Raw genomic sequence first — 535,615 nt, forward strand, 5'->3', positions numbered from 1 at the left:
AACTGAAGGTATGTTGGCCCGTCTAAAGTACCGTCGAAAAAGTAGGCCCATACATTTTCCTTTTGCGGGTATTGTGTATGATGTTCACGCATCCAGTGGGGGTTTTCTTTGGCCCAGTACCTACAATTCTGACGGATGATCTTACCATTTAATGTAAAAGTGGCTTCATCAGAAAAAAATATATTTTTTACGAGGACACGGTCTCGGTGACAGTTATCCATCATGGCTTCACAAAATTATATTCATCTATCTGGATCATCCTCGTTTAATTCCTGTAGAAGTTCAATTTTAAAGGAATGCCATTTTTCCTATTTTAATACTTTGTGTACCGTTGTTTTACTGACATCGAAATCACGACTAACCTTACGAACAGAAGTATGCGCATCTTCTTCAAAAGCAAGTAGAACATCTAGATTTGTATCATCATTTACAGAAGGACGACCTGATTTGCGTGTATTTTCAACTGTACCAGTTTCTCGAATTTTTTTTCAATCTTACTCACTGCAGACTGCGTTATGCGTCTTTCTGGATATTTTTCATTAAAATAAGTTACAGACTTCCATCTAAGTTCGCGATCTGTCTCCATAGCGAATCATCATCAGTATTTCAATTCTTTGTTTTACACTTAAATTCATTACTACTTCAAATCAATACACGATTTAATACAACAACTACTGTCCTATTTAACAGTTACTGAACGTCAATCGAAATAATGATTTCACAATAACAAAAAAACTAGCCGCCTAGTTTTTTGAAATTGATAAAAATAATTGTTAGCACGGTTACTGTCAACTACAGCAAGGACTACAGTTCGAACATTTAAAATAACGTCATGTATTTATTACTGGATTACTTTCCCATTGTTAAATTGATCATTAGCAAAAAATATAAAATAATTAATTAATTTCTACTTGTAATAAATATCAATAAAATTTATTTTCTAAGCACCAAATACAGAGTATTGCATTTTAAAAAAAATTACCGATGACGTCATCACATTAATATGGATCACTCTGTATAATGAAATTTTGTTGTAAAATTTAGAATACTGAAATTAAAAATCGACGTGTTTCAAGTTTTTGTAAAACAACCTTTGGTTTTGGAAATATAGAATTTATTCCATACTTTGCGGACACACTGTATATTTTAGAATTATGCTCGCAATGTGAATTACTGGATATGGATTCGTTTGCTCTAATGAAATACATTTTTTATATGGTTTTTACCAGCCTTTTGTTACCTATACGTATTGAATTTTTTTCTCAACAAAACAAAAGAACTTTCTAAACATTAAAAAAAAGTGTTTTCAAGCATTACATATTACAAAAGTAATATAAAAGATCACGAGAACTCGTAAACAAATCCAAACCGAACTCGACAGAGATTATTCTCCAAGTAATACAACTTCCGAAACAAGAGAGCAGAACCCCCTTAATCATATTAGGAAATTCCTTTCCGTCAAAGACCGCGTCACCTCCCACCCTCATGCACCAACCTTATTATTAATATTTACCCTGACAATAGGCAATGCCGAACAAATTAACTTAGGAGAAACACAATTATCCCTTAATCAATCTCATCGCTACCAAATCAACCCTTGTTAAACCCCCAGACGATATCAAAACTTCCTTCCCCAAGTTAAGGGTTGAAATCACATAGTAGGCGGATCTATTGAAAATCGAGCAAGCGGTGGCGGGTTCTAACGCCAGATAGCGATTGTTTGCTAACAATTGAACAACTTAAATCCTCAGTCTGGATTTTTATGATAATATGAGTGACCCACACTCAAAAGATTATCTGAGCGATACACATCTCTCTCAAAATCGAACTTCTTTTTTAATCGAGGATATTCTGTATCGACAAAAAACAGAACAAGAACAGAATTTGGAGTGCGTTAACCGTGAAAAAGTGTTTCATTTTCCGAAGGTTCTAGAGAAACGTGTCCCCGCTGAAAAGAGTGGTTACAGCTATTTCCAGTCAAATATGGTACCAGGAGGAATGGTTCAAGGATTTCCACAACACGAAAATGGGTACATCCAAGTGATGGGAGCATTGGGAGCTTATTTAGGACCGCCGTATAAAAATATGACGGATCCATATTTTCTAACACAAGGTTAGTAATCGTGTGACATTTCATTTACCTGTATTTTGTAACCACAACATTTTTCACAATAAAAGTCGACTATAAGGCGAGGAGTAATCTGATAAATTGAACTGGTTATCATAATATGAATTCCTAATTACAAACACGTCATGTTACGAAAAATATCTTCATCTTTATTTTATAATATATCCTGCAAAGGCATTTTTTTTTAAAAACCGATATTTTTGAAAACAATAGTGATGTTTTTTGGTTTCCAACCGGAATTGGTAGTAAAACCAGAATAACTTACGACAAAGAAACGCCAAGAATAATATTGATAGTATTAACAATTATGATAATCCATTCCAAAGTTTCCGGTGATTCAGATGGAATGAAAAACAGGAACTGGAAACGACAGAAATGGTTATTCCGGAATCGGAATCGAAAGAAAAAATCAACCTACTGATCCATACTCGTATATTTGCACCTAAACAAAAACGTGAGAAAATCATATTAACAAGTTGTCAATCATAGAATTGTGTATAGCTATCCATGATTTCCATTGCGTGATATGTGAATCAGTTTTTGTGAAACAGTTTCATACATTAGGGACTGAAACTGAAAATCTGCTGAATTTCAGTGTGTGTGTGTGTGTATAGGTATATTTGGGATAATTTGGCTAGGTTGGTATGAATAAGCCAATATCACAGAATATCTTTTTTCAAGTGTGACTAATGTGGATCAAACTTATTCCGTGACATAAAAATCGTTGTGTGTTTCTTCTTATAATGTTATCCAGATTGGTACTGAAGAGCCCTAAGGCAAGTGCCTCACGGCGAAACATCGATGTCTACCAATGAGGATGACAGTGTTCCATGTATGTGTAATTTTTACCTTTCATTCAGTATAATGATATCTGATTTAATTCCATAATGAATATTTGGGATAAAAACTGAGTAGAGAAAAGTGTTTTTATAGAATTAAGTACTCATACAGAAGAAAGAATTTTTCTTTCGTGTAATTCAATGTTTATATGAAAGAAGCTGTTTCAGGGGGGCTTTTTCTTCCAGTTTGTGTCTGAAAGTTACTTCTTTGCAGGACGCAGAAATCACAAATTGGACTTGGCTTCGCTCGGGAAGTTGGTTCTGTGATAGTTGGAATGAAAGTACGAACTTTGAATTCTGAAAGGTAAACGAATCTTGATTTCCATACCCCTACCAATAGGTAGCTCCACCCATATGGAAAGCTTTCCAATTGTACACAATGTTCCAGATTATTCAACAGTACTCAAGACTCTTCTGGGATTTTGCACAATGAACGTTCCAGACTCTTCTTGAACTTTTTGGAATACTCTCGAATAAACTCGAATATTATGAACTGTTCGATAAATTTCTACATGGCGAAAATTTCAGCTCTCATATCATCAGAAGCAAGCCTTACCAATAGGTAAAAACGGGAACCGTTTTCGTGGAGGAGGAATGTAATTATTTTATCGTTTCACAATGAGCTGAGAGTTTCCAGGATGTTCCCAAACGTTATATATCACTCTCGAACATTGAACCGTATTCCAGAATATTCAGTGATGTTGTGGAATGCTTTCGAAAACTCTCGAATATTGTGAAATATTCCACAAATTTCTAGAGGGCCAAACTGTTAGCCCTTTTATATCCTCCAGGAAAAAACGAGAATCTTTTTTTCCGATGGGGGTTAGAGAGTTACCATATCATATTTTCTTCATCTTTCCGCATAATCCGGGATACTTCGGAATTTTCGCGAACGTTCCAGACTATACTCGAATATTCCACAAATTCTCTTATTAGTCAGTGGGCTATGCTTGACTCTGCGAACAGATTATTTATTCACATTTGCCAAATGTACATTATTGTGTATATTACCTCGCTCGTACATGATTGTGCTTTGATTAGCTCAAAAATACACCCAAAAATTATTTCACGTGCAATTCATATGAAATTGTTTTGCTCTGTTAGGAACCTTTGGTGTAGTATCACCATCATTATGAGTACCAGTTTTTTATCATAATTTCTATTTTCTAAATTTATATTATTCTTTGTATTTTTCGAATACTTCTTCAAGTGAAGTGGAAAAAGCACAAAACAGGCGACATACGCCCAGGTGTATTCTACCCCACTCTGGAAGAAGCAAGGTTATTATTGCATAAAGATGTATACATTATATCATATTGTATATGAATATATTATTTTAGACTGTATCAGGAAAAATCATATGAATTTACCTTTAATTTAACTTAATTTAATTCCGTTTTGAACACGTCGTACGATTCCAATGTATTTTTTTTTTCTGAAGCTGAATAAAGAAAGAATAAAGTAACGAATATTACTACACCAAATCGTTATTTCAACACTTCGACACGTGTTTCGAAGATGATCACTTGGTGATCAAAACACATGTCGAGGTGTTAAAATAATGGTTTGGTGTTTGGATAAAATTCTAGTAAAATTATATGAAGTTTTTGGATTGTAATTATAATATAGAACATGACAATTGTAGAACAAATGCGGCAAAAACTGTGCAGCCTATACTTTAAAAATGTGTAAATTCACCACAGCTTCATTCGATGATTTTTTTCAGGCATTCCATTTCATCCAGCCCTATTTGGTGGCTCAGCAAGTGAAATATCTTTAAATGCTCTCAAACACTGTCGGAGAAGGAAGGCCAGAACCGTTTTCAGTGATCCACAATTAACAGGTTTGTAAATAGATATAAAATTGGCAGTCTTTTGTACCGGTTTCTCAAAAGATTTGAAAGAGAAGAAAAGAATTCATCAATCTATCGATATTGATGAATTTAGTCAAAGTCTAACAGCAAATTGGTAAACCATAAAATATTACCTCTATTTGAAAAAATTCAACAAAATTCCATTTATAAAAATACAGCAATCCTATAACACGAAATTACACCTCTGACACTACATGAATATTAACGACTTTGTAATGGAAAATAAATAATCAAAATATGTACTTGTACTTCTAGTCAAGAATTTTTCTATCTTTTAGGATTGGAGAAGAGATTTTCAGCTCAACGATATTTGTCTACACCAGAGAGGGTAGAACTTGCCAGCGCTCTCAGTCTCAGTGAAACGCAGGTGAAAACTTGGTTTCAGAATCGACGAATGAAACACAAAAAACAGATGAGGAAAGTACAAGAAGAAAAGCCAAATTCGTCAATGAAACTGACCTCTGCTAATTCAGAAAAACTAGGTGAGGTATTACAAAATGTTTCAATTGAATACTCTTTATGTTTGTAGTTGATTATTATACCCAGTATCTACATACAGTAGGGGTTGTACTAGTAGCATGATCATTTCATTCATGGACTTCAAAGAAAGCTTTGAAAATTGAGCTCACAGAGCAGGATCACTATTTTTGAATGTCAAGGAGTAGAAAAGTCAAGAGAATGGCAAAAATGGAGCGTGGTTTCTCAATACCGTATCACACTATAGGTCAAATCAAATCAAATTTTTTTATTATACAATGGATTGGACGTATCTGTTGAAGTGTACATCCCACACACTCACTACAAAAAAATCACTCCTAAAGTATTAGTTTACAGGTAAAAATATCATTTACATTGACAAAAATAGAGTAAATATACCTACCTACATACATGGACATAATACATTGGTGGGGATGTAACGCTAATATTACTTAATGACACATAAAAACAAGTATATAAGACATCTTGATCAGGGCCGTCACCATGGGGGGATGGGGGGAGCCTCCCCCCTGCTTTTTCGACTTGGAAAAAAGTTGGAAAATTTTGGGCCATGAAGATAAAAAAAAATAATAGTAAAAAAATGAATGAAAATTAAAAAAATAAAAATGAGAGAAAAGAAAAGGAGAGGTAATAAGAAAAGGGAAAGAACCAGGAGAAGGTAGGGATTTCCCAACATGCATAACTTGAAGAGAATTCTGAGTTGTTTGAAATCTTCAAAAAAGTTTAATTTCTCCCAAGTAAGAAAACAGTCCTGAACAGTCCACAAATTTTGAAGTCACAATTTTACAAAATTTCCAACTTTTCGCTGTTTTTTCGACTTGGAAAAGTTGGGAAATTTCGGGCCGTGAAGATAGAAAAAATAATAGCAGAAAACAATAAGCACAATATTATTCAAGTGTTGTTTCCTTTCATTTGTATTGAATATTCCTATACATGGTGGATATGGTGGAAGACCAAGGACCTTGGTCCAAAGTAGAATAATTCCCATTATTATTTTTATAATCACCAAAATTTGTTTTTGTTGGGAAATTTTGCTGGTGGGGTTGGGAAAATTTGGATTCCCTCCCCCCCTGGTTTTTCTTTTCGCTACGGCCCTGATCTTGATATAAATATAAAAAATCCTAAAGCACAATGAACACTATGAACTCAGTTAACACTGCTAGAAAGGAAGTCATCAAATTCCCCTAAGCTGTAAAAACAATGATTCATTAAAATTTTCTTCAACCTACTTTTGAAAATTTGAAAATTCCGTACATGTTACTATTTTTTATACTATCAGGTAGCCTATTTAAGTAAGACGCTCCAGTTATCAGAGGTGATTTTCTATGGAAAATGTGGTTCGATTTTTTTTGGAACAATTCGTTTTCATGCCTTGTGTTATGGTTGTGAATATCATAATTTTTTGACACTTTATTTCAGTTTCGGTAAATATGGCTCACTAATTTATATAAGTAAATAGAAGTAACAGTAAGAATTTTCTGGTTTTGTATACATCGCAATATTCTTTTTTGTAATACAAACACCCTCTGAATATAACTATAGTACTATAGGAAATAGCAGAGAAAGCATATATAATAGACACTCAATAAAGAATCCCTATCTAGCATAGATTTCAAAACAGTCAACAGATAGAAACACCGGTTAATTTTTTTACAGACACCGTTAATTTGTACCTCCCAAGATAGATACCAGTCGAATATGGTTCCAAGAAATTTTGCAGACTTCGATGTACTGATAAAAGTGTTATTTAATAATATTGAACAATCTGATAGTAATTTTAGAGCTGTATGGTATCCAATTCAACCCGTTTTCGAAACATTCAACTTCAATCTATCACAATAGCAACAATCTTTGAATTGGTTTAGTATTCTGGTAAGTTTTTCTGAAAGTGCAAGTTTTGAGTTTTGAGTTGCGTGTGTCGTCTGCATACATGAGAACTTTTGCCTCAGTTAGATATTTAGGAAGGTCGTTAATAAATATGAAAAAAATTATTGTACCAAGGTACAAGGACCAAGATTCAAATTGAATACATTTGAAAAAACATCATCAATTTTCACTATAATCTTTCGGTTTTCAAGCAAAGATAGAAACCAATCATTAAGGCAGCCACGAATACTCAACTTATCTAGTTTTTCTGAGGCGAAAGACCTTTCGACTCTATCAAATACCCTTGTTAAGTCGAACAAAACTGATACCACATATTCACTCAAAAATATTTAGAGTGTACTCAACCATAATTGATTCAGTGGAAAAGCCATTTCTGAAACCGTGTTCATTGTTTGTTATTAAATTGAAAGAACTCAGATACGCTTCAATTCTCCAAGTAACCACTTTAATTATTTTAGAGAAAATACCAAGTAATGAAATTGGTTAGTTTTCAACGTTACTAGGATCACCCTTTTTGTATAATAAAATAACAGAGGCTATTTTCAGACTTGAAGGGAATTTACCTTGCATAATCGACAAATTTATAATATGAGCGAGTATTGGATATGTGATATCTTTGCATTGTTTTACTGCTGATGCAGGGATTTCATCCAAACCTGTAGATTTTTTGTTTGGTAATGATTCAATAAGTTCATTAACGTCATCATATTCACAGATCTAAAAAACATAGTTTTTATTACAGGGTCACTTGTGGTGCAGCGAGTACTTAAATTATTGTCAAAAAATTAAATAATTTTTCTTGAATTGCCGTAGATTTATTGTCCAAAAGCAGCAGCTTTTTCGGTAGTATCAGTTATTACTTTTTTTCAATAATTAATTTCGATGATTTAGCATTCAAATGTGGCCGTATTATTGAACGATTTCTATTACAAACTTTCACTGATTCTACTAGTAATGAATGGTAAAAATTGAATCCGGGGTATACAAAAGAAAATCATATCCTGAATAGTTTTGACCAAGTTTTGTGAAGACTATTTTATGAAACCTCATTTTGAACAATTTCAAGTAATACGACTAATACGACTTCAATAAAAAAACTATAGAGAAATAGCATATTGATAGACATATTTTATAAATATGATCTTATCTGGTTTTATATTCGATGTATCTGCAGTAAGGATCAAATAATTTTGTGAATTGCTTGCTTTCAGACAATATTGTACAATGAACAAGTAAAAATGAATATAGTCAATGGATTCTTTCAATTCAAAGACGTTTACTTCAAACAATCAAATTTTTCTTGATTGCTTTAACTTCCATTGACCAAACCATTTTTTTTATATTCGAAAATTAATTAACTGTATTTTTTTCTAATATACACAAGTTGTTGTTTGTTTGAATTTTTGGATACAGGTAGGCATTTTAATTCCTACGATATGGAATTGTTGTGGAATTGGCCGCGGTGGTAGTGCGCCCGACTCACGATCGGAAGGCCGTGGGTTCGATTCCCGCCTCGACCAGATATTTTTCTCGAGATAATTCATCTGGTTGAAGCTGGGATGATTCTGCAACCGTGTTAGGAATCACACGTTAAAAGGTAAGACCTCGTTAGTCCTTAGCTCGCACAAGTTTCTCAACTTCTGAGAGTTGTCGTACGTATGGGAGCAACAGCTGATTAACGGAAAAACAGATTTCAAACAGATATTCTGAATAAAGCAAAACATAAATAATATTGAAAATTTCATTCTCCAAGATGGACACTGTATTGAACACTATTGAATAATGAAAATCACAAAAAAGTAGGTTGATAAAAAACTGATGCCTACCACAAAAATTATTTCCGTTCAACATTTTCAATATATTACGTAATAGGTTAAGGTATTATCCCTTGAAATAATAACATTTTGTATATGTATTTGGTTGAGTTTGCTGTATCACTTGCTAGGTATATAGAAAGCAGTGTATCACTTGCTAAGTATATAGAAAGCAGTTGAGCTGGGCCTCAAGAGAAGAACAAGAGAACAAGAGAAGAAAGAAGAACAAGAGAAGAAAGAAGAACAAGAGGAAATTCTGAAACCATGAGTTATTTGGCACTAAGTGTGAAAAGGACGGTTTCTTTAAAAGTAAAAATACCCTGACTTGCTTTTCGCAAAAGTATGTAGTAGTGTGTAATATCTACAAAAATAACAAAGTTAGTTCAAGTGAAGAAGAAACCCACGTTTGCTATAATATGAGCCATTCAATCCTCACTCAGGATTAATTAATTGACTCTGGCGTTAGTAGATATATAACTAACAAGAGACAATTTTTTACTCACTTCATTAAATTAACTAGTTTTTTTAAAGGATAGCATCAAATTATTCTGAAGAACCTTTTATATGTTTCTGACCTAGGATCCACTCTGTTATGATAAATAAATTGAAAACTTTGGGACTCATAGTTTAATCAAAGAAAGTGCAGCATTAAGTGAAAGGATATAATCGTTGTTGAAGGAACATTGAGCGGAATCTTGTATAAACTGATTCAGTACTGGATCCATCTCAAGCTGCCATGACTGTATAACAGCTTCAAATGTAATAATGACATAAACGCAGATCTCGTAATTATAAAAGATATGGCACGCAGAAATTCATAATATATAAATTATTTGATGGAATCGGCCGATACTTGATGAAAATCGATCCCGTATTCAATACAGCAAAGACACGGCTGAAGAAGCCATGGTATAGCAAAAACTTGTTGCGTTTTTTCAAAACTGTTCACTGAATATCTCACAATGAAATGTTTTTTGAAAATAAATTATTGTCAACATATGACATGCGAAACATGGATAATAGGAAAGATGACAAGGATATGCAGTTTAACCTCAAAATCAGGAGTTGAGGAACGAATATCTCGCTTTTGATCCAATGTTACAGGATAGTCAGTTGGGGTCATTCAGTCCGACGTCTTTAGGGACCATGAAGGGTTCCGCGAGTAGCTAGGAAAATGAGGTTCATTACCGCGACAAAGCTTTCTGCGATGATAGGCCGCCCGGAATCTCAAATGTTCCGGTAGTGACAACTGATGGTCTCAAAGTCATACACCCTGTCGGCCTGTCTACAAACACCGATGGATCATCGGAAATATCAACTCAGGATGTATAAACCCCTGAGGAAGATAGCCACTCGTGCCAGCGAAACTTCAGGAAGAAATTTCATTTTGAACTATTCATTACGTGTTTGACAGCATGTAGATAATGGCTCATTTAGAATAGACGTGTATTCTAAATTAATGGCGGCCACTTCTGAAAGAAAAATTATGAGATATGTAACATTTACGTATTCTGATAAATATGACCTCATTAATACATTCAATTATCCAAAAGCTAAAATCGGCCAATTTTCTCTCCAAATTCTCTGTAAAATCAAAATGAAAATCTTATTTTTAGTAAATTTATTGTTCAACAGTTTGTAGGTTGGTAATGAATCTAATTATATCCGTGAATGAACAACCACTAGTTTATTTACAAGCTATCATTCAGAATCTCGTCAAAATTGAAAATGAATGATAAGGATCAAGAAATTGGTGCTACCCCACTAGATAATACCAGGCAAACAAATAATGAGATAGATAATTTGCTGCCAGCAAAGTCAAGAGGAAAATACGAATATAATTTCGAAAATGTAATGAGTTGGAGAGAGTTATTTCGAAGATTCAGCAACCGCCTCGACGATAAGGCCAATTACTTCCACTCGCGAATTATCGAACTCGGCTAACAATTTTTCGCTCGTATTCGCACAGGTTTTAGAATTACCGTTACCTATTGTGGATGGAAGTGTGGTAAACGACCAGACATAATCTCACAAAATTGCTGAAAGTTCAGTGCGAGGAAAGCACACTGGATTCGAGAGGTATTACCCGAATCGACGATAATAATTGTATCATATTACCAATTAATCGTCGTGAAAAGTCATCAGCAGTAAATCCTCTTAGAAGAACGTGTGTCTATGGAGGAGGGTGATGAAACGGCGATGCGGTCTGCTACTCGACAATTCCTAAAGGGCATCATTAAAAGAGTATTATACTGTCGTTGTAATTGTGTATAATTTTAAAACCCTCTTCCTTCGTGTACACCGTTTATGAAGATGACTAGGATAATGAATACATATTTTGTGACAAATTCAAAACTGTCAAAAAAGTTAAAAAAAGGTGATTTGAGAAAGGAGTCAATACATAAGCCAAATGCAGTAACTATTTGCAATTGAGAAACTATGCTTATGATTTTCAATAGAAGTGATTCGAAATCGAAAATAAAACCAGTTGACGATTTGAGATTCAAATTTTCGAATTTTACTAATACAGTTCACTTTGAAATTTTCATTTTGAAAGATTCACAAAACTGGGATACCTGTTATGTAATACAAGCAAGCTTGTACAAGTTTCTTCGAGCCGAAATGATAAATTACTTTTGTTTCACAAGTATTTTATACTGTAACAAAATTAGCTAACATCTAAGTTCCTGAATATTACTGGAGTTTTTTCCCAACACCAAATCGTTATTTTTTCACCTCGACACGTGTTTCGATCACCAAATGATCATCTTCAAGAGGAAGATAAAACTCAGTTTTATCTTCCTCTTGAAGATGATCACTTGGTAATCGAAACACGTGTCGAGGTGGAAAAATAAAGATTTGGTGTTGGGAAAAAACTCCAGTAATATTAATTACTACACCAAAGGTTCCAAACAGTATATCACAAGTATCTAAGTTCCTATTAAATTATCATTTATAGCCTGGATTCAACTTCCTGGAGAGAACAGGTATAATATTTAATTTATTATTCCGGATATAATTTTTATAATCGATGTAAATACAGATAAATTGAGTAATTGAAACCAGTGCCCAAAGAAACAAAGCATTCGTGATAATCGTTAAAAAATAGAGGACGAATTTCGTTTGGTGATCGATGTAGAATTTTGGCTTCACAATGGATCACCTTGGAAAGTCTCGTTTATCTTTGATATTCGTGGATCGAGTTTTTTGTCATACTCATAGATGGTGTCTTCGTGAGAGGAGATTTCATCTTCTTTACTTTGAGGACAGTTGAGTCCAATCACACCTGCAATGCACCATTAATAAAACCTATGACAGGTAGCAAAAGCAATGTCTGGTATTGGATCACGAATGCTTTGTTGGTTAGACTTTGCAACGAAGCACCTTGAGATACCTCGTTCATGTTTTATATTCATGGATTGAGTCTTCTGTCGATCCCATAGATAATGTCACCCTCGTAATAGGAAATATCACTTCAACGAAAACGGAAAAGGATTGTTTCCCGAAACATTAACCACTTAAAATTGATATTTTCCAATTTGTGGTCAAAATTTATGAATTCAAGTAACTCACTAATTGGACTAGTAGTTTATATTACGCATAACTTTTCTTGGTGAACTTTTCAGCAGATTCTCTATTGATTTACCTTTTATTTCTTCATATTGCGGAAGGTTATAAACCCAAAAACAGTAGAAAATAGGAAATATCACCGACTTTACTCCCAAATGCCTCGTTTTGACAAAGTATGAAAACGCTTAGGGAAGCTATTGTATAGCGAAACACGTATGAAAATCTCTAAATAAGAATTACTTGGATATCTAGAGAAAACTAATAGAAATTTCGTTTTTCTCTATTGAGTATTCATTTTGTAAACAAAATTTATGAGTACGACAAGTTAATGACTTGGATTAGTGACTCAGTGGATAATGACTCTGTAGTGGATTAAATTACACAGTAACTTTACCGGGTGAACTTTTCAGTTTTTCCTTCATCAATCCACAACTCAGTAGATTCTCTATTCATTTAGATTGGTGTATTTTTCAGATTGTGGAAAGTGATACACCCAAATTACAGTAAGAAACGTTGACTCCTCCACAAAAAAATAATAACTTTCAATACTCAAATTGAAAATCGAAAACTTTCAGTACATTGAAAATTAGAAATTAAATGTATAATTTTACTTGGTGGATTGAAAACGCCCAGAGAATACAATTATTGAGTAATAGGTATATAAAAACCGACCGAGTTATATGCCTATCTTTCTTCAAAAGAATCCATCACGTTACGTTATGTACCTATTTAACGAAGTTAAAATCTTCTTTCCATTCATATTTTTTTCAAATGGCTTGGAAAATCCCTCTTTCAAATTCAATCTCTAAATTTACTAAGACCTACGAAGAATTTTTTTATACGATACGGTCCCTCGAAAAGTATCATGATTTTTTCTGTCTTAGTATATAGTTCAGATTTTGGAGTAGATAATGAAAATTTTAATATGGTTTTCCGAGATATTTTTTCAAGGACAAAGCACAAGCACTACAGGAAAATCCTTGAGGCGCTCTGTGCGAAAGTAGTGATTCACATTGGATTAGAATCGCTGGAGATTGAATCCATTTGGAAAAACGCTCTCAGGAGCGCAGTTCTCCACTCCACTCCAGCGCAGTTCTCCAAATGAAAGAGTTCTTGAACAGTGAGGTTCGAGGTGTACTGAGTTGAACCTCAAAACAATGAGCAACCACAGTCCGTCGCGTATTTCTGATATGTACCGCTCTTGATAGAATCAAATGTGCCAAGTCACTTGAATACTTCATGTGAAAGTATCTATAGAAGAGAGACAAATCTCCAACGTTTCCTCAATATTCCAGACTAGCAAGGTTGCGAGTGATGTTCGTGTCTCCAATCACGCGAATGGCTGTTTTCTGGATGGAATCCAGCAGCTTCGAGGTATTTTCAGAGGCGGAGCTCCATAAATGAGAATAATACTCCAAAGAAGGTCGGATCTGAGCTTTATAAAGCATCAGAAGTTGCTGAGGTGTGTACACTTTTCTGGTTTGGAACAGTGTTCCAAGCTTTTGAGAAGCGCCTTTTGCAATTTCAACGACATGATTGTATCAGGACATATCGGTGTCCATTTTAACCCCCAACAAACTCATCGAAGCAGAAAGTGGAATTGTCTGACCTGACATTATTATATCCGGTTCTGAGACATCTATCTTTTTGGAGAAAACTGATGCCTGGGTTTTTGTGGCATTTAATTGAACCTGATTACTTTCACCCCAATTCAAAATTACTTCTAGATCCCCATTAAGATTTGCAACCTCCTGTTACCGGTGAAGATGTGCATCCGCAGTCGATGTCCTGGAATCCAAATGAAATGACGAGACAAGTGTGCTGTCGTCAGGAAAGCAATAAATTAGATTCTTGATTTATTTCGATAATTCGTTGATATACAATAAAAAGACAATTTTAGACAATATGGATCCCTGGGGAACTCCAGCGTTGAAGATGAAATTATTCGAGAGACATCGATCAACGGCTACTTTGAAATCAACCTTCTCAATATACGACGTTCTACTGACGTTTTGGCTGAAAAAGTATTCACTTGATTTCTTCTTAAGTCGGAGTTTTTCCTATTTTTCATTACAAGGTCAGATACCCTTTAATTTTTGGATAATTGATAATTCGTTGCTCTCTCTTCTTTCATCAGAGGAACCTATAATTATTACATTCAATGAGACGGCGAAAGAAAATAATAGGTAAATAAAGATTGAACAATCACAGCCGTGATACTTCACAAGCAGGAAATGCCTCTGAATTTCTGCAAAGCATTAAATCCTATGAAAACCTCCCAGAGATCATATTTCCGGTGAATTCATCCCTGAATGAATCGTCAATTACTATCCAAAAATGTCAACCGTAATGTCGAAGCAGCTTTTCCCATTTCCTGACTGTACCAAATCTTAAACATCAATTAGGGCGAGTTCAGAATTAATGAAGTAAATTACGACATAAGATGGCGAGTGAGTTCTAAGATCCCCACTTAGAAACAAAATTAGTAAAGTTGGCGGTGTCTCCCTCTCACACCTCTCCATTTCCTTCCCCGTAGCTTTGAACCGTTTATGGTTGAAAAGCAGGTAATTTTTTCAACAGGGATGTATTGGGTAAAATGTAAGCTCAATATATCCCAGTATATCACCGTAACGATTAAGCAACAATGTCTACTCAGGGTCTACATTTTTTATGTTTGCCTGTTTGATGATAATCTTTTTTTTTGAATAAGTCCTTTCCGTGGCTATCGCACACTTTTATGGAACAATGACTGATTTCATCATCAAACACCACAACCATTCCTGTTTCTTCCCCATGTAAAAAGAGTCAATAAAAACTTTTTGCCGTTTTTTATGAAAAATTCTTATAAAAAATGGCAATATGAAATCAATAACTCAATTCATTAATATACAAATTGTTATAAAAAAACATCAATAACGCACAACCCATAGATACCTGTTTTTCCGATAACCAGCTATCGCTGCCCTATGAACAACAATTCTCAAAAGTCGAAACTTGTACTAAATAAGCATTAACGATGCCATACCTTTCAAAGTGCGATTCCTAAAGGGTTGGACGTGTACGTAGTAAAAAACGACCATCCAGCGGTTGGACAGCAACCACCGTTTCACATAGCGGTCGACTGAACAAGTAAAAAACCACTAATCCAACCGGCAATAGATGTGCTTATGTCTGCCAGGCGACATCTTTCATCGAATCCTGGAGATGTTGACTCGACTTTTCCTAATTTTCAAGATTTTCTTATCGTCTAGAAAACTACGATGTAATTTCTAGAAATATGTCTACATCAGCGGTCCATTTTAAAATTTGGTGAAGGTTTCTAGACACTCTTTAGCCCATCGTCTCGAGAATTAGTTCAGACTTCGACATTTCTGAGAATTATCCCCCGATTTAATGTACCCATTTCACAAATCAAGTAAAAATTTATGTGATGGAATTGGTCGATACTTGATGAGAATCCATATTATTCAAGTAACACTTTATTGTGAGATTTTCTCTGATTCAGAAAACCGCAACACATGTTTCACTATATAATAGCTTCCTTATGCGTATTTTTTACCATTTTTATCAGTGACTAATGTTTTTGCTGCAGTTTCGTTCATTTTCAAACAATTACAATAGTTACATTATTTACGAATAAAAGTGGTGAAAAAACTTAAAAAGTTTTTTCACCACCATCTTGATACAAAAAATGTGGGAATCTTCCAAAAAAAGGAAAGAAGCAATCAATTTCAAAAAATTAACTCTATACAAAGCTGTAAGAAAAAGCCCTCTCGAAGCAAGTATTTCCATATAAACAGTGAATTACACGAAAGAAAAATACTTTCGAAACAAATACTTTTATATAAATCGCTGAATCATGCAAATACTTTTCTCTATTCCATTTGTATTCCAAGCATTCGTAAAGGAATCGAATCAGATGTCATTCACAGGATTCCTACACAATATGAATGACAGAAGTAAAATTTCAATTCGAATTCTTCCTCTGTTCTCTAATGTGGAAATTGGTAATTAGTTTATTATATGTGAATTTAATGAGTAGGTAAAATCGCTTTCATAATATTCGAATTTTTGTACTCAAACACAGTCTAGGTCATTAGTCATTAGGTAGGGAGAATGTCATATGCTTCAAATTTTAAAGCACCGATTAGGTAGGATTCAGTCAGTGAAACACCGTATAGTGAAACACAAGTTGCGGTTTTGTAAACTGTTTAGTGTAAATATCTCAAAGTGTTACTTCAAAAGTAAAAATTAGTTTGGATTTGAAGAATTGAAGTCAACTAGGGTAATAGTAAAATGTGGACAGATTTTCCAAAAGAGCTATATTCGATTTTTTTACATCATCAAATAGGTCTCTAAAATACGCAACTTTGCCACAATTTAACAGACACTCTATCTCTTATCGTTTACGAGATCCCCATGTACAGAAACGAATTTGTCTAGCCCTGTATATATATATATATATATATATATATATATATATATATATATATATATATATATATATATATATATATTGGATGATGCACCTAATTTTCCTTTATTTACAGTATTTTACTATTAATGTAAGTTAATATTTTAAGCTCTATGACTTCTGATTGATTATCTGCGAGCGCTTTCGACAACTGGTCGTGCTGTCATCCTCTAGACACTATTCTAACTGAACGTGTGATCCTGTTGTGTGTCTTTTCATACGGTCCGAACGCCTGAATACAGGTACTTCTGTTGCTTTAGGTAAATGTGCCTGTATTTGGATTACATCAGGTACTATTCTTTGTGTTACATCTTCTCTAGGTTTATTGTTTCTAGGCGTGTATGTTGATTTGTTTAGTATATTGAATGTTAGGTCTTGTTGTGTTTTGATTTGTACTTGTTCCTCGATAAGTGATTTTTGACTGTTAAATTTATGGATTAAGTTTTCCCAAATGTCCATGCGTTTTCCCTTATTGACTTATAATGACAATAAACCCTTGCGGGTTGCGGTGGAGGGTCGAATAGACCCACTCACTTGTGACCTAACCTAACCTAACTACTTACTCACACATATATATATATATATATATATATATATATATATATATATATATATATATATATATATATATAATCGATCGCTTCAAAAACACTTCACTAACTTTCTTCGAAAGCTTCTGATAATTCCTCTTCCATATTCTCCGTTTCACTATTACTGTCGTCATTTAAATCAATAATTAATTTGTTTCCACCACTGATATGGAAGTATCCAATCTCCATATAGTCTTTTTCAACTAAAATTACTTTTTTAATCATTTTCTGGCAGTCTTCTTCGGTAATATTAGATACTTCTTCTTCAACTAGCTCTATCACCTTCTTATCAAATTTTGTAAAATCATTTTCACGCCTGATGCTTTGTTTCAATTTTCCCCAAATCAACTCGATGGGATTGAAAACACAAAGAAGGGGGGTGTGTCCATACTTTTCAGCAATAGTCTCAAGGGCATACACTTTTTCAAATGTTTTTGTCTATAAAACTTCAAGTAGTTGATTTTTGGTATAGTTATTTTCAAAATACAAATTGTTATCCATTGAAAAACTTTCTATTTCATCTTTTTTCGATTTTTTATTCGTTACTTTGATGAGCTGTCGCAATTGAAGCGTTGTCAAGAACTATTACACTATTCGCATTTGGGACCAATGTGTTTTTAAACCATTCCTCAAAAATATTAGGTTCCATGTTCTTATGATAGTCAACATTGTAGTCCTCAAGTTTTTTTCCACTTAATTTCAAAGAACCCATCCTTTACTTCCTCCGCAATACACAATGATTAGTCGCGATCCTTTGTTTGCAGGCATGTTAGGTATACACATTCTCGAACCATCAGTCCAACCTTTCGTAACTGTGTCGTAATAAAATTGGTAGATAATTTTACATTTGTCTGAATACCGGAATTTGTCCTCACTGGTATATTTGGGTAGGATTTTGCTATACATTTTTTAAATTCAGATTTTCTCCGAATCTTTCATTCATAATCCAATATTTTTGAGGAACAGATACCCCGTAAATAATGATCTATGAGGCAACTTATATATCATATAGCCAGTTTTTTATACATCAACAGTTTTAGTCTTCTCCTGATCTGGTTTGAGGAAAATGTTTTCAATAAAAAATTTTCTCCCTAAGCAGGCCTTGATCAAATGAATTAACTTTGTTGTCAATTTTCACTTTTATGAGGTATGATTGAAAAGAAACAAAAAATAATGTTTGAAATCCGTTTGAAATCTGTTTTTCCGTTAATCAGCTGTCGCACCCCTACGAACGACAACCCTCAGAAGTCTAAACTTGTGCGAGCTAAGGATTAACGAGGTCTTACCTTTTTACGTGTGATTACTAACACGGAATTCGTTTTACTCTTGAAATATAATATGTTGATCATTTCTGTTTTTTCAACAATGCATATAATTTGTTACAGGTATTTCTCAAGTAGCATCGTCATTACAAGAGAAATCAGCCAACACCAGCAGTTCATGTCTTTCCATAACTAACTCTGATGTAAGTGATTGTGAGAGCGATATAGATATTGTGGGAGATACAAAACAACTCAATTATGCATACAAAAGAGCTTAATAATGTAGTTAATTGAATTGAATACCATTTTTCCAGTTTTTGTTCAGTTAAATGGCGAGGTTCAATGTAACTATCAAATGTATTCTATTTCAGACTATTCATTATTTTTCCTCGTTTGTTTGAAGGTGATTGACAATGTTTCGCGTTTCATTATTTTTCTGTTTCAAATATATTCATTCTTTATTTTATGCCATATGTTAATATTGTAAATACATATAGATATATATTTTTGAATTTTATAACTAAATTTAATGCAGACGGTTCAAGGTAGTGGGTGAGCCGTATAAATCATTTAAAACAACGATTCACCCAATGAAGAATAAACCTCTTTCGATTTTTTAAAAGTTTCATCATCCAATTAAACAATTATTCAAGAAAATCATCATGATATAGACAGGGAAATCATATCTCGATAATCAAATAGACGTATCTGGAGAATAAAAAGAACGTTTTCCAAATTTTGGTTAGCAAAATAGAAATAAGTGGTCAGCTTAAAAAAAATTGAATTTTCACATAATATAGATATTTACTTGGAAATTTCATATAGAAAAACCATATGTACTATATTTCTAAATTATTAGCTCTTACCATTCTTTCTTCTAGCATCATTCACATAATGAGAGCTATCAGCTCTCATCAAGTGGTAATGAACTGCCAAAAAAGACTCTCCCCAATAGAAAGATTCATCCAATTGTCTTTAGTCTGGATTTCTAGCCAGACTAGCCAGAAATCGTTACCTTTCCTAACTTCGTTACCTTCCGTTACCACTGGAAGCGGTTTCATCGGGTTTACTGTGGTTCACACCAATTCAAACTCGACCAAATAAATCCAGTTTTTCACTGCAAGGTTAACAGACATTTTCCTCTATACAATGGGAATTTGATTGTCGGTCAGTCTGCGAATTCCTTCGTCAGGTAGGTAAGTATCTTGCAACGCATTTCAGGGAGACACCTTATAATAGCAGCAGGATAGTAACTGCACCACTGGTCTACTCAGAGGTAACCTGTAGCCATCCAGGCTGGAATGTGCAATTCTACAATCGTACCTGTGTACCATCTTCTGGAATATTCTCTACGGCTGACATAATGGCAGTGAAGATATTGAGGACGATATATAGGTTGTCGGATGTTCAAGTTCCAAGATACCTAACCACTCTGAGTTGGAGAAATGAGAAGCTGTTGCCTTGATCTGATGTTAAAGAGATAACAGTTGATCATTTAATCGATCACGGTAGACCCTTACAAAGCTCCATCCAATGAGAGAGCGCCCGACATGAATACACGCATCTTAGGATGAGGCGGAAACATTGAGAAGGAATCTTACCTCCGGCCGGCAGGAGCATTTTAACGCACCTCACTAACTGCAGGAAACTGCAAAAAACGTTTCAGACTTTCGGCAAAATCTACTAGAATTTGTCCATTCCAAGATATCTATGTATACTTCTAATTATGTTACCAAACAATTGTTAGACTACAGCAAGAATGAATTAACTACGTTGTCTAACAGGTCTACTTAAAGTCTACGCACATTGCGACAGGACGGCGCAGGACTGGAACATGCCGGGACGGGATCAGGACGTGAAGTTTATTTCCTCTTTCTATAGTTTCTTATGGAGGGGCGCATACTAAGGCACGCAACGAACAGGCATATGTCAGGACGGGCCAGGCCTATGCCGTGCTATCTCTGCTCGAAGGCCACGTCCCGTCATGTTCCCCTCCTGTCACAGTGTGTCATCATGTGCAGAGACTTGGACTATTGGTAGAGAGTAGGCGTCGTCCCGTTTAGAAAATGATGAAACAGCAGAGCACATACTTCTTGTCTGATCCACAAAAAAACTTTGTGGGTTGCAGTGCAGGGTCGAATAGATCTACTCCTGTTGGACCTAACTCAACATCACCTAGTTGTACTCATGATAATGGAGTTTGCTACGGAATAAGACCTATAATAATAATATTTATAATATTATGCTCCATCCTTAAACTCAGACTGGTAGGTAGGTACCATAAAGGTTCATGGTGGCTCACACCTATTCACACTTGGCCAAATAAACCCAGCTTCTTAACAAAGCCGATTAGTTTGTATGGTGAGTGGTCTTTCATGTCAGATGGTGAGAGTACGGATCTGCCGAACTCAAAGAACCTGATTCGGTCCCCAGCGGGACAGGCACAAAGTATATGCTCTGCTGTTTCATCATTTTCCAGACAGAGGCGACACACACAGTCCCCGACAGTCCAAGTCTCTGCATGCGATGATTCAAATGACAGTGACCTGTAAGAAGGCCTGTAAGAAGACATCGTAGTTCATCCATACTGTAGTCCAACAACTGTTTGGAATCAAGCTTCGAAGGGTGAATAAACGCCTTGGAATGAGCCAATCCTGGAAGATTCTGCCAGAAGTCCATAACTCTTCTTGCCATCCAGGTGTTCAGTGTTTGTTTGGCAACGCCCAAAGCGAAGTCAATGACAGGTTCTGGTCCAATGAGGCCGCTTGCAGCACCCTCCTTTGCAAGAGAGTCAGCAGCTTCATTGCCTTCCAGGCCAGTATGGCCAGGAATCTATACCAGAGACAATCTGTTAAGTCCTGCCATCGAGGACTTAACTTATTGACTTGTGAGTGAGGTTGGATTTATCCAATATCTCCGCACACAAATCATTAGCGTAAATTTCCGCTTGAAATACAGTCGCAGTTCCTAGGCAGGTAGATAACTCTGTCCTGGGTCTGCGACTACAAACACCTGCACTAGAACCGGAAGGTATTTTTGATCCATCTGTATACCAACAACTATCTGCTCTCAATATTTCCTTCTACCGGAGGATACAGTCCTCTCTACTCGGGAATAGTACTTTATAAGGCAGTTCGTAGTTGACAAGTTGGAGGCATAAAGTCAGAGGTCATTTCCAGAATGGTGTGACTTCCAATGTCAACCAACAGTCTGTTGCACTCTGCATTGAATTGATTTGTGCAATTAGCAATGTGCACATTGCTGTATGCAGTCCAACTAGCCTCTCTTTCCAGAAAAAAAGAGGAGGTAGATCTAGAAGGATCTCCATGGCCGCTGACGGTGTGGTACTGATGGCACCACTAATAGCCAGACGACAAGCCTGTCTCTGTAAGCCAGATAACTTCTCTTGGGCCGTTTTCTGTAAAGCCTTTGGCCACCAAGCAATTGCACCATAAGTGATCATTGGTCTGACAATCATCACATAAATCCAATGGATTTGTTTGGGACCCAAACCCCAAGTTTTACCACAAATCCTTCGACATGTCCATAGAGATAGTCTGGCTTTGTGTAAAACTTTTTCCAAGTGAGCGTTCCAGGTAAATTTTTTATCAAGGACAATGCCAAGATATTTCACCTCCGTGCCAAATGGAATGACCACACCATTGAGGGAAAGTGGCGTTAGATCGTCCAATTTTCTTCTCTTGGTGAAGAGGGTTAAAACAGTTTTGCTGGGGTTGACAGACATCTGCTCCCTCAGGCACCAACTGTGAACAACGTTCAACGCGCTTTGTAGGATATTACAAGCTACCCTTCCCGACGTGGACCTTGCCAGGATGACAAGGTCATCTGCATAGGCTTGCAGATCAAATTTTCTTCTGTCGAGGGCATCAAGCAGACTATCCACCAGGAGCGACCACAGGAGATAGTACCCCACCTTGAGGGCAACCCCTGGCGACCCTGAACCTGATAGCCTCGCCTTGAAGAGTCGTAGTTGCAGTTCTGTTTACTAGCATGGTTATGGTCGACCATGGTTATGGTCGATTCTATACCCTTCCTAGCCAGAGACAATCCTATAGATTTAGGTGGTGCATTGTCAAATGCTCCTTCAATATCAAGAAATACAGCAACTGCAATCTCCTTGTTGTCAAGGGAATGGGATATTTTCTCAACGAGGTTGTTTAATGCTGAATCTGTCGATTTGCCGGTTTGATAAGCATACTGGTGGTTATTTAGGGAGGATGCATATAATGCTACCCTCCTGATATGTCCGTCCAGTATCCTCTCAAGTCCTTTCAACAGGAAGGATGTAAGGCTGATTGGTCGTATAGATTTGGGGTGTGGGTCTCTCCGGCCACTCAGACTGGTACAAGACAGTACGATTAAGCCTGATATGGTTTTTCTCGATCATGAAAGTGAGAAATTTTCATATGCAGGTGGGAAAAATCTTCCGAAATGCGGAGGAAAACCCAGGAAACTGTTGAAAACTGTTTTTTTCGTCAACCAGTTTTCGGCTCATACAAGCGACAACTATCGAAAGTAGAAATTTCTGCGAGCTAAGGATTAACGAGGACTTATCTTTTATAATGTAATTTCAAGCAAGGGTTAGATGATAAGTTGTGAAAATGTATCGTCTGGCCTTGGGACTTGAACCACCGTTTTACATAGCGGTCCATTGAATGAGTGGAATGAACTAGTTCTCACCTCGTTAAAACGATACCCTCCCTAATTTTATACCACAAGATTAAAGCGGCTTGTCCATCTACAGCAGAAATCGTGGGCAGATAAGTGTACTGTAGAAGTATTTCATTCTTGGCTTACTTGTACTCAAAGTACATGATTCTCGAACGCATTGGTCACTCACCAATCAGTGTGAAGAGTGATAGTTGTTGATGTGGGCGAAGTTCTTCGAATATATCGAGGCTTAAGGAAAAAGCCTACCGTTACAACATTTAATAAGAAAAGGGTGATATATCTCTCAATCCCAAGAAATATTCAAACATATACAGTTGTATATTCATTATTTCATTTTCAAAATATATTTTTTACGGTTGATTCTGAACATTCTAATTTTCAACATTAAAACATCAAAAACCTGCAGAAAATTTAAGAATCCTAAAACTTTAAAATATCTTATGCTTTGAAAATTAAATAAATTAATTGGTTGGTGTTTTGGGATATTCCGATCATCATTTATCAATATGTAGCTGAGGAAGATTTGAGAATTTCTTGCATTTGTATATACATTGAGAATATTTCAGAAACATAATACCTACATGATTATATTTATTGAGATACACTCTGTGCGTATAAATCCACAGAAACAAGTTTACGAAAAGTCATTCGAACTAATGAGTCAAAGAGAAACAGGATGTTAATATAATTTTAGTTTCAATGTAATTGTATTCCATCCAAAATATTTTGAAGACTGAATCACGGTGGTAACCAAAATTTCATCTCCAGATACTTCGTATTACATCATCTTTAAAATATACCCTGTATATCAGCATAATTTCACAGGGTTAAATTTATTTAGTGTAAGTAGGAGTTTGTATAAATCGCATGTATAAATGTTTTGTCGAGTATATTATGTTGTTATTTATTGGTAGTGAAAAAATTGTAATTAATAAACAATGTTTCAAACACAGTCGCCTATTTCTTTGATGACCGCAGTCAAACATTTTGTTGTTCTACTCCTAGTAGAAAGGAAAGGAGAAAGTAACATAGATAAAATTTGGCTGTCTGTTCTAATCTGCACACAAATCAGGTAATTTAATCCAATTCATGAGAACTAACGAAAAAGTTATCTGGGAGTCGACGTTGTCAAATCAGCATCTTTTGGGAAACTCAATCAGTTGCTTGGCTTAGCTAGCCTCCTTTCTAGCAATATTTATAAACCCTGCCGAAGCAAGCATCTATGTTATCAAACATATAATTTTGCAAGGAAACAACTCTATTATTTCCAAAAGGGATCCGCATTGTCTCTAGTCCTTTTTATATTGCATATCAACGATATATTGCCAAAATACATAAACTCAATACATTGCTTCAATCACAATATAGACCACAAGCCCAGGCAAATTTTTAAGGGGTGATTTTATACACCACGACTCATATATAATCTTGAAGTACTGGTCGAGAAACAAACTTTAGGCACTATGCCGTCAATTTTCCGCGGTACAGGTGAGTGCACAGGTGAGTTGAAATGTCGTAAAAAATGGGGTACTTTTTGATCACATTATACATGACGGCACTATTCTCGTTAAAGAGGCAATGAAAAAAAATGCAAAACACAGTGCCGTCAAAAAATACCGGTACCGGAAGTCAGATTTTTTTTTATTCGGCGATTTCCCCCTTTCTAATGAATCGAATATTTGACGGCGTTGTTAACCTTGCCTTTCCTTAAAAAACTATAATACAATTATGCCGTCAGAAAAGGGGAGTACATAGGGTCATAAATCGCGAATCAAAACACAATTTTTACCCCTTGTGGGTTTGTCATTTTATACAACCTAAAATTCAGTTGTTTCAATGCTATATCCTTCAGAGATAACATATTTTAGTATGCCGTCAATTTTATATGGTACCTACAATACCTGGTACAATGGCCACGAAGAAGCAGACACAAAAATTGTTTCATACCTGCAACCTCCCAAAAAATTCGCGTATTTCAATCATATACTCCGATACAGACATTTTAATTATTATGTTAGCCAATATGAAGAATCTTCTGAGGGAACGTGATGGGCGAAAAATGATTGACCGCAAAATATGGATTCAGCTAGGTATCGCCAATAACGCCCGTAATTTAGATAATTGTACTATTTTTGAGGAGTTAGGGGAATATATATGCAATGATACATTGTATATTTTAGATCTCGTGGAAGATAATGAAATAGATTCTGCAAGTGATTCAGAAACGGACAGTGAGAATTCTGATGAAGAATCATGAATTTAATCATCATAGTACATTCCATCTTTTCAAAATTTTTTCATCTATTAATTATGAATTTTAATAATAATAAAAATACCATAAACATTGAGCAACGCTTTTAAAACTTTATGAAATCCTTAATAACTTATTTTATAAAAAATATAAATCACATATCTGTGCATGAAATTTCGCTATTCGATTTTTGAACCGAAAACGAATATTCCCAAGATTATCGTTAGAATTTTGAAATTCTCATTTTACTATTCAATATGGTCAATATTATATTGTTATTGCCGTCTTGTAATTTTTGACCAAAATCATGACAAAAATGGTAAGTAAAGTAAGCCAAAAGTAGCAAGAAATTTAACATCAAATGCATAAAATATAGCATGGAAAAATTGACACCAATTTTTCTATGTTTTTTAAAGTTTAAAGAAGTGCTATCCAATCCACAGTAATATTTCAAAAATAAACTCGTATGAATGTACAGGCAATTTTCAAATTTTTCAAAATTCTTAAATTTTCTCATTTTTATCTTTATTCTGTATTCTAATTAGGTACCGTGAATTATTGACGACATAATTATAAAACTATAATAATTAGTTGGAACTTAAAAAAAACAGTAGCTGAAAACAGTGCTGAGTTGAACTTCACCTTTTGTTTTGTCAGCAACTAGCTCTGTAATTTATTTTAATATGTGTATGTAACTACAGCTGGGAAATAATAAAGACGATAATTATTATTATTATTATTTGCCGTCCTGAAATAATTGACCTTATAAGAAAAAATTGATTTTTTGCTTTGAAATTTGAGTAATTTTTTATTTATTTCTGCATGAACCATAATTTTTTGACGGCATAATGTTTACAACACCTAATAGGTAAAGGTTAACTCAAAGTTAGAAATCGGTGCCGTCAAATTCTGAATGACCACCCCACAAGTAGTAAAAATCGGGTTTTGATTCGCGATTTATGACCCTATGTACCCCCTTTTTCTGACGGCATAGATGTATTATAGTTTTTTTTAAGAAAGGCAAAGTTAAATGAATAAACGCCGTCAAGTATTCGAATAATTGGGGATGGGGGTAAAGTCGCCGATTCAAAAAATATCTGATTTCCGGTATTGGTATTTTTTGACGGCACTGTGTTTTAAAGCATTCTTTTTTCATTGCCTCTTTAACGAGAATAGTGTCGTATGTATAATGTAATCAATGTCTTACGACATTTTAACTCACCTGTGCACTCACCTGTATCGCGGAAAATTGACAGCATAATGCCTTAAGTTTGTTTTTCGGCCAGTACTTCAAGATTATATATGACTCGTGGTGTATAAAATCACCCCCTGAAAATTTGCCTGGGCTTGTGGTCTATCTAATACACTTGTTTCATCTTTCTACTTGAATGTTCAAAAATGAAGTAAATTTAAGATTTTTTGACAGTTACCAAGTAATATTCAATTCTAAGAAAATCCCGTGGATAGTTTTCTCTTCGAAAGTGAATATTACTAAATCGGGCATAACAATGACAGGGTCCCCAATCGATCGATTGGTCGATTAATTTGTTGGATCAATAGGTATTGGCACAATCACTTCAGCACAATCACTTCAAGAAATAAATTTTTAAAATGCATGCATACGAAAACCTCCAGTAGTCAGGAACTGTGTCCTTATGATGAAATATATTTCAATAAATCAAAGACAAATTTACAGAAAAGTTTCACATACTTGTTATGTTTCATACTGTAGGCATATTTCATGACTCACTGGTAGGTACTATTAAGATGGCATGAGAGAGCACGAATATTATTATCAGTCATGTCAGTCGTTATTGTCATACTTGGGTAATAATACGAATTCCTGTTCAGTATTTTAAAACAGAAATTTGATAAAACCATGGTCAAGTTACTTTAAATCCTTTCGCGAGAGCAGATAGTTAACCTACTTGAATATTTCAATGTCAATCCTGGTGGAACTGTTCCTGACATGAAAATAATGCTGGAGCCTGAAATTCTTAAGGAGTATCCTGGAATGATAAATTCCCAAGACTTTGATTTCACAGAACTTCTTTGCAAAATAAGTATCAGAGTAGGAATCTCAAGCAGAAGGTAGTTTTATTGAAAAGGTGAACAAGCTAGAGATTCTTTGTAATAAGCTGATTGAAAATTTCGAAAATAATAATAGGAGAATGGAAGGCATAGAAAAACGTATTCAACAAATGAGTAAATATGCTACACCTATACTTAATCCAGCAGTAACTACGCCTTCAACTTCCACAGAAAAAGATCGTTGTTCTATCAGCCAAACTAGTCCAGACTACAGCACGGAGCCAGAAACTGAATTCAATCATGCAAAATCTATCACTTTACCATCCTTCTGGAAGACTGATCCCGAACTGTGGTTCAATACCGTTGAAACAATTTTTAACCTAAATAGTATACATTCCAATAAAATCAAATTTGGAAAGATACTGACAGTTTCAGATTGCAGTATTGTTAAAGAAAATTCAAATCTTTTTTTAATACAGCACAAAAATTCTTCAGATTCATATGAACTACTAAAAAGTCAACACATTAGAATGTATCAAATATCAGACGAAGAAAAAATAAGGAAGTTATTCAGTGAGTGTCAACTTGGCGACAGAAAACCTAATCAGCTCTATCGGCAAATGAAGGATCTTGCCTCAGGACAAATAACTCCAAATTTCATCTTTTTATCTTGGCTGAAGAAACTTCCAAACACAGTGGAACAACTTATCCGGGCTTTTTACGAGAAACTTCCTGAGGAAGAACTTATAACTATGGCCGATGGAATGATGAAAGGAATTGCAAATACGGACGTTTGTTCTATTCAAACTGGTCAAAAAAAAAATCGCTTAGAAAATAAAATTGAGCAACTTATTCAAAAACTTGATGAATCTCGTACCAGAAGACGCAGCCCAGTTTTTGAAGGAGAATGGTCTAGGTCAAGATCAAGATTTAGATCAAAATTCCAAGATTCAAACTCTAACGATGAACTATGTTATTACCACAGATTATTCAAAAATTCAGCTAGAAAATGTATCAAACCTTGTACTTTCGACAAAATATCTTCGGAAAACCTACAGGCCAATCGTTAATGACGACTAGCGAAAATGGCCCGAATGAAAGTCGTCTCATAATTTTCGATCCTGAGTCCAAGATAAAATATTTAATTGACACAGGTATGAAATATCATTAATACCAAAGTTAGATCACCATTTACCACTCTTAAATAAAACACTATATGCTGCTAATGGATCTGAAATAAAACTTATGGAGAAATACTACTGACATTGTTAGGATTGAAAAGACAATTCAACTGGAAGTTTATCATAGTAGATGTTGATAGAGCCATAATTAGAGCAGATTTTTTGAAGAATTTTGGATTAACAGTTAATTTATCAAATGGAAAATTGGTTGATACTGAAACAAATTTAATGAGCAATGGTGAAATATTACTTGTTGATAAATGTTTCAATATTAAAACAATAAACACTAATTGCCCTTATCGCAGACTTTTAATTGATTTTCCCAATTCGACAAGTAAATGTCTGAATAAATCGAAAGAAAAAACAAATATTGTACATCAAATAATAATTAACCAAAGGACAACCCACACATTTCAAAGTTCGCAGACTTAATCCCCAAAAACTGGATGCTGCTAAGAAAGAATTCAAATATTTGATGAAACAGGGAATAATTCGGCCTTCTGAAAGCCCATGGGCCAGTCCTTTACACATGGTACGAAAATCAAATGGAGACTGGAGACCATGTGGGGATTACAGGTCATTGAATTCTAAAACTGTGCCAGATAGGTATCCCATACCAAATATCAAAGACTTCACCTTTCATTTAGAGGACAAAAAGATATTTTAAAAAATTGACTAAGTCAAGGCCTTTCACCAAATTCCGATGGCTCCAGAGGATATCGAGAAAACTGTCACAATTACACCCTTTGGACTCTATGAATATCTCTTTATGCCGTTTGGGCTAAAAAATGCAGCGCAGACGTGTCAACGATAAGTCCATCAAATAACAAAAGATTTTTATTTTTGCTTTCCCTATTTGGATGACTCCTTAATTGCTTCAGTGGATGAAAATGAGCACAAAGCACATCTGAATCTATTGTTTGAAAGATTACAAAATCATGGAATTACCATTAATGTAAATGAAAGTGAATTTGGCAAGGAAGCTATAGAGTTGTTAGGATACTTAGTCACAGAAGAAGGAATAAAACCAACTGATAAAAAAATTCAAGCAATTATAGAATACAAAAAGCCAGAAGATAGTAATGGACTGTGACGATTTCTTGGTATGGTCAATGTTTACCGAACATCTCTACCCAAATCAGCTGAAATTCAAGTACCCCTTAATGAATTCCTGAAAGGAAATCCAAAGAAAAATGAAAAACTCTGTTGGACCATGTCACAAGAGAAAGCTTTCTTGAAAACGAAAGAGGCAATAACTAACGCAGTTTTATTAGTTCACCCATCGATGACTAGTCCATTAGCCTTGATGGTTGATGAATCCATTGGAGCAGCAGTTAATCAGTTCGAAGAAAATATTTGGAAACCTCTGGGATTCTTTTCTCAGAAACTCAAAAGTTCTCAGACCAAATACAGTACTTATGACCGGGAACTATTGGCAATTTATGAAGCTATCAAATATTTTCAATATATGTATATATGTAAGAAGGTCGAGAATTTGTCATTTATACTGATCACAAACCAATCACTTTTGCCTTCGAAAAAAATAGCGAAACTTTGTCACCAAGACAAATTCGTTATTTTGATTATATAGATAAGCCAGTTTTCAACAAATATTCAGTATATTTCTGGGAGTCGAAACATAGTAGCTGATACCTTATCAAGGATTTCTACTATCAGTTTAGAGAACACAATCGATTATGGAATATGGGAAAAAGAACAAGCAAATGATGCCCAACTACAAGATTTGCTAGAAGGAAATACCTCATTAGTGTTGAAGAAAATGGAAATTCCTGGTACTAATTTCAACATAATTTGTGATATTTCAACCAATAATATCAGACCATATGTTCCTGAACCTTTCAGAAGAGAGATATTTGATAAAATTCACAATTTGTCATATCCAGGTATCGAAGCCTCGCTAAGACTGATGAAGAATAAATTTGTTTGGCAAAATATGAACAAACAAATTAAAAAATGGGTTCAGTGTTGCATATCATGTCAGAAATCTAACCAAACATATTGTGAGCCCAACAGGCTATTTTGCAATACCTGATGCCAGATTTGAACATATAATATTGATTTATTTGGACCACTACTCCCATCTAATGGATTCTCTTACTGCCTCACCTGTATTGATAGATAATCAAGATGGGTTGAAGCTTTTCCAATTCGAGACATATCAGCAGAAACAGTTGCCAAAGCATTTTATGATGGTTGGATCACTCGTTTTGGTATTCCTTCCAGAGTAACAACAGATCAAGGAAGACAATTTTAAAGTGCACTTTTCAAGGAGTTTTCAAAGATCATGGGTTTTCAACATATACATACTACACCTTACCATCCAAGTTCAAATGGAATGATAGAAAGGTTTCACAGATCAATGAAATTTGCACTAAAATGCCACCTTATTGAAAAATGGTCCGAATATATCCCCACTGTGCTATATGGTATTAGAGTTTCTCCAAAAGAAGATTTGAATGGTTTAAGTAGTGCTGAAATATTGTATGGTTCTACGTTACGTGTTCCAGGAGATTTTGTGTTAACCAATGGAAAAGAAAAGAAATTATCGCATATAGAGTTTTTGAAAACTTTACAAAAAAACATGAGAAACATAAAAATCAACGATCAGTCCAGTCATCATGGAGAGAAAAAAATGTTTGTTCATAAGGAATTGCGAAACACCTCTCATGTTTTTCTAAGAACAGATTGTGTTAAAAAACCATTGCAAACTCCTTATTCTGATCCCTACAAGGTTTTAGAAAGGACCGAAAAATATTTTACACTTTCAGTGAATGGAAAAAGAAAGAATATTTCGATTGATAGGTTGAAGCCAGCTTTTATAGAATCATCAAATGAAAATTTACCTGATAATGCAAAATTTCCAAATACACCAAATGGAATTCTCAAGAAGAAATCAGAAAATCAAAATGAAAATCCAGAAAAATCAAATTATGTAACCCGTTTTGGAAGAAGAGTTCATTTCCGCGTTTAATATTTTTTTAAGGGGGGTGTAATGTAGTGCCCTACAATTTCCTTCAAATAGAGTATGCTAGGTGTCGCTAGGAGATGTGTTTGTTTAGATGATGATATAATAAAGAATTAATAAAAACGTTTTTTAAAAGTAGTTTAAAAACTACAAATTTTTGTTCTGGTATTGGGAAAGTGTTTTCAATAGATGCAATTTTTAGAGTTAAAAATCACGTATCTGGAACATACTATACTCGACAGAGGAATAGAGAACACATCAGCGGTAGTCAGTGCAAAGGTCACACACAACAAATATTCCGAGTTTGTAAACTGCTATGGTAGATTTCTCAAAGATTTTTCAACGAAACTATGTCTATTGTTAGTTTTATTTTTATCGTTGTTTTACAATAAAATTATGTGATTCATTAATTGATCTAATAGTATGTCCATTGTATAATCTACTACAAGAAAAAATACGTTTCACTGTATAGGACAATGTCAAGATACTTTCCATTTATGAAACGAGAGACTATTCGAAATGAAATTCCTTGTGATCCCAACATACCATTGGTACTAGCAACGGATGAAATTCCCTATGTGGTTCTCTCTTATATCATGCCGGATGGCCGTGAAACACCTGTTTGCTTACTTAGAGAGAAATTATAGCTAAATGGATAAACAAGCAACTACAATTTTGGGTTTGCAACATATTTTTCCGCTATTATTACGAAAGGAAGTTCCAATGGCAGATAATAAGCCATGTTTTCCATTTTCCATTCAAGAAAAACTTTTCTTGCATTTGGTATCCTTAAATTGAGCTTGACATCGAATAATTAGTGAATAGTTGTATACCATGCTGAAATATCCAGAATAAACCTGTCAACGTACCATCTAATTGTTGGGAATATCCTAGATCCTCTTTGCAACGAATACATGTGGATTTTGCTGGGTCATTAATGAGACATATTTTTTGTTAGAAGTTGGTGCATTTTCTAAGTGAACAGAAAGCATTTTCATTACTTATGTCTGCCTCCAAACAATTTCTGTCATGCGTAATATGTGCTCGTTATGGTCTACCAGTAACACTGGTGATAATGGCCCAAGTTCCAAGTCACAGGAATTTGAGAATTTTTTGAATCTAGCATAAATATTCAGCACCATATGATCCAGAAATAAATGATCAAGTTGGAAGATACGTCCAAACAATGAAAAATGCCTTGAGAAATTTGACAGGCACAGATGATTTCGACATAAGCAAACTTTTTGATACAGTACTGAAATTAATGGAGTTTAACCGGCCATACTATTTTCATACTAATATAAATGTGAAAGTTTGTGAGGATGTATGTATGTTTATGGCTCTTATCCGCCTAAACGACTGAACGGATTTAGATAAAACTTTACATAAATACAGCTTATAGACTAGAATAACAACTAGGTTTTTGTTGCAATTTTGGTCATAATATAACGATAAGTATCAAGTAAGTCGGAAAAATTATTACTTCCTGAGAGCTAGCTATCTTGGCGTGCTCTACCTACACCGTTGGAATTACATGAAGATAATGTACCGTAAGATTGTTTATCTTAAATAGTTTTAAATAAAAGTTCGCGATAGCATATATCTACCTCTTATGTGGTAGACAATATATGCAAAATACTGAGCCATAAATACAATTAAATTGAATACTTTTTTACAATGCAAATTTTTTAATACGACCCCTCAAATTTCAGGCCCATTTCTTTATAATCCACCCTTTCAAACATTATTGAAAGATTAGTGAAAAAAGACTGATGTCCTTCTTATCGATGAACAATGTGCTATCTAGCCTTCAGTTCGGTTTTCAAAGTTCGAAAAATACCACAGATGCCATTTTTTCCTTTCTAGAAAATGCATACTCTAGCATAAATGATAGCAAGGATGTTGCATCAGTGTTTTGTGATTTTTCGAAAGCTTTCGATTGCGTTGATCATAAGACACTGCTGCGGAAACTCAGCCATTATGGGATAAGAGGAACAAATTTGAACTGGTTTGGTTTATATTTGACAGGACCTCGACAGGTGGTGAAAACATCAAGTGGACAGTATCATCTCAGTGACATAAAACATGGAGTACCTCAGGGGTCTGTTTTAGGACCAGTTTTGTTTTTTAATCTACTTAAATGACCTAATAACCATTAACATCGCAGGACAATTTACTGTATTTGCCGACGATACCACTATTATATGGAGTAATGAAGAAATTAATCAGCTATCAAATACGATAAAAATAGATATTCAACAAATAAAAGCCTGGTGTGACGCAAACTCCTTGGGCTTCAACCTAAACAAAACAAAACTAGTTACTTTCAAACGTATACTAGACGATTTAGATAACCACTACATAGAAAACAAACAGCACACTAAATTCCTAGGCATTCGCATAGACAATAAATTAAATTTTAAAGAACATTATCCCATCTGAGTAAAAAAGTATCTAGTGAATGTTATGCTATAAGAGTGATATCAAGTGAACTAGGGCACACTACAGCTAGAATAGGCTCACTTTGCACTGATCGAATCTCATATTCGCTATAGAATAGCTTTCTGGGGCCATCGTAGTTTACAATTACAGAATACGATATTTAAGCTACAGAAGAGGTCTTTGAGATACCTTGCAAAGTCTAAGCCGAGAGATCATTGCAAGCGTTTATTCATCAGCCACAAAATATTAACTGTCACCTGTTTATACATAATGGAAACAGTATGCTTAATTCATAAAAATAAAACTAGCATGTACACTCCCGGAACAAATTGTCACAACACCAGACAGAACCATATGCTTTACTTACCTATTCCAAAATTCACCTTGACTCAGCATTCTCTGATTTATGAAAGTATTATAGTATATAATCACCTTCCTACCATTCTAAAAAATAGCATAGATATCAAAAAGTTCAGAAGTACAGTTAAAGATCTTTTAATCAAAAAAGCTTATTATTCGATCCATGAAGTCTACCATGATAACATATAATGTTCACCTAAACTCATATGTCTTCTTAATGTTTTATTTGTGAAATTGCTATGTTTGTATTTTTTATATTTTATGTCACGTATGTTTTATTTGTGAAATTGCTGTTTGTATTTTTTATATTTTATGTCATGTATTGTATTTTGTATTTTTTATGACATTCATTTGATTTTTTTACAAGACTTTGTCAATAAGATACTAATCTTCCGACAATAAAGCATATTGATTGATTGATTGTCACTTTCATAAAAATTGATACAATTGTCGTTTAACGTATTTAATATAGATACACATTGTCTTTGTAATTTGGACAAAACGTTCAAAAGTTATCCCGATAATATTAACTTGACGCAACGCAGGACGTCATTACGCGTCACGTCTACTGTAGGACGACGAGGGACGATGCTCGGAGTTAGAGGAGCGGTCTAAGCAATGAAGCGTCATCGCCGAGAACGTGACCCAAACGCAGGCAGGCGCGTGAGGGCAGACGTCGTTGACGGTTATGTTTTGCGAATTTCTTTATAGGTAACATAATTCGACTCTAGAAGCTATTGATTAGTTAACAAGGAATGAAAATTCAAAATTAAAAGATTCCAAACCAAGTTACTTCACGACGTTATCACCCGAAGACGATTGTGGATACTAACAATCGAAACGTCATGAAGTAACTTGGTTTGGAATCTTTTAATTTTTAATTTTCATTTCTTGTTAATAATTTTTTAGTTTTCATATCGTGTTAATAGTTTATTTATTTTTTTGGTTATTGCTTGTATTTCATTTCATTGTAATTTCAGTTTTTTTGCTTAATATAATTGAAAACTTTCATGGAAATTTTAGGAAATGCTATTATCTGACAATTAAAATCTGTTTTTATGTTAATCAAATGTCGCCCGGTATGAACGACATCCTCAATAGTAGAAAATTGTGCGAAATGAGAAATAACGAGGTCTTGCCCTTCAACGTGCGATTTCTTGCACGTTAAAAAGTAAAAGGGAAAATTTATTGCATTATTACAACAAAGTTGACAGTAAATTGTTCATCTCATGGAAATATATTCGATGAGATCATTCAATCATCTCTTTCTCATAGCTATAATTCTGAAATAGCAGTAAAAGAAAAAGAACCACCAGCACAAAGTTCAGTTCGGCAACCGAAAAATGTTTCGACTCCCAAAAGTTCATTGATGGAACCCTCTTATATTCTGCTTAATGATCAACCAAAGCCATTCATCGATAGCAAGGAAAACTTCTAAGCAGTAACAAGTACTCGAGTGAGAAAAGCTGTGCAGAAATTGAATGTCTGGATAAAAAAAGGAAATGTTTCATACATTCGTCCATTTTCTTCATGACTTACTCGTACTATTAAAATGGCATAAAAGAGGACATATATAATTATCAGTCATGTAGGTCGTTTCCTGTAATAGTCGTTTAATATAATTAGGAATTGAATATTGTTATCGTTATTATTATTATTAACAATAACAACCTGTAAAAGCTTTGACCATAGCACATGAACCATCACAATAATCAATAACTTCAGAAAATATTCAATAAATACTTTACTGAATATTTATAGGTAATGGATTTCTCCATGAGTAAAAAAAACAAAACATAAAAAATATATTTATTTGTTCCTAAAATATATTCAATCTCAAAATACAAGTACGAAATACCAGTCTGATTCATAAGTCAACAAATGATAAAATAGGGTGGTTTTCAATCGATACTTTTACATAGAGTTGAAGTGGCCCAGTCAGTAGCCGGCTATCTTAAAGTCTGAGATAAAATCGTCAGCCGAGGATAGGTATGATCGAAGGCCCGTGCGATACTATGCCACCCGACAATGCTTTTACATTTCATTTCACCATTAGATTCCTCTCTTACAGATCTTATTTTTTCAAATATTCAAGTCAGCCCATTGAAAATATTTTTCAAACCTCACATATTGTCATTTACAATCTTAAACACGATATACCTCCTACTTGTCACAAAAACTTATTTTTCATCAAACAAAAAACTAGCAGCCATTATTGCCTAAAATTATCATATCTTGTATATATATATATACACAAGTAACTAATTACTCTGTATTATAATTCACTCAGAAACTTAACAAAGTTAAATATTAATTGATTTTTTAATTGATAACATCACTTTAACAACAAATACAAAGTGTAGATAATACTTCTTGAAAAATTTCATAGCAATTTCATTTCAAAGATATGCTTCCTTCGATATGTTTTAGCTACCTACAGTCAGTCTGACCCATGTCTCATAATCACATTCTGACAATACAGTAAGTATAAACATTTTTGGCAAGTATTAAATAGCCAACTAAATTAACAGAGTAACACACACCATTCTCCTCCATCGATCAGTAATTTTTTTAGAGGCACACTACCTCTGCACCAATTCACCAGTAATTGATGTTTATTACCATTAATATTACTACTGAATAACAATTCAAAACCCAGGAAAAAGCCCTTGTGAATCATAAATGAAACCAATTTCAGGAATATTTATAGTTTTTTTCCATACTGAACCAGTCCACACTTTGATGTCAAAAGTAAATATTAAGCTTCCTCAAAACAAATCTCAAGGATTACTCATTAAAATATATAATCGGCAGTGGGTATTTTTTGTAAGTACATAGTTTACCTTCTCAATATAGTGCCCAAGTGCCCTACAATGGAAAACCTTGGGGTCAACCAATTTTAAAATAAGGTAATCACATAAATTCTAGCTGTTTCATCAAAATTTTGATTTTTAGACTTTTTGTATGTTTATGAGAAATGAGTCGTCTTGCAATCGAATATTAACTCCTTTCTTGTCTTTCTTCATGCACATTGAGAATCTCTCTACTTGTATAAGGAGGTGGTGGTTCACTGACTATCCTGTTACTCCTCACTACGTCCACATATGAAGGAGGTTGATCACCGAATCCCTCAGTTACCACGGATGACGGAAATAGTAAAGAATCGCTCACTTCTGAAGTATCTATTATAATATTGGAACGAGGTGTTCGAGAATAATTGCGAACAGTATAAATATTGGTCGGATTGATATTGGCGCGAATAATGTTAACATTCGTTTGGTTGCGAAGAGCTATGTTCTCACAAAGACTATGGCGTTGCTGTTGTAGAGCTGTTTTCTTGGCGAAAATCATCACTTTTGATACTATGAGCAGAAGTAGGACGATTGAAAATAGTATGCTCACAATACCTTAAAAAAAGCACAAATATCAAAAATACAAGAAGGATATTAATTATAAAGTTGTAATGAAATTTGTATAAAATATCAACAGCATTTATAAAAATTTAGTGAAGCCTAGTGAACAATCTGAAGCTGAAGGAAATACTTGATTAACTAAATATCACCTAATTATCAGGTTGTTTCAAGAGTTTTGTCCGTTTTAATGTAATTTAATGTGTTTTTGTAGCTCCATACCACAATAAATATTAATATACTGTATCGTGGTATATACTGATAAATAGAGTGTACTCTATTGATTGATGCTATTCTTTTTTACCAAATTTTAATTTTTTGCCTCCTTTCAGCTCAATACTATATGATGTCATTAAGCTATTTCCAGCCAATTTTTCTCTACGAATTCAAACAGCCCGAAAAATTAAACAGGAATTTGGCAATGATAGTGTTAATGAACGACGTTGGTTTGCGAAATTTCGTTCTGGAAATGAGCCCCGAAGTGATCGACCTACAGTAATCCTGAACGAAGACCCTGGTGGAAACTGACCTTACATAAACGGTGTCTGGATATGAATGAAATTTTATAACTATACGAAAGTGAAAAGAAAAAAACTTGCACGACGACCGTTGAACATGGGCATAAAATAAAAATAAAAAATCATTATCTGAAAGGAAAAATAATATACTTACAAACTGATATGAATAAATATCTTGCTCCATTCTGCTGACTATGACTCATAGTGGGATATTCTAATTCCTCATAAGCTACAAAATCAAAGTTCAAAATTTGTCAACTTTACTGTTGTATATTCATATCAGTAATTATCAGAGAGGCTCGAGCTAAGTTTGTAAATTTTCTATCATTACTTGCCATATGCTATATTATATGCTAATCACGAATTTGAAAGTAAAGTTTGGCACAAACATCAATTTTCGGAGATATGAGCATTCAAAAATCGAAAATGTCCAAAAACTGATTCAAGAATTTACTTTTAGGAAAGGAACTAGTGAAAAGCCATCTTCTTTTCACGACTACATGTTTCGGACGTGGATAGAACTATAGCACAATTTAATAATTTTCATTTGCAATAGGAAACCCTAGTATACAAACATTTTCAACATATTCATAGTAATAAGAAAAATACGGTTCATAATTAATAACATAATACATTGTTTACCTTACATGAAAAAATAATCTCAAGTAGAACAATCTTTAAAGGCACCCATTGCCAAATAAAAGATATGGGTATTATTATGTAAAATTAATTGTATTTCTTGATTTTGGAATCTGCAGCTGAGCACTATGATTCAAATGGAGAACAGTAATGCAATAAACATAGTGTGGCTGTATTATTGCCTTATAAACATTAATTTTAAACTAAACTGAAAGAGAAAGGTACATATGAGCAAAAAGTATAGTACTTGATGACATATTCAAAATGATTATTGAATAACAATTTTCTACTTGAAAACCCAGATATTTCACAGTATTAGTAATGTCAATTATTTCATTATTGATTCTAACTATTGGCCTTGGTCTACACAAATAATTAGCCAGTCAAACATATAAAGAGCTGTGTAATCCATACCATCCCAGCTTTATTAAAAATGTTTCTGTCTTTTGTTTTGAATGGCCTTATTGAGTCAAGGAACAGTTACTAGGTACATATTTATCCTTGTCCAATGCATTTTTAAGTTATCCCTAAAGACAGCTGTGAGGCTGAACCAGTTGGATGTTTTTGTGAAAACTTGACTGATTGTCTATTAAAATTAAATTCCTTTCAATATGTTCAAATATTTGATTGTGGACAGCCAATTCTAAAAGTTTCACAAGTGGGTGTAGTGTTTATAAATCGCATTTTACTTGTTTTTATATATTAGAAACTTTAGGAATGAGTATGATAGTACTGATACTCAAGGCTTCAGAGACTATACCTGTAGGACATATTCAAGAGATTCAAAATCACAAGTCCAGTTGTTTTGAAAAATATGCTCAACCAGCTTTCAACTCAAAATCTCAAATTTATTTTTTTTTTCTCCAATCATAATTGTTAATATTACCTTTTTTTGGGAACTATATTTTCTAAACATCAAAGTTTCACTAGATTTTTGATCATTAATTGGTGGCAATTAGTATAGAAAAAAATGTGTTACCAGGTTTTGAACATTTTACACAGCATGAGGTGGGTGAATGAATGTCTTAAGTATATGATTTTACTAATTTTTGTTGCCAAAACTGAGTCCCTGCAAACATCAATTTTCAATCACTTGAATGGATGTATCTCTGAAAGCTGAAGTTTGCACTAAATTGTGACTTCAGTGTGAGCCTCTTTGCCTGATAATCACCCTACCTACCTTCTGAAATTATTGACTGGCAACATTTAGGCCTATTTGTTACAGTACAGTTCAAGTCATGTTGCCTATCACAACACCAAACACTTGGTATACATCTCCCATCTTCACATGGAATTTTGTCTAAAAAAAATGTATAAAAAGTATACTTGAAATGCGGTATAAAAACAACTACCTACCTCTACAAGGATCGCCATTGCACTGTTCAAAAGACTCATCAGATTCATCTTTACAATCAGGTTTACCATCACACACATAGTGTGGTATAATACATAATCCATTAGATACACATTGAAACATTTGGTCATTACAAAATATTGTTTCCCTCATGGGTCGAAAATCATTTTTTTTAACATTATCAATTACCAATATCGTTATATTCTTTGATAAATTGAACTTGTGACTGATGCAGTAATAGTTTCCTTTATCCTCAGCTAACAAGGGACTGAATCTTTTTTCCGATTTGTTGATGTCACGAATACTATTTATAATTTTATTCAAACTGAAATGAAAAAAATCACTTTTTGATTTTACTTTCGTTTTGTTACTGATGTTATATACCTTGTTTGATTTGATAAGTTTTCTCCTTTCACCCAAGTAAGATGATCATCAATGGAATTATTTGTGTCATTGTTTACTATAAGTTCACATAATAGAGAAAATGATGTTCCAACTTTTTCTTCAACTACATCAGTGACTGGTATGTAGAATTCGTTATAATTCTTCACTATTTGTAATTGCAGTTCAGCTAGAAAATGGGAAAGAAATAACAGGCATTATTTGATTTTTATCAGTTTTGGAAATAAAATACATAACCTTGGTAAACTCCAGGACAAGGTAGATATATTTATTTCATACTCACCTGATACACTAATTATGCCTAAAATTAAAATATGTATTAAAAAACTGTACATTTTAAGACATTTCCAATTATTGTTTTTATTGAATTGACAGAAAGATAGGTGGAATAGAAATTAGAAACCAATTTGAATTTTCTATTTACAAAAGTCACAAAACCATTGACGTGTCTATATCCACGGTAGCGTAAACGTAAGTATAATAGACTTGAAGGTTAAAGTTAGGAGGAGTTAGAGAAAGGTAACAAAGTGGTTTGCACCTTTTTGGATCTAAGCAAGGCATTCGATCTTGTCAACCATCAAATTCTTTTAACAAAAGTGGAACTGTACGGTTTCAGAGGAGTGATACATTGGCTAAAAAGTTATCTGACACACAGGATGCAGTATGTTCAAGCAAACAATCGCAATTCGCTGAAAACAACAAATGACGTAGGGGTTCCCCAGGGTTCTGTTTTAGGTCCTCTGTTATATCTGAAATACGTGAATGACATTTCTAATGGAAGTTGTGTAATGTATGCAGACGACACCTACCTCATAGCTACAGGGAGCAATATGTAGAGCAAACAGTCTGGAAGTCCAATGAAGAAATCAAAATATCTGAGGAATGGTTCTCTTCAAATGGATTAGTTCTGAACATGGAGAAGACAACGTTCATAAGATTTAGTCACTAAAATAATAAACTCGACCACAGCTTGTTGCTGAAATCTAACGGCAGATCTATTACTCAAGCACCTTCTACGAAGTTCCTTGGGCTGTATGTGAATGAACTCTGTATATAGACTACCCATATAAATGAAGTGTGCAAAAAACTAGCTCCAAAGTTTTATCTCCTGTACCAGCTCAGGAAAACCGTCGAAAAATCAGTACTGATGATAATATATTTTGCACACTTTCAGTCAGTAATGACATATGGAATCATAGTATGGGGAGTATCACAGGAGGCCGATAGGGTACTCGAACTCCAGAAAAGAGCAGTTAGAAATATCATTGGAGTGGCCAGGAGAGTAAGCTGTAAGAATATATTTGTACAGCTGAAAATCCTGACTTTCCATTCTTTGTATGTCATGCATATATTGATATATGCCAAAACAGAGTTGGCCTCATTCAAAGCGCTGGGAAAGAGTAGATATCACACAAGAAATGCAGCAATCCTGGAAGTGCCGAATCACCGTCTCCAAAAAACAGAACGTTGCCCAAAATACATGGCAATAACTTTGTTTAATCATCTACCAAACTGCTACAAAGATCTTCCTTTGAATAAATAGTAGTAGAAAATATATTATTAAAAAAAGCTCACTACTCTATAAGTGAGTATTTGGGAGACACAGATTTTATCTAATTTTATATTTTATGTATGCATGCATATTTTCATATTTTATATTTTATCAAACCACTTGTTTTTATTGCTTTTAGATGTTTTTATGTATGATCTGTAATCTGTAATCTATTTATAAGTTAAGTCACTTGTTTGTATAATCGCGTGGACAAACTATTACTGACACCTGACTTGTTCTGTATTATGTATGAAATAGTAATAAGAACCAATTACAAATTATTAACCACCAATATTATTATATTGAGTCCTTTTACATGCTGTCATACACTTAGTTACATCAATAACTATAATAATTATATTGACTACAATTTGGCTAAAATGTTTTTAATATTAATTTATCTTATACTGATACTGTACTATGCTGACTTGTTCTATATTATGCTAGACATAATCTAAAGAACTAATAAATTATTATTATTATTATTATTTTTCACCGTAGTGTGCGCTGGTCAGGCCCTATCCCCCGAAGCCCCGATACATTCGGGAGGGCGCGCCAGCATTATCAACCAATGACCACTCCCCACACCGTGGGGTAAGTGATCATTGGGTCCGAGAATCATGTGCCCTGAGCAAGCGCAGTGAGCCAAGAATGACAGCCTTCTGCATCTGTGCGGCTAAGATTTCTGCCTTAGTGCGGCAAGCCGGTATGATTTTGAGATTCGAGAGTAGAGAAGCCATCATTCCACCAAGGACTCCAATAATCAGAACAACCATCTTGACAGAGTGATCTGGGTAGAGTCTGCGGAGTTCGGAGAGAAAATCTCGATATTTCATCCGTTTTTCCTCCTCTTTTCTGACGATATTCATCTCGCCAGGAGCTAAAAACTCCACGACAAATATCGTCTTGGTCTGGTGGTCGAGAAGGACTACATCAGGCTTATTAGCTTGCATGAGCCTGAGGGTGAGGAACGAATAGTTCCAATAAATTCGGCACTTCTCGTTCCCCACAACGGATTCAATATCCCCCGGAGCGTAGGGCAACACCGGTATCTCGTCAATACCGTAAGAGTGCCGCAGATGGTAGTATAGCACTCTTAGGGCCGCGTTATGTCGATGGATATAGGCCGAGACCGCATATGCTGGACATACTGATAGCAAGTGCATCAGGGTCTCAGGCGCCTCGTGGCAGGCCCTGCACCTTGTGTCAGGAACCTCGATACCCATCACGCGACTGCGGTAGACTAAGGTGTTGAAGACACCATCCTGGCAATCCATGATGAACCCCTCAGTTTCCGACTTCAGCCCACTCGACCTGAGAAAAGCGAAGGTCAGGCGCTTTGATAAGCCACGGTCTCCGAAGTTATTGAAGAAGACCCCATGCATTGGCTTATCCTTGTGTTTCCGAAAAAGTAAGGTGATCTCTGCGGCTTTTATCTGAGCTTTTTGCTGAACGGGTTCCAACTCGATTCCAACTCGTTCAGAGTCGAAAACTATACCGAGTTCATCAGCTGCTCGAGCAGCTGCCCTAAGGAGAAATGCTCCAATTCCTCTCATGGTCACGGACCATGCATGACCACGGTCATAGTTCATGCTTATGCTGGATTCCCACAGCTCCGTCATCGTAACCGCATTTGAATTTGCGTCCGATCGAACGGGCAGTGCCATAGTGTAACCCGGCCAATTAGCTGATTAGGGCATTCAACATCATTGGCAGGAAACCTATGATAAATTCCTATCCCACCCGGCGTCGCCCGCTGAGATATCATTACAACGGCTTCGGCAGCGTGAAGTTGGTTTCGGGCTAACGTTTCGTTTCTGTGCCGTTATTTCCGGTTTCAAGGGTAGGAATATAAGGAAAAATTATGATTTTCACTCCCGATTCGTTAGTTAGGAAAACCACAGATTATGCTGTAGGCGACCCCTCCCGATATAGAAGGCCCCGACACTCTGTCGAATGAGGCCCTCATGTCCCCCGTTAACGGATGAATAACTTTTTCATCCATCCCACCCCAGCCAGGTAGGGGTATCCCGTTAAGGGCGGCACTGATGTCTAAGGACTTCATGCCGTCATCAATCAGTCATGAACCCATTGTTCCCTCTCAAGATCAACAATCAGCCAAAAGGGTCTCCAAACCTGAATAAAATCAAGATGGATCTGGATCCACTCCCGATTCCGACGTAACTTTGGAATATGTCTTTATATCCGAAGCAATTTCTCCTGTCAACGAATGAAATGCTGGAACCCCAAAATTTTGATGTTATGTGGTTCAGAAGAATATCACAGAATATCACTAAATTCATACGCCGCGTTTATTATTGTGTTTATTATAAAACTCCAAGAACACGTTTATCTCTCAGCTGATTAAAAATCCTGTACAATATTTGCTGAAGATTGGCATATCAAATAAACTCATTTAACCATTAGAAAATATTTACGCATGCTGCCCGGAAGCCAAACAAACCAGAAAACCTTTCCTGATAACAAATCGCAAACTGCGAAACCTTTACAAATTCTCCATACCGATGTTTGTGGACTCATCAAACCTTCTACTTGAAACAATAAAAACTATTTCGTAACAGTTCTTGATGACTTCACTCATTTCACCAAAATCTACCTATATTCAACATAAAAATGTAGATTTGGAAGTTATCGAAGAGTACCTATGTTGAAAAAGCAAAAGCATATTTGAATTTAATAACGTAAAAATCACATGTGACAACGGAGTCGAATATTCATAGTATTTAAAATTAAAGTCCACCCAGAAAAAAAAGTCCACAATACACAAAAGTCCACAATACACAACTCATTAGCAAGACAGAACGTATGAACATAACTATATTGGGAAAAAATGAGTCACTAATTTATGATGCAAAAATGAATTAAGAAATTTCGTTCTGGTATGGAAAAAGTGTTTTTATTAGATTCGGTCGGTAGCCAGGCGGTTCGACGTGGGTGCTTTGTTCACTCACTCGAATTGACTGCCGTGTTGGTCGGTGGTTCAGGCTTTAGTCTGAACGATCGATTTTCACTTGCTATCGTCCAACCCGTGTTAGGAATCACACGTTAAAAGGTAAGACCTCGTTAACCTTTAGCTCGCACAAGTTTCGGCTTCTGATACCCGAAGACGATTGTGAATACTAACAATCGAAACGTCGTGACGTAACTTGGTTTGGAATCTTTCAATTTTTATTTTTCATTTTTTGTTAATTATTTTTTTTTTATTTTTTTTTTTTTCAGTTTGTAATTATATTTCAATCTTTTATTCTTGTTGGTTGTTGCTTGTATGTTATTTCTTGCCGTAAAGGACATTTTGATTACATTCAAACTTAATTTGTTTAAATACTTCACTGAAATTATATACAAAATATCGAATAATACTTCTTTTCTAATATTAATAATGTGAGCTTGCAATTATTGAAACTTATTGATGAGAATTACCTGACTTGAATGTAATCAAAATGTGAATTGGAGATTTGTAGATGTGTCGCAATAGTGCTCTAGAAACTAATGCATCCAGTTCAGATAGAGAGTGGAATGTAACTTCACAAAATTATAATCGTGAAAACATATTACACGATAAATTTTGAAAATGTCATGTCTAATTGCATACTTAGATTATTCTCTAAATTTATGCTATTCTTAAATTTACTTCATTTTGTGTAATTATTCCATTGATTACTTATGAGATTGAATAATGGAATAAGTTAGGAAATTATAAATGAATTACGAATGATACATTTATGTCATATTTCAAAAATTGCGCCGAAATATTCTCACGTCAACTTTAACCTTACCCACCTCTTCAGATGGGTCGTTGGGAGCTTGCGCTTAGTGGAACGCACGGTCTATGTACATTTAAACTGTGGCAACGTTTATATTGTCTATGTCTATGGTCAAATGCCAAATCTTAACCACACCAACTTCAATTTTAAAATCTTTTACATTTTTGAGAACATTTCATCGAAAACAAGATAGCATGCAAAAGCAATGATTTAACAATGACTACGAATTATTGTAGTATCTGCCAAGAGCCTCGTAGATACTCTAGAAGTTTTGAAGATAAGGATGAAAATGGTGTAAAATGGTTTACGAAATTGAAATCTATTGTTTCTGAATTGGTAATGGGTGTTCTCTTCACTATTTATTGAATGTGGATCGCTGCTTATTCTATTTTTTTTTTCAACAGGAACAATCAGCAGAATGTTTCATATGTAATGCTTGTATCGAAGAGGTGGAGTGCTGTTTAAAATTTAGAGTGCAATTATTGGAACTTGTGTCAAGGCAAAAAGTTGAACACAGACCTAAAGCAAATGATACACATGATAATAGTGGCAGTTCTATAGGCTATCAAAAGTCACTAGAAGATCAAGAAGTTGAGGATTATTTACAAAACCCTGTTCAAAATGATATAGAGTATGTAAAGAATGGTAAAGAGTATTTGAATCTCAATTATAGCATTGGTTCAAAATCTGATGAAAATTTACTTGAAATAACCCAAAATGAAACTTTTATAACAAATGATGATACAGCAATTGATTCTAAACGTTCTCTTATTGAATGCGTTTGTCAACTTTGTTCATTTAATTCATCATCTGAAGAAGAGTTAGCTTCTCATCATTGTTGCCGCAAAGGATGTGAATTGAGTAAACCGAATGAAATGGTTGAATTAAAAAGTTCTAATAGTGAAAAAGGTGTTACACCATCTAAGAAAAGACGAGGACGAAAATCTACAAAAATTTCTACCTGTGAAGTATGCAGCCAAAAATTCAACTATATTAAAGATATAATAGCACATTGCACTTCTATACATTCCATGGATGCAAAAAATGTCAAGCCATACACTTGTAATAAATGTTGCCAACGTTTCAGTACTTTTGCAAATTATGATCAGCATCAAAAATATCATGAAAGAAATCGAGATAATGTTTGCAGCTTATGTGGGAAAGGATTTATAACTAAAAGTGACCTTATTGTTCACGAATATACTCATTTCAATCGCAGAAATTACAAATGTTCTACGTGTGACAAAGCATTCAACACAAATAAAAATTTGAGAACTCATATTTTAGTGGTACACACAGAAAGTTCTTCATGGAAATATGCTTGTTCTATTTGTGAAAAAAAGTTCCCACTGAAGAGCAATCATGATCAGCATATGAAGAGACATTCTGGTGACAAACAATTTGTATGCCACATTTGTAAAAGATCATTTGTCACCAGCAGTGAATTAAAAAGACATATCTCACTACATACTAATATGAGACCTTTCAGGTGTGAGTATTGTAAAAAAGACTACAAGGAAATGAGAACTTTGAAGGCGCATTTGAAACAGTCACACTCTGTGGGAGAAGTCAAGATTCCTATCAGAGAGAAAAAATATGTCTGTCACATTTGTCCCAGTCAATTTTATGATAAACAAAAATTATCCAGACATTTATGTAGTCATTCTGGTGTCAAACCATATGCCTGTACTTCTTGTGATAAAAAATTCACAGACAAATCCTACCTGAAGCATCATGTAAAAGTATTTCACAACACTATTAACAATATTGTGGAGGAGTTCTGTCCATCAGGGTGAGTGAAAAATATAAAAAAAATATTCTCTCAGAGGTCATTCTGACCTTGCATAAATCCACACTAAGCCTATGTCAGGTAGAGTTCATTATAAATCTTGCCGAAGTGAACCTGGTTTATATAGTGATTGCTTCAAATCTACTCTTAAAGTATTATATAATGTGTCTATAACATTAATTTGAAAACCGGTTGAAAATTTAATTATTTGGAATCCTTGGAAATTCATAAGCATAAGCATTACGGATGTAACCTGCTAAATGATCAAATCAATCTAGTTTACTCACCGATTTTCAAATAAGGCTACCCACATTGTCACAGGTAAATAAAATTCAAGTACTCAATTAAGTTAAGTATCTCTGTCATTACCTACAGTGGTGTTTAAATATATAAGGGCTTATATTATCAATTAATTTTCAGTTCTTTTTATTACTTTGAAAATGTCCTTGTAGGACGAAACTGCAGTAATATTAGTTAATAATAAAAGTGGTAAAAAACATAGAGTTTTATTTCTCATGTTTCATAATGATAAACTACAACATAGTTACGGCTACATCCATCAATTTATATTCTTTTATATCCATACCATGAGTGAGTTCTGAGTAAAATTCAATTTAAAATAATTGAACAATAAAAAGTCAACCAAACTTCAAATAATTTCAGTTGAAATTTGAGTGCAAATTTATTCTACCAGGCAGCTTGATTTTTTGCCTATTTAACTCGTGTAAAACAGACTTCTGGCTGATAGGGTTTGAAAACTGTGTTGGTATAGGCACAGCATACCTAACAGCAGGGGCACTCCCTTGGGCGGGAAAAGTACGCGCATATACTTCGCGTCGCTATGTCGGCCATGTTGAAAAGCAGTAGACCTGTCAAGTTGGTATTAAATTGTTGACATGAAATTTAAAAAATAATTTACATAATACTTAAAGAATCAATGATAGTTAATATAACTTTCAAAAACTTATTATTTTGTTTAAATGAAACTGTGTTCAACTTCTACTTCACCAAATCATTGAAAATAGGAAACAAAAACCTTCTTTATTAGATGAAGCTCTCTGAACAGCTGTCATTTGCAAAAACAAATTTGTCTGGGTTACCAGATTACATACAGATTTCCAAGGTTGAATGAATATAGGTATTTAAGAATTACACCATACTTTTCTGTACAGTACATACATACATACATACATGATGTGTAATTTTATACATGTTATATGACCGATTCAAGGTACATATGTAAATAATAATAATATACAAACTGTTCGAGTAAAAGTTATTTCTATGTAATACAAAGCCTTTAGGAGTAGTTGTTTCAGAAGAAACCCCCCTTCCTTTTTGTGAATAAATTACTTATCTGTGGAAGATACTATAGATACACATATATGTATGTATGTTTGTGTGTAGTCACCACTAATACATTTTTTACAATCAACCGCATTTTTATTTGAGAGTTTCAGTTACTAACGTATGTGAGTCGCTTGTTGAGCATGGTTTCTTTTAATCTGATTGATCAATTTTTCTATTCAAGCGAGTTCATACATAATTTCAAACTGAATTTGATCATATTTGGAATTTAGACGACTCCAAATACAAGTTCATGAACAAATTCAAACAATATTTGATAGAGATAACATTTTATTGCGTTTCTGATTTTTATGATTGACTTTTTTTCAATTTCTACCCTGTTCCGCACTGTGAAGTATTATGGAACAAAACTGTTATTATTGATAGAAGTGGTGCAGAATTTTGTAACATTAGATGGTGATAAGATTCGAAATAGTGCACATGTTGGCAACGCCGTAACTTTTGTCATCTTGTGACGTCATTCTCTTCTTACCGTCAACAACCTATATGTAAAACAAATTGTATATTGGTTCATAAGACTTCACAGATGCTGCTTCAAGTACCTTCATGACCTTCGGGTCCAGGATATAATACAGAAATAGGCCTTTTCATCACAATTTTTTGTGCGCATGCGTCAGTATCAGCCATCTTTTTCGTACTGTTTTTTGTAAACAACCATGTTAAAGAGCCCGCAACTCATGTTTTAAAAATTATAATATAAATTGAAGTTTATTAATTGTAAAAAAAGTGAAAAAAAAAGTAGTAATTCAAAATAATCAGAAAAAAAATTTCATACTCCATTATAATTATGTTATCTGTACGAAAAGGAACAACAAAACAGTGTTGTTATGGAGTATGTAAAAGTGATACACGATTAAATCATTCAGAACCAACACATACTATTTTATAAATTTTCCAAAGCCTTGTTTTGAATATCGCAAAAAAAATAATCAAATCATCAAGCAAATTACATATTAAAGCATGTTCAAAATGTGCGAAATGTGAATAATGGGTGAAAAAATGTGGCAGGAGTGACCGATGATGTTACCAAGGATACTTATATTTGCTGACTACATTTCATTGGAGAAAGTGGTCCAACTCAACAAAACCCTGATCCTTTATCCTTTAAGCTATCAGGAATTTCAACATATGTACATTATTTTCTTATTGCATTTTTCATATATATATATATATATATATATATATATATATATATATATATATATATATATATATATATATATATATATATATATATATATATGTACAGCCTCAAAATATTAATGGCTTGATTGATTTATTAGTTCCATAAGTAATACTCTTGTCAACTGAAATATATTTTCAATTACATCAAATAAATTGACATTATTAATAAGAATAAAACTGTAAATACTATTTTTTTAATATGTTTTTAGATAGTAAACAAATGCTGATACCTAACCTCTCAATCAGCTCACTTTTGTTACTTTTTGCGGACGCCCATGACGTTTTAACCACCTTTTTAATTGTTCACAATTATGAGCCTCAACTGAATTATTTACAAGTGAAGCACCATCAATGGTTTTTTCCAATAATTTATTTGTTTGTAGAGATAATATTCCTTGCCCAGTCATTGTTGATTAAAACAGTACGAATGTTTTGAATTACCGCCATTTCAATATGACAGCTACGCTTGCGCTCGTCTTATGATGAAAAGGCCTATTATTTTGTGAGTGGATTTGATATAAGTCTAAACAATAACTTCGTGCATTTATGTTGTTTGCTGCAACCAAGTGTTGCCCACTTTTGCTCACAGTTATACAGTACTTATGATGGCCAATAACCCAGAAACACGGGTCTGCTATTGACATTTTTAAGAATTCTTCGTACACGATTTTTTTTTTATTTATATAAAACTCGCTCATGAAACGTCTGTATTATATCAAACACTCGCATGTCATGCAGGTATCATGCAACTGCCTCTATGGAGACGTTAGTGATCCCTATCCGATGATCTGCTGGATCATGTACCAAGCATATTACCAGCCGTATGGGGTAGGTAATAATAATAATAATACATTTATTTCCCAAGAGACAAAATATTGAATTGTAATAATCAAGTCTAGAAAAAAACATTCAAGGTAGGTTCAACAGTTCACATTTAGAGCTTTGGAATGCCAAGACTCGCCGTTAAAAATTCTAAACATATAAAAATGTTATAGTATGTGAAATATAACAGAAACATTGATGACAATATTCTTACGAGATATCTTCTGAAAAGAATTCATCTGTTGAATGAAAACATCTTGTAACAAGTAATTTTCAAGTTGCTTTTTGAAAGTTAATAACGAAGAACAGTTTTTCAATTCATTTGGTAATTTATCAAATGCACGTAAGCCATTATTAGCAGGAGAGCAGAAATGTCCTCCATTTTTACAAATTGATATATGGAAGTGATTTTGGGAATATTTACTTGATGTATATCAGAATTCTTCACAAAACTATCTCTATTTTTGAAAATATAGAGACACAGTTCAAACATATATAACGATGGAAGTGGTAAGATTTCATATCTGCTGAAAAAACTTTTACAGCTCTCGGTACTAGGCTCATTCATGATGCACCTGATAATTTTTTTTTATGCAATGAAAACTTCCTGAGACGTGATTGACCATCCCCAGCAACAAACACCATAGCGCATACGACTCACCAAATAGTTTTTCCAATATTATTGTTGATGAACAGCTGAGAAATCATCTCTCTCGGTTTTCTCTGCTTCCGGAAGTATAATCTGGGTTTCGCAAAGGTCATAGCTGCGCCACTGCTCTGCTGCACATCGTGGACGGCATTATTAGGGCTACAAATGAGGCTCTTTGTTCTGTACTTTGCATCTTGATTTTAGTCGAGCTTTTGATACTCTAAACTATGATCTACTTCTCGCCATTTTAAACTATATGGGATTATCGGGTAGTGCTATCAGATTTCTTGAATGTTACATCAAAAACAGGGAACAAAAAGTGTGCCAGGGTGGAATCTATTCAAACTATCTGAAACTTAAGTCGGGTGTGCCACAGGGTTTAATATTGGATCCACTATTGTTTAGAATTTATTCATTAAACATATTGCGTAGTGTAGAACACTGTAAATTTCACCTTTATGCTGATGGCACTCAACTCTATCACAGCTTTCTCCCTCAAGGTGTAGAAAACGCAGGTACACTTATTAACAATGATCTCGAGTCATTTGTTGAGTTGGCAAGAGGTTACTGTCTACTACTAAATTCCACTAAATCGAATATCATCCATTTCAGATCAAAAAAGAATTGCCAGAAAACAAGTGAATCTCTTACAATCACGATTGATAATGTTCCTTTGCAACCCACAAATAAATGCAAAAATCTTGGGAGTTATAATCGACTCTGACTTGCGGTTTGAGTAACATATAAACAAACAGATACAACTGGCATATTCTTCGTTGAAACTTATTTATGGACACAGACACGTACTCACGAAACAGACGAAAATAACTCTCTGCGATGCAATGGTTTTATCGCGCTTCAACTACTCGGATACTTTATATGGTCCATGTTTAACCAAACAGTATACTCAGAAAATACAGAAAGTACAAAATTCGTGTCGACGGCTCAATCACGGAATTAGGAAATATCCTCAGAGTAATAATATCAAATAATATCCCATAAGTTACGGGATACGGGGTGGATCATAATGAAAAATAGACGGATATTAAATGCTGCTAATGTATATAACAAAATTATACAAACCAAAATGCCGCCTTATCTGTACAGGAAAATCACTTTTCGTACTGATGTTCACCAGAATAAGTCTCAGTAATGGACGTCTTCTCCAGCATCTTAATAGATATTTGAACAATCCAAATTTTTTTTCATGTACCTATTATTTTCTTTTTGTCTTAGCTTAGGTAGAATCTTTTTGAAGTTGAGTGAAAGAACAACTTCAGCTGGGAAACAATAAAGACGATTATTATTATTATTTTTAATATATAGTAGAAATAACACAGGACCCAAAATATAACCCTGTGGAATACCTATACGTTGATATCAGCTAATGTAGAATTTATAACCCTCAACTCTGCCCCCTTGAACTTAATTTTACCCTCTCGCTCTCCTCAAGTGAATCTACCTCGCTACAGTTATAACCAAAAGAATGTAAAATAAAAATTGAAGAAATGAACAAATATTTGAGGTTTGATTTTGAATCTTCCGCGATACACCAGCCGAGTACCCTTGGCAACGTTGGGTAGACTGAGTGTCTGGCGCCGCTGGCGGCGGTTCCTTGGTTGTGTGTTACACCGATAGTTCCAATAATTAGTTTGTGGTTCCGATGTAACCGAGTACTGAGTTACAATCATGTGAATGTGGATCCACCCCGGTTCTACCCCGCTTCCTTCCAAAAGTCTACCTCGATGAAAAAATAGCTTGTGGCAACACTGGCTACATATCTATTTTTACTTCAAACAACTAACAACAACAATTCCAGAGTGAAAATCTAAGATTTTTGGATATTCTTCTCGAAAGAATTATAAATCTGAGAATAATGTACCTACTGATTTTTCAAAATAAATTTGTAGTAAATTTCACTGAAACATAACTTCTAAAACACAAAACAAATGGCAGGAATTTTAAAAAAACCTTAAAATACCACAATTTCATAATCGTTCTTGTTATCTATCTATCAAAAATAACTTTTTTATGTACATGTATCATTAAATAACAAACATTTTAAGAACCATTCATTCAAAATGAAATAATGTATAACTGCTCGAAAAGAAACCTTGACAAAACAATGTAAGAACTCTCAATAAGTACAATACACGCCACGGCTGATGGTGAGCATATATATATATATATATATATATATATATATATATATATATATATATATATATATATATATATATATATATATATATACATCGGAAAAGTCTAGGGATATTTTTATAACATACTAAATATCATAAAAATAAATGCATGAGGTCGTTTAATTTCGATTAAATTAGTACACTCGACCACCCTGTAGATTTCTATGGGTTGAACAAAGCCTGCAAAAACGGTAACAAATCTTTTATCAAGTTTTTTACAAACTGTAGGTTTTCGGCTAAAATGAATAATCTGAAAGTGTCGAGTTTGTACATTCTATGCAGTTCTTGCTCAGCAATTGAACTGGAAATATTGTGCTTTAACATGGAACGCCATCACTTACCATTGGCTGAGATGAATAGAGCTGTAGGGCTTCTTCAAGGTGGCATGCGACAAAATGATGTAGCTCTTCGTTTGGGGGTCTCCCAAAGTGTTATCAGTCGATTGTGGCGGCGTTTCCGTGAAACTGGCAGTCCAGCCGAACAACATCCAGGGCGAGGACGCGCTACAACTGCAGTTCAAGACCGATTTTTGGTCTTAACCGCAAGAAGACAACCGACAATCACAGCACCTGAGTTGGTTAACGTGTTGCAACAGACGCACCAGGTAACCATTGGTCGTGATACTGTCAGAAATCGACTGCATGAAGCAGATCTCCACATCAGAAGGCCACTTAGATGTCCACCTTTGTCGAGAGGCAATCGCGGTAGAATGTAGAAGATTAGAGTGGTGTCAAGAACAACAAAACTGTTATGCAAATGATTGGGCCACAGTTTTGTTTACAGACGAATCCAGATTTGCATTTCATCCAGATTCTCGTCGAGTAAGACTGTGGAGACGACCTGGAAATAATGAACGTTTGAGACACGTCCAGGAAGTCCACACATACAGAGGTGGTACAGTAATGCTATGGGACGGAATCATGATCGGCGGCAGAACCGATCTCGTTTTTCCAAATCGCTCCCTCACAGCTCGACAGTACCTCGACACCATTCTTCTACCTATCGTCCGTCCGTTTGCTGGTGCTGTTGGTGAAAACTTCCACCTAATGCACGATAATGCTCGTCCACATGTCGCGCTTCTAGTGACTGACTGGCTCACCAACAAAGGAGTTGATGTATTGCCATGGCCAGCACAATCACCGGACCTGAATCCCATCGAGCATGTGTGGGACATGCTTCAACGAAGAATTACTCCGCATATGGGGAACATTCACACAACGTTTCAATTGAGAGAGCTTTTAATCGCTGAATGGGCAAATGTACCTCAACAAGACATTGACAATCTCATTTTGTCGATGCACGATAGATGTAGGGCCGTAATGAACCAGCGTGGAGGCCATACTTTGTACTGATTCCAATTTTTTTTGTATTATGATTTTTTTTCGGGGTGCCAAAGAAGAGCCATATTTTTTTTTAGATTTGCTTATATGTGCACTCAGTATTTTTGACCATTTAATAAATTTTGTTGTATGTTACATTCGTTTAATCACCCGTCAACTTTTTTTTTCCCTAAAGCGATCTAAAAAAATTATTGCCATTTTTAAAAATATCCCTAGACTTTTCCGATGTGTGTATATATACTGTGGTATAGACTCTCTCAACTAAATTAACTGGATTACGATGAGCCCCTTGCAGGCCAGTGTCGTACCTAAAATTAGTTAAAGTTAAGGTAGCAAATGAAACTTGACTTCTTTGTATTTTATTTAGTACTTATTATAGATGGTAGTACAGTTCATTAAAATGTTATATAATGGTACACTTTTCCAAAAATAATCTTTATTCAGTCACAATTTGAATACAAATTTTCTTCATCTTCACTGCTGCTTGTGCTGCTATCATCATTTGAATTTATAATCACTAGACTTAACTCTGTTTGAACGCCTGTGAATGTTTCAATTTCCCAATATTACCGCTCTATATCTACTACATGTCGGCAACGCTTTTACCATTCCTCAGAAGTGATTTCATCAAACTCGTGCTCCGCCGCAGTTTCCTCACATCTTCCAACTTGAAAGTTTCATTCTTTTGGGACAGTAGCCCAGTTCAATGGCATTCAAATCCGGATGGTAGAGTGGAAGTCGCAAAACGTTTTGCCCGTGTTCAAGCATAACCTCATCAAATTTGTATCTAATATGATGCTTTTTATTTACCTTGCTTGATCAACTCGTATAATTTGGGTTTGAGCATGTTAAGGGTGAAAATAATGTTTTCTTCGTGCAGCCATGTCAGCTTCCCTAAAATTTGTTTTGGGGGCTGGATTAATTTGAATATTATGGTATGGAGCATTATCGGTCACGACTACCGAATTCACAGGTAAATTTGTAACCATTCACCATAATTTAATTCAAAAATTATTTCTGAATGATAATCCCCTGATGTTTTTTGCCTGATTTAAATATAAGCCAACGGTAAGGTATAAACATGTCACCTCCTGCATGGACAATAATGAGTCTTGGACCCTTACAATATTTTTAAATAACCATTTGTTTGTTTCATTTGCCAAATTCTTCGAAGATGTATGTCCACTATGAAGGTATGTTTCATCAAGAAGCACAGTTGGTCGCTGTTGGCAACAAAAATTATAGATTATTTTGTAAATACTTGATCATCAATGCTCCAATATCTATTTCGTCTGTCTGTTTAAAAAAATTATGTTTTTCCGTTAACCAGCTGTCGCACCCCTAGACAACCCTCAGAAGTCGAAACTTGTGCGAGCTAAGGACTAACGAGGTATTACATTTTAACGTGTGATTCCTAACACGGATTGGAAGATAGCAAGTGAAAATCGATGAACCAGCGACCAACACGGCGGTCAATTTGAGTGAGTGAACAAAGCACCCACGTTGAACGGACCAGCTACCGTCTATTAAAATGTTTCTATTATTTTCAGTCCTTCTCCATTTGAAACCTATTTTCTTTAAAATTCCACGAAGAGATGATTCGGAAGCCGCAATTCCCAAAACGTCATTAATTTTGTGTTGGAACTTTTTTATCATAAAATGACATCCTTCCGCCTTATGTAAGTCGTAAATAATCCGTCTTATATTGGAATACTCATACTCGGGAATATCGGATACTGATGCTCTTCTAATCCGCTTCTTTCTTGGGGTGGAAAATTTTACTTCTCCGTTATTTGCAGAAATTAATTGCTTTCCTTCTTTAATCACTCTTTCAATGGTTCTTACTGAAATACAATACAAATAGACGAAGGAAAAATTTTATATCGTTTTGAGAAGATAAAATTATAATGCAACTAGATTTGCTAAAATTTGCAGCAAGTATTTAATAAAATTTGAAAAACAAATATTCTCTACAGAAATCGCAATTAAAAAAGTTTGAGACTTGACTGTCGTAATGATTTGAAGAAGAAAAAAATTCAGCAAGAATACTGGCCATTTTGAAGATATTTATATTTGGTTTCTCTTCAACGATTATTGCTTATTATTTATGAAAAGAGAAATGAAAATGTCTATGTTTTTACCACTTTTATTTGTAACTAACGTTACTGCATAGGACATAAAAAACATAGAAATGAAAATTTCTATATGTCCATATAGGACTAAACTGCAGTAACGTTAGTTACAAATAAAAGTGGTAAAAAACATAGAAATTTTCATTTCTCTTTTCATCATGATCTCCTACCACATAGTAACGGCTACATCCATCAGCTTAAGATTTATTTTCAAATATTTAGAAATCATGCACTGCGTGATTTTTTTTCAATTGCAAATCAACTTTAGTTGATGCAGTGCATCACAAGAACTTTAGTTATTTGTATTATTATTCTCAATTGATTCAGTTCAGTATTTTTCGGCAGCTAAAACGACGAACTCCTTTTTTTTTCGAATTTGGGATGTTTTGCACTTATTTTCAATTTTTCTTTCTCTTCTCTTCAGCATATAAATATTTTAAAAGACCATTTGGAAAAATTGGTTGCCACACCCGCACCTTTGTATATTAGTCTATATGCATTGCCCGCACGTACTTTGCTGAAATAGTGTAGTTCGATTGATGACTCTCTCGAGTACATTATTGCTATAAGAGATGTAAAACCTAGAGTAGAGGTATTAATATAAAAAGGAAAATCACTTGTAACAGAACACATATTTTACCATCCGTGAAAATATAGAAGAAAAGAGAATTGAAACTTTCTATGTTTTTACCACTTTTATTTGTAACTAACGTTACTGTAGTTTCGTCCTATAAGAACATTTTCAAACTGATACATTAAACTAAAAATGATTTATTACATTAGCCCTTACATACCCCTATAGGTAATAAAATACACGTACTTGGCTTGATTGAGTACCTGAATTTTCAATTTACAGTGCGGATGTGCCAATTTGAAAACCGGTGAGTAAACTAAATCGATTTGATTATTTAACAGGTTGCACCCGCAATGTTTATGCTTGTGAATTTACAAACTCAATTATTTAAAATCCTTGGAAATACCTAAAACGTAACCTTTCTTTTTAATATGACTACTGTTCCTAACGTTAATCTCGGAACTAACCGATAAAATTTTTTCTTGCTCTCGTAAATACCGAACGCACTTCGCTAGCTTGCCGAGCAAAGCGAGCTAATAGAGCGATCTAATTTGTATTATTCGAACACACCTAATTACAATGTGAAAGAGTAAAAGTGACGTTGAAATTCAAGAATCTAATGGGGGTATTTGGATTATGTCAAAATGTTTTTGTTATTTTATAATTGAAACCAGAAAAACTGAATCAAAGACATTTTTGTGATGTGTTAAAATGGTTTGAAATAAAAAAATTGTACTGTTTGCATGTTGAAATAGCGTGAACTCTCATCAAAATCATTGGGAAAATTATGAAATAATTAAAATTTTCCTATTTGTGTTCAACCTGCACAAATGCTTTCACATTTACAACGTTGTACTCTATGCTTAGAGTCGACTAGCTCTGGAAAGAGTATAAGTGAAAAAGATGCCTTTGGAATAACAATCTCTTCTAAACTTCAATTTATTGCTCCTGAAGTGGTAAATTTTGGGATGAACTATGGATAACTTTGTTTTTATTCAAACATGATTTTTTTCTAGGAATGGTTGAGTGAATTCAAAATATGCGATGCCTGTATAGATCATTTGTCAGCTGCATGTAAATTTAAAGAAAAATGTCTTGATGTGAAAAACAATAAGTTCCATGGGACCTGCAATAATTTATGTGATACACTTGAAGTAGAGTATAACAGTGATATATCAGTAGACAAAGAACCCAGTTTAGAAGAGAGTAAAGTTTTTATATGCTTCCATTGTCAAAAGGGTTGTGACTCAAAAGATGAACTTATTAAACACATTGATACAGAGCATGTCAATAAATATGAAGAAGATGTATCCAAATACAAAAGAAGGGAGATATGCTTGCAGTGTGGTAGAAAATTTGTAAAAACTCATTCTCTACAAGAACATTCAGCCATATGTGATGGAGTCAATAGGCATATGAAAATTGAAGTGGAAAAAGAACACCAGTGTCTCAAATGTAAGAGATATTACACGACTGACAAAATTCTTAGAACCCATGAAAAGAGATGTTTCATAAAGGATTTTGAAAAAACTGACCATCAGTGTACTGAATGTAATGCTTTCTTCAAACATTTGAGTACACTTCGAAAACATTTAAAACATGGCTGCAGAAGAAATAGTAATGATTCCATGTTTTGTAAAATATGTGACGAACCATTTAAATCCCAGCAGAAAATGAATGAACACATGAGGGAGGATCACAAAAAATCTTCCAGCTTTTGCGATATCTGCCGTGAAAACTTTGATACTAATGAAGATTATGAATTTCATAAAAGAAATAAACATGCAAAAGAAAGGTTCCTGAAAAAAAGAATATTTATCTGTGAAATTTGTAATGATACATTCAACCTTGTCAAAGATATTATTGATCACTACATAAATATTCATTCTATGGAGGAAAAACAAGTTAAACCTTACTGTTGTGACATTTGCAGTAAGAGGTTCAGATCATCAACAAATCTAATGAATCATAAGCTTTATCATGATAGAAATAGAACCAACATATGTAGCATATGTGGTAAAAGTTTCATAACCAAAAATGATCTTTTGTCTCATGAAATGATACACTTTAATCAACGAAATTATAAGTGTGATAAATGTGAAAAAGCATTCAAAACTAGTAGCAATTTGAGAACGCATTGTTTGATAGTCCATAGTGATCCAGAATTGTGGAAGTTTGTTTGTCATGTTTGTGGAAAGCGATTTCCCCTAAAATCCAATCATGACCAACATTTGCGTAGACATACTGGCGAGAAAAACTTTATATGTACACTTTGTAAAAAAACATTTGCTAGCAAAAGTGAATTACAGGAGCATGTGGGTTACCATTCTAATGTTAGATGTCATAGGTGTGACCAGTGTGGGAGAGAATACAGGAAAAAGAATACTTTAGATGTACATTTGACCAAAGCTCATGGTATTGGTAATGCAAAAATACCCATTAGAGAAAGGAAGCATGCTTGTCACATATGCCCTGGCAGGTTTCATGATCGACTGAAATTAGCCCGACACCTTTGTACCCACTCTGGTCTGAAACCATTTTCGTGTTATATATGTGAAAAGAAATTCACTGATAAATCGTACTTAAGACAACATCTCAAAAATACTCATAGTATTAATGAACAGCAATCTAATGCACTCAGTACCTCAAAATGAAAAAATATAATTTATCATGGGCTATTCTATATTTATGATTTCAATGTCAATTATGTGTATTTTCATGTTTATGACTTTTGTTTTTTGTTTATCTGTTCAAATACCAAGATTAGGATTAGTAAATGGTCTGATACTTAAATCTCTACTTCACTCTCCTCATAAAAAAAATTGAAATGTGATATAAAGATGTGAAAGTATAAGAATATCTTAAAAAGTTATTCATCAGTTGTATAAATTAAATGGATTTTTAATAATTACTGTAATTTTTTGAAAAATTCAATTGGTAATGTGAAATGTTTATACATAAAATGAAGCCAGGTAATAAAATCTTTTGCGATTATTTTGCTGGCAATCTATTTTGGTTTTATGTCTATAATGTTATATAACGAAATGGAATAAATTCATTATGATACACTTTATTAGGTTTCAAAATTTAATTTTGTTGTCTGGGTAGCAAGCAAATATTCATGATACAAGACCAATCAAAATCACTTCTGTCTGTATTATGCTACCTTACAGCAAGGGGTATTGAAATACCTCACCTAGCAGATGTCACCTGCGAAGGTTAGAGTGTGTGTATCTATGCTGAAAGGATATATGACCGAGCCAACTCGTCGCTAACAGAACCTTTGAGATACCACTTTATGGAGCACAATGAATCCGACCCTGAGTCTTCGAAGCAGAGTAAAAACTTTTCATTTATCTGACTCTTGGTCCTGTTAACAAACCTAGGAATATTGGTGGTCAGCAATTTTCATCTGGAGAGGAAACAAACTCAACAAAACCAGATGCGAAAAAAATCACGAATTGCTGAATCAAATGTATCGTTAGGTATAATTGGGAAGGCAGAAATTTCAAGGTATGTTCTTTGCATCTGTGGGTCGGATTGGCACGTGTGATGCAAAGTGGATCCGCTAAACAGAAGACGTTCAGGACAGTGGTTGACACCGATAAGCCACCCAGGCACTTCTCAAAGGTGAAAACCCACCAAAAAAAGACCAGGGTTACTGTATGGTGGTCAGCAGCTGGTGTGATTCATGATAAACCAGAAATCTACGTAATGTACTGAAAATTTCGTCGGCAATAGCTGGCACTGGTCAACGGGAGGGGTACAATCCTGTCCCACTAAAAGCACGTCCACACGTTTCACAAATCACCGTTAGAAAATCAAACGAATTGAGCGTCTACGTTCTGCCTCACCCACCGTACTTCCCAGACCTCTCACCAACCGCTACCATCTTTTCAAGTACTTTTATAACTTTCTCACCGGTAGAACCTTCTTCAATCAGGGCCAGGCAAAAGCAAAAGAGGCCTTCGTCGACGTCATCGAATCCCGAGCACACACTTTTTATGCTGACGGAATTGATCGGCTTGTATTACGTTGGCGAAAGTGCATTGATTCGACTAGCACTTATTCCAATTAAATTGAATGAGTATTCACTGAGATATCACAGTTTGAAATATACTCCATAAGTTTTGAAACAACATAAAATTTCTTTCGAATTGTGATGAGTGATGCTTAGAAACGCTAGTGGCGAGTAAGACATTGGTGCATTTCACTTTTTTGTCAGTATTCCAAATAAGTAATTAGGGATTTTGTGATGTCCAATCTTAACAATTGGGCTGAAAAGTTCCGGGCCTAAGAAAGGAAACTCGTTTATTTTGTTAAAAAATGGCTTTATTCATCAACGTAATCTCCATCAAGAGCCACCCAATCATTCCAGCGCCGCTCTAACATTTCAATACCACTTTCGTAGAACGATTTATCTTTTGTCTCAAAATAGGCCCCAGATTCGAAAGTACAAATTCACTATTATTATCTGAGGATCACTTACTTAGTAACTTCTTACCATAGTAAAATATTTTTTGACATTTTTAGTTTTTTTGTCAAAAAGTGGAAAATTTTATTTCATTATTTAAAAACGTTGGAAAACATTGTAGCATATAGATATTCAATTCGTAAGGAAGTCGAAGTTGTTAGTTGGGATTTATTACCATCGAAGAGTAACGCCTGCGGTATAAAAAAATACGAAGAATACACAGCGTCTATTAAACCAATGAAAAAATGTAGTGATCTGTGAGATTTATTGAAGAATAACGAGAATTTGGATTCTTAAAACATGTTTTCTATTTTTTCTTTCAAATCCTTCATTATGAAATTATTTCAAAAATTATTATCAAATACAATAGCAGCAAAAAAGAAAATTATTAGTTTCAGCAATAAAAATAACATGTTTAAACACTGAAATAAAAAGTTGAATACAATAATGAATGTTAGAAAAAACTCATCAGAACTGTGAATTATAATTGTATGAGAATATTTGATATTTCAAAGTATATACATATACAGCTTGTATGGCAATTTTCATTTGTAAACTAATTTATGCTTTTTTAGGTACCCTCAAAGGTATACACGAAAATATAGTTTTTACAATGAACTCGTCATTGATGAGAAGCCTGAAGGAGTATGACTGTGGTGGAACATATTTTCGTTATTTGAGTTAAATATACTTCACTTCATAGTGGATTTAACAGGAACGTCTCTTGCCTCATCAGTTATAATTATTCAAACTCCCGTGAACTATGATACATTTTTTGATGAGGCATTGCAAAATCGATTCCAACCTTTTCTTCGTTCCTATTCATTGCTATAACTACTTCCCCCATATTTCCATTAACTTGAGTTGAAAATATATAATCATTATATTTCCTGAATTAAATACGAGTCTAAAAGTCATAATATGATAATATAATGGCTAGAGTTATACAAAGTTACTTAGAAGACAGTTCCAGGCACATTTATATTACCATCAAATTTACCAAATGATTAGTAAATGTTACTAGAATAAATTCATTGTATTTCAATCACTGATGTTTTCCAAATTGAATCAAATATTTTCACAATTAAAATTTTTTGTCATAATATATTACATAAGGCATATTCTAGAGATGGGCTTATCGATACGATATATCGATAAGGTATCGATAAACATTTCGAATATCGATACAAAAAGTAATATCGATAAGAATATCGATAAATAAAGTAGTATCCATAAGAATATCGAAATAATTTGTGTAATTGATGACTTGTTTATTTTGTGGAAATTCATGATCAATTTAATGAAAAGAATGAAACACTTTTGTTGTTATAAAACGATACTTCTTCCACGTAACTATTAAGTAAGACGATTGGCTAGTTGGCAACATAGTTTCATTGTACAGCTCAGAAGAAGAAGTAAAGGTAGGAAAGAAGAGTGTCTGTCTTCGAGATTTGCAATTTGTCATTTGTCATATTACATTACTGTTAGGTCAACTTAAATAAAAAAATAATTTTGTCACTTCATCCAATCTACTTTTTGTTTTGACTTTGTTGGTTTGTTTCTATTTCCTAACAATAACAATCTTTCATCATCTTAATATACCAAGGAATATGACATCCCTAGAAAAAGTAAAAAAGGAAAAGTTAAGAAACCCAGACAAAAACGCAGTGCATGCTGGATATATTTTGAAAATATTGATGGAAATGATTCATGGAGACAAGCCAGGTGTACAGTAATTCAATCTTTTATAACTAAATACCAAATGGGACTGATTGTTATATTCTTTAGATATGCAATCTTATACGTCTGTTCCATCGGAAAGAGTGGACAACTCCTACGAGACCGTAGAACTCGCCTCAGTCCCAAGAGAGTTGGAAAAATTATATTTTCAGCTTCAAATTTAGATTAAGTTTCTAGGTATATATTTAGTTTATCCAGAATAAATGTTTTGTTTTATGTAAATATTTTATTTCACAAATTTAATTAATTTAAGTTATGTTGTTACTTTTCGTTTTCCGATTGTTAGAATTTATTTAATTCATTTAGGTTACTTTTTGTTTTCGAGTTGTGAGAATTTGATTTATTCAGTAATATATTTTACATAATGTGTTTTTTTATCTATTATATATCGATAAAAAATATCGATATATCGATAAGGAATATCGATACGAATTCAAAATATCGGTATCGATAAGATATCATATCGATAACATCTAATATCGATAAGCCCATCTCTAGCATATTCGGGTTCGCCTCTAGGACGGTTCAAAATAGTTACACAACTGGTTATTCAGAATGGGTTTGTACATAACTTTCTCAGGTTCAACTGAGCGACTGTTTTTTTTTTGTTCTAGGACTGTCTCCATGACCACCGTATAGAAGTAAAAGTTTACTTCTATACGTTGCCATGACCAACCTGAATAATACCTTTTGAATTGGCACCCTATTCCATGTTATGGAACACTGTGACCTGTAAGTGTGGCAATGGTTCTGTCATTTCTGTGTTTTCGTGTCCAGACATATGACATGTGGAAATTTGGAGGTTATTGGTTTCATTGTTTATAAATAAATAAACGTACAAATTATTGTAAACTTGTTGGGAAGTCCAGTAACGAAGTTTAAGTTTATGTGACTTCTGTAGAATGTAGAATAACTGAATTATAAATGATTTTCTCAACAAAAGTATTATTAACTCTATCCTAATTCGAATGGAAATTGGAAAAAAAATGAATAGTATGGAAAATAGTTGTTGTGTCTGCCTGAACAATTTCTTAGGTCTAAATAAACTATCGAAGAAAGATGACAATAATGTAACTTTGTTTTCAAAACTGCAAATAAGTGTTTCTCAAATTGTAAGTAGTGTGTCATGGGTAATAAAGGTATATTTCACAAAACTTTTCAGGAATGGAAAGTAGGGTACCAAATCTGTGAACCATGTACCAATTTATTAAGTATTGTTTATACATTTCGAGAAACTTGTATAAAGTCCGATGCTGTTCGGAAAGTACAGTTGGAAAACTCTTCTGAGGAAAAAGAAAAAATTAAAGTCGAAGAGAATGTTGATTCTTCAGAAGATATTGAAGATTCCGATGAAAAGAAGCAAGATGAAGATGAGGACTATGAGGATGAAGATGAATTTGATGATGATCCCACTAATACTCTTTCTAGTGAGGAAGATGAAAAAAAGGTGGAGGTTAATGTCAAACTCGAGATTATCAGAGGTTAGAAATTTATGTGAAAATGTCTTTAATACCCAATTATATATGCCTTTCAGATAAATCCACATCATCATCTAAACGAAAAAGAAAAGTTTTACAATTTCAATGTGAAAAATGTACCAATACCTACAATTCAAGCACTCTTTTTGTGAGACATTGTGTTGAAGAGCATGGCATGAATAGTAAAGATGTTAGACCTTTTGTTTGTACACGATGCAATAGCCGCTTTGGTAACTCCTCTAATCTTATGCAACATATTAAATATCATGAAGCTGTGAGGTCAAATATGTGTACATATTGTGGAAAAGGATTCATTACTAAAACGGATCTAAACATACATGAAAAACAGCACCTTAATATGAGAGAATATAAGTGTGAAACTTGTGTCAAAAGTTTCAATACTCACAAAGACTTGAGGTAGGTGTGTTGTTTAAGTTGTTATAAAAATAAATACATCTTTGGCAAGCTTGTTGTGCTAATTACTAAAAAATTATTCAGTCAAACCTTGGTTTGTCTAATTTTTGACTTTTCATGGAGAATATAATTGAACTTTCCCAAATTATTTTATTGTTGGGTGACATCTTCCCTCACAAAGACATCATCTAAGGAATCGACAGAGAACTCAATCCTCGAATTTCAAAGATAAATGAGACTTCCCAAGACGATCAGTTGCAAAGCTAAGCTTTGTCCTCTGTCTTTCACTGCAACTTTCACCACAAGGCAACTAGTGGAAAACCAGAGCCAAACACAACACACCAGACAGCGCAAGTCAAGTCAAAAATGTTTATTATACTTTTGGATAAAATTATAAAATATTTGTGACAGTGTATTTTGTGTGGGGCCCTGCTATAGGCTTATGCCTCTTCAGGGTTATCCAGACAGCGCTGTTTTAACTAGTTGCCTTGTGGTGAAAGCCGCAGGAGGAATCTCATAGGTGGTCGATGTTGAAGCTTGGCTTTGCAACCTCCACGTCATATCAGTGATATTCATATTTGGAGTGTAATTCATATTTGAAGTGTTAATATGTGTTAATCACCAACGTCGGCGCAGTTTCGTTGTTGATGAAAATGGTACTCATGGCCTCAGTTGTAAATTTAGTGCAGGTCGCTTCTTCATTATGCAGTAAATGACATAATTAAATGTGCATTGTCAACAGCCAATATTCCTTCTGTGATTGAACCTCTTGGAATTAGCTGAGATGATGGAAAACGCCCTGATGGAATATCTCTCATTCCTTGGAGACATGGAAAACCTTTGGTTTGGGACTTCACCTGTGTTGATACCTTGGCTCGCTCTCATCTCAATTCAACTTCTCAAACATCTGGTGATGTTTGCGAAGCAGAAATACATTCGTCTGGAAGAACGATATATTTTCTATCCAATTGCCATTGAAACATTTGGTAGCTTTGGTTCCTTTGCTTCCGATTTTTTCAGAGATATTGGTTGAAAACTAATTACAGTAGCAGGCGATTCTAGAGCAAGATCATTTCATACAACGAATCAGCATTGCGATTCAGAGAGGAAAGGCTGCATCAATCCTTGGCACTATTTATCCTTCTCAAAGTCTTGATGGCATTTTCTTTAGCCCACAAAACTGGTCTGATATAACTAAGTTTCCTGATATAACAGATTTCTCCCCATCTTCTTCTGTTAAAAATTATCCAAACGTTAATGAGAGTAAATCAGACTTCAGTTCTAAAAAAATTGTGGAAGAAGACTTATCAGGCAAACTCAACACTAACATGTGATTTGTGATATTGATGACTTATTTATTTTGTGGAAATTCATCTTCAATTGAATGATCTAGATATAGAAATAAAATACTTTGTCTAATTTCCACTTACTTAATGTATTGATATTAATACGACCAAGGTTTCGGTTTTTACACCATTCTCATTCATATTCAAACACTACTGACCTAAGAGAAATATCGGAGTATATATATATATATATATATATATATATATATATATATATATAGTAGGTAATAAGATATATACCTACATTTATTAATACCAACTACATAAACTTCAAACTGTGGTTAATTACGTTGTCATCTTTATAAATTCAAAAGTGGAGACTTACACAAATATGTTTGTTCGTTAAGAGTTCTATATTTTGAGTTTTTAATCGATTTATTGATTTCCATGGCTTCTAACAAATTCATTTTCCTTCCTTTACTACATGTATGTAAGATTTTGAGGTTTTCCTTACTTATTTTGTGGTTTGTTTCTTGTAGATGCTTGTACATAGAAGATTTTTTGTCTAAACCGACGTGTTCACGGAGTCTTACTTCGAAATTTCTACCGGTCTGGCCTGTATATACTGCAGAGCATTCACTACATTCTAATCTATATATGCCAGATTTCTTCATTCTGTCACATCGTCAGACGTCTGGCAGATTTCTTCATTCTGTCACGTCGTCAGACGTCTGGATTTATGGAGTTCCCAATATTCTCAAAAAATAATTCAAGTTGAGAATCTTGTGCGAGCTAAGGACTAACGAGGTCTTACCTTTTAACGTGTGATTCCTAACACAGTTATAGAGATAAGACAATGCATAAACTTAAGTAGGACTCGCATTGTGCATTTTTGATAAATTATTTCTTTTTGATCTTTTAATTATAATACAACCATCATTTGTCCACACTTTCCTTTCAATTTTGCTTAGAGTATGTTTCAGTAAATTTTGATACTCGGCTTTAAGATTTCAAATTGTAATACCAGTTTCTTTTGAAGACTTTTTATTAATATTATATCATTAATCAACGTTGTTATTAGTTTTAACAGGTATTGATTATATACTCAAACGCACGCCACTGCAGGTAATTAAACGACCTGAAAGCTCAGAAAATCTTTTATTTGCAATACAAAAATAGGCTAGACCTGGTAAAGTATTATGAATCCGCCTAGAACACCTGTGGCAAATCATAACAAAATCACAAAATTTAGTTTGAGCACTCTGTTAGAGTTATGCATTTATTATTTTTTACTGCAAGGAAACATAGTGTAGCCCTTTTTTCCATAGAAGTATTATTTAATACGGTTATCATCATTGAAGGACACCCACATGTTGCTTTTTGACAGTCCTCTCAAGTACATCTGCTTGATTTTTGAACCAGCAGATATAATCTCAAATTTCAACTCACCAAATTATAGTAATGATATAAATATGATTACTAATTTTGAAAGTTTCCATCTTCAAGTGATGCAATTATCTAGGGTTAAAACGCCCATAAATACTTGTATCTATAACTTGAAAGTTGAAATTATAATTAACAAAGATAATAATTCATATCAACACTTAGGATCATTTATGGAAGTGAATTTTTCTGAATTAAAATCTGGATTTGACCCTACTCATATATTCTAATCTGTTTACTTAAATGACATAATAAGCCCATGCAGGTGGCATGGTCTTATTCTTCTTTTATTAGCTGCATTTTTTACTCTGTTTGTGTAGTAAATTATTTTTTTCGTTTTATCCTGTTTTTGTGTAATTGTGGTTCATACATGCTGCATTATAGTTGTTTTTGGCTTGCCCAAACAACTCCCTTTAATATTTGCCTTTCTGTACAATCTCATTCGTTATCCAAGGATGGTTTGCGGTATCAACACTGCGAACAGTGGTGCATTTTTTTGGACAAGCCACCTCAAAGCACCATGAGACAGTTTTGTGAAAATACACAAAAGCATCAGAGATACCTAAGTTATGCAATGACGGGTACCAACTTATACTTGAATTTAGAAAAATAAATGGAACTAACCTCGTTTTTCCAAATCACTTCCTTACAGTTCAGCAGTAACTCGACCCCATTCTTCACCATATCGGTTGCCCGTTATCTGGTGCTCTTAGTCAAAACTTCCACCTCATGCATGGTAATGCTCATTTACATGACGCTCGTCTAGTGACAGACTGGCTCGTCAACAAAGGAAATGATGTATTGCTATGGCCAGCACAATCTTCCGACCATAGGCCAGCACAATCCTCCGACCTGAATCTCATCGACGTCATTTTGTCTATGATTGATTAATGTGGAGCGTAGAGGTCATACAATGTACTAATTTTGTTTTTTCATTAGGAAAAGTTTTTGTGATAACAGAGTTTTTTTCTTTATTGTACAAATGAAAACTTGTTATTTTTGACATATCAATTAATTTCGATTTATATTACATACGTTTAAATAACTACAAATCGACCATCATTTATTCAAAAAGAAATTAGGGTTGGTTCTAAAAATATCTCTAGCTTTTATGATGTTTATATTATAATATATGCTGATATTCTGTTTATCACAAATCCCAATAGTTTTAGTGAATAGTATGCCATATAAAGTATCAAATACAATGATTGGATTATTGAATAAAGAAGAATTGAACCTGAAAGTAGATTCCATTTTTTTTTTCATGTTTATTATTTTTTTTTTTTCATCACCTACATTATAAATACAGACCAGTTTCAAGCTTCAGTCAGGCTATGAATCATGTATTTCCCTAGAAAATGTAAGAATCATCTGGAAATGGATATATAATTCAAATACAGAAATGTAATAAACGATTTTTTATATATGAACCTTATCCCAATTTGGAAAATAAAATCCCAGGTAATGGTTATCTATTTGGGGATTCTTCTTAGTAATCCATCAAATAAATTATCGCATGACCATATAGTCTAATGTAATTTTATAGATGTATGTAATGAATCTATAAAACTTTCAAGAAAGAATAAATTTTTATTCATATTTTTTTAATTATTTTCTATTTTAGGTCTCATAAACTTGTGGTGCATACAGATCCACAACTCTGGAAATATTTCTGTCAGATATGCAACAAACCATTCCCTATAAAATCCAACTATGATTGTCATATGCGTAGACACACTGGCGATAAAAAGTTTCAGTGTCATTTGTGTGACAAAAAGTTTACTGACAAATGCGTGCTGCAGCGTCATATGAGGACACACTCGAATGTGAGGGATTTCAAATGTTCTCATTGTGATAAGGAATATAAAGATAAACGTGTGATGCAAATTCATATGGCCAAAATACATGGAATAGGAGTGGGAGAAATCAAACTGCCTTCTAAGGAGAGGAAGTATATTTGCCATATGTGTCCCAAGGCCTATTATGCCAAAAATAAACTGACAAGGCATTTATACACCCATACAGGAGAGAAGCCATTTTTTTGCAATATTTGCAATAAGAATTTTAATGATAAATCATATGTTAAACAACATATGAAGAAAACACACTATTGTAATACATAATAATGATATGTAGGATTTAATAGTTAAACATATTTTATTTACAGTATGTTTATACAGTATTTTAATTTTTTATTTATTGAATAAATGCTATAAAGCTTAACAACCCTAATTTGCTTGGTCATGAACTTGAAGATTAATTGTCATAATTCTTATTATACAAACCGAGATAATTAATTACAGGAAGTTGTATTTCATTAAACATTTATTGAAAATAAAATAATAAATGCATTAAAACAATGAAAAAAGTTGAAGGCTAGACAGCTTTTACAAAATTTTGTAACAATTAAATGTACTAGACCTGTTTAACCACTTAAAATTAATATCAATCAGTGCTCATGACAAGTGCTATCAACATCAATTTTGAAATTTCACATAAATCCTAGAAATTTCATTTTGAAAAAAAGTGAGTTTCTTTTTCTGAAAATATTCAAAACTAATTATTACAGTTTATTGTATAATTTTCACTATAAAGGGTCTTACAAAAACCGCGACACGTGTTTTCATATACAATAGCTTCCTCAAGTGTAAAGTTTACGCTTGAGGATTTCATGTCGATAACAACAAGAAAATTATGATTTTGAAACGGCCCTGCATAGTCTATGCAATGATGCTCTTGAAGGCTGAGCAGATGCACAGCATGGGCAACTTCTTACCACGTGATCAATGTCATTTGAAATGTCTTCGATTTTCACACTTGGATGATGTGAATTCATAAGTCGCTTGTTAACGCCGACTTTGTAATCGACAGCAAAACTTACACCTTCATCTGCTTTTGGTATTACGACTAATGGTAATCTCCAGTTGGATATTGTTATTTTCGTTATGATTCCTGTAGTTTCAAATGCGTCCAGTTTCAAATTTCATGTGAATCATCGCTTTGAATTTGATTAGACGATTCAGATTTTATTTTTTTGTAACTAATGAAGTGATACAGACTTCAGAAACGTGACCAGTCCTGTTGCATAAGGTACATTTGAGTGAGGCTTGTTCAGTGTCCTACTAATTCAAGGTTATATTTGCGACTGAGTCACCTATTTGTACCTTTATTTTCTAGTTCTTGGAGGGATAAATGAACGTTCAGGATTTCTGTGCATTTATGAACAGATTGGTGTGAACTGTTGATATCAACTGTTGAAGATGATGTTGAAATTGTTTTCTAGTCAATTTTTTGAGGATCAATTTTTGAAGATTCGAGCGGAATTACTTTGAATGGTTTGATATTAGGCTGAAGTAATTGTTTACGAATACTATTAACGTATAATCCACGAATGAATTGAGCTGTCAGGAAGATTTCTGCAACTGATTTCTTGCACTCGCATGTGAATTCACAATCACTTATATTACCCTTAAGTGTACTTACAAATTCTGGAAATGTTGTTCATTTTGATAGAAATTCTGGAACCTGCTTTTGTAATTTAAAATTGATTCTTTCTTGTCAAAATTTTCGAAGTTAGCTAGAAGTATGATATTCATCACAATTTCTCCCTTGCTTGATGATTCACAGTTTGTCTGACTCTATGAACTTTGTAATTGAGAGAAGAGAGTAGATATTGCAGTTTGAAATTTCATAAATTCTGTTGTGCGTCCATTTTGAAATTTCATAAATTCTGTTGTGCGTCCATTTTGAAATATTTCCAATTCACCTTGTAGCCAAAACTGTTGCGAAGTTTGGTATTTGATCTGATTTACTTATTAATAACACTTTCTAAACAAATATATGACGTTCTTTTTGGTGTTCTTTCTAATTGACATTTCTTTGACAACTTGATAACTTTCAATTTTATAGAAATTAGTGTCAACAAATTTTTTACTCGATTCTTCAAATTGGCATGTTTTTTGTTTATGAACCGCTAGAAATGAATCAATGAAACTTACAAAGTACAATATAACAGTGAAAACCGCTACCATTTTAGAAATTAGAACACACAAATACATAGACAGCAGACAAATGTTCTCAAAATGATTGTTTTCACTTAGCTTAAAAATGTCGAGGAAAATATAAATTTTTAAACAATGAATTGCAATGGACATCCATGGAGCGTGATGGAATTCCCCCGGTTTATGAAATTGGATTTTCTCTCGATATCATTCCACACTTCTCAATTTATTTCTTTATACTGCAGAACAATATTCTTTATCAATAGAATTCTGCTGACTGAACATTTTTTAACAATGGTACATTTGGTTCGTTGGTGACTAGCATTTTCGTGGAGGAGAGCGTTCAATTTCTTAATAAAAACATGTGTTTTATTGCTGTGAGTCATCTTGTTTGAGGAGAAAAAAAATTCAGTGTAAAAAGTAGCAAAATCTCATGTAATTCAAACGGGAAATGTATGGTCTATGGGGCATGGTTTAGGTAGGTAACTTGAAAATTTTCTTTCTGAAAAACTAATCTCTCCTAAAAATATATTCCCTTCAATGATCAACTGAACATTCTGAAGTATTATTTGTGAAATAAGTATTTATTTCTGTTTTCCATTGCGTTGACTTCGCTGTGAATCCTTGAACTGCCATGAACCGATTTGAATAAATGAAATACTGGATGTTAAGTGAAGCCTAATGCAATACATAAGTGAAAACCACACCTAAATCGGTTGAGCCATTTTTTCAGAGTAGTAGCGTGCACATACAGCGAGCAGTTACAACTAATGAACTTCACATAAATTTCCAACAGTCCCACAACATATAAAGAACTTCACAATATTGCTAAAGCTATAAAGTTCCAATCATTCGCTTATATTATAAAAATAAACATGGGTTGACAGAAGTGCCCCCAGCCATGAAAGACCCGAATAACGCTCAGCAACGCAGTACATTTAACAACCTTTGCGTCCTGACGTACCCTTCATTCAGAACGAGCTCTGATTTTTTGACGATTTCTCTTGACAATAATAAATCCCTAGATTCCAGATGAGTTTTTCATGCATTGATTCTAATGTTACTATAACAACACCATCATAGAAAAACCTTTCGATGCCCTTATATCATCTTTATTACCAAAAGTTGAAAGAAGCATTTATAGACATACTTGTCGAGTTACTCCTTTCTTGAAATCATAAAAACCTCCAAGAGTGATTTTGCCTATGCAGTTAAGAATTTTACGAACATCATGATGCCACATTTCAGTAATGTTCATTTAAAAAACACCAACCTTCAGAACATTTCCATATTTTTATTCATACCCTTCAGTGTACCTTATCACTTGGACAAACTTTACAGAGTATACAAGTATCCTGTAAATATTCATTAAGAAAAGAGAAAACTGAATGGATTATGAAAAGAAAAAGAAAAACAGTTGCCAAATATGAAATCAATCAGTTTTAATTTCAAAAGATGATAAAAAAGACTAAATAAATTTTCTCTTCGATAAATGACAAAAACAATAAGTTGCAGTATTTTATTACTGTAAATATAATACATATAGTTTTCTTATAAACATTAGATATCAATACCATATAAACTTTGCCACATTGTCATATTCACAAAAATACACAGGAGAGGTTGTACAGCATCTGAAAAACATATTTGATTTATTAATAACTTCAATTAGATAAAGATATTCAGTTAACAATGTGGGTTTTTCAATTTGTTTACTAGTGCTGATAAAGTAAATTAGAGAGAATCCGTGTCGAGGTGTAATATTCTCCAGTAATATTCATTACTACACCAAAGGTTCCAAACAGTGCATCACAAGTAAATTAAAGAGAACAAAATCTAGGCTGGTTAGCCATGATCGAAGTGACCTGGAACCCGAAGTACCCATTTTACTGTCCTATCAAAATGAAATTGTGAATACCTTGGAGATGGGAGTCCAGATTGACTCGATCTATGCGGAATACTCAAAGGCTTTCAAAAGGGTGAACCATTTTCTCATCTTTAAAAACTAGATTTGCTTGATTTCCCAAATTGATTATATCGGTTATGCAGTTAACTTTCAAATCGTACTCAGCATGTGAAAATTAATAATCATATTTCTAGTGCAATTAAAGTAACATCAGGAGTCCCACAGTGATCTCGTTTGGACCCACTTCTATATAATTTATATATAAGTGACCTTGCATCTCATTCTACCTCTAGCCAAAATTTATTGTTTACAGATGTCAAAATAAATATGCATGTAACATCTCCGAAAGAGTGTTATGAACTTCAACAAGATAAAATAAATTTCATTATTTCGGACTTCCATTGTCTAATATAATATAATATGATTTGAATTTCCTGAAAGAACAAATAAAATTGAAAATTAAAATGAATAGCTGAAAATAACAATTATATTGAGCAAAAAAAAACTGAAATTAAATTACAATAAAATAAAAATTTCAGAGATTTCAAATCATATCATATTAGACAATGGAAGTCCGAAATAATGAAACACTGTCAACCACCTTTGAAGATAAAATAAACTTATATGAATAGTCTGTTATGAATGATCTCGTATTAAACCTGGATACATGATTTATTATTTATTTCTCTGAATCTAAACACCCTCTTCATTTCACCTACGAATTAAATGGTTTAATTTTGAAACAAGTAGACAACTTCAAGGATCTGGGTGTCATTTTCGATAGCCAGTTAAATTATATTCCACATAAAAATACTATAGTAGGCAAATCATACAAAATGTTGGGATTCATGACATCATCACATTTGTACACAATTACATTCTCCTCTTGAATTAGTAACTGATTCCCTCAGGTAATAAATGCTTTATATGTTTAATTATTGGAAGTTCCCAGTTCCTCTTAGTAGTTATCTAATCCAAGGAATTATCATGCCTTTTAAAGTAAGTATTAATTAATTTCTTGTCAGGAGAAGGTAACTGCTTAGCATTAAGTAGTTATATTCACACTGTGTGAATCGTGAAAAACTTGTTGCTGCCAGTAGAAGACCATTTGATCTATCAGTAACACCCTGCACGTAGTACAGAGGGTTTGTTTACTGATAAGGGTTTAAATTACTTGGTACTCATATTGTTAGAGTGAAATGATGTTTCAAACTTAAAAATATCATTAGCCCTCAAGACCAAAAATGATTTAATAAAAGTAAAGATGCATATCATTGACTCACCCTTCAAAAACACATCAGTCTGAGTCAGAACCGCTTTCAGACAGACATAAATCATCATTGAGCAACCGAGTATCTATCTTCATTGGGCTAGGATTCCCATTGCTGCAACCATTTGGTTTCATGTTTGTATTTTTATTAGTGATAGTGGTATCTTCTTCAGAATCTGAGTCACTATTGCTACTTGATGAGGAAGAGTCAGTGATTTCACCTACACCATTATTCACTTTTTGCAGTGGAACTGCTGCTGGTACAGGCCATTTTTCGGTTTGAGGGCGTTGTGTTGTATATTGTGATGGTCGAGAATTCTGGGTGTTTGCTATAGGAGCATTTCTAGAAGAAGGCCTCGGGTCTGAGAAGTCATCTACTCCAATCATAGGAAGGCTGGCAAGAGTACTCTGGTTATGCGATCTGAAAAATTGGAATTTTGTTTAAGATTGATAGACAGTTCATTAATCTCTGCAATTCATTGAGATAAGTCTAGTGGAAGTCAGTAAAAGCAATATGAAAATGTTGAATAAAGGACATTAGGTGGACATGGGGGACCAATACTTAACAGTATATAGCTATATAGCTGACTATTACATTAGGACACATTGTAAAATTAATTTGAGACTAGTAAATAAGGCAACATTGTGAAATTAATTGAAGACACTTAAGACACAGGTACCTAGTAGAGGATTCTATGCTGTAAATAAGGATGACATTGTATGTATATTTAGTTCAATCTTCCTTTTGAAGATGATCACTTGGTGATCAAAACACGTTTCGAGGTGTTAAAATAACGGTTTGGTGTTGGGATAAAACTCAAGTAATATTCAATTATGTAGTGGACAAAAATGAATGGATTCAAGTTTTCACATACTCCCCGACTTTTATGACTCAAAATACACCTTCATGGAAATTTTTCATCTTTCTAACAAAGGAATTTTAAATCTAAAGAAATGAACTTTAAACCTTCAAGCCAGTCTCGGATATACCTACACAATAGGTTGAATGGACTGACACCTATCAGAAAACAACTACTCCACTGGCTAATACAACGAACGGCGTTGGATTATATCCGACAGGCATCAGTGTAGGAATCTTCACAAAAAATTTCCTGCATATGCAATTGGCAATACAACTGAAAGAGTCGACCTTCAATTTTGGAACGGGCACACTTGCAGACAGGTTGCTCAGAAAACAACTACTGCTCTGACTAATACCACGAAGGGCGTTGGATTATATCCGACAGGTGTCAGGGCAGGAATCTTCACAGAAAATTTCTTGCATATGCAATTGGCAATACAACTGAAAGAGTCGACCTTCAATTTTGCAACGGGCACACTTGCAGATCGGTTTCGAGCTCATTAGCTACTCATCAGTGCAAGATAGTGACAATCATCGACCTAAAGTTAATGATATTCCATAATTGAAAATCTGAATTCTTTCACAGTATTTCATTCCTTTTTCTAAGTTGGAGCGAACAACAAAATGTCACTCCATCTAGTGGACGAGGTACTAACCAACTGCACTTTCTTGCACTGACGAGTGGCTAATGAGCCCGAAACCGATCTGCAAGTGTGCCCGTTGCAAAATTGAAGGTTGACTCTTTCAGTTGTATTGCCAATTGCATATGCAAGAAATTTTCTGTGAAGATTCCTGCCCTGACACCTGTCGGATATAATCCAGCGCCCTTCGTGGTATTAGCCAGAGAAGTAGTTGTTTTCTGATAGGTATCAATCCATTCAACCTACTGTATAGGTATAGCCAAAACTGGCTTGAACGTTTAAAGTTCATTTCTTTAGATTTTTTTACTGCCAGTTTTCAAGCATAGCCCACTGACTAATAAGAAAGGAATTTTAGCACTTGGCACTGCCAGGTGTACCTAGTATCTATAATTGTAAAATTATCATCTAACAAAAAAATTATTACTTCAATAACCCAATGAGGGTTGAATATTTTTTGGAAATGAATGAAAAATCATAATTTAATTTTAGGTTTCAAATCTGTTAATCTGTTAGGCAATGGCAGTTCAAATCTACAATATTCCTGAGACAAATAGACACTAGATAATGTAAAATAACTTACTCATTAACATTACTATGTAGATCCCTCTTGGGGCTCTTGACAGGATGACCTGGAGATGAGTAACTTGGACTCGCATGTAACGGTGAATGTTTTGGCACCAGCTGAGTTATTTGTCTGTCAGCTCTTCGACTGCCACTCGTAACCTTCGTTTTGTTAGACACACGGTGTCCTACAATAGCAGGGGGGGTTTGAGACCTCAATGGAAGACCTTTTGTAGAAGTGTTACCAGATCTGTTGTTTGGGTTCAACCTATCAGCTGAAAAATAACAAATTTCATAAATACAAATACAATACTTATGAATTGAAAGTGCCAAACAAAGTCGTAATACCTCAAATTGGTTTTCACTTATAGAAAAAGTGAATAAGTGTTTTAACCCTAGTCGGTAATAAAGTTGTTGTTGCATTGATTTTCTTGTTGTGAGGAACAGCTGAATTAGAAATTTGATTAGAGTAAAAATATTGTGTTCTATCCATCCTACACTGGTTAGTTTAACAGGTTATGGGCCCAGAAAACGTTTTGGTGTGAGAAAGAATTATTACATATAGTATTTTTTGAAAGTTTGTAAAAAATAGTACATATGAAAATGCCTGACACTTCTATTGGTACAACTGCACTTCCCATCTTTGAAAAGTTAAAAAGGAAGGTAAAACTACCTGAATTAAAAATTCCAAATGAAGAATTGCTAGCAACACAGTACCAGGGTATCCAGAAGAAATTACAGAATACATTTCGGACAAGTTTTAATCTTCCTCTTTGAAGATGATCACTTGGTGATCGAAACACGTGTCGAGGTGTTAAAAATAACGATTTGGTGTTGGGAAAAAACAGAGACACAACTATTTTAATTAACTGATTATTGAAGTGAAGATTGTTCATTGTGTATGAGTTTTTTTTTGAATGGGAATTATTATTTTTTGGGAAAGAAAGCTTTTGGCTTTCTACTACTCCATCTTGATACAAAAAAAGGATGAGGGAATTTTCCAAAAAAAAGGAAGGAAGTAATCAATTTGAAAATAAGTAACTCTATACATGGATGTGTAGATCATGCAAAAAAGTTGCATGATTATTATGGAATTATTACATTTGAATTTTCAGTAGATCTAGGTTGAACTTTGAATTGATAAACCATATCAGTATTTGATACGATGTCATTTGGTTGGTTGTATGTACACAACCAGATATAGCTTTTGCAACTTTTGCAACCATACCAATGAGCACTGGCTTTCAGCCAAACAAGTATTGGATGCTTAAAGGAAACTACATAAATGTAAAAGATAAAGTTTTAGAATTTTGTAGATTAGTGACTGGGCAAATGATTCATCAGATATCAAGTCATACACAGGATTTGTATTCAAATTGGCAGGTGGTCCTGTCTTATGGAAATGATGTAAACAAAAAAGGGTAGCTCAAAGATCAACACAGGCTGAACTGAGGCAACTGAAGGTGCAATCTATATATAAAATTTGCTTGAAGAATTATTTAGAGGTGAGAAAGTCTTTTTAATGAAGAAACAGACGATTTGTATAATGACAATCAGAGTCTCAAATGTGTTGTCAACATCTATAATCTAAAAGAATGAAATATGTACAGTTGAAATGCTGTTTTGTGAGGAAACATATTGAAAATAGAAATACCAATGTTTCTAATTTATCAACTGATGGTAGAGAGTTTGTCCATTCATTCAGAAATTTTGTTGAAGGTCTAGGATTAGAGGAAAAGGTATGTGTTTTATTTGTAGTTAATCAGTAGCCTTTTGTGAAATGTTTACCTGTGTTTCTCATTTATTCTTAATATATGATATAAAAACATTTGTGGTATCAAGGGAGTGAACTGAAACCTTAACTCACCCTTTGATGCTTGTGGTTTACTATATTCACTCCTAGTTTTCTTGACTTGAATATTGCAATTCAATTTTTCTATAGTGATTTCACCAGTCGCCCTATTTATTATAAGGACACATTCCTTAGTGTAAGGCTTCTGGGATCCTTTGAACACTGTATGTGGAATATCAGCACCATCTGGAAAAAATTATGTTTAAAGAATCTTTGATATTTTGTAGAAGTTTTTTCATTTACCTAAATGTGGCACTGTTACAGTAACCTGATTCACTCCTGGAACTTCTACATTAGCTTTTTTACTGGTATCCACAGAGGCAGGTTTGAAATCATCTACAAGAAACTCTCAATTAAACAAAACTCAAGACTTTCATTTGACTTACATTTAAGAGTGTGGAAAGCTTTCGTTTTTGGATTGGTAAAGCTCTGTCCTATTTTGAGTTCCCTTACTTCATTTCCTAAACCTAATTTATCAGCCATATTTCACTTATTTAAACCATATAAGGTTAATTTCGAAATATTAATAGGGCCTAAAAACAATTTCGAATTAGCATAAATAGTAGTTTTACCTAATTAGTCACTTGCATGATTAAATATTTGACTAATCCTTAATTAAACTCTAAACATATGAATATTAAGAACACACGTATTGAAAACAAAATATTGACCTACTTGTTGACATTTGACATTCAAAAAACCTAAAATCAAAGTTATTTTTAGCGTCACTTGCACGTCAAACCCGATTCAACAAATGACAAATGAACTTAACCAGGTCACAGTATTACAGAACACTGTAACCAGGGAAAACCTATCTATCACTGGTATCTATTATAACTGATGCAAATTCAGAATACTTTATTAAAAATACAGGCAGACAGGTAATTGAGGAATTACCAACAAACTGAGCACTTACCTAAGCAGTATTGCCAATATAAATGTCAACACAAATGAGTGAAATGGGCCAGGTGAGGATGAAAGTTCTGCATTTAGGCTCTGCAAATGTGCCAATTCATTTTAAACGTGTGCAATTTACAATTAGATTGGTATTTGCATTGTGGCTTGGATTTGAGCACACAGTGGACAGTGATTAATGAGTCATTGATCACTGATGTCAGATGCTTTCTTGATTTAGTTATAATATTATATTGTTTTCCTACAAACAATCGATTTTTAAAATTTTATCGTGTTAACCACCAAATATATTCAATGGTTGGAAGGCAAGAAGCATCTCCACTGAGTCATCAACGACTTCGAATGTGCGTGTCATATCATCCGTTTCTTAATATACCATGTTTTTCGAAACATTTTATACATCGAAATAGGTTTTGAACCGAAACAAATTTGACTCAAACCTGTCAACATTATTGTTTGTGTGTGTGTAGATTGCTCAGTGTTGTGATATTTTGTGTTATATAGATAGATACATTTACTTCAACAGAGTATTTTATAATCTTTCATAGGAGTGGCAGAATATTTTTGTCTGAGAAATACGTCAAAAGGGGATAAATTCAAAATAAATAGCTTCATGTTTCGAACACAATTATAAACATTTCAAAATGTGCGTCATATTTTGTGTTGAATTGTATTAAAAACGAATTAAAAATGGATATATCTTGTAATATAAATATACTTTTGTAAGATTACATACGTGATATTTGATAAGCTGAATACATAGATTTTTATGTTAATTATTATGAGATATTATACGATTATTATAATTTTCGATAACTATCTACTGTGTATACATAAACAATAATGTATTGTATGAAATATTTATTAAAATAAGATGATAGTATTTTCAAAAATAAATATAGAATGTAACAAAATTTTCCAACAAAAAATCTACAACAAAAATTTTTATTAATCAATGATTTAGGCCATTCGCCTGCGGCTCGTGGCCGTAACTTCACCTAGTAAATAATGGCCATCATTATACGCATACTATTGTGAGTGTTATTGTTCTGACACACACTTACTAATACGTTAGTTATTATTTTCAACGCTAATAAATATGACATTGGAGATTTTTTGGATACCGTGGACAAGTATAAAGGAACCAGTATCCAAAAAATCTATTCGTATCTGTAGAGTAGGGAGGGTGAGTGTAGGCCCACATCACTTAGGCCACATGTAACCCATTGTACAGCCTCCCAAGGAGAAGGAGTTGTCCTCCTAGGTCATCATCCATCCTGTCCCTTCCAGGAAAGTGGACAGATCTCTGGGAGACATCTCCTTTATATCGGCAGGTGTATGCCAAGACTCGCTGAACACACACTCTCTTATTGACGATAACTCCGGACATTCGCATAGGACATACCTGACAGTTTCATCTTCCTGTTCACACATCCTGCATATATGTGTGTCCCCCAGCCCCATTTTGTGGAGGTTTTTCCTAAGTTGACAGTGGCCAGTCAGAAATCCTACTATTCAGCGTAGATTTTTCCAGGTCATCGCCAGATATTTCTTCGGCGCCAGCTTCCCAGTGTCGCCCAGAGTAATCCTGGCAAGATTGCATCATTTGATTTCATCCCATCTGTTTAGGGGTTGAGTGTGGGTGTGATGTTTGGCTAGTTCCGCAATTGTTGAAGTCATCAGGCCGTAGATGCCACGGGGTCCTAAAATTCTTAGTCCAGCCGCTTCCTTGGCTGAAGAGTCGGCAATGCGATTACCTTTACTCCTGTCTTGCCCTTCAGCTCACCTCAGGATAATGTTATTATCTACCGAGGCTTTGGCTAAATTTTAGTACTAGCCTCAGGGCTAGTACTAGAGTGACACGTTGTCTGTTCGGGGCTAATAGGGCTTGTCTGCTATCAGTGCAGATTGTTCTGTTTGGATCGCGCTGGTATTTCTTCCTATTCCCCACTTAATCCTTAGGCTTAGTGATCTGGAGTACACCCCACATCCTGAGCCTTCTATGGTTTTTGAGCCGTCTGTATATATGCGTATAGCATCTAACTAAGTGTTCTGTTTTATTTGTATTTTGTAGGGTTTATTAAACACAAACCTGGGTCCAATTGCATCACTGTTTGCCTGCAGCAGAGGTTGCGCAGTAAGCGTTTCTCGCCATAGGCCTCAATTGACCCATTCCTACTTCGAGGTTTACACCAGCCGTGCGCAATCGTAACATGGTGATTAACGCAACTTCCTTAACGTACAGGTCCAGAGGGGTCAGACCAGTAATTAATTCCATTTCCGCGGTTGATGTTGTTCTCATGGCTCCTGTGACGTTTAAACAAGCCAGTCGCTGTATTTGATATAATTTTTGGATGGTCGTTGCTTGTAAAACTTTCGGTCCCCATGCAATTGCTCCGTACATTAACATTGGTCTTATTATTGCAGTGTAGATCCAGGTGACCGCACGGGGTGAAATACCCCATGCGCGTCCCATTGTCCTCCTACATTACTCATAAGCCACATATGCTCTTTTTGCTCTACTCTGTGGGTGAGAGTTCCATGTTAGCTTCCCGTCGAGGATAGTACCAAGGTATTTCACCTCTTCAGAGAAGTTTAGTTTGCTTTTGAAGATTTCGGGAGGTTTTAAGCCCGATAAACTTTTTTTCCTGGGGAAAAGGACCGTCTCCGTCTTTTTGGAATTGATCGACAGTGAGTGTTCCTTTCACCATGTTTCTATTAATTTGAGCGTATCCTGCGCTCTATCGCACAATGTGTTCACAAATTTGCCGGTCTGCAAGATAACTATGTCATCTACATATGCAATTGTGTAAAACTGAGGTGATTAATCAGGGTATCCAGAACTATGTTACAGAGAATGGATGATAAGAACCTTCCCTGTGGACATCCCATCATGACTAGTCCTCTCACTGTGATGTCTTCTACATTGATACTTATTGCTCTACTGGAGAGCATCTTGAGTATCCATTCTCCTACTGCCAGGGGTACATTCCTGAAGTGTAGTTGCTGGGTAATTGTTGGAAAGGTTGTTTTATCAAACGCTCCCTCGATATCTATAAATATACCCAGGGTGTATTCTTTGCTGTCCAATGATCTCTGGTGATGATACTGGGAATTTACCTCAGAGCTAGAGAGGCTCTGAGCTCCTTTTAAGAGTCCTGAGATTCTGGCTTACCGCTTACCAGCGGTGGTCTAACATAGAAATATGGTCCGAGACTTGCCAGTCCTGGATTTTGTTTGATATTTTGGCTGTCGTTAGCGTGATATCTATTAATGTTTGACTACGGGCGTTAATAAATGTCGGCTCCATGCCTTTGTTTAAGATTGTTAAATCTTTCTTAATTATATATTCATATTGATATCCTTGCTACCCCAGCTCAAGTGGTGAGAGTTTGAGTTGCAATCTAATATAAGCTCCACTCTCTGGTTGAGGCAGTGATCCACTAGTCCCTCTATTTTTCTGGTCGGTGGAAGGGTGGCTGCATCTAAAGGAAGGTACACTGATGCGAGTATCAACGCCATATATTTGCCTTTTCCATCTGGACATTCCACTTTAACCGCAGTTAGGTCGGAGGTGCTGAATTGTGCGATCGGAAAAGCTCTGTGATTCCTAGGAACGTAAACAGCAGTCCTAAGTTGCTGATTGCTTGGTAAGCTGAAAATTTGACCAGTTAGGCTACTGAAAGCAGTAATTTTGGTCTTTATTATCCAGGGCATCTGGATCATAGCTATTGCCAACCCCAATACATCAAGGTGTCGACATAGTGTTGCCGTCTTTTTGTGTTGGAGATTGCATTGTATTATTTTTTCTCCAACGTACTTGCCCATGATGAGACAGTTGTTGGATTTAAAGTTACTTTTAGAGGTCCATCTGCTCCCCACTAGGGGGAGGCGGCCTCGCTGTTTTTGGGTGGCCTCCGTCAGGTCATCGACTGTCATCTTTTCAGATTCTTCTACTTCCTTTTCGGGACCCATGGTGGCCTTGAGGTCAATTTCCACTTTAGGTGGCTAGATTTCTAAAGACCTAAGTGCACCATCTTGCTACCATCAGCTCAGGGTTTTGCGCCTTCAGCCGACCCAGCACCATCTCCTTTTCACCGGATGTCGTCTTGTGGACGTCCTCCGGACGTCCACAAGCTTACCAAAGCGAAGCTTTGGTACACACACTGACGACCGCAAGTTTTGCTTCTTCCCGCGGCTTAATAATCATTGTCGCTTTCTTCAGCCTCTCTAGCGCTACGTCGTCATCGCAGACCACGCTGATGATTTCTTCGGAGTATGTCCACGACTTGAACGTGGGAGGTTTGCTGTTGCTGCTGGAGACGAAGAAGACAATCTTGTCCAGGTTCTCCAGCAATTGTTTTTTGATGAGACTCTCTTGTTCTGCGATAACCTTACCGTACGGGTCGTTAGTCTTATCTATGATGGCAACCTTGAGGTGTCTCACGGCGGCCTCCACGAAAGTTTTGGAAGGTGCAGCGACATTATTGTCGTTGCGCGGCTCCTTCAACGTTATTGGAATTCCTCCGTGGAGGTGCTCAAGTGAGGGAGCTTTCCTGCAGGGGCAGCCTTTCTTCAAGGCGGAGCTCTTGGCGCTCGCCGCAGGAAGTGCCTTGCTGTTGGAGGTGGAGTGGAAGAGGAGGAGGGTGCACTTATAGTTGCTGTCATTCCTGCCTATTTCGCTCTTTACTCGTTTTGGCCTCGGCGCCGTAAATGCGCTTACGCCTTGGCCTTTGTGTTGCGTCACGAGGTGATCTGCTATGTCCAGACTCATTCTGAGCGGTAGATTGGGGTGGACATTTCTGTTCATCCCCAGACACTGCCATAGGTTGAGGTGAGCATATCTGTCCAGCCTCGGGACTGGTTTTTGTTTTTTTTTGTTGTATTCATGTGTGTTCCCACGAGTATCAAGGGAAGAGTTGGTCACCTCTGGCAGAGCCCCGCATTACCAGAGGAAAGCTGATGAGGTTTCGCCCGGTTTCCCAAGGGGATCGTTCGTAACCGCATATCACCCTGCGGCCATTCAGCACGATTCCTTACACCTTAGCTTAGGTAGGTTGGTCCACGGTTGCATGTTTCGCTGTGGTTTTTGGGTAGTTTCAGTTCCCCTCATCCTACTTATTTCTGCCACTGACCAGGAGTCCGGCGATCTCGTCCGTAAGGCCACATTGACTTCCCGGACAGGGCCCCCAGTCCCCTGGCCGTTCCCTTAGGGACCTAGGGACGCGCCCAATAGATAGCCCAACCCACGGGTCCAAAAAATCTATTACACTCTTCAAGAATTTAAAACATTTTGTTCAGCAACCTTTTAGTATTTCAGATATTCTGACACTTGTTAAATCACCGGAAGATCAAATGAAATATGTAGGAACAGTCTCAAAGAAGAGTTTCGTTTTTTATAAAAAATGCGTCAAATGATAGGAACATTTAAATGGGATGCAAAACGTATTTACCTGTCAAATGTGTGACCGTAGATGGGTTTTGTCTTGAATCCTAACACAGAACATCTTATGGCAGGTATTAATTCTGTGCTTTGATTGGTTGGTGGGTGGGTATATGGATGCAAATGCAAAGAGATAAAAGATAAAATCATAATTATCTCCGCCATGTTGTGCAGAAGTGTTTTGCTACTGTCAAATTAATGGATTTCTGTACGAATTAGTGAATGAAAATGGAAGAAACTAAAGTTATTTATCATATAGACGATGAGGAAACCCGTATTTAGTTAAAATTCCTATATCACCAGAGAAAGTAACACTATCCGATTTTAAAAATGTTCTGAATAGGCCCAACTACAAGTTTTTCTTCAAATCAATGGACGATGATTTTGGGTATTTACATTTGATTCAATGTTATCAATAGCTGTCGAATTAGAAATTAGATTTCGATTAAAGTTGAAGTTTTGCACGATATCGTTTATTTCAGTAACAATGTACTAGAAAGTGATTTATTGATATTCAGTGGAAGCCATTATTCACTAGATAAACATTCCTTTATCCCCAATTTTAATTCTATATTTCTAAAAATTGTTTTGGTCTTTTACCTCACGGATATTGATAATTATACCATATTAAGAAATGTATTTTCTACGAAAATTATTAGTTATTTTTATTCACTTGTTATTATTTTAACTTCACATATGTTTTCAAAAGCTTCAAATTCATTGGAATTGAGATTACTTATGTCGAGAATACATTAAATATTCGTTTAGCTTGATTATTATCACTGCTATTTTAAAGTTCAATCAAAATCTTTTAGCTTTTAGAGAAGTGAAATATTGACAATCATACAAATGGCATTTTTCTTTTTCCCTTTAGTACTAGTTACCACTCATAAAAATGTATGATTTTGAAGAAAAAAATTGAATGCCTTTTTTTTTATAAATTTTAGAGTTGTGAAAGAAGAGATCATTGATGATTTAGCCCTTTTACCATGCTTCAATGGAAGAGTTGTCAGTTGGGTAAGTTTACAGATTTTTTATCTAGATTTATTTGCACAAACTTAATACATCCCAAAATTTCCAAAATATTTTATGGAACAAACATCTAATTTATTATGACTTGTTACTCAAGACTGGTGCGTTAATTCACATTGGTTGCTTTCAAAAACATATGCATAGTACAATGAGCACACTCTGAATAGGTTATAAACTCATTCTAGTATTATGAAGTTTATACTGCAGTATGATATTTTCTATTGTATTTTATAGTATAGATAAATGAGTTAATCTATAATTCACTGAGCACTGGATAACAAAAAAGGATCTAAATTTTGAAGATTTTAAAAATAACCTCTTGCATAGATAGATTCCTGTGGTGGTGACTCTTATCTTGATTAGGGAAGGGCATCTAAATAATGAAATAGAATCGAACAAAAACTCAATGGTCGAATGTGAAATTGAGTTATGTGCCATTCATTCGTTACTTATCAGGTCATAACAAAATATATGGTAATCGAATACAGACCACCTAATGGAAACATAAATATCTTTGAGAAATCAGCTCATTCTGACTATGTTATTCTGTGTTCAATTTTAATATATATCAACATAAACTTGATATTAAAACTAAGCTACTCCTTGGTATAATCAACTCCTACCAGTTGGGTTGAAATCCTGAATTGATCACATGGTAGATAGGTAGGTCTGAAGTGAGTGAGTCTATTCGACCCTTCACCGCAACTCATAAGGGTTTATTGTGGCTCACACCTATTCACACTCTGCCAAATAAACCCAGCTTTTTAACAAAGCCGATTAGTTTGTATGGTGAGTGGTCTTTCAGGTCAGATGGTGAGAGTACGGATCTGCCGAACTCAAAGAACCTGATTTGATCCCCAGCGGGGCAGGCACAAAGTATATGCTCTACAGTTTCATCATTTTCCAGACAGAGGCGACACACACTGTCTTCCGGAAGTCCAAGTCTCTGCATGTGATGATTCAAATGACAGTGACCTGTAAGAAGGCCTGTTAGACATCGTAGTTCATCCCTACTGTAGTCCAACAACTGTTTGGAATCAAGCTTCAAATGGTGAATAAACGCCTTGGAGTGAGCCAATCCTGGGAGATTTTGCCAGAAGTCCATAACTCTTCTTGTCATCCAGGTGTTAAGAGTTTGTTTGGCAAAGCCCAAAGCGATGCCAATGACAGGTTCTGGTCCAATGAAGCCGCTTGCAGCACCCTCCTTTGCAAGAGAGCCAGCAGCTTCATTGCCTTCCAGGCCAGTATGGCCAGGAATTCAGACCAGAGACAATCTGTTTAGTCTTCCTATCGAGGAGAGTCTTTTTTGGCAGTTTGCTACCAATTTAGACGTTGTTCGCTGGGAGCCAAGAGCTTCCAACGCCGCTTGACTGTCTGAGAATAATTTTATTGTCTTGTGAGAGGTTGGATTTATCCAATCTCTCTGCACACAATTCAATAGCGTAAATTTCTGCTTGAATACAGTCGCATAAGTTCCTAGGCAGGTAGATAACTCTGTCCTGAGTCTGCGACTGAAAACACCTGCACCAGAACCGGAAGGTGTTTTTGATCCATCTGTGAACCAACAACTATCTGCTCTTAATATTTCCTTCTCTCGCAGGATCCAGTCCTCTCTACTTGGGAATAGTACTTTATAAGGCAGTTCGTAGTTTACAGTTGGAGGCATAAAGTCAGAGGTCATTTCCAGAATGGTGTGACTTCCAATGTCAACCAACACTCTGTTGCACTCTGCATTGAATTGATTTGTGCAATTGGCAATGTGCACAAGTCTATATGCAGTCCATCTAGCCTCTCTTTCGAGAAAAATGTGAAGAGGAGGTAGATCTAGAAGGATCTCCATGGCCGCTGACGGTGTGGTACTGATGGCACCACTGATAGCTAGACAAGCCTGTCTATCACAAAACTTCCTCCAAGACTCCCGTTTTGCCTTTTTAATTTCCTTGTTGTATGACGTTAGAGTGATTTTATAAAGCTCCCAGTTACCTGACTCTTTAACTCGATTGAATAGTCGTCGAACTTCTTTTCTTTTATTTTCAAGGCTTTTGTTCCACCAAGAAGAGTTGCGGTTATCTCTTTTGACCCTCAGTGGACAGTTCTCATGATAGGATGAGATCACTGCTTCGCGTAATTGCGTCGCTACTGTATCCATATCATTACAACTGTGAATAGTACTGAATCCGTCCTCAAAGTACGATTGGAGGGAGTTTTTATACTCCCTCCAGTCAGTAGATTTTGATAGATAGATAGATCTTTATTTAAATAGGATATCCTAATAATATACAAATCAACTAGAATGGTAGAAATAAAAAAAAAGGTATGTGTTACATCTAGAAATGACTTAAATGAATGACAAACATAAGTTCAATAAAATATTTTTAAAGACAGTACTACAAAAACAGCAACATTATACATTCGAAAAATTTCAATGCAACATGTAGAAAGATAAATTACATAATTATTTGAAATATATAACGAACATTAGATGAATGGAATTATACAAATTACAGCTATAGGTAACAAAGACATAATACATATCATATTTGTTCATTTAAAACAAATTTCTTCAGTTCATTTTTGAACATGTTCAGAGATGGGCTATTTTTAATTGCATTAGGTAATTTGTTGAACCGATCAAAACCCTTGAAAAACAATGAGTTCATAGTATTTTTGTTTTTTGTTCTGTTAATATATAAGTTATTATTATTTCGAGTGAAGTGGTGGTGAATATCGTGATGAAAGACAATATACTGATTAAAATAAGATGGTCCTAAATTGTTCAATATTTTGTATACGAAGATCATTGTGAAGTATAGCAGTCTTTGGGAAATGGATTGCCAATTTAAAACATTGAGCATAATATTGATAGGAGTATCTCTACGGCACTTCAAAATGATTCTCATACCACGATTCTGAAGTTTTTGGAGTTGAGACAATTTATTCTGATTGAATAGATATAGGATAGAGGAACAATAGTCAAAGTGTGGCTGAACAATTGACTTGTAAACTGTGATACTTGACTCCGTTGAAAGATTATTGACAATTCTAGAAAAAAAGAATAATTTCTTTGAAATTTTTTTATGAATATACTCAAAATGTTCATCAAACGATAGAGTGTTATCTATCTGGAATCCCAGATATTTAGTTGAATTCACTATTTCAATTTTGTCATCATCAATGTTGAGATTAATAGTTTTAGAGTCTATTTGGCTGTATTTAAACTTGGTGGTGATTATCATCGCTTTAGTTTTCATCACATTCAGCTTGAGTTTATTAATTTTTAAATATTTGTTGACACTTGCTAGAGTATTATTCATTTTTTGTATAGCCATCGTAAGGTTTACATCGCTACATGCCAATAGAGTATCATCAGCAAAAAAGTTCATAAATTCACAGTCGACAAACAATGGCATGTCGTTTAAATATAGTATGAATAGAAGGGGTCCCAGAACACTACCCTGGGGAACTCCAACGTAATTGTCAATTTCACAAGAAAACATGTCTTTAACTCTTACCCGTTGTTTTCTGTTGGTCAAGTAATTAGATAACCAATTATACACTTTGCCCTCAATTCCATATATATTCAATTTGGCTAGTAGTATAGACCTATCAATGGTCTCAAATGCTCTTTTGAGGTCAAGGAACACGACTACAACAAACTTATTGTTATCCAGCTCAGATTTAAATTTGTTTAGAGATAGTTGCACTGATGACTCACACGAATGCAATTTGCGAAAACCCGATTGATTGTTGATTAAAATGTCGTTTTTTTCCACATATTCTATTAGTTGGTTATATACTGCTGTTTCAAGTACCTTCTCAATCAGAGGTAAAGTGTTGATTGGCCTGAATTCTTTACATTTAATAGTATGAGGAATTTTGGGTATAGGAACAATAGTACTACTTTTCAATCTTTCTGGTATTTCGCCAGTTTCAAGAGAGGTGTTGATAAGGTGCAATATAACGTGACCGATAGTCTCAAAAACTTGTTTCAATATTTTGAAGTTGAGGATTTCATGTATACTGCACTTATTATCCAAGGAAATTATAATTTTACGTAGGTCATTTAACGAAAGCAATCTGAATTCTGAGAAAGTTTTGTATAAATTGAAGTTTTTATTGCACCATGACTCTGAATAGTCAATGCTCGCCACAATTTCATTTATGCTTTCAACAAAATAACTGTTGAAGTTATCTGATATTTCAATAACATCTTTTAGTAATATAAGTTCACCAGTTTTCTCAAACTGAATACAATTTGGAAAGTCAATGTCATCTCCTTTTACTAGTTTTTTGAGAGTTTTCCACATTTGTTTAGAGTTGTTTCTATACCGATCAATTTTTTCAAAATAATATTGATCTTTTTTTCTTTTCAACACATTGACAACATCATTTCTCAATTTCTTGAAAGTTTCCCAGTTATTTTGTTTTTCTAGATTTGAACAGTTTCTGAAAGCTCTGTATGCCCTATCACGATTCTTAATTTTACAGTGAACTTCGTTATCAAACCATGGCAAATGACTGTTAATACTACAATTTTGTATTGGAGAAATATCATCAATAACTGCTTTGCAATTATTCAGTATTTCTTTATAAATAACTTCAACATCAGTAGAATTTAAAGACCATTTACATGATATTAAGTTAATTTTTATAAGGTCCAAATTGCTTTCACTTAAGTTTCTATATTTTTTCATAGTTTGATTTTCGTTATTATGAATATTAGTAAAGTTGACAGTGATTGTTGAATGGTCTGTTATTATTGGATATGAGTGCACCGACGCTTGACATCTATTTACGTTCGTTAATACATAATCTATAAGCGATTCGCTGTGGTTAGTAACTCTAGTTGGTTCATTGATTATTTGTGATATGCCATACGTATTGAGAAGGTTTTTTAATCTAGAAACATAAAAACTATTATCAGAGTAGTTCAGATTGAAGTCGCCCACTAAAATACAATGAAATTTCGTCGAAAATAAACTATCACAGATATTTTCAAAATCCTCTAAGAATTTTGCATCAGATCCTGAGGGTGAATGATAAAGACATCCCACTAAAATAGGGCGTTTGAGTCTAATTTTCAGAATTTTACACCAGTAATTACCTTCTAATATATATGTTTTATATACAGAGTTCACAATGTCACTTTTTATATATATTAAGACACCACCTGTATGTCGACTTTTTGAGTCACAGCGTACTATATTGTAATTAGGAATTTTCAGTTCACTTTCTTCAATATCATTGGTTATTCGGGATTCACTTAGTAATATAATTTTTGGGTTGTAGCAAACTAGACTTCCTTGTAATTGATCTTTGTTTTTAAGAAGACTTTGAATATTTAGGTATATAATGTCAGTGTTTAATTGTATATTAGAATTATTTTCTACTTTTTTGAAGGATTATTCCAAATTTTGTTGACAATCATGGGTTTGTTATTCATATATTTTATTGTTTTTGAGTTGTCACCATTTTCAATCAAGTTTTGCAATTCTGATTTCAACCTTTGATAGTACTCTCGCTGAGCTCTAGTCTGATCGCTAAATATTTTAATACTTGGGACTGTTAAGAGTTGCTTATTTTTAAGGACATATTTTGCATCGTCTGGCGATTGTAATATAACTTTGATAGGACGGGTTCTGTTTGCTAATGCTTTCCCTAATCTGAACAGTTTCAAATTATTTTTATTTACATTGAAATTTTCAAGAACTTTTTTAACAGCTTCTGTATCTTGTGAGATTCTTTCAGCCTGAGTCTTTAATTGCGATTCATTAATGTTCAACATGATGAGGTTTGATGCACGATTTTGACGCTCAAGCATTTCAGAAATCACTTCTTCTCTATCTATTTCACTAACGCTATTCAGAGGCATAGGTGGCTTACACATTTTCATTTCTTCAACTTCCTTTCTCAGGTCGGAAATAGCTTTAATAAGAGCTGGAACTTGACGAAGACCGGATTTACATTCTTCACAAAGAAACTGTAGTGATCTCCTTTTCAACTGCATACATTTCAATTCGCTGGGGCATAATTCAGAGCAAGCTGAGCTGGTATGAATGGGTCTCTTACATGAGTCACATTCAAAATATGATTCATTTTCCTCAAATTCCACATTGCATTTGAAACAACTGTTTGCCATGTTCGAAGTAAAAAAGTTCAGAGAAATCACCCAAAGAAAAGAAAAAACTACAGATGAAAATAAAAACAAATAGCTGATACACAGATAAGGAGACGTTGCTTTTTGTGGACCAGGTGTTTTTGTTGATTTCTATAACTTGTCACTGGAAATTTACAATCATCTGAGCGTTATATTTACTATTCACGTAACTTTTTGAATTTATATGTAGCACAGTTACACAAAGCACTTCACTAACTTCACTTTGATACTAATTTTAACTTATTTAGATTTATATAGACTGGGTAAATAGTGCTGTTATTGTGGAGCGTAAATGTCGAGAGATATACATACACTCTCTTTACAATACAATATTCCACTACTGGTCTTAGACCTGTTTCAATATTGAAAAAAATATATCTATGGTCTGAACAAGAAGGTTCAGTAGATACAGACCAATGGTATTCTTGTTGCTCAGTGAATGTGAGCTGATGGTTAAATCTAATGCCTCTTGCCTATTACTAGTGACAAAAGTTGGATCCGAGCATTCATTAATTACAGACAGCCCCTCCCCTAGTATATAATCAAAGAGTAATTTACCCCTACGGTTTATATTCGTGCTGCCCCACGCTGTATGGTGTGAATTGGCGTCACATCCCATTACTATTTGCAGTTTGTTCCTTTTGCTATAGTCTAATAGAAAGAGGAGGTACAGTATCTGAATCTCCCGGAAAGTAGGCGGAGCAGGCGATAAAATTCATCTTACCCTTCTTGCCCGATAGGGAAATTTACCTCACCAGGAATATTGCTCAGTCCGGTTACTCGGTCTGTATTTCCTGTCCATGGTTCCTGCAGGAAGGCAAGGTCGATTAATTCATCCTTGAAGTTTTTTCCAAGGACGTATGAAGCGGCCTTGGCATGTTGTAAGTTTGCCTGTAAACACTTGAAGATAACAAGTGTGGCCGCAAACTTAGAACTCCTCAACCCTAGGAGGGAGAAGATGGGGGGGTCCTTAAGGACACCTCCACCCTCTTCTCCCGGGATCGAAGGATGTGTAGGCTCAGATGATGAGGTGAGGACACCTGCTGTCTCTGAGTTGCCTGCTGATTTATTGGATCTCTTTGACGAGACGATTTTCGTCTTCGCTTTCAGAGAGCCACGTCCAGCCTTTTTTCCCAGTTTACTCGACGAGACGTTGACCGTCTTTGTCTCCTGAGAAACATCTGTTTTCCCGGTCTTGGGCTGGGTGAGCCGGTGGTTTACCCCTATGTTTGGTTGAACTCCTCCCCATAGGTGGATTTCCACTCGGCCCCGCTTTTTTTACTCTAACGGGTGCACTAGTGTGACTCGTTTGAGTAGTTTCCTGCTGGGAGGGTGCCCGGGTTTTAGGGCGGAATAAGACCTGACCAAAACCAAAATGTGGTCTGAAACCCATCTTCGCCAGCACGGCCATGGATCCATCGTCTACAGCGAAGGTCCATGTTTGACCAGGGCCTGACTTTTCCTTGTGGAGGACCGTCCACTCCAAGGTTGACAGACCATGGTTCATTTTCCTCAATCTAATGAGGACCTGTTCACAGGTCAGTCTATGACTGCCTCCGTCAGGTAGGTAAGCAACACAGATGTGTGGCTTCGGAAGTTGGTCCCCTGTGACGCATTTCAGGGAAGCGCCCTCCCACGGTTGCAGACCCCAGGCTCACAGACGACCTGTAACCATCCAGGCTGAAAGACGCAGCTCTGGAATTGTATCTGCGGCCCACCGTCTGGAATAACCTCCACAGCCGACAAAATAGCCCCCTGAAGAGATTCCAGCTGGTTGGCCGTTAATGAGGTAGTTGGATAATCAAGGTGCAAGATTCCCACCTTGATGCCTGCGACAACCTTCCCCTATGAGGGTTTTTGCACATCAGGTACACCTGACGATGCCTTAGATTCAACCGTACAGAGCTTTTTCGCCTCTGGTTTCGGTGAATCATCATTTGAGCGCAAACGTTTGCTTACCTGCTCAAGGGGGTTTGTTCCCCCACCTGAGACAGAGTCTGCGTACGCCGCTCAAGAATTTGGTGCAAGGCGGTTTCATAAGATCACATGGTAACAAATATCTCTAAATCCAGTTATAAAAGTACCATTATTCAACCTAATATTGCTGATCACTTAGCTCACATCTCAGTATCCATCATGGGAGAAAAAAAAAATTAAGTACCAAATATTCAATTATGAGAAGATTGATGAACTAAGAACAACTGAATTGTGAAAACTGTTCTGTGATATAACATTTAACTTTAAACGATGCTTTTAAATATTTTTCAAAATCATTATTATTGTTGGAAAGAAAGGGTTTGGCTTTCTACTTCTCCGTATTTATACAAAAAAATGTGTTAATCTTCCAAAGAAAGAAAGAAATCAATCAATTTAAAAAAGTACCTATATACAAAGATGTGTAGATCATGCAAAGAAGTAACTTTCAGATACAAACTGGAAGGAAAGTACTTTCGAAACAGCTATTTACTTATAAACATTAAATTACACTAAAGAAAAATACATGTATATGCACACTGAATCATACAAAAAACACTTTCCTATTAACTTTTTATTTATTTATTTATTTACGACATATGTACTATGACTATCAGCTAGATGTAAGGACAAAATGTAGAAAAAGAAAAAAGAAAGGCGAAAATATGCCAATATTTTCAGTTTTTTCAAATGATTCCAAAGATGAATTGAAAAGTTCTAAATCCTCATTGTAAGTGTTTGCAAGTCTCAAAATTCTGCCTATAGACTGGCCATAGATAAACGTTTTGCGTTGTATGTCAAAATGGCCTGGGCGATTGATAATAAATTTTATTGACTCATAGATTTAGATTGCTGACACAGTAGGTAGTTTAAATCTGTCTTTCTGTTTAAAATATGTTTTTACGTTAACCAGTTGTCGCAACCCTATGAACGACAATCCTCAAGTTGAAACATGTGCGAGTTAAGGATTAACGAGGTCTTACCTTTTAACGTGTGATTCCTGATACGGGTTGGACGATAGCAAGTGAAAATTGATCGTTCAGACTAGGGCTTGAACCACCGACCAACACGGCAGTCAATTCGAGTAAGTGAACAAAGCACCCACGTCGAACCGCCTGGCTACCGACCTACCAATCTTAAAGGTTCCTCTGCAGGAATCGCTTGCATTTATATTGAAGACTATTTTGACAAATTTTTTTTACATAGGAAAACTCTATTGATCCCATGACTGGAGCCCAGTGCTTCAGGATCAACATTTTTAGAACTCTCATGACGTATGATACCGAGGATAGTTTATGGCAAAGGTTGTCTATCAGACTAGTCCAACTTGAAGTGTCATCAATGTATATGCCTAGTAACGTCACTGAAGTGATGCAAATGATTTTTTGATTGTCCATACGAATTTTTGTGGTGTTTTTATACTGTTATTGATTTTGAACATGATTCAATTTGTTTTTCCATCATTCTGTTGGTATGATGAAAGGATACTTTGAATATTTCCGTATTTTTTGTTCTCTTTGGATTCACGTTTAAAGTTATAAGTTTAACATGTTCCGGGGAATCAATGCTACCATTGATTATTTTGTGAATTAGTGTAAGATCTGATTTTAATCTTCTACAAGCCAGAGTATTCAAGTTAAGAATGTTCAATATGATATTCCAGTTCGTATGCAGAGTACGTTAAAATCTTGTTTAAAGATGAAGAAGTAGAAAGCGATAACCTTTCCCAAAAATTATTATCTCCTAAAAATATACCCCTCTCAACGTTATTATAGTGTTTTGACGTGGCTTGACCAGTAAAACTTATTCATAAGCATGAAACTTGCTCCAATTCAAACGAGCAATATAAATGAAAAATTGAGGAACACAAACAAAATGTCAGAAAGGCGAAAGCGAATCACTACAGTTATAAAATTGATAATGCGGTAAAAAAAAAACTAGAGAAACCTGGAAAATTATAAACCATGAAGTAGAATGAAATAAAAATGATAAACTATTTGAGACCACACTTCTACAGAAGAACTTTATCTCTGTTTCTGAGAAAGTATCACAATATTTTATTGAGACTTTGCTAATTCAGCACAAATTGCTATGAGTAGACATTTTGGTCAAAATATGTCTCTTCCATGTACTCTTACTGAAGGATTCACTAATATGTATCCATTTCAATCTCATCCAATCACACAGCATGAAGTAACAGTCTTGATGGGATGGTCAACAAAACTTCTACTGGATATGATGGCTTTTCAATCATAACAATTAAAAATATGGAAATCATCCTGACACCTGACTTACCTAATGAATCAATCACTTATACAAGTCTGCTTCCCAAACATATTTAAAAAAAGCATAATTTATTCGTCTGCATAAGAAAATAGGAGATAACTACCAATAAGTCGATTAATTTCGTCAGTTTAAAAAGTGTGTGGTCGGGATTCAGTGAAGTTGCCTGGTCCTGATTGGCTAAGGTTCTATCAGTGAGAAAATCATCGAAGTGCTTGAAAAGATGGTAGTCGATTAGCGAGGGGTCTGGGGAGAATGGTAGGTTAGACAGAACTTTGACGCTCAAATCGTTTAATTTTCGGACGGTTATTGGTGAATCGTGCGGACGGGCGTTATCATGGAGGAGGATCGGACCTCTTCTGTTGACCAGATTTTCTGTATATTTCGTCAATTTCCTTCATCTTGGGAAGTCCTGGGTGGCTCCTCTTTTCGTAGAGGATCCATTTTTCATCACACATGACGATCCGAAACAAAAAATAATCGTTTTGGTTGCGCAAAAGCAAACGTGACAATTTCTGTTGATAGTCCAAATTGTGGGGCACCTACTTTTTAGAGCTATTTGACCTTTTTGATACGTTTCAAAACATCAAAAACCGCTTGGGAGGACTCCCATGCACCGTTTGTGATGGATCTGTTTCCACCAGGATCCTCAATTTCTCGTCCTGGATTACCGAAGGTCGACCACTTCGGGGCTCATTTTCATTCGAGCAGTCCGATCACGGTGCCTAAACTTTTAGCGTATATAACAAAGTATGGTGACACTTTTGACAAACCCTGCAACTGTATTTCAAACTGCATTGATTGCTTCAATGTGAGGTTGCTGAGCAATTGAAACACAACTTTCCATTTCTGGAAAACATCTCTGTCAGTGGGATTGACGCTCAGAAATGTATCACATTTCAGCAAAGAGTGAGCCTCATGACAATAGGATACAGACATATGAATTCCCTACTGATCTTATGGCTAGTGTCATCGAACATTTATCCTCGTTATGAATTGAAACCATTCCGGGGAGAGCAAATCAAAAAGAAGAATTGGATTTTGACCTAGAACAATATTTCTACAGAATCAATTTTTGGTAACACTCAATTGAGTTTTGTTAAATCACATATCACATTTGAACTGGTTTGAAGCAGTAGAATTTGAAACAGCTACTTTCATATAAACATTGAATTACACGAAAGAAAATAATTCTTTCGAAACAAATACTTCTATATGAACACTGAATTATACAGAAGATACTTTTCTCTACTCAGTTTGTATTTCAAACATTTGTTGTGGAATAAGAATCAGATATCATTCACATGAGTTCTACTTTGAATGAATGGTAATAAATTGTACTCACATAGAACACTGTCACCCTCACTGGTATACACCGATGTTTCGCCTTAAGACACTTGCCCTAAGGCTCTTCAGTACCAAATTGGATAATATTATAGAAAATACACACACTTCATTCATGAATTACGATTTTGAATGTCACGGAATAAGCTTGATCTGCTTATGTCATCGATGACATCGTAATGACATTCATTCACCTATTTGATTTAATCACTCCTAAAAATATAACCCCTTCAATTCGTATCAGAATACTATTCTTCCACTCAAACACATTTGAAAAAAAATGTCATTACATTCAAGTATTTTTATGACTGGTAGTAAAAGAAATATAAAAGTTTTGGTATGTTTGAACATTTGTTGACTGAGCAATTCCATTTCGAGTTTATTCTCGACCATATTTATGTAGCTTGCTCTCCATTTGACAAATTGTTATTAATGGGTCAGCCGAGATTGATGAAGTTGTTGAATTTTACAAAACTCATAACTCCTGTGGTAAGACTGGCTGTAACTCTGAAGTAGACATGCTGAATCATTTTTCCTGATATGGACTCACCTACAAACAAAACACAAAAAACTTTTGAGTTGTAATTTTTTATTACTGACAGAAAATGATAGATACATGCGCCCATTTATTTATTATCAAATTTCATAATATACTTTGCAAAATACTAGTTTTTATTTTGTTTGATCTTTGATTTTTTTGTTTTGTTAAAGTTGGTATCAGCAGATGGGTCAAATCAATCCGATGGCGGTTCCCAATGCACAGATAGCGTAACGCACCAATCAGAAATAAGATTACCTCCTCCAGCACCAGAATCGGTTTGTACCGATACCGAAAGTATCATTAGTTCAAGACAAGGTAGACGGCATCACAAATACTCATCACGTATAAACGGACATCTTCCAAGGTAAGTAAAGCATAATTAGGGTGGAAGTTCAAGAAAAAAAAAACAAGAAAAAAAAATAGTGTTCATATTTGCTAGCAGAATGGAAGGTCGAAGTGATAGTTTGAAACTAAAATTGGTCACTGAAATATTACTCTGTTAATTTTCAATATGAATGATACAAAGAATTAGGAAATGTGTGTATGAGGCATTAATCTGAGAGAATTGTTTTTTCAGTAAGACATAATATAAATACAAAGTGAAGCACTTGTATTTGTCTGGTATTTGTCAAAATAGTAAATGTTTAGGTTTCTTTATTTCACCAAGACACTATTCATTGGCTTACTCTCATATGGCTCAAAAGATATCAATGTGGGGGTTTTCACTGGAGACAAAGTGTGTTTTTATTTTTCCGGAAAGATTTAATTTTGCGTCCAGGGATAGATTTAGATCTGCTTTCTGAAACAACCAAATAATAACTTTACGTTGTATCTAGTGTTCCTAATATAATACATGAAACAACTGTTCATAACTATGCAACTCAAAATAAACATTTATCAACTATTGAGCAAAATTGTAATTTTGTTCAATAAATTACAATTATTATTATTATTGAACGGGATAAATACGCACGGCGCGGCGACATTGCGCTTAGTTTAAAACTGAACGCGTAACCAACGTCCAGCGGTTGGGTTAGCAGAGAACAACAAAAATAATATTATGGCAAGCAGTTGTAAGAAGGTAAAGACATACCACTTTCATTCGGAATGGGAAGAATAATACTTTTTTACAGAAGTTAAAGATAAAAATGTGTGTTTGTTATGTAATACTTCGGTCTCCGTTGCTCTCAGTAAGGACAAACTGAAACAGTTAAAAAAGCAGTTAATTGGACAACAATCAATATTTTTAAGAACAGTTGACAAAAATAAGGCTGCAACTGAAGCATCGTACCATGTGTCCCAGATAATTGCACAAAAAAAGAAACCTTATGAAGACGGGGAAATGATAAAACAGACGTTTTTAGAAGCTGCTGATTCGTTATTTGCCAACTTTAGAAATAAAGACGAGATAGTTTCAGCTATAAAATCTATGCCACTTTCTGCTAATACAGTGATGAGACATGTAGAAGTAATGAGCAATGATATTTTTTTACAGTTAAGAACTGACTTAGATAACTGTGTTTATTTTTCACTTCAACTGGATGAATCAACAGATGTCGTTGACACTGCCCAGATGGCCGTGTAAGTCAGGATGGTTTTTAGTGATTTTACGATTAAAGAAGATCTTTTGAAGTTCATTCCACTGAAAGGACACACTACTGGACATGAGTTGTTTTCTCATTAAAAAAAATATTATTTCTTCCGAGAAAATTCCAATATCGAAAATGGTAGGCTTGACAACCGATGGCGCTCCAGCTATGGTGGGTTGTGATAAGGGTCTGGTGGCGTTATGTCGTAAAGATGAAACTTTCCCGCAATTTCTCTGTTACCACTGCATTATCCATCAGCAAGCATTATGTGGAAATTTCCTGAAATTAAACAACGTTATGAAACTGGTGGTAAAAAATTGTGAACAAGATTAGAGGTCAAGCGTTACAAAGAAGATTTTTCAGAACCTTGGCCGATGAAGTTGACTGTCAATACTCCTTCACTCTGAAGTCCGATGGTTAAGTAGAGGACGGGTGCTGAAACGTTTTAATGATGTCCTATCTGGCATAGTTCAATTTTTCAAACAACGCGATGAACCGACTCCGGAACTAGAAAATTCAATCTGGCTTAGAGATTTTGGTTTTCTCGTGGACATTACAGAGAAATTAAACGAACCTAATATGCAGCTTCAGGGGAGAGATGAAGAACTAGCGGAAATGATTTCAGATATAAAAGCATTTATCAAAAAACTGGTGTTTTGGGAACAAAACCTAATTAACAGCGATGCCAAGCATTTTCCTATTCTTTCAGAAAAAATATCTCAAAATCATTAGAACCCTATGACAACAAATATCATGTAGAAATAATTTCTACCCTGAAGAATAACTTCAAAAATCGTTTTAAGGATTTCAATGAAATGGCTTTAGTAGCGCAGTTTGTTGTTTCACCCTTTATGGAAATTGATATCCAACAGTTTGCAACTTGTGTTATGCAGAACTTTGGCGAAGACATCGCTGCAACAGAAATGGAAGTCATTGAGTTTCAAAATGATTTAGCCTTAAAATCGTTAGTCTCAAGTACTGAATAATAATATCTTTATTTACCACTTATGATACAATTTGTATATATGGTACGTCAGCCAGAAATTTCACATAGATAAGTTAAAAAACTAAAATTTAAATGTTAAAATATTAAATATAATATATGAAATATAAAGCACACAGGTATATTTATGTAAAAATAAGGTACCTAAATGTAGGTCTATTGAACGCATAACTTAAAATTTCACATACACGTAAACACTCACACCCATTTAAAAATATAGGTATATATTTTCACACATACACATATATATCTACAAACATAAATTCACAATGAGTTGTTTGTGAGGTTGTCATTCAAGAATTCTTGATAACTATAATAGCACTTATCTATTAAAATGTTTTTTATGATTGCCTGAAATTGTATGTCGCTTCTAATTCCTTTGTCCCGTTACATTTGACTATCATATTTCTCTCACTCACAAAAGATAAGACCCAATTTCTAATATTACCCGGAAGACCTATGCCTTGAAGTTTACGGCTAAGAAACTCGGGACACACCATATCAAAGGCTTTGGATAAGTCGAAAAATAAAGATAGAACACACTTGTTTTTATTTATTTCATCATGTATGTGGCTTAGTAAGTGATACGAAGCTGTCTCGATAGATTTGTTTCTCCGAAATCCGTGTTGTGAATCAGACAGTATATTATTATATTCTAAATAATTCGTTATTCTGGCTGCAATTACTTTTTCGAAAAGTTTGGAAATTGAACTCAGGAGTGAAATTTGTCTATAGTTCTCAATGTTCGTTGGACTTCCTTTTTTATGCACAGGAATGATAATAGCTTTTTTGAGAGCCTCCGGAAAATATCCCTGTATAACAGATTGATTCATGAGGAACGTTAATGGTTTAATAATAGCAAATATTATTTTCTTCAGGGTAATTACAGATAGTTCGTCATATCCAGCAGATTTTTTGTTTTTCATTCCATCAAGAGTACTGACTATTTCATAGTCGGTAATAGGAAGAGAATTAAACAGTTCCGTTGGATACATGCCTTAGAGGTAGTACATGGAAGAGACAAATTTTGGCCAAAATGATTTGATGCCGCATTAACAGCTGTTTTGGAAAAGTATTCAACAAATAGATTTGAAACAGCATGAGGATTCGTTACTAAGTCACTGTCCCTAAGTAAAGAAATTTGAGTATCTGATTTACCATTCTTCCTTCCAAGTTCATGATTTATTATCTTCCACGTTTCTTTGGTTTTATTTTCAGAATCGCAAATTCTGGTATTAAAAAACCTTTTTTTGCTGATTTTACATTTTGTTTGTGATTTCTCAATCTCAATTTATATCCTTCGAGCAAATGAGGCTCAGTTTCCTCAGAGTTTGAGACTATCCAGAATATTTCCCTTACATTCCTTCCTTCCTCAATAATATCATTAGATATCCAACACTTGCGTGCCCTTTTGATGGAAGTCTTTTTGTATGGACAGGATACATCAAAGTGCCAGAGTAGTGTATTGAAAAAATGTTCAAATGCTTCATATATTGGCAAATGATAAATTTGACTCCAGTCCTCATTCAGTAACCTGTACTGAAGTTCATCAATATTTGAATGATGTAATTGACGCCTCATTAACGAGGAATTATTGCAATTGGAGTGAGTGGTATTATTTTGTACTCGATACATCAATATGTGAGCTAAGTGGTCAGCTATATTAGGCTGCATTAACTTGATATCATAGCTAGATTGAGGGAGATTAGTAACCATATAATCTAGACAAGTTGAACTAGTGTGTGCATATTGGTTTGTGAAAATTCTGGTTGCTCCCAGGAAATTGTTATCTAACTTATAAGAATCAAAGATATCAAAAAGAAACCTGGTATTCAAATCATTTTTCAGACAATCTATATTGAAGTCTCCACAGACAACTAAGAAGTTACAACGGTCAGTAGCTAGTTTTATAGCTTCAGTAAAACACTTAGTAAAAATATTAATTTTGCCACTTGGTGGCCTATAAACCAAGGCAATGCCAATTTTATAATTATTTACTTTATAATAAATTGCAGTCATTTCAATTTCACATTCAACTGAGAGGTCTTTAATAGGTTCAATTTCGGTAACTTTTTGACTCGACTTGGTTAAAATCAGAGTTCCCCCACGTATGTGATTTTTCCTAGAGAATATAGATGCTATTGTATAGTTACCAAAATAATTTTTGTTTTTTGCATAATCTTCCTTCACCCAATGTTCAGATACACACAACACATCTATGTCTTCAGCCTTCACAAACAACTCAATTGAGATATAATTGTTTAAAAAACCTTGGACGTTCATATGGCAAAACTTAATGGGACAAATGTTAGTTGAATCGTGGATCACACAATCTTCTATCTGCACAGAAGCTGGCTGGGGTATAAAAAATTATCATGACTTGGCCCTGCACTGGTACCTGAGTTGCCACTTTGGAGTTCATTAAATAGAGATATTGACTGATTTTGGTTAGGATATGGTAAATCGGTATTATCAGTAGGGTTGTCAGCTATATCTTTACACAACATTCCTTGGTGATTCAATGGGGTTGATCTTGGGGGTGGTTTTTGATTTTTTTGTTTTAATTGATGGATATCAGTAACGTTGCCATAACCGAAGTCAAAGTGAGTTTTGATATGATGAAGTATAGCTTTGCACAAAAACCACTTTGCCGAATTATTGAGTGAATATCCGTCAGAATTATAGTTGAACCTTTTAATTACTCCATTGCATTCTATAATACTATTTGGTATTTTAGATTCACATAGTTTCGTTTTTAGCTTCAAGTTACTATTATATATGTGTTCATTGATGTTTCTCATATCATATCTGAAAGGTTCCGTAATAACAATGAGTTGTGGTGCAGTTACATTATTGGGAAATATATTGGCCAGGTTTTTCAAGTTGGAAGTATAATTTGAAGACCACAGTATGACAATATCATTTTCACCACCTTTTTTAATAATTTCGATGGCTGTGTTTATCAACTCTCTCTCATTACAGTGGGGTTTTAAGATGGACTGGGCGGAAAACTGTCCTTTAGCTTGTCTCACTAGAAACTCTGCCATTTTTCTTCCGTTAGTAGCCGATATTAGGGTAATATTTGTTTTTTTATTTGTTGTGATTTCCTTGGATCCTCTCTTGTTGACCATTGGTAAATTTCTGTTTGGAATATATAAATCACAATTGGTTTGAGCCGCTATATCCTTTAAATTTTTCCTATCTACACCACTGAAATGTTCAAGTGACAAATCCGTTGATATAGAGATGTCTTTGTGGTGAATTTTTTTATCAGCTGTTTGTGTACATACATTTTTTGATGGTAGCTTGTTGTAGTTCGAATATTTTATCTTGTAGTTCTTTGATGATTATTTTTTGCTGCTGAACTAAATTATTCAGTTCATACTCAGAATTAACAGCTTCTTGCAAAAAAATGTATCTGGCCTATTGTAAGTAAAGACAAATATTCAGTTCTATGCTGTGTTGCCTTGAAAGTGAAAGCATTATTCAGTTCAATCTATTTGTGTGAATCTTTTTTTTCCAATATGAAGTTTATTAAGAACAAATATCGCAATCGACTTACAGATGAACATTTGGATAATTGTATTCAAATGGCTGCATCAAATTATACTGCAAACATTAAAAAAATTATTGATTAGTCTGAGTGTCAGCCTTCTCATTGAACGTGCTTTTTTATTTTTCAATGTTTATGTTCATGATAGTGCGTTACGTTTTTGTTGTTATTATTAACTATTTTTAAATCATACGTGACATGCCGTTGTGGCTGGATAAAAGTTTGTGTTTATTTTTCAAACACCTTCGTTTGATAGGTATGAATGTAGCTATAAACAAGTACGGTTTTTTGTATGGTGTGATTCATTTCTTTTGATATTCATAGTTATGGCAAATATATATAGACGGTAGTGTTAAAATAGCTAGATCTTTAAAAACTGTCTTGCATGATTGTCTACAATGTATGCCAGCGATGCATCTAATTATTTTTTTTATAACATACACTTTTGTTAGGTATGCTGAGTTTCCCCAGAATATTAACCCATTTGAGATATTAGATTGTACTAATCCGAAATAGACCAATTTGAGTACTTCTAGTGATACTGTTCCATGTAGTTGTCTTATTATGAAGCAGACTCTACTCAGTTTTGTTATTAGATAATCTGTGTGTTGTCGCCAAGTTAACTTCTGATCAATTACTAATCCTAGATACTTATATTGATTCACCTGCTCTATAGATATGTGATGTATTTTTATTAGTGAACAATGATCATTAGTAAGATTCTTTTGTTGATAATTCATGAAAACAGTTTTATTTACATTGACAAGTAGACCGTTATTTGTTCACCATTGTGAAAATTCATCAGCAGTTTTATTTGCAGCTTGAACAGAGGGGAGAAGTTCATTTCATAGCTATTAAGCTATTAACAAATAGCTTAAAAGAAATTTTTTTTCCACATAATTCCATATATGACATTCATGTGTAAATGATCTAAAAGACAAATAAAGTGTGATTCATTACTGCATACAAATTATAATGACAAGTGGCTACATTATTTGCTGCATAATTAGTCATGTCTACAAGTCAGAGATAACATTTACTTCAGCTGAACATTTACCTCAGTCGAAAGAAATATCTTAAAATGAATTACTAAAATTTGAGGAAACTTTTGTAGTGACAGAGATTTCATTAATTTCCTTTCGTGTTTGCGCTTTGAACTCGTCGCTCTTTTGTCTTCATCCAAAGCTTCTTTAGTAAAGAAACTGAGGCATTGTGAAAGTCTCATTTTGATCAAAGGTTACCGATGAGTGCCCACAGAATGTATATTTCAGCATAGATTTTAGCTGGCTGATAAAATTGTCTACAACCTTGGAATTGTTCATGATCCAATGTCTCGAACAGGAATTTTGAACGAATCGAAGAGGTTTTGTATAAAAGTGTATACACTCTTCTTTGGCACCCCGAAAAAAAAATCATAATACAAAAAAAATTGGAATCAGTACAAAGTATGGCCTCCACGCTGGTTTATTACGGCCCTACATCTATCGTGCATCGACAAAATGAGATTGTCAATGTCTTGTTGAGGTACATTTGCCCATTCAGCGATTAAAAGCTCTCTCAATTGAAACGTTGTGTGAATGTTCCCCATATGCGGAGTAATTCTTCGTTGAAGCATATCCCGCACATGCTTTGTTGGTGAGCCAGTCAGTCACTAGACGCGCGACATGTGGACGAGCATTATCGTGCATTAGGTGGAAGTTTTCACCAACAGCACCAGCAAACGGACGGATGATAGGTAGAAGAATGGTGTCGAGGTACTGTCGAGCTGTGAGGGAGCGATTTGGAAAAACGAGATCGGTTCTGCCGCCGATCATGATTCCGCCCCATAGCATTACTGTACCACCTCTGTATGTGTGGACTTCCTGGACGTGTCTCAAACGTTCATTATTTCCAGGTCGTCTCCACAGTCTTACTCGACGAGAATCTGGATGAAATCCAAATCTGGATTCGTCTGTAAAAAAAACTGTGGCCCAATCATTTGCATCCCAGTTTTGACGTTCTTGACACCACTCTAATCTTCTACCGCGATTGCCTCTCGACAAAGGTGGGCATCTAAGTGGCCTTCTGTTGTGGAGATCTGCTTCATGCAGTCGATTTCTGACAGTATCACGACCAATGGTTACCTGGTGCGTCTGCTGCAACACGTTAACCAACTCAGGTGCTGTGATTGTCGGTTGTCTTCTTGCGGTTAAGACCAAAAGTCGGTCTTGAACTGCAGTTGTAGCGCGTCCTCGCCCCGGATGTTGTTCGGCTGGACTGCCAGTTTCACGGAAACGCCGCCACAATCGACTGATAACACTTTGGGAGACCCCCAAACGAAGAGCTACATCATTTTGTCGCATGCCACCTTGAAGAAGCCCTACAGCGCTATTCATCTCAGCCAATGGTAAGTGATGGCGTTCCATGTTAAAGCACAATATTTCCAGTTTAATTGCTGAGCAAGAACTGCATAGAATGTACAAACTCGACACTTTCAGATTATTCATTTCAGCCGAAAACCTACAGTTTGTAAAAAACTTGATAAAAGATTAGTTACCGTTTTTGCAGGCTTTGTTCAACCCATAGAAATCTACAGGGTGGTCGAGTGTACCAATTTAATCGAAATTAAACGACCTCATGCATTTATTTTTATGATATTTAGTATGTTATAAAAATATCCCTAGACTTTTCCGATGTGTGTATATCATATGAATCGAGGAGCAAATTTTTGGATTTCACTGTTTGAGATAACTATGTTTCACCATTCTGTTTGGTTATTCTACTGACCATAGTTAGTTTTTTTTATCACTTCTGCAAGTGCTTCAATTAAAGCACACTCCATACTAGAAGTACTATCCTCCTCAAAATAATCTAGGATAATATGGTGATTCTTTCTATCACAGTAAGAGCCGGATAAGAAATTGTCACGATCGTTAAGCAAATTGCTCGTATTAGAATCCTCACAGTGTATCAAACTGTTATAATTATTTATCTTCTGATATAGGAGAATTATGAAGAAATGATGATTGTTAATGAAAAAAAAAATCGAAACCTTTCCGACGATTTGATTTCTACATTTATTATGAACGTTCAACAGGGGAAAGTTTCATGGAGTTATCTTTTATCTATTATAATGGAAAAAATAATCTCATCTTGTAGATTTAAGACTGTTTTAGCAAATACTTCATTCACTGTTTTTAGCCGATTAACGGAAAAACAGATTTTTGAGCATTTCACCAGTTGACAATTTTCATTTTTCAGTTTTCAATTAAAAAATGATGTAAACAAATTGAAATATGGTTCCAATTCATTTTTATATTCCCTTTTTAATGATGCATAGTGCAATCTACTTTCTTATTGTTTAGATGTCATAAATTCCATCATGAATTATAAATTTTGTGTTACAAATTGATTTGAAATTTTAATATTTTTTAGAGTATATGAGACTGCATCAATAGTGAGTTCTGATCTGGAAACCACAAGTTTTCAGTCAGAAACAACGGGAAGGCACACTGCTCTGTCAGAGTGTTCCAGCATTAGCCGATTGCATGTGGCTGGTCGAAAGAGACCTCAAAGGAGGCGAAAACAAAGATTGCAGGTAATGAGCATAGCCCTTAGTTTTGATCTACTTTCAAATGATATATAAAGTACTTAAAAATATTTTTTGTTCGTTATCACAACTATCCAAAAATACGAGTTTCATATCACTTATGATGAACATTTTTTTGTAGTTCTAAGAACATTAAATCTCTATCCACTATGTCCAAATCCCACAAAAATAAAGGACATTTTATTGTTTCAGGCCATGTCAAGGACAAGTTCATACTCCAGTATAACAGATTCCACAATGTCTCTGAATATAATAACAGTTACTCTTAATATGGACACAGTTAATTTCTTGGGGATCTCAATTGTAGGGCAAAGCAATAAGGGTGGTGATGGCGGAATTTATGTTGGATCTATAATGAAGGGGTAAGTTTACATTCTAAATTCTAATTTCATATCACATTCAAATAACGTTTTAGAGGTGCAGTAGCTTTAGATGGTAGAATAGAACCAGGTGATATGATATTACAAGTTAATGATGTTAATTTTGAAGATATGTCAAATGATGAGGCTGTTAAGGTATTAAGAGAAGTTGTACAAAAACCGGGGTAAGAATATCTCGCTACCATATTTTATTTTTAAAAAGTAATTTTCTGTTTGTAATCATATTTTTCATTTCAGGCCTATAAAATTAGTTGTTGCCAAATGTTGGGATCCAAATCCCAAAGGATATTTTACGATACCTAGAACTGAACCAGTAAGACCTATAGATCCAGGTATGGGTATTTTCATTGTCTTATGAATTTAAGTATTTCAAGGTTAAAATCGATATTTAGGTGCTTGGGTGGCTCACACAGCAGCTGTCAGAGGAGATCCAGTAGCAAGACCTCCTAGTAGCTCTACTGTATCGAGCTCGTCAATAGCTAGTACAATACCAGCCAATGAACGTGAGTGTCTACTAGGTCCTGGTATGTATGCAGTTAGCTTTATGTTGAATGCTTTTTTTTGTTCTGTTCTTGTTCAATTTGGTTAATGTAAAAAATAAGAAAGCAAATGGTAGGAGATTTTTTGTTGATTTGTATTATGTAGCATACCTATAAATTATTATTTAAAAGGACACTCTTATTTTCTAAGTCGACAACAGTTCTCAATGAATTGTTGGATCTGATTAGCCCACCTCTCTAATGACTGTCCAAAATTCATTAATTGTTACTGATTTTCAATTTCAACTAAAATTACTACAGACTGACCAATGCAATGGGTTGACAATGTTACTTAGTTTTATTTGAGGTTTTGGCAGGGTTAATAAGGTTCATGGTAACTGAAACATAGACATAAATTTCGTAAGAATTGAAGTAGATAAAAAGTTGAGCTTTTCAAAAATCACAGTTTTATACCACTTTCTGATTCAACAGAAATTAGTGAAATTAATCTCAGTATTTCCAATACTTTCATTTGCTGTATAGTATATTTTGATAAATATATCTTTTCTTTTTCATATTCTTTGGAAATCAACTGTACACAAACTGAAGGAAAAAATTATTCCGAGGTGTATAATAATAATAATAATATACAGAGTTTTCCTAAATATAATAATAATAATATTTTATTATCCAATGACAAAAGGCATTGTATGGGATTCGTTGGATACACAAATCATTTTACCTAATAGAAATACAATAAGAAATGGATGAATACAAATTATAGTGTTAGGTTACCTTTTAACGTGTTAGGAATCACACGTTAAAAGGTAAGACCTCGTTAATCCTTAGCTCGCACAAGTTTCGACTTCTGAGGGTTGTCGTTCGTAGGGGTGCGACAGCTGGTTAACGGAAAAACAGATTTTTTTTTTCATCTGTCAGTTTCGGACAAAAAGTAATCCACAGAATAAATACAAGTTAGAAGCATATCTTTTAATCTATTTTTGAAAACACTCAGGGTAGGGGATTCAGTAACTTTTGAAAAGCTGTGGCCCTACGATATTGGTAGAATTACATCCTAATTATATTATTATATATATTATTCTTCTGACACGTATTTACGTAGTGTTTGTTTTTAACAAGTTCCAAAGAGCATTTATTTGAATGAACATAAACGTAAAGTTCAAAGATAAACAAATTTGGTAGAGTTGATAGCCCAAATTTTTTGAACAAATCCACACATGAATAGGTACTATAAATACTTTTGCAATTGTTCTGATGATTTTTTTTGTACCAAGAAGACTTTATAAGCATAAGCGGACCGGGCTCAGAAAATTACTCCATATCATAGGTGTGTCTTTATTTGTGCATAATAAACAGAAATAAGGTGTTGCTGATCTAGGACAGTACGTAGGTTTTTATACATATACACCAGTATATTCAACTTATTAGAAACATATATGCAGTGATTTCTGAAATTTAGGGCTTCATCAAGATAAATTCCTAATAATTTAACTTGATGTCTTTAGCATTTCCCTTATCTGCAGGTAAGATATTGAGGTGTTATCTCTACGTAGGCCGTTCAGAGCTCTTCGTTCTTCATTGCTGATGTTAGATGTTGGAACTGGTTCTTGATCCATCTGTTCTGTATTTTGAAATAAATATCATTATTTTTATTACTGTTATTTGTTGTCATTTGTAGAGCTTTTTTTTAAATACAGACTCAACATCTTTTTTACCTCAACCATATTGTTAATGGGGGTTTCTTCTTCATTTTTTCCACTACACGATTGTATTATTTTTTCCTTTTCCTTCACATACATCATCAGATATTCTATTTATGAACAAAGAAAAAAAGTTAAATTTTATTCAAATAAACAGGTAATGAATGAAATTACCTGAGCTTATGTATCAGTTAATTGTTGAAGTAGAGGAAATATCTCAAGTAAACTCTCTAATGATTGTATTTATTTTAGACAACTCAACTCACACTTTTATTATTATGTCAAAATTAATCTCTTAACTACCTATAAACATATACAATGTGAAAGAAAACGAATTAACAAATTATGAAAATGGTGGTTTTTCAACATTAATAACCAGTTTCCACATTTGAAAGAATATTCAGTAACGGGGAGTTATTTAATTCTATTTGGTCATTCAGTAAATTACCCAATTTCCTAAATCTATTTATTTTTGAACATTGATTTTCAGACTTTTCTCATAGTCATAGTCGTGATTGAACACATGTCCTTCTGCTGAAAGACGGAATTGTCCTTTCCATTCAAAAAACTACTTCTTTTCTCTTTAATTTTTTGCAAAAAAGTTCTCACCATTTGGCCAATTTACAGTTTTGGACAAGAACCACAAGTCAACTTATATACTCCTAATCTACCTGACATTGAAGTTTTGTCTTCATTGTTTTTTAATAAATTTGCTTAAATTATTTGTTCTGTAAGCCTTGTGAACAAATATAACTAAATAACTTACTGTTTCTGAATATTTTTTCAAATGTGGAAACTGATACATAAGCTCATGTAATTTCATTCATTACATGTTTATTTGAATTAGTTTGTACAGTTTCTTTTCTTATGTTAATGTTAATTGATTAGTTTCCCAAATTCAGATAAATATTTTTAACATCAATTGTTTATGTAAAATTCAGGTACTTCAAATGGTAAGAATATATATATATATATATATATATATATATAAAGCTTTTTTTTTTCTGATTGATTCGGCCGTTACTTGATGAAGATCCATAGTAATTTCATAAACTACACCTCACGATTTGATCTCCACAAATGTATTTCAAATCACCGTTGAAGAAGCTAGTGTGTTAGTGAAACATGTCCTGATATATTTTTCAAATAAAGTTTGTGGAGATCAAATCGTGAGGTGTAGTAGATTTCAAGACAAGCCTGAAGAAGCTATTGTATAGCGAAATACGTGTTGCATTTTGTAAAACTGTTTAGTGAAAATCTCACAATAAAGTGTTTTTTAAATACGTTAAATATAAAATAACGCTTGGGATAAACTGAATTGAAAATCCCAATTTAATTTCAGCAAATTTTGTTATCGAGCAAATTTATGAGTAAACCACTTTTTAGACTGTAGGCAGTTTTTATTTGTATTTATAATTGTCACTTCTATATGAAAATTTTCATTTAGGCACTTTTGCATGCCCATTTTGTAGATCAAAAGTGAAGGTGACCTTTTTTTTTTGTTTTCATCTGATATTATTGTTTTTGTTGCAAAATGCTCGATGACCTCATTTTGTGTAAAATATCTGTTGTGTCTTTTCAATTTCCACTTTACAAGATATGTTTTACAGGTATCGATGAACCCCTTTCTGTTAACTCGCCAATGTCTCAAGTTGTACAAGCAATGCAGCGAACTGACAGCGGTCTGGAAATTAGAGACAGAATGTGGCTGAAAATAACAATCCCCAATGCCTTCATTGGAACTGACATGATAGATTGGTTACTGACACGTGTTGAAGGCTTTCAGGAGAGGCGGGATGCCAGAAAGTATGCTTCGCATTTGCTCAAAGCAGGCTTCATTAGGCATACTGTGAATAAAATTACTTTTTCTGAACAGGTAATTTTAATAATCTCCATAATTTGCACTGACACTTGTATTTTTGGTAACTAGGTTTTATTCTTTCATCATATTCGTTTATTAAAGTAATTGCTTATTCACATAACACACTTGCAGATGGTTTTCTACTCCTGTCATGTTGGTTTTATACTTTCTTTTAGTTGCCATTTTGCTATAGAGTTTTAAGATATACACCCAGCTGTAAATTATTATTATAATTACTACTAAACAGGTTATTAACCACATATGTGTTCATCTTTACAAATATACCGAAATATTTTCACTAGTTGGAAAAGTGAAATATCAGTAAGATTAGTGTGAACTGTTTATTTGTGATACAGTAGGGCTTCGTTAATCTGGATAGGGAAAGACAAGACTATTTGTCAATTACCGAGGCGCACAGATTATAGTATGCAATATTCTTATACAACATAGAACATTTTCAACTTTGCTTTTATTTATTAAAGTAAAAATTTAAAGTCAGTTCAGACAAGAATATGTATGAACGTACAAAGGTATTTACAAAGAAATTCAAACATGTACGAAATTTGGGCACTCAACATGAAGTGAAAAAAAAAAGTTAATTGTTCTTGAAAAAATATGTGATTCACATCTGCTCATAAGTTTTCGTTTCAAAAGCACAGTTTCTGAGTTGACGGAGAAACATAACTTCGTTGCTATCGAATTCGTTATCTTCAGCTCTTTGTAAAGTTGTGTTTATGGCTTTGAATTTTTTTTTTGGAGGCGACAACTTCATCACTGTTATCTTGCTCGTCTTCCTCACACTCTGCTGCCTGCACAATCTCCTCATCAGTTAACACTTCGGTTAATCAAAAGTGATTTGCGGTAATGTATCTTCACACTTTTTATAACGTTCTGATCCATTGGTCGTATACACGCTGTAGTGTCAAGTGACAGAAAAATTGCAAAAATATTACTTTTTTCGTACATGAGTTTGTCTGCTGACGCATGGCCGGGACAAGTAACCAACAGTAACATTGCATGAGGAGGTAAATTGACAGATAAAACATGGCAACGGACCTCGGGAACAAATTCCGTATAATCCATTCAAGGGACAAATACTTGGTAACCCAAGCATTTTTCTGCTCACGACAGCAAACTGGGAGATATAATGATTTAAATGCTCGTGTGTGTTGATGAACCAGATTCGTCGGAATTGTATACTTGTTCCGCTGTTAGATTTTTTTCTTGAATAAATTTATGAAACTCTTTTGGAAATGGTCCGATAGCAAATTCATCACTTGATAGTTTTCCCCACCATTTTTAAACGTCTTTTTCTTTGCCGCTTCATAAATTTATCTAACCAACCTCTATTTGCATTAAATCCGATATTACAGTTGGAAATTTGGCGATGAAAATAACGAGCTTTCTTGCAAATCATATCACCACTTAACAAGAACATGCAATCGCCTTTACTGCAAAAACCATGTAATAAAGCATATTCTGAAACAGGATTTTCTGAACTCTTTAGTGGTTTTTGTGCACTAGGAACCTGTTCTGTTTGGCTAACAAACTTCAAGATTTTATATTTGTTCTTCTGTATATTGCTTCCGAGCAATGGCAGGATATTTGTCACCTTTATTTAACATTTCTATAATACGCAATGTGTCTAACGACTAGTTACTAACAGTGCAGATAATAAACAGAAGACTAAAGGGTGACGGCAAATGGTTGCGATCATCTGGACTGTCCAGATTAACGAGGCTCTACTGTATTATTTCAGAATTTGTTTTTGTTATCAAAAATTTCTTCAATTATGAAATCAATCATTTTTATGATATTGTGTTTCAGTGTTACTACATTTTTGGTGACTTATGTTCAGCGATGACAAACTTGAAAATACAGGGTGATACTGATAGTGTGGGTCCACTACCAAACGTTCCCAATTATATGCCATACAGTGGTACCTACAATCCTTTAGAGTACATGCCAATGCCATTTTATAGTGAGAACACAGTATACGGATATAATAAAGAGGAATCTGTTCTTAGTGGAAGTGGTGAGTTCCTTTATTTTATTTACCTTTATTATTATTTTGATTTTCATGCTTATGTATGATTATTGTATTTGTCAATACATTTTTAAATTCGAATTTGACAGGAAGTAATAAATAATTTCGAAGATAATTATCATTAGTTCATATTGTAATTTATACATCTAAAGAAGATTTACTAACCTAATCCTTAAATTTTCTGATATTCAAGTCAATCAAATCTAATGAAAAGTTTGAAGACATATCTACATTTCTCTTCCGTTTAAAAAATGTAACTCATGTGGATAGAAACAGAATCAACTACTCAAATTGTTTTTAACATACACGCTTCATTTTATTCAGTATTCTTGTGAATATTTATTGAGATATTTTCATCTTTCGCATATTGATATAAATTGAAATTATAATGGAAAACTTAATTTCAGGTGTCGAAAGCCAAAATTTAACAAATTTGTTACTAAACACCAAACAATTTTGCTCAAAAATTAGTAGGAAGTTTTCCAAGTAGGTTTTCCAATGTTTATAGGGTAGATTAGTTTTCTTAGTGACATGCAGAAACATGTTTGTATAGAATTTGTCAAAGAACAATAGCTACTTAACTGGTAAAAAAGAACTAAAACTAAGACTAAAACTCTTCTAATGAGTAAAATGCACCTCCAAACAGATACTTTCTAAGACATTGTTTGAATGCTTTCAATATTACAGATGATTTAATTTCAACCTGAAGTTTGTCCAGTCACAGTGGGTGACCTGTATAAAAGATTATACCTTGAAAATTTCACGTGTAATTCATTTCACTGTCTTGTATTATTAGTGTGAATTTGCTTATTAGTTTTGAAAGATTTTAAATTACAAAAAACAAAAAAACACTTCAAATATGTACAAACACGGCAAGGTTAAAATTTGGTAAGTTTTAAAAAAATCTACAACTTGAAGTACGAGCAACACCAGTGATTCAACAAATCAACTTTTTTAATATCTCAAATTGATGTTTTGACATCCTGAAATATTGATGAAATCTTTCTTCAGCACTAGTAAATGATATTCGCTTCGACTACCTCTCAGATCATTTACTGGATGAAACCAATATTTTCTCTTTTTTCTTTTCTTTTTAAATAAACTTTACTTTAATATAACTATCCGAATCAGAGGAAAGCATCACACCACACCACAATATAATAATGTAATTCCGGCATTTCGATTCAAAATAAACGAACAAAGTTCAGCTTGTGGTTAAGTGAATGACGAATAATTTTCTCAAAATTTGATAATTATAGAATTAGAGACAAGCAATTGAATTCTCAATCAATACTAGATAATCCACAAAAATATATTCTATAACAAATAAGTATTCATAATAAAATTACCGAACTCTTCTATTGATAGGAAAAATTATATAAGACACACAATTGATAAATAGTTGAGTTTTTGTGCTTTTTACACCTAATAAAAGTTTTCTATTACCATTGCGGAAGGTGAAAAATCCCAAAAAAATCACAAAATTTGATTCCATCACAAAAGTGACTTTCATTTAATATTCATTCAGTAATTTCAAAATATTCCATATATTCAAAAGCAGGGAAAATTCGTGAGTGAGGCACTGATGAGCTAATGAGCTAAAAACACTTGTCTGCGGTTTGCTTATTTTTTTGAGTGCTTCGTCCACGAATTTTCCTTGCTTTTGAATATATAGAATATATACAGGCCATTTCTTTAGCTGATACCACTATTGCTATCTTGGAACAGTAGGTCCTACAAGGATGGTTAAATGGAACGAAAGTTACCCTTTTACGAATGCAACATAATGGTATTCTCACATCGAAAAAATCAGTAACCGTTTTTGACATATTTGCAAAAAACTGAAAATGACAGATTTTATTTTTTTGCTCTTCCGTCTCCATTTTCAAAAATATCAAAAAATGACAGAGGGACTTTTTGCTTCATTTCATAACCTGTTTCAATCCAATTTCCAATGCTGCATTGAAATCCATCATCAATATATTTTTTCATACATTTTGGTTGTCATTGTAATTACAAATTCATTGATATATTACAACATATGTATTTCTCGACGTTTTTCTCGAAAACACATCATCAATATTCTATCATTTTTTTATTAAGAGCTCGAATGTCCGAATATTACTGAAATCTAAACAGAGTTCTTCCGTCGGTTATGTCGTTCATTGAGATCCTAAATATTTATATTCACTGAAATCCAATTAGATTTCTGTCAGGGTTGTCTTGAAAAGAGAGACCCATAATATTTGCATCAATACCAAGCCATTCATAATTTCCAAATGTCTCTTGAAAATTTGTAGCTACCCAAATATTTCTGTTCAGAAAATGAGTATATCAACAAGAATTAACTAATAAAAATACTATATCGTCGGCCTAATGTGAAAATTGCACAAGTCCAAGAACCTTAATTTTACATGAGAACTAAAAAAACTATTTTAATTCTTTAAAAATAATGTAATCTGGGTGAAAATGAAATTTGGATGAAAAATACATTTAGGGAACTGCTATCAAGTATTGATTCTTTTTATAATAGTTATCTGCTGAAAAATAAAGGAGTTATGCAAAATTCATTCTTATATCCAGTACGAAGAGGGACTTATGCAGATTTCATCTAATAAAACATAAACATAAAATATTATTTGCATAACTAAGGCATTATTTTTATTGAATTGAAAATAAATACTAATGAAACAACATAAAGAACTTTTGTTTTTTAATTTTCAATTCTTCTTTGTACAATAAAGGAAGAAAGTCAATTGATACATAATTTGAATTTGGTTTTAATCTAATAGGCATATCTTAAATTCCTCTGAATGTTTAATCTTAAACTCGATTTTACCATCTGGATTATACTTAAGTGCTCTAAGATTGTTAACAGTTGGATCACCAACTTTGAATCCAGGTCTAATTGATTTTATTAAATTGAGTTTACTGAAGTCTTTGAAAAAAGTGTAATCTAAATAGATCATCTCATACGGTCTAGAATTTTTTCAAGCCAATTTACATAGGGAGACATAATCAGCTGGCACATTAATGGTTCTACCTTTTAGTTGCCTCTCTATGGTAGAATGCATAGAGTCACACTCCATTTGTGTGTGGCCCTTTTCTAAATATTTCTGGATGATTAAAACATGTTTTTACGAGTGCAAGATTTAACAACGCGTTGCTTAAAGTGCAATTACGGTTTTGAACGCTACAACCGTCACTATATAATATTATTTGTTGCATTGGCTCAAGCTGGGGAATTACATTACTTATCAAGAAGTTACAAATTATTGATGAAAAACAGTTGGCACTGTGCTCTCCTTGACCTTCATGCCAGAGAAAACAATAGTCATCTTTGTACAGAGTACAAAGATGGCTAGAGTACAGAGCTGATGATACGTTCGATTTCGGGCACAAAAGTACTGACTGGAGGTCTATCCTAAATACCCTATTTTTTTAATTTTTGTCTGCTTTTGCTTCCCGTGCTTCTTTCTGGATAAACAGATTCCTCTAGATTTTTTGTCTTGTAGCTTATTCAGACATCACATTCGTCTTTTTTTTTGCAAAAACAATGCTAAAATCAGATCTTCATACATGTTTGAGAATTTGGCAATGGATGATGGAGCTATATTATGTTCTACACACCAATTATCTTTATACAGAAAATGAAGCTCCGATTTGGTTTTGAACGTTGGGTCTATATATAATTTTGTTGGCGATTTTCGACAATAGTGATTCAAATTTGTGCAGATCTTTAAAAAAAATTTCAAATTTGGCTTTCCTTCATCGAAACGTGAAGGTTTTTTTGGATATTTTTATCACTATTCTGTTCATTTTCACTTTTGGCTGGGCTATACATTTCATCTTTTATCAACTCTGATATGGTTCTCATAGAAATTCCTAATGTATTGCAGAACATGAGCTTACAAACCCTAATTTTTTCGCTTTTGTTTTTAAGAAAATACTTATATGAAGATATCCTCTAGCTTACTTCCGATTCTTTTCTATGCCTTGATCTTTTCATTTCATTTTCAAAACTTCACGAAAATTAATTTTAGCTCTTCATCCGTCAATTTGTTACACTGAATTATTATTTCTTTACCGGTTTTTTAATGTTTTGTTTGCACACATATATCTCGGTTTCATTACTCTCTTAGTTTTCTTTCTGTCGAATTTGTTATTTTTTCTACCAATATACTCAACCCCTTTCTCTCTATTTACTTTATTAGCATTCTATTTCCATTCTGCAGGATTAGAAAATCTTTTTTTCTTCCTTTTTCGTGAAACTTCTTCACTAGAATCATTATTTTCTTCATCAAAATGTTGTTCCCTATCATTGCCGTTTTGATATGTAGGGTCATTGTTTTCATTGTCTACTTCTTCTGGATTATTTGTTGCATCTTCTTCATAACTATCTCCATCGCTAATATTTCTTTCTCGTAGGTTTTTTTCGAAATTCATAGGAGTTTCTGTTGGCGCATCTATATCGTTTGTTGTATTGGCATTGAGCATCTCATCAGAAAAAATAAAACTATCAAAGTTTGTATCCGTTTGCTCTATGCCGGATATTACTGCATTGTTGAGAAAGCTGGATGATAAATCATTGTTTTTCCCTAAGTCTAAAATATTTTCTGTCAAATGAATTTCTTGTTCTAATTCTACTAGAGCCGACTGTAGTTTTTCCTCGTATTCTTCTGCAAAACACTTTTCATTTTCCGCGCTCTTTGTATCAGTATGATTGTCTTGATCTTTGTCTTTGAACAGTTTTATTGTCGTGTTTTTTCTATAGAATCACGAGTTGATGTTACAGAACTATTGTTAGTTATGTCCTTCAAAGAGTTGGCTGGATGTTTTTTTAAACTCTACAGTTTGAAACCTCTTGTCCAACAATCCATAGCTAAAACAAAATACTAGTTATCTTTAGCCACAAAGTGTAAAGCCACTGGTAAAAACATCCCAGTAAAGAAGCCCCCAGGTTATAAAGCCCCTGGTAAAATCCATCTCTACAGTAGTAATTGATATTCAAAAGGCTTTGAAACATGCATAACTTTCGTGCGTTCTAAATATATCAACAGCGTGAAAAATGCACAACTCCCTAAGTTTACCAAAAATGACATTAATCCAGTCTAATATATGTACACATTTCAAAAGCTTAAATTTATATAGTATGTACTTACCTTAGTGATATTGAATCTAAGTCTGATAAAATAACGGCTAATTTAAAGTCTGTCAAACTAAAAAGCACGACACCGAACAGAGAGAACCATCAAAGTACACTTACTAGGACTTATGCAACTTTGTTACTGATGTATAACGAGTGGGACTTACGCACATTTCATACTTCTGTTTCTAGTGCCATCTAAATACTTTTTACATAGTTATTTGATTTGAATGTATAGATACGCTGCTTCGCTAACAGATAGAGCTAAAAACTAATTTTGTGAAAAATTGGACTTATGTAATGTTCATATTAGGCCGACGATATCAAAAAAGTCGCAGATGATACTCAGGAGAAACATGATAAGCGATATTTTTTTTTAAGTAAGCCATGAAATACATGAGTGTGAATGTCATGTTGATTGTCAAACACAAAATAAAACAGTTTTGCAGTTTGGTGAGTGATTTTAAGGGAAAAACATGATTTTTTCCAATGATGTTTGAGAAATGCTACCAAATCTCTGGCAACGTATCAGGAATTGTATCCTGAACGACAACAACCTAATGATAGATATTTTAAATGTTATGAAAATAGTTGAGGAATTATGGATCTTTTGAAAAACACTCCAAAAGAAAATGTTTGCTTACTGAATGTAGTGGCGATAATGAAATCGCCGTTTTAGGTGAGTTTAAAAAAAATCACAATAATGATAAAGTGACATTCATTTGATTTAGGATTTGTGGAAAATAAAAGAAATGAGAACAAAGAAATATCCCTGAGGGAGATTGCTCCTAATTCGGCCACATCCACTACGTATGTACGGAAAATTTTAAAGAAAAATAAATTCAAGCCTTATTGAGTCAGAAAAGTCCATCATTTACATTTGACGGACTTCAACAGTCGGAAATTTTTTTGTAGATGTCTTATTAGAAAATTTCGTCAAAATAATGAAATTTGTAAAAAAAAATTGTGGTGTGATGAAATTACCAATAACAGATAGTTCAACAGGAATATACATTATAACTGGCAACAAGAAAATGAATTACATAAATTACCTAGAGTTACCAATTTTCAAGTTAGATGTGGTGTTAACGTATTTTGGTCTTGATAATGAAATTATTGGCCCCCACTTTTTGAAACATCTCTGACTGGAGAATTATACTTGGAATTTCTATTAGGCACTCTAATTGACTTTCTAGAAGATTTGCCACTTAGCCTAATAAAAAATATTATTTTCAACAAGACGGATGTCCACCGCATCATAGGAGAATGTGCAGAGATTTTCTCAATACAAATTTGCCAGGAAGATGGATATGAAATAATGGTCCTATTAAATGGCCACCTCATTCACCGGACCTTTCTCTCCTAGATAAACGTCACATTGAAAAATGGGTTGAACCAGGGTATGAAAAACATGAAATAAAGCAAAAAATTCCTTTGTCATTTTCAGTTTTTTGCAAATATCTCAGAAACGGTTACTGATTTTATCAATGCGAGAAAACCATTATCTTGCATCCCTAAAAAGACAACTTTTGTTCTATATATATATATATATATATATATATATATATATATATATATATATATATATATATATATATATATATATATATATATATATATATATATATATATACGAATCTATTAGACAAGTCATAACTTCTAGACTATTAGGTGTATCAAAACAAGATTTGGTACAGATAAATGGTATGTGGAGAGGAGAGTTTTCACATATTTTTCACTTTCCGGTCACTTCCGGTTTCAGCGGAAATGGCTCCGGTTCTGAATTTTTAAATGGAACACCCTGTATATTGTAACATTTTTGGATTTCTGAGACAATTCTGGATCAGAAACTGACATTTCCGGAAGTTTTTCAGCCTACTTGATTTTTTCAGAGTCTTTTTTAAAATTGCATCTAGGTGGCCATGATCGGACGTAAACTAATCTATGGACTTCAGGTGATATCAGAAAATTGCAATAGCGGAGTTTTAGTGACTAGTGTGAATGAGACAAGTTTACAAAATAACATTTTCGTGTCTAACTATTATTTTTCAAATGGCGACCATTTTTTGACAAGCACTTTCCGAAAAAAGGATTTTTTGACAAATCTAACGATACTAATTTATTTGCGATTGGATTACAAATAAGAACATAAATTAAATATTAGTGAGGAAAATACTCGATACAAATTCATTTTCTTTTGTCAAGGGTGCCATGGATAGGAATGATGCATAATATTTTGCGGTTATTTCCATCAAGTCCACTTTGGAGAACAAAACGCTCACCTAGGTTATGACAGTGACATAAGCTTTATGAGCAGAAAGTAGAAGTTTCTCTTGATTTTCGTTAATTTTAGTTTAATTTTTCATCGAAATAATGTATACTCAAAGTGAAAAAGTGGATATGTTGTTATTGTTTGGAGAATGCCACAGAAATTCAAGGAAAGCTGCTGAGTTGTATGCTCAGAGATATCCCAATCGGCAACACCCATCTCATCAGTATTTTCCCTATGTTGAGAGTCGTTTTAGGCAAGAGGGAAATCGAGACGTAGAACAGAGGTTTGTCATAAATGAGGAGACTGAGATTAACGTTCTTGCTATGGTAGAAGTTGACAAAACGGTTTCTTTAAGAGAAATTAGTAGAGAAATGCAGATAAGTCACGAATCAGCAAGAAAAATACTGAAAAAGCACGGATATCGAGCATTTAAATATCAGTTACATCAACATTTGTATGCTGACGACGGCAATAGAAGAGTAGTATTTTGTGATTGGTTGCTTCAAAATCATAGAGTTAACCCAAATTTTATCAACTTCATTCTATTTTCCGACGAATCACGGTTTACAAATAATGGCATGTTTAATAAGCAGAATTGTCGGTACTGGGCCCAACAAAATCAACATGCAATGAGAGAGGGCAATTTTCAAGAAAGGTTTGGCGTCAATGTCTGGGCTGGCATCGTTGGAAACAGAATAATTGGTCCAATATTGTTTCAAGGTCAGTTAACAGGGGTTAGATACTTGGGTTTTCTTCAAAATGAAATCAAGGATCATCTTAATGATATGCCTTTAGAAGTTTTACGGCAAATTTACTTCCAGCAAGATGGAGCACCACCCCATAATAGCAGAGACGTACTTGATTTTTTAATAGAGCATTTTAATAATAGAGTTATTGCAACCAACGGTCCAGTACGGTGGCCTGCCCGCTCACCGGATCTGACTGTGTTAGATTTCTTCATTTGGGGATATGTAAAAGAAAGGGTCTACTATGCAACAGCCCCAGCCACTCTCGAAATCTTAGAAGAAAGGATTCAACAGGCATTTAGAAGTATATCGCCTCAAATGTTACAAAACGTGTTGAGAGAAACAATTGAACGAGCTGAAATGTGTCTTGAACAAGGAGGGATGCACTTTGAAAATTTACTATAGTGGAATTTTCAATAACTTAGGATATTGCAAAAAATCTAAGTGCATCGCTGAAATTATTAGTTAAATTTGTTAAATTTGTTGATCCAATCGCAAATACATTAGTAACGTTAGATTCGCCAAAAATACTTTTTTCGGAAATTGCTTGTTAAAAAATGGTCGCCATTTGAAAAATAATAGTTAGACACGAAAATGTTATTTTGTAAACTTGTCTCATTCATATTCAACACACTAGTCACTAAAACTTCGCTATTGCAATTTTCTGATATCACCTGAGGTCCATAGATTAGTTTACGTCCGATCATGGCCACCTAGATGCAATTTTAAAAGTGACTCTGAAAAAATCAAGTAGGCTGAAAAACTTCCGGAAATGTCAGTTTCTGATCCAGAATTGTCTCAGAAATCCAAAAATGTCTCAGAAATCCAAAAATGTTACAATATACAGGGTGTTCCATTTAAAAATTCAGAACCGGAGTCATTTCCGCTGAAACCGGAAGTGACCGGAAAGTGAAAAATATGTGAAAACATTCCTCTCCACATACCATTCAACTATACCAAATCTCATTTCAATTCTCCTAATAGTCTAGAAATTATGACTTGTCTAATAGATTCGTTGACACCCGGTATATATATATATATATATATATATATATATATATATATATATATATATATATATATATATATATATATATATATATATATATATATATATATATATATATATATATATATGTATATATATGTATATATATATATACATATATATACATATATATATATATATATATATATATATATATATACATACATATATACATATACATATATATATATATACATACATATATACATATACATATATATATATATATATATATATATATATATATATATACATACATACATATATATATATATATATACATACATACATACATACATATACATATATACATTTTCAGATACAAAGTGTCATTCTTCCTTCAAATATTACTACGAATGAGTCTAATACACCCTCCATTCCTTCATAGTTCACTTCTTTACCGTTTATAAGTGATGCCACACCTAGTAAGGATTTTTAAGGATTTAAATGTGAAAATCTCTTTCAAAACTTCAATTACGAATAATAATTTTTTCCTTAATTTAAAGATAAAACTCCCATCAATCTATGATCGAAATTAGTTTATTCAATCTCCTGCCATAATTGTAATAATGAATATATAGGTCAGACGTCAAGATTACTGAAAGACCGCGTTTCTTCGCATAAAAGTGATAGTAGATTACATCTGCAGAGATGTCCCCTTAATAATCATGTCTTTGAAGAAGGACACTGAATAATAATCAACCAAAACCCTCAAAAAACATGAGTCAAAGAGATCATTTCTAGAAATGGCTTTCATCCCTCAATTGCCTAAACAAAAAAACTGACATCAAACGCCTCAGTGGAATGTATTCTTTTCTCCTCAATATAGATAATAACTTTCAACAAAGTCATTAGATTAATAATAATTATGATTTTTTTTTCATATAACAATTGTTTTTTCCTAATGTTCTCTTCTATTTTACTTGGATTGTTCAAAATTCTTGAATTTTTCCATCCTTGATTACAGGTTTACTATATTCCAATCATTTCAACAGTGATTACTGTCATCTTCCGGGAAAACTACAAGATATTTTGATAATAATATTAAATGTGAACAAGAGCTGATAAAGGTACTTACAATGTCTTTGAGGTTGGGACGCCAATATTTTATAAAAAATTGTCAAGAAATATCGGCGTCTCAACCTCAAAGACATTGTAAGTACCTTTTTCAGCTCTTGTTCACATTTAATATTATTAGGTTCGTTCCAACCAGCGTCAGAAACAGTTTCTGACAGTCAGGAATCTGCGCAGTAATGTGATTTTGTTCCAACGTGAGTTTCCAACCATTAGTAAACTATCAGTTTTCTGTTCCATCCAAGATTCAAACCTGTTCGAAATCTATCAGAATGGTTTAAGAATTATTTTCTAACCATTAATCTGACGCATGCGTATTCCGTATTACTGTTTCTGTTCTTGCAACTTGCAAACAACATAACCTGCAAAAATTGTTATAAAATAAATTATGTATTTGCTGGCGCAGGAAAAATTAGGAATTCTTTAAGTGAACCTAAAATTTGAATATCTTTAATAACACAAATTAATTATTGCGGTGACCTACTTACTTCCCAGTTCCATGTTGATTAGTAAATAGAATAGAGATATAAAATACTGCAACCTTCTTTTAGTCTCCAGAAATACACTTGATTAGATTTATTTTTGAAGGTTATGTTGAAATTCCATGCCAAACTTCAGTTGAACTATCAGCTGTTCCAATCAGAAATTTCAAAGTAATCAGAAACCAATATTTAATAGACATGCGCGTTGACAACGATTTACAAACTGTTGGAAATCTGTTGGTGACTCAAGGTTGGAACGAACCTATTGTCGAAATATCTTGTAGTTTTCTCTGAAGATGACAGTAATCACTGTTGAAATGATTGGAATATAATTGATATAAGAGTACACTTTCACAATTGCTGCATTCCCAAACTAATACAATACTCCTATCCTAACTGGTCAACAACGACTATATATATATAAAATACTTTTCTTATTGATTGAAGTGATCAACGTGGTAGTTTAGTGTTACAAATAAATTAACTTTTGTAGTTAGGACTTTTTTGACCTCTAGTAATAGGTATGTAGTATATTCGTTGAACGAAATATCAGAATATAAAACCCTTCTTTTTCAGATGTCCTATTGATTCAGTCTTCATGAGGTCAGAATTTTTTAAGAAAAATAGGCCGGATCGATCTTAGGAGAATTTATGAGTTTCTATTTATGTTGTTAAGAATTCTACAAAGAAAACATTTCTTTATGTTTTATGATCATGTTGTTGATCAGTTAATTTAAAAAAAAGGGTGAAGTTTTATAAACTATTTGAATGGTAAATTGAAATTATCAGTTGAATGATTCAGAGAAAAGTTGATATTATTCAAATGAATATTCAGAAAGTATTGTGAAATGGGGAAACAATGTGATTTTGAAATTTCTTCGTTCCTATATACTTGTTATTAGCGTATTTGTTGCCATTACTTTCATTATACTTTAAGTTTATTTAAGTTTTATTAGTACAATGTTTGTTAACATTATCCTTAATACTCAGTTAATTCATCTTAGTACTATTTATTTTAAATTATATTTTATTTCTTGAGATATCTGGTAGAAATCTTGTATGTAGAAGAATTATATCATTTTTACGCTTATTATTGTCGTCATATAGATTTACCAGATATTTCTCATGTTTATATTTTCAATTCCTGTTGTTAATTTTAACACATCATACCTTCCTTTGTAAATAAATCTTGTTTTCTTCTTTTTTTTGTTTACCTTTTATTTGATTAAAAAGAACAAAATCCGGACTGGTAGGCTATGGTGAAATGAAACCTTAAGTACCATCTGCTACTGTGGCAGACATCAATGGTATGTACGTTGACTGCGAGAATGAAAGTTATATCTTGAAGTCTCAGCAACGACTGACTGGATTTTATTCTCTTTAATCATTACTCCCTCCAAGAAAACCTATGTTCTTGAACCTTTTATTTGTTTGTTCCTGTTTTAACTGATATAAACTATAAACCCATGCATGAAATGAATAGTATCAATGATTACAATTAATAATGCTTCATTTCTGATTCAAACCCTAGAAAAATGCTCAACAATTTTGATGGTTAATCTTGTTATACAGGGTGTTTCAGAATTCGATGGACAAAATGAAAAAGTGACGTACATTTATGTCTGAAAATCAAGTGTTTAGGATATACAAAGAATAGAACTCATTAAATCAAAACACAATTTTTATTTCAGCACCTCTAAGAGTAAAATGAAGAAACTGATGAAAGTTCACGGTTAGGTCATGAGGTTAGAATCGTTATACCACTGACACAATATTGAAAATACGTTATTTTTTTTAATATTAAACGAGCTTCTGATACAGTTGAAAGGAAAGTTTTATAATAAAACTTGCATAATCGAAATTAAAGGGCCCGTTTTGAACAATCTACACCATCAGAGATTAGTACCGATTCAGGGGTACCACAAGGGAGTGTCCTAGAACCTCCCTAATTTATTTTCTACTTGAATAATATTGAACTATTCAAAATAGTTTATCAACTATTTTGCCGTTGCAATTATATTGGAATGTAGTAATGTGAATTACAAAAAAAATTAATATAATTTTTATGGGTGTTAATAATTATCTCGAAATTAATAAACTGAAACTAAATGTGCCTAAAACCAAAGCTATTATAATTTCCAATAAATTTAAGAAAAAAATATTAATCTAACTGTAGTGAAAAATTGAAGTGGTTAAAATATTTAGGTGTCCAACTGGATAATTTTTTTGTCATTTGGTGATCATTTTAGATATATTTATCAAAAAAATCACAAAAAAAGTTATACTTTTTTTACGAGAATATCTCAAACTCTTATAAGCGAATCTCAAATTACTGTATGTAAGACAACTATTCAACCACTTCTTTATTATTGCACATCGGTTATTTTTTTTCATTGCATATACACGGATAAACTGCAAAAACTACAAAATTTAGGTATGACAATAATTCTAAGAATGAATCGAAACATTGTCTTCATCTTGGAAGCTTTACAGTGGCTACCAATTTCCAAACGACTTTACTATATCGTATAGTGATTTATATCTACTAGTAAGAACCAATAACACTATTCTTCAAGGGTCTTCGTGAATATAATAAATTACCTGGTGATATGAAGAAATAGCATTAAGTAATTTTGAATCCAGTTAATTAATTTTTGCCAGCACGAAAATGTTTCTGTGTACCCATTTTATTTTTCAAAATTGTTATTAGTAGTGATTGTACAATTGATATCTATCTGCTGTTTCGTTAATTCTTAGCAGTATACAATTATAAATATGTATGTTAGGATACCTACTTTAATAAATATCTATCTATCCTACTGTAGCCTAACAATTGTTTGGTAAAATAATTTGAGTGATGTATAAATGCCTTGGAATGGAATAGTCCTTGAAAATTTTGCCGGCAGTGTAAAACTCTTCTCACTGTCTAGGTGTTCATTGTCAGTTTGGCAAAGCCTGAAGACCAGAAACAATTTGTTGTCCTCTCATTGAGGAGAGTTTTTTGACAGTTCACTACCAATTTGAACGTTGCTCGATGAGAACTAAGTACTTCTATAGCCACTTGGCTCTTCGAAAATATAATTGATTTATGTGTGAAGTTGTTTTCTGTCAATCTATCCACATATAAATCAATTTTTCAGTTGTTCACCTGAAATATGGTCGCAAAGGTCTTTGGGCAGGTTGAAATCTCTGTCCTGGATCTGCGACTGTATCCACTTGCACCAGAACCTGAATGTCTATTTGATCCAACTGCTCTTGGTATTTTCTCCTCCTGGAGAATCTACTTTCTACTCGGGATTAGGACTGTATAAGGCAGGTCATAGTTGACTATTGGAGAAACTGAGTCTTAGGCCATTCCTAGAAATCTGTGACTTTCAGTGTCGGCCAGTAGTCTGAGCCATTTGCCTTAGAACTGTTGTCCACTAGACAATTGCTCCATAAGTCATTATTGGTCTCACAATTATTGAACATATCCAATATTTGATTCATATTTTACTCGGAAATGAATCTGAAATTCATATTTATTTTTAATTTCATTTATTACAGTTTGAATCTACCGCTACTTTTTTACTAGAGTCTGTATACTAACCTGTCTATTAATTCACTTTTTTCCAGTTACTTTTAAATTACGGCATGCAAGCCAACGTTTTAACAACATTGTTATCCTTTACCGTTGCAAATTTTAGTTATGCTCCAGGAACATCTTCTTCTGTTAAAAACATTCTTTTTTAATTGTACTTTGCCATATGTTTATATGAGGATTAGGCAGTGTTTGTCCTTACCGAACTACTAGCGCTTCTAGTGAGTGATTTTTCGTACTTCAGGAAAAAGGTTCATTGAAGGAAATCATCCAGATTTCTCTTCCTGGTGAAAAATACTATCACAGTTTTACTGGGGTTTACAGATATCTGCACCCTCTGGCACCAACTGTGAACGTTGTTTAACATCCATTAGAGGCTATTACAGGCTACCCTTCCCGACGTGGTCCTTGCTATGATGAGGTCATTTGCATTAATTTGCAGACCTGCCCCTCTTCTATCTTGAAGAGTCGTAATGGCTGTTCTATTTTTGAGTAATGCATAGATCCAACCAGATATCGATTCTACGCCTTTTTCAAACAAAGCTGATCTAATACATTTATTTATTCAATTATTTACTCATTTGCACGGGGTACGTGTGTTACGTCATAATAAAATACATACCTACAAATACAAAAAATCAGAACATTACATTATCTATACTCCTTCAATATCGAAAAATATGTCCACCATTACCTGTTCCGTTTTAGAAAACGCAACTTTGTTATGTCACACTTTGAACTACCCTGTAGATAAATATTTTTTTTCTGCAGCCTCAATCAATATACATATAATGAAATGAAGAAATTCACGAAAAAATAATTAGTTTGGTTCATAGAGACCCTGTTGTATGGTCCCTGTATAATTCTATGCTATACCAGTTGTAAATAGTTTTATGGCAATGGGCGAGAGTATTTCCAGTTCGCTTGGAAGTAGAACTGGGAATATGCTATCCTCTCCGGGAGATTTGAATGGTTGAAATGATTTAACTATTCATTCAACTACCGGTGCTGTGATAACTTCCTTGGCGACCTCCCAATCGTTGTTTTTTCATCGTCTAGCGCCCTCAAAAAAGATCTATTGTTATCAAGAATCAAACTTTAAAAAAAAAAGTGATTCTAAAGTTTCTTTTCAAGAGTTCGTGAATAGGCCGTCAGTTCATTTCGTCTGATTTCAGCGGTTGCGTCTCGTAGAGATAATCTTGTGAATTTTGCCGCGTTTTGTTAGCTCTGTCGGATTTCTCAGAGTGTCCGGGTTGAGCAGTTGCCTACTGGGCGAGTGTCCGGGTTACCGGGCGGAAAAGAACCTGTCCAAAACCAAAAATATATTATGAAACCCATCCTCCGCAGTACAGCCATAGACCAAGATCTAATTCCTTATGAAGAATAATCCACTCCAAGGTTGATAGAGAATGGTTCATTTTTCTCAATTTAGCGAGGATCTGTTCGGCGGTTTGTATATGACTGACTTCCTCAGATAGGTAAGCAATACAGATGTGTAACTTGAGAAGTAGGTGTCCTGTGACGATTTCAGCGAGGCACCCTCCAATAGCTGCAGGGTACTAACTGCACCTACCAGTAAAGAGATGCTCATTTGATCCTTACATTAACCTGTATCATGCTGGAATATGCAGCTGTGACCATCTTCTGGAATATCCTTTACAGCAGCCATAATGGCATATCAACGAGATTCCAGTTGATTGGTCAATATCGAACTTGTCGAATGTTTAGTATGTAAGATTTTCATATAAGGGCTAAATCAGCTACCCCTGACGATACATTCAATTCATCCATACAGAGTTTTTTACCTCTGGTTAGGGCGAATCATGAGATCCTAAGTTGACTTACCCAGTGGAAGTTTGTTTCCCCTCTCGATGCCTTACAAAGAAACTGCCGACTTTCGGTAACTATTTAGTTTTTATGTCATTCGAATTGAAATCGTATATCCATCCCTATAAATTAAGAAACAGAGTTCGAAGAAATCAGGTTTTTAGTCAGGGAAGCTATAGATTACGCTGTAGACGACCCCTCCCGATATAGAAGGCCCCGACACTCTGTCGAATGAGGCCCTCATGTCCTCCGTTAATAGATGAATAATATCTTCATCCATCCCACCCCAGCCAGGTAGGGGTACACCGCGAAGGGCGGTACTGATGTCTGAGGACATTCATGCCGCCATCACTAATCAGTTATGACCCATTTGTCTATCTGACGAAAACCAGTTTAAGAGGTAGGGGAGCAAGGCTCCAGCCTGAAAGAAATCGAGATGACGAGCAGGAAGAAATCAGTCTAGTTCTAAACTCCAGACATCACTAGTAGATGGCAAATGAGACTGCCGTATATACACAGGGTGAATCTCCAGGAGCTGGATCGATCGATTGTGGGAAAACTGTAATGAGGAAAAATCTGAAAATTTGACAATATACTAAGGTGGATGGTGGCAACTCAACTAAAATACTTTCAAAATGGCTGCACTTTTGGTTATACCGGAAGTAGCTGTCAACTTCGTCATTTTAAATGGAACACATTTTTGGATTCTACACCAGAATCTAAATATTTTTTAAGTATCATGTCTAGCCGTTTTTTACATATTTAAGTATTTATGTCAAAAATAATGTTTGCAGAGCCTACAATAATTATAAATTTTTCCTATAAAGAAACCTTTATCATTATGTTTTGATAGGGTTTATTATAGAGTAGAACCAAATTTAATAGACTTTATATGAAATTTCGATAATTGTTAATACAGGGTGGTCAAAAAAGAAGAATATAAATGAAATTTATGAAATCGTCTAAAGTGACTTTTTTCAAATGGAACCCCCCATTTTATCTACTTAATTGTATTAAGAATTAAAAATAAGGGTAACTTTGTATAAGTATATCTATTTCGAAAATTAGTAGTTTTTGAAATATTTGCAATTCAATATTTTTCCATTACTATACGGTTTTTGAATTCTGTCAGTTGGCCATGACGGCGAGGCGTTAGAAAACAATCAATTGATACGATAATGTCACTATTTGTCATTTGCAAATTGTCAATAATAAATCATGCCGTGACGATTGAATTACACAAACGAAGATTATTTGAATTTATTTATATTTACGGAGAATGTATGAAGTTATTTCAAGGACATAATTTCGTTAAGCGCGTCCAAATTTAAATAAAACAGTGTGTGAGATATCATCGAATTTTTTTATTCGTTTGAAAGACCTATTGATGCCATTATGTGTGAAATATAACTTCGTTAAAATGTCCGCCACGACCGATGACAAAAGTTATGTTGGCTTTGAGGACCACTGTGGTTTGTGGCTTATTCAAACGCACCTGCGACTTGAGAAAAAGTCACATCCGCGTGAGATTACCATGCCCTCAAATCGCTTGTGTAGAATATCTAATGTGGCATGAACTGTGTGGCACGTAGCGCCGTCCTGTTGAATCCACATGTTGTTGGTGTCCAAATCATCCAATTGAGGCCAAAAGACACTCTTGGATCTGATGTGGATTGGTATCGTTCCAAATTCGACAATTTTGTTTGTTCGCGTACCCATTCATCCAGAAATGGGCCTCATCGTTGAAGATGATTTTTCGATGAAAATTAGGGTCAGTTGCCGAGTGCTCCAGAGCCCATCTAGCGAACACACGTCGTTGTCTATTATCGTTTACCTTCAGTTAGTGGGTCAGTTGAATTTTGTACAAGGGCAGGCCCAAGTCACTTCGCAAAATTCGCCAAGTTGTGGTTTGCAAGCGGCGGAGTTCTTGTGAGCGACGCGAAATCGACTGCCTCGGATACTCCTGCGCATTTTCACAGACACCGGCGATGTTTTCGGCAGATCTTGCGTTTCGTCGACATACGAGTGTTGGTAGATCTTTTACTGAACTTAAATTCATCCACCACATTGCTAATAGTATCTTCAGTAGGATTATGGCGACCCTAAAGCAGGCGAAGCGTGCGGTACGTTGCCCGAACAGAACACGCATTTTGATAAAACAATTTTATTATTTGCACGTGCTGTTGAATGCTATATCCATCCATGATGATTTGGAAAACAGACTGAATAAATGATAACTAATTTGACAGATGTATCTAGCTTTAACAAGATGGCCGTTATCAACTGTCAAAGTTCTGAAGTCCCTGTTGGAAGACCATAATGTAAATAGTCCCATAACAGTGTTAAATTCATCGAAATTTTTCCAAAAGTATGACGCAAAAGTTTATTGATTTTTAAGCTGTTTCTGGATACATTTAATCAAATGCTGTCAAAAAGTAGTTTCAAATTGTTGGAAAAATTGACTGAAGTTAATCTCGAATTTAGTTGCAAACCCTGTTGCCATTTCGGTGTAAGGGTCATAGTTTTAATACAGGAGTAATAAAAACAACACACAAGTGATCATCTTCAAGAGGAAGATGATCAAGAGGAAGATGTGATTGAAACACATGTCAAGGTGTTAAAATAATGGTTTGGTGTTGGAAAAAACTCCAGTAATGTTATTTTAGGAAAGATTATTGATATATCGACAGATGGAGCACGAGCAAAGTCAAACATGGAGGTAGGAGTATCGGAAAGGCTATTTCAATACATTAAAAAGGTCAGGGGAAGGAAAATATTCGTTAACCACTGCATAATTCATCAGAAAAATTTGTGTGCAAAAAGATTGATTTTGTCAAATGTCACAGTACCAATGATTGATTGAACTTATCAATTTTATAAAGTCGCGAGCGTTAATTTAGCGTGAATTTAAAGAATTCTTTACAGATTTAGAAACTGAATATGGCGACGAGGTTTTTGATACCGAAGTACGTTGGCTTAATACAGGTGCAATGCTAAAAAGAGTATAAAACTTGAAAAGCGAAATACAATTGTTCTTGGATATAGAGGGATATGCCTTTCCTCATTTTGGTAATAAAGAATGGATGTGCGATTTCGGGTTTCTTATCGATATGACTCGGCATCTTAATGTGGAACTTCAAGGCAAAGGACAATTTATTCACAATTTGTATGATGAAGTTCAGGGCTTTGAGCGCAAATTAAAATTGTGAAAACAGCATCTTTTGCACTACTTCTCAAAAATATGAACAATATATAAGACATTTTAATTAACGAATTTCAGTTATGATTCCAAATATTCAAACCTGAGAAGACAGCGGTTTCCATGAAAATTGTTTATTCGCCATTTAATATCGATGTGGATACAGTTCCCGAAGACTTAAAAAAAATGGAAGTGATTGACATGCCGAATAATACCGATTCAAAGAATGTATTTTTCTCAGCAAACGTCGAAAATTTTCATAAATCTCATGTGACCCCTGAAAAATTTCCGCTTTTGACGAAAAATGCAAAGCAAATGATGTCTCTGTTCGGAAGTACGTATGTTTGCTAACAATTATTTTCAACCATGAAATTAATCAGAAATGGCCACAGATCAAGGCTGAGTGATGTACGATTAGAAAGCTTCGTAAGTGTAGCTACCTCATCAATTCCGTCTGATATTGATTATCTTGTATCGAAAAAACAGTGCCAAATTTATCATTAAAAATTTCAAGTAAATTCGTATTCCTGTTCTTTTCTTGTTTGTTTTTTGCATGAAAATTTGTAACTATATGAAATCTTTTTTTTTTTTTTAATTTCATATTTTTTATTCTAATGATTATTATAAATAAAGTTTTGTGAATTAATAGATGTTACTTTATGTGCGTCCCGCCAAAAAAATTTCAAAATTTAAATTGGCCCGTTGATTAAAAAGGTTGCTCATCCTGTACTAGACTATTTTAATTTCAAACTCACGCATCATTCTAAATGGCATACACAGCCACCATAGCATTTGCTAAAATTTTATTGACCAAAAGAATGAGTCTTCATTGAGTGAGACATTTATTCTAATACACCTCTAGTTTGATGATTATGAATTTGAAATTTAAAGACAATGAATTCGTCAAGGTATTACATTAGCAGATTATTTAAATATTATTTAATTGAAAATATCAGTTACATATCAAGATAATACCCATTCCTCAGATACGTAAAATTTCAGAAGACTTTTACACTGAAATACTTCCACAGAAATTGATGTGAGCTTCATCAATCTTATTACAGAATATATACGATATGATAAGACTCTAATAAAGAAGTATATTTCTTTGAATTTTTCGTTAGGTATAACTAAAATGAGCATTTAATGAAAAGGTGTTATCTGGAATGAAACCCAAGTACTCATAAATCGTTTTTCTATGACTTGAAACCAATCACAATTCATAAGTAACTTTCTCTACGCTAATCACATAGATGCAAAATCATAACTTTACAGTTGTCTTTCAACTATTTTCACTAAAAATTGAGCCTTGATAACTTTTGACTTCAATAATTGTTACAAACTTAATCACTGAAAGAAAAGTAAGAATAAAAACAGACTCGAAAAATGAAAACGAGTGAATCTGTTTTCCGTTAACCAGCTGTCGAACCCTTACGAACGACAACCCTCAGAAGTCGAAACTTGTGCGAGCTAAGGACTAACGAGGTCTTACCTTCTAACGTGTGATTCCCCACTATAAATTTGTAATGTAATTGATATTTAAAAAAAAGTTTGTCACTTGATAACGAAATGGAAATTATTAGAAGAAACTCAATAACTTTATGTCACACTAACTTGTAAACGGCTTCTTGGAGTAGTGCTCAGAACTCTGGGCTAGTGTGCTAGAGGACCTGTGTTTAATCGCAGGTAAAATCATATCTTTGGCAGTTTTTTTCTCGCTCAATTTTTGACTTATTTGAAATTGAATGAAATAACAAAAATAGAAAATATTTCTGAATGCCTTTTTTGAATTACTTCCTGTTATGAAATTTGATGATATAACAAATATTGTTTTTTAATGATCCTGTTATAGTTATACCATACTTCAGTATAGTATTCTACTCGCGAATAAAGTTGATTACTCACTCGAATGATCTGCAAATTTCATTCTCTCATTCATTGAATAATATGCTATTACCAAATTCATATAATATTTACTGAATTATTATACACAGTTATATATTATAATAAAATGATGCTGTTTTTTTTTAAATGAAACCATATGGAACATTATTCCTTGGCAAATATGATGCCAATAAATACACTTTCGTAAAGATGTCTTTATCAAAAATAAATCATTATTGATATCTAAAATATACTGTTATTCATTATTTAGATGATTTCGTTTTCTTAGCTATTGCTTTTTGAAATTAAAATTGATAAATGAACTGTTTTATTATCATAGATATAAATTGAGTTGAATGTCAAAAATCAAGTGCTCCTATTAAATTTCATTAGTTCATTGTTTAATATGATAGATATAATATGATATAAAATCCCTGAAAAAACAAATATAATTGAAAATTAAAATGAATTTCTGAAAATAACAATTATATTAAGCGAAAAATTTTAAATACAACCATTAAAATTAACTAAAAATTAAAAGATTTCAAGCCAAGTTACTTCATGATGTTTTGATTGTTAGTATCCACAATCGTCTTCGGGTGATAACTGGACTATTCCTCCGAGAGATGACTATTTATAGGTTAAACGAGTGCTAACAATCGAAACGTCGTGAAGTAACTTGGCTTGAAATCTTTTAAATTTTAGTTCTTTCTAATTGTTCAATTTTTTGTTTAATTGTTATTTTCAGTCATTCAATTCAATTTTCAATTCTATTTGTTCTTTCAGGGATTTCAAATTATATATCACATTTGACAATGGAAGTCCGAACTGATGAAATTCACCATGAAACATTGTCAACCACCTTCAAACAAGTACTCACATTATTGAAAATTTAATGATTGATTCACTTTGACAAAAAGTTTCATTTGCTATTTCTACTATCAATAAACATGTCAAAAAATTTTTAGGCGGATCTTCAGGCGGATCAGATCAACTCAAAGATGCAGCAGCAGGTCATAGCAGTGCGTCTGATAGTGATTTGACTTCGCTGGGACCCAGATCGGCCATGCCAATGACCAGTGGCAATGGTAATGGCAGCTCCAATGGTTCTGAACAGAGTAGTGGGACTCAAGTGGCAACTCAGGCCAAAGATATTGCCGGTAGTAGACAATCTTTTAAAATTGCTATGGGAAATCCTTGCGAGTTGTTTGTTGATGTTATGTAGAATGTTATTTTTTATAAAACGGCGCGCATGGAGGATAACTGTGTTCATTGAAAATGTGTAAATTGCATGACTTCCTTCATTTTCTATTCAATCTGCATTTGGTAAAAATTTCCCATTATATATAATTGTACTGTACTACTGAGCCAGTCCAAAACTGATAATACTATGAATTCTGTGTTTATCAGTAGGATTTCTATCAATTTAAAGTTGTTAGTAAGACTCGGCCCAAAATGAGACAGAAGGGCAAGTTACTCAGTAAGTACTCATCTATCATGGTACAGAATGGGGTCATTTTAACAGTTTTTTATTCTAAAAATGAAATCGAAGTAATTTGAAGATGATGGAAAATGCCATCAATTTGAAATTTTCGCCATTATATTCTGAATGACAAGCACTAAAATATATAGATATTAGATTTGACTATACTTTTGACTTTTCGGTGCGTTTTTATCTTGAAAATGTTTAAAAAGAGTGATATTTTCATTAAATGGTAACTTTGTGATTGACTTTTTGGTTACTTTCTTTTTATAGTATTTTTGTTATTATTTCTCTGAGTAAAATGTCGAATTTGAACACAGTTTTCCTTGAAATAATTTTTACCACTAGTTATCAAAGCACAAGTTATTGCTTTATATGTATAGTATATAACCAGATTTTTTTTTGTATATTGAAAGTATATTTATAAATTTTAGAAATATTTAAACATGTACACGACAGTAAATAATTTTTATAAGATTGTTTTAATATTATAACTATTTCTTTAAACAGCGTTATTTCTTATACATTTGATGTATATAATACAGTTTATATAATGCCTGGTGAAATCTGATAATATTAATTTACCACTCAATAAGTATTTATTCAATATCATTCACTGGTGCCATGCACTTGAAGCTTGTTTAAAAGAACGGAAATAATTTTTGATGAAATCAAAATCATAGAAACTATGGATTGTACTAAACTGACACAATTTTGAACCACACAGTTCCAAACAGTTCTTTGTTTTCCAATTAAATTTGACAATATTTAAATAAATTGATGGATATAGCCGTTTCTACGGGGTAGGAGAACATTGTGAAAAATAAGAAATAAAACTATCTGTTTTTTTTACCACTTGTATTGTAACTAACATTATTGCAGTGTCGTCATATAAGAATATTTTCAAATGAATACAATAAACGCATTCATTTAAAAATGTTTTTATAGGACGAAACTGCAGTAATGTTAGTTCAAATACAAGTGGTAAAAAAAAGTTTTATCTCTCATAAGACAAAATTTGATGAATATTCATGATGAATTTTTTTATTAGGTTGTTGACATTTCCAGAAACAACTCTACATATGCTTTCCCAGTTTTTTGTTCTTGCAGTACGGTTGCATAAGAAGGCCATTGCCTACCTTTCATAAGTACTCAAATTGTAACTAACTAATATACTTTATTGTATGATTTACACTATAAAGGGTTTTACAAAAACCGCGTCACCTGTTTCGCTATACATTAGCTTTCTCAAGCTTAAAATAAATAAAAATGCTTGTGAAAGCTATTGTATAACGAAACACATATCGCTGTTTTCAAAAAAACCCTTTATAGTGAAAATCATACAATAAAGTGTATTAGTTAGTTTTAATATGGATTTTTTTCAAGTATCGGCCAGTTCTATTCAATTATACTCAAATTGTGAATAAATCTGGTATTTTTGGAGGAGTCTGGTAATACTTGTCATACTTCCATCGCACTTAGAACAATTCATATTATAAGAGTAAAATCAGCACCATTGATATGGCTCACACCATATTCTTTGAAAGGTATCTTTTATCGAGGAGTCGATGTTTCTTACTGTTTTTTGTATGTTTAACCTTCCACAATCTGAAAAATCAATGGAGCTGAATTAAAAAGTTCTGCGTAACTGGTCGTATTCATAAATGTTGTTTACCAATTGAATAATCAATGGGAAAATGAAATGTTTCCATTGATTGAAAATTTCCAAAAGATTGACCATGGGAGAATGACTCAATAAGCCATGAGGCTGCAGAATTGACAAGTATGTTTTTCGACTGGTCTAAAAATTCGGAATTTTCAGTTCCATATTGTGAATTGAAGTTTTATTTATAATTTTAAGCAATGTAAATGTGAAAATGAAAATATTTCAAAACCATTACATATGCATGTTACCTATTGGCATCACTTGTTTCTGAAAGGTAACCACCAATTCTGCTGGAATTCCCACGTTGGCAACAGTAACTTTAGGATGTTTCCAACTTTCATCCAAGTGAACAAATCAGGACAGTTTATCCAGCTATTGGCCGCTAATACCTGTACTATAAGAAACAATTTAAAAGATATTCAATATTTTTTACAAATAATCAGATTTTGTGAAAACATTCATTATTTCAAATCATTTTTTTTTTCATTTCAATAATTTAATGAGAATTGGTTCAATAGTTAAGAGAGTTTAATGGACTTTTCATTCATTATCTTGTTATGCTACAACAAAATAACTTTAATTCTTAGTATATTGTGCAACTGATAGATATATAAATGTTCACATCCTAAATTTTGTCTATTTCAGTTTTTTACCACAGGTATTACAGATTCAGTATTACAAGTACTTTCAAAAATATCTACAAAACTTACTTCAAACAAACCAAATATTTTTTTATTCCACAGATTAAATAAAATTTGCTAATTGTTTATTTGTAACTTGTTATTTGTGAGATTTGAATATATGGACAACCTTGTAGCAGTTATATAAAAAAAAACAAAGAACTAGTTTGAATAAATTGTTATGAAATAATAGAATGTGCAGTTTTCAATAGTGCAATCTCTTTTTTTTAAGTTGTCATTATAGAGTCTAACATATATTCAAAAATTAAAAAATGCCCATTTTCAAAGACGAACTTACTGTTACTATAATATTAGTACTCAGTAGTGTAAACGTCCTCAATATCAGATTTCAATAGATGATAAGATGATAGTTTCATGAATTGATCCATGCAAGTGTTCAAAAATTTACTACAAATATTGAAGATCGCAATAAACCAGTGTTGCATTTATGAACATTGTAAGCAGAAATACATTCACATGTTATAATATTGTTGCATGAGGCATGTAGAAAATAATAAATCAACCTATATTTTCTCTTTTGTTTCATTTAGAAATTTGTGCAGTATAGTAACGATAAGTATACACATAACATTGCTTCCTGCATGAATCAACTTTAAAAAGCTTGTGCAGTAGATTCAAACCAAATAATGATACTTGCTTCTACTCGATATCTGTTCAAGAAGTCAAAGTTAGTATGAATTCATACTTTTGTTTATACAAACCATTTGAATTATGTGAATTTGTAGTTATGTGCATAATATTTTATATTCACTTTAAAGAGAAAAGTCCTTAGATAGCTCCAGAAATTGCAGTGTTTTTACTCCTAAAAGTATATCTTTCACTTCTCAAAATAAAGTAACTTTTGGGAGTTGAAAAAAAACAAAAGGGTTAGTTTTTCAAAGTGTATCTCACATATGGCCTAGAATATTGTGGCGTCAGCAATAAAAATAGTAATAGTGTTCGAAGTTGATTTGATTGAGATTGAACTTATCCAAACTTGTTGCCATCTTCTCAATCAATGTGAGATATTTCCATCTCATACATCTATTTCTTATCATTCCTGGAAAAAATTAGTAGATGAAGCCTTTGATCTTTTATTTAACCATGTGGAATTATTACATCCGTTTGAACATCTTAACCTTGTCTTTGAAATTTAAAATAATTTTTAGGCATAAGTTTCAACATTTTCATGGTTGCCTGCCAGCCGTTATACTTTTGTAACATATTTCCGGTAAAACACTGCAGACCATATAGAATATTACTTTGTACAAGTTTTTTAATTTTTGATCTCAATGTTAGTTGTCCATCAGTGTATATTCAAACTAGCAGTTAAAAATATTTCCTTTAGCTTATAAACATATTCCGCTTTTCTTTGTCCTAATATAGAGTCGTTTCCTTTGGCATACCCACCCTGTGTGCATATTGTTCATAATTCAGTGGTCTGTTGTGTCTCTAATATGCCCTTCAAGAAATTTTTTCAGTATTTTCAATGACCTGAAACTTATTATTAGTCACAGACCTTCACTAAATCCTGTCTAAATTATTCAAGGTTTTGGAATGAAAAGGGGCCCTATTCCATCTCTATGTTGCAGGTATGTTTCAAAACTAAATTTGATCTGAGGATTATACAACTTTTTTAAATAAAAGTTTTGTCCCTTTTCTGCAGCATTATGACGTCTTTCCACAACATACATGGTCTCTGCCAATTCTCCCTAAACTCTATTTTGATGGGCTGAATTTTTCTAGGACTCTGAAATTGTGTTAACTGATTCGGAAAATCTCTCTTATAATTCTTCCTCATGTTTTTGTGTCTTTTCCAGCATTTATTTTTAGATTATCTACCGAGATGTGTCTTTCCTCAGAAAGCATCTTGTAGAATCTACATTATACTTGGGTCTGTCAAACCTCTTCGCATTGCCCTCTCTTTTGTCTCTGAAATTTCCTCAAGGTTTTATAGTTTTATTAAGAGATTAATTATATTTTACCTACGCAACAGTATTTCTTGCAAGTTTTTGAATATTTCTGTTTGAATTCTGGTTAACTGCCTAAAAATATTAAAGCAGGGTTGTTATATGAGTGCAGTATCAAAACTTTCCCATATTCTTTGTAAGTACTGCCAAGTCATCCTAAATGTGTTGTAGGTTAGCTTGTACACATTTTATTGGGAGTCCAAGGAGTCACTCTTAGAGTCCTCTCTCTGTTCATACTCCTAGTTCATATAATTATGTATGAGAGAAGGTAAGCAAGACTAAATACTCCGAGAGATCTCTTGACATCCCAGATACTCTTATGGTGAAACATGATAAGGCCTGGGTACCATTCATCTATCGATGTGGGTCACACAAACTGAGTCGATTAAGCTTTCTTTTCAGTTGGCAAGGAACATCATAGACTAATTTTTGCCGCAGGGGTGCCCTAGATCAATCTCAGCTTATAAATTGCAAGATGTCTTTCTCATAAAAATAAATTATCAAAAACATTTTTGAGTCAGACATATTTTGAATATTCCCTACTTTCTTGGGTTTTTCGAGGAAATCGATAAATCCTCTTTACTTTCATTTTTGAGTAAATTTTCCAGATTTTACAGTTGTGAATTTCATATGTGATTACTGACATTAACGGCTGATTCATACATCAAACTCTTACTTTAACAAAAGTTCTGTGGGTGAGTATTCTTTCTTTAAGGATTCCTTGAAATATATGAATGTGCATGCTTCAACTGACTGTGGTCAATACTATCCGAAAAATAACCCTGTTCTTTGTTGATATTTAGTATTATATGTGAAATGTAAGTAATACCAACATTCATATTTTCTCAACTTTATGTGACTTGTGACTCTGAACGTTCACAATTTCAATTTTTTTATCAATGACCTTGAGTCCGAGAGAAAAAAATTGTTGAATCAAAACACCCTAAATACACATATAATCAATTTTAATTTATAAATAATGAAGTGAATGTTTTTTGTATGAATCAACCATAACGATAGCTTTTTTATATCTCTACTTAAGTGAGTTAAATTTCGAAAGATTTTAACCTTCTTCTAGTACTTTTTGCATTTGGCATGTGTTTCCGTTCATCAGAATTCTTCTTAAGTTATCACTTCTACAAAAAATAAACTATTGGTCAAATTATCAAGAAATTTGTAAATTATGGAAGAAAACAATGTGTTTGAAGCAGATATTTTCAGGAAGATCTGTTCTGTGTTGATGAATGGTGACCTTTGGTTCATTTATCAATCAGAAGAAACCAGTATTTCTACGAAATCGACACGAACAACCTTATTGGTAATTTTCAGCATCAACATCCCTTGCTAGGTTATTTGACGATTTTCAGTGTAGGCAGTATTTAGTAATTTGACGTATTTTAAAAATTTTTAAAGCTCTGACGATACAAAATAATAGTCCTGATCTAAATTCCATAAAACCTTGAATATTTTCATAATATATTGGCTTTGTATAATTTTTTATAAATGCAATGCCGCCTCATGTTTTGTTGGATTTTGTGATCAGCTTTCCATTTGCGATATTTAATGTTGAATGTTGTGAAAACTGTTTATCATTTTTTTTATTGAATATTCATAATGTGTGGTGCTATATTGATTGCTTTATAGCCCATCAATATGCATGAAGATACACTTTTAACGTACAGATATTGGTTCCTGAATTATTTTAAGAATTACCCATTGCATGAACCTAAGTGTTGTTGCTTTTTTAAATTATGAGTGACAACTAAAAAAGGTCAGGAAAAAATCTGGCCAAAATCTAATAGAACTACTGGAAAATTGTTTATGGATTATTCTTTTTTTAGATGAAACGGGCTGGAAATGGTTTTTTCTCATTCAGAAAAACGTTTGAGCCTCGCCATCACTTCCAAAATACAAAGTCATACATAAAATAGACTTCCTCATCGTTTAGTATAGTAACTGAAACAACGTTGGGCTGATTTTGCTTCAATTTATAAAATGTTAAGTAGTAGAAAGACTCCTTATATTGTTTCCAGAATGAAATTATTCGAGTATATTTTATGAAATTATGAAAGTGTATTAGAAGTTTTGTATTAAAATGTATGTTAAAACAAGTGTTTCATTGAATAAACTCCCTAACATTTGGATGATATTGAACTTTCATAAGAAAAATGATAAACAGTGGTTGAGCAATCCAATACTCGTAGTGATAGTGCCAGAATAAAATGAAGTAGAATGGTTTCTTTCAATAATGCATTTTTTGCATCTTTTTTTTTCATGCCATTTTTATTTTTTCACTAATTCAACGTTTAATTTCAGTTTTAAGTTACCTCTAGTGCAATATTACACATCATTTTCCAATTGCTTTCCGAATTGGCGCTAAGGTAAGTTTTTATTTTTGTCACTAAGCACAATTTCAATCGTGCATGATTTCTTTTAAATTGCATGTATTTTTCTCTAGAACTGTTTTTAATCTTTATTTTATTTTTGTTTCCAGACACAGGTCTGATGACTTACCAGTTCACACAGACTTAGGAAGAATTGCTGTTCAAAAACTACTTATATGTATACTGTATTCGTACTTTTTATATTAGCTTTGTATATTTTTAGTGAATATGAAATATTTAGTACCTGTACAGTTCATTTTGATATTTTGATGGGCAGTGAATTTTGTATAGGGTTCATCAAAAGTATTAGTTCTATGAACTTAATTTTTATTTTATGAGTGAAACTGATTCATACTTATCTATCCAATTTTTTTCTCATATTGGATATTAGTGGTAATTAATGATTCGGGTGTATGATAGATTACTTTGTTATAATCAAATGTCATTTGATGAGTATATACTCCATTCTCCAAACTGGGTTTATGAAAATTACTCAAATATAAATTATTTTCTCATAACGAATCATGAATAGACCCTTAAAATTTGTTATTTACAAAATAATAGTACTTTGGTGTTTGCAGCACTTTTAGTTATTTGTTTGATTGAACATCATACGAGTTAACATTTTACAAATCATTATCGATGAATTTGTGATGAAAAGTTGAACTGCAAACAATTTTTAAGCATAAAATCCCATCAAATGTTGTTTCTCTCACGACTTAAATATTCACTGCCACTGGTATAATTATATAAGGTGCTTTAAGTTTAATATTTATAATTCTATTATATATTTTATTCTCTATTTTTGAAATGTAATATTATTTTGAATATTTCAAATCTATCTACATTTTTGAAATCTCTTGTGATATTATATTTTTTTCCTGAGTTCAAACAGATGTATATATTTTAGTACACAAAAGTAACAAAAACAAATAATGCTAACAGGGTATATTTTGTTTTGCATTTTTATTATTATGGTATAGAAATATAACATGTTTTCTACCAAATTTTTTGTGCTATCTTGTGGAATATACAGGGAAATTGTAACCAAAATTTGTGTGATTGGAAGCATGTACGACATAATCCAAAATATTATATATGTAAATTTACTTGGCATTTTATATTATCTTCATCCTGATTAAAAAAAAAATTTAAAATAAATGTTGACAGATTTTTTACACCTATGTGGTGAAATAAATATTGTGGAAAATTATATCAAGAAATGATTCCACAGCCTGTATCTAAATAAGAGATCAAAAAGTTGATGTCTAGTTTTTTACACGTTCAATAAAACAAAAATTGTAGCAAAACAACTGACTCCTGCATGAAAGCTCATCGACGGAATTCATTTGTTTAGTCAATTACCAAAATTTGGATGATTTTGAATATTCACTTGAAAAGTTATCAAAGAAAAACATTTTTCATTTTGTAATGAATTGATATGTTATTAATTTTTGGGGAATGTCAGAAAAACTGCCGTCAAGCACAACGTCTATAACAAGAATGTTTTCCAGACAGACCCATTTCGTCACGAATGACTTTTTCGAGAGTTGTAGAAAAATTGCCAACTGGGTCATTTCCTTCTACTATAAAGCATCGTCATCATACGAGATCTGTTAGAACTGAAGATTTAGAGATCAATGTGTTGGCTTATATTTTTATTCATCCACATGTTTCAATCCGTACTCTTGCAGAAGAAGTCGGTGTGAGTAAATCTAATGTACAGAGAATTCTGAAAGAAAATAAATACCACCCATTCAAAATTCAGTTGGTACAAGGTTTGAAACCCACGGACTTTGAACGACGACTTGAATTCATTGCTTGATTCAGGTAATATTACATGAAAGTCCTAACATATTCAGTCAAATTTTGTGAATCGCGATTCCACAATAATGGAGTTGTGAATCGACATAACAGTCACTATTGGTCTCAAGAAAATCCCCACTGGGTCCGCGAAAGAAAGTTTCAAACTACTTGGGGTATTAATGTATGGTGTGGATTGTTCAATGGCCGCATCATAGGACCTTACTTTTTCAATGAAAATCTCAATGGATTGCGATATTTACATTTTCTAGAAAATGATTTGATCCAGTTGATGGAAGATATTCCCATAGCAGAACGACAAGGAATTTGGTGGCAACAAGATGGTGCTCCTCCTCACAATTCACAGGTTGTTACTGAATATCTGGATAGAACGTACCCAAATAGATGGATTGGTAATAAGGGTCCAATTCGGTGGCCGGCTCGTTCCCCAGATTTATCACCGCTTGATTTTTTCCTATGGGGTTATTTAAAAGATATTGTTTTCACTACTCCCCCTTTGAATGTGGATGATCTGAAAATGAAAATTCGACTAGCGTGCAGTGATATTACGCCTGATATTATAAGAGCGACTTGAACGAGAGAAGTGATTCGACGTTTCGAAGCCTATATAATATCTAATGGGCATCACTTTGAACAATTTTTATGACTTATTTCTAGGTACCTACCATTCTTATTAAATGATTTATCAAGTTATATTATTTACATTGTTATTAATTAAAGATTTGTTTTCGAATACACCTCTTTCAATTTCACAATTGTTTCATATTCAAAATGATTCCTGACTGAATTTCACAACTCAAAATTGAAACCATTACTTCGAACACCCAAAATTTTGACTAATTTTCATGTGATCTGATGCAGAGAGAATAATTGTATGAGATATTTTTAAAAATAATAGTCGTTCACAAGACTTTACATTTTAAGCAATAACTCAACAACGCCGTAACCGAATTTCAAAAACCAAACATGAAATGATATCAGAATTTAACGTAGCATCTGAATATGTAATGATATACAGGGCGTTCTATTTTAAAAAATGGAATTTTGGTCTGTAGCACCTACACCAAACATCCTGTATATTTAAAAATTATATCAAAATATAGCTCTCATGAACACATGAACATATATATATATATATATATATATATATATATATATATATATATATATATATATATATATATATATATATATATATATATATATATATATATATATATATATATATATATTAAATTTAGTTGACTGGTTATTATATAACTATAAATTATTTTTGATTTGGGTATTTCAGTCAATATCTGCGGGAACACTATTTTTTGTTATTCAAGCTTTCGGAAAGTATATATTTTCTCCTTTATCAAGAATATCTACAAAATAAAGATCATGTGAACATTATACAGCAATAGATATGTTACAAAAACTCACCAAAGTTGGTATAAAATATAAAAAAAGGGCATGTAAATCCAAACATAAAACGAAAAGTCAAATGCAAAATTTGACGTTGAAAATTTTGTTACAGCACCAAAGAAAATGTGATTATTATAATATTTACACATACAGTGAGATTTAAGTGTAAGTGTAAGTGAAAAATTATTAGTAATATGATATTGAAATTATTTGTTCAATTTTATTTATCAAAAGTTAGAATATAATTGTAAATTTGACTTAAATTTTGTATTTCTGATTTTTTTTTAAATTATTATTATGTTTACTTATGTGTCACACCAATAGGTGGTTCTTATTTGCTGCGTTCACGCAGCTATTTTTATCAAGTACTTTTCTGTTTTTTCACATTTTGTCTTCAATCGAGGACCGCCTGCCGCTACTGACGATGCCCAATAGGCTGAAACAGCTGTCTACACGTGTCTATGGTTTGCCACTTCCTTGAGTGCTATGTCCGATTAAAAAACTCCTTTATATATATATATATATATATATATATATATATATATATATATATATATAGATTTGGAAAAGGTGAATACACTTAATTGAATTAATGAATCGAAGAGGTTTTAAAATTCTTGCAAAAATTTTAAAAATTATACACTTTAATACAAAAAACCTCTTCGATTCATTAATATATATATATTTATTTTTTTTAATGATTCAACTAATTTTTCTTTATTTTCAGTATTTTAATATTAAATTTCACAAAAAGCGCGGCCTTCGACGCGCTATTTATTGGCACGCGCCGCCAGTACCACCGCAACCACTATGTCCCTTATTTGAAATCTGTAATATCTTCGAAAATATTTATTTAAAGTACATGCTGTAAAGGGTCACTATGATCTATATTAAATGCACAATGTATTTAAGGTACTTAATTGGATAAGGATTAATGCTGTTTTTCTTAAAATCACTTCGTAAATAAGTAATTATTTTTCGAGGATACAAAATGGTTATTGTTGGTTATCCATAAGAGATGAAAATTGTTTGTAGACCTTTTTAAAGTGTACAATACTGTACATTTTTTGCAATGGATTTGCAATGCAAGCGCAAAAATGCGTTTATTTACATCACATTAGAAACCTATAAAATTATGTGTTTTTCTATTATATTATGCATGTTATATACATATAAACCTTCCTCTTGAATCACTCTATCTATTAAAGAAAACGAATCAAAATCAAAATATTCTCAATGTCACATCATATTTTGGTTAGGAGCAATCCGCTTGTTTGCTTTGCTACAGTTGTTACCAGTGTACCTTATCGTAGAAATCATGTTTCAAACTATTTTTGGAGAGCAAACCAATATACGCTTCCTTTTTGATTTTTCAAACCACGATAGTATGCTGATTTAGATAATCTCTCTTCGGATCTCGTATGATTCCAATAATCTAATTCTTCTTCACGCAGTTGAAATTTTTGAACAAAATCTTGTACTAGACTGAACTCTGATAATGGGGAAAGTCCCTCAATTTGGCTTATTACAGCAAATGCAAGTTTGAACAAAATAAAGTTATTTTAATTCAAGAGTTTTACAAATTCACTTCGAAAAGTATTCAAATTGATGTTTCAAATGTTGGGTTTTAATTTTTAAAGGGATTTGTTTCTAATTCACATATTGGCAATATCACCTATATCGAGTTGAAATAATTTATACGTACCTAGCAGGGACGTAGCGAAAAGAAAAACCAGGTGGGAAGGGAATCCAAATTTTCCCAACCCCACCAAGAAAATTTACCAACTTTCGAAAAAATGAAAGCCGAGGGATTAGTTATTACTATAATATATTAATTTTCTTACTTAGCTATCGAAAGATTGGCTGAATGATTATGCCCGTTAGGGTATGCACAAACAAAAATAAATTTTGGTAATTATAAAAATAATAATGGGAATTATTCTACTTTGGACCAAGGGCCTTGGTCTTCCGCACCATGTACAGGAATATTCAATACAAATGAAAGGAAACAACACTAAAATAATATTGTGCTTATTGTTTTCTACTATTAATTTTTCTTCACGGCCCGAAATTTCCCAACAAGTCGAAAAAACAGCGAAAAGTTGGAAATTTTGTAAAATTGTCACTTCGAAATGTGTGAACTGTTCAGGACTGTTCCCTTACTTGGGAGAAATTAAACTTTTTTGAAGTTTTCAAACAACTCAGAATTTCAAAGTATGGGATCCCCAAGTATGTCGGGAAATCCCAACCTTCTCCTGGTTATTTCCTTTTTCTTATTACCTCTCCTTTTTCTTTCTCTCATTTTAATTTTTTTAAATCATTTTTTACTATTATTTTTCCATTTTCTTTACTGCCCAAAATTTCCCAACTTTTCCCAAGTCGAAAAAGCAGGGGGGAGGCTCCCCCATCCCCAATGGCGACGGCGCTGGTACCTAGATATTCTACTTTAAAAAAGGGAAATTATCTTTATAAATCAACAATTAAGGCAAAAAATAAATTATAGTTCAATACCACCTCCACAAGCCACATAAACAACAGATGTTTTGTTATTTATTTATATAGAGGAAGATAGGTTAGGTGCACAAAATGTCATATGTCACAGAATGTCCCGGAACTCGGAACATATGTAAACAGAACATACAGGTAACAGATTCATTGTCCTTTATTAGCTATAACCGATGTTGCCAAATGGTGAAATAGAAACGAATCCCTTTAAATGTTGAATGCATTATTTTATTCCTCTCTTTTTTAAGTATTTAAATAATTTTTTAATGAACAAGGTTGAAATGATAAGTTTAAAATGCCTTGTTTTAGAGCTCTTTTATGAAAACTAGATACTTGATTTTCGTCAGGAGGAACATTTCCCATTTCTTCAAGAGTTCATTTAGCGCGTAATCAATAACTTCATCTCCGCCTTTTTTGTTGATAGCTCAACAAATGTGCAGACTTCCGTTATCGATGGAAGACATTCATAGCAACTTCAGCCCATCCTCAATGCTGATTGGAGGTATGAGTTATACGTCTCAAACTCTGAACACTTAGTTGGTGAATGAAGTCTTCAAAACTACCATAGAAACGAGTAGTTTGAAGCGTTTTCTGTTCTATGACGAGATGGAATATGAGGAGTTTAGGATTGATGAGTGCGGCTGTGTATATATTATGTGTGGTACTGACAAATTTTATAGGTGCAGATGCTTTTGTGTTTTCGACCTCGATCTTGAAAAATCTAACGTTTTGAATGATTAAGACTAGTATGTTCGAATCGAAAATATTTTCAAACGTACAGTTCTTTGCGTGGTGAGGATGGGACAAAGTGAGAAGAAATAAAACTTACATCGAGAGCGTTAGATAGGAATATCTATCTTCTAATGAAGCTCATTTCATTTACTTTTTGTTTTTTCTCATCACTTGAATTTTACACTTTCCAAATATTTCTGGACTCTACACAGACCATTCTTTTTCAGTAATTGTTCTTTAAGAGACCTGGGTATAACGATATGCTTCTTATACTGTCGAACCTTTAGTACCATAATGGCTTGCCTTGTATGTTCCAGAGTTGTACTTTTTAGATATTCGTCATGGATCTAAAATAGGCACTGCTCCCAAACATTTCTCGACGAGCTTTTCATCAATCGAATGGCATCTTCAGTTATATCGTTCGTAAGATGGAGAAGAGGAAGTGGATACTTGCAACAACTTTTAAGATTTATAGGACTCTTTGATGGGTATCAAGGTGTACTTTTTGGTTCAGTGTGCCCTGCCTGTGAAACACTGAAAAATCACCCAATTACTTGTTCACATGACATATGGACTATGTCACTCCATTGATTTACCAAATTCAAACTGATCCATGTATACATATTTCAACAAAGCTTTCCATAAACATAGGTTAAATGGAAGAGCAATTGATTGATGACTTGTCATCATGTAAATTGAACTTCAGCTTTTATCTTCATATAATAAATTAACTGTTCCTGATCAATTTGCTCTAAATGTATTAGAAGATAATAAGGACGATATTATCATTATATTAATTGTAAAGTTGTCTTATATCGGCATACACGGTGATGGCTATCTTTACACTCTAGCCCTTCGTCAGTATCAATCGTCACTTTTTGGGCTGCTTTTGTTTCAGAGGATCATTTATAGACAATGTTGAAACGTTCATCAAATTAATATTCTCAAATCAAATTTAGCTATGGCTAAAAATTTAAATATCTGTTGAATATATTCTAACGAATATGAAGCCGCCCCTGACCGATATGCTGGCCAGCGTACAAACACATGATGTCACTGCAAATGAATGCAGTCTGAAACAGCCGCGAAAATTCTAGGCCAGTACCGAACAGACTACAGAATTCTACGATGGACCTTTACTGATATAAAAGGTCGGCTTATCGTCCAGAGAGGGCAGTTGAATTTAGAAAGTGAATCGAGCGGTTAAACAAGGAATTCAAATGTGGAAATAAATTTAAGCGTTAGTTGCTAAGTGTTGAATATAAATAAGTTTGTGATAGTTAAATACTGTTAGAAATAAATTTGTTTAAGACAGTTAATTCTTTTATTCATTACAATTGGAGATCACAAGTGGATTTGTAAAATAAATCTGTGAGCGCTTGGTGGACAATAAGACTTATAAGACAATAAGAAGACTAATAAGACTATAAGACTTGTTCGCGCAGATAGACTGGGGATTCATTGTGTTTCGCGAAGTGGACAGAACCGGACTGCGGAAATATAAACTGACAGACCGAATTGAAGCAAGAATTGGAAGATTGTTCTGGAAAGAAATCAGTACTCCAGAAGAGACTGTGGGATAACTTGACTGAATCAGAAGAAGATCTCGAAACATATTTATTCGAAGTTTCTGGGGGTGATTTGAGTACAATAATGAGCAAACTCGATGGACTTCAACAACATTCGGTAAGCCTTAAGGAGAAGCTGCAAGGGCCAGAGCAAAGTTCAAACTATGGAGGAAGATGGGCAGGTGCCTGCTAATATTGAGGCCATCATTAGAAAGGTGATAAAAGAAGTGTTGCCTGAGAGAAAAGAAATGAGATGCTGGAACTGTGCGAAAATTGGGCATGTGCGTAGCAAATGTCCAAGCATTCAAAGAACCAACACCAAATCAGAAAAACTAGAGAGGTTCGAGGAGGAGGTTCGTCAGCCTGTATCTAGCAAACCCCCGTAAAAAACGCAGATGTCCTGTCATGGAGACTATGCCCCGATAACTGCTCACATTGCCGACGAGCAGAAGAGAAGGAAGCAGCTATTTGTAGAACTACAGCTGTAGACGACAACTGGGAGGACAATAAGATCAAGGAAGACCAAGAGAAAGACCCAGATCTTGCTTTAGTTATCGGATGGAAGAAAAGTAATCAAAGACCATCGTGGCAGTAGGTAGCAGGTTAATCGCCAGCGGTTAAGTCCTACTGGGCCCAATGGAATTCCCTTAACTTGGAAAACGGGGTTCTGAAGCGGGTGTTGGAGTCTGAAGACGATGGCGAGGAAAAGCGCCAGACAGTGGTACCCAGGAACAGACGACAGTAGGTGCTCAAAGAAGTCCATGATGGACTCACTGGAGGACATCTGGGAGTAAAAGACCCTCCAAAAAGTAGAATTTATATTACCATACATAGCTTTCGCTAGGTATTACATCACTCTCCCCTACGAAAAAGTTCTGGGCATACACAATGCCATAACTTTTCCAACAAACTTATTCTAGATATTAATGAAAACAAAAACGAAAAAAAAAACACGCTAATATTAGCATATGTGATAAATTAGTGGCGAACTGGCCAGCGTTAATTTGGCTCAGTACTACAACTAAAGAAATATCAGTCCGAAAAGTGTCCCATCACTTATGATTACCCCTGTACATGACTTTCAACCCTTCGCGTACATATGATTCGCTCCCTTTCTCGCACTGCACCCGCGTTAAAACACATTTTGTTTTTGTTTCGCGCACTCCGCATGGGACTTCCCACGTGTTCCGTGGCTGCTAGTTGCTGTGGGAGTAACCTCTTCCATAGCCCGGGAAACTCCAGGACTTCCTGTATCTCGCTACTACTGGTGCTCCAGTTTCAGTGGCTGTAAATATTGTCGGTGCGACTGCACTGCTGGATTCGAAGTCGTTAGCTCTCGTATATACTACAGTCCGTTTCTGACATTCGCGCACAACTTCTTGGAGTTAAGTATTCGTTTAGACTGTCTATGTGGGATATGGTAATAATTTTATAGGACTATAGGATGTTAAAATTCTTCAACACTCTGTTGGGGTTAAGCCATGGCTTATAGGCTCGATTCGTTCTACAACTGGTTTGGTGTAAGACCCATATGTATCGTCGAGGTGTTCATAGACTGGCTAGTACCACTAAGCCGCATCCTAGCGCCTGATACAAATGGACGCCCTTTGGTATTACTCCTGGGATATACTTCATTACGCGGAAGATCGCATAAACATCCCATCAGTCTGCTCATAAAATGTGGCTTTGTCGGCTCATGTAATTTAAAATTCCTCTGGCCAAAATCAAACTGTGTCTATGCATCCCGCAATGCATAATCACTCGCGTGATCTTGATCAAACAAGTCCTCGCATGTTGTAAAGGGTGGTTCCTGACACTTTGCGACATCGCGAAAAGATACTGCGGATATCTTTGTTGCGCGTTGTCACAATCGCCGGCTATTTGATGGCTTCACCTGGGTGATGAAGCCGGGCATAAGGAAGGTTACTCCGAAAATGATGGTGTTGAACTTATATGTATCTATCTCGCTGCTTCTTCCATTCTACTGGGTGTGGTTTGCCCCTACAAGATAGGGCTCCGTCCGTGACTGTTTCTACACTTCACAAAAAAACTGGTACAAGTTAAATGACTTGTAGCAGAGCTATCTCGGCTAAATGTTCCGCAAGAAAAAAATAAAACATACCCAAAAAAAACATAGGATAAAACAAATGTTCTACAATATCAAAATCATACCAAAAAAATACACACAGAAAAAGGTAACACAAAGTCAGATATCAAATTCGTTTTCAGTGTTGATATGACTCATGTCAACTAATACTCCTTATTATTATCTTACCGAAGGCACGCTACTTCTTAAAAGTTATATTTTTTTCTATCAATTAGTCCTGAAAAATTCTATACATAACCTTTCTTCTAATCTATGTCCGGATACAATGACAGAGAACAAAACAACAACATAAAATTCTCAAAAATATTACATACCTTAAACAGTTAACTTAAATCATCTCTCTCCGGATTAAAGACGTGAGTACGAACCTTCGCACCCGTGAGAACAAAGCCCTCACTTGGCTATAATTGTTTGGCAAAAAAAATTGAAACACAGACTTGTTAAGGTTTCTTTTGTTAAGACTTTCATTCCATTCTAGCTATATTTCCCAAAAAAATGCCAACTTCAAAAAAAAACCTTTTCCCAGAACAATATCAAGTAAATCATGAACACATATCCCCTAACCTTTCATTCAGGCGGACTTGGATGCTGATAGGCAGCTACCAAATTCAACTTATTCCTTGCCTCGGTACCCGTTGCGGCCGGTACGATGTCCTTCTACCATACCCTTCTTTGGATTCTACCTTCTAGGTAAAACATCCTCGCTGGTCACTCTTTAATGTTTCCATCTCAAAGAGATTATTGCTAAAATATCCCCTGGAAAATTCCTAAGAGTAGCGGCCAGCTACATCAAACTCCACTTGAAAAAATATCATGGAGTCTATAAGCTCAGTCGAGATCCAACTCAGATTGGATCAAAAACCGACGGTTGAGGAGACACCGTCGGTTTTTCGGTTTTTTCGGGGAGTTATCGAGCATAGGGTGACGCTCATAATTGTGGATACAAATATTTTCTGGTGGTGCATCCGTATCAATTTGGAGCACTAACAACTTGGGACAGTTCCTACATGTATCCCTATAAATGAAAATGTATTAAACCAAACGAAACCCGAGGACCAATGGAGATTGGTTCATCCCGATCCTCACCACTCCTTCGAAGGAGTGGTGAGGATCGGGATGAACCTCACTCGGACGTCCTGATCGAGACCATTTCCTTCACGCCTTTATACGAAGAAATAGATTTTGTGGCGGACAGGGCGTCAAGAGGGTTGTTTCTTTTTAGGGGGATTTCTACCCCCTCCGGTCGAACACCTAACCGGGCGGAGTATTCTACGCCCCCCCGCAGGGCGCATTGCCATTTCATTTATTTTCTCAGGGAGTGTATCGGTCTGTTCGACGCCTGGCTCTTGTAGATCGGCGTAATACCGGTGCTTCCTCTATATCTTGCTCCTCTGTCTTCTCCATTTCATCCTCACTACTTTCCTCTATATTTCCCTCAAACGGTATCGAAACATAATGCGACCAGATAGATTTATTTCTCCGCTTCTTCTGGTTATCTTCTTCCATTTCCTTTTCACTTTCCGTTCCATTACTCACTTCTGAATCACCTGTGGTATACTTTTGTTTACAATTTTTGAGTTTTTTCTTTCGGTCCTCATCCGCTTCTTCCTAGAATCTCCAAATTGATTCCGCCATCCTGTCTACATGTACTATATGTTCCTCCACATTTCCTCACTCGGCACGTGACGGGCGTGACCAATTCCAAGATTCTATATGGTCCTAACCAATCTTCCGCCAATTCTGTCATTGTCTGTATCAATACTTCATCTCATACTCTAAACGTTACTATAGGATTTGTCGTTCTTGATCTTTTTCGGCCTTCTTCGTATTGTCTGTCTGTCTTCCATCTTGGCTTTGAAGTACTGTCTTTTGACCTTGAGGTTTCCTGGTGGGGTGTGTTCTCGAACTGGCTCAGGTCATCTACTGATTTTTCTGGATTCACCTTTTTCTTCAGTTTTTCCTTCTTCAACTTCTCCCCTTCTTTAGTAGCAATTGGTTTCTTCTCTCTTGGTCCGTCTATTAGTTCTTCCATGGTCTGTTGTTTTCCTTGTCGGACATTTTTTTTCTCGACTCTTCGGTTAAATCTTCTTGGTCATTCGATGTAGTATCCAGATCCTCCTTCGCATCTATAGTTTCTCTACTCTGTGGTAGGACATCTAATTCCTGTGCCTTCTGAAACTTTTCTCTCTTTGGAATGCTATTCTCTTTTTGCTGGTTTCCTCTTGTGCGTCGATTCTTTCTATACTCTAGATGAAATCTCTCCACTTCTGTAATCCAATTTTTTCATTCCTTTTTATGTCTTCGGCTGCCTCTCCTGTCTTCTAGACCTCTCCTCTTCTACTATTCGCTTTTTTTTTCTCGTGGTGTATCTCTTCTTACTGTCGCCGTGTCTTGTCATAGATTTTGGAGCTAGTTATGTGAAGAGATTTTCGATTATTATTTTCGATTCCAGCCTCGAAGAACATATCGCACACCTCAAACTAGTATTCCAACGTCTCAGAGAAACCAAACTGAAGATTCAGCTCAATAAATCTGAATTTCTCCGCAAGGATGTGGAATTCCTTGGACATGTAATCACTCCAAATGGAATAAAACCGAATCCGAAGAAAATAGAAGCCATAAAAACATTCCTCTTGCCAAAAACTGCAAGAGAAATTAAATTCTTTCCCGGACTTTTAGGCTACGACAGAAGATTTATCAAAAACTTTGCCAAATTCACCAAGTGTTTGAAAGAAGGCGAAAAAATCGAACACAATCCTGAATTTTTAGAAACCTTCGAACTTTGCAAAAATATCTTGACTAATGACCCAATACTTCAGCACCCAGATTTTTCCAAACCATTTAATCTTACGACCGACGCATCAAACCTCGCAATTGGAGCAGTCTTAAGTTAAGGAAAAATCGGAAACGACCTACTAATAGCTTACGCCTCAAGAACACTCAACCCATCTGAGATAAATTACGGCACAATTGAAAAGGTACTTTTAGCTATTGTTCGGGCTGCCAAATACTTCCGCCATATCTATTTGGAAGGAAATTCAACATTATAAGTGACCATAAACCACTCAAATGGTTGTTTAGTCTTGAAGATCCCAATTCAAAACTTATTCGTTGGAGGCTCAAGTTGGAAGAGTACGATTATAACAGCCATTATAAGAGTGGCAAACAAAACACAAATGCTGATGCTCTTTCACGTGTTGAAATAAATGCTAGTGAGAACGAATCCATTATTGAAATTGAAAATTATATACGGGATGCTTCATTAGGAATAGACACGCCCACTAAACCCTTCGAAATGATACATATTGATGTTTTTCAGATTCTACAGACGAAATTTCTAACAATCTTCGATTCCTTTTCTAAGTACGGACAAGCATACATTTTAAATAGCGTCAACACCGTGAACGTAATAGAAGAATTATACCTTTTTATCACTCATTTTGGCGCACCATGTTCCATTACTTGTGATAGTGGAACCGAATTCAAATCAGAACTCTTTATGGAATTTAGCAAACTTCACAAAATTCAACTTCATGTTACTACCCCACGCAATTCGAACAGTAATAGCCTCGTTGAAAAATTCCACCTATCTCTTCTTGAAAATACCCGCGTCCTGAAACTACAACATCTCAATACGCCCATAAAACAACTAGTCCAACTAGCAATCATAGGGTACAAGTCGTCAATCCATTCCGTGACAAAATACTCCCCTTATGACGTAGTCTTGGGTAATACAAAATCACTAGACCCTTTTGACTTAACGGATGAGCACATAATCAATAACTTCTTAAATAACAGGAAAAGTAGGTTGATTACCCTCTACGACAACATCCAGAAACGTTGTCAAAATAATATAGAACGTGTCATCAATAAAAGAAACAAGACTCGCGAATACCCTGTAGAGTTCACAGAAAATCAAGATATATTTGTGTAAAATCGCGAAGCTGCTCGTAACAAAGCTAAACCTAGACACATTAAAAACGAGTTTCGAAAGACTTAGGACTCGAAATTAAAACAACAACAGGAGCAATAATTTATAAATCGAAAATAAAAAAAACACCTATTCACTCTCGACGTTCTTTACAGGATGACAGAACGGACCACACCGATCCTAAGTATCCCTTCGACTTCTCGTGATGACCCAGGTAATAACCAGCCAAGAAATTGAAATTCAACAACTCGACACTCCACTCTTACCATTAGAACTCGGAAAATCAAGAATCATTCAAACAAAACATACATTTTTACATTATATCCAAACTCCTCTCTTAGAAATGCAACTCAGAAATATTGAATTTTTCTACGAGAGACTAATAATATCGATCAATAATAAAACTGAATTGGAAAAGTACCGGATCATTCTGAATGATTCATTCAATCAAGCCAAATATTTCCTAACCACTACAAAAAGTAAATTGAGTAATATAATTTCAAGTAATCGCAAAAAACGCGGACTGATTAATGGTCTAGGTATGCAAGTAAATGGCTTTTTGGAACGTTAGACCATGATGACGACATTAAATACGATTCACAAATTGAAATACTATTTGAAAATCAAAATTCTCTCAATCATCAAATTAAACTACAGACTCTCCTAATCAAAAACTGATCAAAAACTACAATGAAACCATAACCGAACTTCACGATAATCAAATACTATTGAGAGATGAACTCAACCAACTAAGAGAAGAGTTCAATAACCGAACTAACGATTTATATTCTTATTTTGCATCCTTGGGGGCCTTTAGCCAAATAATAGGAAATTGCCAAAGTTTAACGCTTGTAAGAACACTTCAAAACACATTTCTTGACAATTTAGAAAATGCAATCATGTTTGCCAACTTAGGTTATCTCCATCCTTCAGTAATTCCACTAAATGATTTAGTAAGTGCTATAAAACACATGGTCAATATCTATGGTCATAAAAAAATCCTCAAAACTCAAAATGTATACCTTTATTACCAGCTGGCAGGAACTCAAGTAAAAATTGAGAATACAAAATTATTTTTGCAATACATATATCAATTTGCCTAGAAGACGACTTCCGAACCTATAATCTTATTAGTTTACCATACCAAAATACAATCATCACTCCCTATAAACCTTTCCTCATACTCGGTACCGAATATCACCAGTTTGAAAATAAACCATGCCCTCAAATAGATAGTGTGTTCCTGTGCCAACATCATGACGAAACTATAATCGACACCTGTATTATTGCTCTGATGAAGGACAAAAAACCCTATTGCCTGACGAATGAAGCCATTCTGAATCACATCATAATAGAAGAAATCAATGACCGATTTCTCCTAATTCTGCCATCCAGTGAATCCGTTATAGCCTAAGCGGATTGCGAGAAAAGACGTGTACACAGAATCGAAACAAATACTCTTCTGAAAATTCCAGAAGGCTGCAGTGTTGTAGTAAAAAACTTCACCTACAAAAACGAAGAAGAAACTATTTTGGGAAACCCACTTATCCTTCCCAAACTGAGATGGAATATGGCTTCCAAAACTAATGGTGACCAACACGAAGATAATCCATTGATACTGAAGTCAATCAATTTTCAATCCATACGAGAACTTCAAACAGAAGCCAAGCTACTCCAAACGCCATACCTTAAGCAATTAATACACCCAGCAATTTGGAATATACCCGGTGTAACTATATGCGTTCTACTCCTCACCGGATTCGCCATACATTGATTTTGGATGAAAAAGAAAAATGGTCATCGCAATACCAACCGACAGAAGGACCCTAAAGAAAACAATCCTTTATCCGTATTGTTTTCTCCTGAGGAGGGAGGAGTTATGTGAAGAGATTTTGCAGACTATCCAAGGAAATGCAGTGCTTGCAGATTCCCACCCCGGATCCAGAAACGATTATCTTCATAACTTTTTATTCATTCTATTTGCAGATCTTGATGTGAGAAGTTCTCTAGAAATTTTGTATTGTAATTTTGAGTTAAATAAACTGTTTTTAAAAACGGTTTTCGACTTCAAAGTTACTTAACTAGCTCGATCATTTACAAAGTAAGTTTGTGTTACCTCATCAACACCTCCATTATGGAAACGATATTCCTGTTCTTGCTCCTCTCTAGTGAGAAATTTCATAAAATAGTTTCCCAAGTGTAAACCCATGTGTCTTCCGTAATCAATACGTGCCAAGCTTCCTCGTAGGAAATCTCTCCCTAAAATAATGTGAGCGCTTCCGAAAATTTCATAGCTCTCCAGTGTTTACTCCAATTCTTTCCCATGGTTCCAATTGATAGTTTTGTGGAGCCTCAAGTTGGAAGATAATGACCTGTTACACTTGTCAGTTGATTTTTGTTTATCATATGTTCATCAACAAGTCTACGCCGTACCAATGTTACAGCGACTCCGGTGTCCACAAGGCATTTACAACATTTTCCGTTTACCATAAATGTGGAACGTATCCACTTGTGTCCGAGGCTGTGTCTGGTATAACCATTACAGGCCTCTCAAATTTTCTTGTTTCATTGCCTGGTCTACAGTATCGAAAATTTCTCCTATATCTGTGCTCCTTTCTATCTTCGAAATTTCTTCCATTACTCTGAACCTGTCTATTCTGAAATTTTCTTTCCTTTTCCAGTTCTTGTCTTCTATTTTCATATGAGGTATATGCCCTGCGTTGATTACGTCCCATTCTTCGGCAGTCTCGATGAGCCCAGTGTCCGTCTTTATGACATATGTGGCACAAATTTCCATTATCTGGCTTTGATTCCACTGTTAGAAAGCACTCTCTGGCAAAGTGGCAGTGTTGTCCCCCGTGTTTCGTTGTTGCGTGTTGATAGTCCGTATTACTCCTTCCTTGATTAGCTGGTTCATCAACATCCAGTATTCCAAAAGCATCATCCTCATTTTCCACTGTAGAAATCTTCGTGCTGGCTATTTTTCCTTATAATATCTGCAAAATAGTTTCCTGTAGCTTCACCAGTTATTTCGCTTTATCAAGGTTAAAATCCACCTCTCTTAGTAGTAAGACTCCTGTTTCTATCATGAGGTCTTTCCTAAGTGAACTGATTCAAAACTATTTCCCTGTTTTTCTTCTTGAGTCCTGCCTGTTTTTCAACCGTGGCATCCTGTAAGTCCTCTTTCAACAACTTGGCCCCTAAAATTCTTAACCGCCTGCAAAATGATGAAACGCCTTCATCGTACTTTTGAAAACATCTACTCAAATTATATTGCGATTCGCCTGGTAAACATCATGGTGAAAATGTTGTCAACATTTTTTGTTTCAATTCAAAAAAATTGAAACTGTCTAAACCTGGATCTGATCTGAAAAAATTGTGTGCTTCGCCTACCAATTTAAATTTCAACAAATGTAACGTTTGATCCTCGTTCCACATATCTAGTTTTGCTCGCATTTCTAACCCATTAAAATATTTTCTAGGATTTTTTCCTGTTAAATTATCCAACGTTGTTGCTATCATGCCCAGAGTATACATAGGCAGTGCCCAAGTCGTAGTCGGGGCGACCATCGTCGACGCTCCTGAGGCTGATGTCGTTGACGTGTTGGTAGTGTTAGTAATTTGGGAAGAAGTTGCCATATTTGAATTTTTTATGACCCGTGTGAAACAAATACAATAACAAAATGAAATTCCTACCTTTTTATGGCTTCTTTTTCCTGAAATGCTACCTGAAGTGACTCAGAATCTGTTGGAAATGCAATGAGGGCAGTGCAAAAGTGTAATTACAATAAGCCTGAATTACTTCTAAACGTTATATTGAACATATCAATAATTTATATATATATATATATATATATATATATATATATATATATATATATATATATATATATATATATATATATATATATAGAATCTCAACAGAATCTCAATTCCTCGAATATTACGATTACGATTCTTTACACCTAGTAACTTCCTAGAAAAGTTTTCTGCTTTTCTGCGAATTCTTTCTCTATGCAAAAAATAGAAAAAGATATAAATTTATCCCCAACCGCTGTCAACATTGTAGTAAATCCGGAATGGTTTTACTATTATTAGTCACCACGTCATTAACTGTCTATCAATCCTTGATAACTCTTTCGCTATTGCCGTGTTTGTTTAATTCAAATAAAATTTGGCAGCTGCTGTCACCAGATGTTTAAAACCTTCAAAAGAAACTATATTCAATAATAAAGAAAATCATAATGGACCGAGAGCTGCGGTTTCCTTGCGATCTGAAATTTGGGACGCCGCCCGAACAAGACACTGCGGGGAAAGATTATGTCAGCAAGCTTCGGCAGAGAACGGATGACATCCATAAACGAGTCCGTCTGAACATCCGGAGTGTCAGCGATAGGATGAAGAAGGCCTATGACATTAAGGCGAATACTGAAGGATTCGAAACCGGTGACCTAGTTTGGCTGTACAACCCTAAGCGACGCCGTGGGAATGTCTGTACAAAATCTTGAAAAATATTAATGACCTCGTCTACCGAAACCATAAGCCACCTCGAGGAAAGCTTAGGGTCGTCCATTTTAATAGATTGGCTCCTTATACTGGAAATCATGACCAAGTTCGCGCCGGTGAGGATGAAATGACGTTCCAGAAGTTCATGTATTTATACTCGAACGGACAGAAGGTCGTACATGGGGTAACTCAAGAAGAGCCACGAGACCTTTTCAAGGTTCCAGTTGAATACGCACTAGCTCACTGGGTGGCAGAGGATCTCCAAATGTCCAGGGGTATTCAACAAGAAATTCGGTCAGCTCCAAACATTACGAGAACAGAATCCTGAAGTCGGAAGAATGCTACAGTTGAAGAAGGGTCTGAGAAACGTCTTCTACTTGGTGACCAACAAGCATTGTCGAGACAAATCGGCCTATAAAGATGTCTGGAGGAGTCTTACCAGACTGAGGGACACGATGCTCGATTAGAATCTTGTGGACTTGGCTATCCCGAAAATAGCCTCTGGGCTCGACAGGCTGGATTGGAGAATTGTGAGAAGCATGTTGAAAACTATCTTCAGATCCAGCGGCATCAAGATTTAGGTGTGCGGTAACCATTTTCCACGACTGAGCATGAAGACTGTGGAGTGTTACTTCCATCGAACTTCACAGTGCATATATGGGGAGTCCTGCTGTTACCGACACACGCCAAGGATGACATTTCGGGGCGAAACGTCTTTAAGAAGGGGGCAATGTAACGAATCTGAAGCCGCCCCTGACCGATATGCTGGCCAGCGAACAAACACATTACGTCACCGCGAAAGAATGCAGTCTGAAACCGCCGCGAAAATTCTAGGCCAGTACCGAACAGACTACACAATTCTACGATGCATCTTTACCGATATAAAAGGCCGGCTTCTCGTCCAGAGAGGGCAGTTGAATTTAGAAAGTGAATCGAGCGGTTAAACAAGGAATTCAAATAGTGGAAATAAATTAAGCGTTAGTTGCTAAGCGTTGAATATAAATTAGTTTCTGATAGTGAAATATTGTTAGAAATAAATTTGTTTAAGACAGTTAATTTTTTAATTTGTTACAATATGTTTTTTCATTAACCAGCTGTCGCCTTCTTATGAACGAAAACTCTCATAAGTCGAAACTTGTGCGAGCTAAGAATTAACGAGGACGAAACGCTTTGAAAATCAATCGTTCGACTGTCGTGTGGATTTCAAACCACCGTTCTACAGAGCCGTAGATGAATGAGTTACACTAATGCAAACCAATAGCACCGTACAGGCTATCGTCCCTCCAAGATATTGTAGTTATTTAGTTACTTATTAGAATTTCCCCGGTCTCCCCGGGTTTAGTAGGTGATGCAATGTTAAGTTGAAAATTGGTTTGATTAGTTGTCAGTTGTAGGTTGTAGTTGAAATTACTTAGCCTAGTCACAATAATTTTTGTCGAGTATTGGGTGTTGCGTGTCTACACTATCAAAAATCTTTGGTTAAGTACTGTTCATTTTGACTTTTGATTTTGGTTAGGTAATTTTAGTGGAAGTTTTTATTTTACAAAATTTTCGTGATTTCAAATGTGACTGTATCATCAACAAATCATATCTGATTGAATCTATCAAGTTAATAGGGTAAGGATATTTTTAAAATAACTTTTTTGAAAATGTGTACCTACTTACCTATGAATACAAGTATCTTTCAGTGCTGGAAAAGTTATTGATAAGGTAATGATTATTTTTTCAATAACTCAGTTAACTGAATTATTTAAATTCAATGAAGTGATGAAATGATAAAAAAGAGATAATGAATATTCAGAAAGGAACAGTACTTATCAAGCTGATTACAGTTCTGACAATCCTACTTTCATTTAAGTCGAATATATCCAATTGAAATAATGTCAGCACTCTTGTCACAGTAATGTATTACCTGTTGTGACTATTTAAAAGGCACTATAATATACGATGCTAGCAAAGAAATGACTTTAAAAGTACAAGAAACTTCAAAATAATATCACAAAGCTTCCGAAATGAGATAATTGAACCTTGTGAAGACTCAAATGCATTTCGATCACCGACACATCAACAAAAAACTGCATGGAGATTATAAAATTCCAAAAGTCTTTTTTCAGTATTATTTTCAAGTGAATTCTCTAGAGACATTTGAGTTGTTTAGAGATGTGTAAATGATTATTTTTCCCCTGTTTACAAATTGCAGAGAATCAGCTCAAGATGTATCAGTTCAATAATACGCAAATAATTTGGTCCAGTTGCACTGAATTTTTAATTTTTTTTTTTGAGAAATATGTACTGTGAATACGTAATTATGTGTTAGTGCTAGCAGGGCAATATTTTTTTGTAAAGTATAAGTATATCAAACTTACTTCATTCCTCAAAATATTCAATTCATCACAAATTTATAAGGCATAATGTAAAAAATGCTTATATATTTGGATAATCCGATAATATATACTAGTGTCAGTATTACTATCGGACTTGAGCATTTCTCAGATGAGAAGGGTGTATAATTTCGTTAACTTTAAGCAGGTAGAACCAAATCGAAATACTCTATTTCATGGGTTTGAAATGATGTAGCCTTATTTAAGTCTCATTCATTACCCTATCGAACCTCAGACACAAATGATAAAAGCAGAAATCACTTTCTCAAATATCCTTCAAGAAGGAAAAATTGAAATACATTGAGGATTTTACATCTGATAGTTCTATATCCTCAGGTGATGGAGTCAATATTGTGGTTCTAATAACTTTAAGGCTAAACATGTGGAGTAATTTAAAAAAGACTTTCAAAAACTGTTTATTGAACTCAAGTTTATTCATGAAAACTCATCGATTTCTTGGTATACATTTGCCCTAATACGGATATACACCAAGTTCACTGTTCATCTATAGAAGATCTAGTATTGAATATGTTGATCATCAGTTTATTATTTGTGTCACCTTGACACTTACTTGGAGAATGACGAACAAGGACCACATTAAGCTATCAGAAATTTCGGTAATGAAGTAAAAAAAAATAGCCTAAAATCAGGACATAAACATAACAGTCTAAAGTGGTTCTCTTAGCTTAACAATGATTTAATTTTGTCAAGTATAAGATTGATAACAGGTGTTTTCACAAACAAATTAGATTGTAATGTGTGATTTTGCCCTCATTAACTGAAAGAGCTCTTTAATCCTCTTTAATTTTTCCAATTTTAACAAGATAAACCTCTTTGTTATTTGTTTACGAATACATCAAACAATCTAAAGATTACATATATTGGTTTGTAAATTGGTATTCATAAAAGATAAATAGTAATTCACAGAAATCAATGTTAACTGTTATTCATAACACCTGCATTGTGATGATTAACCATAAAATGGGAAATGACACCATATCTTGTATTACAAGGTTCTTAGAGATAAACTATATACACCAACATTGACTCTCAATTGTATTTGTGTTTTGTTCTGATTAAGTATCATTTATTATCTGTGTGCTAATACTTTGTCTCTATAATATTTGAGAGATTAACAAGGTAATTGTATGACAGTGTTTTTGAATTTATATCGGATCATACATGTGTCAGAAAGAAAATTATTTTAGTAGAGATTAGTTTATGAAAAAAAATTTTTTTTGACGTTCCACTTCTCCAAGTATATAGGAAGTGAAAAAAGTTTGGAAACTCCTAGAATTTTAGCGGGTCTGCTAGTGAAGCATAAAATAAAAAAGTGAATCCCAGGTTACTCTAAACAGGGAACCTAATAATCCAATTTGAATTTGACCGTGAACCTCATCCAACCTGGTGGTCAATGAGAAACGCAGAAGTATGTACTGCAATCAGCAGAGAGAAATGTAACAATTAAAAGACATTGTTTTCATTGCAAGTAATTTTTTTTTCTGATGAGTCTACATTCACTTCTAATGAAACAGTGTTTTCAAAATTGGTGTTGCAACATTAACCCTAACTTAAATATTCAAAGTCGAATTCAGTATTCATTCAGAACCAATGTGTGGTATGGAATTTTCAAAGGTTCCAATAGTCGGGCCATTCTTTTTTCAGCAAACAGTGAATGCCCAGTGGTACCTACAATACGGCATTAGCAAGCTGGAACAATTTGTCACGGAACCAGAGAAGTTCAACAATATCTACAGACTCTTCTCAATTGGAGAGAAGGTATTTGGAGTTCCCGTAGCCCACCCTGTCTCTTGATCTCAAATCATTAAACATATTTATGAAGCTACACTAATGTGTCTGTAAAGATTCTGAAATTTTGATCATTTGGACATAATAATCAAGAAAACCATACTTGGCAGTAACAGGCAATGTGATATAGAATCTATTAAAAAACTTTCCTCGAAGGACAGCTATATTTTTTAAAAAGGGAAGGTGGTTATGTTGAGGCATGTCCACAATAAGGCATTAAGAGCTATAATGTTTTTCTCTATCAATGTTATATTTGAATGATCAAATCATAAATCTGATTCGAAGTTGCAGCACTGATATTATTGTAGTTCTTGGGGTACTCAGTATCTGACAATTACGTTTTGCAACAAGGCTATTTGGAAAAGCAGTCCATCACAACCACAAGGCACTTGTTACCGGATATGATCATAGGGAGTGGTCCCAGAATTTCAACTGAGATTTTCTCGAAAGGGCACCTACTGGATATTCCTGCACTACGATGATCTCTTGACTCGTTATGAAGTTATTGTCATTTCTCAGAGGCTGTGAATGATCTACCAAACCATGGTCAGGTGATTTCTCAGATTTCCTGTCCGTATCCCTTGACAAGGGCTGCTACCCTCCGTGTCAGAGGGAACCCGGAGCAGCGGAAGGTAGGGGAGCTTATCAAAGCTGTCCATAAAGGAGTCTCTGCCCGCTACCTTGTCACGACTGGTGGAAAGCTCTTCTCCTGGTATTTGGGTATCCTTGTCCTCCTGACGTTGACAAAATTTGCATCCAGATGTCTGGTATGGTCTTCTTGAGAGGCTATCTGCGTTTCCGTGACTATTTCCTTTCCGATGTTGAATTTTAAAATCATAAGTTTGTAATTCTTCGATTCACCTGACTACTTGTCCTTCTGGGGTTTTGAAGTTCAAGAGCCACCAAGGTGCTGAGTGGTCTGATCAAAAATTTACGGCCATATAAAAAGGAGTGGTAGTGTTCCACCGTTTTGACCACTGCTAGGAGTGACGCAGTAATTTCTTTCGAACGTTCTCAGGGACTTTATAAATTAGCTGATGACGACTTCTTCTTCTTCTTTTATCTGAGAAAGTACTGCTCCTATTCTATGTTGGTATGCATCCGTCTCCAGTATAAACAAGCCCTCCTCCTTTGGATATGCCAGGATCGGTGCGCTGGCTAAATGCCTCTTCAGTGCAGGAAATGCTTGCTGACTGTCTGACGACCAAACGAAGGGGGTTTTCCGTTCAGTCAAGCTATGCAGTGTCCTAGCAATTTTCCAAAAATACGAAATGCAAATGAACATTTTCCAGTGACTATAATGTCATCAAGATAGACCAAGCATGTTTTTCAGGTAAGTCCCCTCAACACCAACTCCATCAAGCGTTCAAATGTTGGGGGTGCATTGAATAATCCGAACGGCATAAACTTGAACTGATAAAATCCATTGCCGGTGGAAAAGGCAGTCTTATCTTTATCCTCAGGGCGAACGACTACCTGACAATATCCGCTTTTCTGACCTGATGTTGAGAACCATCTGCATTTAACCAAGACGTTCAGGGTGTTCGCTATTCTGGGAAGAGAGTAACTATCCTTTCTGTGGTGACATCATTAAGCCTCCTGTACTCTTCGCAAAATCTCGTCGATCCATCTTTTTTAGTCACCAGTATGAGAGCTGTTGCTTTCCACCCATTATTCTCCACAGAGGCTTCAAAATGTCTGCGATAAATTGACCATGAAGATTCGCCATCGAATGTCGGAGTTTTAATTAAACTACTGCTAGAAGGGAGAGATGTCGTTTCCGATTTGCATTTTTCCACCACAATCCTCTTTGTCTCCGGTGATTCTTTCCTAAGTTCCCGGAAAACCTTTTCAAACTTTTTGTCGACTCCTCCAAGTTTCCTTTCAAGTTTCCTTCTGACTCGTTCAAACTCCTCTTCAAATTTCCTTTCAACCCCCTCAAGCTTCTCATTGACTATTTTTTCCTATCTTTCCTATCCTATCTTTCCTTCATTTCCTGTAATACTTTTCCAAATTCTTCCTGAATAAATTCCTGTACCTCCCCTTTACTCACCTGTGAATATTTTAAATCTTCCAATAAATGAAGATACATCTGATTATCTTTTGCCTGCTTATTCTGTTTTTCCTGAATATTTACCAGTAAGGTAATATTTACCAGTAAGTCTATGTTTTTTCCTGTGTTCCTCGATAGTAATTCACGATATTCATCTATTCTGCGTTCATCCTCTTCCCTTCTGCGATTTTCATTTTTCGTCAGGCTCGCTTGCAAGGCCTCCGAACATTTTTCAATTTTTTCCATCTGATTGTAATCGACACTTCTTGTTTTCAACATAAAACAGAAAATTTCAAGTCATTTCCGACACCAAATGTTACATTTTCCCCGTGGGTTGACCAATAATTGACTACACCGAACAATAATCAAACTTAACTTTATTTTACATTAAATTCAACAAAACACTTCAACTAAAACTTTAACTATTATTCAAATGTGTATCGCCTTCCTGGATCGCTCCGTGTACCGCACTGTCACTCCCACTTGACTGTCCTGAAAGGACAGTGGATCGTGTTTATATTTGGTAATGGAAGGTCGTAGAAAGCGGCGCGAAATCGAACCGTCGCGAAACATCGACTATGACTTCTATTTGATTATCTGCGAGCGCTTTCGACAGCTGGTCGTGCTGTCATCTTCTAGGCACTCTTCTATCTGCTGTAGCAGATAGATACTGAAAATAAAGGAAAAATTAGTTGCATCATCCAATATATATATATATATATATATATATATATATATATATATATATATATATATATATATATTGATGATATAACAAATTGGCGCCAACAATGTGGGCATTTTTTGAAAAGGTCGTAAATAAAGTGAAAAGAATAGGGAAATCTTTGCAAGTAGGAAACAGTTTGAAAAGTTAGGAAAATGTATTTGAGAGATGGAAAGAAAACTGGACTGAAAGAAGGAGACGAAGTGAGACAGGGTGGAGAGCAAGGAGAAGGTACTGGAGTACAAGAAAGTATGAGTGTAGAAAATCAGATGAAAATGATTATGCAATTTATGGTAAGAATGAAACAAGATACGAAAGATAATATAGAAAGTGTAAAAGGAGATATGAAAGAAAATATTGAAGGAATAAAAGAAAATATAGAAAGTGTGAAAGAAGAAATGAAAGAAAACCTTAGGGAAAGCATGGAGAATGTGAAAGCTAATATGGACAGACTGGAAGAAAGGGTACAGATAAAATTGGATGCAAATAAACAAGAAATGGCTCAATTATATAAAGAATTCGAAAACAGAATACAACAATAGAATAATGAATTTTATCAAAACACTAAACAAGATATTATAGATATAAACAATTCCATTTTCCAAAATAGCATAAATATTCAACAAGTAAAAGAAGAAATCAAAACTAATAATCAAGAAATATTGGGAAAAATTAAAAAAGTTAATGATAAGGTAGAAATAAATGAAAACCATACAAAGGAACTTAGTAATGAGAAAAATAAGGAAAATAATAATAAATTAAGAAATCTAGAAAACAAGATAAAGGAAATGGAAGAAAATAGTAGACAAACTAAAATAGAAACGAGATATATAGGAACTTGCCAAAATATTCAGATGAATAATAAATTTGAAGGGAATATTAAGAAGTTACATCCTATAACGTTCATTAAAATATTAAAAAATAAAGTATCCAACCATATGAATAGTGAGGAGATAAAAGACATAATAATGCAATATTTAATTAACCAACCTTGCATTTGGTTCAATAGTCAGGAAAATAATATAATCACATTTAACGATTTTGAAAATTTGTTTCTAAAACAATATTGGGGGATTGGGGGGAAAACGCTCAATTGAAAGTGAGAGACAAATTACAATTTGGAAAATTTGAAGAAAATAGAAGCCATAATTATAACAACTATGCGATACAGCTCTACGCGACTGCACAGTATTTACAACCTAGTATGAGAGAGGAGGAAATAGTAGGAAACATCAGTAGGCATTTCAGGCAAGAAATTTTTAGGATTATTAGCATGCATGAAATTAAAACTATGGATAGGCTTTGTGATTATTTATTGAGATTGGAAAGAACGTTATCTTACAGAAGTAAGGAAAATAATCAGACCAGACTACCTTATAATAATAACAATAACATAAATAACCAATACAATAACAGAAATAATAACAGACAGTCAGATAATAATAATAATAATAGATATAACAACACTCAGAGAAGGTACCAACAAAATGTAAATAGACCAACAAATAATAATAATACACATAATAATAATGGTAGGCAATTTAATAACTATCCTCAAAGAAATTACAATAATAATAATAGAACGTATACTAATAATAATTACAATAATAGAGAAAATAGATGGAATTATAATAATAGAAATAATAATAATCACAATAATAATATGGCTAGACACAATGATCAAAATGAAAGAGGACATGCCAGGAGAAATTCTTTGCCTGAAAATAACAGGGAAAGAATGGTAAATTACAATCGGAGATCAAATAGTGTAGATAGGGTAGAGGATCGAAGACAAGACATACAGCCTTCGTCATCGATCGAACAACAGGATTTTGCATAAGACCAGGGAATAATGAACAAGCAACACACAATTATGAACACCCAATATAATTCATAAAGCTTGACAATTTTGATGAGGAACAATTATTTGGTTTAATTATATTAAAAGGAAAAATTGGAGAAAATAAAATTGAAATACTTATTGATACAGGATCAGAAGCATCCTTAAAAGAAAATTTAGTAGAAAAATTAGTATTTCAAGATAGTATTTTAAAAATGCCAAAAGTTACATTAATGGGAGTAAATGGGAAAACACTGGCAGAAACAAATCAATTCATTGACATCAAAGTGAATATTGATAAAGATAAAATAAATTTACAACTAATAATTGTTAGACAAATGGAATATGATATAATTATAGGTACTGATCAACTGGAAAAATTAAAAGCAAAGATTGATTATGGAAAGTTAGAGATTGAGTTAGATGGTAAATGGATTGAATTTAAAAATAAGTATCAAGATAAGAATAACAAAAAAATGCTATGTATGAGAAGGATGAATGAGAGCGACGAATGTGAAATAGAAAATACTAATAATTATATATGTGATGATGAAAATAAAGAATATGTAGAAGATTTATTACACAAATATAAAAAATTAATAATGAATGAATCGAGAGTTGCGAAAGATTATATACATAGTATTGAGGTTAAAAATGTAGAAAAATTCAAGTCCAAAAACTATCCATATAAATATAGACAACAAGTAAGACAGGAAATAGATGAAATGGAATAATAGAGAGAAGTACCAGTAATTATATCAATCCAATAGTTGTAGTGATTAAAAAGAATGGTGAATTAAGATTATGTCTCGATGCAAGAGAATTAAATAAATTAACCATTCCACAATATGAATCTCCACTAAATATTGAGACAATTTTTGGAAAAATAACAAATACAAAATGTTTCTTCAAAATTAATTTAAAACATAGTTTTTGGCTGATCCCTCTTCACGAAAAGTCAAGAAATTACAGAGGTTTTTGTATAGAAGGTGTGGTTTATAGATTTTGTGTTGTTCCTTATGGTCTACAATCTGCTTGCCCAGCTTTAGAAAGAGCTTTACATAAAATTACAATGAAATATATCATCATTTCTATATTTATATAGTCAGGGGCAGAAAGATTGTAAAACTCTTTTTTCTGTTCAAGTTTTCGATGGGTTTATTGTCTCTTCGTCGGGAACTCTACAATAATTATTGAATAAACAAAGTGTATGGACAACGTGTTCATACTTATGAAAGTGAGGGTAAAATGAAGTTAACAAATTAGTAACAAAGAGGATTCTCATATTTGTATGTCACGATTAAAATTGGTAAAAAACATGTAACATTCCGTAAGAATTTTGCGATAATATGAGATGATTGCATGAATAATGTGAAACTATGAATTTGGAAATTGAACTCAACAGGTTGTCAGGCATGATTGACAAAACATTAAGTTTGACAGAAAGTGTTTGACAGAATTTCTTGTTCTGACCCATGCATTGCTGCCAATGAGATTTCACAGAACTGTAAAATGATAAATCACAGAGAGTGAAGGTAAGGAGTTACTGTTACAGGGTCAGAACAAGAAATTCTGTCAATTCTGCCGATTCATTTCCTACGTTATTCCTTAACTTAGCCAGTCCAGCTAACCCTTCCTTCTATATATAGATATATACAGGCTGATTCACGGTGGATGGCACATTAGACGTTTCTGGTGAACCAGGCAACGGATCACTTTGAAAATTTAATGGAGGGCATATTCGGACATTCTCTAGCCAACTAAAATATTTTCGACAATGCGGTGTTGCCGCTTCTATTAGAAAGCAGTAGCAACTTTGATTTTTCAAATGGAACACTCTGTATATAATATTATTTTTGGAATCTCCAACAATTGCCCGACAACTTTTCTTGATATTTCCCTATACCTATCTGTTACCGTTTTCGAAATAAAAATTAATTTCAATTTTTTTCTTCGAAAATCATGACTTCTAAAAATGCCGATATTTTTTAGTTAAGAAGTACTATGATATCGAAATTTGGTTTGGAGTTAGGTGATACTTGGACACTTCCCACACGTCAGCCTAATCTCCGTTACTTCAATACAGGGTGGTAAAAAAATACAGTTTTTTCGTTTGCTTGAAAAAGTAGCTGAAATTTGATTATTTTAAATGGAACACCCTGTATATTATTGAAAATTCGGAAAGCTGCTGAAATTTGCTTTCTTTCTATGTATATCATACCTATACCTAACTAGTCAAGTTTCGGACTTATGAACATTTATTTGTGAAAATGTCCCTTCAGAATGGTATTTCCATTCGGTATTTGGTAAGCAGGCCATGATTACTATTTGACAGTAGCGTTGTGACATTCTCCTAATAATATCGACATTTTCGTCACTTCAGAAGTTGCAAATACCTTCAAAACGATGGAACAAAACTATTCAAACGAAGTTCTTATGAATTTGTTTATTATTTTTGGACAGTGTGACAAAATTATCAGCAGAACATGTAGAAAGTTCAATGAAATGTATCCGAATCTACCGCCAATGAATCTCAAGAAATTTATACGAATTCAGAACAATTTATTCCAAGTTTTCGATAAAATGTATTATCATCTTCAGGGAAAAGCTACAACATTTGTAAAATGGTGATACAACGTTATTTGTTTAAAATTATGGATTACCGGTAAAAGCCATGTGGTTGAAGAAGAAAGAGAGAGACACAAAACAATTGACAATGATAGCTGTGAAAAAGTGTGTTTGTTTGTAGATGATAAAACTATGGAACGAAAGAGAACTATTATTGTGCAAGTGTGTTCAGATACATCTGCTGTTCTGTAAGTAACTCAATGAGAAAACCCAAAAATCAAATATGTTAATTAATTGACAACACCCTCATTGATCTTGAGGAAAACAAGTGAAAAGGTGTTGTTAAATGAAAGTAAAACCCTGCTATAGGGAGGTTGCAAGTTTGTTAAAAGAGAAAATATTAAAATGTTATGAAATTATATTAATGGAAAACCAGAATTATTATTGGTTTGGAAGTCGTGTAGATTTTTGTCAATGTCTAATAAAAAGGCATATATTTCACTGAGGTGATCAATGTCTGATCTTTTATTAAGGCAATTATTGGATTGTAATATAAATGACACTTTCAAAAACAATTTTTTAGATGTATTTCTTCCAGTTGATAAAATTTTAATTGAATTGTAGTCCATTTTATGACCTTCTTTGGAAACATTATTACTGAGAGCACATCTCTCAGGATGTAATCTACTATCACTTTTATGTGCGCTGATCCTGTCTTTGAGTAATCTTGACGTTTGACCAATATATTCCCTACCACAATTTAAACATGGAATGGAATAGATTAATTGAGATTGAAAGTTAATAAAGAGTTTTATCTTTGAATTTCGAAAATAATTTATTGGTGAATATGGTTCTAAAAGCTATTTTAACATTTAAATATTTGAAAATTCTGCATAACTTCGAAATCTGACTATTTATAGGTCATTCGAGTGCTTTCACCTATCCCCGCTTCCCCTCTCCGCTTCATTGGTTTTAACGGGAGATGACTGTTTGGCGGGAGTTGGTGGTTTTTCGCTTGATTAGGGTTTCCATTGTTACGTATCTCTACGCTAGCTTGGCTAAATGCCAAGCCGACTTCTTTGAAACCAGTGTTCCTCTTTGTGGACGATTTCAGCTTGAGCCCACTTGATATTATGTTGATGAGTCCAAACATGCTCTGCTATTCCGGATTTGCTGGTTTCTCCTCGCTGTGCTCAGCAATGCGAACTTTCAAAGGCCTCTCAGTTTCAGCGATGTATGAATATCCGCACTCGCGGGTATCCGGTAAATGCAATTCTTGGAATCGCAGTCCGCATTTGGTAGCCTGGAGTAGCATCACTCTGGAGTAATTACTCTGGAGTAATTATATATATATATATATATATATATATATATATATATATATATATATTTCAATATTAAATTTTACAAAAAGGATTTGAAGCTTTATATCTTCTATTAATTATCTGCGAGCGCTTTCGACAGTTGGTAGTACTGTCATCTTCTAGGCACTCCTCAAACTTGAGGAGTGCCTAGGAGGAGTTTGAGGAGTGCCTAGAAGATGACTACTACCAACTGTCGAAAGCGCTCGCAGATAATTAATAGAAGATATAAATCTTCAAATCCTTTTTGTAAAATTTAATATTGAAATACTGAAAATAAAGGAAAATTAGTTGCATCATTAAAATATATATATATATATATATATATATATATATATATATATATATATATATATATATATTTCAATATTAAATTCTACAAAAAGGATTTGAAGCTTTATATCTTCTATTAATTATCTGCGAGCGCTTTCGACAGTTGGTAGTAGTCATCTTCTAGGCACTCCTCAAACTGAACTGGTCATCCTGTTGTCTGTCTCTTTATACGGTCAGAGCGTCTTAACTCAGGTATTTCAGGTACTTTAGGTACATTTGCCTGTAGTTGTTCTGCATCGGGTACTCTTCTTCGTGTAAGATCTTCTCTAGGAATGTGTATGGTTTTGTTTAATATATTGAATGTGAGATCTTGTTGTGTTTTGATTTGTACTTGTTCCTCGATAAGTGATTTATGACTGTTGAATTTATGGATGTTCAAGTTTCCCCAAATGTCCATGCGGTTTCCCTTGTTGATTTGTTTTATTAGTTTTATGTTCTCTGGTGGGGGGAAATTATGTTTGTTTTGTATGGCGTCTGTTGCAAGGTTTGATTTATATACTATTAGATTTATGTATGCCTTTTTGTGCTCATGGTACCTATGGATCAGTTTTTTCTTGGTTTGGCCGATATAGAATTTTTTGCAGTCCGAGCATTGTAGACTGTATATCCCGTTTTGGTCTTTGTCTTCTTCTTTTTCATAGTTGTTTATTTTTTGTGTTATCTTCATGTTCGGCTTCGTGTTCGCAGATAATTAATAAAAGATATATAGTTTCAAATCCTTTTTGTAGAATTTAATATTGAAATACTCAAAATAAAGGAAAATTAGTTGCATCAATCAACATATATATATATATATATATATATATATATATATATATATATATATATACTAATATAAATGTGAAAGTTTTGAGAGGATGTAAGCATGTATGTTTGTGGCTTTTTCACACCTAAACGACTAAACGGATTTAGATGAAACTTTACATGAATACAGCTTATACTTTCACAAACTACACCTAAACGATTTGATCTCCACAAACTTTATTGAAAAAATATATCACAACATGTTTCGCTAAACATTAGCTTTTTCAAGTGATTAATACTGTGATTATTAATCACTTGAAAAAGCTAATGATTAATACTGTGAGTATCAATCACTTGAAAAAGCTAATGTTTAGCGAAACATGTTGTGATATATTTTTTCAATAAAGTTTGTGAAGATCAAATCGTTTAGGTGTAGTTTGTGAAATTACTATGGATCTTCATCAAGTAACGGCCGAATCAATCAGAAAAAAAAACAGCTTATACATCAGAATAACATATAGTATATAGGCTACAGTAAAGTCGTCTCCACAATTTAATATAGGCTACAATTTAAAAAATGTTTTGTGTAATTTTGCTCATAATATAACGATAAAAATTGAGTAAGTCGGAAAAAGTCTAGCTCCCTGAGAGCTATCTTCTCGTACGCTGCCTAAAGCGTTGGAGTTACATGCAGATAATTCACCATAAGAGTGTTTATCTCAAATAGTTCTAAATAAAATCGGCAATAGCATATATCTATCTCTTATGTGGTAGCCGCTATATGCAAAATATGCAGCCATAAATACAATTGAATTGAAAAATTTTTTTTACAATGCACATTTTAGAATATCTGTCAAATTCTTGTAAAAATTGATACAATTTAATATAGATAAACTTTGTCTTTCACACTAAGTAATTTGGACGAATCGTTTAAAAGTTATCACGATAAGATTAACTTGACGCAACGCAGTAAGCCATTAGGCGTCGCGTCTACTGTAAGACTACGGGGGACGATGCGCTGGGGTAAAGGGGCGGTCTAAGCAATGAAACGCCATCGTCGAGAACGCGATCCGAATGCGGGCAGACGCGTGAGGGTAGACGTTGACGGTTGTGTTAGTTTTGCGAATTTCTTTAGTTATAGGTAACATAATTCGATTCTCGAAGCTATTCATATTACTTTGTGCAGTTGGAATATTTTTCAGTTAATGTACAGCCGAAGCTACTGAACTTAGAATCTTGAAATATAGGTTATATAGGTTTTTTGTATAGCGTAAATAAGCACCAAAAAAGGGAATCAGGAATCCACCCCCCCCGAGGGGGAACAATAGGGGTTCAAAGATTGTATTGAATTTCGTCAGTTTTGAAGTTGGAAAACTGAAGTTTTGGGTTAATAAAAAAATATTGTAACTGTTAGCTTTCAATTTCGCTAAACAACAGATCTAAGAATCAGATCTTTCGAAAACGAAGGCGAATGCTCAATCAGGTATAAACTAAGCATGGTAATAAGGTGCTAATTATAGGTGCTTGCAAGAAATTAAGATGAAAACGACCGTCAATAAACGGAAAAAAAATTCGGGATACCAAGGCAAGAGAATAAAGTGCTAATTAGGTGCTCACTAGATATTTATAGTAAACCTAGATTCTATAATGCCTAAGAGGCTTTATGAATCTGAAAATCACTATGACTGATGTTCATTATTCGATTGGTATTTCGTTAGTGCACGTCTGAGAAAGCTGAAAATAATCTATTTCTATGAAAATGTCAAGAATTGAATGAAATAACGTTTTGATTCTCATTTTTACAAAAAACAATTGGAAAGGAAGTCATAACTTTCTTATTTTAAAAACATATTATTTTTTAATAGCGGACATTTGCAAGATGACTTTTAACTGGTTCGGCTATATGAATGGAGTGATCCAATAAAAACAGTCTTTCGCCACCTAGAAAATATTTTTAGAATGTTACAAAAATTCTTTCAGAAGTACAGCTCGATATTTCAACTCTTTATGGAGGTCGCTAAATTTATAATGTCCTTTCTAAATAACACAAAACATTTTTTTTCAGATTTCTTTCAGTAGAATTACGAAAATGATTTTGAATCAATATTTGAAGCTTTCGTTCTTGTCGGAAATTCAATTCTCATTAAAGAAGCTCTGATCCTTTTTTGTCGACTTAACAGATGAAGATGTATGAAGCTCTGAAAACCTGCGAGGATGAATTATTATAGTAAAAAAATAAAAATTCGAAATCTTTTCTTTAGCCTATTTTAAGATAATATCTCACACTTCTTATGTTGAATAAAATGGTGGTTATCGGGTCCATGGTGTTACTGTACGGTACGTACTGTTACCTATATCATATTTCCTTAATTTGTTTCCTCTAATTCTATTTCTTGTATGTACGTATCAAATTCAAAACCAAAAGCTGGTAAGATGTTGTTTGTGTACATGTTTTCTTCGAAACTCTTACATGCTTGTGAAGCTTCAACCAAGTAAGACATTTTCTGATTTCAGCAATAACAATTTTATTCTTGGGCTAATAAACAATTAATGCGTCTAAAAGGCTTTATCTGGGTACAATATATCATATGTTTGTCATACATTTGTTAATATATTATTTTTTTATTCCTGTACTCTGAGCATACGTTCTCTTTGTCTTCATGTTATTTAATTCATAAATTTATCATTTTTGTTCAATCGCTATACTATTGTTAGTTTCATGCCTAAAGTAAAAGTTTAGAAAATCACTTGATTGTTGTTCGAAATTTAGCCTTTCCTTAGGAAAAATAATTTTTTGGCGTTCGTATTCAAATAGATACATAACTATTTCTCTTTCCCCCTTTGATTCTTGTTCCCATATTTCTATGTTTTTATTTCTTTCGACCTGTGAAGCGGTATTGAAAAAAAAATTTGTTTTCTTCAATGTTTCTTATAATAATGCTTTTTTTTCTATCAGTGCTATCCCTATCAAAACTATCACTGTCTTGATTTTGAACTATACTTATTTCTTTATCTGATTCTAAATCTGAATCGTATCAATTTTTTTTGTTGGAAGATTTCTCTTCCCCCTCAACCCCTGAACATGTGAACAGTATCCGAGTCATTCTCTTATGTTTTCAATATCCAATTTAATTTAAATAATTCCCGGTAATAAAAACCAAGAAGTCAAAAAAGAGGGTAGAGAAAAAGTTATACGAAGTGTATCAGCACACTTTCTCTCGCTCGCTAAAATAGTAGCACAGAACGTCCATTCGAGTGGTTGCACCGGCGTGGTTGTTCTTCTGTCACATGGGAGTTACGAAATAACAGCAGGAGGCCTGTACAATGTCATAAGTGTCAGCTTTGGGGACATGCTACGAATTACTGTTTCAGGGCGCCGAGGTGTCTGAAGAGTATTGAAGGGCACCAGACATACGAGTACCGGAAGCCCAGAACGGAACCGGCAAAGTGTGGAAACTGCGGTGGAGATCACCTCGCCAATTTCAGGGACTCTTCAGTCCACCGGGAGAAGGCGGAGGAGGTCGAAGCCAGACAAAGAGACAGGCAACCACCATCTCAAAAGCAGGTTCAGGCACCAATCCCAAAACTGGTTCCTGCACCACCTCCTAAAGTGAACCCATGTACGAAGTGAGCCGGGATGCAGCAAGCCCCTGGGTCGCCACCCCTTCCTCACCCACCACCGGTGCAAGAAGAGCGGGCGTCTAGACCCACAATAGGGGTTCAACATTCGTGCAACGAATGATCTCTGCAACCTCATGGCAGGTGCTACTAGCCCACCACTGGAAAAGTGGAACGCGTTCGCGACGTTCGCGGGCAGTATAAGCAAATACAACTTCTAAATGCCTATAAAGGCATGCATGCTGAATGTGGACGGAATTTACAACAAATACCCCCCAGTGTTGTGAACTTCATTCATTCACATGATATCGATATAATGTTTCTATCCGAAACCAAGCTGCGACAGAAATATAAACTGAAACTAAGAGGTCCGGAAGGACCGCCCTGGTGCTGTAAGAAGCGGTGGCTATCTTAATACCCCAGCAACGAAGCAGCATTGAGCATGTTGGTGTCAATCTTGCAGATGCTACTTATGTGTTTGCGGTATACAATAAGCCGGATGGACGCTTCACTTCTCATGATTTGGACAATCTGTGTAATGTTGGGAACAAGGTGCTGGTTGTGGGAGACCTCAACGCCAGAAGGCGTAACTGAAACTGTCACAATCGACCTAACACCAATGGCAGGACGCTGCTAGAGTATTCTCTGAACAATAACATTGTCATTGAATACCCCGAGGAGCCGACACACTATCATTGGAATGGTACGTCGCCCTCCACGATTGACCTCGTACTTAACAAGCACGTTTGGAATCTGGGCGAGCTGGTCACTGTGGACGAGTTGAGCTCCGACCACTGTCCGGTGCTCTTCGATCTCAACAGAGCCAGACCAACAACAAAAAAGGTCACATATGACTATAAGAGCACGGACTGATCTGAGTACAGGGCGTCCATGAACAATCTCACCGTTATCAAAAGTAACATTGATAGGGATTATATTGATGAAATTTTTGAGACCGGCAGAAAACGCGTGACCCCCGTAGCAAGGATCAAATGTTGAGACTTGCTGCAGAGGCTGACGAGCGCATAAGAGAGTTCACCAATATGAAGTCGAGGAAAAAACTCGAAAGCCTTAACTTCCACGACCACTCTTTGTAAACTGAATAACCGATCTGAATCCATCCCGACCATAGAGAACGGTGACGTGCAGACGATGACGGACCATCAAAAGGCTCAGTTATTCGGAGAATACTTTGTCCGTGTCCAGCGAATTAAGCCCGACGTCTGTGATGAACACAGAGCTACCACTAGCCCTGCAAATAACATCATGTGCAGACCGGCGCCGACGATTCCGATTGCTGAAGTGGATTACGGACGTCGAGGAGGTGATGACAACCATTAAGTGCCATCACCATCAAGTGAAGATTTTCGGGAACTTACGAGTCAAGTGTAACTGCGTTGACGAGCAGAGGAGCGCGGAATATCTGAGGGTTATCCTGGATAGGCGCCTGAATTTCAAGGAACATCTGAGCTTGGCGATCCAATGAGCGAGTGGGGCGGTAAAACGAACGTACCCGCTCATTGCACGGAAGCTTAGTGTTGACAACAAGCTGCTAATTTACAAACAAATAATTAGACCAGCTATTTGTACGCCTGTCCCATATTCTGTAGCCTCAAGAATACTCCTTTGCGGAGTGACAGATACATTTCATTGAATGATCTGTTAGATCTGGCAGAAGTCGAGACGGTCACTAAACACATCAGGAGGCTGTCTTATAAATTCTTCAAGTTCTTTCTACCGAAAAGCCCGCTGACGAAGGACGTCACGGCGCTTAGGAGTTATCATAATCAACCCCAAAAACACGACCTGATTTATGAAATGCTTGATATCTTCCATGAAAGGCGCGAATGTGAAAAAGCTGCCTAAGATAATTCACGTATTCTCGTGATACCAGAATTATTCTTATCTGGTTTATTCATGATCGTTTTCTAGGGGGCTAGTGATAAACTTGCAACACCCAGCTACTATATTCAGATATGAGGCACCGAAACCGCAACACGAGAAATCTCGCGTTAGCCTCGGCAGGAAGTGGGAAGTCTTAGACTGAATGCTGAAATGAGGATCTGTTAGGCAGAGAACCACCCGTTAACACCAGAGGGGGCGCCTCTTATCGGCCTGTCGTGGGTATATGAGGAGGCGCTTTACCTTGCGGACGTCATGGGGCTCAATATTGAAGTCTCATCCTGCTGATCCCCCCTTTTCCTTTACCAATCCTTTTCCCCCCTCTCGTACCACTCCCGCGTGTGGGAGAGATGTAAATATTGTAAATACTCTGTACAGTAGACCTCACATTTCTTAAAGAGACATGTATAATAAGGTATTTTTGATTTTGATTGTTCTTCTGTGTTGCAACACAACTTCCTCGCAGCGTTCTCGGGCGGCACCCACAAACCACAAATTGCTCAAAACCTTATAAAGGTTGTATAAAGAACTTGAGACGGATATACTGGAGGCAACTGCATCAAATTTTTTGTGATAATACAGCAATAAGTGCAACCAAAACTATAGTGTATTTTTGAATTTCAATTCCTTTAACACTTGACTATTTACATAAAATTATACAAGGCTTGCCAAGACTAAACATGTACTTCTTGACGTCTTTCTGATCCAATTTCAATTTTTAAGAATGTACAGTCAGTGGTAAATCAAAAGTATTTTAATTTAAGCCGACGTATCGATTTTTTATTACAACATATTCATTGGTGCTTGGGTGCTAAATGAATATACATTGTACATTAAATAACTTTTACTAACATGTGTCCTGCTATTCTGTACTTGATAAATGAACTACAGGAAAATTTATAAATGAAATACATGTTTGTCAAACATGTGAAATTTCAATGAAAAGTAAGAGTTAAACAAGATATATTTTTGTCTCATTTCTTGGAATGTTTTCATGTGAAAGGTTCGCAATATGATTCTTTTAGTTATGTACAACCAACGTGAAGTTATCCATATCCATACATTTGATAATAATAAATCGGCTTTATTGAAAATACAAAGAAAAATGAGAGAAAGTTACAGGAGATACTGGTACTCATTGGCGAAGTCTAGCTCAGAGCTACTCAAACTCAACCAACAAGCACCACTCAATAATAATCGCGAACATACAGAAAATAAAAATAACAATTTACGGTGATGGTATCATAACAAGAGAAAAATGAATAAAAATATTAATTGGTAATTATCCCTAAAACAGTTGATAAATCAAATTGATCTGTTGCTTTATTCATTAATGATTAGTCCACTAAGCAAAAATTAAGATTACTGGCTATCATAGATATAATTTTTATATTTGTATTTGAATTTTACGATAGAGTCCCGTTAATTGCTGATATGTTAACCAACTGTATGGTATGAATTCTATGCCAGACTAGCTCCATATAATTTTGTAGCAGTGGATAAAAGTATTTCGCGGTCGTTTTGAAGCAGATCTGAAAATATGTCATCCTTGCCGGGAGATTTGAACTTGCCTCTCCTTATATTTCTTAATGTTCTTGTTGAGAGTGGCAATAGTAAGTTAGTTCTATAAATCTCCCAATTTTCTTATCGATTCGGCGTTTACTTGATGAAGACCCATAGTAATTTCATAAACTACACTTCACGATTTGATCTCCACAAACGTTATTTCATATCACTGGTGAAGAAGCTACTGTGTTAGCGAAACATGTGATATATTTTTCAAATGAAGTTTGTGGAGATCAAATCGTGAGGTGTAGTTTATGAAAAAAATCTCCCAATTGCCTCACTATTTAGCTCCATTGATACATTTTAATCTGACGATACAACTGGATTCAGGTAGTTTTAAATGGCTTGTAAATATATATTCAAAGAACATTTTATTGTGAGATTTTCACTAAACACATTTACAAAAACATAACACGTGTTTCGCTATACAATAGCTTTTTCTCCCTTTGAATTATGTTGAACAAATAATAAATAATCGCTGAAACTATTTCAATGAACTTATCAGTAATTTGTTTCAGTGGTTTTTAGGAGTTTTCTCAGAGACGGTCATTTGTTTATTTACTCCATATCCTTTGGAAATTTTATTGCATCAGAATTGAGGATAATAATACCTAGAACTCTGTTGATAATAATTTTTGAAGTTATGAAATAGTATGGAAAACTTAAACGGATAGCTATTGTTATTTTGCTTCTATTTTTAAAACAAGATAAAAATATTTAGTAATAAAAATTTAAATGTTGTTTACCTCTCGAAATGATACGGGTGTCGAAACAAGAAGATGAGATGTAATTTAGATATTTCAATGTCAATACACTAATTAATGTTACAGTTTTAGAAATGTCCAAAATTATAAAATTAAATATAAGTTACATTATAACAAAATGAAGGAATAAAAAATTCACTGAAACCAACAAAAAACTAAATTCGATAAAAACTCAACAAAGATATTCCGTACACTGATACCCACGTAACCGGAGCAACCTCATGCCCCTAAGGGGGCGTTATTCAGAACGGGTCGTATCGCTTCGCCTGTAGAACAGCAAATAAAGGACTTGCGTTTTCTGCGGCTTCAGCACGGTTTTTTTTCTAGCACGGACTTGACTGAAGAATTGTCTTACCTCGGCCAGCAGTTGTAGCCGACATGAAAGGCATCGGTCACGTAGTGTCATATTTACCGTCGTGGTACACGACGACCATTCTTGACATTTTTATCCATTCTCCTGGCCTTCGTCCTAATGTAGGAAGGTGAGTAATGCCTCACAAAATGATACATTTCAACTATAACCGGTGTAAACTTCATTCTGTCGTTCGACAATATGTTTTTGCTCAGACTGTTCAGTAACTTATCGAGTAACTTATCGAGCAGTAATTACTTTTATTAGGCAGACCCTTTGGCTGCAAACTCACTGCCCTACTATCGATCGTGTATGTAGATAGAAACTCACTCATCTTATAACAGTTAGGATCCACAAACTGATCGGACCTTATATGGAGTGCTTGAAGGGGCATATGGGAAGATTGTTGTACTCGTTTTCGGTGATCCGGTCGAAAGTGACTTTATCGAAATTGTTGACGTGTTCAGACGAATCATCGGCGTTATCGGACCTTAACGAAATTGCTCATAATTTTTCGACAGAGGTAAGGTTCGTTACTTTAACTCCGTTAGGAATTAGTTCTTTTGGGGACTGTACGGGTCAGTACGGGGACTGTACGGGGAGGACTGGAATTTCCTCCTCCTTTTCTGTCAAAGATTGATTATTTCTTTGCGAGTCTTCCACCACATTGCCCATCTCCGGTTCTTGCACTGTCTGCTGACACTCGTATATACTGTTGTAGGGTAACTATGAAAGTCAGGATTCTGATGCACAAAAACACGAGGATCTGGAGGTGACATCGGAGAAAGAGAATTGTAATAAATACCTCTCGATTGGGGATGAGGATAGGATAGGACAGGATTGGCTGTACCGTCATAAGCGGATGTTGGTGGTACATCGTCGGAGAGATCACAGTGCGCGGGTAGTAGTCGAAAGGCGGAGATATGGCTATTGGTTGGATCTTCGCAATATCTTTCCGGAACACTGTAGAAAATTTTTCATCTCGATTTCCTGAACAAGGGTTTGGGATTTGGTTTGGCCTCTCCGAAGGATGTCTTAGAATGCTATAATAATGATGATGAGACTATTGCACTTGCTGCTGGTATTTTCAGCATATGCGGTCTCAGCATAACGCGGTCCTGAGAGCGATTTATCACCTCCTACGGCAATTTCAATGTATTGATGAGGTACAGTTGTTTACACTACGATCCGGGGGATACTGAATCCTATGTAGGGAATGAGAAGTGTGGACTTCATTGAAACTATTCTTTCCCCACCCTTAGGCTCATACAAGCTAATAAGCTGTAGCTGTAATTCTTCTTGACCATTGAAGGAAGATAATATTCGACGTGGAGATTTCAGCTGCGAGTGACTTGCATATTATCCGAAAAACGGGGAAAAACAGTTCTAGTTCGAAATGCCATTTCTAAGAAACTGCTTTCCATATTTCAATAACGTGATTATGCGAAGACATATTGATTTCTAATTCAAAATCCAATAAATTAATCATCCACAGTAACGTAATTGTGAACCCTGATAATAGTGTAACATTAAATTCAAGTTGGTGTTCAGGTATCCAAATGGAAAGAATAGAAAAGTTGCGCTGTTTTTAGCAAAATGAAATATTGGATAGAGACAAAATGGCTGGAACACCTACCTTAATAGTAAAGATAATTGGGAGAGAATAATCGAAGACTACTTGCAAGGAACGACCTTTAATAAAGCTGTAGTACCACGAACAATTCTTCTGATTACTGATTACATTTTGGAGTATTAAGTTCCTAGAGCTTGGTTGGGTTTTCCCTATTGAAACCAGTATGTATCAAAAATATTCAGTTTTCTTTGGTATATCAAGGAAGGATCACAAACAGAATTTCGAGTTATTCCTAAGAGGGAAGTAGATCACATTTTCAAGTACAGGCACGTTTATCTCAATCGTCTTTTTTAGCCAGAAATCCAAGTGACACAAAAAATCCTCCACTTTGAATATTCAACCTGTCCGTAAAGAAGTAGATGAGTTCACATTATTTTTGGAAGAACTCGAATACTCGTTTTTTTACATTAATCGAACACTAGCTAAAAAAAAAGAATCACTGTCGTTATCTTACTGCAGGGTGATATCAATATTTTGTGGATGTAAGTATTTACATGTAGGCCAGGTATCCTTGTTCACATGGAACAATATTGTTCGCATGGAACAATACAACCACTTCATCGAAGAAAAAATCTTTGAATTTACAATTCTTCACAAAATAACATTAAACTCTTTTTCAATTTGTTTATACAAAGCCCCCATGTTGGATATATATGCTTTTCTACATAAATTAGAATGTCGAAAGTACCTAAGTCCTACATCATATTAAAGGGAGATTTAAATATTCATTTCAAGGATCAGAATAGCGCTAACACTCAGTGGCTTAATAATTCACTTATTTATACATTTTGATTTAATGGTGCATGTAAATTCGCCAACTCGAATATCATAGAAATCTGAAAGCATGATAGACTACTTTCGGCGAAACTAAAATATTATGTAATGTAAGCCATTTATCTGACCATTAGGTAATATACTATACCATGCAACTTAATATTGAAAGAAAAGAAAATAAACCAAAAAAATTGATCGAATATGTAGCATGGCAAAAGTTGTATGCTTTTTGTAAAATTTTGATCGGAACAATACCTTATCAGCAGCAGATCAATTTCAAAGATTTTATTCAAACCTGACCAACTTTTTTAAAATGAATTTTCCAAGTCATAAAATGAAAATAAAAAAAGGAAACCCTAAACCACAAAGGAATTGGAGTATCAGTTTAAAATATACGCTTCCCCTATTACATTAGGAAATAAATCAGACCTGGAATATTGCAGACCAGTTGAGAGGCAAATATAATAAAGAAAATACCACTCTTATGAACCATTCATTTTCAACAGGAAATTTTTCTCAGATTCTCAAAATGGTGGTGAACAGACCTCTACCCAAAAGGGTAGAGGGACCCAAATAATTTGAGACCAATCTGTTCAATGCCCACCCTGACAAAAACATTGAAAAGCTATATAATAACAGAATTTTTGATGGCCAACAAAATAGTGAGTACTCAACAATATAGTTTTCAAGATAAAAAGAGCAAAAATAATGCAATTTTCAGTTTTTTAAATGGCCTATGATATCAATGATGAAAAAACTCTGGCTGCGATGCTTTGTGATATGTAGAAAGTTTTGACAGCGTCAATCACAGAATACTACAGAAGCCTCATTAGTACGGATTGAAAGGTGGTGAATACCATTAATTGGATGTGTTCTTACCTGAAGAAGTCAATTTTTCAGGACATCGATAAACTCCTCTATATTAAATGTTGAGTGTATAGTGCACCAATGATTAATTTTGGGTGCCATCCTTTTTCTCCATTACATAAACGATTTCGCATACATATACATAAAGGGAAAATTCACAATGTTCGTTACTGACACCACAATTCTGTAGAATAAAAAGAATATAGACATCCTTCATGGCAGTGTAGAATGTGATATCAAGATAGTCAAACTGTTGGGTGAAAGTACTCACTTTCAAGTGTATCTTACCAAAGCTCAGGGAAGACCATTATTGAAGATAGCTCATCTATAAAATTCTTATAGCTACAGACAGATAAAACACTGAAATTTGATGACCACATAAGAAACGTTTCTAAGATGTTATTCTCCTAGGATGTCTCCTATTGAACTGGAATTCCAGGCTACCAAATGTGCATTTTATGCAATGATGGAAGCACATTTGAAATATGGATAGCGTGCTGGGGTGCATGCACACCGTAGTTATTCAAGTTTATTTTATGATTCACACAAGGGCACCAAAGTAAAATGGGGTGATTCTTTTAGAAAGAAGGGACTAACTTTTATCTGCGGTAGACCTTTCTGAGGACTGCCGAAAGTGTATATAAAAGAGGTCTTGATAAAAATGCATTAATCTACTTCAGCGTATCACTCTCGAAGTAAAAGTACCCATATAAAAAAACAGAATTTCGAGTTATGCCAAAAAGAGAAGTAGGTCAGTATTCCAAATACAGGCAAATTTGTGTCAATCGTCTTTTTTGAGCCACAAATCCAAATGTCACGAAATCCTTAATTTGTAGCATATGCATTTTAGAGAAGCAAGTGTAGTTCACACAAAATAAGACCAAATACACCGGGTGTAGCAGATCATTTATCACGACAGGCTGCTCAGTTAAGAAAGCCAAAACCAAACTCGACAAACAACGGTTTGAAAATATTTAATAAAATGCCTCTTCCTCTGACTTTTTAACTTTACTTTATATATAGTCATGTTATATTGTTTTTGCTAATAAAAATGTTTATATATTTTTTAGGCTTAGGTCTCCAGTCGAGTTACAAAAGTGTTTGTCACCATTTTTTTATTTCAAAAGACAATGAACATATTATATATGAATGAAAATCAAATAATCAATCGCTGGAATAGGGTGCTTGTTAACAGAGAAGCTGAAAGATTGCGTATCCTGTTCTGTTTAGATAAGAAGGAGTTTTGCTGCCTAACTACAGAACACCTTATTTACTAGTTTCAAGCTCAGGTCTATAACAGGTTCAGCTTCCTTAATTTGTTCAATTTAACATCAATGAAACTGGTAGACATCATGCTAAAAACCCTAGTATTCTAGAAATCGAATATATTAAAATAATATAGAGTTTTACAAAATATAATCTAGCTGTAATAGAAGCTATTTCCATGAGGGGGCTGCTATTCTGAGGTGCTTGGGCATCTCCAAAAAACCTGACTGGGGAACCTTTTGCGCAGGCTGTCGTTTTTTCAAATGTGGACTTCATGCTCACTTAGTTGGTGGGGTACCCAATGCCTGTGCCTAATAGCAGAATCTTTTATGTGGTTTGATCTTGTATAACGGGTTTTAGATTTCAGGTCTCATGAAGTTGGTATAACCTTTTTTTGCAACGTATTGTTCTTAGTACAATACGGGAGAACGGATCAACGTTACGGTACACAATTTTCAACATCACTACATATGCTCCACTAGACAAAAGCTTCTTCAGGTGTCGTGTTCAAAACTGAACTAAAGCCTACTAATATGAATCAAATTATAGTGTTACTTTAAGAAGAAATTTGCAGTTTTTAGGAAGAAATTATTATTGTTGACAGAATTTATGATTGTTGCTGACTGCTTTTTGTTACGAGATTTCTGGATAATTCGTTTTTAATTTCATATGAATATCTGGGTGAAACCAAGTGTTATAGCTATTTCGGTACTTTTTATAATTGGTATAGTTACCCGACAAAGGTCGCTGATAATTGGAGTCCGCTGCATAATCATAAAAATATTTTGTCTGAAATCAGATTATGTTGAAGAAACCAATTCATTTCAAAACAAACTCTTTAGAAATATGTGTAGATGTGTAGGTCGAGCATAGAAGTTGCTTTCAGACACAAACTGGAAAAAAGCCCTTCAAGCATTTATTATGGAATTAAATCAGATATCAATGAAACAGAAACTATTTTCATGTAAACATTGAATTACACGAAAAAAATACTTTCGAAACAACTGCTTTTATATGCACATTGAATAATCAAAACACTTTATCCTATTCAGTTTTTACTCCAAGAATCAATTATGGAATTGCTACTCTCCCTACATGGAACACTGTTTTCCTCTATGGCGGACATATTATACCTGGGTCGATAATTTTTTAAACCAAAAAAAAATAACAGTAGGATGAAACCCATTAGAAAAAGAGAGGAATAAGATAAAAATGAATGGAAAAATAAATTATGGGCGATTTGAGTTCGAGAAGTGGGAGGGGGTAAGTTTTTAAGGGTAAAAAAATGACTTATCTCGATTTTCGGTAAAAACAATTTTCTCACATAACCTGAAAATTTATATGAAAAATTCAAATAACCAAGTTTTTTATTTTTATTTTTCAATAAAAAAATTTCTGGTGAAAACTTACCTTTTTATGTCCCAAATACACTGTAATTTATTTGATTTAATTTTTTTTTCACCTTATTTTGACCTGATATCAAAAAAGCACCCTAATTTTCAATCGAAAATTCTCGCGTCAAAATATCAGCTTTTTTCAACAAGTCGGTGTGCTTTTTGTTCTTTGAAATTAAATGACAACTTTGTCATTTAATTTTTTTCCATAGGACTTGTAGTTTTGCCGGATATCGAGATAAACCATTTTTTGTCCTTAAAAACTCACCCCCTCCCACCTCCCGAACTCAGATCGCCCGTAATTAATTTTTCCTTTCATTTTTATCATATTCCCCTCCTTTTCTAATGGGTTTCATCCTACCATTATTTTTTGTTTACTTTTTACCATTTTTGAAGGCTTCAGCCCTGGTCTATATATTTTTCGGAATAATATACTTGCCTCTTTGGATAATATTACAAGATGTAATCGCATCTTGTGAAGAGTTTAGTTTGAAATTAATTGCTTCCTTCCATGCCTTTCTTCTGTGTAATGTCGTTCAACCAGATATTTATGCCAGAGTTTAGTTATGACTTTTTTGTACTAAGGGCAGCTATAGTATTCAGCAAAGCGTTCTGTATAGAATTCTTATTTTCGTGCTATATCATGAGAACATATTTATTTGAACACTTGCTTTTGTGTTGGTAATACTTGGTCGGGGCTGTGACAAACTTAACTTTTTTGTTGCCAGCCCGTCAAAAAAGGAAATCGTTAATCATTGAAGTATCAATCATACTACCTCAATTTATTGAGTTTATACCACTAATATTTATTACTATGCGAAAATACCTATAAAAGGGACATTGTTGTCAAAGATTTGTTGCCTTTAATGTGAGGTTTCTACCGAAAGTTTACACTTGCTATAGAATAGCATCTTCGGGCGACTCAATACGTATTGTGATGCCCATTAAAGTGTGTTTTTTGAATAGGTTATAATAGATTTTCATCAAGTACCGGCCAGTTCTATCATACTTTTTGTGATAAAATAACTCAGTCGAAAAATACTATATGAAAAATGTCATTGTTAGTTTCGGAAATGAATAATTGAAGGGCGAAGAAAAGCTAGACGTAACATATTGTGTAACAAATATTACATTTATATTGAAAGGATTATATTGTTAGGAGTGATTAATTTTTGGGAAATAAAGTTTTTCGCTTTCTACTCCTCCGTTTTGATACAAAAGAAAAAGTGGGAATTTTCCAAAGAAAGGAAGGAAGTAATCATTTTAAAAATAAGTCACTCTATACATGGATGTGTAGATCATGCTAAGAAGTAACTTTCAGACCCAAACTGGAAGAGAGAGCTCTCCTGAAACAGCTACTTTCATATAAACATTGAATTATACAAAAGAAAAATTCTTTCGAAACAAATACTTTTATTTGAACACTGAATTATACAAAAAACACTTTCCTTTACTCAGTTTGTATTCCAAACATTCCTTATGAAATTATATCATATATCATTCACAGGATTTCTACACAATATACTAAATGAATGGTAAAATTTCACTTACATGGAACACTGTCATCCTCACTGGTAGACATCGATGTTTCGCCATATGACACTTGCCTTAGGGCTCTTCAGTATAATATAAGAGAAAAACACACAATTCGTGTAATTCAATGTTTATATCAAAGTAGCTGTTTCAGGAGGGCTTTTTCTTCCAGTTTGTGTCTGAAAGTTACTCCTTTGCATGATTTATACATGTATGTATAGAGTTACTACTTTTAAAATTGATTGATTCCTTCCTTTCTTTGGAAGATTCCTACTTTTTCTTTTATATCAAGATGGATTAGTAGGTAGCCAAAAACTTTCTTATCCAAAAATATGTTACATATTGTGTAACAATATATTGCATCCAGCAATATGCGATGTTTGTCTAGGTGATCTTGACTATATTGTGTATCAAAGTTTGATGCATTTTATTTTCAATGAGTAGTATATAATATTTACTAGTTTGTGATTTAATATATCGAATAAAATGTCTATCGATTTTCGATTAAGAACTCTATAATCACGAAAAATTACATTTATATACCATCAAAGGTCTCTTATTATCAAAAATGACTATTTTTGTCATTAAGCCAAGTGCCATGTCATTTAAAAATCTTAACTTTTTTTTGTGATTTTATTTTAGTGTGTGTTCCACTGTTCCAGCTTGCAACCCTGGTAAATCGTTTTATCTGAACGTTATCGATACGTGCTACTCGAACCATAGTATTTGATTATTTGTTTTCTTATCGCAGAAATATATTGAACTCAAGTATAAGAAGAATGAGAAAAGGTGAAGAAGTTTGTGAATTTGTTTAAATGAACTTTCCCATAAAGTAGGCTACTATGCCACTTATATTCGTTTAAAATGTTTTGAAAGTTCTTCAATTGCATAATCAGTGCCTCGACAAGCATCGGATGATACATTAATGTGAGTTGGGATAATGAAGGACTTTGACTTGAGATTTTTTTTACAATTTAGTAATCTAACTTCATCAACTTATACATTCTTGTACTTATACTATTCACATTCATTCAAGCTATTTTTGGGAACAAGGGGTAATCTAACTACGTATTCATGCGAAATATTCTCATACCGTTTAAGAGTTAGAAATGATTATAGGCTACTTAGATTTCAAAGAAAATTTTATTTCTTTTTTTTGAAATTCAACCTCTTAAAAATACTATAAATTTGGGTTTTGCTACATGTTCTAATTTTTCCACACTTCATATCATAGTTGAAATTACTTACTTCACTAGTAGAAAAATTATGCAACTTAAATATACCAGAACAGGCATGTCCAAGTTATCAGCCAAAATTCTTTCAATTAATTATCACTTCATTGTATATCTTTTTGAGACTAGTTCAGTTACTTCATCTTGTTTTTTGAACCCATTGTATAAAATACAATAAAATAAAACATATATTTGTGACATCACAAATATATGATACTAACGATCTGACCCGCTGCAGGTTCTACTGACACCAATTTTATGTGTTTCTAATAGCAAATCTTCTTGATTCTTCGTCATTGGTTGCTTTTGTAACTTCACCACAGTAGAATAATACAACCAGTAGGCTCTCTTACCACGTGATCCGCCCGAGTTACCGGGGACCTTCAACCGCTCTTAGAATGAGATTCTCATCCAACGCGTTCAGTGCTATACTATTGATGAATTTGACGGTCCCACACACATCGGATTATTTGTAATAAAAGGTTGGAAATGTATATGTTGTTTAGTTTATTCGCTGTTGTTATTGTTTTTAATTTTTGTAGTTGGTTATAAGTAATTTACCACAAAATATTCTATAATAACCTTAAATTTCGTTTTTATATGAGCGCACGCCTATGGTAAAAAAACGAAATTGGCTCCACACTTCGTTTCGAGGTCACCGAGAACTTTGTGAATTTATGAATGAAAGTAGTGGGAGTGAACTTACTGGTTGATTTTTACTATGACTTCACTATCATATTTTTAGGTGAACCAATTCTGTTTCATTTTCGTCTTCAATTTCTTTTATTATAGTCCCTTTTCCTACATAAGCCTCACATAATTTCTGATGAAAATTACGTTTCTTTCATTGCATATTTCTTGTGATAAATACGAAAGATTTTCTTTCATATTTTCTGTCAGTTCACGGTCAAATGAAATTTTTTGAAAATGAAGAAATTTTTATGACACCTGGCTATTATCTGATTCCGATATATTCCAGTAATTGTATAAGGATTGGGGTCAAATGATGGTATGAATTTATTTAACTTTTTTTGTCTAGAGAAAACTTCCATTCCCACCTGAAATTCATAATAAGATCAAGATCTTCAGATGATGTGGTGCTGCAGGTTTTTCCGGGTTTTCCTGCAGCTGAAAAAGCAAATGCGCCACTGGAATCAATGAAGTCGCCCCGGAGCGCCAATTAATTTTTATTGTTGTATTTATTTTATTTTTATCGTTGTTTTAACACATTGTAATAATTTTATATATTTGTGTGAAATCTCCAGTAAATTGGTTTGATGATTCTTTGAGGGAAAAAAGAGACAAACTCTCCACTCTCAAAGCTATTTCAGAGGTCAGCAAAAAACCTGTCGACATTTCTGTCTTCAGGAGTTTCAAGAAAGATTATAATAAACAATTAAAAAACAGCAAAAGATTAGCTTATGACAATTTCATTTCGTCAGCTAAGAATAAGTGTAAAGCGTCATGGAAAATTGTAAATTTCGAAAGAAATAAAAATAAAAATGCAAGCAACCTCCAAGATGACTCCTTGTCTGCTGAGACTTTCAAGGAATTTTTTGTTGAAATTGCCGCTAACATAATAAAGTCAATTCCTGCAACGGCGGACACGGAACTCTTAAACTATCGTAATTTCCCTACCCCAAACAGTTCATTCTTTCTATCTCCGGTCACAGAATATGAAGTCCTAACTACCATAAATAGTCTAAACAACTCAGGTTGCTTGGATTCTTACGAACTGAACAGCTTCGTCATCAAGGAAGTAGCTGATATAATTGTAAAGCATATCACCTCCCTCATAAATCTGATTTTCTTGTCCGGTATCTACCCGGATGCTTTCAAAATATCAAAAGTCTTACCTCTTCATAAAAAAGGGAACCTTTCGGATACGAATAATTATCGACCAATAACTATCATCTCTATCTTCAGTAAAATAATCGAGACTCTCCTGAAACAGCGTCTATACAACTATTTTGAACAAAACAGGTTTTTTACCTACTCACAATTCGGATTCAGAAGAGAGAGATCAACATCGCAAGCTGTTCTCAAGATGGTGAGTGATGTGGTCGAGGGCCTTGAGGAGGGCAAGATAACCGCCATCACACTCTGCGACCTATCTAAGGCGTTTGATTGCATCTCTCACTCTATTCTTCTGGATAAGCTGCAGTTCTATGGAATAAGAGGTGTAGCTTTATCGCTCATTGCCTCATATTTAACAAATCGTTTACAAGCTGTCACATATAACAGCTGTACATCTAATTATAAACCTATCAAACATGGAGTGCCCCAGGGCTCAGTCCTCGGCCCTCTATTGTTCATCATTTACATCAATGATCTACCTAATTTTTTACATCCCTATAAGTCAGTTTTATTTGCTGACGATACTACGCTCATCTTTTCAGGTGACACCTTGCCGGATTTGCAACAGTCTGTAAAAATTTCACTCTCAAGTGCTGAAACGTGGTTTTCATTAAATAAACTAAAACTGAATAATGAAAAAACAAAGAATCTCACCTTTTGTTTGTCTAGTACTATGTCGAGTGATAACAGTGTGAAATTGTTAGGCATAAACATAGATAGTAAATTATCTTGGCAAAATCATACGGATGACCTACGAGGTAAATTGGCCAGCTCAATTTTTTTGCTTCGTCAACTGAAGCCAATTACAAGTTTTCCAACACTCAAAAATGTATATTTTTCATTATTTCACTCTGTCATTACTTATGGGATTGTACTCTGGGGGAACGCCTCTAGTGCTGTAGATATTTTCCGACTTCAAAAAAAAGCAATCAGGATACTTGCCAATGTGAGTTTTCGTGATCACTGCCAGCCCCTTTTTGCCCAATTACGCATATTGCCTTTGCCTTCCTTATTCATTTTCTCGGTTCTGCTCGAGATCCACAAAAATCGAATGTGTCTGCGCAAACAATCCGATATTCACAATCATTATACCAGAGCTGCAGGCAATATTCGTACTGATCGTTTTCGCTTAACCAAATCACAGAAAAACTCTCTAAATTATAATCTTTACAACCTGTTACCGCAGGAATACAAAATCCTATCAAACAATAAATTCAAGAAGAGCTTAAAAGAATTTTTACTAACTAATTGTTTTTATTCTGTCAGTGATTTCATGGAGCATTTTCGACATCGCTAGTGTATTTCTATGGAATGCACTCGCCACTGCGACACTTTACAATAGCTAGTAGTAGTGTACTATATTTTAAAATTTTATTTTATCTTATTTTGTTTCTCTATGTGTTGTACTCTTTTTAGATATTATTGGGACTTACTACAAACATTTTGTAATGTAAGGTAGTCAATAAACTTTCATTCATTCATTCATTCATTCCTTATCAGCGTAGACTTTTCGTTTTAACTTATTTCTTGAATTCCTTTTGTTAATTTCATCGCATAGCTTATGTTTTTCCGGAAAAGAGGGGAGAGTTTTTTAATACTTCTCTGTTAAACATTGTATAAAAAGGAGTTTTACGTATTTGTTGAATGAGGTGTTGAATGATAATTTAAGAGAAATATGTTGGTATCAACTCTGTAGTTTTGTTTTTCAAATTTTGAACATAAAATTATTACGTTTTTTCCACTAATCCATTCGCTTCTGTCCAATACGGTGTTACTTTCTGATGTTTGAAACCCAATTTAACTGAAAAATTATCAAAATCATGTCCATTGAATGGTGGTCCATTGACTCTGTGTTCATTGGTTCAGATAAAATATTATTGTTCAATACTTCGACACTCGAGAATCGACTAAATTGGTCTAATAATATCATTAAATACTTTCCATCCGGAAACGGGCCTTTTCCAAATGTAATTTGGCAGATCTTTGGCAGCTAGAACTATTTCTATAATATTCATTTGTTGCTAGTAGCATTCATACCATCTTGATATTTCTGCCTCAACTATTTTTTCCATCAAAGAAAACCAAACTTTACCCCTGATTAAAATTGTTTTGTCTTGTCTAAACGACCTTGGTGTGCTAGTTGAATAGCACGGTTTTGAAAACTATCGATAGCTCCTATAAGAAGACAATTCAAGAACTGGCGCACTACATTACATCACTGAAAGTAATGTTCAAATCCAAAGTGAATCACTACTTTCGCACAGGCACCGCTCTAAGAGCGCTTCAAAAAACCAACAGAAGATTTTAAAAAAATTGTAGATAATATGATTATCTGTAGAAAGCTCTTTCCATACTCATTACAGTTCACTAAATAAACTCGAAAAATAATCACATCCGTGTTTTCTAGATGGTGGCCGAAGAACACTCTACCCCATCCCGAAAAATGAAATTTTGTTTCACAGTGATGTGTTTTATTGTGTATGATATACACATGTATATACATATATTAATTTTTTACAAATATTTGAATTTATTATGGGTTTTCATTGATAAATTAACATTTTTGAATGAATTTTTCATATTTATTTATTATATTTATTATAATTACTGTGGTTGATTCTAAGATGTATGAGAAATAAGAATGAAAATTAGAAAGATATCTAGAGAAAAGTGTCTTGTGGTGAGCTCATTTCAGTTATTATTCATTTGTATTATTAATTTATCTTGTAGAAATTTTACTAAGAGTTGTCCATCTTCGAACGCAAAATCAACATTGAAATCTCCTGCTAAAATTAGTGGCAACGTATGATAGTTTTCAATTCTTCAGAACCTACTCAAGTGTAAATTTGTGTTCGCACCTTTCTATCTCTCTTCTCCCTACAGTAATATAAGAAACGTGACTCTCTCTCTCTATTTCTATCTTCACTAACTTATAACTCCTTCTTAACTTCCATTTGCCTCGGCCGATCACATTTTTCGTAACGCTCTCGTCACGCATTTATTAGCTTACCCTAAGTCAAGCGCGCGTAAAGAAGTTTTACTTCAAAAATTACCTGATATAAAATTCTCGGTTTGCCTTCAGTTTTGCTGCGAACTAGAGGTGACCTGTTGTTTCTGCTACTGTGGTGAGATCATCAATACCAACATACCATATTTGAAAATGAATGTCTAACGAGAATTATTCTCTCCAGTGTGAATTTTACATTAGTTTACCTTGAGTAACTTGAATAAAATTCATTTCTCAATTATTAATTTTCACAAAATGTATGTAATTTAACAAAAGTGAACTGCAATTCTCAGATTCTGCGTCCGGAAACGTTATTTGATAGCTTGATGAATGCTGATTAGGAATTGCACCAAAATTATATATTATTATTATTATTATTATTAGTGTAATAATCGCTATACCTATAATTTTGGCATGAGTAGTTCAAATCGAATAAGTTGGTCGAATCAAAATGAAAATGCGGACCTTTTCTCAAACGGTAGTTAATTGATTAATGAGATCCACTCCACAGGTTCGATCCCTGCCGATTGCAAAGATTAGAATAATCTTTGGTTCGAGTCTCTTTAAACGAGTGATGTGATTTGATCTAATTCCAATCCTTGTATTTGGAGCGTACCAATTGATTTTTGCTAGAAGTCGCACTTTTCATCAATTGAGAGTACTGATGTACTTAAGTTCAATTAGGGCTATGTTTTGGACCATATTTAATACTAATTATTTTTATCTCGAAAATCGATAGAGATAGGTATAGGACATTATTAACAAAAAAAGAGTATAACTAAAGAGCGAATTCAAAAATATGTTAATATATGGAGTGTTCTATTTAAAAAAATAAAGTTGTCCACAAGATCTATTAACTGAAACCACAAATGTGCGGCTGGCTCCTGTTGGTGACTTCGTGCATTTGTAACCAAGTGTTTCCCATCCTTACACTTGGCTGCACCATACTGATGATGGGCCAAAAGCCTATGGTTTATGTGTCTATGGTTTGCCTCTTTTTTGAGTGCTATGTCCGATTGTTAACTTCTGCAACTATATCAATCAATCCATCAGTCAATCAATTTATTTGCTTATTATCTGTATTACAGATTTAGCATCGTCAAGGTAGATAAATATAATACAATACATACAATAAAATAATACAATAAAATATAATACAATATAATACACATTAAAAAGGCAAAGCATTAAAATTGTAGTTAAAATATTCATAACATAAGGGCAGAGATCAACCAGCCGCCCTTTAATACTTTTTTTGAATTTAATCATATGTAATTTCCTCATATATGGTGGTAGATGGTTGAAGAGCCTTATCGCCTTAGTAAAAAAGCTTTTATGAATAATTGCCAGTCGATGTTGTGGCATAAGAAGATTGTGGCCATTTCTGGTCAAACATTCATGGTTGCGATTAACTTAAGGGGTGTAATTTTGTGTCTGGATATAGACAAGACATTGAAATATGTATGGAGCCGTAATGGTTAATATATTGAATTTTTTAAATACAGGCCTACAGCTGTCAGTTCGTTTTGCTCTTCACAGGATTCTAATAGGCGTTTTTTGCAAAATAAATATCCTTTCCCAATTAGTTACCCCATGTAACTAATAATAAAACTTTATATAAAACTTTAAAATAATTGAATGAGATAGTAATCCGATAGAGATTTACAAATTTACGGAATTTTGAGCATATTTAATGAATTTTCTTATATTATTATCCAGGAAATGTGATCTAGTGCGTGATTTTTGGGACAGTTAATGTGGTTCCTCCGTTTTATGCCTTTCATATAGAATAACATCAACATGCACTGCGTTCATTAATTGTTGTACGTGATGAGAGTATAAAGTCCAATAAAAGTGATTCCCCTTTTTTCATGTGTACCTGTTACTTATTCACAATGGGAAGTTTCTAAGCCATATATCATTTTATCATCAACCCGAAAGTAAAGGCTAACAATGTTATTTTGTATTGTTCAAGATGGCCAAGAAATCATTTACAACCAGTTCTCAAACATCGGCAACAGAAAGCGGTGATGGAGATCGCAACAGTACAAACGGAAGTGCTCTGGATATAAAATCGTCTTCTCTTGGATCTTCACCGAATGAGAATACAGGATTATCTTCCAATCAAACTTATTTCGCTGATCGAAAAATAATCATTCCTGAAGTTCCACATGTAAGTATTCATTATTTTGTGAAAAAGGTATAAGGTTGTAATTAACCCCTAAACATCAACCACATTAAACATAATAGTTTGAGATTTGTTATTCTGCTACTAACTTGAACCTGCGTGTCCTTACGATAATAAATAATCGAATTTTTCAAACTTTAAATAGTGTTGAAGAAAATTGAGTTAATTTTTATTGTTTCAACTTATGAGTAAAATATAATTAGGTATTTCTCTATAATAGAAAATGTATTTGTTAAAAAAATTGCAGAATACAAAAAATTGAATATGGATTGTGACTCCTCTTGGGTTTTTTATTAATGAAACTTGACAACCACTATTTCTCAACCGACAGAAACACACAAAAATCCGTATAAATTCTGAAATCATCTTCAACTCTACACAACTCCAAATATGAAAGAGGTCAAATTTCACTTACATGGAACACCGAAGTATTGGGATAAGACACTTACCTTATTGCCCCTACAGCAACAATCTGAATAGCTATCTGTTCTGTTTTCTGTTTGAAATCTGTTTTTCTGTTAACCAGCTGTCGGTTCCCTACGAACGACCACACTCAGAATCAAAACTTGTGCGAGCCAAGGATTAACGAGGTCTTACCTTTTAACGTGTGATTCCTAACACGTTAGGATGTCACGAATGAAATAAATCTACTCATTTTATAATGTTATCCAGATTGATACTGAAGAGACAATGAGGCCAGTGCCTTATTCCGAAACATCGGATGTCCGCTATTGAGGATGACAGTGTTCCATATACCTCTTTCATATACCATTGTAACAAATTAAAGAATTAACTCTTTTAAACAAATTTATTTCTAACAATATTTCACTATCACAAACTAATTTATATTCAACACGTAGCAACTAACGCTTAATTCATTTCCACTATTTAACGTGTTAGGAATCACACGTTAAAAGGTAAGACCTCGTTAGTCCTTAGCTCGCACAAGTTTCTCAACTTCTGAGAGTTGTCGTTCGTATTGGGGCGACAGCTGATTAACGGAAAAACATATTTTAAAACAGATTTTTCAAAACAGATTTGAATTCCTGGTTTAACGGCTCGATTCACTTTCTAAATTCAACTGGCCCCTCTGGACGAGAAGCCGGCCTTTTATATCGGTAAAGGCCCATTGTAGAATTATTCTGTAGTCTGTTCGATACTCGCCTAGACTTTTCGCGGCGGTTTCAGACTGCATTCTTTCGCGGTGAGTCACGTATTTATTCGATGAATTGGCTGGCGTATGGTACAGGGGCGGCTTCAGATTCGTTACACTATTATATATTGTGTAGCAATCCTGTAAATGATATCTGATTCAATCCCATAACGGATATATGGAATAGACTGAATAGGAAAAAGTGATTTTTATTTTTTTCATCGGCATTCTTTGGGTACTTTCTCGTTCCACAATCTGAAAAATATGAAAATTGTAATGGAGAGCTTGATGTATACACGTGTAGAAAGGAAAAACTTTATAGTTCACCCCTATACCCCTCAAATTCAAAGTATTTCTCACAAAAAAAATAACCAGTAACTTGTCGTATTTGATAATTTTGACTAATATATATATATATATATATATATATATATATATATATATATATATATATATATATATATATATATATATACATTCAACATTTTGATGTTGAAGACTTCCTTCGAAATTGAAATTTCCAAATGTTAGTTATCTGTCAGAAGGTATCTGAAAAAGCTTGAAATGTTGAAAAAGTAACCAAGAAACCCAAGCGAAAAGGCACCAGATTGGTCGGCCTATTAAAAAAATATGGAAAGAAGAATGTTTGTTTTTCTTCTTTGATTTTTGTGCATTTGCACATTTGTATAGGGTCACAGAATTGTCGAAGAATATTTAAAGGAGCTTTCGCCTTTCTCGAGTTATACAGGGGAAACTTAAAAATGCTTTTTTACGAATATAATCATTATTTCCTAGTGGAAATTAGACAAAAGTGTTTTTAATTCATTTCATTAAAGTGATCATGAATCTCCACAAAATAAACAAGTCATCAATTACACAAATCAGTGACAACAATCAAACAGAAAAACAATTTATTTTATAATGAATTTTTGATGAAAGAAAATCAATAGAGAAATGAATACTGCGTGACAAACCATATTGAATGTTCGAATTGACGATCTCTCTGTTGAATGCACATAAGTTGTTCATATATTTATTCTTTGTAGCATGATGAGTATAATGCTATTACATGCATCTCCTATGTTTTCTGTGGTCGATATCTGTACTAAGTGTCGAAAAACCTTTATCCTTCATGTATCGCCAGACAAAAAACCTAAAAGCAATGGATCCATTATTTCCAATCCATCTGGTTGGGAATATTGCAAATAAATGTCCCCTTACTATTGTGTTGTTATAAAAGGCGGCGAATATTATATCCGCCTGGGGTGGCTAAATAGCTGAATCAGGCCCTGTTATTCAGCTTGTAACAATTTCGAGAAAACTGTTTTTTTTTTCATATTTTCTATGTCAAAAAATTCACAAACGCCTGTAACACTTATAAAATAATTTTGATGAGTCTGGAAATTTGTATTACATATTACAAAATGAAAATGAATAAATAAACTTGAAGAATCTTGTATTACGGAGTAAGAAGTTTTTGTTTATAATAACATCACTCCAAAGGAGTTTCAATATAGATGATGACTTCTGAATTAACTCCATTAGATCTTTGAATTTTTCTAAATTCACATTATATTTTAATGATTTTATTGTAAAAACATAAAATGTAATTGGAAAAAAAAATATTTCCATGTATTATCGAACTGATGTGACAGCTCTGCTTTTTCATAAATCACGACTTTGATTTGGTTGTCTTCAATTCTGAAGAGATATTTTCATTCCCGAAATTGTGAATTTGCATCTCCATCCAGACATTTCTGTCGATTCTTCTAAAGAATACTGAACTAGAAAGAGAACGGCGGCCATTTTTCGGCTTTTCCATTAAAGTAGGTATACAAAATCTTTTTGAGGTTATGTGATATGTTAACATTCATTGGTAGTATACAGGGTGTTTCAAATTCGATCCTCGCCATTGGGATCTCGGAAACTATGAGAGATTGAAGTTAAATTGGGGCAAAGTTGCGCTTCCACGTGCCCAACAATATACCTTTGAGAAAGTTTTGAAATTCGGAGTATACCCGGAGATATCCGGAAAAAACAGATATTTCGGAATATGATTTTTATTTTTTTCTGGCTTTATTTTTCGAAGGATTCGAAAATAAATTGCACTTCCACATTGACACTTTTTTCCTGCTACATAATGGTCTTTTCAGATTTCCTATCTGACGTTTTGTCTTCCGACCACCATCATCATTTTTTTTTCTTATGGGCGCTACATTGAATTCTTTCTTTTTTAAATAGAACCAGATTTTACCTTTTCAATGATGTATCATTAGTTATCATACGTTATCAAAAATTAATTCTTATCATAATAGGGTTTGACTTTGATGTTTCTAAATTTGACTTTCAATTTGTTACAGTCAATGACATCTTGTTATTGGTCATTGAATTTTTGGCGAAAAATGGTTTTCACGAATGAAGAAAAAAGAGATATGATACAAATTTGTTACAAATACTATAGAAACAGTGTTAGAACATCGGAAATATATTTGAACTTGTATCTCGAAAGACGACAACCACATCGAACTATGTTCAAGTTATTGGATCAAAATCTCACCGAGTTTGGTTCGTTTGAAAAGCCAATGAAATACGAAGACAGAATCAACAATTAAAATTTGATAAATAAGGTGTGTATGAGGTAAATTAGACATTGTGTCCTTTTCAATGAAAATAGAACTTTTAACAAATAACACTATTTAACTAAAATATAAAGACAAAAGTAAATCATAGCAAATGCTCAAAATGCTGGCCTTGTTCATGATAACACAACTGTTCCCTTCTTCTAATATTATTCACTGCACGACAAATTTCCCTCCTCCTCAACCTTCCGAACTCTCTAAAAATGCTGTGTTGAAGGTCCTCAATATTTTGATATTCCCTCTGACCTTAAACTCTATTTTTCAGTTTACCCCATAAGAATGTATCCATAACACTTGAGTCTGGATATCTTGTTGGCCACCTCACCGGTCCATTATTCCCTATCCATTTTTCATCAAACCTTTCAGTCAGGTAATTAGATACTCGTCTGGTAGTGTGCGGTGGAGCGCCATCATGTTGAAACCAGATGTTGTTATAGTTAGCCAAAGGTAGATCATCCAAATAGTCTTCGACAATAAACATTAAAAACTGATGATAGGTTTCTCCATTCAGAATTCCGTTAAATAAATGAGGACCCAAAATTCTATCTTTGTAAATTCCTGCTCACACGTTAATACTAAATCGCACTTGAGGTCGAGTTTCTCGGAACTACCTGGGGTTGTTTATGCTCTAAATGTGTTCGTTATTTCGGTTGAATATCCCACAATTCGTAAAAGTGGTTTTACCTGTCCAAGCTACATTTTCCAGTAAAACAGGAAAATCATGTCTTCTTATTAGCCAATTACAAAATTCTAATCGCCTTTGATATATGTGTGTTTTGTAACATTTTAAAATTTGACGTGTAGATTTCCCCGGGTACATGTTTATCTGGTCCATTCTGTCTCCGTGTTTTTTCCTCGGCTTTTCAAATGAACCAAAGTCGGTGAGATTTTGATCCTATAGTCTGGTTCACATGTACTCGATTTAGTTCTTTCTGGTGACATTTTTCAGCCCTGTCCAAAAATTACGACCAAGATGTCATTCGATTCGTATTTTTGCCTAGAAAGTTTAAGGAAAGGTCCGAAAACGCGCTGATAAAAATTACAAAAGTTATAAACAATTAAGTGAAAAAAAAATGGGGCTTTAGTTTTTTCCTAATATCTCGGAAAATTTTCAAAATTTTGGAAATTTGAATAAAGATTTGAAAAGATCAATGAATTTGCGTAAAAAAAGTTTCGACTCCCGAAACTGTATCTCGATTATTTATAATTTTTACAGAGCCCTGAAAATAGAGCCAAAAGCGGGTAGTCTGGCTTCCGCGCGCCTTTCGTCACTCTGACATAAAAACAAAAAAAATTATTTAAACATATTAAATGTAAATATTAAGGAATGAAAAAATTCATGTAATGTTGGGATACATCAATAAACAATAATCCGCAGTCAAAAAATTTTTATCCCAATTTTAACGTTAATTATAAATTTGTTAACTAATAACTTTTTCTGAATTGAAAGTTAATATAAAAATCTCTATAATTATTAAACTAAAACCCTGGCATTTTTTCCTTTGGTGAAGTTATCCTTAATAGGCAAAAAAATAGATTACCGTTGCGAAAATAAAAAAATTGTTTTTTTTTTTAATTTTTTTTATTGACAATTGAAAATTATAATTTTATAAAAAATACATTACAAAATTTGTTTTTTCTAATTTTTTATCGTTTCAATGTCTCGTGGCTAAAAACTAATTAATATTTTTTTTTAAATTTTTTGCAGCTATTGTTAATAAATTTATTATAAACAAATACATTTCAATTTATTTACGAATCCTTCGAAAAATAAATCCAGAAAAAAATAAAAACATTTTCCGAAATTTCTGTTTTTCCTAATATCTCCGGATATACTATATAGGAATTTCAGAACTTTCTCAACGGCATATTGTTAGTCAGGTAAATGCGCTCCAAGTTAACCATCGTATCTCTCATAGTTTCCAAAATTACAATGGTGAGGATTGAATTTGAAACACCCTGTGTAATCATTGTGTTCGACAGTCTTTAGTACAGTACAGCAGAGGATATTACTGAAAATGAGACGACAGCGTATAGATGGAAGAAGCTATTTTTCTGCTTATAACTTTTTCTATCTGCATTTTCGATTATATCAACTTATTTATTCAACTTGATATTTCAAGTATTTTTTTGTATTTCTACTTCAATATATTATTTTGCTTCCTATATCTCAAAAGACTTAAGAGTGTTCAGAGTATCTAAATGTATCTTGGCTTGTCTTCTTTGAGTTGCTTGCGTGAACTTTTCATCTAATGTATTGTCATTAACATTGAATATCTCCTGAATTATCTTCACTGTTAATTTCTTCACGAAGGCTAGTGGCCAAATAATATACTTATCCAAATTTCTATTGAGACCTGACGTTTGTCTTGTACCAGACATTCAGAAAATAGTTCCTAGTGATTTTTTGTCGAAATTTGGCGTCCACATGACTTCTAGGTTTGTTGGGAAATTTCAATATGAACTAACAACTACTATTTTTCAGTCTACAAAGCATACAAATAAATGTTGGGAAATTTTCTAAAGATATGTTCAACAATACCTAATGTAAACATTCGTTCACGACTGATATTTTAATTCAGTTTATTATAGAGAGAATTTGTAAATTTGTTTTGTTTTCTTTTCAAAATGAGAATCAGATAGACATATATTGTATGTAATATTGATCCCAAAATGCATTGTATAGATTAGACTGGAGCGAAAATAAGGAGATTTGGTTTGTTTTTCTTCTGAGGACCATAGAATCATTTCATTATTATAAATGAATGTGGTATAGAATGATAACAAAATCCTGTACTTGACAACAATAAGAACTATGAGGCTTTTTTAAAATAGGAGAATTTCTAAGAAAATATTGGCATCACAAAAAAATATTATTAATATACCCAACATCAAAATTTCGAAAACTTCTTTCAATAGTCATAATTTTTTATCCTTGTACTTTATCGGCTCACTTGTCAACAAAATTTTATAGATATATTGGAATTGCTCAGGAATGTCATTAGTGTTATCTGTAACTTCCCGAATAATCTCTGATCTTTGACATTATCATTCATATTATTAAAACAACATTCACAGAATATTTCCTTTTCCAATTTCGTTCACATAAAGTAAAATAATCGTGTTCACTACAAACATTCGTACATTCGCGAATTGTTTTTCTTTTTTTTTGTTTAAGGACAAAACTCAAGCACTACAGGAAAATCTTTAAGGCCCTCTCAGAAAGTTGCCTATGCGAAAGTAGCAATTCACATTAGATTAGAATCGCTGGATCTTAATCCATTTGGAAAAACGTTCTCAAGAAGTTCATTCCACATAAACGCAATACTCTAGATGAAAGAATTCTTGAACAATGAAGTTCAAGGTGTACTGAGTTGAACCTCAAAACGATGAGCAGCCCACAGTCCGTCGCGTATTTCTGATATGTACCGTTGTTGGTGGAATCAAATGTGCCAAGTCATTTGGACACCTCCCGTGAAAGTATGTATAGAAGAGAGACAATCTCCAACCTTTCTTCGATGTTCCGGGCTATCAAGGTTGCACGTGATGTTATCGTCCCCAATCAGGTAGATGGCTCTTTTCTGGATGGAATCCAGCAACTTCAGTGTATGTTTGGGGGCAAATCTCTATTCCTGAGAACAATACTCCAAAAAAGGTCTGATCTGAGGTTTATAAAGCATCAAAAGTTGCTGAGCTGTGTATAGTTTTCTGATTCGGAACAGTGTTCCAAGCTTTTGAGAAGCAGACTTTGCAATTCAAGCGACATGAATATAATTAACTTTCTTAGTGCTATTTTCGATTCTGGAGAAAACTGAGTGTGAGCAATTTTCTGGAACCTGGTAATCACACTGGCTCACTTAACAACACTTTATGGATTTGCTAATTTCTTATTAAGCAGAAGGGCAGATGAAAACCAAAAGCACTTAATGACTGTCAGTCCCACTTGTGATTTATCTAGGTATTTAGTGGAAATACAACTGATAATTGTTTCGTTATAAACATCAACTCTCATAACTTCTTCATTTTTCACTTTACAAAAAAAATTCCATTACAAAAAGCACTTCACTCAAAAAGTCAAAAAAAAATGGTGAATTCATTTTTTATTTCACTAGTTTGCTAATTTCACAATTTTGTATCTGGAATAAGTTTCAGTGACGATTCACTGAAACGTGACGTGACGATTCACGAATCAAATGTCGCAAGTTCGAACCCGCCTTTGACCATATATTTACTCGCGAGAATATCCCTTGTTGAAAATTTACTGAATCTTCGTTACATTGCTAACGGGATTATGCTCTCTAGGTGACACGGGAAGTTATTATCTGAGCTACCCAGAACACGAGGCTAATGATAATGATCATAGTTGTCAAATCAAAAAGCAAAAAAAGTAACAATTAAGAAAAGTAAAATGGTTAACGTTAGTTATCAAGAAACGTTATCTTTGAAATTACATTTTAATCATTAATACCCCTGAGCTGTTACTAGGAATAGAAATATAATTATATAGAGTGTTTTTACATAGATAACAATGTACTTTGAGTGAGTTGCGGTTATTTATTTTAAAACTTTTTTTTTCAGTCTGGCTTCAGTTTCAGAAAACTATGGGCTTTCACGGGTCCTGGTTTTCTGATGTCCATAGCTTACTTAGACCCTGGAAATATAGAAAGTGATTTACAAAGTGGAACGGTAGCAAGCTATAAGCTATTATGGATACTTCTCAGCGCCACGCTGTTAGGACTCCTTATGCAGAGACTGGCGGCAAGATTAGGTTAGTGATTATAACTTTTCGTATATTTTTTTTATTATAATGAGTAATTCCTCTCGTTTGCAAAAGGTAGTTCATAACCATGTAAATTTTATATTTGTATAGTTCCAACTCCGATTTTTTTCAGATAAAATAACTAAAGTTACAAACACTTCCTCTGTGTTGTGGGTTGTAAGTGAAAATTAATATTTTTAAGTAGTACAGAAAGAGAAGAAAAAAATTATGACATATAATTTCAAGAAAAAAGGCGAGACTTTGTACGTTTAATAATAAATACTTGGTAACACTCGGATACCGTTATCTCCCACTTGCAAACCCCTAATTGCATTCGTGGTCCAGCCATGCATCACTGATGAAACCTATGGCGGATCGAAACAGCGCTATCTGATGTTGGATCACAAATTAATTGCAGTGAAAGCTGTAGAGGAAAACAGGACGAATCTCGTCAGCAGTCGATATCGAATCTTGGCTTTGCAATTATTGAGAACTTTAGGGAGTCTCGTTCATCTTTGATATTCGAGAATTGAGTTCTCTGTCGATCCCACAGATGGAGAGAAGAGAGAGATATGTCATCGCTCCCACTTTCTTAGACTTGTTCTTTTAGAACAGTTGAGTCCAGCAATAAATTTGTGGTTCAGCCTAGCACCGCTGATGAGACCTATGACGTATCAAAACAGCGATCTCTGGTATTGGATCGCAAATGCGTTGATATTCGAGGATTGTTCTCTGTCGCTCTCATAGATGTCTTCGTAAGGAGGATGTCATTGCCCTTGCTCAGTGTGAGAGAACTTCATTTCCACTATAATGTAAAATCAGTGGATGTTTTCGCATTGAAAGGAGGATATTTCAAGAGAGATTAGTTTTTATGGGAAATTGAAAACCAGTTTCCTTCAGTTGTAAAGTTATTCTTGCCGGGGTTCGAGATTGTCTAACCGACGTGATATTGCACACTTGTTTCGTCTTTCCATTTAGATTGCTCAAACATAAGATGTCAATACAAATCTTGGCTGACAATAAGAAGTTTCATAATATAAGGGAAAAATACAAGATGGAATATATTGGAATATATATGTAATGTCCTGACATATATCCCAGTATTGAAACTCTCGGCCATAATCAAGATATGTACTGATGGATTCAAGTTTGGTGATGAGGCTATCTGAAAAAAAACCGTAATGGTATAATAATGTATATACCTGTAAGGTACCTAGTTTCTTCAAGTCGATATCAATCTCTTCATTTGAAAGTAACTTCAAAGAGTATTTATTTTCTCAGTCAGTAACCAACTAATGTTATCTATTCTCAGTCAGCCGACGTCGATCAAGATTATAAGCCACACACTTGACTCAAGTACTTCCATCAATTTAAATGTGCATTTTTTCAATATTTTTTTTCTTTGATTGTTTTTCTTTTACATGTTGCACATTCTCTTCTCAGGCTGAAACGATCAATAGGTCCTCCCAGGTGCATGTTATTTTCAATCTCATTTAAAGTTTATGCTATTATTATTAGCGAAGGATGTGCTGTAATTTTGTTTTGAAGCCACAAATAAATGTGTTATTATTATTATTATTATCATATTCTACTGACCAACGTCTTCAGTTCAATCGGGATGGAGCCCATCTCCCTTACCCTTTCGGCTGATTTTTGTCAAAGAAGGACAAATATCATATCCTATGAGACATACAAGCAAAATGTAATTTCAGAAATAAGTCACAGGAAAAATAAGTACCTAAACTTGAAATGAATGTCTCCTGTAAATAAGAATGATGGCTTATTCCCTTACGAAGACGCCATCTGAAGGATCGGCAGAGAAGTAAATCTTCGAAATTAACGAGGCTTCCTCCTAAGGTGGTAAGTCAAGAAGGCGAGCTTCGACGTCGACCGCCGACGAGATTCATCCACTGTATTTCACTGCAGCTTTCACTGCAAGGCAACTAGCTAAAAATCAGAGCCCAAACACATTGCATTTATGATTCAACAACGGTCACCGCTGTTTCGACCCACCATAGGTCTAATCAGTAATGTAAGGCTGAATCACAAATACATCGTTGGACTAAACTGTCCTTAAAGAACAAGTAAGGGCGATGGCTTCGCCCCTTATGAGCACGACATCTGAGGGATCGACACAGAAATGAATTCTCCAATATCAAAAAAGAACGAGGCTCCTCAAGGCGGTTACTTGCAAAGCCAGGCTTCGACATCGACCGCCGACGAGTTTCGTTCTCAAGCTGAATTCGTAATTCAGGGTTTATGTTTCTATAGAATAGTCAATGTTGTAAATAAGGAATATTTAAAATCCATAAACTAAACAGTGAATTTTCTGTTTAACATACTGTCATTAGTTGAAATGGTAGTACATGCTAATGTATTACGCATAATTTGAAAGAAATACGTTTCTGATGAAAATACATGATGCATCTTTATACAATTGTTGCGGTTTTTCCCACAATAATTCACAGTTGCGAAGGTCACCATCAATCAATTCCAAGTTACAACAACTATAAAATATGACCTATTTAACCTTTTGAAACCACCGATAACATTCTGGGAAAATGTTCTAATCATTGCTTTTGACAGCATTATCGAAGTTTTTATTCTCAACTTGATTAAAATATATCTGGATCCGATATCAGGTCAAGTGGGCTGAAGTGTTTTCGTTATCTTGGACTAGTAATTTTCAAGATTAAATTCTACTGATACCATTATGCAGTTGTTATACTAAAATAAACAGATTTGTCAATGGATATATTTTAATTTTTAGATATAAAGTTGTAATTCTTGATTTTACTTTCACTTCGGTGGACAAACAAAATTGTTACAGAAAAGCAAAAATAAATTAATAAAATCATGTAATGAAACTAAAGAAGGTTGATATTTACTAACCAAACTCGAGATAACATTGCTTGCAGATCTTCCGAAATATCATTAGTTTTGGATAACTGACCAATTACTATTGAAATATTTCTGAAAAAAATCATATCGTATAGGGATTACTTGAAACAAATTCATAAATTATAGCTTCAATATAATTTTATTATCAAATAAAGTTTTACTGTATATATATATATATATATATATATATATATATATATATATATATATATATATATATATATTTCTCTTCAATGTCCTCTTCTTTTGTTATGTAGTCTCCATCCGTTTTACTTTTGACTTCATTCATTTTCTTTTCAATTTGATGAATATTCTTATAGTCCTCTTCTGTCGTAACTTCTAAAGGATATAAACTTTGAAAAGTTCGAATAAGTTATCGGCTGTTATTTTCGCTACTCTGGGTACGTCATCTATTCCAGGATAAATTTCCAATATTTTTCCTATAGGCCAGTTTATTCGCTTCACATTGTCGCTTGTGACAAAAATATCTCCAATTTTCAAACTACCCATTTTCCTTTGACCAGTATGTACGAGTTCCGTTAGATACTCCTTTCTGAATCGGCTTCGGAGACCAACTCATATCTTTTGCAGGTCGTTTCACTAAATGTATGTGATATCGAAATCTGGAGTTTCACTAGTAGATATATCCGAAATATAAAAGGTCTTGCATTAATAATGGCTTCACAATCGCATAAAGTTGTCATCAATTCTACATACAGGGTGTTAGAAATAACCATTAACATTTATTAATTTTTCAATAATTATTCATATTTCTTATTTTTTTTAACCCTTTGTAGAACCTAATTGGAGCATTTCAATTTTAATCATTCAATGTTATTATTCATCCTGTATATATAAATCTCATCTGACAGGAGAAAGTTGTTTAGTAAAAAAACGTCAAATTGAAAGAAAGAGATTAATATTGAAATTCTCTTTTGAGATTTGTTTGAATTAGGGACAATCGTAAGTTGAATAATGTTTGTTTGAATTGTTCATTTTCTTACTTGCGTTCTTTTCAGGAATTTGAGTATATAGAGATATACATTATACATTGTTATGTGTATAAAGGTGCCCTGTTGAATAAAATTATTTGCTAGTAAAACTAGTTACAGTGGTTTATTGATATATACTGCAAATTGGTCTCTCAGTAACCTATTCAAACTAAGTAATCTCAACAAAGCTCAAATTCGATTTGGTCTACAGTATGGGTCCAGATATAAATGAAAGAACAAAGCGAGGCCACTGTCTTATATGTAACAGACCATATCGCAATGAAAGAATGGTTGAATGTACAAATTGTATGAAATGGTTTTGCTACGAATGCGTCAAGGTGACAGAAGCTGTGAGTTTAGATCAACATTGGAGGAAAACCTCCTTGTGGTAATACTGATTCGAAAGCTGTAAAAAATAAAATCTCAGAAAATTCCCGTCTTTCCCAGTTAGACAATTAATCGGTAGCTTCATTAAATTCTATACCTTTGAGAAGCGTGAAAAGTACAAAAAGTAGGTCGAGTACAAGTAGCAGACGTTATTTGAAATTGCAATTATTGCAAGAAGAGAGAGAACTATTAAGGAAGGAACGAGAATTGTTTGAAGAATCTCGAAGACTTTTAGAGGAAGAATCTGAGGATAGTCAAGTTAGAAAAAGCTGATCCATTGGCAAATGAGTTGTTGTCGCTGCAAATAGAAAGTGTTATGGAACCAAATGAAAAAGGAAACTTCAAAGTTTATGAGGAATCTGTAGAAATAGAAAATATTCCTCATAGGAAATCTGAAAATCAAATGAAACAGGAAATCAAAAATCCAACTTATCAGTCAAATAGGTACGATGCCCTTGAATATCCTTCACTCACACCACATCAATACGCTGCACGACGATCCACTCCTAGTGAATTGCCACCTTTCAGTGGAAATTCATATGATTGGCCTCTTTTCATCAGTAGTTTTGAAAGATCCACAGAGCTTTGTGGATTTGACAATAATGAAAACTTATTGAGGTTGCAAAAAAATCTCAAAGGTACAGTAAAATGTGCTGTATCCAGTTTTCTAACGTTACCTGAATGCGTACCCCAAATTATTTCCACTCTTAAAATGCAGACCAGATCAAATTTTGGAAACTTACATAAATTCCATTAGACGTCAAGCACCCCCAAAACAAGAAAAACTGGAAACTCTATAGTTGAGTTTGCCTTAGCAGTCAAGAATCTATGTGTTACATTACAAGTTAGTAAAATGACTGAATACCTAAATAATCCCATGCTAATGCACGAGCTCCTGGATAAGCTTCCTTCACAAATGAAGGTGAACTGGGCCTTACATCGCAGTACTCTAAAAAAATGTGATGGTCTGATAGATTTCGCAGACTGGATGTATAACTTAGCTACTAATGTATGTGCTGCTTTACCCACTTTAGCCATTGCAGGGCGTACCAAGCAAAATCATCACAATGAGCAGACAAATATTCATAGTTCTGAGTCTACATTAAGAAATGATGTGTAGTCACATGACAAAATAATAAGATGTAAAGTATGTAGTAAAACCTGCAGATATATATCGGATTGTAAACAGTTTCAAGAATATTCCATAAATGCTAAATAGAAAGTCGTCAAAGACTTGAAACTGTGCAGATTGTGTCTGAAACGACATGGATTTCCCTGTAAATATCCAGTAAAATGTAATGAGAATGACTGCCAACGGAAGCATCATCCACTTCTTCATAAAAACTTTGAAAATGTCCAACAGAATTCATCATCCCAATCGAATGGAAACTAGAGAAACGGAACCTTTGTGTCTAAAATGGACCGGTGAACAGAATCGTATTGAAAAGAACTCACGAAAGGTACTTCTTTCAATCATGGGTAATTTTACAGGCGCTAGGCTATTCAATAATCGTTCTGTACGAACAGTAAATTCCCTCAGCCTCCCGCAACAAACTCTAGAGATGGCGAAACTCACCGTTGATTACCCTTATCTGAAAAATTTACCCATTAAGTTATATGACAACGTCAAGCCCCGTATATTGATTGGATTAGATAACGTGTCAAAGAGGGATATGAAGGCGAACCTATCGCTGCTAAATGTAGATTGGGGTGGACAGTATTTGCGCTGTTATCCAATCTTCAGTTAAGTGAACAGTTCATCAATTATCACATCTGCGAATGTGAAGACACCAAAGTGAGTAATGAAGAACTCCATGACACAGTAAAGAAATTTTTCACAGTTGAAAGTCTTGGAGTTAGAGCTACAAATACTATTTCCTCCAAAGAACTCAAGAGAGCAGAATACATCATGCAGTCCACAATAGTTCAAGAAGAAAAATTTTATAAAATTGGCTTGATATGGAAATATGATACCGTTAAGCTTCCTGATAGCCGTAGAATGGCCCTTCAAAGGCTGGAGTGTATAGAAAAGCGAATCAGGCATGTTCCAGAGTTGAGTGTGAAAATAAATTTACAACTTGAAGACTTCATTAAAAAAGGATATGTGAGAAAACTCACTACAGGAGAATTGGCTCAGCAGTTTGAAAGAGTTTGGTACTTGCCTATGTTTCCTGTTTTTAATCCGAACAAACCAGGAAAGTTCAGACTTGTTTGGGATGCTGCGGCAAACAGTAAATGGAATTTCATTGAATTCATTACTCCTGAAAGGTGACGATCAACTTTCTTCGTTACTAGGAGTATTACTAAGATTTCGAGAGAGTATTACGCCATTTGAGATTTGTTTGAATTAGGGACAATCGTAAGTTGAATAATGTTTGTTTGAATTGTTCATTTTCTTACTTGCGTTCTTTTCAGGAATTTGAGTATATAGAGACATACATTATACATTGTTATGTGTATAAAGGTGCCCTGTTGAATAAAATTATTTGCTAGTAAAACTAGTTACAGTGGTTTATTGATAATACTGCAAATTGGTCTCTCAGTAACCTATTCAAACTAAGTAATCTCAACACAGGGTGTTCCTTAAACACATGCTAATATTTAAGGAGGTAATTCTTAGACCCATTTTAAGGATAAAACGTCCTATGGACGTATGTCCTAAACGCCTTAACTTTTGAGATAAAGGGTGGCAAAGTTTTCAAAAATAATCAGTTTTTTAATAATAACTGAGATAATTTTGTAGACTTCTTTGACATATTGGTACATATGTTCCATGCCTCAAGGCGCATTTTCTGATGTACAATTTTCTTAATTTTCTCTGCCAGTGGCGTACGTACGAGTTTTGAAATGTATATTTTTGGCGAAAAAAATACTACGCCACTGCTTTATCTTGAATTAAAAATTATTTTTAAAATCTCCATACATTTTTGAGCATATTTGATTTGCTGGGTTTTCTTTGTCCGACGCATGGTTTTCGCTCAAAAAATTAAAAATCGCTTTACTTAAGGATAAATTCCTTAAAAATCTGATGCGGTATCGTGCATCGACTGAAAGCAAACTAAGAGATCAGATTCGTTGCAAAGTAATTGAGGATCTAAAAGGTATTTGTTTGTTTTCAGATGCACTGTTCTTAATTAAAATTACGTCATAACGCAGCACCGCTTAATAATTTTTGAAAACATTAATTTAATTATCCTGGAATAAATGACGTGTAACAGAATTTATTTACTGCACCTCTTGGAAATATGGAGTTTGTCGATATGTGATTTCTTTTAAAGATTAAAAGCAGAAAAAACAGCGTACCCACCATAGCAATAAAAAACGAATTCTCTGTATGTACAAACGTCACTAGTATTGATTTTGGTTTAAAGTAAGGTGTTGGTGTTAAAAACTGTCACAGCGCGTTTTGATTGATTTTGAAGTGTTATTGAAGTCATTTTGGTAGTCCGCTGTTTTTCTGTATATCAGTAAATATGGTAAATTATACGAATGCGGAAATGGCGCAAATGCATTAAATATATGGCCTTGCCGATGGTAATGCAACAGAAGCCAGGCGCATTTACCAGGAAAGATATCCTAATCGTGCCTTACCAGATAGCCGAACCTTTTCAAATATTCATCGTCGACTTGGGGAAACTGGTAGTTTCAAGAAAGGGACTCCGGAAGGTAGACCTCTGGTAGTAAGAACTCCTGAAATTGAGGAAGCGGTGCTGCAAGAAATTGAGGAACATCCTGAGACGAGTACGAGGAAGATCGCTAGAACTCTGGATATTTGTCATCAAATTGTTTGGCGTATTGTGGTTGATTTTTTGTTATACCCATACCATATTTCAAGAGTGCAGGCATTACTCCCCAGAGATTTTCCACAGCGTGTGAACTTCAGTCAGTGGTACCTACAAAGTATTGCACTAAATCCGCAGTTTGAGACACAAATTTTGTTCACAGACGAAGCAAATTTTTCTCGGAATGCCATTCAAAATTTCCATAACAATCATGTGTGGGCTGAAGAAAATCCCCATGCAATAACCGAAACCCATTTCCAACACCAATTTTCGGTTAATGTATGGGCAGGAATTATAGGTGATCATCTAATAGGCCCATTTTTTCTACCAGGACGCCTTGATGGTCGTTCTTATTTACACTTTCTCGAAGAAGACTTACCTGGGTTATTGGAAGATGTGCCACTTGCGTTAAGGAATCGAATATGGTACATGCACGATGGCGCCTCTGCTCATTTCAGTGTAATTGTCCGAAACCATTTAAATACAGTTTATCCTAATCGTTGGATAGGTCGCGGAGGACCTCAGCAATGGCCAGCAAGATCCCCCGATCTCAACAGTTCAGATTTTTTTTATGGGGTCACCTTAAAACTCTTATGTATAAAACTCCCGTTAATACTTTAGAAGATTTAAGAGAGCGAATAGTTGCCTCGTGTGAAACTATACGAAATACGCCGGGAATATTTGAACGGGTGCGTAATTCCATGCGTAGAAGGGCGGAAGCATGCATACTAAGTGCAGGTGGCCACTTCCAACAATTTTTATAATCAGCTTTGGTATTATTACTAATTAACAAATTTGTGCTATTCGTTTAGACTTACTGTCACAAAATAAAATAAAACTCGTTTTTGTGAAAAATTTATTTTTTTTGCAGATTATGTTTTCAAATATTATTAGGGAATTGGTAATGCGTTATTAAGCAATTTTCAGATTCTCATTCATTTTAGATTTGATCTAATTTCTTAATTTGCTTTCTGTCGATTTTTATCTTTTTGAGTAAAAATCATGCGTCGGACAAAGAAATACCAGGAGATCAAATTTTCTCAAAAATGAATGAGGATTTTGAAAATGATTTTATTTTGAAAAGAAAGCATTGGCGTAGTACTTTTTCCCCAAAAATATTCAATGCGAAACCTGTAGGGATGCCACTGTTTGAAAAAATACAAATTTGTGTACATCAGAAAATGCGCCTTAAGGCATGGAACATATGTACCAAATATGCCAAAGATGTCTACAAAATTATCTCAGTTATTATTAAAAAACTGATTATTTTTGATTATTTCCCACCCTGTATCTCAAAAGTTGAGGCGTTTAGGACATACGTCCATAGGAAGTTTTTTCTTAAAATGGGTCTAAGAATTACCTCCTTAAATATTAGCATGTGTTTAAGGAACACCCTGTATATTAAAATTGCTTTCCCTAAGTTTCTACGAAGTAATTCCTTGATTACTCTGAACATGCGTTCCCACCAACTGCCTCACCAAACAGCTGTTTCTAATGCCATTTGATCTTTCGAACTGTAGAGTAGTATATAACTTAATTCCAGCAGTCTATCTTCTTCAAATAATTTTTTGCTCCAATAAAATTTGTCCTGTTGTCAGAATATATAAGCTATAAATCGCTTCAGTGATGATAAAAACGCGTATGTTGATAGAGATTTCACCAGTTCCAGATGCATTGCTCAATGTACTGCACAGCTAAACAGTACGATCCAAGATTTTTCTCCCTTTTCAGGTACAACGGTCCAGTTAAATCTACTCCCGTTAACTCAAAAGCGGACACATTGTTTATCCTATCTTTCGGTAGTGGCGCAAAAGGTATATTTATGCATTTACTTTTGAATCGTTTGCACTGGACACATTCGGGATCCAAAATATATCACGAATTATTTCAAAAAGTGTTTGAGCCCCTGCGTGAAGATGTATTTTATGTTGTTCCTCGATCAATTTCCTAACAATAACATGTTTATATGGTAAAACAACAGGATACTTGAAATCATTACTGTCAACACCCAGTATAAGTTCAGTTTGTACACGTATATTATTTTTGTCTATCATCAAATGAATATTCCCAATCAATTTCCCATCCGTAATAAAGCTTTCTCTCTGTATAAGTTACAAAATACGAATTTCTGCCATTTCTTTTTCATCGAAAGTTGATTCGCCAGTTATAATTTGATTTTTCTTTGAAGAATTATTATAAAATCTCAAAATGTAACCCATCATTCTCACAATTTTCATATATTTGGAGAAGTATCCGAAATGTCTGAAATAAAATTCACTTTGTGTGAAGTTAATAGAAATCGTTTTTCTTTGTTCAATATGTATATTCTTCGTTGATGCGTTGAATACTGGCCTAATTTTAGTAGTAATACTGTTTTTTTAATAATGGCAAGATGAGGTAAATAGTGACTTGGCCTATCAATTGTATCTCCCCTAACTTATTCTATAATATCTAATGATTGTCATTCTACAAAAACCTTACTATAATCTTCAAATTTTCCTAAGATAATCAACGTTTTTGTTGGAGACAATAACCTTGCTTCAGCTATTTCTTTATTGAATATTACTGGAGTTTTTCCCCAACACCTTGACACGTGTTTCGATCACCAAGTGATCATCTTCAAAAGGAAGATTGAACTTTAACAGTTTAATGCTACTCTTGAAGATGATCACTTGGTGATCGAAACTCATGTCGAGGTGTTAAAGTAACGGTTTCTATCCAAGGAAGATTTACTTGATATTCACCATTTTTTTCATTGATTCGGCCGTTACTTGATGAAGATCCAATCGTGAGGTGTACCATCATGTCTCCAAAACCGTTTCTTCGAAATATTTTTCCATTTTAAAATCAATAATTTCTTTTAGTGTAATATTTGTGGGCTCCTGGTTACCCAAAACATATAATTCTCACAAATCAACAATAGAAAAATTAGTAAAACCGGAAAAAATACGATTTTTACTTTTTTACTTGTGTTATGGACTACTAGTTCTCCCATCATAGTCCATCTAACATAGCCCTAACAACAATTCAGTTTCTTGTGGAAGATTATTTATACTAATATCACTCAAAATAATGTTTTTATTCTTAAAATAATCTATAACATATGAATCTCGCAATCTAGATATTTGATTACATATCTTATTCTGTTCCAATACTGATAATTTGCAAATAAAGTCATATTTAATGTCACTTATTGCGATATCGTATGTATTATGGAGATTAGGAGATGATTGAAAACCACCAAAAACACCTTGTATAATATTTTTCTCTCCTGATGGCTTAAAATTCAAATATTTTGCACACTTCAATGAAATATACGATTTTTGAGATCCGGTGTCGGTTGAAAAATTACTTGTCAAAGCATTTTCCATTTTTTGTTTGGACTTTTCATCTGGTTGAACCTTTTTTGAATCTAAATCACATCACATTATTGAAAAATGTTTCCGTGCGCACATTAAACATCTTACAAAAGCGTTGCAATTTTTGCTTATATGATTGATTCTCAAACAATAAAATCAACCTTTCTTTTCCACAACTATCGCTTTTCTTTTTCCAAAAAAAGTTTTTGTGCAGCAAAACAATTTTGACTTACATGGGTACTATTATTATAAAATATATAGTTTGGTTTCTTACCTTAGAAGAATATTTTGTAATAACCCTATACAATGTTGCAGCAGAACATTTTCCCTTACTATTATGTTTCGGCTTATCCTTCTCAATTTCAAAACTCGTTTTCGCGAAATTGATTCTTTCTTCTGATTCGACCTCGGTTCTCAGGAAATCCAACAACATTGTAAGATAGGTATCAAAAGCAAAAGAATCTTTTTAAATTTTACTATGTATTTGCAACTTCAAATTACGATATATTTTCCAAATCTTGAGTAACTCACTCGGAAGTGCGGATTCCACCAATGGGAAAAGCATTGAGCATACTTTTCAGTGGTCACACCACACGTAATTGAGTCTTCAATCTATCATATAAAGATTAAAATGACATAGCTGACTTATTTTTGTTCACCTGTTAAGAACTAGGTTCAGCAAGTCTCTCACATAAATTTCAATCAGAAATTCTTCTCCAACGAACCGTACTTTCAACTGGTCGAGTGCTTTTTTGTAGTTTGCGCCGGAACTTTCCACAAATTCCCGTGCTGGTGATCCCTGTTCCGTTGCCTGCACCAAATACTGAAACTTATCTTCTAAATCGATGTCTTCATCCTGGTTTATCCTTTTAAACTGTCCCCAAAACCAGATTCAGCTTTTCACATTTCCGTCGAATTTGGTCAGCTCTTACTTTGGAAATCGAAATTTACGATTGATTTTTTCACCACGAGAACATTGTGAACTGGTTGCACAATTTGCTCGCATCTGACTATCCATTTAGATTTATATTTGATTACTTCAGCTCTATAAAACTTCATGTCGTCGAACTCTTGTTTAACTTCGGCATCGTTGAATTTTTCTAGAAAATAACTGCTCATTGAAGGTTTCATCAATGGTGAATAGTCGACCACTCTTGCCTTCCAATTGTCTCAAGAGTGATAGTATTTGTGCCTTACTCGTTTGCTTCGTACTCAAGGCTACATCTAGGTAGTATTGCAAAAATGTTTTCGCAGCTGCTTTCTTTCTTTCTTTCTGCATAATATCAATCATCAATAACTTAGACCTGTCACGTTCGCCAATATTTGAAATTTAGGATGGATATAATTTTATTATCAAATAAAGTCTACTGACGTTTTTAAATTCTTTTTATTTGACAACTCATATCAAAACCTTCTTACTAACAAACTTGATTTAACTCTAAAAATATTATCAGACATCACATAAACTGAATAGAAAATCTATATATAGAGGAAATAGTAAAAACATACTGTTGTAAATCATGTTCTGGAAAAAATAACGCCAGCCGCCACTTGTAGCCACAAACCAATCGTAACGTAGCTAAGAGCGCACGAATGTACGATGTTCGCTGCCGCTCTAAATGTAGCGAGAATAATGCTACCGATTTCGATGGAACTCCGGCGAAATTTTCTAGCGCATTCGATTACGATATATAGTACATTTCTTTAATGTTCCCCCTCCCTTTTAATTTTTGAACGGGTAAACTCAAAAAATTGAAATTTGGGATAATGAAACTAATGCATGAATACTTTATTTTGAAGTGAAATTGACAGATGAAACTTTCAAGATGACGACTGGGCGCCAACCCTGACAACCGGATTCAAATTTTGCCAACGCCAGGAGGACAGGAATACTCAACTACCAGAAGGAGACGTGATAACGTAGCGGGCAAATACTACTTTATGGACTGCTCTATTAGGGAGATAAGATCCCCTTCCTCTCGCTGCTTCGGGTCCCCTCTGACCCGGAGGGTAGCAACCTGTAAGGGTTCCTTGTCCAGGGATACGGAGAGACAATTTGAGGAATCACCTGACCATGGTGTGGTACGGTCGTTAACAGCCTCTGAGGGTGGCACTAACTTCCTGACGAGGCAAGACATCGTAGCGCAGAAGGAGAATCCTGTCTTGAAAACTGTACGAGAATCTATTGCCAAAGGAGTGATGCCGAAATGGTAAGAGATTTCCAAACACGGCCACCAGGAAAAATGTTACTGGCTCCAATAGGGACTCCATGAGCATTCGAGATGACCTCACTCGAAAATTGAAAAGCCCGGATGGAGAACCAAAAAGATAAACGATCTGGTGTACAGAATCCAATTGTCACCCAGAAGCAAGTCTAAAGTTGTCCACATAGAGAGGCTGAGTCCTTACATGGGTCGTGATGTCCCCTCTTGGAATATTGTTCGGGGCGAACAACCTCATGAAAAGGGGTAGTGTTGTAAATCATGTCCGAAAGAAAATAGCGCCGGCCGTCACTGGTAGCCATAAACCAATCGTGACGTAGCTAAGAGCGCGCAAATGTACGATGTTCGCTGTCGCTCTAGATGTAGCGAGAATAATGCTACCGATTTCGATGCAACTCCGGCGAAATTTTTTAACGCATTCGATTACGATATATAAACGCTAGCCACGAGCATATCAATAGTCAGGTGGAAGTGACAGTGCGGTACATGTGTCACAGTATCAGGCAAATTCAGTAAAAAATGTGCTCTAAAGTTGAAAAGTAATGCTCAATCTGTTGCAAGGCCACCCCATAGAGTTCCTTTACCAATCTAGCTGAGTTAAAACCCTAGCTATATAGCTTAGAAAAAAGAGAAATAATTTCCAAATATGATGAGCCTACTGAGTAGCTAATCATAGAAAAAAAATGATGAGAGCTCAAGATTATGTTCAGAGCCAGAGGATTCAAATGGAGCTTTTGAGCGTGAATTTTATATAATTCCATCTCATGAAATTCGTTTGAGCTTCAAAGTCAAACTTTTTGTAGATTTGTTGTTAAAGATTTCAAAGGGGATTTTTACCAAGTTGAAATAAGTGAAGGGCCTAACAATTTGTTTGCATCAGGTACAACTTTTGGAATTTAAAAAATATTTTAAAACGATACTTTTTCCTGTTTTTCGCCCTAAATGGTCAAAACCAATTGAAAACTGATGACAAAATATCTTTTTTTTTTCGATCAATAGCAAATCTCGCACAAGTTTCAACTTCTCAGGGTTTTTAGTCGCAAAGGGCGGCAGCTGGTTATGAAAACGAAAATACCCATTTCAACACAAAAAATATCTGGTGAATTAACTTCCCCAGGTTTCCGGATATTGGTAAAAAACAATTTTGTGAAAAATGCAATTCAAAGAATTCTTACATAACCCTAACATAATTGAGAGCATATCTACTACTAGACTTTTCATAGAATTTAAACAACCTGAAAGAATGAAAAAAAAAATAGTCCAATGGGACCACGTTTTTAAGCTTTCATTCCTGCTCTGTACCTTTTTTAGCATTGGGCGTGCGAAAACCAATGAATCATTCTTATAGAAAATTGTGTCACTACAAAGTACTAGCGAAAACCTGAAGAAGTGCATTTTTCAGATTACGCTGAGGGGTAAAAATGACGAAAATTTCAGTTTTTTATTTTCTACTATGACTGAATTATTTCACCTTACTAAATTTTGTAACTTAGAAGAGAATTTCTGTGTTCTCTGAACAATACAATGTATCTTAATTGATTGAACCAAAAAATAACCTTGTTAGATTGTCGTGTATTTTTTCAGGTGTTGTTACTGGTTTACATCTAGCAGAAATGTGTTACAGACAATACAAACGTGCGCCTCGATTATTGCTATGGATAATGGTAGAGGTAGCTATTATAGGAAGTGACATGCAGGAAGTAATAGGTACCGCTGTTGCAATATATCTACTTTCAAACAGAACGTGAGTATTCTTCAGTTTTCAATTTTAATAGAATTTTCCATATATTAACTTATACTCCGTATATTAACTTATAGGGTAAAACATAAGCAAACATAACCGGTGAAACCAAAACATCAGCAAATCTATGAATTTTGAAGAATAAATGTCTAGAAATAAAAATCTGACTGAGTGAAGGTAGCTCGTTTCAATATTGTTACCTGAACGATTTTCAGTGGAGCAATTGTATCTCATTCCAGACCTAGGGTCCATAAATGTTAGTGCCAATACAGTGAGATGAGATAAAAAGCCAAGAAAATTATAAATCCGGGCCAATTCTGAAAGAATCGAATTCTCATTACAAAGAGATTCAGTAGGAATTACATCAAACAAGGAAGTATCGAAACAAGGGTTCCATTTCAATTCTAGAACCGTATTAGTTTTATTTACAAAGTCTAATGAAAGAGAACAGAAATTCCTACATTTGTTTAAAGGTGATTGACAGTGTTTCATGTTGAATTTCACTAGTTCAGACTTCCATTGTCTACTATATAAAATCATTTGAAATCCCTGAAACAACTAAAAAAGAAGAATTGAGAATGAATATCTGAAAATAAAAATTATATTAACCAAAATAAACCTGAAATGAAATAATAGTGAAATAAAATAAATTTAATAATAGTGAAATAAAATAAATTTATTTCGCTATTATTTCATTTCAGGTTTATTTTGGTTAATATAATTGTTATTTTCAGCTATTCATTTTCAATTCTTCTTTTTTAGTTGTTTCAGGGATTTCAAATCATTTTATATAGTAGGCAATAAAAGTTTGAACAGGTGAAATTCCCACAATTTTATTGTTAGTGAAGATGCATTGCTAGCCCATTAATGGAGTTTAAATACTTCTTTTGGAGGAGATAAATGAGCTGAATTTTCAAGCTCTGTTCCAAAGTCAAAGTCAAAATATGCTTTACTGTCTGAAAATTCATATCTTATTGACAAAGCTTGGTTAAAATAATTAAATAAAAATCAAACGAACAAAATTACACATATTACCTATCGCTACTTAGTCATATAAAACTATAAACTATAAAATAATATACAATTTCAAGTAGATACTGAATACATGTATATGTAAAAAATAGGACAGAAAAACATAACAGAAACAGTTTGTATTTACTTAGCACAATACAAAACTTTAGGAAAATACCCAGTAATAATGTATTTTAAAAATTTCCAATATTGATTATGTTAACTGTATTGAGAGTCAGACACAAGTCAATCAATCAATCAATTAATTATTGTCCAAGAAATCCTTATTGACAAAGCTAGTGAAACTTTATGAAGTCAACAATGTTGAAGTTTTTAAAAAAATATTAAAATTATGATATACAGTAAACAATTATTATAGGAATATTACTGGAGTTTTTTCCCAACACCAAATCGTTATTTTTACACCTCGACACGTGTTTCGATCACCAAGTGATCATCTTCAAGAGAAAGATAAAACTAGAAACTAAAGCTATTTATGCTATTCAGGTATATCATACAGGTAGGTAATCAGTAATACCACCCATACAAGTGTACCACCCTAAATTAATTTTACAATTGGCCTTTCTATTATTTTACAATATGTCCTTATGTATCTTTAAATGTTATAGAACAATTTTCAGCTATATAAAATTAGTTTCACAATATTGCCTATCTAAATATTTACAATGTGTCTTTTTGTAGTAATCAGTAAACACAACAATATTATTTCAACAAGCTATATAGTATGCTATTTGGTATTGGTCCGTTATCTTTATTCATAATATTATTATGTTTACTTATTTCTACACTCTCATAGGCATCTAGTTGCCTGTTGTTGTTAACTTGTCTAACTAATCTTAAAGAACTGAAGTCTATGGATAGCTGTAACATTTAAACATACATAAGGACATATTGTAAAATAATAGAAAGGCCAATTGTAAAATTAAGTACACTTGTATGGGTGGGATTACTGATTACCTACCTGTATGGTGTACCTGAATAGCATAAATAGCTTTAGTTTTGAGTAGTTTCTAGTTTTATCTTCCTCTTGAAGATGATCACTTGGTGATCGAAACACGTGTCGAGGTGTAAAAATAACGATTTGCTGTTAGGAAAAAACTCCAATAATATTCATTACTACACCAAAGGTTCCAAACAGTACATCATAAATTATTATAGGGTTAAAAATGTACATATACAAATACACATAAATAAAACAATATATAAACCATTACAGGTAATAAATAAATAAATCATTACAATTATGTAAGCATCTGAAATACTAAGAGTTAAAATACATCATCTAATATTCCTTTAAGTCATAGTAGGCTTTTTGCAGAAGTACTTCTTTAACTAATTTTCTGAATTTTTTAAATTTGCTATTGCCCTATAACACATTGGAAGGTGATTGCATATTTTCTTGCTCTCATATATCAAAGAAAATTTTGTAATTGCTGATTTTGGGATTGGCAAGGGTAAATTCCGACTTTCTCTCGTGTGGTAACGTATTTTTTGTGAATTAGCCAAACGGTTTCTAAAAGAAATAAACAAGGTACAGTAAAAAAAATTACTGACTGATGAAAATTGGTTTGCAGTGGTCTTGTGATTTTGCCCTACATATGTATCTGACAACCCTTTTTTGTAGAACAAATACTGAATTTTGTAGTTGCTGACTACAAAAGCCCCAAAAGGCAATTCCATATCTCAAGTGCGACTCTATCAAAGAAAAATACACAGTTCTGGCTGAGGATTGATTGAGTTCGCATCTGACTGCATAGCAGTCAGATGTTATTTTTTGCATAAATTTGTTATATGCTCATCAAATTTTATTTTATCATCTATAAATCCCCTGAAAATTTTGTATGAGTTTTGTTAACTATAGCCTGACTTTCTATAAGTAAGTCGTCAAAATTGAGTTTGAGGTAAACTATGTTTGTTTTATTTGTGTTGAAACATGAGGAGTTTGAATTCACTGTCTAACCCTATAGAGATCCAGAGTTGTGATGTCTCTGAGATTATCATTTGTTCCACGCCAAAGGATCGTGGTGTCATCCGCAAAAAGTGTGAACTTCCCTTTAATGTCAATGGTTACCAAATCATTCAGATAAAGCAGAAAAAGGATAGGACCCAGAACCTAACCTTGTGGTACCTACACCTGATGTATTATTCTCAATATGCGATGTATTTCCATGGAGTTTTACTAAGTGCTTCCTGCCTGTTAGATAACTGTAAAGCCAGTTATATGACAATCCTCTAAAGCCATAGCACTGAAGTTTAAATAATAGTGTTTCATGGTTCACACAGTCGAACGCTTTTAAGAAATCATAGAATACTACCCCAATAGATTCTTTATTATTTAAACCAATATATACATCTTCCAGAAGAGAGAAGATTGCATTGCCTGTGTTTTTATGGCTTTGGAATCCATATTGAGATTCGCATAGTATGTTATGATTACTTAAGAAGTTAAGAATTCTGTTTTTAACCAGTTTTTCAATTATTTTTGACATTGTCGGAAGAAATGATATAGGCCAGAAGTTTGATGGATCATTCATTTCACCACCTTTATGAAGCGGAATGACTATTGCTAGTTTCAGACATGCAGGAAATCTGCCAGAATGAAATGATTTATTAATGGTCTCAACAAGAATATTTGAAGCATATTCTGGGAGATTTTCTAAAATTTTAACTGATATTTCATCATAACCAGATGATGTTTTGTTCTTTATTTCATTTGTAGTTTGCTTCATTTCGTATATGTTTGTATCAAATAGGTGAAAATTATTTGGAATATTTATATTTTTCATAAACCCAGTTGTATGGATTGTGTTAATGGCAATGGTTCATTGGCATTTCCAGTCAAGCGAACTGATTCAAGAATAGAGGGACAAATAGTTTCCAACGGGATATCGACGGAGGTGGAAATATCGAAAATATGCGACCAAGAATGTCAATTCTCTAAAAATTTGGGCATATCTTCATAAATTTTTGGAAGCACAATAGCATCTGTCTTGAAAGTACGATTATCCGTTCGACGTGAAATGTGAAAGAGTTGTACATTTGAAAGCATTTAATTTTATATGCCCAAGTCCTTGTGATATTAGAGTGGGATATACCTAACATATTACATTTTTCAAAAATTAAATTGTCTTGACTGTCATAGTCGAGAAGCACCCGAATGACTGGAAAATCAAGAACTTCAATTGAAGCAGTAGAGAGAAGCACTGAAGTTCACGTAAGAACCAAATTTATGTTATAAATAGCACCCGATTGGGGTGGAGGTTGACTGGGAAGAACCTCTGGGTTATGTTGCAGTAGTCTCATAATGAAGTAGACCACTTGGCACTTCAACCAAATTATAGTGAAGAACGACAAATTTGGGCCTCGCTGTGAAGGAATAAGTTTATTATAACCTGACTTACCTTTTTAGTTATCAACGTATTGGGAACGTTTCAGGTGGCATAATTCAAAGATTCGATCTAATCCATTACGTCACCTCCAAAGTAACTTTGTGAGATCCTGGAATTTTCGAATATTGCCTGAGCCGTATTCTGTTACAAACTTTATAATAGTTTCCGAATCAAGTCGATTTGAGAGCATTTTGAAAACCAGAAAATCCCACCCGCATATAGGAAATCATAGATTTTCTTGAGCGGCCAAGTTTTCTTGATAAGTCTCTAGAAGATTACGTAAACCTGTAGAGTGTGATTTTATTCGGTTATGAGATATGAGATTAGATGAGTGAGTTTCTCAATGTTGGATTAAGATATCGTTTTCATGGTTTGAGAATTTGAAAGTATCAAAAAATTTTCTTCCACTTTTGGAGTTGCCATCAAATTTTACTGAATCAATTTTTGGAAATCTAACATTAGTAGAATTATTAGAGTGTTCCGAATTGAAAAATTCGAAATGAATATCTTTGATACCATAAAAATTTTCATCAAACTGTTTTCTGATTGCATTTTCAATCTTCATATAATAATCATCGAGCGTAAGTAACCGCAAATGATAATAACGAATTGTGATTGTATTCAAACTCATGCTTAATGTTATCTTTGTGAAGTATAGTGAACTTTGAATTCAGAAACACATTTTTTTTTGTCATTTTTAGTACATTTGTGTAGAGTTTTCTCGAAAAAAGAGATAAAATGAAATATTGTGTCATCGTATTTAAAGAGTCAAAGGCAAATACTTTAATAGAATCCAAGTAAACAACAATTCAAATTCAGAATCGATAAATCGGTATAATATTCCAAAATAATATATTTTATTCCACAGAACTTTTACTTTATCAGAATAAAATGAACGAACAAAAACCAAGTGATAGTCCTACAAAACAGTAATCTCAATTTTTCAGCAAATATCAATGAATAATTATTCAAATTGCAATTAGAGAATCCGGCTCAAAGGACGAGAAAGTGGACAGTATTATCCTGGAAAGGGTATTCATTGATAAATAATAATCAATTTGCATGAAGAAACTATCATTCGAAATGTGATTTTGCTCACCGCCTTTGAAGTAAACACTTTATCTGCATATTTGGTTGGATATTGAAGGAGAAAGTGATAGCACTGGTAGTTTGGTGGTTATCCAAATGTTTAGTATAACCGGTCAGTACGAAAACTGCACTTTTCTGAGGCACTCTGAGCAATAGCGAGACCAAAAATATGCGGTGACTAGCTATGATGATGTTGGCGATTCATGAGCTACTACTTCCTGCCATCGTCTTTCTTGAGGACCATTGGATGAGAGCAAAATTAGTGAACAGCACGGCAAATTATTCAGAAAAATAGCAATTAAAACATTGTTGAAGAGATGAAATTATACAATAATTGTAGAGATGAACTGTAACAGAATAAACTGACATTTCGTTTGAAAATATATAGTTTCTAACGAAAAATAGGAAAAAACATGGAATCAGCAAGTGAAAACGAGTGTAGGTACTTCACCAAAAATGTGTAAAGTGATATTTTAAGTTCGTTATTTGATAACAAAATGAGTTATTATAATATTAAACAGCTTCATCTTACACTGAATCGTGAGTTTCTTCTTGGAGTAATTACTAGAACGTTGGACAGAGTGCCAGTGGTCCTGGGTTAAATCTCAACTACGGTAATTTTTTTCAACCACACAATTTTCAAACTATTCGAAATTGAATAAAATTACAAAAATTGGAAATATTCTCAGTGGTTTTTTGATTGCTTCTTGTTATGAAATTTAATATTTCTCATTCAGGATATCCTTTAAAAATTTATCTTATTTCAAAATAAATATTCCTATTACAAAAAGTATGGTATTATACTTGTGGGAGATGGCCGTTACTTGCTCAAGTGATAGAGCTATTATTCGCTCGAATGATGGCCACATTTTTGCTCGCTGAATAATATACTATTACCCACCATTAACGTTATGTAATAATGAGCTGCCTTTCATTTTATTTATTTTTCAGGATACCTATTTGGGGAGGAGTTTTGATAACCATTGTGGATACTTTTACATTTTTATTCTTGGACAAATATGGTCTAAGGAAGCTCGAATCTTTTTTTGGTCTTCTGATAACGATAATGGGAGTAACGTTTGGTTTTGAGTTTGTAACTTCGAAACCTAGTGGTGTAGATTTAGTAAAGGGAATGTTTATCCCGTGGTGTAAAGATTGCAACTCTAACGCTTTACTACAAGCAGTGGGTATAGTTGGTGAGTACCTTATTCATTATTAACTCATAAAGCTTCTATTTGTAATTAAGGTACTTAGTGAAGAACTTCAGCTAAGATACATTTGAATTTCTAATTTTCTAAACGGTTCTATTTTTAAATCGAAATGGGTATATTAGGAAAGAATAGTTTTTAAAATCTGTTTAAAATCTGTTTTTCCGTTAATCAGAAAAACATATTTTGGCTTTCTAAATATGGCCGTCGTGGTTTGGAACTGTATCATAACGTTTCGCCAGTACGAGTGGCTGGCTTCTTCAGAGGTCTGCTGGTCTTGGCTGCGAAAGCCTTATCCAATTTATCAGTTTAGTTTTTGTCAGAAAAGTATTTTCTCACCTCGGTAGTTGAAAAAGTTACCCATTTCAGGTTTCACGTTTGATGTAGTTATTCCAAATACATGAAAGGCTCTAAGACTTATATTCTTAGTTCAACTGAATTTTTTAGGAGCCGTAATTATGCCACATAATCTTTATTTACACTCTGCTCTTGTAAAATCAAGAGAAGTTGATAGAACAAAACCAGAAAAGGTTAAAGATGCCAACAAATATTATTTCATTGAAGCAGCTATAGCTTTATTCGTCAGTTTCATCATCAACGTATTTGTTGTTGCCGTTTTTGCTCATGGGTTGTACAACAAAACAAATCAAGAACTGGTAAATATTTTTGAATTTCACATTTTGTTTGTTAAATTTATATCAATTTCGATTTTTTTAGCATGATTCATGTGTCAAACATCCGTCTATCAACGCCTCAATATTTCCGGTGAGTAGTCCCACCTTAGAAAATATCAAATTTTTTAACAAACGATTATTCACACAGATTTGTTTTTTAAAACATTTCTATTCGAAATTTATAAACTGAAACCATTTCATAAAGCAAAAATTCCACTCAGAAGCCGGAATTTTAAATCATGCTTTTTACAGGCTTCAACAGCTCCCTCCATCATTTGTCGAAAATGATTATTTAAGCATTGTTTTAAAGGAGAAGTAATTGTTACATAATAAGGATGGAAAAATTGTTAATGGCACAATAATTCTGTTCTGGATTTCAAATAATTGATTAATTAAGTGTGACTGTCATTCCAGATGTATATAGACCCTAGTTTCATCACTGATTAGAATTAAATTTGATGCGATTCATGTGTTTTTTTTTAGCTTTCATTAAATTGCTACAAGAAGTTCATTTTGTACTCAACAATAAAGCAGGTTTTGATGAAGTAAATAATAATCACCAGTACTACACCAGACATAACATAGTTTTGAGATATACAAAAACTTCAGATTGTCGTGTAAAAATTTATTGAAGGTTATCAAGTCCCAATTATTCTACCAGGCATAAAACCAAATGATTATTTATTTTTTATATAATGGAGTTTTGCAATGTTTTTACTTATTGTAAAAAGGTATCTGCAAGTTATGATAGGAAAATCGAGAAACCATTAAATATCAAAATTAACTAGGAAGTCCAGAATAGGTCAGTGTACTTGAACACACAAGATAGAAGCAACTGATTTCAGTCTGTAGGCACAATTATATATTTTTATAAACATTCATAATGGTTTCAATATTTTACTTATAATAAATAACACAAATTAATAAATGAAAATCAGCTATAAGAATAAAAAATAAAACTGGAAGTTCTGGCGTAGAATAAATCCAAAACAAACATTTTTCCTAATACTCTTCTCGGTGGGCGATTCACCAACCAAGTTAGCATATTCAGGATATGTTTATATCTAACAGTATACACGTGAAAGTTCCTCCAAATTTTAACAGAGTATGATATACATTAATGATATCAGGTGGAACTTTACGGGAAATTTTCTCGTGAAAGTTCCCGCAAATTTTAACAGTCATTCATTAAATGTACAATGAGCTGTTTGGAATGGGACCTTTGTCATTGTTCTCATTCCACACTTTGCTATTTCCAGACTCTTGAAAGTATCCAAAAATCTAATGTCATGTATCGATTTCAATAAATTCAGACAGTTTTCATTCATTCTATGGCCGTTCTCCAAGACGACACTAGATTTTTCTGATCTTCAAAATCGGATGTCTGTTGCGTGTCTTTTAAATATTTTGTCACATTCCTCACAGCTTATTTCATATGTCCACGACTTTTCATTTTCCAACATCTTATTTTTAGGGTTAGAGTAAAAGTTATAAAGACTACTTTCACGTTAACTTTTTGAAAATACGGGTATTCTTCAAATATTGTAGATAAGTTAATTAGAAATCGTAAATTTATGGGGAATCTTCATAAATCTTCGACATTTCATAACATGAATAAAAACTTAGTGTACTTCCATATGAACCAAGATACTCTAACGGATTGCATCATATTTTCCAAAAAGTTGAACTTTGTAGCTTTTAAAACTTCTTGCTCGCTTCAACAAATGTTAGGTAACCATAAAACCAAGATGTTGGAAGACACAAAGTCGGGGATTTATGAAATAAAACTGTGTTGTTCAACAAGCCTTGGAGAACGGCCATAGAATTAATGAAAACTGTCTAAAATTGTTGAGATCGGTACATGACTAGATTTTTGGATGCTTTGGAAAATTTGGAAACAGCACGGTGTGACACGAGAAATATGAACAGTGACAGCCCATTTTATTCCTTTTAATGAATCACTATGTTGAAATTTGAGAAAACTTCCCGCAAATTTCTAATCAGTCATTGATGTGTTTCGGATAGTAAAAATGTGTCTTGGTTGGTAAAATGCTCATCGAGAAGAGTTTTGCATTTCTGATGATTGGGAAGAGTACTTGTTTTTGGTTCAAGAATTATTCAAAATCTTTTTTGGGAAAGAAAGTTTTTGGCTTTCTACTACTCCATCTGATACAAAAAAATGGATGAGAGAATCTTCCAAAGAAAGGAAGGAATAATCAATTTGAAAATAAATAACTCTATACATGGATGTGTAGATCATGCAAAGAAGTAACTTTCAGACACAAACTGAAAGAAAGTCCTCCTGAAACAGCTACTTTCATATAAACATTGAATTACATGAAAGAAAAAATTCTTTCGAAACAAATACTTCTATATGAACACTGAATTATACAGAAGATACTTTCCTCTATTCAGTTTGATTATCGAACATTCGTGGAGGAATAAGAATCAGATATCATTCACATGAGTTCTACTTTGAATGAATGGTAATAAATTGTACTCACATGGAACACTGTCACCCTAACTGGTATACACGTGTTTCGCCTTAAGACACTTGCCCTAAGGCTCTTCAGTACCAAATTGGATAACATTATAGAAAATACACACACTTCATTCATGAATTACGATTTTGAATGTCACGGAATAAGCTTGATCTGCTTATGTCATCGATGATATCGTAATGACATTCATTCACCTATTTGATTTAATCCCAGCCATGAGGAATCTTATTTGATTTGAAAGGGTTATATTTTTAGGAGTGATTAATTTTTTGGGAAAGAAAGTTTTTGGCTTTCTACTACTCCATCTGATACAAAAAAATGGATGAGAGAATCTTCCAAAGAAAGGAAGGAATAATCAATTTGAAAATAAATAACTCTATACATGGATGTGTAGATCATGCAAAGGAGTAACTTTCAGACACAAACTGAAAGAAAGTCCTCCTGAAACAGCTACTTTCATATAAACATTGAATTACACGAAAGAAAAAATTCTTTCGAAACAAATACTTCTATATGAACACTGAATTATACAGAAGATACTTTCCTCTATTCAGTTTGAATTTTGCATGATCTACACATCCATGTATAGAGTTATTTATTTTCAAATTGATTATTCCTTCCTTTCTTTGGAAGATTCTCTCATCCATTTTTTTGTATCAGATGGAGTAGTAGAAAGCCAAAAACTTTCTTTCCCAAAAAATTAATCACTCCTAAAAATATAACCCTTTCAAATCATATTCAAAATCATTTTAAATGTACTGCTAATTTATTCAACTTTCAGTTTCACAGAAATATTAGGTGACAAAATTGATTTTTTGTACTCTCCATATAGACCTCCCTCCATAAATATAAAAACTCTGTTTATAGAGAGCAAATATTATATGTCATGGTTTAAAATAACTATAGTTGTTCACTTCTGATATCCACAAAATATACTCCATATTGAAGTTATTTAAAAAATACCATGTAGAATTTTTAATTGTTCATTTGTTTTTGTTTATTCACCTTCCACAATCCAAAAAAGATCAATAAAGAACTCTGATTTCTTCCTCAAAATAATGACTTTCGTTCAACTGAATGAATTTTACTAGTTCGGACTTCCATTGTCTGATATGATATAACATGATTTGAAATATCTGACAGAACGAATAAACAATTATATTGAGCAATAAATAAAAAAAAGAAAATAAGTAAAAATTAAAAATTTAACAATCGAAAATTAAATAAAAATTAAAAAGATTTCAAACTAAGTTACATCATGATGTTATGCGAAAGCTATAAATAAATCATATCTCGGAGGAATAGTCCAGTCATCACCCGAAGACGATTGTGGATACCAGCAATCAAAAGTCGTGAAGTAACTTGATTGGAAATCTTTTTAATTTTTAATTCATTTTTTGTTGTTCAATTTTTAATTTTTTTCTTATTTTTTTTCACTGTCTTTATTGCTCAAATAATTGTTATAATTCACCATGAAACATTGTCAACCATTTTTAATCCAATATTTGTGAATGTCAATGAATCATAATTACCTACCTTTTTTTTCTAGGAAAATACTGATTTAGTAGACGCAGATCTCTACAAAGGAGGCATATTCTTAGGTTGCACGTATGGTTTGGTAGCAATGTATATTTGGGCTGTTGGTATTTTAGCAGCAGGACAAAGTTCCACAATGACTGGTGTGTAACTTTTGAGATTACACTATTCAATAAAATCAAATTTATAAAATTATGCTTGTTTAAAAATCTAAAATCTATAGGTGCACTTCTTTGATCTAGAAACGATTTTATGTATAATAATAATATTAATAATATGTTTATTTATCAAAAATCACAATGTTGAATACAGAATGTGAGTAGTGCTTGAAAGCTGATGAATAAATAAACAATGGCATCACTGAAGAAACAATTGTAAGATTGCTCCTTGTGCATGATATAGCCTCTAAAAATTACAATAATTAATTATCCAAGTGTTAAGTAAAAAAGAATCGAAGTGACAAGCTGCAAGTGGATTGACTGTGTATACACAATCCTTTCACCAATGGGTAGCTGTTATTAGATAGTACCTAGTACAGAACTTTGCAATGAATGAGATAGATCCAAGGTATTTTGCATTATAATAGGCAGAAAATAGTGAAAATGAACCAAAAAGGTCATTCATATTGATCATAGTTATATTCTCCAAGAGAATCAACATAAAGGAATTAGGACTCATAAAACTTAGAGGGAGGTTGATTAAATATCTGGAAATATTGGTTATATTCTCCAAGAGGATCAACATAGAGGAATTAGGACTTATAAAACTTAGAGGGAGGTTGATTAAATATTTGGAAATGATATTAAATCCTAAACTGTTCTGACCTAGACTGAGAAAGCATAAAAAGAAATGTGAAGGTAGTACTGATGCTGACCAGACCCTCCAAAACAGAAGATGAAGTATACTGTATTATGTCAGTCAATATGTATCCATCTCCCAATGGATCAAAAGTTTTAAACACAGATAGGCCACACTCAGGGATTAATGAATCAGGAGTGATATCAAGTCTGGTCTGTGAATGTCACGAACAATTGAAGGAACTGACTTATAGGAGTAGATTTACTCTGTACTGGGTGCCAGGATCTCAGAAATAACGGCTATTAGTATGTAAATTTTTATGAGAATGTGAGGTACAGAAGGAAAGCAATTTCTGAATATATATATATATATATATATATATATATATATATATATATATATATATATATATATATATATATATATATAGGAGTTCATAAGAGCTATATTTTGATATAATTTTTAAATATACAGGGTGTTTGGTGTAGGTGCTACAGACCAAATGTCCATTTTTTAAAATAGAACGCCCTGTATATCATTATATATTCAGATGCTACTTTAAATTCTGATATCATTTCATGTTTGGTTTTTGAAATCCGGTTACGGCGTTGTTGAGTTATTGCACTTTTCCTTAATTATAAAGTTTCAAAAAAACTTATTTACTCGTACACGAATCCAGTCTATATCTTTTATTAAATTGAACTAGACTACTACTGAATGCATACCATTATTCTCACCTCTACGATACGATATCGATATCAGTTGAATATAATATTGAAATTCTTGAGAATGTGACTAACTTGAGGGTGAATTGCTTTATATTGCACAATTTCATCAAGTAGCTTATGCTTGTTGATGCCATAGTAACAAATGTTGTTGAATTGTATCTACTTGTCAGTTCGATTCAGTGATTCTTTGCAAAACAGTAACTGTGTTCTTTGTGCGAAAACTCCAGTATGCCTTTCGCGTTTAGTCCAAGTGATTGCATTGATATGTTATTAATTTTTGGGGAATGTCAGAAAAACTGCCGTCAAGCACAACGTCTATACCAAGAACGTTTTCCAGACAGACCCATTCCGTCACGAATGACTTTTTCGAGAGTTGTAGAAAAATTGCGAACTGGGTCATTTCCTTCCACTATAAAGCATCGTCAACATACGAGGTCTGTTAGAACTGAAGATTTAGAGATCAATGTGTTGGCTTATATTATTCATCCATATGTTTCTATCCGTACTCTTGCAGAAGAAGTCGGTGTGAGTAAATCTAATGTACAGAGAATTCTGAAAGAAAATAAATACCACCCATTCAAAATTCAGTTGGTACAAGGTTTGAAACCCACGGACTTTGAACGACGACTTGAATTCATTGCTAGTATTCAGGTAATATTACATGAAAGTCCTAACATATTCAGTCAAATTTTGTGGAGCGATGAATCGCGATTCCACAATAATGGAGTTGTGAATCGACATAACAGTCACTATTGGTCTCAAGAAAATCTCCACTGGGTCCGCGAAAGTAATTTTCAAACTACTTGGGGTATTAATGTATGGTGTGGATTGTTCAATGGCCGCATCATAGGACCTTACTTTTTCAAAGAAAATCTCAATGGATTGCGATATTTACATTTTCTAGAAAATGATTTGATCCAGTTGATGGAAGATATTCCCATAGCAGAATGACAAGGAATTTGATGGCAACAAGATGGTGCTCCTCCTCACAATTCACAGGTTGTTACTGAATATCTGGATAGAACGTACCCAAATAGATGGATTGGTAGTAAGGGTCCAATTCGGTGGCCGGCTCGATCCCCAGATTTATCACCGCTTGATTTTTTCCTATGGGGTTATTAAAAAGATATTATTTTCACTACTCCCCCTTTGAATGTGGATGATCCAAAAATGAAAATTCGACTAGCGTGCAGTGATATTACGCCTGATATTATAAGAGCGACTTGTACGAGAGAAGTGATTCGACGTTTCGAAGCCTGTATAATATCTAATGGGCATCACTGAACAATTTTTATGACTTATTTCTAGGTACCTACCTAGGTACCTACCTATATATATATATATATATATATATATATATATATATATATACCGGGTGTCCCATATTTTATGTGACAGGCAATATCTGGTTTGTTGAAGGAGATACACAAAAATGTTTCATACAAAAGTTTTAGGAGTTCATGAGAGCTATATTTTGATATAATTTTTAAATATACAGGGTGTTTGGTGTAGGTGCTATTTTAAAAAAATCCATTTTTTAAAATAGAACGCCCAGTATATCATTACATATTCAGATGCTACGTTAAATTCTGATATCATTTCATGTTTGGTTTTTGAAATTCGGTTACGGCGTTGTTGAGTTATTGCTTAAAATGTAAAGTCTTGAGAACGACTATTATTTTTAAAAATATCTCATACAATTATTCTCTCTGCATCAGATCACATGAAAATTAGTCAAAATTTTGGGTGTTCGAAGTAATGGTTTCAATTTTGAGTTGTGGAATTCAGTCAGGAATCATTTTGAATATGAAACAATTGCGAAATTGAAAGAGGTGTATTCGAAAACAAATCTTTAATTAATAACAATGTAAATAATATAACTTGATAAATCATTTCATAAGGATGGTAGGTACCTAGAAATAAGTCATAAAAATTGTTCAGTGATGCCCATTAGATATTATACAGGCTTCGAAACGTCGAATCACTTCTCTCGTACAAGTCGCTCTTATAATATCAGGCGTAATATCACTGCACGCTAGTCGAATTTTCATTTTTGGATCATCCACATTCAAAGGGGGAGTAGTGAAAATAATATCTTTTTAATAACCCCATAGGAAAAAATCAAGCGGTGATAAATCTGGGGATCGAGCCGGCCACCGAATTGGACCCTTACTACCAATCCATCTATTTGGGTACGTTCTATCCAGATATTCAGTAACAACCTGTGAATTGTGAGGAGGAGCACCATCTTGTTGCCATCAAATTCCTTGTCATTCTGCTATGGGAATATCTTCCATCAACTGGATCAAATCATTTTCTAGAAAATGTAAATATCGCAATCCATTGAGATTTTCTTTGAAAAAGTAAGGTCCTATGATGCGGCCATTGAACAATCCACACCATACATTAATACCCCAAGTAGTTTGAAAATTACTTTCGCGGACCCAGTGGAGATTTTCTTGAGACCAATAGTGACTGTTATGTCGATTCACAACTCCATTATTGTGGAATCGCGATTCATCGCTCCACAAAATTTGACTGAATATGTTAGGACTTTCATGTAATATTACCTGAATACTAGCAATGAATTCAAGTCGTCGTTCAAAGTCCGTGGGTTTCAAACCTTGTACCAACTGAATTTTGAATGGGTGGTATTTATTTTCTTTCAGAATTCTCTGTACATTAGATTTACTCACACCGACTTCTTCTGCAAGAGTACGGATAGAAACATATGGATGAATAATATAAGCCAACACATTGATCTCTAAATCTTCAGTTCTAACAGACCTCGTATGTTGACGATGCTTTATAGTGGAAGGAAATGACCCAGTTCGCAATTTTTCTACAACTCTCGAAAAAGTCATTCGTGACGGAATGGGTCTGTCTGGAAAACGTTCTTGGTATAGACGTTGTGCTTGACGGCAGTTTTTCTGACATTCCCCAAAAATTAATAACATATCAATGCAATCACTTGGACTAAACGCGAAAGGCATACTGGAGTTTTCGCACAAAGAACACAGTTACTGTTTTGCAAAGAATCACTGAATCGAACTGACAAGTAGATACAATTCAACAACATTTGTTACTATGGCATCAACAAGCATAAGCTACTTGATGAAATTGTGCAATATAAAGCAATTCACCCTCAAGTTAGTCACATTCTCAAGAATTTCAATATTATATTCAACTGATATCGATATCGTATCGTAGAGGTGAGAATAATGGTATGCATTCAGTAGTAGTCTAGTTCAATTTAATAAAAGATATAGACTGGATTCGTGTACGAGTAAATAAGTTTTTTTGAAACTTTATAATTAAGGAAAAGTGCAATAACTCAACAACGCCGTAACCGGATTTCAAAAACCAAACATGAAATGATATCAGAATTTAAAGTAGCATCTGAATATATAATGATATACAGGGCGTTCTATTTTAAAAAATGGACATTTGGTCTGTAGCACCTACACCAAACACCCTGTATATTTAAAAATTATATCAAAATATAGCTCTTATGAACTCCTATATATATATATATATATATATATATATATATATATATATATATATATATATATATATATATATATATTCAGAAATTGCTTTCCTTCTGTACCTCACATTCTCATAAAAATTTACATACTAATAGCCGTTATTTCTGAGATCCTGGCACCCAGTACAGAGTAAATCTACTCCTATAAGTCAGTTCCTTCAATTGTTCGTGACATTCACAGACCAGACTTGATATCACTCCTGATTCATTAATCCCTGAGTGTGGCCTATCTGTGTTTAAAACTTTTGATCCATTGGGAGATGGATACATATTGACTGACATAATACAGTATACTTCATCTTCTGTTTTGGAGGGTCTGGTCAGCATCAGTACTACCTTCACATTTCTTTTTATGCTTTCTCAGTCTAGGTCAGAACAGTTTAGGATTTAATATCATTTCCAAATATTTAATCAACCTCCCTCTAAGTTTTATAAGTCCTAATTCCTCTATGTTGATCCTCTTGGAGAATATAACCAATATTTCCAGATATTTAATCAACCTCCCTCTAAGTTTTATGAGTCCTAATTCCTTTATGTTGATTCTCTTGGAGAATATAACTATGATCAATATGAATGACCTTTTTGGTTCATTTTCACTATTTTCTGCCTATTATAATGCAAAATACCTTGGATCTATCTCATTCATTGCAAAGTTCTGTACTAGGTACTATCTAATAACAGCTACCCATTGGTGAAAGGATTGTGTATACACAGTCAATCCACTTGCAGCTTGTCACTTCGATTCTTTTTTACTTAACACTTGGATAATTAATTATTGTAATTTTTAGAGGCTATATCATGCACAAGGAGCAATCTTACAATTGTTTCTTCAGTGATGCCATTGTTTATTTATTCATCAGCTTTCAAGCACTACTCACATTCTGTATTCAACATTGTGATTTTTGATAAATAAACATATTATTAATATTATTATTATACATAAAATCGTTTCTAGATCAAAGAAGTGCACCTATAGATTTTAGATTTTTAAACAAGCATAATTTTATAAATTTGATTTTATTGAATAGTGTAATCTTCCAAAGAAAGGAAGGAATAATCAATTTGAAAATAAATAACTCTATACATGGATGTGTAGATCATGCAAAGGAGTAACTTTCAGACACAAACTGAAAGAAAGTCCTCCTGAAACAGCTACTTTCATATAAACATTGTATATTTAAAAATTATATCAAAATATAGCTCTCATGAACTCCTAAAACTTTTGTATGAAACATTTTTGTGTATCTCCTTCAACAAACCAGATATTGCCTGTCACATAAAATATGGGACACCCGGTATATATATATATATATATATATATATATATATATATATATATATATATATATATATATATAATAGTAGTTTTTCGGGGATTCGGTCTGATTAGAATAAATATTTACTCTTTTTAGCTGCCCGAGCTTTCGCTAATGTTTATTAGCTTTATCGAGGGCTGTAATATAAAAAGGACATAATAAATATATATATATATATATATATATATATATATATATATATATATATATATATATATATATATATATATATATATATATATATATATATATATATACATACACATATATATATATACACACACACATATATATATATATATATATATATATATATATATATATATATATATATATATATAACATAATAACGGATAAAACAGAATATCTGTGCTATGTGAGAATATTCAATTTGGAAATTTCAATTTTGAAAGAAGTCTTCAACATCAAAATGACAACTTTTTGACATTGAATAATGTGAAATACTTTTTCAAATTTTTATTATCGTTCATTATGGGGATTTATACTGTGTTAATATTACAGGATGTATTCAGATTTATATTTTTTGTTAGTAAAAATGAATAAATTTTGCTGAGGTTGTCGATGTCTGTCTTTTTGTTGATATTGTTTTCTTTAATTTTGATCTCAGCCATTTCCAGAAATTGCCTTTTATTTGAATCTGGTTCGAAATGGAGAATTTTGGTGTTAGTATAATTGGCTGAATGATCATTATCTAGAACATGTTGTGTGAGTGCACAAGAATTTCGTTTTAAATTTTTTACAATTACTTTTATGAAGAGCTATGCGGGTTTTTAAATTGTTTTTTGTTTGACCTATATATATCTTATCACAATTGTTGCAGGGAATTTCGTAAACTACATGTGACTTTTCAAATAACGGATCTTCATCTTTCAATTTTGAATGTAGTTTAGTTAAGGGTTTAACTTTCCTTTGTGATTTTTTTATATTCTGTTCTTGTTTAAATACGTTTATGATTTTGCTGGACAATTCAGGGACATAAGGAATGGAAAAGTATTTGAAATTTGGATTTTCAGCTTTATTGTTCTCTCTGATGTTGATGATATTAGATGGAGTATTATATAACAATTTATTTAAAAATTTTGGAGGATAAGAATTAGTTAATAAAATATTGAATAATTGTTTTAAATTTTTTTCTACCAATGTAGGATGAGAAATTTTTTCTATTCGATTTTTTAAACCTAGAACTAAATTAATTTTCATTTTTTGTGGATGGCAGGATAAATAATTTATATATCTGCCTGAATTAGTGGGTTTAGTAAAATAATCTAAAATAACAGAGTTATCATCTTTCCTGATTAAAAGAGTATCTAAAAAAGGTACTGTTTTGTTTTTTTCTTTTTCTATGGTAAATTGAATAGATGGATTGTAATTGTTAAAAATGGTTTTTATATCATCAATTTTGTCAAAAGGTACAGCACATATTATATCATCCACAAACTTTTTTAAAAAAGGAACCTGAAATGATAATTTTGGAATACATTCATGTAATAAATCATCCATCACATACTGGGCTAAAATAGGTGATAAAGTTGATCCCATTGGAGTACCAAGTATTTGTTTATAATATTCGTTGTCATAAACGAAAACAGTAGTATCAAAAATGAAATCTATTAATTCTAAGAAGGCTGTTTTTGTTAATTTGGTATGATTAGTAATAATATTCCAATGTCTTTCAATGCTGTGTTTTACCAGATTTATTGGTATGTTACTAAAAAGTGATATAACATCCAAACTTATAATTTCGAAATTTTTAGGTAGTTTCATTCCTTGCATGAAAATAGAAAATTCAAAAGAATCTTTAATATAATATTGATTATTTGTATTATATGCATTGGTTAAAATTTCTGTAATGAACTTTGAGAGTTTACTATTTGGTGCATCAATGGATGATATGATAGGTCTCAAACTCAATATTGGTTTATGAATTTTTGGTAAACCATAGAATTTTGGAACAATGGAGTTATATATGGTAAAATTTTCTTTAGATGTCTTACTGATGAAATAAATTTTTTACATTTATTAAAAATATAAGAAAAATAACAACTTGTTTTAGTTTTTTTAAAATGATTTGTGATGATATTTGTTATTTGTTATTTATCAAAGACCATCCAGAGCTGATAATAACCAATTCTGATAAGGGCAATACCACAGTTATCATGTTAAAATCTCAATATGAACAATTATCTCATGAACTCTTGAATGATGGTAATTATTATAAAAAACTCAATCATAATCCAACGTCCACTATACAACAAAAATCTAATGCACTCATCAAAAAATTACATGAGAAACATTTCATTTCAAGAAAATTTTACCATATATAACTCCATTGTTCCAAAATTCTATGGTTTACCAAAAATTCATAAACCAATATTGAGTTTGAGACCTATCATATCATCCATTGATGCACCAAATAGTTCATTACAGAAATTTTAACCAATGCATATAATACAAATAATCAATATTATATTAAAGATTCTTTTGAATTTTCTATTTTCATGCAAGGAATGAAACAACCTAAAAATTTCGAAATTATAAGTTTGGATGTTATATCACTTTTTAGTAACATACCAATAAATCTGGTAAAACACAGCATTGAAAGACATTGGAATATTATTACTAATCATACCAAATTAACAAAAACAGCCTTCTTAGAATTAATAGATTTCATTTTTGATACTACTGTTTTCGTTTATGACAACGAATATTATAAACAAATACTTGGTACTCCAATGGGATCAGCTTTATCACCTATTTTAGCCCAGTATGTGATGGATGATTTATTACATGAATGTATTCCAAAATTATCATTTCAGGTTCCTTTTTTAAAAAAGTTTGTGGATGATATAATATGTGCTGTACCTTTTGACAAAATTGATGATATAAAAACCATTTTTAACAATTACAATCCATCTATTCAATTTACCATAGAAAAAGAAAAAAACAAAACAGTACCTTTTTTAGATACTCTTTTAATCAGGAAAGATGATAACTCTGTTATTTTAGATTATTTTACTAAACCCACTAATTCAGGCAGATATATAAATTATTTATCCTGCCATCCACAAAAAATGAAAATTAATTTAGTTCTAGGTTTAAAAAATCGAATAGAAAAAATTTCTCATCCTACATTGGTAGAAAAAAATTTAAAACAATTATTCAATATTTTATTAACTAATTCTTATCCTCCAAAATTTTTAAATAAATTGTTATATAATACTCCATCTAATATCATCAACATCAGAGAGAACAATAAAGCTGAAAATCCAAATTTCAAATACTTTTCCATTCCTTATGTCCCTGAATTGTCCAGCAAAATCATAAACGTATTTAAACAAGAACAGAATATAAAAATTTCACAAAGGAAAGTTAAACCCTTAACTAAACTACATTCAAAATTGAAAGATGAAGATCCGTTATTTGAAAAGTCACATGTAGTTTACGAAATTCCCTGCAACAATTGTGATAAGATATATATAGGTCAAACAAAAAACAATTTAAAAACCCGCATAGCTCTTCATAAAAGTAATTGTAAAAATTTAAAACGAAATTCTTGTGCACTCACACAACATGTTCTAGATAATGATCATTCAGCCAATTATACTAACACCAAAATTCTCCATTTCGAACCAGATTCAAATAAAAGGCAATTTCTGGAAATGGCTGAGATCAAAATTAAAGAAAACAATATCAACAAAAAGACAGACATCGACAACCTCAGCAAAATTTATTCATTTTTACTAACAAAAAATATAAATCTGAATACATCCTGTAATATTAACACAGTATAAATCCCCATAATGAACGATAATAAAAATTTGAAAAAGTATTTCACATTATTCAATGTCAAAAAGTTGTCATTTTGATGTTGAAGACTTCTTTCAAAATTGAAATTTCCAAATTGAATATTCTCACATAGCACAGATATTCTGTTTTATCCGTTATTATGTTTTATATATATATATATATATATATATATATATATATATATATATATGTGTGTGTATATATATATATGTGTATATATATGTGTATGTATATATATATATATATATATATATATATATATATATATTTATTATGTCCTTTTTATATTACAGCCCTCGATAAAGCTAATAAACATTAGCGAAAGCTCGGGCAGCTAAAAAGAGTAAATATTTATTCTAATCAGACCGAATCCCCGAAAAACTACTATTCTATACATACATACGGTCGTTACACTATCAATTATATATATATATATATATATATATATATATATATATATATATATATCTGAAAACATGAAAATTCTAATAATTTGTGTGTTATATAAACTTTAGTCATTCATGCTTCATATTTTAATTCATAATTATTGGATATTGGATAAAATTTTGAAAGGATTAGTTTATGTAACTGCATCAAAAAATAAAGAAATTTGAAAATGGGTAAATAATAATGTTTTAGGTACTTATGCTGGCCAATTTGCAATGGAAGGTTTTTTGAATCTCCAGTGGGCCAGATGGAAGAGAGTTTTATTCACTCGAACAATTGCAATTGTCCCTACTTTTTGTTTAGCATTTTTCAGTAACCTTGAAGATCTGACAAACATGAATGATACTTTAAATGCTATAATGAGTCTCCAGTTGCCGTTTGCCACCATTCCTACTATAGCATTTACTAGTAATCCACTAATCATGGGAGCATTTGTAAATGGAATGTATGTTTCAAGTGAACTGATTTATTTTGAACTGAAATAATTTTTTTTTATTTTAGAGGAAACAAAATAGCTTCGATAGCTCTCAGTATCGTGGTGATAGCAATTAATACCTATCTTGTTATAAATACTGTGAATGAAATGGAACTTAGCTGGTTCCCACTTCTTATTGTTGTAGTTTTTGGTATTATATACCTTCTTTTCTGTGCATATTTGGTAGTACATATGGCAGTATCAATGGGAAACACTAATTTGTTGAGGTACAATTTCGTAAACAAATATGTCATGGGGCCAGTTGATGCAACTCTTGACATAAATCCTATTAGTTATTCTAGGTAAGCAATCTTCATATAATATAAAATTTTATGTGCTTTCATTGTTTCTGTGTTTTGAAAATTCTAACATGAAACAATTTCAGTCAATCTGCATAAATCAAGGATCTTGGGATTATGTGCTTCAATATGTGACAGTGTATGTATAAATGTTGCTTATGCCAATGAGTTTCAGGTCTATTTTTCCTTCTTCACATGTGACTAATATAATTTTCTTTTTTGTTTAACAGTGTTAATCTTAAGAAGCTTGTTTCGCCCACTTAGCATTTATTTTTGTAGTGAGTACTTCTTTTCAATGTTTTTATTTTTATTGTTGATATTTTGATATAACTATTTATTACCCTGGTACATCAACATTTTTGGCTCTTTTTAATAATCGTATATCAAAAAGCAAAAGAAATTATGGAATTACCAAGATCATTATGGAATTACTTGAAGAGATTTTCTTGTCCAAAATAATTCTCCAAAATAATCTCCAGAAAATCAATGAGTTTATTCCAAAATACCTATTTTATTTTAATGTTTTGTGATTTGATATCATTGAATAATAACTTCTTGTTACAATACTGCACAATTTTGAGTAATTTTCGGTGTTAACAAAAAATAAAAATAACTGCACCAAAAACTTAAATTATTTTACCTTTCAAAAAAGTTAATGTGGTTAACACCATCGTTGTGTGATTTGTAATATTGCAGGCTTTTAAAATAAACCGGCATATAGAAGATGCTGTCTATTTATTTTTAGCAAATTTTCATTTTTCGTAGTCCCCATTTACAAAAATGGGTAAAAAATTAAAACTTCACCCTGACTTCAAATCTAAATGTAGTTTTTAATGCTGGAGAACTTTTCTAAATAACATTTCCCAAGATTTTTCAAAATAAGAGTACTTTGCTCGTGTCTCAAAATCAAATGTTTGAAGGCTCCTTGTAAGTTACGTGTGTTTTACTACATTTCGTTGGTGCATGTTCAGTTTTAGGGGATGCACAAACTTTTATCAGGAGTATCTTTTTCAAGAAAAACCCTTAATAAATAAGTTTCCCATATATATATATATATATATATATATATATATATATATATATATATATATATATATATATATATATATATATATATATATATATATATAGATTTTACTATCATTCGATAAAGATAATATTTGTTCAAGAGAAACAGAAAAATGATTTTGAAAAGCAAAAAGTCACTTTTGTCAGTATGTAAACTGACTTCTATGATTTATGAGTGCTTTGATTTCGAGTTGGATTTGTTGAATAACCAGGGCTTTACTATATGGTTATCATTGTTTCAGTATTGTATTTTTCACAGATCTCAATCAGAATGGACATTAGGCAATAACTCAACCATAGAGGATGCAAGATTCTGAAAAAATAAAATCTAACAAATATTTTGGGAGATTTAGAAATTGCTGTCTATTTGTGTTTTAATTTCATTCATTAGTATAGGTCTAATATAGTTAGTCATTAATAAAAAGCAATAAATTATGCATGACTGGCTGGTATTCATAAAGTTCCTAGTACCTTATTTTCTGGATTTCCGTTTTATGTATATAGGTGAAATTGAATATTATATGGTGTATAATAACGTAACTGTATAGTAATTGTAATAAATACTCTTTATATTATGAAAACTGAACAACATTAAATATTGAACCCGTACAGATATTTTCAACAAAGTTTTTGTAGTTCTTCAACTTTTGTGTGCATTGTAACTTTTTTACAAAGTGATGTAATTGGATTTGTCACAGTAAAGAAATTTTAAAGTATTTTCATTTACTATTTTCTGACATGTTTTATATTGGATGTGACATGTATATATACCACAGATATATTGTATAGTATTTGGTTTTTTTATTAAAGAAAATAAACCTGTTATTTGATTTTTCTTATTATTCGAGCTGAAGATAGACATGTTTACACTATCTGCCCGATAGTGGCTTACTTCATTGAGAAAAACAATAAATAAATAATGTGAATATGTGTACTTTCAAGTAACCAAATAGAAGACTTGATCCACTCTTCGATTTGTCAATTTAGCACAGCCAAAGACAAAGAATTATCGAAGTCATATACAGAACAAGAGAACTACAATAAATATTCATTAGCAACACTACATTTGAAAGTATTATAAATAAATTTGCATGAGACTAAACAATTTTAAATGTAGGTAGGTAGGTATGTGTGCAAGATCCCGTTCCTACATGTGGTTCACTATTTGAATTTGAACGACCGGTATAAAATCGGCCGTCTACAATCGGTGTGTGTGCAATTAGCCTTACAGTGATCATGCAACTTTTCATCCTTTATTATTATTATTATTATTATCAGCAAGAGGAAGATTGCTATATACCTGAAAAAAACTTTTGGCTTTATATTTTTCCAATTATACGGGGTGTCAATTTGAAAACTGCCCACCCTTAATATCTTCTTTCCAGTATGAGGAATCGAAAAACAGGTCAACTTTATTGTCAAGGAGGGTAATTTCAAGGACTATTTGTAGACCTCGTGGTTCAACCCGCTAGGAGGGGTAGATGTTACCCTTAGAATTTTAAATGTTAAGGAAGGTCAAGTGGCACATTATTTTGATTGGCGGTCAATTCTGCTTCCAATGGTACCCTGATTTATTATTTTTTGATGAGCATTTTCCGAAAAATTGCTTTCTAAACTTACACATGTAATTAGAATTTGCCTGTTCTTAGATAAATTATTGTATTGACTTATTTTAAAATTGATTACTTCCATACTTTCTTTGGAAGATTCCCACATTTTTTGTATCAAGATGGAGTAGTAGAAAGCCAAACACTTTCTTTCCCAAAAACAATTTCTGTCTTTGTATGCTTTCTGGTTCCTATTCCAATTCGTCTCAATCGAAGGAATCTTCAGTATGGGGAGATGGGGAAACACATGACATAATCAAAGATTATTTATATATATGCTTGTCAAAATTAAAACTGATAACATTATTTTTGACGTTTCATTGGTTATCCTGTTAATTCTAGTTATAGTACTGATGCTTGTTGGGCACCAAAAAAAAAAACACAAATTTCAGTAGAGCCCATAGGCAAAAACTGCTACTTGAAAACTGCCAAACATATGCAGACACAATTCAACACAATCATTTGTTATATAAAAATTATTGAAAAAAGTGAGAATTTTAGAACAACATTATTTTTTTATATAATCATAATTGTAAGCTACAAAATGATATGTCTACAGAAAATACCTAAAAAGTACTTTGTAAGTTTTTCATAATATTATAATGTTATATTGGCAAAAATGAGTCAGGACAGGTTTTATGAAGGTAGATTTGTAGTTGTAGTTAATTCATGTAAATCTGTTGAAAAAAATCTGTCTTTCCGTTTACCAGCTGTCGTCCCCCTACGAACGACAACTCTCAAAAGTCAAAACTTGTGAGAGCTAAGGACTGACGAGGTCTTACCTTTCAACGTGATATTCCTAGCACGGATTGGACAGTAGGAAGTAAAAATAAATCGTTCTTTCTCGTGGCATGAACCACCAGTTCACACAGCGGTTGATTGAGTGAGTTGAGCAAACCTCCCACGTCAACCCAACCGGCAATGGTTACTTTCTGGAAAGTGGATATTAGATTTCCAATTGTTATTTCAACTGATGTTGGTTTATATTTCAATTGAACGGCTTTTCACAGCAGGTGTAAAGTTTAATGTATCGAGTGTATATATAGATACAAATTTCACATAATTAATTTTACTTGGAACATTATGAATCAAAGTGACCAAAAAAACAGACTGTCTCCAAGGAATGATGTTTGGTGAAAAAATAAAAACCTCAAAGCAGTACCAAATATATGTAATTTTACAAACATATGAATCTATAACAACACGTGAAGCCTTTGTAACAATAACTTACACAAACAAACACTTTCATTGAATATTTATCAGATATGTTCACTAGGTGACTCAATATTATGTTTTTTCTTCAAATGAATTTTTCTATAATAGTTATCTATAAATTTTTTGTCACAACAGGGACATTTGAAAGGTTTCTCACCTGTATGAGTGCACAAATGTTTTTGTAGTTTGTTATTGAAAGCAAATATTTTAGGACACATGGGACACAAAAATCTCTTTTCTGGTTTTATAATTTTCATTGTTCCAATGTCGTGTATAATCTTCATATGTTTCCTTAAGCCATGATGGTTTTTATACTCTTTATCATGGCAAATATTGCATTTGAACAATCGTTCACTGGAATGACTTCTTAAGTGCTTCATTAAGTCTGATTTGTCAAAGAATTTTTTCTCACATATATGACAACTACAATCTTTGATGCCAATATGTCTCTTTCGATGAGTTGCTAAACTGGAATTTATAGGAAACCTTTTGGAGCAGTAACTACATACATATTTCCATTCATTAGGCTCTGTATGCATACATATCTTGTGTGTTCGTAAAATACTTGCAGTATTAAAACTTTTCTCACACATGTTACACTTATATTCCCTTTTATTTAAATGTATTTTACTGTGATGATACAGGTCACCTGAGCAAACAAAGGATTTGCCACAGTATGAACATATAAATGGTTTTTCATTGTTATGGTTTCTTTTATGAACCAACAAACCATGAGAATTAGTGTATTTTGCATCACACATATCACACTGGTATGGCTTTTCAAAAGTATGTTTGGCACGAATGTGTGCAGAATAATGTTGTCTCCGATGAAACACTTTACCACAATACTCACAAGTAAGAGGATTTTTTCTCTTATTTACTTTTTTCTTTGTTTCTAACATCGGTTTCACTTCATCTTCAGAGGAATAATTTTCATCCCGATCGATAAAATCCTCTGTAGAATCTTCTTTCGTGTCCATCTTCTCAGATTTAAGATCTTGTACATACAGTAGCATTTTATCTATTTTTGAATCTTCATTACTTTCATCATCACTTTGCTTTTTATGTATTCTTGTAATATGAGATTTGAGAGACCGCTTCAACTTGAATTGTTTTTTACATATATCACATTCATAAAAGGACTTCATGTCCTCTATTTCTTTTTTACAATCACCTTCCTCAATTAACATCAATAACTGTCCTTTTCGAAGTTCTTCACTAAGTATGCAAATCTGTATAAATTCGTAAGAAAACGCCAATTTTTCAATGCAATTTTTGCAGATATTATAGTCTTCATCCCATTTCTTAAAAATATTAATGTAATATAGTTAATGCAAAAAATAAATAAATAAATGATTTACCTGATCAGGAGCACATACTGATAGTTTATGTTGATAACTTAAATCATTTCCATTTGTTTCCTTGATGTTTTTCAAGTGTGAATTTTTTTTCACACATACACAACAATATTCTTCGAGGCCCATCTTGTACCATAAACAAAAAATAGAATAGTTTCAGTCAACACTCCACTTTTCAAATATTTAATTCATACACAGGCTTTGGAGTCGACAATATGAACTAATGTCACAGTATAGCTATTTAGCATTTTACTGTGCTAATATAATTTCATAACAATAACAAAAAATATTAATCATACCGTTCCTAACCTTAAATCGTGAAAATGGTTTTCTCCGGCATAAAAGTAAAACTGTCATGACAAGTTCGACTGACCTTCAAGCGTTGATCGACATCGACACCACAGACTAAAAAGGGATAGATGCGGTGGACTGGAAAATATGGCTGAAGTAACGTTTATTTTCTGAGTTCTGGCGCATAATATGAATGCATAATCGAACAAGTAGGTTTTTTTCCGATAATGTTTCATTTCTGATATTTTGTGGATTCTGTGAAGTTCATGATATTGTGCGGGCCAGGTACGAGAAGATAGATATATTAGGCTTGTTTTGGTTCTCTGCCCGGACTGTTCCTAACAGTCAGAAAACAGTCACCCAACTGAATACTGCACATTTTGTCGCGTTAACCTTTTCAGTCCACAACTGACTCACTGATTTTGGACGATTCGAAACAGATATGTTGATATTACTTCCATAAACTCAAATATTAAATACTTTTTATAGTTTTACTTAATCCAAAACTGAAATTTACTCTCGAAATAGAAGAAAACAATCCATTAGCATCTCTAGATACTAAAGTAATTAAAAATGCTAACCGAATTTTTAAGGTAGACTGGTATCATAAACTAACTTTTTCTGAGAGATTTTTAAATTAACAGTAAAAATCAACATTATAAGAAATTTAAAATCAAGAGCAATTGCCATTTTTAATCCTGGATTCCGTAACAGATAACTCCAATTATTTAAGAATTACCTAGTAAAAAATAATTTTCCTATATAAAGCCCTTATTAGAAAAATAATTAAAGAAAGAAGTTCCTTTTCTCAAAATATAGGAGTGAAACCAAAATATCACAACATTCCATTCATCTGATAAACTTGGAATGCTACTTAGTAACGAACAAAGTAAAGTTATCTTTTGAAATGCAAATACAGTTGGAAAGCATATTTTCTCAAAACAAAAAGTATCTCAAGACATACAGTCCAATATAGTATTGAAATTGAACTGTGGAAGCTGTCACAAATGATATGTTGGTCAAACCTGTTGGTCAGTGTTTTTGTAATTGTCATCATAATCATCATTTGTTAATTTTTTTATTTACAAAACGACATATCTTCAAATAATGTAAAATACCTGCAGCTCAAATGATACTATTATATAGTTGCACTTAGTAGCAGCGCAAGACCTAAATTTAATGTGGGTAAGGTACATTTCTCAAGCCCGTCTGAAGGTGCAAGAAAAAGGGTTTATAAAGTAAAAAAACACTTGAAATTGTTCATTTATTGACAAACACTTTCCAAAATTTACTAATGTTCTATTTTGGAACATTAAACAACAAAATAAAAAAACGACTCGAAAGTAATAAAAAACATCATGTCTTGGTCGCCGTATCAAAGTCACTAACACTGCCGATATTTACTCATTGAGACCTTTAAAATGAGTCAAAGTTGATGTTATTGCACATATTCTTAAAAATGTCGAATTTATATTTCGATCAATCAAGTGGATGTTGTGTTAATCAAATAACCATTATTGAATGCATAATTCCTCTTTATAATCTTGGAAATGAGCTGATAACATTTAAACAACTGGAGCGATCTTCATGAAACATATCTGAGAACCAAAACGAAAAAACTAGCTGTCTAATAAAAAAAACCGCAACAAAATCGATCTACAAGTATAGGAGCTACAGTGCCACAGACAGACAAACAGACATAATGATGCACAAGTCAAACTTATAACATACCTTTTTTCGAGTTGGAGGTTCGAAATGGAAAAAAAAAGAATTAAAGAAACAAAAATTGTCTACTTTTGGTTTTACTTAACTTCCTAATTATTGGTTCGTATTTTATCTTTGATGCTATAATCTGCTTCAATGGATAAAATTACCAAAGCTGAAAGTCTTTCTTGACCCATTGTATTTCTTAAATAATTTTTTGTTTTTAATTTTGAAAAGCTCTTTTCAGCGGAGGCAGTATACTTACAGGTAAATTGGGTAAATTTCTTTCAAATCATTCTTTATAATATATTGGAGCAGATATTTCCTGTCTTCAATGGAGTTTGGTGAATTTGGAATATTATTTTGTAATTCTTCATATAACTCGTAAGGGTGGAAGTCACTGCTCTCACCTACTTGCAGGACAGTTTGTAGATCTTGAGAGTTTTTCAGTATTTACTCATTTGGGTGTTTTTTCAACTTTTTTGAGTCTTAGAGAAAACCAAAATTTTTAAAGTGTTGATATAAATCTCGAATGCATATTGCTTATCACAGAATCAATCATGGTATTAAAAAATTTTGTTTCATACCGGTTTTTGGCAGACTGTATATAGGTTGATCGCTGCCTTCAAACATCCATTTATTATTGAAATATTTTGCCAAATCATAACTGCTTTTTTCAATAAACTGACAAGTGTCAGACAAGCACTTTTGGAATCCAGTTTGTCGATATTCTTTGATCTAGTCACAAAATGTACGCCAAATGTTCAAGAGTAATGCTTAAATGGACAGATTGCTATAATTTTCTGATGGTATTGACACGCGTTAATAAAGATGAGAAATTTTTTATTCATTAATTTGATAATGTAATATAGTTTATCAGAAAAACAAATATATTCACGATTTTTTCATTCATATGCTTTTGTACGCCGAACAGTGCAATACTCTTATCTTTAGGTTGAGAATTTTCTAATGTATTAATTATAAAAAAAATCATGGCATGTACTTTTGGATTTCTTAAAACTTATTTTCGGCTTTGAGGCCGTTGGCAGTTGCCTACACCGTCCACGCCTTACGCTTCCTCTGGTTACACTATCAGTTTTGAGCATCGATCGCATACATAACAGAAGATATGTGATACTTTATTCTCCCAAATGAAAGGCTGCCACCATTTTAGCCATTTCATTCATTCAACGCTGTAAAATCATAATAATATAATGATAAGAATACTCGTAATTCGAACAATTCAACAAAGAAATTACTTACTTTCAATCTGAACAGCCGAGAATTCATGACAAATTTTAGCGCCCCCACTGAATAATTATCGTCCTTATTAATAAAACTTTCAAAGAAGTAAGTATTTTTTCAGAAGTTGATCAAAAGACATTGTGTAACCTAAAATGGATCACCTTTTTCCATTTTGCGAATGCTACTGAGTCATATCTGCTTACGGTATCTGTTTTTGCTCGGGAGCACCTTTCGTCTAAATTTTCCGCAACTTAAAAAATCTCCTCACCCAACACTATTTGGATGCACAGTAGACCTAGACACGCTCTCTTAGTAAAATTTCATTTCTTCGTGCTTAGCAAATAATACACAATATAACTTAACTGATAAAATAAGACACTTAATAATTCTAAGGTGGTACGAATTTTGCTGGAATAGCTACATAATTACTTTCATATTTTCAAAGATTTTTTTCTACGACTTTTTTCGTTGCGTTTCTTCAACGAAGTTGACGTCTTAAGGAGATGTCTATTAAAAATGTATTAGTGAAAAGATTTCAGTTGCAAGTAAATGAAAAGAGATTTTTTTTGGTGACGAAAACTTTCAAAAAAGGAAAAAGAAAATCAAATCTTTAAATGTAAATGGTATGAACTTTTTCTATAAAAAATATATTTGTATAAAAATTTTACTTGACTCCTAAGGATTTCATTTAATTCTATACCTAAATACATATTTGAACTTGAAGTTGTCCACTCTTGTCGATTTCAATATCAAAAATAGTGAACGAAATTCAAATCTATTGAATTTTTGGTTCTGAGAATTACATTTAAGAATTTGGATATGAATTCTATTACTTTTCAAGCAAAGTGTTTTCATTGTTTTATTTATAGCTCAGAATATAAAATTCAACTGCCACCTCTTTTTAGTAGTGTTACTGTTAAAGGAACTGAATATTTGCCCTGCTTGCCATTCGATGGAGTTTTTATTTTTATTATTCTACTTTATAATAGTATGCATTTTGTAAAATAACTACAATACAAGAAATATATAGGAGTTCTAGTCATAACATACATTTTGGTCAAATAACTAATACTGAATGCGATGTTTTTATTAGGGGCTTCAGCAGCAATTTGGACCATTCCAGTTGAGGAAAAATAACTTTAAAATGAATTCTACGATTTGGTAAAATAAACATTTAATGAATGAATCTTTGAATATAATGAATTTAAAACTCAATATATTTCAGAAATTTGATTTTGTTTCGTAAGAATAATTTTAGCTAGTTGGGCTTCATTGCCCAAGAAATAATTATGTTTTTCGAGGTCCATTTCTTCGTGATATTTGATCTTCAAATTCATTTCTGGTGCCCTCAAACAGTGGAGTTTGTCATTAAATTTTATGAACATGTTGAAAATGTTACCGACATTTTTGTGATCTTCATCTATAATATTACCAATGTCATTGTCAATTCTCACTAGAGGCATAAAATGTTGATACTTTTTTCTGGCTGAAAAATATTTTGATTTAAATTATAACTAAGAACTACATGATAATACTGTAATATTGAAAAAAGTGGCGTTTCATTTTTCAACTTACCAAAAACATAATCTCTTCCATAAAAAGAAATATATTTATATTCCTCTCTATCAAAGTGTCCATTGTTTTTATTGACCTCAAGATTTGCATTTTGTGAAATCTTTGGATTATACTGACGAAATGGTATAGGACTAAATATTTGGAAATTTGGTATAGTATTCATTCGCACCTAAAACAATACATTAACATTTTTAATATACTTTTCGCAATAAATAAATGTTTATCATATAAGGAGATATTACACAAATTGTTATTCCTTGAGTGAAACCAAAAACAATCTTAATGAAAACAAGCAAATTTTCTGAAAACCTACCCTATTCAGAAAATCAATTGTAATATTGCAATAAACATCCAAAATCAGTGTCAAACTATCAAGGCCAATTTTTTTTAGGGCTAAATCAACAACTGCAAAATTCAGTGCCCGATTTTCTTCAATGAATAAAGGATTTGAAACTTCCGGAAGCCGTATCGATAACCAGGCAATTTTTGTATCATCGTTTTTATATTTACTTGTAGCCTTTGTGGCAAAATTCTTTATATCTGCAAAAACATCGGCAGATCCTCGACTAGCACTATTGTATTGGTATAGCAGGACGAGCATGAGAAATGTTTTTTCCTTTGATTCCATTACAAGTCGGGTGTAACTTGCCAAGAACTCCATTGCTAGTAACAATTCTGATTCTTGAATAGAGAGTACAATATTCACTCTGGTGCCTTCTGTTACATATGGTACTGGAATGAATTCTGTGTTTCCCAGAGGTTTACATATTTCGAATCTAATAAACAATGAAAATAATTAATAACCACAGATTCAGCCATGAAAATAATCTCACAACTCTCACCTTTTTATTACTTCCTTTCCATTATTCAGATCTCTGAAGGCCAAATCTAATGTATAATCCATACCTCTGCTCAAGTCGAAAGTTTTGTAGCCATTTACAAGCTTCTTGTACTGCAGATCTTTAGGGTATGTATTGGTTACTTTTGATTTCACTTCTTCAATAATATTCTATAAAAACAGTAACCACTAAATATTCTAGGTGATTCACAAGTACTAATAAATACATTGTTTTATCAATCATTTTCAGAGTGAATTTACAAATCACACCTCAAGTTTTCTGCAGAGATCCACTGTTTGCTCTCCGATTTGGTTATTCAATAATATAAAATGTTATGGATCAATGGAAACTTTGAGTTATATTCTATGGGTTAAACGAATTTCCCTTGTTACTGTATTGTTCTCTAGTTATGATGGAGAAATTATGATTTTAATGTTGAATTTATTATTATATAAAATTGGAGCCTTATCACACATAATTAATCTAATGAAAATAGTATTTCCATACACTAGAATTATGACAATACTTTTCTCAAAGTTTGGCCTGGTTGCAGAAAGATATAGTGATTCACACCATCTGCTGACCACTATACAGTAATCCACTTTTCATCACAAAAATGAAACGTGACAATTTATGTCAATCATTCAAATCCTTATTGACCTTTCCAATACGTTTCAAACCATCAAAAACGGCAGCTGACGCCCAGTTTTTCCGCTATCCAACGCACCATTTATGACGGGTCAGTCTCCACCAGGGTCCTTAAATCCTCGTCCAGTGCGTACATTAACACTATCATTGCCAAATGTCTAGTTGATTTTTCGGGCTGTTTTGACAGCGCTTTGGTTCAATCTAAATTTGTAAAGAAAAATTGGCTGAATATAGCTTAACGACATCATATACTAATAAGCTGAAAAGAGGGGAAAAATAAAAATTTGGAAAAAAATATACTTCATCAATGTATGCAGTACAAAATTCTCATATAGTAATGAACAAAATTCTCTATTGATAAGTATATACCATGACACAGTAGAATGAATATTTATTTAGATATGGACCCACAAAAGCACATGACACTAAAACCGTCGAATCTTTTCAAACAACCAATAATAAGCATAGCATATTGGGGCTGTACAACGGAGACCTCAGCTGCAGATTATGCAACGAAGGGATAGAAACAGCTCTACACATCTTATGCGAATGTGAGGCACGGAATCACAGGAGGCAGGCAATATATGGACGTACAAAATTACGCCCAGAAGAATATTACAAACATCCAACACGGAACCTGTACAAACTAGTACAGGGAACGAGACTGATGGAATGGGTGTCATGAGAAGATGGGAGAATAAACGCAATAAGCCCAAGAGGCTGCAGTGTTCTCTGGAGACTTGGGACTTGGACAAGTCAGACAGCTCCCAAGGTACAAAAAAAAAAAGCATAGCATATAGAAAATTAAAAGTCGCGTTTTCTTTATCATGCATTTCGATTCATAATAACATTCTCAACAACAAAGCTTGTATCACATGCCTTCTTAAAGTTGAAAACAAGTGATTTATGTGGAAATATTTCTTTCTTCCACTGGTACAAAAATTTTTTTGTTTTGGCGAATAAAGGGCTATAAAGTATCAAGTAAATATTAAAAAACACCACCTTCTTGTTGAACACATATTTGGGACCTTCTCTTGACACTATGTGTTGCTTTTAACACAATTCGACCATCAATTCTAATAATTATAGTTTCAATATCATTTTTCAGTTCATCTACATTATTACGTTTTATTTTGTACACCTCACTTTTCAGAAATCCCCAGAAATGAAAATCTAGAGGTATCATGACTGGTGAACGAGGGGGCCACTTAACAGGAACATTTGTAGCAATATATCTGTTTTCAAAACAGTCTCGCACACTGAAATTATGTGGTGATGCTCCATCCTACTGAAAATAGATCATCTGACGAGCCTCCAGATCCAGATTAACGAAAAACTCTTCCAAAACTCTTGTTATTAAATTAATGTAACGGGGTCCATTCAAAGAACCATGGTAGAAAGATGGATTGCCTCTAAATAGACCACACCAAATATTATTACTAAATCGTCTTTGCAGATTTTGAGGATGAATTAGAAATGGATATACCCCAATAATGAAAATTATTTCTATTATACATCTCACAATTTGAAAAATTAACCTCATCGCTTCATATAATATTTCTATGGAAGTTTGGACAAAATCCCAATCATCTTTCAGGGTCACCAGGTTCCAATGTTTGCACTGGTCTTAACTTATATATAAATCTCTGATGAAATTATTGGGATTTACCTCAAAGTAGGCTAAAACGCCAATTTCTGTATCTTCAGATATTATGAAACGTTTTTTAGTTCTCCTCTTCTCAAAAACTTTTTCATTGTTCCTGAATCAACAATGGAGCACAGCAAAAAAACGCAAGAGCAAAAAGTGCTCTTACGCTATTTTTCTGTGGCGATCGCCTTAGTGTCCGCAAAGTTTATGCTGTGTCCTGTCTCTTGATGATGTTTGGACAGGGCTGAGAATTAGTCTGACTTGCGGACAGCAAGTTGATGTTCGTATACTCTACTTATCACACATCTGTTGATCTGGCCTACATATGTTCTATCACAATCAGAGCATGGAATTTCATATATACTCTGGGAATTATTGACAATTTCCCCCAAAGACGCGGTTAAACCCGAACTCAACGACAGCATACCACTGATCGCAGAAACCTATCCGAATATAATATAATATAATATATATATATATATATACACACACATATATATATATGTGTATATATATATATATATATATATACATATAGTCATATCTGTCACCTTTATATCAATCAATTCAACTTCTGTATGCTCTCTGGTATTCGTGAAATCTTCTGGAAATAATATGTGTGAAATATTGAAATAATACTGCTTCGGTAAATCAAAACGAGTGGCTGGTTTTGAACCTCCTCTTTGTCCTGGAGGCCACGAATCATCAAGTGTTTTGGAATTTTCAGAAATATCTTCATTTAATGCTGCTAATCGTTGCTAAAATAAAACATTACTTTCATATCTTCCTATATTCAGAAAAAATACCTTTAGAAAATAAGCATTCAACATGAAATAATCATCCTTTTGTAAAACAGGATAGATTGTTACAGCTTTGTTGAAGTCATCTCTATGTGTGAGTTCCAAAAGATGTGAACTAAGTTCAAAATGTTTGAGTTTGAAAGAAGGTAAAATTTCTAACTGGACAGCTTCCTGACATGAAAGACCGATACTATGGTAAACACATCTACCAATGTTTTCACTATGATCTTCAGAGACTGCATTCATGATACACCAATCCAAGTGATTTCTCATTGCCTTCAACACAGAGTTGCTCAAGATTATACCTGAATCTGAAATAAACATGTAAAATTATCAAGAAGCATATCAATAATTTTGTTGATATATATATATATATATATATATATATATATATATATATATATATATATATATATATATATATATATATATATATATATATATCAACAAAATTTTTAATCAAAAATCAAAACTCTGCGTTACTTTGCCACGCTTTCGCTTCTAGTGGGAAACTTCTTCAGGGCCTATAATTTATTGAGTTGTGGGTTTTTTTTGCCAATGAATAAAATTATAAATCATATTTACAGTAAAAATGAGTAAAAAACAATTAATTGAACATATAAATCGACGAAGAAAGTTAAACATTAATGGAGTATTTTGGTTTAACAAATATCATACCTTCACATAAATGTTATTTTTCAATGGGCATAATGATTTGATAATCTTTGACTCTAAAGGGAAAGTTGATTGATACAATTTTCATTATTATCAATATGATTTTTGGTGTAGTTCCAGTAAGTTACTGTATATACTGATGAGATTTTCAATGTCAGTTCTCTTATTCATACAATTAGAAGACTTATTAATTTCAACCATTTCAAGAAAAAGGCGTTTGGAAATATTTTTTTCTGTAAGTAAAACTTTGATATTAGAGTAATTTGGTTTATGTCCTGTTTCTATAGAATGTTGCGCTAATGCACATGATTTCTTATTAAGCTTTATATCACTTTTATGTGAAGTTATTTTATCTTTAAGAATTCTAGATGTTGTTCCAACATAATCCAAATTACAATTGTTACAAGGAATGTTATAAATCACATTTGACTTTCTGGTAGCATCCGTTTTATCTTTCAATTTGGTATTCAAATTCTTTATAGTTTTAATATTTTTTTGGCATATTTTGATATTTTGTTCATTATGAAAAAGTTTTATGATATTTGAAGATAAATTTCCAAGATTAGGTATAGATTTATAAGAAAAATTGATAGGTGAACTATTATTATTACATACATTTCTGTTGATTACATCAGAATTTGTATTACTGCCAGTATTGAAAATTATTTTATTGAGAAGTTTTCTGGGATAGGAATTTTCGATCAATATGTCTCTAAGAAGTTTGAGATTTTTTTGCTTGAAGAAAGGGTGTACTAATTTTTCTATTCTCTTTTTCAAACAGAGTATTAAATTGATTTTAACTGATTTCTCCTATTATAGCTCATTACGTAATGGACGATCTTTTCGAAAACATACTTCCTAAACCGAGTTTTGAAATTCCTTTTTTAAAGAAATACGTTGATGATATCATTTGTGCAATACCTTATGACAAATCTCATAAAATTCTTGATGTTGTCAATAGAATAATTTCACGTAAAAGTGATATAAAGCTTAATTAGAAATCATGTGCATTAGCATAACATTCTATAGAAACAGGACATAAACCAAATTACTCTAATATCAAAGTTTTACATACAGAAAAAAATATTTCCAAACGCCTTTTTTTAAATGGTTGAAATTAATAAGTCTTCTAATTGTATGAATAAGAGAACTGACATTGATAATCTCAGCAGTATATACTGTAACTTACTGGAACTACACCAAAAATCATATTGATAATAATGAAAATTGTATCAATCAACTTTCCCTTTAGAGTGAAAGACTAATAAATCATGCCCATTGAAAAATGACATTAATGTGAAGGTATGACATTTGTCAAACCAAAATACTCCATTAATGTTCAACTTTTTTCGTCGATTTATATGTTCAATTAATTGTTTTTTACTCATTTTTACTGTAAGTATGATTTGTAATTTTCTTCATTGGCAAAAAAAACCACAACTCAATAAATTATAGGCCCTGAAGAAGCTTTCCACTAGAAGCGAAAGCTTGGCAAAGTAAAGCAGAGTTTTGATTTTTTATTTTTTGACTGAGAGGCCCTGTTATTCCATTTTACTGTACATTTCTCCAGTTGCTAAGATTGTCAACTTTATATAAAGAGTGATATAAAATTATTGTTCAACTATAACCCAAAATAACCTTGTAAATACATGCAACAGAGTGTGTCCAGAATGTATAGCTTACTTTCTGGTCTTATCCCATGTTTTTTTCTACAGAATCATTTAAAATATAAAAAAATACATTACCAGCGGTATTTGTGGAGAGAAATGGAATAACTAAGCTATCATTTTATTCTCTAAAAATAGTTTCAACAGCTTATCAACTGCTCCCTTTGTGCTATTGCATTTCAACTGTAGAAAGCTAGAGTGATTTAAAAATAAGCTAAATCATTGCATGGAATTGGACAGGGTAACACTTAAAGAGCAAATAATTTGACAAAAATATATGTTAGTCTGTTTTTCAAATGCTTGTTCTTTTTCAAAGTACTATGGTTACACTACAATACAAAAAAATAGAAAATAATCGAATGTGATTTACTTTTTTTGATGTTAATGAAATTTCTATTTGCTATCATTTAACCATATTGCATATAACCTACTGTCTATGAAGTATTTGTAGTGAATGATTTTTTGAATAATAACACTACACAAGCATTTTAATATGGTAACAATCAAGTACACATTTTGAACACCTTCCAATGATTTGAATAATATAACTATACCTAAACTGCAGAAGCTGCTTTCCTTCACTCTAACACCCAAATAAACATCCATGCTTACACTTATTTTTCTTATTACGTCTTTCAGCTTATACCCATTAATAAATGTGTAATCATTGGCAAAAAAGTAATAATCATAATCTTGGCCAAACATATCGCCAATATATTTCATTACTTGAAATGGTCTGTATTTATATCTCGCATCAGTGAAACCTACTACACCAGTCAAGTTGAACTTTGTTTTCAGTTTATATTGGGCAGTAATGAAAAATTTTATTTTATCAACTAAATGGCCAATAGTTTTGTTGATATGCACAGCCTGAGTATTGATTTTCTCCTCGGAGGTGAATATTCCAACTAAAAGCTTTTCTCTCATTTCCAATTCTGTGGAATAATATCTTGGCCTTACTAATTTGGACTTCTTAGAATCACTATTAGTTTTCTTAGTAATATTACTTGCGAATTTATTTACAGAAGAATTTATAATTTCTTGGACAGTATCATTTTTCATTTTTCCCAGATTATTACATGTATTTTCCAAAGGTGTGGAAAGCATTGAAGAGAAATAAAACCCTATTATTATACCCAAAAATAGGTATGCATTATCAAAAATAAATTTTCGGAGTCCTTTGTACATCATATTAAGTATGTAAAAATGAAATTTGTGGCTATTAAATTCAAAATCTTTCGAACAAATCAAATGATAACAAACAACTTCATTTCAATTTAGTTAATTTTAACCTCAACTTTCTTCAATTGTCACTCTCATAAGTCTCATACCACAATAAAGCTCTCAGAGTAACAAAAGACAATAGAGGGGCCTTTTCCATCCTTACATTGAAGGCAGCATAACTTTGTTTGTTTACGGGAAGTAAGTTGGACCCTAAAACAGTGGCGGTTGGTTTAGTTGATAATCGAAGGGATATTATATATTTATGAAATAAATCATTTCAGATAAAAATGTATTCTGTTCAAATAGTTCCTACAGGAAATCTGATTAATTTTTAATGATTATGAAAATAGGGTCAGTTTTTCTACCACCTATTAGATTTTTATTTATGTATGGCTTTATAATAAAGCGGGTTAAAATTAAATTATTTCAAATGAACTAATTCATAACAATGATAAATGTTAATTTCAAAAGTAATGAACTTTGCTTCATAAAATCAGATGAAGAAATTTGTGATTTATTCTCAGATTTGATAAACAAGCGGTACGGTTTGAGAGGTTCGATATGAAGAATTTTCGATTAGAAATCATGATTTCATTCAAAATTGGTATCTAGGAGTCTTTGTGGACCGACATTATGAAAGGGTATATTTTTAATGTTTTTAATGATCATTTTTTTGATCTTATTCTTATAAATGAAGTTTTTGAAACTAGGTTTATATTATTTCATTATTTGACATATCCCAACCAAAAAAAGGTTAAAAAAATGACAACCGTCATTTCGTATTGAATATTGTCTGTATGCAACGCGAGAGCCTCGTGCAGAGAAAATGAAACCAAAACGGAAATCATAGTCTTTGTGTGACGTAAGTTAGTTGTTAAGTGAGCAATAACAGATTTAACACCGGTTGCACAAGAATAATAGTATACAAACTGAACATTGAGCAGGAAACTTTTTAATCTGTTGATCACAGAATGATGACTTATGGCACACATATGAAAAACATATTTTTCATTTTTGAATACAGTTTTTTTCATTTACATTAATAATTTTTCGTAATTATAGAATTCGTCAGCATGAATTATTAAAAAAAAAACATAATGTCGGTCCACAAAGACCCCTAGATACCAATTTTTAAAGAAATCACATAATAATATCATATCTCAATCGTAATTATAAATATTCATGATTTCTAATTGAAAATTCTTTATATCGGACCTCACAAACCGTACCACTTGTTCATCAAATCTGAGAATAAATCACAAATTTCTTCATCTGATTATATGAAGCAAAGTTCATTACTTTTAAAATTAACATTTACCATTGTTATGAATTAGTTCATTTGAAATAATTTAATTTTAGTCAGTAAACCAGGCGCTTTATTATAAAGCCATACATGAATAAAAATCTAGTAGGTGGTAGAAAAACTGGCCTCATTTCCATAATCATTATTAAAAATCAGATTTCCTGTAGAACTATTTAAACAGAATACATTTTCACCTGAGATGATTTATTTTATAAATATATAATATCCCTCCGTTTATCAACTTAACTAACCGCCACTGTTTTATAGTGCAACTTACTTCAAATGTAAACAAACTCTCCGTAACCCTTCATTACCCGCCACCCAAGCCCTCACCAAAAATTGTACAGAAAATGATAGTACGATACCAGCTTCAAAATACATGTATTGTATTGGTATAGGCATGGCAGCTCTATGTCTTATTATAACTCTGAAATAAAGCTTTAGCTTTCTACTGTACTCTGGCGTTTAATCGCATTCGACCGTGTATTCACAAACGATTCGTAGTGACGTCATTAATAATAAAATTCGCCAGAATGGAGTGTTTCAATTTGTGTCTAATGTCAAATTCAATAATAAAAACTAACTTTTCAATTTTCTCTAACCTCAATTAGAATCGGATTTGTGCATCCTTACAACATCTAATATAAAAAAATGGATGTTTGTTGGTTGGTTGGATGGTAAGTGATAAACTTCTACATCGCTCAACCGATCGTGATAAAACTTGATATGTATAAGTAACTTTTCATAGAGAAGGTTTTTAGGCTATCAATTTTTCTGTAACTCGCCACTAGATGGCGCTGTAGAACATTTTTTTGAAAGCACTGTTCTATAACGCTGCGCACGCCTTAGGTCGTTGATTCTGATTCTGTCAAAACATTGGAACAGCAGCGATACAGCAACATAGTACTAGTATTTGATAAAACATTTCAACACTTCATAAAATATAACGATCAAAATAAAGCAGAAACTGACAACTGACGTAACATAACGTAAAATTCGGTTTCATGAATACGTTTCAAATCATAGTTGATGTGACGACATCGTTTCAACGCCAGAATGAATGTATTTGAATCACAGACGAATACGTTTTTTGAATACATGAGCGCCAGAAAACGCCTCATACCACAGTGGAGCTTAAACCTCATACTCTTAATGATGTCAATTAGACAATTAGTCATTGCCAATAAAAAAACATTAGGAGCGCGATCCACTTTTCACTCAACATATTTTCACAAGATATTTCCGTATCATTTTCATTTTCTATGGTGGTCGTTAGATTAGGTCCAAAGTGAGTGAGTCTATTCGACCCTTCACCGCAACTCGCAAGGGTTTATTGTGATTAGTTTGTATCGTGAGTGTTCCTTCAGGTCAGATGGTAAGAGTACAGCTCTGTCGAACTTATTCTTCGAATATTTTTTTTATTAGACGAGATAACTTGATCAACGGATACTCTCTTATCAAAATGGTGATGTAGATTAATTCCCAGGCTTTTCTATGCAACTGAAAAGCATATGCGCGAAATGAAGAATGACGGATATGCAATAGACAGAAAGAAGTATATTGCAATCATATTGGATTCAACTATAAGATTCGAAATCGTTGGTGGCTTGACCAATCTTTGAAACCGACAACTGCAGATTATTTTGAGATTTGAAACGTATTTTTCTTTCTCTATTGATCATGGCCGTTGCTTCTCATTGATGAATTCACACAATGGACAATTACAATACAAAAAAAGCCCCACGGTAGTACATGGCATCCTCGTATCTTCTTTGTGGACCGACGTTATTGGCACGTCCGTCCACTATCACGCTCATCAAGGAACACGTTTTTAGAACGTTTCTCTTTGGTTTTGTTTATTTCTTCGCAATTTGAAAGTAACTATTTCGGTATTTATACGGGGTTTTTGAGATTTAGACAAAAGTAAAAATTTCAAATTGGTTTCTCTGAAAACAAGGATGAAAGAATAAGGTACTTTTCCTTCTCACTTGTGTCATCAAATTAATTAAATTTGCAATAAATGTGGCTTGCTGATGTGTCTTCAGATTGTGAGGTAGATTTATCTAAACACGAATGGAATGTATTGCAGATGACAAAGCAGTGTGTCGATTTTTTAAGTCTTGAGTTGGAAAAAAACTTTAGACATTCTCTAAAATTGGCGTCATACCTGTTCTGAATTTTCACTTCAGGTTTGTTCTGGTTCTAGGACGTCAGGATCATGCGCAGTTGATATAGAGCGTACTGGTTTATTGAGGATAAGTTCGGATTTATGAATCCTCTGTTCTCTGTTTTGGTTTTGACTGCGAAATAATCCTAAACTGTCTTGAACCGTCCCGAATCATTCATAAGGTTTGTTCTGGTTCTAACATCCGAAACTGTTTGGAAACTGCGCAAGACATGGTGCGTACAAACAAAAAATCTCAAACAGTCCGAACTAGTCTCGGACTTTTGTTTAAGCCAGAACCACAGAACACCCTATAGATAGGGTGTTCTGTGCCAGAACGCTTTTGAGGAGACCACTGTGCCATCTATCGTATATATGAAGAGATGAAGACGAGAAAATACTATTGATCATGTCCATTTTGTTATATAGCGTATATATAGTATATATAGTCAGTTTAAATGTTATCTACCCTCAATCATCAATTATTCAAATCAAATAAATAAAAAAACATTCTAGCAAATAGCCCAAACAAATTTCCACATGAATGCGCATGAGCAACGGGAACAGTTCTCAACAGTTCAGCCTCGAGAGCAAGAACGATTCGGGACGGTTCAAAACAGTTTAGGATCATTTCGCAGTCGAAACCAGAACAGAGTCAGTCCGAAATTATTCTTGATAAACCAGAACGCTCTATATCAACTGTGCATGATCCTGACGTCTTAGAACCTGAATTTTGTATAACCAGAACAAATCTTTAGGTTTGTTCTGGTTCTAACATCTGAAACTGTTTGGAAACAGCGCAGGACATGATGCGTATAAGCAAAAAATCTCGAACAGTCCGAAATAGTCTCGGACACTTGTTTGAACCAGAACGCTTTTGAGGAGACCGCTGTGCCACCTATCGTATATTATTATATGAAGATACACGAAGAGAAGAAGACGAGAAGATACTATTGATCATGTCCATTTTGTTATGTAGCGTATCCTTATAGTCAGTTCAAATGCTATCTAACCTCAATCACCAATTATTCAAATCAAATAAATGAAAAAACATTCTAGCAAATAGCCCAAACAAATTTTCACATAAATGCGCATGAGCAACAGGATCAGTTCTCAACAGTTCAGTCTGGAGACAATAGGTTTGTTCTGGTTCTACGAAATTCAGGTTCTAGGAAGTCAGGATCATGCGCGGTTGATATAGAGCATTCTGGTTTATTGAGGATAATTTCAGACTGATGAATCCCCTGTTCTGGTTTCGACTGCGAAATGATCCTAAACTGTTTTGAACCGTCCCGATTCGTTCTTGCTCTCGAGGCTGAACTGTTGAGAACTGTTCCCGTTGCTCATGCGCATTAGTGTGGAAATTTGTTTGGGCTATTTGCTAAGATGTTTTTTTATTCATTTGATTTGAATAATTGATGATTGAGGGTAGATAACATTTAAACTGATTATAGAGATACGGTTCATAACAAAATGGACATGATTAATAGTATTTTCTCGTCTTCATCTCTTCATATATAGAATAGGTGGCACAGTGGTCTCCTCAAAAGCGTTCTGGTTGAAACAAGTGTCGGAGACCACAGATTAAATATTATTGAATTAAATATAATATTTAATCTGTGCCGAGACTATTTCAGACTGTTTGAGATTTTTTGTTTGTACGCACCATGTCTTGCGCAGTTTCCAAACAGTTTAGGATCATTTTGCAGTCGAAACCAGAACGCTCTATGTCAATTGCGCATGATCCTGACGTCGTAGAACCTGAATTTCGTAGAACCAGAACAAACCTATCTTGTCTTGCGCAGTTTCCAAACAGTTTCGGATGTTAGAACCAGAACAAACCTTTAATTTGTATTATTGTTTGAAATAGTAAACAAATTTTATTTATTGAGTAATAGTGTGAATTGGGTTTCAATACTTACTCATAATATAATTTATAAAATATGGGGGTTGAAGGAGAATATTGTGAAGGACCTTGTAAAATATTAGAGTTGCCACACTATGTACTTACTACATTGTTTTCCTATGTGGATTCAACATCTCTTTATCATTTGAGCCAGTAATCTGTTAACACTATTATATTCGAATCGAAAAATCAAAATATTGTTTTGTAGAACCTGCAACTACCTCAGAGACATCATCGAAGATCCTTCTTTTTGGCGTTATATAGACGCTAGGGAAGAACCTAATACTTTGGAGAAGATTCAGTATTGCACAAATAGGGTGCACGAAAGGACAACTCATCTTCTTTTACGTGGAAATTTGAACTTATTTGGTTTTCCCATTGCCTTTTTCGAACAAATAAAATCTTTTGGAAATATTACAGTCCTTGCATTAGAGAATGTGAAACTTCAAGGTTCAAAGGTACAATCTTTATATTTTAACCATCACTTTGTTATATATATATATATATATATATATATATATATATATATATATATATATATATATATATATATATATAGATATAGATAGATAAATAGATAAGTACTACCTTGATCATTCCCATATTGATTTCAATTCAAGAGCCACCGTTAGACAGCTCTTTTAGCCTATTGGGCATCGTCAGTACCGGGCAGGCGGTCCTCGATTGAAGACAAAATGTGAATAACCAAGACAAGTACTTAATAAAGGTTAGTTAACAAAGGTTAATGTTAGGCCCCAATTAGATCTGTCTGTTAAAATCCTGTTTTTCCATTAACCAGCTGTGTCGCTCCCCAACTCTCAAAAGTTGAAACATGTGCGAGCTGAGGACTAACGAGGCCTTACCTTTTAACATGTGATTTCTAACACAGTATAATATTATATTAATTTGGCACTGGATGGAGAGTTATAATATATATCTAGTAGCATTCCAATAAGATATATATTAAAATATGTGTTTGCTTGTATTTAATATTAAGAACAGTACTGCAGTCTAATAGTCATTTATCTGTGACTGACTACTCATAAATGATCTAAGTTTATAGTGGTAATAAATAATAAAATTTGGACTCTAATAAGATGAATGGAACACAATGAAAATGTTATATCTCTCCTGTACTATAATTATCCCTTGCCTATAAAGTGACATGGATGCCTAGAGAATGTCAAGATAGTAAAAGTAATAAAAATCTATTTATGAATTGTGTTAACGTAGGCTTTATTTCCAATTATTCAAAATACTAACATCATGAAAAATGAAAATTTCTATGCTTTTTACCACTTTTATTTGTAACGAAAGTTACTGCACTTTTGTGCTATAAGGACATTTTCAAACTTATTCATTAAAATATCCTTATAGGACTTAACGGCAGTAAAGTTACTCAAAAATAAAGGTGGTAAAAAAAGAAATTTTCATTTCTCTTTTTTCATGATGATCTCCTACCACATAGTAATGGCTACATCTATCAATTTACTAACATCACAATAGAAAACGACATGATTGGTTTGTTTGAAAAATACCAGTCATCTAAAATCATTTAAATTGAATGCAATTCAAATCATTTGTTTTTATGTGCCTCAACTTTTATAGTCTCTTCAGCTACATTTTTTGGGCCCAGTTTCTGTTTTTTCATGTCGTTCAGCAACCGAATACAAAGTAGCTAACCTTAAGTCTGCCAGGAGACTGATATATTTGTATATAGACTGTCATCAGTGAATATCCTAACTCCAGAAACTACTCTCAATGACATTCCTAAATATAGTAAAAAAATTTCAAATAAACTTGAAGGAGTAATGGATTTTTTCTTCAAAAAGAATATGCCACTGTTATAATGATAAATTTACCAAAACCTCTTCTGAATTATATAAAAGATCTTCATAATGAATGCAATGTATAAAAAAAAAGTTAAACAGAAAATAGAAAATAATATTGACAAACCAATAGGATGTTCCATTGTTCATAATAGCAACAATGTCCAGCAACATGGTTTTAGAAAAAAATGTCAACTTCGGATATTATCAAATCTTAAAAATAGTCTCGAAAAAAACGCTCTTTGTGAAATTTACGAATTTTTTTTGTACAAAGATGGAGAAGTAGAAAGCCAAAACCTTTCTTTCCCCAAAACTAGTTATTTTTCGTTAATAAATTTTGCAAGAAAAAAAAACAATTCTGAAAAAATTTAAACTGCCTGGTCTGTATCCACAGGTGTGCACATGGCGCTGAATGAGCAAACTCACAATTTCCACAGGTGGCCATGCAATTTCACGTAATATTGCCTACTAGTGGGCACATGGTGCTGAACGTGTTAAGAATAATCAGTTTTACTTAGGTACCCAGAGGTTCCACAACAAAGATGAAATGAGATATATCGAAAAATGAAATTACTCAGTTGAGTATATCTCATCGTCATTGAAATGTATTGTTCAACTATAAAAATATATATTACAGCAGCCTTTGCAAAGTTTGGTACTTTTTGATACCAAGCAATACTTTACTAATGAGGTCGTTACTAGCTCTACTCACTTTTATTTTTTGCAATTCGGAACTGCTTTAGGGATCTGATGAATCAATAATCTTCATTTCTGTCTTATTAATTGAAATAAATAAATGCAACTAATTATATTTATTTTAATTAACTAACCTGATGATCTTGAGACTTCATGTAATGGGAATAAAAAAGGAATTGGTTTTGGTCATTAACAGATATTCTTGAATTCTTATGATTATGAAATTCTGATTGAAATATGATGTCAATATTAGTGCAATCCACATTGAAATTCAAAATCTTCAGGTTTATACAGATTATGACATTCAATTTTCAATACTTTCAATGAATTGCATTTCCACTGGAATGAAAATAAATCCAATACCTGTTTTGTTTCAGGTAGCCTTGAAAGATTTTCCCCCCGGCTTAGAGGAATTGAGCCTCAAAAGAACATATGTGAAGAACTCAACTTATTTTTTTCAGCATTCTGTAAGAAATCTGAATAAACTTAGGGTATGCTTTATTTTTCCCTATTATTCTTATACCAGAAAAGTCTAATGTGGTCGTGAAATTCAAATATATTTTGATTTGATATAACAAATATATTGCACCTTGGCAAAAAAATTACAACTCACAAAAAACCTGTATTGATCACCCTTTCTAAAAAACGTAGACTTTGATATCAAGCGGACTTTATTTTCACTGCCTTGTAAGTGTTTTTGTAGTTGTGATATCATTCTTGCTATGGTGCATATTTTCATATTGTAATGTATATTTGGTCAGTTAATAACTTTCACAATTTATTTTTCAGGTCCTTATTTTGGATGAATGCCGTTGGGTAACTTGTAGTTTTATCCTATCAGTTTCCAAATATGAACATTTGGAAATAATTTCTATTGTTAAATGCTTGAAGGTTCATTTAGATATGGTTCCATACCTAAACATTGCCAAGTTTGGTTGTAAGAAGTTGAAGGTTTTTGACTGCAGATTCACAGGTGGTTCTCCTAACAGAAATAATTACAATATGCTAAATTTACTATATTTTCAAGGTATTGGTGGAGAACTGCTTCGTACATTTTACAATAAAGAAGCTTTGCAGAGACTTTACTTCCAAAGTTTTAAATCTGCAGAAGTAGATTATAATGAGAAAATAATCGATTCTGAAAGTGGATTTAAAAAAAATCCTCCTGATCCCAATACTGCAATGAGTATTTCAGACAAGCACCTTTTTGAGTATGCCTCTAAGATCGGTAAAGCAGCAGATGAAGTTGAGAAAGTATTCGATAGCCTACTCTACAAAGATCCCTATCCAGAGTGTACTTGTGGTTCAATAGAGTCCGATGAAGTTCCATCATGTAAGGAATATATTTATCGAGTTATTTGCAAAATTGCTTATACTTCATTTCTTTCATGGACTGATTTTACATGGACTAGTCATGTAAAAAACAACTGGTGAAAAGCTATCAATTTAATTTCTCAAAACAATATAAATTCTCACAAATTATATTTGGAATTTTTTGTATTATCCCAATATGAAAATTTCAATAAAAAGACTAGAGCTTTTCATGTGTTGTAAATCTATTACAAGTCTTCAAGATATTGCCTCATTGATAAGTAACTAAATATACTAAAGAAATATTTAATGATTACCTACATTTCTTCGTCCAGATTGCAGATTTTATCCTATAAGACATTTTGTACTTACTTCTTTGTCTAAATCACATAACTAGAGCATACATCCACTTACTTAGTATTCTGGAACAGCATGTATCTCACATTTCTTTTCAAGTATGAGCTATGTCATTTTTTCGGTCAGTTATTAACACCATGCCAATTCTATTGTGGTGAGATCATGATATTTTCCAAGTTATTAACCAGGGGCGTCATGACAATAAAAAAAAATATGCCGTCTCCCCAAAAGTGATAGATGAATAATTACTGATATTTATGTTACACTCGAGACTATCAGCTTACATGCAGTTTTTGAAATGCAACTCATTTAAAATAAATGGTGTTGATTGGTATTATTTATTCTATATCCCACAATTTTAGGACTGTTTCATTCTTGAGATTTTTTTCAATTTGAATTTACAATGTGTCCCAGGATTTATGTTACAAAAAATATGATGGAATAAAAATTTTTGAATTTCATTTTTAAATTATGGGATTAATTCTCTGCTTGGTGAGAAATTAATTTAAAAAAAAAAAATTCAGTTTTTGAAAAACGAGTTGGCCTTGATGGTGAAGCAAAAATATTTTTCTTTTCAGGCAATATATTCTTTTTGTTAATGATATGTCAAAATATTACTGAGAGAAGTAGTTCAGAGTCAGAAATTATAAAAATTTTGAAAGATCTAACTACTTTGATTTTGTCAATATTAAACAACCATTGTTTCACATAGCAGTCGATCAAATGAGTATAATGAACCACTCTTGCTAAACAATCAGTTATCCCTTTTGAATATTTTGATTTCTTTAGATTAAAAAAAATATATATTGTATTTACTCACAAATAAAATTCACAGAACTTAATAATAATATCATTATTCTGATACTTAACTTACTTTTCCTGAAGAAAAATAATTTTCACTTCACCCTTAAGGCCGACTTGTTTTTAAAAACAAAATTTTTTTTAAATTCATGGGAAAGAAAGTTTTTGGCTTTCTACTACTCCATCTTGATACAAAAAAAGGATGAGGGAATCTTCCAAAGAAAGGAAGGAAGTAATCAATTTGAAAATGAGTAACTCTATACATGGATGTGTAGATCATGCAAAGAAGTAACTTTCAGACACAAACTGAAAGAAAGTCCTCCTGAAATAGCTACTTTCATATAAACATTGAATTACCCGAAAGAAAAAAATTCTTTCGAAACGAATACTTCTATATGAACACTGAATTATACAGAAGATACTTTTCTCTACTCAGTTTGTATTTCAAACATTCGTTGTGGAATAAAAATCAGATATCATTCACATGAGTTCTACTTAAAATTAATATCTCACCAAGCAGACTTTGAAGAATGATGTATGTTTCAATTCCATAACAAATGTTTGGAGTACAAACTGAAGCAGAAAACAGGTTTTCATGTAACTCAATATTCATGTGAAAGTAATTATTACGAAAGTATTTTTTTTATGTAATTCAATGTTCATATGAAAATAGTTGTTTTGAAAGGATTTTTCCTATCAGTTTGTATCTGAAAGAAATTTTTATGCTTGATCTACATATTTTTATGAAGATTTTTTATTGTATCCTTTTCTTTGGAAATTATCCACATTTTTTGTTTAATGATGGAGACAGCCAAAATGTTTTTTCCAAATATTTATAAACATTCAAATATTTCGTATACTGTTATTTCTGACTGCTATAATTTTTAATCATAAAAAAAACTTTCAACTGAAAGGTAAATATGTTAAAACTTGATTATAATCCCCAACGAGTCAATGATTTTTTTTTAAGTTCTAAAAAATCAAAAATTTATAATAGTATTCCTGAATCTAACAGAGAAAGAGATTATTGGAAAAAATTGACTTAATCTTTTTTTATTCCTTCTTCTCTCTTTCAACATTTTTTCATTACTACTTTTAATGTATGTGATTTTCAGAACTTCTGTAAAGTTAGCTCTTGACAACTTTACTTCTTCAGAATAAACAGAACACTTGGTACATTGTTTACAAAACTTTTTTTTTTCAGATCCGGAAATAGATTTCTTTGATGATGATTTGGTACATATACCACGGTATAAAGTAGAATCCAGTTTTGTTTGCAATAAACACATGAAAGACATGATGAGTATGCCGACCACTTTCAAAGATTTTTTCCTATCACAACAAAGACAATTTAATCCAGGTATATTCTTACTATACATCTTCATTTCATTAATTATTGATATGGTTTAAAAGTAGATTTATGCAACAGTCTGGTTATACTGATATAAAATAAAATGTAATAGTTCAAGGTTGCCAACTTTTACTAATAATAGTAGGTTTTATAAATCTTTCATAAAATACATTTTTATAAATAAATGAAATGAATTTGAGTGGTATCCAATCTTCTAACTCAGGGGTCTCCAAACTACGGCCCGCCAGTGTCATCAATCCGGCCCGCGACAGCCAATGATTTACTGTTACCTAATTGTTGTTACTATTGCTGTGATAAGTTGAAGAAGAAAACACAGAGTGATAATTACTCGGTTTTATTTACTTGCAAGGTAAAACTTAACGACAGAAATGATGACAAAGAAAACTTAACTTAAGTATCTAAGTTTAAGCATATTAATAACTAACAAATAATTGAAATGAATCACAGTGAAACAAAAACACTAATGAGATTTATGTAATTGAGATTTTCCACCGACAATACTTTGTAGTTGTGGATCAATTTTACTTGTACCAATTATCAAAAGAGATTTAAGATGCTCATCGGTTAATTCAGATCTGTAAACATTCTTTGTGTACTTCATCTCGGAAAACGTTTTCTCACACAAGTAAGTAGTATCAAAAACAGAAAACAACCCACGGGCAAATGGAGCAGTGGAAGACTCTTATAAAATTCCAACAAAGATGAATTTTGATATTTGTTCTTAAGCATATCACTGCACCGTAAATCAATAATTTCCATTTGGACTTCCGGAGCCAGGGTTTCAATGTCAGAATCAAAAGGATTTTGAAAAAGCTTAATTTCATTCGCAAAAATCTGAAAAATGAGTATCAAAATTTATCTTCAAAGCACTCAAATTTTCGATTGCAAAATAGACGGGAAATTCAGTCTCTTTAGTGTGGCTGAATATTTCACATGTTTCAAAATGTGTGAAACATTTTTAACGTAATTGCGATTGAAATAGTATTATTTTCTGCCTGAAGGATTTGATATTGGTGTATAAATCAGGGAGAAGCTGATTTTCTCCTTGCAATCTCAAATTCAGTTCGTTCATATAATTTGTCAAATCGACATAGAAGGCTAACTTCCACATCCATTCATTATTTTCTAAATCGGCAAAAGGGCGCTGCTTCTCATTTAAATTTTTTTCGATCTCTGCTCGAAGTTCAAAAAAGCGCTTAAGGACTTTTCCGCAACTAAGCCGGCGTACGGCAGTATGATATGGTAAATCATTTTCTCCAATCTGTTGAATAAACTCGCGGAATTGTCGGTGATTCAGCCCAGTGGATCTGATGAAGTTAACAACTGATATGACTGGTTTTAGAACTTCAGACATATCCAACAAGGATTGTTGATGAATGATACAATGTGAGACTAATGGTTTTGAACCACCATCATTTTCTACAGCCTTTGACACAAGTGCAACGACTCCTTTATTTTTACCATACATATTTTTGCCTCTATCAGTTGTTATAGATTTCAAATTTCTCCATCGAAGGTTCTTTTTATTAATGGCATTTTCAACTCCCTTAAAAATATCTGCCCCAGTTGTGCCGTGAATACTATCAATATCAAGAAGTTCTTCATACACTTCATAGCTTTTATCTACTCCGCGAATAAAAATCAACACCTGAGCAGTATCTGACACATCCGTTGACTCATCCAATGCTAGAGAAAACCACTCATGATGTCCATTTTTGTCAGACAGTTGAGATGATATATTTTCTGCGATATCTTGCACCCTCCGAGCCACGGTGTTTGCTGACAAACTGACACTTTTAAATAAATTTACCTTTTCGGGGCATATTTCTTCGGCTACTGCAATCAAGTATTCTTTTATCATTTCTCCATCGGTGAATGGTTTGCCACGTTTTCCGATTTCAAGAGCCACACGAAAGCTGGCGCGAGTTGCAGACTCTTGTTCAGTATTCGCTTTGGTAAACAAAGGTTTGAGTCCGCGTTTCAAAGCTTCAAATTTTTCCTTCCGCAAACTTCCTGTATACTTGGAGTAACTTTGAAGATGTTTTGATTCATAGTGTCGTTTAATGTTATAGTCTTTGAGAACAGATATGATTTCATTACAAATCAAACATAGCGCCTTATTACTGGACTCAATCACAAAATACTGAAAGTTCCATTTTTCTTGGAACGTTCTGCATTCACTTGTCGATTTTTCGCTTCTTTTCCATACTAACAAATCACATATAAAAACAATAAGTCAAATCAAAATACTTTTATTGACGGGTGTTACTTTATTTCACAATAGACAGTTTCGCTTCCTTCGCCTTTCATACGCAGACTAACTCGCAGTTGCGCCGCTAGCCTTTTTATATGCAATTATTACTGCTAGCTCGAGGTGATCGGACTACACTAGCTAGAACCAGAACTTTCTCGAACCAACTCGGTAATTCCAAATATTTAATTGAGCCTAATGCCACCTAGCGGGTAGCTGAAAAAGATAGTACATAGTACCACTACTCGCCACTAGATGTCGTTAAGTGTCACAATACACAATAATAATTGAAATGCAAAAAAGCGTAAGTTTGCTTAGGTCACGCACTTTGCGACTATCCTAGTCTAGAAATATAGTTATGGGCAGAAATTGGTCCTTGAAACAAACTGAAAAAATCATTATGGCCCGAAGGCTTCAAAGTTTGGAGACCCCTGTTTTAACTCATTACTTGCAACTTTCAACTGTTTCATGATTCAATAGAAGGAAAACTGTCTTTCTACATACCAGAACTTTGAAATACATGAGATTTCAATTTATTCCTAAAACATATCTTGGTGTATTTATATTGTTATGTTGATGTGGGTTCTTCAGTGAGTGATAAATTCAGTAAAGTCAACTTTATTAGGTTATTCAGAATACAACACAGAACACTAATTCAATTTGACTTTTGTTAAGTGAATTGAATTATTTCATTTATTCTACTTTTTACTATCTCTTACTAATGCTCTGACACTTATACAGTTCTGATATCAGGACATTCTCTTATCGTTATAGTCATTATCAATACTACAGGGCTTCCTTTGCCCACTTCTTGAATGATCCTTACTAGACTCGACTACTCTATCGGTTGTTATATCAACAACATCCTTTAAATCACCGTGCAGTAACTCATCACTCATGAAAGCATTTTCTGAGTACAGTAGGTAGATATTCACCTATGGATTGGGGTTAGCTTTCACTTTTAACTTGAAAGTTGATACATGATTACTATTTCTATGAAATTGTAGTCATAGACTTTTTTCAGTAGTTTTAAACTCTTTTCTTATTATATTGCCATTATCCGAAGTAAGTTGTCGACACTAGACTTTTTTGATAAACATCAATATTTGATATATTGTAAAATATACGGGTTATTTGTGGGAGTCACCCTCTGAAGTCTTCCGGAGGCTTGTGTGAGCAGAAGTTCAATGAGGTCTCATCATTTAATGTGTTGTTTGTAGCAGGGGACAAAAGCTACACTGTGAATGCTTTGAACAACCCTCATGACATATTCGCTTAGAATGTGTCTTACAGGTCACCCAATGAGTCCCAAACTGGAAATCAACTGGGAATCAGATTCACATTTACAATAGATGTAGTTTCATTAGTGGAACTCTGTCCAACTGGCCAAAACAAAAAAATTAAGCCTGCATGTGTTCAATAGCATTTGTGTTTTGTGGGTTTGCTGATACTAACAAATTGAAACAGTTTTGAAGTTTCAGTTGAAATAATATTTCCATTGGAGTATGATTGTTCCATGCATATTTTGAAAATGATTTTTTCTTGGGAAATGTTTTTACTCGTTACTTTGACTAAATGTTATTTGAATGTTGAGATAAAATTAACATTTTGTACCTTTTATACCTTTACCAGTAATTTTTCGTAAGATATACATATATTTAAATATTTTTTTATTTTCAGTTCCAGAACCAAATCTTTCAGATTCTAGCTCTGATGATGAAGAAGCTGGCAGTTGCTGTTATTATGGGATGGGTTCTAGTATGATCATACCAAGCACACATGACCGAACTCCATCCCGAAGGGAGGAAATGACACTTCCCAGAGAAGGAGCTAGAGATCAAGCTTCTCCCAGAGTGATTGTTCTGAATCCTCTAAGAGAAGGAGGCGATTTGCAACTGGAACTTAGAAACTCAGAGAGGCAATGTTATTATATTCAATATATTTATTATGTGCTTGGATTTTGATGTCTATAATGATGAATAATTTCACAATTATGTAAGAAATAAAAAGTCTCGGACAAGATCACCATTAATTATTTTTCTGTGAATGGTTTCATTAGGGATTTTTAATGTATTTTTTCAATTGAATTTCAACTATTGGATCTAGGTATCCTAGTAGATAACATTAATGTTCTTATTGCAGAACTAGTGATTATAATGATATTCATCGAGCCTCTACTAGTAGGAGCCCTAAACAAAATTCAAATACTATAAAAAGAAGACATTCATCTAGTGACAATGATACTGACAGTGATTCAGATTCCATATTGAACAAAAAAGCTAGAAGGAAAGAAATGTATGATTTAGATGGCCTTAGCAGTGAAGCACAAGCTATGATAGTGAATCAGTTACTAGAGACTGCTGACGAGGTGAAAAGCCGAATAGAGAGAATAATGGGAGAAAATGGTATGCCGCCTCCTGTCAACAGGCAAATATCTTCAGAGTAAGTTTATTTAGTCTTCACAATTTACTGATTTGGATCTGGATGCAATTTTGTCGTTGTTCCTTGGGTGTAAAATCAATTTTAATCAAAGGAATTTAAGAGAAGGGACCTTTCCTCTGCTATAGATATAAAGAGATAAATATTTGTTACTATTTATATCAGGTTTAGAACAATAAATATCAGAAAACATATGATGTTCAATTTTGGTCATAATTTTTTGACCTTTCAACACTGTCAGTCACCAAATATTGAAATACTAAATTTGTTCATATTTTTCTAGTCTTGATATTGACAAAAGCATACTCGGAAATTAATATACATATCTAGAAGGTGATGTTATCCAATTCAGAAATCAACCAGGCATTAAAAAATTTTGTTTTATTATTCATTTCAGTTATTCAGTCTCTGAAAAGTCCCAACGAAATTATCTCTCTCACATGTCAGAAATATGATAACAGTTCTCACATTTTCAACATAGGAAAATTCAATTGTGTTTAATTATATTATGCCTGAGTTTTCAATGTAATTCTCATTCTTCTGGTGATGAAAGTACCCAAAGCATTCCATGTCTATCCATCAGTTTGTTATATAATTTAAGCACACTAAAATATTTATAGCAATTTCATTAGAATTTTTTTGTGTAATTTAATTTTCTACTGGAAAAGAAGGTTTTGGCTGTCTGCTTCTAAATCTTTATACAAAAATTTATGTGAATCTTCCAAAGAAAGAAAGAAAGCAAATGATTTAAAAAATAAACTTCTTCTGTAAAAAGATTATAGATGATGCAAAGAAGTAACTTTCAGGCATACACTGGAAGAAAGAGCCCTTTCGAAACAACTACTTTTACATAAACATTGAATTAAACTTAAGAAAAAATACTAGCGAAACGGCAGCTTCTATATGAGCACTGAATTATACAAAAAAACTTTTTCCTATGCAGTATGTACTAGATGGGCTGAAAAATTCGTAGGCTAACGCACAGATGACGCTACTAGCATTGAATCCATGTGATACTTAGTTAACTCTGACCTTTTGAAGACACATGTACAAATTTCACAGCTGTCGGACTATTAGTTTGTGGGATAGAACATTTTGAGTGAAGCAAATTTTGTTAGTTTGAAGAGAATGAATAAAAAAGAATTTCGTGTGTTGATAAAGCATTGCTTTTTGGCGAAAAAAAAAACTGTTTAAGCCAAAGCTTGGCTTGATAAACATTGTTTGGACTTTGCACGAGGAAAATCAACCTTTGAGAAGTGGTTTGCAAAGTTTAAACAAGGTGAAATGAACACCGAGGACGATATATGCACCAAAGAGGCTGTTACAGACGAAAACATCAAAAAAGTCCACACAATAGTTTTGAATGACTGCAAAGTGAAGTTGATCGACATAGCTGAGGCTCTGAAGATATCAAAGGAACACGTTGGTCATATCGTGCATGAATATTTGGGTATGCGAAAACTCTGTTCAAAGTGGGTGCCGCGCTAGCTCACAATTGACCTAAAACAACAAGTTCAATCAAATCAAAATATGCTGTATTACCCAAGATTTGAACATATTATTGGCAAAGTCTAGTAAAGTAAAACGTGTATATGGGACATTTGATTAAAAAATACTAGTTATGAAATAATGCTTAGGGACAAGAGCAGCATATATGGACAGAACAATATTAAGCCCAGCTGAACAGATCCAATATAAGTACATGAATATATGAGTATAAAATAAATGTAAATATACAATGCTACAAAATGAAAATTGATAGCCATTTCGGATTGATTTCAATAACTTGTTTACACAAAGATACTACTACGTGCCAAATGTTTGATAGAGCCTTGGTAGAATTCGTCCACACTGTAATAGGGTCTCACTACAAAGAATTCTTTTACTTTTTTCTGAATTTGATTTCATTATGTATTTGCCTTAAATTGATGGAAAGGTAATTAAATAACTTCTTGCTATTAAAATTAATAGAATTTTGTGTAAGGGCTAGAAGCACGAAATCGCGGAAAAACGCCCCATTTGAAAAAAAAGAAAGTGCTGTTTCATCAAGATAATGTACCATGCCATAAATCAATGAAAATGATGGCAAATTTGCATGAATTGGGCTTCGAATTGCTTTCGCATCTACAGTATTCTCTAGATCTTGCCCCAGTGACTTTTTTCTGTTCTCAGACCTCATCCTACATTTTCAAACATTTGGTAATGTGCTTGTAGGACGAAACTGCAGTAATGTTAGTTACAAATGAAAGTGGTATAAAAACAAACGAAGTTTTAATTCTCATTCGTTATGGGATTGCGCAGGATTGCTATACACTATAGTATATGAAAGAGGTAAAATTTCACTTACATGGTAATCCTCAATGGCGGACATCCGATGTTTTGGAATGAGCCACTTGCCTCTTCAGTACCAATCTGGATAACATTACAAGATGAAGCACTGATTATTACATTTTGAATTACTAACAAATACTCTGATCCAGTATAATATTCAAGAAATTGGTTTAGGACAAAGCCTTAAATTTATTTTTGGATATGATACTTCTATAGACAACTGAGTGCATATAGTTATTTTTGTTGTTACATCATCAAACGCTTTTGATTTTCTAGACAAAAATGACTTCTGAAGTACTTGAGGCAAGGTTAAAGACTTTTTGCTAGACTATCAAATACTTTTTTCACTTTCAACACAAATACTTTTCAACACCCAGTGATACAAGTAAAAAATCTTTTGATATTTTAAAAAATAACTATACATTTGAAGTTTATAACCATATAAATGAGTTTATAATAGAGATGAAAAATAACAATTTTTGAATAGCCATATTTTTTGCGCCACTTTATATTATGGGAAAGTTACTTGAACTTCAAAGTTAGTTGTTTTACTGGGGAGTTATTGATTCATATACATAAAATATATGTATACATTGTTGAGAACCTTATTTTTTTTAAAGTGATTGAAAAATCAAAAGTCTAACCTAACCTAACATTTCTGTAACAAGTTTTGCATTTATAATAGATCTGGTATTTTTTCCAAATATTTTAGCGATGAAAATGAGAATCTTCAGGAAAACAAGAATGTACCCCCAAAACAGAAAGCCTCCGCAGTTTCAATGAATAATTCTAGAACATCCCAAAATGAATCGAAAGAAATGACCTCATTTGATGATGATGAAGATAGTGACTCGGAGCCAGAAAAAGATCGAAGGTGTTGGCATTCCAAATATAAAACAAATTCAACCCAAACAAAAACGGATTCTGCAAAAATTACTGACAGTGGTCCTTCATGTTCAAAAACAAACCAAACATCTCCTAGTGAACCTCAGTGCTCTAGGATCCCTGTAAATTCAGCCAATAATTTTGGTCACAGTTCAACATCAACCACTAGAGCGAATTTATCAAATATGTATGAAGTTGTTGATGAACCCTCTTGTCCTGAATATGTTAATTATTCTGACGACTCTCAAGAATCATCTAGCGATTTATCAACCACTGATAGTGACTCTTCAATGATAAATAGTCCACCAAATCAGAAACAACTAGTACCTGCAGAACTTTCTGAATCACCACAAAGGTGAGATATTTTTAAATAAACTTGAGTTTGTTATGTGTTAGAATTAAGTTTGAATATTCTTTAAACATAGTCTCCATATGATGTCTTGAATGGTGATATCAATTCACAATTGTGCAACTACAGGATTTGCTTTCAAGTAAAAGAAAATTAGAGTTTAGGAATAATAATAATTTCATGGTCCAAAATGTTTCAACAAATTTCATTAAACATTTGAAACCCTAAAGAAACACATAGTACATGTTGACATAATCCCTAGAACAAATCGACATTTGGGAGGGAATGTGTTCACATGTTGAATTCAATTTTGTTACCTTTATGAAGAAAAAAAAAAAGATATGAAATCTCTGAAATTTTATATATTTTCAATTCTCTAAAAACCAATATTGGATGTGGTATGAATTAACAAAAATATGTTTTAATGATAGTTTATTTAAATGCTTGAAATTTTTATAATTCCTTCTTTTGTCATTAGCGAATTTTGAAATTTTTATCAAAGGCTTTAGTCACTGACCAGATATGTAATTGACAGCACTTTATATCCATTCTGTGCTTGTACATTTCTATATATTCATTTTCAAATCATTTTGGCACTGTATTGTCCATCACAATAACATTAATTCTGATATATTTGGTTCTAATAAGCAACTCCGCATTTTTTTCAGAAGGATATTTTTAATTGTCAAGAAATGTTACCAAATCAGCTACTCAAGATTCATAATCTAGGTAGTGAATAAAATGAAATATCTAACACGATTAAAGGATCCAGTGTAAAACTAAATCATAGATTTCAAGTCTACAGAATTCTTTCTGCACGCAAAACAGTCTTTAATTCATTTTACGATATAAACATGAGTAAGCTTATAACTAAAAACAATAATCAGATGATAACCCAAAGGAACAAAATTCAATCGTATTGTTGTGTGGAATATCTTGGCTGTTGTTTACTAATTTGAGGTCGTTGATTTCAAACCTACCCTCCTCTTTTTTCCAAAAGCTCTAGTTTTTGAGATACAGCTATTTATCATTTTGTGTACTAGTTACACTTAACTTTCATAAAATCGAGTGATTGTTTTACAAATTAATTTTTTGTTACAATGCCTACATTGAAAAATATCTGTAAAAACGATCCCAACTATTCTGTAACATCTGTGATGAAGTGTGTCGGAGTTCGTAAAACGCTTGTATCTTGATTACACCTGTAACAAGTACTAGGTGCCTTATATGGTATGTAAAACAGGCGAGGAATCTGAGATTAACGATAAGAAAAAACTCCATTTCAAGTATTGAACACCAATGATCCCTCAAACAATCAGAACGATTGTTATTTTTGCCAGTGCCACAAGCAACTTGATCTACAAGACTTAGATGAAAAAATCTCTTCTTCAAGTGATGAAAGTGTAACATTTGATTTCAACAACTGAGATTCTAGCTTCTTGATAAAAACAAAAAAATCCTTCAACTCAAGGAACAAAAATTTCGTACTATCGGTACAGAATAGATTTACTTCAATTTTTTTCCAAAAATGATGTTTATTGTGCAGATATTTCGGGTTTATTAAAAGCAATGAGAAAAGACAAATATTATCCGAATAAATGGCAGTTATTAATTGATTCCTCTAAATGTAGCCTGAAATGTGTGCTTGTACATAAAGGCAAAAAGCTGGGTTCATTACAGATAGCAGATTCAACTGAAGTAAAACAAGAATATGCTACTGTGGCTTCTGTTATGTGGGAATTAAATACCACAAACACATGTGGCTCATATGTGTAGATTTGAAAATGATTAATTTTTTGCTCGGACAACCAGAAGGCTATACAAAATTTGTCTGTGGGACAGCAGAGCCAAGTCTCAGCACTGTGTTTGAAAAGACTGGTCTTCCAGGCAAGTTATGATTCCGGGAAAACTGAATGTAATAAATGAACCACAAACTAGGGCTCACAAAACAATTTGTCAAAACTCTAAATAAGGACGGTGATTGTTTTAAATACATCTCTAAAAAATTTCATAATCCGAGTACAGAGAAACTAAAAGGCGAAATTTTCAATGGTCCACGAATAAGAAGGTGGACTGATATTGAAAAAAATGCCCTGAAAATGTGTAATATTGGTCATAATATTTCATGCAACAAAAACTTTGTTCCCTTGTTTAATCATTGAGAGTAGTGAGTGGAAGGGAATATTCGAATCTCATCATTCTTCACATGTGCAACATATTCTCAACGGTAAATTTTTTCCTGAGTCATTGGCATATTGTAACTTCATCGGTTATCTAACAGATACAACTGAAATATCAGTACTGACAAGATATCAAACCTCATTGTCTTTTCACTGGACTCTTCAGTTGTTTTGATACAAATTTGCAATTTAGAGAATAATAATGTGATTTACAAATATATATATATATATATATATATATATATATATATATATATATATATATATATATTATAAATCGATAGATGTAGCCGTTACTACGTGGTAGGAAGTCAAAACGAAGAAAAAAGAATTGAAACTTTCTATGTTTTTTACCACTTTTATTTGTACTAATGTTACTGCAGTTTCGTCCTATAAGGACATTTTTAAACTTATACCTTTAAGATATAACAAAAGAGAATTGAAACTTTCTATGTTTGAAAATGTCCTTATAGAATGAAACTGCACTAACGTTAGTTACAAATAAAAGTGGTAAAAAACATAGAAAGTTTCAATTCTCTTTTCTTCATTATATTTTTTTTTACTTCCTCGTTACACCACTGTCAATGTCTATTGTTGAATTAAATAGTAAAGAATAAATCTGTTGAAAATTACTCTTTCAGACACGAGATATGAGAACTTTGTTGTCAAAATGGCCTCCCAGCAAAATATTTTTGAGCTGCACATGAGGGAAAAAGTAACGTGTATCAGATCCAACATACTTTTTTGAAATTGTTTAAATTTTGTTTCAGAATCGATTCCCCTGATAGAAATGTCTTTATAATTGAACATCTAGATCGAGGGCATCAGAAGAGAAAAATATGTTTACGTCGATTGTCTCTGAGGGGGTATAGACGTGTTACAGACATCACCCTGGGTTACCTTGCAAATTTAGAAATAGAACTGATAGATCTGACTTTCACTAGTGTTACTAAAAAAGGAATAGAAAATTTTCTGGTGCACAACCCCAATTGCAGAGTCGTGCATCCCCTTTATTGTACTTGCAAGCCAGAAAAATCTCTCTCTTGAGATCTTATTTAAGTGAAAATTGTATTTATACTCGCCATTTATAAATAAAGATTTTCATTATTCTAGTGTTAATTATCAACTCACTTTCGTTTACTTTGGTTACATTTATATTTCAGTAATGGAAGCAAAATTATATGGACATGACATTTTCAATATTTTCTTAAACTATTGCAGGTATTAAAACTTTTATTTTTTGTTTCTTTACTACTGAAAACTGGGAATATAATGAATAATTTTTTGGGCTGCTATTATAAATATTCAGGTTTTTCGACCCTTTAATGCCCTGATAAATGCAGAAGGTTGTGATTCTTGGTTTTCCGTCTTCTCAGAACACATGATTCCCAGACCTAATGATCATTCAATGATGAGTTGAGGAGTGATTATTAGCTAATGATGTTGGCACACAGGTTAGAGCTTCAAGAGCCTGACCAGCAACAATTTTTTTGGAAAAAATAATTTTCTTAGTAAAGATTTTACATAAAAATACAATGTATTAAAAAACCTCACTTCTTCGGGTTTGTAAAAACAGAAAATAACAATAATAAAGGACCTGGTAGTTGAAACAAGTTATAAATTGATTGAAGAATGTAATTTTTAATAACATAGTGTTTAGAGAGCAAACTAGAACGGAATATGTAAGTTTAACAGTCATTTGTGAAAATTAATCCAATGAAAATTCCATTTATGGACTAGTTAATCTTTTATCAAGGTGTCTAATTTACTGAATGAAATATATATATATATATATATATATATATATATATATATATATATATATATATATATATAAAACAATGTTGAACATAATATTAGTTTTTTAATGATCAATTTGCTGGAAAACAATAGTATTTGGGTAAATTGAATATAATAAGCTAAAGATTTTCTAGGATACTGTATTACAAAGTGTAAATAAAATACAGCAATAGAAACAATATATATAACATACTAAATATAAGGATACAACAAATAGTTAAAAACTGTTAATTGTATACAACTTTATACAACTCAAGTCAGTCTCAAATTTTTTAAATGCAGTTTGACCTATGCTGTCCATTTCAGTAATGCCTCAATTGGTTTTTTCTTTGAATTTGAATCCTAATTCGGTGAGATTTTCCCTGGCTTCTTGAACCTCCTATATAAAACAAGTTGTTTTTAATTGTGAATAGAGTCAAATAAATGTTCAAATTATGTAACCACTAAAAAAGTATTCTCAATAATTTTTTAAACAGATTGTGAATAAAGTAATACCACGGAAGCAGTACTGCTTGTGTGTGGATATACATACACATATGAGGCTAATATAAACATTCAGAGTAATGTTAGAGGTCAAAATTTAAAAAGAAAAATCTAAAATAATTTATATGTAAAATGTATATACATTTATAAGTTACAATATAAAAATAACTATTAAAATTCCAATCGAAAAATGTATATATAAATTCAAGGAGTGGTAGAGAAACTGGTACTTATTGAAAGTGTTAGAAGCATATTTGAAGTTGATAATAACAGTTGATAATAAACAAAATTGAAATCAATCCCAAATAATTCATGATTATATGATCATTATTTTTTACAGATATGAAAAGTAATATAATAAGTAATAAGACCCTCCCCTTTAGTTTGCAAATAATATAACCTGGTAGTAGTATTAGTATTTATAATGAAGAAACAACTCTTGCCATTTAGATTAGTATACCTGGCATGATGACAAATCAGTTATAGCCGAACATGCACTCAAAGAAGAAACAAGTACTTGGAAGAATTCAAAATTACATTCAAGAATAGATAGGGAGGCGATTGAAATTCTTTGAAATAGAAACGATTTCAATAGAAAAGAAGTAATTAACATCAATAAATTGTGTTCAAATCACCATTTTTTCAATATCTGCCGAGGTTTTTACGTGTCATACAACCTCCAAAAGTTATTTTAATGTCCAGCCGCCCCAATTCATCTCTTGCTGTGTTCAATAAACACAATAGACTTTGCACTCTTGAGTGGGTCAATCGGTAATGAGTTAAAAGTTAAAGTATAAATGAATGTATTTCCCTTAATACACAGATGGATCAAAAACACATTCGGGTTCTTGTGCAGGTGTTTTCAGTCGTAGACCCAGGACAGAGATATCAACCTGCCTAGGAACCTATGCACCCGTATTTTAAGCTGAAATTTATGCTATTGAATTGTGTGCGGAGAGATTTCAAAAATCCAACCTCAAACACAAGTCAATAAAAATACTCACGGACAGTCAAGCGGCTTTGGAAGCTCTTTGCTCCTACCTAGCAAGGTCTAAATTGGTAGCAAATTGCCAAAAATAACTCTCCTCGGTAGGAAGACTGAAACAGATGGTTTCTTGTCTATGCTCCTAGCCATACTGGCCTGGAAGGCAATGAGGCTGCTTGCTGACTTTCTTGCAAAGGATGGTGCTGCAAGCAGCTTCATCGGACCAGAACCTGTCATTGGCATTGCTTTAGGCTTTGCCCAAGAAGAATTGTGGAGTTCTGGCAGAATTTTCTAGAATTGGCTCACTCCAAGGCGTTTATTCACCCTTCGAACTTGAAAGCAAACAGTTGGACTACAGTAGGCATGAACTACAATATCTAACAAGTCTTCTCACATGTCACTGTCATCTGAATCATCATATGTAGAGACTTAGACTGTTGGAAGACCGTGTGTTTCGCCTCTCACCATCTGACCTGAAAAACCACTCACCGTTCAAACTAATCGGCTTCGTTTATTTGGTCGAGTGTGAATAGGTGAGATACACAATAAACCCTTGCGTGGAGTGTCAGATAGACCCACTCACTTTTGACTTAACTTAACCTAACGCTTAATACAAAGTCCAAAATGAATTTTTCTAGAGAAGTTTCTTATTCGCAATAATGAATATTATTTAATTTCTGAGATGTTGGAGAAATAAAATTAGGTATACACTTTTTCTTCTTTTACTTTGTTCATCAGAAACTTCGTATAAATTTCAAATTAGGAAAGATGAATTAATTCACAGGATGAAATCAACAAAAGTAACAGAGTAATTTTGGAACCTACTTTTGTAATTTGAAAATGTTTCAGAATTTTTGAAGTTAGTTATAAGTGCGGTATTCATCATAATTTTTCCCTTGCTTGAAGATTCACGGTTTGTCTGACTCTGTAAACATTATAATTGAGAAAAGAGAGTAAATATCATTGCAGTTTGTAGATTCTTTGAACTGTTGTGCGTCCATTTTGAAATGTTTTTTTTTAATGACCTTTGATTTTTATAATCTTTCTAATTCACCTTGTTGCCAAAACTTATGAATGAGTGGTATTTAATATGATTTATGTATTAATAAAACTTTCTAAATGAATATGTGACAGTTTTTTTGTGATCTTTTAATTGGCATATCTTTGACAACTTGATAACTTTTTGAACAAAGATGCATTTTTGGTTTGATGGCCAAAGATGAAACAAGCGATTTTTATTTACAAACTAGACAGGGTGCAATGACACTTGTTTGGGAAAACCTGTACTATGAAAATCTCATCAAAAACAGCATTGGAGACACTCTCGAAACTACTTCCTCAACATTTTGTAATATTGTGGTAGACAAGAGTAGGTAAATTCAGATTAGAAGCTACAAAAAAGAAATTTTGGAATAAGTGCAAGAAGTTACAACAAACAACTACATACCACAAGACAACTTCAGGTTAAAGTCACAAACTGTGAAGAGTGATTGATGTCTTCATGAGAACATGCTTAGTGGAAGTATATGCAATATTGTAATATGCAAGCAAAATAAATTTGATACCTCAACATGGGTGAATAATTTTTCTTACTGGCAGTGAGGTTGCATTTGGGACATTGAGGCTCGTCTGGTAATGCTATGAAGAACCAAAAGCATTCATTGACAAGCATAGATTGTCTCTTTACTGGATGCCAGCACACTTGGGAATCATAGGCAACAAGTGTTCTAGATACTGATCATCAACTCTATATAATAGTTCTGAATCAACTATGGAGATACCAAATTCTTTAATATAGGAAACAGCACGAATCTGTTTGGGCTCCTCTCTAGACACTGTTCATTTAGAAAACACTTGAACAAAATAGTGCTGTTCAACAAAGACCACAGCTCACCATGTTTTATGTGAGGCACTGGATTACAGGGAGCATACTTTTTGATTACTCCAATTTTATCCAAAACAATATGACAAACATTTAATAAAGACCTCTGCAAACTAGTACAGGAAGGGAGATTTTAGGAATGGGCATTATGAAGTCTACAGACTTGGAAGAAGTGGGGAAGTCAGAAGGCATCCAAGCAGTAGAAAAACCTGTAGGAGTAAGCATGACAGTTTTAGTCTCTCTAGAGCACATTTTTTTCAGGTACCTACCTATAGTTATTAAAATACATGAATTCAACTTTGGTTGTTTTTGTGAATAGATGAAAATTGGGTTAGACTTGTTTATAACCAATACTGGGAGAAGAAAGTACTTTTACTAATAATCAGAGAGAAATCATGTTTTTTATATAGATAAAACAGTTCTTGAGGTTCTTAGTGCCATTTTTTATTTGAATAATTAACACTTGTTAATTTAAAATTTCTCTACTTTTGCTGATTGAGCATGTATTATTTACTTACATTTTGCAACTCTATTGCAGCTGCTTGACAATCATTGAATGCATAAACTCTGTATAAGACCACACTTGCTGCATATAACTGTAAAAATATTATTATTGAAATGTTAAAAATATATATGCATATATATATAGGACATACACCAAATAGAATTACAAAAATCACTGGTGAGTAAAGTACAATATCATAGTGTTCATGAACAAAGTTAAAATGTCTTTCTTCCTTAATCATATACAACCAAATGGCAATCAAGATACTAAAACCAGACAGCCACTCCACAAGTTTGGTCATTTTATTAAATGTATAATTTCTTTAAATTCACACAGAGCAAAGAGAATAGAGCACGTATATAAATTAACCTATAAATTTTTTCAAATTTGACAAATATGGAAACGACATCTACCGCACATGTTGAAACTAAGCCAGATGGTAAAACGAAAACAAAGTCATGTCAGATGTTTACATATATATTTTTGGGCTTTCTTGTGCTTCCCTTGTGTGGAACATGGGAAGCACGAATAGATAAACAACATAATTGGAATCTCACCGTGATCTTTTATACAGCATTTGACTATCTTATACCACTTTTTCATAGTATGCGCGTTCAGAGAACACTGAAAATTCCATGCGAATGGACTAGTTTATTGACTACGTTACATATCCAAAACAAGCACTTCTCCCAAACAACAGACATGAATTACTCTTCTCGACGAACGTTTAACCAACCAAGTTGTGGTCTTCAGGAGATGAAGAAATAGTTTTTTTCAATGTTCAGACATAATATAGTTTTATTATAGAAAAAAGAATACAGTGAAAATTAATGAAACTCGTTCGACGACCCAATATCAGTATAAAAAAATCAAAACCGAAAATGTTTCTAACGATGACATTTAAAAAAATGATATTAACAACTCTTAGGATGAAAATATATATTCATCGTGATTTTTGGGAACATGATTCAAAAATATATGTAAGAAAATGGTGTTATGGTTAATTATTATGTGAAATTTTTTTGCACGATGGGTGGGAGTTTTAATTTCTTTTCATTTTTGGGAGACCAGACCTGCAAGAATTTCTGGCGACCTGCAAGGTTCATTTTCAATTTTGTGGGGAATGTTGAAATTTTTTATGCATGAAGGGTGATGGTTGAGCATTTTTCTGTCAGAAATGATTATTCTGGTCGAGATTCATATCTGGGAGACCCGACCTGAAAAAAATCTGCTAACCTGCAAGGTTTATTTTCAATTTCATGAGAATTGTGAAATTTTTTCATACACAAAGGGTGATAATTAGACATTTTTCTGTCGGAAATGTTTAATCTGGTGAAGATTCATATCACGATTTATATCATATCATGAGACCCTTGAGCTGCAAAAGTTTCTGCCAACCTGCAAGGTTTATTGTCATATAAGATATTTGAATTTTCGTAAACCCGATGGGTGGAGGGTAGATATTTTTTCTGTCGATTATTATTATTAAATGTTTTTGTTTGGTTGAGTTTTTTTATCTGGGAAGCTTTCCTCAATATTACTGAAAACAATTTGCAGACCTTGAAAATAGTTAGACCTCTTTGAATTAATATGCTTATTTTTCATTCAAAATAGATGTTGAATGAAGTTTTGTAGGTTGACCACTACAAAAAACCAAAATTCATAAAAATAAAAAATGTAATGACAATTACGTCAAATTTCAGTTTGACCAACCAAAAGCCTTCAACAAAATTAATAATGTTTTGATAAATGGGTGACATATATTTGAAATTTATTTTGGAGACTAATTTTTTTCTCAAATTTTCAGTGAAGTTGTAATGTGTTCCAATAATATATTCATGTACCTATTAAAATTGAATAAGGGATTGATTTTTTTAAAATTCCTTTGTCCTCAATCTTTTCTTGTAGTGGTGTAAATAATATAAGTGCATCATTTGAATATAATCAAATGATTGTATTCCGTTGATTAGTTGTACACCTAAGATTGATACAAAATATTTCATATCCAAAAAACAATTATCAATAATGAATGCAGTGAGATTTGTTCCAAAAGGTAGAGTACTCCTCATTCAATATGTTTTTAATACTAATTCCTTTGTCTTTCAGATGGTCTTAAAAAATCACCTGAAGACATTGAAACTTTTAGGGTACAAATACAGAGAATTGATGGCTCTACCGTTAAAGTGCCAAACGATTTTTCATATGTTGATGTTACGGTACCGGAAGGAAACTTCAATATCATAAAGTAAGTTCAAGATCATGATTATTTTGCATACTGACACTTCAATACTTGTGAGGCATAGTACAATCTCTTAGTTTTGGTTTTCGTGACTAGTCTGAATGTGTGCTCTTTTCAAAAGTTATTCAAGAGTGTCTCTTGAAATTTCAATATTAGAGACATTTCATTACATTGACCAGTTTCCAAATAACCTTATCTAATAACAGGCATGACGGAGGCATTTATTTGATATCTACATAACAATTAGTCATTATTATTTTTTTCAATGATTATTATTTTTTTCAATAAGTCTGACCTTGGACCAGCTGTGAAGATTATGAGTTTTAAAGATCATCAGTTCCAGGATTGAGTCTAAAAAAGTTAATAATCATTTTATTATTTTCTGATCTCATATCATCCACGCATGGAGTTGCCTGCTCCATAGGGTAGTCAACAAGCAATTCGAAAAGTATAGCTTAGAATTGATTATTTCTTGCTATACATGGTAAAGTTTAGGCTCTGAAGTATGCCAGAGAGTAAGCAGTATCATTTTATTGGATCTATGACCCAATGTTGACATTCTTGGAGCCGAATGAAGGGTCCTACAATGTGAAAATGTACCTAACATGAGAAAGAAAAAATCACCCTCAAGGAATATTTTTTTATTGGTGTAAAAAAAAATCTGCCGGTTGATGATTTTGGAAGCTACAAATACCTACAGCTTACCAGACTCGTGAAAGTTGTTCACGAGTCACATAACATATGGCAAATCTGTAAACAGGGTCCAGTACTCGTTTTTCAGAATATTTGGTAAGCTCCTTAAAGAAAGATGACCTGAAGTGGTATATAATGAACACTTAGTTACACAGGATAATTGAGAAAATAGAAATTTTTGAACAAGGGAAACGGAGGAAATTATGCAGAAACAAAGACAGTACTAAAAGAAGAACATCATAATGGGAGCTAATGTAAGCACATATAAAACACTGGTTGATGAGACCTATATTTGAAAATATTTTTGAATAGTTTCCTATAAGTATTTGAAAATAATTTTGAATTGTGACATAATTTTTTCCTGTTTCTACTTTTTTCCAGAAAAAAAAATGAATACAAGTTCTGAATGATCATAATATTGACATCTAGGAGGGTGAAGCAGTTACACGAATTAAAATTTCAATTGGTTATTGAAAAACCCTCAGTCTCTAAACCATTAATATAACATCTGTCACTCAGATCTAGTGAAAGTTCATCTTTCAAACATAAACAGATATAAAATAATTGTTTGAGAAATAAGTTTAATTGATGGCAACTCTATTGGCAAACAGTGCATCTGGAAAACTTGTTTCATAGTTCTGGTGTGTGTAAAAATTAATTTTGTAAGATGCATTCTAACACTTCTACTATTAATAATATAGTAATATTGTCATGGTTGACTCAGTAATTGTGATATTTTCTAGATACTCATGATACTGTAAATTCTGGCTTCATAATGTATCTACAAAATCCCATTTATTCACCACAATACAATTGCCACTAATTCAATTGACAAAATCAGGAAGTGACCATTTTTTGACTAATTGAGTATTCAAAACTTATTGAAATGTTTTGAAAAGATTTCAAATTCATGATTATGAATGGATGATTGGCTAACTACAAATTCTTGTCCCCTTTATCTCTTAAGGCATACTGAAGGTTATGCCATTTATATAGACTACCATTAGGCAGTCAGTTGATCCATTTAATGTATCTTTCACTCACTAGATGGGGCCACGTAAACATAAATAGAATAAATTCCTTAGTAAAATATTTGATAGTTCATTGAGTACAGAAAATAGATTTTTCTCAATGTATCGGAACCCTTCTCATCAAAATGTATAACTACTAGCTCAATGTCAAAAGTGAAGTACCCTCATATTTCATTTATACAGATAAGTCATTGTGAGTAACTTCAATCTGTACTGTGCGGAATTGGTCACCAAGAATATTATTCACTGAAATATGTTTCCTGAATTCCATATACTTTGATTTTTATCGCAAATTCGGTGATTAATGCTGTTATTGAGTTGTCATTTGTTGTTTAACTTTTCATCTTCTTGCTTCTACATTGTGAAAAATATGTCAAGTTCTAAGATATTTTTGGAGCTCCTACCTTTGAAAAAATTGTAAGTGTGTAACTATACAGTTTATTTATAACCTCAAGTCATATAAGATGAAAATTTATAATTAAAAAAACATGTTTGAATGTTCTTGACCATGATTTTGACAGAGGTTTAGATGCCCATTGTCTAAAAAATTGTTGACAAATTTGAAATCTCATAGAAAATAAACGAATGAGAACCTATTAGAAATACTAGTACTGAAGTATTCTGATGAATTGAAATATAGGTGTTTTCAGCAGTTTTCATACCACATAATCATAGAGTCAATCATGCAAAATATATTTAAGAAACGATCAATTCTATCTGAATGACAAGTTGACATTTGTAGTATTATTTATCATCACACAATATCCAACATGTGATTAATGCAGTTTTTTCCCTACAATAGAACTGTAATTTATAATTTTCTTTTTAAAAGGCAAATATTTTTTACAACCCTTTAAGAATGACTATCATATTGTTTAATATGAAAACTGGAAACACCTATTGAACTAACACACCTTATATTAATTAGTGTGTAACTGATTGCTGTGTGTTTGTCTGATTATCTGGACGTTTGTGCGCCCTAATATAAAGAAAAGAATCGCAACAAACAGTTTTTCCTATAAATCATTGATGTTAGCAAATATGTGAGAACATTTTGTTGTTGGAGGAAAATCTGGAAAAACCCAGAGTTACTCTATAGAAGGGATTGTGAAATATCATTTTTGATATACATTTGTGGCTGCATATAACGGGCACTGCCGTGTGATTGGTTGAATTAATTGTCCAATGATACTGATCCGTGAAATAATAAGAGATAAATGTGAGAACTGGTTGGAGTTTTCACAAAACGAGATTCATCAGTCATCGAAGTATTAAAAGGAAGATGATGGCACTTATTCAGAACATGGCGAAGAATTTGAATGTGACAGAATCATACATACCATCGTCAGGGGACACGTCACTGATCGCATCATCGAATAAATATGTTTAAAATATATGTTCAAAATATATGTTTAAAATATATTTTTCCGTTAACCAGCTATCGCACCCCTATGAAAGACAACCCTCAGAAGTCGAAACTTGGGCGAACTATGGACTAACGAGGTCCTAACTTTTAACGTGTGATTTCTAATAATGACAAGTTGGCTCAATTACATCACTGGAAAAGCAAAAGCTGCTTCTCAGAAACTTGAAACAAAATTTCAAACTAGACAGTTGAACAATCCTCTACAAATTTAAATACTTTGTGAATCTCAAATTATACATTTGCTACATATATGATAAATAGCAATCCTCTTGATTGGATATTCAAACTACACAAACAACATTGTTAGTGTACAATATTCAAAGGAGATTGAGGACTTGACTCTTTTCTCTGGACACATTCACAGAAAGTATTCTGCTGACAAAGAAATAGCAACAAAACACCATTCTTTCGAAAAATGATATTGATTTATTACTTTAAAAAATAGGGAAAATTTGATATATGGAAATTTACCAAATTACAATTTTATAAATTGGTTATATTGTCGCTTACAATCATATTACTTTAGTTTTAATGTAAAATGCTTAAATTATATATTTTTTTAATATTTCCTCCCCCTTTTCTCCATGACATTTCTTGCGTAGCTTTTTCACTTATGAATTGCGTTTTGTTCTCTGTGAATTAACCAACAGTAATCACCCATCATTTTTATATTCCGCCGTCCCTGGTATCGTTTCTCCATCTTTTTTATGACCTGATGAAACTGTTCTCCTTGCTTTTCATTCACGTTTTTAGGAAAAAAGTCAAGATGATTATGTGAAAAGTGGATTTTAAGACTGATCATGCAACCAAGAGTTTTAAACTTGTTTATCATACTAGCTACGATAAGTTTATAGTTCGAATTACATTACCCAAAAACTTAATCACAGCTTCTCTAAATGATATCCAAGCCTCCTGTTCCTTCTCATTCATTGGCGCTTTCAAAGTTGAATCGAACATCAATTTACGGCAGTGTTTCTCAAACTTTTCGAATTCACGGCTCCCTTATGTTTTTTGAAGGTTATCGCGGCGCCCCGAACGTAAAGACTGCACTAGATATTTAATTAATAGAAGTAGGTAGGTGGCTGTCTGGAACGGATTGCATTTTGCAATTACCGATATTATCATATTATCAGAGGATTTTTATTAATAGGTACCGACGTGTCACCTTTACTCTCAGTTATCTATGTTGTAAAACGTTGTACCTTGAGACTCACCCGTGGCCCACGGCGCCCCAGTAAAGGTTCCACGGCGCCCTAGGGCGCCGCGGCGCACACTTTGAGAAACACTGATTTACGGATATTAGGCCCGACGAAAATTCCTTCTTTTAACTTACCTTCTGATAAGTGATGAAATTTCGCACACAAATATTTAAAACAATCACCATTTTCAGGCGAAGATTCAACAAATTGTTTCATTAAATCCAACTTTAGAATCTTCTTGGGGTCATCTAAAGTTTGGTGTAAAATGTTTTTATGCCAGATCTCGAAGTTTTCCTTAGGGACCATTGTTTTTGAGACAAATGTTGATCCCTTGCTGTCCTGTCCCATTCACATATAAAACATGGAATCCCTTTGTTATCCAAGGAGCATGTAGACAACTTTCAAATCCCTACACAGCATCTAATCATGAGATTCATAGTTAATTTTCTCTAAAATGATATTTTCGTTAGTTTCCTTCATATGAATTGAATGTGCCACAAGCACTGAAGCATAAGTATTTCCTTTTTTTAATAACACAAGTTTCAAGTTTGTTTTTGATGAGTCAATAATAAGTCTCCTTCATCTTTGTATTCAATGCCAAATTCATTCATTAGACTGTCAATATCATGACAGTGAACCAGATTTTCGTCCTGCCGAAAAAATTGAGTGAATTGTTCATCTCTTGTTCTATAATGGTGAATAGATGTTCCAGGTTCCAATAAATGTTTCTCTTTTAGCCTAGAACCCAGTAATTCTGCGTTTTTCGTAGTCAAACCCAAATCTCTCACTTTATTAGTTATTTGCTTGTGCAAATAACTGTGGTTTTAAATTGTCCGAAGTACACTAGAAATCGTCATCAGTCAATTGACTGACCATATTCGGGACTAGGTATATACCATGCACGTTTTCTACGTCCTTGGTATATACACTATATAATATTGCCAAAAACCTCAGGTGGTACAGGGACAGAAAAGCTGTCCATGTTTTATTGGCCGATCAACAGATGGTTAGGATAAACAATGAGTCGTTTATTTTTGGAGTTATATCCATTAACATCTATACTGCAGAAATAACCATCATCTAAATGATTTTTTTGCTCCCTCCATATCATGAGTACTGCAAATTCAAAAACTATCTTCTCTCGACACAAACATAACATACTTTGTGAGGAACTCGACACTTGTGTTGATTACTGATTTCTATACTAACATATGCAAAGTAAACTTTTTTTAATAAAGTCGGTAATGTTCCTTTGATGTTTATGAATTACAAAATTACCACAAATATAGCAAGAAGCGTTATGAGAATTTTTAAAATCAGGTTTAACCATTTAAATTTTTTAATAGAAAGCACAGAGCAGTTTGAGTTCATATTTGCACAAATTCAGATTATACCTAGTGAAAAAAACTAAACGGCAGTAAAATTTATTAGAATTATCAACCTTGGAACATCTTATTTCATTGTTAACTCCGTTACATTAAAATAATATTGCCAACTTCAAAATTTTCAAGTAGTCAAAAATTGTATCTTATACATTTTGATACTCAAACTTTACTTTTACTCAATAGTGAAATGTGAAACATTGGTGGGAGATACAACCTTTTTTAATTTTTTTCGTAATCAGGACACCAAATTGCGCAGGATTTAGTTAAAATTATCTTCAATGTGTCACTGACACCAACCATGTTTGCAACCACACCTTCCTCTTTTCTTGAGGTACCCCCTCGTCTAAAGTTGACTCTATTTCGCAACTATCCCTATTTGGTAACCCTAGTAACGATATGGGATATGGCATAGAAAAATGTTTATAAAATTAAGTACACTGTCAATAGCGTTTAAAGATAATAAAAAGAATTAAAAATCGATGTTTTTGTCGAAGTTATTTGTTCAATTTTATTTCAAGTTTATATTTTAGTGAACTATTCTGTCATATTTCTTATTGGGGAGTTTTTTTCCCAAATGTAAGGTTGTTTCAGAAGTTTTGTCCGTTTTCATGAGTCTACTGTAAACTGTAAAATCTCGGTGAATACTTATCCAATGTGGCAAAACTGCACTGATTCAATGAATCAATGCACTTTGCCAACGTAACGTAAGTCAATCAATTCCGTCAGCATAAAAATTGTGTACTCGGGATTGGATGATGTCGACGAAGGCCGTTTTTGCCTGATCCGGATTGGTGAAGACTCTACCGGTGAGAAAATTATCGAAGTACTTGATAAGATGGTTGTAGGTTGGCGAGAGATCTGGGAAGTATGGTGGGTGAGGCAGAACTTCGACGCTCAATTCGTTTAATTTTCGGACGGTTATTTGTGAATCGTGCGGACGGGCGTTGTCTTGAGGCAGGATCAAACCTCTTCTGCCGACCAGTGCCGGCTGCTGCTGATGCAATTTTCTTACATTTTGTCGATTTCCTCACAAGAGGACTCTGCTGTGATGGTTTGGCCTGGTTCGAGAAAGTTATAGTGAATCACACCAGCTGCTGACCACCATAGAGTAACCATGGTCTTTTTTGTTGGTTTTTTGCCTTTGGGAAGTGTCTAGGTGACTCATTACTGTCCAACCATTGCCCTGAACGTCTTCTTTTGTCGTAGAGGATCCACCTTTCATCACACCATCCGATCGAAAAAAGGATCGTTTTGCTTGTGCAAAAGCAAAGAAGAGCAGACCTTGAAAGGTGAAAATTTCTATCGATTGTTCAAATCTTGAGGTACCCACTTTTCGAGCTTCTTAACCTTTCCAATGCGTTTTAAACTATCAAAAACTGTATTGGAGCTAATGCTCAGTTCTTTCGGCCTCCCACGCACCGTTTCGACGTGTCAGTCTCCACCAGGTCATTAAATTCTCTTTCTGGATTACTGTAGGTTGACCACTTCGTGTTCATCTTCGAGGCTAAAATATCCTGAACGAAATTTCGCAAATCAACGTCGAACAGTAATTGCCAAATGCCTGGTTAATTTTTCGGGCTTTTTTGCACTTGAGTTCAGAAAAGAGGCAAAAATTAAAACTTTTGGAAAAAAATCAATAGCATCAATAGATCTATCGATCAATCGATCAATATATACCACGATACAGTAGAATAAATATTTCTTGAGATATGGAGCTACAAAAACACATGGCATTGAAATGGACAAAACTTCCGAAATAATAACTCGGGTGTAACCAGCTCATCTGAACGATTTTCTCATTTTTTTTTAATCGACGGCATCGATTCAAATCAAATCAAATGAAATCAAATCACTTTATTTCTTTAAGACAACATACAGTCGTATAAGAAAGAGTCATGGTTACAACCGCATGGTGGTACGGTCGGGATTTAAATGAAGATATGTACAAAAGGAACATAACAGTACATTAAGGATTATATAATAATACTAAGAAGACATGTTCACATATACATATACACAATACACAGAATATTGACTTGATAAAAATACAGATTCACATTAAATGAAAATTCAAGTTAAAAGTATTCATTTAAAGAGTATAGACCTCAACCAGGTATTCTTTGAGTTTTTTTTAAAAGTACGTTCATGTTTTAAGCTTTTAATGGAGGAAGGTAAGTTGTTGAAAATCTTTGCTCCGATTCGAGCTGGAGCTTTATGGGAAATATTGCGTTTAGAGAGTGGTATTCGTAAATCATTCTTACGACGTGTGTTGTATTCGTGGAAATCGTTATTTATGAGAAAAAAATCCCTATTTTTGAACACATAAATACAGACTTCAAATACGTAGAGGCCTGTACAGGTCAGAATTTCAAATCTTTTGAAGATTTCTCGACAATAATAGTCTTTTTTCACTTCAGCAATACACCTAATGATTTTTTTCTGTGATACGAGGACGTTATCCGACAGTGTAGAGGCTCCCCATAGGCAAATACCATACCTCAGTCGTTTCCACTTGTGCATAGTATAAGTTTATTAATTGTTGCTATGTCAAAACAACTTTGAGATTTCTGAACATATAGTGGAGAGATGAAAGTTTGGAAATCAGGACCTTGCAATGTTCTTTCCAATCTAAATGTGAATCAACTAATAGTCCTAAGAATTTACAGCTGTTATTTAAAGGCAGAGGTGTGTTATTTAAAATTATATCTACCAATTTCCTCTGATGACTATGGAATTTCACAAGGTTAGTTTTGTCTGCATTAAAATAAAGAGTGATTTGATTGATTGATTGTCGTATTCACTGAGCCCGATTTGTGAAAGATCTTGTAATTGATGGTCAACCATGAACCTAGTTAAATCAGGTCCTCTAACAATGCTGGCCACTTTATTAGAAATATTTTTCATCCTAATACATTTTTAAATTGTACAAGCCTGTGAATATGATAATTTGACTTCTTTATAACATTCGGTTCACAACATTCAGCTTGATTTTGGATTTTGACAAATCCAAAATCAAGCTGACAATAATTTTTCATAAGTTCTACAGTGACAACACTAAAGTCGGCACCATTAGTCTGGGTCACAAGATCCTTTTTTTTTTGAAACTTCTGTTAAAGGGCACCAAAAATTATGATCCAGGGCTCATTCGATTCGAAATGACCTCTAGCAACTTTTTGAAAAATTTCAAGAGGTTCTCGAAAAAAATTGCAAAAATTATAAACAAATTGGTTAAAAAAGGGGGGTTGGGTTTTTCAAAATATCTCGGAAACTATTAAAGATATCTGAAATGTTTCTAAAACAAATTGTTTATAATAGAAATTTAATTCTATTAAAACAACGATAAAAATAAAATAAAAACAACAATAAAAATTAATTGGCGCTCCGGGGCGACTTCATTGATTGTTTATTAGATAAATAAATAAAATATAAATTAAAAATTTTTTTTTTCAGAATATCAAAGAGAAATAGAAATTATGATTAAAAAAAACGTTCCTTAATATTCAAATTTAGTATAAAAAAAATCGTTAATCAACAAATGGGTTTTTAAGCAATATTTTTTTTAAAGAAACTATTTTGTTTTTAAAAATTAGCACTGATAAAAATCTCCCCAAAAAAGTTCAAATATCTTAATTAAATAGAGATAAAAAATATGAAAAATCATTTTTATGTAACTTTAAATAAAAAGAATACGAATAAATTTGAATATTAAAAAACTTCTTTTTGCATTGCTTCAATTGAATTTTTCACTTTTTAACGTCTTTGATTATTAATAATCAAGTGGAAAATCAAAATTTTTTAATTTTTCCAACGGAATTTTTTTAAGGCTTTTAAAAAAAGCTCCAAAAGCTCCAAAAATTATCAGGGTAAATTTAAAACTTGTGAAAATCAGTTAATTAACTTAAGTATATCTTATAAAATAATCACAGGAAAAAATGTTTTTCATGGATTTTCGTTTAATCTAGTGTCTAGAAGGTATGTGAATATTTTTTCTTAATAATGATATTTGATGGGTTAAAATAATTTTTATTGTCCAAAGGTTCGTATCGGTCATCGTGTGCGGGACGCGCATCGCCCACTTTTAGCGCTATTTTTGCCTCAAAATTAAAATTATAAATATTGGTGATAAAGTTTCGGGAGGTGGGACTTTTTTTTAGTAAATGTGTTCCTCTTTAAGGATTTTTTTTCAAATTTTGGATATCTTCAATATTTTCAGAGATATTTGCAGAAAACCAAACCTCCATTTTTTTACAAAATTGTTTATAACTTTTGCAATTTCTTCAAGCCCTTCTTGAAATTTTTCAAAAAGTTGCTACAGGTCATTCCGAATCGAATGAGCCCTGGATCATAATTTTCGGTGCCCTTGGAAAGAAGTTCCAAAAAAAGGATTTTGTGACCTAGACTACATATTGGTCTTTTTACATTGATATGATTGAAATTTGACTTTGCATGTTTTTGTTTGAGAAATGGCTGAATATAAGCCACATTTTAATTTAGGACCCGTCAGATTGATCATTTTTTTGAAAAATAGGTTACTCCTGAAAAAGTTGTTCGGTATTCAATTTTTCATACCATATTAACTCATATCCAAGACTATTTCAAATTTCAAAGAGTCCTGTCATAACTTATTCATTGATCTGAATGGTTTTATAGATCATTTACTAAAGTGGTTAGCGAAACGCGCGTCGAGAGTTAGTACTTCAGTTCTTGTCTGGGAAAAGTATTTGTATAGTGCAGCCGTAAATAGTCATCGGAGTCGGACAATTTTACAATCTCAGTGTGACATTTGCAAACACACCTTTCCCCTTTCTGTGACATTTCGTATGAAAGGTATTTCAGTTCTCTAAACAATGCGGAGATATTGATGTTTGAATTTAGGACTAGGAATTTCGTAACTCCGCCATCCTATGTCAGATTTTTTTAAATCAATGTCCATTGGAAAGAGTAATGAATCAGTAACATATTTTGCGACAAGTGTTAATTTCAAGGGCTTAAAACGATAATATTTTATTTCACCTTCGTAATTATTTATCTTATACATACAAAATAATTTGAGCAAATGTTTAAAACATCCTCCTTGATCCCTCGATCAGTAAAATTGTCTATTTTCCAACTCATTTATAACATTTTGGAATGATTCTGGGGGTAATGCTACCACAAGTTTCGGAAATTCTGTCTCTAAGTTCTGATATTGTCCCAGGTTGCGCAACACAAACTTTCGATGTAGCCCCAAAGTAAAAAATCTAGAGAAGCCAAATCCGGTGAACGAGCAGGCCATTCCAACGGACCGCGCCTACCAATCCACATGCCTGGGTATGTGTGATTTAACCAATAACTGGAATTTTGAATTCATCTTGATTGTTGTCCACAATTTCTTGAATCCGTGGGTGAATGAGGTTTTGAAGAATGTTCATATGTAAATCGCCAGTCAGATTTTCCTCTAGATATATGGGACCAACAATATGATTTTCCAATATTCATATATTAATTTTCTCAGAAATTTGACCATGACCTTCTCGAAAAATATGTGGATTTATGTCTGACCAATACCGCACATTTTGGCGGTTGACATTTCCGTTCGAGAAAAAAGTGCATTCGTCACTGAAACCAATACTTTTTATGTAATTTCGATTTGCAATCAAACGTTCGGACATTAACTCACAAAACTGCATCATCTGTCAAGATCATCTTCATTTAACTCATGCAATATCTTCAGTTCATAGGGTTTATATGGTTTATAGGTTTTATATCAGTATCAATAGTGCTAACACAACACTCTCTGTAGCTAGGGTAACACGATGTGGATTCTGATCTATATAGTCGATCACTTTGGTAATATTATTCTAAATACGATTCTTTTCCGTGAACAATTTCTTTCTCTTACACATTACAATCTTTGTGTAACCTTTGATAACTGTCTTTGGAGCTGTTTCAATTCTTTTCTTAATTCTATTTTGGTTGCAAAGTTACGAATTATAATTTTTTCCAGTCTCGAATTCATACACCAATAACTTATTAAAAATATAAATATCATTTCGCTGTTGTATGGAGAAAAGTATCAATTATAAATTGCAAGATTTTATCCATAACCTAGTCGAATGGTAATGAAAAATATTTCCCATAACGACGCATACCAACTATGAGATTTCTTAATGATACTTCTGAATATTTTATTATATACCTATTTTTTTTCTAAAGAAAAATAATGTCTTCGATATGATAAATACCTAGCGGAAATTTCCGGTTGACACGGCAATAAAGACATCAGCCTTGCATTTTTCATGGTCTCTCGAAATTAAATTCCTTTCGTTTTGCTGCACATTTCGACATTTCGAACTACATTCAGTACATTCTCTGCTTTCATTAAAATCGCGCCAGCTATCGTCGTATCGGGGACACAATCTGCCTAGATCATTTAAACTTTCGTTTACTTGAAGAAAACGCGTGTGTTTCTAGTTGGTCAAATTGTCTTGTTCCACTCTGAATTTATTTACTTGTAATAACTGGAATCAGTTCGCTACGATAGTTTGTTAATGAACCAGATCGTTGGTTTAGGAAATCTGAAAATGATAGTGTTTCGGCGGAATTTGACGCTATCAACTTGATCAGTTGACTTTGTTTGATTTAAATTGACGGGAAAACTATGTTTTTTTCCAGAAGGTATGAAAGATCTTTTACTTCAGATATCACACATAACTACAATAGTGAAAGAATATTCAAATACATGTGATACTAGTGGAAACAAATCAACACTTACATCACGTTTTATGTGTTTTTTTGATCTGTGGTAAAAAAGCTTGATAAAAATAATTTTAGTGCACTTCAAAAATCGGAATGCAAAACCAGTATATGCCTCCAATTGTAGGTATTGAAAAAATGACCATTCCCACAAATCCATAAAATACAATTTCAATTACAATAATGTAATTTATCTCGATTCCAAGCAATTTATTAGATGTTGAAATTATTAATTCATAAATATAATATATTTTATTCATTTCAACTTCAAAATTCACGACTAATCTAACATCTAGTACTTTATTGTTTATAATTTGTTTATTGCTAATGAATTGATATCAAATGTTAACAGAAATCTTGCTTTTTGAGAGAAAAGGGCTTTAACTTTTAATATGCGAGACCTCGTATGAGAACAAATTAATACTTCGATCGTATTTTCAGTCCACCAGTAACGAATATTTTATTTTATATTATATACTTTTTGACATTTCTTTTCCATTTTATTTATGGTTTATAATCGACATGAATAACCACCAAAACAAAAATGGAAGTTTATAAAAAATACTTAGAAATTCCCAAATTTACAATTTGTTTGCTGTTACTTCCCTAACTCCTGAATTATATTACGAATAAATTTATAAATATGTATTTTTTCTAGATTTAACTCAATAATTGTTATAACATTAAAAGATATTTTTGTGAACCAGTCACAATCTGAAAAATAAATAACACAAGACCAATGGAGAATCCGTACCCACATACCAGTAAAGGGAAAACTATGAATACTTCTCTCTGAAAAAGGTACTGTGTTAGATCTGCTGAAATATTGTTACGGAAATATTCACTTTGAAAGCTATTTATCTTGTTTTGTGTATATTTCAGAGTTTAGGATCTTAGTGTTTCAAATTTTGGAAATAGATTTATCTGTAATTTTTCTTTATTCCAAGTAGTTTAATAGAAGTATTGAGCCATATAAAATTATTTATTTATGCTGGCCATAACGATTTCACTTGTTCTAATTTCAATTTCAAACTGATTTGAAAGTACAAATATAGATTGGTACTCGCTGATATAATTTATATACAAACTGCATCGATTCAAATATCGAAAACATAAATGTTTTGGGTATTTGGCTACCTTACGTCTCAAGTGTAGTTGGAAAATTGCTATGTTGTAGACCGAAAAAGGAAAAAAAAACAGCGATGTCGAATCTCATGCCCATGTTTCGATAATTTATTTTATCTTTCTCACTACTCACTACGAACAAAGACGAATTTATTTTGTGGAAAAGCTCCATGAAGAGTGAAAACAGTTACATTAAGTTTCGTAGTTTTAGTCCAGCATTATGAATATAACGCAATCATACAACAGATTAAAAATATTGGTGAAGAGAGACATTTAAAGAAATAACATTTTTCGAGTACAAACAATCAGGAACACGTTTGTTTCTTAATTAAGATTAATATTCCAGTGTTATATCATCATCTAGTAAAAAAAAAAATAAAGATAATCTCATCAAAAATATAACCAGAAGATTCTTTAAAAAAATTTCATGTGTTTTGAATATTGAACAACTTATGGTACTTCAATAATAAATATACATTTTTGTATGACCTTGTTCTTCAAATTCTATCTTGATGTCATATGTATCTTCTTTCTACCTATGCAGTTGCTGCCAAAAACTTGACAAATAAAAATTTAATTCGTCGTATTATTTTTTATTCTAAGAGATTCATGTAATTTCATTAGATTAAAACCGCGAAAGTTGTTCTGAAATCTCGAAATGCATCACAACTATTTTAAAAATCTCATTGATAAAGATGACTATTATGTCAATTTTTCATTTTGTGAAATATTGGAAAACATACGTTTACCTGAAAACTACAAAATGATATCACTAGACGTAGTTCTACTATAACACCCTTAAGGTTAGTACTGACAGTAGTCAATGACGAATGGCCCACCGTAAAAGATTTCACAAGATTAGGAAAATGTTTCATTTTCCAATCTATTACAGTTTCCCTTCACAGTTACTTCGTCAGTTGGATTAGTCCAACTGAATGGCGTCTTAAATGGAATTTATTGTGTGAAAATAATACAATTATTATCATGGATGGTGTTATTAATTTTCAAGTCATGGGTCAGTGTATTCATAATATTACAGCTACGTGACCTTGCAATGGGAAATACACTTTCACCAGTATGTGTGGCCATAATTCTGTCGACCCTACAAATTAATTGCATTGAAAATTTTCCATTCAAAATTGTTATGTCTATAGATTTGTAGATGACTACATTTAAAAAAATAATAAGATTGAAATGTGCAATGTAGTCAATAGTTTTCATGAAAATATCCATTTTTTGATGTTCTCCTAATTGTTTAATTAGAAAAACATCTTTAAATGTTACCTTTTTAACCTAATAAGTGGAATTTGGAACATCTGGCGCGAAATGAATCTATTGAAAACACTGTTTCTGCATCAGAAAAAAAAGAATGTCTCTCGGCGCACGTTTTGCTAACCCAGTTAGCATCATAAGAGACAACATTTTTGTTCTTAGAAACTCAAAAAGATACCTGAATTTCCATTCCTAATATAATTACAGACAAAAAATAAGTACTACTTTGAATCTGTGAAACATGTTCTTCCTTACGAATCAGTAGAGAGTTGTCCTGAAAATCTTGAGAATAAAATTGAATTAGATAATTTAGGCAACACTTGCTACATGAATAGCATTTTACAAGTGTTGTTCATGACGAAGAATTTCAAGAACGAGGTTTTAATGATGAACGAGAATGTTTCCTACTTATTCACTAAACTCAACACCTGTTCATGCAGCTGCAGTTTCGTAAGAATGTATCATCTTTTCCTACAACCGATTTCCTGGAGTCTTTGAAGTCCACTAGATGATACTCGTTAGAACAACAAGAGGATTGTTCCGAATTCTTGGGGTTCTTGTTAAATACTCTTCGTGAGCAAAACAATAGCAGAATCAATACTCCTGACCGCTCTGGATTGAATGATTCCATACAGTCTATCTCGACTTTTATTTGTAAATCTTTTGCTGGAAAAATCCTCAGTTTTTTACTTTGTAGTAAATGTTCAAGAGATAGCGAAAACGTATGTGAATTTCTGGAATTTCAACTAGCGTTTCCTAATATGACTAATAACCAGTCCGTGCAAAGCTTATCGTTAAATCTTCTGAAAATGAAACTTTTAACAGGTGATGATCGACTGTATTGCCAAACATGCGCCAAACTAACTGACTGTTATAAGAAAACAAGTATATCTGAGGCACCAGTCAATCTAATAATAATACTGATGATCTTTAAACATGATTCAACCTTTGACGGAAGCACCAAACTCTTACAAAGGTTCGAAATTGATGAACACTTCAATCTAGCAGACCACTATTACAATCTTCATGCAGTCATTGTTCACTGTGGTTCTGGCGTTCAATCTGGTCATTATTACGCCTTGGCCAAAGACGAAACGGACTGGTTTAAGTTTGACGATAGTCGTGTCACGAAGCGTTCTGGCGATGTATTGAATTTATTGGAGCCTTTGGAGAGACCCTACATTTTGTTTTATGAATGAGAGGACATTGGCAGATCAAGATCTTCAGATGATGTGGTGCTGCAGATTTTTCCGGGTTTTCCTGCAGCTGAAAAAGCAAATGCGCCACTGGAATCAATGAAGTCGCCCCGGAGCGTCAATTAATTTTTGTTTATTATATTTTTGTTTGTTTTATAATTTCAATATTAGAATTATTGAAAATTCTGAATTCTGACATTCAATTTTATTCAATACTTTATCACATTCTCCGTAATTAATAAATTATAACTTGATTTTAAAATTCCTCGAGAGTAATAACTATTCCGCGAAACTCATGTAATCGATACCACAGAAAATAACAACCGAAGACCAGACAACACACAAACACAATAGATTTTTTTTTCAATTCCATATGTAAGGGGTAGGTACGTAAAGGATATTTCAAAATATGACAAGGGTATACAGCACTTGTCGAACACAAGGTACAAAAAATATCAATTCAATTTTGATGAAATGAGAATTTCAGGATAACCACTAAAAATGATTAAAATATAAAGAAATAACTGTAAGAACAAACATTCAGGTATTGATAATTTGATAACAAAATATTTTAATTTATTAGAAAACACTGATCTCTCGGGTTTCTACTTTTGGTTATATTTTTGACATTTTTTTAATTTATCAATAACCGATAATATATCACTTTAATCATTTTATCAGAAAGTCTGTTTCTAAACTCGAATATTCATTATGTGTTATCTACATTTTGTGCACAATAAATTTTGTTCATAATGAGTCGAATTTGATCTAATCTCGAAATAATGAGTTGAACAGTGGAACTCCACTCTAGAGTTGTTATACCCTTTATATTTCATACTCGACTACCGTTATTTATAAGTAAAAAAAGTTATGTCAACATTTGTTGGAATTTGAAAAATATGATAAACTGACTGATACTTGATGAACATCCATTATAACGTATTCAAAAAACCAAATTTAATGTGAGATTTCCACTTGAAAATTTATGAAACCGCGACACGTGTTTCGCTATGTTGGAGTTTATTATCTCTGTTAGTATTTGAGGTTACTTGATGTTACGTTAAAATACGTTTTAACGAGTTGGTTATCTATTAAACCAGTATCCAAAACTTCAGGCCCGAACCGTGCTCATCAGCGGCTCTTGGTTGGATCACGAATGAATCTTTGAAATGAGGTATCCTTAGCAAGATCAATCTTTAAAGAAAAAGTAAGCATGACAATTTTTCTATCGACCGTCGTTAGCTTTAATAAAGCAGGTTTGGCTCTATCGAACCAAAAGATGGAATTAACTTGAACTGAGTACAATTCAGGAGATTGTGAGGGAAAACCTCCTCCGATAAGGAGAGGAAAATAGACCGACCACATGAAGTTTTATGTATGTTTTTTATCCAATCGACAATTTTCAAAGTATGTTTAGGTGCTGAGCTTCACAAATGGGAGTAATATTCTAGAACGAGCCTATTATGTGAACTAAGCCGACTTTTTGCCATGCTACTTCAGTGATATTTCTATATAACATTCTCATATCACGAGAGATTACTGCTCGCATAGTGACTTTCAACATGGATAAAAATGTTTCTTCTTAATACAGTGAATCCGGAGTAAAAAAGAGCCAGTCGTGCATTTCAGACCGGGTGCATTTTTTAAAAACCATTTCACCGTGAACTTACATTCTAGTTATCGATCGGGGTGTGGCCGCCATTTTGAAAATAAGGGTACAGTTAGTTTTTTGAGTTTATCTCTTGAACTATAAGGACTATGAGCTCGTAAAGATCTTTTTGGTAGGTAATATTATTATCTACAACTTTTTCATATAATTTTTTTGTAACATCTATAATTAAAAAGTTATTAAAAAAACAGGTTGAAATTAAGGGATGCGTTCTTTTGAAGCGTGATAACTTTTTTCTATTGATTTCATCAAAACCTATCATCAGAGCTTTTTCATAGAAATGTTTTAAACAAGAAATTTGACCTATTAATGTAGAGTTCTCTTAATAGCTCCTCATTTACCGTTGACTCCATTCAACTATCTTGTCTTTCCTGAAATGAAAAGTCTGAAAGATCGTAATTTTTTTTCAACGGAAAGTTGTGGAGGCCTAATTTGCAGAGCAACATTTTTTTTGAGGGCCCAGAGACGTTGCAGATTCACTGTAATAAATATATCGAATTGATAAAAGAGTATGTTGAATAATGAAATATTCCAACTTTCAAATTTTTTAACACATCATAATATGTTTCTGTTGATATGGCAAGTTGACTGTTCTTGCATTATTTTCCGGGGTTATCAAACTGTGTGGTACAAAATAAGAAATGTGTTGGCAGCTGGAGTACTCTTACTGTAACTAATCAATAATATATATGGCCGTTCGAAGTATAACTGTTTTTCCTATTACAGTTTGGGAAACAAAAAAATATAGTAATATGTTCAAAGTATTGTGAGCTGTTTAAAGACATGTTCATTCTTCTTCACCAATCATTTTATAGATTGTCTTGTGATTTTTTTACCTATATCTTTATTACTTAAGGTACCTTGTATGTTACTATTGGGAAGTTTTAGCCCATCGAACTTAATTAAACGTAAACAACTGATATTTTCCTATAGTGCTGTGAAATGATATTTGTGGTTTTCGTATCGAGTTTCGTATCGGTTTAGCGATTAAAAATTATGTTTTTCTTCATTCTTTCAATATTGCCTCATAGTGACTACTGTTATTTGTTCTATACTGAGGTACTGCCAGTTCAACGATTTAGAATAATTGTTTTTTTTAACTTCTCCTTTGAACGTTCTGAAATGTGGACTACGAGTAGTGTGGTGCAAACATAATTAATGAATAAGTGGTATGTTATAGGTTATAGTCAATCAGTTACCTTGTTTTCCTAATCCAATTAGCCGCTCAATTACGTAGATTTTTTATCAAATTAGTTATAATTCTCGTGTTTTCTTAGAGCACACTTGTTTGTATGAAGATTTAAGGTACAACACGAGAAGCAATTGATTGACTACAAAATCAACTTTACCTTGAATATTGATTGTAATCAGTACCATTTTAAATCCATTTAAATACTTACCCAAAACATTTTTTTTCGATTTTCTCCATTTCACTCCACAGATATTTTTTTGTTGAATAGTTGAGCATTTCCATCCTTTATAGTTGCTATAACTGAATAAAGTGAAAACAGTTAATATCGAGTAAAATACATAGTTTTTTTTTTCATCTAGATATCGGATGGTTTTCACGATTGTAGATTGCAAATTTCTACCATTCTACCTGATATTGCTTAAAGCTCATATTTATGTTCCAAAGCGTCCAGTAATATCGAAAGTTAAATAGCGATAGAAATTGTTCAGTTTGGTGGGGTGTGCTGTGACTAACTGCAAGATTGAGTTTAATCTTTCTCTTGAAGATGATCACTTGGTGATTGTATCACGTATCGTCGTGTTGAAAATAACGTTTGGTGTTGGGACTAAAACTCCAGTAATATTCATTACTACACCAATTAAATAGATTTCACTGAGGCGATCAATATCTGATCTTCTGTTAAGGCTATTGTCTGATTGTAATATAAATTACATTTCCAAGAACAATTTTCAGATACATTTCTTCCAATCGCTAAAATATTTTTTGAATTATAGCCCATTTTATAACCTTCTTCATTAACATGATTACTGAGAGCACATCTCTCAGGATGTAATAATCACTTTTATATGAGCTGATTCTATTTTTGAGTACACTTGAAGTTTGACCAATATATTCCATGTATTAACTGTAGTAGTGAATATATTGGTATATATGAGTACAGTTCCGTTCTGCTGATCATCCAAAAATATTTTCCAAGTTTTTTCGAAACTAGTCGGCAAAGACTGTCCTTCAAACAATCGCACCTTGAATAATTCAACATGCAACATGCGATAATTCAACAACAGATTCGATTTCGATATGGTTGTTGTTTTAAATGTTAAGTTTTTTCTATCATTTGAAATGAGAAACTTTTTGCATCTGGGATAGACTGATTTACATTCTCAAAGGGCGTTACAAAAAACCTACTTTCCAAGCCAAACACACTTGTGTTGCTTTTTACCTGATGAAGGTAGACAGACTGACCTTCGCCAAACATATACTCACTTGATTGAGGAAAATGCACCATGGTGTGTCAACTTTGTAGTAGATTATTCCTCACAAAGAAATTCAAGCCCTGCAGGGCTAGTAGGGCGCATACTCTATGCTTACCCCGCCGCAGTCTGGATCAGATTTTTAGCGTTCGACAGAGTCGCACTACTGCAAGCTGATATATATATATATATATATATATATATATATATATATATATATATATATATATATATATTATAATCTAGAAAGGTTAATGCAGTCAAGCTGCTGGAAAATAATTCCATGAAAATCAAAAAATAAATAGATAAGTACTTCTTGATCACTCTCATATTGATTTCAATTTAAGAGCCACCGGTAGACAGCTGTTTCAGCCTATTGGGTATCGTCAGTACCGGGCAGGCGGTCCTCGATTGAAGACAAAATGAGAAAAACCAAGAAAGTACTTGATAAAAATAGCTGCGTAAACGCAAGCGAAACATAAGTGGAACCACCTATTGTTGTGACACCCAAGTCAACTTGCCAAGTTTTATATATATATATATATATATATATATATATATATATATATATATATATATATATATATATATATATATTCGAATAGATTAGATCTCGATAACAGAAAAATCTATCACAGGTTCCCGGTAAAAAATCTGAAGTGAATTAAATGATATAATTTAGAATCTGTCTGAGACGATGTTTTAATTCAGTTCTTTTTAACTAAGTCCGCTATAATTTCAGTCTGAAGTATTATTTACCACTTCATCTTTCCCTAAAAATTTTCTCAAATTTTATTTCAACACCATGAAATTTCAAGCTTGTCAATTACCAGGATCTAAAAATCTAAAATATGGGTTATCATTTCAAACAATTGGTTTACTTTTATATGTATATTTTATCCCCCAAGTTTTCCCTAGATAACCAGAAGTTATTTCACCTAGCCAAATATTTGAAATAATTCATTACAATAATCATTTTATCAATGTTTTTTTTTGTATTTCAAAGGGGCATCATGGGTAATCGTTTCTCTTTCACAGATATCCGATAAACGTTATCACTAATCACCAAAGTATTAAATATCGGTTTGCATATTCTTTCAGATCGTTTGTGTTTGTATTGAACAAGTTTTTGTAACATATTTCGATATTGCAAAGGGCCAGAACATCAATGTATTCTAAAAATGCTTAATTCTATTTGGAAGTAATTCTCTGTAATCAACTTGAACGTGCTTCGTACAGAAGGTGTGTTAAAACTTTATTTCCAGTGGTATTTTATTTCATTTCTGCATACAAATATTATTTTTCACTGCATTTTTCAGAGTTCAAAAATTCTACCTCCGCACCTCCAGATATATCACATTTGAAATTTTAACCAGGGTTGTAATGGAACCACGCCTCTGCCTTCGCAAGTTCTTTTTAATAAATTCTGTTTATGAAGGAGTGTGCCAATCCGCACTGCGAATCTAGAATCTACCATAAATTTGTTCGGGGTGTCTCAAAAAAGTGTGACATATCAAAGTTGTGTTTTTTTAAATGAAACACCCTGTATCTCGTTGTACATTTGAATAGGTCAGAAAAAATAATATGATTTCATAAAAGGTACTATGTACCTAACTATTATCGATTCAAAGAATGCTAAAATAAGAACTACTATTTGAAAAAGCCAATACCTGAAAAGCTATTTGGAATGAAAAATAATTGAATTTCATATTGTTCAGACCAAGAAAATATATTGTTCAGACAAAAAAAATACAGGGTGTTCTATTTGAAATAACAAAGTTATCTTTGTCCGATATTTTGAAAAAGTGACAATGATTTATTAACATTCTGTCTAATATTGGGAAAGGGGTTTTATCGAAATCAATAGCTCAAAACCTCTTTTATGCTTGGTCAGAATTCGAAGGGATGATTTCTATCCATTTCGATGTTATTTAGTTTCCAATTGTACCTACCTAGCATTTTATTAAAAAATCAATAACTCGAGAACGGTTATAGTTAGGTACATACTCGTAGTATCTTTTATGAAATTATATTATTTTTTTCTGGCCTATTCAAAAGTGTAACGAATTACAGGGTGTTCCACTTGGAAAACACAACTTTTATATGCCACACTTTTTTGAGCCACACTGTATATTCCAAAAAAACCCAGAAACATTGAATATTGTTACCGTTCTTCTTGCACATCTTTGACATTTATAAATAAGAATAATCTCAGTTCTTTGTTGAAGTCTAAGCACTATCGTTAAAAATAATTTAATAAACGCACCTCTGACTCGCGAAAATAATTTTACAATAATATTATTTTGGCAACCAAAAAGCCTGGGTCCTTTTTTCTATGGTATGTGGATTGTATTCAACTTGTGACTACCACACAGATAAGTTTATGATTCTTCAACCAATGAAACATATATTCTACAATATTTTTGTTTTTTTCGAATGCATTTCAAATTGAAATTGAGTAATCTAAGAATAACTTCTAGGCTTGTAAACAATGAACGAATTTCCATTAAATGCTTTATTCACCTGATATAATTCGTAAACATGAGTAATTTTTATATGCTTCCTTCATAAACAATGGGTAATAACTTGTGTCCATTATTTTCTATGGCAGTGCTGACGAGTAGAAGTCTCATAAACAGTGTCCCAAATCGAAGAGAACAATAATCTTCAAGTTATCAATTAGTATATACTAATCGAAACAAATGTCAATGAAATTTTGTTGATTTGTTCGATAATATCAATAAAATCTTAACCTTCATGAGTTGACTTATTTTTTTACTGCAATAAGTTTTTTATTTTGTTTATTGAATTGCGGTGAATTGTAATCAAAATATACCTAGTTATTGCTAATTATTATTATTGAAGGATTTGAATCATAAGATTAAAGAAATCCATAAAATTGTAGTACGAAATATTTTTTCGGAGTAAAAAATTCAAGTGAACTAATTTGATGATATCAAATAAGTAAAAACAAATCAGGATCTAAACCAAAAGCAGATTTATATAGAAATAAATAGTTGAGAACCGAAACTGAGGATACACTACTAAAACACACTTTTGTCTATTTTCCACGATATTTCTTGATTGTATAATGATGTGTTTTTGTAGTGTATCCTCAGTGAACATTCTGTGACTTATGACATTTTGTGTACCTAACCTATCTTCCTCTATATAACTAAATAACAAAACAACTGTTGTTTATGTGGCTTGTGTAGGTGGTATTGAACTATAATTTATATTTTGCCTTAATTGTTGATTTATAAAGATAATTTTCCTTTTTTAAAGTAGAATATCTAGGTACGTATAAATTATTTCAACTTGATATAGGTGCTGTTGCCAATATGTGAATTAGAAACAAATCCCTTTGAAAATTAAAACCCAACATTTGAAACAAAGAATACTTTTCGAAGTGAATTTCAAAAACTCATGAATTAAACTCAACTTTAATTTTTCTTATGATGCACTGTTTGGAACCTTTGGTGTAGTAATGAATATTACTGGAGTTTTTTCCCAAAACCAAATCGTTATTTTTAACACCTCGACACGTGTTTCGATCACCAAGTGATCATCTTCAAGAGGAGATCAAACTAGAAACTAACGCTATTTATATTATATAGATATACCCTACAGGTAAACCATACAGGTTAATTAATTTAGGGTGTACCTGTATGGGTGGTAACCTGTATGGTCAGAGTGACGAAAGGCGCGCGGAAGCCAGACTACCCGCTTTTGGCTCTATTTTCAGGGCTCTGTAAAAATTATAAATAATCGAGATACAGTTTCGGGAGTCGGGACTTTTTTTACGCAAATTCATTGATCTTTTCAAATCTTTTTTAAAATATCCAAAATTTTGAAAATTTTCCGAGATATTAAGAAAAAACTAAAGCCCAATTTTTTTTCACTTAATTGTTTATAACTTTTGTAATTTTTATCGGCGCGTTTTCGGACCTTTCCTTAAACTTTCTAGGCAAAAATACGAATCGAATGACTCCTTGGTCGTAATTTTTGGACCGGACTGAAAAATGTTACAAAAAAGAGTACATGTGAACTAGACTAATATGTGCTTTCAAACAAATAATGTCATTTAGCCCTATATAACGCCCAGATTTTTTTTAATGAGTGGGCCCAGTGTGCTTCGAGGGGCGTAAAGATTATATCGGCAAGGTCACATTGTCTGAATTTTATTAGTTCATTCCATTATCGAATATGACATAAAATGATTTGAAATCCTGAAAGAATCAATAAAAAAAATATATCTCAAAATAACAATGATATTAAACAAAAAAACTTGAAATAAAATTACAACAAATGAAATACAAACAACAATTGGAAATTGAACAATAAAAAAAAGAAATTAAAAGATTTCCAGCCAAGTTACTTCACGACGTTTCAATTGTTAGTATACACAATCGTCTTCGGGTGATGACACTCATTTTTTTATTTCTTTTTAATTGTTCAATTTTCAATTGTTGCTTGTATTTAATTTTATTGTAATTTCAGTTCATGTTTTTTGCTCAATATAATTGTTATTTTCAGCATTTAAAAAAAATTATTGATTCTTTCAGGGATTTCAAAACATTTCGTATCATATTAGACAACGGAAGTCTGAACTAATAAAATTCACTATGAAACATTGTCAACCACCTTCATACTTACATTGTCTGTCGTATATTTTCCCATGTCTCAACCTTCTAGGGTCTATATGTTGACATTTGCTTTTCCTATGAAACTTTCTGTTGGGGAGTATTTTTCCAAAAAATGTATCAGTAAAATACAGGGAAATTCATGATTTGACAGGGCATATTCTTTTTCCTTTGCACTTCGAACATGTCGATTTCTTATCAACGTCTAGTATTTATTCTCTTGTAAAGGAATCCAGACATTGTGGTTATCCTAATTGGCAGGTTATCTGTTGAATAGGAAGAGATATATACTTCAACAAACCAAATGACACTGATGAGAGCCCACAGTATGTAGACTTCAAAGTTTATTTTAAGTTACCGACGACATATTTATTTATAATTTTGGAATTGTTCAGCCTGAAGAAACGACACCAGGATTATTTGGGATTTTTCGTTGTCATTTAGTTTTTCGTCTGTTCAGGCTCCTCAGTGATTCCATTAACATCCTCATGTCACCCTTTCAGTGAACACCGTTGGAACTCCTGGACGTCTTGTTGGGTGTAACTCAAGAATCTAGAGACAAATCAGTATACCTCAGTCTGTATCTGTAGAGTAGGGAGTCTAGGTGAGTGTAGGCCCACAGTACTTAGGCGACATGTGACCCATCCTCCCGAGGAGTTGTGTCCTTCAGATCATCGTCCATCCTGTCCTTTTCAGGAAGGTGGACAGGTCACTGGGAGACATCTCCTTTATATCGGCAGGTGTAGGCCAAGACTCGCCGAACACACACTCTCTTATTGACGATAACTCCGGGCACTCGCACAGGACATGCCTGACAGTATCATCTTCCTGTTCACACATCCTGCATAGAGGTGTGTCCACCAGCCCCATATTATGGAGGTGTTCCCTTAGTTGACAGTGACCAGTCAGAAATCCTACTGTTAGGCGTAGATTTTTCCTGGTCATTGCCAAATATTTCTTGGGCGCCAGCTTCCCAGGGTCCCATTTGTATCATCTGACTTTATGTTCTGCTTTATTTGTATTTTGTAGGGTTTATTAAACACAAACCTGGGTTGAATTGCTTCGCTTGTTGCCTGCAGTAGAGGTTGCGCAGTAAGCGCTTTCCGCCACATGCCCAGCCTCAATTTACCCATTCCTACTTGGAAGTTTACACCAGCTGTGCGCAATCGTACCCTGGCCATCAAGGCAACCTCTTTAACGTACAGATCAAGAGGGGTCAGGCCCGTGATTAATTCCATTGCCGCGGTTGGTGTTGTTCTCATGGCTCCTGTGATGTTTAAAGAAGCCATTCGCTGTATTTGGTATAATTTTTGGATGGCCGTTGCTTGTAGAACTTTCGGTCCATACGTTAACATAGGTCTTATTATTGCAGTGTAGATCCAGGTGACCACATGGGGTGAAAGACCCCATGCGCGTCCCACTGTCCTCCGACATTGCTCATAAGCCACGTATGCTCTTTTTGCTTTACTCTGTAGATGAGAGTTCCATGTTAGCTTCCTGTCAAGGATGGTATTTTACCTCTTCAGAGAAGTTTAGTTTGCTTTTGAAGATTTCGGGAGGTTTTGAGCCCGTTAAACTTCTTTTCCTGGTGAAAAGGACCATCTCAGTCTTCTTGGGATTGATCGACAGTGAGTGTTCCTTACAACATGTTTCTATCAATTTGAGCCCATCCTGCACTCTATCGCGCAGTGTGTTTACAAATTTGCCGGTCTGCAAGATAACTATGTCATCTGCGTGTGCAATTGTGTAGAATCCATTTTTGTTAAGGTGATTAATCAGGGTATCCAGGACTATGTTTCAGCGAAGGGGTGATAAGACCCCTCCCTGTGGACATCCCCTCATGACCAGTCCTTTCACTGCGATGTCTTCTACTTTAATACTTATTGGTCTACTAGAGAGCATCTTGAGTGGAGTGTAGTTGCTGGATTCAAGTTACCTTTAGAGGTCCATCTGCTCCCACCCTAGGGGGAAGGTGGCCTCGCTGTTTTTGGGTGCCTTCTCCGTCAGGTCATCGACTGTACCGTTCACATAGCCTCTCCATGGTTTTTAAGAAAACCGATGTGAGACTAATTGGTCGGAATGCTTTTGGTAGGGTGTAGTCCATACTAACTGGTTTGGGTATAAATACTACTCTTACTTCTCTCCACTTACTGGAAATATACCTCAGAGCTAGAGAGGCTCTAAATATTCCAACCAGCAGCATAAGAGTGTCCAGTCCCCACTGAAGTAGGGCTGGTCTTATACCGTCAGGTCCTGGTGACTTGAAGGGGAAAAAGCCCGATATAGCCCATCTTATTTTGTCCTCATCAATTACTGCACTAGCAGATAGCCAGTCGTATTGTGAGGGTGTTGTTGGTACATCCATCCAGTTTGTCGTTACAGGAAAGACATAACCTGGGAAGTGAGTTTCCATAAGAATCTCAGAATTCTCCTGGAGGTTGGCGGCTTTGTCGCCATTTTCTTCGTCAGGATGCCGATACTCTTTTGGTGGTCATTTGAGAATGCCTTCTGTAGCCTAGAAGCTAGTGAAAAGTCTTCGAACGCCTCACATTTGGCTCTCCAGGCTTCTCTTTGCTTTCGTCTGCAGACTTTTTTGAACTCTCTGAGGTTGGCTTGATATATACCCCAGTCCTCTTTGAGTGTTGTATGTTTTGCCTTGTTAAAGGTCGTTCTCGCTGTCTTCCTGAGGTGTTCCAATTCAGGACACCACCATGTGTTGGTTGTGCCATCTGACAGGATTCCTTGTAGGCAGTGTTTATTTTGTTGTGGATAGATACCGTGTACCTTTCCAGTTGCCAGGAGTCAAGACCTCCGTTTCCCGCAGAGCTCCTCTTAAGAGTCGATTGTAGAGAGCTATATCCGTCCTCTTCGGGTCATGGGATTTTACAGTGGTCCTGAGATCCTGGTTTACCGCGGTGGTCTGACAACTATTTTCTGTTTGATAAGTACTGTATCATACTGTTCACGAAATGTGTATTTATTTCATTTTTAAACCATGAAGACCAAGACTTTTGACATGTACTTCTGGTCTGATGTTGAAACTGTTAGCTCTGCTTTCACAACTGCTCTCCTATTCTGAGTTATCTCTGAATCTGTAATTTTCCCTATTGCTGGAACAACGTGATACGGAATTGAAGGTTAATATTGTGTTGGATGGAGACATGTTAATTTTTGTGTGTTTTTTGTGGATATAAACATACAAGTACGTACATATTCATTCGAAAGTTTGCCTGCATTGCCTGTTTGGATTGCTACTTTTTATAAAACCCAAAAATAAAAATGAACCTTCAACACGTGTACTTCAAAAACGAAATCCGTACGCACCATGCTTTTAGGAAGTTTTTATTTTGAAAATACCACTGGAATCGTCCTGTGAAATACACTAATTAATTGTAGAAAATCTGTAAAACACCATTATTCTTTGAAGTATACAGGGTCATTCAAAAGTAGTTTGACAAACTTCAGGAGGTGATTCCCCACAATATTCTAATATGAATTGTCCAAATAAATAAATGTCCGGAAACGCTTTGTTTCCAAGATACAGGATGTTGAAGTTTTATTTTTATTTTCGTTTTTTTCAAATAACTTTTGAAATACTGAACTTAATTAAACGAAACTTGGTAATAGGAGGTTTTTGAGGTGTCGAATTCAAACCTGATGTTCTCATTGCTCTTTCTCGTAGGGGGCGCCACCTACACGTCTTTTTCTTTTTTAAAGATTCATAACTTTTTTGGGTGTACTTCTAGCACATTTTTCAGTAAAAAAATCGATTCCTCTATCATATCTACGTAAATAAGCTACCCTTGTTACCAGTCGCTGTAAGCAACCGTTTTCTAAATATTTGGACTTGAAAACTTCAAGTCGATTATTTGATAATCGATGCATGTTGAAGTTATTACGAATATTTTGCTTTTTTCACAAGAATGCTTTTGGAAATGAATTTGATGGTTTACTCGTTGGAATAGGTCGTTACTGTTGGGTACGTTCCTTTATGACATCCTTAAGCAAAATAGTTATTTTTGTATCAAGGGTGCATAATCAGTATTTGTTTTAATAAAATTTGCAAGAAATGTCAACATTTTATTTCATTAAATTTTGAATATGTAGAATAAACTAAAATAAACAAAACTAAATTGTATTCAAATAAATTGTTGGAAGTGTCCACCTTCAGCGAAGATACAGGCAGTCAGTCGTCTAGTCATTGAATCTCGTATCCTCTCAAAAATTATTGGTGTGTTTCTTATTGTTTCTCAGGCGTCTACTATTCGGTTTCTTAGATCTTCCTCGTTCATTACTGGAGTCTTACAAACTAGTGACTTCAAATGTCGCCAAAAATAAAAATCTATTGGGTTTAGATCTGGGGACCTTGGTGCCCATGCCTGGTTAGGTTCTTCTACACCCCTACCGATCCATCGATTTGGATAGACTGTGTTAAGGAATTCCCTGGCTACAACGCTAAAATGGGCCGGAGCCCCATCATGCATAAACCACATGCGGATACGAATTTCTAATGATACATTCTGAAGTAGTCCCGGCAATTCATTTTCTAAACAGTGTCTGTAAGTTGCGCCATTCAGTCGGAGCGGAAGAAAGAAAGGACCTATCAAGTAATTATCAGTTATTGCCGCCCATACATTTACAGAAAATTGATACTGATAATGCCTTTCATTAACTGCGTGCGGATTTTCGAGAGCCCAAACATGGTTGTTATGAAAGTTTGTGATAGCATTTCGGGAGAAGTTTGCCTCGTCCGTGAAGAGTACATATCTTAAATATTGAGGATTTCCAGCCAGTCTCGTGGCAAAAGAGCTTGTACCCTATGAATATGGTATGGATGAAACTGTTGATCGTGGATAATTCTCTAAACTGTGGACTGAGTAGAATTGACAGCTTCAGCAATTACTCTTGTGCTTGTTTCTGGATTCTCCTCGAGAGCATTCAAAACAGCTTCTTCCAATTCTGGGGTTCGGACTGCTCGTGGTCTTCCAATAATATCAGCTGCCCTCTTAAAGCTACCTGTTTTTGCCAAACGACGGTGGAAACTAGCAAATGTTGGAGCTGAAGGCAGTACACGATTAGGAAATCGCTCCTGGTAAATACGTCTTGCTTCGCGCGCATTGCCATCCGCAAGGCTATAAACGAAATGCATATCGGCTAAATGAGCATTATTGTTTAAATAATCCATTTTTTCAAAATAAGTGTTTTCTACTTCTACTTACGGAAACTTCAACAAAACGTCTAACTGTCACAAAATATGTAATTACCAAAACTACTCATAAACGTCAAATTTATTTCCAAAGCATTCTTGTGAAAAATGCAAAATATTCGTAATAACTTCAACATGCATCGATTGTCAAATAATCGACTTGAAGTTTTCAAGTCCAAATATTTAGAAAACGGTTGCTTACAGCGACTGGTAACAAGGGTAGCTTATTTACGTAGATATGATAGAGGAATCGATTTTTTTACTGAAAAATGTGCTAGAAGTACGCCCAAAAAAGTTATGAATCTTTAAAAAAGAAAAAGACGTGTAGGTGGCGCCCCCTACGAGTAAGAGCAATAAGAACATCAGGTTCGAATTCGACTCCTCAAAAACCTTCAATTACCAAGTTTCGTTTAATAAGGTTCAGTATTTCAAAAGTTATTTGAAAAAAAACGAAAATAAAAATAAAACTTCAACATCCTGTATCTTGGAAACGAAGCGTTTCCGGACATTTATTTATTTGGACAATTCATATTAGAATATTGTGAGGAATCACCTATTGAAGTTTGTCAAAGTACTTTTGAATCACCCTGCATAGTTGTTTCGCAAAATTAATGTGAGAATTTTATCTGTTGATGTTAATATTCATGTCTGAGTATAGATTGTGATAATCTAAACAGTATTTCACATACAAATATTAACTGGGCTAACGAGACGAAATGTGTATCGACAAAGATAATGAACTTTATTTAACTTTTCTTCCTTCGGTAATTACAAAAACAAGCGTAGTTTCGATGATTCATATCGGTCGATATTTTAAAGCAAAAACTTATCTCTCACTACCTCATTTACACGATTTATCTAATCACTTCCGAGTTTTGTACCGTTCGGTGAAATGGCGAAATAAAATATTACCCAAAATAAAATATTATTCATTTATATTAAGACAAAATACTAGCCAGTTATTCAAAATGCAAAAATGACCGTTTTCGGAAATGAAAGAATGAATAAAGGGTGCAGTGTCTGAGTGTCACTATGAACCAGGCGAAATTTTATCCACTTATTTTCTGACTGAAAAGCCTGTCGGTGTTGGTAGAGATGAGTATTTCGAAATTTTCTTTCGAAATATTCATTTAATAGTATATAGATTAACTAAAATTCTCAAAACTGTGTTTTTATATCTGTGAAATTCGAACATAATATCGATTGATTATTTGGACGAGTTTTGTTCCTTGGCAAGTCAAAGAAAAGTCAATTGGCAGTTAAAAAAAGGAGCTGTTTATTAATGAATTTGGGATTCCTCATGAATTCAAACAAAGGTGAACCTATACCCACCCAAGAATAACACCTTGTTGGCAAAATCAATTGTGGTTTTCTCTATTTAGGAGATTATTAATTTCAAAACCACTTCAGAAAAATTACTCTCTCCTTTCACGACACCGCACCCGTTTCATTTGTTGCCGGAACAATATCCGGCAGGAGATGTTAAAGAGGTGGATACCTGACGAATCAATTCCCATTATGATTTCATGAATAAGTAATGGGATCTTGGACCAGAAATCCATTTGCTATGAGAAGTACAGAAATGGTGCGAACTCTGTAATTGAAACAAAATCCATATGTTCGATAATAGTATATAACAGGTACTAAAATTCTTGAATGGACAACTTAAGACCGGTTCATCTTATTCCACTTTGAATATGTACAGGTCGGCCTTGAACTTGATAATTCGACAAAGAATAGAGGAGGAAAAAATCATAAATAGATAATTAAAAGGAGTATATAATATACAAAATTCATCAATTCATGGAGATGAAGTTGAGATCGAAATCACGAATAAAATCTAAACTTCTGCTAAAAACATTCTCCAACCCGCTTTAATTTTTCCATTTTTTGAAAAAAATCCCCAGCTTTTGCAACTTTCACAATTTTACATTATATTGAAGTAACAGAATCACTTGAAAGCTCAAATCAGCATCTTTATTAACTCACAAAAAGCCACACCACACAGCAACGTCACAGACGATAAGCCAATGGTTAAAAGTTAAAAAAAAAACTGGTAGATATTAACCTTTTTTTTTCTGGGCATAGTATCCGTCATGCATCTACATCTGCAGCTTTCTGGAAAGGCATAATAAAGATATAACTAAAATCTCTGCTGGTTGGTCAGACTCTTCAAAGGTCTTTAATGAATTACAATAGACAGATGATACAGAGTAGATCTGAGTTCGCAAAAGCCATAATAGACCCTTAAAACTCTTACACTACCTTACGTAGGTATTTATATCGTTCATTCTGATATTGAACATTCATTATTTCCAAACTTATTATTATATATTCATATGTTGATTTATTTTCATGTACTTACATATATGCTACTCATTATTAATATTGTTGAAGTTAAAAATACATGTGTATATTATAATTGGTTATATGTGAGTGGTTGAGTGGTAGAATAACGTAAGCTAAACTCCGCCAAGATAAAAATAAAGACCATTTATTATTATTATTATATTTTCACCGTAGTGTGCGCTGGCCAGGCCCTATCCCCCGAAGCCCCGGGAGGGCGCGCCAGCCTTATCAACCAATGACCACTCCCAACACCGTGGAGTGAGTGATCATTGAGTCCGAGAATCATGTGCCCTAAGTAAGTGCAGTGAGCCAAGAATGACAGCCTTCTGCATCTGTGTGGCTAAGATTTCTGCTTTAGTGTGGCAAGCCGGTATGATTTTAAGATTTTATAGTAGAGAGGGCATCATTCCACCAAGGACTCCAATAATCAGAACAACCATTTTGACGGAGTAGTCTGGATAGAGTCTGCGGAGTTCGAAGAAGAAATTTCGATATTTTATCCGTTTTTCCTCCTCTTTTCGAACGATATTCGTCTCGCCAGGAGCTGGTCTGGTGGTCGAGAAGGACTACTTCAGGCTTATTCGCATGTATGAGCCTGAGGGTGGGGAACGAATAGTTCCAATAAATTCTGCACTTCTCGTTCCCCACAACAGATTCAATATGCCCCGTAGCGTAGGGCAACACCGGTGTGTCGTCAATACCGTAAGAGTGCCGTAGATGGTAATATAGCACTCTTAGAGCCGCGTTATGTCAATGGATATAAGCTGAGACCGCATATGCTGGACATGCTGATAGCAAGTGCATTAGAGTCTCAGGCGCCTCGTGGCAGGCCCTGTCAGGAACCTCTATACCCATCACACGACTGCGGTAGACTAAGGGTGTTGAAGATGTTGAAGACACCATCCTGGCAAGCCATGATGAACCCCTCAGTTTCCGACTTCAGCCCACTCGACCTGAGGAAAGCGAAAGTCAGGCGCTATGATAAGCCAAGGTCGTCAATGTTATTGAAGAACACCATAAGCATTGGCTTATCTTTGTGTTTCCGCAGAAGTGAGGTGATCTCTGCGGCTTTTATATGAGCTTTTTGCTGAACGGGTTTCAACTCGGTGACAGAGTTGTGGTTACCTCGTTCAGTGTCGAAAACTAAACCGAGTTCATCAGCTGCTCGGGCAGCTGCCCTGAAGAGAAATGTGCCAATTCCTGCTCTGTCATGGTCACGGACCATGCAGAGAAGGGGATCCGAACTCTTGACGACTTTTCAGCAATAATAATAAACAACCGTGGGACGGTTGTTTATTATTAATATTATATGTTGGATAATGTTGGATACATAACAGGTTCAAATTTCCGTTTATTCAGTTATTAAAAAAAAATAAAGCAATCTGATCTAAATTATATTCTTTGAAAATCTACGTGTATTTTTGTACTTAATTATTTACAGAAGGAAGAACAGTGAAATAGAATTAGAAAGTTGATTGACTCACCTGAAAAGAGCATCAACTTTAATTTTGTGGACTTCTCTTCCGAGGTAATTACAAGCCCGCCTTTCCATTGTGATTCTCTACCCCAAACGATCAGATTGCATAAAACGTCGAAATTATTCGATAAATCGTGTGAATGAGGTAGCGTGAAAGATACGTTTTTGCTTAAAAAAAAATACCATTGACCGATATGAATCATTTAGACTACATGTGTTTTTGTAATTACCTCGGAAGAAAAGTTCACAAAATTAAAGTTGATGATCTTTCCAGGTAAGTCATTCAACTTTCTAATTCGATATCAGTTTTCCAAAAAACGTGTGAAAACTGCATAATAATGAAATTTTGCAATAATTTCCGTCAAATGTGCCAATCCAAAAAATGTCATAGTGTTCAGAGTTGAAATGAATCAAATAAGGTTATTGGAATGACCGTTTGAATCAAGTTTTAAAATCAACTTTTAAAATTATCTTTTGGTGAAAATCAAAATCCTAATCTTAATATGCAGAGAAACTGAAATTATTGCAGGGATCAAAATTTTTGGCGACATCATCATTGTACTGCTGTTACTGTTACATTTCTGTTGTTTTTTTCCGTACGTGTTTAATTATGAATATTCATTATAGTTATTTGAAAATCTGAAGGAAATCCAATATTTTTTATTTGAAATTATTTCAAAAAATATTGAGGACATGTATATAACTCACTGTTTTTGAAACAAACGCTTTTAAGGGCATATAATTATTTACAAAAAATTGTTGTAACGAATTGATAATTTTGTTAATTGCCTAGAAGGTTACCATAAAACATGTAAATGGCTTATTAGACTGATTATCACAATAATTTGGTTTATCAGTTCATATACTAAATCCATGGAAGTAGATGTAAATTTCCTCCTAAATAGATATTCTGTAAATAAAAAACCAAACATGTACTGAAGAATAGAACGAACGGATGCTTAAACACACCTTCATTTTGTTACAAGTATTAATTGCTTCATTGCTTTGTTCCTTCGTTTCATGTCATCTCCTTTATATAATACAAAAGTGTTGAGTCTCCAGAAAGAGGTAACCATCAAATGTCCTAATCACTGCCAAATGAATTTCGTGTACTTGGATATTAAGAGAAAAGTTTTAGGAATAATCAGTAAGTTTCTTCACTATACGGATAGTGAGGAAACTTTGGAAGGAAGGAATAAACTAATTCAATATTTCAAAAATTCAGGTTTTATTGATGTATTAATTTTTTTCCTGTCTTCGGAAGTTCTTCACTTTCTTTATGATTATCAAAAAGTAGAAAACCCAAAGTTTTTTTTCAAAAAGTTGAATCTTCTAAGAATATTCTCCTTTCAATTAGACGTAGAACAAACATAATAAATAAATGTACATTCATAATTTGAAATGAAATTAAAAATTACTGAATGTACAGGGTGTTTATAACTCGTGTTTTAATCAGAAATGAAGATGACATGAAAATATTTTCAATGAATAGGTCATTATTATTTGCTTGTTTAAATTTTCAGATTTCAAATAGGAGCCATTTACAAAATACGTCTAATTTCACCCTCTATAACAGACCGTCTTCCTCAGGTTTTGACGAAGTTGCGAATGACTCAAAAGAAATTGTTTCTAGTCAATATGTCCTGAATTTTAGAATTTTCTTTCATTATTGTACCTATATCGGAACTTGTGATGCACTGTTTGGAACCTTTGATGTAGTAATGAATATTACTGGAGTTTTTTCCCAACATCAAACCGTTATTTCAACACCTCGACATGTGCTTCGACCACCAAGTGATCATCTTGGTTTGATCTTCCTCTTGAAGATGATCACTTGGTGATCGAAACACGTGGCTAGGCGTTAAAATAACGGTTTGGTGTTGGGAAAAAACTCCACTAATATTCCAGGAATCGACCTTGAATTTTAAGCGATAATGGTGAATGATAATGTGTTGACAGATATCTTTGAACGACTAACAAACCGTAGCGTATAGGGTTGATTTCCGAATTATTCAATGAGCCCTTGTTTTCCCTGAAATCCATAAAGTGCGATACCCATCATTTCGACAACCATTTTTCTTTCATTGGGACACTGTAGTAGGCTTAAACGCAAGCCGTACGGATTTTATTCAGTTCCACTTTTTATTAGCATATAGTAAGTTCGTGCTTCTTATGTGATGTAAACATCGGCGAGAAAAGTGACGTTCATCAAGATTTGAATGATGTTCAGAAAATTTCTGTGAGTTTACTATTCAAAGAATTATGCACCATTAAGATATTACCAATTAGTAAATATCACTTATTTAGTTTCATCTTTATGTTGTCGGGATATGGATATAATTGTGTTATGATTTGATTCGATTCTTGGAATGTTACACATAAGTAAAACACAAAGGAATATTAATACAGTTTTTTTAAAGCGCATACTAGTGTCTCATATTAGTGATGACTTCTTAGGTTTTGTAAAATATTGAAGTTTACAATCATTTGGAACGTAGAATACTCATGTTAAAAATATTTTTATATTATCTTGGCTTTGGCCGAATGAACGGATTTTAGAGGAATTCATATTTTCAGAGAAATAAGCAAAACTTATGTTAGAGTTCTTTATGTAATGCCTTGCATTCTGAATATTATTTATCACGTTTTCCTGATTATAACTAAATTGAAACGGTTCTTCATAATATTTGCATATCTTAGGGGTTGAAAAATTGATTACGGCTATTTTATTCTTTTTGCCTCATTCGTTTAAGAATCTATGCTTTATCATAATTATTAGTTTAATGAATATTCGATATAATATATTTCTTTTTAAATCTGCTCCTGGAATTTTTCGGTGGTAGATAATCGCCTATTAAAAGAATACATGTATGAGTATAAATTAATATATCGGAACCTTTCTGATTGACTCGGCCGTTACTTGATAAAGATCCATAGTAATTTCACAAACTACACCGGAAACGATATGATCTTCACAAACTTTATTTTAAAATTTCACGACATGTAGCTGTTTCGTAGTGAATAACATACTTAACATACGTGACATATATTATTCACTGCGAAAAATCTACTGTGATAGCGACACACGTCGTGATATTTTGAAATTAAAGTTTGTCAAAATATTTAAAAATATTTCATCAAATTCAAAATTATCCATAAGAAAATAACAATTGGTAGTTGGGACGTTGGTGGTTTGACCAATTTTTAAAACCGGTTTTAAAAATTCGTCAAACCACTTATGCCGCGATAAAAACTTGGCAAGCAACTTGGGTGTCACACCAATATTTGATTCCACTTATGTTTTCAGTGTTAGATTTTAGCTCCCGTTTCCTCTTCATCCTCACTGGATGATAATGCGTTTTTCATTTCCTCTAAAGTTTTTGCATTTTGCAGTAGCTTTTCCTTGGCTTTTTGTTCTTTCATATTTTGTACATGTTTTTGCTTTCTCAAATCATCCAAAGGAACAATTCGTTCAGGCCAGTCTCAACTCCCTACACTGTAGGTTAATGGACTGATACCTATCAGAAAACAACTACTCCCCTGGCTAATACCACGAAGGGCGTTGGATTATATCCGACAGGTGTCAGTGCAGAATTCTTCACTGAAATTATTCCTGCATATTCTTTTGGCGATACAACTGCCTCAATAGATTTTCAATTATTGGAACACACTTGCAGACCGGTTTCGGGCTGTTTGGCCACTCGTCAGTGCAAGGTAGTGTCCTATCATCAACATAAAGTGCATGATTTCCGATAATTGAAAATTGAATTCCTTCGGAGTATCATTCCTCGAACTAGGCTGAAGCGGACAACAAACAACAGGTTTGTCATCGCCCCATCTGCCTGTGTACGAGGTAACCAACTGTATATCCGAAATTTGTCCAATTCCTCGTATAAGGAAAGAAAACTTTTCACATATAGTTAGTTGGCATACTTGAAGACTGGCTATAAATCAAATCATCTAAAGGAACAATTCGTTCAGCCCAGTCTCATCTCCCTACATTGTATCGTCAACAGCATATACAGGAATAACTCGAGTGAAGAATCCTGCACTGACATCTGTCGGATATAATCTAACGTCATTCGTGGTATTAGCCAGGGAAGTAGTTGTTTTCTGATAGGTATCAGTCCATTAACCTACAGTGTCGGGAGTTGAGACTGGCCTGAACGAATTGTTCCTTTAGATGATTTGATTTGCAGCGTCTGTTTCTCCAGAGCAATCTCTTCATTCTGAGTTTGCTTCATCAGTGTGTTCAGCACTGGTGATCTGATTGCTTTTTTTTTGGAGATAATATTTTTCTTTTATCCTTGTTGGTAATAGAATTTCTTCTTACATAGGACAATAGGAGGGTAGAGTCTATGTTTAGATTAATTTGTGAAGATGCAGGTCCTGGAAATAAGTTCTTGGGTTTATCCTTTCCTGTAGTAATATTAGGAGAGTCAACATTTTTCATAGGCTGTATGGTTTCAGCCTTGCTAATCTCGAGCCTCAGACCTGCGGCTTCTTTTGTTTTGCTGTTTTGCTAGCCAGTTCAGTAATACGTTCAGCTTGTTCTCGTTAGCGTTGACCAAACGCACCACCAATGTTGTATTGGGGTTGTGGAGGAGAGCTTGAGGTTCAGCAGTACGCTATTTTATGGTGTAGCCAACCTTTCCCCGAGATCCAATCCGTGATCACTATGTAGCTTTGGTCTGTCCACGACGGAAAGAGGTGACTTTTCCACTATTTTTCCCCTATCTCGCTGTTCAGATGTTTCGAGCATAAGTTATGTACATGCATACACGATCAAATGTATTCCGAAATGTTTGTATGGAAAAAATAACAATACCGAAAATGGTGGTGGGTTGCTAGAACGAGGGCTCTACGTTTGCGATTTGTATGCTTCCACTGCTCGAGACGAACCAGTGGAATAAACCTAAAGCCTGGTACGGGTGTGAAGTTATCCACATCCACAGAGTACACTGAGAAAAAAATATTGAAGTAAAAAGGGGAGGAAATGTTTATAAAATTGGTAACATGAAAAATCGACTGTGTACACCTATCAAACTGAGATGTTATTTCTGATGACCGAATCGACAAGAAAAACATCACGCCATAGTTTTAAAGGCCGTCTAAGGGGCGGAAATGAGGTGGAAACTTAAAAATATCGTATCCATTAAAAATTGAATTTGTACACCTACAGGATTGAGATATATTATTTCTGATACCGAATCGACGGGCAAAATACCACGTCATAGTTTTACAGGCCATCTCAGGGGGCAGAAATAGGGTGGAACTTCAAGAAATCGTATCATCTATACACCTACAAGATTGAGATATGTTATTCCTGAAGACCGAATCAACGAGAAAAACAACACGCTATAGTTTTGCCGGCCGTCTGAGGGTGTTTAAAATGGAGTAAAAATATTTATAAAATTCGTAACATGAAAAATCTACTTTGTACACCTATCAAACTGAGATGTGTTATTCCTGATGATCGAATCGACAAGACCGATAAAGTCGATTTTTTATGTTATGAATTTTATAAATATTTCCACCCCATTTTCACCCCCTCACATGGCCTATAAAACTATGTCGTGATGTTTCTCTTGTTGATTCGGTCATTAAAAATGACATATCTCAATCTTGTAAGTGTACACATTCAATTTTTGATGATACGATTTTTTGAAGTTTCCACCCCGTCAGATGGTCTGTAAAACTGTAGCGTGATGTTTTTCATGTTGGTTTGGTCATCAGGAATAACATAACTCAGTTTGATAGGTGTACAAAGTCGATTTTTTGTGTTACGAATTCTATAAATATTTCCACCCCTTCAGATGGCCTAAAAGCTAGAACGTCAAGAACGCTAAGACAGTCAACAAGCGTATCATATTGGAAAAGGTAAGTTTACAAAGTCGTTAAATGAAAAAATAATAGTTTAATATTTTTTTCTCAGTGTACTCTGTAGATGTGGATAACTGCACACCTGTAAGCATAATTATTTAAAAATAATATCAACATTTATCCTTCATTCACCAAGATGATTCCATCGAAATGAGTGCAGTTCCATGATATGGATTTCAAGCAAACGCTTTCGGTATAATAATTTCAGATAAAATCTCGAGACTTGTATATAGAGGGATTTATGGAATAACCAAACGCTCAAGTCATTTGCTTTCCTCGTACACCAAGCTCAAAATACTTTTGCCCTTTCATAGTTTTGAAAATTTCTCGCGTATAATAATTCATGGTAAAATCATTCAACCTACGGTTTGAGGTTACTCTCAAATTATTATACAGTGTGTCTCACTTCTCATGGAAACACCCCCGTATCTTCCGTAATATTCGAGGTAGAACGATGAAACTCTCAGGACTGATGGTGCTCAAAATGCACCTACCACCTGAATGGGGTTGGCCAAAGTGATATACACTGTCCGCCACTCGTGATGAAACACCCCATTTTTACGGTAAAACATACCAGGGGGCAAAATATGCTCAAAATTCCTTCAGATTCGTGATCAGGACTACCAACTTACTATGAATACACTTTTTTTCCTGAAAAAAATTAAGTCCTGAAAAATCCGAATTTGTCTCACTTCTTATGGAAACACCCCCGTATCTTCCGTAATATTCGAGGTGGAACGATGAAACTCTCAGGACTGATGGAAATGCTCAAAATGCACCTATCACCTGAATGGGGTTGGCCAAAGTGATATACACTGTCCGCCACTCGCGATGGAACACCCCATTTTAGGTAAAACATATTACGGCGCAAAGTAGTTTGCTTCCAGTACCTGAACCCCTTCATTCTATCTGGAGAGTAATCTCAGGTATGAAAGATACAGATGCTGTGAGATGCTATCATCCATCTTGAGCCTATCTGAGGAAAATGTCACAGCACCACATTCTCGGATTATCGAGATAGTGTGAAGCAGTGTATGAAAAATTATCGATGGCGGCATCTATTATAACTGAAGAAGATTATTCGTAAAACTAATTCTGGTTGCTGAACTTCCAAATTCTATCCCAACCAGAAGTGAGAGCTCTCGATCGATGAGCAAAAACTGCAAAAAATGAAAAAAAATCATATTCAAAGGTTCACATCTCGAAAACTGTACAATTCTGATCTTTGGCTGTGGACACTTTCAATCAGCACATCAAGAACTACAACATATCAAAATTTCGGCAAAATTTAAGGCAAGCAATTTCTCATAAGAAATGTGCGGGGTCCTTTATCAAAATATTAAGGAAACATTTTACCATCCGAAACAAAATTAATCTTCATACTCATTGCAACACCGAAACAACTGTTAATTTAAAAAAAAAATCGCACTCGGTGAACAGGTAGAATTTAGATTATTTTACTTACTTGCTGAATTGTTGTCTGAAATCATTTGAAGGGATTGAATTTCATCAGTTTCATTGAATCATGCGGTGCCCTGACATCACCATGGAAAACAGTTGCTCATTGATATTTACTGTCAACCTGACAATATTGTTGAAAGATCTTGTTGTATTAACCCCCAGACCAGTTTTCATTGCATTTTTTGTTTCTAGTATTGTTGTTCTTTGAATCACCGTTGTTCCTGTTGTTTCTGCCGTGTTTTGTTCCCATTGTGTTCATTGTTTCTGTATTTGTGTTGTGTTCGTGAGTTCCTGTTCATATTTTAATATTTCTGAAGTTCCCATTTTAACTGATATCAGCTCATTTTGATTGACAAAGTTCAACATGGCACGTCTGTCACTTCAAGCAAAAATTGAAATTGTTTTAATTGTTGGTGAAGGGGTGAGGTCTCATCGTGAAGCGGCCGCTGAATTTAATACAAGACACCCGCTAGAGGTAGCTGTACACCCTGGAATTATACATAAAATATATAATCTATTCGTGAGCACCGGCCAAGCAACAAAGGACAGAAAAATTGTAAAACATCATATTGATGATGACACGATATTGGCGGCTCATCAAGCTGATCCTAGAATTAGTTTAAGAAACTTATCGCTTCAACTCAGTGTGAGCCGCAGTAAAATATGGAGGTGTTCAAAGAGGCATAAAATGCATGCTTTCAAACCCAAATTTTCACATACTTTGCACGAAGGAGATGAAATCCGCCGTATGGAGTATAGTTTATGGATTCAGGGAAATTATCTCAATGACAGGAATTTTTTAAAGTATATCTTATACAGTGATGAGGCTCGCTTTACCACGAATGGTGTTGTATATTCCCAGAACATGAGGTTTTGGGCTGAACAAGATCCAAATTGGGTGGTGAATTGTAGAGACCAAATATCTCAGAAAGTTGATGTGTGGTGTGGTATCCTGAAGAAAATATTATCGGGCCATTTTATTTCTATCAAAATTTAAACGGACGACTATTCGTTGATTTTCTCGAAAATGCATTTTCCGATGTGTTGGAAGAACTACCTTTGGATGTGAGACACAGCATGATTTTTCAGTTAGATGGTTCACCAGTTCACAATAGTGGCATAACAAGGGTTTGGTTGAATAGAAATCTACCTATGAAATGGATAGGACCCAATAGCCCTCTCGAAGTATGGCCACCACGATCCCCAGATTTAACTCCACTGGATTTTTGTTTATGGGGAAACTTGAAAAATAAAGTTTATAAGGATAGGCCAACAAATAAGGAAGATCTCTGTGCAAGAATTATACAAGCGTGTACAGAAATCACACCTAGAGAACTGAGAAGAGTTGGAGGAAATAATAGAAGGCGCATAGAAAAATGTGTTCGATTGGAGAGAAATTTCATAGAAGGCACGAAAATATAAAATTGTCAACAGTTAAATCATTTGAAATTGATTGTTTTGTTTTTTAATTGATAATGTGATTTTGAAAGTAGTACTTCGAAAGAATTTTGAACTACATAACATTTTTCGCCACAAAATATCCTTGTTTTTTTTTAAATAATGGAAAAATGAGAATATGAACTAACATTAACCATCCTAAAACCTCACTGATTACATGTTTCCGTTCCTCTTACAAAATTTCCATTTTCTCTCTTATTGAGAAGGAATAACTTCCTGACAACAAAATAAAAAATAAATTATTTATGTGAAAACAAAAGTCGAGTTTCTCTTAAACGATTTCGTTCATGTTTTGATGTCAAAACCAAAAAAAATCTACTTCAGTTATTACGGAAGATACGGGGGTGTTTTCATGAGAAGTGAAACAAATTCGGATTTTTCAGGACTGAAATTTTTTCAGGAAAAAAGTGTAATCATAGTAAGTTGGTAGTCCTGATCACGAATCTGAAACAATTTTGAGCCTATTTTGCCCCCTATTAAAAATGGGGTGTTCCATCGCGAGTGGCGGACAGTGAATATCACTTTGGCCAACCCCACTCAGGTGGTAGGTGCATTTTGAGCATTTCCATCAGTCCTAAGAGTTTCATCGTTCCACCTCGAACATTACGGAAGATACGGGGTTGTTTCCATAAGAAGTGAGAAATTCTGATTTTTCAGGACTGAATTTTTTTCAGGAAAAAAGTGTAATCATAGTAAGTTGGTAGTCCTGATCACGAATCTGAAGGAATTTTGAGCCTATTTTGCCCCCTTATATGTTTTACCGTAAAAATGGGGTGTTCCATCGCGAGTGGCGGTCAGTGTATATCACTTTGGCCAATCCCATTCAGGTGGTAGGTGCATTTTGAGCATTTCCATCAGTCCAGAGAGTTTCATCGTTCTACCTCGAATATTACGGAAGATACGGGGGTGTTTCCATGAGAAGTGAGACACACTGTATATACTCGAGGCAATTGCTGAGAAAAATTTCAAAAGTTAAGGAGATTTCTAAAAAGTTGCACTCGTAACCTCCGGTTAATGGTTGTCTCACGAAGTCAAAATCAGTTGTTAATGTCAATAACAGAGAATTCATTCATTTTAATGTTGTGTAAAAAATCAACGCTACCTAATATTTTCGTGAAACAAACTGATAATGGTTTCGACGTTATCATAATGCAAACCGCTGTTGAGCAGTTCGATACAAAAACAATAGTTCTTCTCCTAGAGAGGTCGTCGATTGGGTTGGTCACCTTTAATATACAAATACCAGGAAAAGATCAGCTAAAATAAAAATGTTAAGCCCACAGCTTTCGATAAAAAAACTTCCTAGAAAAAAGAAGACAGATCGTTTGATTTTGTAAAAAGTACTGAGGAATGAAATCGTACATTCTTCTCATATATTCTCAATAACTAGCGTTATTTATCAATACGGGCGATGCTTGACGATACTTAGTTACAGTTGGGACCAGAGAATGAATACACATGAGTCATCAATAAAATAAGCGATAAAACACATACTTTTATATAGCTTCCTATGTTTTATACTACTTGTATTTGTGAATAATATTACTTCGGTTTTGTCCTAGACGGATATTTTCAAACGAATACAATAATTGTAACATCTACATCCATCAATTTATTAGCATCCTTCTCTTCTACTGGTGAAAAAAGACACAACAGTTGAAGTTTGCATTCAAATTGAGAGCTCTTATTTGGATGATGGCTCGTACTCAATCCTTTGACAGTTTCAATTCTTTTATACTACGAAAATAGTTATTCTCACGGGGAAGTAGTCACATAATTGACATTAGTTTGTCAACTTATATTCGAGATGCCTAAATAATATGTATTCTTTCATTGTCTGAACTCTAGAAATATTTCGAAAAGTTCTGGGTTTAGAAATCTGAAAATTTAGAGTAAGAAATAACTGACAATGATCTTCTATTATTCTGTGAAGTCAAAAACTAAATTGAGGGATGGAAAAACTTAAAAAAATTCAGAAATCTATCATAATTACCATAAAACATCTTGAAGAGAGATTCCAACAGATTCGTTAAAACCTCCAGCAGTGGAGGAAATAGTGTAGATTAATCGCTTTATGTATCTGAAGAAGTCAATAATTTCACTGCGGCTCTAATTCTTTCTTGTCATCCTTGGTAGTTACTGAACACACGTATGTATTGTCTATTATAAATTATCAAAATCAATACAAGAGTGTTAAGAGTTCAGAACGAAGTGGCCAAATCTTATTGGCTTTTAGGGATCAATCATCTTCTTCATTCATTTTCTTTTCAGATACCATTGACACCTCCATCGATTATACGTAAGAAAAAAGGTAAAAATATTAATATGTTCGTTATTTGATTTTTTTTTATTCATTCCATAAAAGACAGTGAAGCTTTTTTTGAATCTTGAAACCCTCTTTCCCAGACAAAATGGAAGGTTGGAAAAGAGGATCAATAATGATTGTTATGTTGATACAATATTCCTTTTTTTAAAAATTTGGCCTCATCTAATATCCATTCAACTTCTCCGACAAAGTTATCAATTTCTTTTTTCCTATTATTAGTCATCAATTTTCCATTAAAAAAATGCTGGAACAAGAGAGTTGAAAATTCTAAAAATTGGGTTAACATGGAAGTGAAATTGTCAAGTAATGAGTTGAAAAACCTGCATTTGTTACATAAAATCTATCCCGGTGCCTTTGACGATGTTTATAGAAAGGCTAAGAAAAAACACATTGAATTAATTAAATGTACTAAAAAAAACCATTATCAGCATAAAATTATAAATGCTTCTGATCCTCATAAAGTGGCTTGGAATGTTATTAATGAAATTTCCAACAAAAAGAAGAAAAACGAAAGTGTTCAAATAATGCATAATGGCATCATACACGAATTTATTTAATAACTTCCTTGTCAACTCACCAAGACAAATTATTAGTAAGCGATTTACAATTCGATGAGAAGGCCGATTATCGCATTATGAATGAGAATAAAAATTAATTTTTTCTCAAACCTTTCATACCGGGGGAACTTCTCTGCCTCTTAAACAATAAACTTAAAAATAAATATTCATCTGGATATGACGAAGTCCCATTAATTCTACTCAAGAAATGCCTTCCTGCAATTATAGAACCATTCACATTTTAGTGAACCTATCATTTCTCACTGGGTCATTTCCGAAGTCTCTCAAAATTGGAAGGGTAATTCCCATTCATAAGAAAATGGACAGATATAAATTGGAAAATTATAGACCAGTCACCATCACATCGGGTTTTTCGAAATTTTTTGAACACGCATATCTTGATAGACTTTTGGATTTCTTAAATAGGTTCAAACTCTTGACAGATTATGAACAATGTTTTCGAGTTAATAGATCTGCCAATACTTCAGTAATTTCTTTTTTCGATACACTGTTTGAATATTTGGAGGCAGGCGAGTGTCCTGTTAGGATTTTTTGTTATCTCAGCGGGGCATTCGACTGCGTCAATCATAATGATTTGTTGTCAAAGTTACACTCATACGGCATTCGTGGCGTAGCACATTCCTGGATTTCATCATTTTTAGAAAATAGGCAACAATATGTTTCATTTAAAAACAACAGTACGAGTACTTATGATAAATGTAATTCAAGTTTGTTAAATATTTCAATAGGTGTTCCGCAAGGATCGGTATTAGAGCCTATATTGTTCCTTTTATATACACATGATTTGGAATTACAAATTAGGAATACTTCTTTAACACTTTATGCCGACGATACGTCTTTAATAGTTTCTGACATGGATGAAAATTCACTTTTAGACAAATGTAAAACTTTGAAATCTGTTATGAACTGGTGCGGAGCTAATTCTCTCTATCTCAATGCTAACAAAACATAATTGGTTAGATTTCACAATCGACAAAAACATTGCGTGCCTATTCAATTTCAAATTAAGAACATGTCAATTCTGGAAAAAGAAGGGACAAATTTTTTGGGAACTATAACTGATGCATGTTTGACATGAAAACAACACTGTTCGAATTTAACGAGTAAAATTAACTCATTAGGTTATCTCTTTAGAAACCTAACAGATATCTTGACAGATCAGCAACTTTTGGCACTATACCATGCACAAGTAGCTTCCAGACTGAGACATGGCATATGTATGTGGGGTAATTCGACTTCGATATCAAATGTATTCGTTGCGCAGAAGTATATTTTAACAATAATGGCCAAAGCCTCAAAAAGGGCCTCTTGCAGAAGTTTATTTAGACAATTTAACATTTTAACTCTTGTCAGCATGTATATATTCGAATTGTCAATTTTTGTCTTTAAAAACAAACATAAATTTATCACCAATGGAATCATACATAGTAGGAATACTCGTCAAAAATATAACTTCCACATACATTATTGTAAATATAAGGTTATATATTCACCTTATGTGATGAGCCCAAATATCTTTAATAAGTTACCAAAAGACATTAAGAAGCTCAATAAAATTAATGAATTTACCCGAAATCTGAAAAAGTATTTAATTGATAGTTGTTTTTATAATCTAGGCGAATTTTTTATATCATAAGAGTGTTTTATGTTGATACGGACACTGCGTTTTCATGTGTTCTTCATTGCTGGACAAATCCTATACATACTTATATGTCAAACGGATAATCAATAAATAAATAAAATACTAGATATTCTTCTTGGCAAGTCCTGTGTTTTGAGATTTTGAAGAAATTTTTGCAAAACGGTCTCTACTTATTGAAGATTCCAGGGCCACCGGACCTTATAGAACAGGAACCCTTAAATATCAGACCTTCGTTATTTTATGAAAGCTGAAAGTTTCTCAGCACGTGGCTCCAAAATGAGTAGGGAACTCCTGGAGTACTATGAACTTTGGATCATCGTGGCTTTGACGTGAAATGTTCAATTAAACAATTCGGCAATTTTCTTGGAATTTCCAATTCTCCAATTTTTGTGCCAACAATCGTGTATGCCTACAAAATTCCAATAATTAAGCAACTTTAGAGGCTTTTATAACTTTTTAATAAACCCGTATCCGAATGTTTTCCAATTTTCCAAGAAAGTCAAAAATTTAGAAGAAAGTCTGATGTATTAAGAAAAAGAAAAAATTCCAACTATTTGAAGAGTCGCAAACCAAGAAAAATTGGGAACCTCTGGTCTAATGCTTGATTGTTATATATTGTATTCAAAGAATACAAAAAAACTGTGTTTTTCTAAGAAGCTACCTTGAATTATTTAAATCAACTATAGTTCGTAGACCTTGTTCATCCTTTCTTCCCTTTCTTCCTTCACGGTTTTTTTATTTGCAACTACATCTTATTATTAAACCTAACTATATGACTCATCGAATGATCATCAAACATATCGCAATTGTGGAGTACTGCTGAATGATAGAAGCCGGGTTATGTTGAAATCTGAGATTTTTTGAAGCCCCTTCTAATAATTGTCGGCACACAAACATTCTTAGTTATGATCACATGAGTGAACGACTGTTATACATTGTTATTGACTAAAGTCTGTTAGTATATATCATTGATGTATATTAAGTGATAACTTACGTTTTTATTTCCAATCCTTTCCCCTTCCTTTCTTTTTTCTCTCAACCGCGATACAAAGTAATGCTTTATGTGGCTAACTCTTTATTTATTTGTAATGTCGACATTGGTTACTGCAGTTGTTTTTGGCAAATAAATATTATTATTATAATTGTATGATTACTTTTTGTAAACGGTTATACCTATCGTGGGGACCAATAATTCTTCATGCACAATTAAAATTTTACTGTGAGTGCAAGGACATTATACGTGCGCATGAGGTCTTCCTTTTTTGTCTTTTTGTATACGTCAATATATATATATATATATATATATATATATATATAGAGAGAGAGAGAGAGAGAGATTTTATCGAGTGTGCATGATATAAATCAAAAATTAAACAATTTGTGGACACAACACTCAAAAAAGGAGTGTTGTGTCCACAACATATATATATATATATATATATATATATATATATATATATATATATATATATATATATATATATATATATATATATATATATATATATATATATATATATATATATATATATATAAAATAGAAATAGTATTATCTGAGCAAAGTTGATCTAAAATTGGATGTAGAGCTCAAAAATGTTGAAATATACAGGGTGTTCCATTTGAAAAAATTGAGTTCCACTCATTTTTTCATTAGATCAAAGTATCTGCATTTTTTGAAGACCCTGTATGAGGCAAATGAAAATATGACTCGGAGTGAAGATCCTCATAGTATCACTCCACTCTATTTCAAATTTGATCGTTTTAGTGCAAGAGAGTTCAAGATTATCAGCATTTATAAAAGTTCATGTTCGGTAAAAAAAATATCGAAATTAATTTATATCTTCTAAACGGTAATAGATAGGTATAGGGAAATAGTACATGAATTTGTTGACAAAGTGATAATTAATCATAATATGATATTATATACGGGGTGTTCCATTTGAAAAATCAAAGAAGCCGCTACTTTATAGTAGAAGCGACAACGCCGCTTCGTCTTAAATATTTTAGGCGTGTATTGATTTATACATACTGTGGAATTTTCAGGTTGATCCGTTGAATATTTTGTCAGAAACGGCTAATTAACGCTCATCATGAAAAGCCCTGTATATATATATATATATATATATATATATATATATATATATATATATATATATATATATATATATATATATATATATATATAAATAAAATGGAAAAAACGGGGTCTCTCAGTCAAAAAATCAAAAATCAAAACTCTGCTTCTTCAGGGCAGTAAAAATGAGTAAAACACAATTAATTGAACATATAAATCGACAAAAAAAGTTAAACATTAATGGAGTATTTTGGTTTGACAAATGTCATACTAGACTAGAAGCGAAAGCTTGGCAAAGTAAAGCAGAGTTTTGATTTTTAATTTTTTGACTGAGAGACCCCGTTATTCCATTTTACTGTTTTCTCCAGTCGCTAAGATTCTCAACTTTATATATACAGGGTGTCCCTGGACTTCCTCTTTTCCTCTCGGGAATGTATAGATGGGGTCAAAATATCACCGGTACTTCATATAACTTTTTTTCCTAAAAGTCTTCGTAACCAAGTTACGGGCCCTCGAAGTTACAAAATGAAAAATGTTTTTCTTTGCTAACTTTTCAAGTGAATATTCAAAATCATCCAAATTTTGGTAATTGACTAAACAAATAAATTCCGTCGATGAGCTTTCATGCAGGAGTCAGTTGTTTTGCTACAAAGTCAGGAACGGACTACCCCCGATGGTCCACACCCCAAAAACTTTGAAATGACAGATATTTTTCAACAAAATAAGGTTACTTGGACAATTTTATGAATAAAAGTACTCGTGTGGAAAGTCGATCGGAGCAACGAGTCTTGATAAAAATGTAGTTCTACTCGACGACATCAAACCCGCTCGTCCACCATTATTTGAAATGAATAATTATCAAAGCAGAAATAATAATGATAACGTTAATTCAACAACATTTATAACAGGAACAATACAAAGTATGCTAAAATGAAGTCGTAAACAAAAAGTACAGTACCTATATGGAAGTTTAAGTCACAATTGTGATAGCAGATATTTTTTCAAAAGAAATATCAAGTTCTGTAGATTCGTGGTGTTTTTAAACTAACAAGCTACTCTACTATGAAATATCGAATTCATTCCATATTTTGTATGTACATAATACGTGTGGAATAATCACGTTTCGTTTTGATCAGTTATCTGAATCTCATGAAACTCAACATTCGAATGTTTCAAATTCTTCTTCACAGCTAAACTGTTGAGGAGTTTCACTGATAATTATAATTTTATGGGAGAAATTCTTCAACACGAATCTAAATTTAGCTGAAAAAACGCACATCGGAAAAAATATTTACTATACTAATAAAAAGCAAACGAATGAACTACAAAAACGGCTGCACATGATCAGGTGAAAAATATCCAGGGAATAATTATGTTCCATTTCTTTCACAGATGTTGACAAAAACACCTTTTAGAAAGTTTTGATAAAAAATGAGAAACTGGAATGCGATTTTGTTTTGTTGAGTGGTGCGTTGTCATATGACTATCATTGTATTGTCAATATTCTATAGAATATTTTGAATTTTTTTGATATGGCCGAACAGTTTACATTCAATGAATATGCAGATATGCATGTATTTTATGGACGAGCATTTTGTAATGCTGCAGAAGCTCGTCGTCTGTATTCCGAGCATTTTCCCAATCGAACGGTACCGTCAAGAGAAACATTCGAGCGTGTCGATCGCAGCTTGAGGGAGACAGGTATGTAATAATTGATAATTAATTTGAGCACGTTGTTTTATTTCGATATTATTGTAGGTACAGTTTTGCCAAAACGAGGTGGTGAGGGCGCTCCTAGGACTGTACGTACCGTTGTATTGGAGGAAAATATTTTGGAAGCCGTCGCTGATGATCCTTCAATGAGCATCAGAAATCTATCAGAACAGTTCCATACATCCAAGTCCACTATTCATAGAATAATTAGGGAACAACTGCTCCACCCATTTCACATCCAGAAGGTACATGCCATGACACCTCAAGATTTTCCAGCACGACTGGAATATGCCAATTGGTTCATGGATAGGCAAAGAGAGGATATGACTTTTATTAATCGAGTTTTATTCACTGATGAAGCAGGTTTCAGTAGAGATGGAGTTATCAACTCTCATAATCTCCATATATGGGCCGAAGAAAATCCCCATGGGATATTGCAAACCAAAAACCAACGGAAATTCAACGTGAATGTTTGGGCTGGTATCATAGGAAACCATCTTATAGGACCATTCGTTCTACAGGACCGATTGAATGGAGAACGTTATTTGGAGTTCATTCAGAACGATTTGAATGGACTTTTGGAACATGTTCCATTGCAAACCCGAAGAGATATGTGGTTTATGCATGATGGCGCTCCTCCTCATTTTAGTTTGATTGTGCGTGACCATCTGAACCATATTTTCCACAATAGATGGATTGGTAGAGGTGGGCCATATTCATGGCCATCGCGGTCTCCGGATTTAAATCCATTGGATTTCTTTCTGTGGGGGCATCTAAAAAGCCTTGTTTACGCTACACCTATTCACACAAGAGATGCATTGTTGAATAGAATAACATTACATTGTGAAGCCATACGAAACGACCCTGGAATGCTATTTCAAGTACAGAGAGGGTGTCTTCGCAGACTAAGAAAATGTATAGAGAGAGAAGGTGGTCATATCGAGCAGTTTCTGTAGCGGATTTTTCATTTCTGTTTGCTCTTGAGGCTCTTGAGTTTCGTTAGTTAAACGTGTTTGCATTATAAAAATTCGTTATGAACATTTTACCTATCATTTCCATTTTCCTTAAAAACTAATATTTTCGAATAATGGTAGACATCTCAGGATAAATGTTGTTGAATTAACGTTTTCATTATTATTTCTGCTTTGATAATTATTCATTTCAAATAATGGTGGACGAGCGGGTTTGATGTCGTCGAGTGAAACTACATTTTTATCAAGACTCGTTGCTCCGATCGACTTTCCACACGAGTACTTTTATTCATAAAATTGTCCAAGTAACCTTAATTTGTTGAAAAATATTGAAAAATATCTGTCATTTCAAAGTTTTGGGGTGTGGACCATCGGGGGTAGTCCGTTCCTGACTTTGTAGCAAAACAACTGACTCCTGCATGAAAGCTTATCGAAGGAATTCATTTGTTTAGTCAATTACCAAAATTTGGATGATTTTGAATATTCACTTGAAAAGTTATCAAAGAAAAACATTTTTCATTTTGTAACTTCGAGGGCCCGTTACTTGGTAACGAAGGATTTTAGGAAAAAAAGTTATATGAAGTACTGGTGATATTTTGACCCCATCTATACATTCCCGAGAGGAAAAGAGGAAGTCCAGGGACACCCTGTATATATATATATATATGTATATATATTTATATATATATATGTATATATATTTATATATATTTATATATATATATATATATATATATATGTATATATATATATATATATATATATATATATATATATATATATATATATATATATATATATAATATAATATAAATAAGAAATGGAACAATTCGTTGACACAACACTCCAAAAAAGGGGGGCAAACCGCGGACACATGTTTCTGGCTCTTGGCCTCATCAGCGCGGTGCAGACAAGTGTAAGAAGATGGGCAACACTTGTTTGCCGAAAGCAGGAAGCAACACATACGCACGGAGTCAACAACAGGAGCCAACCGCACATTTGTGGTTCCAGTTAGAAGACCTAGAATTCCTAGGCTACATTCAACATGACCACGTAGGCAGCTATAGCTACGTGACATCCGGGTCCAGGATATAAATACAGAGAGAGATTTTATCGAGTGTGTGTGATATACAAATAAAAAATGGAACAATTCATTGTGTCAACGAATTGTTCCATTTTTGGTTTGTATATCATATACACTCCATAAAATCTTTCTCTGTATTTATATATCATATATATATATATATATATATATATATATATATATATATATATATATATATATATATATATATATATACAGTGTGGCCCATTTTTAATGGAAACACCCCCCTAAAATTTGAAGTTGTAAATCGATTTTAATAATTGTTTTTTTTAATGTCAAGTACTAAAAGGTCTACCTTGGGACAAAATTTGAAATGTTTATTAAAGTTTCAGGGCATACTACGATATTTTTTCTTAGACGAAAATCGGGATTTTTTATTAGCGATTTTTTTATTGAAAAAATCACTACGCCACTGGATTCAAAGTGCCTCTAAATAGGTGTGACCCAAATTTCATGAAAAAGTATTCATTATTAACAAAGTTATGAAAACTCAAAAATTCGAAAACTCACACAGCTAACAGTCACAATATATAATTTTTAATGAAAATAACGGAATTATATTCATACAATTCAACTTACAATGAAGCAAAAAATTTTAATAAACGTAACTAATAACTAATTATTGAAATGTTTCGATTCAGTGCAACAATTAATTCTAACTCATATTCTAGTAGCCTCTACTAATCCACCACGTATTTCGATACATGTGTCGTAGCGCTTACGAATGTTTCTGATTACGTTCCTTTGTTCTTGAGGGCTAATATCTGCACATACCTGTCGAATTCTTGCACAAAGTTCATTTCTATCTCTTGAGCGGTTTTTGTAAACCTTTTGTGTGTGAAGTCCCCAGAGAAAAAAGTCCAATACTGTGAGGTCTGGAGATCTGGGTGGTCACTCTATAAACGGAGTACCACGGCCTATCCATCGGTTTGGAAAATGTTCGTTAAACCATTGCCTCACAGCTCTGGCATAATGAACTGAACATCCATCTAACTGGACAATTAAATTTGATCGTTCATTGATTGGCAGCTCGTGAACAGCATCCCAAAACTCTCTGTTTAAAAATTCTAGAAACCTCTGCGTATTAATGTTTTCCTCAAAAAAAAGGACCAATAATTCGTTCGTTCAATATCCCACACCAGACGTTGATTTTTTGGGAATACTGGCTTTTACAGTTTATTACCCTGTTAGGATTATCCGCTGCCCAATAGCGACAATTCTGTGATGACACTACTCCATTTGTAGTAGAAGTGGCTTCGTCGGTATATAAAATATTTTTTAGGAAATTTCTATCGTTTAAATATTCCCCTTGGGCCCATAAACAATATTCCAGGCGTCTTGCTTCGACGCCTTCTTGAAGTGTGTGTAAAAATTTTGGCTTGAAAGTTTTAATATTCTTCGCCTTAAGATATCTCCAAATAGTTTCTCGTGGAATATTCAAATCTAAAGTGGCAATCCTTATACTGGCATAAGGATTATTTCCGAAATAATCTAAAATGATTTGATCATTCCTGTCATTCCTGTTTCGTCTTTGTACAGGATTACTTTTTAACATCATTTTTGATACTGCACCAGTTTCATTGAATATTTTATTTATTTTATTTACCGTACCGCAGCTAATACAAGGACGATCTGGATGTCTCTCATTAAATACTCTACAAACCTCTTTAGCACTTCTAACGTCATCTCCTGAAAGGCGTACAATTTCAATTTTCTCTCTTACGCTCAATCTTGCAGCCATGACACAAAATAATTGGAAGAACTGTAAGGTGAATATTGTACAATAGTACACTTAAATCTTTCACAAGTGTCAAACTGTAATATCATTTCCATGGCAACTAAGATTTAAATTGAAATATTAGGTCTTAGTTTTAGTTAATTTGCGTGAAAACTTGAATGTAATTCCGTTATTTTCATTAAAAATATTTACGCTATTTGTTTTTTTTCATCTGGCGGCACTTTATTGTTGAAATCATAAAAAAAATTCTCATGGTTATATCTGTTGATATAGGGTGTTTTTTGTGACTGTTAGCTGTGTGAGTTTTCGAATTTTTGAGTTGTCATAACTTTGTTAATAATGAATATTTTTTCATGAAATTTTGGTCACACCTGTTTAGAGGCACTCTGAATCCAGTGATTTTTTCAATAAAAAAATCGCTAATAAAAAATCCTGATTTTCGACTAAGAAAAAATATCGTAGTATGCCTTGAAACTTTAATAAACATTTCAAATTTTGTCCCAAGGTAGACCTTTTGGTACTTGACATTTCAAAAAAAAATTATCAAAATCGGTTCACAACTTCAAATTTTAGAGGGGTGTTTCCATTAAAAATGGGTCACACTGTATATATATATATATATATATATATATATATATATATATATATATATATATATATATATCTTTTTTTTCTCAAAAAAATAAGTAATGTCTGGTAGCCATCGAATCTTGGACTATTATATTTTTTGAGAAACCTTTGTATCGCTCCTTAAACGAAATTTCCTGTAATGCTTTGTTAAGAATCAAACTCACCCAAATTTTTATATAGTGTTAGCAGTTTCATTTACTGCAGTTATAAATTACTTTCAATCACTATTTCTTATCATTATCATCTTATCATCTTAGCATTATTTTCTAAATAATCTATGGAACCATTCTACTAGGAGCAAAGGTATAAATTGCTCATACCTATCCTAAAATGAATACATTTTATCTTTCGTATTTAGAGTTGATCATACCCTGATATATACTGATTGATAACAGTTTGAAACCTAATATTCTTAGGAAGACATTTACTTGTGGAGGAGTCAATGTTACTTACTGTTTTTTGGGTGTGTAAATAAACAAAACTAAATCAATAGCGAATCAGCTGAAGTGTATTAAAATACAAACTGAAAAGTTCACCCTGAAAATTGACTACATAATATAAACTTCTGAAGAGTGCAATTAACCAGTAACTTTTCGTGGTCATACATTTTGCACAAATTGAATAATCAGTGGAAAAAATGAAATTTCTGTACTTGACTTACTCTAGATGGTTGACGTTTCGAAAAATAATCCTTTTCCGTTTTCGAAACCCAAAAACCAATGAAAGGTGAAACTGGAATCTCTGGTGTAGAATAAATCCAAAATAATTACTTCTCCTAATCACCAGAAATGCAATACTCTTCTCGACGCGCGTTTCACTATGTTGGCGTCTTCAAGAAAACTGACGCGCGTCGAGAAGAATATTGCATTTCTGGTGATTGGGAAAAGTTCTTGTTTTGAATTCACGAAGCAAAATGGCACCATCAAAAAATGAACTACACCCAGCATAGATAAGTTTACTTTTCTGGGGTGTGGGAGAAGAGTTTTATTTCGATATAAATTAATACATTAAATGAAGATTTCATCCTAAAAATCAATAGTTTTTGAAATCTTTTATCGTCAATATCGTTAATCATGTATCATTGAATATTTATAAATATCATTTCATACTTATACCATGAACAGTTATTTTGTTTGTTCGATTGATGACCTCTTTATTTTGTGGAAATTCATGCTGAATATAGGATAGAGAAAATAACTTTTGTCAAATTTCTACTGAGACTTTCATTTGTTACTACCGGTTTCAGTTTATTAAACCATTCTCAAATACATTCTCAAGTTTGCTTAATAAACCGAAACCGTTCGTTACAAATAAAAATCTAAGTAGTAATTATGGTAATTTCTGTATACTATATGCAATTAAATTTGTTATCAGCTCATTATCTTCATAATAACATGTAGGTATTTAAAAAACTATTTAATATTTACGAAGTTCTTTTATCTTTGTGGTGTATCTTATCAACGATACGAACATAAAGTGTCACCTAATGGTAAAAATGAACTAGCTTTAGTGATGACATGAGTGAATGTCAAAAAATGATCTAAGTATTTCAATAATGCAAAATGTATACTTCTTTTATATAAAGTGGGAATCATATTCAATGATTTCAATGTCTTCATAATTGGCGTTTAGAAATAAAATACGAAACAAAAAATAGAAATGATTCAAACCTGTTGACTTATGAATATAGAATTAATTGTATCTGATATTACTGAAGTCGTATCGAAATGCATGCAGTCCAGAAATTTCTATAATATTTTAATGAATTGATTTCAGTTGATTAGTTGTTGTCATTAGAGAAAGAAATAATTTGTAGAATATCTTTCAGTTATTTGTTCATAGTTTAAAAGTGTAACGGCACGATTATAATTTTTAGATTACAAAACAGGATATGAATTCACATCAATTAAGACAAACTACATAACTCACATTTTATTTATTCCTTCATTCAATTAGCATTATGTCATCGAACAATACCAGTTTTTGTGTATATATATTTTTTTCTCTAGGAAAAAAGTATAATGTTTAATATATAGTTTTGATTTTTGTAATTATTCATAGCATTTTTTTCAAATCTTGGTAACACTAGTGAGGAATATCTAATGAATAATTTAAAAAAACAATAACATAATCATGAGTACACGATAATAAAAATATGATTCATTTTATCCACTTTCACTGTTTATAACCATATCAATTTCCATATTTCAGAGAATAATTTGATAAAAACATATTTATTGTTAATCATTTTTAAGGTGATAGTGGCGGCTGTTGTTGCTTTTAGTTAATTTTGATCACTTAGTATGTTTAAATAATTTTATATGGTTTTTTTGGGAAAAAAAGTTTTTGGCTTTCTATTACTCCGCCTTAATACAAAAAAATATGGGAATATTTCAAAGAAAGAAAGGAATTAATCAATTTCAAAATCAGTAAGTCTATACATAAATGTATAGATCATGCAAAGAAGTAGCTTTCAGACACAAACTGGAAGAGAAAAAAAAGCCCTCCTGAAATAGTCACTTTCATATAAACATTGAATTACACAAAAGATAACGTCGTTCGAAACAAATAATTTTACTGAATTATGCAAAAACATGAACTACACATCTATGTATATAGTCACTCCTTTTGAAATCCATCAATTCCTTTCTTTCTTTGGAAGATTACCACAATTTTTTGTATTAAGATGGAGTAGTAGAATGCCAAAAACTTTCTCCCCAAAAAATTAATCACTCCTTAAAATAAGACCCTTTTTATTCAAACAAGATTCCTTTAGCTGGGATTTAATCAAATAAGCCAATATGAATGTCATTTCGATGTCATCGATGACATGAATAGATCACTCATTCCGTGACATAGTGTCGTAATTTATGAATGAATTGTCTGTTTTTTCTTGTTATGTTATCCAGATTGGTACTGATGAGCCCTCCTGAGGAGGAGTTAGAGGAAAACTAAAGAAGTTCCCCTTGAAAGATATAGCGACGTATGATATGGTCCACGACAAATTTCGGAGTTGCAAAATCGTTCTTCATTAGAAGATCCATCTAATGCCGAAGACAGATAAAAAAATTATGAAATCTTCAAGCTCTAGAGTCAAGATTATTCATCTGAAACGTCCACAATCTCTAGTGGCAAAAACATAATTGATTTGTAAGAAATGACATTACAAGAAAAAGTTATTGAGTGGAAAATGGAAGAAACAGAAAATAACCCAAACAATTTCATTACGATGACCACTGATAATTTAACCAGATTTTAGACGTTCTGAAGATAAATAAATCAAAATGTTCGGTAAAAACAGACAACTTCTCACAAATAGTCAGTGGGCATACTTGAAGACTGGCTATAAATCACTGACTGATACATGTCGGATATAATTCAACGCCCTTCGTGTTATCAGCCAGGGGAGTAGTTGTTTTCTGAAAGGTGTCAGTCCATTAACCTACAGTGTGGGGAGTTGAGACTGGCCTGAACAAATTGTTCTTTTAGATGATTTGAAAAACAGACAATGTTAAATCAAATTTATTATCGATTTTCGAAAGGAATCCAGAGGACTGGCCTTTGTTCTACAGTCAGTTCAAACGTTCCATCAAGCTTTTTGATACTATGTGAAGATAAAAAATAATTCGTCTACAAAGATGTTTTAAAGGAAGGGTTAGAGATGCAATACAACCTCTTCTTGTTTCATCAAATAATGTCAACTTTGAAAGTTCCATTTAGACGACCTTCGAAAATACAGGACATATAAAAATCCATCAATCTTGAATGAATTCGTTACTAAATTACCCCCATAGACACGTTTACAGGGCACAGTCAAAATTAAATGGAACATTTCAATACAAAGCTAACTAAAAATCAACCATTTCTAACACTACTCCTGGATCTTTGATCCCCAATTAGTTGATTAACCAAATTTTTTGTAATGGAACATATTTCAAAACTATTGTTTTTTCTTCTATCAAATCTCTGACGTGAAACATACGCAAATCAATGTTATTTAACATTTCGGAAATTATATTGTTTTCGGCGAGTTTAATCGTGCCTTGATTGTCGATGAAAATAGGAAAACAGTCGCCAAAAAATTGTTCCTTGAATATTTCATGAGCCAACTTCTTCAAAAAAATTCGTTCTTCGGCTGTTTCGTTCAAGGCGCTAAATTCTGATTCTACAGTACTAAGTGCAAGACAGTGTTGCTTACGGCTGGACCAACTAACAGCTCCTTCTCCAATTTTGAAAACATAGTCATTGTACAACTTTCTATCTGTTTCATTGGATCCCCAATCTGAGTCAATGTAGACACTGCAGTTTTGGAATATTCTAATGCATAGTCTGTTGTCCCATTTAGATATCGGAGAATGCGTTTCATATAATTCCAATGGTACTTTGAGAGTCTATGATTGAACTGACTCATAAATATAACGAGGAATGCTAAATCGAGTCTTCCAATAACTCTCTGATATAATTTTTTATCTTCCTCATTTAAGGGTTCATCATCATCAATTATATTTTTTTCTCCTACGTGTAGAGGAGTATATCTTAATCGCTTCCAACATCTTCATTTCTCTCAAAAGTTAGATGGCATATAATGACTGGTCTAATCTTATTTTATCCTGTTCTCTCGTAACTCTGACTGATAAAATATTTTTCACTTCCCTCAAGTCTTTGGAATCAAAATTTTGTTTGAAACTCAACTTTAATTCGTTTATTTCGTTTCTAGTTCCAAAAATCAATATATAATCTACGTAAATGGTGATGATTATAACTTCTTGTTCACTTTTAAAATAAACACGTGGAACAGCAATAGATCTTTCGAAACCTTGGTTTTCAATGAAATTGTCTATTCTTTCATTCCACATCAGTCCCGACTAATGCAATCCATATATACTTTTATTCAGTTTACAAACAAATTCGTCTTCTTTTCGATAATTCAGAATTTCATTCGGAAATTTCTTCATCAACATTTTTTGAACACTATTGAATCCCTCTAGAATTTTCATGAATATAGTATTTTTCAAATCAGCAGATAAATATGCTGCAGTGATGTCCATTTGATGTATCAACCAATTCATCTCAGCGGCAATGGCAAACAGCTTCTTCATAGTTTTCTTCTGAACAACTGGTGCATATGTTCGATCGAAATCATTTCCAGGCATTCGAGTATTTCCTAGTGCAACAACTCTGACTTTGAACTTTTCTATCCGTCCATTCTCATACTTTGTTTTAAAACACATTTCGTCCTGATTGTTTTAGTTTCGTCTGTCCCTTCACAAAATTCCATGTATTATTTCTGATGAGATTATCAAATTTTTGAACAATAGCGTCTTGCCAATTTAATCGGTTATTTTCAGTTAATGTCTGTCAGATTGTCTGGATCGTGGTGTCTTTTTTCCACCGTTCTAGAACTTTCAGCTTTATTACAAAATTTTGATATACATGGTTCTTCGTCGACTATGTAGTCTGATATCTAATTAGGTCTCTTCCATATTCTGCCTGATTTAGTAGATTGTCTGCATTTTCTTCCTCATTTTCCTTGTTTGTGTTGTCCATGTTTGTAGTTTGGGGTGTATTGTCGATCAAAATTCGTTCTTCTTCTACTTCCGTAATCTCCTCCTGTTAACTGCTACTTCTATTGAATACATATTTTTCTCCATTCGTTACAAAAATCAGAAGTATTCTTCTTCATATAATATTACGAACCTCTCTCCACCCATTGTTTTGTTTTTCGGAATATCTGGTTTATTATGCAAGGTTGGAAAAACGTCTTCTTCAAATTCAACATCTCTGCTAATGAAAGATTGTTCCTTTCTCGTATCCCACATCCTGTATGCCTTGAAATTTCTATCGTAGCCCAAAAATATGCATTTTATACTTTTAGGAGTGAATTTACTTATTCTTGTTTTGTTCACTGCCCAAGCTCTGCAGCCAAACACCCCTGAAAGAGATTTATCAATGGAGATTATCGGTTTCAATATCTGTATTATGGGCTTTCTCCCTGCTTAGCAATTGTTGCACAGCGCAGCGATTCATAACGTAGCATGCTGTTGCAAGTGCTTTGCCCAAAATTTTTCATGGCAAACCTAATTCAATCATCATACATCTTGCTGCGTTGAACAATATTTGATTGATCCTCTCTGCCACTCCATTTTGTTGCGGAGTCCCTGGAATGGTTAACTGATGTTGAATATCATGTTTTTACAAATACTCTTCAAATACATTTGACAAATAATCGCCACCATTGTCAGTTCGTAAACAGAAGATATTTTTTCTATCTAAATTTTCCGCTCCTTCTTCATATTTTTTTAATTTAATGAATATTTTATCTTTGCTCTTCATAAAACCAATCTCACAATATCTTGAATAATCATCTATGAATGTGACAATGTATCTGCTATCAGCTAATGGCTTCATTTGCAAAAATATTTCCAAATGACTCATGTTGCTTCGTGTTATTATTTTTCTGTTTTATATAAACTAATCCAGTAATTTTGATCGATTTTGCAACTAGTTCTCAACTTGGAGCAATTATTTTCGAATGATTTTCCTCAAATATTATTTTCAGGCCTTTTTCAGTTGCTATACTCGCCGACAATAAATTAGTCTTCAGTTCTGGAACATACAAAACATTTTCAAGTAATATAACGGATCCTCCATTTTCTTCGACCAATTCCAGTTCAATATCTCCAAAACCAGTTGATAGTATCGTCTTTCTACTAGCTATTTCTACAACCGTGTTTTGTTTGGTGAAATTTATAAATTTCACAAAATTTGACGTCATATGATCGATAGCTCCACTGTCTGGAATCCAAGTATCCCAATTCGTTTTATCATTCACCAAATGAGAAAAATGATGTTTATTTGCTATTTCTCCCCTTCGTATAGCACTAATTGCAAAATTTGAAATTGAAGCTTCCGACTTTTCCAGCTCATTAAAAAGATATGTCTTATTTCATCAGTTCGGACTTCCATTGTCTAATATAATATAAATTGATTTGAAATTCCTGAAAAAATATTAAAAAAATATTATTTGAACAAAAACTGAAATTACAAAGAAATAACATAAAACCAAACAACAACAAAAAAATAAAAAATGAAATATTAATAAAAGCTGAAAATTAAAAATTATTATTAACAAAAAATGAAAAATAAAAATAAAATTGAAAGATTTCAAGCCAAGATATGTCTTGTTTCGTTTCTCTTGCTGCAGACAAAAGACATTTTTTCCAATGTGACCTATCTCCAGATATCTTCAGCACCTCAAATGTTCGTGTTAATAACTGGGTGTTGTTGTATTGGTAGTATCTAGTGGTTCGAGCCTGCTCTGTTAAATGGCTTTCCACCCCTATGTTTAAAATTTCCACTTTTAAAATTCATCTATTTCTTTTGCGTCGCAAATACTCTTCAACTTCTTCTTTTTCTCTATGTTCATTCGACTTACTTTCTATTCGTCTTTCCTCTTCTAGCAGCTTTGACTTCAAATTGCACATACTCAGGTAATTTTCATCGCCTCTCAGATTCCTTGCTAAGTGCTCATATTGATCTAATACAGAGAATCCTGCTTGAACTTTCTCGCTAAATTCGAATCCAGCATTTTTACCTTTATGGTATAACATAACCCGTTTCGTCAATTCAGGTACTGAGCTTTTGGTGGTATTGATGAAATCTTTGAGTAACAGTAAGCCATGCCAAGTATCAAATTTAGTATGGATTTTCTTCAAAGTTTCCCATATATCTTTAGCTGTTTTACAATGCATTATTCACTAAAAGATAAAGAAAGATTTTGCACTATGATCTTTCTTCCTGTGTTTCTCTAATTTCATTTTCGGCAAAACCGGAATCAACAGCTTGCCACAGGTTTTTAACTTCCATAATTTGACTGACTGCCAAATGTTCAAAAAACTACAAACTCTGTTTTTACTGTTTGAAACCAGGTATAATATTTACTCGTGTAGATTGAAAAAAACGTGTGGAATTGAAAATTGCAAAAAAATCCACAACATATTACACAACGTTGATTTTACAAAAAAGGAAAACGAAGCTTCTACAAGTTTTTGTTCAAACCCAAATGAAGTCATATTGAAAAAATACATTTTTTTCAACAAGATAACCCCACAGTCATTTTTCGCATAATTTAAGTGAAACTTAAAATTCTACCTTTGCTTTACTGGACGAGGCATCAACGACAACATCGATAGACAGCAAAATTGAATTAAGACTGAATGGACCGGAATCACCCTGTTACCTCCCTGTTACCACCCTGTTACTCCAAAAGCGTGACAGTGTAGGTATCTTCAATGGAAGAGAACTCAAAAATAAACAAAATGAATAAAGTTCGAACTGTTAGTGGACTCTCACTTCCAAGACAAACCATTGATGTCGAATACCTAAGTAGAATCTACCCATAAATCAAGGAAGCACCTGTACTTTCCTTTTATGATGCCCAACCAACAATTCTTATTGGTCAGGATCAATGTGCTTTGACTGTTTTATACTCCTAACCACAACGAAATTTTGGGTTAGAAAACATTTTCATTACCTATTGCCGAAGGCCTTTTAAGGGCACTGAAAAATGGCACACGAGCTAGAAATACCTAATGAACATTTTTCTGAAGTACGAAAAATCACTCACTAGCAGCGCTAGTAGTTCGGTAGGGACAAACACTGCCTAATCCTCATATGAACATATGGTAAAGTACAATTAAAAAAGAATATTTTTAACAGAAGATGTTCCTAGAGCAAAACTAAAATTTGCAACTGTAAAGGATAACAATGTTGTAACATTAAAACGTTGGCTTGCATGCCGTAATTTAAAAGTAACTGAAAAAAAAGTGAATTAATAGACAGATTACTATACAGACTCCAGTGAAGGAGTAGCGGTAGATTCAAACTGTAATAAAAGAAATTTAAAATAATTATGAATTTCAGACTTATTTCCGAGTGAAATATGAATCAAATATACCTACATGTTAATGACATAAATTTAATTAAATATAATAAATGAATATAATTTAATAAACGATTGAGGTTATATCTCATTCTAATCAATGGTAATTAACTATGAAAAATTCACTATTCATTTCATGTTTAGAGCATACATATGAATATTGATTTATTTTTTGCACTGTTAAATCCACTCTCCTCGAAGCATGTATCCATAAAAAACACGTTTTTTTCCGGATATCGATTATCCGACGTACAATTCGCAAAACAGCAATGCTTTGATGGTATTATACTAGCACAAAATAATTTTTTATATCAGATTTATATTTTTAAATAATAAATTAATATTACGTAAATACTACTGTTTTACATGTGAATAGTTTATGTTTGTCCCTACTACTAGTGCTGCCTCTCGTGACACGTTCGCTGTACTATTCTCATGAAAAAGGCTCATTGGGAATAATTTTCATTTTGAAAGAAGTGATCCTTGAGTACATAAGGTGAAGACGGAGACACTAGAATCTCACTATGAATCTACAAGAACAAAGAATAGCAGATAGATTAGTTACAACAAATTTGCAAATGATAGTGATAAGTGCAATAAATGAAGTAATTGTCTAGTGATTTTAGAGAATAGTGTTTTCAAGTTATATTTTGAGTAATCGAATGAATTAGACATAATAATATAGTCAAACTGTAATGAAAGGTTGAATGAAACCTCTGGCATAGTATAAATCCAAAACGAGCACTTGAACTTCAAAATTCTTCTCGACGCTCGACTCTTCATCTCCTGAAGACACTAACTTGGTTGATGAAATGCTCGTCGTGAAGAGTGTTGAAGTTCTGGTGATAAGGAAATATGCTTGCTTTGGACCCAATCTGTAAATAAACGCTTGAAAAATATTTCATTATTCCCCAAAATTACCCAAAAAGCATGTATGAAGAAAGGCAGCCTTGTTTAAAAATATTATACAATGTGTTCCCAGTTCATTGATGGATGTAGCCGTTAGTTACTACGTGGTAGGAGATCACCATGAAAAGTGAGAAATAAAACTTCCTATGTTTTTTTACCACTTTTATTTGTAACTTACAGTTTATTCCTATAAGGACATAATATTAGGTCGAAACTGCAGTAACCTTAGTTACAAATAAAAGTGGTAAAAACATAGAAAGTTTGATTTCTCATTTTTCATATTTCCAGTTGCCAAATATCGTACACAGAAATCCACTTAATTTCAGAAATTCACTTAATATTACTTAATTCACTCAATATGAAGTTCTAATGTAAACATTTTCATTGAATGATTGCCATGTAAGATCAAACTTAATATTTTGACAATACTATGCATTCAATTTCTACAAGGCCAACAGATTTCACAGAGTGTGGGTGGGCCAAAATGAAATATTGCAGTAAACAAAACCAGATCGTATCAACGAATGACAAAATATCATTTTATTTCAGTATCAAGTTACCATTTACATGAAGATTCAACTAAACGCTGGTCAACATGTCTCATCAAAACATCTGATATCGCACTCATTAATTTAGCAAATATTGTTGATATGTACATTATCTTGGCATTCAGATATATTTTGTTTAACATCAACAACTCACTTCAACTACTGTGTTTCACAATATTTTACTTGTTCTACACACCTTTCATTCAACGTCATTGAACAGATTATGAACTCTCAGATAATTTTGGAATTTATCAAAGCTTTACTCAAGAAATTGCGTTGACGAAGCAATTACGAAATCCAGTCATTTGTTCTCGAGTGGGTTACTTGCCATATAAAATTTTACACCAGGCGATTGAGAGAGAAAAATATTCTTTAAAAGTTGTTGCCCGCGGCTTCGCCCGCGAAGACTTTGGTTTGTCACATTAAGTTTCATGACGGACTATTTTGAACAAATAGTTACAATATTTTTTATTGACTTAAAACTTCAGGTTCCAACTTCAAAACTTACGAAATTGAATACAATTTTTGAATCCCTATTTTTCCCCCTTGGGGGTGGAAATTCCTAATTCCCTTTCTTGGTGCTTCTTTACGTTATACAAAGAACCTAACTGCATATTTCCAGATTCTAGGTTCAGTAGCTTCGGCTGTACGTTCGCAACAGCTAGTAACTTATATTTTTACTTTAAAAATACAGTAACTAAAAAATATGCCAACTACAATATGCCAATTGCTAAGTAATGAATAACTTCGAGAATCGAATTATGTTATCTATATAGGTATTTCGCAAATCTAACACAACCTTCAGTGACGTCTGCCCTCACGCGTCTGCTCGCCTTGGGGTCGCGTTCTCGGCGATGGCGCTTCATTGCTTAGACCGCCCCTCTACCCCTGCGCATCATCTCCCACCGTCTTACAGTAGACGCGACGCGTAATGGCTTATTGCGTTTCGTGAAGTTAATCTTATCGTGATAACTTTCAAACGATTCGTCCAAATTACTTAGTGTAAAAGACGAAGTGTATCTATATCAAACACTTAAAACGACAATAGTATCAATTTTTTATAAGAATTTCACAGATATTTCTAAAATGTGTATGGTAAAAAAATATCCAATTTAATTGTATTTATGGCTCAATATTTTGCATATAGTGGCTACCACAGGTAGATATATGCTATCGCGGACTTTTATTTAGAACTATTTGAAATAAACAATTTTACGGTACATTATCTGCATGTAACTCCAACGGAGAAAAGCGTTTTGGCTTCAACATCTTAGTACAAAAAATTGTGGGAAACATCCTTTGTAGATAGAACGCCTTTTCCTCAAAAAATAATCTCTCCCAGAATAAATTCCCTTCCATTTTGATGCATTTTAATGAGCATGGAAAAACTAATTGTTACTAATTTTAAAGATTTTATTAATGGGGTGCCCTCATTTTTGAATAACCTTTTCCTAAATCCAATAACGAGCCGCCTATGGATCAGTGTGGTATTTGATAATCGTGGTCAGAGAAACTATAAATCGGTGATTAGTCATCGTGGAAGAATGAAATTATTATAAGAAGTTCACATAATTGAAAATTGTGTTGCTGAGTATATCTCTCCAACCGTCACTAGGTGTAGGTTAATTTCACGAGCGTTAACGTACAGCATACTTATAATGCTTATCATCTCAACAACTTTCGCGTAAAAATTCATGTAATGATAAGAAAATCCACTTATTAAAATCAAGTAGTATTTATTTTTATTAGCTTGTTCAAAAACTTTCTCCGTTTTTATGAGTCTACTTCAAACTGTAATATCTCAGCAAATAACCTATTCAATTTATTCTAAATAAGTGTCATTTGAATCAGTGCACTTTTGCCAACGTAACACAAGTCGATCAATTTCGTTAGCATAAAAATTGTATGCTCGTGATTCGATGAAGGCCGTTTTTGCCTGGTCCTGATTGGCGAAGGTTCTACCGGTGAGAAAGTTATCGTAATCGATTAGCAAAAGGTCTGGGGAGTATGGTAGGTAATACAGAATGTCTACGCTCAATTCGTTTAATTATCGGATGGTGATTTGTGAAACGTGGAGGCAGGCGTTGTCGTGGAGCAGGATCGGACCTCTTCTGTTAACCAGTGCCGGCTGCTGCTGACACAATTTTCGGTACATTTCGTTGATTTTCTCACAATAGGACTCTGCTGTGATGGTTTCGCCCGGTTGCAGAAAGTTATAGTGAATCAAACCAACCGCTGACAAAATTGCCAAATGCCTGGATGATTTACCGGGTTGTTTCGGCAGCGTTTCGGTTCAATTTGAATTCGTAGAGAAAAACTGGCCGAAAATCGCTTGACGACATCATATAGCAAAAAGGTGAAAGGAGGCAGCCAATTGAAATTTGGAAAAAATGAACAGCATCAATGTATGACGTACAAAATTCTCTATTTACTACGACACAGTACAGTAGATATTTATTGAGGTATGGAGTATTTTCCCCACGGTTTTAATATTATTTAATAATAATAATTTAATAAAGGGGAACTATTCTATTCTATTTGTTCTAAAAGTTCATTCTTGGAATTCTTAAATCTATTGATTTCCAAGCATCCCATAAGACTGAGATTCAATCCTTCCTCTTCCGAATATAATATGTCATAATCGTGATTGAATTCGTATCTCTCTGCCAAAACATGTTATGCAAATGTGGAGTTGGTCTTCACATTCAAAAACTATTTCTATGTTCTTTTATTCTTTCGGAAAATTTTCTCCTTGCTTAGCCAATATAATGTTTTGGGCAAGTACCTGCCACAAATCAACTTATATATTCATCTATTCGATAGTGAAGTTTTATTTATAAATAAATTTCTCAAATTAATAGTTGTTCTTTAAGCCACGTCAACGTATTTCTTTTAAAAAAAATTAGTGACATAACTAATGACAACTAGTGACATAATGAATGTAGAAAATGTTACTTGAATGAGTGAATATGAATAAATTATTCAATTCATTGATCAAATATAATGTTCATTTAATATTTTTTATATTCGACAAGAAAATGTCTAAATCATTATTCATGCAAAAAATGAAAAAACTCTGTCAAACGGCCTCGTTTGAAAGTTTCATGACGTGTGCAATAATCATTTTTTACATGAGTTATTTTTTCAACGTTTATACAAATACCAAAAAGTTACATTTAGATGGCACTAGCCTGGGAAAAAAAGGTCAATTTGATAGCAAAATATTCCATAATATAATCAAAAACGATTATAACTTATCTCATATTGTGTTCTTGATTTATTAAAGAATGAATAAATGACGATGCATTTGCATTTTCCAATAATATTACTCATTTCAAACCATTAAAATTGTGTAACTGTCAGTCAATTTTTGATTGAGACTTCTAGAACTGCGGTTGCATTATTCAAGTCAACGTAGCCAGCCGTTCGCGCTTATAGTGACTAAATATGGCGTCGCGTCGGTTTAAGTGTTCATGTTTGTCATGATTACAAAACGTTGTAATAGAAGGATGCACTCAACAAAAAATTCAATGCGCTTGTATAATAAAAAAGCATTTTTTCCTCTAAATATAACTGTTTTTGTATGAACGTATAAAAAATATTTATATAGCGTTTTAATAACACATTCATTATTATTAACAAATTAAGGAATGTTGGAATAAAAAATTATTTAGACATTAACGAATTTTTTCAAAAAAGTTTTGAACTACTTTACTCTTTGGTCAACTATAGGTACTTTGTATTTCTTGCTTTTTTTTTGGGAAGTTTGCTGATAAAATCTAATACCTTCCATTTCGAAAACTAGTTTTGGCGTGGTAACTAGATAATTTATTTCAATAGTTCCCATAAATGATATAAAAACCAGATCTAGAGCTGGTCGGATAGTACATATACCCTATCCATTATCTGGTATTAAAATTGACTTAGCAATTAACCGCGTTACCTACATAACTGATAATTTTTTTAATAAACACTTGTTCACGTCAGAAATTGTGAAATTTCGGTTTAACAAACCTAAACCGGTTGTAACGAATTAAAAATTAGAAATCAGACAAAAGTTATTTTCTTTATCCTATATTCAATATGAATTTCTACAAAATAAATAGGTCATCAATCGAACAAGTTGATTATTCAAAAAACGCCACTGTTAGAATTAAAGCCCATCATAATCTCGAGAATAACTGATGAGATAAACCTATAATTTCAGTAAACTTATTGACGTCTTATCATTCTAAAAGATAATTCTGGTGAACATTTTGATTCTTCATGCTTGTCTCAGTACCAGCACGATTCGTCTAGTGAGTGTTTATTCATCATGAGTGACGCAACGCCTCTTTTGGATAGTGATGAAGAGGGGTATATATTTGTTTGATAAATATAACGTAATTTCGTGTCAGGTTCATTCTACCAATTTTTAAAAGTGTTAATTCAATAAAAAGTGTTCGATGATGCAATGCAGAAAATTCGTAACGGAACACGTTTTATATTTATCATTACGAATTTTTTGTGTTTGTAATTGTACGAATTTCTTTCAATATGAAAGTTTTCAATTTGAACCATTTTTGAGTAGTAGGTAGTGGATTTTTATTAATTCGATTTTGCCTACTTCAAGAATTTTTTTGGGAGTACCACGTGCATCTACGACGGCCACTCACGTACTGTTAACTGAAAGTTATAACTGAACATATATAACTCTCAGTTAAAACTATTCATATGTCAGTTTTGGTTAAACTCAACTGTTCAGTTAGGCGGAGAGAAATGAATTTCAATTTTTTTAACTAAAAAGATTGACTGAACCGAGCGTCTTCATTCAACTGCACAGTGCTTAATTCAGTTTGTTTAAGGACCCAGTATGTTTATATATTATATAGTGTTGAATATTGACATATTGACGCTTTAACTAATATTTGATGGATATATTTGATACTTTTACTTGAAGTGTAAAAACTATTTTTTTTAATTTGAAAGGTTTATATTTTTAGAGGTGACAAATTTTTTGGGAAAAAAAGTTTTTTGGTTTCTACTATTCCCAAGAACGACCAAATCACTTTTCTACTTCTCCCAAGATCGACCAAATCACTCTTCAAGGCTTATATTGAGCGTGCGCTAAGTTTAATCGGTCAAAATGTTCCCAAATCCATATTTTTCAAAATTTTTCAAAACATTTGAGTGTATAACTATTTGATAAAATATTTTTCTAAACACTTGAGTGTATAACTATTTGATAAAATCCCGAGACCATAGTTCGAGTGATTTTATCGTAAATTATTCGTTTGAATTTGCTCAAAAGCAAAATTTTAATGAACATGGAAATACGAGAGGTATATGTCGAGATTATTATCAGAAAGAAGGAACGTTAATATAAACTCAAAATTCTTAGTTTAAAAGTACAATTTCAGGATTTATGTGAAATAGGAGCACCGATTAAACAGGTTCAGTGCGTTTAATCGCCTTAAGACACCGTGAATGCTGCCAAATTTTCAACTGTTTCATCGCTTTAGGAAACATTGAGGGAAATAATATTTCAAAAATCCAACACACTAGCCTTCAAATGAACAGAAAATCGCACGTTGAATGATAATACCTCTTCAATTCTCTCTTGCACAAGATCCTAGCTTTGAAGGTTTTCATAAAAAAGGAGGCAACAGCGGCTCAATGAAAAAAATAATAACAGACTAATACAAGGACATTTTCAGACGAATAAAATAAACAGAAATACTCAACAACGTACACCCGTATATACCTATACAACCACAACAGGTAACAACAGACGGTCCTTTATGACTTTATTACATGAATTTTGTTCACCTATGACAATGTAGGTATCTGGAAACCGGCGAGTGAATCAGGTCAATTTGGTCATTTAGCAGGTTACATCCGCAATGCCTATGTTTATGAATTTCCAATGATTCCAATTAATTTGAGTTTCCAACCCTTGCCTGCTTAGTGCAAAATAGATTCGGGAACTTGTGGTTGCATACCAAGGAATGGTTTGAAAACATCGAATCATTTTTTCTAGCCTGAAGGACCTTTCATGTTCAGCATACCGTTTTGAGAAATTTAGGCCACATTGACAATTGTCTGCTAACAATCTGGATAGGGAAATTATAGCAATTATACAGATAGGATAGAATAATGGTTTCATTGCAGACACAATCCAGAAGCTAGTCAGAATACAAAGCCTCAAATTTACGTACAGATTAATATACCCCCAAATCAAACAATCAGAGGTTTCTCAGAAAAACCAATGTGGAAGTAGCATTCACGCCTGGCATGAATGCTGGCATGATAACCTGGCATGAGCCAGGTTATCAAATTTCCTTTATCAATAACAAAGATAACGCTGGAGTTTATAAGCTCAAGTGTCTGGAGTATAATAGTGTTTATGTTGGACAATGTGGCCGAAATTCCAAAACAGTATGCCGAACATGCATGCAACTACATGCAACCACGAATTACCGAATCTAAACAATACCAAAATTCTGCACTATGCAGGCAAGGGTCAGAACTTCAATTACTTTGAATCCTTGGAAATTCACAATCATAAGCATTGCGGAAGGAACTTATTAAATGACCAAATTTACCTGGTTTACCCGCCGGTTTTCAGATTAGCGTCCCCACATTGTCATAGGTAAACAAAATTCAGGTAATAAAGGACCGTTTTTACAACGATCTGGTTGTAAAGGTATGTAGAGGTGTACATTCTTGAGTACTTTAGTTTATTTTATTCGTTTGAAAATGTCCTTGTATTAGGATGAAACTGCAGTAACTTTAGGTACAAATAAAAGTGGCAAATAAACATAGGAATTTTCAATTCTCACTTTTCATAGATAAACTGCCAAACAATAATACTTGGACTGTATACTGAGTGCCAGAGCATTCAAAGGATCACGGTCAATGAAATAGCTTGTGCTAGATATGGATTATCAACTCAATATATAGGCCCTGAACCAGCTCTGGGAGTACCGAACGCTTTTATTCGAGATCAGGTCAGCAACTAGGTCAATGAGAAATAAAAGAATACTTCAAAATATACCTGGAAACACAAATGGGAAATCTTTAGTGAAGGGACCGTCTAAAAAAAGTGTTTCTCAAATCAGTGAGTGGCCCAGAATAATCACAGGACCACTTACTAGACACTACCCTTTCATTGAATATCTGAACAAATTCAAGTTTTATAATGGTGACCCTAGCTGCAAGCAATACACCAAAAGAATATGGACATCCCGTCATTTTATATACGAATGTGAGGCACTGAATCACAAAAGGCAAACAATTTATGGACAATCCAAATTATGTATAGGGGAATTTGACAAACTGCCAACAAAGGGCCAGTACATATTAGTTATGGAAACAAGTGATTATTAAGCATTTATTTTCATCGAGAAACGATACGTAGCAATGTTTTACATTCATTTTAAAAAGTACGCCATGAATTATTAAAATGTCTCCATGTGAAAAAATATAACATGACTGTTAAAACACACTCGTATCGTAGTAACTTCTCGACAGTGTCACGTTATTTGTTTTGTTAGCAATCGAGTTGAACTATATATTTTTTCATTAATGTCAAATTTAATTTTCAATTGTCAAAAGTTAACTTTGCTACTCAAGCTATATACTGAATCAATACTGTTGTGAAAAAATTTATATTTCGAAATGAAATTTCGGAAGATTCACCTCTCTCAACGTTCCTGCATAGTAAAATGTAAATACCTTGGCTAATACCGCAATGGAAATAGAATTATATGGGTCCGAGACTGGAATAATTTCATCGTGACTCGTTCCTCCACTCCCGAAAACCTTCGTCAGAAGAAGATTTCTAAACTAATAACTTCATATCGTGAACAAAGGAAATGTGTTGTTAATAAAATACTCTTTATTATTCGTTACCCCACCACCATAGTGAGAACGTCTTCACTGACCAAGTTATCATTGATATAAATATTCCTTTCGTGAAAATCACTCAAAAACTGGTCGCTGTGTTTCATTATTTGAAATAGATAATTGGAAAAATATAATAATTTGTTTATCAAGAGGTAGGGCGAGAAAAAGTTGTAATTGCAACTGAATATTTCATATTCATTAATCGTAATAAAGATAAAATTATGCATATAAACAAGAGTGCATTGGTATTATGATACCCCTCTCGTATATTGTTTACAAAATTACAGTACATTTGTCTGCCTTGTTGTTTATATTGTGTATTTATGTCATTTAACACGTCATGTTTAATTTTGAATGGATGAATCAAACCATATTAGAATCATCAACATATATAAAAAAATTTATGAACTTATCGTAGAATAAAATGTCGCAACTCAAAATTGAAAGATATTTTTACATGTTCAGCTATGTGATGGAATTGGTCGATACTTGATGAAAACCCATGCGTCCATTCTCAGGCGTGTACATACAGTAGGAACACTCCTGAGAAAGTTTTTGTATAGCGAAACACGTGTTGCGTTTTTTGTAATTTGTTCAATGAAAATCTCAGAATAGTGTTAACTTGAATCTTTCATTTATCCAAACATCTCGCCTACCGGCAGTGGCGCAAAAATCCCAGTGCCGAAAACGAACCAGGTTTACAAGTAATGCTCGCAACAGCTGCAAACTTGGGATAAATGAAAGCATAGAACTTCACAATCAGAGAATTAGAAATAAACTGTTTGCTAATCCCAACGGGTCTGGATCCTTCTGGTCGGTGGCTAAAGCTGTTAATCAGAAATTTACAAAATACATAATTCCACCACTAACACAGGCGGATGGTTCAATTTCAACAACAGCTATAGAAAAAGCAAATCTACTAGCTGAATAATAATTTGCGTCCCACTCCACAGTCGATTTTCTGGGAAAGGCACCACCTACCATTCCCACACAATGCCGGTAATTACTTTTCGACAGCGTCTAGTCAGGCGAATTTTTAAATAGCCCAATATTAACAAGGCGTTTGGTCCTGTTGAAATGCTCGTCATCGTACTTAAGAAGTGCGCAAATGAACTCGCACCAGTATTTTGCAGACTTTTCAACCTGTCTTAGAAGAAAGGGGTTTTTCCTTCTTGTTGGAAGATTGCTCGAGTTCAGCCTATTTCCAAAAAGAGCAAGAAAACTCTTCCAAATAACTATAGACCAGTCGCTTTGCTATCAGTGATATCAAAAATCATGGAAAAAGCTGGAAACCACCATATCTTCAAATATTTGGAAGGATTCAACATCTTGAGTGATCATCAATATGGCTTTCGGAAACAAAGATCAACATGCGACCTTCTACCGTATGTCTCCCATATTTGGAATAACACAATCGAAAAAAATGGAGAGTCAAAGCTGATATTGCGCTTGATATTTCTAAGGCCTTTGACCGTGTGTGCCATGAGGGTTTGCTGGCCAAACTATAGCTTGTTGGATCATTTTTGTGTATGGCTCTTCACCTTCCTGAAAGAACGTTCGTGGCTGTCGATGGATATGTCTCGAATAATTTCACCATCAACGCTGGTGTTCCCCAGGTATACATATTGTCTCCAACCTTTTTTTTAATGTATATCAACGACTTATTGGAAAAAACTAATATTCCAGTATTTTGCTTTGCTGACGATAGCACACTTATCTCGTCATTACATTTGGATTCCAGGACATCGGCTGCGTAAATGGAGGTTGAATATCTTAATGAGGATCTAGAAGTAATTTTGAATTGGGGTGAAAGTAACCAGGCTCAATTCAATGCCATAAAAACCCAGGCATCGGTTTTCTCCATGAAGATAAATATCTCCGAACCGAATATAATAATATAAGGTCAGACTATTCCGCTTCGATAAGTTTGTTGGGAGTTAAAATGAACACCAATATGTCTTTGCACAATCACGTCGCTGGAATTGCAAAGGCTGCTTCTCAAAAGCTTGGAACACTGTTTCGAACCAGAAAACTGTACACACCTTGGCAACTTTTGATGCTTTATAAAGCTCAGATGAAACCTTTTTTGGAGTATTGTTTTCATGTATGGAGCTCCACTCCCAAACATACTCTGAAGCTGCTGGATTCCATCCAGAAAAGAGCCATCCGCCTGATTGAAGACGCGAAAATCACTTGCAACCTTGATAGTCTGGGATATCGAATAAAGGTTGTTGATTTATCTCTCTTCAATAGATACTTTCACGGAAAGTTTTCAAGTGACTTGACACATTTGATTCCACCAAGAGCGGTACATATCAGAAATATGCGACGGACTGTGGCTGCTCATCGTTGTGAGGTTCAACTCAGTACACCACGAACGTCACTGTTTAAGAACTCTTTCATTTGGAGAACGACGTTTATGTGGAATAAACTTCCTGAGAACGTTTTTCCAAATGGATTTAATATTCAGCGATTCGAATCCAATTCGAATCACTATTTTCGCACAGGCACCGCTCTAAGAGCACCTAAATTTTTTTCTGTAGTGCTTGTGTTTTGTCCTTGAAAAAAAATCCGTAATTAGTTTAATTGGGTTTCGGAAGATTGTATATTTCTACTACTTGTTGTCCACGGCTTTCCCCGCGTATAATTTTGTCACATTAACAAATAGTTAGGTACAAATAGTTAGGTAACATTAACAAATAGTTAGGTACAATATTTTTTTATTAACCCAAAACTTCAGGTTTCCAACTTCAAAGCTGACATAATTGAATAAAATATTTAAACCCCTATTTTTTTCCTTGGGGGTGGAAATTTCTGATTCCCTTTGGTGATAGTCATTTACGCAATACAAAGAACCTACCTGCATATTTCACGATTCTGGTTTCAGTAGCTTCGGCTGTAGGTTACTATAAGAGTGCCAGTCAATCAATAGGTACTTATACAATTTGGATAGCCTCAGCAAAAAAACTGAAAGGATTAGAATGGAATACATTGGTAATCCTACTAATCCTACTTCTACTAATATTATAAATTTGTAAGTTTTGTAGGATGGATGAATGAAAGAGGTTAAGTGGAAGAGCAATTAAATGATGACTTGTCATCATGTAAATTGAACTTCGCCTTTTGTCTTCTCATAATAAATGAACTGTACATGATTAATTTCATTTGAATGTATTAGAAGATAATGAAGACGATATTATTATTATTATTAAATGTATGTATTCACGTTTTTTACTTTTTCACGCCTAAATAGCTCAACGGATTCAAATGTAAGTTGGTATATAGATAGATCATGGCTTGAAATAACACATAGGGTAGGTTCCTACGGTAACGCAGGTAAAACAGCGGTGAACAGCTAGTATGGTATGGTACCTATTGTTTGACTGATACTCTCATATTAACGTACAACCGAAGCTACTGAACCTACAATCTTGAAATATGCAGGTAAATTCTTTGTATAGCGTAAATAAGCATCAAGAAAGGGAATTAGGAATTTCCACTCCCCAAGGGGGAAAAATAGGGGTTCAAAGATTATATTGAATTTCGTAAGTTTTGAAGTTAGAAACCTAAAGTTTTGAATTGATAAAAAATGTAACTATTTGTTTAAAATGGTTTGTCAAGAAAATTAATGTGACAAACCATATTCTACGCGGGCGAAGCCGCGGGCAACAGCTAGTAATTTATATTTTTACATTAAAAATACAGTAACTGAAAAAAATATTCCAACTGCACTAAGTAATGAATAGCTTGGAAAATCTAATTATGTTATCTATAAAGAAATTTCGCAAAACTAACACAACCTTCAACGACGTCTGCCCTCACGCGTCAGCCCGCTTTGACTATCACGTCAACTCTTTTGACTATCATGCCAACTCGTACTGACCAATACCGAAGTGGTATTTTATTGGATGTGGTTGTGGTAGCCATCCTGGCATTTAAGCGATGCTTGTTTTCGCTGATTTTTGAAACAGAAAGAATAACATAACATTAAAAAGAGAAAGATGCTTCCTCTTTGAAGATGATCATTTGGTGATCGAAACACGTGTCGAGGTGTTGGAAAAAACTCCAGTAATATTCATTACCACACCAAAGGTTCCAAACAGTGTATATCATAAGAACATTAGATAATGACAAGCTTTTGCAACAAGTGTTCGACGGATTTTAATAGTGAATTCATTCTAAGGTACAATTCTTACTTTTTGGATCCCAGGAGGGACTTCAAATTTGGAAAAAAAATGTAGATATCTTTCAAAAAAGTATTTTTAAGTTAATAATTCTCATGTTCATACATGTTGACCCTTAAATTGCTTGAAACCGACACACGTGTTTTGCTATACAACAGATTCATCAGTCATGTTGATTGAACGTCCTACAAGGACAATTTCAAACAATTACAATAAAAAGAAAATAAATCATAATATTAGTCCGGTCGGACGGTAGCCGGTCGGTTCGACGTGGGTGCTTTGTTCACTCACTCAAATCGATCGCCGTGTTGGTCGCTGGTTCAAGACCCAGGCTGAACGATCGATTTTCACTTGCTATCATCCAACCCGTGTTAGGAATCACACGTTAAAAGGTAAGACCTCGTTAGTCCTTAGCTCGCACAAGTTTCGACTTCTGAGGGTCGTCCATTAGTTACAAATAAAAGTGGTAAAAAAAAACATGTCGTTTTATTTCTCATTTCTCATGATGATCTACCACGTAGTAACGCCTACATCAATCAATTTCCCTATAATTGTAATGGTTTCTCTCTTTTATTGATTTAACTCCTTTCTTCACGGACCAACGTACGTTTTATCAGCTTTTCAGAGTCATCAGTCTATTATTCTGTTGAAGATCTGTCTTGATGAGATCAAGTTTGCGACTTTCGTTTGTTATTTCTATAACACAAACGAACACCTATTTGCTGTTTCCTATCTTAGCCAATCATACTAACCATTACGATTTACATGTACTATACCAAAATCCCGAATCACGTGAATATGGTTTACCACTTTTTGAGTGCTGAGTCTGATAAAATTATCGGACATTACTGATGTGTTTTTCTTACCATACATACATGTGTGCTATTATTTTTTCGTAAATTACAGTTCGCCTGTTTCAATGTGTTTTTTACAATCTTTCATCTTCACACCTCTAGAGTTCCTGACGAAGGGATAATGCAGTCTCGAAAGCTTGAACAGAAACAAAGAGTTTTCACTTTTTTTAACTTTTTTTAACTTTTTGCCCTTAACTCAGATAGTCAAGATATATATCAAATGGACTTATGACTTTGTTTTCGTTTCAGAAACACCTCGGATACCTTGGGATTTGAACCACTCATTAATCAAAAACTATCTCAGAATGAAAGGATAACAACATATTCCCGTTCGGCGGGAGACTATTCGGGTAGTACAAAATCTGCGGAGTCTGATGATGGTACTGTGCGAATAAATATAATTGGAATGACGTGCATGTCGTGTGTGAGAAATATTGAAGGAACAATCAGTAAGAGACCAGGGATATATAATATTAAAGTAAGAATTCAAAGTAATGTGTCCATAGTAAAGTAATTTTATTGAAATATGTTTAGGTGAATTTGCAAGAAAAATATGGATTAGTGAATTATGACCCCACTACTGTGACTCCCCAAGAAATATGTGAATACATTGAAGATATGGGATTCGATGCGTCATTACCATTATTGTCAGATGATAAAGAAGTCAGTTCGTGTTTTATAGATATTAGGGGTATGACGTGTAACTCTTGTGTTCAAAGTATAGAAGGTAAAAGAGAAGAATTAGTGTGCTTCTGTCCGGTAATTTGTTCTTTCATCAGGAATGTTGTCGACAAGGGATGGCGTGAAAATGATTAAAGTCAATTTGAAGGAAAACGAAGGATATGTGAAATATTTGAAAAATAAAGTTTCTCCAGAACAAATTGCAGAGCAAATAGAAGATATGGGCTTTGAAGCTTATGTAAAATCTGTTGATGGTAAAATCATAGCTAAAAATTTAAAATCTGAAATCGAATCTAAGTCGCCGTCAAAAAGAGGCGCTGGCGAAGATGCTGATGTGGATAAAAATTTGAAAAAATGTAATTTACAAGTGAAAGGCATGACCTGTGGATCTTGTGTAGCTGCAATAGAGAAGCATGTACAAAAATTGCCTGGTAAGAAATATTTGTTTATATGGTGAGATTTCATTTCAATCATAATAATATATTTTTTTCTATATGTTTACAGACCCATCCTGCCAAAATCTTACCAAAAAAATTAAAATCATTTGTTTACCTTGGTATTAATCAAAAATTTCATTATATGTCGGCTATTATACGTAAAAAAATGTATATAAGAGAATCTTCTTACAATCTATAAATACAGTGCATTCCATTTAAAACGAGCCACCCTGAATAAATTTTGGTACAATGATTTTCAGGAAAAATAAAAAAAACACCTCAACAATAGTATACACGGGGACACATTTTGAAATATTCGTTCTAGAGAGCAATAAATCAGAAAAAGAGATTTTTTATCAGTTCTTGAATCAAAATCTGATGAATGAGAAGAAAAAAATTTTCTAAAATAAATGTTCGAAAGCGTTTCCATCAACTTCCATACAATGGTACAAACGAGCTTCCATTGCCGTCCTCACATGGTAGAGAATCTCGGGAGTTCTTTCTCTGCAATGCCTCATGATATTCTCTCTCAAATATTCTAATGTTAATGATTCTATTTCATACACTTTAGACTTGAAATAACTCCATATAAAGAAATCTACAAATCTGGAGACCTTGGTGGCCATTCTGTAGGACCTCTTCTGCCAATCCATCGACCAGGAAAATGATCGTTCAAAAAGTGTCACACTGGAGCTGCATAATGAGGAGGTGCACCATGCTGCTGAAAAACTATTTCGTTTTCGAATAAATTTATATCCTCCTCAATTGCCATATTGATGCACGGTATTATTCAATTCTCCAACATATCCAATATTTATCACTAGTCAAATTATTATCGATAAAAAAAGGTTCTATGATGTGGTCACTTGAAATTCCTGCCCAAACATTCAGTTTTTGATGTCGTTGGGTATGAACTTGACGGTATAAATGAGGATTAGTATCACTCCAATAACGACAATTTTGCCGATTCACCTCTCCATTCAAACTAAACGTACATCCATCCGAAAAACAAATTTTATACAAGAAATTCTGATACAAGTTGATCCGTTCAGTGAGACTTTAACAAAACTCGATATATCTATTGAAATCATCTTCGTTCAATTTATGAACCAGTCTAATCTCATATGGATGAAATTTGTACTTATGAAGGATCTTGAAAACTTTTGTACGACTGATTCCTGATTCTCGAGATAACTCAGTAAGAAATTGCTAATTTTTCATTAGTCCAATGTGCCCTAAAACTGCAGTACAAATAGCTTCATCGTTGACAACTCCTGAACGGTTATGCTTTTTATTGTTAACAGATCCAGTTTCTATAAATTTGTTCAATAATTCCGAAACGTATTTGTGTCGTACATTTCTCCCTAGATGATTATCATTGAACATATGGGCAGCAGCTCTGCCATTCTGGTTGTACAAACTCACTATTTCAATCCGTTCTCAAAGCGTATAAACCATTGCTTCTCAAGAATTCTCAAAAACAGAAACACCAATTGTAACTTCACCTGGAAGGTAATCGTTATTGTAGAATGAGACAAATACAAAATGAAAAGAATATGGAATTCAAACTTAACTAGGCAAAATAAGACTTTTTTGAAGTATACTTCACAAAAACACCTACGAAACCTAGGTAATAGATTGCACAGTTCATTCAGGGTGGCTAGTTTTCAACTCAAATAATTTTTAGCTTCCTAACTATGAGCTTCAGACCATAATGTATTCTACTTTGTTGAAATCTGTTAATCATGGAACATCTGATGATGCAAAACAATTGATCCATTAAAAAAAATGGTGATATGCTCTAGGGGTGCGATAGGGAAAGTAACCTCAAATGTGAATATGTCAAAATGTGTCCCCCTGTATACTATGGTTGAGGTGTTTTTTAATTTTTTCTGCAAATCATTGTACCAAAAGTTATTCAGGGTGGTTCGTTTTAAATGGAATGCACTGTATAGTGAACCAAAGTTTCAGCCAAATGAAATAGACAGTAAATGACATAACTTTTTCATTCAAGAATCGATTGAAATGAATTAAACAGTAAATGTTAAGTAAAGCTTACCACAATACATTAGTGAAAACCGCTCTTAGATACGAGACCAGATACTTTACCGGTTTGAGCACCTTTTTAGTATTAGCAACACCTCAGGTCAAATATACTGAATATTACTTTTTTCTACCAAAACTTGATATGCTTTCCATCACCAAACAATAGACCAGATCCGTGATTTGTGTTAAAATAGTCATTCATCAGTCATCATCATAGTGATCAGAGTTATTATAATCTCCTGTTGATACCAAAACAGTGAGTGGAATCGTGTCGACAGAAAGCGGTTCACAGTTTCAGTCTAATCAGCTGAACAGTATTTTTGGAGTATCTCGCTATAAATCGCACGTTAATAGGTTAGACCTCGTTAATCTTCAACTCGCACAAGTTTCCACTGAGGGCTGTTTTTCGTAGGGACACGACAGCGGGTTATTGAAAAAGAAAACAGACACGACAGCGTATTATTGAAAAAGAAAACAGATTTCATCATGTTTTTTTAAACTTAATTTTGAGGGAAGCTTACCACAATTAATTAGTGAAAACATCACCCAAATCCATTAGGCTGTTTTTTAGTTTAACGGGCATAAACGCACAGAAACCGACAGCGATCACTCACACGTAACATATCTATGAGTATACATAAAAATTTCATAGATCGAAAAGTGAAATCAACAATAACTAATAAATAATATTACACAGTAAATACCTGAAAACTGGTTCATGCCTTTCCTGATTATATAAAAAAATCATTTTAATTTTTCATTTATGCCCGCTTTTATTAACTTGTACATTTGTAACCGGCTCACTTGGACTCGATTTTGACTGACTTTAAACGGACAGATTTATTTTAAACTTTATGCACTTATCAAGAATCGATGACATTACACAAATTTCATAAGTTTATCTCATTATCCTAACTAGGATTGCCAGGATTGAATAATTTCCTCACACAGTCTCTGTCTGAGAGCAAGTGAGTCAACCACACTGTCTGCGCATGCGTATATATTTTATATGAAAACAAATGTACTTGAAATAGCAAGCCAAATTCAAAACTGTAAAATGAATAATAGTTTAAAAAAACTCGCTTTAATAGCAAAACAAACTGAAAAATAAAACATAATTCGAAACTAATTTAAGGTTGTGTTCAACATCGATAATAAATCCTATGGCTTGATGTAACTAATGACTTTTAATAAGTCTGAAATCTCAATTATTCTATTTAAAAAAAATATTTTTGTTGTCAAAAAGTGTTGGGTGCTAAATATCCATTTGTAATAAATACTTGGTCAGTAGTTGTTTGCCAGATTGGAGCCATAATAAAAAAATAATTTAAAGCATTTCACGCTTTTTTACAACAAAAGTATTTTTTTTCAAATATTCATTATGATTTCAGACTTATTAAAAGTCATTAGTAACATCAAGCCATAGAACTTATTATCGATGTTGAACACAATCTCAAATTAGTTTCGAATTATTTTTTATTTCATAGTTTGTGTTGCTATTAAATACTGCCTACGAATAAATATCTGACTTTTTTCTTGTTTTGTTATATAACATTTTACTGTTTTCCTTTGTACTTTTTTTTCGCGACCTTAAATTACATTGATAATATTATACCCATGTGAATGCTGTTCGACTGTTCATTCTATGAAGAACACTTCTCTCATTACGAGCGTAATGTTATGTTATATCTTCGTTATATTATGTGTTATATTATGTTCTGTAATATATACATTTTTTACGCTCACTCACGATATTCAAATGTTTCTGTTATTCAGTGTCACTGTTTTTCGAGTTTGAAAGCCGTGGATTTTTTGGAATTTCTTCCTGACGTTTCGCTGGCGCGAGTGGCTAGCTTCTTCAGAGGTTTAACTATCATGGCTTGCTGTCCGATGACTAACTTTTTAGCCAAGCCATGATGGTTAACCTTCTGAAGAAGCTAGCCACTCGCGCCAGCGAAACGTCAGGAAGAAATTCAGAAAATCCACGGCTTTCAAACTCGAAAAACAGTGACACTGAAAACCTCAGCCTAGAAAGTCCAAACCGTTTCTGTTATTTTTTTTTTCAATTTAATGTTTTATGTATGTTCTAGGGTGTCACAAAGTGTTAGTTAACCTTCTGGCAGCCAGAGCCGAGGTTCAGTATGACTCTTCTTTAACCACTCCTTCCGATATAGCATCTTCCATAACGGATCTCGGGTTCCCAGCAACGGTTCTTCAACAGTCTCAAGCTGGAGAATCTGAAACCGATATCGAAATATCAGGAATGACATGCGCTAGCTGCGTGCACAAAATCGAATCAAATATCCATAAACTTCCAGGTATCACAAGTGCAAAGGTTGCTCTCGCTACGCATAGGGGAAGATTCAAATATGATTCAGAATTAACAGGACCTAGAGATATCATCGAGGCCATAAGAGCCCTTGGATTTGAGGCAAAGTTATTTAGTAGGGACAGCGGAAATGATTACTTAGAACAGAAGGAAGAGATAAAGAGATGGAAAAGAAGTTTTTTATTCTCCCTAGCATTTGGAGGGCCGTGTATGATCGCTATGATATATTTCATGGCACAGATGTCCTCTGGAAACATGTCTCATGAAGATATGTGTTGCTTGGTACCAGGTAACTGAATCAAACTCAACAAATATACTTTTATTTATTATAGTTGTTCTTTCTAAATATTTATCTAGTGAATGCAGAAACACTTTCCTATCAATTTTTCCAGGTTTATCACTAGAGAATTTTATACTTTGGATTCTGTCAACGCCGGTCCTTATATTTGGTGGCAAACATTTCTTTGTACAAGCTTACAAAGCTTTGAAACATAAAACGAGTAATATGGATGTACTTATAGCAATGGCTACTTCGATCTCCTATGCTTATAGTGTATGTGTTGTGATAGCTGCAATGGTACTTCAACAGAACACTTCTCCACAAACATTTTTTGATACGCCTCCAATGTTACTCGTTTTCATAAGCTTAGGAAGATGGTTGGAACATATTGCGAAGGGAAAGACATCGGAGGCTCTCAGTAGGTTCGTTACCAGTAAATCAGAACTTTGACGTTTCAATTTAGAACCATAAATCTCTTTCAGATTACTTTCCTTGAAGGCTACTGATGCGATATTGATAAGTCTTGGAAAAAATGGCGAAGTGATCAGTGAAGAACTGGTAAATGTAGATTTGGTACAAAGAGGAGATATAATGAAGGTGGTACCAGGTGCTAAAGTTCCAGTGGATGGTAAAGTTCTACAGGTAATTCAAATTGATATTATCTCATAGATAATTCATTCATTCAATTCAATCTTAGGGGCAATCTATGTGTGATGAGAGTCTTATAACTGGCGAAAGTATGCCAGTCCCGAAAAAAATTGGCAGTACAGTCATAGGTGGCTCCATAAACCAGCATGGTTTACTTATAGTAGAAGCAACACATACAGGAGAAGCAACAACTCTTTCTCAAATAGTAAAACTTGTTGAAGAAGCTCAGACCTCAAAAGCTCCGATACAACAACTGGCCGACAAAATTGCCGGCTACTTCGTACCTGCTGTGGTTTTACTATCATTACTCACCCTTATAATTTGGTCAATTGTAGGTGCAATCGATATAAATAATTTACCAATCAACGAATCAGAAAAACATGGATTCAATAACACAGAAATCATTCTCCAATTTGTTTTTCGTTGTGCCTTGAGTGTATTGGCTATCGCTTGTCCATGTGCTTTGGGATTGGCTACACCTACTGCTGTCATGGTAGGAACAGGTAATAAAATTATCGGTTTTGGTTTACAACTATTAAAAAAATCTTTAGAAAATATATAAGTTAATCTAAGGAATTAAAAAGTTGTTGAGCTAATTAAGTAGATTTTCCTTTATAAAGAAGAAACAAAATCATTCAACATTTCTTCGTATTTAACAATGGTTCATTCTTAAAGTAAACTCAAATATCAATAAGTCAGCCATCCTGTTTTATCTTTTCTTGTCCTGAAATGTAGTGTTATAGATTTTCATTAAATGAAAATGTCAGAGTAATGGATACTGTCAATAATTTTCTTGAAAAACAAGTATAAAATACATTTGCTACTAAACATAAAATCAAAAACACAAAATGATGAGTTAATACATACTGGTTTTATTGAGAAACAGACCGTAATTTTCTTTTTTATTTGACCCACAGCAACAGCGCAATCTATCTAGCCGATCAATTTATAAATCTAACTTATCTATCGACTCAGAACTGGAATTTATTGTGCGGGGAGAAATTTCAGTTACACACTCGGTCAGTACACATCAGCCTTTCAGGCTAAGGTGTATGCAGTCTCGAAAAGCGCAAGGAACATTAATTTAAAGTGTCAACGAAATGAGTGGATCTAAAGTTTACAGGCTGTACTTGGAGCATTGACAAACCCAAAAGTGACATTGGGACTGGTCTGGGAATACCATGAAGAACTGAGAAATTGAAATAGATTGGCTATATACTGGGTGCCAGGACATTCAGGCATTGCTACATATATACTCCCTAAACTAGCTGTGGGGTACGAAAATCTTCGGTACGAAACTGTATTGGTAAATGGGTCTATAAAAAATATAAAGAGTACTGGGCCCAGGAATACATACGGAAATTCCTTTATAAAGGAACTGTCTGTGTTCAGCTCAAAACAATTACAGTGCTACTCATTGGATACTGTCCATTGAGAGGACACCTGGACAAAATAGGGCTGTACAACGGAGATATTAACTGAAGGCAATGCAAGAAAGGTACCGGATCTCAGGAGGAAAATAATTTATGGACAATACAAATTATGTCCAGAAGAATATGACATACATCCAGCAAGATAACTGTACAACCTAGTACAGGGCATAAGATTGTTGTGATGGTTGTCATTGAAAAAATGGAGAAATACACAATGAGCCCATGAAGCTTCAGTTTTTTCTGGAGAATTGGGAGAAATGGACAAGTCAGATGAAAAAAAAAAAATTAAATGTAAATCTAGTTACTTTGATATCAGTCATATAAATTTGATTGACATATAAAAAAACTTGGAGGGAATTTTTTTGGTAATAAAATTTCTTCTACTTTAAAAAAGAACTAGAAACTTTGAAAGAACAGGAAAAAAGTATATCAATAGACTTTTTTCTGGGAGTCATCTGGGTCCAATTTGAGATTAAAAAGTCAATTTTTCAATACCCGTATGGAGAAGTAGATGGTTTTTGAAATTTCATTTAATAAATTGATGGATGTAGCCGTTACTCTGTGGTAGGAAATGATAATGAAGAAAAGATAATTGAAACTTTCTATGTTTTTTACCACTTTAATTTGTAACTAACGTTACAGTTTCGTCCTATGAGGACATTTTCAAACTTAAACTCTAAACTTCAAGCTTAAACTTAATTTAAACTTTAAGTTTGAAAATGTCCTTAAACTTAACTTAAACTTTAAAGTTTAAGTTTGAAAATGTCCTTATAGGACGAAACTGCAGTAACGTTAGTTACAAATAAAAGTGGTAAAAAACATAGAAAGTTTCAATTTCTTTTTTTCATTAAAAATTTCATTTAAGATATTATATTTACATATTAAATGTCATTAAAAAAATAAAAAAATTACTCATAATTTATCTATAATTCAGTTTATATTACTATAAGATACTTTTCATATATATTTTTATATTCAAAAAGAAATTTTTCAGGAGTGGGTGCTATAAATGGAATTTTGATAAAAGGTGCTGAACCTCTTGAAAACGCTCATAAAGTTAAAGCTATAATGTTTGACAAGACTGGTACAATCACAAAAGGAGCTCTAGAAGTGGCAAAAATTTGGATACAGTGTGACAGCTTAAATCCAGCTGTCATACTTGCTGCATTAGGTTCTGCTGAAGCCAATTCGGAACATCCAATAGCTACTGCGATAATAAAATATGTCCGAGAGGCTCTGGGTACAGAATCAACAGGTAGTTCAAGTAATTTTCAGTCTGTTCCAGGCTGTGGAATGAAATGTACAGTTTCCAATCTTTCCGGCATTATTACCAAGGCTGAAGATAGCACAGAGCTGAATAATTTTGTCAACCTAGTCAACGCAGGAAGTTCGGGTTTATTTACTGTTAAGGGAGTTCAGATCGAAGTTAGTCATTCTCAAAATATGAAATTGGGTCAGCTGATCGGAATGAGTTCTTCATTGGAAAATGATTCAGGAAACTATGAGGTTATTGTTGGAAACAGGGAGTGGATGAGTAGAAATGGTTTCATCATAGCTACACACATTGATAGAAATATGACTGTTGAAGAGGAGCAAGGAAGATCTGCAGTACTTTGTGCAATAAATGGTAAAAAATATATAGTTCTATAGATATGTCATTATCATACCGGTTATTGGGATTGTGTTAACTGTATAACTCAAAAATGTAACAACTCAAGATATTTTATTATTTCGGACTTCCAATGTCTATTATGATGATGACAGTAAAAATTAAAAATAAACTAGCTGAAAAAAAAACAATTATATCAAGCAAAAAAACTGAAATTACAATGAAATAAAATACAAGCAACAACCAAAAAAATCAATAAATTGAACTATTAAAACAAGATGAAAATAAAAAAATATATATTAACAAGAAATGAAAATTAAATATCGAAAGATTCCAAACCCCAAGTTACTTCACGATGTTTCGATTGTTAGTATCCACAATCGTTTTAAGCAAATTAAAGCCATTGCAATTGACAAATTATCATTTGACCGTTTTTTCAACAATGTAGAAAATGAGCACAAATAGAAAGAATTATAAATATGATTATTTATTATAATTGCATCACATCGTAGAAATTTTTTCAAATCTCAATAATTTCTGATTGAATTATTTGAGATCACTATCATATGTGTTTTTGTTGACTTTTCTTTGGAATGATTGTAAATGATATAATCAATTGTATTTGTCATTTTGTTAAAACTAGATTGGCCAGTTATCTGAAGTATGGATCATCAATAACAGAAATGACTATGAAACATAATATTTTTTATTGAGATATAGTCTTATTTCTGACGAATTTGATCAACTCCAATATGAAGATTCTTGGTGATTTCCAGGTAGTATCGTAGCAATGCTGAGTGTAGCAGACACAGTCAAACCAGAAGCACATCTAGCTGTATACACTTTGAAAAAAATGGGCTTGGAAGTGATCCTTCTGACTGGTGACAACAGACAAACAGCTGCAAGCATAGCTAAACAAGTTGGTATAACAAGGATCTATGCAGAAGTTCTTCCGTCCCATAAAGTAGCAAGGGTGCAAAGGTAAGCACAATCAGATTTTTTAATACTAATAATCATGCAATTTTCATTACCACTGCGGTCTTACTATCAGAGAGGTCCGTTACAGAATTGACCGCTGATTCCCTTTATTTAGGTAGCATCATGAGTATTGATGATTTTTGCAAACGCCAACATGAATAATTTTAACATTTTGAAACCGGTGAAAGTAACTAACCTATTAACCGGCCAGGAGCATTGGGAGATGTATTACATATAGAGAAGGAAGTGAGTAACATTCAATGCACATTTATAATCGACCAGACATCTTTAGTAGCTTATGCATTGACTGCGAGAACGAAGGTAGTATCTCAAAGTCCCAACAATAACTGACTGGGAAGCTATGTGTTTACTCGTATTTATAATTTTAGGGGTGCTGGGGGTGGTGATGAGGGTGTGATTTTGAATGCTGGATATGACGTGTTTTGCAATGTCAAGCTTCAAACATCCTTCTATCAGGAATTCAGATTGGTGGGAGGTGCATTAAAAAGATTCTGGGCAAAGACAAATGAAAATGTTTATCAGACTATTTTCAGAGGCTTCCAGAATGGAATGAGGGAAACATATTTCAATTATCTTAATAATTGAATAGTTCAGGGGAACCTGTCACCCTGATTACGAGTTTGTCTCTGTATATAGAATAATGAGTTGATTTTTTAAAATTTGGATCATCATCACATTAGATTGACTACTACTCACCTTATGTTGATAGGTCAAAGATTCAATTATATTTTTTTAATATTTTAAAAATCTGCCACATAATAGTAGGTTTATGAAATCTATGTGTAATATGAACTCTGGTAATCTAGTGTTAGGAATCACACGTTAAAAGGTAAGACCTCGTTAGTCCTTAGCTCGCACAATTTTCGACTTCTGAGGGTTGTCGTTCGTAGGGGTGCGATAGCAGGTTAACGGAAAAACATATGAAAATAAAATGAAAAGGAAGTAATAGAAGCTGAAAAAAGTTGAAAATTGGTTGTAATGAACCGGAATACAAACATCTAAATCATAAATATATTTTTCAATTCATTGAACATATAATTTGATCTGCTTTTGAATATATACAGTAAACTTTGGGATAGAAACTTGAAGTATATAGCAGCGGTGTCTGTCTTATCATGTAAGTTTGAATGGGAAGTGACACGAGACCCACTTCCAAAAAAAAACGCTGGTGGGGAAAACAGCACCATCTCAAATCCATTGAAGTTATCCGATTCAGTTCATTTGATGTACTATATTATGTAGTACTTCATTTATTACTTATTTGCCCAAAAATTCAAATGATTTTACAAACTCATTTTAATGGAAAAATTACCTAAGTTTACAAATCAACTAATTACCAAATTCCATGTTGAAAAAAAATAATGAACGGTTCGTATTTAATTCTATTTGGTCATTCAGTAAATTTTCTGGATATATTTATTTCTAAGCACTTCCATGCAAATTAAGTTTTAAACCTCTCTTTCCCAAATGTTACACGCCATAGTCGTGGTTGAACTCATACCCTCTGCCAAAAGATCGTTTTGAAATGTGGAATTGGTCTTTACATTCAAGAAACTATTCCTATGCTCTTTCATTCTTTTGAAAACGGCTCTTCCCATTTTGCCAATATAAAGTTTTGGTCAATCAATACAAATCAGTTGATGGCTTGTTTTTGCAATTTTTGTAGAATGGCGTCGATAATATCTACCTTGTAACTGTTATTGACAGTTCTCTCTGAAAATTACTTTCTAACAGTGTTATTTCAATAATATCAACAAGTTATCTTTCAGGTTGCAAGCCAAAGGTCTCAAGGTGTGCATGGTTGGCGATGGTATTAATGATTCGCCTGCTCTAGCACAAGCCGATGTTGGAATAGCTATTGCCTCGGGTACTGATGTTGCAGTTGAGGCAGCACATGTGGTACTCATGAGAAACGATCTGTTAGATGTTGTCGCTTGTTTGGAACTTTCTCGAAAAACTGTCAATCGAATAAGATTAAATTTTTTCTTTGCAAGTGTTTACAATGTCATAGGTGAATATATTGGTATCAGAGTCATATATACATTTAATAAAATGCGAATGAAGTACTTTATACCATGAAATATAACTTTATAAACAATATCATGTATTGCAGGTATTCCCCTAGCAGCAGGGGCCTTCAGCATGATAGGATTTATGCTAGCCCCATGGATGGCAAGTGCTGCAATGGCTCTGAGTTCTGTTTCTGTGGTTTGTTCCAGTTTGTTACTTAAGTTATGGTCTAAATCAACCAAAAAAGATCTCGAAACAGCAGATTACTTGGCCAGTAAAGAGAGTACCAGTTTAGATACCATATCTATTCATCGAGGACTAGATGATATTGAAGAAATTAATGGAAGTCCAACCAAGTTTTCAAGGTATAATAGTCTGGTACAAAATCCATGAAAATATTAAATACTGATTGAATTATTGAGTCATAGACTTACTAGTTACCAAAGTTGGGGATTATTTTATAAAACTTTATAAATTACAATCATTTCATTTTTTCATTGAATATTTTCAGCCAATTTTTTTTCACTCTCATTTCAGAAATCTCTCGCAAATAGAGTTGACTTCAAATGTAAAAGCTACACAAGCATAGTGAGTTTGTGTATTTTTATGCTTATTCATTCACTTTTCATATTATTTGCCACTATTTTATCTGTGATTTTCGTCTAGTTTCATTGTTGAACTTATTATAACAGCATGAAGTGTTTTTTATTTTATTTTATATGTTTGTGAGTGTCTCACCCTCCTTTTGATTTTTTCGATTTTTGTTTTGTACAATTCTTTTTTTTTATTGAATTCATTTCTTGCAAGCTTGATATCAGTGTATAGTGATTGCAGACATCATCTGCTTACCTTCAAATAAATTTCTGAAACATCTAGTTATCTAATCTAGTTATCAGAAGTTAAAAAAACCTAAGCAAGATATTCAAGCCTTGCAGGATCAAGTTCTGTATTAGTCCTGTGTGGGAGAAGATTGATTGACGTGTAGAATAACATATGATGTGACCAATGTCAATGGAATTTGATTCCCAATGGACGGAGAGGATAATTTAAGGAAAAATTTCAAAAATAAACATCGGAAGTTAAAATTCACAACTTGTAGGTTGTTGATCCACATAGGTGTATTTGTCTATACAAATTTGGTTAATTTCAGAATTGACTGGAATTATTATATCCAACCTATGTACTTAAATATTATCAAATAGTATTTTCTTGTCTTGTATCTTACACATGTATATTATTACATCAAGAAAATGAATTGTGAAACAACCTGAGGCTAATTTTCCCTTTAACGAGTTTCTACTAATTTCAATTCATTGGAACTATAGAGTCAGAGCAGTATTTTTCCTATTTTCAATGGAGTCATAAAAATCGATGAAAAAAACTAGAAGTCTGTTTTAAAAAATGAAAGTTCATAATGAAATCCGATGAATGAAACGTTACATTGCAAATTGCTTTATATCAGATTATAACATTCGAAATGGAGGTGATATTCTCGATGTGAAATGATATTATAGATAGATAGATCTCATAGGAGAAGAGACCGCATGGAACTGTGCATACAAAGTAATAAGGAAAATTATCGAGTCCAAGGAGAGGGAAAGTAGGAATTGAATTATCAAGTTAATATTTTTTTGTTTTTTGTCTGGCCTTTGGATATATAACGGGTCGAATACTGAAGTAATGCGAGAGCGGTTTCCGGTACTTGGCACCGAGTAATAGGGAGAGGGGTTTTAGTCGGTAAGATTAGTGCCCAGCGTGAATGAAAAGATAGATAGATAGACCACCTGAAGGTATCTCCACCTTTTTGCGGTAGTGTGGCTTGCGTGTTTCCATGATCCTGAGAGCCATGCAGGCGGTAGCGTACCTACTAGTAGGGCTCCCTTGCTGGACGGGTCGAGGGGGACAGATTGAACTGAGCAAGCGGTAAAGTACATTGAAGTATGGTTTGACACAAAGCTGACCTTTGCAGAGCATTGGAAAAAACAACTACAGCGCTAGCAAATCGGATGCCCAACATCGGAGGTCCAGAGCTTCAAAGAGACGGATCATGTCTAAAGTAGTTCATTTCCAGATTCTGTACGGCCCATCATCCTGGTATACCACAATGCAAAATAAGAAACTCGTCCAGAAATTAACAGCAGTGCAGAGGCAAATGAACATTCGAAAGTGCAGCTCATATAGCGGAAGTTCCACCAATATAAATTCAAGTGATGGAACGCTGGAATGGAAGACAATGGAACACTACAGTGGTCTGGGAAGAACTGCAGCCCTTGAAAACCTCATGCGTAGGTGGCAACTGAAATGAGTCATTGATCTTAGTAGGAGATGGAAACATCGACTCATTCCCAACATAGAGAGCTGGTTAACCAACCCCTTGGTAGATTATTACCTTTGGTAAATTACTTCACCGAAGCACTTTCTGGACACGGCTGCTTCGGTAAATATCTGTATGACAAAAGTAGATCAGAATCTGCATTTGGCAGTCAGTGTCAGGTAGATGATTATGCAGAGCACACACTTTTTGTATGCCCAAGAAGAACATAAATGCGTGTGGAATACCACCGAGAAACGGTAAAATTATTAAGTCCTGAACATATGATGGAAGATATCAAATAGACCTCATGGTACGGTGCATACAAACCAAAAAGGAAAATTAACAAGACAAAGGAGAGGAAAAGTAAAAAATTAAGTATCTAGTTTATATTTTTTTGTTTTTTTTTGACCGACCTTTGGATATAATACGGTCAAGTACTGAAGTAATGTGAGAGCGGTTTCCAGTACTTGGCACCGAGTAATAAGGGGAGGGGTTTTTGTAGGTAAGAATCCGACACAGCATCTATTAAGATTTCCCCTCCTCAAAAAAAGACAGATATTTTATTTTTCTCTGAATGTTATGATATAACGCAAAAATACATGAAGACATCATACATTAGGGAAACGTCATAATCACAAATTATAACAATTTCAAATCAATATATAAAAATATTTCGACATTGGGTACATGTTAAAAACATTCGACATTGGATACATATTGGATACAAGTTAAAACCATTCGACATTAGAACATATACGTCAAACAAAATAAAATATTATTAAATAATTAGGTGGATGCTGTAAATTTTTCATCAAGAAATTCTTGTGTTGGGTGGGTTGAATTATCTTCAAAAACTCACATATTTTGTTATAGAAATTAAGTCCCATATAATGTGGATTTTCTTGTCCTAATGACAATTTTGAGAAGAGTTGACTGATCCCGTCTTTATATGTAGTGTTTTGATATTGGATATCCTTCCTTGCTGCCAGAAAATCATTTTTATTCATAATATGTACAATTGTAGAAGAAATATATAGACAAGGTATCATGCTGAAATTGACACAGTGGTTTCTACATGAAGCTCTTTTTGATGTATTAGTCATACAGTGGATGATTTTTTATGTGGTGAAGAGTTTACCAGATTTGTGTGCTTTACCCCAGAATAAAAGGCAATATGAAATGAGTGTATGAGTCCAAAATATAGTAGTTTTAGGACTTCACCTAATACTGTTACGGATGAAATAATAACAAAACTGTACAAACTCAGTTGGGATGATTTACCATATATGTACATATATAATTGGATATCCTGTTATTTTAAAATTACTGGGAAAATCTGTGATGAATGTATTAAATATTGTCGGTGATAGACATGATCCTTGGGGTGTCCCCATTTCAACCGCTCTGGATATTTTCTTTTAACAAAACTTATTTCAATTGAATGGGTTATATTTTCAGGACTGATTGATTTTTTTGTATCAAGATGGAGTAGTAGAAAGCCAAAAACGTTCTTTCCCAAAACTTATTTACTAACATGCTAAGAGAATATGAGATAATATCGCTTACTGTTTCTATAATATTCTACACAGGATGATTTCTTTGAGTAAACTTTTCAATAATTTCATTTATTCCACCGGGGTTTGAGGGATCCAGAAAAAAAGAATGACACAGAGCTATTATATCCAAAGTATGATTTTCGTTTTTAGTTTTATATGCATTTTCATTAATAAAGAATGAGTTGAAAAAATAACACTTTCTTTTTCATCTTTCATAGTTTCGTGGTTGTCTATCTCCAGCAGTCACTATTCATGTTAACACAGCTAATTATTCTATCATCATTGAATGTTTTTTTTTCTACATTTACTTGTTTTTTCAGACTTATTTATGTATCTCGATGTATAATTATCATTGTTTATTCTTTTAGATATTTCTGTGATGTTTTCCTTACCAGGTTTGACAGTTCTTCGATTTGTAGTGTAATCCACGGCCTCTTATGTTTCTACTATCTCTGAATTCTTTAAATGGAAACAATAGTTCAAACAATTCAAGAAGTTTGTTGATGAATAGAAAATAATGTTTGATAATTATTCGAGTATACAAGCATTGAGCTTTTTCAGAAATTTTGAATATCATTCACACTAAATACCCCACCTCTTATCTTACGATAATTAATAGTTCTCTGTTATCATACTAATATAATTGAAATTATTTGATATGTGTGATCCGATAGTTCTATATCGATAACTTGTGTTAAATAGTTATCGAGGTTAGTTTAAATATTATCCATACAGGTTTCACTGTTATTTGTGATTCGAGTTGAAATGTTAATTGTTTCTGTCATATTGTATTCCCTATACGAATTGAGCAACATTTTTTTATGTTCATATGATTTGCCAGGAAGGAGATTCATATTCATGTCTCCACATAATATATATGAGTAGTTTTCTTTATAAATAACTTTGATAAACTCATCAAGTTTCTCAATTTATAATTTGAAATCGGAAGTAGGTGACCTATAGAGTGAAAATATAATAGTTTTTCCTATATTTGGAATATCAAATTCTGCACCGCTTACTTCAAAAAGTGTTTCTGTGCATATTTTATTTAATTCTATCTTTCTGAATGCAATGTCTTCTGTCGCTATCACACACACACACACACAACCCCACGTTCATATTCTGTTACCTGTACTTTTCAAAACCCAGCTTTTCTATTCCTGATTTGCACCATGTTTCAGATAAGCACAATACACCGATATTATGCTTCTATAAAGAATTTCTAACCGTGGAATTTTCCCTGTTAGTCCTTGTATATTAATATTCATAATGCTGAAGTGTTCACTGGTTTACATAATTGAATTAACGTAAATTCTAGTGTTTGAAGTGGTGCTGTCTCTATTGTGTTTTTGAGTGTACTCTGGTTTTGGAATTTTATTGGTTCAGGTTTCCTCCATTATGACTACTGGTGCAAGTTCTTTCATTCAGCAAGTGGCGCCCTAGATTGAAGTTGAATCGGTTGTGTCGTATGTTTGGTAATCATAGCTTGTACTTCGAGTTGTTAGTTTTGTAACAATTATATTTTTGGATCTGATTCGCTTTATAACATACTTTTCAATGTTTTCTGTCCTAATTTCCTCTGGGACTCTGGATATAAATAACCATATTTTTTTCTCTGCCTTTTCACGTCCACAAAGTTCGTCATTTTCTTCGCCGCTTCTCGTCATATATTTTATTTTCCTTCTTTCTACCAATATGAAATTATAATCCATTTCTGTCTTCTCTGTAATTTTTGTAAGATTAGTTATTTCATCTAGTTTCTTTTCAATTTGTATTTGTATATCAGAGTTTTTGTGGGAGCACTGATTTTGTTGAAATTATTTGTGATCTTCATTTGTTTCTATTGGTTTTCTAATGTCGAAATTTTCTCGATTTGTAAACTTATTATGGAGTCCTTGTCATTCATTTTTATGTTTACAACTTATTGAACTTATCCAGATATCAATTCCATGTTCACCCCTACTTTCATTGATTGAATTTTTGCACTAACGATGGTTAAAATTGTAAATTTATCTAAGTATCACAAAATTGTTTATTTGCAACACTTTCAATTGAAGAGAAAAAGATGGTTTGTGGTTTGTTCAAATCAGGCCCTGTTTGTGTTTGGAAGAGGGCAGGCATATTTGATAATGCTTGCCTACAAGCAGGGAACCTGGTATATCATGTGTTCTATTGATGTTTCATTGAACGTTAATAATAATAATATCATGTATTAAGAAAAGATAATTGTTATATAATCGATACTTACATGATACCTAGGCTGGAAAAAACCCGAATTTCTCACAGGATGGATAACTGGTACTTAAGCAAGTGAAGCAAACTTATCAAATAGAGGAAACGCTTGATAATATCGTCAATTCATTCTTTTTTTTAAGGCGGGTTACTAAATCAGCGATTAATAATTACACAAATGTTATGTTAACCGATCAGTGAGTGAATCCATTGGCAAATTTATGATGAATATAGGTTTTCCTGATTACTGATTTCAAAAAACAATATTACAATTTTCATAAAAAATCCAATAGAAATATTTATATTGTACATAATACTCAGTTTATTAGAGTGCTCTGACAATAATTATATTACTAAATGACTAACATTTGTACCTTTGTAGTAATTCTTACCAACAAGAAACTAAATATAAAAAATAGCAGAAATTTTCAAAAATGGGCCATAGATGCGACATCTGTAATATACTACTGTAGTATACTTTGAGGCGCGTTCATCTGAAATTCTTGTAACAACTTTTCATATATGTTTTTTTCTACAAATATTCATTTCAGTTGAATAATATTTTTTGTAAAAATATTTTTTTCGAACATCTTGTTCCAAAATCAGGAATTACCTTTCTTGAATTGGTTCAGACTTCAAAATAGTTTTGGAATAATTTAACAGTTGAGAAACTTTTTTGAAACAAGCTTTTATTTAATATGCTCTAAAACGTACAAATTAAATTGATTCGAATCCATTAATTTATTACCTTACACAATATATATGATATAAAAACTTGTCGCGACATCGACCTATTTTATATAAAAAAACATATTTTTTCTTAGGATTACTTAACCAAGATCAAGTTACATATTGTATTGTATTGTTATTCAACTCCACATGCTTTTTTTGAAGAGTATGTTAACAAAAGCTTGTTTTAAAAAATCATTTTGGGAGGCCCTCCCTTATGGATGTAAAAAAACCTCACCTTACCAATCATGTATTGTCATTCAAACTAAACGTATATGCAAAATTTCAGCTCGGTTGAGGATAAATACTTAAATTCTCTTGCAAGATTTGACCAGAACTGACATACATACATACAAACAAATTTGATGAATGCTTACAATGAAAATTAACTTATTGACAAAAAAAATGAAAAATTTGTTTATCACTTCGAGTTTTCAATTTAACTAAATTGTTGATAACTAGAGCCCAAACACAATACATTTATGATTCAATACCAGACAGCGCTGTTTCGATCCGCCATAGGACTCAATTGCCCTTGAAAGACAAGCTCGAACAAGTAAGGTTGATGACATCTCACCTTACGAAGACTACATCTATGAGATCAAGAACTCAATCATCGAATAGGACAGTTTAACGATGCTCCTCAAGACGGTCATTTTCAAAGCCAATCTTCGACTTCGACCTCGAGCGCCGATGAGATTTGTATTCTGTTTTTCACTGCAAGGCAACTAGTGATAACCAACAACGCATTTATGATTTAACACTAAACAGCGCTGTTTCGACCCGCCACAGGTCTCATCAGTGATGCTAGGCTGAAACAACAAATGCATTGCTGTCCTTAAAGAACAAGTCTGAGAAAATAATGACGGCGACATCTCCTCTTATGAAGACGACATTTATGGAACTGAAATCTCTCTCTCCCCAAAGCGGGGGGAGAGAGATTCGTCCTCTGTCTTTCATTGTAGCTTTCATTGTAAACCATAGCCCAAACAAAACGAATTTATGATCCAATACTAGACATCGCTGTTTTGATCCGCCATAGGTGTCATCAGTGGAGCTAGGCCGAACCACAAATGCGCTGCTGGAAACCCGTTACAAAGACGTCAACTATGAGATCTGCACAAAAATAGCTGCAGTGAAAAACAGGGGAAGAATCTCGTCGGTGGTAGAGATTGAAGCTGGGCTTTGTTTGGTATTTAAATCAGACATTAATGGAGTACTGGAGAAAGAACAATAAAATCTGATAGTACCTCAAAAATTCAGAATTGTCTGGAGGCAATGGGCTCCATGCTCACCACATCCCTGGATCGCAGAAATACAAATGGACATTATTGATTTTTCTAAATCGCTTTGCTTAAGAATTATCTCAATTACATGAAATACTAGTATATATCTTTCCATTTGGTATCAGTATTTGGTACCGGATAGATTTGGTCCCATTAAAACTTCCACTATAAAACAAATAAAACATTTTATAAAATTTACATGAATGATTTATTTGTGGTGCCTAGTATTTGGATTTGATTTCTTTTGAATTTATATCATGAAACTATTGTATTTTCAATAAATTGACAATAAATGTCAGGTTATAATTTAGATCTGATTTCATTTTATTTAAATCATCTATGAAAATCAACTATGAAACTTTTTGTTCTTATGAAGAAATTGTAATAAATGACCATAGATTATATTTGAAAGAATTGTCAATGGTGGCATGTATTCCTGTCTTAAAATGATCTGCTCATGTATAAGGTAATTGTTCCTAACTGCCATTATTTTATTTTCGATCTAATAACTGTTTTCTGTTACAACTTTAATGACAATCTGATTATCCTTTTCTGTAATAGTTAGAATGTGTTTCCTATCCACTCTTTATTCTACTTTCATTTTAAAATAATTCAGAATGTTGCAAATTCAAAGAGTCACGGATGAAACACTTCAAGATAGTGATGAAAACCTCTTGTTGATAATGGCGAGGCGAAATATAACTTATTGACTTGTCATATATTCAACATTGGAAAGCTATATTATGTTAATATTTGAATTGAAGTACTTCACTGACAAATCTATAGATTCTTGAAGATAGTGAATGATGTTATTATTTGAAAGAAAATATAGAGAATATCATATATCAATGTAAAATAAATGAGCATTGTCTACTTGTGTTTCATTCTATTAATGACTCGAAAAATTGTTTTGTTGATGCCATATAAACTCAATAAGGAATTGTATTTTCACCTTCCGATCTAAAACCACTTTTGGGAGTTTATTTGGAAATGGAGACCACTATCATTCATTGCAAATTCATAATGATAATATTATGTACTTAACTAGTATTAGAATTTAATCAAAATTGAATCTAACCCACCCTACACTCTAGATCTAAATATAACTGAAACTTAATATCACCTATTGAAGTAACAAATACAAAAGTAATAAAAATCTTCCTGTTAGACGCGTTAAAAAAACTATCAATAATTATGGACTGTAATGGTGGATGAACATTGTAACTAGGCACACCATGACAATACGTTTAAAATTTCATGTCATTAATTTGATTACATTCTAATTGAGCTTCTCCTACCTAAATCAATAGTGGAATTTCTAACGTAAAACGAATCTAATAAAAAAAACTTTTCCTACTAACTAAAAACAAGAGTTTCCCATCTCCTGATGATGTCGACATGGAGTTTGAAATATGCAACGAAACAATTATTTTGTGGTTCTGGTGACTAAGAAAAATAACTTTCATCTAGTTGAATATTACTGGAGTTTTTTCCCTACACCAAATCGTTATTTTTAACACCTCGACACGTGTTTCAATGACCAAGTGATCATCTTCAAAGAGGAAGATTAAAACTAGGAACTAGTGCGAGCTAATCCTATTCATGCTATAAAGGTAACCCATACAGGTAAACCATCCAGGCGTACCAACCATACAACCGTACAACATATGTATGTTGGTATGTGTGTATGTATGTATGATATGTTGATACAACCGTACAACATATGTATGTTGGTATGTGTGTATGTATGTATGATATGTTGGTTGGTACGCCTGGATGGTTTACCTGTATGGGTTACCTTTATAGCATAAATAGGATCAGTTCGCACTAGTTTCTAGATTTAATCTTCCTCTTTGAAGATGATCACTTGGTGATCGAAACACGTGTCGAGGTGATAAAAATAACGATTTGGTGTTGGGAAAAAACTCCAGTAATATTCATTACTACACCAAAGGTTCCAAACAGTGCATCATAAGTTCATCAAGTTGGTTATAATAGAAATATAAAATCACACAATTTTAACTACTTTGAGGATAGCACAACACAAAAACTGTTCAGTATTTTTTTACTGTTTCTTAGTTTATTCACTTTGTAGAAATGAAATGAAATAGAAAATGAATAGTTCATCATGAATTGATCTGTAAAATGATTTTGAAAAATAAGCTTCTTGACTTTCTACTTATTCATCATTAAACATAAAATATGTAAACTTTCGATGAAAAAAATAAAGTATTTTACATAAAAACTCTTCACATAGATGTATAGATCATGCAGAGAAGTTTCTTTCTGAGAGAAAAAGTCCAACCGAAACATTTACTTTCAAGGATATGAATATTGAATTACACATGTGTTCATATAACGTAATTAGTTTGAGTCAAAACCTCACTTATCCTCATCTTATAAGAAGTTTCATTTGTTTTTTGTTTAAATTTTGAAAGTTTAAAAATTTAAATAATCATGAAAAGTTTACGTTTTGAGAGGTGAACTTAATGTCTAGATTTGAAAACATGATACTCAATTCATTTTATCTAAATGAATGAACTAGAGAAATCTTTAGGATAGTAACAAATACTGGATACCTGTAAATCATTCTCAACATGTGTTCAACGGCCACTAGCCCACATCTTCCAGTTCCGTTACTGTGTTTTCCAGTATAAATTTGCAAAAAGTTCGACATTTTCATTTTAAGGAGACGATGCATTTTGTCAATACATACAAGTTAACCCATATGTTATCCGTCATTATAGGTATGTTAAACATATGTAATTTACAGTAAGGTGCATATTTGAATCAACTTTCATCTTCCACAAATCTTAAGTTCCTTATTTCAAGAACCAAATAAATATAAACGATTTTTGTTACCATGACGGAAACAATTCAAACTATTCCAAGACGTGTCAGTCACCAGAAACAAAAGACTAAAATGGATTTGTGGAGATAAAAGTATTATAAATTTTACTGATAAATTATACAATGATGTGAATATCCGTAGCTTGATACTATCGAAAAATTACTACTTATGAACTCGGTATATTAGTTTTTTCGTTTTTCAATCTGTAAATAAGATTAGCACTACTTACTATTATTCATTATTTGACTAAAATTCCAATTTTTTTTCAACAGTTATGAGTATATTTGCTATTTTTCCGCTAATCGGCAGTTTTGAGAAAATCATGAGAATTTTATTAATGAATCATTAATAATAAAATTATGTAGGTACATGGTTCATGTTTTGGAAAACGAGTTGGCATCTTCAGGAGATTATTAGTAAAAAGATTAAATTTGACAAGCTTGTATTTATCGTGTTATATAATAAATAAAAGGTTTGAAAATTATCAACAGTTTGGATGATCGAGACGATTTTGATGGAATGCTTACAGCCTAACAAAAAATGTGATGATAAAAATTCCGAATACAGAAACTACACTTTGTCTCAATAGGTAAACATAAACAAACCATGAGGAGTTTCGTCTCTGATGTGGTGGTGGACGGACGTGCCGACAGCGACCGTCCACAAAGAAGGTACGCGGACGCCATTGTTGGAGACGAAACTCAGTTTGTGTTGTGAATGTCTGCCGTCATAGAACGTGCCACCATTAAATTAAACATTTTTGTGAACAGTCTATAAGTGTTGAAGAGAAACAGCACTCCCATTCACGCCGGTTGGAGGCCGGGGTGGACCGGATGTCCACGTGGGAGTGTTATAGTGGATTTACATAACTCCTGTCCCCATTCACGCCGGTGGGAGGCCGGGGTGGATCGGATGTCCACCTGGAGACAGGGTGTCACCAAATAAATGTGTTAATTATGTGTAAAAAGGCTTGAAGTCTCCAAAAAATATTAAGTGAAATATTTGTTCTCTGGAAACTTTACACCCAATTACCAAAGATCCAAGCAAAACAGAGAATTGAAAAAAAGTTTCACAATGGAATTATGGAATTGGATAGGTTGCATTCTCAAAAACAAGTCTGTTATAACCTAACCTAACCTTATTTCTGGCGGAAACGTTCATCATTTTTAAAGTCAAATTTCAAATATGAATCTTTTACCACAAGTGCAACTGAATGTTTTCAGTATAAACAAGTCAAATCTTTTGATAAATGAAAATATAAGCTTTTGATGAAACTGAAATTTTTGTCAAAAGCTTATTGGTTTCTCTTCTTGAATGCCCATTTCCCATCAGCATGAAGTACTCTGCAAAAAATATAAAGTTAGAAAGAAACTATGTTCAATGGTGATATTAAAACGAATTCCTATTGATCTTCAAATCCTTAGGCATCCTTAGGAGTAAAAAGACTGTTTTTTCTTCCCTTGAATTGTATGTATGTATGTATAATCTTTTTGTTATAATATAAATATATCCAGCTGCACACTGCCACAAAATTACCCTTTTTAAAGAACTTGGTAGCCAGACTCCGACAAGTATTCAACCATCCAGATATAATAACATAAATATAAAAATAATCTCAGGAAGACTAAAAAGTAATATTTGTACACTTGAAGGTACACCACACTTTCTGTGGCGTAACTAAATAACCTGTTGAGTGGATGTCCTGCTTTTTAGGAGACGTGCATCATCCAGCATTCTGGAATAAAAGTTTTTCGTTGTACCTGTTTCTTCATTCACCTCCTTTTAAACATTCTCAGCTGGTATAATTTCTGTATGTTCAGAATGATCTTCAGTGGCAACATATACAGAATCTATTGAAAACACTCTTCCCTCACCAGATGCTCCAAAATCCACTTATCAAAACATATACAGACTCTCGATCTGATTTGTTACTTGCCGTTTGGTAAATCCTCCAACGTCGTGATGGGATATGACTTTTTTTCCATGGTTCCCAGATAAACCCTTACGAATTTGCCCTCTATGGGATGTACAGCGAACTCAATTCTCGAATATGACAGTTGAACGAGGCTCCTCAAGGCGGTTACTTGCAAAACCAAGCTTAGGCATCGACCACCGACGAGATTCATTCTCTGTCTCTCATTGCAGCTTTCACCGTAAAACTAGTTGAAGACCAGAGCCCAAACACAACACATTTATGATTCGACGTTTAAACACTATCTGCCACGATTACGTACGAGCGTAAACATCGGACTGTTAGTAATGCCTTCGTCGATGTTTGAAGGTGGTTGACAATGTTTCGTTGTGCATTTCATTAGTTCGGACTTCCATTGTCTAATATGATATGAATTGATTTGAAATTCCTGAAAGAATCTATAAAAAATTGAAAAGATTAGCTGAAAAATAACAATTATATTAGGCAAAAAAACTGAAATTACAATGAAATGAAATACAAGCAACAACTTTGTCGATGTTTACATTTTTCGTTTTCTAAATTTTCAAAGCTATCTAAAACATGTCATGTACTCACTTATTCTGTGGCTGTTCTCTGAGGGATGTTGATCGACACTAGACTTATCTGGTCTATGAAACCAAATATGCAAAACGCTTTTTTTGTAGCGAGCTATTGTAATCCGCCTAGTTCAACTATACTTTTTGTCGCAATCCTCACAGCTTATTTGTTGTGAGTGTTGTGTTGAAGTGTAGGAACATTTTGCAGCTACTTTTATATTCAACTCTTTTAAAAATTTGGACCAATCGGTTGGTATATTTTGGTTCCTTCGGGAGAACAATAAATTTTAAATTTTCGTCTTTTTGTGTAATCGAGGATTTACGAAGACTCTCTCTATATGTTTTATTCCCATTGAACTTATCCACTATGTTTGAAGGATAGCCTTTACTATCAGCTATATCTTTTTAGATTGCAAATCCAGAAATGGTTAGCTCCTTCTTATTTTCATTCATTCATATAAAATACGTGAGTTTTATAATTGAAAATCTGTCATCAGGGAAATAGCCGAAATTAATGAGTATCCTTCAAACATAGTGGATAAGTTAATTCGGGAAAAAAATTTAGAAAGAGTCTCCATAAATCCTTGACTTTTCAGAAACACGCCGACTCAAAATTTATAGTACCTCCAAATGAACCAAAATACACTGACGGAAGGTTCAAACTTTTTTAAAATTGAATATGAAAGTGGATTTTAAAACTGCTCGTACACTTCAATAGGTGTTGGGTAACCCGACAAACCAATCAACGGAAAAGAATAAGTTTATGATATAGGAAAGAAGCTGTGAGGATTCCGACAAAAAGTATGTTGGTCATACTAAGCGAGCTATAATTTCTCACTGGATCGACCAGTTTTTTTTATGTGCATATTCGAAATTCTATTTTCCTGAAACTTGTAACTTGAGAATAGAAATGTGAATGAAGTAAAAAAATGTCGGACTGAAATATTCGGATGAGTCCATAATAACTGGAATGAAACTGATATAAAAAATGTATGAAAATGAATGAATAATACAATGAACAAATTTATCACTATTAAAAAAATAATAATCTGCAAAATAAAATTAATTATAAAACTGAAACTAATAATAATAACAATGAATAAGCTCAAAATGTGAAAATAGAAAAAAAAGATTTCAAATCAAGTTTCATGATGTTTCGATTGCAATCGTCAATAACTATACTTGTCCTCGGACGACTTATTCGGATGATGGGAAATTATTTACTGCTGGTTTTTTATATGGTTATTAAAAGTTTTATTCACTTTTATTATTTGTTCGATGAGTTGCATTAGTTACTGTTGCAGTTGATAAATAAATGAGGTTTATGAAATAAGTCGACTCTGCACAGTTTTTTGGTTCAATGAACTGCAACCCCCTTTCTCTCTTCTTCGAGAGATATTTATGCCCTCATTTGGGTGGAGTGATACGTTGTTTAGAATGTATGAGTTTTACTTTCAAAACAATGTTCATCACTGAACTCTCATATCCACGCTAACATACTGTAATGAATCTGAAGCCGGCCCTGATCGATATCTCAGCGAGCAAACGCATGACTCATCGGGAATGCACTCGATAAGCCACCGCGAATAATCTAGGCCAGTGCCGAAATCCCTAGAGAGATCCGGAGCGTTCGTTGACGATATAAAAAGGCCGCTCTCCGTCCCGAGCAGTAGTCTGTACTTAGAAAGTGAATCGTGCGTTTGAAGAAAGAAATCTAACTGTGAAGATAAATTAAGCGTTAGTTGCTAAGTGTTGTATATAAAATAGTTGAGATAGTGAAACATTGTTAAAAATAAATTTGATTAAGACACTTAATTCATTAATTCGTTACAATACGTTATTTGCTCGTCAGGAGCCTCCAACATGTGAATTAGTAGTTATACAAAGCATCATCAAAAATGGTTATATTGCCTTATGCTTTTGAGAAGTTTGGTTCAAAGGGAGAATAGGTGGCGACCCTTACAACACAAAGATTGATCAAAAATAATGCTCCAAAGCCTGTTTAAATATCGAGCACCTTCCAAATATCGATAAGTGTTAGCGTCCTTGCCGTCTCCGAGTAATATATCTCATTTTTCTTTTTCTACTTGGGAGCCGTCTGACTTGTTCATTTCTCCCGAGTCTCGGGAAAACACTGCAGCTTCATGGGCTTATTGCGTTTTTCTCCAATATTTTCATTGCACTCATTCCAACAATCGTGTGCCCTGTACTAGATTGTACAGTTCCCTTACTGGATGCATGTCATATTCTTCTGGAAATAATTTGGATTGTCTATAAATTGTTTGCCTCCAGTGCGTCATATTCGCATAAAATAGATGAGCTGTCTCTGTCTCTTTGTTGCAATGTCTGAAGTTGAGGTCTTTGTTGTACAGTTCTATTTTTTTAAGATGTCCTTTCAACGGATAGTGTTCAGTGAAGAGCTCTGTAATTTTTTTGAGCCAATCCCTGCCTTGTAGAAGCAGTTTTTGAGTTCTTTTCGCGGACGGTCCCTTTATGAAGGTATTCCCGTGTGTTCCCGGATGTGCGTTCCCAGTACTTACTATTTAGGTTTCTTATAGTCTTATTTACCGATCTGGTTTGAAACCAATTATTTCGGTACCCTCACAGCTAGTTTAGGGCCTATATATAGAGTTGAGGATCCATTTCTGGCACGCTCATCAACTCTCTAATTTCCTGCGATGCCCGAGTGTCCTGGCACCTAGTATACAGGGTGTAACATAAGTACGTTAAAATATTCAAGTGACGTATTCCTCAGACAATTTTAAGAAAAAAAGTCTAAATGAACTTGTGTCCGAAAATGCTTCGTTTCGGAGATACGGGGTGTTGGAATTGAAATTTTTTGTTCACTTTTTCAAAATGACTATTGCAAAAAATAAGGTATTTGCACGAAATTCGGTTCCCGGGATTTTTTTGACGTGGGAAATCATAATTTCGTATTAATTTTCATGTAATTTTCTAGAGGGTGCTGCGTACGCTGTCATTATTTATTTCAAATTGCCCTAACTTTTTTGACAGTAAACTTTTGGTACTTTTCATGAAAAAATCTAATTCCCACACCTTTTCCAAGTAAAAAAGGTACACCTCCTCAACAACGCTGGAGGTGATCGTTTTCGAGATATTTACAATTTTCTATAATGATGCATATTACTTTATAGCCAAATTTGATTTCAATAATTTTTGTCACTCTCCGCTTGCAAATTAAGTTAATTAAATCGAGTAGGCTATGAAACTTCCTTTATAAAAATAGAAGTTCGCTGTCACATTTTTAACTATTAATTGACAAATTCACAGTTCGGAGTTTATTCCAGTAGGAATTGAATAGAGAGAGCATAATTGTGAACATAAGGAGGACTCTATGTATAACTCCGCTGACACAAGTCGAATCAACTAACAATTCCGTAAAAAGAAAGATTGATACTGCTTTTATCAGCAGTTCTACAGAAGAAAAAATCGTGGGATTTTAAGACGTACGGAGGGAGTTAATTTATAACAAAGCCTCAAAGCTTTCAACAACTTGAATTGAAATTATTTGAAAAGAATTATACTGGCGTTGAGCAACTTTTTAGCAGAGATCATCGTGAAGCACTACCAATCAAGAATGTGAAAAAGCTAGTGAGCGCCTGCCGAGCAGACAAATCGCAGCTCAATTGAATGCAATGCAATGGACACCAAGTGACCTGGAGAAGCAATGACACTAATGAAATATGTGATCATTTTCAGTCACTTTGCCTTGTCCATTTTTTTCAAGTCTCCTGAAAACATTGCAACCTCATAGTCTCTTGCGTTTTTCCTCTCATATTTTCATAACAACCATGCTGTAGTATTTGTTCCCAGGTGCATTTTATGTTTCTAATAACAAGTCAATGACCATTTTCCATATTAATTTGCAAAACAGCAAATATGTTCATACAAATTTGTATTTAGGTGCTACTTACCCTCTAATTCAAAGTTGACTCTTTACTGGTAGTTGTTTTTACCCTATGGGTGGATGGAACCCCTTCTCAGGGATGAAATATGTTTAATTGATAATACGCCAGGATATGGATGGATTGACAAATTTTAAGCAACTTTTGTTCTGAGTTCGTTCTGAAAATACTTTTCGAAATATTTGTGAATGAAAGTGTTAATTTTTGGATTAAGAAACCCACGTTTTTCTCGAATAAGTAGTATTTTATCGAAAAAACCAGTCCTACTTAATGTGTAGCTCAGAAATGAACAAAAAGATTGATTGTTTATGTTGTCTCTGAACCCAATACAAACTGATAGCGTGTTGCAGGTTGGTTCTTTTAGAGCATATTACAAGTACACAAAAAAGTGAATTTTAAAGTGGTAACGATTATTATCAATTGGGGTGGAAATAGAGGGTGATTTTCAAAACTTATATTGCCGAAAAATAAACCCGATTAGTTTTTATAAAAAGCAAAGATTTTTTCACGCATTTTTGAAACGGTTCTGAGTTTATTCTGAAAAAAATGCATGTTTTATTTTTAATTTATGGAGTTGATTATCCATGTGTGGCACACATCAGCTTTTTTGTTGCATGTGATTCTTTAGTATCCAAGCACTGAGTATAGAGTCAACCTGTTCGGGTCCGCCAGTTTTTTCAGTTTTTTATTTTGTGGAGGTCACACATTAATATTCTTTTTGCATACACTTCCGCTTGAAAGATGGATGTGTATTGATCGAACAGGTAGAAGAAATGTAAATATTCTGATCAGGCCTGAGATCTGGTATCACTCTCATATATTGAACTCTCTCCGTTATTCATTTTCCACCTGGTACAAGCCGATAAGTCCAGTGTAGTTGGTTTAGGGTCCAATGGAGACAAATATCGTCCGGAAAGTGGAGGTAAAGTAGATCAAAAATCGAGATTTCTTCTTCGAAGTCCACATGTTCTATCCAGATCATTCTGTCGAAATGGCCAGAGGAGTTCCTGGTAGAATGTTGTCCTTCCTAATGTTGAAACTCAAGTGCATTCTGGCATACCGCAGTATGGCAGAGATTTTGGCCGAACAGAAAATACTGCCTTAGTGTATTTCGTCTACTTAAAGTATACGAGTCTCAATTCAATGATCATTTACCTCACAATGTGGGGTATGGTTATAGTTAAACCAGACTGACTGGAAAGTTGCTTTTAGGTGTAAAAATACTAACGCGAAAAATATCGGAGTGTTTTTCAACTTCACCTATATGTATTTTTGATTTTGAAAAAATTGAATCAATAATTCTTTTGTCACTCATACCCATAAAATGTATATAATGAATACTTTCTTCTTGGATTGATAGGGAAAAATAAAATAGGATTACCTTCTCACTGCACAATAACACTATCAGAAAGCAGTCTAGTAAAATACCTACCTAATATTTTTTTGAAATACCACAACTGCGCATGAAGCTTCTGGGTAAAAGTATATAGTTTATCTGAACTTCGCAAATAGAAATATTAACATTTTAAATGATAGGACATATTTAAGGTATGCCAGCAATGGAATGACGATAATTGTTTTCTTTGTAAATATATTATCTTCACGAACATTCAATATTTCCACCAGTTTAACAAATAACCTTCAACTGCTTTCTTACTGGGTGATCCTTTATTAAAATTCGTTATTTCCTGACGAATTATTTAAAACACGTTGAAATCACTGCCGATAACCAAGAAATTCGAAATATGAGTGGAAGTAAAAAATTAATTATTACATATTATAAAAAAAAGTTGCTTTCTGCTGTCAGTTCCTATGTATGCTTAGATTTTTAGAACTACGCAAAGGATTTTGATGTATGTGAATGAGCACATTTTTTGCTTTTACATTGCAAACGCTGGCTGAAGTCTTCGAGATACATGATAAAATGTACTACAGTATTGTACACCTTAAAAAGGTCTACAAAAAAGTCCGCTATAGTATATGTCTATCTCTTAGAGATCACCCACAATAACCATTTTTTATCCTCAAGAAATAATGGCTTATTTAGGATCTTAAGCAATAAGGGATTAATCCTTACCCAATTAAATACCTTAAATACCATGTGCGGTAATAAAGATCAATATGGCCCTTAAGGGCATATAATTTAAATGAATATTTTAGAAGATATTATAGACTAGCGACTCACCCCGCACGGGTGCAATGCTGCTACTAAATATAAATTCACCCACCGGAAATTCAAGGGCATGGGAAAAGTGATGAAAAGGGAACTTCATTTGATGAATGCGTCTTTTTCCCCGTACATATACAATACGAAACGAACCTACATACAAAATTTCAGACTCCGAAACTATACCGGTATGGAAAAACGGTGATGAAAAGGTAATTTTCATACGTAAACGTTACCCTTTTATACCCAGAGGGGGCGCCCCAGTTGGAATATTAAAAAATCCTCATACCTATATACAAAATTTCAGACCCCGAAAATATAGTGGGATGTGATGAACACAGCTGTTTCCCCGCGGCTGGAGCCCCAGTTGGAATATTTAAAAATCCTTTCTTGTTTTGTTTTTTGGACCTACAACATAAAACGAACCTACATACAACATTTTTCATGTTGAAATAATATTTTTAGTTATCAGATTTACCTGACTATTAGATGAGTCAACATTGTGAAATTAATTTTAAGACAATTAAGACGCAGGTACCTTTGGTATAAATAAGGACAACATTATACCTATGTAGATTTAGTTTATTCTTTCTCTTGAAGATGATCACTTGATGATTGAAACACGTGTCGAGGTGTTAAAACTAACGGTTTGGTGTTGGGGATAAAACTCTAGAAACATTCAAATTTATGACTCTTTCGATATTATCTTCCAAGTTGATAGTATACATGTATACCTACACGGTGAAATGTGGTACACACTGAAATCACGTAGTTCATGTTTTATGTTATCTACTGTTGATCTGGAATAATGGAATTGAGTTGAAATAAATATTAAAATGTCTTCTAAATAAGGTGTCACTCTACCTCTATCCCCATAATTGAAAAATGCAATAATTGTGTCTAGCTGTTACTTTGAAAAAGGTTATATAACTCATTTGATTACCTCCAGTAACCTGAATAATTGAGATGGGTTCTGTACCTTGTTTATTGAGACCACTATTATTTCGTTTCAGATTTTTGGGAAAAAATAAAAGTGGCCGACAATTACTTCTGGGGAACGATGAAGAAGAGCCATCAATATCTTTCAACAAAGGACAAGAGGCTCACCAACCACTAATGTGATTAGTACTTGCTTTTATTCTTCTGGATTGTGATATGAATTCGCCAATTTATATTATAGAGCAGTATAATATAATATAATTTTTTATGTAATTTACTTTGTATTCTGTTTATTTTTATCTATTTAAAAATTCATATGTTTACATTTGATGATTATTTAAATTCATCACTCCACTTATCTACATCTCGACTGATCATTATAAGATTTGAAAAATATATTCTAGTGATAAACAATTATTATGTGTTTCAATGAAAATAATATTTTTCTTAATAAACCCAACCTATTTGAAAAACGTACCTAACAATAGAATTTGGTAAATTGATAAATTGTTATCAAAAATGTTGAAATGAGTAATGTAGCAAGAATTTGAATTTTCAAATTTTTCTGTGAAATGAAATTCAAAACTGGTTAAAGAAATTCCAAATATACGAGTATACTTGGATCTGGGAGATTTCAAAGTTTTAAATTATTTTCTTTCTTTAGAAAAATCACATCTACCAAGGTGATTGTTCTCGTGGTTCTTCTGCAGCCTAGTCAGAGCTGATTTCTGATATTGTTCTATCATAAATGGTTGTGAATGTTATCAGTTTTACCATTTTTGAAATTCATGAGAACCAAAAATGAACAATGTATTAATGAAAGACCGAAACATTCCGATGAGAAAAAAACAATATAGAAACATTAAAAATTAGGATAAAATAATGAAGATGAATAATAAAAGAGATGCAAAAAACCAATAAAAATAAATATTTCATATTTAACTACTTCACAACGTTTCGATTGTTAGTATCCACAATCGCCTACAGTTTATAATCGGTTACTTTATTTTGTTGTTCATATATTATTGACCTCAACTGACTATTCGATTCATTAATTTATTTCGGGGCAAAAGAATTTGTTTTCTTAGAAAATTCCATACTCATTTAATTTTTTAAAATATTGTTTTTTTTTTAAGTCATCATATTTTTAATATTCCAGTAATCAAATGTTTTATTTAATTTTGTTCTCAGATAGATTCCCTTTTAGAGTGAAATTTTTCTTGCGGCCAATAAGAAGTCATTTGGTTTTTTATGAACTGAGCTACTCACGGATTTAAGACGACCTGAGTAATTTATATGCTGAAACCTCTCAGGCATTTGAATAGCTGTTTAAATGTTAAACTGTTGTGTTGATTTTTCGTCCTCCTTCGCCCTCACCGATAGTGGCCCTTATTTCTTCAAAGTGAATATCACATGGCTACTTTAGGTTAAACATTAGTAGCACTATGAGAGGACCCCATTTGTCCACTGTCATTTCAGATCTTGATATAACTTGACAATTAAATCCTTCAGATGCATTTTGAAAAAACAAACTAATTTCAGTGTTGAGTGAATTACCAATAAATGTTCAGGAATAATGTAAGCCGCGCAAATATTGGCATTATAGATCTGCCAGCTCTAATGATCCATCAACTTATGCTTTTGAAGTCATGGAAGTTATTCTATCATACATGGATGTATACATTCCTTCTTCATTGAAACGAGTTTCTAATGGCAAACCTTGGTTCAAAAAAGATTGCGAGCATGCTGTCGCATCCAAAAATCTCGCCTACCGGTAGTGGCGCAAAAATCTTAGTACCGAAAACCAAACTAGGTTTGTGAATGCTCGCAGTAGCTGTACTTAAAATAAATTAAAGCAAAAAGAACTTCACAATCAGTGAATTAGGGATAAATCGCTTGCCAATCCCAGCGGATCTAGATCCTTCTGGTCAACTGAACCACCAATAACACAAGTGGATGGTTTAATTGCAACAACAGTCATAGAACAAGCAAATCTGCTAGCTGAACAATTCGCGTTCCACTCCACAGTCGATTTTCTGGAAAAGACACCACCCACTATTCCAACACTAGCATCCATAATGCCGGAAATTACTTTTTGACAACGTCTAGACAGGCGAATTTCGAAATGGTTTAATATCAACAAGGCGTCTGGTCCTGATGAAGTGCCCGTTATCAGACTTAAAAAGTGCGCCAATGAACTTGCACCAGTATTTTGCAGATTTTCCAACCCGTCTTACGAGGAAGGGATTTTTCCCTCGTGTTGGAATATTGCTCGCTTACAGCCTATTCCCGAAAAGGGCAAGAACAGCTCTCCAAACAACTATAGACCAGTCGTTTTGCTATTAGTGATATCAAAAACCATAGAGAAAGCCTTAAACCACCATATCCTCAAATATATGGAAGGCTTCAACGACCATCAATTTGGCTTTCGGAAACAAAGATCAACAGGGGACCTTCTATCGTATGTCACCCATATTTGGAATAACGTAATCGAGATACATGGACAGCACACTAGCCTCGTCATTTCATGTGGATTCCAGAAAATTAGCTGCGGAAGCACATCTTGATAAGGATCTAGAGGTGATTTCGAATTGTGTTGAATGTAACCAGGTTCCATACAATGCCACAGAAACCCAGGCATCGGTTTTCTCCAAAAAGATAAATGTATCTGAACCGGATATAATAATGTCATGACAGACAATTCCGCTTTCTGCTCCGATGAGTTTGTTGGGGTTTAAAATGGACACCAAAATGTTTTGGCACAATAATGTCGCTAGAATTGCAAAGGCTGCTCCTCCAAAGCTTGAAACGCTGTTCCGAACCAGAAAACTTTCACACCTCAGAAAGTTTTGACCTGGATATAATAATGTCATGACAGACAATTCCGCTATCTGCTTCGATAAGTTAGTTGGGGGTTAAAATGGACATCAAAATGTTTTGGCACAATAATGTCGCTGGAATTGCAAAGGCTGCTTTTCCAAAACTTGGAAAGTCTTGATGCCATAGAGCTCAGATCAGACCTTCTTTGGAGTATTGTTCTCATGTATGGAGAATACCCTGAAGTTACTGGATTCTATCCAGAAAAAAGCCATTCGTCTGATTGGAGACATGAACATCACTTGCAACTTTGATAGTCTAGAACATCGAAGAAATGTTGGAGATTATTTGTCACTCTTTTATAGATACTTTCACGGGAGGTGTGCAAGTGACTTGGAACATTTGATTCTACCAAGAGCGGTACATATCAGAAATACGCGACGAACTGTGAGTGCTCATTATTTTGAGGTTCAACTCAGTACACTTCGAACTTTACTGTTTAGGAATTCTTCCATTTGGAGAACTGCGTTCATGTGAAATAAACTTTCTGAGAACGTTTTTACAAATGCATTTAATTTCTAGTGATTCAAATCCAACGCGAATCGCAACTTTCGCACAGGCACCGGTTTTAGAGCACCTTAAAGATTTTCCTATAATGCTTGGGTTTTGTCTTTGAAAAAATCGTGTTTCAGCTTTTCTAGAAGATAGCAATGGGTTTGAAATACCTTTTCCATTGAGAGATAAGTGATTCCTGTTCTTTTAACTGTTTTGTCGTTGTTTTTCTCAGTAGAGAAATTCTTCTTTGGAATACAAACGATCAAATCGCAACTCAACAAGTATTTTCCTCTTTCTTATTAGTCAGTGGGCTATGCATGAAGACTGGCAGTAAACAAATATTTATTTAAGTATTTTCCTCTACAAATATTACATTGCAGTTTTTTCTGGATATAAGAATTGGTTTATGGTAAAATTACATTTCATTAAGAAAAATAAAATCAGGTGAACATTTTTTTGCCATTTCAAATTCTCTGGTCAGGTGTACTTCAATATTATCAATATTATTATCTGTTGCAATAAAATTCTCAATTATACATTTGGAAATTGAAAAGAATTTACACCTGGACAGATTGAGTTTCACTTTTCTCAAGTGACATTAAATTATTAGGATACTACCAAATTGAAAATGAAATCAACTTCCGTATGTGGTTCATTTAAATAAGGATTAGAAGATAGACAGATAACCCATTACATGCCAAGGTGTATTATGGTGTGCGTGGTGTGTATCATTAAATCCTTGAATATGAAAATGTTCCGAGGACATAGTAATGCCCTAACTTTTGCATTGAAAACGTGTGTGTATTTTCCCAACATATTCTGATTTTTTTTTTCATTTATTAGTAATTTCATATAACTTATGGATAGAAGTTGGTTTTCTAGACTGAAATTCACCAGAAACATAAATTATACGTAGCTTTGTTATACAGGGTCCTGCAACAGTGGCGCGGTGTTCCATATCTCAATTTAGGAAAAAGATAGGAATCTTAATTTCTATAATATTACCTCATTGCATGAGCTCGACAAAATAAAAATATTGGCGGTCACACAGGGTGTTAAATTTTTTCTGGGCGGATCCCAACTGTGTTTTTTTTTAAATAGCAACCTATATTTTTTATTGCTTTTACAGTTTATACATAGAAAATAAAAGACACTTTATGTATATCTTCACTTCGAAAATATTGACGGTTTTCGAGATATCTAGCATGACAGGTTTTTTTTCCAATATTCGTCACTCAGAATATTTGAAATTATAAAGTTGTGCCAAGTCCAATTGTATTTTTTTTTTGGTAAAATATTCTACATTGGTAACTCTCTCAAACGATATATCTCATATACAGGGTATGAAAAACCGCTTGCCGCATATTGTAAATAAAAATTTGCAGAATCTTCTTTATTTCAAATGGAACACCCTGTATATTATTGATCCATAAGGAGCGCCAACTAAACCTTTTCAAATTTCATTAAGTATTGCCTATGGCTAGGTTCAATGGTTTTTCTTAAAAAAGCATTTTTTTCGAAAAATGGTCGTTCTTCCTATTTCTACGCCATGAACTCGATGAAAGACTTTTTTCAAACTGAAATCCATTTGACGACTGATAAGAATGTACGAAAGATATCTTGTTTCAATTTTGAACATTATAGCGTGTCCTATAGTTTTTCTTTTTTTATTTTTTCTTTTTTCTGAAAATGACAACTCTCTATTGTATCGCCATAATATCAATGATTTTTTTACTGTGATATCCATATGTAACGGCGTGATCGAGATATATGTAATGTTTATAACACATTTATTCTCTAAATAGAACACCGTGCAATTTCTTCATTTGATGCATAGTTTTTGTCCAAACCTTTCCTTAAAATATCGCCCCATGCCTAAAATTACCTGTTGCTAGATAAACAAGTTTTGAATGTACGAAAGATATCTTGTTTCAATTTTGTACATTATAGCGTGTCCAAACAAATATTTTTTTACGAAATAAATGTATGTACCTATCACATTTTTCTAAATGGAAAATTATTTTTTTCATTGGATGCAGAGTTTTTCCCATAAATCGTGCAATATCAAACCAAACGGCATTAAATGAAAAAACATTGTGAATATTACTATTTTTTTTTCATGTTATGGTGTATATTCATGAATTCATGGCTCAAGTTCTAGATATTCAAATTTGTCAACTGACAAACTACAAGACCTAAAAGGGGAGAGTTTAATGAAAGTTGATAATGAAACTTTTATAAAGTATGTTCGACATGTCTTTCATTTTCTTGAATGCAGAGCTGAAGTCTACGTTTGAAAGACATCCTGTACAAGACAGCTGGTGTAATGCTGCCAAAAGCATTCGTTATTCTAAGTCGCATATTTTCGGAAGAAGCTGGTGGCTTGGTGGCTCGACGTAAACCATATTTTTTATGTATCCCCATAAGAAAAAAACCAGTTTTGTTAAATCTGGTGATCTAGCGGGCCACCGTATAGGCCCATTACGTCCTATACATTTGTTGGGAAATACTTCATTTAGATGATCTCTCGCTTCTGTCGAATAGTGAGCAGGCGCACATACATTGTTCCATTCATATGTACCTGAAAAAAGTATGGACCAATTACATATTCTCCAATGAGACATTCTCCTGACATTTATCGACCACCTATATTGATAGTCCACCTGTCTCAATAAGTGGGGATTTTCTGTCGAATAATAATGGTAATTATGTCGATTCACAAGTCCATTTTTATGGAATGTCGATTCATTCGACCATGAAATGTTATTGAAAAAATATTCGTTTCGACGAATTTTTCCTAGCATGGCCCAATTGCAAAATCTCACTTTTCTCAAAATCGGCATACAGTAGTATGAGATGGATGAAAGCGATGTTTCTTCAAAACTCGTTGCACTGATCTCTCACTATATCCACTATTTCACCAATTTGTCGTTGATGACTACTAGGATCTTCCTCAACAGCACGAAGAACTTGCAATTCATTATCTTCATTAGTAGCTGGCTTGATGCGTTCATGTTTAGAATAATTGATACATCCAGTTTCAACAAATCTTTTAATTTTATTTTATTCGCTGAAGGTTGTTTTATACCGAAAAAATATGGCACAAATTTCGAGATTATTGAAATTATTGTAATTATTCAAGAACGTAATTCAAAACTTGTTTATCTAGCAACAGGTAATTTTAGGCATGTGGCGATATTTTAAGGATATGCTTGGACAAAAACTATGCATCAAATGAAGAAATTGCACGGTGTTCTATTTAGAGAATAAATGTGTTATAAACATTACAAATATCTCGATCACGTCGTCACATATGGATTTCACAGTAAAAAAATCATTGATATTATGGCGATACAATAGAGAGTTGTCATTTTTAGAAAAAACAAGATATCTTTCGTACATTCTTATCAGTCGTTAAATGGATTTCGCTTTGAAAAAAGTCTTTCATCGAGTTTATGGCCAAGAAATAGGAAGAACGACCATTTTTCGAAAAAGATGCCTTTTTAAGAAAAACTATTGAACCTAGCCATAGGGAATACTTAATGAAATTTGTAGAGGTTTCGTTGGCGCTTCTTATGGATCAATAATATATAGGGTGTTCCATTTAAAATAAGGAAGATTCTGCAAATTTTTTTTACAATATGTGGCAAGTGGTTTTTCATACCCTGTATATCATAGGTAGATTTCAGATATATCGTTTGAGAGAGTTACCAATGTAGAATAGTTGACCAAAAAAAAATTCATTTGGACATTGCACAACTTTATAATTTCAAATATTCTGAGTGACGAATATTGGAAAAAAAACTGTCATGCTAGATATCTCGAAAACCGTCAATATTTTCGAAGTGAAGATATACATAAAATGTCTTTTATTTTCCATGTAGAAACCGAAAAAACGATAAAAAATATAGGTTGCCATTTGAAAAAACACAGTTGGGATCCGCCCAGAAAAAATTGAACACCCTGTATGACCGCCAATATTTTTATTTTGTCGAGCTCGAGTAATAAGGTAATATTATAGTAATTCAGATTCCTATCTGTTTCCTAAATAGAGATATGGAACACCGCGCCACTGTTGCAGGACCCTGTATATTAGACAAAACTTAAAAATACTCTCAAAAATTTGGGATATCCTGATAAATGAATTGACGATAGATTACATCATGGAAAAGAGGAATTCAACTTCATAAAACCCCCATATTAGGGTTATTTTTTTATCACTATGAATATAACAATGGCCTTTTTCTATACGGTATGAAATTCAGAGGGTTATTCGTTAGGTCGTTTTAAGAAACACAGTTTTTATGAATATCTGCCCGAAGTTGTTTTGTTTCTGATGAATATATGTCCGGAGTTGCTTCGTTTCTGAGATACAGGGCGTTGAAATAAAAAAACAGTATTTATAAAATATCATAAATATCCTCACACCGACTTGGTTGAAATTCGCTACAGTTATTTGAAGTAATAAGGCGCTTATTTAGCCCAAACTTGATTGAAATTATTAGGTCCAATGGCGTCTCAGTGAGCACCACAGCCAACAATATTGAGAAATAAGAACACCACCGACTTTTTTGTAGTTTTTTATTCATTTTTTTAATCAAGCAACTAGAAGTACAACTTTTTCGTCGCTGTGTTTTCTTCATATCAAGTTTCGTTATCGTGAAAAAAAAATCACTTCCAAAAACTATCCATGAGCAACATAAAATAAAAACCAGAATTAAATAAACAATTACGAACTCAAAGTAAATAAGCAAAATGTCCACCTTCTTTTAAAGTACGCGACTGCAATTGATTTATCATTGATTGTCTGACACGTTCAAAAATACCTGGAGTATTCCTTATAACAATGCAATTGTCAATTATTCGATTCCTCAAGTCATTCACATCTAGTACAGGAATTGTATAAACAAAAGCCTTCAGATGACCCCTTTAATCGAAATCTAGAGAATGCTGAAATCCTGACGAGCAAAAACACTAAAATGAGCTGGAGCCTCGTCGTGCATAAACCAAATGTTACCTCTTATAAGTACCGGCACTTTTTCTAACAAAATGGGTGAAAGATCTCGCAAAGAGTCCGTGTAGAATTCACCTGTTAATCTATATTGTTCGCAACTTCTAATCCACTTTTTTGGAGGATCCCTCATGTTCTGCTCCCGAGTCGCAGGGAGCATCATGGCTATTCGCAGTACCGACGGACATGTAATATAGTATAAATAATTTGTATTCAAGTAGATACATTCTTGATAAAAAAGATTGTTGCTGTATCTATTATCTCATGGATAGGTAAAAGTTTTAAGTTTGGAGTGAATTTACCGTGTTAAATTTCCTAAAGTCAGACTGATGGTTCAGGATTCAGTCGTTGATTATTCCTAATCATATAAGTATCGACTTCTGAGGTTGGTGATTATGCCCATTCGTCTATTGAGGATTGTCTTTATTGTAGAAACTGGTAGTTTTACGATTCGTTGAACGATTTAGGAAAAAATATAGCCTCTTCGAAAAACAAAATGTATTCAGTTGAATCATTTATTTTAATTTTTCAATATTTATTTATTTATATACACGGGCCAGCCCAATTCAGATATAAGTAGTATAGTGCTAACTAGTACTTGAAGCAATACAGTGGATTAAAAGTAAATTATAAGAATAATACATATTCAAATTAAGATATCAAGCAGATTATTCAAGAAAAATCGAAATGTATAACAATATGAACAATAAGTCTTACAGGCAAGTAACACTAGATACAATACAACAACATAAGCAGAGAGTATATATTAGATGGCTAGGTGAAGAATATGGTTTTTAAAGCGAGAAACTGATATTTTAAAGATTTGAAGGTTATTTTTAAGGAGTTAGCCAATCGAAGAGTTCTGGAAATAAAGCTGTTGTATGAATAATTGAATCTGTGAAAAGAAAAGTGAAACGTTTGCACCTGTCCAGTTGAACGACTGGGAACATGTAAAGATATTTTGGAGAGAAGCTCGGGGCTTATACTCAGTCCGTTGACAATTTTGAATATAAGTATTAAGTCTACTGTCTTGCAAAAATTACATAACCAGTTAAAAATAGAGAAATGAAATCTCGAAAAATTAATCTCCCGCAAAGTACCTATACATAGTAGGTTCTGTTGGTACATGCCTGTCGAAAAACAACTACTTTCCCGGCTATTACCGGTCTATAGGTGATCTACCCGATCAATTTCAACGTGGTCCTGTTGCTGGATGAACGAGAAACATGTGCAAGACTAACCTCTGTTAAGTTTCGAGATTCCATCTCGATTTTTTTTTGATATACCTACATATGTGTATCCCTCCTTACAGTCTTCAGATTTATTTTTGATTTCAGTTAAAAATTGTTTCAAAGTCTATGCAGAAGAAAGTTGCAAAAGTGATTTATAAAGTGTTCCATTTATAAAGTTGCAGTTTATAAATGGAACATTCGTGACTCCTGGCCATATAAGGTGGTTGACAACTAATTAACTGAAAATTACTCGATTGTAAATGATACATATCTAACTGATATATGTGATTCGATCTCACAAAAATCTAAACTGTTCATTGGAGTATAATGTATATTTCTTATTTCATTCAATAACTACATTTTTATGGTGTACTATAAATTGGGTAAAAAAATCAATTCAGACACATCTACAGACATAATTGAGGCGAAATGAAATAGACATCGCTAACTGTGCGTTTGTTTAATTTTATTGGGCTTCATTGAGTGACTGGAGAAAAAACAATTGAACACAATTGAGGAAATAAAGCAACTGGAGCGCAATTATTAATGAGGGGTTGAAAAGAAAATTGTTTATTGATCAGATCCAATTTTTGATGTTTCTGTGACTGATAAACTAACATATGGTCGCAATGCAAATGGCCAAAATGATTTTGTCAAGAAATATATGAATGAAGAACATGAAGAGTTCTTTTTTTAAGACAATAAGATCTTTCAATATACTCAAAAATTCACAGATGAGATAAAGTAATGCTCTTTTCAGAGCATTACTTTAGGTTCAGGTTTGAAAGTTGATTGAATACATTCTGAACAAGTTCGTTTTCCACTTCGTAAATTACATCAGTGTTTTCTGTAGTTAGTTATTTCTATTTCTATTTATGAACATCTAATAAATATTTTTACAAGAAATGGAGTATACGTTTTCGAAAAGTAGGTATAACTTGTAGGATGACATAATATAATAACAGTGTGTGTCCCTTAGTTTCTATTAGAATTTATCAAAAACGTTTTCTACAAGAGTTTTATATATAAATTCAACCGTTTTGAATTATTCACCAATATACAAGATATCGAATGGTGAGTAGTGTATCAAAGATATGTTTTTAACGGAACATCATATATTGCTTTCAATATTTGGATTCCTTACGGAGATGTATGAGTATATACAATATCTACTAGATAACAGGAGCGATGATTATTTTCAATATTCCTGAGTATACATTAATTACAGAGAAACACTCTTCCACAATATTAGATTTATCCAACACATTAGATGATTTCATAAATGTTTTGGATTTCAGACAAAATAATGAAATTGTAAATATCAAGGGCAGAATTTTTGAATTTGTATGTATCATTTACCAGTAACAGTTATTACAACATTTTTTCATTCCTATCAATGTAGACCATCCCCCTTAGAATTTTTATCACTTCCATTTTTTGAAAATCAATAAAAAACTACAGGAAAGAAACTTTTCCTAAACTATATGATTTGCTTTTGAAGGCGCGGAAGAAAAGAATGATATAAATAATAAAATCTCTATAGAAATATTACCCCAGTGATCACTTTAATTGAACTCAGAAAAGGAAGGCCGATGTATCAGTTGATCTGTCTAAGTTTTGTATTTATTTACAATCTTATTTCATTTTAAATTGTTAAGTCTGATTTGAATTTCAATCTTCTAGTATCAAAAATTTTTAGATTTGTATATTTTGAACAAAATTAGAGAATATTTGCATTTGAATCATGTTAGATGTTTAAACAAAAAATCATTTGCTTATTAGATCGTTTAGATTTATGTATGTACATCCTTTCATATTTAAACAGATCTGGAGAACATCTGTATTCTAGATGATTGTTCACGTTTAATGTTTGGACAAAAATTTCATGCCATGCGCGGATTCATTTCCTTGTGGTATTTTTTGTTTTATTCATTTTCTGATTGGTAGAATTAAGATATGTAATGTGATAGTACGAATAAAACATTCTTATTACTATTCTGAACCCTTCACCGATTCCTGGCTCTATGATTTACAATGCTTATCAGCTCCCCAATAAATATCTAATAGCCAATACCTCATCGTCGTTTTTCGAGTCTGCACTTATTATTTCATCTTACTAAGTATAGACAAACCTAAGCCTATTTTATCCTTTGTAGGATTCCCACAAAATCTCCCTTGCCGCTAGTGAGGTTGTTCTAGAGTTTCTCGTGTATTCTCTTCGCTTCTTAAGGCATTCTTTTCGAAGGCTAGCAATTTCGTGATTCCACCAGTAGACAGGTTTCTTGCAGATTCCTTTCCTGGTTCTTGGCATAACCTTGTCACATATCTGTACCAGGTTTTTTGAGAAATTCTCTGGGGAGTGTACAGTCTCGTTTTCTTCCAATTCATTCAGTATCGACTGGAGCTTTTCTCGGTTTAGCTTTTTCGTTTGCCACCTTTGGGTATGTTTGGATTTATAGTATTGATTTCTTCCCACGACTTCAAACAGTATGTATTTATGGTCACATCCAGAACATTCCATGATGTTATGAACGGTCAAATTTTTTCTGTGGAGATTGTAAGGTCTAATATAGAACCATAACTTCTATGGACAAAGGTAGGTTTGTCTCCTTGGTTTATGATTACCAGGTCCATAGCCTCTACCCATTCTGTCATTTTGTCTCCTCTTGCATCGGTGAAATTCATTCCTCATTGTGGGGATTTAGCATTGAAGTTTCCCGCGATAATTTCCTCCTTTTTTTTTGGTTTGGATAAGTCGATCGATCCTGTGAAGGGTGTCTTCTAGGTCTTGAATTTCATCGTTGCCGGAGAAGTAGCAATTGGAGACTATAAACTTGTTTGTGGTAATATATGTAAAGCCTTGTCCGTGTCCCTGATCTTTGATAGGTATGTTACCGTTGAGAATTCTGTTTTGAAGTCTTCTCCATAAATAAACCCAGTCCTTCCTGCCACGGATAGCATTGATATTAGGTTCGCTTATGTTTACAATTTCTGCTCCAGTGTTTTTGGCTGTGGTAATAGCTGGATCATGCGCTTGTCGACTCCCTGTTGGTGTTGATTTGTAGGATTCTTATCCTGATCGGGATTAATTTCTGATGCCTCCGACCTCTTCATCTTTGAGATTATTTGGCATTTGCGAGTTCCCGTCTGGTGGCCTTCCAGATTGCATAGAAGGCAGTGTGGTTCGTTTTTGCCTTATGATCTTCCTGCCCACATTTCATATAAATTTGTTCCCTATTCGGCCCAGTGCAATGCTCCTTCAGATGTCCACGCCCCCAACACCTGAAACATCGCTTATCATTTTTCCATAAATTGATGGATGTAGCCGTTACTACGTGGTAGGAGATCATGATGAAAAGAGAAATGAAAATTTCTATGTTTTTTACCACTTTTATTTGTAACTAACGTTACTGCAGTTTCGTCCTATATGGACATTTTCAAACTTAAACAATAAACTCAAAGAATCCACTCTCAGAGAATCTACAGGTAGTCCGCACAAACGGCTACAATTTTTATACCCAATAAGTGTGTTGGTATTATGAAAAAATATTTAACAATAGTGAGTGGTCAACTTCCTCTTGGTCTTTCAGCAGGAAACCCCAAAGTTTACCCTTATTTACTTCCAAAGACTCCAAAGCTAAGGGACTTCTTATGTTATATTATTAGCAACAAAGAAAAATCTGATGTTATATATAGCATTCCATGTTCTTCTTGTAATTCAATTTACATTGGTAAGACCAGTCGTAATCTATCTGGAAAAATCACGTCACATAGAAGTGACTGCAGACTTAACAAACGTTCTTGTGGACTAGCTGAACATGTTATCTCTTCAGATCATGTTATGGATTATGAAAATACTAAAATTTTAACAGTTGAAAATAATAAAGTCAAAAGGCTTTTTTTAGAAATGGTTCACATAAGTAAAAATAATAATAATTTAGACAAAAAATGAGAAATACAAAATTCAAGTCAAATTTACAATCATATTTTAACTTTTAATCAATAACATTGAACAAATAATTTCAATATCATATCACTAATAATGTTTCACTTGCACTTACATTTAAATCTCACTGTATGTACAAATACCATAATAATCACATTTTCTCTGGTGCTGTAATAAAATTTTCAACGTCAAATTTTGCATTTGACTTTTCATTTTTATGTTTGGATTTATATGCTTCTTTTATATTTTAAATTAACTTTGGTGAGTCTTTTGTAACATATCTATTATCTATTACTATATAATGTTTGCATGATCTTTATTTTGTAGTATCCACTGTGCATTCTATAGTTAAATGTGCACAATATCTCAAATTCATAATTTGAATTTATGTATTGTACATTTTACGAGAACAAAGTGCAGCATTAGTACGGTTGAAAGTGATAGCACAAAATACGAAGCGAAAAATGGGCAAAGAACAAAACATAGGTCTGAAGAATATATTAGATGAGATCGTCAAAAGCAAAAATGAGGTGAAGCACTTGATTGAAGCCAGCGAAACACACCGTGGGGTAAGTGATCATTGGGTCCGAGAATCATGTGCCCTGGGCAAGCACAGTGAGCCAAGAATGACAGCCTTCTACATCTGTACAATCAATATTTCTGTCTTAGTGCGGCAAGCCGGTATAATTTTAAGATTCGAGAGTAGAGAGGACAGCATTCCATCAAGGACTCCAATAATCAGAATAAAGATATTATTATATATATGTCATCTACACAATTTTAAATAAACCATTTTTTGGCACGAATGAAGGTTTTAATACGATTCTTAGAGACATTCCTCATCTATAGAAAACACTTCATGCCATACCTTGGTTTAAGTTTTTCGAATTTGTAGCACCATTTTGTATTCCGTTAGGCTCTGTACTGGTTCCTTTGCTTTGCGTAAATAATATTCTTGCAGATATAGACTCTGAAATTCTTCTCTACGGAGATAATTGTAAGATATTTCACAAAGTACAATATCACATACACATCATACAGTCGTGAGAAATCACAAATGAATATTTCTCAACGAAGTGTCAACTGGTACCTCGAATAAATAAGCAAATACCTCATGAGATTCAGAATAATGAAAAATTTTGGAAATTCAAAAATTCTTCAAGTGAGTGGATTCTCAAGACGGGACGTATTATTTTCAGTAATATTATAAATTCCGAATGAGTATTTGAAAAAAAAGGTTACCGAAGTGTGAAATTTACTCTACATGTGACTTATCAAAAACCCAAATATGACTTTACCTGGATGTATCATTATATCACATACCTACAAGCAGTTTGAATTGCTTCTGTGATTTTTCTGTTTATTTGTTCTTTTACATGTGTAACATTGTTTTGTAGATTTTATTTTATTATGCAAATAAAAATTATTATTATTTATACTGAGCAGGGACATGGTATTTTATTACAGTCGGTAGCCAAGCGGTTCGGCGTGGGTGCTTTGTTCACTCACTCGAATTGACTGCTGTGTTGGTCGGTGGTTCAAGCCCTAGTCTGAACGATCGATCTTCACTTGCTACCGTCCAACCCGTGTTAGGAATCACACGTTAAAAGGTAAGACCTCGTTAATCATTAGCTCGCACTAGTTTCGACTTTTGAGGGTTGTCGTTCGTAGGGGTGCGACAGCTGGTTAACGGAAAAACAGATTTTTTAAACAGATTTTTACAAATTCACATTCAAATTCACAGCGTAATTAAGTCATAAACTCAATTGTATCTAGAGGTGATTAGAGATTCTAAATGGTTGTATGAAAACAAAACTCAACTTTTCCTCATTAATGCGCTAGTTGGATACAAATTTGAATATGGAAGTATCTTATGGAATCTTTGTTACAATATACACCAATCGATTAGAAAATACACAGAGGCGATTTTTTTGCGGCATCAACTGCTAGGTTATTAGCCGCGGACTTGTTGTTTGTTTTTCAAATTTCATCTATTATATTTGCGGCTTTCAAAAATTCCATCAGGTTGCTCAACGTTCGTCTATCATCACATATAAATTCTTTCATTGCCCCAGTTATATTATGTTGTCTCCTGGTTTCCTCATATTCTGGACATTCTACAAGTATATGTTGTACTGTTAATACTGTTTGGCATGTAGTACATAGAGGCTGTTGTTCTCCTAGGAGCAAGTAAAGGTGAGTCATTTTTGTATGGCCGATTCGCAGACGCGTGAGAACAACTTGTTCTTTCCTGGTCAATTTCAGTGGTAAGATTCGCTTATTCACACTTGGTTTCGAGCATTTTAGTTTTGCGTCAGTTTCATTCCAAAGAGTCTGCCAGTCAGATTCTTCATTGGTTTTATTAAAATTCTTTAGATCTTCTATGTGGTTAGCAATTATTCAAGCTGCCTTATCCACATTCTCGTTGTTCTTTATGCCACAATGACTAGACACCCACAGGAAGCTGACAGTTCTACCGCTTTCCTTCACAATATGAATTCTGGCAAGAATAATCCTTACAAGGGGGTCAAGAGTAAATTTGAGATGATCTTAGAGAACTCAACGAGTCGGTACAAATTAGGAAATGAGCTTCGTTTCGTGCGATTTCACATAATAATAAAGATTGGTATGTATATAGCGTATAATTCTGCTGTGTATACGCTGGTCGTTGGGTGCATCGACCAGCTATGGTCTACAAAGAATGCACAGCCCACCCTATACTCGGTCTTTGATCCATCAGTATATATTTTGCAGTAGTCAGTTTGTCTTGTTGTGAGTTCAATTCTGACTTTTTCATTTCACTTTCCGAAACATTGCAATATATATCAGCTAGTTTCCATGCAGGGAACTTTGGGAAAGCGAGCGTGAAAACTCTCGAATCTGCTTTTTTATGCGTGTACCTGTTGGTCTGGTTGCCGTTGGTTTTTCTGGGAATAAATCATGAATTTTGTCATTGAAGAAGATATCATAATTCGGGTGCTTACGTTGACAGTATATTTTCACAGCATATTTTGCAGGAAGTCTCGTTCTTTGAAGTTCAAGAGGAGGGAAAGCAGTCTCACAGCAGAGTGATATTACAGGACTCGTTCTCAAACATCCTATCAGTCTCAGAGAATTATTTTGAAGTTTGTTCAAAGTTTTCAATCATGTTGGTCTGGCCGAGGAGTATACTACACTACCATAATCCATTCGAGAGAGAATAAGGCTGCAATAAATATTCAGCAGAATTTCATGGTCTGCTCCCTATTTGATTCCTGCAAGAGCTTTGATGATATTCAGTGGTTTCTGGCATCTTTTCATCAAATTATCTATGTGAGCTCCCCAATTCAGTTTAGAGTCAAATATCATCCCCAAGATTTTTATTTTGTTTTCAAACTGTGTAGGTGTTCCATTCATGTTGAGGTTGGAATTATTATGAAGTTTTCGTTTTCTACAGAAATGAATCGCCTTTGTTTTGCTTGCTGAGAATTTGAGACCTGTACTGTGTGCTCTGCTGTGAAGCAGAAGTGATCGAATACTAATAGAATATAGCTTGATCATCCACATCCACATCTATTATGCCGTTTATGGCAATTGCAAACAGAGCGACACTCAATGTAGAACCTTGGGGTATACCGTTCTTCATATCTCGAGGATTTGATATAGCTTCTTGAATTCTAGTCCTGAATTTCCTGTTATTGAGAAACTGTTGTAGGAAAAGCACGTGAGATCGAAAGCTTTTTCAATATCATAAAATATAGCTGTTAGATGTTTTCGATTGACTGGACTGGATTTCATGTTCCTAACAAGATAGTGGATCTAAAGTCGAACGAAATTTTTGGAATCCTGCTCAGAATCTGGAGAGAAGGTTTCTATTCTCCAAACACCAGGTTAGACGGTTGTTTACTATTTTCTCCAACAACTTACTTAGGCAGCTGGTAAGCGAAATTGGGCAGTAACTCTTAGGTAAGGTGGGATCTTTACCAGGTTTCAGAATTGGAATAATATGAACCTCTTTCCATCTTTCAGGGTAGGTTCCTGTAGACCAAACTTCATTGAAAATGTGTAAAATGTTCATCTTTTTTTTTCAGGAAGATGTTTTAGGAATTCGTGCCGAAGGTTTTGCTGTGCTTAGCGCTTCCATGAATTCATCCATAGTGTGAGATGAGTTATAATCATACAACTCTAAAAATTTATTTTGTCTTGTTCGTATGCCTGATATCAAGAAATGTAGGATCATAGTTTTCTGAGCAGTTGATATGTTGAAATTGGTCACTAAAAATTTCAGGGATTTCTTCTGGAGCTGTTATGTCTTGTTGGTCCTGGGTGATGTGAATAGGCGACGGGAAGAAGTTCTTTCCAGAAATGCTTTTGATTTTTCTCCATATTTCAGCTAGTGATGTATCTGCGGTCATAAAGCTCGTGAAAAGTTCCCAGCTTTCTCTTTGACTGTTCAGTTTCAGATTCCTTACTTTCGCACGCAGACGTTTGAAGTTGATCATATTATCTTGTGTGGGTCTTTTCTTGAATATGTTGAAGGCATGTTTCTTTTCTTTAACAGCTGCAGCAATATCTCCGTTCCACCATGGTACTTCTCCCTGAGCTGTTCTATTTTTGGTTCTCGGTATTGATCTATAGGCTGCTTCTAGGATCGCCTTAGTGATATTTTCAACTAGTGAATTGATGTCATCAAGATTTGGTGTGAAATTTTCTATTATAGCGTAGAATTTGTCCCAGTTGGATAGATGTAGACGCCATTTTTCAAATTTATGTTGTGGTATGAATCTGTTGGCTCAATTAATAGAAATTGGTATATGTTACACAGCAAAGTCGTCTAAAACTATCCATTGAAGATATGGTGCAAATTCAGGAGGTCAAATGGTAAGATCAATCGCTGACAGACAATTTGAGCAAGAATTGATGAAGGTACTTTCTCCTGTGTTGAGGACTATGAAATCTTCAATTATTTCTCCAATTATACGTCCACGGTGATCCGTATTTTTCGAGCCCCACATGTTGCTATGTGCATTGAAGTCACCCATTATCAAATGTGGCCTAGGAAGTTGTTGGAAAATATAAGACAATTTAGCTTTGGTACAAATAGTTACTGAAATGGGTGATTTAACTGATATCGCCACAGCCTGTAGATTAGTTTGAAGGGGAATATTTTCGACATTATAGATTCTCTAACTAGCGTAGCAACTCCTCCGTGGGCTCTCGCTCCTGGCATGACATCATGCCGAAAGATATTGTAGTCTCTGAGACTATCGGGTTTCAAGTGAGTTTCTTGGAGGCATAAACAGAAATGACGCTTTTTCAGCAGAAGTTCCTGTATATGTATATAATGGTGGTTGATACCATTACAATTACATTGAATGAGGTTTTCGTATTGGTTCATTATAATAGTAATGATGTTTCCAGTAGATCTGAGATTCAGGTATAACAACGATAACATACGATTTAAGGCGAATGTAATTATATCACAGTTATAATCATAGTTTATATCACAATTTATATCACATTTCATATTAGAGTTTATATCTCAGTCTATATCACCATTTCAGTAAAATTCTTATCAGTTCCTAGTTCTTTTGTTACAACCCCGACCACGTCCGAAGTTCTTTATTGGTTATCTATATTTGGGTGTATTATTTTTATTATCTTCTTCTAAACTAGGTTCTAATTGACTTCTATCTTTTCTTTTCTGTTCGAATGTGGTCGAATAGTTGGTGGACATTGAGTCCGTTTGATACCTGCTAGGATTTTCTGTTGAGGTCTGAGGTGACCTAAATAGTTCACCTTGTAAAGATTTGTTTCCGAGTACATTTTTTATCATTTCTCCCATTCTTGGCAGATGGCATCTGTAACGGTTTTATTTTGTATTCTAGTTGCATCGGCATATGAAACATTCGGTGTAGGAGTTGTAGTATTATTGTTGTAAACTTTTCTCTTCGCTTCGTAATAAGTAATTTTCTCTTCGACTTTTATTTTTTGTCTAAGTTTTTCTTTTTTATAGGTGGGGCAATTTTTATCCAGCTGAATGGGGTCCTTCACAGTTCATACATTTTTTTGGTTCTTCACAAGGAGTTCCTTCATGTGGAAGCTTTCCACACGCGCATATTTGCTCCTCAGTACAATTATTTGCGACATGACCAAAAGCTTGGCATTTGAAACATCTTTGTGATGGGGGAATGTAAGGTCTAATCTTCAGTTTATAGTACGCCACATTGATCTCTTTGGGTAGATTAGAAGTTTTGAAAGTTAGTACGTGATTTGGGGTATCCATAAATATACCATCCTTTTTAGTTTTCAGTCTCCTGACGTTAACTACTCTTTGAGTCACCAGACTGTTCATGATTTCATCAATACTACAATTTAAAAGATCTCTACAAAAAATCACTCCTCTTGAAATATTTAGGGTAGGGTGAGCAACTACCTCTACGTCGTAGTCTGCAAATTTCTTAATTGCCATCAATATACGTGATTGTGCATTAGATTTTGTGTTAATTAATAACCCACTTTTCACTTTATTAATAGAGTTAACTTCACTTATCAGACCATATACTATTTTTGAGATCAAAAAAGGGTTAACTTTTTCAAAATCACAAACTTCACTCTCATCTTGAGAGACTCTCTTAACAAGCAGGAACCGAGGTTTGTTCTCTACCATCTCCTATCTTGTTGATGATGTTTTGAGTGTTTCATCGACACTATTGAGAACAGTTGTATTTGTGGCAACGCTGCTTTCTCCTTTGCCTTCCAGGTGCAGTTGATTCACAACGGGTTCAGCACCATTATCCGTTGCATTTTGTGAATTAAATGTAGAACTTTCCATCTAGTTCCCACGAGTTGGGATGAATATAGTAAACTGCAGCACTGCACCCATACCGCAGAGGGGCTGAATACAAACGAGGATCGCCTGGTAATCGTAGGACACCGTTCGTGACTCACTATCGCTGAGCCATTCACCCATCGACACGGTACGATTGACATCTTGGGTTACGGATTTTTCGAAGATTTTCTCCTTTTAAGCTGTCCTTTACGAAAGCGTTGAAGGTGTACACAAAAATATTTTGTTCGATTTGTATAATTCTGACTTTCATCTTAGAATTCTGAGTTGCAAGTCGGAATTCTGACTTGAATCTCAGAATTCTGACTTGCAAGTCAGAATTCTGACTTGTTATCTCAGAATTCTGACTTGTATCTCAGAATTCTGGGGAAATGGGCATTTAAGAAAAACAAATGAACATCGTCGGAGTGCGCTCAGTGAAGAGATCAAAATAAATGTTCTTCTCTCTATCGAAGAAAATCCCCATGTCCCCACTAGGCAGATAGCTCGGGAACTCGAAATTAGCCAGTTTTCAGTGGCAAGAGTTCTTGTAGCTGCAAAATGTCATCCATATAAAATAACAATCCTCCAGGAACTTACTGATCTAGATAGAAGACTTCAGTTTTGCGAAAAAATTATGGATCTACTAGACAGGAATGTTGTACATAAAGAAAACTTATATTTTCTGACTGACGAATCAACGTTTTTGTTGAATGGTGTGGTAAATCGTTAAAATTGTCGTTATTGGGCAGACAAAAACCCACACTGGATGAGCGAAGGCCACACTCAACATCCAGAAAAAGTCAATGTTTGGGCAGGGATCATTGGTGATCGAGTTATAGGACCGATTTTCTTCCAAGAAAATCTTACTGGAGCAAGCTATTTAGAATTCTTGCAGAAGGACCTAGTTCCAAATTTGGCTATTTTGTTCCCTTGTCCTATAGAAGCTGACGTGCCAAATAGAAACATCTGGTTTCAACAGGACTGCGCGCCTCCTCATTTTGCAAGACCTGTCCGTGAGTACCTGAATGATGTATATCCAGGCAGATGGATTGGCAGAAGAGGACCTTATGAATGGCCACCTAGGTCTCCGAATTCAACACCTTTGGACTTTTTCTTATGGGGTTACTTGAAGAGCAAAGTTTTTGAAACCAAACCGGCAAATATTGAGGATTTAAAAGAAGGAATAAGACAGTAGTGTAGGCTAATTTCCGGCGAAGTAATCAGAAATGTTCAAAACGAGTTTCAGTTACCTTTAGGTTACGTAACGTTTACGTTACAGTTAGTAAATGAACATTTTGAACACTTGTTAACGAAAGACTATTGATTTTGAATGCATTTTTTGAATTAGATAATGTTTGTTGAATATTTTTCAAAGGACAAGGAGTAAAAAAATGAAATTTGGCAGGCATGTGCAACTTGTTGAAGTCATTAAAAAAAGGGTTGTCATTTAAAAAAATTATCGATGACGTTATATCTCATATTTGAGACACACTGTATAATTTTTGTTACATTAAAATAAGGGCACTTTAAAATACTAATCGACGTGTCCGAGCATATTTCCGAAAGAAACAACACCTTTGATTTAGTGAATTTGTTCCATGTTAGAGAGTCGCACTGTATAAATTATCATTTATATCTTTTTTGAATATCGAGATTGCGTCAAAAAATAAATCTGCTGTAACAAGATATTCACTGGCAATCCGACAAAGTCGATAAATAGGACTATTATGACTTAAATTTGACTGAGGTGTTGGAGAAACATAAAGAACGTTGTATTATTTTTTTCAAATTAGGAGGAAGCTTAGATGAAAATTGAATACAGTTAACTTTTCCATTAATTGAACCCAGGTTTGTGTTTAATAAACCCTACAAAATACAAATCAAGCAGAACACAGAGTCAGATGTTATAAATGCAATACGGATTTATACAGATGGCTCAAAAACCAAAGAAGGCTCAGGATGTGGAGTGTACTCCAGATCACTAAGCCTAAGGATTAAGTGGGGAATGGGAAGAAATACCAGCGTGGTCCAAACAGAACTGGCTGGTATCTCAATCGCCACAAAAGAAATAACCAAGAAAAGAATTTCTGGCAAAAACATTACAATCTGCACTGATAGCAGACAAGCACTATTAGCCTTGAACAGACACCGTGTTACTTCAGGGCTAGCACTAGAGTGCCACGAAGATTTAGCCAAAGCCTCGATAGATAATAACATTATCCTGAGGTGGGTTAAAGGGCACAACAGGAGTAAAGGTAATCGCATTGCCGACTCTTTAGCCAAGGAAGCGGCTGGACTAAGAATTTTAGGACCAAGTGGCACCCACGGCCTGATGACTTCGACAATTGCGGAACTAGTCAAAAGTTACACCCATGCTCAATCTCTAAAGAGATGGGATGAAATCAAAGGATGTAATCTTGCCAGGATCACCTTGGGCGACCCTGGGAAGCTGGCGCCGAAGAAATATCTGGCGATGACCAGGAAAAATCTACGCCTTACAGTAGGATTTCTGACTGGCCACTGTCAGCTGAGGAAACACCTACATAATATGGGGCTAGTGGACACACCTCTATGTAGGATGTGTGAACAGGAAGATGAGACTGTCAGGCATGTCCTGTGCGAGTGCCCGGAGTTATCGTCAATAAGAGAGTGTGTGTTCGGCGAGTCTTGGCCTACACCTGCCGATATAAAGGAGATGTCTCCCAGCGACCTGTCCACCTTCCTGGAAAGGACAGGATGGACGACGACCTAGGAGGACAACTCCTCGTGAGGATGTACAATGGGTCACATGTGGCCTAAGTGCGTGGGCTTACACTCACCCTCCCTACTCTACAGATACAGATAACTTTTCCATTGATCACCTTGTAAATGAAAACTAAACTGGCTATTCAGCATTTCCCCCTCGTAATGTTTTGAGGATTTTCCATTGTAGTTTTATTGGTTCATTTTCAAAAAATATCGCTTTCTAGGTCGGCATCACTAAGAAATCAATAATCGAAAAGCACATTTGTTAATAAGATAATCAATGGTTTACAGTATAAATGAAAAATATTAATTTATACCTACACTTTCAAACTCAAATACAAAACAAAATGTTTTTTTGAGACTGATGATTGGCATCCTACCCAGAACAACATACTGTAATAAATACTGATTCAAAATACTACAATAAACACTATGGTAGGACGTTTTATCTGTTGAATAACAGATCAACTCGGGCAACGATACAGGCATAAAGCTAGTCGACTACAAAGTCAGAATTCTGAGATACAAGTCAGAATTCTGACTTGTATCTCAGGGAATAATGATGATACATTCAGTATTATACGGCAGTTTTTTGCATTAATCAAAATATGAAGATTATGAAATTTTTCTCATTGTCTGAATCGCTTCTTTCGATACAACTGAAGATACAATTGCGGTATCGCCAAAAACATATTCAGGCATTTCTTCTGCGAAGAATCCTGCACTGACACCTATCGGATACAATCCCACGCCTTTCGTAGTATTAGCCAGGGGAGTAGTTGTGTTCTGACGATCTCACTCCATTAAACAACTGTGTAGGTAAGTGAAGACTGGCACACACAAGTCACTTACAAGTCAGAATTCTGAGATACAAGTCAGAATTCTGAAATACAAGTCAGAATTCTGACTTGCAAGTCAGAATTCTGAGATACAAGTCAGAATTTTGACTTGCAAGTCAGAATTCTGAGATACAAGTCAGAATTCTGACTTACAAGTCAGAATTCTGAGATGAAAGTCAGAATTATACAAATCGAAAAAAATATTTTCGTGTGGCCCTTCAACGCTTTCGTAGTCCTTGCTTCACTACTCATCTTTGACCTTACCGGAACGGGTGACCCTACTGGGAGCGTTGTGCTCCCGCCGGCATTGCTCTAAGAATTATTGCAGTTACTGAGTCCCTTCACCGCGGCAAGGTCCCATAATTCCTCGAAGGGGATTTTTGAAGTATATTAATTTTAAATGTGATGCAATTTATATCCCAATCGTGGTGTAAAATATGAACAATTATTGTCTCGATTTTAGGTGGATCTTCTGGATAAACGTCGTACAAATTTAGGCATTTTATTTTATATAAACTTTTGAACCCTCACACCGATTAGCCATATTTTTTGAAACACATGAATCTGCATATTACAAACTTTTACTTTCCTTATTCTCATAATAAAGTGTTTTTTGCCTTTGTACCAAATACTGAAGATAATATGACTGTTGCACATGTTTTTCATCGTAAATCTGCTAGCGTAAGAAAAGTTTTTCTTAATTCTTAACGTCATACCCTCCCACTGCATGGCGTTGTGTAAGCGTATTTTTTATTGTATCTTTCCATTTTCGTTTTCCCATTATGTAATTTGCTTAGACTTTTGAATGGTGTGCTGAAAAAATAGAATAAACAAATATATCAAGCAGTTTAGGAATTATGTCATATACATATATTTTGTTAAACTGAAATGGAATTTGTATAATGCGCGGGTATGATAACAGACAACGATCTTATGTAGATGTTCGTTTTTCATTTAATACTATTCATCCAGATCGAAACATTAGTAAATCTACTAATGTTATTGATAGAAATCTGAATATTGAAGAATATTTACATTTATTGCAACATATATGACATTATGCCGGTCATTGAAACATATTTTCTAATGCACACACAATCGTTTGACTCCCTCATAAATTAATCTTACTTTTTCATCAAGAGTGAGTATCGCCGCATTTTGCGCTATCTGAATGCCACTTATCCCGTAGGTGAATCGGAAGGCGAGATAGTATTGCATAGCCTGTACGGTCTCCTGATTTAACACCATAATATAACTTTTTTGTGGAAGCATGTGAGATGTCATATATTTGAAAGTTGTCTGCTAAATCTAGCAGAATTACGGATTTGCATAATGGAAGGGATGCGTGCAATCTCTCGACAAAATATCATAAATGTCATTAGAGACTTCCTTGTTCAATTATATCTTTGCTAAATTACAAAAAGTGAACATTTTGAGCATTTATTGAAGTACAATTAAGTTCATGTTATTGTATTTGTTTATGATATGTGTAGTGTTACTTTTTTCTACAAATGAAAACTCAATTAGTATTTTTTGAATGTAATTTTAATGATGTATTCTAAAACTCAAATATAGATGAGTACCGGCTATTCCATTACAAACGAGAATGTTGATGGCATTTTCGTCTAAACTAGTAGTACCCGAGAACTCGTTATCATCATACTGTTAGCGCATTCTCCAGAAATAAAACAATATTTAGTATTTTTGAAAGTTCTTTTCATGGTGCATTCAAAAAGTTAAAAATATAGACAGACTAGAAAATTGATGGCATTTCCGCCTTAACTAGAAGTACCAAAGAAATACTATCATGATCAGTAATTTTCTGCTCAAGACTGTATATACATACCGAATTTGAGAAAAAACCTATCTTGAGAGACAAGTGTCAGTCATAAGTCTGAGTGGGAGACTAAACGAATAAGAAATATTTCAGGATGACAGTAGACAGAAAACTACTGTCATCCTGAGGAAACGATCAAAGTTATTGCTAGGAAGGGTTGTTCGAAACATGAGGATGAAGAGTCATATATGAGAGAGTGACCAAAGCCTTTCACAGTTGGGAAAGCATAACCAGGGTATGAAAAATGCAATAAATATAGGCTATAGGCATCAATCAGTGGCCATTCTTGTTATCAGAAATTAAGACCTACCAGACTTCGACCAACTCTCATCTGATATGCTGTTGGAAGATCGGGTTCACCGTTCTTCAGGGAACATGACAACGATAACATCTGACCGGCTTCTGTGGAAGAGCCGAAGGGTTATATCAAGACCGCAAAGGCAATAAAGCTCTGGGGGTCTACTTGCGTCGGCGGCTAAGCTGTCTGAAAGAGTCGTTGTGCAAAGGCTCAACGAAAAAGTTGAGGACTGAAACAAAATTATCATCGACAACACGATATGAGTTTCAAGCCTGTCATCATGTATGCTTCAAGCGTCTGGGGACAAGCGGTTCCGTCTAATATCTCCATTCTGGAGAGATTGCAAAACAAGATAATACGGATGATTGTGAATGCTCCAAGTTTCGTGCTGAATAAAGCCATCCGCAGCAAGTTTTTGATTGCGCAGCTATAGATTATGCTGTAGACGACCCCTCGCGATATAGAATGCCCCGACACTCTGTCGAATGAGGCCCCCATGTCCCCCGTCAACAAATGAACAATTCTTCCATCCATCTCACCCCAGCCAGGTAGGGGTACACCCTGAAGGGCGGCACTGATGTCTGAGGACATTCATGTCGCCATCCTACTATCAGTTATGACCCATTTGTCCCTCTGACAAACGTCAGCTGAAAGGGTAGGGAAGGGGAGCCAGGCTACAGCCTGACCAAAATGAAGATGGTTGTCGACGAACTCTGATTTGTGTGTACTGACACTAATTTCTTTTCTGTATATTGAACCATATCTTTTAGGGCGACCTCTCAAAATTTTTCATGGGAAGAACGAGTACAGGAGTCAAGCATGGATGGCATGGATTGTCGGAACCCCAAACTGAAAGTGGTAACTCATAAACCCTAGCAAGAGGAAAAAGGTAAAGAATAGGCTAGGACACCTCAATATCTGAACTGAGTAAGAGAACAAACAAACCTCTGTGACAAATTAAATACTGCCATAAGTTAGGTAAAGTTAAATTTCATGTACAGTTGGGTATGGTTTGTGAAATAATTGTTTTTGTTGAATTCAGTCTGCGATATATGGTCCAATTTTACAACTTACTTTCTGAACTGATTTTCCGAAAACAAATTTTCTGATTAATTCAAAGATAACAAAATCGAATTCACGAGTAGTCTCGGAAAAATATACATTAGCGATACTATCTGCTATTATTTTCAAATTCATTTTCTGGGTGTCCCTCCTTCTGCACAATTTTATTAAAAACGGTGTGAAATCAATTTGAGTTTTCAGTGGGATTTCGGAAATGGATAAATCCATTCATAAATTCAATGATGCACATGTCTTATCTGTTAGACAACGAATAACTTTTCCCACAATACAAATGTTTGATGCAAGCATATTGTGCAATTAAGATAAGATAAAACGGTCAATGAAAGGCGATTGAAGCAGCGTAACAAAGTTTTTATGTTCTTTTATATGAGATTCTCTCAAAGCGATTGATGTATACGTATAGGAATATCCACCATACAAAAATATTTAATATTTAGTCAGTGATGTTTTTTGGCGGAAAAGATAAAATATTTGTGCCAAAGTTGTTAATGTACAATAGGCATTTTTGATCCCTTGCTTTAGTTTATTTCAATTATCCTTTATCCATAGTCGAATATTGAACGTATAAAAAGATGTGAAAAATCACTACACGTTGATAAAAGATACGGTATTGAATTTCATTCCATGAAACTTTTCATTTGATATATGGGTGGTCCACCATCTTTGAGCCATTCCTTTCATTTGATACCTATATCATGGAATTGCATAAAAAAGTGTGCTTTGGACGCATACATATACGTATATTAATTTTTTTTACAAATATTTGAGTTTATTATGGGTTTTCATTGATACATTAACATTTTTGAAAAGATTTTTTATTTTTATTTATTATTTTCATTATCAGATACCACAGTAATTATTGTGGTTGACTGTAAGATGTATGAGAAATAAGAATGACAATTAGAAAGAAATTTAGAGAAAACTGCATTGATTGTTGTTCCATGTCTTGTGGTAGGCTCATTTCGGTTATTCATTAGTAGTTCTAATATATCTTGTAGAAAGTTTACAAAAAGTTTGGTGGACACGTATGATAGTTTTCTCCTAATTCTTCAGAGCCTACTCTACTGTAAATATGCGCTCGCATCTCCCTCTCTCTCCCTCTCTCTTATCCCTACATTAATATACGAAACGTAACTATCTCTCTTTCTATCTTCAATAACTTATATCTCCCTCTCAACTTACGTTCGCCTCATCCGATCACACTTTTCGTAACGCTCTCGCAAAGCGTTCACCAGCTTACTCCCCAAGTCAAGTGCGCGTAAAAAAGTTTTACTTCAAGAACTAGCCCGCCATATTGGATATATACATATAGATTATACAGATTTTAAACAGATATCAAAAAACGATTCATTGTTATTATAGCCCAATGACCGAACACACTGATGATTACCTACAATGAATAATGAAATTAAGGTTTTAAACTATATTTCATATTTGAATTGAAGGGGTTATATTTTTAGGAGTGATTAATTTTTTGAGAAATACAATATTTTTCATAGTTTCGCACTCACTTTTTCACCAGAGCTCTCGCTCTCACAGCCCCCTATAACTATTAAAAGTAGGTAGGCAGGAAAATTTATTAGAAAATGACCTCCTGCTTACTTATTGAAAACTACTTCTACAGTCGCAGGAGTCACTGGTGAAAAAGTGCGAAACTATGGAATCTAGATGAAACTGAAGTTTGAAATGAAGGGACCGAAAATCTTTTCAAAACTCTTTGTGGGGACAGGATGGATTTGAGGTTATTTTGAATTTATTATAGGCCATAGATTCCAGTTCTACTTTTCAGTACATCTTATTTGTTGAAAATAATAGAAAACACCAAAAACTTCACACTCCGTGAAAATCATAATCAGGTACAATAATAAGAACAAACAAATTTCAACCAAAATATAGAACGGAAAATCAATATTATTCGGGAATGACAAAATATAACAAAATTTCTTCAGATGTGAGAGATACTAACTTGAATTTCTTCAAAAATAAAATATAGTCTATAGGGGGAATTTACTAACAAAAGGTTCGGTATTTCTGAATTTTTTATTGTTGTCTAGGACTGTTAGTAATTGTTTGAAATTCAAAATGCACAATTCCTCCCCCTCAACGCCCGCCGCCCATGTGGGAAACCCCAAAAAAATCAACACTTTCTTCAGACTTTCGCGTATATCTTCTTTTTGGAGCATTTCAGTAACAAAATAGTTGGATGTTTATCAAATCAACGTAATATAGATATGTTTGCTACATTGCATCTAAAAAAAAACTTCATAGTTTCAGCTTAAATTTGGAGTGTATACCTATCCTACTTGAGTTTCCTACATGTTGCACTTGTTACAGGATAATTCCCAAGACGCAGGAACTTTTTCACTTGAACACATTGAGAGGGTATGTTTAATTTTTGATTATCAATTAACACATCAGCTATATTTCTGAAGATGCTTTCATTGAAACAAAGAAAGGATACTCATACAAAAATATGTAGTGATTGAACTAAGAACTGTTAGGAAATAATTTATATCATATTAAACAATGGAAGTCCGAACTAATGAAATGCACTACGAAATATTGTCATCCACCTTCAAACAAATGTAAGAAAATAAACTTACTTGCACTTTGATAATTTTTAGTAGCTGAGTTAATGAAGTCGGGGGTCTTCATTTTTGTCAAATAGCGGCTCCTAATCTAATCGGCTTCGACTTCGTTGTCAACGATGATCTAATCTCTCAGCCAGCACCGAATTTGCAAATATCGGAGAAATTTAGAACCACCTCTCTACAACCATACGCCCCCATACAGTCTGTGGTGCATGTGTACGATATGGTCTTGAACTAGTTTGCATGGGAAAGCAGCGTCTCTTCTCATCTTGATGGGTTCCAGTCCTCGATCTGTGCTACATTTTTTTACAGGGACCCAATTCTAAAGACTTGGGAAGCTATTTCCCATAGCAACTGACTTCACATCCGCAATGATCAACATATGCTTCCTAATGAAAAAAGATTTCCATGACTCGAGTATTGGGACCCAAGCAGTGGAAAAACACGCGACATTAGTTGGAGGTAGTTTTACCAGATTGAGTTTGCAGGAACTGGTAGTGAATTGAGTAAGACTGTTGCCTACTGTCTTCATATAGGAATATCAAGACGTTTTTCTTGCTTCTGAAATTTCATGGGGAAAAAAAGCACGGCTTCCGAACTTTTCCACTTGCTCCAGCAAAGTTGCCGAAATTTGCTCGAGCTCTTACAATTGTACTTGTAGGAGGAGACAGGGTAGAGGTATACACGTCAAATTCAAACTGAAACTGTGAAGTAATTTGTGAATTTTTTGAAATGCAATTCAGCGCCTCAATAGAAAAAAATTCGTTGTTTTTTGATTTTGTTATTCTTATAAGTAACTGAATTCCCTATAAGTTTTATTCTCATACGTGTTCACCTAAAATAGCACCTGAAGTTAGCAGTTTGATGAATTTTTTTAAAGTATTTTTTCCGAAACAATCAATCCTAGAGTGTTCAAGAGCATATATTCAGGTTATGTTGAGTTTGAAAAGGATTATAAATAATGTTCAATTCTTAAATGTGTGTTAGGTATATTTGGAACAGAATCTGAAAATTTTATTTATTCTTTCTAACTTTTTCTAAACTAATCTTCACATTAACATCATCTGATGTAGGTACATATATTGTTATTTATATTATTATCAATGTATTTGTTACCCGTTACAGTCTTTATGAAATTGCCACCAAGAAGTTCTCAATACAAATGGATGACATAAATCAATATAACAGATAATCTGCAACATTACGAGATTTTAAATGCCAAACAAAAAACTGGTTGATTCTGAAGAAATAATTGCACGTTTTAAGTAAAGCTCAGCAGTTAAACCCCGACGTAGGTAATTTCGCATTACCATATAAATTGACTCTGCAACAAAGTAGGCTTTCGAATCAAAATACGAAAGATCGGGAAAGTTGCATTTTTCTCGGTCTTACATGAATATGAATAAGAACGTAATTACACAAGGTATCGATATGAAAACGTAACACCATCTATATTTCGGTCCCTACAGAAAATCTAAAAATGTACAAAAACACGTCAAACTTATTTTGGAAGAGGACATTGTGTATGTTAGTTTTTAATTGAATTACATCAACTCTCTAGCAGGGTTCGACACAAATCTTGAAATAACAAAAAAAATTCCGCTAACCCCGTCGGGGACGACAGTTGCTTATCATTCAACCCCCGTAGGTTCCCTTTCGAAGACCCATATTTGGGAAAATCAAGTAAAACTGTGAAGAATTTGCTCTCAAAGTTCTCTAACATTCCGAACAACTTCTACCGGAAATTTTCTACACGGAGCTATTATTATTCTCTTCAAATCTTCCGAATCTCAAGACTTTATTTTATTAACAATCGATTTTTGATGCCCTGTAGGGAGTAATCTAGAGGTGATGAATCTGGTGACCGTGGTGGCCATCTTATCGCACCTCTTCGGCCAGTACATCTATTAGGAAATCTATATTTTAGCCACTGTCTATCTGGAGGAAATGATTATTGTTGAGCTCCATCCTGTTGAAAGTGAATAAAATCGTCCTGAAAAATTATGTTACTAGCCGTATCAATTTGATTTTCTAGGGTCTTTTTTTCAAGCTGATTAAGTAGAGCTCATCAGTTAGATTTTTTTCAATGGATAAAGGTCGAATAATGAATATTTTCAAGAATAACAGCCCTAACGCTCACTTTCTCTCGTGGATTTTTTTCGCTCTAGTAATAAGGAATGTACAATCATCAGTAAAGTAAATATTGTACAAAATATTTTGATTGTTATTAATAAAATGCATCGTTGTTTCACAAAATCGAAATAATCCTGAAAGAGCTGATGAAAATTTTTCATTTCATAAGGGTGAAATTTATTTAACTTTAGACCTTTTCTTACTATTTCATGGGCCATTCTTACTGATTGCGTGTCACAATGCGAAGTGATGTGGAATATTCTGCAGTAAAGATGCCTTAAACTTCTATTTGCACTGCCTCATCCAAAAGACGGCGATTATTTCTTTTTTTGTTAGCAACGGAACCAATTTCACTAAATTTGGGAACTAATTCCATGACATATTTATGATTTAAATAACTACTAAGATATCTTTTATTGAACATTGTTGCCGTACTTCGACATTCCTCATAAATGAGAATAATTTCAGTTATTTGTTGAAGTGTAAACACCATCGTTGAAAATAATTGAATAAACGCAGAACTTCTAAATCGCAAAACTAATTTTACAATAACGGAGTTTTAGCAACCAGAAATGAACTCGGGAATGATAAAGAATAATTCAACAAAAAACTGAAGAATACTTTACCTGGGCTCTTGTTTTCTACGGTATGTGGTTTGTATCCACTCGTGAAAACACTTCAGGAAGCTATAGCGAAACACGTGTTGCGGTTTTGTAAATCTTGTATCGGCTAATTACATCACATGTGGAAAATAGTCGTGATGTGTCTGATATGCTAAAATATATTTATCCGTTAACCCCCTATAATAAGCCCCCTATAATAGACAACCCTCAAAAGTGTAAACTAGTGCGAGCTTAATATCAACGAGGTCTTACCTTTTAACATTCGATTCCGAACACTACCTAAGGTGAATTACATTATTTCTAATAATAATTTTTAACGGCATATTATGCTTCTTCATCATTTTGTTCGATATTAGATGTAAATATACTTTTCAAATTTACCATCACGTAATAAGACTTCAATCTCTTTCATTTCGAGCTAGCAATCGCACGTTAAAAGGTAAAACCTCGTTATTCCTGACTCACACAAGTTAACTGCTGGTTAACCGAAAAACAGATTTTGAACAGATTTCATTTCATTAGAATAATACCTACAACAAATTATGTTTGTTTGTTACCCAAACTGGATATCTCGCGAACTGCTAACAATAAACTAAGGCATCACTCAACATCCCTTTCAATTTAATATTTCAGAAGTTGTGTCCGTGTTTGGAGAGTAGTGTTTTGTTTTTATGTATTTCTAACAGTGGGTAGAAAATCAGCATAGGGCAAAGATAGTATTCCCAGTTTTCTAAAATGTGGTTGACAGTGTGCGTCTAATGGAACTCCAGCTATAATTCTGATGGCTTTTTTCTGTATGCGAAAAGATCTGATCACGTAAATAGATCTACACCAAAGGAGTATCCCATAGCAAAGGTGACGGTGAAAAAGGGAATGATACGAAGTAAAGATTGTTTTTTAGCTCAATGCTTCTTTCAACTGGCGAAATAGAAACAACTGTGTTGAAAAATTTTTACAGAGATGGTCAATAAGTGATTCTCATCGAAGCAAAAAATGTATATTATATATGTGAAATTATAAAAAAACATCTATTATTATATCTAATAATTTGAGTTGAGCTTTGGTTGTTACACTGGTATTAGAAGTTATAGTTATTTTCTGAGTTTTTTTTCCTGTTAAGTGTCAGTTTGTTGGATGTAAACCAGTATTCTGCTTTGTCTTCAGTTTTATTGGTATTTACAAGTAAATTTGAGATATCAGAATTCAATATAACATTGTGGTGTCGTCGGCAAAGCATATTACTGTACTGGGTAAAAGGTAATAGAATATATCATTTATATAGATTACGAAAATGGATGGAACCAAGATGGATCCCTGCGGTATTCTATGATGCATAGACCTTTCATCTGATAAATTACCATTTACGTATACTGCCTGCTTTTTAGATGAGGGATAACAGTGAAAAAATTTCAAAGCTGATCCTCTGATACCATGAAATTCCAAGTTTCTCTATTAGGGTATGGTATCCATTTTCCACGTTTCTGAGCACCTGTTCAAGTACTGCCTCGGTGGTAGATCTATTTATTATGAATCCAAATAGATGTTCATGAAGAATATTACGTTCATTCAGAAATGGCTTTGACGTTCTTTCACGATAATTTCAACGATTTTTTCCAAAAAAGGTATAATTAAAATAGATCGGTACCTAATTATGAGGAGAATTCACTGAAACAGCGATTTATGAGAACTGTTAGACGTACTACAAGAAAGTTCATAGTTTCTTTGATGAATCGACTGTTTAAATGATAAATGTCATAACAATTACGTATATGTTTATGTTTATCAACAAAACGTCAATTTTTATGAATAATCAACATATTCTCTCTTTCATCCGTAAGATACAAAAGAATAAAAATGTTACTACAATATTCTTATGAAATATTAAATTTTCAAAAAGTCAAGTTTCAAAACATTTCTTGAAATTTCAGCTTTTTATTTTTTTACGCCGGGGGAATTTATGTTTCCCCATTCTCTCAGTTAACATATTTTCAGACACCAGGAAATTAATAATTTGTAAATGACACTTGCGTCAGACAAAAGTTCTCGAAATAGTTTTTCCAAGAATCGATAATTCTATTGAATGAACTATAAATAAATGAAAGGAGAATCAGTTATATAAGTTATTGAGTTTTGTCGCTGAATTTGTATTTTTCATCATATTCAGACTGGTTTCCCAAAAATTAAAAGGGTACAGTATGTCACTCAAAAAATATCCAAAACGTGAAATACATTCATAGATAGTTTCGAAAACGTAGCGTATTTATCTGATGATTTATTAGTCAACAGATGTTAGATTAAAATTTGATCTTCGACCTCAATTAGATCAAAATAATTCGACCTACCCGATTGCATTCTTCATGTGGTTACATAATAATGCAACTACAAACTTCCTACAGTAATTGACGCTACGTTTCAATACTTGTGAAATTATTTTTGATATGACATTTCTGACAAAAAAGTAAAAGTAGTCAGCTAGTAACATAATGGTACAATCTGTAAAAGTTATGGATCAAACGAAAGAGGCATTTCAAAATATACAGGTTGTTCCAAGAGTGGACGTCCAAATGAAGGGAGGTGGTGAAGAAGGTCATTTTCAATCAAAATAATAATTTCTAGTATTATCCAATTGTTGATGATTCAATAGTTATTGCCAATTTGTTACATATAATTCAATGGTGTATAAAAGTTATTTTTTCAAATGAGATATTATTAGTTATTGATGGAAAACTATTTTTTAATGAGACACTCTGAATATTCCTGCATATTTCAGTATGGCTTAAAATTACTTTTCCAAAAATGTAAAACACTTGATGCTATAGTAATCTTTGAAATACACAGCTTTTGGGTTTTTTCATATTGACTTAGAAAAGCACACTTTGATCAAGTACGCTTTGGATGAGGTGGCCATAAACCAGAAAGAAATTGTTCAGCGGTAGTTATCAAATGTTCAGGAAGCAGTAATAAAAACGCATAGTTTCAATTAAACTGATAACAATTTATAGTATATTCACTACTAATAAATAAGACCTCAACAATAATAATAATAATGATAAAGAACAAACAATGAAATATGTTTCTTCAGAGTGTTCGAAATGTCTATCCGCTTCTCCTACACACAGGCGACACCTTTTCTGAACGTTTTTTGCCGAAATAATTAGTTTCAGTATCTAAAATTGATCGGCAATTTGAAAATAAAATCTTACAACTTTCCCCAGAGATAAAAATCCATAAGCGTTAGATCCGGTGACCTAGCCGGCGAAGCCCTGTCTTATTGAAAATATATTTTTCAGAGCTCCATTAGTGGCAATTCTTCAACAAAGGGTTCAATATTTTGCCTTAAAATTTCCAAATACCCCTTAGATATGAGAGTACCATTGTAAATGAACGAGCCGATAATTCTACTCCTGACGAAAGCACTTGCCCACTCACTAAATCCAAATCTTCCTTGACTTCTCTGCTCCACAATAGAATGAGGATTTTGTTGTGCCCAAGTATAAGAATTGTAGCGGTTGAAAATACCGGCAATGCTCTTCTGTCCAAATACAATTTAACGAAAAATCACGCACTTGGAAAAAGCCTGTTTCCGCATTTTCCCCGGTTTGTATAAAACAGACTATCATATCCCTTCACTTCAAAGTGTGCATTTCAAAGTCTACATGAAAAAACCTTGAAGATGACGTTAGCAAAATATTGAGTGTGCTACATTTTTGGAAAGATAATTTTAAGCTCAATTGAAATATGCAGAAATATACAGGATGTCTCATAAAAAAATAGTTTTCCATCAATAACCATTGATATCTCAATTGGAAAAAAAAATTTTTAGACCATTGAATTCTACGTAAAAAAGTGATTTGGTAATGTTTTCATAGAAACAAGAAATTTTTGAAGGAAAGAAGTAACAGCAACTTTTCGAAAATGCACATTTTTGAAAAACATGATGTAAGGCAAAAAATATCATAGATATCGATATGCGATTTTCACCATTAGGTTCGTCATAACATTTGACCCTCAGACACAGCCATCAGTTTTCATCTATCTAGTTTTAAAACAGGAGTTTTCCTTTGAAAGTGTCTAATTTGGCCCACTCTGTACAAAACAAATATGCCACACAAAAGAAACAAGTGTCACAGAAATGTATATTCAATGCAGATTTTCATGTGGTATGATATTTCACAATATATTTCTAAAGACGTTAGATACCTGTTGGTACATTTTGTAGTGTTTATCGTATAATGATTTGTGGTATTTTTTACTATAACTTCGAGTAGAGATCTCGGAATTATTCCAAAACAAGTACCTACTGCTAACTCATGAACTGAAACACTCTTCTGAACGCATGTTCCACCAATCAAGATAGCGTATTTAAGAGTTAAAGTTGATTCTGGAAAATTTGGTGGAAAATTTCCTCTTGAAAGTTTTCGCTTATTTCAACAGAGTAATTCATATAAAAGTAAACAATGGGCTGTTTGAATGGTACCTTTGTTACTGTTCATAGTTCCAATACTACACTTTGCTATTTCCATACTTCTAAAGCGTCAAAAAGTCTAGTATCACGAATCGACCTCAAACATTTTGTGCAGTATTCGTTTACTCTATTATCGTTATCCAAGGGACACTAGACTTTTGTGGTCTCCGAAATAAGATGTGCTGCGTATTCTTTAAAACGAGGTTTGATAGCTCGTTTAATCCTACCGATATGTGTTTTGCGACAATTCATTCCATATATCCCCGACTTTTCATTTTCCAACATTTTGGGGTTATGACAAGAAGTTTTGAAAGATATTTTCATGTTCATTTATTTAATGGTGCATTTTGGTTCATATAGAAGAACAATGAACTTTGAGTAAGTTTTTTCCAGAAAAGTCGAAAATTTACGGTGACTTCCCCTCAATTTAAGTTTCCCATTTAACTTATCTACTATATTTGAAGGATCATTCTTTACTCAAGGGGAGCGTAACAAACAATGGACAAGATAATTTAGTCCCGACATTTGGCGAGAGCTATCAAGATAACTCGTATATCTATAAATACTGGTATTATTCCTATAGACATGAGATTTCAGACCTTTGTTAATTCTAATCATCAAGACATCTTCGAGTGTCAAATGTAAACTTATAATTCGGGAATACGTTGTTAAGAATCGAAATAAAGTTAGGTTTATTTGTGTTTTTCTGACAAGATCTTAGAGAATGTAATAAGGACTGTGATAAAATATATGAATTAGACTAAAGGAGCTATTGAAACTCGCTTTGAAGAACATACAGCATTCATCTGATTTCGGAGACCAGAAAAGTCTAGTGACTCCCAACATGCCTCAGAGAACGGCCATAAAATTGTTGAGATCAGTATATGACACTGAACTCTTTGATGATTTCGAAAATCTGGAATTAGCGAAGTGGGGCATGATAACTATGAACAGTAACAAAGGTGTCATTCCAAAAAACCAATTGTCTCCGTTTTTATGAGTTACTCTGTCAAAAATAGCGGGAATTTCCATTAGTTTATGCGGAATAAACTTCCTGAAAACGTTTTTCCAAATGGATTCAATCTCCAGCGATTCAAATCCGATGTGAGTCTCTACTTTCGCACAGTCACCGCTCTTAGAGCGCCTTAAGTTGTGTTATGTCCTTAAAAAAAATTCTCACCAATTAGTACTCAACAAATCATTGATGTGTGTCTAAAAGTGAAAGTGAAAGTATAGGTACCCAATTTGATACAAACAGCCGAAGTTTGAAGTAAGGAATTATTCTAATTCATCCTCTAAAGACTTCAACTTGGTTGGTGAGAGGTTCCTCTTTTACCTTTCTGTTTTAAATCTGTTTTTTCGTTAACCAGCTGTCGCATCTCTACGAACAACAACCCTCAGAAGTTGAAACCTGTGCGAGCTAAGGATTAACGAGTTCTTACCTTTTAACGTGTGATTCCTAACACGGGTTGGACGATAGCAAGATAGGTATAATAACGAAGAAGATTCAGTAGACAATATGTTAACACAGATTCCACCAAGTGTTCATCACATCAAGTCGTTCAGTAGTTAGAAACCGCATTTTACAAAAAAAATATTTACAAGCAATCTTGCTCACTGACTACGACCATGTCACACAGTTACATTAATTTTCAATAAATCTCGGATGTTGAATGTGTACTACGCCTTTTTCTATTCACATATTTCGAACAATATAGCAGTTCAGGGTTGTTCTTCTGATTAAAACTGACTTTTTGTTTCTTAAAAAAGAGACCTTCGTTTGATTTTCAATCTTGGTTATAGAGCGTCATGCAAACGATATTTCATCAATAATAAAATAATTTGTATATACCTATGTATATATATATATATATATATATATATATATATATATATATATATATATATATATATATATATATATATATATATACACTTGGCTGCACCGCGCTGATGAGGCCAATAGCCAGAAACACGTGTCCGCGGTTTGACCCCCCTTTTTGGAGTGTTATGTCCATTAATTGTTCATTTTTTGATTTGTATATAGTTACTACCACTATCCATGATAATAACACAATTTCCACAAACATTTTTAGACGTGTCTAAAATGATGTTGCCCGCTTTCTGGGAGTTATATTGGATAATAAAATGACATGGAAAAATCATATAAACGAAACAACCACCAAGCTGACTAAAATCTGTTTTGTAATAAGACAACTGAAAAATACTTCATCTACTGAAACTCTGAAATTGGCATACTATGGATTGGTTCAATCAACACTCAGTTATGGCCTAATGTTTGGGGTAGCTCAAGTTACCTAAATCAGATATGTATAATCCAAAAAAAAAGCATTAGAAGCCTGGTTGGAGTCAAGCCTAATACATCTTGTGAATCAATTTTTCCAAAGATAGGTATTCTCAGAGTGTATTCACTATATATATATATATATATATATATATATATATATATATATATATATATATATATATATATATATATATATATATATATATATATATAATATATATATAAGAATTCCATTCTTAAAAATTGCAGTTTACATAAGTACGATACAAGAAAATGTGGTAACCTACACCAACCATACTCAAGATTAACCTTTGGGCAAAACTCGCACATATATAAAGGTATTTTAGATTTATAGATTTGTTTAATAGCAAAATTGATCTTGCCGATCTGAGGATTTTCAAAAACTCCCTGTACAAGTATTTAGAATCTAGGGCATTCTACCCGTCAGAGAAATCTCTAGAGACATGAACTAATATGTTGTAATTAGGTATATATTTTTATATATGTCTTTGTTTTTTATACTTCTTCACGTGCTGATTTTTATATGTAGACTAAATACTAAATTTACATCATATTTTGTGACGAGTCCAATAAGTTATACATTCTGTACTCCTTTTTGTAATAACTTCAGTGACGAATAAAGATCTATTCTATTGTTGTGGAATTGGCCGCGGTGGTAGTGCGTCCGTCTCATGATCGGAAGGTCGTGTTTTCGATTCCCGCCTCGACCAGATATTTTTCTCGAGAGAATGTATCTGGTTGAAGCTGGAATAATTCTGCAACCGTGTTAGGAATCACACGTTAAAAGGTAAGACCTCGTTAGTCCTTAGCTCGCACAAGTTTCTCAACTTCTGAGAGTTGTCGTTCGTATGGGGGCGGCAGCTGATTAACGGAAAAACAGATTTTAAACAATTTTTTTTAAAACAGATAGATTCTATTCTATTGAGGTTCCTTTTAGAATGATCCAAATTTGATGCATGGTGTAAAACATGATTAGTAGTTGTATTAGCATTTTGTAAAAAAATTTAATTTCCAATACAAATATAAAGTTTCAAAATAGTTTTCCTTATTTGAACTAAATTCAAACCAGGAGTTTGAAGATCTTTGGACTGACTGACTCTACCGACTAACCTATCATAAATAAAAAAAGAAGAATATAACTGATATCAATTTCAGTTAGTCACACAATTTATTCCGGACAGAAACTTTTTTTGACAGACAGAAATAAAATGAAAGAACCTAACTGCATTTATGCAGCAAATATTCTAAAATTTCGTCATCTTATAGGTATCTTGCAATTTGTGGACCAATTTGTTGAAATAATGATAATTTAATCACTTTGTCATGCTCACAACCTTGTAGTGATCTAAATGAATATTGCAAATTCACACTCAACTACCGTAGGCTAATTTTATAAATTTATGTAGGATAAAATCTCTTGGCATACAGTTGTCATGTCACGTAGACGTTTCCAAGATGTATGCCTTTTTGCACGTAGTTACAGCACCAAACCCGCAGGCCATTGACCATAATCCCTTCTTTTCGATTATTTATATCGCCTTTTACCTACCTGCCTAGTTACTTCAGACGATTAGAAAATGATTCGATTAAGAATATTCTCTGACGATTTCATAAACTAATGATATTCAGAAGCGTAATTGGTCTACATCAAAAATGAATCACTTCTATTTACCTCTATACCTCTCTTGAATAATGTAAAATTAGTTGCTAATCCAGCTTCTTCAGGACCGGTTCAAACAAAATTATTGAGATGTGAGATTAATAACACCCTAAAATATATGATCATACAGTCACATATCACTATAAATTTCTTTTTTATATGATCTGCTAGGTACACATATAAAAACTTGTATGTAATACAGGCATGACGAAATAGTTACTAAAAACTTTTTGAAAAAACCTTATAAATAACACAAAATAAATAAAAATGAAGTATAAATATATCTTGATGATTATTTTAGTTTGCCAGTTTGTTTCCCGTGAAAAGGTGGATCTTGCAACTAGATATCAGAACATCGTCAGACATCATACCTAATATCTAACTTTCACGTAACTACGTCATAAATAAATGACAAGTGATGTAATATAATTGCGATTATGTAAGAGAATTTGAGAAATCTGGAAAGAAATTGTAGTTTTCTTATTCATATCTTAAATTTCAATATACACTCAATAGTATACAAAATGTTGCAGAATATAAATATGCAACAGTATTCTGAAAACTTTTGGGTTACCGAAATCTTTTGAATATAATGAAAAAAAAATGCAGAGAAAGCAAGAAAAAATCAATAAATGTTGGTGCACGATATCTAGGCAATTGTGAAGATTATATCACAATAAAAATTGTTCCGAAAAAAAGATCCACTAAAGCTGCTCTCTATGACAAATGTATTGAATATTAATTTTTTTCACTAGAAACTCTAGGCCCATTATGAGTTATTCATGTGAATGAAATTTCCAATCTATATTCTTAACTTATTACGAAATTTTCGTTGGATAATATCGGCCTTGATTTCTTCTATAATTAAAAGGTTGATATACAAATGGACAAAGAGAATGTTATTTCTATGTAAGTTGAAAGTAAGAGTCATTGCAGACTTTCCCAAAGCCCCTAGGGATTTTCTTGATAGTTGCTTGAAATAGGACTTAACGAGTTTTGGCATATTCAAAAACAAAAAAAAGCTTTTAACAGAAATTAGTCTTTGGGAAACAAATTCATTTTCTTCCTACTCCTCCGGTCTTTATACAAAAAATGTGGAAAACTTCCGAAGGAAGGAAGAGAGTATTAGGTTCAATAGACTTTTTTGAAGGATAAATCTTTTTGGCTTTCTACTTCTCCATCATCGAAAAAAAAAAATGTTGAAAACTTCCAAAGAAAGGAAGAAAGGAAATTACTACATTGAAAACAATGTATAAAGATGTGTAGACCAGAGACATACATTTTTTCAGATACAAACTGAAAAAAAAAAACATTCGAAACAACTATTTCCACATGAACCTTGAATTACTCGAAAATATTTATTCTACTGTGTCGTGGTATATACTGATCGATAGAGAATTTTGTACTCTCTACTTTTTCCAAATTCTGATTTTTTGCCTCTTTTTAGCTGACTACTATATAATTTCGTTGAACAATACACCTCATCCCCTCATCCAGTAATGGATAACATAACAAAACAAAGCACTCATTTCTCTCATAACATAGCGACTTCATGTCATCGGAAGAGACATATCTACTCATGACACAATAACAGTACGGTTATTTGAATATCTTTAAGTAACTATCATTGTGATATGAGAATATTTGTCTCTTCTGGTGACTCAAACTTTCAATATCATGAAAGTAATGAATGCTTCATTTTGTAATGTTATTCAAAACGATGTTGATGAGGTGATGCCGATTCCGAAACTTCGAAGTACACATGAAATTTTATATCGATACTCTTTCATACTGTGTAGCATTGCTATGAATGATATCTGTTTCAATTCCGTAACGAATGTTTGGATTACAAACTGAAAAAAAAAGTGATATTCGTGTAATTCAATGTCCATATCAAGAGTTTCAAAAGAGTTTTATCTCTCAGTTTGTATGTAACAGTAACTCATATGCTTGATTCACACATATTTGTAAACAATTTATTGACCTAAACTTCTTCTTTCAGAAGATTTCTAAATTTTCTTCTATAAAGATGGAGAAATAAAAAAGCAAAACAAATTAATTAGATGTTTAAAACTGAATGCAACAAAATGTGTTACGTTTCTTCTAGTGTCCTTTATGCAACCATTACATAGATCGAAGAATAGTCATTTTTCTTGTTATGAAAATAATCACCAGAAATTAATAAAAAGTCTATAACATGAAGCTCTCAAACACTGTGTCTGACATTATTCAAATTTTTTAATGGAATTCCTTGGTAATTTTCTGAATATGTCGATAATTCATGATTTATCTAACTGGAATGGTCTCAAGTTCTAATAATAATGTTTTGTTGTTCATAAACTTTAAATAAATTACTTCTCGAGTACATCAACTAGGGATTGATTCTATTTAAAAAACGTTCAAGACTGCTATTTTTAAGTGCTTGTTCTAAACGGGTTAAATAAATTTTCCGTTGATACATTAGCATTTTTATAATACTTATAATACTCATAAAAAGACATTTTTTGTGGAAATATTTTAATAGTTATCAATTCTATCTATTATTCTATCTATTATGAATCGATATCTATTACCGAAAGTGATTCCTTTTTGAATATTACCAAGTAATGGTATGTTTTTTATTGAGGTCTCAGGATCCTTTACTATCTATGAATTCTGATATCAAACATATAATAAAATGTTATAAATTTAATTTCACAAACAATATGAGATAAGAAAAGAGAAGAAAATAAAAAATATGAAAAAAAAACAAGAAAAAAAGAAAAGGGATGGGAATGAAATTAAAATAAGGAAAAAGAAAAAAAAATGAATAAAAAATATATCCACAGATGTTTATTTTAGATGCAATCCGAAAAAAAGCGTGATAATTGCAAGGTGTTGGTCTTTTGAAGTTTGTTATTCTCTTCATATCCACTCTGATGGGGAAAGGGACGAAAACTTCTCTGGAATATTACATGAATGAAATGGACAAATTTTGTTTTCTTGAACAATTTTTTGGAACTTGGAACTTGGAAAAAAATATATAAAATTGTGACCTCTCAATGCTATTCGGGGACAAGTGTTCCAATACTTTCCCGGTGATTGGTCCCAGATATTTTTTAACGATTTGAGACAACCTTATCGAGTTGTTGAAGGTTTTCATCCACTGATGTTTTTTGAAAGTAATCAAGAAACGTTTTACAAGTATATGGTCTTTCCATTGAATATTACTGGAGTTTTATCCCAACACCAAACCGTTATTTCTAACACCTCGACACGTGTTTCAATCACCAAGTGATCATCTTCAAGTGATCAGTAAACTGTTTAATCTTTTTATTAATCTTTTTAATCTTCCTCTCGAAGATGTTCACTTGGTGATTGAAACACGTGTCGAGGTGTTAGAAATAACGGTTTGATGTTGGGATAAAACTCCAGTAATATTCATTACTACGCCAAAGGTCTTTCCATTGTCAACAGACACGCTTTCTACAAAAACTTGGTTGCTAATACGCGGACTCTATTAATTATATATAGGGGCCATAAAACAAACATATGTTTGTCCATATGAATAATTTGTTTGTTAGGTTAGCAAGGTGAGTAAGGGAAATTATCAAAGTTAAACACAGGAATCAATAGTTGTTAGAAATCTTAGCTATCACTTCAAGGCACTTCTGAACCTCGAAAATTACAAATTAATTTTTTCAATCACACTATGAATATTAAGAAAGAAAATATAAAACAAACAAAAGGTTCTTCCCACGTAATCAAGAATCTTCAGATTGCGATTTCTCATTTATCTTTAGGTCACTGTCGTAAAAGAACTTATCCAGCAGACGGAAGGACCGTAATTCCCAGTACGAAGCACGATGAGTCATATCTATTAAAAAATTGTTCCACATCGGCACATTGGTCACTTGCAGCGTTCCATAGTAACCAGTTTAAACTCCATATTTAAATAATCACATGTTGAATGAAATGTTGCCGAAGTGCTGATTTAATTTGATTAATTGGATGTCGGACAGAACTGGAATTTCGTGTAGAGCTTAAAAAGTAGTTTCGTGTACATCAGTTATGAGTCAGCTGGAGATTTTTTTACTTTGGCGACTGAATCATTTTGACATTGTCTTCGACAAGATACGGGATGATTGATATTCATCGAAATATCTGTTTGAAAAAATCTGTTTTTCCGTTAACCAGCTGTCGCACCCCTACGAAGGACAATCCTCAGAAGTTTAAACTTGTGTGAGCTAAGGATTAACGAGGTCTTACCTTTTAACGTGTGATTCCTATGTATAGTAACATTAGAAACGCTAGAAGATATAAGTGGTAATCATTCGCCGCATCCGTTATTTAAATATAAGATGGCGCAACATAAGAAATAGTCCATTGACAAATTTGAAATCTGTATAATCATGCAATATCTTACGATATTGCAACATGTTTTGGAAATATCTCGGTATTCGCGCCTCGAAAAGCTGAAAATCATCAGCCACCCATCTCCCAGTAACAAATGAATAGTAGGTATGCTTATTCAAATTTGATGAGTTTAATCATTTGAAATATCAACTTACTATTATACTTCCACTTCTGAGAAGTAACTTTTCTGCGGAATTCTCGCATTCATTTCACTTGTTCACTGTCTCTTGTCCGCTTCCCAAACTAATTTCTAAATTGATCCTATCTTCTTATCTGCCTTTGTAAATTCGACGCCCCTCGCATATTCCAACATTCTTGTTAATTCTTCGAATTCTTCGAATTCTTCACGTTCAACGGAGAATGAGATATTTTAACAATATACAGAAATCTGATCACCACGTTCAGTCACAATCCGAAAAAAAACAAGCCCGCAACGAAACCAGCAACAACAAATAACAGCAAACAACAAGAAGTATGTTTAAAAAATATACATACATATATATATATATATATATATATATATATATATATATATATATATATATATATATATATATATATGAGGGTTGTCTATGAACGACAACCCTCAGAAATCGAAACTTTTGCAAGCTAAGGACTAAGGAGGTCTTACCTTTTAACGTGTGATTCCTATGTATTCGAAGATCGATTGGTATAAAATAGATCCTAATAATCAATCAGAGGGATCGGACCTGTGGACCACAAATAAGATAAAAAAGACACGAGCACACATTGGATATGTGTTTGACCAACTTCATTTCTAACTATCCCGTGACATGAAAGTGGTGTAAGTGATGCGACCTTTGCAACTCGTAAAACTACACACCAGGGAAAGAGGAGAAACAGTAAAAAGTCTATGAATCCATGAGGAAACTCCTACGGATTTCCAGCGACTAAATGAAGAAGTGGCTAGAAAGGAAAGTATAGAACATATACTTGTGTGTTGTGTTGTGTTATGTTATAGAGATTTACTGGACCAATTCCATAGGACACATGAACACAAACAATACTCTGGCAAAAGTTATACAGAGGTACTTTCGGATCAACAATCGTAGTCAAGGTTCCAACAATGAGACTACAGACTGCACTGCGAGGAAAGATTATGAATTTACGAAATACGGATTACCAGCAACTGAAACTACTGAAAGATAAAGTGGCTAGTCAGTGAAGCGAAGGACATTTCATGGAAATAATTTCAAGATTGATAATAATAAGAATAATAATAATGGTCTTTATTGGGTGAAATAGGATATAACAACTAAAAGTCGAAGTTCAAAATTGCAGTGTAGAACACTATAGGTTTGTTCTATCACTTAACCTTGGGAAATGTATTGTTTACGAGATACAGAATGTTGAACTTTCATAAAAAATCCTTTTTTATCTATAGTGTGAAAATCCCCTTTCTGATTTTGGTGTCATTTGGCAATGTCTCCATTGCCATTTGTCAATGGCAATAGTAAGAAGTTTATTTATCCTGATTTAGATAGTCCAGTGGCATCTTGGGGCACAGTTTTGTGAATATTATTGGCCAAAAAATGACCACTGACGGTTCTTTTAGCTTTCAATCTTGTGTTAGGTAATTTTTTTTCATTCCTTGATTTGTTTACTCAGCTCGCTTTCTTTTCCAGAAAAAAATAAATGAAAACGAAAAGCGGATAAAACAACTAGTTTATGCTACACATTAAAAAAGCAACATTTATTTCTACTAAAGATAATGATTACAAATTTTCACAAAATAGACTTTATTTTCTCAATACGCATGCCACTGCATAGTAGCATCCTCAGTTGGACTGGACATTTAATTATTTGCCTTTTGTCAAATTAAATTCATTGTTGTGACAATGGACACTCACAATATCCGATGCACCTCTGGGTGACCCGTCTCTGACTATAGCGATCAAACCTCTGTATTGTAACGTCATTTGTCGCCATGGTAACGCATATCGTTCTTCAATAATCTTGAAAAATTCTAGGAATATACGAGAATGTACAAATATGATATATGTACGAGGATGTCGGGTTCCAGAGGCAGAAAAGTAGATAAGATTAATTAGAGAGTACTTCAGAATGCGGATTAGTTCGGATAGGTGACGAGAGAAACTGAAGTTTAGCGTTGGGTCTTGAATGAAATTATTGAATTTGAATCAACATAAAACTTTTTATAAAGTACCCATGCATCATGAAACTTGCAGACGGGAGGCCGGTAATTTTCAGCTTTTCGAAAATCGAATGGAGTATGTAAATAAAAAAATAACAGGTAGCAATATAAAAGGCTGGAAAATTTCAGTACCCATTACTACATCATCCGATGTTAAACAGGTCAAATGATATCCATTCGCATTTTTTCTGTAAATGTTATTTGGAATAACACAAAGAGCCTGAAAGACATCATATAACCCATTAAGTATAGAACTACGAGATACGATTTCTGAGTCATTACCAAGTGAACGTATAGTATACCTCGAAATAATTATAATTTCAAATGAGCAAAATATAATTATTATTATTATTTAATTGCTCCTGAACAAAATAATTACATTATAAGAAATGCAATACAAAAAAATATTGAACAACTCACGGAAGCAACAGCAACACAGCCAAATGATATAAACTTACACTGCCATTTCTCAAATATTTCACCAAATACACTTAGATCACATAACACTCAAACATATATTTTTCTTTTAGCAAACAGATGTGAGTTCAAACTTATTTATTACTTATTTATTCCAAATGATTTGCAATAGCGATATATTCCTAACTAACTAGTAATTAGTGTCATTTATTTTTTGTCCCCTTCCTTGAGAATGTGTCAATTCAGATGGTGTCAATTCACAATAAAACATTTGTAGTATGCTAAAATCTGATACTTCTAGGAAATTTTTCTTTGTGGTACGGCGCGCCGTTTATTGATGAAGCAGTTACACCTCTGCATATTTCAAGTTGTATTATTATACATCACTGCTTCGAATTATTTAAAGACACTGAATAGGAGACCCGGTGTTTTTCCATGAGTTCATGGTCTTCTTTTCTATAATTTGATTTCATATGAATTGCACAAGTCTTAAAGGAAAAATTCAATAGAATCACGATCATTTATGAATAAATAATGTGGGAGTAATTTCATTTGTAATGCTCCCAGGAACGTAATCTTCACTACTGGAGTGTTTTTAGTTCAATTCCACAATTCCCTAGATTCTATGAAAACTGTTGAACTGGTATTATGTTATTCCTACATAGTTTATCATTACATTAGCTTTTAGTTGATATCTCTTTTGAGTTGTATTCTCCACTTTTTATTATATCAGTTCTGCAGATATAGTGACTAGCACACATGAGAAATTGGTTAAAGTCTTGTACATATGTTTTGTACAGTGCTTACCGTCAGCTCTGCCTATCACTTATATTTCACTTAATATTTCACTTATTTCCTGATCAGAAGAAGCCACTTTTGAAGTTGTTAATACGAGTAATTTTGTTCAGATCGATTAATCATTTTTCGTTAATCCCAATTCCAAATAAGCTCCAGCTTTTTTGCCATAACCCCCCCTGGCATCAAACTGGAGTAATGCATTGAATTGAAATGCTGCAATATTTATCACTTTTCGGGGGTAGTTATTAAAGAGTTGACATCTAAACGCTTTTTGTAAATATGATTTTTCTGTGAAACTTGTGCATTTGTAAAAGTTGAAAATATATATTTTGAACGTTTATATATTGAAAATATTTATAACCACTTTCGTGTTCCTATAGTATTGCATTTAAGCTCTCGTATTCAAAAAGAGAGAAAAAACAACATCGCTACAGTATACCACAATAACCTTTTCCACATGCCTCAGTATGCCTCAGGCATACCAATGAATCATCAGACACACGGGTAGTTATACTTATCCTTGTGGAAAGATTAATCTTCTAGTGAAGAAGGGACATTGGGTCACAGAGGGTACAGGAAACTTAAGCACAGAAACAGGTATCTGAATAAAAACTTCAACCCCGAACGACGATAAAAGAGGGGGTGATTTAAAACTTTAGTTTAGAGGACCCGACGCATCTGCGAACCTGAGTGTCTTCTCTGGAATCTCCATCATGTGTAGAATGCCTTCAAAGGGATTGGGCGAGGCAAGCCGAAATCGAGCATGCAATACTACTTTAGAAAGGAAATGCCAAAGTAACTCCATAGAGGCTTGTCATGTGAGAACTTTCCTACTTCTCTAAGTAAAAAATTTTACGGAACGGGTTGGGAGAATTCTTTAGAAACACAGCGTGAAAGCGTACTTCGTACCATCAAGTTAAGAAAGAAAAGCCATCAGAGAGAGTCCATACAGCTAACGACACAAGAGGACTTTCAGCAACACCGGGGATATACCTCGGATTCATTGCAGAAACAACGTGAAGACGAACTTCAGGCCAGGAACCCAGAGAACCCCTAACATTGGGTTTATACAGCGGTTCCCTTGCAGCAGTGGATCAGTCTACATTGCAACCACGAAGAGAAACTGTTAGTATACGGTTCTCTGAACATAAAAGAAATTGTCTTCTGGGGCATTCCGACAAATCAGTAGTGGTGCATCGCCTTTGATGATGTCTGCCACACTCGAAGACGATATGTCAGACATAAAAACATTTAGATTATGGCCATCAAACCCGGAAAACAGCTTTGACAAAGCATTCGTGATATAACACAAACCGAAACAGAGCAGTTTAGTGTTGGTTTGCGAATTCTTTGTTTTTGGACTTTGATTTCATCTAGTTGTTTGGCAGTCAAAGACAAAACAAATCTCGTTGTGTGTTCGATGTCGGAATTTGGCATTGGGGAGCCTCGTTTATCTTTGATATTCATCGAGTCTTCTGTCATCTCATAGATGTCATCTTCGTCATAAGATATATCCTTTACTTCTTTGAGATTGTCCTTCAAAAATGCTAGAATCTATTAATGCAGTAGTAGTGTACACCGGAACGTTTTCAAAGCAACGATTAACACGCCTAGTGTAACACAAGTCTTAGACTGCTTAGATCTAAGTCACTCGAATAAACAGGTACGGTAACTTGAAGTCTAGAAAATTCACTAAGAAGTTTTTTTTATTCAATTTCTATTTCTCTAATCAGTATCAAATTCATTTGGCTTTTAACACATTTTCAGAAAAGTTGATTGAAAGGTTTTCATCAAACAAGAAGAGGGTTTCAATCAAACGACAAGGTTTTCTATTCATATATCAATTCTTAGAAGAGACAAATGTACAGAAAGTGATCATGTTACACTTTTTCATAAAATGTATTCAATGTTAACATAGCCTATCAGAATTTAATTTATCAAAATGAAGTTGGCAAGCGTTAGTTAAAAAATTTAGGTCGTCCCTGTGCTTTTCCTCGAATTTACCGACACATGTCTTATCTATTTTTGGTCAAACTACTGCTTCAACGATCTATCTGATAACTTTATTGTATTTATCAAAAATAATGACCCAAAATTGAATAATCATACCCCCGATAGAGCTTCATTAGTGTTCGTTTGTTTCCTTGGTTTTATGTTCTGAATTAGTTTATGAAGGGAGAAAATTGCGTCTCTTGAAGTAAACATCTCATTGAAAATGGGAAAATGCTATAAAACCGCAAATTACTTTTTTACTTGGATAATTAAAACTGTAACGAGACTATTTTATATCGAATCAGCCTACACAAATTAATTCCACGTTTTGAATGCTGGCTATCGATCGAAAGAATTTTCCGAATAAAGGAAATTATAAGAACAACAATAGCAACAATCTCTTTAAATATTAAAATAACTCTTTTTTAGTTTTTATATACAGCGTGGATATAAAAAGTTCAATTTTTTCTTGAAATTATGATATTTATTCTTTGTTTGCACTCTATAGAGCGATGAACGTGAAATCCTCGGTATTTTCTCTTTCAAGTACTATGTAAAAAATCTACTTCTTTCTCAACAATGAAGAAACAATTATAGGCTGTTAGGTATAAACATGTATTTCTACACATTATTATTTTTATTTTCCCTTTTACCTTCTTTTTCTTCCCTCTATTATTGAATTGTTGTTAGCTAATGATCTAATAGCGTCAGCGATTTTTTTTAATGTAAAAATAGGTGGTGGTAACAAAGAGATTTTCTTGATTGTCCTGTTCGTATTTGGATTTACGTGAGTATTTGAATGTATATTTGCATTAGTGAGTTTTTTTATACTGGTAAAAGAGACAGAATAGACAAGTTCTCTAGTCTTATAACTTTTTGCCTAAAAAAATGCAAATTTGTTACCTGCCAATGAAGTCATTTATTGAAATATTAATATAAGAAATAATATTGTACTGTAATTGTTTTTTCAAAATCTACTTGTTTTACCAGGTTAAGTTTTGTATGTAGGTACCTACTGTTATTGTAGAATAGTTTAATGTATCAGTCCATCTGATGAAGCTATCGTGTAGCAAAATGTATCTTGAATAAAATTAAATTGATGGGTGTAGCCGTTACTACGTGGCGTGAAAACATCATGAAAAATGAGAATTAATTTGTTTTTATACCACTTGTATTTGTAAATACAGGTTCGTCCTACAAGCACATTTTCAAAGTAATACAATGTCTTATGAGGACGTTTTCAAACGAATACAATAAACTTTTATAGGACGAAACTGCGGTAACGTTAGTTACAGATACAAGTGGTATAAAAACATAGGAAGTATTAATTTAAATTTTTATTGAATAAAATGTATTGTAAAAATTGTAATCGTTACCAGGTATAGTGTTATTAATTTTCATCTAGGGTATTATCATAAGATAATCCTTTTGAGATTTGCATTTGTGACAGGTTCATTTTCCTAGATCGTTTCTCGTAGTCGTACTCACATTTTAACTATTTTACCGAACACGGTGATTGATAGCTTAACAGACACATTACAGCACCACATGGTTTAATGAGTGAGGTGCCTGCGCAGGAATATTTGACGTACTGACAATAAAAACACCTAGAGCAAGTACTTTGTGAACTGATTTGTGAGAGTTCATGGATATGCATTACCTTTATTAATAACCACCATATCCATCAGTAAATCCTTTAAAAAGATGCCTGGGTAGCGTAGGTAGTTCACCTAGAGAATGAACTGATATACTTTGGTTCACAGGAGTTACTCAAAACACTCATAAAATTTCAGGAAAACAACAATATGATGTTACGCAACTGTCACCTTTGGACACTTGAACACAGTATTGAATATTTTATTAACTATAATGCGACATCTAATTTCTGGATTTACTTTGAATTTATTCATAGAGTCGTCATCTCCATGATATTTATAGGAATGTAAAAATCTCACCACCCTTCGGTTGAGTGAGATGCATTCGAGTATCTAAAACATAGACTGATTAGGGCCATTTTCGTTCTGAATCCTAGAAAAATCGTATACCTCATGACATGTCATTTGCATCAATACATTAGAAAAACTACTTAACAGGCATGTTAAATCGTATCACTTGTTCAACAGACCACTTCTTCGAAATTAATACACGTTCAGGTCTATGTCATCAAAACGGTTTCATGTAGAGTTTCAAAATCAGCAGAATATGCTTAAAGAACAAGGAGGTACCTTTTGCTTCCTTCTTGGCTTCAATAATATGTCATCTCGGTGTCGAGGAGAAGGGAGATCAGCAAAACAACGTGCGGGTGGATGGAATACATGCTTAGAAATTGGTATAGCGGGCTGTTATGGGAAAACCTTGTTCCCCTCAAGGAAAACAGGTTAAGAATATTGTAACAAAATGGACCAACGAAGAGGTGCTTAACATAACCTATCCAAATTGACCATAACATTATCCACCAAGTGCACCAAAATATTAGGACCTCTTAAACTTAGAAATGGTGGAAGAAATTGAATAACAAGGAGTACTGATGTTGGCCAGAAATAAACATGGGAATGAAACCAATCATGGTGCATTGTTTATATATGATAGTAGTTGTATCCATGATAACATTTGCTTTTTAACAGAACTGTATATACTCTTCAATCTGCCTTTTCTGTCTCTGGATCTCACTCCTGTAGATTTTTTTCTACGGGGTCGTTTGAAGCCTAAAGTGTATGAAATAGAATCAACAACATTAGAAGATTTGAGAGAGAATATCATGAAGCATTGCAGAGAAATAACTCCGAGACTGTCAACCATGTGAGGGAGGCAATAGATGCTCGTTTGTACTATTGTATGGAAGTTGGTGGAAACGTTTTTGAACATTTACTCATTTTGAACATTTTGAACATTTTCTCATTGTCCATTCATCAGATTTTGATTCAAGAATTAATAAAAAATCTCTTCTTTTGATTTATTGTTTCCATATAATTGTTGATCTGTTTTTTCTTCCTGCAAATCATTGTTTTAAAAGTTATTCAGGATAGCTCGTTTTCAACTCAAATAATTTGTAGCTCCCGCTCATCATGGAGCATCTGATAATGCGCAACAATATAGGGTGATCCATTTGAAAAAAATTGATGACATGCTCTGAGGGTGCGATAGCGGAAGTAACATCAAATATGAATATGTCAAAATGTATCCCCTTGTATACTACTGTAGGGGTCTTTTTTTTTCAGAAAATCATTGTTCCAAAAGTTATTCAGGGTGGCTCGTTTTCAACTTAAATAATTTCTAGCTTCCGAACCATAAGCTTCAGACCATAGGTTTTATACTTTGTTGAAATCTGCTCATCATGGAGCATCTGATAATGCGAAACAATATAGGGTGATCCATTAAAAAAATGGTGACATGATCTGGGGGTGCGATAGGGAAAGTTAGATTAAATGTGAATATGTCAAAATGTGTCCCCCTGTATTGACGCGTTTTTTTATTTTTCCTGAAAATCATTGTACCAAAAGTGCTTCAGGGTGGCTCGTTTTAAATGGAATGCACTGTATATCTAGGAACACACAGGAGAAAACCGGTACATAGGGACCGCCTGAAAAAATAACTGAAGAACTGTTTCAACAAAGCAGCACTCCCTGAACAAAATGGGATTATATGTATATCAGAGACATCAGCAGCAGGTAATGCAATTATGGGACAGAGACAGTCTCTCATGTTTTATTTATGCGATTTTAAGGCGTTGGATTGCAGGAGAATCAACATTTTGCCAGGGGGAAATCGGAATAAGTCCAAGAGATTTGAAAGAAATGGTCAATTCTGATGGCTCCCAAACACCATAAAACAGTGTTTTAGTCACCATTTCAAGCTATGATCTGATGAAATACATACAGAGTGATTATTTCATTGTCAAAAATTTTGTTAACAATCTACTTGAAATATTCTCATCAAATTTAAATTTGAATAAAATAAATTTCATCAACGGTTGTTGATAAACGATTGTTGAACGAAAATATTCCGCGACACATCCCCATTTTCATAAAAAATCCTACGAGAGTCTGAAAGATTCGTTAGAGAAATATATTATTATGTGTGGATTTAAAAGACCATTTCAAAAATCAAATATCTTTTACCTACTAATCGTTAACTCGAACGGGATAAGTAGTTAGATACGATTGATTTGCTTAGACTTGGTTAGACTGGAAATAGTGTCTTGAATATGCCTCCATGAAATACATTGTAAATGATATAAAATGCAACCATAACTAATAACTTGCAAAGGAATGTTATATCGACAAGTCTCGTCTCGTCCCAATGAAAATTACCTCCTCCATATTCCTCTGTCTTCATAATTCATTTCTGGAATCTGAACTCTGAAAAAAATAGATCTATTTTACCAAAATGTGAAGTCAAGTCTTTATGAAGGCAATCCGAACGCCTAAATATTAGAATGGTGTATCGGGTCTAATAAATTTACTAGTAAATACCATATAAAACCTCCCACATAAAAATTATGGATGAACCTCTTCAATCATACCATGCCGCCTATGCCATACAAAGAAGCTGCCGATGTCCGGTAACTATTCAGTTTTTATGCCATTCAAATTGATTTCTTATAGACTATTCCTGCTATATACCTTTCCAATTGCACAATATAACTTTTGGTAATATAACTGAGTATATAATAATTAGTATAATAATAAGTATTAATAATACTTATTCAAAGATAATCGAAAAACCATTCTTCAATAGTATACGAAAAAGAAGTAGTGAATCGGCAGAAGTCAGATCACATCATTTATACATTTACTTGAATGATATGTTTCATTATGAATGAAAGAATGTGCTACACTATGCATGAATCATTCATTCTTGAGATACTATTGATATGTCAGTCATCAGAATTGAAGGTTACGTAGATATTGAGTAAGCTTTTATTATGCAATTTCAATTTTTTTCAGTACTCATTCGAGACATTTTCAATATAATTAATTGTTTCATAACTTCATGAGAAAATTTTCAACAACATTTTTTTCAAAATGCAAAACTCTTGGCTACACTATGATGATGAGGGGCCAAATGGCTCAAAACAAGAACGAGAATAAGAGTCGTTGTTTTTGAAAAATTCGACAGGGGCAGAGGAACTTTCAATACTAATTTGCAATGCCACGTTTCATTCTTCAGATTATATCATCAACTCTTTTTTTAATTACATCGATTTTTGTAGCCACTGTAATAACAAATTCAGCTATATATTACAATACATGTGTTTCTCATCATCAATATTTGTGTAGTGTCAGAAAGATAGAACCAATATCTCAGGAATCAAATATTCATGTTTTTTTTAAACAAACATGAAATAAGGTCTGGAGACCTTTTGCAGGCCACAAAACCACTTAGTGACTCCCTATCCGTGTGACAAGAAAATATCGATAAAAATAACATGAATTGTTATTTTGTTATGAGGTGACGCCCATTGAAGATGAAATCACATATTCTGAATTTGCGTTAATGGAATATACCCCAAATATTCCATGGGGACAGTTCAAAAATGATATAGGGTAGTCCAACTATAATGCACGATGCTTATTGTGAGTCACACCTTAACGTCAAGTTTTTTGCTCAAATTAAATTGATATTTCTTTGTTTCAGTGTTTGACAAATTCAACCATGGAGAGGTACACAATTGTACTGCTTCGAAAATGAGGTCGGCCAAGCAGTTACTGTCAATGGTGTTCGCTATTGCGAGATGATAACGGACTTCTTGTGGCCAGAAATTGAGGATATGGGCCTGGACGGTTTGTGGTTCCAACAGGATGGTGCCACTTGCCGCAGAGCCAACGAAACAATGATTCTTTTGCGCGAGAAAGTCAATGGCCATGTTATCTCATGGAGATGTTAATTGACCACCACGACCATGAGATTTGACACCGTTGGACTTCTCTCTTTGGGAAGGTAGAAGTGTACGTCAAGAATTGAAGAACAATTCAAGAGCTAAAGGATGAGATGATTCGGCACATTAACGACACTGAACCCCAATTATGTCTCAAAGTTATTGAAAATACATCGGATAGAGGTATGCCACCGAAGCTGTAGCGAGCTTTTGGCCGATATTTTCTTTCATACATAATTGTTATAGATCATAATAAAAAATATTAAAATAACTCTCTGTTTCATTAACAATCAACTTCGTTGTTGATAGGACAACTTTTTATAACGTTCGTCGTTCAAATTATGATCATATACGGACCGAATAATTGATTCCCATACATACCTTAAAACAAATTTCCCTGAAACCTAAGGGATTTTTGTACCACAAAAATGTTTATTATTTCTGTTGAACATCCCGAAATTTGGAAATATGGTTCCGTCTATTTACAAAAAATTGGATTATTGTATCAGATTGAGAAATGTCTAGCTCTGTAGCGATTTTGTGTTTTCTTTTTTTGTTGGTTTTTCTTTTCTTTTTGGTTTTATTTTTTTGGGTTGAATGAAAGAGCTGTTACCAGAATCGGCCGACATAGGGATGACTGAATTCCGCCCTCAGGCACTATGTAATTATTGCTTCTTCGATGTGGAATAAAGACATTTCATTATTTTATTACCGTAGTATGCGCTGGTCAGGCCGTGTCCCCCGAAGCGTCGATACATTCTGGAGGGCGCGCCAGTATTATCAACCAATGACCACTCCCCACACCTTGGGTTAAGTGATCATTTGATCCGAGAGGCATGTGCCCTAAGCAAGCGCAGTGAGCCAAAAATGACAGCCTTTTACATCCGTCCGGCTAAGATTTCTGCCTTAGTGCGGCAAGCCGGTGTGATTTTAAGATTCGAGAGTAGACAGGGCATCATTCCACCAATGACTCCAATATAATCAGAATAACCATCTTGACAGAGTGGTCTGGATAGAGTCTGCGGAGTTCGAAGAGAAAATCTCGATATTTTATCCGTTTTTCCTCCTCTTTTCTGACTATATTCATCTCGCCAGGAGCTGAAAACTCCACGACAAATATCGTTTTGCTCTGGTGGTCGAGAAAGACCACATCAGGCTTATTAGCTTGTATGAGCCTGAGGGTGGGGAACGAATAGTTCCAATAAATTCGGCACTTCTCGTTCCCCACAACGTGGGGTCTCGTCAATACCAAAGGAGTGTCGTAGATGGTAATATAGCACTCTTAAGGCCGCGTTATGTCGATGGATATAGGCCAAGACCGCATATGCTGGACATGCTGATAGCAAGTGCATTAGGGTCTCGGGCGCCTCGCGGCAGGTCCTGCACCTTGTGTCAGGAACCTCTATACCCATCACGCGACTGCGGTAGACTAAGGGTGTTGAAGACACCATCCTGGCAAGCCATGATGAACCCCTCAGTTTCCGACTTCAGCCCACTCGACCTGAGAAAAGCAAAGGTCAGGCGCTTTGATAAGTCAAGGTCTACAATGTGTTTCCGCAGAAGTAAGGTGATCTCTGCAGCTTTTTGCTGAACAGGTTCCAACTCGGTGACAGAGTTGTGGTCACCTCGTTCAGTGTCGAAAACTATACCGAGTTCATCAGCTGCTCGGGAAGCTGCCCTAAAGATAAATGCTCCAATACCTGCTCTCTCATGACCACGTACCATGCAGAGAAGGGGATCCGAACTCCTGACGACTTTAAAGGCTGTATCCAGCACCATTCTGTCATGCCGACAGTTCCGATGACCGAAGTTTGTGCTGATACTTGCCGCGGAGAGAGTTTTTCACTGCTGTTACCTCTTGTGAGTGGCGTTGTTCCACCCCGAGGTAAGTATACGTCTCTCCGGCATCCAGATGGTGTAAGATGCTTCCATCTACGAGCTGCACATCCTCTCCGTAGTCCCCGCATCGTCCTCTTTTGAGATGGACCATTGCACATTCGTCTATCCCAAATTTCATACCGATAGCATGCGTGTACTCTTCCACCACCCTCAAGGACTGATGGAGATCCTTCTCTCCAGAGTCATAAAGTTTAAGATCATCCATATAAAACAAATGGGTGACCTTGTGCCTCCGGTTTCAGGGGGTATCACAGTTATACCCTCGAGTGTTTCTGAGCGCAACGGATAATGGCAATAGTGAGATGTAGAAGAGAAGGGGACTGAGGGAATCACCCTGAAATACACCCCTTCTGAAAGTGACCCACCCTGTTTGGACTCTTGCTTAACCAGATGTTATGGTAAAGCGAGTTCGCCAAAGTGATATCAGTTGTTCAATGCATCTCACTATTTTGTCGGGTACCGCAAGGCATCTGAGCAAATGCAAGTCCTGCGTTACACATCTATCGATGATCAGGTTCTCTTTACATCCAGCGACTCCTCTCTTTGACCCTCTCTGCTCATATATCCGTTCGAACACTCGGTCAACTGCGGTGAGTATTCGTGTGTATAAGATGCTTGTAAACAACTTATAACACGAATTCAAGCATGTTATCGGTCTGTAATTCTCAGGAATCGACAAATCTCCGCTTTTGGGGATGAGAACGGTCCGCCCCTCGACAAACCAATCCGGAATCGGCTGCTCTCCGTCCAGCCATGAGTTGAAGCTCTCTGTTGAAAGCTTCGAACTGCGCTAGGGCTGGAGTTATTATTATTCTTATTATTATTAAGGGGACTGAGGGAATCGCCTTGAAATACACCCCTTCTGAAAATGACCCACCCTGTTTGGACTCCGACTTGACCAGATGTTTTCAAAGAGTGGCACGGACGGTAGCCGGTCGGTTCGACGTGGGTGCTTTGTTCACTCACTCAAATCGACTGCCGTGTTGGTCGCTGGTTCAGGCCCCAGGCTGAACAATCGATTTTCATTTGCTATCATCCAACCCTTGTTAGGAATCACACGTTAAAAGGTAAGACCTCGTTAGTCCTTACCTCGCACAAGTTTCGACTTTTGAGAGTTATCGTACGTTGGGGTGCGACAGCTGGTTAGCGAAAAAACATATATTATCTCTGAAAGTTGTTCTAGACAACTCACTATTTTGTCGGGACCGCAAGGCATCCGAGCAAATGAAAGATGAGCTCCTGCGATGTTGTATCAAATGCCTTACGGTAATCGATTTAGAGATTATAGAGAGGTTAAGTTTATATTGTATCTGGTCCTGCGTTACACATCTATCGATGAACAGGTTCTCCTTACATTCAGCGACTCCTCTCGACCCTCTCTGCTCTGTTGTATACAAGCATCTTATGCATACGAATACTCTATCAAATGCGGTGAGTATTCGTATGTATAAGATGTTTATGAACAACTTATAACACGAATTCAAGCATGTTATCGGTCTGTAATTCTTAGAAATCGACAAATCTCCGCTTTTGGGGATGAGAATGGTCCACCCCTCGACAAACCAATCCAGAATCAGCTGCTCTCCGTCCAGCCATGAGTTGAAAACTCTGGATAGAAGGCGGTGGGTGCTTGGTAGATTTTTTAAACCAATAAGTGTTCAGCCCATCTGGGCCTGGAGCAGTTCTTGGAACGCACAAGGGCTCTTCGAACGTCATCCGGTGTTATCGGGTTGCGCAGTTCATTAAGCTCAGGCTGTCGAAGCTCTTTGTTGAAAGCTTCGAACTGGGCTAGGGCTGGAGTGTCTAAGTTGAATGGCTGCGAGTGTTCATAGATGTCCTTCCGGAAGGATTCCACCTGATCAGCGGTCGGCGGATTATCTACAACACGAAGAGGCTCTTGGAATAAGGTTTCTCGCGGAACCTAAGGTTTTCCGCGATACTTCTCGCTCGCCCCACTAGTGACCTATTAGCAGCCACTCGCATTCGTAATCCTATCAAGGCAGTGGTGTTTGGTGGTCAGCAGCACGCTTTGACTCGAAGTACGATGGATACATCGTAGTTTGGCGGCTATTGGCCACACTGTGGGCGTGAAAGGCCTGTTGACTGCCCTGTAATCCATCACACATTGGATACGAGACGCGTGTTGTCTTGCCGACGTGATCTTAGCCTTCATCTTGTGTACATGCCGTTCAATCCTTCGAACGCAAGGCCGGTGGTGTTGATTTGCCAGATGTCAGCCTCTTCTGATTGACTCCATTGGTGGCATTATTATCATTATTATATTATTATTAATATATTTTACCGTAGTATGCACTCGTCAGACCCCAAAGCCCCGATACATTAATTACGGAGCGTTAGCTTTATCAACCACCGATCACTCCCCACACCGCGGGGTAAGTGATCATTGGGCCCGAGAATCATGTGCCCTGAGCAAGCGCAGTAAACCAAGAATAACAATCTTCTGCATCTGTACAGCTAAGATTTCTGCCGTAGTACGGCAAGCCGGTATGATTTTAAGATTCGAGAGTAGAAAGGGCATCATTCCACCAAGGACTACGATAAACAGAACAACCATCTTCACAGAGTGGTCTGGATATTATTATTATTTTTATTATCATTGTGTGAGAATTTATTCAATATTTTTCGTTTAATATTGAAAAATTATTGCTCATGACATTTTTCTCCATTTGAGATTTTCTTTCCGTATTTTCTTCTAGGTTTCTCGAAACTACTGAGCTGCTGCTTGTCTTCCTCAACATAATTCAAAACCCTCATTTTCATGCTGAAACAACTTCAGTTTGATTGAAAGATAAAAAAAAGATAGAATCGATTCGGAAAAAGGGGCATGACGTCACCAGATATACGAAATGCGGAGCTAGCTAGGAATCACCTAGACTAGTATTGTTGAGATACATTATCTCTCATTGATAGACGAGCTAATGTGAGCGTATGTGCGTTGCCTCATAAAAGACAATCTACAGATATATTAATAAAGTTCATACAATGTCCGTCTAAACGTATAATTTGTGAAGCGTTGAAATTGTACGCATGGCTGCTCCGGAACGAAATAAAACTTTCCTGGACTAAATAATGAAACCTCAGATCTTAAATGGTTCGCCTTATAACAGTTCGAACATGGCCGCTGTGCCGAAAATCGCACATATCTCGTGATGTCACACCAGATTTCTACAAACGTATGCTTATTGAACTCCTTGAACGTTCTTATTGAACGTTTAATAATAACAAGGTAGTAAACAATCATCATAGCTTACTAGAAATGGATAATGAATGTAATCAAAACATAGCTATGAATATTTAAGAAAACTGAGAAAGGTACAATTTTTTTCATTCTAATGAAGTTTTGTTAACTGAAAGCATAACAGAGAAAAAGGAAATAGAACAAGATTTTCACATTCTTATGAAATTTTGTAATGGACTCAAATATTTTGACAATGTTTCACGGTGAATCTTACTAGTTCGGACTTCTATTGTTTAATATGATTCTAATATGAGTAGAAATCTATGGAAGAACAAATAAAATTAGAATGAATAGCTGAAATATCAATTATGTATAAGCAATAAATACAATAAAATAAATAAAATAAAGTAATCAAGATAGAAGATAAAAATGAACACAGAGTAAAGATAAACAAAAAAATAATAAAAATTAAAAATAATCAACAAATGAAAAATTATATAAAAATTATAAAAATGTGAAATAACATATATTGTTACTATCCACAATGTGTGGATAGTAACTATCGAAACGTCGTAATTTAACGTAATTTGAAATCTTTTTAATTTTTAAAATATTTTCCCACATTTTTATATTTTTTATATGTTTTTTTGCTAATTTTTAATTTTCATTTTTTTATATTTATCTTTACTCTGTGGTCATTTTTATCTTTTATCTTCATTATTTCATTTTATTGTATATTCATTTCACGTTTTATTGCTTATGTATAATTGATATTTCAGCTATTCATTCTAATTTTTTTTTGTTCTTTCATAGATTTCGAATCATTTTAGAATCATATTAGACAATAGAAATCTGAACTAGTAAAATTCAACTGAAATTTCAACAGTTATTCGTTGTCATCATTAAACATAGTCGTTAGAATGAAATAAAATAGTGATGAAAAATACAGGTATGTATTTAAAAATCTTATGTTAGGGGTGATCCAAAGAATAAAATACTCTGAAAAAAGCTTGCGTTGAAAGGTAAGTTAGGGCATGTTTGATAATGGTATTAGATGCACTAAGATTAGATTCAAATCAAACAACCGACAGGAAAGTTAAAAAATATTTAATTCTTCCAAAGATTTGAGTGCCTTTATTTCGAACATTTCAATAAAATGTTACTTCAAAAAAAGGATACAGAACGTTTTGTTATATACAAAGTCATCGTTTCCCACTAGCATTTTCAATATTTTTTGGAAAACTTTGAATTACCTTCTCCTGAATGACATATTTTCTCGATATTTTGATTTCATCCAGTAAGCCTATCAAAATCCCTTGGAAATAATGCTTCTCAAGTTGAAGCCAATTCGAAAATTCACTCGGATCTATATCTATAACTTCATGTTTATTGCAATGATATTTCACTCAGGAGACACCTTACATTTTGTTTTATGAAAGAGATGAAATTGGCAGATCAAGATCTTCAGAAGATGTGATGGTGCTGCAGGGTTTTCCGGGTTTTCCTGCAGCTGTAAAACCAAATGTGCCACTGGAATCAATCAAGTCGCTCCGGATAGCTCCGGATTGTTGTTTCATAATTCCATAATTTGTATTAGGTACTTTCTCCTCTGAAAATTGTGCATACTCATTTCAAAAGTCAAACTCTTGATATTATATGTTCATGTGTAATAATCACAATTCTGAAAGATTAAAAAACTTGAGACTCTAATACTAATGGTCTCCCTGTATATCTAGTAATAAAAAAGCAGTACTTTTTAAGTAGACACTTCACAAATCATGACTAATCAATTGGCACGTTTGCACTTCTCACATATAGTAGGGGAGCCCACGATGCAAAATAGGGATTTACTCAAGCGTCATAGAGACATATTAGGTTGCAAAGCTGCATTGGTGATATATATATATATATATATATATATATATATATATATATATATATATGTATATATATATATATATATATATATATATATATTATATATATATATATATATATATATATGTATATATATATATATATATATATATATATGTATATATATATATATATATATATATATATATATGTATATATATATATATATATATATATATATATATATATATATATATATATATGTATATATATATATATATATATATATATATATATATATATATATATATATATAGATTTTTAAATATGTAAAAAAATACTGTTGCATGGACATACTCGAGCGCGTCAGATATTGATAGCATCAATGTCCTACGTATTTTTAATAATGTTTGTATGTTAATCTGATCGTTTGCATGATACGGGTGGTTGTATATAAAGGTTAAAAGTGAAAAGAAAAAAATTTAATCGAGCGCATCAGATTTTCTAAAGGGGTTTTAAGTGCAACAAAAGAAAAACTTTCATTCAATAATCTAACGAAAACTCGCGGCCATTATTATAATGTGCAAAAAAAATCGCCATTTTGAAATACCCAACCGCGTCAGATAAAGATATATATGATTCATCATTATCTTCTAGACGTACTGTCTCATATTCTGACCATTATCTAGAGGGATTCGCCTCATCTGACAAAAAAAAAATTAATTTTTTTTTTAAATAATTGAACTTAAATAATTGAAAAGCTTAGAAAATAGCATGCAAATAAATAAGTATATGTTTTTTAAGTAGAATACTTGTATTTATAAGATAATAATTTTTTTAAAATGCTCAAAAAAAATTTTTTTTATAATCAATTTATTAAATGATCATCTTCATCTTCATTACGAACGAGTCTCTGTGATCAGCTGTGATGGCGTCATGGCAACAGAATTCAGAGTGGGGACGGAGTAAGAGAAATAGATAGAGAAAAAGTGAAAGAGGAATAGAAACTCGGAGAGGGAAATATAGGTATCACACAGCTGCACGCATTAAACTTAATCGACGAATTTTTGTTATTTCGGTTTGCGGAAATCGTCAGATTATGTATTTTTCATTATCCTTGAATTATTTCCTTCGAAATAAAAAAGAAATTAGCTACGCTCAATAATGTCGAAAAGACGTTATTTTTTTTAAACTTTGCTGCCCTCCCCTTTCTTTACGTCACTCTCAAATTGTCAGATCACTGAAATATACACTTTTCAACATGTAACTAACTCACCCTACCTTAATCTGACGCGCTCGATAATTTCTGGTGGTCGATTTTTTTTACTAATCTGATTCTTTATCCTTCACGGGCGGCCTTATATATGGAGCTCATATTTGGTGGAGGTACTTAACCGGGTACAAGGTATATCCCTGTATATTAATCTGCCGCGCTTTAGTAAATCCCGAAATTCCCGCTTGAGCTCCCCTATTAATAGTAAGTCGTCAACTCTCCTAGACGATCATGATCTTATCAAAGTATGTCTGATAGTGAAATATGAAATTATTGTTAATAGAGGCGCCAATGAAAATTATCTTGCTATTAAATCAATACTTTGAAATTTACCAATTTCAAGAACGAATAAATAAAAAACCATGTGAGAGAGTTGACTTGAAATTATATATATATATATATATATATATATATATATATATATATATATATATATATATATATATATATACAGGGTCCTGCAACAGTGGCGCGGTGTTCCATATCTCTATATAGGAAGCAGATAGGAATCTAATTTTCTATAATATTACCTTATTGCTCGAGTTCGACAAAATAAAAATATTGGCGGTCACACAGGGTGTTCGATTTTTTCTGGGCGGATCCCAACTGTGTCTTTCTAAATGGCAACCTATATTTTTTATCGCTTTTTCGGTTTCTTCATAGAAAATAAAATAAACTTTATGTATATCTGCACTTCGAAAATATTGACGGTTTTTGAGATATCTAGCATGACAGGTTTTTTTTTCCAATATTCGTCACTCAGAATATTTGAAATTATAAAGTGGTGCCAAGTCCAGTTGAAATTTTTTTTGGTCGAATATTCTACATTGGTAACTCTCTCAAACGATATATCTGAAATCGACCTGTGATATACAGGGTATGAAAAACCGCTTGCCAAATATTGTAAATGAAAATTTGCAAAATCTTCCTTATATTAAATGGAACACCCTGTATATTATTGATACATAAGAAGTGCCAACGAAACCTCTACAAATTTCATTGAGTATTCCCTATGGCTAAGTTCAATAGTTTTTCTCAAATGAGCATTTCTTTCGAAAAATGGTCATTTTTTCAAAGCGAAATCCATTTGACGACTGATAAGAATATACAAAAAATACCCTTTCCTTAAAATATCGCCCATTCCTAAAATTACCTGTTGCTAGATAAACAAGTTGCGAATTACACCACAAAATGGACGTTCTTGAATAGTTACAATAATTTCAAAAATCTCGGAATTTGTGCCATATTCTTTCGGTCTAAAACAACCTTTCAGCGAATGAAATATTTATTGGAAATCAAGTAGTCTGGCAAATGACAGAACAAAATATTTGGCTGCAAATGAATATTGAAATTTTTAGTCAATCGTGAAGTTGAACTGTCGGTATAATTTCATCAGAATGTTGTTATCAAAAAGTGATTTGATTGATATGATTTTCATATTAGGTGAATCAGACAGGAATTGTTCATTGGCAAGTAGAATTTATTCTCAACGGTATCCAGATAGAAGGCATCCAGATGAAAGATCTTTCCGAAAGGTCTTGGGACGATTCGTTGAAACTGGATCTATTAATTATTCCAAACATGAGCGCATCAAGCCAGCTACTAATGAAGATAATGAATTGCAAGTTCTTCTTGCTGTTGAAGAAGATCCTAGTAGGAGTCAACGACAAATTGGGGAAATAGTGGATATAAGTGAGAGATCAGTGCAACGAGTATTGAAGAAACATCGCTTGCATCCATACCACGTTCAGTTACATCAAGAACTACTGTATGCTGATTTCGAGAAAAGAGTGAGATTTTGCAATTGGGCCATGAACAAAATTCGTCGAAACGAATATTTTTTCAATAATATTTTATGGTCGGATGAATCGACATTCCATAAAAATGGATTTGTAAATCGACATAATTACCTTTATTATGCGACAGAAAATCCTCACTTATTGAGACAGGTGGATTATCAACATAGGTGGTCGATAAATGTCTGGGGAGGCATCATTGGAGAATATGTAATTGGTCCATACTTTTTTGAGGGACATATGAATGGTGCAATGTATCTCAATTTCTTACGAAATGATTTACCAGGTTTGTTAGATGATATTCCTCTTGACCTCCGCAATAGAATGTGGTTACAACATGATGGTGCACCTGCTCACTATTCGGCAGAAGTGAGAGATCATCTAAATGAAGTATTTCCCAATAAATGGATAGGACGGAATGGGCCTGTACGGTGGCCCGCTAGATCACCAGATTTGACGATACTAGATTTTTTCTTATGGGGATACATAAAAAATATGGTTTACGTTGAGCCACCAACTTCTCCCGAAAATATGCGACTTAGAATAACGAATGCTTTTCGCAGCATTACACCAGCTGTCTTGCGCAGGGTGGAACAGTCTTTCAAATATAGACTTCAGCTCTGCATTCAAGAAAATGGAAGACATGTTGAACATATTTTATAAAAGTTTCATTATCAACCTTAATTAAACTCTCCCTTTTGTAGTTTTGTAATTTGTCAGTTGACAAATTTGAATATCTAGAACTCAAGCTCTGAATGAATATAATAACATAAAAAAAATAGTTATTTATAATGTTTCTTTCTTTTAACTTGTTTGGTTTGATATTGCACGATTTATGAGTGAAATTCTGCATCCAATGAAAAAATAATTTTCCATTTAGCAAAAAGTGATAGGTACATACATTTATTTCGTTAAAAAATATTTGTTTGGACACCTTCTAATGTACAAAATTGAAACAAGATATCTTTCGTATATTTTTATCAGTCGTCAAATGGATTTCGCTTTGAAAAAATGACCATTTTTCGAAAGAAATGCTCATTTAAGAAAAACTATTGAACTTAGCCATAGGGAATACTTGATGAAATTTGTAGAGGTTTCGTTGGCGCTTCTTATGGATCAATAATATACAGGGTGTTCCATTTAATCTAAGGAAGATTTTGCAAATTTTCATTTACAATATTTGGCAAGCGGTTTTTCATACCCTGTATATCACAGGTCGATTTCAGATATATCGTTTGAGAGAGTTACCAATGTAGAATATTCGACCAAAAAAAAATTTCAACTGGACTTGGCACCACTTTATAATTTCAAATATTCTGAGTGACGAATATTGGAAAAAAAAACCTGTCATGCTAGATATCTCGAAAACCGTCAATATTTTCGAAGTGCAGATATACATAAAGTTTATTTTATTTTCTATGAAGAAACCGAAAAAGCGATAAAAAATATAGGTTGCCATTTAAAAAGACACAGTTGGGATCCGCCCAGAAAAAATCGAACACCCTGTGTGACCGCCAATATTTTTATTTTGTCGAGCTCGAGCAATAAGGTAATATTATAGAAAATTAGATTCCTATCTGCTTCCTATATAGAGATATGGAACACCGCGCCACTGTTGCAGGACCCTGTATATATATATATATATATATATATATATATATATATATATATATATATATATATATATATATATATATATATATATATATATAATATATATATATATATATATATATATATATATATATATATATATATATATATATATAAAATCTAGAAAGGTTAATGCAGTCAAGCTGCTGGAAAATAATTCCATGAAAATCAAAAAATAAATAGATAAGTACTCTTTGATCATTCCCATATTGATTTCAATTTAAGAGCCACCGGTATACAGCTGTTTCAGCCTATTGGGCATCGTCAGTACCGGGCAGGCGGTCCTCGATTGAAGACAAAATGAGAAAAAACCAAGAAAGTACTTGATAAAAATAGCTGCGTAAACGCAAGCGAAACATAAGTGGAACCACCTATTGGTGTGACACCCAAGTCAACTTGCCAAGTTTTTATGTCAGTGTTGGTGTTTTGACCAATCAACCGACAACTGCGGTAGCAGAAATTTGGGAAGCTAACCTGAAATGCCATCGGAAAACGAATCCACATGTTTCTAGAAATGATATGAAATCTAGAAAGGTTAATGCAGTCAAGCTGCTGGAAAATAATTCCATGAAAATCAAAAAATAAATAGATAAGTACTCTTTGATCATTCCCATATTGATTTCAATTTAAGAGCCACCGGTATACAGCTGTTTCAGCCTATCGAGGACCGCCTGCCCGGTACTGACGATGCCCAATAGGCTGAAACAGCTGTATACCGGTGGCTCTTAAATTGAAATCAATATGGGAATGATCAAAGAGTACTTATCTATTTATTTTTTGATTTTCATGGAATTATTTTCCAGCAGCTTGACTGCATTAACCTTTCTAGATTTCATATCATTTCTAGAAACATGTGGATTCGTTTTCCGATGGCATTTCAGGTTAGCTTCCCAAATTTCTGCTACCGCAGTTGTCGGTTGATTGGTCAAAACACCAACACTGACATAAAAACTTGGCAAGTTGACTTGGGTGTCACACCAATAGGTGGTTCCACTTATGTTTCGCTTGCGTTTACGCAGCTATTTTTATCAAGTACTTTCTTGGTTTTTTCTCATTTTGTCTTCAATCGAGGACCGCCTGCCCGTACTGACGATGCCCAATAGGCTGAAACAGCTGTATACCGGTGGCTCTTAAATTGAAATCAATATGGGAATGATCAAAGAGTACTTATCTATTTATTTTTATATATATATATATATATATTATATATATATATATATATATATATATATATATATATATATATATATATATATATATATTATAAGAGTGGTTTTTCGGTCGTTACACTGTAGGAGTCAACAACAGGAGCCAACCGCATATTTGTGGTTCCAGTTAAAAGACCTAGAATTTCCAGGCTACATCTAACATGACCACGTAGGCAGCTATAGCTACCTGCGTGACACCTGGTCCAGGATATAAATACAAAGAGATATTTTATCGAGTGGGTATGATATAAAAATCAAAAATGAAACAATTAGTGGACACAACACTCCAAAAGTGGGGCAAACCGCGGACACGTGTTTCTGGCTATTGGTCTCATCAGCGCGGTGCAGCCAAGTGTAAATATGGGCAACACTTGTTTGCCGAAAGCAGGAAACAACACATATGCACGGAGTCAACAACAGGAGCCAACCGCACATTTGTGGTTCCAGTTAGAAGACCTAGAATTCCCAGGCTACATGTTAGATGAATATAAATACAGAGATTAAGATGTTATTGAGTGTGTATGATATAAATGAAATGGGAAAATTTGTGGACAGTTGTTGTCCATCTTTGCAATTGTCTGCACCGCGCTGATGAGGTCAAAAGCCAGAACCACGGTCCGCGGTTTGCCTCCATTTTTTGAGTATTCTGTCCAAAAATTTTCCTTTTTGATTTATATCACTCAATAACGTCATTATCTCTATCTAGAAAGAACTTCGAAACCACTATGTGATTTCTGTTTGTCAATTTTGAGGATACCAGGGGGAGTAAGAAAAACTCTTTGGTGTTATGTCAAGCTTTCGTAAATATTCATTTCCTTCTTCAGGACTTACTAAAAAAGTGTAAGCAAATTAACAACACTGTTACAATTTCATAGATTGGATGAAACTACTTACTATCGTGAGTTTGAGGGAAGCTAGTTCCTTGATAACAATCAAAACTTTTTATTTAGATTTCAATCTACATTTAATTGTCGATTGAAATCTTAATTGAGGATATTTGTTTTAGGTTATTCACGAATAAACGTAATCACATAGATATGTGACCAGTGTCTATTTATAACTGCCAAAAAGTTTCTATGATTTGTTTAAAAAAAGGAAGGATTAGTCGGTACAGCACTCAAAAAGAATATATATATATATATATATATATATATATATATATATATATATATATATATATATATATATTTATATATATATATATATATTTATTTATATATATATATATATATATATATATATATATATATATATATATATATATATATATATATATATAAAATAAATAGATAAGTACTCTTTGATCATTCCCATATTGATTTCAATTTAAGAGCCACCGGTATACAGCCGTTTAAGCCTATTGGGCTTCGTCAGTACCGAGCAAGCGGTAGCAGAAATTTGGGAAGCTAACCTGAAATGCCATCGTTTTCCGATGTAGTAGTTTTTCAGGAATTCGATCTGATTAGAATAAATATTTACTCTTTTTAGCTGCCCGAGCTTTCGCTAATGTTTATTAGCTTTTTCGAGGGCTGTAATATAAAAAGGACATAATAAATAAATAAATATATATATACATATATATATATATATATATATGATGTGTTGTTGGGTACTATTCGATAGTCGACGTTTCGCCATCATCTCAGATGGCATTATCAAGACGAGTTACTGCTTCGCTTCGAGAGGTGTAACTAACATCAGTGTAACTAACATCAGTTACACCTCTCGAAGCGAAGCAGTAACTCGTCTTGATAATGCCATCTGAGATGATGGCGAAACGTCGACTATCGAATAGTACCCAACGGATGAACACCCCGAAGAACAACACATCATATTCTACCATCCGTGAAAACCTACATTGTAATATATATATATATATATATATATATATATAATCTAGAAAGGTTAATGCAGTCAAGCTGCTGGAAAATAATTCCATGAAAATCAAAAAATAAATAGATAAGTACTTTTTGATCATTCCCATATTGATTTCAATTTAAGAGCCACCGGTAGACAGCTGTTTCAGCCTATTGGGCATCGTCAGTACCGGGCAGGCGGTCCTCAATTGAAACAAAATGAGAAAAACCAAGAAAGTACTTGATAAAAATAGCTGGGTAAACACAAGCGAAACATAAGTGGAACCACCTATTGGTGTGACACCCAAGTCACACACCGGTGGCTCTTAAATTGAAATCAATATGGGAATGATCAAAAAGTACTTATCTATTTATTTATATATATATATATATATATATATATATATATATATATATATATATATATATATATATATATATATATATATCTATATATATATATATATATATATATTTATATATATATACAACCCATATAAATCGATTTAATTCGTGAGGTTGCAGTCAATAGCTGGGCTGTTACAAAGAAAACTCTTTGTTATACGTCAAGCTTTCGGTATATTTCACACCTTCGTCAGGACAACTACAATAATAAGATTATATATCTTGTAAAAAATATATAAATATGGAGAACTTACTAACGTGAGAATAAAACATAAAATGGTTCAAAAACATTAATAAATGACAGTTGATAAAAATTTTGGCTGACAATGTCAAGTGGGAAAATTCTGAATGATACTCGAATTACTAGATTTTTTATTTTATTTATCATATTTCAGTAGGTACGTGTAAATTTTGCTATGACTATCAATATCAGTTCGTTTATTCATTGAATGTTCTTCGTTATTAATATGTATCATTTCCAAAAATATTCTTTTCGTTGTATTGGTTTCTCTGTCTAGAATATTTGGATTTTCAAAATTCATTTTATGATCCTCCGAATTAACATGTTCTGTTAATGCACAAGAATTAACATTTCGTCTACAGTCGCTCTTATGGGAAGTGATGCGACTACTTAGAGGTCTAGATGTTTGTCCTATATATGTTTTAGAACAATCCATACATTTGTAACAGCCCAGCTATTGACTGCAACCTCACGAATTAAATCGATTTATAGTTAATCCAGTCACTAATTATTGTGTTATATATATATATATATATATATATATATATATAATAATAACGGATAAAACAGCATAACTGTGCTATGTGAGAATATTCAATTTGGAAATTTCAATTTCGAAAGAAGTCTTCAACATCAAAATGACAACTTTTTGACATTGAATAATGAGAAATACTTTTTCAAATTTTTTATTATCGTTTATCATGGTGATTTATACTGTGTTAATATTACAGGATGTATTCAGATTTATATTTTTTGTTAGTGAAAATGAATAAATTTTGCTGAGGTTGTAGATGTATGTCTTTTTGTTGATACTGTTTTCTTCAATTTTGATTTCAGCCATTTCCAGAAATTGCCTTTTATTTGAATCTGGTTCGAAATGGAGAATTTTGGTGTTAGTATAATTGGCTGAATGATCGTTATCTAGAACGTGTTGTGTGAGTGCACAAGAATTTCGTTTTAAATTTTTACAATTACTTGTATGAAGAGCTATGCGGGTTTTTAAATTGTTTTTGTTTGACCTATATATATATCTTATCACAATTGTTGCAGGGAATTTCGTAAACTATATGTGACTTTTCAAATAACGGATCTTCATCTTTCAATTTTGAATGTAGTTTAGTTAAGAGTTTGACTTTCCTTTGTGAAATTTTTATATTCTGTTCTTGTTTAAATACGTTTATTATTTTGCTGGACAATTCGGGGACATAAGGAATGGAAAAGTATTTGAAATTTGGATTTTCAGCTTTATTGTTCTCTCTGATGTTGATGATATTAGATGAAGTATTATATAACAATTTATTTAAAAAATTTTCAGGATAAGAATTAGTTAATAAAATATTGAATATTTGTTTTAAATTTTTTTCTACCAATGTAGGATGAGAAATGTTTTTTATTCGATTGTTTAAACCTAGAACTAAATTAATTTTCATTTTTTGTGGATGGCAGGATAAATAGTTTATATATCTGCCTGAATTAGTGGGTTTAGTAAAATAATCTAAAATAACAGAGTAATCATCTTTCCTGATTAAAAGAGTATCTAAAAAAGGTACTGTTTTGTTTTTTCTTTTTCTATGGTAAATTGAACGGATGGATTGTAATTGCTAAAAATGGTTTTTATATCATCAATTTTGTCAAAAGGTACAGCACATATTATATCATTGACAAACTTTTTTAAAAAAGGAACCTGAAATGATAAATAATAAATGATAATCATATAATAAATCATCCATCACATACTGGGCTAAAATAGGTGATGAAGTTGATCCCATTGGAGTACCAAGTATTTTTTTATTTATTATTTTTTATATTTATATATATATATATATATATATATATATATATTTCAATATTAAATTCTACAAAAAGGACAGTACTACCAACTGTCGAAAGCGCTCGCAGATAATTAATAGAAGATATAAAGCTTCAAATCCTTTTTGTAGAATTTAATATTGAAATACTCAAAAAAAGGGAAATTAGTTGCATCAATCAATATATATATATATATATATATATATATATATATATATATATATATATATATATATATGCTGAACTGGTTTTTCCGGGTATTTGATCCGTGTATGTGATATTATCTCTAATTTCACCGACGTTTCGACAAAATCTCATTTGTCATTATCAAGGTGTGCTGTTACGTGTTCAGAAGTTTGTTGACCTTGCTCAACTCACTTGCTCAACCAGTTCAGCATATTCCTATCCGTGAAAACTTCAGATTTCATATATATATATATATATATATATATATATATATATATATATATATATATATATGTAATAACGGGGTCTCTCAGTCAAAAAATCAAAAACTCTGCTTTACTTTGCCAAGCTTTCGCTTCTAGTGAGAAGCTTCTGCAGGGCAGTAAAAATGAGTAAAAAATAATTAATTGAACATATAAATCGATGAAAAAAGTTAAACATTAATGGAGTTTTTTTTTTTTTTTTGTTTTATTTATTTTAAACTCCATTAATCAAAAAAAAAGATAGGATCTTTTATATAAAGAAATTTCATTGGAGCATCCCTTGTTAAGATACATAAAATTTGTATAACAATTTTTTTCACAAGCAGTAAAAAAGTTACAATATTGAAATTAACCTGACGTTTTGTACTACCAAAAAGACACTTAGCCAGAAATTTATTTGGTTTACCCCATGGTTGTAAAATTGATTTCCATTGTAACTTTTTGTCTTATCATTTGTTTACCATCAAAAAATTTATTTCCGATAGCCTGTTTCATTCTAAACAAAAAATGTATCTTGAGTTTTTTGCCCAAAATAAACCAGTTCGCTGCAAAAAATTATTTTACGAACAACTACAGAGATACATCGTCATCTATGCGAAAATACGAAACTAATATATCTAGTAGGTCGCTATTAGCGATAGTGACAATTAAATTGGTATGACGCTGTCAGTTTATGAATTTTCGAAATTGAATTAATACTAATCGTGTGTTGTTCTTCTGTTCTTAATTTGTTACTTTAATAATTCACTTGTTATTAAAATGGCATACACAAATGAGGAAATGGCTGATATGCATTACGTTTACGGTTTGTCGAAGGGGAATGGGTTAGAAGCTTCTAGAAGATATGCTGAAATGTATCCTCAATGGCAGCATCCTTCACATAGAATATTTGCTCGACTTCATCAACGATTACGAGAATATGGTTCATTCGACAAAAGAACGCAGGATTGTGGTCGCCATCGAGAAGTACGAACACCACAGCTTGAGGAAGCAGTACTTAATTTGATTGAAGAACAACCTACTACCAGTACTAGAAAGATTGCTTTCCAGCTAAATGTCGATCATATGACGGTATTTCGAATTTTAAAGAAACAACTCTTGTACCCTTACCATCTGCAACGAGTACAGATACTATTACCGCGAGACTTTCCGAACCGTCTTGAATTTTGCAATTGGATGCTGGAAATGATTTAAGAAATAGTGACTTTCTTAAGACGATAGAATTCACAGACAAATGTAGCTTTTCTCGGGACAAGATTATTAATTTTCATAATTATCACATATGGGCTGATGAAAACCCTCACGCTATTGTCGAAACTAACCATCAAGAACAGTTTTCTCCTAACGTGTGGCTCGGAGTTATTGGGGATGATTTAATTGGGCCTCATTTTCTATCTCCTCGACTAAATGGTGAGGCATACGTTCAATTTTTAAGAAAAGTGCATCCAGTACTGCTGGAGGAAGTTCCTTTGGGCGTCAGAAGGGATATGTTTTTATGCATGATGGGGCTCTCGCCCATTTTAGTCAAGTAGCACTTCAGCATTTGACTGAAACATATGCAAATCAGTGGATAGGTCGAGGAGGACCACATAATTGGCCCGCTCGATCCCCGGATCTCAATCCTCTCGATTTCTCTATTTGGGGCCATTTACAGCATTTGGTTTATCGTACTCCTGTTCGCGATGTGGAGGACTTAAGAAACCGCATCATCGATGCGTGCAGGGTAATCAGAGAGACTCCAGGAATATTTGAGCGAATACGTGGCTCAATGCGCCGACGTATAGACGCATGCGTAATGTCTGAAGGTAGGCATATTGAATATTTACTATGATTTCTACATATTGTGTGTTTTGTTATTAATAAATTAGCTTTGTTTATCACCCTTTAATTGTTTAATGCAGGTACTAACTACAAAATAACAATAAATCCAGTTCGCATTTATGACGATGTACACAGTAGTATAAATGCTCGTATTTGAGTAGAAATGTATAAATTTCGCTCAAATTGTTAAAATCTGTTCTCTTGTTCCTGCAATTTTTTTCGTTATTGATGTGGCTCATTTCTAAAAATGTTTTTTGTGAAAGAACAGTTTCTTCAATTTTTCAAAATAGACTTGATATTGATAATCAAGTACTGCCCTCTATTTATAAATCATTATCTTATATTCAAGAACTAATACCAAAATTAATTAATGTATTCCAAAACAATCACTTTTTAATGTCTAAAAGAAATGTTACAACTATTTATGAATTATATAGTAAAGTCAAAACTGAAATTTTGAATAGACAGTGAATAAATAATGTACAAAATTTCATGTATGGATTGTTATTAAACATACATAGGACAGAATTCGAGGCCTCTTATCAGTCGCATAATTCACACAAAAGCGACTGCAAACGAAACGTTAATTATTACGCATTGAATGAACACGTCAATACGGAGGATTGCCGAATTGATTTTGAGAACACAGACATTTTGGAGAGAGAAACCAACTCAACTCAAAGAACAATTTCAGAAATGAGCCATGAACAAAAGAACAGATCTTAATAATTTGAGCGAAATTTATACATTTCTACTTGAATACGAGAAGGATAAGAAAAATCATCTAGTATTCAGAATTTTTCCACATGACACTGTGAAAATTTGACATATTCGAAAAAATTGTTATGGCTATTATTTCTGTTCGTAATATTCCAATTTCTTTATTAATCTCACGTTAGTAAGTGTTCCATATTTATATCGTTATATAAGATAAGTATTTTGTAATCTATTGTACTTCTCCTGGCGAAGATAATAAATTTACCGAAACCTTGACACATAACAAAGAGTCTTCTCCTCTTATAGAACTTCGAAATAGGACCTAAGGAGCAGACATATACTTATGACGTTAGTTATTGAAATGACAATTGCAATGGAGTATTCCTATAAACAAAACAGATGAAAGTTTAAACAAATTTTCAGGGCGATTGTTTTAGAACAAACTGTTCCTTGCTCAGAACAGTTTTTTCCCAAGAGGACACGCAGTAAACAAATACATGGATGAATTCCTTCAAAAATTACCTTTTTTGATAATTTTCACACTTGGCAATTTTCCTATTCAAATTCTAAGGGTGATCCGTTTCAAAGTCATGTTTTTTTGTAGCTCCATATCTCAATGAATATTTATTCTACAGTGTCGTGGTATATACTAATCGAAATTGAATTTTGAACTGTACATTGATGTTGTTAATTTTTCCCAAATTTTTATTTTTTGCTTTTTTCCATCCTATTACTAAAAGATGATGTTGAGCAATTTTCGGCCAATTTTTATCTACGAATTCTAATTGAACTAAAGCCCTGCTAAAACAGCCCAAATCAATAATAAAGCATTTGGCAATGATAGTGTTAATGGTTTGCGAAATTTCTATCCAGAGATTTTAGCTTCGAAGATGAGCCCCAAAGTAGTCGACATATATTAGGACGACATATAGTAGGTCGTAGCCCTGAAGTAGTCGACATATAGAAGAACGACATATAGTAGGACGTAGCAGGACTAGGATATGAGGACTCCCTGGTGGAGACTTGACTCATAACAAACGGTGCGTGGGATGGCGGAAGAATTGGTTGTCAGCTGCCATGAGGTTTTTCATGGTTTAAAACGTATTGGAAAGGCCAATAAGCTCGAAAATTGGGTGACCCATGACACATTTTAAGATTTGTTCTTCATTGCTTTTGCGCAACTAAAATTATCCTGGTCATCAGAAGAGGTCTGATCCTGCTCAACAACAACACCAGTCCGCACGTTTCACAAATCATCGTCCGAAAGTTCTGCGTCACCCACCATACTCCCCAGACCTATCGCCAATGGACTACCATATTTTCAAGCACTTCGATAACTTTCTCGCCAGTAGAACCTCCGCCAATCAGGAACAAGCAAAACGGCCTCTATCGACTTCAAAGAATCCCTAGCAGACAATTTCTATGCTGACGGAATTATTCGACTTGTATTACTTTGTCGAAAGTGTACTGATTCAAATGGCGCTTATTTCGATCAAATTGAATAATTGAATACCGAGATATTACAGTTTAAAATAGACTCATAAAAACGGACAAAACTTTTGTTTTTGAACAATATTTTTATAGAATAAGTTTTTAATTTTCTACTTCTTGGAATTCAAAAACTGGGAAACTTCTAAGGAACTAATTGAAAGAATCAATGAAAATATTAAAGACTTTTTGCAATGGTGTAAATAATGCTTACTAGATTTTTTTCAGATATGAATGGAAACAGAAGAAATCGATCTGAAACAACTACTTCTCATTATGAGCATGGAATTTTATAGATTTCACTTTTCTGTCTTGATTTGTACCCCAGACATGTGTAAAGAGAAACAGATAACATGTAGGAAAACATAAGATAATACATGAAAATTTGGAAAACGTTAAAACCAGTTTTATTTTTCCAGGTAGACAAATTTGCCCACTTTCTCTAACTCAGTTATTACTTCGTTCTGCTTCAGGTCCTATAATTTCCTGATGACTGATACCACGCTGAATATTGAAATATATCCGACAGACATTTATGCAAGATTCCTCACAGAGGCTAGTCCCGCAGATATTTGTCAGGCTAATGTTTAAATTATTCACCCGCAGACCGGGGGTAATATTTCGAAAAAAAATTCGAAATATTAATTTCTGTTTGTCTGTCAAATATAATTCAATATCCAGCGTGATATTAGTCGGGAAAGTAGTTGTGAATGAATAAATATTCATCACAATCGGGTACAAACGAAAACATGGAGTTCCCAAATTTTAATACTTATATATCGCTTTGGCGTAGTAGATGGAGTTATCATCTAGTTCTCAGAAGACATGAAACTTCATTATTTCTAACTCTCTCTTTCCATCTCCTACAAAAGAATCCTCTTTAATACCCAGAAAGCTTTGGCACTCATATTTAGGTACCAATGGGTGGCACAGGTTTACTGAATTCCGAGAAGCATAATGAAAGTCTATAAGAGAAATCAAAAATGAAAACTACCGAGGAGATATACATACGTTAGAGTTTTGGTACATGAGATGTTTCTTTCCCGCTTGGGGCTTTGTTCACGAGATGGAGTTGTTACTAGTTAACAATCTTTCTCTCAGACGAAGGTTCCATATATATGTACTGGAGTCGTGTTGAAATTAATGAATCCCAGATACTTTGCTGTCTGAGTAGGATATTTCCTGTACTGACGAGAGGTAATACCTTGGAACCGCGATCTGCAAGTGATCTACTCGAATAATTTCAGCATAGTCCTACTGCTGGATGAACGAGAAACATCTGCGAGACTAACCTCTGTGAGATATCTTGCAAAAATGTCTGTCGGATATAATTCAATATCCAGCTTGGTATTGTATTAGCCGGGAAAGTAGTTGTTTTTCGACAGACGTTTGCCACATCCTACTGTGTAGGTAGTTGGGAGGGACTGATATTTCGGAATTTATTTCCTTTTGATGAAATAATCGTTTCAGTTCCATAATTTTTAGATTTGTACTCCACAGCTTTGATGAATTATATAAATTACCTTTGTCAAAAGTTACTAAAGAGAAACTTTTTTTATATCAGAAATAACAAACATTCCTCTAATGATTCCAAATAATTTAAGAGACAAAAATGGATTTTTCCGTAGGTAAAACCAGCTGTCGTCTACCTACAAAGGCGTCCCTATGAAGACTGTTCGACACTTATGTGAGTAAGGGATTATCGAGGTTTAACGTTTTAAAGATCAGACCAATTCAAATGACATTCTTGTTAAGAGTTTGCCTCACAAGTCTTCCATCGAGGGCCAGAGTAGGGATTACCGTGTTAGGAATCACACGTTAAAAGGTAAGACCTCGTTAATCCTTAGCTCGCACAAGTTTCGACTTCTGAGGGTTGTCGTTCGTAGGGGTGCGACAGCTGGTTAACGGAAAAACAGAACAGATTTTTATCAATAGGTAATCGTTATTTCGTAAGTGTGACTCACTAATTATTGATCAACTTTAGAATAATCAAAGTTTATACGAAAAAATAAAATTTTTGAAACTACTTACCATAAGAAAAATATTGAGATTGTTGAATGTAATAAACTTATTTTTAGATCTAGCCCTAAAATCTCAAATATTCCAAAAATATATACTGACAAATTAATAGTAACAAAACCCAGAGTAGGTACTCTATAGGTAAAACTTCATCCTTAGATTGACTCATAATCAAACAGTTTTTTTTCATATAACAGATAATAAACTTGAATCTTTACCTCTTTTAGATTATTACAATATATTCATAAACAATACACTTTTCATTGTCGAGTAGCATCAACCAGAAACAAAAAAATTCTGCACTTTGGGAATTACGGAGTTCTTCAAATATTTTTTTGATACTAGTCTTTTGCTTCATACTAAGTCGTATTTTCATTCGTTTCGAATAGTATGTAACATTGTATATTTCAAAAATAACCATCTTTCATTTTTTAATTTCAAGTCAATACTTTTGTTACTCATTACATAATCACTGAGACAAACAAAATTGCTACCAAAATCATTATGATTTGAAAGAAATTCAATAATTCGTAACCAAAGCTTTTGAATGATCTTAGACGTGTTTCTGTACTTAAATCATTTCTATGCCTAGTTTCAGTATAATGAAACTTCTTTTATGAGAATTATTATTTTCACAGAGCAATAGTAGTGCATGAGTATCGAATAAGTTTTGAGTCTTTTTCAATTCGGTAATAATTCAGTTTCCCATAATCTTAGGCTAACAACTTTACATACAAACCTTCTTTGCACCTATCAATTTTTCCATCATATTCAATACAGTTATGGAGTGCGAAATTCAACTCTTATAAAGCATCCTGAAGCCAACTCTGCCTCATAAACTCTCAAGATTCTGATATATAAATGATTAGAGGGTTGTTCTTATCATTCTGTGTTGAAAATTCTTCGCGAGAAAATGGTGAGTACCTCACTTGGTTTTTTAGTCTTGTTCGCAGTCTGGTCAAGTCATGGCTATATGCGGAGGCTACTTTATTTGTTTTTGTCGAACTTTTTCGTTTTGCGGTAACATTTAATAATTTACGCTTGACGTGATGTAGAAGTGAAGGTGTGTGAAGAATGTTGAGATGTGCCTATAATTTGCTACTTTCTTCTACTTCAAATTATTTTTTAAGTAAGCTCAAGTTATTGAAATATTTTTCGGGATGATGAAAAAGAAAAATCCATGCCATAATTTTGGCTGTGTTCAAACTTTGGTGACCCAAAACTTCATCAACATATGGTATAAAGTCTTTCTCTCATAGAAGATCTTAAAGTTTTCTTATTATATGATATCAGCACAAAACTTCATCGTTTTATACTCGACTTAATTCCTGATTTTCGAAATAAATTTCAAAAATTGTACTCTATACTGTTTCTGAAGTGTATTTCGGAAGTAAGTTCATATATTTTCCATTTTCTAAGTTCATAAAATACTTTTTTCCCTATTTAGTTGAAGAGTGTGATTGAAATGATTCGCAAGGGTAATGATTCATTGGTGAAAAATAATCCATTTCGCAATCTGTACTTATTTAAAAATATCGTGAACACCTTGGAACAGGATTTGGCTTTTATTTTTCAGTTCTACTTTTTTGATTTCGAAATAGTATAATCGTTAAGTTTCCTGTTTAAATTTATTATTCAGTTGTTTAATTTTTTTCTTAAATCAAGTATTACTGGTATATTCACCGAACCGAACTAAAATAAGAATCAGACATCTGTATAGCCCAATTTCTACGGGCAGGCAGTCATCCGCAATATGGTCTGATGATCCAAATGAAACTTTTATTGTTTTTTTGCTCCAAACGAAACTACCTACTCAATTAATTATTTCAAGATACGGGTCGCATTGAGTTGGTGCCTTCTCTGAAATACCAAAACAAAGTGTTTTATCAATTTTTTTCACAGATACAATATTTCAGAAATGTTCAAAACAGAGTTAAATATTATCGCAAAAATAATATACTAACCTTTTATATTAAATAACTGTTTAAGCTGATCAAATTCGATAAGATCAAAGCTACTTCTATTTCTATACATACCTATTTAGATAAATTCACCGAATAAATGAATACTCCTTCTGGAATACTTGAAGTGTTAGATTAGGATGCGACGGTAATTCTTCAATATTTTAATATCTTTTGGTAATCACTAACTGTATAATAGAGTTGGGTCATGTATAATAGAATTTGAAAAATATTCTGATTATCTGATTCTGATTCCCATATCAAGTAAAGAATAATATACTTTATTCAATCATTTATTGCACTTTCACAATCCCAGATACATTCTCGACTGTTCTTTATTATTAAAGATTTTTTTCATTTACTTAGATTTTGAAGTGGCTTACATGCGAAAATTATTATAAAATCGATTATAAAGTATGCTTCGGGTACAACCTAGTTTCAAACTTGTGAATCATCTCATTTATGTATTCAATCTCTGATTCATTCGAAAAGACATTCATGCTTAGATATATTGATATTACATAATAGTTGGTAATTTTATCAAGAAACCTATTATATTTTTGAAACTCATGATGATTCACAATAAATACTTAGACAATTATTAATTCAGTAGAAAGCAATATCAAGAGATGAAACCTGCTCACTTCTTCCTTATTATCATGGTATCTTGTTTTTGTTGCTGAATCTAGAAAAACACAAACATTCACAATGTCATTAACATTTTCTAACTATCTGAAATTTGAAATTTTGAAAGCGGGTTAAAAAAATTAGTTGTCAAATACTTCACAGCTTAAATGGAATATTAGTTACGTGTTTCAGATTTGAAAAAAAATTAAAAAATACTTCGAAAAACTGACGAGGATAATTTCAAAATCAAATCAACAAATGACATTTGAAGAATTGTACGTATGCAACCGGAATGTATAGAAACCGTTAATGTGGGGTGAATTGATTAGTAACTGCTAATTGAACCGAAAAACGCAGTTTTTCTCTGCACATTATTTCAGCTCCATTGATGAATCTAACGAAATAACTTTTTACACATACCATAACAATCACGAAGATCTCCCGATAGTCCTGTCGATGCCAACTTCGATGGTAAATCTTGTGTAGAGTTTTGTGTTTTTTAGTGTGTGGGGAAAATAATTTCGTTAGATATAAACTAGAATACCTTCACCTTATATTCATCCAAAATCAATCAATATTTGTAAAGATGTATATTACATTATCTCTTAAAAATGATTATTTTAAAAAAGAACCCATTGGTTGAATCTTATCTCAAAATAGTGTCTGAAGGGTGAATAATACCTTTTCAGAACATGTGGAATAACTCTATTCAATTTTTTTAAATTGCATCCACAGCTGATTCAGTATATTGATTACCAAAAGATTTGATGAGAAAAACTGGTTATCTATATACCGTTTGCAACTCTTTTAATGAAAAAAACGTTGTTGCCATATATTGGAGTTCACATTATTCATTTCCTTACATCATTCTAAAGTTGAAGAGTTACTAACGATTGAATGTTTCGAATACAAACACTCATCTCACACACCAAAATGTTTACAGTCAAACCTTTGAGATTAATAATTGTTCTAATACGTGTGTATATGAAATTTCTCATTAAATATTTACGATATTTTTCAGAAAATTCGAATTGCTGATATACTACATATATTTATTTTTAGAAAGAAGTGACTTTTATAACTTCTCAATTTTGGAGCACTTGGAGTATATCACATGGAATAACAATACTTCCAATAATGTGACGAGATTCGATCTAAATTTGGAATTCGCTTCTCGAGTGTTTCCAATTGAAATCTTGATATGTTCAGAGATGTAAAAAATCACGAAAAAGAAGCAGGCTATGATCGAGAACATCCTTGACAAAAGAAAAGCAATTAACACTATCTTTGAGAGGTTTCCACGAGTGAACATTTTTTCTAGTTGAATTGGCAAATAATACCGAAGCAACATCCATGATATATATTTGATATTCTATGGTAAAGTGAATTTGTACTTTAACGAGTCAAATGCGTCTGTTGATTTCTGATTTCCAATCGACTGTAAGCGAAAATAAGAATAAAGAATCAACATGATGATTTGAATGCACATAGACTTTAGTTTTGTATTCCTCCAGTTTTCATTAAAAAATTTGAGTTTTTTTATAAAAAAGATTTTTCATTAAAGAAATAGTGTGGGAAATTTTCAAAGGAAGGTAGAAAAAATAACTGTAATACAAACTGTTTCATGAGAATATGTTTTGCATAGTGAGAGGTTTCTTTCAGATACAAACTGGAAGAAAAGCCCATAAGCCCATGAAGGAAAAAATTCTTTCGAAACAACTACTTTCACATGAACATTGATTTACACGAAAATATCTTTTTCATATTCAGTTTCTCCTACAGACATTCGTTATGAAATTGAAAAACATCTCTAGAAACGCTACACAATGTGTATGAAAGAGTATTGATATTTATTTGTCTCTTCCGGTGACATAAAAGTCGTGAAGTTATCAAAGAATTTAGTGCTTAGTTTTTCAATATTACCAAAAACGGTACTGATGAGGTGATGAGACAAGTATCCGGAAACTTCGAAGCACACCATTGAGGATGGTATTGTTCCATGTAAGTGACGTTTTATATCTATACTCTTCACATTGTGTAGCATTCTGATAAATGATATATGTTTCAGAAATATTTGCAGTACAAACTAAATGGGAAAAAGTGATTTTCATGTAATTCAATGTTCTTGTGAAAATATTTGTTTCGAAAGGGTTTTTTTCAGTTTGTAGCTGAAAGAAACTTCTTTGTACACACTACATATCAATATAAAAAGTGTTCATTGTAGTAATTTTTGCCTTTGAATATTGCCTACATTTTTGTTCATTGATGAAGGGTGGAAAGCTCAAAAGTTTTTCCCAAAAGACTGATCTCTCCTGGAAATATTTCCTTTGCAATTCAGTTTTTGAGTTCTTTTACAAAATTGTGTTTTTCCTTAAGGAGTTCTAGTTCCCCATAATGTTTCATATTACTCTAAGTTACAACTGTTCAATAATATATCTGCCGACAACTGTCTTTCCTTCGAAAAGTAAATCAAAGTTAATAAGTATATACTTGTTCGTTATATTGAACAAAGATGTATATAATTTCAGTTGCCTTTTGGAGCGAACTAAAATTGTTAAAACGAAAGTAGTACATATTTCTGAATACCTACTATTCATTTATGACACTATACTGGAAAATTGAGAAAAAAAGTGTTTAATAGATATTTTTTTTTTCTGGGATGTATCTGATGAAAACGTTAATAGATATTTTGTAAAATAGTTTTTATTGATAATTCCTCTTGAGATATTAAAAAAGGGGTAGAAAATCATAAACGTTAAAAAAATAGGTAAAAATTATCAATGCAATACCTGTAACTGGAATTGAAGTAACTAGATTCACTTATGAAGTTGTATGAAAGATGTTGAAAGAGTTGAAAACAATGGTTATCCTTCTAATTCCTGGAATCCACTTTGAGACTGAAGGCTGTAGGTTCTTATATAAATACCTCCTCCACTTATTTCGCTGTATACTATTTCTCATACCTATTTCATTTTGCATCATAGGTGTTTTGTATACAAACTGAAGAAGATACACTGATTTCTCAGTAATTCAGTATTCATAAGTGCCAGTAGTTGTGATAATTCTTTCAGTTTTCCTATGAAAGCAATATTTTTTGGCGATTTACACAATTTCACAAAGTTTTTTTTAAATATTTATTTTAAATTTTTTTCTTTCTCTGGAAGTGTGCAAAAGTTAATATATTGATTTCGAAATAGAAAGTTGACGAAGGTTTCTTATTAACACAACTATAATGATTGTTTATGTAAGATTATATCGAGTAGATTAGAGATTGCAGAGAAGGCAAATATGTTTCAGGTTATCCATAACCTTCATAACTTTGTATATGGTTCTGATCTCACCAAAAAATCTTAAAACTTTTGGAGAATAAAGCTCAATACTCGCATCAGAGGTTTCGAAGGCATAACTCAATAATGAAGTACTAGTATTGAGTCTGCTTCAACCACATTCTGGTATATATATATATATATATATATATATATATATATATATATATATATATATATATATATATATATATATATATATATTGTAGTTCTCTTTCGAGTTCAGCTGTTTTATCCTTTCACTTCAGCGGACCTAATTTGATTAGGTTTCTATCGATATAATTGATTCTTCTTTTCTTGAAAAATAATGAAAGAGTATTTTGAATTTAATCGAGACGGTAGCCGATTGGGTAAAATTAGGTCTATCATCAAACCCGTGCTAAGAATCGTACGTTCAAAAGTAATACCTCGTTAATCCTTAGCTCGCACAAGTATCGACTTCTGAGGGTTATCCTTCGTAGGGGTGCGACAGCTGGTTCACTTCAAAGAAAGAACGTATTCAGAGGAAAGTTATGTGAAATTTGAATATTTAAATTTCAATTTTTGTAAAGTTTTCTTTCGACATTAAACGTCAGCAAAAGAAACAAACTAATCCATGACACTCCTTTTGCTACAACACCTCAAACATATTATTCCTAAAAGTTCTGCATTTGCATGCATTGAAGCAAGAAGAAAAAAACTCTAATTACTCCGATATTCATTTTACATGTTTTTAATAAGCCGTCACATAAATTACACTTGCTCACATAAGTGCCATAAGGCATATCAATTTAATTTATGGCTTAATATACCTGTGAATTTCAAGCAGACCTCACAGCTATTCATTTATTACTGAAGAACTGTCAAGAAAGTACCACTTATGAAATTAAAAAAGATACTATTAAAAATGTATCAATGGACGAGATGCTGATGGGATTGAAAGAATGAATGGTAATCTGGTGTACATCCTCGGGGTCTTGATTAGTGTTTCAGTGATAATGAGCACGTGAAAAAAGTGGTCAATTGAATTGGGTATGACGAAGAGTATTTGATAAGTAGGTACTTTCGTTCATGAAAAAATATTTTAAGGAGAGATTGACGTTTACACAATAATGAAAAGAGAAATGAAACTTTTTTATGTTCTCAACCACTTTTATTTGTAACTAACGTTACTGCAGTTTCGTCCTATACGGACATTTTCAAACTTATACAATAAACTAACAATGATTCATTACATTAGCCATTATATACCACCCCTGTAGGTACTAATAGAGGTACTTGGCTTGATTGAGTACCTGAATTTACAGTTTACAATGCGGATGTGCCAATTTAAAAACCGGCAAGTAAACTAAATCGATTTGATCATTTAATAGGTTGCACCCGTAATGTTTATGATTGTGAATTTCCAAGGATTTCAAATAATTGAGTTTCTAACCCTTCCTTGCATAGTGAAAAATTTCCGTATCCTTTAGATTCGGAAACTTGTGGTTGCATGCTAAGGAATGGTTTGAAAACGTCGAATTATTTTTTCCTAGTCTGAAAGACCTTTCATGCTCAGCATACCGTTTGTGGAAATTTCGGCCACATTGTTCCACATAAACACTATTACACTCCGGACACTCAAGCTTATAAACTTCAGATTTCTCCAACTTGTCCACCTTATCTTTGGCATTGAAAAGGAAATGAGATGACCTGGCATGTGGTCTGAATGCCACTTCCACATTGCTTTTCAAAATGAAGTTTAGTTTAATTCATGTTTTTTTCAAATTCACTTCGAAAAGTATTCAAATTGATGTTTCAATTGTTGGGTTTTAATTTTAAAAGGGATTTATTTCTAATTCACATATTGGCAATAGTGCCTATTTCAAGTTGAAATAATTTATACGTACCTAGATAGTCTACTTTAAAAAAGGAAAATAATTTTTATAAATCAACAATTGAGGCAAAATATAAGTTATAGTTCAATACCACCTCCACAATCCACATAAAAAACAGTTGTTTTGTTATTTATTTATATAGAGGAAGATAGGTTAAGTGCACAAAAAGTCATATGTCACAGAATGTCTCGGAACTCCGAATATAAGTAAACAGAACAGCACGCCTCTGAAATATGTCATCTATGTTTGTCTCATACAGGTAACAGATTCATTGTTCTTTATTAGCTATAACCGATGTTGCCAAATGGTGAAATAGAAACGAATCCCTTTAAATGATGAATGCATTATTTCATTCTTCTTTATTCCTCTTCAGTATTTGAATATTTTTTTAAAAAAAAAGGTTGAAATGATAAGTTTAAAATGCGTTGTTTTGGAGCTCTTTTATGAAAACTACTTGATTTTCGTCAGGAGGAACATTCCCCATTGTAGGCTGCTAATTTATGACTGTCTGGATGGAAGGAATCGCTTGGGATGGTGATATCTGTATAGCCAGGTTTTCTGAAAACATTGAACTCAAATTTATTATTTACTTACAAAATATCAAAACCGACAACTGGAGAGCATTATTACAAACAGGCAGACAGAGTGTCCAGTGTACATCGTCGTCGATGACAAGAAGTTTTATATCTATGAAAATATTGTGTAAATTATGGCTTGAGCTAGATAGATGTACACATGTCTCAGCGACTTTCAAGGCTTCACATAGTTCAAGTTAGACATTCTTGTCAGCTCGTTCAGTGTCGAAAACCTAGCCAAGTTTGGTGACCTTGAAAATAAACTACCTGCTGAAGGAGATTCTAATTCCTGATGACTTTACAGATTCCATCCAGGGACACTAGAAACTCAATTTCCACAACTCTATTATCGGGCAAAATATAACAGTGTAACAGTTAAATATCGTAAATCGCAAGCTGTTATGGGGGTGCAAAATTTTGTGGATCTACACATCGAATTGACACTTTCAGGAGTGAGGAGAATGAGATAGTAATATCAAATATTTTATTGGTAGTACTTCGGCAACAAATTTGGCTAACGGTTTTACTCGAGTAATCTATCAAAATATTCCAGGACACTTGCTAAAGATAGTTTTTACTGTTATTTCTTCTTGCACGCTAAACGGTTTTTCTCACCAATATAAGTAGGTGGAATTCATCCTCTTTGTATTTTTCTTCATGTTCTCCCTTGAATAATTACATATTCATCATCACAAGGTCAATACAGTTAATTTTTTCCAAAGGAAAAAATATATAATATTTCAATATATTTTTTCGAAACACTTTCAAAACTGAGAAAAAATTTCTAAGAAATGTATATATATATATATATATATATATATATATATATATATATATATATATATATATATATATATACTGTTTTAAAATCTGTTGTTCCGTTAACCAGCTGTCGCACCCCTACGAACGACAACCCTCAGAAGTCGAAACTTGTGCGAGCTAAGGATTAACGAGGTCTTACCTTTTAACGTGTGATTCCTAACACGGGTTGGACGGTAGCAAGTGAAGATCGATCGTTCAGACTAGGGCTTGAACCACCGACCAACACGGCAGTCAATTCGAGTGAGTGAACAAAGCACACACGCCGAACCGCTTGGCTACCGATCGATATATATATATATATATATATATATATATATATATATATATATATATATATATATATATATATATATATATATATATATATGTATATACCTATAGGTAAAATTTAGGGAATGAAGGCGTTTCTATAATAACGAAACTATAAAAAATAGCAACAAGATTTAACTTTTTCCCAATTGATCAAGTAACGGGAATTGTTGGAAGAAACTCATTTGAGACGTTTTTCATTGTTTTATCATTAGTTGTCTTTATTACTGTCGAAATTTTCCATTTATAGCTTTACGCAAGACAATACGTTTGCTATTATCTAAATATACGGAATTATCTAAAACAACAATTTGTTTAGTCCAGTCTGTTGTATTATGTTTTAAATATATGAAATTGAAAAACAATTGAGGGAAATATTGAACAAAAGCTTTTTGTGGAGGTAATCAGAGTTTTTTTAAAGCTTCTTTGTTAGAGAATAAAATGCCTTACCACCTGATTGTCTTTTTTCGAAAACCTCTGTATATTCTAAATTCCAATATGTAATTTCCATCACTTTCCTCTAAAACTTAAACCATTCGCCCCATATCATTCAACACATAATTCATGATGATGATAAATCAAATCTTGACCCGAAAGACACTCTAATGAATGGCATTACTGACAAATTTTACTAATTGCAACAAATACTGAAACTGGGCATAATTGGAAAAATATTGATTTTTCGTATAGTATAGAAAAATTCAGGGTGTACCATTTGAAAAAATTATCAGGCGTCTATGTGTCGTTTCCACAACTTAAGATATGGTGAGTGACTAATTAGTTCTGAATAATTTTCACCCAGTTCCTATGAAAGGCAAAGATAGTTTTTTTAAATTAGTGTAATGGTTTTTTTGAATAACTTGACAAAGATGCAACATAATTGAAAAATAAAAAATACTCAGAATGCCTAAAATATGGAATCGAATAATATATTTATATATTGTGTGTTCCATTTAAAAAATGTAAGTTTTGGTTGGCTACGCTCACATGAATCACCTAGCATGTAAACAAATAATTTAGAAGGTAGTTTCACTTGATATCTATGCAAGAAATGACAACATTTTTTAATGAATTCACGTCAACTAATATAGAATTGTATAGTTAAAAAAAACATATTCGTCAGACGGACATATTTTTCAGATCTTACCTCACCTATTCAAACCTACCTATACACTTTATCTCTTGGTGATTACATTGAAATTTCTCGAAAAAGTTTTAAATATAAATACGAGTATGACCACAGTAGAGTCATTCCAAATTAAGAGGCTCCAACCGGAGGGCCAATTAATTTTTGTTGTTGTTTTATAATTTCATGATTTGTATTTTGGAAGTGTTATAAAACTGTTCAGTAATATTTTATAAATGAATAATTCACAACATTCAATAATTTATTCTGCATATGGTGCATAACTTGTCATTACATTCAAAAAAACATTTTTCTCGAAAGCTGTGTTTTTCTATACACTTTTACCGGGACTCACAATGCACGTCAGGAAATCCCGATTTCATTTTTCCATTCCATTGCGTATTTTCGAACTTTGGACTGGAAAATATAAACATGTGATTCGAAATAGAAGTATGCATTACAATTAAACTTTTCCGATAATTCAATGATGAAAAATGACGATTGCCTTCGACAAGAGTACCTAGCTTATTGTATCGATTTGTGCTTCATCAACGACTGTTTCAAAATAATCTGCGATTGCATTCACTAAGAAAATGAAGTAATATTGGTTCGAAGGGTTTATAATTTTGGAATAGAGGTGAATAAAAAAACAATTCGGAAACACAACGGTATGGGTGACTTCTATCTAGGATTTTATAATTTTCACGTCAAACTCAAAGAACACATTGCCCGAGAAACCTTTGCCAGAAACTTTCGATTTGTCAAATTTATTCATTGTAAATATTCGTTAACACAAACGTTAACGGGATTCGCGATTATTCGCTATTCGCCGAGCAACTCGGTGAAAAAAATTGTATTTGGCAGGCAGGGTTAGGTAGACAGAAATGTGGCGTATTTGCCAAAGATTTCTTGGTATAGGAATAACGAATATTCGTTTATTTAAAAATTGATAGTGAATCAATATTAACTAATGATGTAACTTTCATTGTGATGAGTTGTGCTCATATGCACTCAATGAAGAAAGTGAAGCCTACATACAAGGAGGAGAAGGTGGTAGATGGTATCACCGCCCATATTTCTTTCAACCCTTTTCCACGCGTCATAAACGAAATCTCTGTTTTTATAATCATTATGACATGCATTCCGTATAATCGATTCACCTTCCACATCCCATGTGTTAACAGATTACACCATAAGGAAGCACAGCCAAGAAGAAAAGAAAAAAATTTTTTATTACTTTTTCATAAATGTGTCCCAACTTTCATTTCCTTTCTATATTAACTGTAGTAGAAATATCTAGATATGAATGGTCATTTGAATGTAGACTTTATTTTCAGGTGATATATTTTACATAAAAAAATTTTGTATATTCTTATCTCAAAGAAAAGAAGTGAGTGGAGTTCATATAAACTTTTTTCATAAAATATGTATAAAATCACCTCCAGAAATTGAATTTATTACATCCTGTACATAGAGAAAAACAATTTTTTGTTGTTACAATTATTGTCTTTTTCATTTCGTTGAATCAAAAGAAGTATACCTAAATGTATACCTACCTATAGCATATTGAAGTATATATGACAAGTAATACCAATGAATGAAAAAATATTGAACGAGGAATTTATAGTATATAAATAATCTGAATAATGCCTTCGGGTAATTAAAAGATATATGTATTAAATGTCTGATAAAGATAAGACTCTGTTAATATTCTTTTTAAACTTTGACATTCCATCATAAAATGGTTTTTGTTGATGAAATTGCACCCAATAAAAAAATACATTTTCCCATAAATTAAACAGATATGGACTTTCATTACCCTCTATGATTTACAAGTATATGTTTCGTAATAATAATAATTGATACGAATGATGTGCTACTATGCGATTTGTTTATAGTTTCAGACACTGATAACTGATTTCATACTGGCCTATTATTAGTGATTTTCTATGATTAATATGAAACATAAGCAATCGGAGCCAATCAAAATTCTCGTTTTATCTACTTTTGTGTTCGAATTTGAAAAGGGTGGAATTAAAATAAAATACACTTTTTCAAAAAGGTTTATGAATAACTTTTCACAACACAATTTCAAAAATAGGATCTATATAATCAAGAACTTAAAATCAAGATCACTCACATTTTCTGATGCTGAATATAATAATGAAAGCATTGGATTTATAAAAAAATCTCATTGAAAGTAATCACCATAGTTTCTTGGTGAGAAAAGTTGTAAATGAAAATAGACAGTGTGCATTGAGAACAAAAAAGCCATATTATTTTAAAATTCTCAATGTGCAAAGCCTTTCTCAAAAACTTTGCATCATCAAAATTAATAAGTACACCCTGATTATGGATTTAATACAATACGAAACGGTGACAAAAAATAATAGTTCACTTAAGAATGTTTTCCTTTCTCAACAAATTCTGTATAAAATAGTTATTGGAGTTTTCAATAAATTGCTTGGTGATGTATGAATTTCAATTATTTTTTCTTCTGAAAACTACAAATGGAGTTTATTACTTCACGTTAATTCTGAAAAATTTAAATATGCACATGTGTTCTGGTTAAATCCCAGTTTTTCACAAATGCACAAGCATTCTTCCAATAAAAACTAATCAGTATCAATTATCTTTTGCTCCTAATCTCTTTCTTCACATGATGAAAGTTTATGTTAATAAAACCAATTAACTTTTTCTGAGAAAATCTTCACACACAGATAGAAACGTCACTCCGAACTGAATGTGTACGTTTTAATATGTAATAAACCCAATAGAATATTACAAAATTATTCAACAGGGCCACAAGACGTCTACTGCCGCATGACGTTTAAAACGTGGTATGGTTTTAACGATGATTTCTATTGGTTCCGGTGGAAGGTGTGTTTCCCGTGGGAGAGAGTAGTGAGTATAAATACTACTACTCAATTGGAGCATAATTAAGATAAACGGTCTAGTACTGATAAATGTGTTATACTTTAAAACACCGGTACTCGTGTGATGATTTTGTTGATTTCGTAAAAGTGATTTATTTGAAAAGTTATGGTGAGTTAACTTATTTATGAATAATTACGAACGGATTGCTTGAAACTCTTCAAAATGTATTTACTGTAATGTATGGAGATTGTTGATGAAATAATTTAAATGACTCCATTAAATATTCCACTCTTATTTTTGTTAATCTCGAGTTAAAGGTAGGTATATACTTATAAAATATCACAAACTAATTTGAAACAATGTTACTTCTGTGGTGAATGAAGATATTAGCTCAAATTTGCAAAATGCAATATAAATATAGACTAGGTTTCCTAACTGGAAAAAAAAATGTTATCAACTATTAAATTTGTATTTTTTGCGATTCATGTTAATTCATTAATAAATCGATGCAAAATTTGTTATGAAATGACTTGAACTATATTTTTCAAATATTTTTTCAATCGGAAAAGACCAATAGCTAACAATATTTCATCGTTTCCTAAAGTGATAAAAATTGTTCATGAATTTAATTTCAGAAATAGAATCCATGGAAAATTCTGAACTAGCGGGAAGGGGAAAATTTAATTGAATAGTCCAAATGGAATGCCGCATTTTGCCTAAACGGCCTTTTACCGTCACTTTACTCAGAATTGAAAAAAGTTCTGCCAAAATATATAAAATACGGGTCTGAACTATAAAGCATTCAATTTCGGGGACGAGGCATTCTTAAATCAACCACTCACCCATATATATTTATATTCCCAGAACTGTAAATTTCCTAGAACAGTTCAGGTCGTGAATTTCTGATTAAAGACTTTTTACGAAATCTGAGAAAAGAAAAATTGCTATCTCAGATCAGCCGGAAATATATTGCTCCAATTCTACGAATCCTCATACCCAATAATATGGGCCGAAGAGTGGATTTCTTGGAAATGAGTAAGCATGAGTTCATCCAAAAAGTCCCAAACTTTTACTGGTACAGACTGAAAGCAAACTTTCTATCTTTATAAAGTTTAAATATTATTTATAAAATACAATATAAAGATTGTAAACATTCACATCGCGAATATTATTTCAACTTTACGGTAATTCAGAATATTGTAACAAAATTCGGCAAAAATGGTCTCAAATAAAAATTGTTTTTTGAAATGGCGTACTTATAAGATATTCTTTATTTTTAACACAATAACTTAGTTAGAACGTGGTAAGCACGTACCTAATGATATTTCATTTGGTAACTAATAACGAAAAGTTGATTTCTTTGTAATTGGGACAATAAATAATATACATATCAGAATTATGAAAAATAAATTAGAAAACTAGTGTCAAAAAATTTTTGTCTATTCTAAAAAAGTAAGTATATGAGAAAATAGAAAAAAAGCGCAAGTGAACGTTTCACGTCAAAATTCTCACGATTCTCTCTCATTCATATCATGTTCTATTTTGTGAGGGGCAACTACCCCTTAAGAAGCACTAGCAGTAACACGTCCTGATAATGTATTCTGATATGAAACGTCGAAATCTTCTTTTGGAAATAGATATAATGATATATTTTCATTTCATAGCTGTATGGTACATTTTAAAAAAATCGGGGGAACATAATCTAACTAACCTTATCTAGGTTATGCTTCATCGTGCAATAAGTAGTTTTTTCAAGATTGAACTTGTCACAGCGCCAACGGCAAAACGTGGTCTCTCCCTTTTCATCAGAAGTCGCAACCGATGTCAGTCCCCTCCATCTACTGGCTGCTACCACTGTACCTTTCCCACGTAGTCTCTGGGACAGAGGTGGTATCATTTCATTTTGAACCAGCCTGTAAATACAAAGTGTCAAAATATTTCCACGTGTTGTGATAGTTATCTCAAATAAATTTTAAAATATTTAAACGATAATTTTACACCATTAAAATGGTAAGTGATTTTTTATTTTAAAAAATTAAAAAATATTCAACATTAGATCACAGGGTTTGCTGATTTTAATCTTACAGTATCTTATCGTTCCCATTCCCCATAAATTTATATCAAAATATTTTACGAATCTAACTCGTCGTGACATTCAATTTAAATTTCAGCGCCAAAATCAAATCTCTTCATTTTGTAAACAGTTTACTTAGTGATTTTTAAAATTAACATAATGAACAAATGAAAGCAATTCTTGACCTAAAACTTATTTAAAAAATAGAAGCTGGGCATATTTTTATTTTACCTAATAACGATGTTTTGCGATCTGTCCTAAATGTGCGTTTCCTTGATTACTTAAAAAAATCCAAATAACAAAATAATTACTGAACATCATCAATTCATAATAGGTATCACGTATTGAATGTATTGTAATTTATGAAATGAGAGCTTGCCTGCGATATGATCTATTATTACGTTTTCACTTCCAAATCTTCCTATTATGAATGCATTTTACTTAACGTACATGAACCTCCTCAATGTTATTTACCTTTGGCTGATGCAACGTTCTAGTAGATTGACGAAAGTGAAATTGGAGGTTATACCTCCTTGGTGCACCAATTCTTTGAAGGTTTTCAAACGAATCCTAATCTAAAACAAGTTTTTTCGCGTTTTGTTTGGAATAGAATATTTCTTATTTATTAATGAATTAATATGTATGCGTTTACGTAGGTAGGTACTATAATTATGTAAGTATCTTGTAAAGCCGGGAATTTTTGCTCAATCAAATAATAATTTTTCATGAGTCATAAAGATTTGTAATGTTAACTATACAAGTGATAATAAGATGTTGTAAAATCCGTTTTCTCGTAATAATTATTGTAGAGAGCATGGGTTTTTTTGTTAAGTTCGTTAAAATTATATTCTCGTTTCTTGAAATGGAAAAGGTTTTTTTTATAAGATGGAAAGATCTCCACTATAACCAGTCATTCAAATTATCTGATAACTCGCGAGATATGAACTCAAAATTTGTTTAGACAATATTTTCTTATTCTGCAATCGCAAATTTCACAATAAATTTACTTATATTAAAAGATTTTCAATCAACATTAAAACATTTTGATATCCTCGAAATCCAAATTTACTTGATGCCAAAAAAAGAATTACCAAATTACACTCTGTGGAAATTTAGGAGTAATTTTTACTATATAGTTCAACACAAAAATTCACTTCTTCAAGCAACCACCCCCAAAATATTAAATAATGAATGTTGGAGGTTTTGAGTTTCATTACTGTCTGAAACAGTGCAAACTCATGAAACATGTAGACACAGAAAAAAGTCAAATAGAGTTAAATAGAAATATTGAGATTTTACACTAATCAAATATTTCTGAAAGTTGCGGTACAGCGAGAGAATTAATTACCTGTATGAGTGTCTCCAAAGTTTGTAGCTGAATTGAGTAACGTTATTTATTAACGATTATTACAACGCAAAAAGTTGATCCGCAAACATTTTTACTGGATATGAAAATTGTTTGCAATGAATAAATGAATTATTGCTTTTTTCTTGATATCGTTGAAAAGTTCGTTTGGTTTCAGTAACTTTTATTAGTACGAAATAAATGAACGGTCCAAGTATGAATAAGTAACTATTGAATCTACAACGAGAGTAATTATCACTGCAGAGAGAGACATAACAATTGAAGGCTTTGCTGAGATCGTACTGCGTCATATCATTGAACTATGCTCACCCCTTTTTGAATCCCTCGCTATATCTTGAAGTTTAAAAATATATCTCCAACTGAAAACAGTGGGTCGTGAATGGAAATTGGCTTACGTCCAGAATATAACTAATGCTACCGATCATTGAGATCGGTGAATAATTGTGTTTAACAGTAATTTTTCCGAAGTAATAGGTAATTTCCTACACTGTGGCGTAGGAACTGTTTTCAATACCCTCAAACAAGATTACACTTACCAGACCTGCCAGTTCGATGATGACTATTTAGGAAATTTATCGAAATTTTTGAGTTCCATTCAAATTAATCTTTTGCGCACCTGTCAATAAACTTTATTACAGAATAAGTTTGCAAAAATTAAAATTCAACCATTGGGAAAACATGTTTTCAACTCTCCGGATATATTTTGTATAATGTATTCTGTAATTCAAATGTGGAAATAGACAAATATCCTGTGATATTGGATATAGCATTGCACTTTTTTTTTCACACTCTCGTCACTCGTGACTTACATACAATTTAAAGCAGCAGATTGAAGTATTTTTTGACAGGATAATACGTTCTGGTTATCTTCAAATATTCGCTGAAAATCAACGGCATCTCTTTTTTCCTTTGTAGTTTCTATTGACGGTATATTTGAACAAATTATCGTTTTTGATACTTCAATCAAAAATCATTAACTTACAGTTCTTGAAAAGTCAAAATTATTGATATCCTTGGTATTTATTACCGAATCTTGCAAATTTTTGGCGTTTTCTAATTTAGGTTGCATTGGTCACATAACCAAAAATAAATAAGTGTGTATCACTAGAAGGTGGAATAATATTCGGTACACTGGGTTAGCGCTATAATAAAATTCCACTTTTTTCTTCCGAAAATTTCAAAGTGCACAATGTTTCAACTTTATAATTTCTGTGTCACCTCAAGGACCGTTGTCAAGGCAAATCGTATGAAAATTATATAACGTTTAAATTCCCGATAAGTTTTATCAATTGAACCAGTTGTAGTGTCGTCAGCTAAAAGCCTTGGAATTCATGACGTTAATTGGACTTCGGAGACGTGCCCATTACCAGCGACGAATGATATTCTGGGAATGCTTAGTTGTGGCACCATACAGTCTTCCTTTCATCACGTTTCGAATGATTAATTATAACATGCAGCTTCCGAGAATTGGCCGCGTATAATTTTTCAAAGTTGCAAAGTGTATTTTGCAGGTGTTCTCGGTTCAAGTCGTGTGAGAGTAATTGGAAACAAGAATATAACATCAGTATATGTTATTTTGGAATTATTGCATTTTTTTCGGTTAATGTTACATGTTATTTAACAAATTGAAAGAAAGCTACCATAAGTGTCATTTTTCATTAGTCTTTCGATAATTTTATGTTAATTCTCTTTTCAATGACTCGTTTCTATCAGTCCTACAAAAACGGGAACTTTTAGTATACATACTGTAGAATGTGATACTTATGAAATTGTAGAAGCTGAATTCGTTCTGGTAATCATAACTGATCCATCGCTTCAAGTCAAATATCTGAAATTCACCTGTTTCAGCACTTTTCTAGATTAAGTTGAGATTTTTTTCTCTTATTCAAATTAAAGATATTGTTATATTATATTTTTGATTTTTTCGGCCAAAGTTGAAACCGTTTTTTATTTTACAACAACCTTGCCTTATTTGTTTACTTTGAAATACGCTTCATCAATTTGATTCTCGAAAAGTTTTCCACACAAAAGATAGGTACATTCATCAAAAACATGTATTTTCAACTCCAGACTATACTTTTCTGTCATGGTTGAATATGAGGTCTATACAGTATTGTTGAGCAACATAGTATCATGTGGTTTTTTCGTAAGAAATTACAATATCTCAATTACCTCATTATCATAGTCAATTAATGTTATTTATCAAATTGTGATAATTCAAAATCATACATAAGTGGGCGATTTCTTAACTAATCGCTATTTTCCTCAGAACTGATAAATTCACATGCAATATTTATTCTGTTTCTATTGGTAGACTTAGTCATATCGTAGGAATGAAAATGCCTACCTGTATCCAAAATTTCAAACAAATTATTCAAGTCCCGTCCTGTCGGAGACATATTTCAACACATTAACCAACATCACTCAATAGGATCTCCAAAATATGATATCTCTTGATAAGCCTGAAATTCTCAAATTATTAGCTCTCCTTTTTACGAGGAGATATTTTTATTGTTATTCTCGCAAAACGAGTAAGCTCGCTGTGGAGATCACGATAACCGTTGTAATAAAGTTCATTCATGAATTCATTGACTCATTGAGTAAGCTCGTTATCGTAGTAGTATTCCTGCATTTCAAAATAATCATTAGCTGACTATGCATTGCGTTAAATTTCTTGGACAAATATCGCATGAATGTATAAAGATATGACAATGTCTTTGATTTTATATCACTGAGCGTTGTTTTAAAAAGATTTATAATTATACTTGAATCGACGAGGGAGACAAATCAGTCACATTTTCAAAGATTCATTTAGATCTAGAGTGAGATCTTCGAATGTTCACAAACAGCTCTGGAGTATATTTATTTATGCACGACCGGGCGTAAAATAGCACTTTAGTGCCCGCGGACTACTTTATCGCCCGGCGGGCGATAAAATCCTTGAGCAGGCGCTAAAGTTAATTTCGATCTCATATCGATAAAAAATCTAAATTCCGATGGTTTCAATAAATGGAAAATTATTAAAACATATATCTGATTATATAGAAGTGCACATTATAAGTCGAGAATTAGTAAACCATCATCATCAGACTATCAATATATGTATTTTACTTATAGGTAACTCATAAAAAGCTATCAATCTTGCGTATCTACTGATATCTCTATCATATTGTACATTTAAAGTAGCTTTCAGCATGGAATAATATGATCACATGGAAGAGGACTTACTGTCTTTTTTTACTGTTACTGTTTTTTTCGTTAACCAGCTGTCGCACCCCTACGAACGACAACCCTCAGAAGTCGAAACTTGTGCGAGCTAAGGATTAACGAGGTTAATCCTCGTTTAACGTGTATATTTAGATTTTTCCAGAAAATAGTTCTTATTTTTTACATTATTCCCGTTACACTACCCCACGAATTCTTCATCCATTTCAAAGTCACTAATAAATTCTCTGTGATCACAATCATTGATAGCAATCATGATTACAAGCCTATGTAATTTTTTGGGAAAGAAAGTTTTTGGCTTTCTACTACTCCATCTAATTATGTAATTTTATTTCGAAAAATTGACTGAGTTGCCATGGTTACATTCATTCCATCACTTCTTGATGTATTCTGTTTCCGATATGATATGAATATACAGCCTCACAGCAGCCTTGATGTATTTCTAACGTGTAACATGACATCAAATATACCAGTTGTGCATAAAATATTGTATGAATTTTAGGCGTAATTGGCTTTTATGGACCATAAAAGCCTATTTTACGCCCTTCATACATAAATAATTATTTTCACCTCTTGGTAATTATATATCGTCTTTATGTTACATTTTTTAGTTTTCGCGTGTTATTTACCAAATTATTCTGGGAAAGACAATGCTTTAAAAACTAAATGAGCTTTTTTATTTCAGATTATCCTATCAGTATTACTCGTCACCATCAGTTTAAACCAATTCCACTGCAGGAGGCTGATTGAAGACATAGATAACGAAGTGAGCACTGATCCCAGAGCAAACTTGCATCCCCTCAATAACCAACAGTGGGTGAAGATTAGCAGCCCGCCAGTCTCATTAGTAAATAAGAAAGTCGGAGCTCATCTCGAACTGCATTGCGTAGCCATGGGTTCGCCACCCCCAACAATCCAATGGTATAAAATGAATAGGAGGATAACTGAAGTAAGTTGACAGAAATGTTTAAAGAGAATGTTCTCTACCAAGTTCTTTGGCCAAACCAGGTTTTTTATTGAATACCTTAACGGTGATTTACTTGCCAGAAGCTCAAATTATGGAAAGGCCTACAATTTTTCACTTCCGCTGCTAGATATGCGATTTACCATGTGGGTGAACGTTCTTTATGCAGTGGCGATTCTAAAAATTAAGGGCGGGGGGCACACCATAACTAGGCGCAAAGATTGATTCAGTAAAAAGGCATAGATATTTGAAGTAATACTGTACTTCCCATTAAGAAAAGAAATAATATCACAAAACTATAATAAAAGAAACATTTCAATACTAATTAATGTGCACTATTAAAAAGCTATTATACAAAACAAAACATTTTATTACCTCTTGGAGAGTAAACTAACCATTCACGTACGCTGCGCTGTCCAAAAGTCGTTTTTTTAAGTTTGTACCAAAAACCGTTGAATTTTCTGTAATTGGAATCTGGAAAGTCTTAGAATTTAATATCACTGGAGTTTTTTCCCAACACCAAACCGTTATTTTAACACCTCGGCACGTGTTTCGATCACCAAATGAAGGAAAATTAATCTTCCTCTTGAAGATGATCACTTGGTGATCGAAACACGCGTCGAGGTGTTAAAATAATGGTTTGGTGTTGTAAAAAAACCCCAGTAATATTCATTACTACACCAAAGGTTCCAAATAGTGCATTACTGTTAGAATTAGTTGACGCACTATTTCAGGGATCAAAATAGTATTTTTGAATAAAAATGGGTCTACGGGATAAGCATTTTCATCGACAGATAGGTGAATACCTACAAAATTGAAATATCAATTATAAAATGATCCGTGTAGAAACAAAATATTCTTTCCACCTCCACTCTCAGCAGATATCTTATCAGAATCGTCTTGTTCTTAAGTACTATCACTATCCAAATCCGAATTATAATCTACCTCCGTAAATGTTGAATCAGCAGAACCTAATGAAAAATCGGATTTTGTTTTTACTATATCGGTTGACGTAGATGGAACATCAAGAAATGTTGACTCCGTACTGGTACTGTCCGTAATGTCAGGTTTATTTGGCACCGATTCTTCTAGGCAACTTGGAGTTTAAATTAATTGTTCTTTTATTTCTCTGTAAATGTGTACATTTCCATAATGAATACGATTTCGGATCTTCAACTGAAAATTAAGAACTTACGAATTGAAAGTTTAACAAAAATTTATTTTGTTTGAGAATGTGATGTAGCAGCATATTTTAACTTCTTCTTTTCGCGTGACTTTCAATAATCCGCTCTGGACAATTTTATCTTTTTTTCCATAATCAATAAAATCGACAAACTGTTTATCCATCAAAGTAACAATAACAAACCAGACTGCTACTACTGCTACGAGTGCCATGCCGACATACAATCAATTTTCAATTTCTAAGAAAATGATCACATTCGCATTAAACAGCGAGCGATAAGGAATGTACAACGAGGTCGAGGTATTGAAAGCAAATGTTGCCGTATTATGTACCTAACAATATATTTGTGAAATATTTAAAATTTAAAAATTTAAAGAACAACATTTTGCAAAAGGCGGACGGGGGCTTACTGCCCCCCTTGCCCTCCCGTGGCGCCGCCACTGTCTTTATGGGTTTTCTAACTTCTCATTTGAACAAACCCAGTTAATTGTTCTTATAATATTTATGAAAACAATATTTGATCCACTGTCCATGTCGGTTATTTCAATATGAGACTTGAGCTATGCATTCAAAGTAGGTATACAATTTCCACAACAAAATCTTTGAAATTTTGAAAAATCCAGCAGAGGCAGTGACCTCTGCTTATGAATCAGATTGAGTTAACAATGAATCTGTTTCTCTGAAATTTCTGGTATCTGATTTCCTCTTTGGCTAATTAAATTATTGACCAATATTCTAGAGATATTTTTCATTTTCAGAACGAAAGTTTTGAAACAAATATCATCAACCAAGGACAAGCTTTGGCCGAAGTTGCCTCTAGACTGGTGATAAACCATCTGTTGCCGCTCCATCAAGATGTCTATAGATGTGTTGCAGAAGCAGGTACCCACGTAGCTACATCAGCTAGTAAAGTAATTGTCACGAACAAAGAAGGAAACGACATGAATTTCACGCAACTTCTCAATGCCAGGATTCTCGGAGCTCACCACCTGCCTAGAGTTACATTTTGGGCACAGACTTACATGGATGTCATCGGTTAGTAAACCTACCAAATTATTGTTGGTACCTACCAAGCTTTAGTTTATCACTTTCCCGGATCTAAGTGCTACTTTTTGGGTAATTTGCTTAACATTTCGCTGATATAAATGGTTGACATCTTCTGAAATACTCTAACCACTCGTAACAAAGACAAAATAACGAAGATCGACAATTTCTGACCGCGAAATCCTCACTCAAGTTACCAATGTAACCTAACCATTGATAAAACAGATATTTGTAGCTATGGTATCGTATCAAAATTACTGCAAAAATGTGAAAATTAACCTTTTCTTCAACAAAAGCTGATACTTAGCAATTCAGTTTGAAAATAGTTCCCTTCAACTGTAAAACCAAATACTTAATTTTGAACCAGATGATCACTATGTACAATGTGTTAATTTTCTAATTGCAGGAACTGATGTTATTTTACCTTGTAAATACGTTGGAAATCCACGACCCGAAGTGACATGGTACGACACAGATGACAAACCAATTGAAAACGACGAAAAGTATTCGGCGTCTCAAGAGGGTGAACTTAGGATAAGATCAATAGAATGGTCAGATATGGGAACATACACTTGCATGGTGAAAAATTTAGTTGGAGAAGACTCTATAGAAACGTTTTTATACCCAATGCAGGTTTGTACAAGTTTGTTTTGATTTATGTAAACTGTGTAATAAAAATAATGTTTTAAAAAGAAATGATAATAAGATAATAAGTAATACTCAAGCTATTTTAATTGGTTATAATAATCACCAATGACTTTTCCTTTGTTTCAGGAATCGAAAAAATAACCAGCGAATAATGGAAAATCTCTCTTCCAAATCTGATTCTAGTCAAATTCTCTTAAGCATTCCAAGGAACGAGAAGCTTGGATACTGATATTTTTTTAATTAATTTATGAACTAGTATTTATAATGTAGGTATTAATAGTTAAATAAATTATGTACTTATTTATATTGATGTATAAAAAAGAAAAATAATATAAATGTTATTATAAACATTCAGATTTTTTTTTCAGTTTATACAAAATGACCTTTATTATAGCTTAGTCAAAGTATTGAAAGATAGAAGTGGAACCTCTGGCCTAGAATAAATTCAAAACGAGCACTTTCCCCTAACACAAAAACTGCATCACTCTTCCCAACTGAGTTGGCGTCTTTAGGAGAAGAAGACAACATTTTTGTTGTTGAGGGAAAAGTGTTTTCGATAGAAGAAGTGCACTGTCAAGGTAAGTCATCGTAGGGAAATTGAAATTAATAAAAAAACCTACTTGAGAGAAGGACTGCCGGCAAGCAATATGAGGGTTCATGCCTTCCAATGATGATAACTGTTGAAAAATACTTCTATGGAAAAAATTCTATACTCTGTTTCCTAAAAGAGGAAAAAAATAAATGATACATGAGGAAAAATAATTCAATTGTTTTTTGTTGGTTAGAATTTCATTGATATTGTTCACTAAATCAAGGTCACCGATTTCAAATATACCCTTCTTTTTTTTCCAACAGCTCTAGTTTTTGAGATGCAGCTATTGACCCTATTTGTGTTCTAGTTACACTTAACTTTCATGCAACCGGGTGATTCTCTTACAAATCCATTTTTTGTTATAATGTCTACATCGATAAATATCTGTAAAAACGATCCCAACTATTCCTGTATAGACCAGGGGTGAAGCCTTCAAAAATGATAGAAAGTGAAAAAAAAATAATAGTAGGATGAAACCCATTAGAAAAAGAGGGGAATATGATAAATATGGAGGGAAAAATAAATTACGGGCGATCTGAGTTCGGAAACTGGGACGGGGTGAGTTTTTAAGGGTAAAAAATGATTTAACTCGATTTCCGTCGAAACTACAAGTCCTATGGAAAAACGTTGAATGGCAAAGTTGTAGGTAATAAAAAGATCTACAATTTTCGATTCACAATTTTTTCATATAACCTCAAAATTTATGTGAAAAATTCAAATAACCAAGTTTTTGGTTTTTTATTTTTCTTTTTCAAAAAAGAATTGTTTTCAATGAAATTTGGTAAAAATTCACCTTTTTATGTTTCAAATACACTGTAATTTATTTGATTTAAAATAGTTATTTGTTTCACCTTATTTTGACTTAATATCAAAGAAGCATCCTAATTATACCGAATACCGAATAAAAAGAGATGTAACTGACTTACAAATAAACAGGTATGATCCTTTTCCACAGACTGATAACATTATGTCAATATTTTCTGGAATTATTGGCTGTAATTCTGTAAATTGTCACGAAGCGTATGAAGGAGGAAAAAAATCTTTGCAAGCTATTGTTGGAATTAATTTTGGCAATGTAAAATTTAAAAGGAAAAACAAAGTCTCGTTTCTAAAAACGGTTCAATCTTCCGTAAACGGAGATATTACAGCTATCGATCCATTATTGCTATTTCAAAGGATATCGGTAACGATAGACAGTAAAAAAGATATGGAAACTTATTTACAATACGAGCTTGCACCTTTTCCACTATTACTTTTTACAAAAAATGGCCTCAGGAACAATGTAAAATCTCAACTCTTCGAATTATTTGTGAGTGTGAATAGACCAAACGCATTTTGACGACATAGATGTCGTCGACGGTGGATTTTTACTGCACAAAGTAATTTGACAGAAAAATTAAACGATGGAAGAGATCATGAATAAATATTGGCGTAATGTAGAGAAATATTAGGCAGCAAGCAGCTATATTGTCTTTGATAGGTACCCGGAAATTAAAAAACAGTTACTGTCACAACAGTACCAGCAGCTACGAGTACTTCAACTTAAAGAGGAGAACGTAGTCGTAGAAAAATCTCAGACAATATTCCAGAGTTTGATTATCAAAACCATACAACAATACCATTTTTGCAAGAAAAATTTTTATTCAACGAGAAAAACAAAGAAAAAACAATAAAAACTTTGTTGAAAAGATTTCAGTCACGAGGGTTTTCCTGTAAACAAATAGAAGAAGTTGCTGATACTGACATAATTAATATCTCGATAGAAATTGCCAGAGATTCTAATAAAACTGTCATTGTTGTGAGTCAAGATCGTTTGGTCATTTATTTTCTCAAACCAGGTTCTGAAAATGTAAAGGATTTGTTTTTCACGTCTAATAGTTTCAAACATGTATCCTTCAAAAATATTGTTGCATTCCTGCATTGTTTTTCCGGTTGCGATACATCTTGATTTGCCGTAAAGAAAAGAAAAGTATCGTAAATTTATTATTAGACGCTAAAAATTTGTTGAATTTGGCCAATGTTTTTTATAAGAAAGCCGCAAGTAAATAAGATATAAAAAAAGGATTACAATTAATCAAATCTATTTATAAATGTAAAAATGAAAAAATAACACTGAATCAATTGAGATTTCAAAAATATCAATTGGCAAAAATTAAATCATCTTTCATTTTGGCAAACCTCCCACCCACAGAAGGACCATCAGAACAACATGTTCAGGCCAATTTCGACTTACCTTACATCGTAGGTTAATGAACTGACAACTATTCCCCTGGCTAATACCACGAAGGGCGTTGATTTCTCTAAACGTAGCCTGAAATGTGTGCTTATGCATAACGTAAGATGTTAGATATATGCAAAAATTTCGCTGTGATATCATCATACTCTTGAAAAATATTTTGACATCTTTTATTTTAAATGTCGTTTCCACTTGCAAAGAAACCCTTTAGTTGGCCCCAAACGAAATCAATGAGATTAAGTGCGCAATGAGGGCAGACGCAGAATATTAATATTTCGTTAAATTAGTTCGGACTTCCATTGTCTAATATGATATAAAATGATTTGAAGTCCCTGATAGAATCAATAAACTTAAAAAGATCAGCTGAAAAATAACAATTATATTAGACAAAAAAACTGAAATTACATTGAAATAAAAAACAAACAACAACTGGAAATTTTTACAATCAACCAGAAATGAAAATTAAAAGCTAAGTTACTTCACGCGTTTCGATTGTTAGTATCCATAATCGTCTTCGGGTGATTACTGGACTTATTCCTCCGAGAGATGATTATTTATAGTTCATTCGAGTGCTTTCATCTATCCCCTCTTCCCTCTCTGCGTTGTTGGACAACATATATGCGGCTTCTTTGAATTTTCTCCTAAACCAGTGTTCCTCCTTGTGGATGATTTCAGCTTGAGACCACTTGATGTTATGTTGATGAGTCAGAACATGCTCTGCTATTCCCGATTTGCTGGTTTCTCCTCGCTGTCTATGCTTCTTGTGCTTGGCAATGTGAACTTTCAATGGCCTCTTAGTTTCACCGATGTAGGATTCTCTGCACTCGCAGGGTATTCGGTAAATGCAATTCTTGGAATTGCAGTCCGAGGCCTTCCTTCGTATTTCAGAGGAGCTAGGCATCATCAACAATGATCGTCAAAGGAATGGTTACTCCAAAGTGATCATGGAACAGACTTTGGCTAGAAGGCAGCACGAGCCTCACAAGGAAAAGAAGCCGTCACAACCAGTACTTGTACTTACCTACATCAGAGGATAAGAAGAATTGTGTCCAAGTATAACATCAGAACCTGCTTCAGATCCTGAAACGCTATCCGTAGCAGTCTCACAAAAACCAGGCCACCAAACGCGGACTGCGATTCCAAGAATTGCATATACCGGATACCTTGAGAGTGCGGAGAATCATACATCGGTGAAACTAAGAAGTCATTGAAAAGCCATTGAAACACACACAGCAAGGAGAAACCAACAAATCAGGAATAGCTTCCCCGAGGGAAATCGAAATCGAGCATTTTGTGTAGCAGGCCTTCGTGCCAGACTCGGTCGAAGGCTTTCGAAATATCCAGGAGGACGAGATGGACTAGACAGTCCATTGTTCAGCTCTGGCATGGAATTTTCGACCAATCTCAGGGCCTGCAGCTCGATGGAGTGTGCCCTCCTGAAGCGGAATTGTTCGTCAGGCAGAACATTTCGGTCTTCAACTTTTTCTGTTAGCCTTTGCAGCACAACACGTTCAGCCAACTTAGCCGTTGAGAAAAGGCAACTTTTTTCAGATAAATATCAATTTTTTTATCTTTGTTATTTTTGAGTAATACCAATCGAGCAACCAGAAATAGGTGAAACATACATAATTTACACTATTGGGCGGTAGAAAACCCACGAATAACAAGAAACGATGGCTTTCAGCACCGGTTTAGAATTAGGTACCTATCAATTTATGAGCTGGTATAATAAATATGAACACAAAGATTATATGAAACACAGTTTTTACGATGTTTGCAAAACATCTGCCAGGCTTGCTAGGAGAAGTACCCTTAACTTGTACAGAAATATGTGGTTTCAGTTAGATGGTCAGTTTTAACAAATCCTTATCAAAGAAGATGAAAAAAAGAGGAAAAGAATCGTTTGGCCACCGTAGTCCTCGGATCTAAACACACTGGATTTTTTCTTTAAGTCTACATAAAAGATCGTGTCTATGAACGAGAATGTAATAAAAAAATAAGAATTTGGAGAACGAATTCATCATGTGGTGCAAGAAATACAGAATATTCTGTCAGTATTTAGAAACTCCCAAATAAATTCCATTCTACGATGTATGCATTAGAGTTGGAGGAAACATTTCGAGCATTTATTGTGAATATTTTTCTCTAATTCTATTATGTATTTTTTTTCTTTGAATTTCCATTGAAAGCAAGGTGTTCCTGATTAAACCAGCATTTTTATTCAACCTAATTGAATATTCCGGGAAAGGAATATATACATTATTGGCAAAAAATACAAATTGCATCAAGAACTTGAGTAACAAGATATTTTGCATTAAGTAAAATCTTATTTTCCTCGCTCTGCGATTGGTGCGATTACCTAGAACATTCAACTATACTCTAATATTTACTCATAGGTACCTGTAACAATGACATATCTACAAACGAATACATAAAAGTATAGTGTCAATATGATTATCTAAGTAGATAGGTACCGAATAGTATTATTTGTTCAGTTTTCTTTGGTACAATGTCATTCGACGATGACATGGTAGATTTCACTCCCCCAGATGTATGTAATTTAACAAACGAAACGACGAAGGAATTTCTGCCAGAAACATTAAAACAGGAGTATGATTTACGTACGATAATTTTATGGCATGAAAAGGAAGAAGTAATGCAAAAAGCTTCTCCGAGATAGTTTTATTGGCTTACATAGGGAATCAGGAAATAAGTACAAGCTACGTACTGTCTGGTCAATATATTATATGTTACAAACATCCTTGATAGCTAAACATAACATTAGAAATTACCTGAAATTGAAAGCAGTACTCAAAAAACGCTCAGACGAATATAAACCAAAAAATCAAATACGTTAAATCCCCAGTAAAACAAACAATTTATGGAAACTGCTCCGGATGAAAAATATTTGTTGATCAAAGTTTGTTTTGATTTGCATTTACAGTTGATTTATTTAGAATGAGAATTTTTTTCTATAGAATATTGAAATTTTACTAATTCACTACTCATATTTTGTATCAAGAAATCGTTGTTTTTGTCAAACAAATGTCCTTGAATATTTTAGCGCGCCAATGCATTGTCAAACTTTCGACACGGGTAACCTATGTTTTCATGTAGGTCGTCGGAAAAGTATAGTGTACAACTCGGGCTGAAACTGGATATTAAATATCCGTTTGACAAGATGGTAAACCACTCGCATATACGGTTCGTGGTTCATAATCTTGCCAAACTCGTATGAAATATCCTATTTTTCGCACTAGTTGCACAATATATAATTGAATATTAATACACTACCACAAATGTGCGAATTAGACTAAAACGTATGCCTCTCCGCTGACAAGGAACTTTGGAGAAATTGACAGCGTTAGGATGTCGTCAGTATGCTCACCATAATTGGTTTCGCTGTTTTTTGATTTCTTTTGCGACAGCTTCGTTCAAAGATTCCTTCATACTAAATATACTCCTGTTGATATTTTTTATGTAGGCATTTTTTCAAATGCTTCAGCAATCTTGTGTTTGATAAACATATTTCATAAAACATTTATTATCGATATTTTCAACTCATTGAAACGAATGGTTTTGACTGAACCATGCACTATTCCTCTTATCTTTATACTATGGCACTACAGGTGTAATGTTGAAACTGTTGACGCTGCTTTCATCACTGCCGCCCGTTTCTGAGTAGTCTCGGATATGTATATTTTCCCCAATGCTCAAGAAAAGGGACTAGAGTGGCCAGAACAATTATTTATCCTTCTAAGTCATCATATTCAGAAAAATAACTCAATAATATCCTCTTCTTTTTAAGGACAAAACACAAGCACTACAGGAAAATCCTTAAGGTGCTCTCAGAGCGATGCCTGTGCGAAAGTAGCGATTCGCAGTAAACTTGAATCGCTGGAGGTTAAATCCATTTGGAAAAACGTTCTCAGGAAGTTTATTCCACATAAACACATTTCTCCAGATGAAAGAGTTCTTAAACAGTGAAGTTCAAGGTGTACTGAGTTGAACCTCAAAACGAGCATCCACAGTCCGTCACATATTTCTGATATGTACCGCTCTTGGTGGAATCCAATGTGCCAAGTCACTTGAACACCTCCCGTGAAAGTATCTATAGAAGAGAGATGAATATCTAACCTTTCTTCGACGTTCCACGTGATGTTTGCATCTCCAATCAGGCAAATGGCTCTTTTCTGGATAGAATCCAGCATCTTCAGGTTATGTTTTGGGGCAGAGCCCCATACATGAGAACAATACCTACTCCAAAGAATGTCTGGTCTGAGCTTTATAAAGCATCAAAAGTTGCTGAGGTGTGAATAGTTTTCTGATTCGGAACAGTGTTCTGAGCTTTTGAGAAGTAGCCTTTGCAATTTCAGCGACATGATTGTGCCAAGACATATTGGTGTCCATTTTAACCCCCAACAATCTTATCGAAGCAGAAAGCGGACTTGTCTGACCTGACATTATTATATCCGGTTCGGAGACATTTATATTCTTGAAGAAAACCGATGCTTGAGTTTTTGTGGCATTAAATTGAACCTGGTTACTTTCACCCCAATTCAAAATCACTTCTAGATCCTCATTAAGATACACAACCTCTTGCTGTCGGTGTAGATGTGCCTTCGTAGCCGGTGTCCTGGAATCCAAATGGAATGACGAGACAAGTGTTCTGTCGTCAGCAAAAAAATATATTGGATTCTTGTTTTTTTTCAATAATTCATTGATATGCATTAAAAAGAGGGTTGAAGAAAATATGGATCCCTGGGGAACACCAGCGTTGATGGTGAAAGTATTCTATAGATATATATCGACGGCCACCTGCAGGGAACGTTCTTTCAGGAGCCATTCACAGAAATGATTCGACAAGACATAGCATCGAAGTTTGGCCAGCAAATCCACTGAATAGTTTTCAACGTTCTGCAAAGCATTGGTAATAATTTGTCCATTTTTATGTTGTCATCAGAATTGTTGATAACATAGATGTTTTCGGAAATAATTTGAGGTGATATCATAACGGATTAGTAGAATGATATATTTTATTCCTAGGAAACATTGATAAATCACATTCATATTGGAATGAGAAATTATCCCTAAACACGAGGCTGAATTTCTTCTTTGAGTCGAAATATTAATTTCTTGGATCTACAAAGGGGTAGCTTTTTGGGTCTCTGAAAAGAAACGAAAGTTGCAGGAATTTGATAAGGACAAAGGTTTCGAGGTCGTTTCTCATCATATTTCTGCAAAAACCCTTGAAATTTTAAGATGGGAGGTATTGTAACGAATTAAAGAATAAACTGTCTCAAACAAATTAATTTTTAACAATACTTCACTATCACAACTAATTTATATACACCACTTAGCAACTAACGCTTAATTTATCTTCACTGTTTGTTAACCGCTCGATTCGCTTTCTAGATACAGACTCCGACTGACTGACTGACTGCCACTCGGGACGGAGAGCCGCCTTTTTATATCGTCAACGAACGCTCCGGATCTCTCTTGGGGTTTCGGCACTGGCCTAGATTATTCGCGGTGGCTTTTCGAGTGCATTCCTTTCGCGATGAGTCATTGCCTATTCGTTGGCTGAGATATCGGTCAGGGCCGGCTTTAAATTCGTTACATTGCCCCCTTCTTGAAGACATTTCGCCCCGAAATGTCATCCTTGGCATGTGTCGATACCTGCAGGACTCCCCATATCTGCACTGTGAAGAGTAGGAGATTTGAGCCGGTTCTAAGTCTCCCCCCACCACTATGACGTATTAATTGCTTTTTTATTGGTTGTTGTTTGGTGAAGTCAAGGTGATGTGACCTTGAAGGGTGTGGTGTATGGATCGTTCAGAAATTTTTTCCCGGTTCTAATCCTCCCCCCACCAATACGACGTGTTATTTGCTTTTTTTTGTTGTGCAGTGAAGTCAAGGCGTTGTGACCTTGAAGTGTCTGGTGCATGGATCGTTCAGATTTTTTTTTCATATGAGATTTTGTGTGTGTATGTGTGTGTGTAAGAGAATGCACGGTACAGGGTTTCATCATGTGCTTGTTTGTCTATGTACAAACATACGTCTGCATACTTCGAAGATCCTCCAAGTAATGAATGCTCCATCGGTGTGAGGGCACCAAGTTAGTAGTGGAGTGACGTCACAGCAATAACCGTTCAACGGCTAAAGAGCGACATGTTCATTTCATTACGTGTGGCAGAGTAATGCGTATTCATCGGTCTGCTCTCACCTCCCTCGATGTAGTGAAGGATGTGACGTAACGCATCGCCCCAGACTCGCCATCAATGGTGACACGCAGGCGGGCGTGCTAACGTCTTTCCTCTCCGAGAGCGCAACGACAACTGCTTGTTCGTATCGCTCTCGAAGCAGTGAATGATGTGACGTAACGCATCGCCCTACCCTCGCTATTGATGGTGACACGCAGGCGGGCGAGGACTGTGCAAACATCTGCCCTCTCCGAGAGCGCAACGACCACTGCTTGCTCGTACCGGCAACTGTTATCGCATCAAGTTGGGAGATGGACTTGGCTGTGACGTCAGGCATCTCTAGTGGATAGCAACTAGCAATGTGAACCTTTCACGGTTTCATGGTGGGGGTGACTCGCACTGTTTAATATAAAAGAAATGCCTGGCACACTATGAAATCAATAGACGAATATATCTGCAGCAGTTAGCAATTGGTAGAGTGTTATTCAGTTCGTAATAGAAGGAAGACGGTGAGTGTATTTGTCTGTTGGAAATTGTTTATATTTTCATACATATTTTCATCATGTCCGTTTCAAAAGTAGACTTGAATAAAATTAATAATTTGATTGTACAGGAGGTTGAAATACTAGAGCAAAAGGCCTTATCATCATTGACAATTGATGAAGTGTACATAATTAAAAATATGTCAACTTATTCTACACGATTTGGTAAATCAATTTTATTAACTTTGCAAGATGTGAGCAATGATAAATTATTTAAAACATGGCTACCAAAACGTATTTCGTTGCAATTCAGTGATGACGATATATCTTGTATCAACTCATCAGGTGGTAAATATACGATGATGTATTTAGGACAGAGCCAACAAAGTTTTGCTGGCATGAAAACGCGATCTCTAGTCAAATTCAATATGATTGAATAATAATAGTAATTATAATGAATTTCTTATTGTTTTATCAATATTCATATATTAGATGATAATTATATGGAAATATAAACAATACTAACTTAGTTGAATACACTCACTTTGTAACTACAAGTAAAATGGAAATGTGAGTATTATATCACTGAAAAATTGGAGGTTTCTTATTGTTTTTTTTTATTCGATTTCAGTTCCACCATTTAAAGATGTGGATGCAGTACGCAAGTCAAGATTGGGTCGATGTTGTAGATCTCAAATCATCGGTTCAACATTTGTCGTCTAAATTGAAGGTGTTGGGTGATGGAGCCGAACATGCAAGCAATTATGATATGAGTGTATGCTATGATGAAAAACAAATCGAATTATGCCTTCGTGATGCTTAGAACTATTGGAGTGGTGCAGAAGTTTGTAACAAATTTTTGGATAATGAATTGGAATTGTGGCAACTTTGTGAAGTTATGATTGAACTGAACCTAAGAAGATTTCTGTATAGCCTCCAACCATACTTGCCAGAATGGATTATTCATCACTTAGAATTGAATGATGAAAATCGAGAGGAAATTGAAGATGGTCGCGAAAATGATGATTATGAGGAAGAAGTTATTTTAGATAGTCTGTATGTTCCTGTAAATCATAAATAATGTCAAATAAAAAACTTTGTATTATTTTCATGTTTTATTTATTTAAATCTCATGAAATACAATAGAAAATGATTACAAAACAATAAATATCATATAAAATACAATACATAATATAAGTCAGTTACAAATAAAAAATAAAAGATCATAAAACAGTACATGATAGAGTGAAAAAAAAGTGTCAATATCTGCTATGAACTGAACCATCCAATGTATGGTATGTTAAAACTGTATCATGCAAAATTAATGCATATACTTTAGTGTTGTCTGGAAACTTGGTCTTCTTCGTCTCAAACTCAATCTTTATATCAATAGTTGATGATTTTGTTGCATTCGGTTGATGGGAACAATCGATGACGAATAGTGGATTCTCTCTAAATTGTCCAATGTCCATCAGAGGTTCACTCATATCTTTATCATAATAACTTCGCTGGAAACTCTCAAAAGCATAATAAGCAGGAGCATCAAGATTTTTATCGAAATTCAAATTCCAACGCTCATATGGATAAACTTCAGAATTTAAGTATACTCGAATACTATTGATATCAGCAGTTGTGAATTTTGTAATATCCTGTGTTCTATCTTCAGATGTGGTAGTACTTTGGAATGCGATGATGACAAAACGAGGACTTTCCAATGCTTTAGTTGTTTTGATGGCCCATATGTCTGAAGAAGTCCCACGTAATGATGGTAGTTCATAGAGGTCCCACATACGATACGCCAACTTGATTTTGGCATTCAGACCGCTTTTGTTTATTCTACTCAAAAGTTTGAGCTTGAGCGTATCATCTGGTACAATATGTCTTATTTTCCATTCGATTTTATTTATTTCCAAATCAGCATCAACCTCACCTATATATGAGTTTTTGAATGATCGAGCGATAATCAAAATCAATTCCTGTTTGGCATTCAAGATACTTTTGTTGTAATCTTCAGCAAAACCCATCAAATATTCCAGTGGTAGTTTTCCACTAAAAACATGACTGTTTGTATCCAAGATATCTTGCTTCAATTGTGAAAGTCCCCAACCAGATGTCAATAATGTGTAAGCATGAGATTGTCCAAATGATATCATGGTTTTCATTGTAGATGTTATCCCAGGTTTTCTAACAACAGCCACTTGTTCACCACCCATTTCATAACGAATTTCGTCAAAGAGAAATGCAATTGCATTATTCGAGAGATAGCATGTTTTCGCTACATCTTTGGGGGTGAATTTACCTTCTATGTAAATGAAGCTCTCGGCAATATCTAGTATAACATCTTGATTATTGATTGCAATTCTGATTTCATCCGAATTCCTGAATACCGATGATCCATAGGGCTTATATGTGTGCTCATGTAAACTTATGAGAGAATGATCGAGCACTGGTTCATTGAATATATTCAACTTTTCACTGTTTGCTTCGAGCACCATTGTTATTTTCTCACTTTCAATCCAATCGATTTCAAAAATTCAAGATCACTCACAGACAGAGCGTTATGTGCTAACTGTTTAGCATACACTTGTGGAATGAGCTTCTTTTTATGCACACCTTTCTTTTTGATAGTGCAACTCGTTTGGGATTGTTCAATGCGATTTTGTCTATTATAAATGAAACCCATAACAACAGTTATTCGATTTTCTTCAATTCCAAAATAATGAAAATCTCTTCTTCACTTCCAAAATCGATAAGGTTAATTTTTTCATCCAAAATACGCACTGTAATGTTGTGAATCATATGACGACCTTCTGGACTGACAGGCATATATATAATACTGTGTGGTTCTTTAGTAAGATTGTAGCCAGGTTCAACATCAATATCGAATGAGAAAAGAATGTGGGATTCTTCACCATTTATATATGAACCAGATATTATATTGCAATCTAAGCGGATAAGTCTCATAGTTGTAATGTTTATTGGCAATCATGATTCATGTATCTGATTTGGTGGAAATATTCCATGAGCGAACCCCATCATTTCTGCTATAGAATTTGGATGTGTCAGATCAATTTCATATTTGGATCGCATTTCACATTTGAATGTATTATTATTGGCGTGTAGATAGAAAATATCATCTGCAACGACATCATTTGGTTTTTTATCATGAAACAATCTGAACATGATATGTTTCTGTATGACGGCATTGATCTCTTCTATTTCGTAAGCACCACATGGAATTTCAATTGTCAACTTTTGGGTTATCGATGAGTTGTCATTACTGATTCTAAAACTAACTAAGTTATTAGCTTCAGTTATATTATTGATTGTATTGCATCCATAGAATCCCAAGAGTCCTAATCCATAACGACTGTTCCTATCCAATTCAATTGGTGGAAAAAAATCCGCACTCAAAACACTTGTCCCGACAGCTTGTAGCTCGAACTTTCGTGACATGACTGATGAATATTTTGAAACACATTTCAATTTATTATTGTACACAGCAACAGCACATTTGAGACAATTTACACTTTTTGGAAGGTGTTGTATTGTAATAAGTATCATTTTTATTGATACCAATATTCACATCCTCTATATTACAAATACAACACATAGATTTTCGAGGTATAGGACCATCATCAACATCCGAATCTGAATTTTGATCGTGGTGGTGCTCATAACAATATCTATGTTTCATTATATCGATGTCATCTTGGAGATGCTTAGGCAACTTTTCCCAAACATATGCAATCTCATGTGCAAAACATGCAAGTATCACTTCCTTAGGCATATTTGTAAGCATCACTTTATCCATTTTTTTCAAGGTACCATATTTTGAAAACATTCTAAGTAAAAACTCCATTCCCTTGATAGCCTCCCGATCCAGTTTTGGTGTTGAATCCATTTTTATTTGGAAAATTATTTAGAGAGAAACTGCAAGCACAAGTGACCACAGAGAACTGTATTAAATTTCTGTTGTCGATCATACTTATATTTGATTTTTACATTCGAACATTTTCGAAAGAATCGAGTCAATTCCAATGGTGGGGGTAGATCTCCAAAACTATCGAAATATGCGACTTCTTTCTCACATTTTTTATATGCCACCCAATGTGTTCCTGGTCCACTTATTCCATCTAAATTAACAATAGCTGTCTCGTTTTGTTTTGGACCTGAAGATGGTAATCTATCACGCATAAAAACACCACGAAAATGTGGAATTTTCATTTTTTGTGCATAATAACTGAGATCGAGATCAGTAAGATGCCTCTGAGGTAGGGGTTCAATTAGTTTTTTGTTTTGTTTGTGGCTTTGTATGGTTTTAAATATAGTCCTAAACCTTTACGGTATGGTTTGAGATATATTCCACTTCCGCGTTTGCCTAATGCTACAGCCTCCATGGTTTTATTGTGACGATTGGCTTCCATTAAAGCCGCTCTGCTGGCTTTTGCCGAATTCACGGCCTTGGTAATACCAGCAGCGGCTCCCGGAAAACTTCCTAGTGCGGATAGTCCAGCAAAAATTGGTATCAATGGTAAAAGTCCACCGATCTTGGGAACAGGAATTATGCGTGGTGTGCGGATTTTCTTCTTTCCACCGGCAGCTTTGAGGTATTTACGTGCTGCCTGCAATGCCACAGTGATCGCTTTTTTGCTATTATTCGTCACAAATTGATTCCCACCAGCTTTCTTCAATACATTTCGCACTTTATGGACTATCCCAGCACCAAATGCAACTTTTCTAATTTTATTTTTCTTCGTTTGTTTCCTCTTACATTTTTTCTTATTGGTACTACAACCCATGCCCATATGTCTTTTCGCTTTCATAATGTTGGTGACAAGTAATGCAGCTGCTCTTTCCCCAATACTCGCGTCCTTCGATTTAACCTTATCCCAAGCGCTGTATTCAAGTTCGTTGTCGGCTAAATGTCTTGCTGCAAGATCGGATGGATGCTTAGAATATTGAATATCGTGTTTTTTGCATTCAATATCTAATTTATTGATTCCAGGATCGTTACGAGCTAAACGTTGTTTCAATTTTGTACCCGGTCCACAGTATTGATAACCTCCGGGTAGATGTAATTCGAAAGGAAGTTTGTTCATTAAATCATTAACAAAACCACAACCTCTTTTAATTTTACGATCACTTTCAATACGTCCGTATCGTTTGATGGTACACATTGAAATGAATAAGCTAATAACATTTATATAGTCTCCAACCACGGCACGATGCGCATTGTAAAACAGAAAGAAAAGTTTGCTGTAGATAATCTAGATGATAAATTTGGGTGTGGATTGAATGGACAAAGGGTATTCAGACATGGTCCAATACTTCCATCATCAGTTCGAGGACTCATTATAGGACCTTCAAATTGTGGAAAGACGAATGCAATGATATCACTATTAACACATCCACAAGGACTGAGATTTAGAAATGTGTATCTCTATTCGAAATCACTCAATCAACCTAAATATCAGTACTTGCGAAGTGTTTTGGAACCTATAAAAGGACGCTAAGCCTAATTCTGTTTTCATTTTCGATGATGTGATATGTGAAAAGCAAGATATTATTAGATCATATTTCTGTATGGGACGTCATAAGGATGTTGATTGTTTTTATCTAGCACAGACATATTCAAGGGTACCCAAACAGTTAGTGCGTGACAATACCAATTTCATTATAATGTTCAAACAAGATGAGACAAATTTACATCACATTTATTCAGATCATGTTTCACCCGATGTAACATTCAAACAATTCCAATTGATTTGTGTTAAATGCTGGGAGGACCAATATGGATTTCTAGTCATTGATAAGGATAGAAAAATAGATGAAGGTAGATATCGCAACGGATTCGATAGTTTTATATACCCATGATCTTGTTTTTGAAACTCATTCGATCACTGAATATTGTACAGGTCACTTCATCAGCGAATTAAGCTATAATTTAAAAAAGGGCATTATGAATACAAAAAACGATTCTGAAAATAAAAACAATGAAATGAATTTTAAACGTCAACTAGTAGAGACAACAGAAGCTGTCAGGCAGAAATTCAACTCTATCAAGAATGATAATATTGAAAATCGTACGACACTTGAAAGATTGTATGAGCGCATAATGAAACCATTGAATGTTTTATCATCAAACGCTACTTCAAAATCACCAGTGTTATCACCAAATCATGGAACTGTTCAATCTACTTCAAATTATCCCATGAGTACTCCAATAGGAAGAAAACAATCTTTTGCTAGTGTATCATCTGTGAATAGTGACACGAGCACACTTCAAGACGATATGAGAACAACTCTATTCGAAACACCATCATCGTCCCACATCGATTCCTCGGATCCTGACACCTCACCTGATATGAATGAAAGTGGTGAAGATGTTTTGATGAAACATTTGAATAATGTAAAATCTAAAAATCCAGCATATGATGGAAAATTTGGCGTATGTATGGATCCTATTACACAAAAGCTGAAAATGGGAAGTCTAGTGGTGCATTACAAAGATGGAAACATTTCATTTTGGGATGCTAATAAAGTGAAAAAATATGAATGCGCAGGTAGTCCAGAATTGTATGATATGATCTTTTTGAAGAATCCACAAGATGTTGATAATAAAGAAACTCGTCAAGTATATTCCAAAATATTGAAAATAACGAATGCTCCATATAAACAATATCATCTGAAGAATGGTTTTAAAAATTCAAATTCCAAAAAATTTCGTGAAGTTATCAAACCTCTATTAGACTCACGACAATATCCAATAAGAAGTAGAAGTAAAATTGGTGGGGCACTCAAACGAGTGAAAATGGAGAAAATATATAATTCTAAACCTGTGAATTATGTGTACTGGAATTCACCGAAAGAGTTAGTTGCTCGCCTACGACTATTGGTAGCTTCAAAGTCAGCTGGACATACCAGACATGATAATGAAATAATTTCAATAATTGAAGAATTACGTGAAGAAGGTATAATATATTAATATATATCTATAAGTAATGATCACTGTCACATCATCATTCAGTGCAGTAACATTATCACTTTTTTCCTCTTTAATCATATTGAAATAGAATGACGAATGAAATAAGTGATATCAAACGACAAGTTGTTAATGAATTACATAGACCTGCAAGACGTAATTTTCGTAGAAGAATAACCACCATCAAAGGTTTTGCAGATCTATGGCAAATAGATCTAGCTGAACTACAACCTTATGCAAAAAGTAATAAAGGATACCGATATATACTTGTAGTAATTGATTGTTACTCAAAATATCTGTGGACTGTGCCAGTTAAAGATAAAACAGGTAGTACAATAACTAATGCAATGAAATATGTACTGAAGGAAGCCAAATTATCCCCCAAACATATACAAAGCGATCAAGGGAAAGAATTTTTTAATAGAAACTTCTCATCTCTCATGCGAGAATATAAAATCAATCATTATTCAACATTCAGCACAAAGAAGGCAGCTATAGCAGAAAGAGTGATTCGTACAATAAAGGCATGGCTGTACAAGGAATTTTCGATGAGACGTCACCACAAATGGCTTGATATTCTTCCAATTATAACTAGTAGATAAACAATAAAGTTCATCTTACAATAGGTATGGCACCCATCAATGATGATTCAACAACAAAATTGAAATTCAAAGGTATCAATGGAATTGGAGGAAAACAAAGTAAACCCAAATTCCAATTGAATGATATTGTACATATAAGCAAATACAAAAATATTTTTGAAAAGTCTTACACTGCGAATTTTACCACGGAGCTCTTCAAGATTGTTAAAATTAATAAAACCACCCCAACGACTTATAATCTTGAAGATATGAATGAACAACCGATTAGAGGATGTTTTTACGAAGAAGAGTTATTACGAACCGAGAATTCTGACGTATATCTGATTGAGAAGGTGTTGAAGAGAAGAAAAAATAAAGTATATGTAAAGTGGTTAAGCCTTCCTAGCGAACAAAATTCTTGGATTGATGAATCAAATATGGTTTAAATGTATCTAATAGTGTATTTATGAATAAAGTAATATTAAACCAAATCAATTGTATACTCCATTCCCGCTTATATTTTTCAACTCACGATATTGAAAACATATTATCATTCCCAAAACTAATCGCCGTCACTTTGAAATGCAGTATCCAACTCTTTTTGCCAATTATCTCTCACTGATAATGCCGTCTCATAAAGCTTAGTCGACTCCTCAAGCTCAACCTGAGCTTGCATTCTCGAACGTTGATGGAATTGATTATCTTTACCAATTTTTGAACGGAGTTCATCAGCATCTTTAGACATTCTAGCCAATTCAACCTTCGCTAATGCAACCTTGGCATCTAATGCTTCAAGAGTTTCATTATTAGCATTAATAGCTCTCTCACTTTTTTCAAGTTCAGCAATAGTCATCTGTGCCTTTACAAGACAGCATGTTGCTTTCCTTTTCATGTCTCCAAACCGATGGAGTGGACTGAAAGAAGATAGATATATATATATATATATATATATATATATATATATCTATATATATGTATATGTATATATCTATATATATGTATATGTATATATATATATGTATATGTATATGTATATATCTATATATATGTATATGTATATATATATATATATATATATATATATATATATATATATATATATATATATATATATATATATGTATATATATATATATATATATATATATATATATATATATATATATATATATATATATATATATATATATATATATATATATTAATAATAGAAGACAATAACGATAATAAAAAATATTAATATGTCTCTGTGGATGTGGAACGTTCTTTGACTCTATTCCTCAATATTTGTTGCTCATGCGTCAGACACCAACATTGAAAAAAATGAATTCTCCTATTTGGGTAGAGTTGACCAACCTTCTCACACAGATCCCAAGTACTTCTACATATATTGCATACATGATTCCAACAATTCATGGAATATGTATCAAAACGCAAACAACGTTGCAGTGGAGCTGGAACGGCAGCACAGGTACCACAAATATTTCTACAGATACCTATATTATTAAATATTATAGGTTCGGAACACTTCAGACACTGTAACTGTTGTTGACGATAATCCGATTTTGTTCGCTTCGGCGGATGAGAAGGAGGAGATAGTTGAATCCGCGACACACAATCACTACACATACCAGTACATGGATTGATTGAATCCTTAGGTCTACTTATTTGGCGAAACTAGCACACAATAGCCCCTACAATCATCATTGGTAGACACACACTTTTGGTTTTTCATTCCACTCTTTTGGAAACGGCATTTTACTAATTCGATTAGAAATATTAAGAGATGACTTACAGAAACTCTGAATGCTCTCTCCTATACCGACGATCTCTATTTATACAAATCAACATCATGTGAAAGGATAGTGGAATAACTTCTCCTTCTCTTACACTCTAAACGAGTCAAGTGGGAGTCGCATTACCACCACTACCTATATAAGTCGACTTGTAAAGCTAGAGTTCATTCATTCACTCTGCATCTGTGAGAAAACGTTAAGATGAATACTCAAAAAATAGTTGCTGCATTAAACAGAATATCTGCTATTGATACTAATAATTGGATAGACGAGACAGATGATGAGGTTGTCAACATTCCGCTAGAGGAAGTGATAGTTGAAGAAGGTATTGGAGTTGAAGAAGGTGTTGGAGTCGATGAAGTGGAGATTGACCTTGAAGTCAACGAAGTTGAAATTGAGGCTGAGAGCGATGAAGATGAAGACGTGGTCGTTGAGCTAGTCGTGGACGGTGAAGGTGAAGATGAAGGGGTTGTAGCAGATTCATCTGAAGGTGATAGCGCTTTGAGAATCGGTCACCGAATGCTCAACATCACCGATACCTTAGAAGATCCTGCCGATTTATATTGCGTGATGAATGCTCATGTGCAGATCGAAACGATTGATGGCAGCATAAAAAAAGTTATGTAGGTGCTGTTTCCGATTTTATTCAATAAGGAACAATAACGGTGGCTGTTATCAACACGTTAATATCCACGATACGGTCTCCATGATGGAGATGGGTCAATATTGGTGTGAGGCATGTGAAAGACCGCTTACGAATTTCACGAGAGTATCAGTTTGCGTAATATGCAATAATGTGAAACCTGTGGCAGAATAACCCTGGACCTATTGGTCAAAAAAAAACAACAGCCCTTTTCAGGGCTACATTATTCACACAAACAGTAGTTAGTTGTATTAGTATTCATAGATTATATGACAAATGAATACTTTGACTAATAAAAAGTCTAAGTTGGAAATTTGTTAGTCTTTGAATATCTATACATTATATGACAAATAAATTACTACTTTGACTGAAAAGTCGAAATTTGGAATTTGATAGTCATTGAATATCTATGCATATGATGAGTACTACTTTAAATGAAAGTTGAAGTTGGCATTTTGTCAATCATTGTATGCATATAATGATGAATACTTTTACATACATACATTTTGTTTGAGACTATAATGTTAACAATGGTATGAACCTGTTTCTGTTTGAAAGTACAATGATAGCTCTGAACAGAGCTATTTTTTTTATTGTTTCAGTCTTTAATTGTAGGGCTGTTTTTTTATTAACCCATGCAATGATATGGACTAACGCTCCTCATCATCAGAAACAATAATTATGGTATCGTCATCTGAATCAGATGATATTCTAATGATATCATCCTCATAGTCATCTGAATCAGATGATATACTCATGATGTCGTCGTCGTCATAATCATCTGAATCAGATGATATACTAATCACATCATCCGCATAATCATCTAGATTGTTATCGTCAACAGCCATCTTAAAGTCTGCATCTATGTCCTCCTGAAAACCTTGTTCTACTCTTTCTGCGAAATCATCAGGAAGATCATAGATTCGGTGCAGAAATTGAGCGAAGGTTGTACTCAAATGATCAGACGTTGAATCTATTTCATGTACTTGGATGGGTCCTGTACTCGACATTGTGGAAGAATGATATAGAACTGGGATTGATACTATATTTATATTGGAAGAAATAAAACGGAGGGGGTGAAGTGTAAATGTAGAACAGTGTTTGAGATTCGAAAACATTAAGAATGACGATCTTCATGAAACTCTGAGCGATTATTATGAGAAATTCTAAGTGATTATTATGAAAAAACTAAGAGAGAGGGAGGAAGACACTGCCCCAGCCTCGCAGTGCCTCGTGTACACCAACCAAAAAAGTGTGTACTCCTTGGAAGGAAAGGATGGAAGAAACGAGGAAATGATTACAAATCATCATCGGAATTGAGGACATCATCATCATCGATCAGGATGGGGGATGGTGGAGGACTATCCTCGATGAGGATTGGGGATGGTAGATGTCTGATATCGCCAGCGTCATCGTCGTCCTCGTCATCGTCATCATCGGTGGTGTCTCCGGGCAGTGGGTCATCCCATTCGTCATCCCATCCGTTGGGATCCGGATAATCCCCGTCCGATAGGTCAGCTTCATCACTCCCAGTGACATGCTGAACCTGCATCCTGTAATCGTTATTCATGAATCCATAGGGCAGATAGTGCGGTTCTATGGTGGAGGTGACTCGTGGTACCTGGGTGTTGTCCCAGTAATTGAACTGATACCCCGGGTCCGGGCAGCTATAGGGTTCAGAGGTTGAATCAGGTTCCATCTCGATGCTAGCTGATCAACTGAATGTTTCATCAGATGATTCCTACTTTTATACTTTTGAGAGGGAGTGGGAGAGGAGTGGGGATTGAGTAGGGGTAAATTACAAAGTGACATAAGACATACTCAGTGAAAGAGATACTTGAATGGATAAAATACAAATGAAATATACTTGTCGATTTCATTATGAAACATGTCTTTTTTTTTTTTTTTTAAATTTTTTTCACATGAAATTATTTACAAGTGATTAGAGAACACAAAAATTGATGTGAGGTATTTGTCTAGAAGAACTTGGAATTGAAATAAAAAAAAATTAATAATAATATGAGGAAGTGATGAAAAATGCTCCAACCATCGCATTGTTCAATGTGTACCAAACCAAAAAAACAATGTACACCCTTTATTTCACTTCCTTTTCCTTTATTTGATATAAACTTAACAAATATAAACTTAAAAATACCATAATTACATATTCCTAACTAACCCAAAACTAATCTTATATTTATACTTAATCTCCAAAAAAGGGTCCATAACCTTTTGTGTAGCTCTATCGAAGAGGTCGTCGCTTCACACCTTTCCTCCAGAGATGCAATATCACGATCTAGTTCGGCCATTTCTTTCTCTAATTCCCTACGTCGCTTAATCCTTTCACCCTTTAGGCGGTTCATGTTAACCAACGCGGCCTCACTAGATCGGGCAGCATGCTCTATTTCTTTGCACCTCTGTAGTAAAGTATTCATCTTTTCACTCACCTCTCCGATAGGCTGTCGCACTTGTGGCACCAACACCTCAGGATCCGCCGGTGTCGCTGGCAGCGGTGGTAGTGGCGCCACCAACGGAGTCAATATGACTAACTCCGGAGAAGACGTCCTCGGAGTTTCCAGTGCTGCTGCTGGTGGTGTAGAGGCCCTCTTACGAGAGGTCGACCAACTACCTGCATAAGGATTGGTCCTATTGCAAGTAGCTCGGTACTTAGGAATAGGACCAAGCCTCGCTGCAGGTCATTGGCAAACCTTCTTCACAGCCCCGACTTCCTCCTCCTCCTCGAATGAGTCAGGGCTGGTAGATTTGCACCTAACTCGCGAAGTGGTTGTCTGGTCACTGGTCACCGGCCCCGAAGTGGCTGCCTGATCACTGGTCACCGGCCCCGAAGTGGATGCCTTCTCCTGTCACTGGACACCGGCATTATGGATGCCACAGCATTATTTGTCTCCTGGGTATTGGTTGCCATTCTGAAAATGAAAAATAATACAAAGTTAGTTGATATAAGAAAAATAACATTGTTAACTTACTCAAAATTCAAGTTGGTCACTGGAAGGTACTGCGCTATACTGGAGTGGACTCCTCTCGATGAGATGACTTGTCATACTGAATGTTGTGGAAAGCTCTCCGGAGGGTATCGACATCAATGCGCGAGTAGTGGGAAAATGGTGGGAGCGCGCATGCGCGTTGATGGTAGGGGTGTGCATGCGCAAGTGTTGGGAGTTGGGGCTTCGGGAAGGGGCGGGGCTTAGGGGAGGGGCTTCGGGAAGGTGGGCGGGCCCTTTCGGGCCACGCCCGAGGCGGGCGGGGCCTCCGGCCCCTGGTAGGCGGGATCTCTGGCCTCTAGTAAACGCGCGCTTCGCACGCGCGGAATGCTTTCACCATTCATTCCCAACCTAACATCTAACCGAACACCTAACCTAACGTATGTGTGAACCTACCTTA

General features: G+C 33.6%; 15 protein-coding genes and 1 long non-coding RNA gene across 34 annotated transcripts; 10 read left to right on the forward strand and 6 right to left on the reverse strand.

Moving 5' to 3' along the window:
- Positions 1-992: 992 nt before the first annotated feature.
- LOC141487050 (brain-specific homeobox protein homolog) lies at positions 993-20,046 on the forward strand. The gene is made up of 4 exons (XM_074185849.1): positions 993-2,113; positions 4,694-4,810; positions 5,119-5,322; positions 19,059-20,046. Exons 1-4 carry the CDS (start codon positions 1,771-1,773, stop codon positions 19,211-19,213), a joined length of 819 nt encoding a protein of 272 aa, XP_074041950.1. The 5' UTR covers positions 993-1,770; the 3' UTR covers positions 19,214-20,046.
- Positions 20,047-28,049: 8,003 nt separating this feature from the next.
- On the forward strand, positions 28,050-28,979 carry LOC141487018 (uncharacterized). The gene has a single exon (XM_074185716.1). The coding sequence runs from the start codon at positions 28,050-28,052 to the stop codon at positions 28,977-28,979; it is 930 nt and encodes a 309-aa protein (XP_074041817.1).
- Positions 28,980-36,673: 7,694 nt separating this feature from the next.
- On the reverse strand, positions 36,674-41,645 carry LOC111507377 (uncharacterized). The gene is made up of 6 exons (XM_023162679.2): positions 41,485-41,645; positions 41,184-41,370; positions 40,802-41,124; positions 40,626-40,745; positions 38,961-39,035; positions 36,674-38,285 (listed from the first exon to the last, which is right to left on the reverse strand). Exons 1-6 carry the CDS (start codon positions 41,534-41,536, stop codon positions 37,879-37,881), a joined length of 1,164 nt encoding a protein of 387 aa, XP_023018447.1. The 5' UTR covers positions 41,537-41,645; the 3' UTR covers positions 36,674-37,878.
- A 4,958-nt stretch (positions 41,646-46,603) lies between these two features.
- On the forward strand, positions 46,604-64,117 carry LOC111507411 (uncharacterized). The gene is made up of 3 exons (XM_023162705.2): positions 46,604-46,874; positions 46,943-48,330; positions 63,648-64,117. Exons 1-3 carry the CDS (start codon positions 46,755-46,757, stop codon positions 63,721-63,723), a joined length of 1,584 nt encoding a protein of 527 aa, XP_023018473.1. The 5' UTR covers positions 46,604-46,754; the 3' UTR covers positions 63,724-64,117.
- Positions 59,179-61,671, forward strand: LOC111507401 (uncharacterized). Its single transcript, XM_023162699.2, has 2 exons — positions 59,179-59,554; positions 59,615-61,671. Exons 1-2 carry the CDS (start codon positions 59,429-59,431, stop codon positions 61,250-61,252), a joined length of 1,764 nt encoding a protein of 587 aa, XP_023018467.1. The 5' UTR covers positions 59,179-59,428; the 3' UTR covers positions 61,253-61,671.
- A 1,440-nt stretch (positions 64,118-65,557) lies between the features above and the next one.
- On the forward strand, positions 65,558-71,604 carry LOC111507420 (uncharacterized). The gene is made up of 4 exons (XM_023162717.2): positions 65,558-65,924; positions 65,975-66,293; positions 66,347-66,707; positions 71,058-71,604. The coding sequence occupies exons 1-4, from the start codon at positions 65,781-65,783 to the stop codon at positions 71,554-71,556; spliced, it is 1,323 nt and encodes a 440-aa protein (XP_023018485.2). The 5' UTR covers positions 65,558-65,780; the 3' UTR covers positions 71,557-71,604.
- A 3,335-nt stretch (positions 71,605-74,939) lies between these two features.
- Positions 74,940-81,220, reverse strand: Eaf (ELL-associated factor). 2 transcript variants are annotated; one of them, XM_074185821.1, is made up of 7 exons: positions 81,115-81,220; positions 80,913-81,059; positions 80,770-80,862; positions 80,542-80,712; positions 78,694-78,949; positions 76,624-77,031; positions 74,940-75,068 (listed from the first exon to the last, which is right to left on the reverse strand). In XM_074185821.1, exons 2-6 carry the CDS (start codon positions 81,007-81,009, stop codon positions 76,638-76,640), a joined length of 1,011 nt encoding a protein of 336 aa, XP_074041922.1. In that variant the 5' UTR covers positions 81,010-81,059; positions 81,115-81,220; the 3' UTR covers positions 74,940-75,068; positions 76,624-76,637. The 2 variants fall into 2 exon arrangements, with proteins under 2 accessions (XP_074041922.1, XP_023018513.1); XM_023162745.2 differs by having other exon boundaries at positions 81,202-81,219.
- Positions 81,221-87,007: 5,787 nt separating this feature from the next.
- dsh (Segment polarity protein dishevelled) lies at positions 87,008-146,987 on the forward strand. Its single transcript, XM_074185810.1, is given in 13 exon segments — positions 87,008-87,152; positions 87,155-87,272; positions 87,832-87,901; positions 100,386-100,579; positions 109,775-109,937; positions 110,142-110,311; positions 110,365-110,493; positions 110,567-110,661; positions 110,722-110,853; positions 114,140-114,405; positions 116,218-116,425; positions 138,664-138,855; positions 145,989-146,987. Coding segments are annotated over 13 exon segments (1,821 nt in total). The 5' UTR covers positions 87,008-87,106; the 3' UTR covers positions 146,027-146,987.
- An 18,847-nt stretch (positions 146,988-165,834) lies between these two features.
- On the forward strand, positions 165,835-250,920 carry LOC111507490 (solute carrier family member malvolio). Of its 6 annotated transcripts, XR_002722406.2 has the most exons (13): positions 165,835-166,075; positions 202,012-202,209; positions 210,595-210,784; positions 226,003-226,162; positions 232,621-232,865; positions 233,325-233,533; positions 233,595-233,642; positions 237,602-237,731; positions 248,448-248,700; positions 248,757-249,032; positions 249,116-249,168; positions 249,260-249,307; positions 250,357-250,920. XR_002722406.2 is itself a non-coding variant. In XM_023162843.2 (12 exons), exons 2-11 carry the CDS (start codon positions 202,012-202,014, stop codon positions 249,126-249,128), a joined length of 1,722 nt encoding a protein of 573 aa, XP_023018611.1. In that variant the 5' UTR covers positions 165,835-166,075; the 3' UTR covers positions 249,129-249,168; positions 250,357-250,920. The 6 variants fall into 6 exon arrangements, 5 of the variants coding, with proteins under 5 accessions (XP_023018611.1, XP_023018599.1, XP_023018566.1 ...); XM_023162843.2 differs by lacking the exon at positions 249,260-249,307; XM_023162831.2 differs by lacking the exon at positions 249,116-249,168.
- A 1,939-nt stretch (positions 250,921-252,859) lies between these two features.
- LOC111507535 (uncharacterized) lies at positions 252,860-254,729 on the reverse strand. Of its 2 annotated transcripts, none has more exons than XM_023162864.2 (3): positions 254,587-254,729; positions 254,281-254,403; positions 252,860-254,223 (listed from the first exon to the last, which is right to left on the reverse strand). In XM_023162864.2, the coding sequence occupies exons 1-3, from the start codon at positions 254,632-254,634 to the stop codon at positions 252,964-252,966; spliced, it is 1,431 nt and encodes a 476-aa protein (XP_023018632.1). In that variant the 5' UTR covers positions 254,635-254,729; the 3' UTR covers positions 252,860-252,963. The 2 variants fall into 2 exon arrangements, with proteins under 2 accessions (XP_023018632.1, XP_023018639.1); XM_023162871.2 differs by having other exon boundaries at positions 254,577-254,690.
- A 3,945-nt stretch (positions 254,730-258,674) lies between these two features.
- Positions 258,675-266,700, reverse strand: Chpf (Chondroitin polymerizing factor). The gene is made up of 7 exons (XM_074185752.1): positions 265,924-266,700; positions 263,034-263,338; positions 262,779-262,985; positions 259,935-260,101; positions 259,406-259,868; positions 259,093-259,261; positions 258,675-259,003 (listed from the first exon to the last, which is right to left on the reverse strand). The coding sequence occupies exons 1-7, from the start codon at positions 266,558-266,560 to the stop codon at positions 258,729-258,731; spliced, it is 2,223 nt and encodes a 740-aa protein (XP_074041853.1). The 5' UTR covers positions 266,561-266,700; the 3' UTR covers positions 258,675-258,728.
- A 5,165-nt stretch (positions 266,701-271,865) lies between these two features.
- On the forward strand, positions 271,866-289,886 carry LOC111507342 (uncharacterized). Of its 2 annotated transcripts, none has more exons than XM_074185853.1 (10): positions 271,866-272,119; positions 272,175-272,424; positions 274,869-274,982; positions 275,281-275,467; positions 275,519-275,824; positions 278,165-278,320; positions 282,264-282,501; positions 282,726-283,025; positions 286,066-286,593; positions 289,538-289,886. In XM_074185853.1, the coding sequence occupies exons 1-10, from the start codon at positions 272,004-272,006 to the stop codon at positions 289,812-289,814; spliced, it is 2,472 nt and encodes an 823-aa protein (XP_074041954.1). In that variant the 5' UTR covers positions 271,866-272,003; the 3' UTR covers positions 289,815-289,886. The 2 variants fall into 2 exon arrangements, with proteins under 2 accessions (XP_074041954.1, XP_074041955.1); XM_074185854.1 differs by having other exon boundaries at positions 275,281-275,464.
- Positions 289,887-290,691: 805 nt separating this feature from the next.
- Dpm3 (Dolichyl-phosphate mannosyltransferase subunit 3) lies at positions 290,692-294,812 on the reverse strand. The gene is made up of 3 exons (XM_023162903.2): positions 294,574-294,812; positions 294,436-294,513; positions 290,692-290,946 (listed from the first exon to the last, which is right to left on the reverse strand). Exons 1-3 carry the CDS (start codon positions 294,721-294,723, stop codon positions 290,881-290,883), a joined length of 294 nt encoding a protein of 97 aa, XP_023018671.1. The 5' UTR covers positions 294,724-294,812; the 3' UTR covers positions 290,692-290,880.
- Positions 294,813-296,156: 1,344 nt separating this feature from the next.
- ATP7 (copper-transporting ATPase 1) lies at positions 296,157-408,719 on the forward strand. Of its 8 annotated transcripts, none has more exons than XM_074185800.1 (14): positions 296,157-296,475; positions 296,529-296,667; positions 375,661-375,889; positions 375,946-376,138; positions 376,191-376,523; positions 380,666-381,193; positions 381,297-381,606; positions 381,667-381,826; positions 381,882-382,335; positions 384,260-384,892; positions 385,651-385,855; positions 387,643-387,884; positions 387,987-388,248; positions 388,421-388,586. In XM_074185800.1, exons 1-14 carry the CDS (start codon positions 296,448-296,450, stop codon positions 388,470-388,472), a joined length of 3,768 nt encoding a protein of 1,255 aa, XP_074041901.1. In that variant the 5' UTR covers positions 296,157-296,447; the 3' UTR covers positions 388,473-388,586. The 8 variants fall into 8 exon arrangements, with proteins under 8 accessions (XP_074041901.1, XP_074041899.1, XP_074041900.1 ...); XM_074185798.1 differs by lacking the exon at positions 388,421-388,586 and adding an exon at positions 408,466-408,719 and having other exon boundaries at positions 296,158-296,475; XM_074185799.1 differs by lacking the exons at positions 296,157-296,475; positions 296,529-296,667; positions 388,421-388,586 and adding exons at positions 298,741-298,802; positions 408,466-408,719.
- An 80,833-nt stretch (positions 408,720-489,552) lies between these two features.
- ImpL2 (Ecdysone-inducible gene L2) lies at positions 489,553-513,045 on the forward strand. 4 transcript variants are annotated; one of them, XM_023170323.2, is made up of 5 exons: positions 489,553-489,628; positions 509,542-509,805; positions 511,762-512,038; positions 512,454-512,680; positions 512,822-513,045. In XM_023170323.2, the coding sequence occupies exons 1-5, from the start codon at positions 489,626-489,628 to the stop codon at positions 512,834-512,836; spliced, it is 786 nt and encodes a 261-aa protein (XP_023026091.1). In that variant the 5' UTR covers positions 489,553-489,625; the 3' UTR covers positions 512,837-513,045. The 4 variants fall into 4 exon arrangements, with proteins under 4 accessions (XP_023026091.1, XP_074041820.1, XP_074041822.1 ...); XM_074185719.1 differs by lacking the exon at positions 489,553-489,628 and adding an exon at positions 502,123-502,218; XM_074185721.1 differs by lacking the exon at positions 489,553-489,628 and adding an exon at positions 502,254-502,359.
- Positions 495,468-505,206, reverse strand: LOC111514083 (uncharacterized). The gene is made up of 3 exons (XR_002723306.2): positions 504,740-505,206; positions 503,903-504,104; positions 495,468-497,040 (listed from the first exon to the last, which is right to left on the reverse strand). It is a non-coding gene; the product is annotated as an uncharacterized lncRNA (long non-coding RNA).
- Positions 513,046-535,615: the final 22,570 nt, after the last annotated feature.

This window comes from Leptinotarsa decemlineata, unplaced genomic scaffold, assembly GCF_025532065.1.
Source record: "Leptinotarsa decemlineata unplaced genomic scaffold, Ldec_3_MD MMD2_tig00078346_RagTag_RagTag, whole genome shotgun sequence".
NCBI lineage: Eukaryota > Metazoa > Arthropoda > Insecta > Coleoptera > Chrysomelidae > Leptinotarsa > Leptinotarsa decemlineata.

Bases quoted from the DNA above. Each gene is read 5' to 3' on its own strand.
- LOC111507401 (XM_023162699.2), top strand. From the start codon at position 59,429: ATGCTTTCACATTTACAACGTTGTACTCTATGCTTAGAGTCGACTAGC. The intron at 59,555-59,614 runs GTAAATTTTGGG...ATTTTTTTCTAG, and splicing joins AATTTATTGCTCCTGAAGTG to GAATGGTTGAGTGAATTCAA.
- LOC111507490 (XM_023162798.2), top strand. From the start codon at position 202,012: ATGGCCAAGAAATCATTTACAACCAGTTCTCAAACATCGGCAACAGAA. The intron at 232,866-233,324 runs GTGAGTACCTTA...TGAATTTTTTAG, and splicing joins ACAAGCAGTGGGTATAGTTG to GAGCCGTAATTATGCCACAT. The intron at 249,033-250,356 runs GTAAGCAATCTT...TATTTTTCACAG, and splicing joins AATCCTATTAGTTATTCTAG to ATCTCAATCAGAATGGACAT.
- Eaf (XM_074185821.1), bottom strand. From the start codon at position 81,009: ATGGCTGATAAATTAGGTTTAGGAAATGAAGTAAGGGAACTCAAAATA. The intron at 80,863-80,912 runs GTAAGTCAAATG...AGTTTCTTGTAG, and splicing joins AGCTTTCCACACTCTTAAAT to ATGATTTCAAACCTGCCTCT. The intron at 77,032-78,693 runs GTAAGTTATTTT...CCAATTTTTCAG, and splicing joins CTACATAGTAATGTTAATGA to ATCGCATAACCAGAGTACTC.
- ImpL2 (XM_074185719.1), top strand. From the start codon at position 502,138: ATGACGTTTAAAACGTGGTATGGTTTTAACGATGATTTCTATTGGTTC. The intron at 502,219-509,541 runs GTGAGTATAAAT...TTTTTATTTCAG, and splicing joins GTTTCCCGTGGGAGAGAGTA to ATTATCCTATCAGTATTACT. The intron at 512,039-512,453 runs GTTAGTAAACCT...TTCTAATTGCAG, and splicing joins GACTTACATGGATGTCATCG to GAACTGATGTTATTTTACCT.
- Dpm3 (XM_023162903.2), bottom strand. From the start codon at position 294,723: ATGACCAAACTTGTGGAGTGGCTGTCTGGTTTTAGTATCTTGATTGCC. The intron at 294,514-294,573 runs GTATGTCCTATA...ATATTTTTACAG, and splicing joins TTTTTGTAATTCTATTTGGT to TTATATGCAGCAAGTGTGGT. The intron at 290,947-294,435 runs GTAAGTAAATAA...TGTTTTATATAG, and splicing joins CTGCAATAGAGTTGCAAAAT to GAGGTTCAAGAAGCCAGGGA.
- LOC111507420 (XM_023162717.2), top strand. From the start codon at position 65,781: ATGGAAATTGGAAAAAAAATGAATAGTATGGAAAATAGTTGTTGTGTC. The intron at 65,925-65,974 runs GTAAGTAGTGTG...AAAACTTTTCAG, and splicing joins AAATAAGTGTTTCTCAAATT to GAATGGAAAGTAGGGTACCA. The intron at 66,294-66,346 runs GTTAGAAATTTA...TATGCCTTTCAG, and splicing joins CAAACTCGAGATTATCAGAG to ATAAATCCACATCATCATCT.
- ATP7 (XM_074185798.1), top strand. From the start codon at position 296,448: ATGAATGCAGTGAGATTTGTTCCAAAAG. The intron at 381,194-381,296 runs GTAACTGAATCA...CAATTTTTCCAG, and splicing joins TATGTGTTGCTTGGTACCAG to GTTTATCACTAGAGAATTTT. The intron at 382,336-384,259 runs GTAATAAAATTA...GAAATTTTTCAG, and splicing joins TGCTGTCATGGTAGGAACAG to GAGTGGGTGCTATAAATGGA.
- LOC141487050 (XM_074185849.1), top strand. From the start codon at position 1,771: ATGAGTGACCCACACTCAAAAGATTATCTGAGCGATACACATCTCTCT. The intron at 4,811-5,118 runs GTTTGTAAATAG...TCTATCTTTTAG, and splicing joins CAGTGATCCACAATTAACAG to GATTGGAGAAGAGATTTTCA. The intron at 5,323-19,058 runs GTGAGGTATTAC...AATTTGTTACAG, and splicing joins TGCTAATTCAGAAAAACTAG to GTATTTCTCAAGTAGCATCG.
- LOC111507411 (XM_023162705.2), top strand. From the start codon at position 46,755: ATGACTACGAATTATTGTAGTATCTGCCAAGAGCCTCGTAGATACTCT. The intron at 46,875-46,942 runs GTAATGGGTGTT...TTTTTTCAACAG, and splicing joins AATCTATTGTTTCTGAATTG to GAACAATCAGCAGAATGTTT. The intron at 48,331-63,647 runs GTGAGTGAAAAA...ATGCTTTTTTAG, and splicing joins GAGGAGTTCTGTCCATCAGG to GTACCCTCAAAGGTATACAC.
- Chpf (XM_074185752.1), bottom strand. From the start codon at position 266,560: ATGATGTACAAAGGACTCCGAAAATTTATTTTTGATAATGCATACCTA. The intron at 259,262-259,405 runs GTAGGTTTTCAG...GTATTGTTTTAG, and splicing joins CAATTGATTTTCTGAATAGG to GTGCGAATGAATACTATACC. The intron at 259,004-259,092 runs GTAAGTTGAAAA...AATATTTTTCAG, and splicing joins TGGAAGAGATTATGTTTTTG to CCAGAAAAAAGTATCAACAT.
- LOC111507377 (XM_023162679.2), bottom strand. From the start codon at position 41,536: ATGTACAGTTTTTTAATACATATTTTAATTTTAGGCATAATTAGTGTA. The intron at 41,371-41,484 runs GTGAGTATGAAA...CCCATTTTCTAG, and splicing joins AGGCATAATTAGTGTATCAG to CTGAACTGCAATTACAAATA. The intron at 41,125-41,183 runs GTATATAACATC...TTTTCATTTCAG, and splicing joins AACTTATCAAATCAAACAAG to TTTGAATAAAATTATAAATA.
- LOC111507535 (XM_023162864.2), bottom strand. From the start codon at position 254,634: ATGACAGTTTTACTTTTATGCCGGAGAAAACCATTTTCACGATTTAAG. The intron at 254,404-254,586 runs GTTAGGAACGGT...TTATGGTACAAG, and splicing joins AACCATTTTCACGATTTAAG to ATGGGCCTCGAAGAATATTG. The intron at 254,224-254,280 runs GTAAATCATTTA...AATATTTTTAAG, and splicing joins CAGTATGTGCTCCTGATCAG to AAATGGGATGAAGACTATAA.
- LOC141487018 (XM_074185716.1), top strand. From the start codon at position 28,050: ATGGAAGGCATAGAAAAACGTATTCAACAAATGAGTAAATATGCTACA.
- LOC111507342 (XM_074185853.1), top strand. From the start codon at position 272,004: ATGGGGGTTGAAGGAGAATATTGTGAAGGACCTTGTAAAATATTAGAG. The intron at 283,026-286,065 runs GTAAGTTTATTT...CAAATATTTTAG, and splicing joins AACAGGCAAATATCTTCAGA to CGATGAAAATGAGAATCTTC. The intron at 286,594-289,537 runs GTGAGATATTTT...ATTTTGTTTCAG, and splicing joins CTTTCTGAATCACCACAAAG to AATCGATTCCCCTGATAGAA.